This window comes from Ctenopharyngodon idella, chromosome 21, assembly GCF_019924925.1.
Source record: "Ctenopharyngodon idella isolate HZGC_01 chromosome 21, HZGC01, whole genome shotgun sequence".
In the NCBI taxonomy this organism is placed as follows: Eukaryota; Metazoa; Chordata; class Actinopteri; order Cypriniformes; family Xenocyprididae; genus Ctenopharyngodon; species Ctenopharyngodon idella.
This window is the reverse complement of record NC_067240.1, coordinates 21,033,046-21,471,258: the sequence shown is the minus strand read 5'-3', so window position 1 is coordinate 21,471,258 and position 438,213 is coordinate 21,033,046. Positions and strand designations below refer to the sequence as shown.

The 438,213-nt window shown below is 38.3% G+C and overlaps 16 protein-coding genes, 2 long non-coding RNA genes and 1 pseudogene across 35 annotated transcripts; 8 read left to right on the top strand and 11 right to left on the bottom strand.

Annotated features, from left to right (window-relative positions):
- Nucleotides 1-12,617: 12,617 nt before the first annotated feature.
- On the bottom strand, nt 12,618-21,396 carry LOC127503608 (uncharacterized). Its single transcript, XR_007927131.1, has 3 exons — nt 18,113-21,396; nt 17,845-17,968; nt 12,618-14,165 (listed from the first exon to the last, which is right to left on the bottom strand). It is a non-coding gene; the product is annotated as an uncharacterized LOC127503608 (long non-coding RNA).
- A 60,051-nt stretch (nt 21,397-81,447) lies between these two features.
- Nucleotides 81,448-110,563, top strand: elnb (elastin b). The gene is made up of 58 exons (XM_051878750.1): nt 81,448-81,598; nt 82,795-83,031; nt 83,440-83,466; nt 83,569-83,832; nt 84,041-84,073; nt 84,203-84,370; nt 84,464-84,532; nt 84,643-84,669; nt 84,794-84,973; nt 85,077-85,103; nt 85,284-85,382; nt 85,688-85,765; nt 85,994-86,284; nt 86,374-86,460; nt 86,567-86,614; nt 86,712-86,762; nt 86,861-86,893; nt 86,976-87,050; nt 87,256-87,297; nt 87,370-87,627; nt 87,719-87,745; nt 88,025-88,255; nt 88,353-88,382; nt 89,016-89,261; nt 89,346-89,375; nt 89,502-89,723; nt 91,060-91,089; nt 91,187-91,405; nt 91,499-91,531; nt 91,619-91,837; nt 91,950-91,982; nt 92,318-92,395; nt 92,953-93,012; nt 93,140-93,172; nt 93,261-93,350; nt 93,442-93,498; nt 93,589-93,684; nt 93,815-93,859; nt 93,985-94,008; nt 94,142-94,168; nt 94,284-94,367; nt 95,149-95,169; nt 95,268-95,294; nt 96,097-96,147; nt 96,257-96,562; nt 96,664-96,825; nt 102,191-102,241; nt 102,330-102,377; nt 102,500-102,658; nt 102,752-102,790; nt 102,900-103,067; nt 106,909-106,986; nt 107,407-107,454; nt 107,608-107,649; nt 107,794-107,859; nt 108,439-108,495; nt 108,628-108,684; nt 109,455-110,563. The coding sequence occupies exons 1-58, from the start codon at nt 81,460-81,462 to the stop codon at nt 109,499-109,501; spliced, it is 5,574 nt and encodes a 1,857-aa protein (XP_051734710.1). The 5' UTR covers nt 81,448-81,459; the 3' UTR covers nt 109,502-110,563.
- Nucleotides 110,564-111,497: 934 nt separating this feature from the next.
- limk1b (LIM domain kinase 1b) lies at nt 111,498-131,225 on the top strand. 3 transcript variants are annotated; one of them, XM_051877010.1, is made up of 15 exons: nt 111,498-111,733; nt 123,476-123,614; nt 126,018-126,127; nt 126,244-126,411; nt 126,501-126,606; nt 126,698-126,882; nt 127,977-128,166; nt 128,257-128,343; nt 128,421-128,552; nt 128,676-128,735; nt 129,597-129,662; nt 129,748-129,907; nt 130,009-130,064; nt 130,152-130,309; nt 130,420-131,225. In XM_051877010.1, the coding sequence occupies exons 1-15, from the start codon at nt 111,684-111,686 to the stop codon at nt 130,484-130,486; spliced, it is 1,734 nt and encodes a 577-aa protein (XP_051732970.1). In that variant the 5' UTR covers nt 111,498-111,683; the 3' UTR covers nt 130,487-131,225. The 3 variants fall into 3 exon arrangements, with proteins under 3 accessions (XP_051732970.1, XP_051732969.1, XP_051732971.1); XM_051877009.1 differs by having other exon boundaries at nt 130,400-131,225; XM_051877011.1 differs by lacking the exon at nt 123,476-123,614 and having other exon boundaries at nt 111,576-111,733; nt 130,400-131,225.
- On the bottom strand, nt 113,534-123,456 carry LOC127503343 (uncharacterized). The gene is made up of 2 exons (XM_051877018.1): nt 118,854-123,456; nt 113,534-117,988 (listed from the first exon to the last, which is right to left on the bottom strand). Exon 2 carries the CDS (start codon nt 117,041-117,043, stop codon nt 116,078-116,080), a length of 966 nt encoding a protein of 321 aa, XP_051732978.1. The 5' UTR covers nt 117,044-117,988; nt 118,854-123,456; the 3' UTR covers nt 113,534-116,077.
- Nucleotides 131,226-131,366: 141 nt separating the features above from the next.
- Nucleotides 131,367-147,979, top strand: zgc:162239 (uncharacterized protein LOC558037 homolog). The gene is made up of 11 exons (XM_051877017.1): nt 131,367-132,081; nt 132,377-132,604; nt 132,739-132,823; nt 138,084-138,170; nt 138,294-138,417; nt 139,740-139,874; nt 140,006-140,123; nt 140,280-140,381; nt 147,034-147,130; nt 147,434-147,573; nt 147,687-147,979. The coding sequence occupies exons 1-11, from the start codon at nt 132,049-132,051 to the stop codon at nt 147,696-147,698; spliced, it is 1,161 nt and encodes a 386-aa protein (XP_051732977.1). The 5' UTR covers nt 131,367-132,048; the 3' UTR covers nt 147,699-147,979.
- septin4a (septin 4a) lies at nt 147,745-168,077 on the top strand. 2 transcript variants are annotated; one of them, XM_051877015.1, is made up of 12 exons: nt 147,745-149,021; nt 151,054-151,368; nt 151,509-151,605; nt 151,690-151,776; nt 158,364-158,487; nt 158,668-158,802; nt 160,810-160,927; nt 164,109-164,210; nt 164,556-164,652; nt 166,187-166,349; nt 166,473-166,572; nt 167,258-168,077. In XM_051877015.1, the coding sequence occupies exons 1-12, from the start codon at nt 149,001-149,003 to the stop codon at nt 167,315-167,317; spliced, it is 1,419 nt and encodes a 472-aa protein (XP_051732975.1). In that variant the 5' UTR covers nt 147,745-149,000; the 3' UTR covers nt 167,318-168,077. The 2 variants fall into 2 exon arrangements, with proteins under 2 accessions (XP_051732975.1, XP_051732976.1); XM_051877016.1 differs by having other exon boundaries at nt 147,747-149,713.
- On the bottom strand, nt 167,601-194,282 carry mntb (MAX network transcriptional repressor b). 2 transcript variants are annotated; one of them, XM_051877012.1, is made up of 6 exons: nt 193,994-194,281; nt 188,218-188,875; nt 180,207-180,248; nt 179,736-179,847; nt 171,275-171,467; nt 167,601-170,840 (listed from the first exon to the last, which is right to left on the bottom strand). In XM_051877012.1, exons 1-6 carry the CDS (start codon nt 194,064-194,066, stop codon nt 170,161-170,163), a joined length of 1,758 nt encoding a protein of 585 aa, XP_051732972.1. In that variant the 5' UTR covers nt 194,067-194,281; the 3' UTR covers nt 167,601-170,160. The 2 variants fall into 2 exon arrangements, with proteins under 2 accessions (XP_051732972.1, XP_051732973.1); XM_051877013.1 differs by lacking the exon at nt 180,207-180,248 and having other exon boundaries at nt 193,994-194,282.
- Nucleotides 194,283-199,505: 5,223 nt separating this feature from the next.
- On the bottom strand, nt 199,506-223,990 carry pafah1b1b (platelet-activating factor acetylhydrolase 1b, regulatory subunit 1b). Its single transcript, XM_051877539.1, has 11 exons — nt 223,760-223,990; nt 216,056-216,309; nt 206,272-206,356; nt 206,100-206,174; nt 205,773-205,979; nt 204,064-204,232; nt 203,589-203,691; nt 203,104-203,332; nt 202,882-202,983; nt 201,672-201,828; nt 199,506-201,565 (listed from the first exon to the last, which is right to left on the bottom strand). Exons 2-11 carry the CDS (start codon nt 216,085-216,087, stop codon nt 201,492-201,494), a joined length of 1,233 nt encoding a protein of 410 aa, XP_051733499.1. The 5' UTR covers nt 216,088-216,309; nt 223,760-223,990; the 3' UTR covers nt 199,506-201,491.
- A 6,018-nt stretch (nt 223,991-230,008) lies between these two features.
- LOC127504352 (intelectin-like) lies at nt 230,009-232,879 on the bottom strand (annotated as a pseudogene).
- Nucleotides 232,880-234,954: 2,075 nt separating this feature from the next.
- LOC127504027 (clustered mitochondria protein homolog) lies at nt 234,955-264,789 on the bottom strand. 5 transcript variants are annotated; one of them, XM_051878342.1, is made up of 27 exons: nt 264,028-264,789; nt 261,884-263,911; nt 261,117-261,301; nt 260,845-261,016; nt 260,532-260,675; nt 258,740-258,867; nt 250,852-251,006; nt 250,630-250,755; nt 249,605-249,752; nt 249,437-249,529; nt 248,874-249,268; nt 247,301-247,600; nt 246,213-246,463; nt 245,980-246,080; nt 245,710-245,862; nt 243,861-243,923; nt 243,489-243,733; nt 243,323-243,407; nt 243,076-243,229; nt 242,142-242,281; nt 241,954-242,034; nt 241,717-241,842; nt 240,631-240,752; nt 240,427-240,520; nt 240,207-240,341; nt 239,245-239,318; nt 234,955-237,721 (listed from the first exon to the last, which is right to left on the bottom strand). In XM_051878342.1, the coding sequence occupies exons 2-27, from the start codon at nt 263,214-263,216 to the stop codon at nt 237,655-237,657; spliced, it is 5,070 nt and encodes a 1,689-aa protein (XP_051734302.1). In that variant the 5' UTR covers nt 263,217-263,911; nt 264,028-264,789; the 3' UTR covers nt 234,955-237,654. The 5 variants fall into 5 exon arrangements, with proteins under 5 accessions (XP_051734302.1, XP_051734301.1, XP_051734303.1 ...); XM_051878341.1 differs by having other exon boundaries at nt 261,884-264,789; XM_051878343.1 differs by having other exon boundaries at nt 246,213-246,256; nt 261,884-264,788.
- A 2,298-nt stretch (nt 264,790-267,087) lies between these two features.
- Nucleotides 267,088-274,253, bottom strand: ccdc92bb (coiled-coil domain containing 92Bb). Of its 2 annotated transcripts, XM_051878347.1 has the most exons (5): nt 274,108-274,253; nt 272,231-272,393; nt 270,115-270,162; nt 269,702-270,048; nt 267,088-269,628 (listed from the first exon to the last, which is right to left on the bottom strand). In XM_051878347.1, the coding sequence occupies exons 2-5, from the start codon at nt 272,358-272,360 to the stop codon at nt 269,299-269,301; spliced, it is 855 nt and encodes a 284-aa protein (XP_051734307.1). In that variant the 5' UTR covers nt 272,361-272,393; nt 274,108-274,253; the 3' UTR covers nt 267,088-269,298. The 2 variants fall into 2 exon arrangements, with proteins under 2 accessions (XP_051734307.1, XP_051734306.1); XM_051878346.1 differs by having other exon boundaries at nt 269,702-270,162.
- A 2,809-nt stretch (nt 274,254-277,062) lies between these two features.
- On the top strand, nt 277,063-292,563 carry aifm5 (apoptosis inducing factor mitochondria associated 5). Its single transcript, XM_051878729.1, has 18 exons — nt 277,063-280,669; nt 280,960-281,069; nt 281,204-281,313; nt 282,040-282,084; nt 282,194-282,275; nt 283,137-283,249; nt 284,139-284,225; nt 284,301-284,392; nt 284,536-284,666; nt 286,673-286,788; nt 286,884-286,955; nt 287,837-287,900; nt 287,998-288,074; nt 288,158-288,275; nt 288,680-288,778; nt 288,873-288,948; nt 289,037-289,141; nt 290,546-292,563. The coding sequence occupies exons 1-18, from the start codon at nt 280,545-280,547 to the stop codon at nt 290,583-290,585; spliced, it is 1,662 nt and encodes a 553-aa protein (XP_051734689.1). The 5' UTR covers nt 277,063-280,544; the 3' UTR covers nt 290,586-292,563.
- On the bottom strand, nt 292,235-296,832 carry c21h17orf97 (chromosome 21 C17orf97 homolog). Its single transcript, XM_051878728.1, has 2 exons — nt 296,445-296,832; nt 292,235-293,346 (listed from the first exon to the last, which is right to left on the bottom strand). The coding sequence occupies exons 1-2, from the start codon at nt 296,635-296,637 to the stop codon at nt 292,979-292,981; spliced, it is 561 nt and encodes a 186-aa protein (XP_051734688.1). The 5' UTR covers nt 296,638-296,832; the 3' UTR covers nt 292,235-292,978.
- Nucleotides 296,833-297,645: 813 nt separating this feature from the next.
- On the top strand, nt 297,646-305,144 carry LOC127504201 (uncharacterized). Of its 2 annotated transcripts, none has more exons than XR_007927308.1 (4): nt 297,646-297,781; nt 302,245-302,279; nt 302,440-302,562; nt 304,560-305,144. It is a non-coding gene; the product is annotated as an uncharacterized LOC127504201 (long non-coding RNA). The 2 variants fall into 2 exon arrangements; XR_007927309.1 differs by having other exon boundaries at nt 302,440-302,608.
- A 3,230-nt stretch (nt 305,145-308,374) lies between these two features.
- On the top strand, nt 308,375-311,070 carry trarg1b (trafficking regulator of GLUT4 (SLC2A4) 1b). 2 transcript variants are annotated; one of them, XM_051878033.1, is made up of 3 exons: nt 308,375-308,959; nt 309,219-309,342; nt 309,550-311,070. In XM_051878033.1, exons 1-3 carry the CDS (start codon nt 308,600-308,602, stop codon nt 309,558-309,560), a joined length of 495 nt encoding a protein of 164 aa, XP_051733993.1. In that variant the 5' UTR covers nt 308,375-308,599; the 3' UTR covers nt 309,561-311,070. The 2 variants fall into 2 exon arrangements, with proteins under 2 accessions (XP_051733993.1, XP_051733992.1); XM_051878032.1 differs by lacking the exon at nt 309,550-311,070 and having other exon boundaries at nt 309,219-309,497.
- A 43,237-nt stretch (nt 311,071-354,307) lies between these two features.
- On the bottom strand, nt 354,308-380,305 carry cpdb (carboxypeptidase D, b). 5 transcript variants are annotated; one of them, XM_051876589.1, is made up of 21 exons: nt 379,541-380,305; nt 377,800-378,002; nt 377,571-377,713; nt 373,581-373,747; nt 373,140-373,483; nt 367,125-367,316; nt 366,872-367,054; nt 366,703-366,785; nt 366,444-366,534; nt 364,608-364,753; nt 364,335-364,504; nt 363,972-364,241; nt 362,316-362,529; nt 359,028-359,166; nt 358,812-358,943; nt 357,627-357,722; nt 357,461-357,522; nt 356,940-357,071; nt 356,660-356,845; nt 355,503-355,599; nt 354,308-354,684 (listed from the first exon to the last, which is right to left on the bottom strand). In XM_051876589.1, exons 1-21 carry the CDS (start codon nt 380,131-380,133, stop codon nt 354,473-354,475), a joined length of 3,855 nt encoding a protein of 1,284 aa, XP_051732549.1. In that variant the 5' UTR covers nt 380,134-380,305; the 3' UTR covers nt 354,308-354,472. The 5 variants fall into 5 exon arrangements, with proteins under 5 accessions (XP_051732549.1, XP_051732550.1, XP_051732551.1 ...); XM_051876590.1 differs by having other exon boundaries at nt 357,627-357,719; XM_051876591.1 differs by having other exon boundaries at nt 362,334-362,529; nt 379,541-380,304.
- A 1,686-nt stretch (nt 380,306-381,991) lies between these two features.
- Nucleotides 381,992-388,043, bottom strand: cryba1b (crystallin, beta A1b). The gene is made up of 6 exons (XM_051876626.1): nt 385,156-388,043; nt 384,256-384,328; nt 383,957-384,075; nt 383,724-383,865; nt 382,992-383,134; nt 381,992-382,781 (listed from the first exon to the last, which is right to left on the bottom strand). The coding sequence occupies exons 2-6, from the start codon at nt 384,298-384,300 to the stop codon at nt 382,634-382,636; spliced, it is 597 nt and encodes a 198-aa protein (XP_051732586.1). The 5' UTR covers nt 384,301-384,328; nt 385,156-388,043; the 3' UTR covers nt 381,992-382,633.
- Nucleotides 388,044-388,168: 125 nt separating this feature from the next.
- unc119b (unc-119 homolog b (C. elegans)) lies at nt 388,169-427,247 on the top strand. 3 transcript variants are annotated; one of them, XR_007927031.1, is made up of 6 exons: nt 388,169-388,592; nt 418,713-418,826; nt 420,385-420,484; nt 422,322-422,494; nt 422,924-423,106; nt 425,802-427,247. XR_007927031.1 is itself a non-coding variant. In XM_051876620.1 (5 exons), exons 1-5 carry the CDS (start codon nt 388,295-388,297, stop codon nt 425,912-425,914), a joined length of 798 nt encoding a protein of 265 aa, XP_051732580.1. In that variant the 5' UTR covers nt 388,173-388,294; the 3' UTR covers nt 425,915-427,247. The 3 variants fall into 3 exon arrangements, 2 of the variants coding, with proteins under 2 accessions (XP_051732580.1, XP_051732581.1); XM_051876620.1 differs by lacking the exon at nt 422,924-423,106 and having other exon boundaries at nt 388,173-388,592; XM_051876621.1 differs by lacking the exons at nt 388,169-388,592; nt 422,924-423,106 and adding an exon at nt 409,276-409,432.
- A 561-nt stretch (nt 427,248-427,808) lies between these two features.
- On the bottom strand, nt 427,809-438,010 carry slc13a2 (solute carrier family 13 member 2). The gene is made up of 12 exons (XM_051876605.1): nt 437,814-438,010; nt 436,415-436,543; nt 432,788-432,924; nt 432,478-432,710; nt 431,737-431,920; nt 431,353-431,475; nt 430,802-431,011; nt 430,549-430,682; nt 430,314-430,450; nt 429,079-429,240; nt 428,792-428,929; nt 427,809-428,657 (listed from the first exon to the last, which is right to left on the bottom strand). Exons 1-12 carry the CDS (start codon nt 437,928-437,930, stop codon nt 428,520-428,522), a joined length of 1,842 nt encoding a protein of 613 aa, XP_051732565.1. The 5' UTR covers nt 437,931-438,010; the 3' UTR covers nt 427,809-428,519.
- Nucleotides 438,011-438,213: the final 203 nt, after the last annotated feature.

Below are 438,213 nucleotides of genomic sequence, written 5' to 3'. Positions count from 1 at the left end.
AACGTCACCTTTTACAAACTAAAGACTGCATTTGTAAACCCCCCCATTAAGTTTGCCTTGGACACAGCCAAGTTTATTGCAGCAAAGTGCTCAGTGTATAGTGATCCAACTCCCATTTGAACTATTTGGCCTGTTGTTCCAACTGGCATTGTATCAAGACTCAGAGAAAAGGCATTTATAAAAGAAGAAAGATGTGTCTAAAATAGGGGAACAGATCATGGCATACTCTAATGTGTGTTCGACAGTGTAAGAAAAAGAAATCGGCTTGTCCCTGGGTGGGAACTGGATGAGGGCCAGCGCAGTCGAATCTGGTATTAATCAGAACCACACAGAAAACATGGCTTGTTTCTATGCGATTCCCATTTAAGGCAGTGCAATGGGAGTTTTAGTGGACAGCTTGCACACCATCCGTCTGCAATGCACTTGCACATCAGGAACATGTAATATATCAGTCAATATACTGGCTGACCAGTCTGTTCCATTTCAGACATTATAGATTTAAACAAACGTACTCTGCAGACACAACACATTTATTTAATGTCAAGCAGATGAAAGCCCATAGTATGTCTATAAGTGGTAGCAGTGCCAGTCAACACTGATTTCCAAAAAGCCATGAAGCATTCTGTAAATACAGTGTCACTTTGTCATCAGCAATCTTTAACGTCTCTCCATCATCTCTGCTTCTGCTTAATGTTTTTTTTTTTTTTCTCTGAGTCACTGCTCTTCTGTGTAGCCTTCACTCTAGTTCAGTGTTCTTCTGACAGCAATAGTGAGGCTGATTGGAGAGCAGCAGCAGAGAAGAAGGCAGCAATGGACAGGAGGAAGGGAGAGGTCAGAATCACAGGAAACAACCCGCACTGTTAACATACATGCTAGTGTGAAAGAGGCAATGACTCACACGGCCCAGTTTATTTTCTCTGGAGATTCGAATGTGACTTATGAATATTTTTTCCCTGAAGAAATGAAAAGCAAATTTAAACACACTTGAGTGATGAACGAGATCGCTGTCTCTGTATTCCTGTTTTGCACAGGCTGTTTGTTTAATGTTATTGGATGAGGTTGGCGTCAGAGCGGTTACATGGAACATGGTTGAGAGAAAAAGACAGCAGTTCATTATATTTGTGCTCATGAATTATTGTTGTGTTTTTCATGCAAGTGTGAGTTTTTGTTAATTGGGTCAATTAAAATTGACAGTTCTTATTTTTTTATGGGATATTGCAATATATAATATAAATGATTTATCGGTGCACATATTTTTATTTTATTTTATTATTATTATTTGTTTTTATTCTTATGATGCAGACGTATGTTGAAGTGTTCATTTTTCCAGTAAGTTTGGTTTTAGTTAGTTACTTGCAGTGTTGGGGAAAGTTACTTTTAAAAGTAAGGCATTACAATATTCGATTACTCCCTAAAAAAGTAACTAATTGCATTTCCTAGTTACTTTTTATGGAAAGTAATGTGTTACGTTACTTTTGCGTTACTTTTTCTCATTTGGGCTGGGCTTGCTTGTTTTTTTTTTAATAAAAAAGTTTTGGCTATTTTTTATAAGTAAAGGCCCTTTCACACCATAAGTGAAATAAATAATCCTCAGGCTGAAGGAAATGCAAATTCAGGCCTGTACAGTAAAGGGCACAACTCAGACAAGAAAGTTCAGCACTCTTCAACAAATAAAAACAAAAAATGTAACACAAATGTGATGTTCATTTAAAGTCATTTTTGCTTATTAGTATGGTTGAATTGGATCATCGAAGGTCAGCAGCAAATACATTGGTTAATAAAGTAAGATTAAATACATAAAGTATATTTGTGTTATTTAACACATTTAATTAGTTCAGGTTTGTGTAATATCCTGAGTTTGCATTTCATTGTTTATTTTCATTTTGAGAAATACTGAATCTGTTTTTGTGCAAGTGAGATGAGTAAATTCACAACTACAATAACCATCATGTGTACGCACGCCTCAGCATTTACTCACGATTTCTCTCAACATGGGGACAGGAGAGCTGTCAGTCAATAATCAATGGGAAATCAAAGTAACTTGCATTACTTATTTGAAAAATTCACTCAGATATTTTGGTGTAAATTTAAAAGTAATGTGTTACTTTACTAGTTACTTGGGAGAAGTAATCTGATTATGTAACTCGCATGACTTGTAGTGTGTTACCACAACACTGGTTATTTGATGCTATAAAAACAGGGTGTAACGTCATGATTGACAGCCGTGCTTGCAATTGAGTCTGTGGGAGCGGGAGTGTGGATGGGACCTTGATACCGTGACTCCACATCAGGATCACTACTGCGCAGACTCTGGCTCCGAATGACATAGTCGGCAAAGGCCGTTTCATATTTTGGCTTTATTTTTCTACGGTGGAAGGAAGCGGCTGTCCATCAAAATGATTTGATGTGACCATCATTCAGAAATTTTCAGACTTTAATGACTATGTTTTAGGGTCTATAAGACTCTCAAAATATCAGATAATTTGACCTCCCTTACGAAAATGAACGAAATGAATGAAATTTTTAATTCAAAAAAAAAAAAAAAAAAGGCTATTGTAGTTAAACCATGGTAACCACAAATTAACAATGGTTTTGCTACACTAACCATAGTTTAACCATGATATTTGTAGTAAAACTGTGGCTATACAAATGGTAATCAGTCTGCCAAAAAAAAAACATGGTTACTACATTTTTACTTTACCATGGTTAATTTTCATAAGGGCTGTTCTATTGGCAAGGTTACTTCAGGCTGTAAGATATCATGTGGTGAGGTTAAACATATAATGACAGTTTACTCATATTAATATGAAGGGAGAAAGTGCAATGGGCCACTATACGTAAGCCATCCGCCATATTTGAAAGGTCAAAGCCAGTCCGTGAACTTGCGAGTGCAAGTTGACTGTGTTTGCAAACTTAGTTATATGCATGTGTATCTGAAAGACTTCAGCAGATGATGTTGCTAAACTAACACAATACAAGACGAAGACATTAGCTAACACAACATTAAAAAGTTACCATTGTTTGTATAGTTTAATATTGAGTTAATACATATAAAAACACAAACCAACACATTCTCACCTGTGAAAGGTTATCCCATTTCTTTAGGAATTTAAATCTCAGTGGTTTTTACAACCAGAGTCTGCACAATGTTGTAGCATCTTGGAAAACTCATTGATTTTTACTGTGAGGGATGAAACACTGACCATTCCAAGATGGCAGATCTACGTATACATATCTATGGTCCTGAGCTGCGCGCTTAGGACTGCACATGCATTCACTGAACCAACCTTAAAGGGTTAATTAAAAAAAAAATGAAAATTCTGTCATCAATTACTCACCTTCATGTTGTTCCAAACCCGTAAGACTTTCGTTCATCTTCGGAACACAAATAAATATCTTTTTAATAAAATCAGAATGATTTCTGTCCCTCCATTGACAGCTACGCAACTACCACTTTGACGCTTCAAAAAGTTCATAAAGAGATCATAAAACTAATCCATATGAATTGAACGGTTTAGTCCAAATTTTCTGAAGAAACTCGATCACTTTCAAAAAGTAGATTGTGTTTCAGGAAAGTTTTGATAATTTTGATAATTTAGAAGCCTTAGAAATTTGTGTATGAAATACAGTAGGCTTTATAGGGTTAAATGATTCATAAGGCTACAGCTGAAAGACTATTCAAATTATTTGTCTTTAATTGTTTAGAGTTTCTAAACCATGTTACAACCATGTTTCTACAAATCTGTTCACACAGGACAAATGTATTTCTAATAGCCTTTCCTCATTGCTTCATTGCTTCAATGATTCAGCTTTTCATTATGCTGATAAATGGCTTGTGGATTTTTATGGCAGATGCTCCAGTGTAATGTCTGTTGCAAGCTGATGTCAGTGTCCCTTGAAAACAAACATGAGATCACTATGGAAATACCGTCAGACTAGCAGAGGAAAGTCATTTGTTAATTACTGTAATAATATTTTTGCCCACTTGAATCACCGTGCAGGTCACGGCCCGTAAAAGTTTGACTCTTATACCACACCTGCGACAACAACACCTGCTATTTTCATGCAGTATGCACAATATGCAGAACACCCTAAATACGTTTGAAGAATGCACGGCATTTAAAAATATATAATAATGCACAGTTGGCCGTCGCATGTGGGAAAAATCTGCCAAGAATGAAGCTCATGGTCTTGGTATCCTTGGGGAAAAGAGAACAGCAATAAAGCAAAATACACGCACACTCACACACACACACAAGACAAACAGACTCAACTAGCTGGCCAGCAATGAGGCGTATTGTGAGGACATATCCCAGAAAGCCTGTCTCGGCATCTGTATGGAAGCAGACGTATGGCCCGGTCCAACTCTTTTCATGCTGTTTACGTAAACACAACATTTCAATTCTGCCATTCACAGCACCTTCTGCAAACAGAACCTGTCATGCTGTAAACATGGAGTGACAAAAAGTGTGGCGTCTACTCTGACGCATAACAGTAAACCCTCCGCAAGAGATCAAGAGTGCCAGTATCCAACGTAGTATTCTTTTAGTTTATCCTATGTAAATTGAAAACATATTAGACTTTTGTTTATCTGAAACTCTGTTGGCAATGATTTTCTTCTCCTGCACTGAATTGCCGGGTTTGACCTTGTCTTATTCTTTCTCTAAACATTAAGTCATGGCCTGCTTAGCTTGTGCAGCTTGGCATTGTCATTATCATGCAAACTGATGTCATTGCTACTATAGATGACATCGATAAATTGTTTAAGCATCCAGTCTAGCCCGACAAAGCAATTGACTCAAACAATGGTGTGAGTTTGGGGCGGGACTATCTGTTTGTTGACCACTGATTAATTTATTATAAGCTAAAATAAAAATAATTATTGGCTTATTGGTATCTGTAACGGTGAGCTGTAGTAGAATTCAAATATGATGCATGACACAGAATTAACGATCAAGAATTACTTTTAATGAACACTACCAGATATAACACTACCATATACTTTAATGTAAAACAATCAACTGAAAAAAACTGAGGACTTAGTTCTCTAAGTTCTCTAAGTTCTCTAACAGTAATCTGTTCATTCACACAACAACGGGGGCCTGAAAATGTAAACTGTAAAGTCCAAATTATTGAAAACGATACTGTTTTCGTTTCTATGTAAACTACAAAAATACGAATTTGTGAAAGCTGTGAAATCATGCGGATGCATATTTGTTCAGTCTATAGCCACGTACTGTTTCTTTACAAAGTGACATTGCCAACTACTGGCCTGGAAGCATAATGCAGCGTTTTTGCCGATTCATGTGAAAAAAGAACGTGGCAATGAAACTAAACAGAACATGATTGTGACAGTATCCGCCATAATATCTCTGGATCCCTATTCAGAACACCCAGTTTTCCACTGGTAAACACCACTCAAATTATCCTCAGAAAATGTAATTTTTTTTTATTCTCTTCATAAATACCAGAACTTCCCATGGGAACATGGATAGATGTGCCTTAATAGTCATGCTTTTCTTCCCTTCATAGTTTTTTAAGTAAATAGTACAATGCCGTGAGTAGCAGTAAGTGAATGAGACAGACATTTAGATAAGGTGTATTGAATGATCCGACCATTGCCAGACCAGAGCTGAATTACTTAACATGGATGCCATTGCAGCATCTATTTAGATGCCATTGAACATGGATGACTTCATCCTTTATTGCCATACTTTAATAAAATATATTGCTGGTTTGGAGGAGGCTTTGAATATGTTCTATATTTTTTTCTGTAATGATAGATTTTGTATAAACAAAGTATAAACATTGACCTTGAACTTTGACCTATAAACTTGTTAATTTAGAAAATCTATTAATAGAGTCCTGCAGTAATGACATGTTTTTTTAGGCCAACCCAGAAGTTAACATCACCCTGGTTCCCTCGACAAAAACTCAATAGGAGTTTTCCATAGGCTTTTGGATTTTTGCAGAAAATGAGCTCTTTGGTCAACATAAATTTATGATTCTTTCATGTTTTGCTCATCGTGATAATCTTCATAAATGAACACAACTTTTGTGAATTTTGTAGTGTAAACACAATCAGCAGTAGTCAGAAGCTAAATGTAGGCTATAACCGAATCACACCACAGTCACATGACCTCAACGTCACCATCACTAAGCTTCCGACAACTCTAAGTCTTTGTTTTCCACTCGCCTGTGTTTCATCATATCTGCAAATAGAGTTGTTACGGCTATGGCAACGAGTAAGAAAGGTTGACATGGAGCATGCAAAATCTTGAACCTCCTGGGAATCACCTGTTTTTAAAAACAAAGTGAAAAAGAGAACGTGACAGAGCTTGTAATAAAACAAGTATCAATAATGGCTGTTCAAAGATGGTGAAAACGAGGATTTGAAATGTTGTAAAAGCGACGTGGAGATGATTTATTACTCAACAACAGATGAGTAAGGTATTTTATTGAACAGATAAATTGTCATATGTAGCTCTCTAACAGAATTCATTGTAAAGCATTATCTATTGTGAAAGCTCATTTCATTATGGTTGTTGTAGTGCTGTGCTGGAATTTATTTTCAAGGAAGCACCATGTCTATTAATGGGTAAAACTACAGTAACGTCCTCAGCTAGTCAGTTTGAGATCCTTTCCATCTAAACTGGTTATATATCTTAAGTCTAGTAGTGAATGTTTTATGAGCAGAATAACCATATAATCCGCATAGTCACGCAGAGCCGAAGCACAACCAAAACAGTGTTCTTCCTCAAAATACATGCAGTTTTGTTTTTTAACTGCTAGAGGGCCAAAAGTTACATCAAGAGCTTTGTTGTCAGAAAGAACAGGATTCATGGAGGACACCAGGTTTATTCTTGCCTATTTATTGGGAAAATCTTATTTAAGCAAAAATTATATTTAGCGTCCCATTCATTGACATCCACTCACTGCGCTATCTAGATAGTCAGATTGCTGCCAATTCTGGAATTGATGTAGTAATGTAGCTGTTTTCAAAAAAACTAGTAAGGTAATATAATACAAAGTATAGTGTTATAAATGTATGTACATTTTTTTAAAAATGAATATATAAAAATGCTGATGACCATTAAAATGTGTCATCATAGTCTGTGAAAAGGGTTCATTAAAACAAATTGTGGTTTTTAAACTTGTATTTAAGTGTGTCAAGAAACATCATGAAAGTGTACTTTATTTAAGTACACTCACATTTCATTGATATTATATCATCTTTTTAAAAACATACTTGAGATTTGAAGTACATTGCAAGTGCACATTCAATACAATTAAGGGCATTTCTTTATCACAGGAGTTATCCCAGATATCTACGAAGGTAGGGGACATATGTTAAAAAAACGGTGGAGTGTTTTATTTGAAAAAACACTTTTTTTTTAGTTGGAAGAATTGTATTGTAGAAAGTGTATGCCTGGGCCACACATCCCTCTCATAACTACAGAGTTTGTAAAAAAAAAAAAAAAAACAAAAAAAAAAAAAAAGCTCTTTTACTGTTTCCTATTAATGTTATTCTGACTGTTTTCCCTTGAAATACAACACGGGCATCCTCTTTTCCTTTCGGAGGCCCCATTTCTTCTCTGTTGTTCCAGTTCTAGTGACTCCTTCACAGATGTAGGTCATTAGGAATGTTACAATATCTGAACAATCGAACAATGAATGTGTGCTGCAGGGAATCACCCTTGGTCTAGTGCTTGTAGTCTGCTGGGAGAATTCAATTGAATTATTTTATATATGTATATTGTAATGATGGGTCGAATGCGTGAGGATCCATTTGCAGCTTTATTACGATAAACACCAAAGCAGACAGGGGCAAAGGCAGAGACACAAACAGGGACAGGCAATGGTCGAGGCAGGCGGCAAACAAACACAGTCCAAATAACAGGCAAGGATCAGGGCAGGCGGCAAACAAACACAGTCCAATAAACAGTCCAATGGCAACAGAAATACAATCCACAAGAAAACGCTCAGAAGTGATCACCGGGGCAAATCAAGACTTCGCGGTGAGGTGGTGTGTGTGTAAGTCCTTTATAGTCCAGGTAATGATTTGCAGGTGTGTGTGGCACTTGGTGATTGGTGTGGAGTGTGCAGGTGATTGGAAGGGAGGATTATGGGAAATGGAGTCCAGGAACAGACAGTGATCGTGACATAACGCCCCCTTCCGGAAGGCGCGTCCTCGCGGCGTAAATGGCCCAGATAGGGAGGGGGGGGTGGGTGCATTGGAGACCTGTTGGCAGACGGGAACGGGGTCTCCAATGCAGGTCCAGGAACTCGGGCAGCCACGGGGGGTCAGGTGCCACGGGCAGCCACGGCAGGTCAGGTGGCTTAGGCGGCCACGGCAGATCAGGTGGCTTGGGCGACCACGGCAGGTCAGGTGGCTTGGGCGACCACGGCAGGTCAGGTGGCTTGGGCGGCCACGGCAGGTCAGGTGGCTTGGGCGACCACGGCAGGTCAGGGTCCGTAGCTGGCCACAGCAGTTCACAGGCGGTTGAAGGCCGTGGGCGTGTAAGGTCCCCACCCGCAAGTTCAAGCAATTCGGAGGCCGCTGATGATCGCGGCCGTGCAGGGTCCCCACCCACAAGCTCCCCACCCTCAGGTATATGGCCCCCCCCAAAAAAGTTCTTGGGGAATTCAACGGAGGCCGTGGCGGTTTCGTGGGTAAGGATCTCGGGTGGCGCCGGCAGGGCGAAGAGCTCGGGTGGCGCCGGCAGGGCGAGGAGCTCGGGTGGTGCCGGCAGGGCGAGGAGCTCGGGTGGCGCCGGCAGGGCGAGGAGCTCGGCGCCGGCCTCCGTGGCCGTATCAGGAAGAGCGGATTGCTCTGGGACGGCAGCGGGCTGCTCTGGGACGGCCTCCGGGCCTACAGTGGGCTCTGGGAAGGCCTCCGGGCGTTGAGGGCTGGAGGAAGCCTTCTTCCTCCTCCTCCTCCGTTTGCATAGTTGAGGCGGTGGCTCTGTGCCTACCTCCTCGGTGGGCGCTGCAGCGGGCTCACGGGGTGGAGCGGACTCACTGGCTGGGACGACCCCTATGTTCCCAGACACTGGCGGGGCGGCCATCTTGCCCGTGGGCACTGGCAAAGCGGCCATCTTGTCCATAGCATCCCGAGAGTTTGAGTGCGTGGCAACCGGCGAGCTTGAGTGCGTGGCAACCGGCGAGCTTGAGTGCGTGGCAACCGGCGAGCTTGAGTGTGGAGCGGCCGGCGGAGGCTTAGGAATGCCAGCCGCTCGTACTGAAGTCAGCGCTGGATCAGCCACACTGGAACGCAACCCACACCGCTCCCAAACAGATCCAGAGACGTGATGTAATTCTAGAGGATCACCGGAGACTTGACTTGGCTCTGGAAGATCAGCGGAGACATGATGTGATGATGGTGTGGCCGCCATTTTGTGCATGCTCTCTTTAGAGGCAGCCATTACATGGGGGGACGAGGTGTCGCGTTCCTCCGCGACACCCACAGTAAAAAGTGAACCAACAGTAAGCAGGGCAAAGTCCAGAAATTCCACGAACGACCCTCGGGGACCATTAATAAGTAAGTAGTCCTTCAATGGTTCGTTTAATCCATAGCCAAAGAAGTCAATGAGGGCACAGTCAGGCAGGTCAGATAAATAGGCAATGTCTAAAAACTTCTGAATGTGGTCCTCGAGTGTACAATTACCTTGCTGAAGGCGGACGAGACGTATTGCTGGGTCCATGCTAAGGCTGGAAGCGCTCGTAGAAGCTGCTGGATTGTTTGATGGCGAAGTCTTCTGTAATGATGGGTCGAATGCGTGAGGATCCATTTGCAGCTTTATTACGATAAACACCAAAGCAGACAGGGGCAAAGGCAGAGACACAAACAGGGACAGGCAATGGTCGAGGCAGGCGGCAAACAAACACAGTCCAATAAACAGTCCAATGGCAACAGAAATACAATCCACAAGAAAACGCTCAGAAGTGATCACCGGGGCAAATCAAGACTTCGCGGTGAGGTGGTGTGTGTGTAAGTCCTTTATAGTCCAGGTAATGATTTGCAGGTGTGTGTGGCACTTGGTGATTGGTGTGGAGTGTGCAGGTGATTGGAAGGGAGGATTATGGGAAATGGAGTCCAGGAACAGACAGTGATCGTGACATATATATATATATACACATTTTTTTTTACATCATCTACTGAGCAATATATTTGTTGTGCAGCAGAAAAGATAATTTTTAAGATGCTAAGAGCCTTTATTTTAGGTGAACTATATGGATTTGTAAGTTTATTTATTCTAGTCTCAGCAGTAAAAACACACTTAAATCTCAAACACACATACAAATACAGTCTGTTTCTCTTTCCTTGTCCCACCAGTGATGCCACTGATTATTGTTGGATATGTTCCAGACCTGACCACCAATGCTCCACCAACATAATGCAAGTGCCTCAGTAAATGTTGCCCAGCACCTCTGTCTTTTTAAAATCATATATTGTCAAAACAAATCAAACCTTATGTCACTCTGTCACATTAGGTTCAAAGCCAGAGTTTGAAAAAAATTAGTCTTTTCCCACAAATTTTGTATGTATGCAAAATGTATAATATCCAAGGTACACATTTCTAGCAATTGTGCAGTTAATTCTCATATTGTATTTTCAGAAAATTTTGGAATATTTTTCCTCTCCCCAAATTTGTCACTACCGAAACACAATAATAAATAATTTAATAAGAAGGGTTAGATTAACCTATTAAGATTTTGTTTACATCTACCTCGTAAATATATGTTTTGCTATTTAAAAAAAAAAAAAAACGTTTTCACAGGTAAATCAATAACAATTTTAACAATATTTCGGTAACACTTTACATTAAGGTTCCCTTTGTAAAGGGTTTATAAAGGTGTTTGTTAATGAGTAATAAGTCATTTACAAATGTATTATAAATCATTAATAATGCAGTTATAACTGTATGAATAAAAAGGGTGACTTTAATGCAATACCTGCCAAATAGTGAGCCGTTTTTAACTCACATGTTATAAATGCTTAATAAATGTATTTATTAACACTTATTTAACTCAAAACCAGATTTCTGATGCAGAATTTATTTCATGATGCAGCAAAAATTGACTATCATAATTAGACTGAAGGGTGTTGTATTTTTGCTTTTCTTATTAATATCTCATGACTGCCACTTTTCTTACTATGTTGCTTACTAGAAGTTTGTCTTACCCATGATACTCTCCAAAAAGGTCATGATGCCTATCCACAGCAGTGTATAAAAACTGATTTCTTGTTTTTTAAAGATGAAATTCCAACTTTATTTTGAAAATAAAACAAAAGATAATAACCATAACTTGATTAGATATTAATAATGAAAAATTTAATCCCAGTATTAGTTACCTGTAAACCTTAATGTAGGGTGGACACTTGTGAACCATTTATTCATGAGTTATAAACATTAATAACCTGTGAAAGTGAACCTTAATGTAAAGTGAAAACCTGTGAACCATTTATTAATGAATTATAAACATTAATAACCTGTGAAAGTGAACCTTAATGTAAAGTGGAAACCTGTGAACCATTTATTAATGAGTTATAAACATTAATAACCTGTGAAAGTGAACCTTAATGTAAAGTGGAAACCTGTGAACCATTTATTAATGAGTTATAAACATTAATAACCTGTGAAAGTGAACCTAAATGTAAAGTGAAAACATGTGAACCATTTATTAATGAGTTATAAACATTAATATCCTGTGAAAGTGAACCTTAATGTAAAGTGGAAACCTGTGAACCATTTATTAATGAGTTATAAACATTAATAAACCTGTGAAAGTGAACCTTAATGTAAAGTGGAAACCTGTTGTAGCAAATTAGTTCAAAATAAATATGAATAATTAATCGTAACTAGTTATAATTAATTATAACCCAGATAGCAAAATTGATGTGGCCCATATCTGGCGCAAACTTGACACTTTCCTTTGGCCCACTTTTGGCAGGAATGATGGGACTTGGGTCGCTCCTGTTTTCCAGATATGGACCACAAGCAAGCCACAGTGATGCCGCACGTCAGCCATGAACAAAACAAACAAAGCAGAACTGGCCCACATCTGGGCAACAGTTAATTTTAATTCTGGCCCAGATCCAACACCTTGCTGTTGCCCAGATGTGGGCCAGTTCTGCTTTATTTGTTTTGTTTATGGCTGACATGCGGCATTGGTATGGATTGCTTGTGGCCCAGATCTGGCGCAAACTTGACACTTTCCTTTGGCCCACTTTTGGCAGGAATGATGGCACTTGGGCGGTCCGCTCCTGTTTTCCAGATTTGGGCCACAAGCAAGCCACAGTAATGCTGCACGTCAGCCATGAACAAAACAAATAAAGCAGAACTGGCCCACATCTGGGCAACAGTTAATTTTAATTCTGGCCCAGATCCAACACCTTGCTGTTGCCCAGATGTGGGTCAGTTCTGCTTTATTCGTTTTGTTTATGGCTGACATACGGCATTGGTATGGATTGCTTGTGGCCCAAATCTCGCAAACAGGAGTGGACCGCCCAAGTGCCATCATTCCGTGCGGTATGTGGGCCAGAGCAAGGTGTTGGATCTGGGCCAGAATTAAAATGAACTGTTGCCCAGATGTGGGCATAACTGTGGCTTTCTTGTGGCCCAAGTCTGGCAAACAGGAGCGGACCACCCAAGTGCCATCATTCCTGCCAAATGTGGGCCACATGAAAGTGCCAAGTGTGCGCCAGATCCAACCCCTTTGCTCTGGCCCACATACCGCATAGAATGATGGCATTTAGGCGGTCCACTCCTGTTGGCCAGATTTGAGCCACAAGCAAGCTATACCAGTGCCACATGTCAGCCATTAACAAAACGAAAAAAGCAGAACTGGCCCACATCTGGGCAACAGTTTATTTTAATTCTGGCCCAGATCCAATACCTTGCTCTGGCCCACCAATTGCATGGAATGATGGCACTTGGGCGGTTCGCTCCTGTTTTTCAGATTTGGGCCACAAGCAAGCCATACCAATGCCGCATGTGAGCCATAAACAATATGAATAAAGCAGAACTGGCCCTAATCTGGGCAACAGTTCGTTTTAATTCTGGCCCAGATCCAACACCTTGCTCTGGCCCACATACCGCGTTGAATGATGGCACTTGAGCGGTCCACTCCTGTTTGCAAGATCTGGGCCACAAGCAAGCCTTGGAAATGCCACACGTAAGCCACTAACAAACCAAATAATAAACCAGAACTGACCCTAATGTGGGCCACAGTTGATTTTTATTTTAACCCTGGTCTTTCCCACGTTCCTCATGTGGCCCACATGCTGCCTAGAATGGTGACATTTTGGCAACGCATTACTGTTTACCAGATCTGGTCCACAAGCAGGCTATTTCAAAAGTCAAGTCACCTTTAATTTAACACTTTATAGACTGTTTCAAAGCAGCTTTACAGGTATAAACAGGAGAATGATTCAGTTATTCCAACAGAGTTCAATTCTGCTGTAAAGCAGCTCTAAAAAGAAAATAGTGTCATTGTTCAGCTGAAGTCAGTTTAGTTTCAGTTCTGTTCAATAGCTGTGTAGAGTTAATCAATTATGAAATCAGTTCAATTCGTTATAAAGCAGCTCTGCAGAAAACAGTGATGTCATCGTCCAGCTCAGTTCAGTTCTCATATGATAGTGTCAATGCAATCAAATCAATATTATTGCTGAATATTAAGTGTCCCAAACTTAGCAAGCCAAAGGCAACAGTGGTAAGGAACCCAAAATCCATCAGGTTACAGAAATGGAGAAGAAAAAAACCCATGGGAGAAACCAATCTCAGTCAGGGACCAATTCTCCTCTGGCCAGTGAACGAACATGGTGTGATATGATTCAGGCTCCATCACAAGTCAGATTGTGGATTGGTATAATTTAGAATATTTTGATCTGGTTCCATCAGTTTGAAGATCAAGATACAACACGCCGGCATAGAGTTGAAGCTGGCCGTAGGGGTCTGTGCAGAGGACTTGTCTGGTTCTTGTGGACTTTGCTGAGGATCTGTGCCGATGGCTGTCAACGAAGTCCTCACAGGGGATCTGTCTCTACGGCTTGTCTAGTTGACATGGTCTTCGCTGACATTTAGGCTTGTGTTGTGGTCATGCCAAGATGCAGGTCCACCATCTGATCTGGATTTGGAAGGGATCCAGCTGACTATGGTAACCTCGGGATAAGGAAGAAACAGACAAAATGTTGACTGAGTTCTGAACTCACACCAAAACTCTCATTATAATCAACGAACCTCTTATTTACATTGTGTTTGCACTGTTAGTTATGATGAACGCATTTGTTTCAATGATGAGATCACTGCTTACATACACTCAACATGACTGTGATCAGCTACAATGCTCATTCAGTGTTGCAACCTTTCATGCCACATCTAAATACAATGAAACAGATCTAAATGTAATGTTATAATCATGTTTTTAATAATATATATTGTTATGTAATAATTTCACAGTTAATCTCTAAATTAAAAACAACATAAAGAAACAACATAAAGACAGTATATTTTAAATACTTTTTTAATGGCATGTTTTTATGAATTAAGGACAGTATCACTGAAACTAAAGCCGCGTTCGTGCACTGTCTGCATGACGTAATGTTCGTCATCCGGAGGGCTCACGGACGTCCGCATACCCCGTCCGTGTGCATGCCAAATTTCGAGACTGTGCATGTGCAACAGCGCATGCGCAAGCTGTATAGAAGAGTCCACTAAGTGGCAAGATGCACAGTACTGAGCACAGTGTGCAGTCGTCAAAGAAGTGTGTGGAAAGAGCAATTCAAAAACAAGAGTAAACTTAGAAGCTTATCCATCTCCATCGATTTTGATTCTTGTTCTCTTGGTGTATCTTCAGAACTATGTTGCAATGGTGGATGCACTATTTTTCTTCTCTGATCCTGCCCAGTGAAGTCTCGTTGATAGCACGACTCGTGAATTAAATTGTACTGCACGTGTCAAACTCGGTCATCCGCGCGCATCCATAGTTGAGTATACTTTGAAAGATGCGCGGACATGACCGCGCGCGAGACGTGTCTGGCTGCGGAAAGTGAAGTATACCCGGGCCTTAATACAGCTACTGATGTCTAGATGAAATTGATTTTTTCCCCCAATTTTAAACATGAATTATAGCCATTCAACATTTTAGTGTAACTGAAAGCTATCTTTTTTTTTTTACATTTATTAGTCTCCAAAAATATAACAACTTTTAATTTAAGTGAACTTAGAACAATCCTCACAAAAACCCATAATAAATGTCATATTTACCTGTGCCTACCTGTCTCACAGATAGGACAAATAAAGAAACTGAATAAAGTTACCAAACAGTCTGCACTGCATACTTTATAGCCTAAAGATTAATCATTATTAAAGCTACATTCAGCTTTAATTAAAGCTTCATTATTTTCGTTGACATTGGTTGCTGTAGCTTTAAGAGCTGCTGCTGCTGCACATGGCGTGGATCTCAAATGTGTCCCACTTTCTCACAACTTTTTACTTTTCTTTTAAGACTTTAAAGTCGTCATGAAATCAAAATGGACCCTATTTACTTTGTTAGTGCATTTTACTAGTCTTGTGGTGAACAATTAATCCATGCAAGTTAATACTCAGAAAAAAAATTGTTTGTCGTGGTAATCTTTAATCGAAATCTGAAAAGTTACTTCCGGTCTGGAATGGCGTTCCTTCCCTGATGACGTCAGTTTGACGGCTTGGGCTTTAAATGCTTAAACCACTCCCCTCCAACCGTTAGTCTGCTATGAGCGAGAGATGGAGAGGAGGAGCGCTAAAGTAAAACCCTGCCCTCTGTTCAATATTCTGTTTTGCTTGGAAATACGTCACAACACTGGAGAAAAGTCATTTGCAACTTCCAGTTCACAGGGACTTTAACTCATTCAAGGATGCTCCAATGGTGATATTCAACAAATTGGACATTTTTGAGATTATTGTGTGTGTTACTGTTTGTTCAAGCGTGACAGAGAACTCGATACTGGTGTGCCGTCCATGCTCACTATACTGGCGCGCGTCTTTCTGTGCATTGTGTGTGTGACAGGACATTCACAGACAGTGCGTTCTCTTTTTCTCTTTTGGCATGCTTAAATGGTTTAAAAGCATTCGCAGAAATAAGAGCGTAATCATATATTGTAATGCTAGCCAAAGGATGAAAAAAGAAAAAAAAAAAAACGGATGCTGCATTAACTGTGTTAAATATTTTAACGCGTTAAACTGGAAAAATGAATCGCATGCATTAATGTTGACAGCAAAAGTATTTTAGTTGATTTACTCTTTCCAAGCTCTGATTTCTGACACATGGAGAGGCAACAGCAATACGGCTATTTGATTTGCGCTCATTTAATTCATAGAGTTTACATTCATTCACTTCACACACTCATTATTGCATAGTGATTTTGGAGGTTTAAGTATAATATCATGCTTTCCTCTGGCTCACCCGTTATCCAGCAAACACGAGGAGTAACTGTGTCAGCCTCAGCAAAATATTATTTGGCAGAATTACTAGTTATATATTTTGAAGCCATTATCTGTCTCTTTCCGAATCAGGTATTTGGCTTTGGGCACACCCCTAATGGAAAGTCATGGAAACCCAACATGAGTGTGTGCTTTAATGAAGGCAAGGGCATTAATGTAGAATGGTAATTAAACTGACTGGAACTACCTGTGCATTAATAGGAAAACTGTAAGTTTATCTGCTTTAAGAACAGTGGTGTTACCTCACTAGTGAGAAATGTCATGTAGCTTTTAAGTTGCTAGTTCAGTTTTTACTGATAAAATAGAGCAGTGCTGACAACAGGTTTATGTGCAAGTGTGTGTCCGTTAGGGGTGGGGGAAAAATTTGACTCTTAGATGCATTTTAAAAAACAACTTGTTTAACACGAAATACTATTCTTCTCATTTGTTTTACTATATTTACGGGCCACAAGAGAAATAATGGAATAATTAAAACAGTTAGGATAGCCTACCATTATCAGCACATTATGCTGAAATTCGTCTCTTGAGAAAAGATTGCACGTTGCTTTTTGTGTGATATACATTGGCTCGCCTTCTTGGTTTAAAACGGAAAGATTTCCCAACATTGCGATGTAACCATTCTGGCTCGCAGAGGGCCCTGCAGATTTGCGCTACACCACTGTGTGTGAGTGAGTGAGTGAGTGAGTGAGTGAACAACGCACACAGACAGTGCTTACATCTACTGTGTTTACGTGAACACTCACCAGTGCAGGCATTTTGACACTGTGTATTTGACCAATTAGACGCGCAACCAAAAACAGAGGCTTCAATGCTTGTCCGTGTTACACTCGGAGCACGCGCACAGAAACATCCTGCCAGTATTGAGTTTTATTTTTAATATCAAGCACGTCTTACTCTTTACTTTCTCATTCATTCATGTTTCTTTATTAATAATGCCAACAGTCCCGCCCACTGAAAGCTGCGTGGACTGTCATACAAATACGAATATGACACATTTATAGGACATAAAGGTCTATGCGGTAAAACGAAAGTAACTGGTGAAATGTTTTGAGATGTCCCTTGGCACAGCAGAGCACCAGTTTTAATAAAAGCATATGTTTAAGTTCAGTCACTATTTTACATACTTTAACATTTTCGCGGATGTTCAACAATCATTCTTTTCGCCGTTACCTCAAACAAGCTCTTGGTTACCATAGAAACGATGCGGTGATGACGGTGATGGCCTCAACATCGTGGTAGGCGTCTCATAACTGCGGTATTGCGGTTATCGTCACAGCCCTAATTCAAGCATTCAACAGCCTCGTAGTATAATACAAATTATTACACACATATAGCAAAATAGACAGTGTAACTGACTTACAGGTTTCTTAGACAGTCCATCTTCATTCCTCTTTTTCTCTTCTCGCTCTGTCTCACATGCAAGTTGAAGCCATCTTTTGATGCAGGATTCTTCTTCTTAATCTGTTGCTGTGAGCCTCATGTTTCTGACAAGTAAAGTAATAAAACTAGTTAGTGCAGTATAATGTACAATGAATACATAGATGAATGTCCAATTGGATTATAGTCATTATTTTTATTTTACTGTTATGCCATAATAAAACATAAGTAAAAACACTTGTCTACACTACCGTGCCGAACCGACTGCAGGTTGGTAGACAGTGAGTGAAGGGGAATTCATGCTGGTCAATGCTGTTTTTTTTACAGCAGGAGGATCTACATTGAGGAGACAGACAATGTATCACTTCAGTGTTATTGACCACTGGTTCAGTGTTACTGACCACTTTACAGTTTAACTGGGCTACATGCTGCCTTCATGGGACTTAATTGTAGTTCAGATCATGTTACTGACTATTTATTCAAGTCATTTTATCCATTTGAGCTGAATTACATTAAATGTTACATTTTCAATACCCAGATTCCCCTAAAACATCTACTTGCACAACCTTTGATCATATTTAAAATAAATAACAAAGTAATGATAAACAACAACTAATAGATAAAAGCTATTGCAGCCACAATAACAAATTATAACAAAGATAAATTATTAATTCAGGGTCTTCAGTTAGGCCTCGTTCATTCTTTTGTCACGTGATAGCAGCATAGGCTAGTGCAGGAAACAGACAGATACGACTATTTCATCAGCATTTATTTAGGAATTATCATTTAATTATCACAAAAAAAAAACTGTATCACATATTCACAAATTCAAAGTGCAAGAAATGAGATCAGGAACGCGTCATGCACTCACTTTAAGAATACAAGGAGTAAAACCAAACTAACGTTATCTTAACGTATGCTGTCACGTCACGTGACAAACGAACGAAAGAGACTCGGTGGCGAACTAATCAACGTTATTCACGAGATATTGAATAAAATAAAATAAAAACAATTAACTAATCACTCTTGATCTACTGGCCGTAGCAAAGTATCATAAGAAAAATGTAAACAGCGCGAACATAGCAAATTACTATGTCACGGTCACTTACAATCATCATTCAGCCTATTTCTCCACACAAACATTCATATTTAAAAAAAAATCCTGAAAATCCAGAGATAGCAAAAGTTGAAATGACTAAATAACTTATCTTCAAATAGTCTATGTGTTTGCTTGCTAACAATTTGTTATCACTTTAATATCACATAAATACTCCAATCAAATATAACGAAGCAATCGCCAACAAAAAGACATTGTTTAAATTCATTATTTTTTATGAAATTTTACCTTGACTTTACTTTGTGGAGTTTTCCACCGTCAATTCTCCAGCCGATCCTCTGCTGTTCCGTCTTTTGGGCGCCTTTTCCGCGCGCCTACTTTTAAATTTAAAGGGCCGGAAGTAGGAAAATTCGAACCAGTTTGAACTTTGATTAAAAAAATATCTTATCTCTAACAAAGTTAGCTGAAGCCTATAACATGATTAAAAAAATGGTTTGAAAAGTTAATAATATCAAAATAACATACAATGTTCTCATTGCAGTTTGTGCTGATTTACCCACTCATAATTTAATTCATCAATTAATATTATGATAGGCTATTTTTATTCATAAAAAAAGTCATTTATAAATGTAAATGTCAATATTCAGCCAAAATGTAAGACAAATTAAATATTTTTATTAATGTTTGTTTTGTAATGTTTTATTTATTTATTAGTTTATTCATTCATTTATATACTTATTACAATATCAGGGTCACTTAAAGCAGTTTATAAAATGACACTGCCTGCTTACATTGTTAATCCTGCATTTCATTCAACCAATCATATTTGAGTGATAAGTTTACAGTTTATGTCAAGTTTATGCATCAACCAGGGTTTTGTGCTGGTTATCATTTCCTGCTTTAAGGATAATGGATTGGGTTAGGTTTAGGGGTAGCGTTAGGACTAACTTGCCCTTGGGATCTTGTTACAAGATCAACAAAACATGTGGACAGAGGAATATGTCCTGCTTGAAACCATGGCAAAGATTTTAACATACAGCTGCTCAAAATATCTCTCTACCAAACATTAAAATGTATGTTCCAAGACCATAAAAACAGTTCACTAATTTTAACTAAGTTGTCACGTTTCTCAACCAGACACTCTACTTACAGTACATGTACAGCAAAACTGACTGTAAAAGCTGTAATAGTGCACGTCTGTGTTTCTGCTCTACAGCACACACACACACACACACACACACACACACACACACACACACACACACACACACACACACACACACATTGTGTTTTCATGTTTTATGGGGACTTTCCATAGACATAATGATTTTTATACTGTACAAACTGCATAATCTATCCCTCTACATTAAACCTACCCATCACAGAAAACTTTCTACAATTTACATTTTCCAAAAACATCATTTATGTTGATAAATAACATACCACCCCCGATATAGCCGCCTTCTCCAGATTAGCCTGTACAATTAACAGTGTTGCATCCTATATCAAATTTCCTGAAAAATATTAATGCTATATTTTTAGTTTCATTTTTAGCTATACATCTAAATTAACCAGTTTTTAAAGGTGCTCCTTCCAAAGCCAGAATTGGCCTTGTTTTTTTTATGATATTTAGAGCATATTTTCTGTGTCAACTGTACTGTATATTTACCAAAAGTGGCCCTAATTGTTATTAACTATTAACTTGCTTACTGTTCCATTTTGAGCTTACACCCTGGTTGGCCAGTGCTGACTGTGCCATACATATGCCAAATGTGGTCCAAAGTTGGAGTAATGTATTCAAGCCATATTTGTTATGCCATGTCTGGGCCACTTTAGGTTCACATTCAGAATCGCCAGTGATTACACTCCGTCATCTTTGCCAAAACTGGCCCAGATATGTTTTAAGATAACTGGGCCACATTTGCTGCATTATATGTGGGCCAGTTTAGGCTCACACCCTGGTAAGCCAGTGATGACTGTGCTGTACATTTGCCAAATGTGGTCCAAAGTTGGAGTAATATATTCGGGCCATATTTGCTATTCTGTGTGTGAGCCACTTTAGGTTCACATTCAGATTTGCCAGTCGTTACTGTCTCTCATCTTTGCCAAAACTGGCATAGATATGTTTTAAGATAACTGGGCCATATTTGCTGCATTATATGTGGGCCAGTTTAGGCTCACACCCTGGTAAGCCAGTGATGACTGTGCCGGACATTTGCCAAATGTGGTCCAAAGTTGGAGTAATATATATTCGGGCCATATTTGCTATGCTGTGTGTGGGCCACTTTAGGTCCACATTCAGATATGCCAGTCGTTACTGTCCCTCAACTTTGCCAAAACTGGCCCAGATATGTTTTAAGATAACTGGGCCACATTTTCTGCATTATATGTGGGCCAGTTTAGACTCACACCCTGGTTAGCCAGTGCTGACTGTGCCATACTTTTGCCAAATGTGGTCCAAAGTTGGAGTAATGTATTCGGGCCATATTTGTTATGCCATGTGTGGGCTGTCTAACCAGGGTGTGAGCCTTAAACTGGCCCACATATAATGCAGCAAATGTGGCCCAGTTTTATTTCATTGTCACGAATGTGGCTCCCTCGGCCCTTCCTCCGGCCCGCCGGAGGGAGCCATCACTGGAATACTGATCAGTTCTCATTCGGACTATGTTTCCCATGGGCCCTCATTCCTGGGACTGATTGCACACACACCTGCACCGCATCACACTCACACTATTTAAGACACACACACACACACACACATTGCGAAGTCTTGATTTGCCGTGGTGATCATTTCTGAGCGGTTTTCTGTGGACTGTTTACCTGTTATCGTTTGGACTGTTTATTCCCTGTGACCCTTTGCTGCCTGCCCTGATCTCTGCCTGTTTCCTGGACTGTGATTGTTTTGCTGCCTGTCTTGATCCTTGCCTGCACCCTGATTCTGTTTGTCTGCCGCCTGCCTCGACCATTGCCTGTCCCTGTTTATGCCTCTGCCTTTGCCCTGTCTGCTCTGTAAGTTCTTTTAATAAAATAGCTGCAAATGGATCCACATTCTGTCGACCCATCATTACAGGCATCTACGCTAATATTAGTCTTTCTGTTTATCCCGAGGTTTACCGTAGTCAACCGGATCCAGGCTGTATCCAGGTGAGATTGAGGACCTACGCCTTGACACGACCACAACACACCCCTGAAGTGTCAGCAGAGATTGAGTCAACTAGATCATCCATTGTGAAGGCCTCATCGACACGACAGCCAGTGGCACAGTTCCTCAACAAACCATCCATACCGGCATGATGAATACGATGGATTGAACTGGAATAAATACTTTGAATGTTGCGATCCTATCGGGCTTATGATAGCTACCTGAATCGTAACAAAGCACTGTTTGCCAGAGGAGAACTGGCCCCCCGACTAAGCCTGGTTTCTCCCAAAGTTTTTTTTTCTCCATTTTAACACCTATTTGCCACCTGTTTGCCACCTGATGTCACCTGTTGGAGTTTGGGTTCCTTGCCGCTGTCGCCTTTGGCTTGCTTAGTTGGGGACACTTGACATTTGATATTCAACAGTGCTTTGCATCTGCCTACATTGACAGCATTTTCATTAAGAAAATTATATACCATTTATCACTGTAAAGCTGCTTTGACACAATCTGCATTGTAAAAAGCGCTATATAAATAAAGGTGACTTGACTTGACTTGTGGGCCACTTTAGGTTCACATTCAGATTTGCCAGTCGTTACTGTCCCTCATCTTTGCCAAAACTGGCCCAGATATGTTTTAAGATAACTGGGCCACATTTGCTGCATTATATGTGGGCCAGTTTAGGCTCACACCCTGGTTAGCCAGTGCTGACTGTGCCGTACATTTGCCAAATGTGGTCCAAAGTTGGATTCATGTATTGGGGCCATATTTGTTATGCCATGTGTGGGTCACTTTAGGTTCACATTCAGAATTGCCAGTGATTACTTTCCCACATCTTTGCCAAAACTGGCCCAGTTGTGTTTTAAGATAACTGGGCCACATTAGCTGCAGCATATGTGGGCCATATTTGGTTTACACCCAGATTAGCCATTGTTGATTGTGCCATATTTTTGCCAAAGATGGCCCACATTTGGTTTGTGATATTTGGGCCATATACATTATTTATCACATGGGCCACTTCAGGCTCACATTCAGATTACACATTGCCGTAAGTGCTGCATCTTTGCCTAAAAAGGCCCACATGTGATTTAAAATATTTGGGCCATATTTGCCATGTTACATGCGGGCCACTTAAGGCTCACATACATTTTGTCCGGGCCATAAGAAGGCCTGCAGTGCCGCATCATTGCCTGAAGTGGCCCACATCTGGGAAATATTTGGATCAGTTAATAAAATTAACTTAATGTAATAAAATTAATATTACAATCAATTAACCTGTTCTCCAATGAACACACAGTGTTAATTGTTTATTAATTCTAAGAAATGTTCATTTCCAGGTTATGGGAAATAACAATCTTATTGTACAGTACTACTCAGAGCCTGTAGTCAGGATCTGCATGAATAGGGACTCCAGTATATGAGTGTGAAACACGGACACCTTTACTTGTGACATGAACAAGACTTTATTAACTAGACTAAACACTTAATTACTCTAACAGTCACACACATACATGCATACAGTTTACCAAGGGAAAGAGAGAGTTGAAGCAGAGTATAGGAAAGCAAGAAGTTACAGCATTGTTTGAAATTCAGCAGATCAACAGCCTTGAGCAAACCATCAGTTTAGTTTTAACAGGCCCTTCTTTAAAAGGGGTAAGGATATTCAATGTATCAGATAATGAGACTAAGTTTGATACTTGCATGTCTCTCCAAGTTAAATTAAAACTGTCCTGATGCGATTTGTGGAGGCTCCCATTGAATCTTTGCTGATATTGTCTTGATGAAAGAGAACCAGTTGGATTCAGAGGATCTTTGGTGAATTGAAAGTCTAGGCCGAAGCCTGGCACAAGCTTGGCGGTTCCTTAGAAGCTTCTAGCTTCTCACAGCATCATCTTAACATCAGCATTTGTCAGTAAAAGAGAAGAGAGCTTGATCTTGTGATCAGTGAATATAAGGGGTGAAGATGTCACACCCTCTTAAGGTGTCCGAGCCAATAAGGAGTTGCCCCCTCGGAGGGAACTTTACGAGTCTTTGTGACTTTGGCAGGATATTAGCATAAGAAACTGGATTGGATGAATGAGAGAAGAACCTTCTAGATTTTTATAATACTAATGTGTCACAGAGTTAGTAACATGTAACATAAATTACCAAATAGGAAACGAAAGTTGGAGTCCGTAGATACCAAACATGCTACCAATGTAATTTCAGTTAACTGTACATTTGCAACTCTGGAACATTAATACCAAAATAGTTCAAAGGAGAGAATTAATATATAGAATATAGCCTATAAAAGGAAAGTCATGAGATGGGAAAATTGGATACATGTTTATACATTTCCCAAGTGGTTATATAGAGAATACATAGGATTAAGAGAGTTTATTTGTCCTTCTCAGAAAGAATGAAGTCAGAGTCACTAGTCTCTGCAAAATTCTTTCTGATCGTAAAAATACCATGTATCTGTAACAGGACACCTAGTTCTGCCTGTGTGTTAGCTACATTTGGGATGCTAGTTGCAGTTTTAGGGGGATGGGTTCACAGAACTTTGATAGAATGAGTTTATGGGTAATTCATTAAATATAATGAATAATTGTGTGCCTGATTGGTCCAGACGCTATGTAGCGAATTAACTCATAGGGGTAATATTAATAATTATTCATAACTCATTATGATTATTAATTATGAATATGTAAATCCGTTAATCAGATTAACTGGATGTAGCTACATTAAGATTAATATTACAATCAATTAACCTGTTCGTCCAGTGAACACTCAGTGTTGACTGTTGTAGCGAAATTGTACAGGTATTTAATTAATTTATGGGTGAAATATATGAATATAATAAATCATAAAGCTTTATGATTAATTATAATACATATACCGACCCAAGAGGGAATTATACATATATTGTGAATTAATTACAACGAATAATAATCAATTACATATATGATTAGTTCTGGTTTAATAATTATTTAAAGAAACTATTAGTTTGTCCAGCAAACCGTTAGCTCCTCATAGACTATTATAAAAAGGAAGGTTTTTCTCTGGCCACGAGAAAGACTTCCTATTCTAGCATCAATGCGTAAAGCAAGGATACTGGATCGAAACGTTAAAGTGACCTGGGTTTTGTTGAATGAGCAAAAAAAAAACAAACAATCGAGCATGAATAATGTGTTTAATATATGAAAACTACTAATACAGAGGTTATGCGTCTAAATATATATATACAGAATATACACATATATACAAGAGCGGAAGTAAAGACAGGCAAAGAGAGAAGAGAGGTAATCAAAGATTGGCAAATTACAACAGTTAACCCTTTGAGAGCCAGCACAGAAATCAGTTTAAACGAATTTCAAAGAAATTGGTACTTGCATATAGGTTCAAGTCAGTGTGCAGTAGAGTTTCAGTGCGCGTGGCTTGGATCGATTGGTCCTTTCCGAGAGGGTTTCCTCCGGCGGGGTTTTCAAAAGAGGTTTAACTGACGAGTAAAATAACCGAGAAGAGAGAAGAGAGAGAGAGTCCAAGGAAATGGTCGTCCCGGAAGAAGCTGAGTGTCACGATCACCGTCTGTTCCTGTCAGTTCCTGGACTCCATTTCCCATTATCCTCCCTGCCAATCACATGCACACTCCACAATAATCACCTGAATATTGACTGCTCCCATTCGGACTACGTTTCCCATAGGCCCTCATTCCTGGGACTGATTACGCAAACACCTGCACCTCATCACACCCACACTATTTAAGCCACACACACACACACACACACACTCACCGCGAAGTCTTGATTTGCCCCGGTGATCATTACTAAGCGTTTTCTTGTGGACTGTTTCCTGGTTTCCGTTGGATTGTTTATTCTTTGTGATTCTCTGCTGCCTGCCCTGAACCTTGCTTGTGTACTGGACTGTGTGTTTGCCGCCTGCCCTGATCTCTGCCTGTGACCCGATACTGTTTGTCTGCCGCCTGCCTCGACCATTGCCTGTCCCTGTTTATGTTCTTGCCTTTGCCCCTGTCTGCCTTGGTGACTATTCTCAATAAAGCTGCAAATGGATCCCCGCTCTGCCGTCCCTTCGTTACACTGAGCGCGTGATGAGAGCGCTGTCGCCTGAGGCAGTTAAGGGGCAATCGTGAGACAATCGGGAGACAAAGGAAAAGTTGTGTGTTGGTGCTTTTATGGAAAACCAAGCTAACACACCTCCTTCTTTGAAAACAACCAATAGTCAGGGTGCAATGTTTGGTGGGCAAAGTTTTCTTTGTCTTGTCTCCTAGCTGGATTTGCATAATTTATGAGGTATCAGATAGGAGTGTATTTTCTTCACAATACCATTAAAAATAGAATAGTGCATTTTGCAGTTATGTGACATACCTCAGTGAATGAGACGTGGAAAGAGCTTTAAAACGAGACCAAACTTGCCATAAGAAAAGCATATAAAAGAAGTTACAGTTTACAGTCAAATGTAATCGTTAGAAATGACACTAGTACCACTACAATCCTAGCTAAGCTTATACAGTGGGAATAACTATATGCAATTTGACAATACAACGGCAGTTACATTTATATATAATTATATCTTACACATACAGTCTTCAATGCATGTTTGTGTGTCTGTGTGTGTGTGGTGTGTGTTGGAATGTGATCTGGCACTTAGTCCACCTGAGGGGCCCTTTGTTGTCCCAAGAGCTAGGAAATGGGGTTCTCTGTTTAACCTCAGAGGGTCCATGAAAGTGCCAAAGTGCTCGTCTTTCTCAGACCGGCCGGGGCCGATGTGAGATTTACAAACACAGTTCAGCAGGCTAAAAGCATTCTGAAAATTCCAAAGTTGGTTGGCTAAGACTGATTTTTGTACAGACGCTACATTGTTTATTAATTCTAAGAAATGTTCATTTCCAGGTTATGAAAAATAACATTCTTATTGTATCGTGCTACTCAGAGCATGTAGTCAGGATCTAAATCACTTAAGAGGCAATTTATTAGCAGACGGAGTCAGAACCAAACATGTATTGTGCACAATCTTTATTAACTAACTCACAAACACATAACTAAACTAACAGACACATAACATACACGCAGGTCACACACATACGTAGGTAAGAATGAGCAATGATAGAGTTGAACCGGAAGTGGAACTGTTGATAGAGCTATAGGAAAAAGTCATAGACAATCTGGAAAAGAATCATCAGTTTCTTCAGTAATAAAACACCTTTGCTGACGAAGGTAAGTTTTACAAATCAATACTAAATCGCTGTTTAGTGTTCAAATGTACGATACTTGCAAGATGCCTTTAGGCTGAGGAGCATTGGATCTGCAGGCTGGGTTGTAATCTTGATGGTTTGGTCCGAAGTTGTTGCTAGTATCTTCTGCGTTAGATGAAGTACTATGAAACAACTTATAGATGAGCACATGGCCGGGTTGTAGGCCGAGGCCTGCAGGCCTGCAGCAAGAAGGGGGTCTCTTCAGTCGTCCAAGAAACAAGGAAAGAGAGGGAGTGGCATTGTTCACTGGCTTTTAACCTCTGGTCAAAGTCACACCTCTTAGTTGTTGACCGGACCAATGAAGATGTTGTATTTCCGGGCGATAACACGCCTCCTGTCAGGGCTTTCATGATCGAGCAAGATTAACTGACTGAGTTTTTGAAGAAGAACTATTAAAGATTCTTGTAATACTGATGTGTTGCACAGGTATGGACATACCGCATACACAAGCATTTAAATCTTCTCGATACGAACCCATAGACACTAAACATGGCATAATTGAAGTTACCTTAAATGTATCATAAAACATGCGAACACAATGAGTGCAATACAACAACAGCAATAATGGATACCATTTCCTAGTAACAGAGAACTTCTCGGGGGATGGGGGACAGGACCCAGAGTGCTTTAAACAATTATTGGTTACCTATAACAAATAATTGTGTCTGATTTGTCTCAGTCGTTACACTGTGAACCATTTATTAATGAGTTATAAACATTAATAACCTGTGAAAGTGAACCTTAATGTAAAGTGGAAACCTGTGAACCATTTATTAATGAGTTATAAACATTAATAAACTGTGAAAGTGAACCTTAATGTAAAGTGGAAACCTGTGAATCATTTATTAATGAGTTATGAACATTAATAACCTGTGAAATTGAACCTTAATGTAAAGTGGAAACCTGTGAACCATTTATTAATGAGTTATAAACATTAATAACCTGTGAAAGTGAACCTTAATGTAAAGTGGAAACCTGTGAATCATTTATTAATAAGTTTCAAAAATTAATAACCTGTGAAAGCGAATCTTATTGTAAAGTGAACACATGTGAATCATGTATTTATTAATTATTAATGTACACACAGAAGATAGTATTTTTTTCTGATGAAATATTTTATTTTTGATGCATGTATTAGTAAACACAACTTTAAACTTGAAACAAAAAAAGTTTAAACTTTTCTTTTACAGCACAAAATTACAAAGCATGACTTCTCATGAAGTGGCTTATGCAAGTAAACTCAAATTAAAACATTCAGAGAAGCAATCAAGTATTCCAAAAAAGATAATAAGCATCACACCTATAAGCCAAACATATTTGATACAAGCTGAATAAAGGCACCTAAATATGTATTATTTTATTTAACAGTTGTGTAAATCATTAAATCAATGACCGGTTACAGAACATTAGCATATTAATATGCATTCAATAATTATTTTTGATATCATGATAAAGGCCACCATAACTTGAGGATATTTGGCTTTGGCCATCCGCACTTGCAGTACCTCTAGAAAAACATAGTCTGCGATTTCACCTCAGTTAGCTTACCCATCAAATCAGTAAACACAAATTTTCACTTCAAAGCATGTTGGAACAGTACGAGGGGGCGGGGCCAAGATGGCGCCTGTGTAAGTCGCGTTGTTAGTTGCTCTTAAACTATTTTGTGCAATACTTGACCTAACTTGTCCTCATGTGAGTAAAGACAGTATTAAATGTTATTAATCTAACAAAATTAAGAACCCTTATTTTTCTTGAGGATGATGGATGTTTCCTATACGCACTTTATTGGAAATTAGCCTACTAGTTGCTATTTGAGATGTGACTGCTCTCTCTATCGGTTATAACAATTCAGTCATAAAATTTATTTTCCTCATCGCGACAAATGGAAGATGCTTTAGCAGTGAAACGTGTGCATGATTACATAACGGCACCTGTGCAGGAGGATAAAGCTGCTCTTTTAACTTTATTACCTGATACTCCCACCAAGAGTCCACAATCGAAGATGCGACGCCACACTACAGAACCATCAAATGCAGTTCTCTTGGAAGCAATTGAGAAACTAGGGAAAAAACAAGACGATTTTTTAGAGAAATTAACGGCAATTGAAAACTCTGTCTCGTGTAACTCAAACCGCATCACTGAACTTGGAACTAAAATGGACGCGATCTCTGATAAGGCTGATCTTGCCGTTACTAACTCCAGTGCGATGAAGGATCAAGTTACGTCACTAAAGACTGAAAACAAGCAACTCTGGGAAAAGTTGGATGAATTGGAGGCATACAAAAGACGGTGGAACCTACGGATTGCTGGTATCCCTGAAGTGGAAGGTGAAAATGTAAAGATGGTGTAACGCAGAGTTGAAATGTTGTTGCCCAGAAAAAACAAATGTGTAGAGCTCGAGGAAATGATGCACGTGAGGCGAGGGCTGGCGTGTATTTTCCCCGGGGTTTAATAAAATGACTTGTACATTGTCACACTCGTCCGCATACATGGGGATGAGTGAGAGAAAAGGATCCAAATAAACATTCAACTTAGGTCACAAATAGAAAAAGGAAAATAAAAGGGAAAAGAGTACAAAGTCGATAGAGCGGTTATCTCTTCTCCTGCTCACCGTTCACGTTCTCTTACAGACGCACACACTCAGTGCACATGCGCAGTTCACAATCTACCACAAATTATTGTAAATGCTCTAAGTGACCGTTACAGAGTCCCCCCTGGAAAAATTGGCTGTCCTCAGCCAACAGCACTGTGAAGATACAGTAAATAAACAACTTCATACATGAATAGTTGTAAATACTCCGACCTCACAGAAAAGTAAGGCTAAATTATGAGAAATACTGACAGACATGACAGTTTTTAACTCATTGAAACCTTTTGACCAAGGACACAAAAAGAAAAGGTCACAAGCAGAGGAAAAAAAAATACATAGGCATTTCATAAACCCATGGCAAAATACATTTTACAGGATAACTTCCTATATTACGTTCACAAGAACAAAACACAATGTTGATTAACCTAGAAACAGTCAACAAAAACCATTAACAGTATAGTATGGTGTCATGTTATTACAGCTTCTTAGAAATCAAAATACACACCACAATCACATGCTCACTTTAAGTCCAACTGGTCTGTATGAAATGGATTGGTCCATCTATTAGTCGCCCAACCCGAGGTAATCCTGGGGGCAAGTCTAGGTCGCAGATTATACCTTTGGTTGACACAATCAACATCACCCTCAGTCAGATCGCAGGAAATAGCAGGATCAACACACTCACTCACTCCGTCTCCACTGACATCATCAAATAAATCAGACAGAGAAATTCTCACATCAGACTCCAAGAGATCACCAACATCGTTAATAGGAAATTCACATGATGACACACCCGCACTTTCATGACAGGAGCCCCCATCACCCAACAAGGTACTGTCCTCTGGAACTCCCGGAGGTGGCTCCACAGGCACAACCACTGACACATTACCAGAATCCCACGTACGGAAAGGTTCCATGTTTACCACATGAAATACCCCAGCATCCTTCCCCGTGGTCACATCAGTAAGTTTATAATTTACATCAGACAACTTTTTAGCGACCCAGTAAGGGCCTGTGTATAAGGGCGCAAGTTTGGCAGCAAAGTTCGTAGATGCATCCGACCGTGGATGAGTCTTAACCCGCACCAGATCATTAACGGAGAAGGAAACGAGACGACGCCTCTTGTCATAGTGGCGCTTTTTCTTAGAGTGACTTGCTTCCAGAAAAGACCTAACATGATCAGAAGCCTCCTGGAGCGAATGCTTCAGGGCATCCAGCGAGGTCACACCTGGATCGTCCACTCCAAGAGAATCAGGTTGAGAAATCAGATCCAAGGGCGTGTCCAGTTCTCGGCCATACAACACCATTGAGGGACTCAGTCCAGTACTCTCGTGTTGAGCTGTCCGTAAGGCAAAACAAATGTGAGGAAGAAACCGATCCCAAGAAGTATGCTTGGTCCCAACATACGCTCTGATGGCTGTTTTCAGTGTTCGATTCACTCGCTCAGTGGCATTGGTCTGAGGGTGGTAAGCTGTTGTAAACCTGTGCTCAGTACCCAAAGCAGAAACTGTGTTTGAAGAAATCACTCATAAAAGCAGAACCTCTGTCTGATACCAAGTACTTCGGGGAACCATGCCGGGAAAAAACTTCACTGAGCAGCTTCCTAGCAGCAACAAGAGCTGTAGCTTCCCTCACAGCACAAACTTCGATCCACTTCGAGAAGTAATCGACGAACACAAGGATATACGCGTTACCACTCGGTGTCCGGGGCAAAGGGCCCACGAAGTCCACCCCTGTGTACTCCCAGGGATATTGAGGGCGGATTGGAACCATAAAACCACCAGGTTTTTTCTGGGAAGGTTTAGTGAACTGGCAGATGGCGCATGAACCCACATACTTCTTCACATCGGACAGCATGTTAGGCCAGAAAAATCTCTGTTTAAGCCTTGCCACCGTTTTAGTCACACCCAAGTGACCTGCAGTGGGATGATCATGAAAATACTCCAACAGAGATCTCCTGATAGTCTGAGGAGCGTACAGCTTAAACTGTTTCATAGGGTGCAAGGTACAAGACGATTTTGGGTCCTTGTGATACAGAAGACCATCAAGAACAACATACAGAGGATCTTCTTCTGGAGATATACTCTCACCATCCTCCAACACCCTGAACAGCTTTCCAACGTCCGGATCGTTCAGCTGTAAACTTCTCAAATGGTCCCGATCCGTAAACAACACAGACGGCAAGGAACGCAGGTCCAGACTCCCAAGAACAGCACAATCAGGAAGAATGTCAAGCGGCTGACCACAAGAAGGTAAGGGGTTCCTGGATAAACTGTCGGGAACAATGTTGGACACTCCAGGTTTATGGATAATTTCGAAATCAAAATCCTGTAACCGAAGTGACCACCGAGCCAACCTTCCAGTGGGGTTTGGTCGTGACATCAACCACTTCAGACTGCTGTGGTCTGAAAAAACTGTGACGTGAAGTCCCTCAATGTACGGTCTGAAATACTCAAGTGCCCAAATTACCGCTAGGCACTCCTTCTCGGGGGTAGAGTAAGGGCGTTCAGATTTGTGCAAAGCACGGCTGGCATAAGCAATTGCACAGTCTCTACCTTCCTCATCCCTCTGCATCAAAGCAGCTCCCAGACCGACATCACATGCGTCAACGTGAATGAAGAATGGAAGTGAAAACTGTGGAAATCTCAAGATGGGCGCAGATGTCAATTTACTTTTGAGGAAATCCATAGCATTTTGACAGTCTTGTGTCCACAAAAATGGAACGTTGGCCCTCGTAAGAGCAAAAAGAGGTTCAGCATGTCGTGCATACTCGTGAATAAATCGCCGATAGTAACTTGTCAGACCCAAGAACTGTCTCACCTGTCTGGCGTTTACTGGAGTAACAAAATCAACAACTGCCTTCACCTTCTCCTCATTAGGTAGGATGCCATCCTTTGTGATCCGATACCCCAAGAAGGTAAGCTCTTTCCTACAGAACTGACACTTCTCCAATTTGATTGAGAGACCAGCAGACTTAAGCCTAGCCAGGACCTCCTCAAGGTCTATCAGGTGTTGTTCAAACGTGGGCGAGGCAACCACAATATCATCAAGGTAAACTGCGCAAGACTTGTAGATAAGGCCTGCCAGAACCGTGTTCATAAGCCTCTGAAAAGTGGCTGGGGCGTTACACAGGCCGAAAGGAAGAACACGGAACTGGTACAACCCACGGTGAGAAATAAAAGCAGTCTTAGGCCTTGACGATTCCTCCACAGCCACCTGCCAAAAGCCCCTGGCTAGATCGATTGTGGACACAAAATTTCCTCTTGATAGAAAATCAAGGGACTCGTCTATTCTCGGAAGTGGGTACGAGTCTTTCACCGTAAAACGGTTCAGCCCTCGATAATCTACACAAAACCTTGGTTCACCGGAAGGCTTTTGAACGATGACAACTGGTGCAGCCCAAGGCCCTGAAGCTGGTTCCACAATACCTTCTGCTAGCATCATGTCGATTTGCCTCTCGATCAGTTCTTTCTTTGCAGGTGAGGTACGGTATGGAGCAAGATGGACAGGTCTGGCCTGACCTATGTCAATTTTGTGCTCAACTAGGGATGTATGGCCTAGATGTCCATCAAATAAATCAGAAAAAGATCTCAACAACTCAGCAAGCTTAATTTTTTCACCATCATTTAAAGCAGCCTCGTCCACTTTTGTAGCCAAACTAGAAGAACTGGACACTAAACCAAGTATACTGTGACTTGGTGACATCAAGTCAACTCCCTCCAGCTCTTCTGAGGCCTCTGGCACATCACCCAGAACAACCGTCCTGGAAGGAACTTGAATCACGACAGAAGCTCTCATCATAAAATCCATGCCCAAGACGAGCGGCGCTGAAAGGTTTTCGATGACCGCAAAACGATGGTAAAAGCGCTGGCCCATGAAACCAAACTGTAGCCAAGCTAAACCCAAAGGACAACACAGTGCCCCATCTGCAAGCTGTAAAGGAGGCGCAGACCAAACTGTTGTTTTAAAAGTCCCCCCAGGAACAATTTTTGAAACATCCGCTCGCACGGCTGAAATGGAAGCACCCGTATCCAGGGTAGCTTCAATTACCTTCCCGTGAAAATTGACCTGAACACGGAAAGGTGTGTTCCAGGAAGATGAGGATGTGACGTCTTCCACATGACCAAGAGCAAGCTGAGTGGACTTAGATGAGTCAGATAAGTGAGGCTCAATTACTGTCTCGGGGGAGGATTGCCTCTCTGAAACGTCCTCCCCCCCCTGAAGTTTCCCGACCTGGGCCTAACTGAGGCACCCGGGTCCGCAACCACTGTACGCGACATGTTACTTTGACGTTCTGAACTCTGCAGCCCCATAGTCTGTTCAGTGTGCCGACTGGGCGAACCTCCTGAGCGTACATTTGGACTATTCTGGAGTCTACAAGATGGACAGTTACGGGAAGTAAACCCTGGCGTCAAACACTTGAAGCAATAAAGTTCTCTCGCGACAGGAACCGACTGCGGGACTTGGGGCGCATAAGAACCACACGGACCCAAGACTGCATGTAGCTCATGCGCACGTAAAAGAAGGTCCATCACAGATGTTACTGCAGTACCATAGAGCGCTACCCTGTATTTCTCCACAGCATGCTTGCATATTAACTCGATTTGCTCCAGCTGAGGAGGCGGAGTTCTCAATTTTCGAAATTCACTCAGCATGTGGGCGACAAATGTAGGAAAAGGCTCGTCTGGCATCTGAACTCGGTCCAGGATACCTCTCATAATGCGCTCCTGATTATCAGACGGCAGAAAAACCTTCCTAAACAGATCGCAAAACTGGGCCCATGTGGAAACATGAGAACTCAGGACATTAAACCACTTCTTCGGCTCTTTAGAGAGAAAACGGGGAAGCTCCAGTAACATCTGGGAATCAGCAAGATCTAACGAAGTCCTGTATATGTCGACAGACTGAAGCCAATCCTCGGGACTCATCTTTCCTTCACCGTCGAACAATACAGGTTCAAGACGTGACTGATGGAGGACAGAGGCCAAGACCCTGGACGTAGCAGACAAATCAGCCGAAGCTGGTTGAGACACTGCAGGTGTACATACATGAGGCGCATCATGAAAAACTGACCTTGAATCACCCATCAGAGCCTGTCCTTGAACATACGGAGTAGAAGCGGCTAAAGGACAAGATTCCGGGCGTGACACAATAGGAACGGTACCTTCATCTGGACTCATGCAGTCAATAACACTCTTTTGCAGGTCCAGCGAGTCACGGAGACAGCGTTGCAGTACAGCGACCTCGTCCTGTAGGAACTGAACCTGAGACCGTAAGTCACCATCCTCTCTCCGAGACGTAGTCTGTCTTGGTAAATAGTCAGAACATGTCAGTAAATCAAGTAGGTCACGATTTTCAGCCATCTTGCATAATCTATGACATAACAGCGAATTACAGAAATATAATCTGAAAAGTAAAACAAAATATTATATGCAGATGCACAGTTTACAATGAATCAATCAGGAAATAAGCACAACACAGTACATCAAACCTGTTTGTCTGCTGAAGAAATAGTAATGTGCACCTGTACAGTCTCTGTTAAAACACTATAAACAATTTAACTCAGAGAAGATGCACAAAATACAATACAAACTTAGATAAAAACCAATAACAGTTTTCTTCAGACAGTGGTCAGGCCACGCGAAGTGATGAAGAAGAAAAAAAACGTGACGTCGAACGGTAAAGTCTTGTGTAGTCGCCTCAAAAAAATGTCCAATCCGGCAAAAATACAAAACAAATGTAAGTTTTTCAAAGAGGAAGAAGAAAAAAAAAAATCAAAATAAATATTCCAAGGGTTTTCTTCTCTCTTAAGTCTCTTCAAACAAAGTTCTGGATTCAAAGAACAATAAATTGTCCGTCCCGTTGAAAAAAATATGACCAACTAGACGAAACAAAACAACAAAGTTCACCTGCACTATTTGCAGCTCCAGTCGATCTCGTACGAGTCTTTAAAGAACAGCAAAAAAAAATCCGCGAAACGCGACCGCACGTCCATCAACTGAATTCCACGCGCTCTCCGCGGTTAGCAAGCTAGTTGTCTTGCCTGGAAAACCCATTGAACCACAAACATGTCCGTCGATAATCCGTAACCGGCAGGAGAGAATGAGACAACGTTGGTAGATCCAAACTGTTCGGGCGCCACTTTGTAACGCAGAGTTGAAATGTTGTTGCCCAGAAAAAAAAAAATGTGTAGAGCTCGAGGAAATGATGCACGTGAGGCGAGGGCTGGCGTGTATTTTCCCCGGGGTTTAATAAAATGACTTGTACATTGTCACACTCGTCCGCATACATGGGGATGAGTGAGAGAAAAGGATCCAAATAAACATTCAACTTAGGTCACAAATAGAAAAAGGAAAATAAAAGGGAAAAGAGTACAAAGTCGATAGAGCGGTTATCTCTTCTCCTGCTCACCGTTCACGTTCTCTTACAGACGCACACACTCAGTGCACATGCGCAGTTCACAATCTACCACAAATTATTGTAAATGCTCTAAGTGACCGTTACAATGGCTGTGATGGAAATATTGCGTTTAGTTTCACCATGTCTAGCAGATGTTCTCCAGTCTTCCATCGACGTGGCCCACAGGCTTGGGAAGAAAGGACTTACTCAGCCTCGTCGCATTATTGTGCAGTTCACCTCTCGCACGCACCGTGACCTCATCTGGGCCGACGCGAAGCGCTCCGAAATTCTCAAACAAAAGAATATCAGGATAACGGAGGACTTAACACAACGCGCAAGGGAAGCTCGAAATAAACTGTGGCCACTCGTGAACCAAGCTAGACTGGAAGGTAAACGTGCAGGGTTTCAGGGTTCAGCTGCCATCATCGACGGGAAGAAAATTACAGTGGACAACATATAAATGACTATATACAGTGACTCTAATATTCTGTAGTGAGGTTTTTTCATCCTCATGGGAATTGTTTCTTGTTAAGGTTCCAACTTAGAATAGTTATGTTAAACTGGTTCTTACTACAGTGAGGAGGTCTGGATAAGTGTTGCACTTACTTTTTTCTACCTCAATCCGTTAAGAAGTTTTAGTTTTATTTACTAAACAATAGATTTTTGTTATAAGTTCTTGTTTGTTGTTTTATGTCATTTAAGTTGAATTGTTTTTCACTCAATGTTAGGGGAATTCGAGACTTAACCAAACGTAAAGCTTTATTTCTTTTTTGTAAATCAAAATGCAGAGATGTCTATTTTTTTACAAGAAACACATTCAGGTGTGAAAGATGAAAGTTTCTGGTCCAATCAATGGGGGAGTAAAATTATCTACTGTCATGGTTCCAATAATTCTGCTGGGGTTATGATTTTATTTAATCAGCACTTTAATAACACTGTACTTGAATCACATTGCTCGAATGAAGGCAGATGGTTAATTATTGTTATCCAGGTTGGGGAAAGCGTTGTTATTCTAGCTAATGTCTATGGCTTTAACAGATCCAATCTTAATAATTGTCTATTTACAGATTTAACATCCAAATTAATATCTTTAAAAATAAAATACCCATCTACATCACTAATTATGGGCGGGGACTTTAATGAGGCTCCTGATTTATGTTTTGATAGATTTCCTCCAAAATATGGCACTACCACTGTTAACAAAATAATTAGTGATATATGTTCCAGTCTCTCGCTGGTAGATATTCATAGATTCTTACATAATGACTCTTCCTCTTCCTTTACTTGGTTCAAATCTGATTTGACACAAAAATCACGTATTGATTTTTGGTTAATATCTGATAGTCTGATTTCTTCTGTTAAATCATGCTCTATTTCCAATGCACCTTTAACTGATCACTCAGGTATCGAGTTAGAAATTTCTGACCTTAACTGTAACTCGTTTAGGAAACCAGGGTATTGGAAATTAAATACCTCTTTATTACACAATTCTAATTATTGTTTGGGTATTAAAGGCATAATTGATTCTTTTAAAAAAAATACTAATATTTCTCATACCTTAAATTGGGAATTGTTTAAATATGAGTGTCGAAAGTTCTCTAAAATTTAGTAAAGAACTTCTAAAATCAAAAGGATTACAATTTGAATCTATATTAAAAGAAATTAATCGTATTACTTGTCTTGCCAATCCAAATGATGCAGAGAAAGAAAGTTTATACCTATTAAGAGAAAAATTAGACTCCTTTTATATAGAAAAGGCTAAAGGGGCCTTCATCAGATCTAGGGCCAAATGGCTAGAAGCCGGAGAAAAAAACTCTGCATACTTTTTTAATTTGGAAAAAAAGCGAGCCGAACTTAAAAAAATTTCCTCTTTGTATATTGATGACACTATTATATCGGATGACAAAATAATCTCAAAATTTGTTTCAGACTTTTATCAAAAATTATATACATCATCTTTTAACCCTGATTCAAGTGATTTATTTTTTAACAAGATACGACCTTTCACTCCTGGTATAAGTATAAATAACAAAAACCTTTGTGAGGAGGAAATGTCATTGAAAGAATTAGATGATATCATTCAAAAAACACCATTTAACAAAAGCCCAGGACCCGATGGTTTACCTTTTGAGTTTTACAGAGTTTTTTGGGAAGATATTAGAGAGTTTATTTTGAATGTGTTCAATGAGTGTGCAGCAAATGGGGAACTTACAGAATCTATGAAACAGGGAGTAATTACACTAATTCCAAAACCAAATAAAGACATTTTGCACTTAGACAACTGGCGCCCAATCACACTCCTTAACTCGGATTACAAATTAATAGCGTCTCTATATGCCAATAGGTTAAAACCATGTTTGGAGGAAATCATATCTGTCACACAGTCTGGATTTATGAAGGGAAGAAATATTTCAAACAATATTAGACTGGTGTTAGACATTTTAGATTATTCAAATTTAGTAAATGAGGAAGCTCTTATTTTGTTTTTAGATTTTTGTAAGGCTTTCGATACCGTTGAGTACAATTTCATGTATCAGGCCCTTAGTCACTTTGGTTTTGGCCCAACCTTTACAAATATGATGCACACATTCTATAATAATATCTCAAGTAGTGTTTCTTTATCCGGTGGTACGTCTTCTCGTTTTGTTATCCAAAGAGGCATTAGACAGGGATGCCCTATTTCCCCGTTTTTATTTTTATTAGCAGCTGAAACATTAAATCTTTACACTCTGCATTGCTCCCAAGTTAGAGGTATTGAGATAGGAGATTTCACTTTAACTATTAGTCAACTTGCTGATGACACTTGTTTATTTTTGAAAAACAAAAATCAGGTTCCTGTTATTCTAGAGGCACTCAAACTGTTCTCTGATGCCTCAGGTCTGTCTGTGAATCAGTCTAAAAGTGAGATTATGGCTGTACACCAACTAGAAGACTCATGTATATCTGGAATACAGGTTAAACAGGTAGTTAGATACTTGGGTATTGTAATTAGTAAATCAGCCTCAGAGAGAATCACAGAGAATTTTTCGCAAAGATTACAAAAAATAAGAAATATTTTTAACTGTTGGCTCCAAAGAAATTTATCTATCCAAGGTCGTGTATTGATTTCCAAGGCTGAAGGGATCTCCAGACTTGTATATCCTGCATTGTCTCTTTATGTAGATTCTAAAATGTGTGCTGCAGTTGATAAAATTTTATTTAAATTTATCTGGAGAGGCAAGACAGAGTATATTAAAAGGAAAACCATAATCAGAAGTGTATCAGAAGGAGGACTTAATGCTTTAGATTTCGACACTATCAATAATGTATTTAAAATTAATTGGATCAAGCACTGTCTTTGTCAAAATAACCTTCCATGGTTCTTTATACCCAATCTAATTTTTAAAGAATGTGGTGGTCTTGATTTTTTACTTGCCTGTGACTTTAAATGTACTAAACTCCCAATTAAGTTGTCTAATTTTCACAAACAAGCTCTTAATGCCTGGAAATTAGTCTACAAACATAATTTCTCTCCCCATTCCTGTGTAATTTGGAATAATCAATATATATTATTCAAAAACAAAACCATCTTTTGGAATGATTGGTTTAACAAAGGGTTAATTTTTGTTACAGACTTGATAAATCAGTCAGGTGACTTATATAATTATACTGATTTTATTAATTATCTTGGGACAAATGTATCTTTTAAAGAATATTTAAAACTCATTCATTGTATCTCTTCGAAACTACTCTATCTTATAAAAAACGAAAAGATGTATAATCCTGTAATTGGTTCTCTTCCTGCTCTGACTGTTGAGGGCCTTTCCATTAGGGATAAAAAATTTAATAATATCTATATTAGAAGAATATTAACCAGAGAAAAAAGTGTTTCACCTAAGGCAATGGTGAAGTGGAAACAGGATTATCACTCCCTTGTTTTTCAGAATTTGTGGTCAGATATAAATAAATTTGTAATTCCTAATAAAGTCAAAGAAACTCACTTTAAAATAATAAATAGATACTATCCATGTAACAATTTTATTAGTAAATTTAAAGAAGGGTTTTCGCCATTATGTAGTTTTTGTAAAGAAGAAACAGAAACAATTGTACACTTATTCTTCAGTTGTAATTATACCAAATTATTTTGGTCTCAAGTTTCTATGTTTCTTTTTGATTTGTTTTACAAGTTTGTCACTATAACTGATGTAATGGTCTTGTTTATGGATTGTGATACTGGTTTAATGGAATTGGATAATATAATTAAACTTCTTATACTACTAGGGAAATATCATATACATAAAACAAAATGTGTATCGACTGTACCAAATGGTAGACTATTTTCCACTGATTTGAAGATTTTTTATGACTCTCTAACATCAATACAGAACAATCGAAAAGCTGTTAAGACATCTAAGCTGTTGAAAAGGATACTTAATGTAATAGAAACGTGACTGTTTTGTGATATAAGATACAGAATTTTGATTTAATTGTTTTATATATTCAATTGTCTTTGTATTCCCCTACTGTTGTTTCAATAAAAAAAAAAAAAAAAAAAAAAAAAAAAAAAAAAATGTTGGAACAGTACTGTGTGACTTCTTCTCGTGAAAAGTGGCAAGGCTTTATTGGATGCTCACTAGTGCCAACTCCTGTCACACACCAGAATTAACACGCATAGAGATGAGAACCTGAAAGAGTATAATAAAGTATATAGCCTACTACTACAACTACTTAATGATAATAATAATAATAAGAAGAAGAAGAAGAAGAAGAAGAAGAAGAAGAATACATTGCTTATTATACATTATTGTCACATTTGGTTGTAAAGAGCAGTGAGGAAGCAGGAATTAGATGCAGCATTTTTTTATTATGAAGACAACTGAACCAAAAAATGTAGAACAAACTTTAGTAAGCTATAGTAATAGAAAACTAGACGTGACAATAATATATTAGGCTATACCTTAAATACTCTTTCAGGTCACATCACTCTTTCAGGGTTACATCACTAAGCATGCGTGTTCTGGCGTGTGACGGGAGATGGCGCTAGGGAGCATCCAATAAAGCCTTGCCACTTTCATGAGAAAAAGTGGCGCAGTTACCAGTATTGTTCCGACGTGCTCTGAAGTGAAATTTTGTGTTTTACGTTACTGATTTGATGGGTAAGCTAACTGAAGTGACATTGCAGACTATGTTTTTCAAGTGTTTATATTATAATCGCTGTGTTAGTTTGTATATTATATGTGTAATCGCTGTGTTAGTTTGTACTTATATTAAACAAATAACCGCTCCAGCACTCCCGCTTCTGTCGCGCGCAGGTACTGTATGAATGGCCAAATACTAAAGTTACAGTATCCTTCATCATGATATCAAGAATAATTATGAATTGCTTATTAATATTTCAACAATAAAATATGTCACCAGGAAAAAAAAAAGATCTCCTGTGTGTGCTTTAATAAATACATGATTCACGTGTGTTCACTTTACATTAAGGTTCACTTTCACAGGTTATTAATGTTTATAACTCATTAATAAATGGTTCACATGTGTTCACTTTACATTAAGGTTCACTTTCACAGGTTATTAATGTTTATAACTCATTAATAAATGGTTCACAGGTTTCCACTTTACATTAAGGTTCACTTTCACAGGTTATTAATGTTCATAACTCATTAATAAATGGTTCACAGGTTTCCACTTTACATTAAGGTTCACTTTCACAGGTTATTAATTTTTATAACTCATTAATAAATGGTTCACAGGTTTCCACTTTACATTAAGGTTCACTTTCACAGGTTATTAATGTTTATAACTCATGAATAAATGGTTCACATGTGTTCACTTTACATTAAGGTTCACTTTCACAGGTTATTAATGTTTATAACTCATGGATAAATGGTTGACAGGTTTTGACTTTACATTAAGGTTCACTTTCACAGGTTATTAATGTTTATAACTCATTAATAAATGGTTCACAAGTGTCCACCCTACATTAAGGTTCACAGGTAACTAATACTGGAATTAAATTTTTCATTATTAATATCTAATCAAGTTATGGTTATTATCTTTTGTTTTATTTTCAAAATAAAGTTGGAATTTCATCTTTAAAAAACAAGAAATCAGTTTTTATACACTGCTGTGGATAGGCATCATGACCTTTTTGGAGAGTATCATGGGTAAGACAGAAACTTCTGGTAAGCAACATAGTAAGAAAAGTGGCAGTCATGAGATATTAATAAGAAAAGCACAAATACAACATCCTTCAGTTTAATTATGATAGCCAATTTTTGCTGCATCATGAAATAAACCAGGAATCTGGTTTTGAGTTAAATAAGTGTTAATAAATACATTTATTAAGCATTTATAACATGTGAGTTAAAAACGGCTCACTATTTTATTGCATTAAAGTTGCCCTTTTTATTCATGCAGTTATAACTGCATTATTAATGATTTATAATGCATTTGTAAATGACTTATTACTCATTAACAAACACCTTTATAAACCCCTTTACAAAGGGAACCTTAATGTAAAGTGTTACCAATATTTCAAGTGTAATTTATGAGATTTGTTGTATTTTGAATCCAATCTTTCTTTGTAAAATGCATAAAGTTTATCATATTGATTTCAAAGTTAAGGATTCATTAGTTTGAATATACATTGAACCAAACACTATTATAACTGTTACAGGTGAGGCTCCCTCTCCGCTTCCTCCGGATCATCAGAGGGAGCTCTCACCAGAATATTGACTGTTGCTTTTGGACTCCATCTCCCATAAGCCCTCATACCTGGGACTGATTGCGCACACACCTGCAGTTCATCACACACGCTATTTAAGCAAGACACATACACACACCACCATCGCGAAGTCTTGTTTTGCTACGGTGGTCATTTCTGGTCGTTTCTTTGTGGATTGTTATACTGTGTTTGATCTTGGACTGTTTTCCTGTTGCCTGATTCTCTGCTGCCTGCCCCGACTATTGCCTGTTCTTTGGATTGTGATTGTACTCTGCCTGCCCTGACCCTTTGCCTGTTTCCTGGACTGTGTATGTTTGCCGCCTGCCTCGACTTAAGCCTGCCCCTGTTTACGATTCAGTTTTGTCTCCGCCATTGCCATTGCTGTGTTACGACCCTGTACTGTTTGACTCTGGTTATAATAAATCTGCAGATGGATCCTCACACCGCTGACTCTGCGTTACAGAAGACTTCGCCAAACAGCGATCCAGCAGCTATTATGCAGTTGTCCTCTGAACTTTCAGCACAAGCCCACCAGCTTGCGATGCATCAGCATCAGCTCAATCATTTAACCTCCCTACTTGGTTATGCCATTCGGCCTGGCGAACAGTCCCTCTGTGTTCCAGTCATTCATCAATGATGTCTTCCGTGACATGCTCGACAGATGGGTAATAGTGTATATAGACGATATCTTGATCTACTCCAATTCTCTCAAGAAACACGTCCAGCACGTAAGATCCATACTCAAACGCCTAATCCAGTATCAACTTTATGCCAAAGCAGAGAAATGCGAATTCCACCAAACATCCACATCCTTCCTGGGGTACATCATCAGTCAAGAGGGGGTAGCAATGGATGAAAGGAAGGTAAGGGCAGTGCTTGATTGGCCACAACCACGCACAGTGAAGGAGCTACAGCGATTTCTTGGGTTCTCTAATTTCTACAGAAGATTCATAAGAGACTTTAGCACAGTCGCTGCTCCTCTAACAGCCATGACCAGACGCTCCACTTCACGCCTCCTTTGGTCACCTGAGGCCCAACAGGCATTCAAGAATCACGCTTCACTTCTGCGCCCATTCTCCATCATCCTGACCCAGATCTCCCTTTTATTGTGGAGGTGGATGCTTCCAATACAGGCATAGGGGCTATACTTTCTCAGCATCATGGATCTCCAGCACGTATGTTTCCATGCGCATTCTTCTCCAGGAAACTATCTTCTGCAGAGAGGAACTATGATGTCGGCAATCGCGAACTTTTGGCCATGAAAGCAGCACTAGAGGAATTGTATCACTGGTTGGAGGGGGCACAGCATCCTTTCATAGTCATCACAGATCACAAGAATCTGGAGTATCTTCGTTCAGCTAAACGACTGAATCCTCGTCAGGCAAGATGGGCCATGTTTTTCACTCGGTTTAACTTTGTCACCTATAGACCTGGTTCCAAAAATACCAAGGCCGACGCACTGTCACGACAGCTTGAAGGCCCAGTCCATCCTGACCTCACCTTTGTGCCCGAACATCTGAGGGAGAGACTGCTTCATCAGGTTCACACAACTCCCAGCTCTGGACACCCTGGAATCACAGCAACTCACCTTCTCCTCACTAATCGGTTTTGGTGGCCCACAATGTCTACAGACACTACAAACTTCGTGAAAAACTGTACCACATGTAATACCTCTAAAACCCCTCGACAACTACCCGCTGGTTTACTTCAACCCCTGCCTACTCCCCAATCGCTATCGACTTCATTACTGACCTTCCCAACTCCCAGGGCAACAAAGCCTGTCGGCTGGTTCCTCTGTCTAAACTCCCCACTGCATTCGAGACTGCTGAGGTATTATGTAATTACGTCTTTCGCTTCTATGGATTACCTGAAGACATTGTGTCAGACCGAGGCCCTCAGTTTACCTCTAGAGGATGGTCAGAATTCTTCCAACAGCTTAATGTAAACATCAATCTCACTTCTGGTTAACATCCGCAATCCAATGGCCAAACTGAACGATTAAATAAAGAACTTGCACGTTTTCTCAGATCTTACTGCCAACATAACCAGTCTGATTGGAGTAGATATTTAATGTGGGTGGAATATGCACAGAATTCTCTTCTGTAGTGAACAGCTCATTCCAGGACCCAGTTTATGGCCGGGCCCCTCTCTGTCCGTAACAGCGGACAAAGGTTTGCTACATTTTGATTGGATCTTGGTGGACTAACACAAACAAACTGTCCAACGCCATCAGATAAAGATGTAAGGACAACATACAGACCTCTCTTAGAGGGCAAGAAGAAGACCTCTTGTACCAAGCCTGGGAAGGACAGGACTTCTCATTGGTCCACATGCAGTTTCTGCCCTTCACCCATCTAGAGACTACTTCCTAAGGTTGGCCAGAGACTGCCATAAAAATTCCTTGGGACCTCAGCAGCAATGGGTGAAGCAAAGAGAGATCACAAAGATCCACCAAAGCCATTCAAAACTATGTTTGAAAACCTTAGAACTGATGCAAACTATGCACATCCATTTCATACTTATTCACAGAAATAAGTATTCTCAGTGACAGCTATTTGTAGTGCAACATCTGACACAGATTCAGCTGTTAATGTACAATTGAATGAATGCATGACAGTTCAATCTTCTTCCATCATGTTTAGTCTCTATTTGTTTAGAATATTGCCAAAGGTATTCTGGTGGTGGTTTGGAAAGTGAGAAATGCATTGGTAAACTTTAAAGACACTGTAAAGACTTCCAACTTTGTGCTTTATGCAAATGAGTTCCACAGGGGAAAGAAGGGTGGGCCACACTGTGTGTGTCCCCTCTGATGCCAGCAGCCAATCACAGCACTCGAATGGAGAAGCGCCAAATTGCAATCTCCTCCTCATCGGAAAGGGATAAAGGTACCCTTTCAACAGACATTCCTTGTTCTGAGTCTGTCCTGCACGAGGATAGACATAACAGATATACCGTTCTGGGTCTCAACTCTGTAAGGAGTGAGATATTAACAGATATGCCGTTCTGAGTCCCGGCTTGCGAAGCTGAGACACTAACAAATACAACACCGTTCTGAGCCTCTGGTCCATCCAGAGAGACAACAACAGGTCCCACGATCTGAGTCTACAGCTTGTTAGGCAGCAACAGAGACGACCACGTTCTGAGCCTCCAGCCTGTGAGGAAAGAGACATTAACAAACACTACGTTCAGAGTTTCCATCCAGTGAGACAGTAACAACATTTGCAACAAGGTTAAGCTCAGGAGAGCAAACCTTGCTTCCAAGGTACCTTCGTCTGCGTGTTCCAGATTGCTAAGGACCTTCTGCACCTACGCCAGGGCCTCATCTGCATGTTCCAGATTTTAGGACCCTTTGGTGCTTCCGGAGATCAGCATCCCGCAGAGCTTCGTGTTCAAGACTGTTGAAACAGATTCTGGCTCCTCTCCCCACTGCATTGTTACCCAGCACAACCAGTGGAAGACGTCACCGTCATCGGACTCAACCACGTGGAACGTAAATATCACTTAACCAAACCTCTTTCCAGAGAACCTTGGCATTGTTGTATATTATCAGTATATCATTTTCTAATTCCCATTAGATGTAATATAGCTGATGTTAGTTAATAACAAATAATCTTTCGTTTATTTGTTTAGTGCATAATAAGGTTCTCCACCTTATTATTTTTCAGAGAAACAGTTTATCTTTCCATAAGATAACATAATTCTTCCATAGCCACACCAACTTAATCACTTGTATTTTATGTATCTTATGCACTTTATTCCTTTATCATTCATGGTATTCATTTAGTAGTTGTGTTAGTTATTCTTGTTTATCTTTTGTTAATAAAATTTATTTTATTACACTTGTGTCTTCCTTGTGCTGATAATACAGAAAAGGCTCTACAAGTTAGCAATCTCACCAATCTTTCAGATAAATCAGCTGACCACTTTACATTAATTCCAAATGAATGAAAGCCCCTGTTGGGAGTGTTCTCATACTGCCAAGGTAATGACCTTGACTGGTGCCCTGAACTAGGAAAAGGGGGGAAGTGGTCATCTGATGTACTCATAACCACACCTTAAGAGACGTGTGATCCAAAAATTACAACGTCAGTGGTGACGTGAGTACCAATCCCTATTTTACTTCGCATCCCTGGATGGGCGAAAGTAAAAATCACTACACTTCAGAAACCTGCCACTGGTCTGACTCCCTTCAAATGCATTCTGGGCTATCAACCACCCTTGTTTCCCTGGTCCAGCGAACCATCCGACCTCCCCTCTGTCACTTAGTGGCTTCAGCGCAGTGAGGAGACCTGGAACAGACCTCTGTTACAGGCTCTGATACTCCATCTCCCACCTAGCACAGTTCAGAACAGTTGTACACACAAAAACTAAATTTTATGGAATAACACACCAAAAAAAGTTTGCTTAATTGCAAAAAAAAAAAAGGTGTTTGGTAGTGACGTTCCTTAAAGTTACACACAGATTTTCAGACATATTGCAAACACATTTACAAACATATTTACCTCAAAATGATGGTACCTATCTTCTATGAAAGAGAGGCTATAAGAGGGAGGGACACAGAAATATTTCCTGATTGAAAATGTAGGGGTGTAGTTACAGCCAAGTGCAGTCTCAGCCAATGGACTAAAACATACATTGTTGTTTACACAGTTTCTGTAGTGATATGAAAATGCGGGACACTTTTTTTTTTTTTTACATAAAGTTTCATGATTTAAAAATAAAATATAAAATAAATATTTTTTTTAACTTGACTTTAAAAAAAAAAAAAAAAAAAAAAAAAGCAAAAGTATTTTTAAAAACAACAATGGAAAAAATTGCAAAAATTAATATAATTTTTACAATTTGAAATTTAGGAGTGTGTGTATATATATATATATATATATAGGAGTATATATTTAGGAGTGTGTGTATATATATATATATAATATCTATATCTCTAGTGCACCAAAATTGGCAGTCATATTGACATTTATTATTATTATTATTATTATTATTATTTTCCTTTTCTCATATGTCTGTTCTCTCTTTTGCACTGGAGCTCCTATCACCAAGATAAATTCCTTGTATGTGCAAACATACTTGGCAATAAAGCTCTTTCTGATTCTGATTCTGATTTATGTTTATGTAAGTATGTATGATGGAATGTATTGTATTTAGGTGTTAGCATGACTCTCAAGGGCTCTTTAAAACTAGTGAGCTGCTTTACTTTCAGTTGCCTTCCATAAAATGATAGCATCTTAAAACTGAAGTGGAACCTTATTATGTGACCAACTTAGAATAGACAGCAACTCCTAACATGAGCGCACAAGTGACTTTATTTCAGTAAAGTTTGACATTATCCAAATTCTAATCTAATGATGCAATACTCTAATATTGGATACAATAGTCATATTAAATTAGATTTTTAATCTGTACTTTTCGTCATTGAATAAATTATAAGTGTATTTCTCTCTCTTCATTCTCCATCTTAAATAGATTTGTGTCTGTTACAGTGGGATTGCCTTCTACTTAAGGAAGCCTGTTTAAAAAGAAAAAAAAAAATGATATTCGATACTTTGAATCTCATAATTGTGAATTTATTTCTTGTTACTTTACTTTTTGTAATTGTGACTTTATATCTCACAATCTGACTCTGTCTTATTTTAAAATTTATCTCACAATTACCTTTTTTAACTTCTGGTTGGGCTTCTGTAATTCTTACCCTATGCTTGTGAAAAAGAAGTGCACTTAAGTGTATTGTTGAATGTGCACTTTAATGTTCTTTAAATGTTATTTTTAAAAACTACTTGCAGATAAAATATTAATGAAATAAAAGCCCACAGAGAGTATACTTACATGACTATGTTTCTTAACATTTTTAAAACATGCCCTATTTTGTAGTATTGTAAAATTAAAGGTTTTGTTTTAAAGTAAAAAAAAATCTTTTCATGGTGTACAGAAGTACACTTATTTGGATGTGTTGACTAGCATACTAAAACACATACTTCATATTAATTTTAACTGTAGTGTGTTATTCATTATTACATGTGAAGTTATAAAAGTACTAAATTGCAACTTAATCATTGCAAATGTGTAAATGCAATTATATTTAAATATATGACATACAAGTTTCAATTGAAATTACATTAAAACATATTTTAGTTTATAAATGCTTGTCAGTACATTTGGCAGTTAACCTATAATAAAAGCAAAATGACAAAGATGGACTTAAGTCCTACTTAAGTGGGTCAAAAAAGCGCTCTTAAATTCAGCTAACTGCATTTAATTTAATTTAAACTATAATCAATTTTTCATTTAAAGGTAGGTTATAGGCAATTAGTTTTTCATAAACACTTTTTGTTATTCTGGTTGAAACTCTCTTCACATCCTGATAGAAATCAATAACAGAAGTCTCAGGATGAAAATATGTTCACCCAATAAATGCATTTGGTCAGAATGCAATGATATCTGTCTGTCAGTGTACAGGTGCTGGTCATATAATTAGAATATCATCAAAAAGTTGATTTATTTCACTAATTCCATTCAAAAAGTGAAACTTGTATATTATATTCATTCATTACACACAGACTGATATATTTCAAATGTTTATTTCTTTTAATTTTGATGATTATAACTGACAACTAAGGAAAATACCAAATTCAGTATCTCAGAAAATTAGAATATTGTGAAAAGGTTCAATATCAAAGACACCTGGTGCCACACTCTAATCAGCTAATTAACTCAAAACACCTGCAAAGGCCTTTAAATGGTCTCTCAGTCTAGTTCTGTAGGCTACACAATCATGGGGAAGACTGCTGACTTGACAGTTGTCCAAAAGACGACCATTGACACCTTGCACAAGGAGGGCAAGACACAAAAGGTCATTGCAAAAGAGGCTGGCTGTTCACAGAGCTCTGTGTCCAAGCACATTAATAGAGAGACGAAGGGAAGGAAAAGATGTGGTAGAAAAAAGTGTACAAGCAATAGGGATAACCGCACCCTAGAGAGGATTGTGAAACAAAACCCATTCAAAAATGTGGGGGAGATTCACAAAGAGTGGACTGCAGCTGGAGTCAGTGCTTCAAGAACCACTACACACAGACGTATGCAAGACATGGGTTTCAGCTGTCGCATTCCTTGTGTCAAGCCACTCTTGAACAACAGACAGCGTCAGAAGCGTCTCGCCTGGGCTAAAGACAAAAAGGACTGGATTGCTGCTGAGTGGTCCAAAGTTATGTTCTCTGATGAAAGTGAATTTTGCATTTCCTTTGGAAATCAGGGTCCCAGAGTCTGGAGGAAGAGAGGAGAGGCACACAATCCACGTTGCTTGAGGTCCAGTGTAAAGTTTCCACAGTCAGTGATGGTTTGGGGTGCCATGTCATCTGCTGGTGTTGGTCCACTGTGTTTTCTGAGGTCCAAGGTCAACGCAGCCGTATACCAGGAAGTTTTAGAGCACTTCATACTTCCTGCTGCTGACCAACTTTATGGAGATGCAGATTTCATTTTCCAGCAGGACTTGGCACCTGCACACAGTGCCAAAGCTACCAGTACCTGGTTTAAGGACCATGGTATCCCTGTTCTTAATTGGCCAGCAAACTCGCCTGACCTTAACCCCATAGAAAATCTATGGGGTATTGTGAAGAGGAAGATGTGATATGCCAGACCCAACAATGCAGAAGAGCTGAAGGCCACTATCAGAGCAACCTGGGCTCTTATAACACCTGAGCAGTGCCACAGACTGATCGACTCCATGCCACGCCGCATTGCTGCAGTAATTCAGGCAAAAGGAGCCCCAACTAAGTATTGAGTGCTGTACATGCTCATACTTTTCATGGTCATACTTTTCAGTTGGCCAAGATTTCTAAAAATCCTTTCTTTGTATTGGTCTTAAGTAATATTCTAATTTTCTGAGATACTGAATTTGGGATTTTCCTTAGTTGTCAGTTAAAATCATCAAAATTAAAAGAAATAAACATTTGAAATATATCAGTCTGTGTGTAATGAATGAATATAATATACAAGTTTCACTTTTGGAATTAGTGAAATAAATCAACTTTTTGATGATATTCTAATTATATGACCAGCACCTGTATGTATTTCCATGCCTCTGTGCACCCTGCTCGTGCAGACATCACACGTCATCAGCATGTTCCCTAAGGCTATGCAGAGTTGTAAACAGACAGTCACCAAGCGCCACAAACAAACAGCAGCCACCTTTTAAAGTTCCTTTTTAACCAAAACAATGAGCTTATGCTACGTTCACTCCATGTAGTAATCATAATTTAGAGCCCGCAACCTGTGACGTTCAACCCAGAGCTGTTCACGTCCTCACCCAGGTAAAATAAGTGCACTAAAATACACTTTATTACAGTACACTTAGTGCACTCAGTACATTTTCGTGCACTAATTTTGTACTTAATATACTAAAAATTATTTTTTAGTACTTCTTAAGATAATCTTAAGAACATCTAAGTGTACTCAACTGTGGTATTTTGAGATACCATGAATATAACTAAAATGTGCTTTTTTAACATACTATCTCTGTATTAAAAAAAAAAAAATTATTTAGTTACCACTTATAGTACACTTTTTTTACCCATCTTTCATACACTTTTAAATATACTCATCAGACATAGAAAATACACCTATGAATTATTTAAGATATAAGAATAATATATGCTAAATATATACAAAATGTATGTATTGCCCACATATCTTTATAAATTAAATAATTAATTTTAAATGTATTGCAACTATATTAATATTCCCTTTATATAATATACTTAACTACATGTTAATAGTGTCTTTAAATAGAACTGTCACGTTAAATAAGGAGGATTGAATAGCGAATGCAGCAAATATCAGTTCATTGAGAAAAATAGCAGCAAGAAAAATAGCATCAGTAAAGGTAGCAAGGGTCAGACGTCATGGGTGCAGATGGCAAAGTATTTCTTGGTAGCATAGAGACTGCAATGAGCAAACCAGTCCTCCGACAAGAGTCCAACAGGTAAATCAAAACTGTCTCGATGGGGAATATCCAGAACAGGAACGAAGAACGAGAGACTCAAACACAGCCAGGACAAACAATGCGCATACACACAGACATTAAATAGCGGTGCTGATGAGCCCCAGCTGACGTTGATCAGCTCATCAGCAGCAATACACACTCACAGAGAGACAGAGTAAATCAGTGAACCCGTGAACCGTGACAAGTACAATCAAGTACACTATTAGTAATGTCATCAGTAGCACTTTTTTCCCACATTAAAATATATAAAATATAGTTCTTTAAGTAGTCAAGTCAAGTCAAGTCACCTTTATTTATATAGCGCTTTTTATAATGTAGATTGTGTCAAAGCAGCTTTACATTGATAACTGGTACATTATTTGGCTGCACAGCAGCTCTTAAAAGAATAGTGTCAATGCAGGCAGATCAAAGCACTGTTGAATATCAAATGTCAAGTCAAATGTCAAGTGTCCCCAACCAAGCAAGCCAAAGGCGACAGCGGCAAGGAACCCAAACTCCATCAGGTGACATCAGGTGGCAGACAAGTGGCAAATAGGTGTTTAAATGGAGAAAAAAACCTTGGGAGAAACCAGGCTTAGTCGGGGGGCCAGTTCTCCTCTGGCCAACAGTGCTTTGTTACGATTCAGGTAGCTATCATAAGTCCGACAGGATCGCAACATTTAAAGTATTTATTCCAGTTCCATCCAATTGAGGATCGTATTCATCACGGCGGTATGGACGGTTGTTGAGGAACTGTGTCGTGGCTGTCGTGTCGATGAGGCCTTCACAGTGGATGATCTAGTTGACTCAATCGCTGCTGATACTTCAGGGCTGCGTTGTGGTCGTGTCATCCGGTTGACTACGGTGAACCTCGGGATAACCAGAAAGACTAATATTAACGTAGATGCCATTCTTCTTCTGATGTAACGAGTACATCAGGTGTTATAGGAAGTGTTCCCGGTTCCGGCTGACCTAATTTATGCAGCCTAATAATCCTTTAACGGATTTGAAAATATAAATTGGTAATGTGTTATGTGTATGCCAGGTTAAAGAAATGCGTTTTTAGTCTAGATTTAAACTGACAGAGTGTGTCTGCTTCCCGAACAATGCTAGGAAGATTGTTCCAGAGTTTAGGTGCCAAATAGGAGAAGGATCTACCGCCTGCAGTTGATTTTGATATTCTAGGTATTATCAGCTGGCCTGAATTCTGAGATCGCAATAGACGTGAAGGACTATAATGAATTAGGAGCTCGCTCAGGTACTGGGGAGCTAAACCATTTAGTGCTTTGTAAGTAATTAGCAAGATTTTAAAATCTATACAATGTTTAACAGGAAGCCAATGCAGTGTTGACAGAACTGGGCTAATATGGTCATACTTCCTAGTTCTAGTAAGAACTCTAGCTGCTGCATTTTGTACGAGCTGTAGTTTATTTATCAGGCGAGCAGAACAACCACCCAGTAGAGCGTTACAGTAATCTAGCCTTGAGGTCATGAACGCATGAACTAACTGTTCTGCATTTTTCATTGAGAGCATATGTCGTAGTTTAGATATATTTTTAAGATGGAAGAATGCGGTTTTACAGATGCTAGTAACATGGCCTTCAAATGAAAGATTGGTATCAAAGAGCACACCCAGGTTCCTAAGTGACGACGAAGACTTAACAGAGCAGCCATCAAGTGTTAGACAGTATTCTAGGTTATTACGTGAAGAAGTTTTTGGTCCAAAAATTTGAATCTCTGTTTTTTCTGAATTTAGTAGTAGGAAATTACTGGTCATCCAATTTTTTATATCAGCTATGCATTCCGTTAATTTTGTGAATTGGTAAGTTTCGTCAGGGCGCGAAGAAATATAGAGCTGACTATCATCAGCGTAACAGTGAAAACTAACGCCATGCTTCCTAATGATATCTCCCAAGGGTAGCATGTACAGAGTGAACAGCAACGGTCCTAGTACTGAGCCTTGCGGTACTCCATATTGAACTTGTGATCGATATGACATCTCTTCGTTTACTACTACAAACTGATAACGGTCAGATAAGTATGATTTGAACCATGACAATGCAATTCCACTAATGCCGACATAATTTTCGAGTCTATTTAAAAGAATATTGTGATCAATAGTGTCAAATGCAGCACTAAGATCCAGTAACACTAATAGAGAGATACAACCACGATCTGATGATAAGAGCAAATCATTAGTAACTCTAATGAGAGCAGTCTCAGTACTATGGTACGGTCTAAATCCTGACTGGAAATCCTCACAGATACTATTTCTTTCTAAAAAGGAACATAGTTGTGATGATACTACCTTTTCTAGTATTTTTGACAGAAAAGTGAGATTTGAGATCAGCCTGTAATTGACTAATTCTCTAGGATCAAGTTGTGGTTTTTTAATAAGAGGTTTAATAATAGCCAGCTTAAAAGTTTTTGGTACGTGTCCTAGTGATAAAAATGAATTGACGATATTAAGAAGAGGATTTATAACCTCTGGAAGCATTTCTTTCAATAGCTTAGTCGGTATAGGGTCTAACATACATGTTGCTGATTTTGATGATTTAACAAGTTTAGACAATTCTTCCTCTCCTAAAGCAGTAAATGAATTGAATTTTTCTCAGGGACACTACAATGCACTATCTGACTCGATACTGTAATAGACGGTTGCATGGTTATAATTTTTTCTCTAATATTATCAATCTTGCAAGTAAAGAAGTTCATAAAGTCATTACTGCTGTGCTCTTTGGAAACATCAGAAGTTTAAGCTTTATTTCTTGTTAATTTAGCCACTGTATCAAATAAATACCTAGGGTTGTGTTTATTTTCTTCTAAAAGTTTTGAAAAATAAGCAGATCTAGCAGATTTTAAGGCCTTTCTGTACTCAATCATTCTCTCTCTCCACGAAATGCGAAATACTTCTAGTTTTGTTTTCTTCCAGCTGCGCTCCATTTTTCTGGCTGCTAACTTTAGGGCCCGAGTGTGCTCATTGTACCATGGCATTGGATTAATTTCCTTAATCTTTTTTAAACGCAAAGGAGCAACTGAGTCTAATGTGCTGGAAAAGACAGAGGCAATAGTTTCTGTTACAACATCGAGGTCTTCTAAGCTTTCTGGTATGCTAAGGCGATGAAACTGATCAGGAAGATTATTTATAAAGCGATCTTTAGTGGTAGAAGTGATGGTTCTACCATATTTATGGCATGGAGGCAGTTTAGCCGCCTTGACTAAATGTAGTATACACGAGACTAGATAATGATCTGAGATGTCGTCACTCTGCTGCAGAATTTCAACAGCATCAATATCGATTCCATGTGACAATATTAGATCTAAAGTATGATTACGACAATGAGTGGGTCCTGACACATGTTGTCTAACACCAATAGAGTTTAGAATATCTGCAAATGCCAATCCTGATGTGTCTTTTTTATTATCTACATGGATATTAAAATCACCAACAACAAGGACTTTATCTGCAGCCAATACTAACTCCGACAGAAAATCAGCAAATTCTTTGATAAAGTACTTTATGCTAAAAGTATACCTACAGGTAAACTAAAGCAATAAGCCCCAAGAATCCGTGGTTTACAGTAATTTTATAACAGCTAAGGGGCATTGTTAGACATGACTGTCATGGGGCGTTCACACCATACGCGACTTGCTCGATCAAATCGTGCTATTCGCGCGTAGTTGGACGCTTAAACATTTTGAGTTTACTCGCTTCATTCGCGCGTGAAATTCGCTTCATTCGCGCGTGAAATTCACTTCACAACAGACGCGAATTCGTGTCATGAGAGGGGCTTCTGCCAGGCGGCTCCAGTCTCGCTTCTGCACACTTCCTCTGAATAAACACATCAACTCATCAGCGGGAAAGTAGTTGTAAAATACGGCGAATAAGCTCAATTTGCCGGCTTTAGCTAGCTTGTAGTCTCAATATGTATATATATATATATATATATATATATATATATAGTGTAAATAAATATGTGTAAATAAATATGTGTGTATATATATATATATATATATATATATATAGCTCAAATTGAGTAAAGAGTGTTTTTTACAACTTACCAGATTGTCCGACCTCCTCACTCACTTTATTCCAAGCAAGATCCTTTTTATTCCTGTTTCTATAAAAGTATGAAGATGTATCATACAGCGACGATGATTTTGTCCTCCATTGTTGTTTCGGATTTCTGCCTCCTCTCGCTACGTCGTAATCACATCACTACTAGAGCAAGCTCCTGATTGGTTAATGTGGCGTGAATTTTCGCCAAAGTTCAGATTTTTCAACTCGCGCGATTCGCGCGAATCACGCGTTACGTGCGTCAAATGCCCGAAACGCTCTATTCGCACCGCATCATTCGCGCGAATCGCGTCATTCACGCCGCCTCATTCATGCGAATCGCGCTGCAGGATGTCTATTCACGTCTTTGCATTGACTTAACATGTAAATCACTCGCGCTTAACGCTTCATTCGCGCCTGGTGTGAACGCACCATTATAAATTCACTGTAAACCACGGTTTCACAGGGCTTATTGCTTTTATAAAACGGTTACCACATAATACAAATATTAAAGCCAAAAAATATGTATCAACGCAATGTTCATGAAGCAAAATAATTTAAAAAGTCTCCCTTCTGCTGGAAAAATAGTCCCTGACCGTGAACAGCAACAGAAGTTACATTTATTACACCATTAGATGGCGGCAAATATTGTCTTTATGAGCGAGGTACTCAGACGCAAAGACTTTTATATTGAAACTTTTGAACACGGAACAAGATGCAAATGCTTTGACTAGTGCTGTCAGTGTCAGCAGGACACGGAAAAACCCATTAAATGTTAAAAGGACAAGATCGCAGCGGACATTCAAACTGATTTTTTTTATTATGAACATAGGACTGACCTGACGAAAAATGCTAAATTTGAATGGAGGTAATACACTCGGTCACTCTATCTCTCTCACAATACTCTTCTACACAATACAGAAAGCTTCAGTGAACAAAATCAATAGCGAACAAATGTCTACGTTGCTAAGACGACGCAGCAACATACACATTCAGTGGCGCAGTGATACTTATGTAATAAGGTCAGCTGTATGTTTTCGAGAAATTTACAACGGCTTAGAACGCGGCTCAACCAATCAGAATCAAGGGCCAGAACTATCCGTTTTATAATGTGAATTTTAGTACACATTTAAACTGCATGTTTTATTTTTCATGAAAATCCATTAAAATATAACTTAGTGACAGTATATATAAAAATCCACTAAAATGTTATGTAAAGCGTTTATAGCACACTTTTAAGTAATGCACTTATAAAACACTTCTGTATATAGTTTACTTTATCTGACTACGCTTAAAATTAATTTAAGTGTTTGTGCTAATTAGTGCATTTATATTAAGAGTACTTAAGTACCACAGATGGGACAATGTACTTATAACTAGTACATTAGTATTATATTTTTAATAAAATCAATTCAATTTAATTTAAACTTAGGATTATTATATAAATGTCTAATAAGATTGAACTAATTTTTAAAGCATTCAAAGCACACAAGAAACACACTAATGCATTCAAAGCATTAAGAAATACACTAATAAAACTCTGTATATTTTTGCTGTAGTATACTTTATTTCAGTGCAATAAAAATCAATTTAAGTATTAGTGGTATTTAGTATACTTTTTTAAGTGCACTGAAGTACTGCTGAAGTAGAAATATACTTTTAATTAGTGTACTTATAGTGTATAACTTTTACAATTTTATTTAGCACAAAAAAGGAATATACTACAAATGTACTTGTATTTAAGTATTTTTTTTAGTGCATTCAAGTATACCTTTTTTTCACCTGGGCAGACTTGGATTTATGCATTTCTATGTCAACACTATGCATTTCTATGTCAACACACAATCTGCAGCAGTCTGGTGGTAAGAGCTCTGTAAATTCTTTATGCTTTGAGACATGAGGTAATTTAACGCCGTCTCCCATGACACTTTGCTGAATCTTCTCTGGCTGTGCATGACCTGTACGTTTATGTGTTCTGAAGAAGGCTTTAGAGAGTGCTGTGAAGGGAGGGTGGGGTCTAATGCTTTCAAAGCTAGCTTGCTATTGCTAGCCTCTCTGAAATTGCCTACCTATATATACCTATACCCTATATAACATGAAATAAGTGTCCTAAAACATTATATTCAGTTTGCACTTAAAGTCAGCATGAAACAGAAGTTGCGATAGTCTTTTCTTCCCTATTGTGACATATATTCAAGTGAAACAGCTTCTCAAACAAGAGGACGGGACTTGATTTTGTCCATTGGGAATTGATTGGATGGTTGTGGTTTGCTATTGCTTGTCATATGAGCGACAGGTTCCCCCACCCTCACTCCAATAAATGCATCATCAGAGAAGAGATGTCACGGCAAGAGAGAGAAATATAATGAGGGCACATGATTAAAAAAAGAATAATGATGACAAAAAATACTGCAATATTCCATAAAAAATCATTTCCGTGTTATATAATCTTTTTAAAGGTAGGCTAAAGTGTATTCCTTTTACAAAAGGGTAGATATGCAGAAGGTACCCATTTTTTTGCCTGACAAGCTGATACAGGCTGATATCCTAAACTGCTGCCTACGTAGGCAGCTTACTAGTTCTTGGAACAGAGCCATGGTCTCAGGATTGTGAATCACAGACAGCAGACACAATCAGCACCACATTGCAATAAACCCAGTGTGTGGAACATTATCACACTGGCAGCGCTGACAGATTGACCGTGATGTCACAATTAAAACAATGTTCCTGGTCAAATACCATGAACGTTTTCAGCTTCAGTCATCCGAATGATCCAACCCAGACCATAGATAACATAGTCGAGGCTCACTTCTATCTTGAATGAGCATGGGAAGGATGTTTAGACATTAGAGTGAATTACTATCACTGGGACAAGCTGAATTTTTCAGAGACATTTGAATAATTGGTACTGTGGTGAATATTAGAATGATCATAATTCATAATTAAGCACTAAGCAGCTGCAGTGACTCAAATACAATGTTGTTGCCTCAAAGTTATCACAGTTAACGTTCCCTGGCATGGATACTTTTGTCTACACTTAAGTCTTTGAATCTCATTCCTGTTTATGGAACAAATGCAGTGCAAACTTGGGCCTGTTGTGCAAAGCTAATTTTTCAAGATTTCCACAACATTTCCTAGCAATCTGTGTAGCATGCAGTATTGCATCCTTGTATCTTAAGCAAGGATTTATCTCGTTTTACGCCTAATACTGTCAGAGTCTATTTTCCGGTTTATTTTGTTCTACAGAGCACAAAATAATTATTTTGAAAAATGCTTTGTGCGCCTGAAAATGTGTTCAGGCGCATTATCGGCGCGTTGCTATTTTGAGGCAATTGAAATAGACTGCGCCATTGACCAACTGAAACCTGGTCTAAAGTCAATGGCGCAATATTTGTTTTGTTATTTAAAGAGCGCATTAGTAATATGTGCTTATATTTACAATGTAAAAGACTATTATTGTGTGCATAAAGATAAAAATTTCGTTAAAATAGGGCCCATTGACTGACAACTACAGACTGAAACACAATTATACCCTTGTGTTTCAGTCTGTAGTTGTCAGTCAATGGGCCCTATTTTAACGAAATTTTTATCTTTATGCACAGGCCTACACTTAGTAACAAGAGGGATAATAAGGAGCAGGTGTGTGTGATGAGTAACCATAGAAACTAACAACTGTAACTATATACATGGGAACAATAAAGCCACTTGAAGGCAAGCCTGCAAGGTTATCAAAAAAAACCTATAACGCCTGCTAACACTGTGGTATGCAGGGAAGGAGACCAGAGGCCGTTTTTTTAAATGGATATCAATGGAGGAGAGGTTTCACTACGCGGAATAAACTGCTTTTGTGGGAAAACGGCTTATCGTTTAATGAATCGACAACCCATCGGCTAATCTTCAACATGTTTGCTCATAAACATTTGTTTTGGATTTATCTATTTTTACAGTTTTCACAGAAAAAAATGCTGTTTTATTGGAGAACTCATGGACAATTGAGCGAATGGTATGATTCAGTTTACGGCACTTCTCATTCATTTCTATGGTATCCGCAAACAGTGATTGACTGTCGCACAACTCTAAACAAAATTCAATGACGTCAAGGATGTAATGTGATTTGTTATCAAGGCACATGTGATATACATCTCTGGTAACATAACTATAAAAACAAGGTAAAACAGGAGCTAAAAACATGGAAATGAAAACCAGAGACAGTAAGACAAAAGAATATCAAAATAAAAGTCCTAGAGCAAAAACACAGGGGAATTGTGACAACTATTGAAATGGTTTATTTATTTAGATTATCATAGTTTTAAAATTTTTATATTTTGACATTAAAATATATTGTCATATATTTTAAGATTGAAATTCTGGGACAAGAGTTAAACACAAACTATATACACTTGACATTGACAAGTAGCAAAAATAAATGATGGAGGCATGGAAAACATGTAACAGTTATAATGTAACCATATAACAGATTGGGCGAAAAAAAAAAAAATCAAATTCCTCTGGGACATAAAAGTGCCTTAAAGTGAAGAATGCAAATATATGTCTGTGTTCTTGTAGCGTTATTTGCCTGATAATGAAATCTTGGGACAGTTTGGGTTTTGAAGGTGAGACCAAACACAATTCCACATTCTCAGTGTTGTTCTCTTGGTACAAAGTGAGCTTACAGTAAAAAAAAAAACCCTTTAATGTTAAAGTAAACCACATTAATGATCAAAAGGACATCTCTCATACTAACGACATGTTTTACAAACAAAATCCCTTTATCCTCTCAACTTACAGCACTGCGAATGAGAAGAATGTGTACAAGGACAGCTAATAAAGGGTTTTCTATTCATAGTCGCAGCATTAAGTTCTTGGCTTCCTTACGAGCCAGACGCTCTTAATTCAATATTTATATCCCTCTTCTGTGATAAGTGCTGATTCTATGTATGGTAACAGCTCACAGGTATGTGCCTGAAAGAAAGCCTTCTCCTTAGCCAGCAAGTTGATGGACAGCTCCTCCCCCCCCCCCATTTCTTTGCTCCGTTTCGCTCTGATTAAATTCCCCAGCATTGTTTGTTCAGTGATTCACACTGTAAGCTCTAATGTTGTATATATAATGTGCTCACAACTTTGGCATTTAACATATTCACCACACTCTCATTCTACAGTGATATGGGTGATTTATGTAATGACATGCTGGGGGCCTTAACTTTTTATCTTTTTCAGTGTCCTACAGGATGTTTGCCAAAAGATGACGTAAGACAGGTGACTCGATTACTATATCACTGCCTGAAAGCCAAGAGTGAGCATGTTTTACTTGTGCTGTTTGCATGTAGGCTATGTAGGAAATACAATGAATTGTGTACCTACATAGATCACCATTCTTTCTCAGTGCAAATAATTCAAAAAGCAGAATTCAATAAAGCAACAGCAAACAAATATGTTTAAATGATATGTAGAATTTAATATTTTGAAACACTGAAATCGAGTTGTGCATGTAATGGTGCATGGGAAAGCCTAGCAACCCCATGTTACATAATTATTCTAATTCAGCTCAAATAAAATTCCAGCTTGTGTTTTATCAGGGAGCAGCTGCAGACATAATTGAGCTTATCTGACCGGCAATGATCCGCACCATGAATCACTCTACAGCAGTTTGATAGGAGGCCAGAAACTCCTGTTATAAAATGATGTTGTTAATGAGTAATTATTATGTGATTAGCTTTTAAAACAGACTCTGACTCTACAGACATGGTTCATTGGGTCTGTATGTCCAGTGGATCACTAAACATTAAGTGCATGACTGAGTGATCAATTGGCAGAAATTCAGATGAAGCAAATGACACCATGTGGTTGACCTATAAAGTATACAATTAAAATCAAAGTGATTGACACATTGTTACAGTATAAAATTGCACTGTTAGTTGAAATTTAAAAGTTCAGTTTTACCTAATTTCTCTGTTATCTTTGACACTAGAGTTAAATAGTTTTGCTTGTGTCTCTAGTTCTTTTGGAAATAGTTCAATGCAAAAAAAAAAAAAAAAAAGCTAACAAATTTACTACAGTAAAAGGATTTTTTTGGAGTTCCATTATTCAAAAATGGATGTGAACATTACATTACAATGATGTCAGAAGAGAAACTTAGACAAATCTGATTTAAAGTGCTTCCAGCTGGATGATTTTGATGTTAATGATATGGATCATGTCTATTTTTGTTGGGTCAACTACAATGATCAGAAGATGACTTCAGAATAGGATGAGGCAAATATAAAGTTTGAAACACTGAAACTCTCAACTTCTAAAGTTAAACAAATAGTATATGGTTAAATGCAAATATTAATTACTATGAGGGTGAAAAGTTCAACACATTAATTAAAATGAATTTACCATCTATTTTCAAGATGTAGCCAACATGATGAGAGCTGAACAAAAATCAGATCCATATTATACACAACACTATCACTATCAGATCTGTTTTTGCAAACATTCTATGATCTGTTCTGTTTCATATCCTCCAGAGATTGTAAAGCACTGTTATTAGATTTTATATTTTCCAGTGCAACCCTAACAACACAATCTGAGACCGATAAACAATAGAAGAAATATAGACAGTATGATCTGTTGATTTATATTATCAGTTTAGTTGGGTGTCACTGAAAATAAATTAAAAATGTTTTTCTCTTGGGTTCTTTTATTGATGTGAAAACATTAATAGAATTTTGTCCTATTTTTCATGAAGTCCTAATGAAATTCTATACTAAATATATATTTCGTCAATAACCAAATCTTTTATTAATTAAATAATTTTTAAAACTGTTATGGACACAAACAATATCATGTGACAGGTTATCGTTGTTCTAAACATCATTTTTTAACCCCGGGTAAAGGAACGTTTCACACTTGTAATTTAGAAGCAGGGTTATCATCACTTTTTACCCGGTGTTATGACACGCTGCTCCGGAGCAGGGTTAGGACTGCTTTTGTACAGTGTGAAAGGATGCGTTGTTAGAATGTTATGACTATATGCTTAGCAACCGACAATCAATAGCGTGCCTCATATTTGCATACTTTAAACAGTATAAACAGTAGTTCCCTTTTGATACGGTTCACTCGTATTGCATCGAAGATGCTATGGGGAAAACTCCTTTTTCTCAGAATACTGAAGCTTATATTTAATTACGCAGTGCAACTGCACGAGCCAAAAGCTGAGCAGGGCTCTGCGCGAGTTGATTGTTCGGTCAGTTGGAACTGCATGAATTTATAGCGATGCAGTGTAAGTGTAAGCAACCAATGGGTGCACTTCCCACCGCCGCGGGCACAGAGCCTGCCAGAATGGCCGGGCATCTGCCTATATAAGCGGCTCGCTTCTCCATAGGAATCAGATTTTTTTCTCCATCAGCGACGATTACCTCGCTTGAACACTACTTCGAAGAAGCTTCTCGCCGTCGGATGAGCCCTGCAGCGGAACGAGCGATCTCCTGAGTCAGAGTCAGAGGGCTGAGCGATCGGATTCGTGTAAGCTCGCGCCGGCTCAGATCCCGCGTGCCTCGCTCTCTCCACAAAGAGAGGCCTCGCCAGTTCTCTTCACCCAACCGGACCAGCACCCCTAGTGTGAAACGAGTGGACTCATCTCGTTTGGTGGATCTGAAGAAGACCTCTGTGATGACAGCATGTCATTGGCGGCTTCTGACGTGGAGGATTGGTCGGGCTCAGTGGATGACCCCGCCCCTCTGCCATCTAAAAAGTGACAGATCGGGCCTGGATGCCGACTGTTCCACGTCCTCTCAAAGCTGTCTGAACTGGGACACTAGTGGTCTCCACTGGTAGAGCCCACACGAAGCCGCCTGGATGAATGGACAAAAATTCTCAGAAAAAGAGTACTTTTCCTCTTCCGAATACTACGGCCGTCTGCCCCCTGCATCAAAGCGGAGGGCTGTCTCCCGAAGTTATTCAGCCCCTAGCCACTCAGGCCGAGGCGTGGGAAGCCATCCCCGATATGTCAGAATGGGTTCTGAAAACTATAAAATGAGGTTACAAAGTGGCTCATGTCCTCTGCGCCGAAGTCATGAGCTTACTGGCGAAGGGAGCTGTGGAGACAGTTCCTCCGCCAAACAGCGACTCAGGCTTCTACAGCTGCTACGTCCTCGTTCCCAAGAAGGACGGTGGTCTCAGGCCCATCCTAGACCTCAGACGTCTGAACCGTGCCCTTATGAAATGGCCGTTCAAGATGCTAACCCTGAAACAAATCCTCTTGCAAATATACCCAGGGGATTGGTGTTTCTCTGTGGATCTGATCACTTAGTTTCATATCTAAATAGCCTCCCATTACAGACCGTTCTTGAGATTCACGTTCGAGGGGGTGGCTTACCAATATACTGTCCTTCCATTCAGACTGTCTCTGGCACCACGTACTTTCATGAAGTGCATGGATGCTGCCCTCTCCCCCCTGAGGCAGGCGGGAGTGCGCATCCTGAACTACCTTGACGACTAGCTGGTTTTGGCCCAGTCGGAGGCTGAGTTAAATGCTCACAGATCCATCCTCCTCAGCCATTTGCAATTCCTGGGACTCAGGATCAACCCTGCCAAGAGCTCACTGTCCCCTAGCTGGCGTATCGCCTTCCTGGGAGCAGTGCTCGACTCAGGGAGCAGTGCTTGACTCAGCTCAACTCAATACGGCAGCTCGCTGCATCCTTCAGAGTAGGGGCCTCTCCCCCTCTCCGAACTTTTCAGAGGATGCTGGGCCTGATGGCCTCCACATCAGCAGTACTGCAGGGCCTGCTGCACATGCAGTACTGGCTGAAGAAGAAGATTTTTATTAATCAGAATATATGCGATTTAAGTATAATATAGACATTTGTGTGAACAAGTTATTCTGCTATTATAATCATATATATGACTATGTGCGTCTGTGTAGAAGCTGTGAAGAGAATGGAATGTGCTTGCATTGAATAGGTTTACAAATGTTGGAGCCTCTCGCTCTGCCAGTAGATATATGGTAAGCTGTGCAGTCCCGTTCTGCCATTAAAGAACATTTGTAGGATGAGCGGGGGATTTAAATATAAATAAGTTGGGGTCTCTTGTTCCACTGTTTAAAGCAGACTGGATTCACAGCCAACAAATGGAAGGATTGATAAACAATATTGGTGCAGAGTTTGAAAATACATATGATGTATTGATCCCACCTGGGCGGAGAGCTATATGAAAACTGTATAAAAAGATTTGATGAAAGATGATCCGGCAGTTGCTCTGCAGACCAACTCGGTTTGTTCACTTGTAATAAATCATCTTCTGGCATCAAAACTCCAAGACTTGAAGAGTGATTTTTCAGAGGCGAGAGAATCGACAACAAGATTCACCTGTGCTGCATACGAAAATTGCTGTCCCCCTGGCAAAAGGATGCAATAGAGTCTGTCTCTCCAACTGAGATGAAGGGTTTTAAAGCCCATACTGCATCGTACCCAGGAAAGGCAGGGGATTACGGCTAATCTTGGATCTGCATGTTTTGAATCGGGCCCTTCACAATCTCCCGTTCAAGATATTCACGCAGAAATGCAATTTCACATGCGTTCGCCCCAGGATTGGTTTGCAGCAATCAACCTGAAGGATGCATACTTTCATGTCCCAATTTTTCCTTGACACAGACCATTCCTACATATTGCTTTCGAGCATATCAGTACAATGTCCTCCTCTTTGGGCTGTCCCTGTTTTTCCACATCTTTTCCAAAGTTGCGGAGGCTGCCCTTACCCTTCTCAGGGAGGTGGGTATTCGCATCTTGAATGACTGGCTCATTCTAGCTCACTCTCGGGATCAGTTATGCGAACACAGGGACCTGGTGCTCAGGCACTTCAGCCATCTGGGGCTTCGGGGCAACTGGGAAAAGAGCAAGCTCTCCCCCTTGCAGAGCATCTCTTTTCTCTGTATGGAGTTAGACTTGGCCTGTATGATGGCACGGCTTTGTCAGTATGACAGGTTGGGGCACTGTGTGCAATGGGCGTGCAGCTTTGGTCTCCTGGACTCCATCCCCAGGTGGTCCAGCTGATCTGGAGTCGATTCGGGGATGCACAGGTAGACCTGTTTGCCTCCCAGGAGTCCTCCCACTGCCAGTTGTTCTATTTCCTGACCAAGGGGACCCTCGGCATAGATGCGCTGTGCAAGGACAGGGAGGACGAGGAGCAGGTCGGAACAACCCGGAACTGGTTTTCGGACCTGATGCTCCTCGCAACAGCCCCTCCCTGGTGGATTCCCCTGAGGAAGGACCTGCTTTCTCAGGGATGGGGCACCATATGGCACCCACCTCCAGACATCAAGATACAAAAGACTTAAGTGGCCTACCACCGGCGGTGGTAGACACTATCTCTCAAGCTAAAGCCCCCTCTACCAGGCATGCTTATGCTTTGAAATGGAGTCTGCTTGCTGAGTGGCGTTCTTCCCGGCGGACCCCCGGAAATGCCTGATGCTCTATGATTTCGTTCTTGGAGCGGAGGCTGTCCCCCTCCACCTTGAAAGTCTATGTTGCCACCATCACAGGACATCACAATACTGTTGATGGCAGGTCACTTGGAAAGTACGACCTGGTTATCAGGTTGCTGAGAAGACCAGCCCCAGAGAAGGTAGACTCAGCCCTTGCGTTGCTGTGTCCTATTTGCGCATTGCTTGTTTATGTGGACAGCACACAGAGCTTTAGAAGCTCAGAACAACTCTTGTCTGCTTGGAGGTCAGCAGAAAGGGAAAGGCTGTCTCCAAACAGAGGCTGGCCCACTGGATAGTGTATGCCATCGCCTTGGCGTACCAGTCCCAAGGTGAGCCATGGCCCCTCGGAGTGATGGCTCACTCCACTCGGGGTGTTGCCTCCTCCTGGGCGTTGACATCTGCAGAGCTGTGGGCTGGGCAACACCTAACACATTAGCAAGATTCTACAATCTTAGAGTGGAGCCAGTTTCTTCCTGTGTGTTGGGTACAAACAGGTAATGTGCGGGAAGGCTGGCTCAGTGTCTCGCTTGCAGCACCATTCCCCTCTAATGGGGGGATACGAGCACCTATTTGCTCTTAAGGTGAGTTCCCCACCTGGCAAACCCTGAATCGAGTCCCTCCAGCATCCTGCCAGGACCAGTACTCGTGCATGCCCAGGTAGTAAGCCCTTGTACTTGGCTAGATGCTTATATGCTGTGATTCTCCCTTGGTAATCTCATATGTGTACTATCCATGATACGGTTTCCCTGTCGTTAAACCCGTGTCTTTCCCTGGGCATTTCTGCCCCGTCTCTGGATCGATAGTAGCTCTTCCCTGGTTAAGCAGGACCTGCCGCAGAGATCTTTCATATGTAGTATTGCCCCACGAGCCAGTCCATATGTGTATCCACCACACGTTACCTTTCCTTTCGGCAGGGTGTGGCCTCCGTAGCATCCCTATCCATTGAACTAAGCACACTTTCCCAGCGTTAACAACACTGGTCATGGCTAAAAATATAGGGCTGTGAAGCTTTGTTTAGACAGTGAATCAATTCGATTCACGATTCACAGGTTTTTGATTCGATTTAAGACCGACTTTTGCAAATTCAGAAAGATTAAATTTGATTCGATTCATGATTTGATTCTGTATATTTTAGCAAATAAATCAATTTTTTAATGAAAATAAGGGAGGGTGCAAACATTCACTGTCTGAGGCCTCAGCAGTAAGTTTAATGAAGACCAATTCCTTTTTCTTCATTTCCTAGAAAGGGTAGCCCTTTGAAGCGGGGGTCCAACGCAGATGTTAGCAAATAAATTAAATAAAGTACTATTGTTCAGAAATGAAAACTATGAACAATGTTGTGCTTTTAAAAGTTTTATTATAAGCAACAATGAGGTCTTAAAAATAAATCAATCAAATTGTGTAGTGCATTTGCAATACTTTTGCTATTGACAATTAGAGAGACATCTTACCTTTAAGTAGAATTTCACGGGAGTTCGTATACTGACATGAAAAGTCCTCTGTCATCACTGATTTCATTTCTCGAGTCATGTCTGTGTCGTCCTCGCAAGGCTCAAGATGTTTCAGTAGTTTAGCCTGGAGAGGCGCGATCACTGACACGGTTGGTTGTTGTTCTTCACACATCATAGTAGTAGTGATCTTTATGGGTGCCATCACTTTTTACAATGTCCTCAGCATTACTGATGTCCGCTTCTGAGAGAGTGTGTACTTCTGTTCCCCTCTGCAAATTCTTTGACATAAGTGTTGCCAAGATTGTGGTTTGTTGTTCTAAGAAACGCTCAAGCATTTCCCCTTAACTCTTCCACCTAGTGCAAACACTCTTTTACACTCGTTTCTCTTTCAAAGTGCATGTAGCAGTACAACTTCAGTGGAAAAAAGAGACAATACGTCTTACTTTGCCCAACAATTGCTCTGCACTGTTCACTTTCATGGCTTTCTGAGAGACATGGTTAAGAGTATGTGCAAAGCAAGTGATGTGGGGCTAAATCCAGCAGCCTTACCTGCATTAAGCTTAACTGCATGCTGGGTATTTTGTATCTTGGTTCTAAAGTATTTATCATTTCTTGGAAACCAGTGTTTTTCACCACACTATAAGGGCGCATATCTTTGCAAATAAATCTTGCGATAGATGCAGTTATTGCTTTTGTACGATGGGAGTTTTCGGGAACACTCGTTTGACCAAATAGGTTAGGACTTCTCAAGTCTGACCCTGCTGTAGGTGCAGATGCAGTTATTTCTATATTAATGGCATGGTGTCTACGGAGATGGTTGCTATGGTTTGTTGTATTTCCAAAATACTTTAAATCGCATTTACAGTGTCTGCAAACTGCAACAGACTTGTCAATCTTTCCATTTTTTTTTTTTTTTTTTGTGAAAACCGAAGTATTCCTAAACCTTTGACCTCATGTTGGCTGGTGCCTTGCAAATTTCTTCTTTGTTGCCCTCCATAGTGCTGTGTTTATGCAAATTACAGCAAACAAGCGCGAATTGGAGAGTAACATAATCCTCTGCGCCACTGTATATATTTATTTTTTAACATTATGCATCGTTATTGTTACAGTGTAGGTGGTGTAGAGATGAGGCGAATACGGAAATCCACAATAATACGGGTATTTAATCAACAAGGAGCAAGTAACACAACCATACACACTTAGGAACAACGTAAGAACTGACCAAGGAGTGCAGGGAGTGAGTCCAACTTAAAGGGAGTGCTGACGAGGACAACAGGTGCTGGGAGTCCGGGGAGATGGCGGGAAGACTGATGAGGGAAGTGCAAACAGGAGTGCGGAACAGGAGGATTCTGGGAAACGGAGTCCGGGAAGGCGTGGATGTGACATTACCTCCCCCTCCCCGGAAGGCGTGTCCTCACGCCTCAGATGAAACAGCGGGGAGGGGGGGTGGGCACCCTGGAGACCTACAGGCAGGTGCGGGGGGTGCAGGCGGGTGCGGAGGTCTCCAGGGCGGGTCAGGAGCCTTGGCAGGCCACGGAGGGTCAGGAGCCTTGGCAGGCCACGGAGGGTCAGGAGCCTTGGCAGGCCACGGCGGGTCAGGAGCCTTGGCAGGCCACGGCGGGTCAGGAGCCTTGGCAGGCCACGGAGGGTCAGGAGCCTTGGCAGGCCACGGCGGGTCAGGAGCCTTGGCAGGCCACGGAGGGTCAGGAGCCTTGGCAGGCCACGGAGGGTCTCTTAGCCCACCCCCATCTTTCCCACCCACAGATACCCTTCCCCCCCCCCAAAAATATTTTGGGAGACTCAGGGGTTCAAAGGGCTCGTGGGTTACTGGAGTGGGTTCAGCGGCGGTTGGGGTGGGCTCGGCGGCGGCGGCGGGAGCGGCTGGCTCGGCGGCGGCGGCTGGAGCAGATTCGGCGGACCCTTGAGCGGGCTCGGTGAGGGCTGGCACATGGAAGGCTGAAACAAGGTCGAGGAGATTGGGAGCTGGTTCAGCCCAAAAGTCTATTAACCAGTCCTCCGTGTCCAGGACTGGCATCTTGGGCTGCACAGTGACAGGCAACTCAGGAGACTCGGGCTGCACGGAGGCAGAAAACTCAGGAGACTGGGGCTGCACGGAGGCAGAAAACTCAGGAGACTGGGGCTGCACTGAGGCATTAGACTCAGGAGTCTGGAGCTGCACGGAGGCAGAAAACTCAGGAGACTGGGGCTGCTTGGCGGCCTTCTTCCTTTTCTTTGCCGGCTTGGGGTTTGGGTCCGGCAGGACACCAGGAGAACACCCACTGGAGGGGTAGACGGAGGAAACCGGCGGTTGGCGAACTGGCCAGGCCGCCTGTTTTTCTGTGGGGACTGGACGAGGAATACATGACTTTTCTTGAACCTCTTCAATTACAAAATCAGAACAATTCAGAAAGAGAATCAGATTAATTGTCTCGACTAGGGAAAAAAAACACGCTGGTTCAATAAAACGAATCATGTTCTCGTCCAGCCCCGCTAGAAAACAAGCGTTTAACAGGGCATCTGGCCAGTTCACCAAATAAGCAAGCTCGGTAAATTCCTCCACATACCTCTCCAGCGGGCGACCGTCCTGCCGGCATCCACACAGGCGATCCACAGCTGAAGCTTGCTGGGGAGGCTCGGGAACCAGGAATAATCCCATAATTGTTGTAGACTTCCAAAGGTTAGGTCAGTTCTTCTGTTACAGTGTAGGTGGTGTAGAGACGAGGCGAATACGGAAATCCACAATAATACGGGTATTTAATCAACAAGGAGCAAGTAACACAACCATACACACTTAGGAACAACGTAAGAACTGACCAAGGAGTGCAGGGAGTGAGTCCAACTTAAAGGGAGTGCTGACGAGGACAACAGGTGCTGGGAGTCCGGGGAGATGGCGGGAAGACTGATGAGGGAAGTGCAAACAGGAGTGCGGAACAGGAGGATTCTGGGAAACGGAGTCCGGGAAGGCGTGGATGTGACAGTTATATAATCGTGAATCATTCGATTTTTTTTTAATTTATAATCGAAATTTGACAGAAACAAACTTTTCGTGATTCAAAATCCATTCAAGATCAATGCATATGCATCGGCAGGATTTGTAATAGATGCATTGAGAAAATTAGTGAATCGTTACAGCCCTAATAAAAAACAATGGGAATTGAGATCCGAAGCACTCTTCCCTGTGAAATATCTTGATAAGAGGAACAGAAGCTATGACCATCCCCAGAGTAAGCCCCGTCCCTTTCATCCCTTGGTATGGAGGACTACTTTCCTTGGGCTTACCTGGGATGCTTGGTAGGTTACGACTGTGTAGGGGGCATGCTATAGCTTGCCAGCATCTGCATCTCATTCATTCATAACACAGTTCAGTGGCTGTGGTGCTTTCCAAAGGGATCCCAATATGTCAGTCGACGTAACGTTGAGTGTGACTGACTGAATGGGAACATCTAGGTTACTAATGTAACCCCAGTTTCCTGAAGGAGGCAACCTCCTGCCACAGCCCTGAAACACAGCTGAATGACTGAGATCCTGTATCGGTTCCTCAGCAAAACATGAATGAGAAGTGCATGCCGGCTGTATCTATACCCGTATGTCCTGGTAGGAGTGGCTCAGCATGCAAATCCTATTGGCCAATGTCCACTGGCTCGATTAGTTACTACTTGAAGGTGATTGGGCTCCCAGACGAGACCCCAATTTGTCAGTCGACATAACGTCTCTGTTCCCTCCTTCAGGGAACAGAGGTTACATTAGTAACCTAGACATTTCATTTTTACCTTTTATAGTCCAAAACGTCTATTCAGAAAAAAACTTGATAGTACAGTTGGCACTATGCAGTATATATATGAGGACACAAAATGCTAGAGCCTTTATGTAAACATTGTGTGCAGCATTTGTCCAATCAGTGACATTGCAAATATGCAAACCCTACGTTAACGCAGGGTTTAGGAATGTACAGTGTGAAACGGCAGCGTATGAATACTCATGATTGATTGTTAACCCCGGGTAAATTATAATCAATGTGAAACGTGAAGCAAGATAACCCAAGATTTAATTTACCCGTGGTTTACAATGATCCAGGGTTAGCTATTGTGAAAAGTCCTTTGAAATAGTTAAACCTGGGTCATTCTAAACACAGGGTAAACAGAATCCTGGGTTTTCTTGCTTCACATTTCAACATGTTAACTCCGTTTCTAAATGACAAGTGTGAAACATTCCTTTACCCAGGGTTAAATGCAGGGTTTAGAATGAATGGCGATAACCCGGCGTTAAGCGCAGTGTGAAAAGAAAGAAAGAAACACCATAACAACCATCCAGAATCACTTGCTTTACAATGTTTTGGCAGGTACATTTCAAAAAAATTTTTTTTTTTAGTTTTTTACTTCTGTTCTGTGTAAACTTAATACTTAACTTTGACCAGAATGATTGTATGATCATCTTCAATTTTTCATAAGAGGCAGTCTCTTGGCAACTGTTGTTCCTGTTTTTGCTGGCAACTTTGGCTCCTTGTAGGATGAGCTCACATTATGCTTGAGTTATGCTGTCGTATTTCCTGTCTCTGGCTCAGTCAACTTTCTGCATGAAGTGAAGACTCATTTGCAGCAGACCTGAAATCATGTTCCTACCTCAGTCATCTTTAGGGACATGGAATGTAAAACATCTGCAATCCAATGAGGTGAAGAAATGTTCCTGAATTACGCCAGAACGTTGGTACATCTCATTTCCTACAGTTAGAAAGCTAATCCATTTGTTTATGTTGGGGTTCAGTGTTCCTGCTTAACCCTAAAATTAGTTCTGGATTAAATTACTCTCAGACAATTCGGCTGTTGTGACTACATTTCTATTTTCAAGAATTACTAATTGTCCTTGTCAGCCTGTGAAAAGAAGTTGTTCAAAAGACATCAGTTCACCCAATTGTTTAGTGACATGAATAAACCAAAAAGGGAAAACATTTAGGTTCACAACTTGAGGGGTGGAATAAAATCCTTATGCTTAAGTTATTCAGGAAACATGTAGTCATATTTATAGGAATTTGGTCACATGTTCTTAGCTATATTTCTCTTGCAGCACCTCAAAGGAGAACTGAAGGACAATTGAGGATGTAATTCAAAATGGTTCTCAATTTCCTGAGAAATCCAATAAGAACATGAAGATTTCATGGTAAGCTTTGTTTTCCCACAATCCTTTTGGTCTGGCTACTTGACATTTTGATTAATGGTGCCCTTGCACTGCACTCCTTTTAATAGTTTTCCTAAGATACAGTTATTGTTGTGTTACATTTTCAATGCCTTGAATCAAGGAATTGCATTGACTCATGGGAAGAGGACTTGACATTGCAGGCGACATAACTCATGTGATCTCAGACACTTCAATGTTGTTTTTAATGGTGTGTCACAGGAATTAGTGTTGTCATTTCAGTAAATTATATTCTTAGCAATGACCCTTATGCAGCAAGTGTCTGACCTCTATTTATAATGACGCCTCTTAAGATATCAGATCTGTTGTTTTACATGAGTCTCTTTAACACAATACAAGTCAGTAAATTATTGGCATTATATAGTGTAACACTTCAAGTCAATTTTATATTTTACTTTTGTTTGACTGTCAATTTGGCCAGTTTTATGTTTTATTCCTTTACACACACATTGCTGTGAAGTCAAAAATGGTACAGACTTTACCTCATAAAAATCACAGTGCGTATTTACTCAGTCTAAATCAATCAAACGATGTCCAGTCGCATTCTCACACTATTCCTGTCACCAGGTCAAATGCTGGACAGTATACTGTTAGTCTGCTCTGGTGTTATTGCTGCTGTAACCAATAGAAAAATGATCACATCACTGGGAATCAGGGTGTGAAAAAAATTCCCAGCAGTCTACCTATAAAGCGCACAAACATGGAGGATTAATTTTGAGACTTTGTCATGTGACTGTTACATGTCTAGTCGGTGTCTCCCTCCTTCATTGTGTTTTTGGTTCATTCCCATGACCTAGTTTTCACCCATCTGTCTGATTAGTCTTGTAGTTCACCTGTCGTCTCATTAGTTATCTAGTTAGCCCCTGTGTATTTAAACCTTGTGTTCTCCCTCAGTCTTTGTCCGATCTCGTCAATGTATGTGTCTGTTATAGTGTTTGTCAAGAGTTTCCTGAGTTTTGTCATTAAAGATCCTGTTTCCCGTTTATCCCTGTCTTCATGAGCTTCCATTATCACGTAACGTGACAGTGACATTTATGCTGATGTTGATAACTGATCCAGCTTAGGTTTTTGATCTTTTAACCAATAATATTCAGAAACACAGATAAGAATCCATGGCATTGACATATCTTGTATTATGAAAGTCGTGACAATTAATTAAAGGGGTGGTCACACTACACAGTTCATTCCATTGACTTCCAATTATATGCATGCGAATGTGCGAGACAGAAACGCAAGCTCTAGCTCAAGCGAAGAAGTTTTGGATTTTGCAGTATTCCAAAATTCAAGTTTGTTAAACTCTGTCTAGCAAATTCTTATCATGTGAAGACATGTGATCAATAGAAAACTGATATGCCAGCATGACCTTTTATTCAAACTTTAAATCTGCAGGATTGCAGTGTTGCAGTAAAGTGGAGTAGATTGCATATTTTTACATATTTTAAATATTATATGTTATGACATCATATTTCATCCGTTCCAATGTCCTTAGAAATTTAGAGCGCTCAAAATCTAGTGTGACTGTAGCTATTCATAGTTTTCACGTGATGTCACACTCTTATAGGAACACCCTCCTGGAGAGCAAAACAAGCCTTTTCTCCATTGCTTACCAGTCATTTTTACCAGGTTTGTGCTAAGTACTAATGTATTAAGACAGTGATATTAAAAGACCAAATTCAGTATACACCTTATTGATGATGCATACTATATATAGGCAGGCAGTGTTACACATTACTTTTACATTAAGTAACTCGAGTTACGTAATTAGATTGCTTTTTCAAGTAACTAGTAAAGTAATGCATTACTTTTAAATTTACAACAAAATATCTAAATTGTTTTTTCAAAGAAGTAACGCAAGTTTCTTTTTCCCCATTTATTAACTAACACCTCTCCTTAAGAGAAACTGTGAGTAAGTCCCACAGTTGTGTGCGCTGTGTAAACATGATAGTTTTTGTAATTCCAGACTAAATGTGAGCATTAACTCATCTCACTTGCACAAGAACAGATTCAGTATTCCTCAAAGTGAATAAAAACAGTGAAATGCAAACTCAGCAAACCTGGAATAATTAAATATGTTAAGTTACACAAATATACTTTATGTATTTTCTTCTGCTGACCTTTGACCAATTCAGTCATATTGTACAGGCGTGAATTTGCATTTCCTTCAGCCTGAAGCTTATTCATTTTACTTTTGGGGTGAAAGGGCTGTTACTGTCACGGTTGTTGGTGTAGTATTCAATGCACGACGAAGGAGGAACATGAAAATCACCAGGAAATTATACAACACCACACCATGTAACTTAAACAATACAGGACAAGGACTGGACTGAAACTTAAGGCTTAAATACACAGCAAACAAGGGGGTAAACAAGACTAAATTAACAAGACACACCTGAACTGAAGACCCTAATTAATCAGTAACCAAGACAACAAACAAGTGGCGGGAAACTGAGAAGAACATGTGACCAAAGAAAAACAAACTTATACATGAACAGAACAGGAAAACAGATCAAAAGCAAACTCAAAACGTGACAGTACGCCTCCTCCCAAAAAGGCGCGTCCTCGCGCCGTATTAGATGGTCCATGCGTGGAACACAGAAGTCCAAGGGGTGGGAGGGTGGGAGGATGGGCGGTACCGGTGGTACAGGGATCCAGGGAGGCGCTGGTAGCTCAGGGGGCCATGGCGGCGCAGGCAGCTCAGGGGACCATGGCGACGCAGGCAGCTCAGGGGACCATGGTGGCGCAGGCAGCTCAGGGGACCATGGTGGCGCAGACAGCTCAGGGGACCATGGCAGCGCAGGCAGCTCAGGGGACCAGCTCATGGGCTGGAGCAGGCTCTGGAGCGTGCTTGTGGGCTGGAGCGGGCTCTGGAGCGGGCTCTGGAGCGGGCTCTGGAGCGGGCTCTGGAGCGTGCTCGTGGGCTGGAGCGGGCTCTGGAGCGGGCTCGTGGGCTGGAGCGGGCTCTAGAGCGGGCTCGTGGGCTGGAGCGGGATCTGGAGCCGGCTCGTGGGCTGGAGCGGGCTATGGAGAAGACTTAGGGGCTGGAGCGGGCGCTGGAGCACCCACTGGACTCTGGTCAGGGGCTGGGGCCCCCACTGGACTCTGGTCAGGGGCTGGAGCAGACAGTGGAACGGACTCTGGAGCTGGAGCCATCTCTGGACCCCAAGACATCCCCTCATACTCCACTAGAATGCCTAAGAGCACAAGGGTGGTGGCCATAACGGCTGAGGGCTCAGGTGTGGCGGCCATCTTGACTGAGGTTTCAGGAGCGGTGGCCATCTTGAAACGAGATCCTGGAGTGGCGGCCATCGTGGGACGAGGCTCAGGAGTGGCGGCCATCGTGGGACGAGGCTCAGGAGTGGCGGCTTATCATCAATAAGGTGTATACTGAATTTGATCTTTTAATATCACTGCTTTAGTACATAAAGCAACTTTTAAGTGATATTCATGGTAAATGTTTTAGAATGTCCTGCTGTTTTTAGTGATTGACATTATGCATCAGTGCTGTATATGGACCACAAGTGCCCAAAACTTGCATTTTGTTCACATATTTTTGTTTTTCTCCTTTTGAGATGGAAAACTGACGGGCCTATAATGCAGGATGGATGTTTTGCCCTCCAGGTCTCAGCATCAGCCATGTGACCGAAAACTATGAATAGCATAATTCATCTATAAAATGTACACCATTGAATTTTTGTTAAGGACATTTACAGTGGGGTACAAAACTCTGAGACCACATTGAAAATCTGTTTTTTTTTCTTTCTTTCCATTTAAAACTGGAAATTTAACATTTAACATATTTCATACATTCTTATTTTTCAGTTACACTTTTCAGTCAAATTATTTTCCTGATATTATAATCTGTTATTATAAATGAAATACAAAAATAGCAAAATAGAAGCATTTTACTAGTGGTCTCAGACTTTCAATGATAAGAACCCCCCTTTATAGTGGTGTTAACCATGTTGTAGCATGCAAATCTTATTAAATAGTGGTCTGAGTTTTCCTATCCTTTCCATTACACTGACAGCGGCCTATGCACCTGCTCAAACCCTCATTTGTTTAAATATATTTAGACCCACCACATCTTTTGTATAGCCCACACTGCAATAAAATGAGAGAAATGAGCTGAGAAATTTCAGCAACAGTGCCAGCTTATCTGAAGGACCCTTGGAACCCTGTTCTGATACCCCTCCTCACTTCGAAAGCTAAGGGCAATTTCCCTCAGCCTGCCGCAGTGTGCCGGCCCTTATATAGCCAGCAGACATTAGGTAAACGCAAGGTAGACGTTAGGTAAACTGAAAACAAGCACTTTTCAGTCAACAGCTGTATGCATAACTGCGATATGCTTCTCTGCACTGGCACTGGGCACACCGCTGCAAGATTGTATGCGTAACTGTTTTATGTGGACAGGGGGTGGTAGAGTTTACAATAAGCAGCTGTGAGAACACAAGAAAATTCAGGTGGTGCAGTATTGGAGGTATTTGTATTACTTTGATAGAGTTCGATTTTTAGGTCAGAGATCCTCAGCAAAACAAATCACATGCCAAGTCTGCATGTGTTCTTATTGGATCAAGCCTTATCAATGGACACAACATTCTCAAGCTTTTCCTCAAATTACTTTATCAGCTTAGGAGAGACCTATATCTCTTTTGTTTCTGTAGTTCTTTTTATTCCACATTTATTTCACCACATAACTATGTTCCTCCATCAACTATGTTCTGTCCATGCAAAACCATTTCAACCATGTTTTGTGAAAGGCAGTAAAACAGACTTTCTGTCCAATTACAAGATTGTAATGCAGAGAAAACACTATATATCCACTGTTTCTCAAAAAAAAAAAAGCTTTTGACATTTGGCTGAATCAGCTGTCAACCTCTGAATTAGAGTGTAACTGGGTCAGCAGATAGCAGGCTTATCGCTTTTCACCCAGGCCAAACATAGCGTTCATCTTGTTTTAAAACTGTCTGCTTATTGGATATCATGTTCACATGTGATTGTGTTAATATGGGAAACTTTTCAAAAGAGACAAAAGGGGCTTGCCTCTCATTTTAGAATATGGGAGCATCATGTTTTCTTTCTTAGCATTGCTTACTATAGGGAAAGCATCAACATTATTATTAAATTTGTACAAATTCACAACCATAATAATAAAACTATTTGTGCTATGGACATGAATGATAGCTCAAATTATGCAGCTTGTTGGTGAAAGGCATGCTGTTACTTTTTTTAAGCAATCAGAATTCAAATGTGGTCCTGGTGGACCATAAAAGAAGCTAAGAAAAACAGTCCTACAGTACATTAAAGGAGAACCAGAGGGATCACAATATCCTAGGGTGTGTTCACTTAGGGTGTGTTCACACATGGTGTGTTCACACATGGCAGGTTTGGTTAGGTTAAAACAAACTATGGTGCAATTGCTCTATTAGTGCGGTTCATTTGATTAAGTGTGAACGCTGCCATCCAAACCCTGGTGCACACCAAACAAGTGGACAAACAAATGGGTCTCGGTTCCCTTCCAAATGAACTCTGAAACATACCTGTTTCTCGTCAGAGGAGCTACGTTGCCCAATACGATTTAGTACAGTCATTGGAAAATGCCGTTTCCTTGCAGCAGATCTTCGTTTGTGTGCTGTTTTGACTTATTTATACATTTTATAAACTCTTCATGAATTCTCAGCTAGTCAAAATGGCATCATATATACGTACATATAACGAGCGCATTAAGCCCAGGACACAGCATTGTTTTGGATGTTCGGTACAGAGCCCCGCACATGACCGTCAGGAAAAAAAGTAAATTGTGCGCACAATTTACTAATCCATTCCCTCAATTTACTAAATCCTGTGCACGATTTACTATTTTGTCCCCTGGATTTATAAATCATGAGCATGATTTAGTAAATCAGGGGAACGAATTAGTAAACCTGTGCGCATGATTTATAAATCGAGGATTTAGCCTACTATTTTTTTCCTGCATGTCATGTGCGTGGCTCAGTAGTTCGGTAAGTTCCATCACAAAACACTTTTTATTTTTCATCTTTATGTTCTGTCTTAAAAATGACAGTGTGAGCGCTAAGCAAACCAGGACTAAATGTATTATTATTATTATTATTATTTTTTTGGTCTGGACCAAAAGAACCATGAGAACCAATCTACAAGTGTGAACACACTCTTAAACAGTGTGAGTAGTGTTCACACTAAAAAATTCCAACAAGAAAAAGGACACTTCAAATACCCACTTATTTAACGGGGGGAAAAACAAAGTGTGGAATTTTGGACACTTCATGCATTCAACACCCTAGCAACTAACCAGAACACCCTAGCAACCGCATGGCATACCCCTGTCTGAATATCCTACAAAACAAAATAGCAACACAATAGCAACCACCAAGATCCCCTTGGAACCGCATAGCAACTCCATTAGCAACTATCCAGGACACCCTAGCAAGCACCTAGCAATACCCAAGAAACCTCTCCGAACAGCTTGCCTCGCATTACCTTAGGAACCACATAGCAACCCCTCTCCAACTTCCCTAGAAACTGCATTGTAACACCCAAGCAACCACCCAGAACTGCTTAGCAATGACCTAGCCACATCACAATGCACTAAAACCACTTAGGACACTTTAGAAACTCACAGCAACATTCTGGTAAAGTTTTGCACAAGCAAACACTCGCTTTTTTTAGAAAATGTAAAAATCTGGTTCTATGTCTAATGATGCAAATTTTCAGAGACAGACTCATTATTAGATCTTTTTACAACTAGCAGGCGCCTATTAATGTTTAGTTGTCAATGCTTTCTCCACATGATCATTGCACAGTTATGGACATGGATGTTGTTTACTTTTGTGGCTTGGAAAGTAAAGACCATCCATTCATTCTTTTTTCTTGATTACTGAGATATGCTTCTTGCCAGCACTTCCCTTCTGAACCTCCAAACACACACACAGAGGTATTCACATGTACACAGTTTTACATTAAATTCAAATAATCATCTATCAGTAGAGGAATGACCTAATCTTATTCCTTGCCAATAGCCTGAAACACAACTAGTGCTTGAACACAGACTTTCTGGCAAAACTCCTCCAGACCAAACAAGGAGTGCTAGACAATCTGGGTTTAAAACTCAGCAAGGGGTGGGGAGGGGGATATGGTACCTTTCCAGAAAACCCCCTTGGTTTCTTTACAAAATTTGACACAAACTGCCAGAATGTATGCATGTGCAAGAATCTAACAGGCAGTTGCAAGCGATTGTTACAACAGCCCGTGAGTGTAAGTGACCAGTCATATGGAATGATACCTTTGAAGATTAAACAATATCATGAAACTTTTCTCTTATTACAAGTATGACTGTCAAGATAAGGGAACCTTTATGAATGACGTTCACAGCAGTTATAGCATGTATGAATCAAACTTCTGTTGTCATATCTTCTGGACGTCATTCAGGCTAAAAGACTGTTTGAAGTTTGAAGTACATTACAATTTATTACCTATTAAGGAGAGAAACAACTTAATTACGAAAAGGCTATTTATGTATTGGTCCCGGTTGTAAGCCTCCATTCTCAGAGGTCACATTGAGCTGTAAGGATGCACAATTATTTCAAAAGTCTTCATGACTTAGCTGTCAACACCCCAGTTGGATCTAAAGGCTTTGGGGCTACAGGGGTTATTAAAATCTGTGTTGTCAACCTTCAATAATGTGTTCTAACGCACACCCATTCAGTGTTTTTCCATCACATACATGATTTAATGTGTTCCTCAGGGACTCATTAAAATCAATAGAGTGATAGCTGGAGGCTGGCCAAGTGGCCAAGCTTTCTTCCTTCTTGAATGATTGAATAATGGGTCCGGGTCTTAAATGTTACTTACACCCCTGTAGCTGGAAACAATAGATCACATAATAACCTTATCTGGAGTGATTTCTTACTGCTTTTGATTGGATAAAAAAGAAATGCTCTCTATGAGAATATCTGGCAGACGTTTCTCTTGGTGAGATAGATGTTAAGAGAGAGAGAGAGATTTTCTCTCTCTCCCTATCCTCAAATATCTGTCTTTATTTTTTTGGCCAAGGCTTTGACTCATGCTGGCAGAAGTGGCCCAAATAAATGCACTAGCACCAGTCATTCAGGGGGGTTTAGGGGTGGGGTTAGAAAAAACAGAAAAAAATCAACATAATGTACAAGACCCAAGTGTGCTAGTTTCCCTAATTACGTAGTGTTCCTTCATCCTTACTTTTTTTTTTTCTCTCTCTCTCTCTTTCATACTGACCCCCCACCCCTTATCCTTCTTGTTCAAGACATGGGTGTGCAATGATTTGCTTTTGGGGGATAAAACCCACAGTTTGGGAGTGGAGAGGGATATTACAGAGCAGGATGGCCCGAAGTAAGGTACCTCTGCTCTTGCATGGATTTCTCCTGCTGGTTCTGTGTAGACCCTCCCTTCAAGGAGGTAAGGTGTCTTCAAACTCATTTGGCTTTTTCTGTCTTATTGTATTTCAGGTGTACTGCAGTTATGGCAATAGCATCACACTCTCTTGTGAATGCAGTTATTTTGCATTTTATTATCTGTATTCTGAATGTTTTAGATACAGGTAAAGGATGGATGAATAAAAAGTGAGCAAGTGGTATCCAAAATCCTTTACTGAGGGAATGCTGTGGTGTATTGTTGCAGGATGGTTTATTGTGTCAATAAAATTTGACTCAGGTCTTGCATGATCTTTTAATCGTAATTAAACTTTACAGTGATTTTATAATACATTTATATTTTTGCATTACGTAGTGTTTAAACTAAATAGTAGTGATATATGTAGCATGTGAAACCTGATGTATTTGCATTTGGCAAATTTTTTCCATGTAATTTTCAATATAAATTAATACAATGACAAATAGTACTACATAAAACCAGATGGATTCTTATAAACAATGAAAATCTAATTTTTTAAGGATTTTAATTAACTGTTTGTTTTTGGATAAAACAAGGTTTCCCACTTGCCATCCTTTATTCATGTAGAAGGAAAGATCTGAGAAAGTTCTAGTCCAGATCATTACATCATACACTAACAACCTGCAAGCTTTTCCCAGTATGTTTGTAGAACAGAGGACTTCAGCTTTTTAGTTCTAAGCTCTTGGATAAGGTCATGTATAGGATGTTGTTCTTTATATGAATCACATCCATTCTCTGTTCCCCTATGCCTCCAAATCTTAAACAGCAAGGCGAGAGGACACACAAACTTATGTGGTAATGCATTCGGTGCTGTTTGAGGCTTCACATAAAAGACTAGATGTGGAGGTTAGTTAGAACCCCTTGGGTATGTGGCATCATCACTGAGTAAAGGACAAGAATGGTCCTCATAAACTGGTAATGTGTTACAGGAGTGAGATCCTAATGTGCATCGTCTGACATAACAATCAAATAAAAAATATATGGGTTTGCAGTTCAGTGATGTTCACATCAGATTTGGTCATTTCTACTAATAATGTTTCAGATAATATTCTCTTTATTCCCCTCTTATCAATGTCTGCCTTTCTTTGTAGTTTGCCAGGTCAAACTAACAAATAAATGCTTCCTTATGTCTTCATCTGGCAAGCTATCCTGCATAGGACATATTAATAAAGATATTTATTAATGTTCTCTTTCTCTCTCAGGAATCTACATACCAGCTGGTGCAGGGGGAGGAGCAGGAGCTGGATTAGGGGCTGGTGTTGGAACTGGAGCTGGACTTGGAACCAGCACTGGAACTGGTCCAGGAGGTGGATTTGGTCCTGGAATCGGAGGTGTTGGGCCAGGAGTTGGTCCTGGAGGAGTTGGAACAGGGTTAGGTCTAGGTGCTGGTCCTGGTGGACTTGGAACAGGGCCAGGAATTGGCATCAGACCTGGAACTGGTGAGGGTTTACATTTATTCTTAAACATTTCATGTGCAATTAGTGTCTATAGTTTCCATATCAGTGCTAAAACAATCCATAATAAATAAGGAACTAATACATTATATATATATATATATATATATATATATAATTTATGTATATAATTATATATGGGGGGCAAGGTGATGGACTGGGTACTGGAGGTCTTGGGGGAATTGGGCCTGGTACAGGAGGGTTTGGTACAGGAGGACTTGGTACTGGTGGATTAGGCACTGGAGGACTCAGAACAGGTTGCTGAAATTTGTATTATTTACTTTTATTTATATTTTATTAAGTGTATTATTTTTTGTGATTAACATACTAAACAATTTAAGGGCATAAAAAATACCTAAATATGTAAATACCGATTTGATGTTTTTCTCACAGGGCCATTTGTCAAGCCACCTAAAACAGGTGTGTTATAACGCATGCTAAAATTTTGGATTCATGTTATTAATAAAGATTGGCAGTGACATTGACTTTACATCAGATGAGAAGTTCATTGTGTCAACACAGGAGGATATCTACCAGGAATTGGACCAGGTGGTACAGGTGTTGGTCCTGGAGCTGGATCACTTGCACCTGGAGGAGTTGGTCCTGCTGGTATTGGACCAGTAGGCATTGGACCTGGTGGCATAAGTCCTGGTGGCATAGGTCCAGGAGGCATTGGACCTGGCGGCATAGGTCCTGGCATTGGAGCCGTGGGAACTAGACCAGGAGGTGTCATACCTGGAGGCACTGGCCCTGGTGCTGGTGATGGAACTGGAGGCCTTGGAGCAGGTATTATTTCTTATAAAGTAATTTTACTAATAAACAATCAAACCTATCTCAACTCTTTCTGTTCTGCTAGTCTTTGTGGGATTGTAGAATAACTCAATGTACCTGAGCCAAATAATACTGGAAATGTCATATTTGTTGGGTAGGGAGGTAGACTGAGATTGATCTCTTTCAGGAAAGCATTTTTTTTCTTTCACCTTATATTTGGTAGGTGTAGGTGCTGGTGGCAAACCCCCTAAACCTGGTGAGTGGGAGAAAACTGCAGTCAATAAAGTGCTCGCATATTTTTGCAATTTTAACTACATACATTAAATTAAGCAAATAATGTATTGGTTTCATTGACGTTTGCACGAGTCTTGCTTCACACAAACAGGTTATGGGGGTATTCCAGGCACTCTTGGAGCTGGAAGTCTTGGTGGTGCTGGTGGTCTTGGAGGCCTTGGACTGAGGCCAGGGGGTGCTGGCCTTGGTGGTTTATTACCTGGTGGCTTTGGTGTTGGTCCAGGGGCTGGTGGCATTGGCACAGGAGTACCTGGACAAGGTAGAGAAACTCCACTGTACTTCACAAAGTTAAACTTTAAGTTAAACAATCTTTTATGGTGATGATTCTTAGAATTTTATCATTTTTCTTCAGGAGTTGGTTTGGGCACTGGTGTGGGAGGGCTTGGCCCTGGTGGAGTTGGTCCAGGAGGTGCTGGAATAGGTTAGAAAATTAATAAAACTAAATGTTACTAACTATGTATGGATATTTAAAAGCATAATCCCAAATATATTAGGTTTAGTGCAGTTTTTTTCTTCATTTCTTGCTCTTAGGTGTGGGAGGAAAACCCCCCAAAACAGGTTAGCGATCTGTAAGATGCACTGTTTAAGATTTACTGCTGGACTTACTGTATAAAGACTGAAGATTTCATCTTCACTGAAGAATTTAAGGTAGATTCACTCCATATTTATATATTATTTACAGGTTATGGAGGTCTTGGTGGCATTGGACAAAGTGGCATTTTTCCTGGTGGAGTTGGACCAGGTGGCATTGTCCCAGGTGGTGTTGGATCAGGTGGCATTGTGCCTGGTGGTACTGGCCAAGGTGGCATTTTTCCTGGTGGTGTTGGAACAGGTGGCGTTGGACCAGGTGTCTTTGGTCCTGGTAAGACATCTTTATTATTAATAGTAGACAATAGTTACTGCCTTTATACTGATTCTTTTCATAATACTATTTGATTAAAATAAATAATTTTGCATGGTCCCAGGAGCAGGCAGAAATCCTGGGAAACCAGGTATGATGCAAATAAAAAGTATTTTGCAACTACCACAAAAACACATTTCAAATCTATGTGTTGTTTTTGCTGTGAACGTCACTATTTCGTATTAATTCTTATAGCTACTGCATTCAGAAATATCTTTCATTTGAAAGCAGCGGTTTTGAAATGCATTTACCTCTGATGGTCTAAATTTAGGTTATAGTGGGCCTGGGGGTTTTGGTGGTGGACCGTTTGGAACAGGAAGTCTTGGACCACTTACACCTGGAGGTGCTGGAACAGGCTACCCATCAGGTGGTAAGGATACACTTTCTTTCCTCCTAGGTTGTAGACATAAAATAAAGAACATTTTACTGCAGTTATGAAACACTAGGATAAAATATTACAATAAAAACTAAGACCATAATTTTAAAAACAAGCAAATCTAGCAGTGAACTTGAGTATAATACTCTAAATAAGATTCATCAAAACAAAACTTTAAATAACACTTAAAACATAGGAATACATTTAAAGATGATCAGTGTAAAGTGATCATATTTTGGGGGGGGGTTAAAATGAAAAAGAAACATGCTTTGCTGCTTAAAAATTGAATTTGTTTTTAGGCAGCTATGGTGGATACGGTGGGCCTGGAGGTCTTTATCCTGGAGCTGGGACAGCTGGCCAGAAGCCACCAAAACCAGGTAAAACTAAATTTATGGACACAAGTATTGGCTTAAAAAAAGGTGTGATACTTTGTTACTTGTGGTAGGACACAAATCTTGATTAAATCATCTTGTCACTGTTTTACACCACAGCAAAAATGTCTTCTTGGCAAAAGAATCTAGTTAATTTTTAAAGCACATTTAAGAACAAAAAACAAAACAAAACAAAAAAAAAAACACTTAAACTGCCTGATCCTTCTAAAACAGGAATTGGACCTGGTGGTGCAGGAATTGGTCCAGGCGGTGCAGGATTTGGACCTGGTGGTGCAGGAGTTCGGCCTGGAGGTGTAGGAATTGGAATAGGGGGTGTAGGAATTGGTCCAGGTGGCACTGGGATTGGACCAGGTGGGACAGGTATTGGACCAGGTGGGACAGGTATTGGACCAGGTGCCACAGGACTTGGTCCAGGTGGAGCAGGAGTTGGTCCTGGAGGTGTAGGAATTGGACCTAGTGGCACTGGAAATGGAATTGAAGGAGTAGGAGTTGCGCCTGGTGGAGGTTAGTTTTGAGGGGCATAATTGTTATGCTGCTGCTTTATTTATGAAAGTATCATAATAAGCTGTTTGAAACTTCATTATGGCTCCTAGCACCTTTTCTCCCCCAAACTGGATTACCTGGAACTGGGACAGGCACTGGGGGCAAAGTCGGAAAGACTGGGAAGGCACCAGTGCCAGGTAATTGGCATCTATTGATAGAGCTCCCCCTTATTTTAAATAATAGTTTTAACAAATCTTTGATAAGAAAGCATTGTTTTATTTTTTTTTCCTGCATTCAAACAAGGTGTTGGGATCCCTGGGTTATACCAAGGGGGTATTGTTCCTGGACAAGGTGAGTGACTTAAATATTTGACAGTTACAAGATTTTCCAGTGTTTGTAGAATATTCACACAGATATAACAAATCTGCATTTTTGTTTTTATGTATAGGCTTTGGCAGTAGAGGCATTCTGCCAGGTGTAGCCACAGGATCTCAAACTGGTAAGCTTTATGTAGTTTATGGTTTATTTATAGTTTTATCATTTTTATCCAACAATGAAAATGCTTTCTGAAGCTCTCTCCTATTTTTTTGCTTATAGGGCAGCTTGGTCAAGGTGCAGTTGGAGCCAATGGTAAATTAAATTACTGACAGAACAATTCTTTCAATAAGGTATGAAAACTACTAACAGAGATCACTTCTCTTTTCTCTTGCAGGAGGCCGTGGAGGTTTTGGTCAACAAATACCAGGCGTGTTCGGTGGATATCCTCTTATATCACCTAAGTCTGGAGGTAGTAGGCATTTAAAAATCTGTCCATTTATCCATTGTAGTTATTCACATTTGAAATCAACCATCATGCACTATACTTGTCAGACAATTAAATTACCTTATCATTAAAAAAAAAAAAAAAAAAATATATATATATATATATATATGCCATATGATTACAGAGTTTTAGAGTATTTATAGAAATGTACTTTCTTACCTCATTCAAGGCACAAGCGCTGCAAAGTCTCAGGCTAAAGCTGCCAAGTATGGTAAGTTATGCAGGAGCAATATATCAGTATATGTCAAAAGCACATGCTTGATATTTTTGACTCTCCTTTCAGGGGCTGGTGGTGTTCCTGGTCTAGGTGGTGGACTTGGTGTGGGAGGTGTACCTGGTGCAGGAGGTCTGCCAGGAATAGGTGGTGTTCCAGGTGCAGCTGGTATACCAGGCATTGGTGGTATTCCTGGCCTAGGTGGTGGGCTTGGTGTAGGAGGTGTACCTGGTGCAGGTGGTATACCAGGCACTGGAGTCATCCCTGGAACTGGTGGTGCAACTCCTGGTGTTCTATATCCGGGAGCTGGTGGTGTCTATCCTGGAGGTAAATATAGGGTTTATTATAAATAGACTGATTATCGAAAACAGTGAAAATTGCTCAAGTATTATAATATCTATGAATTGTCTCTCATTAGGAGCTGGGGCAAAAGCCCGGAAATATGGTAAGAAAAACTTTAGATTCTTGTTTTATTCAATCACCTGGCTGACAACGGTCTCTTTCATGAAAAAGGATAGGTGTAAAGAAATGAATGATGTGAAACCAAATCTTAAAATCTTATGCCTTCTAAAAATTATTATCAGTTACTTTAAAAAGAATACATGAAAAATGAAGAGCTGATTTTGCTGGTTTGAGATTCATCATGCAGCATGTTTTCTCTTGGCAAATATAGAAACAGAGGGTCATCTTAATTTCTATTAATTTTGGGTTGTCTATTTTCCAGCTTCAGGGATAGGGACTGGTGGACTTCCTGGTTCTGGTTTGGGAGTGGGTGGTCTTGGAGCGGGAGGACTTCCTGGTTCTGGCTTGGGAGTGGGTGGCCTCGGAGCTGGAGGAGTTCCTAGTTCTGGTTTGGGCGTGGGCGGCCTTGGAACTGGTTTGGGTGGTCTTGGTGGACCCCTTGGTTCTGGTTTAGGAGCTGGTGGACTCCCCGGACCTGGAGTTGGTACTGAAGGTATCTTGAAAACAATAATATTAGTTGAAAATTATGTGCTTAAAGTACATATTATCATTAACAGCACAACAATGTCTACTATTCTGCCATGTTTTAGGATATGCTGCGGCCAAAGCAAGAAAATATGGTATGACTTTACATTCTGCATTTTGTAATGTGATAGATCTATTGAAAGGAAAATTCACTGTGTCCATAAATTAATATTTTTGCCTTAGCAACTCTTACTTGAAAATTACAGGCTGGTGTGTTTAAACAGGGTTAGGTCTGAACTCAGGAAGGTAGCTCCCCGGGAACAAGGTTGGCTACACCTGCCCTAGCTTTTCACAGAATGCATGAGAAATTATTTGTCATGATTGAATGCTATGCACATTTGTTAAGTATTATGTATGCAATGAGTTTCCCCATCCTTATTGTAGGAGGTCAGTTAAAATTTCAGACTTAAGTCTTGGCTTTATTCTTTGGCTCTTTTTAATCTAAGTTAAAAAGGAAAATATTATTAATGTCCCTCTTAATTATTTAGTAAATATTGTATACCCTACATCAGGGCTCCTCAACTAGTGTGCCACAGGCCAAATCCGATCATAATAATTTTTTATTAGGTCCTCTGATTGTTTTAGTTGAAATCACTGTATATCTGTACTCTCCCCCGAAAAATCAGACTTTATGATTTTATTTCATATATAAGTTGTGAGATTTTACCACAGTCATAGAAACCATAAGAAAGGAAAGACATTAATATTCATTGATAAATGCTTTGTAGCTCAACTTGGACGTCAGGGTGGGACTTTGGGTACTGGAGGATTACCAGGTGGAGCAGCTGGTGTGTCTGGTGTTGGACTTGGTGGAGTACCTGATGGAGGTCTTGGGACTGGTGGACTTGGAACTGGTGGGCTACCTGGAGGTGGACTTGGTGGATTACCTGGTGGAGGAGCTGGTGGACTGTCTGGTGGTGGAGTTGGTGGTCTTCCTAGCGGTGGTTCTTTAGGACTCCCTGGCTCTGGAACTGGTACCAAATGATACCATTTTATTGTATGATTTTTTATAAAGTTTTGAGTTCATTTTTAATATTACATACTCTGATGCTTTGCAGGATATGCAGAGGCAAAAGCTCGTAAATATGGTAAAACAACAGTTAATTCAATTCTTCAACATACTGTTAAAGGAATTATGATAGTTTTATTGATAGCATTTATTATCCAAACTTTATGGTAGCTTACAACCTGATATATTATTTTTGCTTTTCTAGGTTTACTTGGTGGAGGTGCTGGTTTAGGCCCAGGCACTGGATTAGCTGCAGGTATTCCAGGAAGATTACCAGGTACTGGTGTCGGACCAGGTGGGGCAGGGAGCATACCAGGAACTGGAGTTGGACAAGGAGGCATCCCTGGTGTGGGTTACGGTCCAGGAGGTGTACCCGGTGGTGGCTTTGGACCTGGGAGTGTTCCCGGAAGTGCATTTGGACCTGGAGGTAAATTGGTATTTGCAATTATTTAAAATGTAAGTCTAAATAGTTTTGAAAGGACTAAGTCTTAGGGAGGGTGGGTAGGTGGATTGGTATGTGTTTTCATGTTTTCATACTTTTGTTTGTTGGAAAAATGTAATTAATAAAAAAAAAAAAAAAAAGAAGAAGAAGAAGAAAGGACTAAGTCTTGAATGAGTACACTGTAAAAAAAAAAAAAAAAAACCTAGAAAATCGGAAAAGGTAATGGTAATTTATTCCCATGTGTTGCACTAGTATTTTTTTTTAAAAGAGAGAAAGAGAAAGGGGAGGAGTATTACTAACCACCAGACTTGACTGAGGGTGCACTTGATAGCCCATAGTCATTGCTGTATTTGCCCCTAAACAATGTCTTACCACAAGATGGAAATTCTTAAGTGCATAGGACCACAAAGACACAATGCATTGATATACTGACTGAACATTGCACTGAATATTGACTGTAGAGGAGTGTGAAGGATGTTGCACAACTGTTTTATAGCTAAGATCTTTCTCTACACAACTGCCTATTGAGTTTCTTCTAGACAGTCTATGAATTATGTACAATGTATGTCATTCTTTTTGCAGGAATTCAGAGACAGAAAGGCACAGAGCATCTCTATAAAACTTAATGTCATAAGAAAAGGATAGCTTCAACCTTTCTTGGAGTTTAATTAAACTCTGGCCAATCTGGAAACCTAAGTAACATGTCTAGCCAGATGACCTTTCTTTGGGTTGACTGTAAATTTAGTCATCACAATCCTGGGCACATTTTAGTGTCTCATCAGTGTTCTCAACTGCATCATTCAAGCACACAACAATACAAGTTTATTGTGGTTGGAGCACAATGTTGGTTATCTACTGGATGGTGATTTTAAGCATAGGTATTTTTCCATACTCTGCTCTTTCTATATAGTTCATGCATGACATGCATGCTTGGCCTGGTCAATGTTTTCTAAGGTGACATCTAGAAGTTGCTGGAATGGAGTTCTTTTATTAACAGGTTAACAGAGGTAATGAATTGGAGGTTCATGCTCAGTTGCCCTTCTCTAGATAGGGAGTGTTGAAGTCAGTGTAGTCTTCGAGGGTATGCAGTGACGCAAGGATCAGTGGAGGGGCATTAGCTGGCCTATAAGATCTTGCTTGCTTTTTTGGTTTACTCTGATTGAGATGCTGAGATCAAAGATATTGAAGGCCTAATAGAAAGTCACACTGGTTGTTTAAAGACACAATTAGCTAGAACTTATAATGTTTCATATTAAGAATTTTACGTAGCTTAAACCACTACAAAATCATATTTCTCTAACATTGACTTCTTATATTCTAGAATACGCTAGGGCCAAAGCTCGCAAATATGGTAAGGAGAAAGCTAAATAAACTTGTTCTCCAATTTTTAGAATCCATGTAGAAAAATCTAATTATAAATTATATTTTTCCATGCATTTTGCAAATAGGGGTTACTGGTGGAGCTGGTGGAATGGGATTGCCTGGAGGATTAGGAGGGTCACTTGGTAGTGGAACAGTTCCGGGTGTTGGAGCTGGAGGAGGAACACTAAGTGCTGGAATTGGACCAGGAGGGGCACCAATTGGTGGTTATGGAACTGGAGGAGTACCTGCAGGTGGTTATGGGCCAGGAGGAGTACCTGCTGAAGGATATGGACCTGGCTCTGGCGGTATGCTGACAAACATTATATTTCATATGCAGTTAAGCTGTTCTGTTCATTTCCATTTCTACATTTATTCTTTGTATCTCACTTTAAATGCAGCCTATCCAGGTGGACCAAAAGCCCTAAAATATGGTAGGATATTTTAAATCAGCATTGTCATCATGTGTTTTTTTTTTTCTACAATTTGCCATCAACACTTATTAAATCATTTTAATCCAGGTCCTGGTGGGAGTGGAGGGGCTCCAGGACTTGGTCTGCAGGGTCAGATAGGAACCAGTCCAGCAGGAGGATTTGGTACAGGGGCAAGGCCAGTTGGTGGTTATGGTCCAGGGATTATAGGAGGTCCTGGGTCTGGATTTGCTGGAGCAGCACTGCCTGGTGCTGTTGGAGCAGGAAGCAGAGGAGGGCTTGGACCTGGGTATGGAACAGGTGCTGGAGGTAATTTAAATGAGTCAAAATGGGTAATTTACACAGGCATTAGAAAATATGCTTTTTTTAAAGCTGTATCTGATCTACATTCTTTCAATTTATTACATTTAATGCCCTATAGGATATGGACCTGGATCAAAAGCAGCTAAATATGGCAAGTTGAAATATACTAGTTCTACTGTACATACACTTACATATGTTTTGCAAATGGCTGTTGATCATTAGTTTATTTACTCTACATTCAAATAGTTACAAATGTTAAATATTTTATTAATATAATTAATATATTTTATTACACATGAATGTATTTTTCAAATATATATTCATATTTCATGTATATTAACTACTAATATTTTAATTATATTATGCTTTAATATAAACTATTATTAATATCAAATATTATCAATATTATAAGCTTAAGTGTTAAAAATTAAAAGTCTGCATTGGAATGATTCAGAATTAAGTCTAAACCCAGGCATATTTTGACAGGTTTACCTGGTTCTGGAAGTGTCTTAGGAGCAGGAGGTATACCAGGAGCTGGAACAGGAGTGGCAGGAGGACCTGGAGGTATGTGAAGCAATTTGACATGCAACTGTTTTTTTCTCTGTTAAAGGGATACTCCACCCAAAAATGAAAATTCTGCATTTACGCACCCTCATGTCATTTCAAAACTGTATACCTTTCTTTCTTCTTTGGGGCATACAATTTCTTGTTTGCTTTCCATACTATATAAGTCAATGGGCTGTACTGTTGTTTGGTTCTCAACATTCTTCAAAATATCTTAAAGGGATAGTTCACCCAAAAATGAAATGTCTGTCATCATTTACTCCCCCTCAAGTTGTTCCAAACCAGTATAAGTTTCTTTGTTCTGCTGTACATAAAGGAAGATATTTGGAAGAATGTTTGTAACCAAGCAGATCTTGCCCCCCATTTGACTACCATAGTAGGAAAAAAAATTGCAATGGGGGGTGAGATCTGCTTGGTGTTTATATGTTTATATTCAAATTTACCCTAAAATTTGAATATAAACATTATCAGACATTTTACAAACCAAACTAATAAATGATTTGTATGCTGAATTTGAATACTAAGTAAAAATGTAAATTAATACAAATTTTTTTCAGTTCTGCCTGGAGGGCTTGGGGTTGGTCTTGGGACTGGTGTTGGATATGGGGGGTATGGAGGTAAAGTTTTAAAAACTAGATGTGCAATGTTGAGCACTAAACTTGAGACATACTATTTTATTTTTTAAAACAATTGGTTTAAGCATTGGTGGGTGAATCTGCTGTTTTGTTATATTTCATTCTAAAGGGTATGGAGGAGCACAAAAACTACCTAAATATGGTAAACTATTTATTGTACCTAACATTTATCATTAAAATGCCACATATATTCAGGCTAAAATTTGACCCCATGCATCTGCATCTAACAGGACAACCAGCTGGTGGGGTTGGAAGTGTGTTGGGTGGGTCGGTACCAGCAACTGGTGGAACTGGGGCCACAGGTACTGGAGTTGGAACTGGTGGGTGATCACTGCTAAAAGAGGACTAAACTAAATAACAGTTAATAGATACAGGTAGGAATTTGTTTACATGCTCAGCGTTACATCTCAGGTGGTGTAGGTGGGGCTGGAGGTATACAAGATTCAGGAACCAAGCAAGACAAATATGGTGAGTTTGTGATCTTTAGTTATATCATCTAGCAATCCATCTCTCGAGTATAATATAATATTACTATTCCAATTTTCCATGTAAATCCAGGGGTACCAGGCATCATAGGAGGACCAACAATTCCAGGTAGTACAGCTGCTACTGGCACAGATCATGGAGCAGGTCCTAAACCTGGAATTGATGGAGGTAATGCAATTAATTAATTAATGTTCATTATTAATTATTGTTCTGTTAATTTAAAATGTACTTAATTAAGATACACATGTATTATCCAAAATAGTGTCAAAACTACCAGTCTTATCTGTTCCCTGTTTAGTGATCGGCAGTCCTTATGGTGGAACTCGAGGTCAAGGTCAAGCAGGTCAAGAACATTACTTTTTTTTCTTTTTACTCTATTATAGAAATTTATTGTATTTATTATTTGTTCGTTAGCTGTTAATTTTTTTGTTCCTGCATTGTAATTTTAACATTTTGTTGAACACACAGGTGGAACAAAAGCTCCCAAGACTGGTAAGAAAAAGTTCAATTTTTTTCTACCCACCCCATATATCTGGAATAAAACAGCTGTCATTTTGAGATTATAAGAAAAAAAATGAGCAGGTGTTTCCTTTTAGCCACCAGTTTTATTTTGTGATCATTTTAGAATCTGGAGGACCAATAGAGGGATCAGGTGGGTCCATTGGAGAATAAGTATTTAATGAACAATGGAACATTTTTACTGCCTTAAGTTGGATTTCCAACTTTCTTAAAACGATGGGAACTGAGCAGTATGTAATATTTTTAAGGTGTTACTGGTGGGCCCATTGATGCTGATGGGCTTGATGGAGCTGCTGGGACAAGAACACCCATCTTAGCTGGAGAAAGACCAGGTAGACCCTTCCTGTTCAGTGAGCATGTAGACATCCTTATCTACTGCTCCGGGTGTGTGTTCATGGTGTGTGTGTGTGTGCGTGCGTGCGTGCGTGCGTGCGTGTGTGTGTGTGTTCACTTGGATGGGTGAAATGCAGAGCACAAATTATATGGGAGTATGGGACACCATACTTGGCTACACGTCACATCACTTTCACTTTGCATTTTACCATCTGTTCTTGGTAACTGTATTATGGACAGATGGAGTTGAAGGTGCCAGGTGCTGCCTCTCATATTTGTTTTATTATTTTCATATATTTTTCCACCCTTCACTGTATGTAAATTTACTTACACCACTTATTGTTAAAGTCTATTATAAGCTTACAAATCTGTGGTTTAAAGGAATAGTTCACCCAGAAAAGAAAAAAAACTGTCAATATTCCCCCATTCCACAAGTTGTATGAAAAACATTTCATACTTTGTTTTGTCAGAATATCCTTTAAAAATGCAGCTTTTTAGTCAACAGAAGAATCAAAGTCACATAGGTTTTGGAGCAAATTATGACAATTTAATTTTTTGCAAACTATTCCTATAATGGTAAAACAAGCTATTCATATTTAAAGTGGAATTAATATTATTGCTGTCAGTTTACTATTTAGCAGCTGTTTCTTCATGTGGATCATATTATAGCAAAAGAAAAACACGTATCAAAATACCCTGTATGTTCAGAATGATTGCTTAAAAGCGCTGAAAATGATTTTGAAGAGCTACATATGACCACATTTTTTGTTCATGTTTTAGGTGTGTCTGGAGCTGCTCCAGGTTTGTATTTAGCTTCTAATTGTGAAATACTACATCGATCAGTCATTTATTAAGTTTGAAAGTTCTTAATTACCTTAATTGAGATTCTCTCTTTTTAGGTGGAACAGGATCGCCACGACCAGAGAGTAAGATCTGTCTTTATAACTTGAAAATTACTTACTGACCTCACACGTGATCACACTGAGCTAAAGATTATTTTCTTTGTTTCTTCTTTTGGTTGGTAGTGGATTTCTTCGAGCTGATTTACATGAAATTATCCACCTACATCAGAGGTCTCCAGATTAAGTCCTGGAGGGCCACTGTCCTGCAAAGTTTAGCTCCAACCCCAATTAAACACACCTGAACCAGCTAATCACCATCTCAGTAGGCATACAAGAGACTTTCAAACAGGTGTGTTGGACCTGGTTGGAGCTAAATCTCTGCGGGACAGCGGCCTTCCAGGAGACCTCTGACCTACATCGTGTTCAAAAAACTTGAGCTCGTCAGACTACTAAAATTTGCCAATGTTACAGCTCCCTCTAGTGGTGGAGGAGTCTCAAGCATATGGATGTAGTAGCCTATAAAATATCATTTTAAAACTTTCTGAGCTTGTGATTTTTTTTTTTTTTTTTTTTTTTTAATGCAAAGACATTTTGCATTAATAATTCAGACACATGATTTTACACAGAGACAACTTTACAGAATAACTTGATCATTTAATAATGTGTTTACAGGGTGGAGCTCAAGGTTAGTCAGTCAGTTCAGTGTACAGTCCTAAGAATGAGAATTTTCCTTTGAAAAGTTCCTTTTTAGGTTTTCGACAGATTGTCAATTTATCTGAAAATAAGGTCTGTGGTTAACATTACTTGAAGAGACTTTTATGCTTTGTTCATTCGTAAATGTATGTTCCAGTATGACTGAATCTCTTCACTATATGTTCTTCCTTAGGAGTTGGTGATATTGGAACATTACCGGGAGCCAAACCACTAAAACCCCCAGGTACATCATGCCATTTACTTTACTCTTACTGTCTGAATATATTTGGGAAAGCAGGTGCTTTTTCATTTGTAAAAAAAAAAATATAATAATTTTACATGTCTTACTGTAGGCATTGGAGGTGGAGCCATTGCTGGACGTGGAGATACTCCAGGCACTATTGAAGGAGGACCTGGAAGTGTAGGCAGTGGTCCAGGTGGAGTTGGTGGTGGGCCAGGTGGAGTTGGTGGAGTTGGTGGAGGACTGGGAGGGGTTGGTGGTGGACCAGGTGGAGTTGGTGGAGGACTGGGAGGAGTTGGTGGTGGGCCAGGAGGAGTTGGTGGAGTTCCAGGTGGTGTTGGTGGAGGACCAGGTGGAATTGGTGGAGGACTGGGAGGAGTTGGTGGAGGACCGGGAGGAGAAGTTAAACCTCCTAAAGGTGATTTACCATTAAAATCTTGATCTGTGAAATGTCTATTAGCTTTTCCTGTGCATGTTTGTAAAATGATAAATCTATTAATATCAACATGTTTATTCTAGTTTATGGTGGTACAGGTGGAACTGGAGCTCTGGGAGTTGGAGGTGTGGGTGGAATGGGTCCAGCTGGAGTGGGAGGAGTAGGACTTCTGCCTGGAGGTGGTGGTCTGCTACCAGGAGGTGGAGCTGCAGGCACAGGAGTTGGGGCGCAGAAACCAGGCAAAAGTAATCACAGCACTGATCAGATCAACAAACATTTTATTGCGCAATATTAAATATATTTAAAGTCCCCCTGTAGTCAATAATTTTATCCCTCTTATTTGATCACCACAATTACATATTTAAACATTTTTTCCTGTGAATCTTCATGCCTTAAAATAGCTTGAATGTAACTCTACACCCTTGCCTTATTTAGTATACGCGGACATATGAATATGCTAATTAGCCCTGCCTCCACTAACTCGCACAAGCTCAGAGATCTGCTCGTCAACTTACTGAGGTAAAAGTTGCACAATGGTATCATTCCCTTTCGAAAGGGAACTCGCACTGTGTCCTGAGATACTATGGGGGAACGCCTATACTACTAGTGTGACCGGGAAGTATAAAAGGGGCGGCTAGAGAACATGTCACCCTCTTCTTCATCTTCAGGGACTGTTTTGCTGAAGGATATTCTGACGACAAAATAGCAAGTGACAAGCGCTTTAGGAAGTGTGCCGATCTGTGTCCGAGGTTTCTGACACCTGATGACACACACGACCTGTGCGTTTCCTGTCTGGGTGTAGTGCCATGGCCAGGCACGAGCTGGAAGAGACCGCTTGTGGAAGGCTGGACAAGCGGTTTCTGGTCACAATCCACCAGCTCCTGTGAGCCATCCATTCCTTCCTGATCTCCATGCTGAGATCCAGAAGGCATGGTAGAACCTGTATTCTGCTCGCATTATTTGGTATCAGCATTCAAATTATGCAAACATCGAGGGGATGCGCGAGTGCAGGTATGTGTCGATGCCTCCTATTGAAGAGACGTTTGTGAGCTATCTCTCGCTAGGAGAGACACAGACACTAAAACCTCCGACCCTGCCATCTAAGCCACTTAAAACAAGTAGACCTGCTGAAAGACTTGGACATGTGAGTAAGTCATGCCAATAAAGCACTCCAATGCCAATGAATTTGACTCCGGGCCACCAAGCAGACTGCCTCCATGGTCGGTGGCAGCAATGGCAATGGTGGCCACCGAGAGACATCCATGGGTGAACCTGGTGAGCATCAGGGAGAAAGAAAAGGCATTTCTTCTTGGTTCCCCTGGTTTCGCCCTCTGAATTATTCTGCACATCCGTCAATGCGGTGGTCATAAACTTCAGAGAGGCGAAGGCGCGCTCAGCCTGGACAGGGCCAAAGAGAGAGCATCGCCTCTCGTGCACCTCCACTGTCTAGGAGCAGGTAACGAAGAAGGCGTGACTTGAGGAAGAAGAAGCAGGACCTCAGGGAAGTGATTCAGTACAGGCGCGACCAGCGTCCTGGAACTGGTAGAGGCAGAAACATCGCCTCCTTCCCTTTGAGGTTTAATACATCTACCCTTTCCTTCTTCCTTCCCCCTCTGCACATTTCACAACATCAGGTCCTGGGGCTGGATCGATGATGAGAAATTAAATATCTGATGGTCTGGCTTGGGTTCCTCATAAAAAATAAATAAATGTTTCAAAAAACACGCACAAACATAAGAGCGTGGCAGGCCTCCTCTCTTAATATGAGAGTTTCACTTCTGAGGCTTCTGTTCTCCATATAACAGGTATGAGCTTTGTCACATCTCCTCCCAATAGTGAGAGTAGTTTTACAGAGATCTCAGTTCCCTGAAGCTTCGTTATTTAAGTAAAAAGCCTGGTTGATGGCATTTTTTTAGCCTCCTCTAGCTGGCATCTAGGAGGTAAAAGCGTAGTTAGGTAATTCCTTTTTTTAAAAAAAAGGGGGATATAGTTGGCCTCCGTTCCCTAGAGCCTCTTTATTTAATAAGAAGCATATATGGGTGTGTTCCTTAATTTATACCTAGCAAAAAAAAAAAAAAAAAAACATTGAGATACAGCATTCAGTAGCTGGAGATGCGTTTAGCTACTTCCTTTTTAGATATTGTACATTTTGGATTTGACTGGCATGCTCAGGTTGAGCTAGACTGATAGTCCTCTCGCTTTAGTGGGTTATTGTGTGGAGTATATTGCTCCCTAGAGCTTTAAGCATAAGCCCCCGGAAGGCGGTCTGGCGGAAGCTAGACATTTTACTTCATAACTTGTTAAATATGGATATTTTTTTTACACAAACACATCACTTCAGCATGTGTATATCGTTCCCCATAGTGTCTCAGGACGCGGTGCGAGTTCCCTTTCGAAAGGGAATGTCTCGGGTAACGACTGTAACCCTGGTTCCCTGAGAACAGGGAACGAGACACTGCATCTTGTGGCCATGACTCCGGCCTGCATGGTCCCTTCAGATGAAGAAGTGGATGACATGTTCTCTAGGTGCCCCTTTTATACTTTCCAGTCGCACTAGTAGTGATGTCATGGCTGTCGCCCGGCCAATACAATTGTTGTGATTTTACAGTGCTTCAGCCATCAGTCACACTGAGACGTTCCCTCTAGCGTCTCAGGACGCAGTGGCTGTTTCTCAATATGCATTCTTAAATGATCTTGCGTCCTTGTGTTCTTGCTCTACCTCATCATCAACCGTCGAAGTTCAGTTCCAATACTCGAGGATGCAAGAAAGTACCCAGATGCAAGAAAGTACCCGGATGGGTTTCATGTGATGTCACTGTAACCCCGAACAACAATTTTATTCGATCCCAAAGGAGTTAGATCGGCAGAATTGTTGGCTTCAATCAGAAGGGACCACACCACTGGTAGCCAAACAGCAATGCACAACATTAATAACTGCAGGGACTGTAATTTACATAACATTATAATGAGAACACTATTGTAATAAAACGTGAATTCTCTGTTGTTGTTGTTTCAGCGTGTTGTTGGTTGGAAGAGCGCGTCTACTGGAGTTAAACATTGATTACATAACTTAGTTCAAGCATCACTTGTGCATTAGCGTCATTTTGTGCAGATAAAACTCGTAATATTAAATTTAATAAGTATAAATATCTGATTAATCTCATAAAGGATGTGTTTTGTTGAGGTAAATAACCCGCAGAGCTTTATTGTACTGATGATCATCTATAGCTTCAGCGCAAGCGCTCAAAAAGTAACGCAAAACATTAATAACTATGATTGGGACGGTCTTCTTATACATGACATTATAACATACTATTGTAATTTAACGTTGTGAATTCTTTGGGCTTAGTTGCTGTGTTTCGGAGTTACAGGAAGAACACATCCATAACAGGAGCTACATTATTGACTATATACGTTACTTAGTTCAAGTTCATCTGTGCGTGATTTTGTGCAAATACTAGTTGTAATATTATTTTTATTTTGTATAAATATCTGAATTATCTTATATAGGATGTGTTCCTTTGAGTAAATTAACCTTCCGTTTACGGGTTTTGATTCTCTTCAGCTTCAGCGTGCGCAGCTCAAACAGCAATGATTAATAATCATTAAAAATGTTTACTACTGTAATATTAAAACTGTTTCATATCAAAAACATTAATGCATTATTTTTAATAACTAGCACTTACATTGTTCTCGTATTATTGTCATCAACACATGGTTTGATTAATAATAAGGATCACGAACAATAACAGATTTTTTCCTCAAATCATCTCATTTTGATAACAACATTACTGTTTGAGCTATGCGCGCTGAATGAACATCTGTAAACTTAAGCACTTTGCTAGACTCAACGGAACACATACTATATAGGGTAATTCATATATATTTATACAAGATAAACATAATATTACAACTTATATTTGCACAAAATCATGCACGCATGAACTTGAACTAAGTAACATAGTCAGAATAGCTCCTGTTGTGGTTGTGTTCTTCCTGTAACAACACGCTGAAACACAGCAACTAGAATTCACAACATTTTAATACAATAGTGTATACAATTAAAATGTTATTAATATGAACATATTAATAACATTTTAATCGTAGATAATGTTTTGTGTTGCTGTTTGAGCGCTCGCGCTGGAGCTAAAGATGATCATCAATACAATGAACCGCTGCTGTGTTAGTTGCCATCTCAGACACAAATATGGCAGCGGGCACAGCGGAAGTGACGTCTTTGAAACCCATGGATTGAGGATGCATCGAATGCAGACTTGAGAGAATCGAACCGTTAAAAATCCCAGAAGACGCTGCGGGCGGTTGACATACGGAAGCCTGCAAGCTTTAAAGTTCTCGTTCTCAATTATGAGATTGCCGCTACAAGCTCGCAAATACGTGACGGCTCGTGAAGGTAAAGGTATTTGTCCGTTTGTTTTGCTTAATTTTAATAAAGTGATAACCTGAAGAAAGCCTGCAGTATTTTTATTGACATATAAAAATAATCTTAACATTGACAAAGCATAGGTAACACAAAGGCTGCTCATTTTCATAAATACACGCGGTAAAATAAAAAAATATATACAATTTTATGAAAATGTCTATAATAATATGATATAAGTGTTTTAATAGGCTATGACATTTGTTTGTGATGTTATGTTGCATTTATTGTGCATTAGCCGCTACTTATAATATGCTGAGACGGTCAAGATCGCAGCACATCTCAATTCTCACAATGATGCGTTCTGTGTCCTCGCGTCCTTCCGAGTTCGCTCTTTCAAGGTCGCCTGGCAAGACCGGACTCCACGAGAACGCAAGTCCGTTCTCTGCGTTCTTGGAATTGAGAAACAGCCAGTGTCTCGTTCCCTGTTCTCAGGTAACCAGGGTTACAGTCGTAACTCGAGGTTTTTTTTTCTTCTTTTTTTAACATTGTCGGACACATAACGGTAATTAATATGATTAGTCTTTTGCTTGACTACTTTATCAAACAGCTAATAATTACACAAACCATGTTCCCGTTCGCGAGTCAGACAGCTGTCTTCTAAAAATCAGTATCCTTAGAAACGCTTAGAACGTCAGTGGAGAAAGGCATAGTCCATCATAACATAGTAATATACATTATGTACCCGCTATATTGTTAAATCTACCCGACTTTTCATATCAACAGAAAAATATACCGGGATGACCTTCTCTTGAGACTCCCCTGCTTCAGATAGCGTCATAGTTAATGATATGCTCAAGCCCGCCGCCAGCACGTCAGAAACACCAGCGATTTCAAAGCACGCTTTTGAAACTGTCTTTAGATCACTGCAGTTTTAAAGAGAAAATACTCTGCAATGGTGTTGACTTATGAATTTGCACATGGTTTGTCTTAAAGCATATTAAAAACACCATAGACGAAAACAACATTAAAAACTTGATTTTCAACACGGGGGACTTTAAATGCAAAATTAATGATTAAATAAAATTTAAACAAAACAAAATTAATGAACACTTAAATATCTCAAGAATTGTTTTGGAAAAACTATTAAGTTTTACATAATGTGCATTTATTGGCCTTCAGTTTGAAGCTTAACATTTGCAATAGACTTAGGCTTTGTAAATCTATTGCAGGTTATGGTGGAGCTGGAAGTTTAGGAGCCAGTGGGATCCTACCAGGAACCGGTAACTCAAAAAAGTTACCATATTCCTGATATTTTATGCACCAGTTTTGTTGTGGTGAGAACTATTTTTTTTTTTTTTTTTTTTGCAGGCCTCAGGTTCCCCAGTGGGGCTGCAGTGGGCAGCAAACAAGGGAAAGGTGTCAGAAAACATTCTTGCTATTCCACAATTCTTATAATAAAAATGCAGTTTGGTTGTATTTTATACACATGGACTGAACTGGAAAGACTGTTAAATAACTCTTTATCACTTTGATCAAAGTTTATGGGGCAGCAGGCACACTAGGTGGGCTTGGAGGCCCAGACGGATATGGAGCAGGACCCGGTGGCTATGGAGGTGGTCCAGGTGGTTACGGTGGTGGCCCGGGCGGTTATGGTGGTGGCCCAGGCAGTGCTGGTGGTCTTGGAGGGCCTGGACTAGGTGGTACATTTCTCAAGTGTTTACACGTTTCATACCATATTTCCCTTACAATTTTTTACATTTAAATATTCAAATATTTATTTGTTTTTTAAGGGCTTGGTTATGGTCCTGGCGCATTAAAACCACCAAAAAGTATGTAAAACTCATTAAATGATCACTTTAATGATGCAATAACCAATCCTTAGACAAAATTCATAATCAGAAAAACATTTGATTCATTAATTTTTTTTTGTGTTATCAGGCTATGGAAGAGCTGGAACACTAGGTGGGGCTGGAAGAGGAGGAATTGGTGGAGGTCTTGGCGGAGGTCTAGGAGTTGGACCGGGTGGTGCTGGTGGCATTGGTGGTGGTCTAGGAGTTGGACCAGGAGGTGTTGGGGGAGGTCCTGGAGGAGTTGGAGTGGGTGGAGGTATCATGCAATTTAATATACATTAAACATAAGTTTGACAGTAGTGCAAAAATTGGATGAAATTTGATTAAATGTTTTCTTAGAACAATGCAATTATAATTAGATGTCAGTAGTAATTATAAATGCATGACAAGATCTATTGCAAATGCCGAAAACAGCCGAGCGCCTGGAGGCGTGACGTGTGAGCGGAGATAGAGTGACGAGCTATCACGAGCACGTGCAGCTTTTGTGTAGAGATCGGCTGCAAGCTGTCAATGGTCAGCTAAACAGATGTATTTAAACACACACAATACACCATCGCATTATCCCTGGATAACTTTTGAATCACTATCCACCTTATTCCTACGCCCCATGACGCTTTGCACGAATTATGGGTGTAACTTCCGTTAAGCTGTAAACAGTCAGTGAAAGGCTCGCTCTATGAATGCAATAATACGTTTTTTTTTAAACTGGGTTCAATGAGATGACATTATTCTACTCACCCTTCAGCCAACGAACATTAAAAGGACATTTAAAAGTGTAAAAGCATCAACAAGGTACTTTCAACAGGCCATGAAAAAGCGCAGTTCTTTCCACAGCAATAACGGACGGGTTAAATATAACTAGTGATATATATATCTGTATTATGTAATATTTTGCCTTACTAAAAAAATGTACATGAACTTCAGCATTGCCTGATACTATTTCAAAGCGATTTTTACAGATAATATATTGTATTTACCTGTGAAAACAAACCTGGAAAGAGACATGAGGCTTTGAGGAGAAAAACGAGAGATTCGTGCATTCGAGTAAATTATTAATGGGATCACAAATGTGCAGTATATGTTGTCCTTTTTCATACTATTACAGCGGCATGCAAAGGGAAAAAAGAAAATAATCACGAGGATAGAAAGCAGCAACTGAAAAGAGCTCTTGCCATAGATATTCTTGTTATAACATGTTATATTAAAATACTAAGCGTTACGTTATTCTCACGATGTCTGAAAATAAAACGAAAATGAAATGAAAGAAAAACTGACAGCTCATTCAGTCATTCTGACGGATAAGCTTTATTTGTAGGGCAACCTTATGATTTGAAATGATTCGTTTCAGTCTTTTAAAATGGAAGTTCCCCAAACCGGAAGTGCAACCCATAATTCGAAACACAGTAGGCTAGTCAGGAATAAGGTGGATAATGAATATAGCGTATAGTGAATGATGAATAACGAATTTATGAATTCACTATGTTCGTGTTGTTTACATTATATGCACTTAGGCGCCTATTGCCAACAAAACAGACAGTTGAAGCAGTTTTACCCACCACCAGTGACTGCTTCATCTTTCAGTTTCAAACGATCTGTAAATCCAGCGTGGAACTGGGCCTTGTTTATGAAACCATAAGCTCTGATCCTGAGGGCTCGAGCAGCCTCGGAAAAACACGAGATATTCTCCATTCATTTTAACCAATAAAAAAGTTATTAAAGTTATTAAAACTATCAGTTTCTGTGGTTATTTTAATAACAAATGTTGAGAGCGCATCAATGTATTGCGTGAGCACAAAAATCTCAGCTCTACTTAATGCTGGGTTCTTTGGGAAGCAAGGTTATCTTTCCCTCACAACCAAAAACACACTTCTTTGGTGACATTGTTGATTTCGTGAAGTCCTGTGACGTGTGCAGCGCTGCCGACAACTTCTGTAAACCCAAACGCGCGTTGATGGGCGTGCACCTGCTCTCGCTCTGGTCGACATGTCCGGGAGAAGTGCCCGTACAAGGAATTCCACCCCCGTTTACATCACTCAGGCCCATACTCGAAAAAAAAAAAAAAAAAGACCCTGAATCCTGTAAGGATTTGGAAGAGAATTGTTGGCACAGAAATTCTCCGTCATTCGTCCAACTCGTGTTTTGAAACTTTGGCCATGTTTAGCATGAGAATCCAACTCTTTAACAGTGTAAATAAGTCAGAATACATGAAATAGCATTATACCCCCCCTTTAAGTATTAACGTAATTGTGACTAATTATTACAATATCATTACATTAGCTTTAGGGGCTGAATTTATATTCACCATGAATAAATCTACTAATCTGGCTTGGATGATGGTAGAGAGGAAGACCTTGTGAAAAAGTTGTTTCGCAATGTTCTTCAAATCCTAAAAGTATGTATTAAAAAAACGTTACTTATGTTAATGAAATAAAAGGCCACATACATTTTTGTAAAAAGAATACACTTTCATAACTATGCTTCTGTAATGTCAAATGAAAAGTTTTACTTTAAATCACATTTTAATAATATACACAAGTTGAGAAGATTTGTTTGGAAAAAATGCAACTGAAACACTACTGACATCACCTTTATTTATATAGCTCTTATACAGATTGTTTCAATGCAGCTTTACAGTGATAACAGGAAAATGATTAAATGATGCAACAGTACAACTGTACAGAGCTGTACAGCAGTTCTAAAAGAAAATAGTGTCATTGTTCAGCTGAAGTCATTTCAGCGTTGATTCAGTTCTGTTGTAAAGATCCTCATTTATTAAATTAGTTCATTTCATTTATAAAGTAGTTCTGCAGAAAACAGTGATGTCATCGTCCAGCTCAGGTCAGTTCTCATCCCATAGTGTCAGTGCAGTCAAATCAATAATATTGCTGAATATAAGTGTCCCCAACTAAGCAAGCCAGAGGCGACAGTAGCAAGGAACCCAAACTCCATCAGGTGACAGAATGGAGAAAAAAACCTTGGGAGAACCAGGCTCAGTCAGGGGGCCAGTTCTCCTTTGGCCAACGAACAAACACGGTGTGATTATGATTCAGGCTGCATCACAAGTCAGAAATCAGATTGTGGATCGGTAGCATTCAAATATTTCATCCAGTTCCTTTTGCTTGAAGATTGGATTCATCACACCAGTATGAAGGCGAAGCTGGTCATAGGTCTGTGCAGAGGACTTGTCTGGTTCTTTTGGTCTTTGCTGAGGATCTGTGCCGATGGCTGTCGTGTCGACGAGGCCTTCACAGGGGATTGGCTAGTTGACAGGATCTCTATTGACATTCAGGGCTGCATTGTGGTCATGTCTAGGTGCAGGTCCAACATCTGATCTGGATACGGACCAGATACAGCTGACAACGGTAACCTCAGGTGTTATGGGAAGTGTTTCCGGTTGACCTATGCAGCCTAACAATCCTTTAACAGATATGAAAATATAAATTGATAATGTGTTATGTGTATGCCAGGTTAAAGAGATGTGTTTTTTAGTCTAGATTTAAACTGACAGAGTGTGTCTGTCAAGGCTACAAAGACTGCTTCAGAGTTTATGTGCTAAATAGGAAAATGATATACCGCCTGCAGTTTATTTTGATATTCTAGGTTTTATCAACTGGCCAGAATTCTGAGATCGCAATAGACGTGAAGGACTATAATGCGTTAAGAGGTCACTCAAGTACTGGGGAGCTAAACCATTTAGTGCTTTCTAATTAGCAAGTTTTTAAAATGTATATGATTTTTAATAGAGAGCCAATGCAGTGTTGACAGAACCAGGCTAATATGGTCATATTTCCTGGTTCTAGTAAGAACCCTAGCTGCTGCATTTTGGACCAGCTGGAGTTTGTTTATTAAGCATGCAGGGCAACTACCCAGTAGAGCATTACAATAATCTAGCCTTGAGGTCACGAACGCATGAACTAACTTTTCTGCATTTGTCATTGAGAGCATATGTTGTAATTTAGATATATTTTTAAGATGCAAGAATGCGGTTTTTACAGATGCTAGAAATGTGGCTTTCAAATGAAAGATTGCTATCACTTTACCATCATGTGATAATGATGATTATGTAAATCTCACTTCACATGTTGATTTTATTGTAGGGTACGGAGGTTTAGGTGGAGCTGGAGGCGTGGGGGGTCTTGGAGGAGGAGCTGGAAGCCCAGTAGGAACCGGTGGAGGTAAAGTTTCTGTTAAGGATACAAACCTATGTATTCAGCATCATCACTTGAGATTATTTCATTGGTAGGAATGAAAGTTATGTTTGAAACAATTTTCATTTTATTGATTTTAATGAGAAAAACAGAAAAAATGCACACCAAACAAATGCAAAGTTCAATGTCCATTAAACAAGATTTTTACTGAAGATTTACATGAAGTGAAAACAAAATTGGATGGACTTTTTTGTTTGTTTGTTTTTTGGGTATATGCACAGTCACATTTATGTTAGTGCACTTTGATATTTTGTTTTCACTTTTTATATAAATCTTCAGTAAAAATCTTGTTCAATGGACCTTGAACTTTGCATTTGTTTATTGCATTTGTTTCATATTTTTTTTGGCTTATTCATTTTAATAACAATGGCTCATGGTTGGTGTCAGGTCTCAGGTACCCAGGAGGAGCAGGAACAGGGAAACCTGGTAAATCAGGTAAATTCACTTAATTTACTGCACGATTTTTGTCAAATTCTTATTCATTTCTCTCACCAACTGAATGAGCATACATTGCATGTAAAATTTGCTGGTTGGTTGCCATCAGATAGATGGATTTTATTTACTTGTCTTTGTTTCAATGTCTTAAAGGCTTTGGCACGAGTGCCTTGGGTGGTCAGGGCTATCAGCCAGGTGAGCCATTATATCTTTCCTCAGTTCTCTTTGGGGAAATGGGCTTATCCACACCTTCTATTGTCCTCTCAGTTGAATTTATGAAGCATTTTGAAAGAGCAGATATCAAGAGACAGAGTTACAGTAGATCTGTTTATCTTGCAGGTGGTGGAGTCCCTAGATATGGGACTGGTGTAGGTCCACGTGCTGGATATCAACAGCCATATCCAGGTAAACTAAGGGAAACATTGAGGCAACTTTAATGTGCACATCATAACAACTAAAAAGGATTTGAGAAAGCCTCAGCCATCTTTTAGATGTTATTTACATGATGAACAGATTTAAATGGTAAACAAAGCTCAAATGTGCTTGCTCAACACACAATAACTAATGAGGTTTGTTCTAGTGTGTCATACCATATTTGATGTGCTCTATGAATGTGCGCTTAATCGATTTTTAGATGTAAATAAAAGGTTGAAATAAATCTGTTCATCATAAAAAGCAACATTGTGTCTTCAGAAGACTTGGATGAAGCGGCTCAATTAAATTATTTTGATGCTTCATAAAGAGATTGTAAAAGCACCTTGGGAGCGATTTGGGGTTAGCTGCCTTGCTCAAGGGCATCTCAGTTGTTTTCTGCTGGTATTGAGAATCAAACCTGCAACCTTCAGGTTACCAGTCTGACTCTCTAACCATTAGGCCATGGCTGCCCAAATGTCTGCAGAGTGATGTTTTCTTGTACCAATGTGTTTTAATAATCAGTGTGGTTTAGACTAGTGATTAATGAAAAGTTCTGATGTTGTTTTGTAGGTTATGGTGGCACTGGTGCAGGGGGACCTGGAAGTGCTCCACTTACACCTCAGCAATGTAAGAGCTATTACAGCAAACTCATTGTTTTTAGCTAGTATTTCAAATGCAGCACATGATAAAATTAATGTTTGGCCTAGACCTGTACATTATCCATAGCCATGCATTTAAATGTGTGTTGTATGATTACAGCAAAAGCAGCCAAATATGCAGCTCTTCAAGGCTTTCTAGGTGCAGGAGGCTACAGAGGTACGTAAGCAGATATAATGGCACTTCTCTCAATCTTTTTTATGGTCCATACTGCAATAACCTGTCAAAAAACAATGACTTTTAGTTGTATATATTTCATGTTTTACTAAACCAAATAAAATCAAACCATCAAACACTGATTCGGCTTTAAAATCAAAATGAATTCAACATTTACTTACTTTACACATTCGTTGTCTTATTATAAATGACTCTTCATGTTACAAAATGTATGTCTACTATAAATGAGTTGCACACAAGTTTTATATTGACGTCAAGGCTAAATAGAAAGTATGAGCCAAAATACCATAGTAGTTTATGGGAACAGTGTCGTAATCAGGGTTATTATAGATAACTAAAAATTTCTTGAAATAAAATTAAAAAAAAAAAAAAAAAAAAAAAAAAAACCTTAAACTTATTTTCTTCTTTATTAAAATTATTCAGTTCATATTTCTAGTTACCAAGGCAATATTTCTAATTTTCATTTAACTTGATGGACTAAAATAACTAAAACTAAAACTGAAATAAAAATTAATAAATCTATATAGACATATAAAATAATAATAATAATAATGTCAAAAACACAGCTTAATTACTAAAACTTTAACTAAAAATAAAACGAAAACTGAAAATTTAAAATAAAAAACAATTATTCATAAAAAATTATAATAGTATCTCGATACTAAACTAACACTGGTTGTAGTTTGAATAAAATATGTAAACATGACACTGTTACCAATATGTTGCTATATTGAGTGTGTCTTTTCCTGTAGGTGGCGCAGGATGCCAAGGCAAATACTGTGGAAGGAGGAGGAAGTGAGAAACCAGCAGATAGAAGTGACCTCATAAACAAGTGGTGCTACTGCCTGATCTCAAATGCACTTTTTTACAGTTTAAAAGTGCCTCATATAATATGTGAGAGAGATTTGGATTTGCATTTTAAAGGATTTTTTCAGCCGTATGATTAGATGTGATGTGAACCTCACAAGGCACTCTTTGCACTGCCTAACTCCCTTAAACATTTTCTTTACAAATTTAACATGATTGCTTGATTTTTTTTTTATCAGACATTTCAGACATTTTACCATTTAATGCTCCATCTTAAACTGCTGCAGATCCAGCTGTGCATCTCTTATGGTTTTGCTGCAGTTGCTCACTTACACACTTGTTGAATATTCAGACATGTCGTCTAGGGACATTTCGCTGCTATTTCAGGATGAACTTACGGTGGGGGAAAGCAGTGTCATTTTCTGGCTATGCATCAAATAGTAAAGGGAGCCTCTTCTCTTTCTAGCTGTATGCATAAGACTTAATGAATGGATATTTTGTCTTTTCCAGCATCTTCAGTTTTTCATAGTATAGTCACACAAAGGAATGGGATCTAGGCATGCAAATTTTAGTCTTACATGAACAAAATGCTTGTCGTTACTGCAGTAGACAGCATCAGTACTGAGGATTACAAGCTGTCTTCAAAGATACCTCAGGAACTTGAAGCAGTTTCTTTTCTAGTATCCTGACCCTAGTAAAACATTGTTTTTGTTTGTATGTTTGTTTTAACATAACTCGTATTAAATTAAAATGTTGGGTTCTTAAGAGTATCTAAGCATTTAACCTAACTCATTTTGGGGTTTGTAAGCATTGTGTTTTGTGAATGATGTAGGCTATCTGTGTTTGTATAAGTGCAACTATTCAAATGTGACCTGAAAGTATGATAAAAGCAATTCATAGTGAATCTTCTCTCATTGTTTACCTTTGTTCTTCACATTTATGCACTTGTTACTTTTGTGAAAGTCCAACCAGTTCACATGTTTGTATGAACTTTAATTTTATTCGGGCCTTTTATCCATCATTTACATTTCTAAAAATAAACTGTAAAACCAAAGCATGTTTTTGTTTTTACTCACAATCTACTATGCTATGTTAGCCACATGACATGGTAGGCTACTTGCGGAAAATCCAAAAAATGAGATTCAAACAATAAGACTAAACGAGTTGAGCTATATAACAATGATTAGTTTTCTGTCAATAAATGCACCCAAACAGTTGTTCCATTGTTTAATAAAACATAAAATATATTAAAGCGTCTTTGGTGTTTCCATGGTTTCTACAAAATAAAACCGGAAATCGAGTGTAACGCGGTTATGTCATTGATAGGCGACGCACGGACACGGTCCGTGTCCTGGTTAAAATTGCTTATTTCTCTGGATTTAAACATTCTTGGAAACATAAGAGATAATGTAAGTAGGCTACACAAGTCAACAAAATATAACACTGTTCTAGTGGTTTTTGGATATTTTAATCCAAAAGTCTTACATATTTTGCCTTTAATGTTAGTTAATAAAAAATGCAACTGTTCATTGTTAGTTCATGTTAACTCAGGTCCATTAAATAATAACAGATACAACTTTAACATTAACTAAGGTTTAGAAGTGTTTTTCATTTTTAGTGAACGTTAACTAATGTAGTTTACAATAAGGTTCTATTTGTTAGTAGTTATTAGTTAAGAGTTTTCCATAATACTTTCAGTCCCTATGTATTATACCAGATATAATTCTGTTAGCCAACATTCTTTCGAGAAAAGGAAATTGCTTCTCTGGTTCCACTCCTGAATGTAAGTGGTCCAGAAACAAATGTGTGGTGAGGAATACACTTACAAAAACCCTCTTCATGAAGGAGTGGGATTTAAATGCACGTCTCTGCACGGTCATATAGTTCATGAAGGCGATCAGCAGGTGACACTGGTCGGGTAACTCTATCCTCTGACAGTATGCATTCTTTCTGCAGACCAAAGCAGTAGAAGGTGGGCTAAAGTTAGGAGGAGGGGGAGGGATTTAAGTCTCTTCAGAGACACTTGGTTGGCAGGAAATAGAACAGTGCAGCATATGTAGATATGAAAGAAAAACGGCTTGAGTCTGTTTGCAACTGTTTTTCTCTCACTTCACTCCACCCCTGAAATGTGTGGGGGACAGTAAGAGGATTAGTAGAGCTCTAACACCGCTGCTATGCTCAAGTCTTGTCAGGACCAGTATTGCCGGAGAGGAGGGAATGCAAGGTAAGTCCAGTTGGACTCGTTTTGTTTACTAGTTTACGTTTTCTTTGAAATTTCAGTTTCTTTTTCTTTTCTTTTCCTTCGATGCTTCAAAATGGACTCATAGCTGTGGTTTTAGTCATTTTGGTACATGCCTCAGTGCATTTCTCGTAAAAACAAAAACAGGAACTTTTTTTGTCAACAGTCTGCTGCTTTAGGGCTGTCATAATTCTTGGACTCGTAAATACGAGCTTATACTTTGTTACTGTATCTTCTAGATATGCTGTAAATTTTTGGTCTTGTGAGCTGGGTTGAGACCATAGCAGATAGCAGAATAGCAGAATTGTGTTTGTGTTTATGTAAATACAGAAAGATAATTCAGACTTTGTTGGCTTCACTGCAGTTCTGTCCACTTCAACTTCTCTACTGAGAACTGGTTAGAGATGCAGGAGAATTCACTGTCTTGCTGCCTTCACGTGCTCTCGGAATGATCGTAAACACGAGTTTCCTAGGTAAAATTGCATATGAACGCCCTCCCATTTCGAAACTTGAATGCGATGAGCTCGTAATCACGACTTCAGAAGTGGGAATTATCAAATTTCCGATAGCACGTGAAGGCAGCAAGACAGTGAATTGAATTAGATAGACTTTTGCAGTTCATTATAATGACAGCCAAACTTGTACAAAGAGGAATTATAAACGAGGATCTAGTTTCTAATTCTAACTGTTAAAGTGCAGTGTTACTAGCGGATGAAATCTGCAAAGTATCAAACTAAGGCCTATCTATTCTAGACAAAACACATTTGAGTTAAAGCAAGAGTTTCCACATTTAACAGAACTTGAGCAATTAAAAGTGAAAAGTATTTAACGTAAAAATAAGGTCCTATTACCATTAGTTAATGCATTAACTAACAATAAGCAATGCATTTGTTACAGTAATTAGTCTTTGTTAATATTACTTAATAAAAATACAACTGTTCATTGTTGGTTCATGTTATCTCAGGTCCAGTAAATAACATTAACGTAAATGCTTTAGAAGTATTTTTCATTGTTAGTTCATGATAACTAATATAGTTACCTAATGTTAACACATTTGTTGTAAAGTGTTTCCTTAAGTGTTTCCTTTTTAAAAATAGGCGGTCGAAGAGACTCAAACTGATGCTCAAACTTTGTAAAGAAACCAGTTCAATTACAATCCACACAAAATGTTAATCAGAAACCATTTATTTATTTGAGATGAGGTTATGAAGGTTATAGTTATGTATTAATAATATGCTGCAAACCTTTTTACCAATAAGGTCTATTTGCTGTTGTAAATGAGTAAATATATTTTTTTGCTTGGAAATGTAATTGAGTAAAAGTGCAAGTATTCAGTTTCAGTTGTACTCAAGTAAAGTACAAATTCTCCAAAGCAATACTTAAAGGGATAGTTCACCCCAAAATGAAAATTCGGTCATCATTTAGTCACCCTCAAATTGTTCCAAACCTGTATGAATTTCTTTCTTCTGCTGAACACAAAACAAGACATTTTGAAGAATGCCCCCATTGACTTCCATAGTATATTTTTTTTCCATACTATGGAAGTCAGTGGGGTCCATCAACTGTTTGGTTACCCATATTCTTTAAAATATCTTCTTTTGTGTTCAGCAGAAGAAAGAAATTCATACAGGTTTGGAACAACTTGAGGGTGAGTAAATGATGACAGAATTTACTGTACTTTACACCCACAGAAAAAAAAAAGGGTTTAAAATTGTACCTTTGGGGGTACAACAGCTTGTCGCTGGGGCAGTATCTTTAAAGGGACATTTTTGTACCTTTTTTACTCCAAAAAAAGTACTAATATCAGAGGTGTAAGGTTCAGGTTTAGAAAGTAAAAGTCCTCCTCAGTGTTTTGTTCCAGTCACCTGGATTTTCTAATTAGCACAGTTTTTCAACTAGGAAGTACACAGCAAAAACTCTAGTGTTAAATTAACTCTCCTGGGAGTATATGTGAGACCACACTCAAGAGTGTTAAAGTGTTAAAATAAGAGTGTTAAATGAACACTGAAGCAGTGTTAAAGTTAATGAGATAATTAAGTGATTAATTGAGTGATGATTGACCATTATTGAAGATTCCTGATGTTAACAAGCAGAATCACCAAAGGAGAAAATCACAATTTTTAAGTCACCATCATGGAGATTGCTTTTGTTGGGCTCTTGACCCTTGACTTTTTAATATTAGATTTTGTTTGGGCTGTTGTACTGTTGTAACAGCAAGACAAGCGAAGAGAAAATATGATCAGGTGGTGTTGGTTATGTTTTTACATAATCATTATTTGACCTGAATCACCAAACTCATTTAGAGCCCAATCTCTGAGTTAGATTTACATTATTGATTACAGCAGCACTGTGATTCTACAGCAGAAGATCCAGCTTTTTCAATATAATCCAAAGGATTATCATTGTTCTGATTAAAAAATAAAAATAAAAAAACGGGGAGGACTTTTACTTTCTGAACCTGGACTTTACACCTCTGATATTTGTACCTTTTTGGAGTAAAAAAGGTACAAAAATGAACCCTTTAAAGGTAATGCCCCAGTGACAATTTGTTGCACCCCTAAAGGTACAATTTTAAAACCATTGTGTACAGTAAATTACTGTACTTTACACCTCTGCTTTTCTGCTCTCTGTTTGCTATGTGCAAGGCTTCATGGTGTGTGTGTGTGCGTGTGTGTGTGTGCACGAGTGTGTTTGTGTTTATAATTTGCATGTGTTTCTGTGAGAGGGCTGTATGATGTTGAATGGAAGGATGGAAGAGCAGATAACCACCAGCTGTGGAACACATGACAGGCATCCTGCTCAGATGTTGCAAGAGAGGAAAAGCCCCTGGAATTCACTCTAGCATTTTATTCAACTCAGGCCCATTCTGTCAGGGGTAGAGTGTAGTTGAATTCAAGGGATTTTTAATAAAAACAAAGTGTGATAGCATACACATACCAATGAAACGTTAACATGAGACAATGAACTGAAGGAACAGTATATATTATGCAAAATTCACTTTTATAAGGTGTTTGAACACAGATGTGTGTCCACCAGTGTGTGTAAACAACCAGCCTATAATGGTAAAAATCCACCCACTCCTTTTTTTTTATAATCTCCACGATCTGCCCTATTAGCATAGATACCGCCCTGAGAGAGCCGCAGCAGTCCACCATTTTGTTTACTCACTGTAGGAGCTGGAGATATACAATGTCTGTGCCAAAAAAAAAGAAAATTACAAATGTTCTCTTATTGGATGTACCAATGAGCATAAGAGTCTCCTAGACTCCTATTAGTCTCCTAGACATTGCATCTGAGTCACTGAGGACACCGTGGTTGATTTTCAATTATGAAGGAAATGTGCCGAAGAAAGTCAGTAAAGTGTTATATATTTGCGCAAATCTTTTTATGCCGGACTGCATCACAAACGAGGGTAAGTTTAGCGCTGGATTTGCACAAAAGATTAACATGACGGTACATGCTAGTCTATGAGTTGAATCAACTCCACAACTACACAAATTTATCCACTAACCATTTAGAAACATCCAGTTGCATTCTAAAAGTTCTAAAAGTAACTTCTTCCTGAGTCTCTCCATCAGTGTCTGACTCCGGTTTGAACAATGTAAGTCTGAACACGAGATAGGACTAACTGCAGAACCGCAGAACCATACGTCATGACAGTCTGAGGACGACAGCGCCAGACTAACAGCCTGAGGCCGGAAGTGGGCAAATTTATCTTCGTAGGCATTGCTCCATTTGGAGCTTTTTAAAGTTTAAAACCATGTTAATGTCAAATATTTTATTAAAACGATCTAACTGAAATGATAGATAGATTAGATAGATACTCGCGTTGTGTTAATAGCTCAATCATATACACACAAACACATAAAAGTTACTATATATATACAAACCCGATTCCAAAAAAGTTGGGACACTGTACAAATTGTGAATAAAAAAGGAATGCAATGATGTGGAAGTTTCAAATTTCCATATTTTATTCAGAATACAACATAAATGACATATCAAATGTTTAAACTGAGAAAATGTTTTATTTTAAGGGAAAAATAAGTTGATTTTAAATTTCATGGCATCAACACATCTCAAAAAAGTTGGGACAAGGCCATGTTTACCACTGTGTGGCATCCCCTCTTCTTTTTATAACAGTCTGCAAACGTCTGGGGACTGAGGAGACAAGTTGCTCAAGTTTAGGAATAGGAATGTTGTCCCATTCTTGTCTAATACAGGCTTCTAGTTGCTCAACTGTCTTAGGTCTTCTTTGTCGCATCTTCCTCTTTATGATGCGCCAAATGTTTTCTATGGGTGAAAGATCTGGACTGCAGGCTGGCCATTTCAGTACCCGGATCCTTCTTCTACGCAGCCGTGATGTTGTAATTGATGCAGTATGTGGTCTGGCATCGTCATGTTGGAAAATCTTCCCTGAAAGAGATGACGTCTGGATGGGAGCATATGTTGTTCTAGAACTTGGATATACCTTTCAGCATTGATGGTGCCTTTCCAGATGTGTAAGCTGCCCATGCCACACGCACTCATGCAACCCCATACCATTAGAGATGCAGGCTTCTGAACTGAGCGCTGATAACAACTTGGGTTGTCCTTGTCCTCTTTAGTCCGAATGACATGGCGTCCCAGTTTTCCAAAAAGAAGTTCAAATTTTGATTCGTCTGACCACAGAACAGTTTTCCACTTTGCCACAGTCCATTTTAAATGAGCCCTGGCCCAGAGAAAACGCCTGCGCTTCTGGATCATGTTTAGATATGGCTTCTTTTTTGACCTAGAGAGTTTTAGCCGACAACGGCGAATGGCACGGTGGATTGTGTTCACCGACAATGTTTTCTGGAAGTATTCCTGAGCCCATGTTGTGATTTCCATTACAGTAGCATTCCTGTATGTGATGCAGTGCCGTCTAAGGGCCCGAAGATCACTGGCATCCTGTATGGTTTTCCGGCCTTGACCCTTACGCACAGAGATTGTTCCAGATTCTCTGAATCTTTGGATGATATTATGCACTGTAGATGATGATAACTTCAAACTCTTTGCAATTTTTCTCTGAGTAACTCCTTTCTGATATTGCTCCACTATTTTTCGCCGCAGCATTGGGGGAATTGGTGATCCTCTGCCCATCTTGTCTTTTGAGAGACACTGCCACTCTGAGAGGCTCTTTTTATACTCAATCATGTTGCCAACTGACCTAATAAGTTGCAAATTGGTCCTCCAGCTGTTCCTTATATGTACATTTAACTTTTCCAGCCTCTTACTGCTACATGTCCCAACTTTTTTGGAATGTGTAGCTCTCATGAAATCCAAAATGAGCCAATATTTGGCATGACATTTCAAAATGTCTCACTTTCAACATTTGATATGTTATCTATATTCTATTGTGAATAAAATATAAGTTTATGAGATTTGTAAATTATTGCATTCCTTTTTTATTCACAATTTGTACAGTGTCCCAACTTTTTTGGAATTAGGTTTGTATATATATGTGTATATATATATATATATATATATATATATAGCCTGTGTGTGTGTTAAACCCCCCTTGTAACCTTTTAAATATTTTAAAAGTTCTTCAACTTGTTTTATGTCTTAAATGATTAACTGAATATAAATTGAACACAAAGCTTAAACAATAAAAATGATAAACATTTATTAATTTGTCATAAAATGTATATTTTTCTCAAGCATTTTTTCATAATATTTAATACACATTACACGGTTGTACACTAGATTACATGAATTAAGCAAATTCAGATACATCAAACTCAAAAACAAAACACAAAAGTTATTATTTCATTTAAATAAAATGTACTTTTCCCCCTAAGTAGCAAAAGCATTATATAGCTACTAGCTGTGCTTTGCTCTAAAAAATGAACCAAAGAGTGTAAATTGAACAAATTATTGCAACGCAGGTACATGATGACAAATTAAATCTTTAAAAAAAAAAAAAAAATCAAATCTCCATAAGCACCATAATCTCCATAATTACAAGACTCTTTTTGTCCAGACACTCATTAAGAAAAATGTCCATATCATCCTTAATTTGGAAGCAAAACACTAAAGGCTCTTTGGCCAGTTTTCTGTCATCATCCGTTTCAGCCTGTGAAAGTTGAAGAAGGGCTTTTCCCTGGTCTTCCTCTTTCAATATCAGAAAGCACGGCTCTTCCACTAAACCCTTGAAGACTTTTGGTTGTTGTGCAGCCGTTCAAGTGCAGAGCAGAGGTCTTCTGTGATCTGAGGCTCCTTCATGAGAGAAGGGTACAAACAAATGGGATGAAATGTTAGAGGTGTATTTAACAATACTTTGTGTTTTAGTCAGGATGCAGCACAGCATGTATAATAAAATTTTGACATTCTGCTTTTCTCATGTTTATATATTGAAGACATAAATCATACCCTGTCACTAATGAAATTAAAGTTCAGTTTTAATTAAAAAAAAAAAAAAAAGGTAAGCAATTCACATGGCTTTTCACACTGCACTTAACCCCAGGTTATCATCATCCTAAACACCACTTTTAACTGTGGGTAAAGTAACGCTCCACATATTGCTTGTATATTTACATGCTTTTGACAGTCACAGAAACACTGTGCATTGTATATAAATAGAAAATTCAGCATTGGAAGGAAAGAAAAAAAACAACAAATGCTGACAGAAAATGCAACAATTGCAGTGCAGAAAATACTGTTTCATTCTTTTATCGTCTGAAATCATTCAAAATTCAGGATAAACTTGATAGTAAAGTTGACTATACGTAATGAGGATGTGCAATGACTGAGCATTTATGTAAACATATTGTGTGCTTTGTTCATCCGATCGGTGACACTGACACTGCAAATATGCAAATAAGGACATTAACCCAGGGCTTAGTAATGTACAGTGTGAAACTCTGTGTATGAATACTCAGGATTAATTGTTAACCTCAGGTAAATGATGATCAGTGTGAAACGTGAATTAAGATAACCCAGGATTCTGTTTACCTGGGGTTTACAATCACCCATGGTTAACTATTTCAAGTATGAAAAGCCCTCATATTTGTTTTTTTCATTCTAATTAAAAGAGAAGTTCATACATTTTTAAAAACTTTTAACTTTCCCTTCTTTTTCTTACCATTAACATGAAGATCCCACAGAGCTGGTCAACTGTTGTAGAACATTATAAAACAATAGAATACTATTAAATTATTCCTGAAAAGATTTGACAGATATAACAACACACCATCTGTATAAGTAGTTTATGTGTTTGTGAAAGTCTTATAAAACTAACCTTGTTTTTGATCAGCTTCCATTGTCCTGGGGTGATTCTGCTTGTCAATTTACTGCATTGCAAAATCAAAACAGAAAAACTTAAATATATAACCATAAAAATTGCATAAAAGAGACAAGTTTCGTTGTTCTAAAGTCAAAATTACTAGTTACTGCATTGACCAAACATTTTAAATTCAGAATACAAAAGAAACGTCCATACCTCCATGGACAACAGCCTTTTTGAAGTGAATTTGAACTTGTGCCATCTGGTCGGTTTAAGAACACTGGGCAGTGGAAATTGTTGCAGCACATTTTGCATCACTGTAAATGAAGTAAAGCAGAGCATCTCCCAATACTAATATGCCTCTAAAAATCCACAAAAACATTGGTCAGTATTGTAAAATGTAACCAATGAAATAAAATACAGCACCAACAACAAAGTAAAATCACAAACCATGAATATGTAACCACCCAGGTGAAAAAATACTATAGTAAATACTATAGTGTTTTTGAACCATACTGTAGTAAACTGTAGTAGCCTATACTGTATATATAGTATTTACAACACTTTGTTAATGAATGCTACATAATACTGTAGTATTAACTATAGTAAACTGATAAACAGTTATAAATACTGTAGTATACTTTAGTTTTTACTACAGTAAACTGTAGTGTATATTGTAGTATAATATACCCTAAAGTTGTAGAATACAGTACAATATTGGGTAATTTGTTTATATTACTATAGTTGTTATATTATCACAGCAACTATAGAATTACCACAATAAATTAATTCAAGTACTTATAGTACTATAGTATGGTTCAAAAACACTATAGTATTTACTATAAATTACTATCTTATTTTTTCACCTGGGCGCAAGCAACGTGATACGATTTGTAAAATATCAAAAGACGCGATAAAGTGACTTTGAAGCACATTTACAAAATATTTGAGTAATGTTAAGTGTTAACGATTGATTAAATACACAACAAATAAACGTGATCGATTAAAAACAACACAAATAAACTTGTGTTTGTTTGTCGCTAACTCCGCCCACATCCGGCGAGAGACTGTTACTCCGCCCACTTCCAGCCTCGGGCTGTTAGTCTGGTGCTGTCGTCCTCAGACTGTCATGACATATGGTTCTGTGGTTCTGCAGTTGGTTATTGTTGCTGAACACTGCTACTGACGATCGTCATTTTGGCTGCATGAGATTCTACAGCTTTGTTGTTGTTGTATCCAAAGTGCAAGCTGTTAAATCTTCGCCCTATTCTGGAAAGGGGGCCGGGAGCAGTAGCTCATTTGCATTTAAAGGGACACAGAAAAACAGCATGTTTTTGCTCACACCCAAATAGGGGTAAATTTGACAAGCTATAATAAATGATCTGTGGGGTATTTTGAGCTGAAACTTCACAGACACATTCCGGGGACACCAGAGACTTATATAACATCTTGTGAAAAGGGGCATAATAGGTCCCTTTTAAAGTGCCCCTATTATGCCTTTTTTAAGGTTCCTAATATTGTTTTGGAAGTCTCCTACAATAGGTTTACATGCATGCAAGGTCAAAAAAACTTTAGTTTTCTCATAATATACATTTAATTTTTACCTCAGTTCTCAATGATTCGTAAACAGTTCCTTAGAAGCAGTTCGAAGAATCAGTCTCTCTAAACCCCTCCTTTCCGTGCCTACACTGCTCTGATTGGTCAGATGGCCTAATCCTTTCTGATTGGTCTACCGTGGACACCGCCTGCCTGAAACGAAATGGCCATTGCCATAACTGAATGACAGCTATCAATTCGCAAGACATTTTATACAATGTATGGACAGAAAAGATGGCATCGAGTCCAAGTCCGATAATGTAATTATCTGAAGTAGACGATCAACCAGAAATCGATTCGCAATCACGACTGGAGCAGGCTGTTTCTCGGTGGTAAGTGTCACCTTAGTTTGCATTATTTATAAGACGTGATAGCAGCATCATTGTTATACTTATAGGTGCACCTGTGGGAACTTTATCAGAATGCCAAGCAAAGCTGAAAACCTCTAAACATAAGATGAACATTTAGGCCAGATGTGTACACAGACCTTTTCTCGCCATAACTATTAACAAAGAAAAATGGCTATATTATTGTTTGACATTACAAGGGGTGTTTACTGTTTAGAGAGAATACTTCAACTAGTTTGCGCGGACTAGCTTGGACAGTGCGCGCATCTTTACATCCTATTACAATACAGATAGAGCATCAAAAATATTCTCGTCGCTTTATAATATTAATATTGAACCACTGTACTCACATGAACTGATTTAAATATGTTTTTAAGTACATTAATGGATCTTGAGAGAGGAAATGTCATTGCTGGCTATGGAGGCCTCACTGAGCCATCGGATTTCAACAAAAATATCTTAATTTGTGTTCTGAAGTTTAACGAAGCTCTTACAGGTGTGGAACGGTAATAAATGACATTATTTTCATTTTTGGGTGAACTAACCCTTTAAAAGAGTCTTGATTGGCTGTAAATGCTTTTATCATTCATCAGCTGAAAATATCGTTCTGAAAGTGATTCCAAAGATATCGTTCCGCTGTGCTGTTATCATTGTAGTTGTAGTGTGTGGACTTTGCTGTTCTTTTATATTTAGAATGATTTTTTTTAAGATATCTTTATCGTGATAGTTGTCATCCTTTGTGTGAACGGGCCTTTATTCTAATAGTAGTTAACCCTAGAATGCATGAACCAAAAAACTACATAAATGCATAAAGAGGCTCAAAATGACCATGTGAAAATGATCTTTTCAGACAGTGTCAAGTCTTGTTTTGGTGTTATGGTTCATGTTTCATTTTTTTTATTTTGATGTTAATGCTTCATGTTTCATTGGTATGTTTCTTGGTTTACCATGTGCTCCCATGTCATGTGATTCCCTGTCCTCATGTGAATATGTCATGTGCTTCCCTTGTTCATGCGTCTTGTTCTGATTGGTTCCCTAGTCATGTTCTCTTTGGTTCATTGTTGATCATTCACAGGTGTGTCTTGTTTGTCATTAGTCTCTTTGTATAAATAGCCCTCATGTTTCATGGTTATCTTGTCTAGCTTTGTTCTCTGTATGTTACTGTTGGTGAGTGGTCATGGTCATGGTCGTTTTAAGTCAAGTCAGGTCTTTGTTTATTTTGTATTTTGTTCACATTATGGATTAAATAAACTACACATGGGTTCTCAACAGTCGCCTTCAGTGGACTTACACAGAGACCGAGCATTTCACATAAGATTTGCACCAGTGTTGCCAATTTAGGGATTTTGTCACTAGATTTAGTGACTTCCCCACCCTTTTTGAGACTTTTTCAAAAGTTTAGGGACAAATCTAGCAACTTCTTGGACAAACCTTATCTAGATTCTTATTTTGCCCACTGATCTCTATTTATATTTATATAGATCAATGAATTTGCCATTATGATGTCATATACATTTAGACATTTAGCTACCAGTTTTAGCTACTTTCAATTGAAAGCAGTTGGCAACGCTGATTTGCACCTTTTTAAGCATAACTTTTGTGCTTCCTTTGTTTGGGCCTTCAGCTGTCCTTTGGCCTTTCTCTACTGATCTACTGCATCTGAAATTGCATACTGTCTGAGTGGGTTCTACATTTGATGAAGAACTTCATGACTGCTAAAAAATATGCATGTGTATAGTATGAATAAAGTATTATAAAGTGTGAATGTGTGTAGTATGAATGCAATCTGGATGTACTACATCCATTGCCATGTTACCATTGTCATGTGAGCTATAGAGTGAGTTTTGTTGTTTCCCTGCCACTGACGATTCCTCTCCAGTGGCCTCATGGGATAGTAAGGTGTCCATTGGATGTAAACTTCAGAATCTTGGCAGAAATAGCAGGTCGTCCGGGTAAATTTTTTGCCTACTGTTTTATGAATACTTTAAATTCAGATGTATTGCTCATTTCACATACTGCTTTTCACCTACTACATAGTAGGGAGATATGCGTATTCAGACACAGTTTTGGTGTCTGAGGCAAATTCTTGGCTCAGAGCAAAAAAGTCAGAACAAATTTTTACAGTAAGTATTCAATAAAGTTTCAAGAAAATAAATATTATTGACAAAAATGTATCCAAAAATACTGTGTTGGGTCAAAATTCCATAGGAAATGTATTCAGGTTATTTGACCCACTTAATGCATTCTTGGGGTAATGATACAAAAAAAAAAATTTCTCCCCCACCCTATGACCATGAAACATGAAAAAGGCATTGATGAGGGTTAGAAACAAGTTTTTTGGAGAATTCATGGAATATCAAATAAATAAATGTTTTCCTTGATATTTTAAAAATCACAGCTTGCCGGGTCAATTTGACCCCCTTCATGCATTCTAGGGTTAAGAGCAGATCTGATACATCACATAGTATTTATATACAATTATAAATTATATATAATTTTTTTCTTTTTTTCTCTCTTTTTCTTCTGTCTTTTTGTTAGGTGTTGTGAATGCAATTCTGTTCTTTCGCATGGGTACTATGAAAGAGATGGACTGTTCTTCTGTAAGAAAGATTACTGGTCACGATTCAGAGAGCAGTGCCACAGCTGCTCAGAGTCTATCACCACCGGTCCCATTATGGTAAGAAGTTAGAACATAACATTGATAATAATATTCATAAACATTAGACATTTTTGATAAGAGGTGGAACTAATTGTTAAAGGTGCAATGTGTAATTTTTTTTTACAAAAACGCACTATAATAATAATAAGAAGAAGAAGTAGTAGTAGTGGAAGTCGTCTTGTTTATTAGAAGCAGAGACCGTTCTTTGTTAGAAGTAAGAAGAAACCTCATTGCTTGACTGGCTCTCTTTCTCAGACGACGACGTATAGCCCTATTCGCATGGGATTAGTATTATCTGGGGACCTCGTGTGATTTAGAAATGACCCTCCCCCCCACATCTGAATTTCGTGTGGCGCATTTGCACGGGATAAGTGAAGCCTGTGATTTTAGTCGAATTTACTGACTTTTCTCCTGGATGTGCACTATTTTGGATAGGCTATTGCTCGGAAATGTCTTGTCATTATAGGTCTAGCTGTATGATATTTCATAAACAGAAGAATGTTCCTTACTGCATGTTGCTATACTTGTCATCCATCTCCATCTAATCATTCTTTTTGTTTTCGCTCTTCTGATGGTTTTCAGCTTTCTCTTTCTGCAGATTGTATAGTTGTATGGTGTATAGAGATAAGACCCATCACCCAAAATTTTATCAAAACACTCAAACGCAGCCTCCATTCTGTGCGACATATGGATAAAAAGGCACACAGGAAACAAAAAACCTTGAAGAAAATGGTATACGACACCACCAAATCACAGAGATGCCGATTTGCACGGGACTAATATTATAACAGGACCTCGGTGTTCGGCGAAATATGTTAGGTCATTTGCGGGGGAGTTTTTATTTTACAAATTACAGACATGGCCGATTCGCACGGGATTAAGATCACAGACAACCTCTGCAATTATTACAAATGACTAGAGGTTACCAGGTAATACTAATCCTGTACGAATAGGGCTTTTGTCTTGTGTCGGCAAGATGGCCACTGTAGCTTCTCTATGTGCTTCGAAAGGGAGGGGTGAGCGACATTGGTTTCAGTTCGCAACCTCAACGCTAGATGCCACTAAAATTTACACATTGCACCTTTAAAGGGGAAACTGCTTGTTATAGTAATACATTAAATAGTATTTTCTTGTAAAACATTCTCCAATATTTACAACTACAAAAAATCTTTTTTTTTTTTTTTTTACAGTTTATTAGCCTTTATTTATTTATTTATTTATTGGCTGATATTGGATAATTGTGCATGCTCATTCCCTCTATTTTTACATTTTGATTACCTTTGTTGTCTTCTAACGCTTTATTAAAGCTATTTTTTAAAAACACTAATCATTTAAAACACTTTTAAACGTAATTTTAGCAAATCTCAAATTTAATATGCATTTCATACTTTACATTATAATTGTTACATGTATGGTTTATTTGTTCATGTTTAAAGTTTGTTTTCGTTAGTCACATGTTTTCCTTTGTTCAGTTTTTCCCGCCACCCTTTAGTTGCCATAGTTACAGATTGATTTGATTTTCAGTTCAGGTGTGTCTTGTTAATTATCTTGTTAAGCTCCCTTTGTTTGCTCTTGTGTATATATACACTGTGTTCTCCCTCAGTCTCTGTTGGTTCTCATTTGTAAGTAATGTGGTTTTCTCCTCTGTTTCTTCTGGTATTTGTCATTAAAGTCTGCCTTTCAGTATTCTTCCTTGCCGTGACCACCAAGTCCTTACCACCATTATGTAACAATGTTGTGATGCCTAAATTAACTTATAGCATTTAAAATGATTGGTCTTAGTTTTTAGTGGTTTATTTTTATTTATTTGTGTATTTGTTTTTTATTTTTTGTTATTGTTAAAATAATACAGAATTTTACTATTGGCCATAATATGAAAATAATTATCAGCTACTATAGATAATGCCTAGAAAGTAGCATCACTGTGTTTGAGTGCCGCTAAGCATTTACACTAACAAGACATCTGTAAATAATCTGTTATCCCGAAAGCAATGGAATTTACTAGAACAAAATATGACACCATTCAAATCTGTCATTTAATCTTTTTGAGAAGATACTGACTGGATCACTGGGTGTGAACCCAGTGAATTCATGAATACATTTACATAGTACATAGATTACATAATCAAACAACAATTCACTCACTAAACGGCGACAGTAATTTTATCTCTTTTATTAGCTAGAAGGTTAGCTTAAGAGTTTTTGTGTTTTGTCATTGCTTCCTGCTTTGACCTGAGGGCAGACGAGGCGACCCCTCCCACTCACAATCTCGCTTCCTTTCATTGTGCTGCTTCACTTCTGTAGAATGATGTAATCTGCCCTGTCCCATCCACCCTGTAACACCTCCCTCACCGTTTCAGCTGAATTAAAAAGTACTAGAACAAAATAGACTGACTTTGCCTCTTCCTTCCATCTCTGCAGGTGGCTGGGAAACATAAATACCATCCCGAGTGCTTTCTCTGTGAAAGCTGCGGCATGTTCATTGGAGATGGTGATTCTTTCACTTTAGTGGATTATACCAATTTATACTGGTTGGTTTTTGTCAAATCATTTCATTACTCATTGATCTTGTGGGGATTTTTTAATGGAAAATTTCCTCCGTTTGGTCTGGTTTATGATCTGTGTCTCTTTTCTTCTTCTCTCTTAGTGGACAATGTAATTACCAGAAGGTTTCAACACAGAATTCGGCAGCAAAAAGTTCACAGCTTCCTCATACAGTGACGTCAATGTCATTTCCTCCCGCTGCAGAAAGCAGGCGAGGTTTATCCTTCAATGTGGAGCAGAATGATGCAGGCCATTTGATCACCGTGTCTCGGTGAGTCATTATTTTAGACAGCCACTAAACACATTTTTATTCAGTTCATATTCATACTTCCCTTTTAAAAAAAATCCCTTGTGCGACAGGCTGGACTTGCATAACCTGAGTCCTGAAGTTAAGCCCTTGATCCATGTTGGAGACAGGATTCTTGAGATCAATGGAATCTCTGTCCAGAACATTCCACTCACTGAGGTCGGTCCAGTGACTGAGATAAGACAACAATACAATCTGCATGACGCATCTCATTTCACCATTATTATTTTTATCTCTTAATTTTTAACAGATAGATCTGGTGATTCATGATACAGAGCACTGGCTACAAATCACAATTGAACATGACCCTAAAGACCTCACAAAACAGGAGGACCTATCTGGCCTGCTGGGAGAAGAACTGGATCAGCCTGGAAAACTAGGTTTCTTTCCCCTTCCTGTCAGCAGACGACTAAGCCCTCGATCCAACAGTATTCTGTACGAATTATTGTTCTATCAGATTTTATTACATGTAATACTAAATTATGCAATTTTTTTTCTTACTTTCAGGTAAAAATATTTAAACATTTTAGCAAGATAAATTTTTTGAGAAGCAAAATGAGGCTGATTTTCAGAGAACGCATCCTGAAATAAGTTTTTTTTTTTTTTTTTTTTTTTTTCCCAGTGATCGTTTTTATTTACACTTTTTAAAAATACTTAGAACAAGAAAAAAAATTGGCAGTTGAGCACAAATGATGTATTAATTCATGACATATTCTCTGAAAACAACTCTCGATATCTTATATATGGATAGTTCACACAAAAACATAAATTCTGTAATCATTTACTCAAGACTCATGTCATTCCAAACCCTTAAGACTTTGGTTAATCATTCAAATACAAATTAAGATATGTTTTCATTGTTTGGTTGTAAATAAAAGCCTAAATGTAACTGTTCATCATATAAAGCGACCAAATCTCTTCACAAGACTTGGATTAATCTGCTCGGTTCAGATGGATTCTTTTTACAATGCCTTTTTTGGATCTTCTAAGTTTTGATTTCCTGGAATTTCAATGGAGGGACAGAAAACTCAGGATTTATCAAAAATAGCAACATTTGTATTTCAAAGGGTTTTGGAATGACATGAGGGTGAGATTTTGGATTAGATATCCCTTTAAAGCAATTTTGCTTCTCATGTAAGCTATTTTTTAAAGGGTATTTAGAGATTTTTGTTGGATAACAGTACTAAACATAAGAAAATGTGTCAATGTTATTTTATAAAAAATCAGTAAGCTTTTGTAATGATGTAAACAAATCCCTCTGTAATTGGATAAAAAGAGATTTAACAAAAATTTCAATTTCAATTATCTTAAATTCCCCCCTTTTAAAAACCTGATATAAAGGTTTGTTCTAGAGGTAGTTAAATGCTTTACATTTCCCACAAGCAATTTCCCTTTGAAGATAAAATACCAGTTTAGTATCAAAATATTTTTTGTTAATATTAAAAAGTACCAGATGATTTAAAAAAAAAAAGGTCATATTTCTGTCAGGCACTTACTATCATTGTTAATTTTTTTGTCTGCCTCTGCAGGCGCAGCTGCAGCATTGATAAAGGTCCATGCTCGCAACGTCATGCTGCAATTCTTTCCCATAGAAGAGACATTAATCGATCAGAGTCTCTGCGTTTTGACACTATGGACAAAACACAACGTATCTTCCGACCCTCCGACCTAATATATGGTGAAGTTTTGGGAAAAGGTTGTTTTGGACAAGCCATAAAGGTAAAGCAATGAGTCTGGCTGGGCTGACAGTGAAATACATTTGAGATCACATAGGTCACTAAAATACAAAAAAACCCTTTGGGTTGTCAGGTGACACATTTGGAAACAGGTGAGGTCATGGTGATTAAGGAACTACTTCAATTCGATGAAGAGACTCAGAAGACATTCCTGAAAGAGGTTTGTTATAGTTTTTACTTTATCATACTCTAAGCAGTAAATGGATTGTTTACTAATAAAAACTTGCTTGGCTCCAGGTCAAAGTAATGAGATGCCTGGAACATCCTAATGTCTTAAAGTTCATCGGCATTCTGTACAAAGACAAACGGCTGAACCTGATCTCTGAATATGTGCAAGGAGGAACGCTGAGGGACACCATCCAGAAGATGGTTTGAACATGTTTTTTCTTTACTGGATATACTTTCATTGCATGAAGTCCATATATTACTTGGCAAAAAAGCATTTTCTTGTGGTTCTGAGTGAGTAAACTCATTTTATCTGTCATAATTTAGGACTGGGATCACCCTTGGAAACATAGAGTGAGCTACGCCAAGGACATTGCCGCTGGAATGGTATGTAATGAAGAGCGATGAGTGTTTGCAGAATAGTAGAGATCAAATGTGAAGAAAACATTGAGTTTTAAATGTACATTACTATCCAACAATGCATGAAAATATTCCCATGGGATTACTCCTATCTTGTTCACTATTGCCTCATTCCTTAATGTAAAGACATGTCTTGACGTGGAATACGAATCTGAAGCTGAAGTTAAGTTAGCATCCAAATATGAAAGCTGTTTTGTATGGAAGCTTGTTTCTGCCACTGAATAAAAAATAAAAAAGGTATAATTGCAATCCTAACTTTTTTTCTAAAATTTTTTCTGCATTTGTGTTATAAAGTCAGAATTGCATGATATAAACTCGTAATTCTGATTTTTTTGTTGTTGTGAGTTTATATCTCGCAATTCTGACTTTATAACACAATTGCGGAAAAAAATCGGAGAAAAAAAAAGTTAGAATTGCAAGATAAAAAGTCGCAATATATTGCAATTCTGACTTTTTGCAATTGTTTATATCTCACAATTCTAACATTATAACTCACAATTTTGACTTTATTTCTCACAATTGTGAGTTTATATTTTACAATTCTGATATTATAACTGAGTTAACTCAACTTGAAGATAAGCTTTGTTTCAACTCAAAAATAGTCAAGACAACGCATTACTTTAAGTTAAAATTTAAACTTAAAGTAATGCATTGTCTTGACTATTTGTGAGTTGAAACAAAGGTTATCTTCAAGTTGAGTTAACTTATGTTTAGTTGAGTTAACTTACATTTTTAAGGCAGCAGGTGAACTTTCATTTCTAAGTTTAACCAGCTGAAAATGTTTTACAGTGAGTCTATATATTCATTTATTCTCTCTGTCCAATATAGGCTTACCTACATTCAATGAATGTCATCCATCGGGATCTAAACTCACACAACTGCTTTGTTCGAGAGGTCAGAATACATGTCAATACTCATAAACATAGAGAATGTCTTCAAACGAAACTGAATTGTGTGACAGTACAGGTTTTCCTCACAGAACCAAACCGTGGTAGTTGCTGACTTTGGTTTGGCTCAGCTTGTAAAGGAAGAAAAGACCTCCTCTCCTGGACAAATGTCCAAATTGAACAAACTTGGTCGTAAAAAGCGGTATACGGTGGTGGGGAACCCCTACTGGATGGCACCAGAAATGATCCACGGTGAGCCATATGAATCAACTATCAAAGTTAATAAGACTGACAGGGTAGAATTATTCCATTTAATTGTGACTTTTTTTGTACATACTATTTCTCACCTGCAGGAGAAGTCTACGATGAACGCGTTGACATTTTCTCATTCGGGATTGTGCTTTGTGAGGTAGACTTATATATTTCCCTACATTTAGTCATCATTTTTACTGAAATAGGCCTATAACTGAAGATATATGTATACTCCCCATAACAGATTATTGGAAGAGTATATGCCGATCCAGATTACCTCCCTCGTACACAGGAGTTTGGATTGAATGTGAATGAATTCCTGGAGCGCTTCTGGTTTAAAGAATGTCCTGCAGCTTTCTTTCCCATCGCAGTTCTGTGTTGTGCCTTGGAGGCTGAAAAACGGTGATTGTCGCTTACTAATCTACATAACCTTACCACAAACTAAATTTTATTTGCTAAAACGTAGCATTTTCTTCATATTCATTTCTATAGTCCCATTTTTGCCAAATTAGAGGAGTGGCTGGAGAACCTGCAGATGCATTTGGGGATCAGACTTCCTCTGATGTCGGAACTGGATAAGATCCGCCAAGCATTTTGGGAGAAGCACAGCCAGCCAAAACAAACTTATGGGATTCCTTCGAAACAGATGGAGAACTCGGCATTAGGCAGAAGCTGAGACTTGGCATGCCTATGTAGCAGACAACAGTGTTTTCATGTACTGAGCTTCAAATTCTCAGATTGTTATTTACAGTGACCCCACTTATATATGTATGAATGTCATTACATGCTTCTCTCATTGAATTCACTTTTCTGAGCCAGTTTTTGCAATGACTTTTACTATTTTTGTCTTAATTTTGAAGAGAATATCTATTGTTTATCATTTAAAACTTATTTTTGTGAAATGTTTTGCTTGAAAAGCTTGTTTGTGGTATAATAATTCATTAGGCTACAATAGACATCATTTGATTTTGGTTTTTTATGTAAAGCAAAGTCATTTGTCCATTTTAAGTCTCCAAATGCATTTTGGGGTCACTGTATGTTTTACAAGCTATTGTTTATACAGTCTGGTGCAACTATTTAATCTCAGACAAAAAGGTGCTCTAGATTCTTCTTGAGAAAACAGTATTATAAATTTAAGCTAAAAGAAGACCATAAAATTAGCATAAGAATAGTTAGTTAATCTGTTGTCTACTTTAATTGTCTTTTTATGTTTCTAAGTACGATTGAACATATTTTATTTTTACATTTATGTAGCTAGGCCCTATGTCTAATTGTTACTCCATCTGAATGAACGAATAAATGTCATGTTTTCATTTGATTTCATTTGAGCCGGCGGTTTAACGGTCACCGAAACAGATCCTCCTTTACAAGTAGGAAATCATTCAATTTCATGAATTTAATATTATTTTACACATTTACCACTGTCTGTTGGACGTTTTACAGCCGACAAACTAATTATATTCTTTTGAACTGTAATTTGTAACGTTTTGAATGAGTTGGTTGACGGAATCATTACGAAAATTAACCATTGTTTTGCAATCTGCCAAAAACAAAAAAAACATGGTTACTACACTTTTACTGTAATAAAACCATGGTTAATTTTTGTAAGGGGAGTTTATCGCGAGTTCATTCATTGTTTAGGCGAAAACTAGCATTTCTCAATAGTTGAGGAATATATCTAAGCACAGTAAGTAGCCTGCTTATTAGCTAATACCCATTATTATGCTTAAAGAATAATTCATTATTATGTTCCTCCTGCATTTTTAAGTAAATAAACTTTCGTTATGTAATAACAGTTATGCCGATTTAGCCGGTGAGACTATGGATATCTAAACGAACAAATATTTGGATATCAGGTTGATACTTCATGACCTTAACATAAGGAATTACTATATTTAAAAAATAATTTATGGGTCTCAGAGAGCCAAGATACAGTACAACATGAAGTTTCTTTGACTGATGCATATACACTGTATCTACTGTGTTTTGATTAAGTCATAACATTATTAATGAACTTGAAGGGAAAATAAGAGGTTAAGTGCAATCACGGCATAATTTAAAACATCACCACAAACATTAAAAAAAAACAGTAAAGTGTAACAGCGTCTATTAAAAATCCACAGTGTCTATTAAACGTCCAGATGGTTTACAGATTGAGGACATCGACCTTCAAGGTAACAATAAATCTGTCAATTTTTATGTTTGTGATTAAAATAAATTTTCTTTAATCTTACAGCAAATTGGTGTTGTTCTAGAGAGTAAATACTGTATGCTATACAGATAGTGTTGTCAAGGAAATTACTATTATTATTGTTATTTGTCTATTTCCCGTGCCACATCATCTTATCATGAATATCTGCCTTAGTAGAGGAGGTAGGTCCTATATTGCAATGTATAAATAGCTTTGAAAAGATTTAGGAACAAGTACAAATTCAGTTCACACAAGCTGTCAATCTGCCTTTCTGATAGTTTTCCTTAGTGCTGGATGACTCTGGAATGGAGAGTCTCCCCAGGGATCCTGACACTTCTCTTCTTGACTCCACTCAAGCAGAGGACAAAGATGAATGTATCCTTTCCTCTGACACATTCTGCTTATCCCCATCTCTGCATGAACGAAAGAGTCTTCCCATTGATGAAAAATCACCTAAGAGTCCCAAGAATCCACAGGGCTGCTTTGACCCATATGACTCCTCAGAGGTATTGTAACACACAAAGTGTGATGAAGTCTCTCATTTTATCAAAAATACAGTAAAACACAGTAATATTGTGAAATATTATTACACTTTAAAAAGACGGATGATGTGACATACATTTTTCGTTGTCCCTCCCAGGAATATGTTGGCGTTGTGACACTGCCAATCCAAGTCCGGCAGAAAGCAGTGAAAAAAGGATTTGTGTTCAATCTCATGGTTGTTGGTAAGAAACACACACAATACTGTTTTTGAAAGAAGCATTTATTTGATCAAAAATACAGTAAAAACAGTATTATTGCGAGGTATTATTACAATAAACCCCCCCCCCCCCTTTTCTACTTTAATATATATTTATTTTTGTGATCAAAGCTGAATTTTCAGCATCATTACTCCAAGTCTTCAGTGTCACATGATCCTTCAGAAATCATTCTAATATGATGATTTGCTGCTCAAGAAACATTTCTTATTATTATCAATGTTGAAACAGTTGTGATATATTTTCAGGATTATTTAGAAAGTTCAAAAGTGCATTTAATGCATCCTTGCTTAAAGGGTTAGTTCACCCAAAAATGAAAATTATCCCATGATTTACTCACCCTCAAGCCATCCTAGGTGTGTATGACTATCTTCTTTCAGGCGAATACAATCAGAGATTTAAAAATATCCTTGCTCCTCCAAACTTTATAATGGTTGTGAATGGGGGGCCACATTTTGAAGCCAAAAAAAAAAGAATCCATCCATAATAAAAGTAATCCATACGGCTCCAGGGGGTTAAAGGGTTAGTTCACCCAAAAATGAAAATAATGTCATTTATTACTCACCCTCATACCGTTCCACACCTGTAAGACCTTCGTTAATCTTCGGAACACAAATTAAGATATTTTTGATTAAATCCGATGGCTCATCGAGGCCTGCATAGCCAGCAATGACATTTCCTCTCTCAAGATCCATTAATGTACTAAAAACATATTTAAATCAGTTCATGTGAGTAGAGTGGTTCAATATTAATATTATAAAGCGACGAGAATATTTTTGGTGTACCAAAAAAACAAAATGACGACTTATATAGTGATGGCCGATTTCAAAACACTGCTTCATGAAGCTTCGGAGCGTTATGATTTTGTGTTCCGAAGATTAACGAAGGTCTTACGGGTGTGGAACGGCATGAGGGTGAGTAATAAATGACATTATTTTCATTTTTGGGTGAACTAACCCTTTAATAAAGGCCTTTTGAAGTGAAGTGATGCATTTTTGTAAGAAAAATATCCATATTTAAAACTTTATAAATTTAAATAGCTAGCTTCCGGTGGACGACCGTATGCTTACTGCGCAAGTCAACTTGCGCCAAATGAGTAACCCCCTGACGCGATGTATGACGCAAGATGTAGGAGTAGCGTAAGCTTAGACACCTCTCGCGGTTCAAACAAATAGGGCTGGCAACAAACTCAAGCCCCTCTTCTCTTAGTCAAGTCAAGTCACCCTTTATTTATATAGCACTTTTTAAAAATGCAGATTGTGTCAAAGCAGCTTTACAGTGATAACTGGCAAATAATTTTGGCTGCACAGCAGCTCTTAAAGAAAATGGTGTCATTGTCCAGCTTAAATAAATTCAGTATTGATTCATTCCACTGTAAAAATCAATAGTTATTAATTTAGGTAATTTATCTATATATCAGCACTGGAGAAAACAGTGATGTCATCGTCCAGCTCAGTTCTGTTTGCATACAATGGTGTCAATGCAGGCAGATCAAAAACATTGTTGAATATCAAGTGTCCTCAACTAAGCAAGCCAAAGGCGACAGCAGCAAGTAACCCAAATTCCAACTCCAACTGACATCAGGTGACCAACAGGCAACAAAAATGGAGAAAAAAACTTTGGGAGAAACCAGGCTCAGTTGGGGGGGCCAGTTCTCCTCTGGCCAACAGCGAACAGTGCATGATTATGACTCAGGCAGCGTTACAGGTCATAAGTCCGATTGGGTTCGCAACAGTCAAAATATTTAATCCAGTTCCATCTAATTGAAGATCGTATTCATCACGCCGTTATGGGACGGTTTGTTGGGTATCTGTGCCACTGGCTGTCGTGTCGGTGAGGCCTTCACAGGGGATGATCTAGTTGACGCAATCTCTGCTGACACTTCAGGGCTGCGTTGTCGTTGTGTCTAGGCACAGGTCCTCCATCTGATCTGGATATGGCCTGGATACGGCCCCGATCCAGCTGACTACGGTAAACCTCGGGATATAGAGAGAGTAATATTAGCGTAGATGCCATTCTTCTTCTGATGTAACGAGTACAACATGGCTGACCTAATTTATGCAGCCTAACAATCCTTTAACGGATGTGAAAACATAAATTGATAATGTGTTATGCGTATGCCAGGTTAAAGAGATGTGTTTTTAGTCTAGATCTAAACTGACATAGTGTGTCTGCTTCCCGAACAATGCTAGGAAGTCTGGTCCAAAGTTTAGGTGTTAAAAAGGAAAATGATCTATCGCCTGCGGTTGATTTTGATATTCTAGGTATTATCGACTGGCCAGAATTCTGAGATCGCAATAGACGTGAAGGACTATAATGTGTTAAGAGCTCGCTCAGGTACTGGGGAGCTAAACCTTTTAGTGCTTTGTAAGTAATTAGCAAGATTTTAAAATCTATACAATGTTTAATAGGGAGCCAATGCAGTGTTGACAGAACCAGGCTAATATGGTCATACTTCCTGGTTCTAGTAAGAACTCTAGCTGCTGCGTTTTGGACCAGCTGTAGTTTATTTATCAAACGAGCAGGGAAACCACCCAGTAGAGCATTACAGTAATCCAGACTTGAGGTCATGAACGCATGAACTAACTGTTCCGCATTTGTCATTGAGAGCATATGTCGTAGTTTAGATATATTTTTAAAGGTGGAAGAATGCGGTTTTACAAATGCTAGAAATGTGGCTTTCAAATGAGAGATTGGTATCAAAGAGCACACCCAGGTTCCTAACTGATGACAAAGACTTAACAGAGCAGCCATCAAGTGTTAGACAGTATTCTAGGTTATTACATGCAGAAGTTTTTGGTCCAATAATTAGAATCTCTTTTTCTGAATTTAGTAGTAGGAAATTACTGGTCATCCAATTTTTTATATCAGCTGTGCATTCCATTAATTTTGTGAATTGGTAAGTTTCGTCAGGGCGCGAAGAAATATAGAGCTGACTATCATCAGCGTAACAGTGAAAACTAACGCCATGCTTCCTAATGATATCTCCCAAGGGTAGCATGTACGGAGTGAAAAGCAACAGGTCCTAGTACTGATCCCTGTGGTACTCCATATTGAACTCGTGATCGATATGACATCTCTTCGTTTGCTACTACAAACTGATAACGGTCAGATAAGTATTTGAACCATGCCAATGCAATTCCACTTATGTGGTTGATAGTGTCGAATGCAGCACTAAGATCCAGTAACATTAATAGAGAGATACAACCAAGATCTGATGATAAGAGCAAATAATAAGAGCAAGTAACTCTATTGAGAGCAGTCTCAGTACTATGGTACGATCGAAATCCTCACTGGAAATCCTCACAGGAAATCCTCACAGATACCATTTCTTTCTAAAAAGGAACATAGTTGTGATGATACTGCCTTTTCTAGTATTTTTGATAGAAAAGGTAGATTCGAGATCGGCCTGTAATTGACTAATTCTCTAGGACCAAGAGGTTTAATAATAGCCAGCTTAAAAGTTTTTGGTACGTATCCTAGTGATAAAGATGAATTAACGATATTAAGAAGAGGATCTATGACCTCTGGAAGCATCTCTTTCAATAGCTTAGTCAGTATAGGGTCTAACATACATGTTGTTGATTTTGATGATTTAACGAGTTTAGACAATTCTTCCTCTCCTATAGCAGGGAATGAATGGAATTTTTCCTCAGGGACAATACAATGCGCTGTCTGACACGATACTGTAGTAGACGGTTGCATGGTTATAATTTTCTCTCTAATATTATCAATCTTGCAAGTAAAGAAGTTCATAAAGTCATTACTGCTGTGACAATATTAGATCTAAAGTATGATAACGACAATAAGTGGGTCCTGACACGTGTTGTCTTACTCCAATAGAGTTTAGAATGTCTGCAAATGCCAATCCCAATGCATCTTTTTCATTATCTACATGGATATTAAAATCACCAACCATAAGGACTTTATCTGCAGCCAGTACTAACTCCAATAGAAAATCGGCAAATTCTTTTATAAAGTCTGTATGGTGCCCTGGTGGCCTGTATACAGTAGCCAACGCAAAAGTCAAATGGGATTTGTCACTTACATTACATAACGTTACAAAAAGCACCATCACTTCGAATAAAATATATTTGAAAGACTAAGTAATACTGAGTAATACTGAAGATATTACTATAAATTACAGCATCACTTCCCCCTTTGCCTTTCCGACGTGGCTCGTGTCGATAATACGCATTTAAAGTAATGTAATCGTCTGGTTTTAGCCAAGTTTCTGTCAAACACAGCACATCTAGATTATTGTCTGTGATAATATCATTTACAATAAGTGCTTTTGAAGAAAGGGATCTAATATTAAGCAAACCGAGCTTTATCATTTGTTCATCAGAATTATATCTGTTTTTTATTTGTTGAACATCAATTAAATTTTTACCCTCAAATTTTTTTGTATTTATTAATTCGGGGTACAGACACAGTCTCTATGTGATGATATCTAGGTGAAAGAGTCTCTATGTGTTGGGATTTATCTGACTTCTTTGATGTGAGACAGCTAGCAAACGGTCGGTTTAGCCGGTCTGTCTGCTTCCTGACCTGGGTCCCGGTTTGTCATGTTTCAGCTCTAAGACTATGTGCCATATTACTAGAGAGAAGAGTGGCACCATCCCAGGAAGGATGGATACCATATCCTTTTAACAGGTCAGGTCTGCCCCAAAAACTTTTCCAATTGTCTATGAACCCTATATTATTCTGCGGACACCACTTAGACAGCCAGCCATTGAGTGATGATAGTCTGCTAAGTATCTCATCACTCTGACGAACAGGAAGGGGTCCAGAGGGTTCTGCGTTCGTCATTGCATCATTCGTCGGGTCAGAGGTTGCTCTTCCGCCGCAAATCAGTGCATACGGCCGTCTGCTGAAAGCTAGTTATTATAGTTAATAAAGTTCTAAATATGGATCGCTTCACTTCAGAAGGCCTTTATTAACCCATTGGAGCTGTATGAATTACTTTTATTATTGATGGATACATTTTTTGGGGGGCTTCAGAATGTGGCCCCCCTTCACAACCATTATAAAGCTTGGAGGAGCAAGGATATTTTTAAATATATCTCCGATTGTGTTCGTCTGAAGAAGACAGTCATATATACCTAGGATGGCTTAAGGGTGAGTAAATCATGGGATAATTTTCATTTTTGGGTGAACTAACCCTTTAAAAACGTTTCATATTTAACTAAATTTTAATTTTAAAATATATAATTTGTATGTTTAGGTGAGTCTGGCTTAGGCAAATCCACTCTTGTCAACAGCCTTTTCCTCACAAACCTCTATATGGACAGATGCATTCCTGATGTTTCAGGTACACTTAACATTACTCAACAACAATTGTATTCATACTTCTTATAAAAGCAATTAAGGACAAAGCATCCAAAAATCATGCAGAAAAGATCTGTTGTGAAATTTATCCATTTCTGTCTCACAGAGAAGATAGCTCAGACAGTGTCAATAACAAAAAGCACCGTTGACATTGTTGAAGAGGGAGTAAATCTAAGGCTCACTGTTATTGACACCCCTGGTTTTGGAGATGCCATTAATAATAATGAAAGGTACTTAAGTGTTAAAGGTGCACTCAGTCATTTTTTGTTTATGCTGCAGTTGTTGATATTGAGCTTATACTGACATCTAGGGGTGTAGAAGCATCATGCAACAGCAACGTGTTTTATGATTCATTTATTCCCCAAATGAAACTGTCCAATAAAATGGCGTTTCTGGTAGTGTTGGGGAAAGTTACTTAAAAGTAATGCATAACAATATTGCGTTACTGCCTAAAAAAGTAACTAGTTGTGTTAATTTTAATGGAATGGAATGAGTTATGTCTTTTTCTCATCTGGGCTGGGCTTGCTTGTTTTTTTATATATATTAAAAAAGTTCTATTTTTGACAAATGTAAAGGCCCTTTCTTTCACACCAAATTTGAAATGAACAAGCCTCAGGCTGAAGGAAATGCAAATTCACACCTGTACAGTAGAGGGCGCAGCTCAAACAAACCTTTCAGCTGGGCTGCCATTCTGGATTGCAGAAAAATATGATAAAGGAGAAGTTAGTTCAATCAACACTCTTACTTCAGCAAAAAAAAAAAAAAAAAAAAATGAAACACAAATCTGATGTTTATCTAAAGTCCTTTTTGCTTATTAGTATTGTTGAATTGGATCATCAAAGAACAGCAGCAAAGATATTGGTTCATAAAGTGAGATTAAATACATAAAGTATATTTGTCTAATTTAACATATTTAATTATTGCAGGTTTGCTTAATATTCTGAGTATGCATTTTACTGTTTTTATTCATTTTGAGGAATACTGAATCTGTTTTCGTCCAAGTGAGATGAGTAAATGCCTGCTCACATTTAGATTAGAACTACAATAACCGTCATGTTTACGAAGCGCACACAATGCCTCTGAACCTTTTCATGATTTCTTTCAACACGGGGACAGGAGAGCTTTCAGTCAGTAAATGGGAAAACAAAGTAACTTGCATTACTTATTTGAAAAAGTAACAGATATTTAAAAGTAATGCGTTACTTTACTAGTTACTTGAAAAAAGTAATGATTACATAACTCGTGGTACAACACTGGTTTCTGGTATAAAATTCAGGTCATCATTTGAGCTGATCATATTAGCCTCTGTGACTAGAGTCTACATCTCGTGTGAGTGTATTAATTTAAACATAGTTTAGTGCTATTAATAATATATATTTTTTAAAATAAGAAAGCAATTCTTTAAATATTTTGACATGTTATGCATTGAGTTGAAATGCATAACAGGACCCAAGGACCCAGGACCCAAGTAATTTACTCTTAATTACTTGGGTCCTGTTAACAGGAATTATGAAACATTCTAAAAGGTATTTAGACATCGTTTTGCTTGCAGCTGGAAGGCCGCAGTTCATTATGTTGACCAGCAGATGGAGAAGTACCGCAGAGATGAGATCGGGCTGAACCGTAAAAACATAACGGACAACAGAGTGCACTGCTGTCTGTACTTCATCTCACCTCATGGCCATGGGTAAGACCTCTTCTCAGCACAGGTTTTGTGGTTATTTCTGTCTCGGGATTTCAACAACCATAAAAATATACTGCAGAGATGAGACCGTCATTTGTTAAGTCAGTTAACAAATGCCCTTTGTGCTTTCTCAGTCTCAAACCAATTGATGTGAACTTCATGAAGGCCCTGGATCAGAAGGTCAACATTGTGCCAGTGCTGGCTAAAGCAGACAGCCTCACTCCAAAAGAGACACGCAATATGAAAGCCAAGGTGAGAATGAGTATGTACTGACAATCTGAGAAAGCCTACATACAGTATATGTTTCAAAAGTGTATCATATAGATATTTTTGAGAACATGACTTCCATTGTCAACAACAATCACCAGATCTACTATTTGAACAAGTGTATTGCATTTGTATCCTTAGATTTTGACAGAGATTGACAACTATAAAATCAAGATCTTCCAGGTCCCAGAGTGTGATATGAATAATAATGATCCCTTCAGGCAGCAGGATCTAGAGTTAAAGGTCAGCACTACAGGACACTATATTGTTTTCTTTTGGAAATGAGTCACAGATTTCTTTTTGCTTTTTAAAAGAAGTTGTGATGTATTCCTTGCCTTGTGAAAAGTACACAAAAAAATATTATATATAAATATTAATTATACATAAATATTATATATTATAGTTTACATTTATATTAAGTGTAATTAGCTGAACATTAGAGTGTAGAGTATAGGACTTATATGTAATTACATAATTCTATTGTCTTTGAAATATGGTGAAATGTACTTTTAAATGTACTGACAGGCATTTATAGTAAACGTCTCAGGTTATGTATGTAACCATGGTTCCCTGAGAACAGGGAACGAGACTGCGTTTACCGCTATGGGGAACCGTCACTCGTGACAGGTGTCCAAAATGCCAAAGAATCACACCACTCCAATCCTATTGGCCAGCGACAGCCTATGACGTAATCATGGCGCGAACCCGGAAGTATAAAGGGGGCGCCCGAGGAAGCAGTCAACACCTACTCGTCTTGAGGGACTGTCCAGCAGGCAGCCCGAAGCATGGCATGGCAACGTAGAGTCTCGTTCCCTGCTCTCAGGGAACCTTTCGAAAGGGAACTCAACTCTGCGTTTACCGCTATGGGGAACGATATACCCACGCCGCCATGCTAAGGAGAGTGCATGCCAAATTACTAGACCAGGGGTGCCCAACCCTGCTCCTGGAGAGCTACCGTCCTGCAGACTTCAGTTCAAACCCTGCTCCAACACACCTGTCTGTAATTATCAAGCAACCCTGAACACTTTGATTAGCTGGTTCAGGTGTGTTTGATTGGGGTTGGAGCTGAAATCTGCAGGATGGTAGCTCTCCAGGAGCAGGGTTGGACACCCCTGGACTAGACAAACATACAGCAGTTTCCAGAGAAACGCCGGGAGCAACTCCCCCTCGGGTCACGCAAGGCTGTAAGTGACAGCATTCCCTACGGCCAACAGCCCAAGCTGAGCCTAAAAGAGGCCCTCCGCAGAAAGCCTTCCAATGCTGCTCAGGGCATCTGGGACCAGCATTCCGTGGAAAGTGGTCCCTTAAAGGGAATGTGGCCAGGAAACCAAAGGGAACCCCGGCCAGGCACTAGAGGGGAACAAATTCACCCTCGACGCCACCAGGGAAGCCGTACTAACTTGGCGAAGGCCAGAATAGTCTGGGCCAGCCCTATCTGTTACACAGAATCTCCATAGAGCATTCTTCAGAGAAGAGAGCAAGTAAGAGCGACTGTGAGAGAGCAGTGAGCAACTCAAACCCACGCGCAGAGTTGGGCATCCCGGAGAGCAGAACTCAGCTGAGTGCTATAAACCCTCGTATTGAGGGGAGTAAAAACCCGCTCATCTTGGGATCTACTCAGTGTCTGACAAATGCACCTGAGGAGGCTGTGCACTAGAAAAACCCTGGAACAGGGGAGCACAAACCAGCCTAGGGGGCTGGTCTCAGTGGGAGACTTCATAGAAGTCGACAACCAATGACCAGCTTAGGGAGCTAAGCACAATTACAAAGTCAACCCAAAGGGAAGTACGAAGCTCAACCTAACAGATAGACCATACTGTAGGCACATAATTATGGAGGCTGGAAAAGAGCCTACAACATAACTGAAGTTCTGAAGAAGAACTAGAATCACACCAGAGACATAAAACGGATGGTGGTATTTCAGGGTGACAAAGAAGCCACTCGCCTAAAACAAATGTGCTGCAGCGCACGACCAACCATGCAATAAAGCTACTGTGGGTGCCCACAAACTGTCCATCCCAACACAATCCAGCGAGCAGTGTACTCAGTAAAGAACCTTTTACTCTTTAAGCAAGAGGAGTACAGCATACGCCATCATGCGCTAAAGAAGGCCCCATGGGCCTATAACCTCAGCAGGCACGTGGCATCAGCTCGTGGCAGTATTATCAAGCTCCAGGCAAAACAAACCGACTACAGCGACATAAATCCCCTTTTACTGTTTTCAGTAAAAACTATTAAAGAAAACACAAAAAAGGTATAAGCCAGCATGTTCCTCAAGGAGGCCCTGAGGGCCTACCCGTCACACGTGGCGTCAGCTAGCGGCCACTAAAGTTCTAGGAGCAAAAATAGAACCAAGTAAACAACAAGGTAACTACTTAGCTCTACTAGAGCTAAAGGAGACCAAGCTCAAGGAAGTAAATGCATAAAACCACACAAATAGCTGGTTTTAACACAAGAACTTACCCTGAGAGGCAAGCCACTCAGAAAAAGTACTCAGTAAAGCACCTTTTACTCTCTAAGCGAGAGGACTACAAAGCCGAGCTCCAACATGATACATAGGAGGCCTAAAAAGGCCTACGACTCATAAACACGTGGCGACAGCTAGTGGCGATCAAGACCCATCCATGGTGATGAGTCAAATAGAAACCAACGCAAACTGAGCCAACATGCAAACTAAACATATGGCACCAGCCAAAGGTAACTTAGTGACTAAACCAGCCAGCAGGCCAAGTACTCGTAAACAACCAACACTTGGAAGAGTACACACACACAACACTTAAGAGAGGCCTGACCTAGGGCCTACTCTTACAGAGGTGGGCGTGGTCAATGGCGGTGTAAGTCAGAAAAAATTAAGACTCAACCATGGAATGAGTGCAACATAACCAACTCAGCCGTGCCAACATGAGGATTAAAAAGGAGACCTGAAAGGGCCTACTACTTTTAACACCATGTGGCGCCAGCCAGTGGTCATAATAGGGACCAAGCTCAAAGGGGACCAGCTCTAGACCCAACAAACTAGTTGTGGGTAACTAGCTACACAACCTGAGCTAAGCCTACACATTCCAACAGGCAAATGTACATGGTACAAATAACATATGCTACCATGGTTTAAGGGAGGCCCACAAGGCCTACTACCTCAAACGACATGCGCATAAGCCTGAGGCAGTGCTAAGATATGTGAGCAAACTCATGATCGTAAACCAACAGCGCCCAAGACAAGCTGTACTTGGAAGAGAGGCTACTAACAAAAGAGCCAACAATCTAACAGTAAATGTAAAACAGTTGCTGTGGTCAGGATCAACCGGGAGTGAACAAAGACCATATCTATTCTAAGCAGAATAAGACTGTCTACACTCAACCTGAGTGTGCAATCCAACAGGTGATGCACTCAGTGAAGCACAAACCCTAACCGGGGAGTACAAACAACACCACGCACTTAGAGGCTAACCCAAGCCTACAATCCAGAGACAGGTGATAACCTGTGGCAGCACTAAAGTAAGCTCACATAATCAAAGATATGTAGGGCTGCGGCTTAGAACCCAAAGCAAAAAACATGCTTTGTAATACATGCCATCCAACAGGATAAATGTTTCACAGCCTTTAACAACAGAACTAAGATCTGTGATGAACCCTTAAGAACGAGAGCTAAAATCATTTAGCATCGTACATTCAACTTGAATAATATCAAGGGGCTCATGCGGAAACATAAGCATGACAGGTTCTGAAAGTGGGGCCTAGCAACACTGCATAACTACCACCTGGGGGAACAAACCAGGAAGGCTAACAACAGCCTTAGCTGTTAACCCTAGCCATAGCACCTACATATATTGAAGGGGAAAGGGCATATGGCCAACATCTCCCTCGGGAGGCAGCCAGAACTAGGAATTATACACCCTGAAAAAAAGGGGATAACAAAATAAGGGTGATGTAACAAACAAACACCTAACCTAACCTAGCTCTAGCCTAACTACAAGCTAAGGCCTAGCAGGCTTGGGCTTCACTTTGCAACCTTCAAACATGAAGGGAAAAATGAAGCACTACAAACCAACAGAGTCAGGTGGCCGAAACAGGCCGACCTGCATACAAATAACTGAAATAATGAGTGCAAACTCAAACAAGACTATAATTGTAATGAAGGGTCGACAGAGTGGGGATCCATTTGCAGCTTTTATTAAGATAATCACCAAGGCAGACAGGGGCAAGGGCAAAGACATAAACAGGGACAGGCAATGGTCGAGGCAGGCGGCAGACAAACACAGTCCAGTACACAAGCACAGATCAGGGCAGGCGGCAGAGAATCACAGGGAATAAACAGTCCAACGGCAACAGAGAAACAGTCCACAAGAAAACGCTCAGTAATGATCACCGGGGCAAATCAAGACTTCGCAATGAGTGTGTGTGTGTGACTTAAATAGTGTGAGAGTGATGAGGTGCAGGTGTGTGCGCAATCAGTCCCAGGAATGAGGGCCTATGGGAAACGTAGTCCGAATGGAAACCAGTCAATATTCAGGTGACGGCTCCCTCCGGTGGTGCGGAAGAGGAGGGGCGGGAGCCACATTCGTGACAATAATATAGCTGAAAAGCTGCACTTAACACAGGGGGCTAAACCTAGCGGCCAACAACAAGGCCTGCAAGAAACTAGCCAGCCTAGTGATTCAGTTATTTTGCCCAAAATAACCCCTTCAAATTTACTGGCTATATGCTCAGGAAAACTATACAGGAAAATAAGGTCTAAACTTTTAAAATATAAAAATTAGACCCATCTTACCTCCTGTGGCTCGTAGAACGAAGATTTCCTTTCTTAGTATGAAGAAGGATAAAATCCAAAGTTCTTTTAAGCCTAAAAGTACCTTTCACTATCAAGCCAGAAGGCGGGCCTTCAGAAAAATATTCATCATGGGCCCAACCGTCAGCCTGACTGTCAAAAGCCTGAGCACATAGCTTTTTTTTTACGTCTGAAATGCTCCCGGGAGGTAGAGGAAGAAGAAAGAGTGAGGGCAAACAAAATAAATGCCCCGCGAGAGAGAGGAGATCGATCAGCGGTACTGCTGGTGCCTATGATCGATCACCTCCCTCAGGTCCTGCTTCTTCCTCCTAGCATCCCGCCGTCTCTGCGACTTACTCGACTCGAGACGGGCCCGGACCTCCCGGCTGTTTGGGCCCAGAGCTGGATCTGAGCGGGATACAAGATCTAAATGCTGCAGAGCGCGCCCTCGCCTCCCTGAACTTTTCAACCACCGCCTCGACGGAGGTACCGAAAAGCTCAGTAGGCGATATATTGTTCTTCTCTTTCTCCCCGATGTCCGCACAGTTCAACCACAGATGTCGCTCTGTGGCCACCATGGCCGCCATCGACCTGCCGATCGAGGTGGCCGTCTGCTTGGTGGCCCTCAGAGCAAGATCCGTGGTGCGGCGCAGCTCTGCCACCGCATCAGGGGACAGACCCTGCCCCTGGTCCAGATCCTTAAGCAGGTCAGCCTGGTAGGCTTGTAACACTGCCATCGTGTGCAATGCCACACCAGCCTGACCCGCAGCGGTGTAAGCCCTGCCATTCAAACGTGATGTCATTTCTGCGTGATGTCAAACGTGATGTCATTCTGCCGCGAACAGGCTCCTTCCTAACGCGCTCCCGAGGCAGCTGCAGCCTGCCGAAGGTGCGCTCCATAACCTCCAATAACTACATATACGCTGGGCAGGGCAGCCTGGAGGGAGCCGCGGGCTCGCCCGCTTCTCCCTCCTCGGCCATCTCCTGCTCTCTGGGGCTTGCAGCCAGAAGAGCACTCGCTCCTGGATCCGAAGACGTCAAAGATAAGACGTCATCGTCATCCAGGAGCGCGTCCTCGCCAGCCGCTTCGGTTTGAGAAAGGTTAACGCCCTTCTCAAATTTCTCAGCGAACTCCACCTGTGAGCCCCATGATTTCAGCCGCCGCTCAGCCTCAGCACAAGCAGGGCCGGAATCACCGGGCAAAGGTGCCGACGCCTCTTCCCTCGAGAAGAGGGCCAGACGAGAACGGAGCGTCCTCATAGGAAGACGCTCACAATTAACGCAGACAGCACCCTCGAGCACTGTCTGCGCATGCTCCTCGGCCAAACAAAAAACGCAAAGGTCGTGTGAGTCCTCCGGTGTTAGAAACCTGGGACAAGGATCAGCACACTTCCTGAAACGTTTGTCAGTCATGATGCAGAGTAATTCCTTACCGGAGATGAGATCAATGGCAAAGACAAGACAGTCCCGAAAGACGAGAAGATGTTGACTGCTTCCTCGGGCGCCCCCTTTATACTTCTGGGTTCGCGCCATGATTACGTCATAGGCTGTCGCCGGCCAATAGGATTGGAGTGGTGTGATTCTTTGGCATTTCGGACACCTGTCACGAGTGACGGTTCCCCATAGCGGTAAACGCAGAGTTGAGTTCCCTTTCGAAAGGGAACTAAAACATTAATGTAATTTCTATTGAAACTTGTATGCCATGTATTTAAATATATTTTTTAATTACACATTTGTAATGATGAAGTTGCAATTTACTACATTTAAAATATATTATCTTTAAATGTAATACCAAATAATACACTAGAGTTAAAATTATAATCAAGTACTTTAAGTGTTCTTTAATATGTTAGTCAACACATCAATATACGTGTACATCTTTAAAGTACAACAAAAGATGCTTAAAAAATGATTTAAACTTTTTATTTGACATTTATTACAAAGTGCACTTTTATATTAATATTACATTATCTGCAAGTACAGTTTTTTAAAATATATACTTTTAAGATTTGACATTCAGTATAATTATAGGTAAGTTTTTCACAAGGGTTCAGCTTGTTGGCTTTTTGTTGTTTTTTATTACCCTTTTGGTGACTGACAGCTCTACAATGTTTCCATGTCCTCTCATAGAGAAGTATACCCTTTGCTGTTATTGGGAGTAATACATTAGTAGAGAGAGACAGCAGAAGAGTTCGAGCCCGTGTCTATCCATGGGGTATTGTAGAGGGTATGTTTACTCACACCATGAGATGTCATGATGTCATGTCATTATACTTGAGGTAACATTTAAGATAACAGGAATTGATCTTGAAATTATGTCATTGTGTATGTCATTATCATGTTGTTTCCAATGTGTATGATTTCCTTCTGTGAAACACAGGAGAAATTGTAAAGGATTACACTGCTCTTTCCCTTACGAAGAGACCAATTTTTTTATGTTCAAAAATCTTGGAACATAGCAGAGGTTGTATATGGTGGGTGTACTGCATGTAACAGGTCTTTTAAACATCACCATTTTTCTCTCCAACAGTTGAGAATCCATCTCACAGTGATTTTGTTCATCTGAGGAACATGTTGATCCGCACACACATGCAGGACCTGAAACATACGACTCACTATGTGTTGTATGAGAACTATCGAATAAACTGCTTGTGCAAGAACCCGTGCTTGGTAAATTAAAAACAAAACAAAAAAACACAAAGACTTACAACTTATTTATCCTTTATCACTGAGAGAATTTCATGAGCTTGTTAATATAATTTATTTTTTATTTTCACCAATAGGAGAATGTGTAAGGATTTGCCAGCTGGATAACAGAAGAGGACAATATGTGTCTCACTGAAACTACAAGATGGAAGAGAGATCTTTAATTTAAAAAAAAATGCTGTGGGAGAAGGAGTTTTGACTAAATTATATCATAGAGAATGACTGTTTTTATTTTAATAAAACTTTTTTATTATTATTTAATCAGTAATTCTCCTGCTAATGTAATTTACCAGCCAATACATTAATTTTAAAATTAATATTGTACATTTTTTAACACAGAATAAAAACAGAGCAATTACTCTGTCAAATATTTGAGCTCTTTAAATTGCTTTGAGGTGTGTGAAAATTGATGAATATCTGAGGTTAATGAATTGATCTGCGGTAAGGCAAAATAGCCAAAAAAAAAAAAAAAACTCAATTTCTAACCAATGTAACAAAAATATAATCTGCATCTTTTTACTGCTTTTAACTTTAAATTATCATGAGTCAAAAAACAACTATCAGTGGAAAGCAAATGTATTGCCTTGTATTTTATTATTTCGCTCTAAATTAACCTACACAGTATATGGTAGACTAATTCATACATATTTTATAGTAAAATTAAATTGTCATGTTATTAAATGTAACATGTTTCCCTTGCAGCTAATCGAGTTTACTGTAGGCTACATTCTTTTTTATAGCCTATATTAAATAGTTTTTACAGTAGGCTATAGTCTTTAACAGAACCTAGTTTGACAATTTGAAATAAAAAATGATACTCAATCAACCAGAAAGATTATTCCCTTTAAACTGCGGTACATTTACTATTTTTGCATTTGGCTACTGTAAGAAAACATGTCTTTTCATGGTTATAGCAATTAGTTCAGAATACACATTTATTATTTACTACTTAGTCCAGTTGTTTCAGTTTTTAATTGGTATTTATATTTTAAAAGCATTATATTTATTATATTATACCGACAAGCAAACACTATGACGCGAACCAACGCATCTTCACTGGCGTCGGCACCTAGTCGACCAATCAAGCGCGACGCAACTAAAACGCTCCCAGTATACTGCAAGTGAACGCGACGCACAGCTCTCACTGATAGCTTTAAACAGATGGCTGTGCTGGTTTCTGTGTGCTGTACCTTTGCTTTTCTCTGAACATTTGGTGTCAGGAAAGTTGCGTTAACTTAATTGCGGAGATTTTTCTGTACTAATCTCCACAGATAAACTCCACAGATAAACTCCACATTGATTTACTTAGGTAAACATCAACAGCACTGACAAGTGGATGTAAACTCCTAGTAAAATGGAGCACCTGTCGTCGACCACCAACCGGTTCGTAAATGCGATGTACAGACAACGCGGTAAGGGTTTTTTATAAACACTATATATTTTATAATTATGGATTTGCAAATGTAGGTCAAAAACGCATCTGACCGATTTTACATTAATTTGGAAACTTTAATATGGTCTCTTTCTCTCTGTTTACACACTTTCATTGACTCCAGATCCTGAGGTATGAATGCATAACAATTCAACTACTCATTTATGATAGAAATGCAGTTAGAGCTGTAACAAAACAATCAAACTGTGCTTGAATTCACGACCCCCACTTCTCTTGAACCTTGCTGGAGGAGATCAGAGCATTAGTGAGGTATTAATGTGTCTGAACTAATGAACAGTGACAGGCTGGATGCAGCTCACGTTGTTTGCATTAGAGACTGAGGCGCTTTCTGTGCTGAAGCTGTGTTAATGTGTGACGTTCAAACCTGTTGAGCGTACACTGTAAAAGTACACTGATTGTAATTTTAACTGTAAAAGTACAGTTAAAACATGTTAGTTGGTTAACATTAAGTTTCCTTACTACATACGGGGGAAAACGGTAAAATATATCTAATCTAACATTTAATTTCATGTAAATTTACAGTAAAATTGGAGAAAATTGGAGCTTGACAGCCCCAGTCCACATTCACTTTTTTTTTTTTTTTCTATGGAATTAAAAAGCATTCTTTTTTGTGTTTCATGAATAGGTTTAGAACAACATGAAGACGTGAAGGTGAGAGAACTGATTTTTGAGGTGAACAGATGATAAAACAATGTTATGAATGATTAAAGGCCACTTATGATTTTCTCTTATAATGCTTCCAATACACTTAAGTATTATGAAAGTAAATGGGGACTGGATCTGTCAACCTCTAAAATGACCAAATAAATAAATAATTAAAAATGATAAAATAAATAGCACCAAATAAGTTTATCATTCTGCTTCTCACACAGTTTTTGTTGTTGTCATTTATCCATTTGACATTGGTGTGGATATAGATGGTTGATCAGTAGGGGTGTAACGATACCCTCATGTCACAATCTGACACATATCATGATACTGAACTCACGATACGATATTATGGTAAAAAGTTAACAAAAAAATGTACTGTTGATTAAAATGCTACATTTGGTATCACATTGGGGGTGGAAATGAATAGGCTTGGACTTTGTACTGGTAATCCAATGCACAGGACAACGGTGACACCAGAATAAAAATATTCATGATTCTGAAGCTGAAAATACAGAATTATTTTAGACAAATATTCTTGCACTCTGTCACTGACTATGTTACTGAACTATACTCAATACAGATTGTCACTATCTACGATTCATATTGTTGCATTTTTGTATTGCGATTTATATTGTGATGCGATATATTGTTACCCCCTATTAATTAGATGAGAGAAAGAAATGGCCAATAACAATTCATCATACAATTAAATAGGCTACAGAAAATAATACCAATCGCGATTTAGTATGAAAAGATCACAATTCATTATGCAAATATTAGAACAATGACATAATTGTTAATATATTTTAAACATTCAATGGAATATTTTCCAAAGTTAATCTTACATTTCATAGTTCATGACATGAATATCAAAATAGATTGCACTCCTAAAACTGAAGATACAATACTATTTTTAAATGCAGGTTATCATGGTCAGAAAACCTTTGTTGTGCTTGCTCTTTCGGAATACAAACACATAAAAAGTGGTATTTTGCACAGTATCCCGAAGTATCATGTCCACAAATAAAGGCTGGATAGTATGTGCAACACTGAGTTTATTGAAACACAGACAAACAGAAGTGCTAATAAACAATATATTACTACACTTTTACTATGGCTTATGTGCTGAGCATCCATACTGGATTCTGAAGTCAGGGTTGTTGCACATCCCCTGAGTTTCCCTGTTGCACCACTGACTTGAGTGGGCATTCCAGTTAAAAGTTCCTACTGATAACTAGGAATCTCCCAAGAACGAATAGAATGCACCATTAGGTCCAAGCTGATTATTTAAAGTTTATCTAAACTAAAACTATAAAGTTATTTGTGTTCTGCATCTGCAGTTGTCTAGTTTAGCCATAGAAGACTGTGAGGATGCTGAACTGGCCTATACCATGAGAGACCTGCCCCCTAGAGCCGGTCACACTTTCCCTGGACATGAGACGCCCATGATGGACAGGGAGCCCGATGGCAGCACCCACCCTCACACCCCAGGGACACCCACTTTCACACGACCAGTGAGCAGAAGTTTCCTGGGTTCTGAGCCGGAGTTACCCCGCCGTGGCCAGCTCAGCTCCATGAGCTCTCTGGATTCTCCCCTGAGCCCCTCTCGCCCGAAAAGTCCTTGGGGCAGATTTGACCCCTATGACTCCGCTGAGGTAATGTTAATGCTCTGTATGTGGTGTAATGTTGTAATGTCAGGCCATTATATTACTTGCTCTGAACTTGATTTTAAAAATCCAGGTTCACTTATTTTGAAATCAAATCACTGTCTGAGATTTTTTTCTCTTTTTTTTAGGATCAAGATAAGGAGTATGTTGGCTTTGCAACGCTGCCTAACCAAGTGCACAGGAAATCTGTGAAAAAGGGGTTTGCCTTTACTCTTATGGTGGCAGGTGAGGTCATCGGATGTCAAAGACAGACAGCCAAAGTAAAAGTTATATTTGATGTCCTATAAAACTTTCTTTTGATCCTTCCAGGGGAGTCAGGTTTAGGAAAATCTACACTAGTCAACAGTCTCTTCCTCACCGACCTTTACAAAGACAGGAAAATGCTGAATGCCGAAGGTAAGTGTCTGGGTTATTATTGTTAACTAAAACTAAAACCATAAAAACCTTTTCACTACTTGAAATAACATAAACTGAAATACTAATTTATTTAACTGAAACAAAATACAATATAAAAACACTTAAAGGCAGCATTTCTCATTTTCATTTAGTTTAAGTTGAAGTACTAAAATAATAGTCAAACTAAAACTTAATACAAACTAGACATTTAAAAAATAATAAAAATGACAAAAACACAGAACCCTCTACCATGCATATGCACTCGCATATGGGACTAAATTTTCATGCGAGGCGACTAAATGTCTGTCGTTAGCCATTGGCTAATAAATTGTTAGATTTTACTCGCCTGTGTTTGAGTTAGAGGCCAAAGGCTCGTTCACACAGAATGCGTCTTTACATCTAAAAACGTGAGATGCAGCACTCAAAAATGGTTTAAAAAAAAAAGCACAATAATGGAAATAATAGAAATAGGCAAACAGCAGAATAGATACACTATATTGCCAAAAGTTTTGGGACGCCTGCCTTTACGTGCACATGAACTTTAATGACATCCCATTCTTAATCCGTAGGATTTAATATGGAGTTGGCCCACCCTTTGCAACTATAACAGCTTCAACTCTTCTGCGAAGGCTTTCCACAAGGGTTAGGAGTGTGTTTATGGGAATTTTTTACCATTCTTCTAGAAGCATATTTGTGAGGTCAGGCACTGATGTTGGACGAGAAGGCCTGGCTCGCAGTCTCCGCTCTAATTCATCCCAAAGGTGTTCTATTGGGTTGAGGTCAGGACTCTGCACAGGCCAGTCAAGTTACTCCACACCAAACTCACTCATCTTTATGGACCTTGCTTTGTGAGGTCAGGCACTGATGTTGGACGAGAAGGCCTGGCTCGCAGTCTCTGCTCTAATTCATCCCAAAGGTGTTCTATTGGGTTGAGGTCAGGACTCTGTGCAGGCCAGTCAAGTTCCTCCACACCAAACTCACTCATCTTTATGGACATTGCTTTGTGCACTGGTGCGCAGTCATGTTGGAACAGGAAGGGGCCATCCCCAAACTGTTCCCACAAAGTTGGGAGCATGAAATTGTCCAAAATGTCTTGGTATGCTGAAGCATTAAGAGTTCCTTTCACTAGAAATAAGGGGCCAAGCCCAACCCCTTAAAAACAACCCTACACCATAATCCCCCCTCCACCAAACTTTACACTTGGCACAATGCAGTCAGGCAAGTACCATTCTCCTGGCAACCGCCAAACCCAGACTCGTCCATGGGATTGACAGACAGAGAAGCGTGGTTCGTCACTCCAGAGAACACGTCTCCACTGCTCTAGAGTCCAGTGGCGGCGTGCTTTACACCACTGCATTCGATGCTTTGCATTGCACTTGGTTATGCAAGGCTTGGATGCAGCTGCTCGGCCATGGAAACCCATTCCATGAAGCTCTCTATGGACTATTCTTGAGCTAATCTGAAGGCCACACGAAGTTTGGAGGTCTGTAGCTATTGACTCTGCAGAAAGTTGGTGACTTCTGCGCACTGTGCGCCTCCGCATGCGCTGACCCCGCTCTGTAATTTTACGTGGCCTACCACTTCGTGGCTGAGTTGCTGTTGTTCCCAATTGCTTCCACTTTGTTATGATACCACTAACAGTTGACCATGGAATATTTAGTAGTGAGGAAATTTCGCGAATGGACTTGTTGCACAGGTGGCAACCTATCACAGTACCACGCTTGAATTCACTGAGCTCCTGAGAGCAACCCATTCTTTCACAAATGTTTGTAGAAGCAGTCTGCATGCCTAGGTGCTTGATTTTATACACCTGTGGCCATAGAAGTGATTGGAACACCTGAATTCAATGATTTGGAGGGGTGTCCCAATACTTTTGGCAATAGAGTGTAGATGCTATTTTTGACATGGGAAAAAAAGAAAATAATCGCACTGGCTATCCAGACACAGCCACTATGAGCACCTCCTCAGCCATGTAGCTTTTAAATAAAACAGTTGCCATGCCAAATTGCTACTGTAAACAAAATCTCACAATGCTTGCCTCCGGGGTCATCTGATTGGTCTACTGTTGTGAAACTGACATCGAGCGGCGCTTCGTGGAAAAGTTGAAATTCTTTTAACTTGACACGGCGTCTTAAAAACGTGGCGCTCATGTGCGAGGCGCTGCAAAAGACATGGGACACGAGCGTAACGGTCATACATGTCTGTCTAGTGCATGTTTAAATAGAAAAACAATGGAAAAGTAGAGCATTGGAATAGAAAAATGCGTTCTGTGTGAACGGCCTGTAAGTATGAGATTAGCACATCAATTTTGGCTGGGAAATTACCCCCAAAAGATAATTTGAAGTCATTATTGTGTAAAGCATCAAAGAGACATTACAAAAAGTAGCTTCAGAAAGAAATATTTTATTCGATTCAACATAGAATTTTTTACACATGAACTTTTGGACCATGAGGTTGAGTAAATGATGACTGAATTTTCATTTTTGGGTAAACTATACCTTTATTTTTTTTTAATCAATATGGAAATATGAAATAATTTTTAAAAAATAAAATTAGACTCTAAATAAGAAACTAAAACTGCCAGTAGGTGGCAGTAAATGTCTTAAAGGGGACATCGGATGCCAATTTTCCACAAGTTTGTATGATTCTTTAGGGTCTTCATGAAAAGTCTATAACATACTTTGATTAAAATTTCTTCATGGTTGTGTAAAAAAAAAACCCACCCTTTTTACCTTGTCAAAAACAGCTCCGTTCACAGCGATCCGTTCCGGTGAATGTCCCTTTAAATGATAATGAGCTACTGTTCACCCCACCCCTATCTTCCGTGAGCGGGCTGTAAACACTATTTGGCAGGTATTGCATTGAACTCACCATTCTTATGCAGTTATAAATGCTCAAAAACGATTAAAATACATTGGAAAATTACTTGTTAGTGATTAACTAACACCTTTATAAACCTTATTGTAGTGTTACCATGTTATCTTTACATAAAATGTACACAGTTTGTAATAAGACAATCACTTTAATGCATTGTTCATTATAAATGTGCAGTTATGAATTACAGTGAGAAGGTTCTAAATAGAAATTACGACATATATGTTTGTTCGACTGTATTATTTTGATAATGAACAAGCTGCGATGTCACGTTTGCAGTGCTTTGTTGTGTGTGCGTGAGGCGCCGGCACGATCAAACAGCAGTCTTTGCTAGGGACTTGCCTCATCGTCATGGCAACGGTTAGTGGCCTGGTCAGATTACGTCAGAGTTTGTTGTCGTTTGTTGGAAAATCATACCACACTGCTCAGACATTCCCCGACCCAACAAACGCCGGTTAAACAAGTTCAGTCGGGTGAAAACAAACTCCAACCAACGGCAACAGACGCAGACAGGGGTAGGGTATCACACTACTGCGTCTCATTTCGGAGGCTGCGTCCTGATCAAATTCGTCCTGATTCCATTCGTCGTTGAACTTGCTAACTAGCGCATTATTAGGAAAGGCGATTTGCAAAGATTCATAAAAAACATCTATAGCGTTACTCACGTCTTCTGGAGGTACTGATCCATCCTTTAGGAACTTTTTAGCAAAACATAAACTTTTTAGCGCAGACATAAACGCATATAAGGTAGATCCGGGGTGCATTCCCTTCAAAAACAAAATTAATCCACTGCGTCTTCAGCGGCTCAGATGTCGAGAGTAAAGGACGACTGCTATGTTCATTCTTATATCCAATAACAAAACGCCTCAGTTGCTTTGGAGACATTCTTGTCTACACCTGCGCGGCGTCGAAACAATGCAATATTATGTTTACAGCTCACTCAGGGCGGGTCTATGCTAAAACGGCAGTGTCCGTAAACAGTCGTGGGAGGGGCCTGTGCAAATTTACGTTACTTTGCCAAGAATCTGTGAACGGCTTGATCTAACAAAGAGTTTATGATTTGTGGGAATTAAAAAAAAGCATTGGGTGGATTTTTATCATTATAGGGTGGTTGTGTAGACAACACTGCCAACACATATCTATGTCCAAACACCATGTAAAAGTGAATTTTGCATCCGATGTCCCCTTTAATGATTAATGATTTAATATATATATATATATATATATATATATATATATATATATATATATATACAGTATGTAGTTTATCTGACATTACATACAGTTGATTGATGACGAATATGATGGGCAACAACTCACTGCGTGATGAAGCCTATAGAATGCAGTCAGAAAGTCTAAAGTTAAAGATATGGGGGCAAAAAACCCCTGTTTGAGTTTTTGTCTAATATTTAGATCATGTGAGTTAAGCAATATTACACAAGTGCTGTTTTTGTCCCATAGCCTATATAAGGAGTGCAAATGCAATACTGACTTTAGACAACAGTTCCGTAAATAAGAAGCTTGTGTTATTTTAGACACAATCTAAAATGTATATTTTGTTCAATTTTGCCAATGAAAATATAAAGACAAAGCAGAACTGTTCGTCTCCGCACAATGCACAGCAGTGTTTCATTTCTGAATCCGCGTTTTGAACGAAACGAGTGAAACCAATTATATTGAAGCGGCGCTACACAGACCAATCAGTGTATGACATCAAAGTACAGCACTGCTTAAAGTTCAACTTGCCTGAAGTGAACCATTTACTTCACTCCTGAATGAATGAATGAGGGTTGACACAAAATCACAAAAACTTATATTACTTATACTTATATTAAAAATGAAAACAGTACTATTAATATTATATTAACAAAAATTATAGTAGTATATCAATGATACTGAAGTAAGACTGGTAAGAGCAATATTCTTCTGTAAAACCTTTGTTGTTACATGTACTTATAAGCATTATGTTTTTATACTAATTTTTGTTTGTAAAATCTAATCGTTTTTCAAGAATACATTAAAAAAAGCATTTCATAAATACAATGACGTAAATCAAGCATAATTTTAAATTTCTGAATTAAAATTCATTTTGATAAAATATTATACATATTTGAAAAACGTTTGTCAACTAAATCAAAGTCATATGGTGCAACCAATATGGAGGAACAAAAAAAGGTCTATAAGTCTCTTAAAATATCAGATAATTAGACTATAACCCCTTTCACTCAGCTATCCCGGTAAATTAAAAATTACCAAAACAACTTTTCCAGTAAATGCACAAATATGCTGTTCACACAAGCAATGACATTCCGTCTTTTTACTGTTAAGATAACATTCACACATCAGTACCAAAATACAGGTAAACTCTGTGATGTCAATTATCAGAAATGACCTTTAAATTCTGAGCTGTTTTCTGCATCGACCTGAATGAGGAGAAATGATTTAGTTTAATTTTTTTTTTTTTTTTTTTTTTTTTTTTTTTACTTCTGAGTGACAAGTGTAAGGGAATGATTACAACGAACGCGGTTGTAAAAACACGAGACGCACAATAGTTGTAATGAAGGGTCGACAGCGTGAGGATCCATTTGCAGCTTTTATTCAAAACACAGCACAGTGCAAACAAGGGCAAGGCAAAAGCGTAAACAGGGACAGGCAGTGATCGAGGCAGGCGGCAAGGAAACAGGGTCAACAACAGGCAGAGATTAAGGCAAGCAGTATACAGTCCAGTAAACAGGCAAGGATCGAGGCAGGCGGCGGAGATTCACAAAAGAGTAAGCAGTCCAAACAGTCACAGATAAACAGTCCACAGGGAAAACGCTCAGAAATGATCACCTAGGCAAATCAAGACTTCGCAGTGTGTGAGTGAGTGAGTGAGTGAGTGTGTGTGTGAGAGAGAGAGAGAGAGAGAGCGCGAGAGCGTGTGTGTGTGTGTGTGTGTGACTTAAATAGTGTGAGTGTAATGCAGTGCAGGTGCGTGTGCAATCAGTCTCAGGAATGAGGGCCCATGGGTAATGTAGTCCGAATGGGAAATGATCAGAACTCCGGTGACGGCTCCCTCCGGCGGCCGGGAGGAAGAGCCGCGGGAACCGTATTCGTGACAATAGTATTGCAGTTACTATAATACGCTATAACTGCAGAGGAGCAGTGCTTGATGAATGGAAAAGAAGGCAGGGTCTTCAGCTCAAACGGCTCCGACAGAGCTTTATGATTGGCCCAAAGCAAACTTCTTACATCAGCGCATTCGGACCTTGTACGTGCTCATACCAGTATTCTTCATTCTTTGTTCACACACAGCATCATACTGGTAATTTTTGAAAAGGTCCTGTTCACACATGATCTCTTAATGGTAATTTACCAGTAAATACTGTATGTGTGAAAGGGGCTTATGACTAGGCAAGGTTAATTCAGGTTGTAAAATGTCATATGGTATACCCATCAAAACTGTAATAATATTTGATTTGATTTAACATGAAAAATACATTTCAAAACATTTTGAAAAAGATGTGTACACAACAGATGTGTATTCAAGGTGTAAGGAAAATACGTTATTATTTTTACTTGATGGTCACACCACATGACATTTTTAAAGTTGTTTTCTTTTCTTGAAAATGGTATAAACATTTTCAAAACCATATGAAACTAACTTGAATACAACTACATTTTTCCTTCTTTTTAAAAAAAAAAAATATATGTCATTATTGACCCATTTGCAGAGCGGATCTCACAGACAGTGGAGATCACAAAACACACTGTGGCTATAGAGGAGAAAGGAGTTAAGCTGAGACTCACCATCGTGGATACGCCAGGCTTCAGTGATGCTGTCAACAACACAGAGTGGTGGGATTAGTTAATGACACAGGAATCATTTCTCTCAGAATAAATGTTCACTGTGTCATATTGTCTCATATTTACTCATTATAATATTTGTTTTTGTGACTTTGTTGATACGAAGCATATATATCAAATACATTTGCTCATTTTCATTTTTTAATCTCCATTTAATGTTCATTGTAATAGCTGGAGGGCAGTTGTGGACTACATTGACCAGCAGTTTGAGCAATACTTTCGTGACGAAAGCGGCCTCAACCGTAAGAACATTCAGGACAACCGTGTGCACTGCTGCCTCTACTTCATCTCTCCTTTTGGCCACGGGTAACACTCCCTGTCAAAACAAGTGCTTGTTATTCATAAGTAGTGATCGATAGTTTGACCACGAGTGTGAAAGACTTGTTGGCCATGAGAATGAAATACTGTTTTTAAAGAGTGCTCGGTAACACTTTACAATAAGGTTAATTAGTTAAACATTAATTAATGTATTAACTAACATGAACTAACCATGAGCAATACATTTGACACTGTATTTACTAATCTTCGTTAACGTTATTTAATGAAAATACAGTTGTTCATTGTTTGTTCATGTTAGTGCACAGTGCATTAACTAATGTTAACAAGATTTTAATAATGTATTAGTAAATGTTGAAATTAACATTAACTAAGATTAATAAATGCTGTATAAGTGCAGTTCATTATTAGCTCATGTTAACTAATGTAGTTAACTATTGTTAACTAATGAACCTTATTGTAAAATGTTACCGAGTGCTCATGTGCAAATGTGTTTCACACTAGTATAGTATATATTCTCTATTTCTTAGGGGCCGTTTACACGACACAGTTTTCAACTAAAAACTGAAAACTCTTTATGCGTTTTGGGTATTCAAAACTCATAAAACTCTTAATGTGTTTTTTGAAAACGATAATGTTATCATCTGTGTGTAAACTACAAAAAGGCAAATTTTTGAAAACCGTGAAATCATGCACATGCGTATTACGTGTTCAGTCTATAGACGCGTAGTGTTTCTTTACAAAGTGACATCGCCAACTACTGGCCTGGCATGAATAATACAGCATTTTTAATTGTTTTCGCAGATCAGTGTGAACGGAGATCATTTTGACAGAGGTGTCGTCTGTATGCGAAACACGCAAAGGAAAAACTTTTCCATTTTTAGTACATCATTGTCGTGTAAACGTACCCTTATATCCTTCCTTGTTCTAGTTTGTACTATTCTGGACAATGTTTGAAACTTTGTATTGCTAGCACTTTATGTTATTGTATGGAAGCTTGTTTCTGCCATGGAATAAAAAGGGGAAAATGTAATTGTAATCTCACAATTTGAATTTTTTTTTTCGCAAATCCGAATTTATATCTCACAATTCTGATAAAAAGTCGCAATTAACTTTTTTTATTTTTTATTCCGTGCCGGTGTTGTGCCAAATTGTTACCCCCCTCGTTGAAACAGCTACCCGATTGCCTAATCTTAACCCCACCCCCTAATCCTAACTCCACCCCCACACCTAATCTTAAATCTACCTATACAGGGGACTAAGGAGGGGGGTAATAATCTGGCAGGGGTCAGAATTCAGCACAACACCGGAAACAAGCTTCCATATTATTGCATCACTAAGACGTATCGCTTGTTGTATTCCTCATTTGTAAGTCGCTTTGGATAAAAGCATTTGCTAAATAAATAAATGTAACAAATGTAGAACCCCGTGTGACGTAAGAAGGAACCCGCAATTGAAGCAAACATCTGTAAATAGGGCAAAATGTAGAAAAAATAGCAAAGTAGCCTTTAGATGCCGTGTTTGTTATTTACAGCAATAATCTGACATTAATTTAATCTCGAACTGATTAATTAGCAGAAGTTATTACTCCACCACCTGTGTGACATCACTAACGACAGTTCTATACTGTTGAACCAATGTGGTTCAAACGATTGATGTGCGATAAAGTTACTATGCTTTCAGGAAACAGTTGTGACTAGCTAGTTAATTTCTCCAATGATGCATCATACTATAGTAACTAAGTAGTGAGTTACATGACTAAATGGCCAGCAATTAGTTTATTGAGATTATCTGAGAAATGTTTTCTACTGTCATTTTGTATTTATAAAGTGAATTTTCATTGCTGTTTTCCAGATAATGGCATCAGCATCACATGTTGTAGAACCTTTATCAATCAACCACTATTCACAATAATAATTTGGTTTAATAATAATATAAGTCTGGAGTTTTTACTCAAAAACTTAATGACAATGGAATTTTATCCTAGAAATGTACCTCAGGAATCATGGGAGTGACTGTTTTTTCCCTTTGTCACAGTCTCAGACCGATGGATGTGGAGTTTATGAAGACGCTACATGAGAAGGTCAACATAGTTCCTGTGCTTGCCAAAGCAGACAGTCTCACTCCAGCGGAAGTCAGAAAAATTAAAATGAAGGTGTGTATGCGCAGTGTATAAAAATACTGGCAAGTGCGTATTGTTACAACCCTGTCTAGGGTGAGGCCACAACATGAACTGGAAAAGACATCCAAAGATTTTGTACACTATATTTATAGGACCACAAGTGAAAGCACAACTTTAAGCAAAGGCCAAAACAACAACAAAAAAACAAACAAAAAACAAACTCCTAACAGGAAAAACTAAATAGAACCCTACCAAAGAAAAAGAATATAATAAAAGAAATATATACTACCCTACCTCCTTAACGAATAACAAGAGTAAACAGTATTTACAAAAGAAATGGCACCACCCCCGACAGCTTTCAAATGTGGAAAAGATATTTACAATAGTATACAAAAAGCAAAGAGGTTGCACGCAATTCAACAGGCAAGCCAGCAGTGTAACACACAGTTGCAAACACTTTAGCAAAAACACAACAGCAGTTGACCAACAGGAAGTCACAGTTTGAGCAGAGCTCCCTCTTCAGGCACTGCAGATCCTTTTATTGCTCCTTGGTCCTTTTAACACCAATAACATCTGGAGATCACTTTGGTTTGATCTATTCCTGTGAAAGAAAGTGAGGGACAAGAGCGAGAGAGAGAGGACCAGAAAAGCAACACATATACACACACACACACACACACACACACACACAATACGTCTCAGGACGTAACAGATATTATATAACAGACAGTGATTATATATACAGTGCCTTCCATAAGTATTGGGACAGTAAAGACAAAATTGCTCTGTTAGCTGTGTCAAGACAAATATAAATATGATTAATATGAGGCAGAAGTACAGAATGTCACATTTTATTGTTGGCTGTTTCAACACAAAATGTTTTACCATCTAAGACCTACAGCACTTTTAGAGTTTCATCCCTCTGCCTAATGTGAGCATAAGTATTGGGACGGTTTAACTTAAAGCAAATGTAAAAGTGTAAAAGCTAATATGTAGTTGTAAATTCCTTGTAAGCAATCACAGGAGCGAGACTCTTGGTTTCACACTTTGAAATGCTTTTCTAGGCCCTTAATACAGCCATTTTCAACAGTTGCTTGTTTTGGGGAGTTTCTGCCTTTAGTCTCCTCTTCAGATGGTGAAATGCTTGTTAAATAGGATTTAAATCTGGAGACTGTCTCAAAGACCCAAAATTTCTTGATTGAGTTGGCAGTACTAGTGTTTTGGGTCATTGTCCTGTTGCCAATATGAAGCACTTCCCAGTGAGTTGCATTTTCTTGAACACTGGTAGGCAAGATTCTTTTCTACACTTCTAAATTCATTCTTCTGCTGCCATCATTGAATAAGTCATCAATTAAGATGAGTGAGCCTGTTCCAGAGGCAGACATGCATACCCATTACATGACACTACCTCCTCCATGCTTTCCAAATGAGGTTGTATACCTTGGATAATTTGCAGTTTCTTTTTTTCTCCACACTTTTTGCTTTCCCACTTTGATAAGGGTTAATCTTTGTCTCATCTGTCCATAAATCTCTGTACAACTCTAAAACTCTACTGGCTCATTTTTGTGTGTTTTTGCAAATTCAAATTGGCTTTCCTATTTTTGGTACAGATCAGATGTTTGATCTTGCTGTGTAGCCTCTGTAATTCTGTTGAAGTCATTTTGACACGTTATAACCACAAACAAAAATGTATTTTATTGGGATTTTTTGTGATAGACCAACACAAAGTGGCACATAATTGTGAAGTGGAAGGATAATGATAAATGGTGTCCAAAATTTGTATTCAGCCCCCGAATCAATACTTTGTAGAACCACCTTTCGCTGCAATTACAGCTGCAAGTCTTTTGGGGTATGTCTCTACCAGCTTTGCACATCTAGAGTGAAATTTTTGCCCATTCTTCTTTGCAAAATAGCTCATGCTCAGTCAGATTGGATGGAAAGCATCTGTGAACAGCAATTTTCAAGTCTCGCCACAGATTCTCAATTGGATTTAGGTCTGGACTTTGACTGGGCCATTCTAACACATGAATATGCTTTGATCTAAACCATTCCATTGTAGCTCTGGCTGTATGTTTAGGGTCGTTGTCCTGCTGGAAAGTGAACCTCCGGCCCAGTCTCAAGTCTTTTGCAGACTCTAACAGGTTTTCATCTAAGATTGCCCTGTATTTGGCTCCATCCATCTTCCCATTAACTCTGACCAGCTTCCCTGCCCTGCTGAAGAAAAGCATCCCCACAAAATGATGCTGCCACCACGTTTCACGGTGGGGATAGTGAGTTCAGGGTGATGTGCAGTGTTAGGTTTTCGCCACACATAGCATTTTGCATTTAGGCCAAAAAGTTCAATTTTGGTCTCATCTGACCAGAGCACCATCTTCTACCTGTTTGCTGTGTCCCCCACATGGCTTGTCGCAAACTGCAAACGGGACTTCTTATGGCTTTCTTTCAACAATGGCTTTCTTCTTGCCACTCTTCCATAAAGGCCAGATTTGTGGAGTGCACGACTAATAGTTGTCCTGTGGACAGATTCTCCCACCTGAGCTGTAGATCTCTGCAGCTCCTCCAGAGTTACCATGGGCCTCTTGGCTGCTTCTCTGATTATTGCTCTCCTTGCCTGGCCTGTCAGTTTAGGTGGACGGCCATGTCTTGGTAGGTTTGCAGTTGTGCCATACTCTTTCCATTTTCGGATGATGGATTGTACAGTGCTCCGTGAGATGTTCAAGGCTTGGGATATTGATTTATTACCTAACCCTGCTTTAAACTTCTCCACAACTTTATCCCTGAATTGTCTGGTGTTTTCTTTGGTCTTCATGATGCTGTTTGTTCACTAATGTTCTCTAACAAACCTCTGAGGGCTTCACAGAACAGCTGTATTTATACTGAAGGGGGCTGAATACAAATGCATGCCACACTTTTCAGATATCTATTTGTAAAAAAAAAAAAAAACATTGGACACCATTTATCATTTTCATTCCACTTCACAATTATGTGCCACTCTGTGTTGGTCTATCACATAAAATCCCAATAAAATAAATTTTTGTTAGTGGTTGTAATGTGTCAAAATGTGGACAAGTTCAGTGGGTATGAATACTTTTGCAAGGCACTGTATAGATGTCTTGACACTACAGCTAACAGAGCAATTTTGTCTTTACTGTCCCAATACTTATGGAGGGCACTGTATATAATCACAGTCAACGTGCATTTGTTTTCTCTCTAGATTCGTGAGGAGATCGAGAGATTCGACATCAACATCTACCAGTTTCCTGAGTGTGATTCAGATGAGGATGAGGAGTTCAAACTTCAGCACCAGGAACTGAAGGTGACCCGACCCAGCTCCATATGAAGACTTCAGATGCAAAAACCTCTAAGTCCATCTGACATTTTTCTTTTAAATGAGCATTTTTATGTTTTTAATTTTACTCTTATCATCTCTTACATCTCTTTTATCTCTTACATTTTTTTAAATAAGGCATTTCAATAACTGACTAATAAACTTTTCATTGCCATTAAACTGAACCTAAACAGAGGAGCCTGATAAAAATGCTAATTTAAAGGAAAAATGTCAGACGGGCTTAGAGGTTTTTGAATCTTAAATCTTCATATGTACATCAAATTCACCATAACACTGACTAAACTGAAATGTGGATTTCCTTTTTTGTTACAGAACAGCATTCCTTTTGCTGTAATTGGCAGTAACGTCCAAGTTGAAAGCCAAGGCAGGCGCTTCAGAGGCCGTCAGTACCCCTGGGGTGTCGTGGAAGGTACTCAGTCTCTAGCATATAATATTTTATTTATGTACATTCAAACAATTATTTAAGTGTCCCTGCGAATAATTTACGCAGTGGTAATCTTTACTAAACCTAGAGACATACAGTACACTCATGTTAAGGAGTATGTACTATATAGCAAATTTTAACTGCTTGATTGTTATATTGTCGAAAAATGTAAATGACATTATCACCCAGCGATATATTATATATATATATATATACAGTAGTCAACATTTGAAGTGGATCAAAAAAGTTAATCAAAGTTGTTCTAAGAACTAAGTTGTCCTAAGAAGAAGGTTTTAGGACAACTTTGATGAAAGGTTTTGATCCACTTCAAATGTTTACTACTATATATAGCAAATCTCTGCTGTGCAATTGTTACGATATCGTCATTAAATGTAAGCTGTGTTATTGCACAGCTCTAAATATAAAGTTGGATATATATTATATCCATACATACAGTACAGTACACTCACATAAAGCGATATATACTATATAGCAAATCTCAACTGTTTAATTTTTTTATTTCCTTGCAAAATATAAACTCTATCACCCAGCTCTTCATATAAAATGAATATGATATATTTAAGTCCAACTTTATCCACATACATACTATAAATTCACGTAAAACAATATATACTATATCGAAAATCTCGGCTGCATGATTGTTTATATCATTGCAAAATGTAAACTGCATTATTGCAAGTTTATTATATTTATTATATGAAACTATTCCAACATACATACAGGATTGACTCAAAGCCGCAGATTCATTCACCAACAAAACACCGCTTTTTGTTGCAGTTCTGCTGTGGCTTTCTATTATTTCATTGCAAAATAGAGTAAACAATATTGACAATAAATACTGTTTAAAATGTACGTCATTTAATATTACTTTTTTACTATTACTTTTTTGATTGTTGAACTTTTGTATAAAATCAATGTCACATTTGCAGTCGTGTGGATATTCAAGAAAAAAATGCATTCTTGCTCTTATAATATATTATCAAAATTAAAAACAAGAACTCCCACAGGGTATGTTTTTGTATTGAAGAGAGTTTGAGTCTTAAATCGATCTCTTTGCACTATGTCTGTCTCTATGTCTGCATTTGTTCTTCATGCTAGTAAGTGCTAAAACCTCACTTTTACAGAGGTACATTGTCGAGGACGCCTGTAATGTAGCGCGATTTGCCAAAGCAGCATACTCTACAGGCAACCTTTTACGGCACTACTATTTTCCTGTTTTTACTCTAGAGGTGGAATTTTGACTGTTAGAAATACATGCTCGGTTTTAATGTTATTTTAAGGTGGTGTAGAATTATCTGAATGGAAAAACTCAGCATTTTGTTCACGTGCCACCTCTGTCACCTCACATACCCGTACCCCAGTTTGGGAACCACTGCTATAAGGCATAAAGATATTAAGATGTTATAACCATTAACATCATGATTTTCTGTAAAGCAGCTTTGAAACAACATGTTTGTGAAAGGTGCTATACAAATAGGATTTGACTTGACTCTTGCAGTGGAAAACCCAGCACACTCTGACTTCCTAAAGCTGAGGAACATGTTGGTGCGCACACATATGCAAGACCTGAAGGACATGACGCGGGAAACGCATTACGAGAATTACCGCGCTCAGTGTATCCAGAATATGACCCGCATGGTGGTCAGGGAGAGAAAACGCAGGTCAGAGGATAAACCGACATCATCAGATGATCATTGTACTTTGCAGTCCAAATGAATGTTGTGCCATCACTGAGTACTTCCTGTGTGGTTTATCTTACTGTTTCATTGGTTGTGTTCATCTAGTCTGTGTAACCGGCTGAGAGACAGCACCTCAGACCTTCCTGTGCCTTTGGTGCCTGTGGACAGAGACACTGAGCGCCTTATTTGGGAGAAAGATGAGGAGGTAATACTGTTTTCTTTGTTTTTTAATTAGACCATGCAGTGTCCTCATTCTCTTCGGAATGCAATCACTAGATCTACTATTTTTATTTATTTATTTATTTTTTTTAAATAGTAAGTTAAAGAATAGGTATTATGCATTGATACTCATTCTTTATTTGTGGAGGTTTTATTCAGTCCCTCGGTTTAATTAAATCGTGGCCACACTGTACTAATTTATTCTCGTTTTAATTAATCATGGTCATGCTAATTCGTAGCCACAGTTTAACTAAAATGAGGGAAACAATTAGTACAATCTGGCCAAGATTTATTTAAAGCGAGGGAACAAATTATGTTGTGGGAACGAATTCTCCATAAATGCATTGTTTTGCATTTTCAAATTGTTTTTGTGTAAAAATGTAAATCTTTGGCAGTGTGATCTGATAATGACTCAAAAAGGGGGTGGAATCACCACCCAGTTATAGTATCTGAAGTAAAAATGGTTTTCAATTTGAGTTTTAATGTGTTTTGACAGTCTGATTTGCATACTGTGTACAGTATAAATACTATATACTGCAACAATAGAAGGATTAGTATATTTTAACACAGCCAATGTTTAAGTCTTCCTTCTGTTTAAACTTCCCTGATAATTGTTGGCAGTTTTCCTCAGAAAATAATCTCTTTTTTTTCCCCCCTTTTTCCATCCGCAGTTGCGGCGAATGCAGGAAGTTCTGGAAAGGATTCAGGAACAGATGCATCATGGACATTAAGATAGACTTATCCATTAATTTAAATTTTATGATTGAAATACAGTTAGAGCTGTCAAAGGTCTAAAATGCAGGAAACTGCAGTGAATATAATATTAACTGTAAAATGTATGCGTGTCCTGTAAATGTAGCTGTTTGAAGGAATATGTCCTAAATTAGCCTTCAGAATCATCAGAAAAACTATGGGATGCATCTAAATAACTCATTTAGCGGACAAAAAAAACTTTATTTTGTAATGTAAATATGAACAACTATTGTAGTACACAAGAAATAAGAACAGTATAACTTGATTTGTAAATGTCATAAGATTTATTATGAATCGTCATTATGTTTTTTTGTAGTAATCTAGCATATTTTTAATAAGATTTATTACTATTTCAGTTAAACATGGTGGACAATTCGATCTTAATGCAGCCCAAAATGTACAGGCGATATATAACTTAAACTTTCTCCATAGGGAAAATGCACAGTTTTTCATATATTTATATATAATATCAATGTAGAATGAGGTCTAACGGTCCCGTCCACATCATACAGTATGAAACATGGTCCCAAAAATGAAATAAGGGGAGGGATTAACATTTAAACAAACAAACAAAAACTGCAATCTACATGCAAAACCAGGCATCAGTATAATCCTAAAATACATACACATATATGTGAATGCGTGCATATACCTCACATATATACATACATCCATACACATATATTAAAAAAAATGAAAAACAAAAACACACTAATAAATTTCACAAAGGTTAGGCTATTTTTTTGTTTGTTTGTTTTTAACTGAGTGTGAAGCACAGATTGTATCATTTCATCTTCACATCCCCCAAAAGAAAAAGGAAGTACAACAGAAAATCCAAACCTTGGATTTGGGGCGTTTGCAGCAGGAAGAGGATGTTAAGAGCAGGAATCACAGTGTTCCGTTTGAAAGTGACAGTATAAAGCAACAATATGGTGTGCCAAACCATCAACAGCAAACCATCAAGTTTACATAGGGAAACGGTAAGATGGTAACTTTGTCCAGGTTCAACCAAACGAGTGCACTGAGAATGACAGGCCGACTTTAAGGGATAGTTAACCCAAAAATGAAAATTCAGTCATCATTTACTCACCCTTGTGTTGTTCCAAACCTGTATGAGTTTCTTTCTTCTGCTGAACACAAAAGAATATGTGAAAAATGTTGGTAACCAGACAGTTGACTGTAGCCATAGTAGGGGAAAAAAAAAAAAATTATATACTATGGAAGTCAACGGGGCCCATCATATGTTTGGTCAATGGTGACAATCATTCTTCAGAATACCTTTTTTTGTGTTCAGCAGAAAAACTCAAATGGTTCTGGAACAATTTGAGGGTGAGTAAATGATGACAGGATTTTCATTTTTGGGTGAACTATCTCTAAGAACCCTGCTGAAAAAAACCAGCATATGCTGGTTAAGGTGGGTTTTGGAGCTGGTATGCTGGTTTGAGCTGGTTTATGCTGGTCCTATGCCAGCATGAACCAGCTCAAACCAGCATACCAGCTCCAAAACCTACCTTAACCAGCATATGCTGTTTTTTTCAGCAGGGAAAAGCACTGCTATTGGTAAAGGGGCTTTTTGTCCTGATGTCAATGTTTGAAACAGAAAACAGCTTGTTTAACCTCCTAAGATGCTTATAAACAAGCGCCTACTTCACGACAATTTACACAGTCACGCATAAAAATGAAAATGGATGTGCAGCGATGAGCGTAGAATGGACACAACGGCATCTATCCATACTGGACAAGTGTGCGCGCATTAAGCCATCTACGAACGTGTGACGAACAAGATTGATTTACGTTAACGTATTCTAAGACTTCATTTGACGTTTTTCAACGTGTTGCTACAAGCACGAGAACACTGATAATGCTGCTGCTTTAAAGAAACGGAAATGCACGACATGACGCGCTGTCACACGTCGTACGTAACATTTTTAATAGTTTGAAACGTTAATCAAATATTACTTGTTATTGTGTTAAATATCTAAGCACTTGCTGGAAGTTATAAATGCTTGAATGTTCTTTCAAATACATGTCTGTACACAGGTCTTTCTCAGATGTTGAATTGTATATTAGTTGAGTTTCTTTATGACCCATTCGCCTCGCCTCGAAACTTTTAAGACTGTCTCGTGAGCGCCAGCAGATGTATGTGACTAGGTCAGGTCATGGCACTCTTGTGCGCTTGCGCTTCATATTCAGCAATGTTGTCACATTGCGTAGGCAGCAGGTGGCGCCAATGGGCTTGAATTGGGGCTTAGGCACTTATATTTGCTCACAAAGTCACTTTGAGGAATCTGATCTTGAATGTACCTGTTTTTATTCAAAAGCCCCGTTTGAAAAGTTTAAAAGCCCCTAAAAATATGGTTACACAGTAAACGTTTTTTTTTTCTCCTCATGCTTCCAGTATTGACCTTTAAGCACTCGTTTTTGATTAACGGTGTGGAATTTTTTTTGGTGAATGAATGTAAAGCATGAGAATTTGCATACAGAAAAAGGATAGGAGGAAAAGAGAAGAAAGAATTGATTTGTTTTAGCACTTCACTCTCACATTACTAAAGACTGACACCCAATTTCTTTGAATTTAGTTAAACAAGTGCATTACATGTATTTCATTCCAATGCTGCATGGCAAAAGACACGCAAGCACCTTCTACACATGAAAGAGGACACGCTCCGATCCTGACAAGGTCCCAGCGTGTATGAGCAACAGTAGTGAATTTCTGACTGGGATCTAGTCGTTCTTTTAGTGATTAGATCACCACCTATCTTGCTCTGGCTTTGTGAGACCTCCTTTCATTTAAGTCTTTCTGCACACCCTCTCTTTTCTCTCAGGCCAGCTTTAGCGTGCTGACAGGAAAAGGAGGAACAGTTACCATAGTCACTGGATTGAGCACCGTCTGGCCCACCAGCCCAGTGTGATGGTGAGCGACCACGGCTGTGGGTTTTCCCACCATGGTGGCCTGCTGGCCTGTGACAGGTGTGCCGTTAACTTGGGCGTGAGTGTGCGGGTGGTGTGCCAATGTGTGCGTGATGTGCCCCACCATCGCAGGTTGTGATACGGCCACCGACTGCGGGTAAATGGCTGCAGGGAGGTGGGCCACGGGATGCACGGTGATGTGTCCGATTGGCTGGCCGGCACTAGAGGGCGCAATATGCGCCAGATGTTTAGGCCCAGCTGTGATGACGTGATTGACGGCCTGGATGACGGACGCATGGGAAACAGAGGCGTGGGTGATGACTGTTGGCTGAGGAGGGGAGATGATGTGGGAAGGCGGTGCAGGGGCGATGGCTTGAGGGGTGACCACCGCTGGCTGTGGTTGGCTGGGTGGAGCAGAGGGTGGGGTGGTGGGTTTGTGTTGTATGGAAATGTGCGTAGGGAGGATGGAGGGTGGAGGCATGGCAACGCGGGGCTCCGACAGCGCCGGTGCTGGCAGTTTGGGCGCAGAAGACGAGGGTGGGGAGGAGAGGATTTCGTCTTCTACATCTTGGTCGAAGTTGTCTTCACCCTCTGGAAAAAGCGGAAAATGATTCTTGGTAATTAGATTTTACGTTGTCTCTTACCCCTTCAGACACATTAAAATGAATCATCCGGGGGGGGAAATCCTTTCACTTTCAGAAAGACAAATGGCCCGATTAATTGTACATGTTATGAAAAACTAAGAGAAACAGTTTCTGGTGAAAGAAACTTTAACAAAGGGGGACCTCAAAGGAAAGAATAAGATGAAAGTAAAAAAATATTTTGAAATATTTTATATATACATTTTTATTTAATTCTATGGGTCTGTTTCTGGTGCAGGACTTTTATTTTGATACAAAATATTCTATTTCAAGTTCTTTTTAGATTTGTGAAGGATCTTGTGACACTAAAGTCTGCTGAACGTTCAGCTTTGCCATCGCAGGAATAAAGTCTGATAATCTGATTTTATCATATGTGTGTTGTACCTGATGCTGTTGATGTGGAGGCCTGATCATCTTCGGGTTGGACAGTTTGTCGGAGTATCCTGTCAATCTCCATGATGTCTATACACTGGCTCAACTCGTTCTTCAGCTCTGCCAGTCTCTGCTGAGTGGCGATCTTCTCCCGCGCCAAGCGCTCCATCTCGTGCTCATACTCCTTTTCTTTCCGCTTCAATGTCTGCAAGAAACATAACTCAGTCTGTATCACCAGCACTTTAATACTCAAATGAATCCTATTTATTCATTGTGCAAACACTCATCATCCCACAATCATTTTCATTTAGGTATGGCACATTTCTTAACCATCTGACAACCATGTTTTTAACAATTAACTTACGTCTGAACTTCAGAGTATACATCTATTTTTAAATATTTCTGTGAATATTTATGCAAAATACATAGAAAAACACGGGTCAGTGGCCACCCTACTCTCTAGATATTGGCACAGACAATCCATCCCACCACACTACTTTTCTATAAGAAGGGATTTTTAATAACCACATGAGAGTCAGAACCTCTGTTTAACGTCTCGTCCAAAGGATGGTGCTTGTTAAGCGAAATCGAAGAATAAACTGGTATTAAGTCATTTCGAACAAAAAAAATGTTTTGGGAGTTCGAAACAACTCGCCAAAGCGAACTTTCCCGAAAAGTTCACTCTGGCTGGTAAACACCTTCAAACTACCATTGGTCCATGGTTATTACATAAATAGGTAGGTGTGGCTCTGAGGCTCAGCCTTCTTTGACATGTTAATCTTCTCCAGTTTGTTTCTTCTGTTCAGTCCCTCGAGGTCGGACGTCCCCAAGTAAAAACATGAACACACTGGAAAGCCGCATTATAGTAGAAAATGAAGTTGTACTTCCGATGAAATGTGACACTGACACAGTTTTTCATGTTTAATACTGTAAAGCTGCTTGCTTTTAAACAATCTATTGTATTTAATGTGGTACATAAATAAACGTGACTTTACTAGAGTGCTGAATTGCAGAGCTTGTGCAAACATATCCACATTGCTATGATCAGATGATTTTCTTATGCTTCCTTAATAAAAGGCTTGCTGTTTTCTCATTTTTGTTGTGCATTTATTTTGTTATTAAGTTATTCAGTTTTTAACATTTTATTTCAGTTAGCGTTTATTTTATTTCAAAGAACAAAACTTTTTTTATGGTTTTAGTTTTAGTGAACCCTGGAAGGAATACCTTGTGAAGTCTACTTCGGATGGATGAAACAGACCTTAGATGTCAAAATAATTCCAAGGTGAACCTTTTTAATAGAGCAACAGTTTGAAGTCATATGGGAAGAGGAAAAAGTAAGGAATAAAAAGAAGGGATGTGACAGTCACACAGGCAAACGGTTTGACCCACTTTTTGTGTTAGTCATGTGACCACGGGACATCAAACCAGGCTAACGGGAACAAAATGTTTAGATATTTAAACCTTTGAAGAGGAGCAGGTATGTCCATCTGCATTCAAGAAACATGCGTAAGAGAGGCCGGCCATGCGAGAGCAGAACAGCATGTTCAGCATATGTGGTCATACGATTTTAGGAAACAAACTGTCCACAGAGCAAAGCAGTTTACACACCCCGCCCCGTCTGTCAAAGCCCTGAGCATGTGACGGCTCTGACACATTCACATCAGTCGGTTCCCTCCTCCGTCCCTCCCTCACCTATGCTCTGCCAAACAAACTGTGTGACAACATGGGCATTTTGGCTCCCAATTAGCAGAGGACTGCGGTATACAGTAGAACAGAGCACGTTTCTGAGCACAGAAGAATAGAGAGCAGTGAGATAGTGAGCGAGCATGCAGAAAGAGTGACTGTGCAGAGGTGGACGGTGGTTTTCATGCATGCCTGGGATTATATAACCCACTGATACAGTATTAAGGGAATATGAATGCGACTGGTGCAGTAGGTTGAGAGCACAGACAGAGAGAGGGAGAGAGAGACTGTCCTAGTGAAGCCTGATCCAGGATTAGTCAGATTGGACTGTCTGGCCCTACACAGAGCAGGCCAACACAAACACACACACACACACACACACACACACACACACACACACACACACACACGCCAACACCTTCTGTTTTCTGCATGGACGGTAACTAAAATGTAAAATATAAAAAAAACACATTCTTTTAAAACAGTATTTACTCTTTTAATCTACAGTGCAGATTAAAGTGCAGATATTAAAATTCTGGCTGATATCAATAAGACAATATGCAATATATATACAAATATATACACACAAACAACCGTTTAAAATTTGGGGTTTGTTAGTTTTTTTAAAAAAAGTTTTGTCTCTTCTGCTCACCAAGGCTGTATTTATTTGATCAAAAATATAGTAAAAACAGTAACGTGAAATATTATTACAATTTAAAATAACTGTTTCTATGTTAATATATTTTCAAATGTAATTTATTCCTGCGATGTCAAAGCTGAATTTTCAGCATCATTGCTTCAGTCTTCAGTGTCACATGATCTTTCATAAAATTAATCTAATATGATAATTTGCTGCTCAAGAAACATTTCTAATTATTATCAATGTTGAAATTATCAGTGCTGCTTCATATTTTTGTGGAAACCATGATACATTGTTTCAGGATTCTTTGATGAATAGAAAGTTCAAAAGAACAGCATTTGCTTGAAATAGAAATCTTTTGTAATATAAATATCTTTGTCACTTTTGATCAATTGAATGCATCCTTGCTTAATAAAAATATTAATTTCTTTTTTACTGATGAACGGTAGTGTATATATACTAAATATCCTAATATCTACTGATGCCAATAAAAAAAAAAAAAATAGTTTCATGGCCAGTTAAAAAAATATTTTGTCTCAGAGTGAATTTTAGAGCTTGTTGGTAACTGTTATATGAATGTTAAAGACAACAAATTAGAGTGACGACAAGAACACCAGCAGTTACACAAAACTCATTCCTAACAACACGAGTGGTGTCATGATAGTCCTTGGAAACGTGACACTTCAGCTAGCGATAAAGCAGTACTTATAATACTGATGATGACGAATTAACTGTTCGGTCACTTTATGAAACATCATGCTCCATGCTTTTCAATCTTTGACCGCTTCTTTCAGTTCTTTCATGGGCATGTTAATATCAGCCTTGATTGTATCCAGCCAACATGTTCTTTGGCGGCCTCCTCTTCTTGTCCCGCTGACTATGTTGAGCATTAAAGTTGTTTGTGACCTTTGATGTCCATGGCACTCACAGCATCCGCCTCCAAGCACCACAGTTCATTTTCCTTAAGTATCCAGCTTTCACATGCGTACATGAAGATTGGAAAATAATTGTGTTTATTTTTTTTGGGTCTTTGTTTTAATGGTAATATCTTTACTTTTCCAGATGTTCGCCATTCCTTGTATCGTGTTTCATCTAAGTGCAATTCTACTGTTGATGTCTGGCGTCTTGAGTCACCACTATGGACAATTTTGGATCCAAGGAAGAGGGAAATCTTGTACTGATTCAATTTCTTTGTTTTCCTTTGTTTTTTGATGTTAAGGTGTAGACCCATACATTCACATTCATCCTTGACACTTTTGACCAGATATTCCAGGTCCTTTTCACTTTCCGGGTTGTATCATCAGCGTATCGCAGGTTATTGATGTTCCTCCCACCAATTTTTACACCAATTGATGATTCGTACAGATTACATCGCCTCATGATAGATTCTGCATACACTTTAAACCGGGCCGGTGATAAGATGCATCTTTGTCGGACACCTTTGTGATCTTAAACCAGTCAGTATTGCCAAATGCTGATACATCAACTCAATGTATCAAATAATACTGATATATCAACCCAAATCCTGATGTGTGTATAAAACCTGTGCTGGCTGACCCCAGGCCAGTTTTGAACTCACTCCATCTTTTGTGTGTGAAGAAACTGACTAGACATCCCTACTGACTAGATATTCAGGTCCCACTTGATATCACCACGGCAACAGCTGGAACCCGCCATGGTCTCCTTGGCAACAGAGCAGGGAAGGTGCAACGTGGTGATGAGGAGGTGTAATAGAGAGGCAAGGGCTAATGCGATTGGCTCACATCGACCTTTAGTATTTTACAGTCTGATGGCTCTCGTACTCCCTCCCCCTTTTCACGTCTTCATGACCCTCTTCCTTTGTGATTAGAAACACTCCTTAACTGCTCTGCCAACGCTCACTGTCATCACGTGTAGTTTGAAGAAGAGAAGAGAGCGGTCAAGTAACATTGACCATTAAAACTGCATTTGAATATCCAAACAATTAAATAATACTCCATTAATATTTGCAATGGAATCATATAAATTGGCTGTTAAACATGTAATATTTCATTGTTTTTTATACATCCCAATTTAATGTTTAATAGAATAGTGTCTCAGTTGCAAAATCTTTTGACTGTCTTGTCAATGGATAATGCTTATCTTTTGTTTTTAAATGTTTTATATGAATTTGAGTAAATAACTGATTAATCGTTCAATTTGAACTTAATGGGCAATAAACAGAAAAGTTATTTCCTTACATAAACTCCAAAAGCTACTGACAGCCTTGGCCTTGGAAAAAGAAGAGCACTTAAATCTTTAAAAGAGCGGCGTAAATCGAATTAGTAGTGAACTTCAAATCTTAAAAACAGAAAATATGTATTCGCGGAAAATATTATAGAGTACACTTTCATGACTATGCGTCTTAACACAGTTAAATACACTTTAAAAAGGTGCACTTTGTAATAATGTCAAAATAAGTTTTACTTTAAAGTACAATTTAAATAATTGATTTGATATTTATTTTTTATCATGCTTTAAAGTAGTAACTAACATGGTACTAACATACTAAAACCCATTATAATTTAAAATATTACATTTAAAGTAAATATATTTTAAATGTACTAAATTTTATCATTACAATTATGTAATTACAAATATATTTAAATGCATGACATACAAGTTTCAGTAGAAATTAGTAAAATTACATTAAAATATATTTTAGTTGACCATAAATGCTTATTGTCAGTACATTAAACTACATTATAACCACATTTCAAAGACAACAGAATTATGAACTTACATAAGATGTACTTAAGTCTTACTTAAGTGGGTCAAAACACTCTTAAGTTCAGCTAATTGAATTTAACATAAACTTAAACTATAATATATTTTCATTTAATTGTAAATATCCAATTAAGTATCTGAAAACATTACATTCAGTTCGCACTTAAGTATATTCATTTAAAGTATATTATGTTCGTAATAAGTACTCTTGCTAAAGTGTACTTTTTCACAAATGCTGTCAATGAATATTATGTCAATGAATAAATGTTATTTATAATGTCCTTTTCTTACAGTTTTGAGTCATCAATCATTATTTAGCTGTATGTGTATATCAGCCACCAAAAACCAATTATTCAATTACTGTGTAAAATTTTGACATTAGCATTGGCTATTAAAAATTCCGGTCGACCACAAATCAACACTGATGGGACCAGAACATCATTGCAGCTGTGATCTGATGATGTAACTTGTAATATCTTGTTTGAAAATTCAACAGTCCTGTCCCTGTTATATTACACTGTAACCAGTGGGCGTAAAAGAAGTGCGCAATGCCTGGTTAAACCCGCAGACAGCATTTGACTGCATCCAGATCGGAATCGGTAACGAAACTCAATCTACAGACAGAGGAACCCCCTGCTACTCACTGACCACCAGCTCAGTTCCTCACTGTCTCCTTGGTTACAACGGTTCACAGGACTATGGCCCACAAAAGAAAAACAAACACGCAAGGCCACCGACTCAAACTTGCACAGAAGCATGCCAAACGGCGCACATCAAATCCATAAAACAGTCTATCAAGACACATTGTTTCATTTAAACAGCCTAGTTCGGCATGTGTGGGTCTGATGTGAGCACCAGGGTTGCCAGGTTTGTGTAACAAAACCAGCCTAAATGATATTCAAACCCCAGTCACAGCCAAAACTAGCCCAATCGCATTCCAGGGGGGTCCCCGGTAAAAATCTCGTTCCGGGGTGCGTGGTGTCTCTTCAACCTGCAAACTAAAAAACAACCCGCAGCAACAGTGTAAAAGTAGCCGAATTCTGCGGGAAATCCACGGACTTGGCAACACTGGTGAGCACGCTGAGGGAGAGAGGGAGGGGAGGACAACACAGAACAGCAGTTGACGTCACCAGGCTCGCGCTCGCCATGTGCTCATGTCTCACGTGGACACGGGAGCAGGCTGAAAGCGGGCGAGGGAGGGGGAGAGAGAGAGAGAGAGAAACAGCGTTTGCAGAATAGAGTAGCGTGCAAGTGGGCGGCCCACATTCCCTCGCTTGTGCTGCTTATTGTGTCTTTATAACCATCGCCGGCTAAATTTTATAGCTTTTAAGATCATGTTAACTCAGATGTATCTTTCATAACCAGGTCACCTTTCCGCCCACGCTATTATACTAATTGTCATGGCTGCAGTCTGCAAATTAAATAATGGAGCGTGACCTTGGCGCTTTTATGTCAGCTGTATCTACGTCAGTCTTAATGTTCTGATCCGGGCAACATGCACTTTAGCACCTTAACAAAGGAAAATATATATAAATTGCATGTTGACCTACATTCTGTGACTGACCACCAAATTATCCTAACTTAATTTTAAATGTGCAAAATATTATGTAAATACATCAAGGATTTCATCCTCTCAGGAATCTAAATTGAGATTTTTAACATTAGATGTTGAACATCAGGCAAAGAAAAACCAGATGGATAGAGAAACAGACAAATGGGAAAAAAGTAAGAAAAGGACAGGGGAAGAGGGTAAGGAAAAAAATATAATCAGCACACACGGAGAAGGATTCAACCCAAGATGTTTTGGCAGATGCACATGACACCATTCTGCCAGAAGAGTATGTACAGAGAAGTGTATGTGGGTGGGAGGGTGAGAACGAGAGGATAAGGAGGAAATGGACTACAAATCCCCATCTTGTGACCCATTCCCAATTTTTATCAGGGTTGGAGCTGAACTTTGCAGGACTGTGACTCTCCAGGACCGGAATTCGCCACCACTGATCTATAGCTTGTTTTAATATAGGTCAGAGGAAGTCATGATCAAAACTCCATCCTCACATTCAAACATTAACTTTTATAAGCAGACGTAACAGTCCACATCAGTTATCCTACAAATGGCATAAGGCTGGATGTGTGTTTCTAGGTGAATCTCATAAAAACACGACTGGGTCATCAAACATAAAAAAAAAAAATATATATATATATATATATATATATATATATATATATAGGGCTGTCAAACAATTAAATTTTAATCTAATTAATTACATGATGTGCTGATTAGTTATTCTAATTAAATCAAATTTGACTGAGAAATTACCCCAAAATTATTTAAAGTCATTATTGTGTTAAATGAGAAGAGCATTAAATAGACATTACAAAAAGTAGCTTTAGAAAGTATTATTTTATTTGAGTCAACATAGAATTTATTACACTATTAGGCTGCAATGGCCATGTTTTTTTTAGAAGCTGCACCTGAATTGGTATTTAGATATATTTATAGACCAAAACAGTTTTGTTTACCGACATTCTTCAAAATATATTCTTTTATGTTACGCAAAAGAAAGTCATACAGGTTTGAAACAACATGGGGGTGAGTAAATGTAAATAAACAATTTTCATTTTGGGGCAAACTATCCCCAAAACATTAAATTATTTTTTTTAATAATTTTTTAATAAAACTCTAAATTAGAAACTAAAACTGCCAGTAGGTGCCAGTAAATGTCTAAATGAATAAGTCATTGAGTCATTCATTCATTCAATTTGTTCAAACAGCTGATTAATTCAGTAAATGGCTTTTTAAATGGCTTTTTTTCCCTTTTTATGCCACTGAATCATTTCACCCGATTGTTTCACTCAAAACTCTGATTCATTCATTAATGAAATACCGCTGTGTGTTGCTCGAAGATGCACAACAGTTCTGTGGCTTTTATAGGCAATATATTCGCAGGCAAAATTTAGCAAAAACAGACAAAATAGAACATTTTTGCCCTGATATGTTGAATTTTATGGCCATTCTAACTTGATTCAATAGGCTCCACGCACTGAGCTGTTGCCCTGCATTATGTTCATCACCAATCAACTGTATGAAAGGTAGGTACATAGGTCTGGGGTGGGGCATTAATTGCGTTAAATCATTTTAATCACATTATTTTTCCATTGCTAATTAAATTAACGCATTCAATCGACCGCCCTAATATTTATATACATACATATTTTTTCTATTCTTCCAAGATTTTACAATGTAAATATTCTTAATGGTCCTAAAAATAAGCTTCTTTTATAAGCAAAATATGATTATATTATTAAAATATTATATTGAATAATTTCTTTCAGAAGCTTCTGTTGGATGCACATAAAATCCTTCTTTTATAGCACACACATCCAATCCTATCTTTGACTTACCTGGATGTAGCGGAGGGCACTCCTCAGGACACTCAAATTGGAAGTTTTCTTTTCATCCACGTTAGGAACGTTCCTCTTGAGGGTTTCAAAACATTCTTTTAGATGTGCTCGTCTGTGACAGAAAGAAAAGCACTAATCATTCTGTTTTGTGGAAAGCAAGTGAGAGTTTTAACAGATGTTTAGGTGAAGCATTTTGGTGATGGAAATAACAGCAATGAAGAAGTCAACAGGCAACTTCTTTGTAATATCATATTTGTTACTGTGGTTACTAGTAGGGCATAGGCCTTTCAAGCCAATAAAACAAATAGCGCACTAATTGCAAATCGACCAAGGGTTAATGTATCTGTGATCAGTCCGGCAACCAAACGACTTACATTAAAGCGACTGCACCTCAAACTCAATGAGTTCATACGCTCCGCTTCTGTTTGTCGAAATGAATAAACACAAAAATGTAAACAGAAGTTCACCCACCTGTTCTTTTCCAGCTTGTTGTGAACTTCTCGAGTTCCAGCTCTGCAGGGAAAATATTAAATACGTTTCTACGCTGCATGTAAACTTTCATGATTCAACCATATGATCTGCCATAGCTCACCCTCATGTCATTTCAAACACTTTTCTTCCAGGGAACACAAAAGTAAAGATTGTTCATGCAGCTCTAACACAAACAAAGACAGCGTACATTAACCAGGGGTTGGTCAAACTCCAAAAAACAAAAGATATAAAAGTACTATAAAAGTGGTCCTCAGGATGCCATCTGATCCAAATGATGCTAAACGATAGCTTCATGTGAACAACAGGGCAAAACTTTACTGAAAATCTTCCTCTCACTGGAGACATAAAGTGATAGTTTATCATTTGCATGTTTTGTCTTGCCAATTACACATTTAAGCAATTTTAAATCAATCCAGCGCAAGAAGAGGCGAAAGAGAACTCAATACGGTACTCGCGCGCTGTTATCTGTGCACAGTCGCACACACAGAGAGGCGAGTTTCAGATAGTGCACAAACACTGAACGGATTCCTCTTTCGGGTCTCCTTGGCAAGTATTCTCGTAAACACAGTTGGTTATCTTTTAAGTGAATGTAAACAGCTGAATATCATTAATTAACACAGCTTTAACAAAGTTTAATATACATTTAATTTATATAGTGAACAAAATATTTTACATTTAATTATTACATTTCTGTGCTTGAATAGTACTGTTAGACCTTACTTTATTTGTAACTGTTATATTGTATTTATCTATGCTTGTAGTTGTAATAGTGTATTTTTTCTTATATTTTACTGACTGTTCACTTGTCTTTAATAATGTTTGAACTTTATTAGTTAGACTAGTAGTTTTTGCTGTGGTATTGAAGTACTTAAAGTGAGCTTTAAGTAATAAATGGAAAGCACCTCGTTTGAAAAGCTCCTGGTTTGCTGTGCTAGGGTTGCACAACGCAGCCAAAAAATCTGATTGATGTAAATATGACTGCAATAATAATAATATAAAAATAATAATAATAAATTGTCAGTGTTATTATTATTATTATTACTACTACTACTACTACTAACTAAAAATATTAAAGAAATATTAAATATTATTATTGTAATATTTCACATTAAAATTGAGTATTTTAAGGCACAATATGTAATATTTTTTTACTAAAATATCCAAAAATTACTACAACAATGTTAAATATTTTGTTGACTTGTGTTCTTACATTATCCCAAATGTTTCCAATAATGTTTAAATACAGTTGAGAAAGCCATTTTAACCAGTGTAACGGCCCGTGTCATTGCATTGCATGTCAATGACATCATGTCCACCTTACCCTTGATTTCCGTAGAAACCATGGAAACACCAAAGATTCTTTAATATATTATGCATTTTATTAGACAGGTGAGTAACTGTTTGGATACCTTTATCGACAGAAAACTAATCACTGTTATATAGCTCAACATGTTTAGTCTTATTGTTTGGAAATCTTGTTTTCTTGATTTACCGCGAGTAACTTGTTTGTACCATGCCTCAGAGAAAACACTATTTTGTCAAGTGACTAACACAGCATAATAAGAGCTTTATTTTGTATTTTTACAATAGATTTTAAAATTAACTGCATGCTATTTAGCAACACAAGTCATCCAGCTTTTATTAAAATGATATTCTAATATCGATCTACCTTACTGCAGTGTGTAACAAGTGTCTCATACTCTGAGCTAACGCACAGAGTAATGTTAACACAACTTTCAACACACTCAAATATATTTTAGTATGATTGTTTTGACCAAGTTAAACAGCGCTGCATTACTAGAAAATTCTAATTCGTCAAATAAAGTGACCTGTATGAGTAGTAATTCAGCAGCACTTGCAGCTGTTTCATTAGAATAAAATAAAATAATGTGAATTTAAGTGATCAAACGTAATTGTAATGAAGTTCAAGTTCAGGGAAGGAGAGGGACGTTAAATGGAATTTTAATCGTAAAATAAACATAACCAAACGAAAGGAGTAGCAGTGGCCAACTGCGGCATTTAAACATAATAAAAACAGCAACGTAAAAATTCTCAGGCTCTCACTGCGCCCTGCTTCATACCACAGTAACATTAATAAAAATGTAATGCATTAGCTCATCCATAAACATAATTTCCATCAGATTGCTTTCCATCGGCTTTGGAGGTAAAGATGACAACTCCCATGATTCCACACTCATTCACGGCGTTATTGTTATTGTTTTGAATAAGCGAAACTTACATACTGTGCCTTTAAGAAAAATAATACAATAATGATAATTTTATTTGAAAGTACAAATGTAGAATTACACACTAATATTTATGCCTGTCGTAATTTCTTCATTTTCAAGCATTAAACCATCAAGCTTTTATTTGTATTTTTTCCAGAGCAGATGCAGAAATGTGTTTGTGAATGATGTGAATGTGTTTGACACTGACAAACCTATCACTGACGTGTGGCAGCGCTGCGCATTGTTAATGTATTAACGTTATTTGTCCAAGCTTTTAATTCCCTATACTCCAACACGTGACCTTCGTTCATCTGAAACTGGTCTTTTAACTGTTCCGCTAACTCGTTTAAGACTGATGGGAGATGGGGCTTTTTCTTCATTAGCTCTAAAACTATGGAATTCTTTACCGAGTGAGATAAGGCAAGCTAAATCTCTTAGCATTTAAATTTTAAATCTCGCCTTAAAACTCATTTTTTTTAGGGTAGCTTTTAATTGAACATTTGTATCAATTTTATATTCCTTTATTTTGAATGGTTTTGATTGCATATTCTTTTCTCTTTTTGTCTATTGTATTATTTTATATGGTGTATTTTGCTGTTTTATTTGTTTTGCGCTATAGAAAATAGAGATTATTATTATTATTATTATTAATTATACATTAAGAGAACATAGAGAAGAATAAGAATAAAAGGGGGTCGACTTGCAACTGTCGCATACTGTACAAAAAGCACAGAGCTGTTAAAAATCTGCACGCCTCAAAGCGCATAGTTTTAAATTAAATTACATTATATTTGCCACAAATCATTGTTAATGTACATGATATCTTCCCCCTTTGCTGCAAGAGAGTGTATTAAACATGATTCATATAGAGAGATATAACAATATAGACTGCCCTTTCACTTTCCATTTGCGCTAATCAACACCACTTCTTGCCTGTATGGTGATTAGATTCACTGTTTTGAACTGCCACCAACTTGGAATGAGATGCATCTGGTGTGTGGCATGACACTTCTTGCCCGGTGTGCATCACATCCCATTTGAAGTAAGTTTAAGGTTTACCATAGGGTTTAGGATTCCTCTAAATCTTTTACGAATTTGAGTCTCTGTGTAAGTTAACGTTAGAATTTTTGCTCCATTAACAGACAGTTAATCAAATAAGTGAAATAAGAAAGTTCCAAATTTAGCCTATCATACATTATGTTTACATCTGTGCTAGTAATACTACACGCAGTGCAGTCAGTGTCGTACTCGGAAGGTTTAGCTAATGTGGGGTAATGTGAAGTAACTCTTTTGGATCACACGCTTCTACTTCTAATCAGCAATCATATGATTCATTAATGCTTTTTGATTAGGCAAGCTAGGGTTACACACTCATGCTCTTTCATGGTCTATGCCCTGAGGTAGTCTTGACCACCCCATGTATAAAACTCTAGTGCCACCATTGAGTGGAGTCATCATAAAAACTAATTTTATTGTGCATTTCTCCAAAATATCACTTCACAGAAGAAATAAAGTCAAATGGGTTTGGAATGACATGAGGGTGAGAAAATGATGATATCAGAAATCACAAATGCAGTTTGCAACCTGCAAACATACAGCATGACCTGAGGGGCTGCGTTAATTCTCATCATGGGTCACCGTACAGGACAACATCCTACTTTTTAAAATTGCAATCTCCTTACAAAATAGCCAACCCAGTTTCATTCATTTATGATTACATGATGTGTGTCGTGTCCTACAGTTTAATCTCCACCGCTTTGAAAAAACTCTTCAGCTTTGTTGTAGGGTTGTACAAATAATCAAGATAATAGCACCAAACAATTTTGCGATTTCGGTTTTATCAAATCTCCCTGCCGTTTTCTGTAAAGATACAAATTTGATAGATTAACGCTTTGGAAATTAAAAATAAGAATATAAGAATATAAGAAAATTATAAGAAAATAATATTAGTATTGTAACTGTAATACTGTAATATTTCTTTAGTTTTGTATATATATATATATATATATATATATATATATATATATATATATATATATATATATATATATATATATATATATATATATATATATAATTATATGTACACACACACACACACACACACACACACACAGTGCTGCTTGAAAGTTTGTGAACCACTTGCAGAAAATGTGAAAAACTTTAACAAAATAAGAGGGATCATACAAAATGCATGTTATTTTTTATTTAGTACTGTCCTGAGTAAGATATTTTACATAAAAGATGTTTACATATAATTCACAAGACAAAAAAAAAAAAATAGCTGAATTTATTAAAATGACACCGTTCAAAAGTTTGTGAACCATTGATTCTTAATACTGTGTGCGGTGACCTGGATGATCTACGACTGTTTGTTTCTTTTGTGATGGTTGTTCATGAGTCCCTTGTTTGTTCTGAGCAGAACTGCCCAGCGTTCTTCAGAAAAATCCTCTTGCAGATTCTTCAGTTTTCCAGCATCTTTTGCATATTTGAACCCTTTCCAGCAGTGCCTGTATGATTTTGAGATCCATCTTTTCACACTGAGGACAATTAAGGGACTCAAACACAACTATTAAAAAAGGTTCAAACATTCACTGATGCTCCAGAAGGAAACAAGATGCATTAAGAGCTGGGGGGTGAAAACTTTTTGAATTCGAAGATCAAGGTAAATTGTACTTAATCTGTCTTCCGGGAAACATGTAAGTATCTTCTGTTGTTTCCGAAGGGCAGTACTAAATGAAAAAAAAATTGATATTTAAACAAAATAAGAAAAATTTGGACTTCTTCATCCTGTTCAAAAGTTTTCACCCCCTGGCTCTTAAAGGCACAGTAAGTGGTATTTGAACTACACTGTTGGACATTGTTGATATTTGAAATCAACCCAAACAAACACACCCTTCTCTTCATTGCTCCGCCTCCAAAACTCACACTCCAATTCTAACCACCCTGCTCTGAGTCAGTCTCGAACCGCTACCCGATCGCTGCTGGCATGCGAGGCGAATGCACTACCAATGACACTAAGCACCTCATTCTCTAGCAGCCGTCAGTGTACAGTATACAGTGGTTTAACTGCAGAACTCTCACTATCTGGCCGCTGTTACACATGCAATGCAAGTGGATGTCTGTTTATCACAGCTGACGCGCAACAAAATGCTTCACGAAAAATAAAGCGCAGTTGATGATGAACGACAAGGAAGCACAAAAAAAATGAACATACAGTACATACGAGTAAATACAGGCCCAGTTTCACAGACAGGACTTAGCCTAAGCCAGGATTAGGCCTTAGTTCAATTAGGATATTTAAGTAGCTTTTATAAAAGTACACAAGAAAAAAACATCACTGGTGCGCATCTTGAGTCAAAACAATGGCACTGACATATTTTAAGATATGTCAGTACAAGTTGCTTTCAGTTAAAACAGCTCAAACATGCATTTTAGTCTAGGACTAGCTTAAGCCTTGTCTGTGAAACCGGGGGACAAAGTGTTCGTTGTTAGTCGCAAACAGCACAGCAGCTCCAGACAATCAAAACCAAGTGTACTCACATGATAAGCGGGATCAAAGCAGTTTTCAGGCCTTCCCTCTTAGCTCTCTCCAGCGCTGGAAAGCTTTTCTAATATAACCAGGTCCTAAAGCGCTTGCCCAGGCATAAACCTTCATTCCAGTGATATTCTTTTGAGCTGTTTTGTATTGTGTCCCATTTCTCGTTCTGCAGTTTTTTTCTTATTATTATTTTCAAATCTCCCTCTTGCTTGTTCTCTCTCCTCGACCGTCATATGCCCCCTGATGCTGATTGGTTTGTTCACGTTTGTTATTGGACTCGGCCTGACTAAATTCCAAACAGTGGATTTGAAATATCACTGAGTGACCCTTTAATGCATCGTGTTTCCTCCTGGAGCATCAGTGAATGTTTGAACCTTTTTTAATAGTTGTGTTTGAGTCCCTCAATTGTCCTCAGTGTGAAAAGATGGATCTCAAAATCATACAGTCACTGCTGGAAAGGGTTCAAATATGCAAAAGATGCTGGAAAACTGAAGAATCTGCAGGACCTGGAGGATTTTTCTGAAGAACGCTGGACAGTTTAACAAACAAGGGACTCATGAACAACCATCACAAAACAAAAAAAACTTTGTATATCATCCAGGACACAGTATTAAGAATCAATGGTTCACAAACTTTTGAACGGGGTCGTTTTAATAAATTCAGCTATTTTTTTGTCTTGTGAATTATATGTAAACATCTTTTATGTAAAATATCTTACTCAGGACAGTACTAAATAAAAACATGCATTTTGTATGATCTCTCTTATTTTGTTAAAATCTTTCACATTTTCTGCAAGGGGCTCACAAACTTTCAAGCAGCACTGTATATATATATATATTGTTAGGGGTGTAACAATATATCGTCTCACAATATATCACAATACAAAAATGCAACAATATGTATCGTGGATAGTGACAATATGTACTGTGTATAGTTCACCCAAAATGAAAAAAACTGTGAGAAAAAATTCAAGTTTACCGAGTTTTAGTGTCAGTTCTACATTGAAATACTATATATAATGTTGAATATAATGTATAATAATGCAATGGGGGAATATTTGTGGGTCCTGATAATGCCAGTGTCTTGTGTTACCAGTAAAAAGTGGCCTACATTATTTTAAATATATCTAGTCAATGACAGTGTACAAGCATATTTGTATTTTTCTGTATTTTCAGCTTCAGAATCATGAATATTTTTATTCTAGTATCAACATTGTCCTGTGCATTGGGTTACCAGCACCAAGTCCAATATGCATTGAATCGTGACATGAGGGTATCGTTAAATCCCTATTATATATAAAGGGCGTCAAGAATTTTTTTAAATCTAATTAATTAAATAATGTGGCGGTTAATTAATCTACTTAATTTTGGCTGGGAAATTACCCCCAAAAGATAATTTGAAGTCATTGTTGTGTAAAGCATCAAAGAGATATTACAAAAAGTAGCTTCAGAAAGAAATATTTTATTCGATTCAACATTTTTTTTTTTTTTACACATGAACTTTTGGACCATGAGGTTGAGTAAATGATGACTGAATTTTCATTTTTGGGTAAATTATACCTTTAAATTTTTTTAATCAATATGGAAATATGAAATATTTAAAAAAAAATAAAATTAGACTCTAAATAAGAAACTAAAACCGCCAGTAGGTGGCGGTAAATGTCTTAACGATTAAGTCGTTCATTTATTCATTCGACTCATTCAAACGGCTGATTCATTCAGGAGTGAAGTAAATGGTTCACTTCAGGCATGTTGAACTTTAAGCGGTGCGGCACAGACTGAACTGTGTTTGCTTTTGAATCACTATGACGTCATACACTGATCTGTGGTCTGTGTAGCGCCGCTTCAAGTGCAACATGTCTTTTATGAATTGTCTGCTGAATCATTTGTTTCACTCGTTTCGTTCAAAACACGGATTCAGAAATGAAACACTGTTGTGCATTGCGCGGAGGCGAACAGTTCTGCTTTGTCTTTATATTTTCATTGGCAAAATTGAACAAAATAGACAATATTGTTTATTGTTTTATTGTATTGGCCAACGCAGTTCATGTGAGCACCACGACGCATGTGTGTGATTTTTGGGGTGAACTAATTCTTTAAATCGACAGCCCTAATATATATATATATATATATATATATATATATATAGAGAGAGAGAGAGAGAAAGTTAGATATATTGTGCAAATCTATTTTCTTATATAAAACCACAAAACATGGCTCACCCTCCAGGTCTCCTTTTCCCGTCCAGGTTGCGTGGATCTTCCACAGTGGCTCCATTAGGCCTGGGTGGTTGGCCTGCCTGAACCTGGGCTGGCGCAGGCTGAGGTTGGGGTAGTGCTGGCTGGGGCAGAAGGGTGTGTTGCTGTGGTGGGTGCTGGGCTGTGATGATGGGGGCTGGATACGGCTGCAGCAGTGTCTGCGTCTGTTGTGGCTGTTGCTGTTTGGGACCGTTATTCGATGGAGGCAAGCTGTTAATTTCTGTTTTTACATGTGCAATCAAGTGACGATGCTGCTGCTGCTGTGGAGAGGAGTGGTTGTCCTTGCCATTAGGGCTGACGAGAGGGGCTGCTGGTGGGGATAGGGCTGTGGCCAAGGATGTTACCACTGGCATTGGGGAGGCTGTGTGAAGGGACGAAGCAGTCTGAATGGGAGGGGCTGCAGGTTTGGCAGGGACCACCGGGATGGGAATGACAGCTATGGGAACAGGTGCTGGGAGGGGAGGGGGCGGGACCGGAGGGTGGTGCTGGTGGTGGCGGTGCGACTCAAGCCGCATGTCTTCTGCCCAGGTCACATGGTTGACTTGGACAGACTGGATAATGGGGGCGGAGAGCTTCTGCTCAGCCTCACGGGACAGCAGGGCCTTCTCTCTCTGCTCCTCCTCTGTAGAACAAAACAAAAAGAACAGATAAAATGTTATGATAAAATGAAGGCTAAAGCTTAAAGACCTTTCTGTTATTTGAGAATAATATCTGCCTTTATCCTAACGAGCCTACTGCATTTTAGATTGGGCACTTCCGGTTTGGGGAAGTTCTACTCATAAAGACAAAAAAAAAAAAAAAAAAAATTCAAATCATAAGGTTGCACTACAAATAATCCTTATCTGTTAGTTTGACTGAATGAGCTGTAAAAGTTCCTTCTTGTTCTATTTTCAGACGTCAGGAGAATAACGTAACGCTTGGTATTTTAATGTGATATGGTATCACAAGAACATGTATTCAGTCGCTGAATTCTTTTCCTCCTGATTTTCTTTTTTCCTTTGTATTTTGCTGTAACAGTATGAAAAATAAACAACATATACTGCGCATTTGTGGTCTGCTCTCCTGATTTAAATTATGATATATCCCATGAATGATTCACTAGAATGCCCTAAGAATCTCTTGCTTTTCCTCCCCAAATCTTCACGTCTCTTTCCAGGTTTGTTTTCACAAGGATGCTTTAAAACGAAATTCACTTCTAATCCCTATTAGCAGTGTTTACTGGACTGTTTCTAAAGCAGGTAAACACAATATTTATTGTCTGTCATAATGACGGAAACCACTTTGAAATATTATCACTCAATGTTCCAGTTAACATTTTTGATTAAGGCAACATATGTTTCATAAATATCACTGTAGTAATATATGTCTGTATTAACATGTCCATAATATTGCTGTGGAAACAATCAAGTTTAATTATGAAAACTTTTGGATGCTGTATAAAGAAAATGCTGGATGTAAACACCAAAATTTTAATACAAATTCTAAAAGGTGCAAATATATATATTATATATATATATATATTATACACACAGTGGCAAGAAAAAGTATGTGAACCACTTGCAGAATCTGTGAAAATGTGCAAAATTTTAACAAAATAAGAGAGATCATACAAAACGCATGTTATTTTTTATTTAGTACTGTCCTGAGTAAGATATTTTACATAAAAGATGTTTACATACAGGGTTCAAATATGCAAAAAATGCTGGAAAACTGAAGAATCTGCAGGACCTGGAGATTTTTTCTGAAGAACAGAGCTCAGTTTAACTGTTCAGGACAAACAAGGGACTCATAAACAACCATCACAAAACAAAAAAACAGTCGTAGATCATCCAGTTAACCACACACAGTATTAAGAATCAATGGTTCACATACTTATGAATGGGGTTATTTTAATAAATTCAGCTATTTTTTTTTGTCTTGTCGATTATATGTAAACATCTTTTATGTAAAATATCTTACTCAGGATAGTACTAAATAAAAAATAACATGCATTTTGTATTATCTCCCTTATTTTGTTAAAATTATTAACATTTTCACAGATTCTGCAAGTGGTTCACATACTTTTTCTTGCCACTGTATATATATTTGCTTGAAGTGAACACTTTTTTTAATTCCGTAAAAATGAACTACACTGGAAACATATTTACTGAATAAATTCCTAGATGCTCAATAAAAAGCTATTAAGTCGTGTGGCTGATTAATTCACTCAGAATTTTGATTAGGGTTAGTATTTTGATTTCCCATGTAAATTAAATTTGCAGCTTGAATGGAAACATAGTTATTCTTTTCTTGACTCTCACTGGAGATTCTAAGATACAGACCAATATATCATCCAGGCTTATTAGTAATTATTGGAAAATAACTTTTTCCCCTCAGTTCCAAAATCTACCAACACCTATGGAAATAGATAAAAACGATTTCTGGTTTTCAGTGATTTAACTGTGCGAAATACTTCTACACAAAATTGCTGAAGTGAAGGAAAATCTAATTTGTGGTCATTTAATTGTATCATGTCAATTTCAATTGGCCACCCCATTCTGGGCCACTAAAAAAAACATGTTGGCCAACCACTATTTGCATTACTTTTGTTCTTGAGACTGTAAGAGATTACTTCTACTGTAAGCACTGACTATCACAGCATAATCCAAATGTTTTTGCTCCAGGTCTCATCTTGCGGTTATTAATTTTCCTCAAGAATAAAATATTTTTTTAATGAAATTTGCATTCATGTTACCCTAATGTAGGTGCCTGGTTCATTAGTAGCCTGAAGTAAATGGTCACGGCACAGATTTCAAAGGGTGTTTTAACATTTATTATCCAGCTATGCTGGGAGTTCTGATTGAGGGAAAAAATATACATTTGAGCAAGAGGAATAGAAGCCATAGCTAATAAAGATCAGTAGCAATACTAGAGATCAATATCAATTTAGAGATCAGTAATGGAACTAATTCGTGCTTGTCTAGACTCTGACTAATAAAGCTGCAGTCCAACAGAGACGATCCTGTGATTTAATACATCAAAACTGTGTAAGCTATTCATCTAGCAGGGCTTAAACCTGCGCTGTACCTACAGTTTCAATTTTAAACCGGAAAAGCCGGTGTAGGGTGCAGTAATTCCTGACTCCATGTCCCAATTGGGTAGGGTGTGTGAGCTAGCTGTCCTGAACACTCTGTCTCTTTAAGAGAGAAGCCCCAGTAAGAGTCTTGCCTAGACTCCAGCTCTACACTGACATCACACAGCAGTCTGCACCAGAAGCCAAGAGCTGGCGTGGGGAATCTGAACCCAGGCCGTACCATCTGCAGCCTAAAATGCCACCATCACCTGAGGATTTCCATGATTAATGGATGGCTCTATTGTTTAGCCCCGTCGATCTATATTCAGTTGCATCAGAGATGTGACTTCAGATCAATGTTTGAATTGTAATATGAGGGGTGAGGAATTTGGGCTGCGGTCCAAAGCGTATTTGAGCCAAAAGTGTCATTTGCACTGCAAGACATTCCTGTGCAGGAGACACTGCACCTTGTAACCAGCGAATGCGAGCACGCCGCAGACAAAGGGGTGATCTGACGCAAAGCGCCCTTACGGTTCAAACCACAATATACGGGAATCCTCCTGCATCAGCTGTGTGTTAAAAGCATTTGCAGAAGTCCTCAAAAATAAAAGAATACTTAGATCAATATTTTCAGTGCATGCATATTTCTCCACTGTATAAGTGGAGAGGAAAAATACATAGTGAAATGTCATTTCCCTTGATATTAACATGCATACAAAGAAATTAACAGCATGTTAGCAGGAATGGAATCACAAACACTTCAAGTGCACTCCTTAAGTGAACTGTGTCATTGTGCAAACATTATACAGCCTGGCTAATAAGCTCTGAACAGCTCATGAAAGTGCCATCTATTGCTCTCCATAAGCATGTAAAGCTCTTGAGACGTCAGGACACAGATGAGATACCATGGTGGTCCACAGGCTTTACGAGTGTGTTTTATAAACATGGCATACATTTAGGACTAAACTGTGTAATTGAGAAAAAGGAACCATCTAGTATATTGTAAAATTTCCATTCTATTTTCACAGGTTAATGCAGAAATCATGACCAAATCATCTCAAACAAACTAGACCAGAATAGAGCAAAAGATTTTAAGAGGCTTTTTATCAATTGCAATGAACTCGCATTAAAAGAAACAACAACATTCTCTGAGCAATAAAATCAAATGCAAACATGACATTTCATTTAACAACAAACTTATCAACCTAATCTCTGTGTTACTCAAAGATAAGCAAGTGTGTGCTGGCTGGTATAGGGCTCTTTTATAATTATGGGCAGCTTGGGAAACATAACATAAAAATAAAAAAAAAATTAGTGTCTGGACAACTAGTTAGGGACCATTAATGTCTTTAACACTCTATATTATTTTAATTTGTGTCTAGAGCAAGTGGAAGCTTAACCAGGTTTGACTGTATGAAAAGTGAAAGAAAATTCTATTTGCTTTTATGCGAATAAAATCACTTTTTTGATAACATTGGTTAGAAAATGTGGGGGACCATTCTCATTTCCTTCAACACAAAGCCCCACAAAGAGTCTTTAAAAGAGAAGAGGAAAGAGATTTAATATGGCACATTTGAGATTACATGCAATTTTCTAGTTCTAGTACAAGGTCAAATATTGTAAGCATATGCAAAGTTTGTACATTTAAATAGAACCTTGCAGAGATGTTCAAAAATATGCCAACAACTGCACTTATTGTTCCTCAACCTGTTCGTCTGTATTACAAGAAAATCAATCACAGTCTGCAAAGCTCTTACTTGGATATGCATGTAAAATGCACATTATATAACTTCTGCATTGAGAGAGGGTGGCGTTGCCCTATTTTCTCCCCAGTTGTGACCTGGGGAGGGTGTCTGGCGCGCACGTGGTTGAAGAGGGCGGTCTTACAGCACGCGGTATTTGCTGTGGGTGTGGATTTACTGACACGTCACCTCGAGAATGAAACAAAAAGCCCCCCGCTCTGTTTAAAGCGATAAATACATCGCGATTATAATCATATATCGCATGCTTTATGGAATTTTGGCATACAGTTATCCGACAACAAGCAAAAAGAGTTTGGTCACGAGGAAGTGTAAAGGGAAAAGTAGGTTGGTCTTGAAAGTCATGAGATAACCACTCGGCAATGTCATTATGTAAAAAAAAAAAAAAAAAAAAAAAAACCTTTGGTCTAATGCCACCGCCCAACATATAAGAAACACGACGTTCGCTACTTTTAGCTAATCTGTTTTAATTAGTGGGCAAAATTGGTTGCAATAATTTTAGAAATTCTACCCAACCAATATAAGCAAAAATGTTTAACTTATTGTATCAGACAAAAAAATAAAAATCGACGCCCCATGTACTGGGGTATATGTACCCACCCACCGCAGCGCTACTGAGCGAGTATAGTAGCACACTAAATATAGCATGGATTTAACCCGGAAACCAAGTGAGCGAAATATGCCCTAGTCACGAAGACTGCACCCTACAAACAGTGGAAACCCGTGAACATGACCACTGATACAGAGCTCTTATTCGCAATGCTTATAATAAGATTTTTTTTTTTTCAAGGAAATGTTACTCTAGTTATTTATCTTGAAGTGTGCCGGCATGAAAATGCAATTTGCTGGGCAAAATCCCAAACAGTTCATACGTATCTAATTTATCCTGTAGATCTATGCAATCACCCAGTTCCCCCCCCCGCCTTACCACGTGTAATCTGTTGTTGCTGGGCTTGCCACTCCAAATACCTGGCCGCTTCCAATAGAGTATCGATACTCATTTTGAATACCGATACAATAAGTTCCCGTTAAAATGTATGCAAGCCCCCGATACAGATATATGTGTTGGCTTAATCACAGTAAAATCCACTGGCTTCCAAAGACAGTCATAAGACCTCCAGGGCGCTCCCGAAATTCATCAGAAACACATTACTTCACTGGCAACAAGATGGCGATTGGAGTAACAGAAAACACAACAAGTCGAAAGGCATACCGTTCAAGGTCCGCCCTAGTCAGCGCTACTCCTCCCTCATACTACCAGTGATTAAAAAGTAGGGCCGTACACGCTGTCACGCTAAGCGATAGGATCGGGAATCTATGCTAAACATAAGCTCGCAAATGAGATCGAAATGTGAATATAATAATCAAGACTTCAGGATGAGATTTATATGACACCATATATGATGTGTTAATTGGTTTCCAGTCGCTTACTAGAGCATAAAAGGAGGAAATAGTGTGAAACGTCTATGGAATCCATTTTCCGGGTTTTTGCGGTAGCCCTATCCTGCGGTACATTAGCACATGTCGATGCGAGGGAACCAATGGGCGTGGAGAACAACAAGGCATGGTGTCTGTCCACATGGGCAGCCGCTAAAGGCTGAGCGCGGCTCATTTGCATGGCGAGACCATGTACGGCAAGCCATTTTACATTTATTCCTTTTACTAACTAGCATCTACTTTTCTTATTAGGACTTGTTTACATACTAGGAAGTGAAACTAGTATTTTACATTTCACTAGCATTTATTTGCTAGTAGTCACTATCCCAATAGTGATAAGTAACTGTGCCTTTTTTAATGGTAACAAAATGCATTTCCCCTTTTAATTCTATGAGGATCTGCGCTTCAGATATCAACCATTCACTTCTGACCAGTATGTAGTTCAGTTGTTGTTGGTATGTGTTGTTGTTTAATTTTATTCATTAGCTGGTAGCTACTAGTAATTAGGCAGTCATGGCTTAATGGTTAGAGAAACAGACTGGTAACCCTAAGGTTGCAGATTCGATTCTCAATACCAGCAGGAAATGACTGAGATGCCCTTCAGAAAACACCTAACCCCCAATCGCTCCCCGGCTTCTTGTCAGTAGTTGTTAGTATTAGCTAATTTTTAAACACTATGGCACTGTCCCAAATGGCACACTTCATGTGCATTTGCGGTCTTGTAGACTTACAGTGGCCACCACGTATGTGTCCGTTAAGTTCACAAGACTGTATGGGTCTCCCATTTGTCATTTTAGGTTTTAGAAGGGTGCTCGCGAGTGCATCCCCTGTTGTGGTCATGCGCCCTCGATGTGCACTTTTGCCAAGACCACACTAAAGCGAGCTCTGCAGCAGACTTCTTACATCATAAAAGTGTGGACTCGGAGAATGATCATGAGGGCTTAGGGTTCCATTTGGGACAGGGCCTATCTATCGCAATTGTTTTTAGTAACATTTCTTGTCTCACTAGTTAGAATCAGATTTTTTTTTTTTTTTTTTTACTTGTATGCAATGACTAGTCAAAATGACTACTTTATAGTTCAATTAAAAATCTTACTTTTACTATTAGTAATAAAATATAGATATTTTTCATTCAGTCAGTACTGGGAAACTAGTTGCTATTGCAATAAGTACAAAAAATAGTTGAGATGATTTTTTTTTTTTTTTTCACTACACTAGGTAACTAAGTTTTAATTTTAAGGAATTCATGTGAAAACTGCTTGCCATAGAACGTGAGACTGCCTCGCTGTCTTGGTACCTGCCAATCATTCTGAACGAGTATCTAAATGGTCACGCCCAGATAGTGGTTAGGCTTGTTGAAAGTGAATGTTCACTGTATACCGACGAAAACAAAGCGCAAAAATCTCTGCGCCCTTTACAAAGATTTTTGTTTTTTATGCGGTAGTCGTACACCAGCATGTTTGTTTGATGTGTGTTTTATTTTATCCTGCAATTAATAAAAGTTATTGAGCAACCGAGGGCGCGGTGAACAGACGCAGTCACGAGTGACGTAACTATCAAATATTCAGCTTAGCTTGTTTTACAGGCCAACTCTGTTAAAGACAGCGCTTTAACAGAGCGCTTTTTTGCTTTTTCCTTGAAGTATAGCTACGAGTCAGACGCTTCTGAAAATGAAACTTCATTCAGGTCTGGAAAGCTGTTTAGTATTTAAATATAATTATTTAAATTATATTTCATTTAAATTGTATATTCAAACTTCAAACACAACGTATTATTGTATTTTTTTTCATTTTTTTTTTCATAAATTATACAATTCTGTTTATTTCACAATATAAAGCCTTTTTAGGGCACTTGTATTATTTTAAGATTCAGTATTGTGAAGAAAGTAGTGTGGTGCTGTAACAGCATTGTGGCTCGTGCCATGCTGACATCTCTATGAATGAGCGCTTGCATGGCAACAGACTGTGATTGGCTGATTTCTAGGGATACCCTGGATGACCAGCACACAGTCAGAGTGTCTCTGCCAATCAGCACTGAGCTCAGACGTGCGTTATGCATGCTAATACATGCACATACAAATACACACGTACATAGACATGCGCTCCTGTTTCACACATAAACAGCAGATGCCGACAGATGCAGCTCATGTATTAGACAGCAACGGACTTTGCTAACTATACTTCAGTATGCAGCACAGAGAGTCTGACTGTCTAACTGCTATTCACAGCCCTTCCACATGACTTAGTTTCAGGTTCACTGCAGGCTGTGATGATGATGAAGTGATGTCTTTGTCCTCGGACCTCTAGTCAACTGCAAACAGAAAACATTTTAACCTCTCTGTATTTGTATATCTAAGTAATGTATATTTTATAATTCTGTGAAGTGAAAGAAACAAAAATGCTGGTAAATATCAATTTATTTTACAATGGATACAGATATAGAGCTTGGGGGGTTATTTGTTGTCATGCAAATAATAGGCGGCATTTTAGATAGGTATTCTAAATAGCCTTTTTAGTTAAATGGTGGAAATTATTAACGTTTGTAAAATAATATAGGTTAAGGTCCACTTTGACCTGCAAGAGACATAAAATGCATATAGTTTTTAGTATAGGAACCAAACTTTACAAATAAGCCAAGACTATCAAAATACACATGATTCATTTATATATATATATATATATATATATATATATATATATATATATATATATATATATATGAATAATATTTGTTTCAAAAATACTTATAAAATATATTTAGTGTATTTTTCTCCTATCTCACACACTTTTGATACTGAATTATATTGATAAACGTGAATATGCCCTCCTATTGATGAACTATTGCAGCATAGAAAATGAATCTTTTTCATCTGACAGTGAAAGTTTATTCAAGTAAAATGAATATGCTTTGTTTGAAAACATGTAGGTTTGGTAAATTTTGACTGTTTTTGAGCAGTCATAAGTAATAAGTTTTTAATTAAATAAAAAAAAAAAAAAAAAGAAGAATTTAATGAAATCTATTGATTTCAATGGAGTTGATACCAGTAATTCTCATGTTCTTATAAATTCATATATTTATAAGAATATATATATATATAATATCAAGGTAATGACATGGTAAAATTCAAAACTTTAATGCATTCACTCAGTAATAAGAAGTTCTTGATCAGATACAATATGGGGTTTAATTGAAAAACATGTTGTTTGTCTTTTATAAGCTTACGTTCCACAGGTCCAAACGGATCCAGGAATGCAAAAATCGTATAGGCCTACAGATTTTGAATGCAGGGTTAAAAACAAGCATCTAAGATTCTGTTTTTAATGTAAGTACTCCCTCTAGTGGTGTACTAGCTGATCGATAGATAGACAGACAGACAGACAGACAGACAGACAGACAGACAGACAGACAGACAGACAGGTATGGCATATAATGTGGTGTGACAAATGGGTCTTGCCCTTTTAAAGCACCCCATAGAAAAAAAAAACTTGTTACAAAATAGTGTTGTGGTGGTACCATAGTACATTAATGGAATGCAACAGAAATACAATGGAATTTTGCTAGATAATATAGTACTGAATAAATACTATTCATGTAGTATTTACACTCCAAACATACTGCAAAAATACCTATTACTATTGCTATTACAATGATACTAAACATGCTAATAACTTGATACTTTTTGTGTCAATGAAGTCATAACAGCATCAAATTGTAATTATGAACACTTCTGTGTAGCTTATCGTTTTCTCACAATTTGTGTTAACACAGACCAATAAAATGTGTCCGACACTCCCTTACAGGTGAAATGAAGACATTGGCTAAAATGTCACCATGGTGTATATGCTTGTGTGGTCATATGGTGTCCTTTACAAACAATGGCCATCTCATTAGACTCCATAGAGAGAATTGAGCCTTCTGTCTCACACACACAGTGACTGTTGCCAGGATACAGGAGCTGCTGTCTAAATGTCTGATGTAGTGGGCTGAAATATATTAGAGAAGCAGCCCTGTCCCCATTATCCTCAACACTGGGGATGTAATGAGGCCTAAACCAAATTAAAAAAAAAATATATATATATATATATATATATATGGTGCTGTCTTTTCTGTAGCTCGCTCTTAGGAATTTAAAGTTTATATGAAGAAGTTTCTTGAATGCCAAATTGTCTACAAATGCACAACTGGCAGAGAGATTCAATGAAAACACTTTAATAGTTTAATCTTAATTTATTGTATTATTTTTCAACCTCTATGAACAAAGCAACAAATAAAAATAAATAGAAGCTAGACTGAAAGGCATTATCAACATCTTTATTGCCATGTCCGTGCGGCATCATCCACTGTTTCCATGGAAACCAGTGTTTTGGTGCCAGCCCGTTGAAGTTTCTCAGGCAGAATCATCAGATGTGCAAGTCATTGTCGCAGATTATTTCAAAGGCTGACATAATACAGTATGTGGATTAAAATCTGTACATGGATTAAGTCTACAATATATTCAATGAGCAGTCTCACTTAAAGAGCTTTGTTTGGTAGCTGTTTTGGATTTAACATATGAATGATGCCTTAATCAGTTCTGAATATTAAATTATATTACTTCTGAGGATAAGTTAAGATTATTAATTTATTTGGTCTACCTTTTTTTATTTTGGTTTACTACAACCCAAATGAATATATAGACACCAAAACTGAGCATTGGATTTTAAACCTGATCTAGAACCATGTGTGTATTACCATATTATGATGCATACATTGCAAAAAATACATAAATAAATAAAATAATATAAATAATTAGCGGTTTCCTAAATTATATATATATATAAATTACATTTTAATTAAAATTAATTTTAAAATAGTTATATTTGTATGCTTTTCATTTTTCTCCTCAAATATTATTGAATAATATTGAATTCCACCTGTCAACTTGTTTTGCAAGAAATGTTGCCATTCCAGCCAATATTTTGGCATCAACTATATTAGAAAAAAAACAAAAACAACAGATGGGCTGATTTATATTTACAGATATTTTATTATTTTAATTATGTTGCAAACAATGACATCAAGATATACTGATGGACAATTATTTATTTATGTGAGTGCATGAGTGTGTGTGAGACCACAAAAAGCAGAATGAAGTCCTCGATTTTGGGGATTCTCAGTACATTAACAAGGCAGAGAAAGCGAATAGCTGGAGTCAAGAGTCCGCTGTGTGCTCACAGACAGGAAGTGACATCCACACACACACACACACCCATAGATTCTACATACACAGCTTTGGGATGGCAGTGTTTGGGCATACATGACTCTACTGTTCAAAACAGTACGCTGCGGACCAGCAAGCACAGCAAACTACTCACCAGTGATGTAGTCTTATAAGATGCTAATTGTTGCCATGTACGGCAGCCAGTGGAGAACATTTTAAACTTGCTCCTGTCGGACTCTTTGTCTGCCTGCCCCATTAATCTGATCAGGAGGCCATCTTCCTATAAATGTGTTCATAGAAAACACATACACACCTTAATAGTTAACAGAGCAGCCTATAGATATTGCACGTCGATCTACCATGGAGGTGTCGTCCTCAAACTCCACAAGGTCCAGATGTCTTCCTCTGCGATGCCAAAAACCTCCCTGATTCAAGAGAGACTGACTAGATTGCTCATCGGCACACGGTGACTGAGCAGTACCACGGAGTACGTCCAAAAGCCTGTACGGGCAACGTCTCCTGCACTCTTTACAAATGCGCACAAGCGAATGGTGCAGGCAAGCAGCGGAATGACGAAGCAATGAAAGCGCTATATCAATGATGTTGAGGGTTTCACGAGGAGGGGTTAATGAAACCTATGAACAAATGAAGTCATTTTTGAGAATAGCGAGGCAGAATGTGGGCGGTCAGAGTGAAAGCTGGGAAAGGTGCTAAATCAGAACGTGAATGAGATGTAGCTGCATTCGTGTGAAGCATTTTGTCCCATAGTCCTGAAAATGGAGAATGTGTGCAATTAAGAATGAGTAAAATGGCACTTCACTTGCCCTCTATCAGTAAATAAAGTATATCAAGGTCCTCCCATTACCAAGATGTGGCAATGGAGGGTGTCAGAATTATATTTTCTGTACAAAAAAAAACAAAACAAAACAAAACAATGTAAACCCTGCGTGAAACACTATTGCCTCCAGGGACAAGTGCACTTTACTGATCCATGTCCTTATAAAAGTGATTCCTCTTCTCTTATTGTGTTTTCTGCACTCCTTTTCTAACAGGATAGCATGTAGACTTGCCTAAACTGCTTCATTAAACCTGTTTTTAAAAATAGAAAAGGACTTCATGGATGAGCTTTGAATGAGAGGGGTTCAATAATGTGAACTGAAGTTGTATCCTACTATTTAGCACTTCTTAAAGTGACGAATGTCAAACATGAATCATCTTGTAGAGGGGAGAACTGCGCATCCAGACGTTCATACGGTTAAAATACATTGCAGAACCCCAGAACAGACACGTTAAGCTGTTCGTCTTCAGTCAGTTTAAATGTTAAGTCTTTCTTTTCTGTAAAGCAGAATGCGACAAACGTCAAAGGAAAGAAAACGTAAAAACGTCCAACAGAACGGAAACGGTTTTGAGTGCCCTGTATCCTGAATTCCCCAAACAGCATCATTCTGCCTTCTGTTGATAAACGCTTGAGGTGAGAGCAGCACCTGTGCTCTGCATCCCTACGGTTCTTTAGATGATGAGAAGCAAAAAATTTACAGTATACAAGTTTTGGATTCACCATGCAAGAATACTTGTTTTACTAATTTTTTTTTTCTCCTTGTGAGTGTCTTGTGTAACATTTAATAAGCTCAAACTACATCCAGAGTAATTTACATAAAAGGACAATAGTAATTAGAAGAGAGCTGGATGAGGTGGTAACCATAGTAATGAGTGCATCCTGAAGAGCAGGTGTGGGAGTGGCCAAAGTGGTGGTGCTGGGGGGAAAGGGAAGGGGCAGATCCTATGGTGTTCAGCGACATTCCCACACTTTGACCGTTTGATCTACACTTCCTGTCACCACGTAAGGAGAAGTCTTGTGGAAATCTGTGGAAGAAAGATGAAGTTGAATGGATAAATATTGCACATAAAATAGTCACCATTTTGTTTCAAGGACCATGCATTTCCGGGCAACACTATCTGCTTGGCTTACCCAGAGAGGTAACAAAGTGTTCATGGGCACACAGGGTCTTCATGCAGCGCTTGTTCTTATAGTCCCAGATACGAAGGGTCTTGTCATCAGCACAGCTCACTACAAATCTCCCACCCGGATGGAACAGCACTCCACGCACCCAGTTATCATGGCCAACCTGAGAGGCGAGAAAAGTAAAAGATGAATGAAAAACAAGAAACTGTGAGTAAGAGCTCGGAATTTGCCATATGATGCAGTAGATCTAATAAACAGTAAAAGTCACTTCAATGTGTAAATGTGTATTTGAAAAAGATTGCTAATAAAAAAAAAAAAAATAAAAATAAAAAAATCAATCCAATACACAGCAGTACCACATTATGATATGCACACTGATCGTTCAAAATAGTCCAACGTAAACTACCAAGAACACATTTGCTAAAATGCGCAATATGCCGGGTACTGTACCCCACTATGCAATGCAAATTCCCATTTCTAGCATGAAAAATAAGCGCAAGCAATCAATCAGCTACTACTTTTAATTTCATGCAACTATAAAATGTCCTGCTTTTGTAAATCATAATTTACAAATCATAACAAAGACAAGTCAAAAATAATTTTATACAAAGATACAGTAAAAATTATTACATTAAATAATTACAACATTACTCACATTATTTATAATTTTGACTTAAGCACATGTTAACTTTTTATCTCAGAATTATGACAGAAGGTGCAGTCGCATTTACCACTGTTCTGCGAATTTTTACAGGCAATCAGGAATTAGGGCTTCCCCCGACTAAAGATTTTTCTAGTCGACTAGTCGTCGTTCATTTAAGCCATTAGTTGACTAAATCACACATACATATTAATTTAATTACTTAAATATATACTGGGGGAATGCTAAACCATAATGAGCTTTTCATATATGCAGGCGTAATATAGCCTATTCCACGCTCAAGTGCATGCTTAAAGCTTACCGCAAAGCACCGGCAAAAGTAATGATTATGAATGTGTCAGGAAAAAAAAAAAGCAAGGAGACATTTTAATTATTTATTAATAAACTAGTGTTTTGCTGTAGAGAGAAATCCACCTTTCATACGTTTTTTTATAATCAGCGAGTATTTGTTTTCAATTTGAACTGGTACGTTTAAAAGACATTTCAAGCTTTCTATAGCTTTATTTCTCATGTACAGACATGAGGCAAGTAGCTTATATGCTGAGTTCTACTCACCAGTGTCATAAGGCACATGCCAGTACTTATGTCCCACATTTTAATGGTCTTGTCTCTGGATCCAGATAACAGGAATGGCCCAGGCTTTCCACTCTTCTTGTTCTGCAAGAAGAGAGTTAACATGACAAATTAGTAACAGAATACAATATGTGTTTCATGATGCAGAAAAGGGAAAAGAGGTAGTAAAATGCCAGTAATCTCCCATCAAGGAACACAATGTACCTCAGAGCCTGTAGCCTCAGATATGGTAGGGTGTGCGCTCTCAGGGGCCCAGGAGATGCACTCCACCACATGCTCGTGCTCCCGCAGCTCCGCCTTGCACTCCTTGGTGGCCACCACCCACACGCGCACCGTCTGGTCATTAGAGCAGCTAGCCAACAGTGTGCCGTCTTGATTGGGCCGGACCATACGCACCCACTCCCTGTGACCCGTGAACGTCTTCACACAGTAACTAAGGCAAGATAGAGAGAATCATTATACATTCACACTCACATACTTCCAGAATGTTTTGTATTGCTTTGAAAAAAAATGACAAATTATATAATTACTTGTTTTTTCATTAAAAAGAAATTTCCATAATTTCTTGAGGCAATAACATGGCAAAAACTACAAGATATTCAGAGCTCAACATCTGACTCACTGAAATCCGTGAAGAGTACAGTATTCAGCTCACAATTATCCACACAATGTGCTTCATTATTACTTACCCAGTGGCCACTTCCCACATTTTCATGGTCTTATCCCTAGAAGCAGACACTATGTGATCCCCGTTGGGCATGATGGCAACTGACGACACATTGTGATCATGTCCTGAGGATGGGAGGAAGATGAATTCAATATAAGGTATGAGGAACAGCTTAGTTACAGTTAGTTTCAAGCAACTGGATTTTTGACTTACATAAACATCCTGCGTTCAGAAAAAAATATTTGAATCTTGATTCTAAGGTAAGTTACTGACCGATGTAAAGGACAGGATTTACAGCATATGATTAAAACAGGCACCTTTGTTATCTGAGTGAGAGATTAAAGCTGTCAGCCTGGTTAATCCTGCCCCCAAACAAACCTTTACCCCTCCCCCAGACCAACAGGTCCTGACTGAGTCAAAGGCCATTCAAGAAAGTTCCTCCACCAAACAGTAGATTTGAATAATGGTAATTATGTGGTAGAAAATGCAGTAAATACCATGCATGGTCTTGATGCACTCAAAGCCTTGGAAGTCCCAGAGTTTGATGGTCATGTCCGCGGAGCAAGAAGCCAGCAGCTTTCCAGTCTGGTCAAAGGAGATGTCCTGTACTGAATCAGTGTGACCCTTCAGGGTCCGCTCGAAATCCCCAGCCTCATAGTCCCAAACCTGCACAACAACAGAATGGAACAAACACACACTTTATTCAAAGTGATTTAAAATAATGTAACATAATTTCAAAACAGTTTGTGCAGCTTGAGTAAAACATCTGAGTGCTCTTGTACAACACACCAGAACAGCACATAGAATTAATTTTTAGAATCAAACTACACCAGTACAATTCTGGACAAAACCCATAGCCAATAAAATTTATAATAATAATGATACTATAAATATATTACAAAATATAGAATATTCAATATAACAGATTTATTAAATTAACTGTGATGTTCGATAACCGATATGATTAACTACTATGAAAACTATACAAAGCATGTTGCCAATTTGTTTTTCTAAATAAAACACTACACTACCATTCAAACATTTGGGGTCGGAAATACTTTTCAATGTTTCTGAAAGAAGATTCTTATACTCACCAAGGCTGCAATTATTTGATCAAAAACACAGTAAAAACAAGTATTATTGTTAATTATAATTATTAATTCAAAATAACTTTTCTATTTTATTGTATTTTAAAATGTAATTTATTTCTTTGATTGCAAAGCTTCAGTCTCACATGATCCTTCTGAAATCATTCTAATATGCTGATTTGCTGCTCAGGAAATATTGTTATCAATGTTGAAAATGGTTATGCTGCTTAATATTTTTGTAAAAATGTAAAAGTGTTTACCTTTACTTTTGATCAATTTAATGTGTCCTTGCTAAATTAAAGTATTAATTTCTTTTAAAAAAAAAAAGATTTCTGATCCCAAACGTTCAAATGATAGTGTATATGGAATAATAAAAAGAACAATGAATGTACATAAGTGAACCAAATTGGTCAGGACATGACTTTTTGCACCGTTCATGACAATGCAAGCTGCACTGCTCACACACAGTCTTAATGCTACACAGGAATTTTCCCAGAAACACCAAAGTGCACAGCGTCATATACATAAGACAAGTATTAACACTGACTTGTCAACTACTTTTTTGGACAACTAGTATAACCAAGTAGTTGTCAAGGTCTATTTCACAGTAGAGTGCCAATCTAGAATGATAGAAGTACAGTAGCAAAGATTAATATTAGCAGGTTTTAAATCCTGCACAGAAAAACTATACTGCTTCAACTACAAATAAGCCCTGCAAATAGCAGCAGGTTAGACAACAAAGAACATTGAGCAGATCTATGAATCTATGAAATGAGAAAAAAAAAAAAAAAAGATGCAAAATGTCTCTAGCAGTCTAGCTGTGATATTTATTGGTGATCTATAGATGTCTTGACATGGGAAAAGGCACAAAGAAACGCATAAAGAAAAGAAGACTGAGAACGTTTATAACTGCACTGCCTGGTGTCCAGAGAACCACTCACTGCACCGTTGCCCTGGGAAACCAGAGCATCATGATTTCTCCATGGAGATGGTCAGTGACTCAGCAGAAAAGAATGAGAGCAGATAGATTTGAAAACTGAAAATATAGCATATGCATACATCCTTGTACAACCTATCAAAGTCAAAATATCTAATGCATAAAAAAATTTAAAAAAAACCTTTATAGTGGCGTCCTCTGAGGCGGAGACCATGAGGCTGAACACAGGGTGGAAGATGACGCGTGTGACAGGGCTTCTGTGACCGCTGAGGGCATACTTCTCAGGCGGGCGTGGGATCCACTCTTTGGGGTCTCGTTTCTGTGCCACGGGGCCTCCTAAAGTGATCTCCTCCTTAGCTTCATTCAGTTTAGACTCCAACTCCATAACCTAACAAAAGACAAGAAAAACTGGGGTTACAAGTGTATATTTTACAAAACAGACATCTGTGTAATTTTAGAAATACTGCCTTGTTTTTTACTGGAAAAAGAAATTATATACTGTACTGACCTTTTTTTGTAATCTGATGACTGAAGTCCATTTCTTTTCCAAAAGGCCTGCATACTTCTTATCCAACTCTTCATTCTGAAATAATTATAAGTGAGAATGAGAATTTGACCTACACTAACACATCAAATGGGACTGTCTTATTTTAAAGCTTAGAGTGAAAATGTGTTACTACCATATCCAACTCTGCCTCCTTCTTAAAAACAGAATATGCCTCTTCGTAGCCATTAGATCTCAGATAATCTGCTATCGCTCGATTTCTGAAAGGCAGAGATGGGACTTTATTAGACAAATTGATGTGTGATCATGCAGTTAAGCCCTAATAAAAACTCCCAGACAGTATCAGTGTGTGATCATCACCGAATTCAATTTAAATTTAATGCATGTATGGTAAATGATCAATGATCAGACTGGATTTAAATCACATTAGCAGTGACACAGAGATGCTAATATGTAGCAGATCACATAACTACAGAACCATGCAAATGTTGTTAGGAACATCATTGGGCTGTTGCATGAAGCCGGTTTCAGTTGCTACCCAGGTAGGTTTGAGATTAGTTTGAGCAAACTCTGGTTTTTCAGGCTCAAGAAGGTGGATTGATTTTTAGCGGGTTTCATTGTCATGGTGAGTTACGTTACATGGCTAACCTGCTCTGGAGCAGGTTTTATTCAGGGTTAGAGATCGCAGACCAAAACTGGACCAATCAGCTCTGACGGCCCGTCCACACGGAGAGGAGTTTAGCTGTATACGCAAAAATTTTGTATCGTATAGGCGTTTTGTCCAGACGGATTTGGCATTTTCAGAAGGGGAAACCGCTATTTTTTGAAACCGGGTCCCAGAGTGGATAAATCTGAAAATGACGCCCTTGCGTTTTTGTGTGTACAGCCAATCCATATATTTTGTGAAACGATGATGTCTTCACCCCCACGTGTCGACCCTAGTCAGACACCGCTAACAACACAAAACAGCAACAACAACAGCGGACTACATGTTTGTGTTCATTCTGCAGAAGCTACTGAGCCTATTAGCTTTACTAAAGTAAAGCTTTATTTCTAAGCTTGACTAAAGTTTGTATACAGCGCTTAAGGTTTATGCACATACTCCAAGTCTTATTCTCCATTTTTAGCGTATCCCTGTGGCAGAATTACAGCGCCACATACTGGGGCCAGTTACATAAACTTAGTCACTATATTAAGACTGTGTCTTAAGAACTAGTTTGACCAACTTGCAGTTAACCAAGGGGTAATCAATGTTATTTTTCAACTCCAATTATACCAATCTACCTTTTTATGTTATGTACTTTAAAAAAGTAGGACCACTCTTCAAGAAAAAAAAAAAAATAGTGTCTTAACTTTTAAGACTAGTCTAGACTAGTGGTTTATGCAACCGGCCCACTAGACTAGTGGTTTATGCAACCGGCCCCTGATCTGGCATGTATACTACATTGTTTTGAGTCGGTTTTAGTGGTTTCGTGTGTACGCAGATATTTCTTGAGACGAGGAAAAAAAAAAAGATTGGATAGGGAAAGCTCTGGCTTCGTGTGGCTGTAGCCTCAGTAAAGTGACATATCTGATGCAATAAAGCCACTCCCCCTGTATCTCTTGCTCCAAATTAAAACAGTTTAGAGTAAAAGAATTTGAGAGACAAAAGTGCCTATCTTTTGCTGCTAATTATTTATTATATTTATTAGAGATGCACTGATACCATTTTTTAAGGACAGAGTACGAGTGCCAATACTTTTTTTCCTGGTACTCGCCAATACCGATGCTTATACATTTATTAATTTCTCTCTCTCTCTCTATTTTTTTTTTTTTTTTTGATGTTGCAGTTTTCCAAGCACAACACAGTGAGACTAATGGATGTAGGACAGCTTCTTATTACTCTAATGAAAAAAGTTTTATGTGCTTGTCACAAACTAAAAGAACAAAAATTTCACGGTGTCTAATAACCTTCAAAGGGCATAATTACCAATATATAATTGCTGTTATATAAAAAGAAATTTACAAACAAATTACAAACAATACAAGAAATACTATAGAGATACAAATTAAATAAACTTGTTTTTCAGATACAGTAGGTTTATTTACCATGTATACGTTTATTTAACATCTTTTGTTGTTTTATTAACATTAATGACAAATATAGGCTACGGTCCCTTTAAGACCAAATCCATGGATACTGACACATATCCTGTTTTCACCCAAATGTTTATGTCTACTTAAGCCATAACCGACTGTATTTACGTGAGATACTCCACACGATGGACATTTTGACAACTATGTGTGCATTTGGCCATTCAGGTGCGAGGAGAACTGATCGCACGCTGTCTGAGAGAACTGGGATTGCGTGCAAGAGAGAGAGCGCTTCTGGTCTGTGTCATTCAGCGCGATTCCTCCTATCCCTGCCTTCACTAATCGATAACGAATTGTGATTAAAAGCATGCAGTTCGCAATGTGTGGGTTGTCAGCATTAATTTTGAAGTATTTCCACACCCCTGAGGCTGACATTGTTTCTGCTGCTGCCGCCGGTGTCTCTGTGCACGGAAAATTCTGTGTATGTCACGCAAGGTATCGGTCTTTGGTATCGGGGGCATATTTACAAGTACGAGTACAAGTACACGAGCTTGGTATCGGGCCCTGCATCCCTAATATTTATATTATGTAAATTGCTATTGCGTAAAATTCATATAATATATTATTATATTATAATTATAATTACTATTAATTATTACTAATAATTTACTATTAATATTAAACTTTGCTTAAAAAAAAAAAAAAAAAAAAAAAAAGTAAAATAAATTATATATATATATATATATATATATATATGTATGTGTGTGTGTGTGTGTGTGTGTGTGTGTGTGTGCGCAAGCTTTAAAGGATTAGTTCACTTTAAAATGAAAATTACCCCAAGATTTACTCACCCTCAAGCCATCCTAGGTGTATTTGACTTTCTTCTTCTGATGAACACAATCGGAGTTATATTAATAAATATCCTGACCAAGCTTTATAATGGCAGTGAACGGGACCAAGAGTATGAAGCTCAAGAAAGTGCATCCATCCATCATAAACATACTCCAAATGGTTCCGGGGGCTAAATAAAGGCCTTCTGAAGCGAAGCGATGTGTTTACGTAAGAAAAATATCCATATTTAAAAAGTTATAAAGTAAAATATCTAGCTTTGCTAGACTGCCTTACGTATTCAACTTGCGAAGAAAGTGTAACACCTCTCACAGTTCAAATCACTTACATTACATCCTACGCCTTCCATATTCAACTTACGAAAAAAATCAGTTTTTCCGTAAATTGAATATGGAAGATGGTAGCTAGATATTTTACTTTATAACTTGATAAGTATGGACATTTTTCTTACACAAACTCATCGCTTCAGAAGGCCTTTATTTATTTATTTTTCATATTAAAGTGAACTAATTCCTTAATATATAAGCTTTTAAACAGATTAAGCTTACATGTATTCTTTTGAGTGAAACTATATAAATAAGGCCTTTTTGTTTGATTCACTTGCATTGATATAGTCATTTTTCTTCCAGCTGCCTTCTCAAACTTTCGCTCCAGCAGCAGTGTTTATTCCAGCCTTGTAAATAAATTTAATTTCATGATTTTTTTTTTTTCATAATGATCTCTTAATCTTCATCAGTGAAGTAAATTGTGCCAGCTCTCTCGTGAGAAGTGAATCAAACTGATGATCTCCATGTTCTGTGTGATTGGCTGTTTGCCGCACGTGCCACACTTTCAGGTGCACATGCTTCAGAGTTATTCGCAAACTCTGGATTAAACTGGAGCTGACAGAACGCTTATACCGAGCTTTGTGAGCCCATTGAACCTGATCTAAACCAGGTTGGATTCATATAGGTTTGTCAACAATAAACCTACTCTGAAACTCAGAGTTTGTTCAACTAGCTTCATGCAACAGGCCTCAAGATTCACTGGACATGCAGATAACAGCATTCAAATGCATAATTTAATATACAAACAACAACAACAAGTAAATAAGGAATTTTATTTTGACCAGACCAGCTACCAATTAACACTATTAAAAGAAGAATTTAAAAATGTGCTTGCTTGGGGGATAAAAGAATGGACCCGTTTTTCATACAACAGGGAACACAGTACCGTCGGCCAGATAGCAACAATTCGAAAGCAGAGGCTAAAAAAAAAATTCCTCGTATCATTCACAATATTGTTATCTTTATTTACCACTTTTTTTTTTTCTTTGTAGATATTTTCCATACCCAGTATCATAATCCCTAACAGTTTACTTGCCATTGTTATCACTTTCCTTGCTGATTTGATGATTTGCAATAATTTTGTCTGAACTACATTGTTATAAAGAGTGCACTTCCATCTCTTAATGAATGGAGACTGGGAAAAAACAGAATAGGGAAGTAACCAAAACACAGTGCCCTGGTTGTCATGGACACCTGCTACTGAGGATGGAAAAAGTCTCCAGTGACACAGCAGGAAATGCCAAAATGGAAGACAGAGCACTTTCACTCCGTCTCTCGACACATACACAGAGCCTCTCCTTTTCTCTTCCTGTGCTTCATTATGTAAATGAGTGTTTCACCTCTTCAGATGATGGTGAATATTTCATGAGCTGACCAGTGGGTTAAAATTAGATAGTGATGTCAGCACCTTCGAGACTATACTTAGTGACTTCTCTGAAGTAAACTGAACAGAACACAAGCAGTCCAGTAACCAAAAACAAAAACTGGATTAAAAAAAAAAAACAGCCACCTGATGACAATTTTCATGTAAAAATAGCCAAATGAACCAGGCATTAAGTTTCTTAATACATCCACTATCTTGTAACATCTACTTTGCATCTGCTACAATGCAAAATGCGTAATTTTCTGTGCCGATGTTAACAAACGGCAGTGTTCTCATAGAAAGCATGAGCAGTGTCACGCTTTTGATGTGAACACTCCTATTCGCATTGTCAACACTATCTGCTGGCAGATACTCCACTGCTGCCATAGTTGTGTGCTATCTAAACTGTTTGGATACTATGCTGCTCTCGTAGTTGAATTGCACCTTTTTGTTCAGATGACATTAAGTTATTAACAAACAGTTTGAAAATTGATTTTAGAAATTTGAGAATTTCAAATCGATAGTAGATACAATAACGATTCATATGTGAATCAAATTTTCTAGTAAAAAATGCCCCTGGAAATTAATTTAGGAGGGAAAATTATCACTCCTTAATGGAAATGTTAAAGGGGGGGTCTAATGCTATTTCTTGCATTCTGACTTTTTTTACACTGTTAAAGAGTTGGATTCTCACGCTAAACATGGCCAAAGTTTCAAAAAACTGTGCCAAAAATACTCTTCAGATTTCTTAGTTTTTTTGTTTTTTCGAGCATGGCCCTTTATTACGTAATAAAGGGCAGAATCAGGGATGCAAACACATCAGGGGTGAAAAAGGTGAGAAAGACAAGTACACTGGTCGCCACCTACTGGCATAACAATGCAATACAATCTTTATTTGATGCGTAATATTATTTTCAAAGGTCATTTTCTCATTTTCATCGCTGCTGCAAAATCAGTGTTTATATCTGGCAAGGGTCTGCTCATTGTTGCGAGGTGGTTCTTTCCATTTTTAGTGACGGTTGTGTTGAAGTAAGCTAGAAATGCGCAGGTGCTCAATTCGGCTATATTTAATATTCATAATATCGACTGAGTTGAGTATGTGCGCAGATTACATAAACCTCGCCGGCAAATTGAGTGAACATAATTTGTGAAACATAACCTGCCAAATTTCCTAGTGATTTGACATCGTTACCCTCCACAGTTGATTTTACCTGCATTTTACAGGTGATCATTTCAAACCCTGTCATTATGAAATTGCACAGAACATCTTGTGTGGGTAAAAGCAAACTGTTTAATTACGTTATGACAATATAGTATAGTAGGGCTCAACTAAAGTTGTATTCGTTGGCAAAATGGTAGCTAATGTTAGTAGCGTTATATAAGTTGTTTTTAGAATAAAAAGTATGTTCGATGCGGTGGGAATAACGCTAACAACGTTAAAATCAAAAGTCAGCCATGTCAGGCTTATTAACAGTGCCAAGCTTTTTATATCGATACTTATGCCAATTAAATGAAGGTTATCATAACACAACTTTGCGAGATTCTTACGTTAAGGGGATGACTAGTCTCTTTAGTCGTATCCACTCTTCCCAGGAGCGTTGCACGTCGTGCAAAATTCCTTGTACGGGCACTTTGCCCGGAAGAGCACGCGCGAACGCATTGACCAGAGCAAGAGAGCAAGAGCATGCCCATCAACGTGCTTCGTTCGGGTTACGGAAGTCACCAGCAGCCCTGCACAGGACTTGCTCGAGAAAGATTTGTCACTTTGTTTTTAGATTACGAAATCAACAATGTCACCAAAGAAGTGTTTTTGGCTGTGAGGGAAAGATAACCTTGCTTCCCAAAGAACCCAGCGTTAAGTGAACAGTGGAGCTGAGAGATTTGTGCTCACGCATTACATTGATGCGCTCTCGATAAGGCTGGACAATTATGGCCTTAAAATCAAAACTCGATTAATTGAACATTTTACCTCGATTACGATTAATGAACGATTATTTTGTTTCTGTTTTTTGTTTGTTTGTTTGTTTTTGCTCTCATAGTTCACTTACAATGTTTGTACTGTAAATTTACTTGACCATTAAAGGTAGTATATTTTTTCCTAATGAAAGAGTGCTCTGACATAACAGCTCACTTTCAGCAGTTATTTTATCTATGGTTCGTAACATTTCTTACAGATTTCTGCTCGTTGTAAATCAGATAAAGATAAATTAGCACAGTACCAGTATGTAATGAGAGTAATTGCATGTGTGAATCAGTCATACCGTCTCTCTGTTAATTGTGAAGCTGTGGGTTGTAAATAGTTACTTCAAAAGTAGAAAAATATATGCTATAATTTTTGAGTTTCTAAGCTACTTTAGTGATAAATCACAGGACAGCGCTGACAATTTCTGCTCCTCAGTGCGTGTGATCTTCACGTTTTGTGCAGCTACTGTTTGTATGAGTGTTCGTGCCACAATGCAGCTGCGCAAGCACGGTAGCTCGATATAATACACATCCGTCATCTAAATCGCTTGAATGTCTAAACTGGCAAACTGTAAAACACATACAACTGACAAAGTTTAGTGAAAACGCAACGCTCACTGCTAGTGCTCCATCTCTGTGTGTTGACTCGCTGTTCACCTCCGTGTTGCTTTCATGCCGCTCACTGGACAGGGCAGAGTCAAGAGGCTCCACACGCGGTAGTATGTTTTTAAGGGGGAAGTATTAACAGGATTAAAAAAAAACCGAAAAAAACCGACATGGGAAAATTACCTCGGTTAGAGGTTCTGAATTTCGGTCTCGATTACTTTGATTAATCGTCCAGCCCTACTATAATGTATTTGTTATTTGTCTAAAAGCAATTAAAAACAATTAAATTAAATTAATTAAAACAATTAAATTAAAAATTTGATTCGTTCTGCATGACCAAAAACGGAAAGGTTATTTTTTCCTCATGTTTTAGAGCTCCGATGTGTCCTTACAGGCCTCTTATAACGAAATAAAAAAAAAAAAAATATATATATATATATATATCATTATTTATTTGGAAAAATAAGTAATTACAAATGTTGTTTGTGAATTTTATTTTTCATTTATTTTGGTAATGAACAGGCTGCGATGTCAAGCAGTGCTATTGACGTGTGCGCACGAGGCGCCGGCGTGATCGCTTAAACTGCTTCCTTACGCCAGTGAAAACAACTTAAAAATACAAATTTTTGGTCATACATGAACTGTAAAGAGTTTAATTATATCTGAGTACACTCACAATAAAAACACAACATTTTGTTTTTGTAAAATAAAGAAAACAGGTAGGCTACCGCTTTCTTCCATCTTTGTTTCCTTTTGAACGCGTTTGTGTGGAGAGCGTCGCAAAAAAAATAAATCAATTAAAACAGCATATGGCTTCAGTTTTTTTTTTCTTTCGTTTTGTTAATCTGTTAATTATTTAAGTGAATATATTTTGTGTATTTATTCCTTTTATTTAGGCTATACGAGTCATTTTGCGCTGCAGGTGCATGATGTGAATCCTCCTTTTCTGTTGTTTGCGCGTGTAAAAAAAAAAAAACACTGGAAAACAAATTTTGTTATTTATTTCTAATTTAACAATCTTGTTGGTTTAAACAGAAATGAACAATTATTAGCGCCGCAGGTTTAGGCCTAGGTTGATGTCAATACACGAATCCAATATAGTCTGTTACACACACATGCGTGACAAAACTGTTTACGGGAATATTTTGACATTTTCTGTGTATTTACCAATGAAATAACCTATGAGGCGGCTCTCTGTGCGTGATCTTGATGTGTGCAGAGCTCAGAAAACAGCGCGCAAGGCCTACAGTGTTGTCTGCTTCATCTCGCACTTGAATGTTTCAAAATGTTAATTTTAGAAAAGAGTAGCCTAGGCCTATTCGATTCCTGGCCTTAAGTAAATGTGATTCCAGAATAGATTTTTTATTCCTAACCCTATTAATTAGCTACTATAGGTTAAAAATATTTAATTTATGCTATTGCATGTGAATAAATATGTGAATGGTAACTACGGGAATACGTTAAATAAATTTGTATTATTTTTTTCTCGATATTGGCAATTATCGTCTATAACTGACTTTTATTATCGACATCGCTATACTTGCTAGACATCATCGATATACGATAATATTGTCATATTGCCCAGCCCTAGCTGCTGCATTATAATCATTGGCCTCAACTGGTTAAGTCTTTGATGTTAGTAATGTGGCTTTGGCTTAAAGGCTTCAGCAGTACAAGCGCCCAGAAATAACTTTTCTTCCAAACAAGGTGGCCAGCCAACAAGGACACAATATCCAAATGTGCTCAAATTTTTGACAGAACTGCCCTTTTACTTATATCTCACCATCACTCTTTAAATCAGTGAATGGGGAAATTCACAGATTTCCAGTGCACTCAAGATTACCCAAAGACCCCGGTGCTACATGAAGCATGGAGGATGCACAAGGATAGTCACGCAATTATGAACCCCTCCTCCACTCCTCAGTCATGAGGCTTTATGAAATATTAAAGCTAACTAGCTGTCGCAGGAAGCTCCCTGAGGCGCAGGCAGCCATGCTCTTCAACAGTGCAATGAACTGCACTTGATATCAGGTTTCACTAATTTTATTTGATCACATGTTGATATTTAAGCATTTCAAAATCAAACAGACACTTACTGTATTTTCTGGAATATAATTTTCTGGAATAAGTCTGATCTATAAGTTTTTTTTAGTCATCTGAAATGTTCTCGACTTTTACAAAGTGACTTAATGCAATAAACATCTAGCATGCAAAACAAGCACAAAGTGCGTTGAATTTGTGGCAAATGAGAGAAGTACATGAGACCATGTTTATTTGTATAGTGCTGTGGCTGTGTCCGCTCAAGTTAAAAACAAGATGGATACACCAATGCTACTTATTTGTTTTTTCTGTAATTACAATGCAATTCTAACCAAGTGCGACTTATTCACCTAATTTTTAAGATGAGAGCAGAAACAGCCATTTGTAAATTGTAAGTTTACAAATGGCAAAAAGAGTCCGTACAAAAAGAGTCCGCTATGCTGCTTGAAATTGCACACTGGCATCATATTTTATTTATTGTCAATCATAAAAACACTGATCTGTAGCACATATAGTTTTACAGTTTACTGCACTGTTATTCTAGTTATCAACTTGTAGCAGCTAATGAATCGGAAGTCTTGCACATTCACAGAAAATAGCTTACTTCCACGTTGCAAATAGTCAGGGCAGTCAGATAGTCAGGTGCGACTTATTTTCCGGAAAATATGGTAAGTGACAGCCTATTAATGTGATTGAGATCCAGAGCTGCATGTTTTGATTGCATGAGAATATGGACTCACAGTTCATCTCGTTGCCTCTGTGACAGCACCATTGTGGCAGGAGGGTTGGGGCGCTGTCTCTGCCCCAAGTAGGGAGCTGGCGAACAGTCCCGAGCAGCTCCTCAGCAGGACGAACTGTGGGATGAGACACAATCTCACACTCTTGTGCAAACCGACGTCACTTGTGGTTTGGAGGCTTCCTCCACAGCGACACACCAGACTACAGCAAAACGGATGACGTGCTGGAACTAACACCGATTTGGTCCACTTGCCATCTAGGGAGAAATGGAGGGAAAGAGATTAATTAGAACATGAAACATTAAAGCAGTTTATACAAGATAAAGGTAAAGTGGCAATAATTATGACCTTGACTTGAGCCATTTAGCTAGGAAAAAAACCTTTACAAACACAATAAAAGAATGAGCCATAAGTCATCCATTAGCATTCTTACTCACTCTCTAAATTAAATTAAATGTGTATCTGCCATTCTAGCCATGTGTGCTCACAATAAAAGTAATACAGCCCTCCCAAACATCCACAGTAACATTCAGTCCCTCGATGACAACCAGACTGGAAGTGCTGGAGATGGCGTGGCGTAAATCCCCTCTGCTAATCCTGAGGGGATGGTGGTCCAATAAAACAGTCGTCCAGATGAATAGTGGGGTGTTGGGGACTGAGACAAGACTTTGTAATCCTTTCAGTAGGTTTTGACGGCCTGCAAATATCCACTCTAATCTGCATGGTACAAACTAGAATAGCTTGACGCAGGTGAAAAATGTCCAATCTGGCTTTCGGAAAGCAGATGAGATATCCAGACATGTGGCTACATTTTGGACTTGGAAAAGATATTAAATATTATGTATTAGGGCTGCACGATATATATCGTTTTAGCACCGAAATTGCAATAATTGCATCCGCGATAGTCACATGATGTGCAGGATGTGCGAGGTCTACTATAGGGATCGTTAATCCGTACAGGCCAGACATCACGGTTCAAAACGCAGGTGATTCTCTGATTATTGAAACTACAAAAATAAAGTAAACAGAGCACTTTGTGTTCTCACTGCATGTCACCACAAAACTGAACTGTGGACAAAAAGTTAACCAACGTTTCATGTGGAGCAGTAAAATATAGCAAACTACTCTGAGGCTGCTGAAAACACTATCACGAGTCCCACACCACGTGTGCTTGGAGTATGTGTAGTTAAGGACAGAACAGAGCATTGCTCATTCACTTTGAAACATGCAGCACATTCAAACTAACACACTAAGCCACACATATTGATATTTTGATTGCAACGTGATAAATTGTGCAGCTCTACTTGTATTATTATTGGATACATTTGTGTGAAGCTACTACTTCCCCCTTAAACAACTAATTTAGAGTTACGATTCATGTCCCAAGCAGGGGAAATACTTCATTTTAACTTCCCTGCATTACACAGCGTAAAGGTCAGTATGTTTTTGAAAAGGAAAAGCAAGCTGTCATTAGAATGCTCCTTCTATGAAATTAAACAAACTCAACAACAGCTATCATTTCTAAACTACGAAACAATGAACTGAAGGACCTACGGAAAGCCCAAAAATAAATGCAATACAAATGCAACCTGTTAGACATAAGCTTATTAGACATAAGGTCACATCTGTACACAGGGTGTTGGCCATATAAGATTACATGACCCAAAACATGGGGCTGCAAATAGGGTTCCAATAACGACAGCTTGACTCACACAGAAATCAGGATTTGGTGAGACCTTGTCTAGACCAACTCTGAGACCGTTTTATGCTTTCAGCTCTATAATATAATGATTTATTCAAAAACATGTCTGGGCACGCCAATGCTATGGTAAGGCACAAAGGCAAATTTTAAACAAAATAAGAAGGTACCATACAATACATCTTTATAAATCCTCTGAACTGCAATGGCTGTTCATAGATAAGATGACTGCCCTGTCCAAATACCCACACTTGCAGTCTTTGCACTTGACCACTTGTCTACTTACATGACGTATTTTCTGTATTTGGCCAAAGTGATCAAGAAATTTGATTAAATTTTGAATTACATTTAATTAAAATTAAAATAACCCTTTCACACATAAGTTTAAAACATTCTGGCTGACCTCCCAGAGTTAAGGTGACTTTTATTTTAGAACGTTTCCCTTTATTGTTTCCATGACGACATGTCATGCTTGTCACGTGACACACCGCGGCCAGCCTCCCACACTGTATGACAGATGTATTGATTTTCTCACTATGTCATCAACTATTTGATATTCCGATTCTCAAATATGTGCAAGTGAGTGTTTTGTCAGTTAAAAATCTATATAATGACCTTGATCTATATATAATGTGAATTTGTCCTGAATACATGTGGCCGGTGAACTGGGAGAACAATAGAGTGAGTGAGCTTTATAGTTACTTACACAATGTGTATCTGATATGAATAAACGTGGGCAAATTATATTTGAATGGATTGTTATTGCTGCTTCCATAGACATTAGTGTATATTTCATTGGCTGTAGCTCGTCGCGACATGTGACACCACAGGATATCGAGTCGGCCGACAGCCGGCATCCACGATAATTATATTACAGGGTGTGTGACGTCATGTAAGTGGAGATCATAATTAAGGTTGCAAAATTCCAGGAATTTTCAAGGCTGGAAACTTTCCATGGGAATTAACGGGAATATATGGGAATTAACGGGAATTAATGGGAATAAACAGGGAATTTGCAAAATTGCAGGTTAGCCTATAACAGGGTACTTAAATGTAGTTGGAAAAAAACATCTTGCAGCATAATTTTGGTTAAAACAACCATATTTATTGCAATTTTAATTGAATTTTTACCCTGCACATTCCTCAATCACATTCACACAGCACACTACTTACTGCAGGGCTATTGAGGCCACACCCCCTGCATGCACTGTGCATTCCCCCAGTCCATAACATGCACATTTGATCAAAAATACAGAAAAAAAAAAAACAGTAATATTGTGAAACATAACTACAATTTAAAATAATGGTTTTCTATTTTGATATACATAAAAATATAATTTATTTCTGTGATGCAAAGCTGAATTTTCAGCATCATTTCTCCAGTCTTCAGTGTCACATGATCCTTCAGAAATCATTTTAACATGCTAATTTGATACTCAATTATCAATGTTGGAAACCGTTGTGCTGCTTAATATTTTTTATAACCTGTGATACTTTTTTCAGGTTTCTTTGATGAATAAAAATGTAAAGAACAGCATTTATTTAAAATAGAAATCTTTTGTAACAATATACACTACCGTTCAAAATTTGGGGGTCAGTAATTTTTTTTCTTTCTTTTTTATTCAGCAAGGATGTGTGAAATTGATAAAAAGTGATATTAAAGTGATATTGTTAGAAAAGATTTCTATTTTGAATAAATTCTGTTCTTTTTAACTTCTTATTAATCAGTGAATCCTGAAAATAGTATTACAGGTTCCAAAAAAATATTCAGCAGCACAACTGTTTCCAACAATGATGATAACTGAGTATCAAATCAGCATATTAGAATGATTTCTGAAGGATCATGTGACACTGAAATAAATAACAATTGCTGCAATAAAAATATATTTATTTTACATATTTACTAAATTAGAATTGAATGTGAAAAATAAATAACTTATTTCATGTTATGACCAAACAAAATGTTTATATTTGTTTTTAATATGATACATTTTATATAAATATTATACATTTGTATAAATTTCCCAAAATTTCAAATTAATTCTCATAAATTCCCATAAATTCCTGTTAAGTTTCCAAATTGGAATATTTCCAAAATTCCCCAGGTTAAGTTCCCGTGGAAAGTTTCCAGAAATTTACCGGAAACTTTCCGCCCCTTTGCAACCCTAATCGTAATAGATATGTGATCCGTACATGGTTCGCAACACATTTGATTTATTTGCGGATTAATTGCAAAGTTTAACCATCATAGAGTGAAAGTTTTATCATTTGCACGTGTTTTTAAATCCTTTCAGTTTAAACATTCAAGCAAGTTATTGTTTAAGTGATAAGAAGAGGGAACTCAATTCGAAACTCACTTGCTGTTTTCTGTGCGCACGGTTCTCTTTCTTGTCTTTTTGTGCTTGAATGGACACATACATGAAGAACTGTGTCAAAATGCCTGTCTTGGCAAGTATCCTCGTAAATACAGTCCCTTATGTCATAAGTGAACTTAAACAATTGAGAATGAAAACGAATGCATATCATTCAGGGCTCGAATTCGGCGCGGGATTGCGGGTATTGTTTCGTGCTTATAATGCGGGAAATTCCTGCAAATGTTTATTCACTAGCTATTATCACATAATGTTTTCATCTGCCTCGCGAAGTTTGGAATTACTTAGGTGAAAATGATCTCACAAAATGGAATTAATTTTGATCAAATGAATTAATGAAACCAAATTTACCACCATAATGAGAAAGCCCATGAAATCAAAACATCTGTTGAATGAGGAAAGACAGCTGTCCATCACTGCATTCACAACAGGTAAGTATACCCCAAGTGAGCCGAGAAGATACCTTATCAGATCAAAATGATCTTGAGACATAAACTTCCTTTAAGAGGGAGACATATTTACGAACAGAAAACAAAGTGCTGTTAGAAACTTCGCTTAGCACACCGTTATCTTTGTGTCTCTGCAACGTCTGTCAGCGCAGCGCGTTTTCTCAACCGAGCATGTGGATATTATTGTTTTCCTCAACATGAACATGCAAAACAATATAAACACGATAACCATTATGCTGACTCGAGTGTACATGTATGTTCTGTACGATAACTGGCGCTGTCTGCTTTATTAGCGTTTTTCCCGTTCACGCTGCTTGAGCTTAAGTGCTTTGTATATTGCCTAATCGTAAGCTTGTTCAGAAATGGTTACAAAATCTTAATGAATAAAAAAAATAAAGTTTTTTCTTGTTTAACGTCATTTAAATAAACGTATATTCAAATTTTCCTTTTTTTACGAGCCTAAATATTTGAATACAATATTTTTGAAAAATGCCCATCCCTAATTGCAATGTCTTTTTCCAATATCATGCAGCCCTAGTCAGTGTGACTAATTCAACTCAAATTCAATCCAGAAACACCAACTCCCATGAAATTGAGGATTGGCTGTTAGTTTACCAGATATGTCCTTAAATCTTGTGAAGTCAGAGGACGAGCAGTATAAAAGTATGATATTAGAGCTGTTAGAAGAAAATTTTAATGCACCAACAAAGCTACAATGCACAATGGTTTTTTATATAGCAATGGTGTTTAATTAGTTTAATGTACAACCTCGTAATTGTGTCAAAAGTAATTCAGTCATTAGTGAACATGTTTACATCAATAGTCTAATATTAATTGGAATTTGGCAATATTTTGATTAACATTCTAAAATTCTCTCGCTATTCTGCATCTATTAACTATCATCACAGCTCTCTCCTTTGCTGCAAACTTTCATCCACTCACTCCTCTTTTGCTGCCAAGTTACCAGCACACAACTGCATTCGTTTAGTAATGATTGACAGGCCATTTACATTTTGTGGCAGTGTTGTCGGGCCTTTTTGAAGGTGACAAGTGTTAATCCTAATTAAATTAATGTGAAAAAGTTCAAATAAAACTAATAACCGAGCATACTCTTTAACCAATGGCATCATCCTGATTCTCCCGGGAAATAACAGCACATGTGTAGATCAGTATACAACAACTATTTATAAAAAGAATATTCCGATGCCTGTAATATGCATAAACATCATATCTGGAACATGGCTGTAACCCAAATACAGACCTTTGTTGAATTTGATGAGCATGTTAACATAGTCAATGTCCCAATGTTTAGTGGATCAAAGCCACACAGCCCAAAGTCCCATGAACTCACACCAAGACTAATATTCTGTGCGACAAACATTTTAATTTGAATGAATGGCTGTTAATTTGTCTGTTCAGACTTGCACAAACATTTGCATGCTGTCAATATAAGGGAATTTTATTACACATAAGCCTAGATCTTTTCCATTCCATCAGACCGCGCGCAAAAAAAAAAAAAAAAAAAAAAAAAAAAAAAAAAAAACACTGTAGAATGATGCTTCTGTTACATAAACTAAGAATTGGTAGCACTCATGTTTGACTGTTTGACTTTGTTTCTTCTCAGTGACGTGGGTTTCAGAAATTCTTTTACTGCAACAATTTAAACAATGGGCACAATTATGTGTTTATTAAATATAATTATAACAACTAGTCATATCTAATCAATTACAGAGATAATCATAAGAATGTTAATAAAAAAGAAAAAAAAAATACAAATAGAGTGCATCAGCATCTGGATAAGCAAATAGCATATTACACCGCTGTATTTCTGATTTCATAAGCATATCTCGGCTTTTTCATATGTCTAAAAGAGTTTGCCATTTTTTCCAGCATTGGTCTGAACATAAAAAAAAAAAAAAAGGGACGAAATTTTCATGGCAAACATTTGTGTTAATTTACAAGCATTCCAAACATATTGAAATATATTGGATGCATTCATGGAAAAGGCCTGTAAAATGTATAACCCACTGATTTTATTTCTACGAAATTATATCAAGAATTGTGTGTCAGTTGTGTCATTTTCACTGCTAAATATAAAAACGGAGGAAGAAAAAAAAAAAAAAAAAAAAATATTCACAATTTAATTGCAATGAAGACGTCACACTGAATGACGTCAGATGTAAGGCAAGCTCAGGCCAAGTAGCCTAAAATGAATTAGGCCGGATAAATAATAATCATTAGCAACAGTAAGGCAACACCCACGTGGTAAGAGAGAGTGATGACAGCTGAATAATCTAAGTGTGCGTACATATATCAAGTAAGGGCAAGGCAAGCGCTCACACCTCTACATGTCATGATTCTTGAGCTGGTGCTAATTTAGACAAAATGTATTAATGTCTGCTCAACATTAAGAGTCCGAGGGCTCCCAATAACATAAGATTATTGCTTATTTATAATATTATTATAAAAAAACATTCCATCTTGAACACCGAATCAAAACATTATGGCAGACAGACAGTCAACGTTGACAATTTGTTTGCAAACTATAATCATGAACGGCTCGACTATTAATTAGCAAACACAGCATTACATATCATACACACCCTTGCTGACAGACTGAACAGTATATTATCAAAACAGCAGCGAACCGTACAGTTATGCACCGGCATCGACGTGATGAATCTCCGGCCTTCAACCATCATAGGCACACCCAATCCCAAATATCACCCACCACACCAGCCATTTAAATTCAACTTTAAGGGCTTTATGAAGCCATTTTAGTGCGAAGGATGTTTTGATACACAATAATACAAATGACACTAGCTGTTATTACTTATTCTGTGAATTTGTTGCTGAGATGATGCTAACATGAACTAGCTAACATTAGTATGGGTCAAAGCACTAAAGGCCGGCTGTCACAAATTTCCCGTCAGGTAAGAGGCTTAATTTAATTAAGTGCAGATTAAATTAAAGTATTGTTTCTGTATTTTCGTTTGTATGCAAGTTATGACATTGCCGGCGTTAGTGTACATTGCTCTCTGATATTCCCACCCTTATTTTGCTCTAACGGCCTGTCCGCCATTTTGAGTCAGGAAAGCAGGCGGCGCAAATTTCGCAGCCACATACACACTTCAACCGACTCACTTTCACCATAGAGCAGCCAGCAACGAATATTAATTATCCTTACCTTCTAATATGAAAGGTTTATCATCTACCAGATCACACAGCCAAGTAAAAAAAAAACTAAAAACGAATGAGATATGTCTCTGCTGAAAGTCACTTCCGATTTTCCGGCTCAGTCAGCGCTGTTTCTCCTCCTTGATTTCTGCACCGCATAACCGTCTACTGATGATGGGCACGCGCACGGTGCAGCCGGGGCCGCGCCCGCCTTGAGGATCACAGCGGTCACTTACATCATAACCTTCAGCTGACACTGGGGATGAGCCGTATTTTATTCTTGATCTCATTAATTATTCAGAGAATACTGATTCAGATGCTATTATAATGTTTTTGGATTTTTATAAAGCGTTTGACCCTTTAGAACACAAATTTTTGTTTAAATCTCTTAGCGTTTTTGATTTTGAATGTACTTTCATTAACATGGTGAAAATGCTTTATAATGACATTAACTCCTCAGTTTTGGTTGGCTTTCAAACTACTAAACGCTTTAATTGTGGTAGAGGAGTGCGTCAAGGTTGCCCCATGTTCCCATTTCTTTTTCTTCTAGCTGTTGAATTGTTTAAAAGGTATATTTGGTAAATATAGCCTACTATATTTGGTAAAGAATTTGGTAAATATACTATATTTGGTAAAGAATTTAAAATATCTCAACTAGCTGATGATACTAGCCTACTGTATTTCTTAAAGACCAAAGTCAAATTCCATTGAGTATCAATATTATTAAATCCTTCTCTGAAGCCTCAGGCTTATATTTAAATTGATCAAAGTGTGAACTATTTTGTCTTTATGACACTCAACAACCATTGATACATTGTATACCCGTAAAAGACTGTATCAAGTACCTGGGGATTTTCCTTATACTAAAGATAGATTGCTCCGCCAACAACTTAATTTTTCACCTAAAATAACGAAAACTAGAACAATCTTTAATTGTTGGTTACAACGAGACTTGTCAATCTATGGCAGAGTTCTTATATCCAAAGCAGAGGGTTTGTCTCGCTGTGTTTATCCCTCTTTATCTTTATTTGTTAGCGACAAAATTTGTGATGATATTGACAAAATGTTATTGAATTTTATTTGGAAGAACAGATCTCACAGATCTTTTGTTTTGATTTTTTTTTTTTTTTTTTTTTATAAATGTATACTGGAATATGAAGAATTTATGTCTTTGTTTAATTTCCCTTTCCCTGCTAGAACTTTCAATTCTGTCATCAAAGCTTTGTCTCCAAGTTATGTGCACTTATTTAAAACACACCTTTTCTTCAATGGGAGAAAAACAATTATGCCTAAACTTTTATTGGATGGAGTTTCCCTTCTTGATAAAAAATGTAACAGTAAACATATAAAGCTATTGTTACATTACTCAGGTTAAACATCCCCTAGATGTAAATTTTTCTGGAACGATTTTTTGGCAGAAAGCATGGTTACTCCCTGAGAAATATTGCATGTCCAATAAAATAGGAGAGGTACACTTTAAAATTTTACATAATGTTTACCCAACCAACTCCCAAATTGCCTCTTTTATTGATCTCTCTGACTTATGTGTATTTTGCAAAGTTGAGGAAGAAACTTTGCTTCACTTATTTTACCATTGCAATCATGTTAAATCTCTTTGGGAGAACTTAAGTTGTTATCTTTCTCCTTTTATCAAATGTGATTTAAACTGATCTTTCAAGGATATATTCCTTTATTTTTCTAGGAGTGACTATGCTATTGATCTTGTTAATTTCTTTGTGTTGCACTGTAAATTTTTTATTCACAAAAACAAATTTCTCAAGAATTTGCCTAGATTTGATGTCTACATTGCTGAGATTTCCCTTGTTGTTAAATCTCTTAAACTCATTGATAACAACAAGAACAGCAAGTTTCTTAAGAACTATGACCATATTTTCCTTACTGTTATTTATAAATACCCTTATTTTTAACTATGGATATTCCAAGTGTCAATATTTGTAAATAAAAAAAAAAAAAAAAAAAAAAAATGAATGCTCCACACTACAAAATGGAAATGCAGAATGTTTATGCTCATTGTTGACAATACACAATCACATTTCAAACAGGAACTGCCTGAAATAAGAAATGTTTCAAGGAATATTTTTCATAGATGTTACAAATGCCATTTGTTTCACTATTTGTTTATATGGGGTTATTCAACACACTTGAAAAAACTGTGAATATTCAGTGTAATTTTGATACTCTATGTGAGTTATTTGGTATTTTTACTCCAAGTGAGTTAGTTTGTTCAGTTGATTCTGAGTGTATGTGACACAGAGACCTATTCAGTAATTTTGTCACCTGAGTATTGCATTATCAATGTGATATTGTCACTTTGTGAGTCAAAAGAAATATGATCATGTGAATTACTCACATTCTGAACATTTGTTTATTTGAGCTATTTTTACTCTTTAATTTTGTTCTAGCCTAATTAAATCTTTTACATTTTGCTACTTTTACAAGAGTTTTTAGATTTTATTTATAAGTAAATAAAATTTTATTTATAAGTAAATTACGAAGTGTTATCTCATTTACCCCCGGTTTCACAGACAAGGCTTAAGCTAGTCCTAGTCTAAAATGCATGTTTGAGCTGTTTTAACTGAAAGCAACTTATACTGACATATATTAAAATGTGTCAGTGCCATTGTTTTGTCTCAAGATGCACACCAGTAATGTTTTTTTTTTTTTTTTTTTCTAGTGTACGTTTGTAAAAGGTACTTAAATATCCTAATTGAACTAAGGCCTAATCCTGGCTTAGGCTAAGCCCTGTCTGTGAAACCGGACCATAGTGACATTCAGAGGGGCCTAACTTCAACATTTTTGTAGGCACATAATGAATCTAGTGTGCTGACCTACTTAATTAAAAGAAAGACAGGTAGGGGGCGCTACAATACTATTATGGCACTATATTTATAATAGGTGCCTGTGTTGTTAAATTGAGCCTATAGTTTCCACTGTAATTAGAAAATAACATATATCTGTGTTAAATAGGAATACATTGTAATAATTTTATTTTATCCTTGGGACATATGCTCTTCGTCTCTCATCTCTATCACCTTATCTCTTTCTTCTTCTGTCCTTATCTTGACTTGTATCTCTTCCCTTGCTTTTATCTGAGCTTTTATCTTTGCAAACTGATTATTTGTTGGTCATTTAACACTTCTCGTGACACATCGTAAAACAGCTGTTTAGTTTAGCTACTAGTTTAGCTAGCTGTTTACTTGTGAACTTGCTACTACATCTTATCTCACACTTTATGACCGTTAACTGAAGCGTGAAGCACTGCACTGGATTACGCGCTCACAAACATCTCGAACATTTTGATAACAATGAGTGGTGTTAGACCGCTGAGGCAGCTCAGATGAGAAGGTCGGTTATCATGGCATGCAATATCCTTGCAGCACGAAAGTAGAATTAATATTAGGGGACCTCAGTGGTGGGTACGGTCCTGGACACCATCATTCGTGTCACTGTGTTATCAAGGGAAGCCTCCAGAGCTGAATTTCAGATATGGTAATACGTTTAGCGTCCGACACATGCTGTAAGCAGTAGACCAATCACAACAGACTGGGTCATGTGACCAATCAGAGCAAAGTAGGTTCGCGGAAAGGTGGGGTTTAGAGAAACTGAATCATCGAACAAACTTTTTTCAGACTCTTTCAGAAATGAGGTGATGTGCAATGTATATTATGAAAAAATTATGTTTTTTTTTAACCTTGGATGCATGGAAACCTCGTTGCTGAATTAAAGACGTTACAGTAATGACTATAGTTTCCATATTAGAAAATACACTTACATAACCTAACTTACACAATTGACATAAAATCCATAATGTTTGTTATAGTATCTGTCCAGTGTGTTTTCAAAATGTGTGATGAAATATGACACTGCCATGAGGTTTTGTGCTAGAACAGAATTTGCTGCAAAACAGTTCTCACTGTATCATATCTGAGTCTACTGTAGTTGAACTTTTCAGGGTGAGTTACAGTAATTTAGCAGTCTCTACCATGGTAAGGTGTCTGTTTACAGTATCACATGGCATACAGTAATGTAAAAATGCCTGTATTTGATGCAATCCATCTCCCTTTTGATGCCTCTGATGGACAGCCATTGATTGTTGATTGATTGTACTCGATCCTTCTCTGTTCACAAATTGCAAATGATGTCTCTCTCTCTCTCTCTCTCTCTCTCTCTCTCTCTCTCTTTCTCTCTCTCTCACACACACACACACACACACACACACACACACACACACACACACTTCAAGCATTCTTTTTGTTATCTGAAAATCTGTAATAATTTAAACCGTAACAAGATTTTATTATATTTAATTATCAGAAATTGCAATCCAGTTCTATAGAATATATATCTAGGAATCTATTTGTATAGAAATCTGTAGATGTACCAAATGATTCATCAATTAAATATTAAGATCAGTTGGATTAAATAATAGACAAATGTGTTAAACTGAATGAGAAGAGATGCAAATTAAAAGTTTCATAGTAATAGCACTAATGAAAGTATGTCAATTAAATTTTTATATGAGACAATTATTTTGTGTAGTGAAACGGTTACTTTGCGATTTTGGGGGTTGTAACTTAATTGAAAATATACTAAAATGTTTGAAAAACAAAAGTGCATTTTTGATAATCTGTTGTGAGATTAGTACTAAGAGTTTTGAAAATGTAGCAGTTGCTTGTGAAAATTGTACCAAAACAAATAAAAAAAAGTAAATGTTCCTAACATCAAAAGATGTTGAGTGTTTAAAATTTTCATTGTGCACATGTAGTCAGGGATCTCTGTTCTCCAATACTTTATTATATATCATATATATTTGTAAATAAACATGTCCAAAATAATAAAATATATCTAAATAAAGAATTTGGAAAAATATATGTTTTAAGTATTTATAAATGGCAAGGCATGATGAATGTTTCATCTTAAATGCTACCTGTTTTTCAAATGATCACAAATACATTCATTAAACATGTTTAACTTTCAATGTAACTTGTAAACTAGAAATGAAATGAAGAAATTAAGCTGCTCATTAAACAGCTAAACTGACAAGAAATTTTATTAGTTACATACAGCTGAACACACCACAATTTCCACAGAACAACAGCTTCACTTAATCTTACATTGCAGACTAATGTGTGTGTGTGTGTGTGTGTGTATATATATATATATATATATATATATATATATATATATATATATATACAGGGGTGAGCAGGGCACAAACTAACATGGGGTTAGATGTAACACACATAGTTTAAATACTTCCACATATGCTAGCATGATGAAACGTATAGTGTATTTAATAGTTGCCACATCGACAATATATAGAGAAAAAAATTGTGCAAAAACCTTTGGGAGATATCACTGAACATTTATTTAACAATAACAAAAGTAAATTTTTTATTCAAGTTTCATCTATATTTTATAAATGTTATATAGTTTATTTAAAATTAGACAAATCTGATAATATTTTAATCTCTTTAATGCTTCACTAAGATACTAACCAGGCTTACATTCAAGTTGCGCAAATAGGGTATGTTGTAACACTGCGTCATGATGTGCCCTGCTGTTAGAACTATGCTATTCCATACAATTACCTATATAATTGGCATAATTAACTTCCATGAATTTCCTTTGAGAAACCATGGGAAAAAAGGTGAATAAAGACTCAGAGGCAGAACCTGAACATTTAGAAAATATTCAAGAAATTTACAGCATTCTTACTGGCTCATCTTTATCTCCTGTTCTGTGAGAGCTGTGAGTGGAGAGATAGGAGTGTTTTGTTTAGCTCTGTGTTTTTATCTGAATATGTTTCTTCATCTATTTGCCTGTATTACTTTGAACAATGCTGTATAGATGTGTTTTGCAGTGTGTTCATTGTCAAACTCCAAAATTATTTAATTTTGACTTTCTAAAAAAATGCTATTATTTTATATGAAAAAATAATAATTGACTTTTATTGACAAAATATTTTAGTTTGTCATGTATATTTTTTGATTATATCAGATAACATTTTAAGCTGTCATATGGTCATGTTAAAATTATAAAAATAAGCTTATTTAAAATAAGAAATAAATAATTTTTTAAGCATTTTCAGTTTTGGTTTTCGACCAAGTGCATCCAGAATTTTCAGTGCATCCCTAATATATATATATATATATATATATATTAACATTCAGGTGCTAATTAATGTGATATATCATGAGAGAGAAGGAAAAGAAGGGGTGATTTTAGTTTCAGACTGTCAGCAACAAAAAAGAAGTACAGCTGCTTCGGTTATCTCTCTGGAAGCACTGTGGTCTTTATTAGAGCCTCCTGAGGAAAGTGTCCACCTCCACCAATACAGAACTGCAAAAATATGAGTACATTACTAACATTGATAAATAACAAGAACATAACCATACTATATCCAACTCGAAAAGCATTTCCATCTAAAAAAGGGTGATTTAAACAACTTTACCCCTCAAAAGACAATTATTTTTACCAAAAATGTAAGAAATACACACTTAATTTTTCTGATTTTAAACCGCTTGCCTAAGCTTCAATTGCCACAAATGCTGTTCATAAACGTAGTTGTAAATAATCCAGAATAAAACTTTAACTCACATGTTCAGGGTCACAGACAGTTGGTTTAGTGCCTGAACAAATAGCCATGGCTGCCTTTCCATTATTGAAGACTCTGAATGTGATGAATCCAGGCTCAAAATGTGCTGGAAAAAAATACAGATTATATTATTGATGATTTACTGTATGTTATACTGAATGGTTCTAGCTGTTTGCTCAGTTTATTTAAATAAAATAAGATGAAAAACACAAATCTTTAGTTTTTTACTTGTCATTTAATTGTGATTTGCACTCAATTTAATTACATTAAATGAAATTAAATTTGTAAAATGTTAATGTAACTTAAACCATTTGTGTTGGGACTACATGAATAATTTCTGTTGCATTGATTAAAACTGGGAAGTGGATTTCTAGTTCCCAGCATGCTTTGCATAGAGATAGGTCAGGAGAGTAAATGTTGAAATTAAGTGCTGTTTAATGTGTTTTTAGTAAAGGGAAAGACTTGTTAGTGTTTAATGTTCAGTTATGCTGGACATTTAAAGAGTTTCTATGTTGAAATTATTGTGGTTACCACTGTGCTGTAGAGTAGAGCTTGTTGTTAGGTTGTGGGTGGTGACATTAAACTATCATGTTGCTTTACTCATTAAGCCATAGCTTTGCTGGCATCAATGCAGTGATAGGTAACTTCTTGTTCATTATATTCACATGCTATAAAAAGTTATGTATGAACATATTCAAGACTAGCTATTTATTGTAACTTGAAGTAAGATTAGTCGATTACAGTGTTGCTTTTCTTCATACGCAGTTGGATCTATGGCCCCGCCCACATCAGACAATCATGGAACTCTCATGTGCACAATAGCTACCCACAACCTAAGCACAAGCTTCACTCTTCACCACAATGGTAACCATAACAATTTGATGAATTTAAGTTCATACAACAATACAATAAATCAGTCCAAACTAATTATTTTTTTTGCTGGAAAAATATAATTAAATTTCATGGAAACGTTTTTCTTAATTTAATTAAGTTCACTCAACAAATTCTTTTTCTGACACAAGAACCTAAATTGATTTGTTCAACAAACAATTATTTGTTTAAATTGACTTGTTGCAATCTTGTTGTATGACCCTAACTTAATTGTGTGGAAAAGTTTTGCTCAATTCAGTTACGTTCAATGAACAAACAATATTTTGAGTGTACAATCTGCCATGAGTTCAATGCACGCTTGACATCACTTTCATTATATTCACTCATCAGATCTCAACAATGATGCCATGCAATACACAATCACTGAAGACAACATACTGTACACTGATATGATAACTGTCAATCGATGTAAGTTTCTTTAAAAATTATTTGAGAAATATTGCCATACGTCTTAATATAGGACCAGACTCCTGGTGTAATCTGCATTTCCAGTATCATACACGATTGGAACAGCAGTATAATCAATTTTGCATGTCCCGATTCCAAACCTCACAGGGAATTTCTGGGAAAATGAAGATAAGAAAGAATTCTGTTTTTTTTTTTTTTTTTAATTCCTAAACTTTTTTTCATCAGTTTCACAAAACTATTGTAAAACAAGTAAACGTTTTATGTTATTATTGAATACTTCTTAACCTATATATTTCTGTGAATGTTTCAAACTCAAAACTGGTGTCAAAGTTTATCTGACCTTGAATGAATTGAAAAGGTTTCCTCCGTAGAGGCTTAAGAAGCTATTTTCAGTGTGGTATCGCAGGATGGCGGCAATGGTCCAGTGTTCCAACTCCATATTATTAGGAACATGCCACACAGACACATCCTGTGCCGCAATATCAAAGTATCCAGGATTCTATGACAGAAAGGAAACAGATTGTCAATTCAGGTTATAGATAAACATGTTTTGATTGTTCAATGTAATAAAAAAGTACCTTATAATCATCACTTGTAGCGGCCTCTGCGGTTACAAACGTAACTTTGTTTGCCCATGTCCCTTCACCATCAGGCCGGTTTGCGTTGCTGCCCTGCTCACTAGACCAGCGATCACCAACAGTACACTTTCCATACATGTTGTTTTCATGAACGCTGGCCACCGGCGTCCAGCTGCTGCCCGCAGTGGTCATATCACAGAACGTTTGGTAAAGGACCCCTCTTGATGAGATCAGATAGTACAGGCCATCTACGTGAACAGAAGCATTGAGTCACCTAAAATGATTTATTCCTTAAGATAACTAAGATAAATAGAAAAATATTATACCATCATAAACATGATACGAATTTCTTTGCAGCTTCGAGCAACATATTTAATTCTGTCCAGAAGTTTTTCAAGCGCTGGTTGGTGTTGGTATCACTGATGTTAATACATGGTGCTTCTGTTTCTTGTATTACATACATAGCTCCCACTGTAGAAAGATCATTAAACAAAAAGAGTACGGTTTTGCTGTAATGTGAGTCAGAAAGACAGTAATTATTTAGAATCTAGATTAGTAGATTAAAAAACTTACTTGATTTAGTGTCACAGAACCATAAACTCAGTGAGAGACTGAGAAGGATCCCTAAAACCATTTTTTGTAAGAAAGACAGTCTGCAAACAAAAGGAGAAAAGTTCTTCGAGAAAAAAAAAAAAAAAAAAGCACTGAAAACTTGCAAAACTGAAATTGTGATGTGTTTGATTCCATTTGAAGAATGTTTACTAAAATCCTGATGATGACAAATCTGTTTCACACATTCAGGGCATTTTCTTCAATCAATTCATTACATTCAATACATTATCAAACTATATACTGTATAAACTGTATAAATTTTTACTCTTCTATTATCTGAACAAAACAGCACATTAACTTACAATTTCCATGAGCCAGTGGTAAATGGGTTTTGTGTTCTTGGTGTCTAAAGTGGCTTAAAGAAATTATGTGCATTTATAGCCATATCTTATCAATGGATGATATATTTTATTCCGTATTAATGAGAGAGAGAGATTTTGAGATTTTACAAATACTTTATTAAAACAATTATAACAACAATCAAACAAACAAAAAACACATTAAATCAACACACTCTTGAAAATTAATTCATTCTAGAGCACATCTTTATAACACTATTTACTGGAAATTTTTTCCAGATCGTTCGTCAAACTATAGTAATTAAAATCTATTTTAAATGAGATTTCAACATTTTGACAAATACAAAAACAGCATCATCATCTGTAGATCCTTCCACCTTATTTTATCTACTCATATATACAGCCATCTTGCTCAGGGCTCTGGCTGGGCCATTCAAGAACAGTCACAGAGTTGTTGTGAAGCCATTCCTTCGTTATTTTAGCTGTGTGCTAAGGTTTATTGTCTTGTTGGAAGGTAAACCTTCGGCCCAGTCTGAGGTCCTGAGCACTCTGGAGAAGGTTTTCGTCCAGGATATCCCTGTACTTGGCTGCATTCATCTTTCCCTCGATTGCAACCAGTCGTCCTGTCCCTGCAGCTGAAAAACACCCCCACAGCATGATGCTGCCACCACCATGCTTCACTGTTGGGACTGTATTGGACAGGTGATGAGCAGTGCCTGGTTTTCTCCACACATACCACTTAGAATTAAGGCCGAAAAGTTCTATCTTGGTCTCGTCAGACCAGAGAATCTTACTTCTCACCATCTTGGAGTCCTCCATGCGGGCTTTCATGTGTCTTGCACTGAGGAGAGGCTTCCGTCGGGCCACTCTGCCATAAAGCCAGGACTGGTGGAGGGCTGCAGTGATGGTTGACTTTCTACAACTTTCTCCCATCTCCCGACTGCATCTCTGGAGCTCAGCCACAGTGATCTTTGGGTTCTTCTTTACCTCTCTCACCAAGGCTCTTCTCCCCCGATAGCTCAGTTTGGCCGGACGGCCAGCTCTAGGAAGGGTTCTGGTCATCCCAAACATCTTCCATTTAAGGATTATGGAGGCCACTGTGCTCTTAAGAACCTTAAGTGCAGCAGAATTTTTTTTGTAACCTTGGCCAGATCTGTGCCTTGCCACAATTCTGTCTCTGAGCTCTTTAGGCAGTTCCTTTGACCTCATGATTCTCATTTGCTCTGACATGCACTGTGAGCTGTAAGGTCTTATATAGACAGGTGTGTGGCTTTCCTAATCAAGTCCAGTCAGTATAATCAAACACAGCTGGACTCAAATGAAGGTGTAGAACCATCTCAAGGATGATCTGAAGAAATGGACAGCACCTGAGTTAAATATATGAGTATCACAGCAAAGGGTCTGAATACTTATACAGCCATCTTTGCTCTTCACAAAATGAAATTAAAGAGTTGACACTGCTCCCTCTTTTTTGTGAATACCTGTAACCTAAAAACTGTTTGAAAAACAAAACAAAACAAAACTACCTAATCAAACAATTTAAAAAGATCTTCCAACATAGAGAACAGTGGCAAAAGATGACAACAGTCCATAAAACTGAAAAACTGTCTCAGAAAGGGTACAAAAAGAGCAGTCATTATTAGTATCAGAGATTAAAAAAGAGATAAAAGCATTAACAGCCACAGCTGCATAGAAAACCCTCCATTGCATATCAGCAACCATCTTCAAAAATGGTGGTTTGTACAGCTCTCCCAATTCAGGTCCAACACCATCAATCATACTTAAGTGAGCTCGAGTATCAATTTTACCATTTTATTTATCTCTGTTCAAAATGTTAATGAACATCCTATAAAACAATTTCTTATCAAAATCATGCACAGACATATAAGAATCAACAGTTTCTAAAAAAAAAAGTTCTGTACAGTCCTTAAAATCTGTGAGAATCCTCACCAAAGGAAAAATATCATCAACATTGAACAGAACCAGATGCAATAATGTACGTTCAGAGTCTGTTAAAGCTTTCACATTTTGATCAACAAGGTGATTATATGAGTAGAGTCTACCTTTAAATGAGAGTCAAGGAGAAGAGCATTGTCCATGTTTGCACCTGAAAACTAAATTACATGTTGCAAAGTCATTACATCAGACATACAAAACTGTCTGAGTAAACTGGGACCTATTTGACAGGTAGCACTCAAACGGGTCCCATATACAACAGGTTCTTGCAGAAGCAATACAGTGAGCTGTGATGTTCTACTCTTCCCTTTTTAACCCTCTGGGCCTCTTTGTTAAGAAACGTTTTGAAAAATGTAAATTTTTTGCTTCATCGGAATGGGATGACACTTTTGTCGCATTAGCTATGTGAACACACACAAAAAAATCATGGAAATGATTCAGATATGTTAAAGGGTCAAAAACAAAAAAAACAAAAAAAAAACAAAAAAACAAGAAGAAGTAGTCACAATTGTCACAAACTCCTTTAGTCATAGGAAATCAATGGGAACTAAAAAAAAATATGAAAACTCAGGGAATCTTTTGGTGCTACAAACTACAAATCAGCCACTGTGCAAAGAAAAGCGCACAGCAATAAAGGAGTGACACTCTAAAATATCAAGAGCAAAATAGAAATTATCAAAAACTTCACCTTCTACACAGAGTATAAGATTACAATGGGAGCATGAAGTAGGGGGAAGAGATCAGTGATGAGCTCTGGGTCAATGCACTAGAGAAGTGGTTCCCAATCCTGGTCCTGGAGGCACCCCAACACTGCACATTTTGCATCTCTCCTTAACCAAACACACCTGATCCAGGTCATCAGCTCATTAGTAGAGACTCCAAGCAGAGATTGTATATAATGGGGAGATAAGAGGGTCTGTATCTCTTACCATTGGAGAAACCGTAACGGCTAACTTAATCACGTGCGACACCTCTCAGCCTATTGTGTAATGGCAGTGATATCAGACGCAACATCCCCTAGTCTGCCTTCTCTTAAAAAAATACATTTTTATCAAGCTAAAATCTACATATAGTTCCCAACGAAAGTATAGTTTAGTGTAAAACATGCTGAAGATTAGCAAACAGGCTGTCAATTAATTAGCTATTTCCCCACAAAAGCTGTTTAATCACCATAGTGAAGCCTCTCATCCATTGACATCCATTCAAAAAACAGCCTCTGGTCTCCTTCCCTGCGTACCGCCAGGGGCGGGGCGTTAGCATTAGCTGTTACGCTTTTTTGGCTAAAGGTTGCAGGCTTGCCTTCCAGTGGCTTTGCTCCAAGACCTGAAAAGGGTGTGTCAGAGAAAGGAGACATGCAAAATGTGCAGTGTTGGGGAGCCTCCAGGACCAGGATTGGGAACCATTGCACTAGAAAACATTCATACACGCTCTGTTAACTCCAGGCACTGCCTTATTAATTTTAAGATTACTCATCGACTTCATTATGCTAAAACAAACTACGTCAAATTTTTCCAGATGTTTCCCCAATATGTGATAAATGTCAGACTGAGGAAGCCACACTCTTACATAGTTATGCTCTTTAATCCCATTTTGGACAAATATATTTCAAATTCTGTCTGATACGTTACATGTTGAGTTAGATCCTGATCCACTTATTCATGGTGATATTTGGTGCTTCAGTTAAACTCAGCTCATTCCAAAAATCTCAACAGTTGTTGTCTTATGGGCTTATTATTGCAAAGAAATGAATACTAAAGTTTTGGAAAACACTAAAATCCCCTCTGTTAAATTATTGCTGGAAGAAATGGTAAATTAGGCTACATCTGGAAAAAAATAGTTTATTTTTGTTAAATAAACTGGATCAGTTTGGGTTTCCCCTTCTCCATTATCTTGATAGTGTTGTTTGAATGTGTATAATTTATTATCCCTGAAAATATAAAAAATAAAAACTAATTCAAACATATTAATAATTATTAATAGTAGATAAATAATACTAAAATTACGACCAGTTTCGACTGCTTTATTTGAAGCACTTTTCACAAAGTATTTTATCACATTGCAATAATCATCATTTCTTGGCCTACATTCCTTGAAATCAAGCTAAACTTAGTGTAAACTCAAGTATGAAAAGCATGCATTAGCCCTCTTTAGTCACTGCTCTGTGGCTCTTATACATGATATACAGTGCAATCAGCACACATCAACGTACAAAGGAAGACATAAATGACCAGACAGTCCTGTTTACAAGTGTGCAAATTTGCCTAGTTACAATCAACAGCCAGATACACTCATGCTTTTTAAAGGGATTGCTATATTTCCTTGCAAGATCATCTGCTGCACCGTGTGGTCATGAGTGAGAGTTCATTTACACTTTTTCTTTTTTAGTTTCATATTAATATGTTTAATCCTAAACTAGAACATTTTTCATTTAAGAGCTCATCTGTTCGTTTATTTAAAGTACAATTAAATTACAAGACGTTAGTCATCTTTAGCTTGCAATGTGTCACGGTCCTCAGACGGCCCCTGCAGATCCTCCATTGACTCAACAGTATTTTGTGTGGGATGACATGTTTTGAGTGTCAGTCCTGAGTTTCTCAAGGTCACTGTTACTTCAGGGATAAAAAAAAGTTGATGAATGTTATTCAAGAAAATCAGAGAAATGGAAAGAATAATATAGAGAACAGAGGTTTTCATATTTTAATATTGAAAGTCTGGGTCTGACACAAGGGCAAATATATAGTAGCAAAAATCAGTGAAGACGTAAAAAGTTTTGAAGACAAAGTTTTGACCTTCATATAACAAAAAGAAAGAGAAAGTGCTCCGAAGTTTGAGGCTGATATGATTTTTCACGAGTTTTTGAAAGAAGTCTCTTACAAAGGCTGCATTTATTTGATTAAAAACACAGTAAAACAGTAATATTGTGAACTATTATTACAATTTAAAATAACTGTTTTCTATTTCAATATATTTTAAAATGTAATTTATTCTTGTGATGCCAAAGCTGAATTTTCAGCATCATTTCTCCAGTCTTCAGTGTCACATGATCCTTCAGAAATCATTCTGATATACTAGCGGGATGCTTGGCGCTCTTTTTTTATTGCCTTTTTTTCCTCTATCACATATTTTAGTAATCATCATAAATTAGGTATCATTCAAATGCTTAAAAACTCAAAATTCATCTTTTGAAAATCATTTTGAAATTGGACATTGCGTAACCATTGAAACTGTACTTTAAATAATTTTAGCGGGATCCTCCCTCTAGTGGGCAGTGTCATGTTTCATATTACAAATTTTTTAAATAATTTTTTCTAATCTTGACAAAAAACATATCGCTAGAAAGGTCTGAGAATCAAGTTTCGATATTTGGCGACTGATTTGAGATAGAAGTGATACTGTGACAGAAATGTATTAATTTGTTACAGGACAGCGCCCTTAACAAAATCACATCTGAACTTAAATTTTTGTGATATCAACTTCAAATTTGGAACACAACTTAGGCAGCGTTTCCCAAAAGCATCGTAAGCTTAAGCTGATCGTAGCTCCATTGGTGGCAATGGTTCTGCGTTCAACTTAGGCTTACGATGCTTTTGGGAAATGCAGCCTTGGTTAGATATATGGCTTTGATTTTATAGCAATTTTAGAGTAAAAAGTATTTTGTAAAATATATATATTTTTTTATAAAATAAAACATGTTTAGTACAGTACTTGTTTTACAGTAAACTTAAACTTTGATCACTTTTTTACACTTTCATTTTTTGAAGTGCTTTACGGCAATAATCTCCTGAGTGTCTTCTTTAAAAAGAGACCAACCTTAGGTCTGTCTTCCAAAGCATTCTTGAATTACAACCATTTAAGTTTGGATAGTGCATTTTTTTATGCTCAAAAAGGAGGGTGACATAAAAATTGAAGACAGTTTTAATATGACCTTCATATAACAAAGTAAGAAGTTTAAATCTGTTAAATTAGTTAATTAGTTAGTTATAATAATTTATTTAATAAAAACCAATCACAGGCACATATCACTACCCTTAAACACATATTTATGTTATAATTACATTGCAATTAAAGAGCAATTAAAAATTTCCCAGTACACTTTCAGATCTTACTGACTTATAAAGGTTATTTTTCTTACCTAAGAGGAATAAGGACAATCCCAGTGACAAGATTTAGCTGCTCCACTATCCAGACACGACTTGGAGAGTTCAGCTGAATGAGGGGACAGAACAATTATTTATTCATCATCAAGCCAACCAAGGTGTATATGACTTTCTTCTTTCAGCCGAACACAATCAGTAAAACATTTCCTGGCTCTTCCAAGCTTTATAATGGGAGTGAATGGTACCATAGATTTTGAAGCCCCAAAATGCTCATCCATTCACCATAAAAGTAATCCATATGGCTCCAGGGGGGTTAATAAAGGCCTTCTGAAGTGAAGCTATGTGTTTTTGTAAGAAAAATATCCATATTTATAACTTTATAAACTATAATCTCTGGCTAGTTCTGTTGGAAGAGCGACCTCTGACCCAATGCATGACGTAGGATGTACGTAAGCTTAGGTGAGATTAGGGCTGGGCAACAAACTGAAGCTCCTCCAACATTTCTCCTTAAAAATTCTCGTTATACTTCTAATTTGTGACCGGTGTTTTGTTTTGCTCTATCCTCTGCGCTTCTGCGTTTGTCAATACGTCATGCGTCGGGTCAGAGGTTACTCTTCTGCTGGAACTAGACTCGCGTACGGCTGTTACCGAAAGCCAGTGATTATAGTTTATAAAGTTATAAATATGAATATTTTTCTTACAAAAATGCATCACTTCTCTTCAGAAGGCCTTTATTAACCCCCTGGAGCCGTCTGGATTACTTTTACGATAGATGGATGTGCTTTTTTTGGGCTTCAAAATCTTGAGCCCCATTCACTCCCATTATAAAGCTTGGTTATATTTTTTAATATAACTCCGATTTTGTTTGGCTAAAAGAAGAAAGTCATACAGTATATACCTAGGATGGCTTGAGAGTGAGTAAATTATTATTAATTTTCATTTTAGGGTGAACTAATCCTTTAATTCATCATTATTACACAACAATGTCAGTACTAACATTGAGAGGAGAAATATTGGTGTCTGAGCCAGTCTTATAGATCCAGTTCATAGTTTTCTGTAGAATCACTGCCTGATGTGTCAGATGCTTTAGGTACTCTGAACTCTCTTGGGTCTTCTCGTGTGCTTCTCCGACCTATTAAAAACAGCATTTATTAAAACCTAGACTAGATTCAAGGCAAATCAAACTTGCTCATCAATTTGGGCTTGTAACTATTCACCTGCTTCCTGTATATGCCGTAACGCTCCTTTTCATGCCTCAGCGCAGCACGGAAATCTCCTTTACTTTCATGCACCTTTGCCAATAAGTGATGACTGTAGAGAGGGACAGGATCATGACAGTTTTGTAACACTTTCTATTTATGTACATATGAGTACTGTATCTACAACAAAGTGTCTTGTTTGTGTTTCTGTTCACTTTTCACCTTTGTGCCAGTTTGAGAGATGAGGGTCCCTGATATTTGGAGGTCAGGGCAAGGGCATTCTCCAGGAACTTCAGGGCAAGATCACAGGCCATCATACTATGAAGCACAAGGCCTATTTTACTCTGTACAGGAGATGAATGCAAAGTATGCTTAAGTTAAAAATGCTTTAAAACTAATTTGCGTATTTAGTACTTAAACATTTGCAAAGATATTCATGAGCATTAGTTATCATCAGTACTGGGGGAGATGCAAATAACATGAACATTTTTAGGTTGAAATTCTTTTGAATGTATAAGGGAATCTTGGGGTCGGTAAGATTTTTTTAACGTTTTTGAAAGAAGTCTCTTATGCTCATCATTTATTTGCTCAAAAATACAGTAAAAAGAGTGATAAATGTGTTAACAATTTAAAATAACTGTTTTCTATGTTACTATATTTTAAAATGTAATTTATTCCTGTGATGGAATATTCAGCATCATTACTCCAGTCTTCAGTGTCACATCATCCTTCAGAAATCATTCTAATATGCTGATTTTCTGCTCAAGAAACATTATTATCAATGTTGAAAACAGTTGTGCTGCTTAAAATTTTTTGTGGAAACCATGATACATTTTTTTCAGGATTCCTTGATAGAATGTAAAAGTAAAAATTTATTTATTTGTCTTTACTGTTACTTTTGTTAATTTAATGCGCACTTGCTGAATGAAAGTATTAATTTCTTAAAAAAAATCTTTTGAACAATAGTGTGTGTATATATAAATATCACAGGAATAAATTACATTTTAAAATATACTGAAAAAGATTATGTGTATCTTATCGTCCCCCAACTTTTGAACAGTACATGCTAGTGAAGTCCTGAAAGGTGAAAAAATATCTTTCAGCAGACAATATAAAATAACAGAATATAGTGTATAAAACAATATAAATCACTTAAATAATATGGGAAAATATACAAGGATTATAAAAATGTTGTTTAAAATAGTTGAAGAGCATGTCATACTGTAGGCCACTACTTGACATTTTTGTTTGTTTGTTTTCAGTGTTCCTGTTATTCATTATTATCACATTGCTATAATTATAACTCACATCCAGTAAAACCATCTCAGGGTGATCCTCTCCACACACCAGGAGCATCAGGTATCGGGCACGGTATAATAATCGCAGAGCTGTCACCGGCTGCCCCCCAACAAAGCAATAAAGACCAAGGTGCTTCTACACAAAGAGGAAACAACTTTGTTTTTTACTTTCATATATTGACACCAGCATAACTGTATGATACTACAGTAAACCATAGTTTTAATTTACACAAATATGATTACGTACATATTCCTGTATAGTGTTGGGATGCTCAATTCCCAGAACTCTTTCACTGATCAGCACAGCCCTCTGCTGGTGACTGAGGGCCTGACAGCATAAAATACAAATTTTCTTTCAAAATGTCATTTTTTAAAACTATTTATTCAGGTTCCGAGTCTTTAGTCTATCATCTGTTATTTTAGAACATGTGATACCTCAGCATAGTCTCCGAGGATGTAGTGTAAGCGTCCCAATAGCCGCAGACATACGCTGACATCCTGATGCAGAGCCCCATAGACATTAGTGAAGAGACCCAGAGCCTGGCTTATTAACTCACAGCCCTCTTTCAGACAACCTAGTGATGCACAAATGCATATTAAAGACTAAGGTTTGTTTGAATATTATTTTTATTTTGATATACACTACCGTTTAAACGTTTGGGGTCAGTAAGAGGATTTTTTTTTGAAAGAAATTAATACATTTAATCAGCAAGGATTAACTAAATTGGTCAAAAGTGACAGTAAAACATGTTTAAAATGTTACAAAAGAGTTCTAGTTCAAATAAATGTTGTTCTTTTGCCATTTTGATTCACCAAAGAATCCTGAAAAAAAACGAACGTACAAAAATATTAATATTAATATTAAGCAGCACAACTGTTTTTAACATTGATGATAGTAAAAAATATGTTCCTTGAGCAGCATATCAGCATATTAGCATGATTTCTGAAGGGTTTCATGTTCCACTGAAGACTGGAGTAATGATGCTAAAAAAATTCAGCTTTGCCATCACTGGAATAAATTACATTTTAAAATATATTCAAATAGAAAATATTTGAACGGTAGTTAACATGCTTATGTATATCAATTGTTCTTGTGTTTTTTATTTTTATTATTATTATTTTTCTTTCGTATGTAAAGTGCCTTGGGAAGTTACCTTTAAAGGCTCTCTATAAAAATAAAGTTTATTATTATTATTATTATAATTGATAATAATAAATACTTTTATTTAGATTTTTGCTGATACATTCCAATAATTGTTGCCAATTAATAATAAAATTAAATAAAAATAATAAATAAAATAATATATAATTTTCAGCCTGATAAAGTTTATAATGTGTCCCCAGATTGAGAGCTCCTTTGAATGCTCACCTTGCTGGACCTCAGACTGACCACAACGCAGGAGATAAAGAGCATCGTTAGCCCTAGGACTGATGTGCTTTACTACGGGGAAAATGTTAAGGATGTCCTCTTCAGTGAATACAGTTTTGTGCTCAGAATCAAAGTGATACTCTCTTAAAAGAACCTGAAGGAGAGATGAGGTAGTTATCAGAGTAAGAAAAAAGCACAATAACTGCCAAAAAACATATTAAATCATGTTAAGTACAATCTGATATACCTGAATGCCCGTTTTGATGGCAATCTCTCTGAGCAGGGTGATTCTCTGAAGCCTGCATTTGTCCACAGCCTCCTCCACACTTCCACTGCCAGAAGGAGATGAGATCCCACTCATATCAAATCACAGTACAGGATCTATTTGTGTTCAGAGAACAGGTCACACTCACCAGGGCAGGCTGTAATGGTAGTACTCGTGGGCCTCAGTTTTGATGGCCACCCAAAGGTCACTCGGAGTGAGGTTGGACCAGACAGTCATGGTGCCACCCACACACGCACGACTCCGCCTTCTCCGACTCCTGCGCCTAGAAGCTAACTTGTCGTTTTGCTGAATGACTCCAGCATCAGCAAAAGAGCTCAGGAAGCAGTTGAGGAAATGGCTGATGGAGGCTGACAGAGCAGATGGTTCCACTGCCTGGGGCAAAGACGGATGATTAAGGATACAAGAACAAGTTTTGGCAAAAGTGTCATAATATACAGCATTATATTAGTGATATCCTTCTGAGTATTATAAATACCATAAGCAATTTCTGGACACTCACCAAAAGATATGTCTTAAATAGATGTTTTGCACATCTGGTAATCAGCTCACAGAGTGCAATTCTCTGAAAGAGGTTAAAAAATAGTTACTTTTTCACATTTCATCAATGTATAATGTAGGCAGGAGTGTCATACACACATCTTATTGGTTCTCCTCTTAAGATCAAGATGAATTAGTCTAGTGGTACAATTTTAATTATTATTATATCTTTAATTTATTACTATATTTAATCCTATTATATTTAAATTATTATATATTTTTGACTTATTGATTTATTTTACACTACTGTTCATAACTGTTTCTAAAACGTTTCGAAATTTCAATGGTGGTGATGATCTCTGTGAGTGTGAACCTATGAACCAGTATCTATATGGTTTTTTGTCTATTTTTAGACATTTTTGTAGGGTACATAAACAATGTTTAAATGACAACAATGTACTAAAAATGTAGTTTTTTGGTTACAGAAGACAACGCTGTCAAAACGATCACCATTCACACGGATCCGCGAAAACAACTAAAAACGGTGTATTATGCATGCCAGGTCAGTAGTTGGCGATGTCACTTTGTAAAGAAACACTTCATGCCTATAGACTGAACACGTAATAAGCATGTGCATGATGTCACTGGTTTCACAAATTCATGTTTTTGCAGTTTACACGGAGACGATAACAATATCGCTTTCAAAAACGTGCAGTTTGAAACCCGTTTTTAAAAGTTTGTGTTTCCAGGTCCCCATAACACTGTTGTCGTCTAAATGAATGGCCTAAACACATAAAAAGTTTTCTGTTTTTAGCTGAAAATGGTGTTGTGTAAATGCTCCTTAATGACATATTTGTAGGCCTATGGTTTTTTGTCTATTTGTAGACATTTTTAATGACACATTTATAGACCTATAATAATAAAAAGGTACAGTTTTAGTTAAAAATCTCTTATTGGCCTGATTAACTACCATGAAACAAAATTTCATAAAACACATATTATACAGACACTTTGTATAATCATATTAGATGATTTGTTAATTGTATTTAATAGATTACGCTTTCAATAAAACATTTGAAATTGGATTGTAAACAGTGTTTTTATGCATGTTTTTGGCTGAGTTTTTATTGCATTTACACCATTTTGACAAGAAGGTGTCACCAGTGTGTTGCATTTATAATATAATGTATTTATAATATATATACACAGGCTAATTAGAACTAAACAAGACACAGGTGAAAACCATAAGTAACTATAGCAACTAACAAAGGAAACAGGAAGTAACACACAGGCTACATCCTAAAACTTAAAAATGCTGCCTTCGGAGAATGCATTCCAAGGTTGGAAAGCATCAAGGCATGTCGAATCCAATGTTAGCTTAACTTCCTGTCTCCTGAAATACCTTCATCTGATTGATTTTTGAAGGCATCATAGATGTATCCTTCCCTGCCTTTGATATCCCACAATCCTGTGCTTTCCATTCTGTGTCAGTTGAAGCTATAAAAATGGTGTCTGAAAGTTGTGGCTGGTGGTCAGTTTGTGTGTAAATGTAAGTTTTTTATCAACACTTTCTGCTTCTGATGTAATTTCTAGCGGGAAATTACTATTGTAGTAATTAAATATTTGCTAAGTTTTCACCAAAGCTTGATATATTTTGCTGTAGATCATTAAACTGTTACGCTGCCTCAGAATTCTGTCTGAAATCAGTTTCGTGAGGTACCTTTGTGTGCAAACGCTGCCTGCAAAGTCATTACCATTACCATTAAGTTTTTTTGAACGCAGCCGCAGAAATACAAGTACAAACAAACTCCAAAAATCCAAGGAACCAACAGAAACCAAACGTGACAGGCATGAGTAAAATATACACTCACATAGACATGATCAAGCCTTTCTTTCTGAGGTATCTTCTCAATATACTCCAGCATAGCACCCATGTAGCGAATGTTAATGCCCTGCTGATGCAGAGCCTCTGTTAGTGTGACGCCATCCATAGGCATTGATGTGTGGTCAAGGCAACTCTTCATCTACAAACACACACAGTTAAAGAGATGTGATTTTTCTCATTCTGCTTGGGGTTTCACAAGGAAAGACATCAGGGATAATCTGTTTTATCTGTGCAATCCTTATAAAAAGCAACTTACAAATGCAGGGATTTGATTGGAAATGAGGAAGATTGCAGCATCCTTTAACTGCTGTTTCTGTTTCTGGATATCTTCTGCACTTTCCTTGGGGAAACGTACACCTGATAAAAGAACAAAAATATTAGTAATGTTCATATATAGCCATACACATATTTCTAATATTGTCTGCTCATGTTTACAGCCAAAGAGCTGCAAGGTAAAAACAGAACCGGTCCAAAAAGTTAACAACACACCTGCACAGAAGACGTTAGGGTTGAAATTTATGTCAAAAGTATTCCTGAGGGAGGAGAAGATATGCTGGGTGTTATTCACAGGCACAGTTTTAAGGGAAAGGTGCTCTGCATCCTGGCCTGGGAGTGTGACAGTAGTTGAGGGAAGCTGAGGCGTAGTACTTTGAACACCTTTCAGTGCAGATTTGCTGACATCTTTGATTTCTCTGTCATGCTCAGTAATTTGAGAGACAGTTTCCATAAATATTTGGTATCTGGTGGCATTCATATAAAAAGATAATTTAGCTCAAAACCTAACAGCAGGTAAATATTTGTACCATGATATAGAGCTTTTTTCATGCTGTTCATTTCATTTATTTTTACTGTTGTAATCGCTATACACTAAATGATGCATATCTTCATAATAGAATGTTTCGTTAAACTAAATATTTACACTTAATTATAATAAAAACACTAAAATAATTTAATATGAACAAAGTAGTATTAGAATATTTTTAAGAATCATATTTCACCTCAAAATCAAAAGAAAAATAAATTACGCCTGTTTTTAGGACCATTAAGATTTTGCATCTTGTTTTCATAAAAATTAAGACATTAAGACAAAATTCTCAATACTGTAATGCAGCAGGACGTTGTAATTTTAAGTTTATTTTTAATTGTATATTTATTTTATTTATTTGTATCATTCTCAATTATGGTTCTCATTCGATTCACATTACTGAGATAATCTTTTACTTTACTACAGCTTTGTATTAAAAAATATATTTTTATATTTTAAATTGTATTTAAATATTTAAAAACAATAAAAACAATTATTTTGTATAAAAGCGTCATCATATATATATATATATATATATTTATATATATATATATATGTGTGTGTATAAAATCCTTCCATAATATGGTAAAGAGAATTGAGGTAGACATGTATAAAGTAATCTGGAAATGCAAAAAAGTTTTTATTATCTTAAAATAGACTTTATTATCTGTATATAAAATACTATTTCTTATTTTTTTGGTTTGATTTTGGGGTGAAATATGACATTCTTGACAGGCTGTGTATTAATCATAAGACAGATAAATATAATTACCGGTGCTCCACAAAGGCATCAATAAGTTCCTGTCTCAGGCAGACCAGGCGATGAGGATGTAGCCTTGGGAAACCAAGTTGTTGACACACAGGATTTAAATCCTCTCCTTCCACAGGAAGGAAGTTGAGGTCGGGTGGGAAGGTAAAAAGTAGATCCAGGATGTAGTGCCGACCATCATTACCCACAATGCCCTTATGCTCCACAGAGGAGCACAACTCTACTGCTGTATCATCTTTGTTTAGCACTAGGTGGCGCTGCACTCTCAGCTTCTTACTGGGTTTGTCAAGCAGCTCTAGATACCTTCACAGAGTTTGAAATGTTTGAAATCATACATATATTGTTTATGTAATTTCTGACACATTCATCAGCTTAAAGACCAGTTCAAACCAATAACCTTAAAGATAACTATAACGATAACTATATTAACGCCCACACCAACACATGATAATGCTCTGTTTATCATAACTGCGTGCTGCATTTAAAGCAGGATGGATTCTGATTGGCTGCCCACATTTTTATCGTTCATCAGCTCGAAAAAAATATTGTTCCTAAAGTGATTCTTCTGTTTCGTTATTATAGTTGTGCTGTGAACTTCCCTATTCTTGTAGAATTAGAAAAATTATTAAAACTTTATAGTTAGCGTTATCATTATAGTTATCGTCCTTGGTGGGAACAGGCCTTAAAGAGTTAATTCACCCAAAAATAAAAATAATCATTCCATAATTTTCTCACCCTCAAGCCATCCTAGGTGTATATGACTGTCTTCTTTCAGCCAAACTCAATTAGAGTTATATTAAAAAAATATCCTGGTACTTTCAAGATTAATAATGGGAGTGAATGGTACCCTAGATTTTGAAGCCCAAAAAAGCACATCCATCCATCATAAAAGTAATCCATTGGGCTCCAATCCAGCTCCAGAGGCTTAATAAAGGCCTTTTTGTAAGAAACACATCCAGTATTATAACTTTATAAACTAGCTTCTGGCAACGGCCGTACACATCGATTTGTGGCGGAAGAGTAAACTCTGACCCATGACCCAGTACGCATGACGTACTGACGAACGTGGAAGTGCAGAGGATAGAGCAAAACAAACACCAGTCACGAATTAGGAGTGTAAAATGAGAAGAGAAAATGTTTGAGAATTTCGATATACGAGAAGAGGAGCTTGAGTTTGTTGCACAGCCCTATTAGTATGAACCGCGAGAGGCATCTAAGCTTGCGCTACTCCTACATCATACATCGGGTCAGAGGTCACTCTTCCGCCGGAACTAGACTCGCGTATGGCCACTACCGGAAGCCAGTGATTATAGTTTATAAAGTTATAAATATGGAGATTTTTCTTACAAAAACCCATTGCTTTGCTTCAGAAGGCCTTTATTAACCCCCTGGAGTCGTATGGATTACTTTTATGATGGACGGATGTGCTTTTTTGGGCTTCAAAATTTATGGTTCCATTCACTCATATTATAAAGCTTGAAAGAGTCATATACACCTAGGACGGCTTGAGGGTGAGTAAATTATGGGATAATTTTCATTTTTGGGTGAACTAACCCTTTAAAAATGATGCTTTTACCTGTCATCAGACATAACCGTCTTGCCAAAGTCAGTGGAGCCATAGACAACACTTTGTGCTTGGTCACGGTCAAGAATTCCTGGCACGATAGTTTGGGCAGTGACACGGTAGCCACGGTAATCGATCACTACAGTGCCAATCAGATAGAGGCCTTCTTGATCCACTGCCCAATAAGCCCTCACTCCATTCAGGTCAAGAACAGGGGCAGCATGGGCCGCAGCCTCCCCTCCCAGATCTCTGTATTGGTCCCGCACATCAAAGCCTAAACTGAAGAAAATGTTGTTCCAGATGAACATCTGCTGTCGTGGTTCTTCACTAGGGTTGATGGGCATCACGTTACCATCCACCACTGCCATGGCTCCTCGAGTGGCAGTGCTGACAAAATCACTGTTAGCCTGATAAAGTCATAAAAGGTCATCATCAGAAACAGCCTTCCCATTATAAGTAAATGTTCCTGATGTTACATTTCAGATCAGATTTGGTTTCTAGAGTACTTTGTGGATCTGTGTGGACCCTTCTTGGTTCTAAATTAAACACATATGCCAATAATTGGTAAAAAATACCTTAAAAACAGCTCTGTCCCTCATCAGACGATCAGTCACGTTTTTTCTCGGAAGCTCTCTTGTGGTCTGAAGTTCTTCATTCCAGTCCCGGGCCTTTGTTCAACACAGAGGAATGAATAAAAAACTACTTGTGTAACTCGCTTGTGTGCTGACTTTTAACATGTTTACCTGAACAGGCACATGTTCTTCATAACCCAGGCGGAAGGAAATGACATCCTCTGCTCGAACACAGTCCATTGTATGGTCAAGTGCTGGAGCAGTCCAGCTGAACACCTGGAAGGGTGTGGCAATCCTTTCAAAGGGGTGTGTGGACCCTCTAAAATAAGAGAGAAGTTAGAATTGAGTAGTTTCCACGTACTCTGTTACATTTACAAGAAAAAAGAATCATATTTTGTACTCCTATCATTGTGTTTAGACAACTAAAGTACATATTTTGTAGGTTAACAAGATTTAACAGTTTCCTCTAAATAAATAAATAAACAAATGGTAACTTCTTTATTTTTTTATTATTTAAAACAGAAAGTATGTTTACATACACAACTTCAACTCAAGTATGTTTTAGCTAGATATTTTGACTATTAATTTCATAATTATACCATTGAAATAATTGAATATAAACAAATTGTGTGGGTGAATGTCACAAACTTGTCAAGAACAAGTTTCAGATTCTATTTCACTTTAAAATCAAAAGAAAAAATTGCCTGAACAAAATTAAGCCTATTTTGTAAGACCATTAAGATTTTTTGCATCTTGACATTGCACATTTTCCCTCCAAATTCTCAGTTCTGTAACATTTTAAAAAAAAAATTTATTCCAACTTATGAATATCATTAGATTCTCATATTTTCATTGTTGTGATAAAGTAATGTTTTATATATGTATAATATATTTATTCATTCATTAACCGTTTCAGTCGTATCCGACTCTTGGTGATTCTATGGAATTTTCTTGGCGAAGATTTTTTCTGTGATACTTCGTCAGGTCTTTCCCCAACCCTCCCCATTCCATGGCTTGAAACTCACACACACACACACACACACACACACACACACACACACACACACACACACACACACACACACACACACACACACACGCACACACACACACACCCCTACGGACAATTTAGCGACAGTATATATGTTGAGTACAGTTTGTTTTACTCTTTTCACTCCTTCTGAAAACTTTCATACCTCCTTTTCAACAAGGCACTGAAGTTCTTCTTAAAAACTGGACTGATATGACTCAGGAGATCCAGCAGAGCATGATTGAGGACACTAGGATTGGCTGGCTTTGGATTAAAGCTGTAAGTCGTAGACCTAAATGAAACAATTTTTTTAAAAATAAATTTCTATGTATTTGTCTTTCTGGTTGGGCAAGGGCAATTTGGAGGACAACTGTAAATTGTAACTCACTGATTTATGTAGAACCCACGAGTTGATGCTGTTATACTGAAGTGTCTGTCTTCCATGGTCACCACATTGAGATACATGAGGTCTCCATGCATCTTTCTGTTTCCAGGAGGAGGATTCCAGCTACTCATGGTCAGAACCTTCAAGCACTCTGAGGACTGTATAAAAGACAGACAATTAAATATTATCATATGCTATGTTCATCTAGCACATTTTTATTGCCATACCCAGATTGTCACGAACCTGGCCTCTGTGGCTCCCTCCGATCACCACCAGAGGGCTCCCTCACCCGAGTATTAACTTGCATGGACTACATTTCCCATGACCCCGTGCCTGGGCTGATTACAAACACACCTGATCCCCATAACCCGGACTATTTAAGCAGACGCACACATCCACCCATTGCGAAGTCTTGTTTTGCCCCGGCTGACACTAATGAGCGTTTATCCCTGTTTATTGCTATTCTGTGTATGACCTTGGACTGCCTTGTACCCTCGTGTTTGCTTGCTGCCTGCCCTGTGGTTTACCTGACTGTTTCCTGGATTACTCTGCCTCGCCAGACCAAGATCCAGCGGCTATCTATCGTCTGTCAACAGAGGTCTCCACCCAAGCCAGCATTCTAGCCGTCCACCAACAGCAACTTACCCGTCTCACCACTGTAACCGAGGAACTGGTGAAGACGCTGCAGAGCATGCGACTCTCCCCTGCTGATGTAAGTCCACCATTAACCATGCTGCCCGTGGCAGCGGCGTCACCATTACCATCTTTCACCACAGCGAACCAGTGTCTAGCCTTCCCCGAGAAATATGACGGCTCGCCAGCAAGATGCAAAGGGTTTCTACTAAAATGCTCACTGTTTATATCCCAGCAGCCCACTCTGTATACCAATGACGAGAGTCCCATCGCTTTCGTGTGCTCCCTGCTGATGGGCAAGGCATTAGAATGGGTTACTACGTGTGGAATAACGGTCATCCTACCTTTACCTCACTAGATGAATTCCTGCAACATTTCCGGGAGATCTTTGAACACGCCGAAGGGGGAAAGGAGGCTGGTGAGTTACTGCTGGCACTGCGCCAAGGGAAGCAGACGGCGGCAGAATACGCTCTCACTTTCCGCACACTAGCTGCTCAAACAACTTGGGTGGATGATACGTTAAAGTTACTTTTCCGCAAGGGGTTGAACACGGATCTTCAATCTGAGTTGGCATGCCGTGATGAGGGAAACACTTTAAATGGCTTCATTGACCTGGCAATCCGCCTCGACAACTTAATTCGCTCCCGACGTCCTCCGAGAAACATCTCATCATCCGCAGCCGCCACTCCACCAATGCCAGCGGCTGAACCCATGCAGATTGGCGTCACTCACCTGTCTTCGGAGAAGAGAGACAGGCGTGTTCAACAACACCTGTGCCTCTATTGTGGTATACCCGGTCATCTGAGAGCATCGTGTCCCACTCGACCCACCAGTCGTAATGCCACTGTGGTGAGTTCCCTTTCAACCTCTCTTAATATTGAAATCCCAACCAAACTCAGAGACAGTTCTGTGAATGCCCTAGCCATGATAGACTCAGGAGCAGCCGGTAATTTCATGGATTGTGATTTCGCCAAAGCACACAACATTGCTCTAATCCCTTGCAATTCTGTATTGTCAGTGGCAGCGCTGGACGGAAGCCCCCTGGGGACTGGACAGGTTCAATACACCACCAACGACGTTTCTCTCCAAATTGGGGCATTGCATACTGAAATAATCCACTTCTTCATCAAGTCACCTCAGAACCCTGTCATCCTCGGGTTACCTTGGTTACGCCTCCATGATCCACAAATCTCTTGGGCAGACAATCAGATCATCCAGTGGTCAGACCTCTGTCGCCGAAGATGTCTCCAGTCCCCACAGAAATCTCCCAAACAATCTCCACCCGTTAATGCATTATCAGCTGAATACCAAGATCTCACCGAAGCTTTCAGTAAAACCAAGGCAGCCCAGTTACCACCACATTGCCCCAGCGACTGTGCCATCGATCTGCTGCCGGGTACATCGCCTCCCAAGGGTCGCATCTTCCCACTTTCCCAACCTGAGTCTGAATCTATGAGGAAATATATCAAGGAAGAACTGGCCAAAGGATTTATCCAACCATCCACCTCTCCTGCCGCGGCTGGTTTCTTCTTCGTTAAAAAGAAAGACGGAGGATTAAGACCCTGTATTGACTACCGAGGCCTCAACGACATCACGGTAAAGTTCCGTTATCCCCTGCCATTAGTTCCTGCTGCCCTAGAACAACTTTGTACAGCCAAATACTTTACCAAGCTAGACCTACGGAGCGCTTATAACCTGATCCGCATCAGAGAGGGGGATGAATGGAAGACAGCTTTCTCCACCACCACTGGGCACTACGAATACTGGGTTATGCCATTCGGGCTGGTCAATAGTCCGTCCATCTTCCAAGCCTTCATCAACGACGTCTTCCGGGATATGCTCAACAAGTGGGTTATAGTCTACATCGACGACATTCTCATTTATTCAGACACCTACACCGATCACACCCGCCATGTCCGCACTGTTCTTCAACGACTTATCGACAACAAACTCTACGCCAAAATAGAGAAATGTGAATTCCACCAGACTGCCACGTCTTTCCTGGGTTACATCATCAGTTCTGAAGGGGTCGCTATGGATGACAGCAAGGTTCAGTCTGTTCTAAACTGGCCATTACCCACCACCATCAAAGAACTACAACGCTTCTTGGGGTTCGCCAACTTCTACCGGCGATTTATTAGAAATTTCAGCATGATTGCCTCACCACTCACCTCCATGCTCAAGAAGGGAAATATCAAGCTGGTCTGGTCACCAACGTCCCGGGATGCTTTCCACAAGCTAAAGGAACTGTTTACAACGGCCCCCATATTACATCATCCAGATCCCGAACGCGAGTTCCTGGTCGAGGTGGACGCCTCCAGCACGGGGATCGGGGCAATCTTATCTCAACGCCAGGGCAACCCCTCCAAACTGTTCCCATGTGCGTATTACTCCCGCAAACTCACTCCTGCCGAACAAAATTACGACGTGGGAGATTGTGAACTACTGGCCATGAAAGCAGCCTTAGAACAGTGGCGGCATTGGTTAGAGGGAAGTAAGCACCCATTCATTGTGTTAACCGACCACAGAAACCTAGAATACTTACGCTCAGCGAAACGTCTAAACCCCAGACAAGCCAGATGGGCCCTATTTTTCAGCCGATTCCAGTTCACTGTGACTTACAGACCAGGATCAAAGAACACTAAGGCTGATGCTCTCTCACGCCAGTATGAATCCTCCTTAGTACCACCCTCAAACGAACCCATTCTGCCACCCACGATCATCCTTGCACCCGTTCAATGGGACATCATGACCGAAATCTCAGACGCTCATCATACCGAACCACCTCCTCCAAACTGCCCCACAGACTGCACTTACGTTCCCACAGCTCTTCGCACGAAGGTCATTCAGCACATCCACACTTCTCTCAGTTCAGGACACCCAGGTATCACAGCCACCACTAACCCTAACTCATTAGTAATCGCTTCTGGTGGTCCTCCTTACAATCTGATGTCATCACCTTCATCCGCAACTGTACCATATGTCAAACTACCAAATCTTCCCATCAGGTTCCTGCTGGTCTGTTACAACCTCTGCCCATTCCACAACGCCCCTGGTTGCATATCGCCATAGACTTTGTTACTGATCTCCCCCCAAGGTCTGACCACCATTCTCACTGTAGTTGATCGCTTCTCAAAGGCCTGCCGCTTCATTCCCCTACCAAAGCTCCCTACTGCACTAGAAACGGCCGAACATCTCTGCAACTATGTGTTCCGGTTCTATGGTCTACCAGAGGACATAGTATCCGACCGAGGGCCACAATTCACGTCACGACTCTGGAATTCCTTCTTCCAAAGACTTAATGTCAACATCAGTTTAACTTCTGGCTATCACCCTCAGGCCAATGGGCAAGCTGAACGTCTTAATCAAGAACTGACCCGCTACCTGCGCTCTTATTGTCACGACAACCAAACCAACTGGAGTCGGTATCTGTTCTGGGCCGAATATGCGCAAAATTCACTTCAAAAACAGTCAACAGGACTTACACCATTCAAATGCATCCTCGGATACCAACCTCCACTGTTCCCATGGTCAGGTGAACCATCAGATCTTCCAGCCGTCGACCATTGGCTCCAGCGGAGTGAGGCCGTCTGGAATGAGGCTCACGTTCACCTCCAAAGGGCCATCCGACGCCAGAAGGAACATGCCGATCTACACCGCCGCCCTCATCCAGGATACCACCCTGGTCAGTGGATCTGGTTGTCAACCAGGGATCTTCGTCTCCGGTTACCCTGCAAAAAGCTCAGCCCCAGGTACGTGGGTCCATTCAAGATCAATAGACAGATAACTCCAGAATACCGTATCTCACCCACTTTTCATGTCTCTTTGCTCAAGCCCGCAGGTGGTCCGAGAGGAGAGGAGAACCTAGACGAGGCCAGTGACCAGAGGCCTCCTCCCCTAATCGTGGCAGGCGAGGAGGCATATCAAGTACACAAACTCTTGGATTCCAGACGCCGGGGCAGACTACTTCAATACCTTGTCGACTGGGAGGGGTATGGCCCGGAGGAACGGTCCTGGGTAAACGCAGAGGACATTCTGGACCCATCTCTTGTCAACGACTTCCATAGGACCCATCCGGAGCGACCTGCCCCTCGCCCACGTGGAAGACCCTGGCGTCGACTGCCTCCTCGCTTCAGGAGCTGCTCGCAGGGAGGGGGCTCTGTCACGAACCTGGCCTCTGTGGCTCCCTCCGATCACCACCAGAGGGCTCCCTCACCCGAGTATTAACTTCCATGGACTACATTTCCCATGACCCCGTGCCTGGGCTGATTACACACACACCTGATCCCCATAGCCCGGACTATTTAAGCAGACGCACACATCCACCCATTGCGAAGTCTTGTTTTGCCCCAGCTGACACTACTGAGCGTTTATCCCTGTTTATTGCTATTCTGTGTATGACCTTGGACTGCCTTGTACCCTCGTGTTTGCTTGCTGCCTGCCCTGTGATTTACCTGACTGTTTCCTGGATTACTCTGCCTCGCCTGCCGCCTGCCCTGACCATTTGCCTGTCCCGGTTTCTGTTTACGTTTGCCTTGGACATTGTTATTGCTGGTGTTGACCCTTGCCTGTATGACTACGATTATCTCTAATAAAGCTGCACATGGATTCCACCGAGTCTGCCGCCTCGTTACACAGATAGCATGTAATCATTGAAACAATATTGAGTCAGTGTTTATGCGTCAACGCAAATTGCATTGAGTTAACATTACAAAGAGTTGTTGCTTCAGTATCACTTTTGCACCCTCAGTTAATGTTGAAGCAATGTTGAGATTTCAACCACAAATCAATGGTAATATTAGTGATTCAACATTACAAAGTGATATTTTTTTCAACATCACTTTTGCACCCTCGGTTACTGTTGAAACATTGTTGAGATTTCAACAAAAAATCAATGATAATATCATTGAATCAACATTATAAAGTGATGTTAGTTCAATATCACGTTTGCACCCGCATTTAATGTTGAAACATTGGTCAGATTTCAACAAAAAAAAAATCAATGGTAATGCTATTGAATCAACATTACACTATGATTGATTCTACAGTGGGTACGGAAAGTATTCAGACCCCCTTAAATTTTTCACTCTTTGTTATATTGCAGTCATTTGCTAAAATCATTCAAGTTCATTTTTTTTCCTCATTAATGTACACACAGCACCCCATATTGACAGAAAAACACAGAATTGTTGACATTTTTGCAGATTTATTAAAAAAGAAAAACTGAAATATCACATGGTCCTAAGTATTCAGACCCTTTGCTGTGACACTCATATATTTAACTCAGGTGCTGTCCATTTCTTCTGATCATCCTTGAGATGGTTCTACACCTTCATTTGAGTCCAGCTGTGTTTGATTATACTGATTGGACTTGATTAGGAAAGCCACACACCTGTCTATATAAGACCTTACAGCCCACAGTGCATGTCAGAGCAAATGAGAATCATGAGGTCAAAGGAACTGCCTGAAGAGCTCAGAGACAGAATTGTGGCAAGGCACAGATCTGGCCAAGGTTACAAAAAGAATTCTGCTGCACTTAAGGTTCCTAAGAGCACAGTGGCCTCCATAATCCTTAAATGGAAGACGTTTGGGACGACCAGAACCCTTCCTAGAGCTGGCCGTCCGGCCAAACTGAGCTATCGGGGGAGAAGAGCCTTGGTGAGAGAGGTAAAGAAGAACCCAAAGATCACTGTGGCTGAGCTCCAGAGATGCAGTTGGGAGCTGGGAGAAAGTTATAGAAAGTCAACCATCACTGCAGCCCTCCACCAGTCGGGGCTTTATGGCAGAGTGGCCCGACGGAAGCCTCTCCTCAGTGCAAGACACATGAAAGCCCGCATGGAGTTTGCTAAGATGGTGAGAAATAAGATTCTCTGGTCTGATGAGACCAAGATAGAACATTTTGGCCTTAATTCTAAGCGGTATGTGTGGAGAAAACCAGGCACTGCTCATCACCTGTCCAATACAGTCCCAACAGTGAAGCATGGTGGTGGCAGCATCATGCTGTGGGGGTGTTTTTCAGCTGCAGGGACAGGACGACTGGTTGCAATCGAGGGAAAGATGAATGCGGCCAAGTACAGGGATATCCCGGACGAAAACCTTCTCCAGAGTGCTCAGGACCTCAGACTGGGCCGAAGGTTTACCTTCCAACAAGACAATGACCCTAAGCACACAGCTAAAATAACGAAGGAGTGGCTTCACAACAACTCCGTGACTGTTCTTGAATGGCCTAGCCAGAGCCCTGACTTAAACCCAATTGAGCATCTCTGGAGAGACCTAAAAATGGCTGTCCACCAACGTTTACCATCCAACCTGACAGAACTGGAGAGGATCTGTATGGAGGAATGGCAGAGGATCCCCAAATCCAAGTGTGAAAAACTTGTTGCATCTTTCCCAAAAAGACTCATGGCTGTATTAGATCAAAAGGGTGCTTCTACTAAATACTGAGCAAAGGGTCTGAATACTTAGGACCATGTGATATTTCAGTTTTTCTTTTTTAATAAATCTGCAAAAATGTCAACAATTCTGTGTTTTTCTGTCAATATGGGGTGCTGTGTGTACATTGATGAGGAAAAAAAAAAGAACTTAAATGATTTTAGCAAATGGCTGCAATATAACAAAGAGTGAAAAATTTAAGGGGGTCTGAATACTTTCCGTACCCACTGTATCTTAGATTCAGTAACAATAAATCAAATGCAAATAACAAGCACTAAAGAACATAGAAATAATAAGAAAGATGCACAATTTTTGAAACCCAGAGAAGTCAGTTGATTCAACACAAGACTTCTGTATAGGATGCACCTGTGTTTCTCTCTTATAAGGAAGCATCAATTAGACTGAGAAGTAAGCATGCAGATCCAAAATGGGTGTTTACCAATCAGTGCACATTTTCAAACTACAATTGGTGTTTTTCAATCATTTTTCAATAGACTTGCTAAAATCATTAGGGCCCACTCCTAAACCATGCCCACAGTAGATTAGAACAAATCAGATAAAGCAATTGAAAATGCCCATCATGAACTGATATGGCCCACTGATTGAGAAACACAAACTAGTGTTCTGCAGAGATACATACCTGTATGATCTTGTGGTCATCAACTACAAATCACTGTTAGTTCAATGTCACTGTCTCCACCCATATGTATGGTTGACTTTCATCAAAATTTCAATGCTGATCCAACATACATTAAACATTAAAAACTCAACATTGTATCAATGTCACCATGCTATCTGGGTACTGTCAAAGTTCCTCAATTCCTACCTTCCCAAAATTTGTATGAGGTTGCAGGGGTACCAGCAGACGCTCCGTAGAGCCTGGAAGAATGTGATGTGGAGGGCTGCAGCTGATGTGCTTTAACCCGTCACCTCTTCGCTTAGGTTTGCTGCTCTCTGGGAATTAAATTAAATTATTGTGAAGCCACCATAGCTGTATTGCATAGAGACTCACAATATGGATGTGTCTTTGTAATAGATTTTCAATCAAATATTATCTCAACACAGACAACACATGCATTTATATGCACTGTACTTTATATGCTCTGTGTACAACCCGAATTCTGGAAAAGATAAAAATTTGAAAAGATTAAATTTGAATAAAATGAAAACTAAAAGACTTTCAAATCACATGAGCCAATATTTTATTCACAATAGAACATAGATAACATAACAAATGTTTAAACTGAGAAAATTTACAATTTTATGCACAAAATTAGCTCATTTCAAATTTGATGCCTGCTACAGGTCTCAAAAAAGTTGGCACGGGGGCAAAAAATGGCTGAAAAAGCAAGACATTTTGAAAAGATTTAGCTGGGAGAACATCTAGCAACTAATTGCTAGATGTTAATTGATCATTTATATTAGCTATAAAAGGGATGTCTTAGAGAGGCAGAGTCTCTCAGAAGTAAAGATGGGCAGAGGCTCTCCAATCTGTGAAAGAGTGCGTAAAAATATTGTGGAATACTTTAAAAACAATGTAACTCAATGTCAAATTGCAAAGGCTTTGCAAATCTCATCATCTACAGAGCATAACATCATCAAAAGATTCAGAGAAACTGTACGTAAGGGACAAGGCCGAAGACCTTTATTGGATGCCTGGGGTCTTTGGGCCCTCAAACAATACTGCATCACTCATCGGCATGATTGTGTAAATGACATTACTAAATGGGCCCAGGAATACTTCCAGAAAACACTGTCGGTAAACACAATCCGCCGTGCCATCTGCAGATGCTAACTAAAGCTCTATCATGCAAAAAGGAAGCCATATGTGAACATGGTCTAGAAGCGCCGTCACGTCCTGTGGGCTCATTTAAAATGGACTGTTTCAAAGTGGAAAAGTGTTCTGGTCAGACGAGTCCAAATTTGACATTCTTGTTGGAAATCACGGATGCCGTGTCCTCAGGGCTAAAGAGGAGGGAGACCTTCCAGCGTGTCATCAGCGTTCAGTTCAAAAGCCAGCATCTCTGATGGTATGGGGGAGCATTAGTGCATACGGTATGGGCAGCTTGCATGTTTTGGAAGGCACTATGAATGCTGAAAGGTATATAAAGGTTTTAGAGCATCATTAAATGAAAAATATGTCAAAGACGACCATGAACTCTTCAGCAGCTGGAAACCTATATCAGGCAAGATGGGACCAAATTCCAACACCAAAACTCCAGAAACCCATAACCTCGATGCCCAGACGTCTTCAAACTCTTTTGAAAAGAAGAGGAGATGCTACACCATGGTAAACATGCCCCCGTCCCAAATATTTTGAGACCTGTAGCAGGCATCAAATTTGAAATTAGCTCATTTTGTGCATAAAATTGTAAAATTTCTCAGTTTAAACATTTGTTATGTTATCTATGTTCTATTGTGAATAAAATATTGGCTCATGTGATTTGAAAGTCTTTTAGTTTTCATTTTATTCAAATTTAAAAAACGTCCCAACTTTTCCGGAATTCGGGTTGTATTATTTATAGGTCTCATGAGGTCTACTGTACAAGTTTATCTTATCTTAACTTCTAAGCCTGCTATCTTACCAAATTTATTTTATCCTAAGACTGGTATCTTACCTTCCATATGATCTTCTGTGACAAAGCTGAGAAATGATGGTGAGCTGCCCTCCACTCCATTATAGCCATCAGTAAGGTCTAGGCTCTTTAAAAGGTCTCTGACGTGGCGTAAATGGATACGCACTTCTCGAACAGTGTACGGCTCTTTGGCATAATTAAAAGGGGAGTGGGAAGACAGATTTAAGGCAGTTTGTTACTGGTATATACGTATGTCTAAAATTTCAACCAGTTTACTATTAGGGAAGTTTCCAGTGAAAGCTTAATTGATCAACTATGATGATGTGATTTAGTCCAGTAAATTTTAGGGGCTTACCCTCCACAACCCGCAGAACGGAGCCCTCCTGAAGACCTGGTATGGACCTAAGGTGGGTAAAGTTGTCAAGAGTGACTCCATTCAGCTGCAGGGAGAAGCAGGTACGCCGACTGGTCTCCTCCTGGTCCATCAACACTTGCTTAATTTCGTGCACCATCGCTAAAGGTGACACCTTGAGTTCAATATAGATATAGATAGATAGAAAGACAAACATTAGATAGATAGATATATAGATAGATAGATTGATAGATTGATTGATTGATTGATTTTACCTGGAAGTCAGTGGGTTCTGTTCCAGGAACCTGGATCTTCACCGTGAACCCTGCATCCTCAGCTGGGTCCATGTCAGGAACAGCTTGAAGCGCTTGTTTTTTGCTGTCACCCTCAACCTGTTCTGTCCTGCTGTCTGCTGGGGTGTCTAGCACATGGCCACTGGTCATGGTGTCAGGGCTGGGTACTTGTATTTTGGAAAACAGAAGAATATAAATCACAAATGAATAACCAACAAGGTACAAAAGAGTTAGGAATGGTTTGGAATGTACATTGTTACATTCACAATTTTTTTATCGGCACTACAACACAAATACCTGACAGAATTATGGGCTGCACTGCTGTTAATTTTTTTTTTTAAATAACTATTATTATTAATAATAATCTATTTATAATTATTATTTAGACTAATAATTATTTTCATGTTATGTCTGACCAATATTAAAATTCTATGCTACTTTGTCTAAATAAATTAAAGTAAAATACTAAAAACTAAAATCCGTTGTGTTAAATGCTGCAAGTGAATTTAGGCATCACAACATCATGGTGTACAGTATGAAAAATGGATATTCATTTTGAGATTTGCTAATGATTACATTATTATTTAATTATTAGTGTTAGATTAAACTTAACTGAGCATTAGATGGCGGAATTGTTAAAAGTGGGGAATATGAGCATGCACAATTAAATATCCAATATATGATACCAATAATAAAGAAAAAATCAGTGTGGTACCAGTGTATTGTGCATCCCTAGACAGAATACAAACCTGTAAAGTTCGGAGTGGCCAGGAACAGTTTATCAATCACAAAAAGCATGAAGCGTTCAGTCTGATCTTCTTTTTGTTCTACCTGTGTCACAGCGAGGGTTGTCTGCTCAGAGTCCCGCAGTGATAATCCTTTGCTCTGCTTTAGTGCTTCCAGGTCCCAGTGCATCTGTTCTACTTCTGTCTTTTTCCATATCAAATCCTGGTCCATCTGTGACAGGCTTTGCTCCATCTCCCCTATCTCATGCTCCACCAGCCCAAAGCTAATCTCTGTAATGTCTGGTTGCTCTACATGAGATATTTTCTTCTCCATGTAAAGAAGAAGCTCTGCAGTTGTAGTAGCTTTCTCATCAGCATGCTGTCTTGTTATAATATCCATCTCTAGTGTCTCAGAAGTCTGTGGATGTTGCTCTGAGTCTGGTTTTTCCAGTGCATCTGGGTCTTCAAAGTCATCCGGTTGTGCTAAGAGTTCCAAAGTTTGTGCTTCCCTTTGCATCTTTAGAAGTAAAGGATCTGCAGTAGGAATGCCATATGCAGGCTGCATCTTCATCGCCTCCAGATGTGTTTGTGCTGCACTGTTTGGACAATGTTCATTCAGTAGTTTCTCATCCTGATTATCTTCTGTGTGTATCACAATTACTCCAAATTGCTCCTTAGGTTTCTCGTGTTCGATGTACTGCTCTGTTTGAGTCCAACCATCTTCTCTCTGACTGATGTCAACGTCACTTTGTGAGGCATCTAGAGAAGATGCAGCAAGCACAGGAATGCTAACTGGACCAGAAACTGAAGTTTGACTATCTGCAAATAGTCCAGTCCCATGACCGAGGAGAGATGTACAAGTGTCTGCTCCACATCCATGAGTGCATATTCGATTTTGAGCAGCAGGTATTTTGTATAGGGATGACAGAAGGGGCCATTCATCCTCTATGGAGCATAATTGATTTGTGCATGCAATGTTTGTGCTTGGCGGGCCCAACAGCTCTCTATTCCTCTCTCCTCCATTTCGCAGATTGCTTTTATCAACTCCATCATCTCTTCTGGCATCTTGTGATTGCCCACTTGTTGAGAACAAGAGCTCCAAAGGCTGAATTGAGTCCCCTCTGACCCGAAGGTTGCTGCTAAGCACGATGTCCGGGAACAGGAGATGATCTTGGTCCAGAACAGGAGAGGCCAGCAGGTCAGTTGAAGACCTTGAAGGAGACAGACTTTCTATATCACTACTTTCCAGGGATAGTAGCAGCAGAGACTGCTCCTCAGTCTGGCGCCTGACTCCCTTGGTGTTAATAATCTCAGACACCTTGCGGCAACAATAAAATATGTTCCCCATGTTGTCCATTTGATTACCAAAAAGCAAAAGAACTGTAATATTGGACTCCAACAAACAAGGCCCACTGTGAGTCAGCTAATAAGATTTTAAAATGACCTTGGCAGCTAGAAAAACCTTGCTTTGTTGGTAAATCTGTAAGACAAGCCTGACAGACAGTTGACATACTCAGTTACCAAGTCTGGCACCTGGCCTGTGCATCTCTGCAATAGCGGAAACATGTTCTGATCTATAGACAGTAAAGACAGACAGTAAAGACATTCTATTTTTTTCCATGCCAGAAATTATCAAAAGGATGATTTATACATAGATTAACTGATTGACTAGATGATTGTATCTGCTATATATTTATGTATATAACAGTAGAAGACCAGAAACACTGTATAGATTAAAATAAAATTGTTTCCTCGCCAATTTTTCAATAAATCTGTTCTATTCCTTCATAAATGTGCCTGCTGTCCATATGTCTCATAAGTCTCTATAGAACCACAGGAAAGCGGCACAGCTTGCTCCAAGCAGAGATGTCCCTCTCTCAAACAAAATGCAACACAAATGTATAGTGTCTTTTCTCTGTCCTTCATTCTGTGTCTCATGAATCCCTTCATCTCCCCCCCACACACATTCATTCTCGGGGGGAGGAGTCTCGATGGAGTTCCCTGCATCCCATTCTTCTTCCAGATAAATCGCAACTCATTTCTTCATTTTCACTAAAGAAGAAAAAAACACATGACATGACTTCCTGAATCCATGCCAATGCATACATACGCTCAGAAGTCTTCTATGCTCTCTGCGTGCTTGTGAAGTGCGTTTCTCGGTCGTGCACCTCTCTGCTGTCCCCTTTGAATCAGCTGCTGGCTCGAGCGGTTGCTGCTATGACAGAGTGCTGCAGTACCGGCGGAATGTGCAGGATCTGCTTTGAAAAGCTACAATAGTCGGAGAAGTTGAAGGACTACAGACATTAAGAATACTAAACGAACAGAAGAAGTAAGCGTCATTATTGCTGTAAGCTTGTCGATCATCTCCTTATCTGCCTTCTGTTTGTCTCCTCCAATGCAAGCATATTTGCGGTTAGAATCTCACCTTTACTCGATGCGCATGCGCACTCGCTACTAAGTTTTGCTGAACTATTCTTTTCGATTCGTATGCTGAATATATGGTGTATTCAGGGCCCAACGCCCATATGGTATTAGTTTTATTTGTGCATTTCTTAAAAAAGGTCTTAAAAACCATGCAGATACCCTGCAATTTGGAGGAATTAAAATAAATACTAACTAATAAAAACTAAAAAGTATATTTTAAATTAATATGTTTGAGGTCATTAAGCTCGCTAGGTGACACTGCTAATATTGTAGTATTTGTATTAAAATTATACAACATGTTCTCTAATGTCTAAACAGAAAAAAGCTTCCAAAATACTGATTATTGTGAATAGGGCTACTGATTAGGCTTGACACAATGTGCCACAGGTTACTTGCCCTTAGTTTTGAAAATAGCTTAATTTGATGATCATTGAAATGTTCTTCACACAAATGTAAACCATTTTATTTGATTTTCTCTTTATTTGATCAAAATTATGACATTGCATTATCACTCACTAGCCCTAAACCATAACTAATACTTACAGTGGGTACGGAAAGTATTCAGACCCCCTTAAATTTTTCACTCTTTGTTATATTGCAGCCATTTGCTAAAATCATTTAAGTTCATTTTTTTTCCTCATCAATGTACACACAGCACCCCATATTGACAGAAAAACACAGAATTGTTGACATTTTTGCAGATTTATTAAAAAAGAAAAACTGAAATATCACATGGTCCTAAGTATTCAGACCCTTTGCTCAGTATTTAGTAGAAGCACCCTTTTGATCTAATACAGCCATGAGTCTTTTTGGGAAAGATGCAACAAGTTTTTCACACTTGGATTTGGGGATCCTCTGCCATTCCTCCTTGCAGATCCTCTCCAGTTCTGTCAGGTTGGATGGTAAACGTTGGTGGACAGCCATTTTTAGGTCTCTCCAGAGATGCTCAATTGGGTTTAAGTCAGGGCTCTGGCTAGGCCATTCAAGAACAGTCACGGAGTTGTTGTGAAGCCACTCCTTCGTTATTTTAGCTGTGTGCTTAGGGTCATTGTCTTGTTGGAAGGTAAACCTTCGGCCCAGTCTGAGGTCCTGAGCACTCTGGAGAAGGTTTTCGTCCGGGATATCCCTGTACTTGGCCGCATTCATCTTTCCCTCGATTGCAACCAGTCGTCCTGTCCCTGCAGCTGAAAAACACCCCCACAGCATGATGCTGCCACCACCATGCTCCACTGTTGGGACTGTATTGGACAGGTGATGAGCAGTGCCTGGTTTTCTCCACACATACCGCTTAGAATTAAGGCCAAAATGTTCTATCTTGGTCTCATCAGACCAGAGAATCTTATTTCTCACCATCTTAGCAAACTCCATGCGGGCTTTCATGTGTCTTGCACTGAGGAGAGGCTTCCGTCGGGCCACTCTGCCATAAAGCCCCGACTGGTGGAGGGCTGCAGTGATGGTTGACTTTCTATAACTTTCTCCCATCTCCCAACTGTATCTCTGGAGCTCAGCCACAGTGATCTTTGGGTTCTTCTTTACCTCTCTCACCAAGGCTCTTCTCCCCCTATAGCTCAGTTTGGCCGGACGGCCAGCTCTAGGAAGGGTTCTGGTCGTCCCAAACGTCTTCCATTTAAGGATTATGGAGGCCACTGTGCTCTTAGGAACCTTAAGTGCAGCAGAATTCTTTTTGTAACCTTGGCCAGATCTGTGCCTTGCCACAATTCTGTCTCTGAGCTCTTCAGGCAGTTCCTTTGATCTCATGATTCTCATTTGCTCTGACATGCACTGTGAGCTGTAAGGTCTTATATAGACAGGTGTGTGGCTTTCCTAATCAAGTCCAATCAGTATAATCAAACACAGCTGGACTCAAATGAAGGTGTAGAACCATCTCAAGGATGATCAGAAGAAATGGACAGCACCTGAGTTAAATATATGAGTGTCACAGCAAAGGGTCTGAATACTTAGGACCATGTGATATTTCAGTTTTTTTTTTAATAAATCTGCAAAAATGTCAACAATTCTGTGTTTTTCTGTCAATATGGGGTGCTGTGTGTACATTAATGAGGAAAAAAAAATGAACTTAAATGATTTTAGCAAATGACTGCAATATAACAAAGAGTGAAAAATTTAAGGGGGTCTGAATACTTTTCGTACCCACTGTAACTGGATTAAAATATAGATTCATATATTATACTTAGGGAAAAAAAAAAAAAAAAAAAATATATATATATATATATATATATATGTGTGTGTGTGTGTATCTTTAAAAGACACATTATTAATACATTATATGAAACACATTGTAAGGCAATCAGACGATATCAGTCTTCATCCTGAAGGATGCCCTCTTTCTACATTTCACCTGCTATGAGTTCAACAACATCACACAGACTCTGGTGAGTTTTTTATAATTTGTGCTTATAAAATCTATGTCACAACCTTGACATGTCATTTCTGTAACAAACTGTAAAGAAATTGTTTTATAATTTTATAATTGTAATAATTATACATAATTCCTAAATCTGTTTAGTAACCATGGAATTTAACTTAGAAAATGGAACTTTTTCAAATCAAGTCAAGAATTAAGTTTCTATAATACAGCATCAGAAAAACAAAACGACTGCTGCTGTATTTAACACATGTATAGTAATGTGTTAATTATTTTGTCAACACCATAAGATTCCTTGAAACTTTTTTTTTTTTTCAGTTTTGTAGCCTTTTCCCCCCAACTTTCAGAAAACTTTATAAACATAATGTAACATATATATTTATAAATAGGACAAACTGAACAAAATAATACCAAAATGAACATTTTTGTATTATTTAATAAATAAACCATGATTCACTTCATACATGTTCAATACATCATAAAGCTCTTTCCCAATAGATCTTATTCACAGCAGCGCCATCTTTGATTTTTAATGGGAATGAAAGCGAGGTTGTGAGGGATAGACCTACATCTCTTCAGTAGGTTGTACTGTTATTTAATGTGTTTTTGGATTGTTATACTGACGAAACGCTGCAAAAATATCTTTCCAAGAATCTAATCTAGGGATCTAGGAGCTTTATACAGCTTTTTACAGCGGATACCACTGAAAACATGGCAAGTCTATCCCTTACAGCCTCGCTTTCATACCTGTCATAGCGCTTCTCTGAATAAGGTCTATAGCGACAGAGAGAACAAAAACACAAAAGTAATATAATACACCTGTTTACCTCATCTGCCCTCCCTGTTCTTTTAAAATGTCTAATGTGATCAGAATAATTCACTTCATTGACACAAATAATTACTGCATGGAAAGTAAATACTTGTTTATAGAGTGTTCTGGATTCAACAATGAAGACTAATTTTCCAAAATCTTCATATGCAGCCTTTACATGTTCCGGAAGTAAAAGTCCCATTCATTTTCTCCATAGGGGAATGGATTTTGAACGATAATTTTTAAAAGACTAACCTACTGTGATCTGCAAGTTTGTTAAATTATGGTATATGCTTCTGTTGAAGCCAACAGTCTGCAATTTCAACACATTTTTTAATAATTGTGTTCAACAGCAGAATTCCAGGTGAAAAACTACATTACCCATGATTCTGCAGAGAAATTGACCAATCAGAGAAGAACACACGCGGCACACCCACTCCCATGAAGCCCCACAAATGATGTAGAGTCAGCTTCCCCACACTTTAAAACTATTTAAATATTTGTATTAGTGCTGTCAAATTTAGCGCGTTAATGCATGCGATTAATTTTTTCAGTTTAAATATTTAATAAAAATATTTAAAGCAATTAACGCAGCATCTGTTTTTTCCGTCATAATTTGGCTAGCATTACATTATATGATCAGACTTTTATTCACACTTTTAAAGTCACAGCAGCCTAATAAACAACAGTTGTTGTGATGTCTGTCATTAATGTTAATCAAAGAACAAAGGTAACAGAGAAAATCGTAGCTTTAATAAGTATTAATCTATATTTAGTTTATAATTTATGCAGTGAAGACTGTACAGTGTTTGATAACTTTATTCAATTTCTGTATATTTCCTACCTGTTAGACAGGTAGGAAGGCCACAGGTATATGACATTTATTATAATGTGTTTATTTTATTCGTTTTTTATTTGTTTAGGTAACAGGGACATTGTACATTAATAAAACATTTCTGTAAATGCACCAGAATTATCCAAAGGCTATTTTTCATCTGTAGTCCCTGGACAGAATGTTACAAGTCACCCTAGAAGTAAATATGTGGTTAAAAATACATGCTAGTAAAATTTAATCAAATACATAACACAATTCATAAAACCATCCATTGATAAAACAAATGTGAAGATTGTTTTAAGTTCACTTAAATTAAGTTACTTTTAAAGCCTAATAAATGTTGAAATTGATAGCTTTTAGTTATACTGTAATGTTGAATGTCTATAATTAATGTTTAAAAAAAAAAATCAGTAGCAGTATTAGTATCAGTGATATTGGCCTTCATTCATAAAAAGATGCCATTAAACAAATATTTAAAATAAACTGTCTTTAAGTTGTTTCTACATTAATTTTGAGAGTAACTGTGAAATTATTACAATATAAAAATATTAAAAACTCCCATGTTTTTAATCGCGATTAATTACAGAAAAAATGTGTGATTAATTAGTTTTTTTAATCAATTGACAGCACTAATTTGTATGCATAATATGCTAAATTCTATATACAGGTATATAATCTTTAAATCAATAATTTTATATTTCTCAATCATGTAATTTTGATTGTCATTTGTAGTGCTTCATGGGATTGTAGTTCTTTCCCTCATTAAAGCTGTGAAGTACAGTCTTGTACCTTTGTCTTTTTGTCAGATATTTTTGCTTCAAATAAAAATTTGTAATGTTGTGATTCGCATTGTAACTGGTTGGTTTGGTTCATGGCTCATAACTCCTAAACAAAGACTTTTTAAAAATCCTACAGGAAAAATGAATTGGAAAAATACTTCTGGGACAAAGGCTGCTGAAAAAAGGGATGGGCACTGTTGCACCCTATAACTCTGTTGTCTCTGGTCCAATGTCTTCTCTCAGTGGTCGGTCCCTGAATCTACCTATTCGGGCTTCTGACATTCTTGAAAGGCCGCCTTCACTCCAGTGACTTCCAAGTGACCTGTGCAAGGGGAGGAGCCTATGTCTGAAAGGATAAAGGAAAAGGGCGGGGTCAGGCATAGAGCGGGGCTCCTCGGGCCCAAGCACCCTTTCACGGGGCACACATTCCCTCACTCTCTCCGATCTCCGCATCCTTCCTGAAGCTCGGCTTTGACGTGTGCTTTCTGCTGTCACTGGAGATGTCCACGGAGAATTTGCAGTCCATTCTGATTCCTATGAACAGGTAAAAGAATGAGACTGTTTCATTTGTCAGATTATGAGTAGATCCAGCAATAGTGCCTCCTACCTGCACGGCACCTCCTTCATCATCTTCTTCTTCGTCATCTTCCTCATAGTCTTCTGTCTGGTGATACAATCGAAAGTGTGCTGAATGGAGTTGGAAAGAGAGTTGAGCGGCCACATCGGTCTGTTTGCGGAGGTCACGACTCAGCGTTGTGATCTTATGACTGCGCCGTTTAAGCTCATCCAGGAACCGCCGCTCTTCATCTCGAAGTCGAACCTGCAGCGCACTTGCAAGTGCCCCTTTTTTCCGTAGCTCTGCCCGCAGCTCCACCATTGCACTTTCCTGTTCAGCCAAATGCTGCTCTGTCTCCAGTAATCGTGCCTGCAGCAGCTCTTCCTCCAACTCGATATCTATAATAACACACAGTTGAGAGAACATGTGGAAATGGCTGGAATTTTGTGATATTTTATACTCACCTTCTCGGCTTCTTACTGGTGGTCTTTCACTTAGATCACAACTCAGCTCTGTAGAGACATACAGAGAGGTGGAAGTTAACAGACATGAGATTAACAATGTAAAGTAGCTTTTAGTCCTGGGGTTTTTGAAGCCAAAGACCCCCAAATGTGACAATTCCAATTCCTACAATTTCATCTATGAAAATGTGGGGAAAAAATAACTATTCCTAAAATTAAAGGGTTAGTTCACCCAAAAATTTAAATAATGTCATGTATTACTCACCCTCATGTCGTTCTACACCCATAAGTCCGTTGTTCATCTTCGGAACACAAATTAAGATATTTTTGATAAAATCCGATGGCTCAGTGAGGCCTCTATTCCCAGCAAGTTAATTTACACTTTCAATTCCCGGAAAGCTACTAAAAACATATTTAAAACAGTTAATGTGAGTACAGTGGTTCAACTTTAATATTATAAAGTGACGAGAATACTTTTTGTGCGCCAAAAAAACAAAATTATGACTTTTCAACAATAATTAGTGATGGGCGATTTCAAAACACTGCTTCGAATCTTTTGTTTCAAATCAGCGGTTCGGATCGCGTGTCAAACTGCCAAACTGCTGAAATCATGTGACTTTTCGAAGCAGTATTTTGAAACCGCCCATCACTAATTATTGTTGAAAAGTTTTGTTTTTTTGGTGCACAAAAAGTATTCTCGTCGCTTTATAATATTAAGGTAGAACCACTGTACTCACATGAACTGTTTTAAATATGTTTTTAGTAGCTTTCTGGGCATTGAAAGTGTAAATTAACTTGCTGGGATTCCATCGGATTTCATCTAAAATATCTTAATTTGTGTTCCGAAGATGAACAAAGGTATTACAGGTGTAGAACAACATGAGGGTGAGTAATTAATGACAGAATTTTCATTTTTGGGTGAACTAACCCTTTAAATAATTGGCTTTTATATTTTCACTTTTGGATTTTACATTTTATATTTTACACTAAAAAATAAATGCTTAAGATAAAATATTTTAACAATAAAAATATGATCTTAAACATATTTCATTAAAGTCTTATATATATGTTAGCTTTAAAAGCCCCCCAAAATACTGTAAAATATTTGTTAGAACTGTTGTGTTTACAGACAATTCAAAACAAAAAAGTCTGATTTAAGCATACATTAACTTTTTTAAATGAATGAAAAACTTAAAAAATAAAAATCCTGTCATCATTTAGTTACTTGCCCTCATGTCATTGCAAAATTGTATGTATTTCCTTCTTTTGTGATCCACCAAAGAAGGAAGGTCATACAGGTTTGGGACAACATGATGAAAACAATGACAAAATTTTCATTTTGGGGTGAACTATCCCTTTAAAGGTTCACTCAAAAATGAAAATTCTTTCATCATTTACTCACCCATTTCTTTCTTCTGCTGAAAATATTTTGAAGAATGTTGGTAACCAAACAGTTGATGGGTTGATGGGCCCCACTGATTCAACTTGATATTCAAAAATGTTTTTGATCTGCCTGCGTTGACACCATTCTATGCGAATTGAACTGAGCTGGATGATGACATCACCGTTTTCTCCAGAGCTACTGTATAGATAAATGAACTAAATGAATAACTAATGATTTTTACAACGGAATGAATCAATACTGAACTTACTTAAGCTGGAAAATGACACCATTTTCTTCTAGAGCTGCTGTGCAGCCAAAATTATAGAAAAAAATTACTAAGGAAATCAGTGGGTCCAATCAACTCTTTGGTTACCGACATTCTTCAAAATATCTTCTTTTGTGTGCAGAAGGAAGAAATTCATTCAGGTTTGGAACAACTTAAGGGTGATGGCATAATTTTTATTTTGGGGTGAACTATCCCTTTAAGGCACTTTTTAAGATTATTAAACTAATATAATATTCTTTTTAAAGCTGCTTTGAAATAATGTAAATGTAAAGTCAAAAGTGCTTTACAAATAAAACTTACTTGACTATTTTGACTTAAAGCTGTTTCATTTACAAAACTGCACTTTCTTAATAAATCATCTTTAATAAACTGCAAAGTACTAAGTTTTATGATTTACATATCTGAGTTCAGAATGGAGAATCTATACAGTGAGCTTGAGGTTGACAGACCATTGCATCGTTTCTTCAGGTTGCGTATCTCTAGCCGTAGACCGGTCAGGAGGATCCGATGTTCCTGCTGCAAAAATGCTACATTACGCTCAACGCTCTCCACCTGTTGGGCAAGTGTGGATCTATCCATAGAATGCTCCCAGATGTTGGCAGTTAACAGCACCTTTTTGCAAAGAAAGTAAAAAATGCCAATACAATGTAAACACATTTTCTTTGCTATAGGCCTAACCAGTCATTTAAAGCCTGATGCCCACAGGTTTCCATTAAGGCAGAATATCCTTTAGGCACTCTTCTCCAGCCACCAGTCTGAGGCGAGCTAGTGATGGTGAGGAGGAGGTGTGTTAAAATCAAGTCCCACTGTTTATTTTTTCTCATTCAATATAGAGTGCAACAGTGGCCTTGGTTCCAGAACTATTTTTTCCCAATTTTTTTTTCCAATAGGGACTTTGTAAAAACATTCTTCATAAAAAGTTATAAAGCATGAACCAAACCCAAAAGGTATGAGGTAAATCACATTATTACAAACAATTGATTTCAAGTAGAAAATTATTTGAAAATCTGACAAAAAGACAACTTAACGACAGTAATGAAGGAAAGAACTACAATCACATGAAGCAGTGCAAATGAAAATTGAGAAATATAAAACTATTGATTTAAAGATCTTTTTTTGTATATAGAAACTATATTTTAAGTTTATTTCAAAATATGTATATAATGCATACAAATATTTAAGTAGTTTGAGAGTATATGGGAAACTGGCTCTACATCATTCGCGGTGCTTCTGACACGTCGTCATTTGGTTCTCTGGTGGACAGTTCTTTGCAGAATCATGGGTAATGTGGTTTTTCACAGAGGATACCACTGTTGAACATTATTATTTAGAAAATATATTTAAAAAGTTAATTTATTTAAAAGTTGGTTAATGCAGGCTGACCATTGATTAACAACCATAGCTCACATTAGGTTTGTCTTTAAAGGTTTATAAGTTATTGTTTAAAATTAACTCCCCTGTGGAGAAAATTAATTGTATTTTTACTTCCGGAAACCTGACTGTTGCACTCTGTTCTGTTGTACTGAGAATTATATCACAATCCTTAAGTAAAAACGGTTCTTCCGGTTCACATGGACTTTAACAAACTTCTGTTCAGTGAAATATTTTGTTTAACAAATGTGTGTGTGCTATGTCTCTTTAAAATAATTGCAACTTGGATTAAGCCGTTTTGATACAGTGCAAATATATACATTTTTAAGTGTGACTAAAGTGTCCAAATACTTTTTGTGGCCACTGTATGCACCAATAACATTTCAGTCAATGGCTCCCTATTATTCTGGATCGTAAAATGGCTCTTTTGTTGCAAACTGCAGCATCAGCAGATTTAAAATCAGCATTATGTCATTGGTACATCCGGGAATTTCTGACCCAGGAAATGCGTAACGACGATAGGCGTATGTAAACATCGCAATCTTCTTTAAGGCGAACAAATGTTAGCAAACCAAGTATTTTTCTTCATAAAAAGCACATAATCCTCCCGTCGACATCTTAATCAATCCGTTTGTTTATTATATTTACATTTTATGCCGTTTCCACGATTTCAACAATAACTACACACCCATCAACCTTCGCGCATTGATCCTTGGAATATGTCAGCAAATTATTATTAACTAAATAAATACGATGCACTGATTATTGACAGCTGATTCCGCTGAAACGTATGATAATAGCGTGAATGTTACGTTTTCATCACGGCGCTGACGATCTTGACTCTTTATTTAAACTACACATCCATCAATACGATGTTTTAAAATCACTACACCACGTTTCAAAGTCAGTCGTCTTAATGACTTAAACATACATCACGCTACTCAATGATACTTACGATTTGACTGAGTAGATGAATGATGCAGGACACCTCCAGTGCAAAGCATCGCCACCAAAACAGTGCGTCAGGGACACGAAAGGGTTAGTTAGCCTTCTGCCATATACATCCCTAAATCTCATTCATTTAGCCAATGAAGGGACTGAAGTGACAAGAAGTTTCATCTGTTTTATAGTGCACTGACTACGAGCGTTTGCTCAAAGTTGATATAACTATCAAGTTTTTCAAAAAAATAAATAAATTAATAATAATAATAACAAATATATATATATATATATTGTATAAAATGTTACTGTTAATAGGAGTTTGTTACTTTACCTCCAAATTCATTAATGGCACCAACTCCACACAACTGGTGTGTGGTTCTTCAGTTAGATTATTTATTTCATTTTGAAGCATTTAAATCAGCACAAAAACACAAGGATTCAGTTTTAGTTCTGCTAGTTTATTATCACATCGAATATTTGGTTTGTAAACTAACAAACTGTTTTCCTATTATGTTCTTCATTATTTTGCAAATGTGTTATGATTTCACCCATATGGTGTAACTAAGGTTTATAGCAGGTGTTAACACTTAAAGGCACAGTATGTTTAAGATTTTCTAAAAACCACTAGAACAATTTGCATACTTAGATTTTCCCAAATATTTCCAACAATGTTTAAATACAGAGCTTTATTTGTAGTAACAATAATACAGCATTTTCTCCACTATACAATATATTTTAAAATTAATTGCATGACATTTAGCAACACAAGTCATCCAGCTTTTATTAATATTATATTCTAATATCAATCTAGCTTACTGCAGTGTGCAACAAGTCTCTCTTACCAGCCACCGAGTGAACGCATAGGGTAATGTAACTTTTAGTTTCAACACACTCAGACGTATTTTTATTCTGATTGTTTTGACCAAGTTAAACAGCGCTGCGTTACCCCACAATTTTATTTAACTTTACATTAACTTTAAATGTAACTTTAATTGTAAATAAACATAAAGAACAAAACGAAAGGAGTGGCAGTGGCTGACTGCTGTGTATAGGCATAATAAAAGCTCCAGAGCTCCTCCATGGGACTCGAGACCGGTGTTTCGTGCAAGTGTCTCTCATTAGCATTCACTCCACCGGCCTCATTCCGCTCTCACGGCTCTCGGCTCTGCCCTGCTTCATACCACAGTAACGCTAATAAAACTTTAATACATTATCTCATCCATACACGATTTCTGCCCGAGTGCCGTTGGATTGCTTTCCATCGGCTGTGGAGGTGAAGACGACAACTCCCATGATTCCATGCTCATTCACGGCGTCAAAACCAAACACCAACACACTACACAACACCTTCTATTCGGGTACTATATAGGGCCCCCTGTGCCCACCTACCACAGCCCTGGCGAGGTTAAATGAGGTTATGAGGCCCTGTAACCCCAGGCTGTACACGTGAGGCCAGGTGCCAATGTAACCCATGCAGGTCAAACAGGTAAATAACTATCTGACCTGATTTGCTTCACGAATATTCAGTGGCTTTACCGTAAGAGGAGAGAAAACACTCACTAGAGTGCTTTGGTTCAGTCCAGTGAGAGGCTCTCATCTCGAGAGAGAATTTCGCAGTTACTTTATACCTAGTTATATTCCTGCAGCTGACGTCATTACAACAAATTAATGCAGTCATCTTCATTGATAAGCCAGCATGACGTAATTAAGATTTAAGGCTATTTATTATTATACGATTACAAACACATTCTAAATAATGTCAGAAGCAAAAATCCTATATATAGCCATGGAATTATGCAGGACTGACTGTAACAAGAGAGTTAGGATACACTGACTCTAGGGAGTGTTTTCTCTACATTTAATTAATTGAGCTTGAATGTTAAAATCCTTGTGTTGTTGCACACACACACACACACTGAGTGAAAATGTTTGCATTGCAATTTTGTCCTCTAAATTTATAAAACCTTGGCAGAATGTTTGATTCTCTCAGTTGTCTTCTTAAGTGTGAAGAGCTCAATGTGCAGAAATGCTAGAAATATATTCATTTATAACAGTACATACTTTTAGCTTCATCATTATTAGCTGCAGCTTGATGCTTACAAGTTTAAGCATTTAAAAAAAATTACAGCAGGCAGCCCCAAGAAAATGTAATGCTGCCCTCTAGTGGGCTGGACCACTACTTATCAACCACTCAGCTTCTTTCTCATATTTGACAGCCCTAAAGCTGATCAGTAATTTCATGGCTGCAAAACTGACGGCTTTTCACTTTCATCATCAGCAGAACTGACTTCAGAAAGGTCAATGATGACATAATTGATGATCTTAATTAGAGTTTATTTGGCATTATGAATCTGGAAATATTTGTGCTTGATAATCTTTGTGTGACAAACTAAAATGTGTTTTATGTAATGTTTTACTGAATATTTATCTGTTTCCCCCCATTATATGTAGAGCTTTATGTAACTGAAATGATCTTTGTCCACTATAGTATAACTAAACAAATAAACAAAACAACTAAAACTACAAAACAAATGAAATACTTACTGTTATAACTGTGTGTAACTGGACAATAAATATCACACAAAAGCTGAAAAGGAAAATACTTCCAGACAGGGTCTTTTATCCATTTTTTACCCATTGTTAGTAGGACAACAAACATGTTGTAAAAAATAGTTGGAATTTTTTCAAATTTAAATTTATGTTTTTTTGACTATTTTCTTATTTTGCTTTGTTGACTATTTGTTCAGATTTACATACACATTGATTCTTTTGTGGGATGCAGCCCTGACAGGGCTTGATGGTCCCACTTAAAACTGTTTTGTCTGCCATCTGAGGAAATGTCAGGTCTAACTTAAAAACATGACATGTTGTGATTTGAGTAAACATTGACTTCAGGCCATTAGTGGTAAAGTAACTTCTGTGGGTGCTGATCAGTTTTTCAAGCAGTGACATGGTGATGGTACTTATTTGCTTTCACTGTCTTTTTAGCAGAACTTGATTTCACCAAGTGCAACATGTTCCTCGATCAACATCTTTGTTGATCCTGGGACAACATTCCAATCAACCAGATTTGAGGGGCAAGTTTACAGTTTCTGTCAAGTTTAGGCTTACAGTCAGGATTTGGTTTCCTCTCTGATTTTAGGGATAAGTTATGGGTAGGGTTTGGTTTTGGGGTAGGGATATGGTTTTTCAGACAGGAATGTTGTTCTAGGATCAACAAAATATGTTGACCCATGAACGTTTCTAACTGTCCAAAATCAGCAAAATTGGCATGTTCACTCATTTATGTATCGGTTTGCTGTTTGAAGAGTCCGCAACCAAATGTAGGTGCCAAATCTTTGATGCCTTCTGCCAGCTGTTTTCCCTTTCTTCTATTCTTCTACCTGGTGCTCCGTCCTAGTCAATGGTTTCTGCACCCTCATCAGAACCATCCGGGCTCAACCGATCTGTGCGTCTGTCAAAATCCTTTGGAAATCAGTCACTCAATTCCTGTGTGATATTCTTGTGGTTACCCTCGGATGCCTTTACAATGTCTAACTAAATGTCCTTAACTAACCAAAACCAGGAGTTGCCTGGTTCTCCATAATTACATTTAAAATGCAAGATTTAATCAAACTTTAGTCTACTTGTTTATTATTTAACAATGAAACATTTATGAAACATTTAGCAGAATAAGAACAAAACCAAGAATTTGAAACATCATAGTTTAAGTTTATAAATGTTCCAGAAAAAAAAAAAAAGAAAAAAGTCCTTAGCTACATTTGATGCTTTATACATGCAATAAATTAATAAAAAAAAAAAAAAGAAGAAGATGGTAACAATTACTAACTTGCTTCAGTTAATAAAAAATAATTCATATATATGTATAAACAAAGATTTGTGTTGTTGTTATGTTGTAGAACTAGGTGTCCAACTTTGAAATAAGATATAAAAGTGTCCCAGTTTGCCAGCAAGGCTCAGAAAGTTTGTGTGTGCACTTTAATATTTTGTATTTTTTATTTAATATTTCCTTTTTTATCTGTATAGTGTAGTAAGATGTTTTAACAAATCTTCTGTGAGAGGCTATGGCATATTGAAGACAGTGACAGAATGATCAGAATGTGTCCGACATTATATTTTTAGCTAGATTATTGTCACGTCTGATCTGTGTTGGTGTTTTATTTGAGTTGGACTTTGAGTTAGTTTTGCACTGTTCTTAGTTCAGTTTTCTGTGTTTTCTTTGTTCAAGCTCTTCTGTTGCAATGTTTTTTGATTTGCCCTCATGTGTTCCACCTGTGTCTTGTCAATTGTCTTGTTTAGTCCTAGGTTCTGTTTGAAATCGCCCCCATACCCATTTACTATTCTCTACATTAGTCCACTAATATAGTTCACTTGTGAGTGAATTAAAGTTGCGTTTACGCCATATCGTAATTGTAACTACAAGATTCTGGCTTGTAAAAAGAGTTCACGTCCTTGTAGAGCTCTTAATTACAGTTTGTAAGCTAGGTGTTTTCTGAAAGCTCCCACATGTACCACATGGCCGCTGTACCACCTGACCGCTGTAGATTCATTTAGGCATTGATAGTGGTGCCATAGAAACGCATAATTCCAAGTCCGAGGACGTGAACAGCTCCGAATATAACGCCACGTGTTGTCATCTCAAGATTACAGTAATTACGCAGTGACATGAATGCAGCATCAGACACTGAGTGCACCGGAAGGGCCTAGTTTGTGCTTGCAGTTTAATAATCATTTGCAACTTAGCAAACTGGCAGCTCCAGTAGTAAGATGAAAAGATTTATCTTGAACTCTGTCATGGAAACTATGTATAAACCTTAATTAAACAATTTAATAATCAATTGAAAAGGAATTTATACCTGTAAGATATTACGCTGTACCCACATTGGTCCAGCGGTTTGGAAAATGGATGCTTGGATAATTCAGCTGCATGGGCCATCTTCTGGTCAGATGCAGGAATTCATTTGGCGTGTGACTCTCAGAGTGCATTATGGGTATTCTCTAGCCATGGAGCATACATCGGTTGTACACTCGTTATTGTGGTATATTATGGGATTGAATGAGTGCACTTGATAACATCCACTATGGTTTCGGACACCACTACAAATGGCTGTTCCCTCAAAGGGGGTTGATTTCAGACACAGCCCCAGTGTGTCGTGGTGTATTTATACAGTAGCCCCGTTTTTGGTTCAGTCTTTGTCTGATTTTGTCTTTATTACTGTGGTTGTTCTGTTTATTGTGGTTTTGTTTCCTTAGTATCTGAGATGTTTGTACCTGAGTTTATTTTGATAAAAAAAACTGATCCAGCTAATTTATTTTCTGTTTTTTATTCAACCCCTCTGTGACAACTATATGTTTTGCTTCTATTTCTCTTCTATAATTGTCTTTTGTCTCCTATCTGCTAAGCATTTGGGGGAAAAATGAAGAATTTCACTGTATACACTATCAGAAAATACAGCTGAAATAATGTCAGTTTCCACGTTTAATGCTAAATAGCTATAAAAAGACAAAATGGACATAAATCAATTTGTTTTAAAAAAATTTGACAAGATCTGTACAAAAAGTAAGACACTGAAGTTACAATAAAAATGTTGGTTTGATTTGCCAAATTCAACAGTGAATTAACTTTGATCCATGATGTTGATTTACTACCTGTGAATAATGTTTACTTGATAGTAAAGTATAGAATAGTGTAATAGCCTATTTATTATAGTAACATTTTCTATGTCAATGTAAACTCTACTTATATTAGTTGTATCTTGAAAGGAGCATATGAACAGGAGCGTCAGTGTTTCAGAGAGAGGTGCAGAGTCACGCACTTTGCCCTATGCATGTATCTATTGTTGTGTGCTGCTTGCTCAGCCGTTCTCTCTTCTGTTGTTATGCCACAACAAATGGCATTGCTCTTCTACAACTAAATACCCTGTATACAACTCTATGCAATCCTTTGGAAACACTTTATGCTTTTGGAAACTCAATTTCCTTTTTCCGCCCCCAAAACTCTAAATCTGGCCTCTTCTTTTGGAGTAACCAACTTCATGAGTGAGTTTGAGCAGCCGAATGATGAAATGTCTAAAGGACAGGTCTGGTCTCCTGGATTAGGGACTTGTGAACCGATCATTAAGGTCATGACAGCCGTCCCGAGAGTTTGATTGTATGACAGCTGTTGACAGAAAGGATTGTTTTTAAAAAAAAATAAAAATAAAAATACTGGAGAAAGTCTTCTCTTACTGAACAATCTGTGATGTCTGAGAAACAATCAGGTAAGCATCCAATCTTATTTAATTTAATTTATTTATTTATTTTTTTTTTTCTTTTGAGCATGAGTTTGACCAGAGTAATATTCTTAATGTTCACACTGATAATGTGACCTTGCTGTTTCATAATCTAATTCATAATATGGTGTTGAAATCATTGTGATATTATGCTTTGCTCCATGGCATTGTTCTTGCTATGTTGATCATTATCATTTATTATTTTATCGTGATCATAACAGTTATAGGATTAGTGGCTGGTTTGGATCCAGAGGAAGAGGTGACAGATGTCGTATGTGATGAGTCAGAACTCAGAGATGGAGAGTAGGTGCCATATAAATGCCTGTCATGTTCATGTGCATTATATTTATAATATACATATTTATTTATGAAAGATTTGAATCTTTCATCAGTGAAAACAGAGAAAAATTATCCTGAGCAACATTCAAATGTCAAATTAGAAAAATTTTACTTTTATGTATTTGCATATTTATTTATTTGGATTACTACAGCTTGCTTCAAGTTTGTTTTCATAAATGTCATATGTTTTTGTGTTGAAGCACACTGACTGTGTAAAATCTAAGATTTCTGACTGTGTTGTTCTTGTGATCTAGAATGATGGAGGTTGAGGTTGGTGACCACAATGTTTTGCTGGTACGCTGTGATGGGGTGTACAGTGCCATCAGTAACCAATGCACACATTATGGTGCTCCACTGAGCAAAGGTAGTGCATTACAAATCAGTTTTGTCAATATAAATCGAGTTTGGTGCAATTGACTTCTGTCATTATAGATAAATAATATGGGAGAAAAGAACAAAGAGAAGTTACTACAGTGGGTGTTTCCGGTTCCTCTGCAGGGGTGCTATCAGGTCACAGGGTCCGCTGTCCCTGGCATGGTTCCTGTTTCAATGTGAAGACCGGTGACTTGGAGGAGTATCCTGGAATTGACTGTCTGCCCTGCCACAAGGCAGTAGATTCATACACACATAAGTCCCTTATGCTCACCAAGGCTGAATTTAAAGCAGTAATACTGTGAAATATTTTTACAATTTAAAATAACTTTTCTATTTTAATATCTTTTAAAAAGTCATTTATTCCTGTGACGCAAACCTGAATTTTCAGCAGTCTTCAGTGTCACATGATCCTTCAGAAATCAGTCTAACATGCTGAATTGCTTGGTCAAAAATATTTTTTATTATTATCAATGTTTGTACTGCTTAATATTTTTGGGGAAACTGTGATACACTACCACTCAAAAGTTTGGGGTAATAAAAAAAAAAAAAAAAAAAAAAAATTCAGCAAGGATGCTTTAAATTGATCAAAAATTATCATTATCATCATTATTAATGGAGCACCAATAATAATTGATAATAACTAAGCAGCATATTAGAATGATTTCTGAAGGATCATGTGACACTGAAGACTTGAGTAAAGATGCTGAAAATTCAGCTTTACCATCACTGGAATGAATTACATTTTAAAATATATTTAAATAGAAAATAGTTCTTTAAAATTGTAAAAATATTTTACAATTTAAAAATATTTCACAATGTTTTTTACTGTATTTTTTATCAAATAAATGCCAAAATTTAACAAATTTTATTTGGTGAGCATAATGTTTAATATTTGGTGAGCATACACTTTTAATATTTTGGATTTTTTTAAATTATTTAATCTGATTTTTTATTGACAGGTGAAAGTCGAAAACAACAAAGTTTATGTGTCTGTTAAGAAAAGGGTAAAGTACCTTCATATATAGACATTTTATCTTCTATATAAAATGTATGAAACCAAAATCAGGACAGTTCTGACAGTAAAATGTTAAAAAAAAAAAACTCTCTGTGCAGATTCAGGGTCAGCCTAAACGTATAAAATGGATGGGAGCCAGAGATCAAGGGGTGTTACATACTGTGATGCTCCTAGGAGGAGGTTAGAGAAAAATGTCTGATACAGATTCCCTTTATTTGGTGTGACAGTTTTAAAGGGTTAGTTCACCCAAAAATTAAAATGATTTACTCACCCTCAAGCCATCCTAGGTGTATATGACTATCTTCTTTCAGGTGAACACAATCAGAGATTTTATTTTAAAATATCCTTGCTCCTCCAAGCTTTAAAATGGTTGTGAAGGGGGGCCACATTTTGAAGCAAAAAAATGCATCCATCCATCATAAAAGTAATCTATACGGCTCCAGGAGGTTAATAAAGGCCTCCTGAAGCGAACCGATAGGTTTTTGTGAGAAAAATATCCATATTTAAAACTTTATTAACTATAATAACCGGCTCCCGCAACAGCGGTACGCATCGATTTGTGGCAGAAGAGTAACCTCTGATCCGACGCATGACATAATGTCGAACGCGGAAGCGCAGAGGATAGAACAAAACAAAACACCTGTTACAAATTAGAAGTCTAAAACAATAATTTTTAAAGAGAAATGTCGGAGGATTTCGATATAAGAGAAGAGGAGCTTGAGTTTGTTGCCCAGCCCTATTTGTTTGAACCGTGAGAGGCGTCAGTAGCCAACATTTGAAGTGGATCAAAAAAGTTAATCAAAGATGTCCTAAGAACTAAGTTGTCTGAAGAAGAAGGTTTTAGGACAACTTTGATGAAAGGTTTTGATCCACTTCAAATGTTGACTACTGTATATCTCCGACTGTGTTCGTCTGAAAGAAGATAGTCATATACACCTCGGATGGCTTGAGGGTGAGTAAATCATGGGATAATTTTCATTTTTGGGTGAACTATCTGTTTAATGTTGGTGGATGCTGAATGGTGTCTATTGTTGAGCACAGGCGCAGCCTCTTTGATGTGTGCGGAGACACTACGGCAAGAAAACTATGGCGGCAGGATTATTATGGTATCTAGAGATGACCTCCTTCCTTATGACAAAACCAGACTCAGCAAGGTGAGGCACAAGATCTTAGAAAACTGATGCTAAATATTTTTTTTGCAGAAAACAATGTTAAAATGATCTTAACACTTTTGCAACCAGTGCTGGGTAGTAACTGATTACATGTAATCTGGATTACGTAAACAGATTCCAAAAATTAAGTTAGTTATTATTAAGTCAAGTTATTGATTACATGATTACATGTAATTCTCACAATGGCAGTAAATTATTCATAATTCATTGATTCTTTTTTATCTTTTAAATGTTCCTTTCTATAAAAGTCTACTGCTTATATACATTCAGAAGGTCTTCCAGTCTTTCTCTTCCGTTTCTCTTCTTGCTTTCTCAATATGGTACAAGATTATCCTATTCAAATCAATGTCAGTTAGGTGTCAAATCAATTAGGTCAAAAGTAATCTAAAAGTAATCAGATTATATTACCTTAAATGTGTAATGTAATGGATTACGTTACTAACTACAGTTTTTGTCATGTAATTTGGAATCAGTAACTGACTACAATTTGTAAGAAATCTACCCAGCACTGTTTGCAACAGAGACTACGTTTGCATTTCCAGGTGGAAATGCTTGTGGAAATAACGGTTTGTCTATTCTAGAAATGCTGTGCATTAGTAGTGGGAATTTTTTTCTGTAGGTTACGTCAAATGTTCAGTATTAAATAAGAAATATATCAAAGTTTCCACAGATGTAGCAGAATGTTTTCAACGTTGATAATAATAAGAAATGTTTCTTGAGCAGCAAATCAGCATATTAGAATGATTTCTGAAGGATCATGTGACAATGAAGACTGGAGTAATGATGCTGAAAGTTCAGCTTTGCCATCACAGCATTTTTTTTTTTTTTTTACATTGTTTTATTATTAAAGTTTAACCCAATCTCAATTTAGGTAATGAATGCTGAGAGCGAAAGTCTCTTAATGAGAAGAATGGACTTTTACCACAAGTATGATATTGAGGTCTGGCTGAAAAAAGAGGTGAGAATGAATCTTGTGTACTTTCTCATTTATACCACAAGAGACATGACAATCTCAGAGTTGTTCTTTATGCAGGCTTTATCGATAGATACAAACAAGAAAACAGTGACATTTGATGATGGTTTAACCCAGTGCTATGACCAAATCCTTATTGCAACAGGATGCAGGTAAGTATCTGATGATAATTATTTATATAGAGTATTATTTAACTGTACTTTTTACAGGATGTCTAGATAGAGTATTATTTTTCATAATTTAGTCAACATTCGTCCACGCAGAACTTACACACTGCTTGATCTTTGTTCTTCAGAGCAAAATCCCTAGACTGCCCTGGTGCAGGCCTGGAAAACGTGCTGATGCTGGAAACACCAGAGGATGCCAGGAGCATCCACTACGCCTGTATGGGCTGCAGGACAGTCGTCGTGGGCACTTCCTTCGTTGGTACACACACTCACCACACTCTCACTATCACATCCGTATGGCTAATGTTATCTGTTAACTTGTGGATGTATCACAAAGAAGAATCGTCGAAGACAGATAGAGAGACATATAGACAGACAAATAGACCGACAGACAGACAGACAGACTGACAGACAGACAGATAGATAGACAGATAGAAAGGCAGACAGATAGATAGACAGATATATAGATGCATAGATAGATAGATAGATAGATAGACAGACAGACAGACAGGCAGGCAGGCAGGCTGACAGACAGACAGACAGACAGACAGACAGACAGATAGATAGATAGATAGATAGATAGAGAGGCAGACAGATAGATAGACAGATATATAGATACATAGATAGATAGATAGATAGATAGACAGGCAGGCAGGCAGGCAGGCAGACAGACAGACAGACAGACAGATAGATAGATAGATAGATAGATAGATAGATCAGGGGCAGTGCCTCCTAAAAAAATTGGATGAGAAAATAATTGATATTACAAAAATAAAACAATGCAAATATTACAAAATTTGACATTAAAAAGTGTAAAAGTCACTCGTTTTTCTAAAGTAACACTGTCCAACAGCGACACCCGCAGGTAAAGTTACAGCGGGGAGTCCACGTCTCTTGTGCCTCCCTTGATCACATAGAAATAAAACAGAACACCTAAAGCGTGCCGTGGGTTTGGTGGGGGGTAATTGAGAGTGAATGGGGGAAAGTCACATGAGAGGAGGCAGTGCCTCCATCGCGCTTTCATTTGATATGATATTGATGATATTATACTTGATATACATGATTGTTTTGTGTGACAAATCCCGGCTCTTGTTTTCGTGCGCGTTGTCGTCGAATCGGCCTGAATGAAGACAATGATGGCTGATGGTTAATGGGAAGACTACTTAAAAAGTAAGTAAACAACTGTCACTTAGATATCACCGCTTTATGTCATGTCAAAATCAAACTCGAAATGGCCTGAAAACATGATGACTCCAGGGGGTTTTAGTGAGCAATCAGCATGGTGAAATTAAAGGTACATCTTTGTGTCTGTGACCACTGACCAGTGTGTACAAGCTTGATGACTGCTGAAAATAAACTATTAAAAAGAAAAGCTGAACATTATTCCACATATATATATATATATATATATATATATATATATTATTTGTGAACTAATGTTAGTTATTATTTTGGAATAAATGTAAAAAAGAAAAAAAAGAAAAATTATACCTGGTTTTAATAAACAGAACACTACATAGTGTAAAAATACAAAATAGAATTGTATTTGGTCTCTGTTTTTTATGTAATATGTATTTAACCAGGAAAATTGTGTAACAGGGACATAAATTTACATTTGATATATAAAAAAATTGAGGACTTTGCCTTCTCATTTTAAAACACCACCGCACACCACTGAGATAGATAGATAGATAGACAGACATAGATAGCTAGATAGACAGACAGACAGACAGACAGACAGACAGATAGATAGATAGATAGATAGATAATGTAATAATAAAAATGTTTTTTGAGCACCAATACAACATATTAAAGTGATCCCTGAAGAATGGAGTGACAGCTACTGAAATTTCAGCTTTGAAATCACAGCAATACATTACATTTTAAAGTAAATCAAAGTAGAAATCAGTTATTTTAAATTGTAATAATATTTCACAATGTAACTGTTGTTACTATATTTTTAACAAAATAAATGCAGCCTTGGTGAGCATTATCTATTTTTTTTTAAACATCTTTCCAACCTCAAGCTTTTGAACAGCTGTGTGTATATAACATTCTGATATGGACAACCCCTGGTCACTGTCTGCTTTCAATGTATAGAAAAGAGCAGCATGACCATTTTCAGAATATCTCTTTTGTGTTCCATAGATCAGTCATGTAGGTTTGGAACAACATAAGGGTGATGACAAAGTATTATGTGAATTATTCTTTCAACATGCTTGTTATTTTTCTAAAATAACTGTTCTATTGTGTGCGGCATTGAAGGCATGGAAGTGGCGGCCTACATGATAGATATGGCCAGTAGTATCACAATCATTGGAAGCAGTGAACTCCCTTATCAGAGGACTTTGGGCCGTGAAATAGGAAAGGTCACCATGATGGTATGTGATAAGGGCCAATACAACCATCTAAGTCATACAAATATGTGCTTTATCTGATTTATGATCCTCTTATTCTGTTTTGCTTGTTCTTTAAGATGCTGGAAGAGAGAGGGGTGACGTTCTACATGAATGATGCTGTCGCAGAGGTTCAAGGCGAAAACAACAGGGTATGGTCAACTTGTTCTAAGTGTCATTTGTCTCAATTTTTTTTTTTCAAAAAACAACGCATACTGTAAGTCCATTCCATTTGAAGTTAACTAACTGAAATAGATTATCAAGAACAAATATAGCTGCAATCAGCAATTATTGGGGCTCAAGCGCTTTAAGGCCTTTAAGCACTTGTGCAAAAAGATTTTAAGTTTTATTTAGCAAGCATGTAACCACTTAAATTAAAAAGGAAAAGACCATTTACAGTCAATACAGGCACTTTACCATAGGAAATATATGGTTTTTAAAGCTTTTTTAAAGATTTTTTTACTGTGACTTGGTGTTTGCCCCTGTTTGACCACTGCCTGTTTGACCACGAGACTTGTTCTCCAGCGGAGACTATTTTACAAATGTGGTAGCACGGTTGATCCTGAGAATAACAAGGGTCACCCATCAAACAGGGGCAAACAGGTATGGCAGGAATAAGGCAGAATCGTAGTCGTACATCAGGCAGTAGATCAGGGCAGGCAGATATCAATCACAAGTCCAGTAAACAATAAACAGTCCAAGGGCAGGCAGCAGAGAATCGTAAACGGGGATCAGACAGGTTCAATAACAGGCAGACAGAATAACAACCGCTCAGAAATGTACACCGTGGCAATACAAGACCTCACCAAGTGTGTGAGCATGTGAGTGGCTTAAATAGTTCAGATAATGCGCTGCAGCTGGGTGTGGTAATTACTGATTGGTAGAGTGAGTGCAGGTGATTGGCAGGGAGGATTATGGGAAATGGAGTCCGGAAATGACTAGGACTGTGACAACATGCAACAGGGACACTATAAAAACAACGTGTTATCAGCTTTTTCATCCAGTTCATTATGACTTGCATGTTTTTTCACAGGTTAAGGCAGTGAAACTGAAGAGTGGTATCACAATAGAAGCTGATCTGTTAATTGTTGGAATTGGTATGTACAGTCGAACTGAGAACAAAGTGCTATTTCAGTTTAAATAATTGAAAAAAACTATTTTGTGCTCTCGTCTCCCTAATTATTTCCATACAAGGTGTCAATCCCAATTCAGAGTTTTTGAAAGGGAGTCCAATAAGGATGGACTCGAAAAACTATGTCATTGTGGATGAGGTAAGTGTTTATGACCAATTTCCTTGAGTTTAAACAATCACCTGATACTTCCAAACTCTTCACTCGTGTCCCTGTCTGTCTAGTACATGAGGACCAACATAACAGACATCTACTGTGCAGGAGATCTGTCCTACTTTCCTCTCAAAATGGCAAAAGGCCAAAGAGTGACCATCGGCCACTGGCAGATAGCGCAGGCTCATGGTAATCAAACATTTTAGATGTGTATATCTGGTCATTTTGTCAACTTTTAGAAGTACATCAACATGCAGACACCTTAAAGCTAACAGACATGAACTAAAAGACTTTATTAGTGATGCACAGGCCAAAACGTTATGCACCACAAAACTATTTAGGCTGAAACTGAAAAATTGTGCTTTGGCAGAATATTTTGGTTCATTGATGGAAATTCATTGACCAAAACAGTTTAATGACACATTTTTACTGGATAAGCTATAACAGGTAAAGAACTTTTCTACAACTGGTTTATTACCTGTGAATAAAAACTTAGTTTCAGTAAAAAATTATTTTTGTGCATCACTAGTCTTTAATGACAAGCATGAAAATAAACAAAATAAACGTTGTTTTGATAACATTTGCCTTATTAGGAAGGATCGCAGCCTTCAGCATGTTGCGCAGGGAGGTGGAGCTAAACACAGTGCCATTCTATTGGACCGTCCTGCTGGGGAGAACCATTCGTTACACGGGTACAGCCTTGTAATTACATGCCCGTCATGCTTTAAGGATTGTAAAATACGAGTATTTGTACATAATTATGCCCTTATTCTTCATTATGCTCAGGGTATGGGGAGGGATACACCGAGATGGTGCTGAAAGGGAAATTTGAGAACATGAAGTTTTTGGCACTTTACCTCAAGTAAGAAGCTGTAGGTTTGTGACTTCCTGTCTTTATAGATGTTTTCTCTTTAAAGTGTGAAATATTGGCTCTGTACTTTTAACTACAGGAATGATGAGGTGGTAGCTGCAGCAGGATTGAATGTTGAACCGGCTGTCTCTGTGGTGGCAGAAAGGTTGGCAGAAGGAAGAGTGATTACAAAGGCAGAAGCAGAGTGAGTGAGAACTCAAATTCAGTTATATCTGTAAATACAAATATCCTTCAGTTAGCCCCTGCTGTTTTTTTTTTTTAACTCATTGTACAAAAAAAGATTTTTTCTCCACTTATGGCTTTTCAAAAATCTATCTTTTTTTTTTTTTTGGCATGCAGCAAACATTGTTAATATATTTTATTATAATTTAGTTTAACTTTTTTACACAACTCACTATAGTATACTATACATACTATTTATTGCAAAAATAGTTAGAATAGTTTAGTATTATGTTATTCCGAACAATGACTGTATCTGAAATCACATTCTTTCTTACTATATAGTTGGCGAAAAACAGTATGTAGAGTAGTATGTCCAAATTCATTAAACAGTAGTCAAAAAGTACCGGGATGATGTACTACTTCCTCATCTAATGGACTGTTACTATCCCATGAGGCCACAGGAGAGAATTTGTGAATGGCAGTGAAGTGACGCAACTGACTCTGGTTGGTCACATGACAAGGACAGTACATCTGGATGTCATACTATCCAACTAACAAGAAACATTCTCAGTACTTTGGCTATATTCTGGCATCTGATTCTCTCAAAGTTATGAACAAACATTATTCCAGTAATGTTAATAGAACCTTTGTTCAAAGTTATCTGGTCTTTAATAATGTTCTCAAAACGTTAGCATAAAAACATAATTTATCGTAGTTCATGGAATGTTTTTTTAGTTTGATGTTTGATTTTAGTTTGATGTTCATCTAAATTTTAAAAAAGAATTACTACTTGTTTCAGAAGAATGGGAAGAACTTGTTTAGAGAACATTCAAAAGTAACATTCCCGTAATGTTTGAAAAATGAGAAAATTGAATGTTTCCTTAAAGTTTGTATAACCAAGAAAAAAATGTTAGTGAAATATTTTAAAAACTGGACATTTTGAACATTGAGAGAACATTCAGAAATAACATTTTCATAACTTAATGGGAACATTAGCAAAATGTTTTTTGAACATTTTTTTGTTAGTTGGGTACACACATTCAAAGAACATACTTTTTTAACAGTCGCAAAGTAATTATTCAAAAGAAGTACCTTCTCAGAGAGTATGCGATTTTGGATGCAGACAGTGAGAAGGAAAAAGCTTGTCATATGATCTCAAAATGGCTGCCACCATGAAGGAGGTACCACCCTTATGGAGATTAAAACTGTTTTTTTTTTTCTATGCAACTGATATGGATTCTTCTTCTAATGTGTATACCTTATTTGAAACAGTGGTAAACTGAACAATTCATTTCTTAACATATAAACTTTTTTTTATGTAAAAAATTTGCTTGGGTTAACCTTTAAAATTGCCAAAAGTGACCACATACCATCAGAGCTCCAATGTATTGTTAATGTTTTTTACTGAAGTTTCTTTCTATTACAGGTCAGATGACCTTAGCTGGCTGAAGCTGCAGCCCATGTGACCACTGACAGCAGTTTGAACTCCGAATGATCAGAATTCAGCCATTCTGTCCACAGTCCATCCCATCCAATCATGCCTTTACTCAGAAGATGTTTTTGTAACATTTACAAAGGCCAGTATATTACAGTATGTCTCTTAAAAAGCTTTCTACACAGCTCACAGAGAGTTTTATCATTTTAATGATAAATTTTAACATGAATATTTAGAGAGGAGACCCACTACCCATGCGCGAATAAGAGAAGAAAACAAGCTTTTATTCTGTTCTTGCTGCAGTTCTCTGAGCTTCCAAAGAAATTTGAGAGTTTGCTGGTTAGCTCAGGTTCAGATGCATTTTTTTTTTTTTTTTTAAATATTGAATATGAATACAATGCTTCAATCATATATGTATCCTAATCATTATTATTTATTAAGATAACTTTTGGGAATGAGCTTATGATGTTTTTGTAAATAGCATCAGGTTTGTATAGTATTTACTCAATGTTTAAAAGAAAAAGTAGAGTAATTAATCAATTATTAAGTACTGTCACTCTGGCATACTGAGTGCTTGATAGATCTAGGTGGCGTAGTTGGTCTTCAAGCTGTGAAATGGAGCATGGGTAGTGGAAAAATAGACAATCACTGAGTGCACATCCAATCATAGCGCTTAGGAGGATTAGATGAACACAGAGCCATGGATGCTGAATGTGATGGTGGTCACAAAAGGGGGAGCATATATAATAGAACTGGACAAACATGTTACAAAAGGGCTTATTACAAAAGAAATGCTGAGTTGCTCTCTTAAATCGCCTTATTCTCTCTCTTCTGCCACGCAACCCAGTTTTCATTCCAAAATCGTCATAATTCACTTCTGTTCTTATCAGCAAGATTTTGTGCAGAGATATATGGGTCATATACGACAGTCCAAATCTGGAGGTGATATGTGGGCCATGAAATAGGGCTGAGACCTAAAGAAGCTAAAATCCCTTTATAAAGTACACTAAATGGTGAAAATTTAACTATAACATTTTCCATAAACAATTAGTTAGTTAGGGTGGACTGCCTGTAGTTTTTATATAAACACACACACACACACTGGCTTCCATGTTTTATGGGGACTTCCCATAGATGTGATGATTTTTATACTGTGCAAATGTATATTCTATCCCCCTACACTACCCTACCCCTAAACCCACCCATCACAGAAAACTTTCTGAATTTTTAGATTTTTAAAACACTTCATTTAGTATGATTCATAAGCTGTTTTCCTCATGGGGACCAACAAATGTCCCCATAAGGTCACAATTGACTGGTATCATTATCCTTATGGGGGCATTTGGTCCCTATAACATAGGGAATACCAGGTACACACACACACACACACACACACACACACATTTTTATTGCTATTACTGAGGGGGAGCAGTGATCCACAAAATGCACAATAGAAAGGTGAGAGCTTTGCTATACTTGACATTTTGTCATTCTGTACAGACTGATATTGCTGTTAAGTACAATATCGCTTTTATTGTTATGACTTCCATGTTGGTCCAGTTGTTCTATCAGGAAGCATGTTGCAGTACTAATGCATTATTAATGACATACAAATAAAGGAGCCCTTTAAGAGGTCCAGTTTCCTTACCCACTACAAGATGTGAACACAGGATGGCAACCATATTTTACAGTTTCAGTTTATAATGTTATCATCACCGTTTTAAATACAGCATAGTAAGGAATGAATTGTTTGAATGTACAAATGAGTCACCATTATAATAGTCAGAAGACAGTCACACACAAGGTTATTTATACTGTATAAGAACAAACATTACAATGTGCTGCAAAACAAGTGTATCATTTGCACTAGTTGGGCAGTTTTAGTCACTGTTACTCATTCATGGTCTTGTTTTTTTTACTGAGTTAAAAAATACAGCACATGTTTGTCATGCTCATAAACATCTGTAACCCCTAAAAAGCAATAAATTATTATGTTTTTCTGGTTTGGACTTTGTTGCTTTCATTAATAATAGTGATTTGTTTGATACAACAATGTGAGAACATATTGAAGGTAAGATGCTTTAATGTTTTTGAAAGAAGTCTCTTATGCTCACCAAAAATAACTCTTTTCTATTTTAATATATAGTAAAATGATGTAGAGGGCTGACTGCATGAACTGAACAGCTTATAAGATGCAGAAAAGTGAACTGAAATGGTAACAAAACCAGGGATCAATGTATAGGCACAATATAATGCATTATATAACAGTAGGCCTGAGAGTATCCATAGAAATTATTGCATTCAGGCCTAAAGAACATTCTCACTACAGTTATGTTACTAATAACACCAAAAAACACCCACAAAACCTGTTAATATCTCAAAGACTCTGCACATGATAGTAGACTGATAATAAGACAAAATTCTTCATGCTAAAACTCCAGGCTTGCTTTGTGTATTTAGTTTTGAGGTGTTTGAGTCTATGCACATTCCGGTGTGATTGTTCTGTAGAAAAGCCTGTCTTGATGCCATGTAACGTTTACGGCGATTGGCTCTGTAGACCTCCAACCGCTGGGCCTCTGCAATGGGGTCTTCCAGAGCTCCTTCCCACCTCAAGCTGTCCTGTCCAAGGTGGGTCAAATCAGATTTGTCCTCCTCAGTTGGAGCCGAAGCCACTTCTGATACAACTTTGGGATTTTTGGATTTGCTGCTCTTTCGTTCTTTGGCTTTGGCATGATCTTTACTCTGAGCATCACTTATCTCTCCATTGGTCCACTGCTCTGTCTGGAGTTTCTCTAGAGGGAGGTCAGATGCGTTGATGGATATAAATAATATTATTTCGTTGATATAGCACTGGAAAATTACTATTCCTAATCATCTATGCCTTGTTTATCAGTAAAATATCTAAACATTCTTTAACCCTAAAATGGGTTACAAACATTTGAGAGGCTGTGGGGAGAGTCAGGGAAAGTGTGGGTTTTATTCTTGGTTTCATGTTGAAAAGGTGTTTGTTATGAATATTTAGATCTGGTGACTTTGTTCATACATTCTTTGTTTAGCTCACGGGCAGCATTTCAAAACAACATGACCACCTGTAGTTGCAAATCTACTCACCTTCAGATAAAAGTTGATATATTTCACATATTTACAATATTTGAAGGGACTTACATGTTTAAGAAGTTGTTAAGTGTTAGCTTATTATGTTTATGTTGAAATTGTATGAATTTAATTTTTACATTTTCATAATCTGTCTGTAAATGTTTGTATGCCCCAGGATACGTTGCCACTTTGGGGGTATATAAATTCACTGAAAAAAGAATGCTTGTTTGGCAATGCATGTTGCAACATTATAGCCAAATTTTTAAAACTGTGTTCTTTCATGAATTAAACTAAACATTCTTTGTAAAATTCTGTTGAACAAACCTATAAATTATCATTATGACCAAAACTTTGCTGAAAAACGTCTCGGTTATGTATGTAACCCTCATTCCCTGAAGGAGGAAACGGAGATGTTACGTCAGAACATCTGGCGAATTGGAATCTTGCCTGAGAGCCCAATCACCTTCAAGTGTAACTAAAACGAGCCAATGGACATTGGCATGTGAGATTTGCATTGCGCACCCTGCCCCGCACAGCGGATATATAAGGAGGAGCGTGTGCAATCGCACATTCAGGTTTTCGCTGAGGAGCCGAGCCGGTGACCCAGCCACTCAGCAGTGGTACAGCAATTGTGGCGACGAGACGTAACGTCTCCATTCCTTCCTTAAGAGAACGAGGGTTACATACATAATCGAGACGTTCCCTTTCAGTCAGTCACGTTTGACGTTACGTCAGAACTGAACTGGCGAATTGGGATCCCTACCAAAGCGCCACTATTGCTGCCCCTTCCAGCGCCCCGTGTAAGCCACCTGATCCCCCCGTACCTGCTGGGGCGGAAGATAGGACAGGGCTTACGCAGAGAAGGTCAATTACTGTTGTTCCACTTGACCCATACAGTAAGACTATTGGATAACACTGGGAAAGCATGCCCTTTCAAGCAGAAAGGAATGCTACGGAGGCCACATCCTGGCCGTATGGAGGTATCATGTGAAGATTACAGATATGGACTAGCCATTAGGGCAGTGCAACATTTGAAAGGTGTCTGAGGTAGCGTCCTCGAACCAGGCCCTGCTGCCTGCTGGCGATAGAAGAGGGGGATTATGAGTGCATTATGAGTGCTTTGCCTGGTAGACTTGAAGGTGGCCATCACATGCAGGGCAGAGACGGCCTGTCCAGCAGCACTGTAATGGCGCTTTTCCACTGCATGGTACGGTTCGGTACGGCTAACTTTTTGGCTCTTTTCCACTGCATGGGACAGCTCGGTACGGAACAGTATGGCTTGCTTAAATAGTACCACCTCGGCTGAGTTTCCAAGCGAGCCGTACCGATACTAAATGTGATGTGTAAACACTGCAGATCACTAATTGGACAGAGAGAATCATCACTACCAGCGTCATTGGATTTGAAACACGAGAACCAAACCCGCTAGATTTAAATAGTCAGTAACAGCCACTGCAGTATCATTTGTTCGCGAAACGACTTGCTTTAAACGACTGTCGCACGCAACTTGAAAAAAGAAATGGCTGTATCGTGGTCAGTAGACGAGGTGCAGACTCGTTGGTAGACAAGGAGCGGATCCATGGCAGTAGAGGCGGTGCAACTGTAACGATCAGTCTATAATCCCACCCACTTTGAAGTGGTACTAACTGCAATGGAAAAGCAAACCAAAAGTAAAGCGAGCCGAGCCGTGCCGTACCGAGCCGAGCCGTGCTGTATCAAGCCGAGCCGGGACAAATAGTACCACGCAGTGGAAAAGCGCCATAAGCCTTAGCAGCCGGAGCTGCTGTTATCTTACAGGTGCTGGGCGGGAGTTGCGGATGACACCACCAGGTGGCAGCACTTTGAGGGCATGCACCGCAACTGCACAGTCCACCCGTCACACCAACACTGAAGAGCTTCCACACATGAAGATGACTGCTTTAGAGCACAAATGCTTGGCTCCAAAACGAAAAGCTGAATGCGCGATTGCACACGCTCTTCCTTATATACCCGCTGTGCAGGGTGGGGTGCGCGATGCAAATCTTAGTTACACTTGAAGGTGATTGGGCTGTCAGGCAAAATCCCAATTTGTCAGTTCAGTTCTGGCATAACGTCAAACCTGTTGAAAAGGGAACCATTCTTTTTTCAATGAATTTATACCCCCAAAAGTGGCGACGTATCCTGGGGGATACAAACATTAAAATCAAAAATAAAAGTCGTTTTTAAAAAAATCATGAAATTGTATTATTTGTATCCTAAGATGGAAAATAGCATTTCTCTTTATGGTCTTGCCATTTTTAGGGTTAAGCAAGATAGTTTATTTAAACTACAGTTAAACTACAGATAATGCATTTTAGATAATGCATTTTAAATATCAATGTATTTTGCTTTGTTCTATTGGCAGATTTTTTCCCCACATTTTATAAGCATAAACCTTATTATTTAAAGGGATAGTTGACCTAAAAGGTGAACATTCTGTCTTTCCTCACCTTCATGTCATTCCAAATATGTATGACTTTCTTTCTTCTGCAGAAATCGAAAGAATATATTTTTGAAGAACAGGTTTTAGTTAACATTGACATTCATTGAAAGAAAAGCATTGAGACATTTCTCAGAATATCTCCTTTTATGTTCCACAGAAGAAAGAAAATCCCACAGGTTTGGAAGGACATGAGGGTGAATAAATGATGACAGAATTTTAGAAGAACTATGCTTTTAAGACTTATTGTTTTCTATCAGCTATTTACTTACTTTGTTTATTTATTTCACCAATGAACACGTAAAGCGTTAACAAGTTTTAAAAAAACCAACCCACCTGAATCCTTAGATTGGTTAATGCAGTTCCTCGATTTCTTTTTCTCTTTTGTTGTGTCTTTCCTTTTCTTTTTGCTCTCTTTCATTGTGGCAGTCAAAGGTGGGACGTGAAATCCTTTTTTAACTGAAATCTCCTCCCGCGTGTTTGTTGTTTGAGAAGCGCCTTTAATCCGTCGTTCTCTAAACGATGCCATTACTCGCGGCTATCCCAGCACTTTAGTTTAAAACGAGTACGTTGCTTATGAAGACTGACGTGCTGTTTTCATTTTGAATTTACGATAAATTCAAATTTCATTTTAATAAGCATTAAAAGAGATAATATTACATTAACATCTACAAACTAGCTCGTAGCGCGATAGAACTCACAACTTCTATCAGAGTGAAGGTCGTTTGAGCGTGATGACGCATCTCCATGGAAACAGAACTCCTCCCATGTGCCCAAAAGGAATGGGGGAAACAGTCTCCCACACTTATCTGAGATAACTAGAGATATTTACCGACTTTACAGACCATAAGAGCACTTGCAATAGAATAACAGCATGCATAATATTTAAATCACCACCAATTTTATTCATCTGTATACAAAAGAAAAAATATATATCTGCTTTTGGCACAGACACTGACCCTATACTTAGAACAAGGCCATCAGTTAGTGAGAGAAGAACATGGTGCTGAGCAGCCAAACTTAGTAACAGCAATAAAGGTTACAGAGGGGAACCATAAAGAGAACTGCCATCCAAACATTTTTACTGACATTTTATTTTACAGATGCAGACCTTTTGTGGGTTCTTTATAGGCCTTCATATATTTTTCTTCCGAGTTCCTATACACAGCAGCATTTTGGAAGATTTTTTGTATATGTACTTTTATTGGAGAGTTCCTGTTTGTTATATAAAAACTTTAAGAAAAATTAATAAATAAACAGTTGTTTTGTTTGCAAAATTGTTTGCAAGCCCATTTTTACCTCCAGCAACTCCAAATCTCTCTAAAAAAAAACATTTACTTTAATTAACTTTTACGTTTTTTCATACATTTATGAAGGGGGGGGGGTAAACTTTTACATGTACAGATGATTGGCTGGAAACGAATCGTCCATGAGCAGGAGACGTTTTAATTGGTTGGAACTGTTTTGTCCCGCCCCTTTTCTTGGGAGTCGAGGCTTAACGTTGGCTGAAGTTGAAGTCATTTATAATCTACGGAAGTCAGTCGTCATAGCGAACCCTTGACGTCGCAGATCCAGTGGCCAGCTGTTACTAATCTCGTCACTCCCTTTGCCAGCTGATCGCAGACGCCGGTAAACGTGAGAGACGAAAACGGAGGAATCACTTCACTAGCGAGGTGAGCGTTTGTGTCAATCAACTTTTCAGACATTACCCAGCTTCGTAGTTAATCTAATCCGCAGTTTACTTCTGTCGGGTTTTAGATAAAACAGCTTTATTCGCTCCGGGGAAAGGCGAGGCAGTTCACTTAGGTGGGGCGGAAAAAAACTGCTTCTGAGGTACGAACGCTTGTTAAATTCGCCATAAAAATGAAAGATTATAATATTAGAACAGGCCATCATCGAATATGTTGGATACCGGGCGGAGGTCATTACATAAGTTTCATTCCATTATACCGGCCAAACTTCCAGCCTACTAAAACCTTTACTCGAGGACGCAAGCCGGTGTGAGTGTCATCTGTGTGTTTAAAGTTATTTCAAGAAAAATGTAATCCGAGGCATTAGAGACATGTTGAGCAAATACAAGATATTTATTCAGTACAATCACGTCAGTCCTTTTTTATTGCTGCATAGATGCCAACGTGTCTGCTAAAGTGTGTTTCCTGATTTGGTTGGGTAAGAACATCCTTATGTAATTCATTCACCTCTGATGAGGAAATCTCAGTAGATTTTGCTCGATATGTGACGTTACAATCGGTTTTGCTGGCCGTTGAACGTTTCAATGGAATGTAGCAGAATTAGGAAGTGACGTAGCAAATTATATATATATATATATCTATATATATATATATATATATCTATATATATATATATCTATCTTTAATACTTCACATACACAACACACTACAGTATTTTATTTTTTTTAAGCCTTTTAGATTTAAAAATAGGTTAAGTCCAATAAATTATACCATATAAGTTACTCTTAACTTGCTGTTTGTAATGCAATAACCTTTGAATGTCAGTGAATGTACTGGCATGGTTCATAATTCTGATTTTTTTTGTTGTTGTTGAATATAAATTACAGTGAAATCTATATAAGAACAGTGTTGCTTTTAAACTATATTCTACATGTAGATTGTCTGTACAGTGCAGGCCTCAAAGGCTCTGAGTATTTTCTAAAGACGTCACTCTGACAATGCATATGAGCAAAAATCCTTGACAAGACGCTCTTTGCGACATTATGTATGTGTGGCTCTGTATTATTAATTTTATTTTCAGCTAGCTTAGTTTGAGTCCTAGCAAGTGAACACTTTTCAACCAGGCATCCAAAAAAAGACAGTTCTTCTGAATTGGTGTTCAAATCACAGTACCGTAATGCAGTTACAGCCCTTTAAGGTACAGAAAGCAAACTTGGCTGCTTTTTTCCCTCTCATGTATGAGGAATCAGATTATAAACCCAGACTGTACTTCACCCTGTTGTGGATCTGGATCACCATCTGTAATTAAAAAAGCAAATGTTTCTATTGACAAAACCAAATTTGTTTATATAGATAATTTCAAAGGTGATGATTACATCCCTCAGTAATAGTTATGATGCGATGCTGTCAAGTAAGGGATTTTTTTTTTTTTTTTTTTTTAAACGTTTAAAGACCTTAAAACTGATGTTTACTTGGGTGAAAAGGAATAAATGTGTTTTTGAATACAAAATGGCATGTTTCTGTATTTATGTCAGTGCATTAAAATGGCCACCATTTGCCCTATCTGCAGAATACATGGCAAGTCAGTACTCGGTCACATCTGATTCAGCCTCAGGGCTTTGCAGTGCGATGATTTTTTTTTTTCTTCTTTTTTTTTCGCCCTTAAACGGCAAAGAGCGATGGAGACATCTTCCCACCCTGTTCCTCAGTACACGCACACTGATTCAGTCCTTTGTGTGCTCATAGATATCACTTTGTCAGCCCTGAGAAAAGACATCAGCATTAGCACAAAGTCAGAGTTTAACTCTAGGGTTTATGCTTGTGTATGACTACTGATCATGTTGGCTGAGGATAAGCAATTTAATTGTTTGTTCTTGTTTGAACACTTTAGATACCAAGGGTCGAATGTGTCTTGGTACCATAAGACACTTTTTTTTTTTTTTTTTTTTTGGTGTGTGTGTTAACAATGTAGGCTAGTGTGTTAGCCATTAGCAATAGTGAGCTGATGTTTCCCTTTTCCATTCACGCACTGCAGCTTGTGTACACCCAGACCAGATCAATAGATCGACTGATGACAGGGGAACGAGACGAGTGTGTTCAGATATTCAAACACTGTCAATACATTTCTCTTAGGCTAATTTGCTAGCCCTGCTGCGATATGCCTGGACATTTCATTGTGCTGAAATCAAAATAATAATAATAATAATAAAAATAAAAATAAAAATAATAATAATATAATTTAGACCACCTCCTATCAATCATAAATCATGAATTTTGTCTAGTTGGGAAAAACATGTCTCTATCAACGTTTTTGCAAAACTTAAAAAAACATATGTATAAAAAAATTTCAATGCATTTTCCAGTTAAATCGAATACTTGAGGCACTAAAACAGGGATGTCCAAATTCAGTCCTGGAGGGCCACTGTCCTGTAGGTTTTAGCTCCAACTTTCCTCAACACACCTGCCTGGAAGTTTCTAGTATGCCCAGTAAGACCTTGATTAGCTGGTTCAGGTGTGTTTAATTGGGGTTAGCTCTAAACTCTACAGGACAGTGGCCTTCTAGGAGAAGGATTGGACACCCCTGCTCTAAAACAAATTTTATTACTTTTCACACAAATTATGATTACGGGGCAGATTGATTAATAAAGAATTACACAATACTATATTGTGACCTCAAACCACTTTTACCATAGTGCCTGTTTTGTAAACTGATACATTAAGTTTGTCACATAACTGGCTCCATATGTCTTGCTTTTCTGACATTGTAAACTTGCTTGGTAGCTTACCTGGTACAGCATTGTACTTGCAATGCAGAGCGCTCGGATACCATGAAAGTCCCATGAAACACAAGTTACTAAAAGATGGCTTGGTTTCTTCAGCAAATGTTTTTATCACACATTTGCATTTGTTAAAGGGATAGTTCACCCAGAAATGAAAACTCTGTCCTTAATTACTCACTCTCATGTCGTTCCAAACCTGCAAGACTTTCGCTCATCTTCAGAATGCAAATTAAGATCTTTTTGATGAAATCTGAAAGCTTTGTCCCTCCATAGACAGCTATGCAACTACCACTTTGACACTTCAAAAAATTCATAAAGAGATTGTAAAACTAATCCATATGAATTGAGTGGTTTATTCCAAATTTTCTCGATCACTTTATATGCTGAACAGATTTTATTTAGGCTTTGATTCACATCAGCATCATTGTAAACATTCATCAGCTCACACATCAGTTGTGGCAAACGGAAGCTCAAGCATGTTTGCTTGACATGCGAGAACCAATGAGGTTCATTCTCGTGGGTTACGCAGCACGTTTCAGCATCCGCAAGAACCAGTGAGGTTCATTCTCATTTTACGCAGCGCATTTGATCTTGCGCAACAACCGAGGTTCATTCTCGCAGGTTACGCAGAACGCTTGAGCTTCTGCAAGAACCAATGAGGTTCATTCTCAAGTGTTACTCGGCATGTTTGAGCTTCCGCAAGAACCAATGAGGTTCATTCTCGAGTGTTACTCGGCACGTTTGAGCTTCCGTAAGAACCAATGAGGTTCGCTCTCATGTTATGCAGCACGTTTCAGCTTCCACAAGAAGTTTGTTCTTGCTCGTCATGCAGATTCGGTTGAGCTTCTGTTTATGTTAGCTGATCAGTGTTTATATGTGAGTAAAAGCATAAATTTAAATCTGTTCATCATATAAAGCGATTGAGTCTCTTAAGAAAATTTGGACTAAACCACTCAATTCATATGGATTAGTTTTATGATCTCTTTATGAACAGAAAGCTCTCAGATTTCATCAAAAAGATCTTCATTTGTGTTTTGCAAATGATGAAAGTCTTACATGATGACATAAGGATGACATTAGGGTGAGTAATTAATGACAATTTTAATTTTTGGGTGAACTATTTAACACTGTCGGTTAGGTTTAGAGTAGGTGGTACATTATTTTTTAAACACGATAGAGCATTAACCTTTTAGCTGTAACTGCTGTGATTATGTATGACTACCAATGTAATGAAACTTTGTCAGATTAATGTTGATATGTTTTGGATAAATTAACATGCTTTTAGCACCACTCACTGGTCATTTCACTTTGAAAGTGTCGCAAAATGTGCAAGAAGCAACGTAATGTTGCCACAGGCACGTTTCTTCCAGTGAGCCTGGGTTGGAATTGAGACTTTAGAATCAAATCCATATATTTTCAAATTGTATTTAACAGTTAAAAGGATAGCTAACCAAAAAATGAAATTTGTGTTATTTATACACTCAATTATTCAATGATTTAATTTTTTTGGAGCCGTGTTATAACTTTATGTGACAAACAGACTGAAAGTCTGAAATTGTTTTTTTAATAAAACTTGGTTGGCAATCATGGTCACCATTTTAATTTCATTTTTTGGAAATGTGAAGCTTGGACATTCTTATAAAGATTTTGTTTTGTGTTTCATAGATGAACAAAAATCATACAGGTTTCAAAAGACATGGGTGAGTAAATGAGAGAATTGTCACTTTTTTTGGTGAATTATCCCTTTAAGCTGACCATGTGAGAAGAACATTTGAGTTATGCGTAATATTCAACGTGTTTATTACATGTTCGTGATTGTTCTGTGCATCATAGATGACATGTCTGAATTCTGCTTTCAAGGCCTTACCTTGTCCTCTGGCCTCCACCCCAAATGCCTGCTGATTCATGTCTGCGTGTCTGCGCCGGCTTGCTGGATGGGGGATGGTGGAATGAACGAGGGACACAGAGTACTGAGAAAGAATGGTAGATGATTACCAAACACAGTTCGGGGAGGGAAGCACGACAGAAAGTGCGAGCAACCTAAATCTTTGTCATAGAGTTAGAATGATTCAGCATGAAATATATATATATATATATTAGGCAATGGAAAATATATACTCTTTAAAGACAAAACACTTGTAAGCAGGAATGTTCTGCAAGTTTATATCAGCATGTTTTGTTGGGGATCCAAGGAATAACAGGCATTCAGGCATTCTTGGGCCTCATTTGTGACACTCATGCATTGTCGAAATTGTTGCGTTTGATTAAATTCAGTGGTAATTTTTAAAAGAATCTTTACAAATGTGCAGCCATTTATGTGGAAAGAACAAAATCATTCAGATACACATTCAATGTACTGAAACAACAATGGCTAGACACCATAAATAATGTGAATCTTATTTATCTGAGAGAAATGATACAATTGACATTTTTTCCTTTAAGTAATAGCTTTACTATTCCTTGATGTTAAATATGAAATTAATTTATAGTTAAGCTTAAAGGGGTAGTTTAACCGAAAATCTAAATTGTCATTTACTGTACCTGCATGTTGTTCTAAACCTGTATGACTTATGGTTTGTAATGACAAATGTAAATGATGATAAAACTTATTTTTGGGTGAATTAACACTGTTACATAAGCTTAGACTAAATATTCTAAATAAATCAGCCCTTAAAGTCCCCTTGAAATCAAAATTGAAGTTCTTTGGCTTTTAGTATTAATATGTTAGTCTTACTGTTATCTAGTGTTCTCCAAAACAATTACAAAATTCACATTTAGAAGATATAAGCATTCAATACTTAGTCTCGCATTCCCACCAATAAGGATCGATGATTTTGATGACATAACGCTGCACTTCAGCTTCTCATCAGATTTTCTGTCCAATCAAATGCTCTCTAGAGTCTAACGCGTCCCACCCCCTACATTATAAATAAACACTGAAGCTGTGGCTAAAATCGGTACAATGTTCACACATTTACAATTATTATTTTTTTTTATTTTATTTTTTAAACATGGTGAATGGCGCACAGTGCACTATACGGGATAGGGAACGATTCAGACAGTGTAAATATGCTTTCCATTGGGGTGAATGAAGTCTAGTTTCATGTCACGCAAACAGCCACAGCGCACACGGTCTGCTCCAGTACAGAGACACGATACCACAGAGCGGATCATATGCGCGAGTTGGCGCATACCAGGAAACGTGTCGGGCCCATTTGAATTCTGCACAGTATGCTATATTTTAAAGCGATATGGAGGAGAAGCAGATAGATTAAGAGGAAACCGGCTTTATCGAGCTCAACGGCTCTGGCCGAGCTGTTATATAAACGAAACACTATTAGCTCATTTTAAAAAAACTATCAAATTGGTGTTTTTTACAAAGAAAATTTTCAATAATGGCTGAAAATTATATAGTTATGATTAAACACGAACAAAATGCCATAAATTAATGTTTTAAGAAGCATAATTTGCAACCAAATGTCTCAGAACACCACATTTTTAAGTTTGCAAGGCATAAAATTGACTTGATCGAAAAATGCACTTTATGTAAAAAATATTCAGTAAGATATTGCATTAACCCAGTAGGGCAAATGATCATGAACTGGTCAGAAACACCCTCTCACTGACCTGGGACAGCAGGACTTCCTTGTTATGAACCCTGTTTATTATGTTTTAGTTTAAATTAGGTGTTTTTCATTTTGTGCTGTCAGAGAAAATGGTGGTAGTAATATGCAAAACTGATGTCACACATGCATGCTGTAATTACAGGGAGAACATCTCACCCCCCCCCCTCTTTTCTTTTTTTCTTTTGTTTGTTTCTTCTGTAAGTGACTGCTTCTTTCTTTGTTTATATAATGTTCTCAATAAAAAAAAAAAAAAAAAAAAAGGTTCTGCCTGTGTGCTCATAACAAACTAGTGTTGGTGGAACATATCTTGCATTATTTGTGGAAAAAGTAATCCATCTCATTTTTATCTTGTAGGTTCGTAGTGGATGCTGATGAATGAATATTGGCTGACCGACCACAGTTCTTCTCTGGCAAACTTTATGACCCTGTCCTGACGCTAAAGCTGCCAGCTGAAGAACTGTTGTGGTCAGCTCTACCCATCTGAGAGTGCTGTGGATCTTATTCACTCTGTATCATCTCTGTTGTAGATCTTGGACGATGGATGATATTTTAAATTTCACATTTTAATTATTGAAGCAAATTTTTTTTGAGAAAATATTTCTTAGTCATTTTTAAATATTTTATAAATTAACAATTTATCAAGCACTTTAATATGTTTGAACTTCAGGGTGATTTTTTTTTTTTTTCTTTTAGATCTGTATCTAAAATTTAAATTTATGGTCATGAAAATATGAATAGAAATTTGTGAACTTTTTTTTATCAAATATATATAATATCAAACTACCTGATAAATGAGTTGTATAATATATATTTGAAGTATGCAGGATATTTTGCATGGCAGACATAATTTTCTGTACGTTTAGCCACAACAGCTGCTGGCTCCTGGTATAAAACTAAAGGGGAAACTTGCATGTGTCCAATAAAAGTATACTGCAAATCTCTAGTTTCCATGGTGCATATTGTCTGCATATCACACACGTCTCATCCACAGTAGCTCATAATTTCATCTGTTTGATCATGAGATAAGGGTACAGTACATAAACAACATCTGAATTATTTGTGGTTTAGGCAGCAGCATAAGTGATGCATTGTGAATCAGTGTAAGTTGTTCTTTACTGTCTGGCCTCAACAGGTTAACTCTTTGTTGACTCTCTTGTCAGGTTGAGCCTTTGTTTATTAGGAATATTATGAGAGGATTTTGTCTGAGGGAGAATGTGGCTTTGCTAACAACTAGTGCCAAATCTGTTAATTCAGACGGGTATATACACATTCACTTCACAGACCTTTTGCCTCTATTATAGGGGAATATTACATATTTTAAACTTTGTCATGATCAATAAGTTTTGGAAAAGTTTATTTTGCTCGTAGAAATGAAGAATCGGCAACACTGAGAGATGGTGTGTGTGTATGTGTGTATAGATATATAATGAATGAGCTATTTATACAGGCACAACTTACCCCAAGCTAATTTAAAGAATTTAAGCATATAAGTGTTCATACCAAAAGAGTTGGTTTCAAAACCTAGTTCTTAAATTAGAATATTCACGTGAATACTTTATTTAAAAAGTCAGTTTTTTGCTGTATCTGTCGGGAAAACAAAATTACACTGACAAATTCAGACAAGTGTCTCCTGTAAAATTGAGCTTTTAAATAAAAAGGTTAAACTAGGTTCTCGGAACATTTATCTTTCGTCGGGCCAAGTTGTTTTTTAAATGTTACAAATGTAGGCTATACAGTATAGGCCAAGCTAAGCAGTAGTGTTAGCTCGCGCAGGAATAAAGTTTCAAATGCGATGCAAAACTATGACCGATAGAGGGCGTCAATGGTCAGTTGGACAATACGGCTTATAATAGCCTCTAGCAGAGTGCCGAATTCTGACTCCCGTCATATTATTACCCCCCTAGTATCGGTAGGTTTAGAATCAGAAAGAGTTTTATTGCCAAGTGTGCTTGCATACACAAGGAATTTACCTTAGTATTGAAGCTTCCAGTAGCACACACACATAAATATAACAAGACACATAATATTTAAGAATAAAAATATAAAAGTATAAAGACAGATTTAGGTTTAGACAGAATAAATATTTACAGATAATGAACATATTTATAAATAGGACTAAATTAATTTACGAATATATTGCACTAAACAGTGGAGTATTGTACTAGGAAGGCATTTAACTGTTCAACAGGGAAATAGCCTGTGAGAAGAAGCTGTTCCTGTGCCTAGATGTTGAAGTGCCTAGTGATCCTGTGCCTAGGCGCCATCCGACGGCAACTGTTCAAATAGGTTGTGGCCGGATGAATGTAGTCTGTGATGATTTTACCTGCCCTCTTCCTCACTCTGGAAGAGTACAGGTCCTGGAGGGTGGGCAGGGGAGCACCAATAATCCTCTCAGCAGTCCAGACTGTCCGCTGTAGTCTTCCGATGTCTGATTTGGTGGCTGAGCCAAAACCAGACAGTTATTGATGAACACAAAACAGACTCAGTGACGGCTGAGTAGAACTGTGTCAGCAGCTCCTGTGGCAGGTTCAACTTACTCAGCTGGTGAAGGAAGTACAACCTCTTGCTGGGCCTTTTTCCACAGTAGAGTCTATATCAGGGGTCTCCAAACTCGATCCTGGAGGGCCACTGTCCTGCAGATTTTTATATATACACTATCATTAAGTTCTATTTTAATAGATTTTCATAAAAAATAAAATATGCAGGTTAAATGTGAAAAAATTCTATTAAAATTCTACTAAAATTCACAATTTAACAGTAAGTATACTTTTAGCATAAAGTACTTAAAGTGCTATATTTAAATTTTATATATTTTAATGTGGGAAAAAAGTGCTACTAATGACATACTAATAATAGAGTACTTGATTGTACTTGTCACGGTTCGGGGGTTCACTGATTTACTGATTTCTCTCTGTGAGTGTGTGTTTCTGCTGATGAGCTGGTCAACGTCAGCTGGGGCTCATCAGTGCCGCTATTTAATGTTTGTGCATTTTGCTCTGTGTTGTCAGATTGTTGGTGTGTTAATGCAGTGTTAGTCCTGGCTGTGTTTGAGTTTCTCATTCCTGTTCTGGGGAGGGGGAGGGGAGGGAAGAGGAGGGGAAGGGAAGGGGAAGAGGAGGGGAAGGGAAGGGGAAGAGGAGGGGAAGGAGGGGAGGGGAGGGGAAGGGAAGAGGGAGGGAGGGGAGGGGAAGGGGAAGGGGAGGGGAAGGGGAAGGGGAGGGGAAGGGAAGGGGAAGGGGAGGAGGGGAAGGGGAAGGGGAGGGGAGGGAAGGGGAAGGGGAGGGGAAGGGGAAGGGGAGGGAGGGGAAGGGGAGGGGAAGGGGAAGGGGACTTGTGGCCTAATGGTTAGAGAGTCAGACTTGTAACCTGAAGGTTTGGGTTTGAGTCTCAGTACTGTAGGTGGGGGGAGTGAATGAACGCTCTCTTGCACTCTCATTACCCACAACTGAGGTGTGCCCTTGAGCAAGGCACCTAACCCCTAATTGCTCCCCGGGCTGCCCACTGCTCTGGGTGTGTGTTCATGGTGTGTGCACTTGGATGGGTGAAATGCAGAGCACAAATTCCGAGTATGGGACACCATACTTGGCCAAATGTCATGTCACTTATTCATTAAGTCCAGTGATTTTTGTTTTTTTGGGGACCGGAATGATAGTGGAGCGTTTGAAGCAGCTAGTATTGGTAGGTTTGGATTAGTTGTGGGGGAGGGGTTAGGATTAGGCTATCAGGTACCTACTTCAATGAGGGGGGTAATAATTTGGTAGGCAGTCGAAATTCCAAATATAGGGTCTGCGCTGGGCAGATAAATTTATTCATACGTTTTCCACTCTTGCCCTAAGATATGTGACAAGGATATGCTGTAGAGGCTACATGAAGATGACTTTGCATCTTATCAATGATATGCATATTTAATCATTTTGGTAAGAGAGAATGAGGAGAAAGTTGTTAATTTTTTTTAGAGTGCTTTGAAAAAGCACATAGAAAATCATTAATAAGGTCAATATAAAACAGCATATAAACTGGATGAGTGCTTTGGGAGTCATATTCGTGACTGAGAACGAATCACTGCGTCAATTAACGCATCTAAATCCAACAATAAAGAATGCGCTTGCGTCAATTAACGCGTGTGAGTCCACCAATCAAATGCGCCGGCGGGGCATCCTCACAACGTGCACAAAGCAAACTGACTGATTTACGCCAAGTGTCTAGATTCGCTTCTCCAGTGATGTAAGTGGTAAATATTGATGAAGTGGATGGATGTCCAATAGGCGTAGGAATTCCTTGCTCAAACTGCTCTGCGAACAAGCGGATTAAATAAAATCTTATGCTGACAAGATAACTTAGTAAGAGTGTACATTTTATTTTGTTATTACACAAAGGGATCTATTCTGTACGAGATGGCTATTAATACAGACGCCTCTCATGCGACAGATGTCCTGGGCGAGAGCGCAGCACTGCAGTCCGATTTCGGAGATACCCAGAAACTTCTTGACATCTCAGACAAAGAGCTGAAGAGAGAATTAAACCACACACCATCTGATACACACCTCGTTACGTCTCTTGAAGCGGAACGGAATGAACAGACTGTTGTTGACATTGCCTCACTGCCCCGCTCTCCATCGCGGGTGGGTTTCAGCCGCGCGCCATCGCCCACGCCCGGAGAACGCGAGCCGTGTAGCTTCATGTGGTTGGCTGTGATCTCCTGCTTCTGCCTGGCCGTTCCCATAAACCTGTTCGCACTTTATTTCGCGCATATGGTGAGTAGTGCCGCCGGAGTCAAACATATTAATTAGGCTACTTTTGGAATTAAACTTTTTAAACTAAGCTTAAAGTTCACATTCAGTAATAACTCAGAATGCAGAAATAGTAAAAAGAAACACTTGTTTCATTTTACGTTTAGGGCTGTGGCTCATGGGGCCCCTAATAGTTCATAATGTGACTCGTGGGGACAAACTGTTATATTGAAAATCGATGATCATAAAGCTTACTTATCCATTTCTTTCTGTTTCACTTCAGTCTCGGTCCATGATACAAGCAAAAGATTATGATGGGGCCAGAAGACTTGGACGTCTAGCATTGTTGCTTAGTGTCGTTTCCATTGTTGTGGGTACAGCTATAGTCCTTTATCTGATGATAACAGGTAAACCTCTCTTTTTCTCAACCACACAGGGGTGTATTGTGAAGTCTCAACCATCTTGACTTTAAAAACACGAAACTGTCAATATTAAATCAGAATTCTATAAAAAATAAAAATAAAAAATAGCTGTTGTCCACAACTAAGTTGAAATAAGATCATTGCTTCTGCACACACTTAAATGAATCTCTCATTTCCTTTTCTCTCTCCCAGAGTTAAAATAGTTGTGGACATCCTACAAAATTGAGAGCACTGATGTAAATGGGTATTGGAGCCGAAACCAAAGAAGATGAATGATAAATGCCATGTGAAAACCTTCAAAAAACAAAGCTAGAATATCAATTTATATTATATACAGTATTAAATTTGTTTTAATTTTTTTGACAAGTTTAATTTTTTTGTTTCTAATCTATCTTGATGGCTTTCAGCCATTTTTGTTTCTGCTTGGCAAATTAAGGTAGCTTTTGCTTTATCCAACGATGCATTAGCAGCACCAAACTAATTTTGCACTAAATAAAAAAAAAAAAAAACCTTTTTAATATTACTACATGAACTATATGAAATGACAATCAGTTGTTTATAATTTTGAATTTCATACATTTTACCTCTTTCAAATAAGAATGACTCCTATGCAAAGCTGAATCTATACATTTTATTTCTTTGTTATTATGTAGTGCATGTTGCAATATAGCAAGAATGTGACATCTGTTCTGAAGTGGGTGTATATAAAAGCACATAGTTTGTATTATTCTTTGTATTATTGTTATATACATTGCATTTTGTGTAATCTGTTATAGCTTAAAAGTATAATTCACTCAAAAATGAAACTTCTGTCATCATTTACTCACCATTATGTCATTCTGATGAACTAAAACCTGTATGTCATTATGTCATTCTGATGAACCTTAAAACCTTTTTTTAACATTTCTTTTTAGAAAAGTATTTTTATTCCTTGTCATTTAGATGCATAGGCTTATAGGATCACAAGGAGATATCTGGGTATAGCAACAATATTATATTAAAAATTTGTATTGAACTCTTATAAGATTGAGCAGTTGCACTGAAGCTGAACAAGGGCTATATTCAACCAAAAGCACATGCATGTCTGAAAAACAAAACAAGTGCATTTGAATTGTGCAAATTTGCTAATACGGTGCCATATTTTTGCATGTTATAAATTAAACCAAGCATACCAAATTGTCTAGTTTAAGTGTGATTTTTGCAGATTGTTTGACAGAGTTCCATTCGCACAGGAAATATTTATTAACAGAAAAATGTATTCTGTTTTTCACAAGGATAAAATCATGTGTGGTTATTTCATTTAAAAAAAACCTGCAGAACATCCTGTTCTGCTGTCAGCCATCCAGCCTCCAGAGCAACGAAGATCGGAGGAAGCACGTCTGGTAATTGATATCCTGTTCACATAAGTGCATTCCTTTCATCCTTACATTCAGTCATTATCAGCCTCAAATGGAGATTACTATTATGCTATTCTTGCATTCAAGTCTGATTTGGCGTTCATATGGTAAGACACATAAGCTGAAGGTCCACCACACAAAGATGTTTATAGCATGCATTTTCCAAACCCACAGAACTTTTGTTTTCTTCCTGTTCATAAATGATCTAAACCTCCACCGCTGTGTGTTCAGATGGGGATAGTTAGAATGATAAAAGCTTGTAAATGGGTTTGATGCAGAGGCCAATATCACAGAGCAATATACACTATATTACAACATTTTCCTTTAAAACATACTGTAACACATTTTATGATATATTGCTTTCGCTTCTCTAGTTTAATCAGAATGGATTTGTAAACATTAATAAAATACTTGATGTAAAATAGTGTTGCCATCTGACAATCATTCTTATTTAAAAATTATTGCAATAATATATAATATATATATATATATATATTTTTTAGAATCATATTGTACAAAATATTGCTAAAATTAAGTTGTAATATATATATATAATGTAGCCTACATATACACATATTGTATATTTACAAACTTTTATGTTTGAGATTAATCACGATTAATCGATTTGACAGCACATTATATATATATATATATTAATCGCGATTAATCTCATCTAACATAAAAGTTTGTAAATATACAATATATGTGTATATATAGGCTACATTATATATATATATATATATATATATATATATATATATATATATATATATATATATATATATATATATACACACACATACATACTAATTCTGTGTGTTACTGTTTTGTTCAAGCGCGAAAGAGAACTCGATACTGGCGTGCGTCTTTCTGTGCACACGAGTCGTGTGTCACATGGACACAACATTCACAGACAGCGCATTCTCGTTTGTCTTGTGGTGCTTGAATGGTTTAAAAGCATTTGCGTGAATAAGAGTGTGATCATAACGCTAGCCAAATTATGACGGAAAAACGGATGCTGCTTTAATTGCGTTAAATATTTTTTTATATTGACAGCCCTAATACAAACACACATTTATATGTATATTTACAAACTTATGTTAGATGTGATTAATCGTGATAAATCGATTTGACAGCGCTAAGAATGAATATTTTTATAGGCTTAATTATATTGTTTAAACAATATAATCACTAAAATAATTTCAAATCTCAGAACACTTACAAAATGATGTCTTAAATTAATATATGTATAGAGGGTATGCACGTGACATCATCGGCCAGAGTGCCTGTGGTTATACGGCAAATGGAAAAGAGCTGTGTGACTGACTGTACAAATATATTTGACAAGAAATCTAAGGTATACTTTAACAGACTGCTGAAAGCTACAGAAAAGAGAAGCAAAATCACTGCAATTCACAGAAACAACTGGACTCCATGCAGCCCAACGTGGATTTGCAGTTTTCATTTAGTCAATATGTTGAATTGTAGGGTAAAATCATACCATGTATTGTATTGTTATATATTGTACTGACAACTCATCAGTTAAATATTTACCATCTTATTCTGCATAATTATAAAAAAATTTGTCAGTGTTTATTAAAAAACATCCACCTTTTAGGACTGGACGATATGACGATAAATATAACATTGATATAAGGGATCTCTCTGATTTAAACCTACCTATATTGTATTTATATAAAGCCTTCACAGGCAAATTTGCTTTATGTATTTCCCAGGCGTCGAAATCAGGCACATTAAACACGATTAATGACCACATGTCAATATCCATGGATCACTGGTTCTTTGTTAAGTTGTAAGGAACACAATCAAGTCCATCTACCTTTAATTTAAACTGATAATCGTTTGTTTTACTCATGTTGTCACAGTGTCTCCTATTTCCACTAAAGATTCATTATTGTGATGTTCAGTATATCTGAGCGAAATGGCTTCTTGAACTAGAAAAAAAATGTAGGGCGGGGCTTGATTTTGTCCATGAGAAATTGATTGGATGGTTGTGGTTTGCTATTGCTGTAATCTCATGTGAGTGACAGGTTGTCCTGACCTTGTCATCAGAGAAGAGAAGTCACTGCAAGTTATTTTGATTAAAGATTACAAGTACACATGAATAAAAAAAAAAAAAAAATAATAATGTGCACTGATAAATCATTTACCCTATAATAAATACTGCAATATTCCATAAGAAATTAAGAAATGTCAATTTTTATTTCATGGTGACTTTAAGATAATTTACATCAAGAGATTATTCAAACTGTCATTCAACAATATTTTTCCCCTTCAAAGATCTTTATTATCTTTTTATATTATACTTGAACCGAACACCCGGAGCATTGAGCTATTGACCTATGGAGAAAGTGTTTAAGCAGATAGTGACATGCTTAAAAATTAAGTTTAGAAAATCAATAGCACTTATCGGTCTTATTCTCTTGCAGACAGAAAGGCCCAGTTAGCAGTTAGAGTAATGCACGGCCGTGAGCTTCACTTAAATATGAACAGAGAGTGGATTCCTCAGCTCACATATCCTGCGAGCACAGCATGAAAGCTTGCAGGATTTATTAAGAAAAGAAATATGACAATGGAACCCAAAGAGCCATTAAAGACATGTAAAAAAAAATCATGCAATGCAGAAACAAGGTTTAAAGGATTAGTTCACCCAAAAATGAAAATTATTCCATGATTTTCTCACCCTTAAGCCATCCTAGGTGTATATTCTTTCAGATGAACACCATTGGAGATATATTTAAAAATATCCTTGCTCCTCTAAGCTTTATAATGATTGTGAATGGACTGCCACATTTTGAAGCAAAAAAAAAAAAAGTGTCTATCCATAATAAAAGTAATCCATACGGCTCCAGTGGGTTAATAAAGGCCTTCTGAGGTGAAGTGATGGGTTTTTGTAGGAAAAATATCCATATTTAAAACTTTATTAACTATAATAACTATAGCTACTATATATAACTATAACTACAGATAGCCGCAAGCATCGATTTGCGGCAGAAGAGCAGCCTCTGACCCAATGCACAAAGCAATGTCGAACGCGGAAGCGCACGGGATAGAGCAAAACAAAACACCTGTCGCGAATTAGAAGTCTTAAACGAGAAATTTTAAAGAGAAATGTCAGAGGATTTTGATATAAGAGAAGAGGAGCTTGAGTTTGTTGCCCAGCCCTATTTGTTTTAACTGCAGGAAGCGTCTAAGCTTACGCTACATCCTGCGTCATAAATTGTGTCACAGGTTATTCATTTGGCGCAAGTCGACTTGCGTAGTATGCGTATGATCGTCCGCCGGAAGCTAGTTATTTGAATTTATAGCTTTAAATATGGATATTTTTCTTACAAAAACACATCACTTCGCTTCAAAAGGCCTTTATTAACCCCTGGAGCCGTATGGATTACTTTTATTATGGATGGATGCATTTTTTTTGCTTCAAATTGTGGCCCCCCATTGACAACCATTATAAAGCTTGGGGGAGCAAGGATATTTTTAAATACACTATACATCATTTCATCTTGCGATGATCGATTGCTCCTGTCTGCCTTGCTGCTCAGAGTGGTTTGAGTCTGTAACTCCGTATAGCTTTGTTTTGAATCTTACTTTCATTCATTGTTGCTTATATTATCATTACCTTATATATAATATTGCCTACCACATTAATCTGACGTCGCTAGCTTTTAATCTTTGAATCTAAATCGCTATTACAACGCGTTTGCAACTCGCTAGCTTGTTAACTTGTCATCAGTCTCTCGTGCGCTCATTTTCTTTTCTACGTGTTCATCAAACAGCTGTGGTAAGTCGGATCAGTCTACAAACACGGTGAGTCATGTCATCCTCTCCCAGTTTTGTATTGTGTTCTATTTGCCACATGTTCAGTATAGCTTTCTCTGTCAGCGACGAGGGATTTACATGTCATAAATGTAGGGAAATAGTCAGGCTGACAGAGAAAACCTCAGAATTAGAGACACGCATCCAAACCTTAATCAAGGATTAAGTAGTAAGAATACAAGGGGATTTAGATAGTGTTTTGGATGCAACTAGCTTAGTGAATTCTGTACATTGTTCGGTTCCGGCTGTAGAGCCCGCGCAGCAGGGCACTTGGGTAACAGTGAGGCGGCCTAGCCGCGGAAAACACCATAAGAACATCAAACAGGTTCTCCCCACTCAGTGACACACCCACTGAGAATCCTGTTGAAAGTGCCCTAGTTATTGGCGATTCTATTACATGGAACGTGAAAATAGAGACACCAGCCACCATAGTCACATGTTTGCCAGGAGCCAGAGCACCGGACATCAAAGCAAATTTAAAAGTGCTGGCTAATGCTAATCGTAAATACTCTAAAATTATTATTCACTTATGATGTTCGACTTCACCAGTCGGAGATCACTAAAATTAACATTAAAGAGGTGTGTGAACTCGCAAGTACAATGTCAGGAAAAGTAATTTGCTCTGGCCCTCTTACTGTTCGTCGGAGTGATGAGATAGTTAGCAGATTATCATCACTCAATGGCTGGCTGTCTAAGTGGTGTGCGCAGAATAATATAGATTTCATAGACAATTGGAAAAGTTTTTGGGGGAGACCTGACCTGTTGAAAAGAGATGGTATTCATCCCTCCCAGGATGGTGCTGATCTTCTCTCTAGTAATATGGCACATAGTCTTAGATAATACTGATAAACAAATGATAAAGCATGGGTTGTTAAATATTAGATCCCTTTCTTCAAAAGCACTTATTGTAAATGATATTATCACAGACAATCTAGATTTGCTGTGTTTGACAGAAACTTGGCTAAGATCAGATGATTACATTACTTTAAATGAGTCTAGCCCTCAAGGTTACGATTATGGACACAATCCTCGTCAGAAAGGCAAAGGGGGAGGTGTTGCTATAATTTATAGTAATATTTACAGTATTAGTCAAAAGTCTTTCAAATATAATTCCTTCGATGTGATGGTACTTTATGTAACATTATGTAAGTTGACATTTGTGCTGGCTACTGTATACAGGCCACCAGGACACCATACAGACTTTATCAAAGAATTTGCTGATTTTCTATCGGAGTTAGTACTAGCTGCAGATAAAGTCCTTGTTGTTGGTGATTTTAATATCCATGTAGATAATGAAAAATACGCATTAGGATTGGCATTTACAGACATTCTAAACTCTATTGGAGTTAGACAACACGTGTCAGGACCCACTCATTGTCGTAATCATACTTTAGATCTAATATTGTCACATGGAATCGATATTGATGCCGTTGAAATTCTGCAGCAGAGCGACGACATCTCAGATCATTATCTAGTCTCGTGTATACTACATTTTGTCAAGGCTGCTAAACTGCCTCCCTGCCATAAATATGGTAGAACCATCACTTCTACCACTAAAGCTCGCTTTATAAATAATCTTTCTGATCAGTTTCATCGCCTTAGCATACCAGACAGCTTAGAAGACCTTGATGTTGCAACAGAAACTATTGCCTCTGTCTTTTCCAGCACATTAGACTCAGTTGCTCCTTTCCTTAAAAAAGATTAAGGAAATTAATCCAACGCCGTGGTACAATGAGCACACTCAGGCCCTAAAGGTAGCAGCCAGAAAAATGGAGCGCAGCTGGAAGAAAACAAAACTAGAAGTTTTTCGCATTTCGTGGAGAGAGAGAATGATTGAGTACAGAAAGGCCTTAAAAATGGCTAGATCTGCCTATTTTTCAAAACTTTTAGAAGAAAATAAGCACAACCCTAGGTATTTATTTGATACAGTGGCTAAATTAACAAGAAATAAAGCTTCAACTTCTGATGTTTTCAAAGAGCACAGCAGTAATGACTTTATGAACTTCTTTACTTGCAAGATTGACAATATTAGAGAGAAAATTATAACCATGTAACCGTCTACTACAGTATCGCGTCAGACAGTGCATTGTAGTGCCCCTGAGGAAAAATTCAATTCATTTACTGCTTTAGGAGAGGAAGAATTGTCTAAATCATTAAAATCATCTGTTAAATCATCAAAATCAACAACATGTATGCTAAACCCTATACCGACTAAGCTATTGAAAGAGATGCTTCCAGAGGTCATAGATCCTCTTCTTAATATCGTTAATCCATCTTTATCACTAGGATACGTACCGAAAACTTTTAAGCTGGCTATTATTAAACCTCTTATTAAAAAACTACAACTTGATCCTAGAGAATTAGTCGATTACAGGCCGATCTCAAATCTCACTTTTCTGTCAAAAATACTAGAAAAGGCAGTATCATCACTATGTTCCTTTTTAGAAAGAAATAGTGTCTGTGAGGATTTCCAGTCAGGATTTAGACTGTACCATAGTACTGAGACTGCTCTCATTAGAGTTACTAATGATTTGCTCTTATCATCAGATCGTGGTTGTATCTCTCTATTAGTGTTACTGGATCTTAGTGCTGCATTTGACACTATTGATCACAATTAGATTCCCCCTAGATTACAATTAGATTCCCCCTAGATTACTGTAACGCTCTACTGGGTGGTTGTTCCGCTCGCTTGATAAATAAACTACAGCTCGTACAAAATGCAGCAGCTAGAGTTCTTACTAGAACTAGGAAGTATGACCATATTAGCCCAGTTCTGTCAACACTGCATTGGCTTCCTGTTAAACATCATATAGATTTTAAAATCTTGCTAATTACTTACAAAGCACTTAATGGTTTAGCTCCCCAGTACCTGAGTGAGCTCTTATGCATTATAGTCCTTCACGTCTATTGTGATCTCAGAATTCAGGCCGGCTGATAATACCTAGAATATCAAAATCAACCGCAGGCGGTAGATCCTTCTCCTATCTGGCACCTAAACTCTGGAACAATCTTCCTAGCATTGTTCAGGAAGCAGACACACTCTGTCAGTTTAAATCTAGACTAAAAACGCATCTCTTTAACCTGGCATACACATAACACATTATCAATTTATATTTTCAAATCCGTTAAAGGATTATTAGGCTGCATAAATTAGGTCAGCTGGAACCGGGAACACTTCCTATAACACCAGATATACTCGTTACATCAGAAGAAGAATGGCATCTACGCTAATATTAGTCTTTCTGTTTATCCCGAGGTTTACCGTAGTCAACCGGATCCGGGTCGTATCCAGGTGAGATTGAGGACCTACGCCTTGACACGACCACAACGCACCCCTGAAGTATCAGCAGAGATTGAGTCAACTAGATCATCCATTGTGAAGGCCTCCTCGACACGATAGCCAGTAGCACAGTTCCTCAACAAACCGTCCATACCGGCGTGATGAATAAGATCCTCAACTGGACTGAACTGGAATAAATACTTTGAATGTTGCGATCCTATCGGACTTATGATAGCTACCTGAATTGTAATAAAGCACTGTTTGCCAGAGGAGAACTGGCCCCCCGACTAAGCCTGGTTTCTCCCAAGGTTTTTTTCTCCATTTTAACACCTATTTGCCACCTGTTTGCCACCTGATGTCACCTGTTGGAGTTTGAGTTCCTTGCCGCTGTCGCCTTTGGCTTGCTTATTTGGGGACACTTGACATTTGATATTCAACAGTGCTTTGCATCTGCCTGCATTGACACCATTTTCTTTAAGAGCTGCTGTGCAGCCAAAATTACATACCAGTTATCACTGTAAAGCTGCTTTGACACAATCTGCATTGTAAAAAGCGCTATATAAATAGTCAAGTCAAGTCTAGTCACCTTTATTTATATAGCGCTTTTTACAATGTAGATTGTGTCAAAGCAGCTTTACAGTGATAACTGGTATGTAATTTTGGCTGCACGGCAGCTCTTAAAAGAATAGTGTCAATGCAGGCAGATCAAAGCACTGTTGAATATCAAATGTCAAGTCAAATGTCAAAATAAAGGTGACTTGACTTGAACAAAATTATAAACGCAACACTTTTGTTTTTGCCCCCATTTTTCATGATCTGAACTCAAAGATCTAAGACTTTTTCTATGTACACAAAAGGCCTATTTCTCTCAAATATTGTTCACAAATCTGTCTAAATCTGTGTAAGTGAGCACTTCTCCTTTGCCGAGATAATCCATCTACCTCACAGGTGTGGCATATCAAGATGCTGATTAGACAGCATGATTATTGCACAGGTGTGCCTTAGGCTGGCCACAATAAAAGGCCACTCTAAAATGTGCAGTTTTACTGTATTGGGGGGGGTCGGTTACGACGACGAACTCCAGTCAGGTCGAGACCCCGATGAGGACGACGAGCATGCAGATGAGCTTCCCTGAGACGGTTTCTGACAGTTTGTGCAGAAATTCTTTTGTTATGCAAACCGATTATTGCAGCAGCTGTCCGGGTGGCTGGTCTCAGACGATCTTGGAGGTGAAGATGCTGAATGTGGAGGTCCTGGGCTGGTGTGGTTACACATGGTCTGCGGTTGTAAGGCCGGTTGGATGTACTGCCAAATTCTCTGAAACGCCTTTGGAGACGGCTTATGGTAGAGAAATTAACATTCAATTCACGGGCAACAGCTCTGGTGGACATTCCTGCAGTCAGCATGCCAATTGCACGCTCCCTCAAAACTTGCGACATCTGTGGCATTGTGCTGTCTGATAAAACTGCACATTTTAGAGTGGCCTTTTATTGTGGCCAACCTAAGGCACACCTGTGCAATAATCATGCTGTCTAATCAGCATCTTGATATGCCACACCTGTGAGGTGGATGGATTATATCGGCAAAGGAGAAGTGCTCACTAACACAGATTTAGACAGATTTGTGAACAATATTTGAGAGAAAAAGGGCTTTTGTGTACATAGAAAAAGTCTTAGATCTTTGAGTTCAGCTCATGAAAAATGGGGGCAAAAACAAAAGTGTTGCATTTATAATTTTGTTCAGTGTATGTCTCTGATTGTGTTCTATCCCTTAATGTCAGTGTTGCAGCGGAGTGCTGTTGTCTCTGATGATTTTTCTGCAAGAGTTTGCTAAATTGAGAGACGGGTTAAGGTAAACCACAACTGTTAGGCCAATTCCAGGAAACTTCTAATGGACTTTCCCCACTGAGAATCCTCTGTGAGAAAGCTGGCATTATGGCAATATACCAGAATGTAGTGAGCATGACATCACGGCATCTGAAAGGCCATCAATGGAAAGGTTATCTACAAAGTACTCTAGTCTGCTGGTAAAATCGCCCTCATGTTATTCTAAACCCTTATGAATTTCTTTTCTTCCATGAAAACAAAATGAGATATTTAGCAGAATGTGCAAGCTGCTCTTTTCTATATAATGAATCATGATCATGACCATGATTGTCCTCGTCCCCTTTCACTTTTAAGGCCCATTCACACCAAGGACGATAACTAATACCTTTTTTTAAGCCTTTTTGTCTGCAATTAAGCAAACTTTTTTAGGTGTTATTCCATAAAATTTCGTTTTTATGTGTGTACAACTGTTCAGAACTGTGCTAGGTAAGCATGTGCTGATTATCTTTGAGCTAGGCTCAAAAGTATCTAAAATTATCACTACCGAACAGTCACGACCGAAACGTGGTGAGGTTTCAGTTGTGACATCATTGTTTTTGAGTGTTATTTAATAAAATTTCGTTTTTTTCTGTGTACAACTGTTCAGAACTGTGCTAGCTAACCATGTGCTGATTAGCATCTTTGAGCTAGGCTCAAAAGTATCTAAAATTATCACTACTGAAACATTCATGACCGAAACATGTCATCTTTGTTTTGGTAGTGACAAAAGGAAACACATTATCATTTATTTGGGGGAAATAAACAAAATTTTAGTACAGTTATGCAAATCATTAGCATTTTAGCATGTTTTAGTATGCAAGTTAAAATTCTGTAATGTGATGTGGTGGCTACCAAAAATGTGCAGTCACGACTGAAACGGGATGTTTTGTCAAAAATAAAGTATACTGAATGATCAATTATAGTGTTTGGTTCAATGTATATTCAAACTAATGAATCCTTAACTTCGAAATCAGTATGATAAACTTTATGCCTTTTACAAAGAAAGACTGGATTCAAAATGCAACAAATTGCATAAATTACACTTTGTAAAATTGTAATTGTAATTGAAAGACAGCTCGTCCCGTTATAGAAAGACTCTAAAAGCAGCCAGGGCCGAGCATCTCCGCAAACTCATAGAAAATAACCAAAACAATCCAAGGTTCTTATTTAGAACAGTGGCTAGATTAACAAATAAACAGACATCACCAGAACAAAACATTTCATTACAGTTTAGTAGCGATGACTTTATGAATTTCTTTACTGAAAAAATCGAAAGCATCAGAAATACGGTTGTAAATGTACAACCCTTGACAGAGTTTTATGATTCAGCCTCAATTATCGTCCCTCAAGAACAGTTGCAGTGCTTTACAACTATAGGACAGGAAGAGCTAAATAAACTTATCACAGCGTCTAAACCAACAACATGTTTATTAGATCCAATACCCACTAAACTACTGAAAGAATTGTTACCTGTAGCAGAAGAGCCTCTTCTCAATATTATTAACTCGTCTTTATCTCTAGGTCACGTTCCAAGACCGTTCAAGTTAGCAGTTATTAAGCCTCTCATTAAGAAACCACAATTAGATCCAAATGTATTGGCAAATTACAGACCCATTTCAAATCTTCCATTTATATCGAAAATATTAGAAAAAGTGGTGTCGGTCCAATTGTGTTCCTTCCTGCAAAAAAATGCTATCTATGAAAAGTTTCAGTCAGGATTCAGGTCTCATCATAGCACAGAAACTGCGCTCGTTAAAATTACAAATGACTTACTTCTAGCTTCTGACCAAGGCTGTATCTCAATACTAGTGTTACTTGATCTCAGTGCTGCGTTCAACACTATAGATCATAAAATACTCCTAGATCGACTACAGAATTACATTGGTATCCAGGGACAGGCATTACGGTGGTTTAGGTCGTATCTATCAGACCGTCACAATTTTGTTTATTTAAACGGGGAAAAATCTAAGATAACAATAGTAAATTATGGAGTGCCTCAAGGATCTGTGTTAGGCCCTCTGCTATTTTCAATATACATGCTGCCACTTGGTAATATTATAAGAAGACATGGAATTAGTTTCCACTGCTATGCCTGATGATACTCAATTATATATTTCAACACAACCAGATGAAAACTCTAAATTATCCAATCTGACAGAGTGTGTTAAAGAAGTAAAACATTGGATGACTAGTAATTTTCTTCTATTAAATTCAGATAAGACTGAAGTATTACTTATTGGGCCAAAAACCTGTACACAGAATCTCTCAGACTACAATTTGCATTTAGAAGGATGTACTGTTACTCCATCCTCGACAGTTAAAGACCTGGGTGTTATATTAGACAGCAACTTGTCCTTTGAAAATCATATTTCATATGTTACAAAAACAGCCTTCTTCCACCTCAGAAACATTGCTAAGATACGGAATATGTTATCTGTTTCAGATGCAGAAAAGTTAGTTCATGCTTTCATGACATCTAGACTAGATTACTGTAATGCATTACTAGCTGGTTGTCCTGCTTCCTCAATAAACAAGCTACAATTGGTACAAAATGCAGCTGCTAGAGTTCTTACCAGGTCAAGAAAATATGATCATATAACACCAATTTTATCATCTCTTCACTGGTTACCTATTAAGTTCCGTATCGATTATAAAGTACTGCTAATGACCTATAAGGCTCTAAGTGGTTTAGCTCCTGTGTACTTAACCGACCTTTTATCGCCCTACAATCCTTCACGCTCTTTAAGATCACAAAACTCTGGACTTCTGGTTGTACCTAGGATAGCTAAGTCCTCTAAAGGAGGGAGAGCGTTTTCACATTTGGCTCCTAAACTCTGGAATAGCCTTCCTGATAATGTTCGGGGCTCAGACTCGCTCACCCAGTTTAAATCTAGATTAAAGACACATCTCTTCAGCCAAGCATTCACATAATCCATCTCATATCAGATCAATTGCACATGACTATCTTTGCTTAATGTTATGAACAGCAGCTATGCTAATTATTCTCCATTTGCTTTTCTGTTTTACCTCGGGACGCCCGTCCCGAGGTGACTAGAGTACATCAGTTTCAGTTTGGATCCAGCCTCTTAAGAAGACCTCAGATGACTAAAACTTTGGAAGAGACGGCGCCAACTCCTGCGATGACTTCAGAAGATGCAACATCTGGATCAACACGCACATTCACATTCTATAAATCCTAATTATTGTTAATATTTAATTCATTTTTCCAGGAGCTCTTTGCTTCTACCTCCAATTACATTGCTAACAGTGATTGTATGTTAATCGCCTAAATTATTACATTATTAGCTAACTGCAGTCTCCAAATTGTAATGTTGATATGCTTTCTCTGTAAAGCTGCTTTGAAACGATATGTATCGTGAAAAGCGCTATACAAATAAATATGAATTGAAAAAAAAATAAAAAATGTGAATTGAATTGAATTGAATTATTGATTTACATGTGATTTTTTTTTTTTTTTTTTTTTTTTTTTTTAAGTAGCAAAAAATATATTTACAAGGTAGATGTAAACAAAATCTTAATAGGTCAATGTAACCCTTCTTATTAAATAATTTATTATTGTGTTTTGGTGGTGACAAATTTGGGGAGAGGAAAAACATTCCAAAACTTTCTGAAAATAAAATATGAGAATTAACTGCACAATTACTAGAAATGTGTACCTTAGATATTAAACAATTTGCATACATACAAAATTTGTGGAAAAATACAACTTTTTTCCAAGACATATCCAACTCTGACTTTGAACCAGTTCTGTAGATTGGTCCATGAATGTGCATAGAATTAATGAAATTCAGATGTATATCCGCCATGTTGTCATTATCATGTGACCTACCAGCATCAGTTGTGTCGCTTCACTGCCATTCACAAATCCTCTCCTGTGGCATCATGGGATAGTAAAGTGTCCATCTAATGCGCACTTTAAAATCTTGCTGGAGGCCATCCGAGTACTGTTCCCCTACTGTTTTATGAATACTATGAATTCAGACATACTACTCAGCTCACATACTGTTTTTCCACTTACCATATAATATATAAGTAGGCATATTCAGACAGAGTATATGTTAAATATAAGTCTGAAACCCCATGAGGGTGGCATGAGTAAATTGATTATATATATATATATCTTCTGGAAATGGGCCCCTTTAAGATTTTGGTCACACATAAACACCCATCTCAGCAGCACATGGATTCTCTCTGTTCTTTCCACTTACAGGAAATGAGTGTGATGGGACTCCCTGCATTACTTAGCTTCTCCATCAGCTCATTCCCACCTGAATTCTCAGACTGATGCAGCACTCAATATCCACCAATTTAAATGTACCATACTACATTTTAACACTTCCTTAAGAAATTGTGAATAAAGCTTGCCTGTGCAAAAGTCTCCATCATCCCAGGGATTTCTGTGGTTACTAAGGCCACGGTCAATGGGATTGCCGTATACTGGACATGAGAATCATTTTCGCTGATAATTTCAACAATCAAGTTGTGTTTTCTCTATCAGCTGTTTAGAGTCAAAACTAGCAATGCCAGATTCGCAAATGAATCGCTCTTTTGATCTAATCAGCCAAACAGCTTTATGAAAGGCCCCTGGTCCTTAATATGGTTACGTTCACAATTTGTTTACTAGGACTAGATATTACAATCCCTAACGATTCAGCACAGCACTGGCCTTGAACGCTACCACAGTCCACATTGTAGGAGTCTTCTTAGGTGGATCTTCGCACTAATACGACACCGTCAGTTGTGTACCACCGTCTCATTGGATGTTTCGGCCTTTCATCACAAGACACCCTCAGCAGAGGCAGGCCCACCACAGGCTGATCAGACCTGGGTCTGTGTCGGATGGTGACTATATTGGCGATTTCTCCTTTCGTTTCAGTCACCGCCAGTGACTGCTTCCTTCGGGCAACAGTGGCAAGTTCCTTAATTCCTTCAGCAGCCTTATGGTGGAATTGTCTACAAAGCCCCTGCAGCCCACCTCCACTGGACGCACCTTCACCTTCCAGCCCCGCTTCTCTGCTTCAGCTGCCAACATGGCACACTGCAGCTTCTTCCTTTCATAAGCTTCCTCGATACCCTCTTCCCAAGGGACTGTCAGTTCCACAGTGAAGACAAAATGGCAGGAGTTCAACCAGAACTTGAAGCTGGTCTTTGCGATTTTGGGTGGAAAGGTTATTCTCTGGTTTGGATCGACACGCATTTGCCAGTCCCTAGCTATATTCAGCAGGCAAGAGTCAGGAGATGAAGGCTTGATGCACTGTTTCTCTCCTTCCCATATAAATGGTGTTAATTGTGGGAAGGCAGTCTGAGCATCTCGGGAAATGCCATTGATTTATACTCTTTGATGTCCTCTAGTGCTGAAGCCAAGTACCTCAAAACTTGGTTATGATGGCAAGTATATCTCCCTTGCGTTAAGCTGTTCTTACAACTCACCAGAATGTGCTTAAGGGTTGGTGGAGCTGCACACTGGTGACAGGCTGGATCCTCTCCATACCAATGATGTAGGTTTGTTGGACAGGGCAGCACATTATATGTGGCCCTGACAATGAAATTTAGCCTGTTTGTTTCCATGTTCCACAGGTCGCTCCATGTGATTTTACGCCACTCTCTAAGCCATCCCACCTCATCCAGTTGCCTTGCTGGGCTTGTGAGACCGCTCTAGCACATCTAGACCAGGATGAGCTTTGAAGAACCTAACAATCCTGGATCATGTCAACCAAATTCTATAACTAAACTCCCATCAATTTTTAGGACTCAAAACCGCATTTTTGTTGAGCCCATGCTGTATGAACGGTACTGAACCCAGTTGTCCAGCTGCCACCCAGCTGGGTAGTAACTGATTACATGAAATCTGGATTATGTAAACAGATTCCAAAAATTAAGTACTTGTAAGTAGATTTTATTACATTTTAAAATACTCATTTATCAGAATACAGTTTCCTTTATTGATTATTTATATGATTACATGTTATTCTCACAATGGCAGTAAAATATTCATAATTTTTGATTCTCCCTAAAAGATAAATAGAATATTTTAAATCTTTTTTAGTAATTGTTTTATTTTAATTATTTTCATTTTAAAATAATTTATTTTATTTAAAAAATTTTATGATGTAATTACTTTGCATCATGGTTTTTCATTAAAATCACAAACCCCAGTCTGGGAAACTCTGACGTAATATTTAATGCAATTCATGTTGTTGATAACAAAGGATGGAATTTTCCTTTTCTTTGTATTTTTAAATCAATATGCTACAAGATTATCCTATTTAAATCAATGTGATAAATGTGTTAGGTCAAAAGTAATCTAAAAGTATTATTTTACCTTAAATGTGTAATGTAATAGATTATGTTACTAACTACAATTTTTGTCATGTACTTTAGAATCAGTAACTGATTACAATTTATAAGTAATCTACCCAGCACTGCACATCATACACTGTGTGGGACAGACAAATGCGCTTAGCGCAGGCTTTAACGTTGTAACAGTTATGTCAGGTGTCACATACAGTGCTCAGCGTAAATGAGTACGCCCCCTTTGAAAAGTAACATTTTAAACAATATCTCAATGAACACAAAAACAATTTCCAAAATGTTCCAAAATACTAAGTTTTATATAACATCTGTTTAACTTATAACATGAAAGTAAGGTTAATAATATAACTTAGAGAACAAAATTTTCAGTTTTACTCAAAAACATACAGTGATGCAAAAATGAGTACACCCCACTGAAAGTCTCTGGAGCAAAGCTAAATTTTAGACTACAAATGTCTAATTTAACAAGAATTCAACCACAGGTGAGTCTAATTATTCATTACACAGGTGTCCAGCAGACAGTTGACTATAAAAGGGTGTTAAAACCCCTTCCCATTTCATGCTGTCAGCAATGGCACCACATGGAAGAGAAATGTCACAAGACCTGAGAAAGAAAATAATTTCTTTACACCAGAAAGGTAAAGGCTATGAGAAGATCAGCAAAGCTTTACTTATCAGTCAGAATACTGTAGCAAAAGTGCTACAAAAATTTAAAAAAGATGGAACTGCAACCATCTCACAGAGACGTCCAGGTCATCCACGGAAGTTAACACCTCGACAGGAGCGTCTTCTGATGAGAAGGGTTGAAGAAAATCGGCATGCAAGTTCACTGCAGTTATCTAAAGAAGTAGAAAGCCAAACTGGGGTGACTATTTCCCATGACACAATACAGCGTACACTGCAGAGGAACGGCATGCATGGGTGCCGTCCACGAAAGAAGCCTTTCCTATTGCCCAGGCACAAAAAATCCTGCCTAGAGTTTGCCAGGGCCCATGCTGACAAAGATGAAGACTACTGGGACTCTATAATCTGGAGTGATGAGACAAAGATAAATGTTTTTGGAACTGATGGCTTCAAAACTGTATGGCGTCACAAAGGTGAGGAATACAAAGAAAAATGCATGGTGCCTACAGTGAAACATGGTGGTGACAGTGTCCTTATGTGGGGCTGCATGAGTGCTGCTGGTGTCAGGGAGCTGCATTTCATTGATGGCATCATGAATTCACAGATGTACTGCTCTATACTGAAAGAGAAGATGCTACCATCACTCCGTGCCCTTGGTCGTCGTGCACTTTTCCAACATGACAATGATCCTAAACACACATCTAAGGCCACTGTTGGATTTCTGAAGAAGAGCAGGGTGAAAGTGATTCATCGGCTCCTGATCTGAACCCAATCGAACACTTATGGGGAATTCTGCATCCAGTCTCTAAAAGAGGTAATTCTTGAAGAATGGAAAAAGATAGATGTTGCAAAATGTCACCAACTTGTTCATTCCATGCCTAGAAAACTTGGTGCTGTCATTAAAAATCATGGAGGTCATACAAAGTACTAGATGTAGTAGTTTTTGTTGTGGGGTGTACTCATTTTTGCATCACCCTAATTTGAGTAAAACTAAAAAATGTGTAATCTAAATTATATTGTGTAGCAAATTACAGGTATTTAATTCATTAGCTCAAATTATGGGTGAAATATATGTATAATTAAATCATAACACGTTATGATTAATTATAATATAAATCAACCAAACAGGGAATTATGCACATATATTGTGAATTAATTACAACGGATTATAATTAATTACATATGTGGTTCAGAATTAGTTCTAGTTTAATAGTTAAATTTAGAAAGACTGATCTAGTTCGTCCAGCAAACCATCAGTTTTCTCATAGACTATTATAAAAAGACGTTATTCTCTGGCCACGAGAATTAACTTCTTATTCTAGCATTAAACCGTAAAGCAGTTTTGCAGAATCAAAAACGTAGAAGTGACTTGGTTTTCTGAATGAGCAATAGAAACAATCGAGCATGAATATAATGTATTTAATATATGAAACTATGGATACAGAGGCTATATGGCTAAATATACACAAATAATACACATATATAGAAAACGAAAGTAAAGTCAAGAAAACAGAGGTGATCCAAGAAATGGCAAATTATGAACAGTTAAAACCTTTGAGAGCCAGTGAGGAAACTCTGCTTACACATCGAGCTTAAAACGCTTCGAAAAGAATGGTTCTATACTTGCATAGGTTCAGGTGCTGTGGTTGTTTCGTGTTTCTGCAGGAGTTTCAGTTCGTGCGGCTGGAGTGATTGGTCCTTTTCCAAGAAAGGGTTATTCGGCAGGATTTTCAAACAAGGGTTTAACTTAAGAGTAAGATAACCGGAAAATAAAGAAGAAAGAGTCCGTCTCCTAAGCGATGAAGAGTGAAGACTTCGGGCGACGGATGAAGAAGGCTTGACAAAAGAAAACTTGTGCCAAAAAGATGGTCGTCCTGAAGAAGAGGAGCGCGTGATGGAAGCGCGGTCGCCGAGACGTCCGGGAGAGACGCGCGTGAAATGGTGAGGGACAATTGAGAGACAATCGAGAGACAAAGGGAACGTGCGTGTGGTTGTCTCTTTTAAAGACAAACAAGCCCAAAACGCCTCCTTGGGTGAACAGCCAATGTCCAGCGTGGATTTTTAGGAGGGAAAAGTTCTCTTTGTCTTGTCTTGCGGCTCACTTTGCATAATTTATGATGGTTTTAGAATTGGTAACTTTTACTCCAAAAGATCTTAGAAATAGACTAATGCATGGTATCGTAACAGAACATGCATAGTTAATTAAAGCATCCTGACAGAATTCATTTAAGACCAAACATGCCAGGGTGCAAAAGACATAAAGACATAGATACAATCTTACACTCGCATATAAAGGTTTGGGGGTATAATTCACACAACTATAGTCGTAACTTAATATTAAATACACGATTAAAACTGGAATACAGGCTTACAGGATTCCATTTTAATCATATTTTAATGAATGTGACTTAAAGAGAGTCCTGGTATGTTACTCTGTGTGTGCGCGTATGTGTATTGGAGTTTGACGATGTCTGGAATGCGGCCGCATGGCTCGCAGTGATTCGATCTGAGTTGACCACGATCGTTTTAAGTCACAAGGGAGAGAATCGGGTATCCATCGATGCGGCCATAAAATGGCGTCAAGTGATCTGTTAATGTCAGCCAGGCCAGAGCCAATGTGAGATTTACAAACAAAAGATCAAGAAGGTAACACTTTAACGAAGTTTATAGTTGACTTGCTTATCTGATCCTACACAGACGCTACAATTATTAACCTTACTTTCATGTTATAAGTTAAATAGATGTTATATTAAACTTAGTCTTGTCGATATTTTGGAAATTGTTTTTGTGTTCATTGAGATATTAAAATGTTACCTTTCAAAGGGGGTGTACTCATTTACGCTGAGCATTGTAAATAAATGAGGGGGATCAATCACCACTTAATCACATATTATATTTCCCTTATCAGAAGAGTATACAACTTCATACAACTTCAATAACATCACAAAAGTCTCAAAGTTACATGAAGCAGAGTTACCAATCTTTTCACATTTGGAAGCAAAACCTTATAAATGTCCACCCAATATTAAAGTCCAGAGTTACCACAAATGTCCTTGGTTCATCACACCATTGTAGATGTTAGAATGTTAAAAGAATGAGATCCAAATTCATCCAACATAGGTTAATCCACAGAAAGGTGGCAGTTTGTAAAGGAGTTCAGATATAGTTGTTCTGCTACAAGTTTACTTGTCACTTGTATAGTTGTGTAGTTTTGGCGCCCCCCAGTGGCAGTTCTCTAGAAGAATAAGTAATTACATTTGTCATGCAGTCAGCTCCTCAATCTTTGGATGCCGTAAGTTAATTCTCCATTACATAATTCTCCATTGCTTGATGATACATATTTTCATATATTTGTGATAAGTTTATTCAGAGCTTTGATTTAATGTCATTTTGGTGATGGTAGCCTTATTAGCCTAGCCTTTGTTTGATATAACACTCATTGTGTTCATTTCAATCTACTTTGATAAGATAACTTATCTATATCAGTCAATATCTGTATTTGTTGCTATTTTCTTGGTCATCTGATAATCCAATTTAAGTAAACTGATTACATTGATTTCATTTGGGGCATTTTCAGATAAGAGTTTCAGAACAATTTACGTGAATGTTCTTTAGTAACTGGATAATTTTTCTGATTGTTGTTTATTTGCTGTTTTTTACAGTTTTACTCCTAATCCTCTTAATCCTCATTACTCCTTTACTCCTCATAATGTACCCAGCGTCTTATTAAATGACTAAGATGAATCCTGACTCATCTGTACTTTATGGATGGAGTTTGGGTCCAACATGAAAAGGAAAAAGCTGCTGCTCTGGCCCAGGCAGAAGTGCTAGAAGCAGCTGTAGCAGCAATTGAGGATAGTATTTCAAGTGCTAGCTTCTCTGTGTCTTCACGTACCAAAGACTATGTTGAAACACAAAGTGGGGTGGACCTAAATACGGCAAAAGAAACGGACATGCAGAATTCAAATTACAGTAATAAGCTGTACCCTGAGGCCTCAGACCCCAACTGTTCTGCTCATAGTCTCATTAAAATGAATTGCCATCTCAGCCGCTTGATCAGTCATTCAGAGATGAAGTTAAAAAGGAAACATATGATCCTCATACTTCATGTTTCTCTCAGAGGACACCTATCCCAGCATGGCCACATTCAGTACCCTTTCACCAGCCAAAAGCCTCAGGTATGTTGGACTTAGCAAAATATTTAGCATGTTGTGAGCTTGTAAATACAAGTCTCGTTAAGTTTGATGACAGATGTGAGAGTTTTAGAGCATGGAGATCGGACTTTGTTGGAACAACAGAGGGTTTAGGCCTGACAGCTGGTGAAGAGCTGGACCTACCAAAGAATCATCTGACCATCTGAAAAGGTTACGGTCAGTTCATGTCAGTGATCCCAAGGCAGCACTACACGATGCCTGGGAAAGATTAACAGAATGTTAAAAGGCCTACCCCAGTAAGGACTCTGGCACCAGTGACGAAAACCCTAAGAACTGCCCAATGGAAGTGTGTCATGGTTTTCGGATGAAGCCATTGGAGGAACGAAAGGCCTACTTGAAGGAACATGGTATCTGCTTTCGGGAACTTCTTCCCACATTGCACGCAATTGCACAGCTGCAGTGAAGTGTACAGAATGTGACAGTGAAGACCACACCACTACCCTCCACCCAGGACCAGCACCATGGGTCTCCAAAAGCTCAGTCATCTCTTCAGATCATGGCGGGGAGGAAGAATGTTCATCACCTCCTGTGAACAGTGCCTGTGTACTTAAGTCTGTGGGGAAGGTTCGCCAGCTAAATCTTGAATCTAAGATATGCTTAGTTAGAGTGTATCCTAAGGGCAGTCCAGAAGCCACTGTCAAAATGTATGCAATGCTCGATGACCAGAGCAACAGGTCACTAGTAAGATCAGAGTTTTTCGAGTTTTTCTGCATAAATAGTTAGGCTTCTCCTTATTTCCTGAAAACCTGTGCTGGAACTATTCAAGCTACTGGATGGAGAACCGATGGATTTCAGATAGAGCCTGTTAGTGGTAATATTAGCCTGGCACTACCTACTTTAATCAAGTGCAACAATATTCCAGATAACAGGGCAGAAATACCTACTCCAGAGGTCGCTCGAAATCATCCTCATCTTAAAAGAACAGCCTTTGAGATTCTGGAAATGGATGTAGCATCTGAATCGATCAAACACACAATTGTAAAAGTTACTCTTCCAACCCTTCACCCATGCAGACTCTGTCTGCCCCCCCCATGGAGAGCTATCGCATTTCTACTTCAGTCACACACTTCAAAGACACTTGGCACATTGATTCTTCTCAATACACGAACCAGACATGCAGCCCATAGAAATGGCATCCTTTCCACTAATTCATTGACAAATTTGCTTAAAGTGCCCCTATTATGCCTTTTTTAAGGTTCCTAATATTGTTTTGGGAGTCTCCTACAGCAGGTTTACATGCATGCAAGGTCAAAAAACACTTTCGTTTTCTCATAATATACATTTAATTTCACCACAGCTCAATGACAGCTATCAGTTCGCAAGACGTATACAATGTATGGACAGAATAGATGGCATCGATTTTACTGTATCAATTCGAGCCCAAGTTCGATGAAGAAACGTCTGAACTAGTCAATCAACCAGAAACTGATTCGCAATCACTACTGGAGCAGGACGTTTCTCTATGGTAAGTGTCACCTTAGTTTGCATTATTTATAAGATGTGATAGCAGCGTCATTGTTATACTTTATGTAGGTGCACTGTATCAGAATGCCAAGCAAAGCTAAAAACCTCTAAACATGAGATAAACAGTCCAAAATTTGCATCCGAAATTTTCACACATTAAAAAATAAATACAACCTCACGTTATGTCAATCACATTTGCACACTGCCTCTGAAACTTTCATCCGTCATAAAAAAATTCGGATCAGGCATTTTGAGAGACGTTTTGACGACTCAGAGTCAGCGTACAAGCGAACGGCAAAATCCAGAATGGTGTCTGATAAGCTGATCTTTTTAGTCTCGCAGCACAAAGCACTGTATGAGAAACAAAGTGCAGAATACAAAGATGTAGAATATAAAGAGAGATTGTGGCAGACGTTTGCAGAGCAGATTGGAAAGGATGGTAGGTACTGATTTCAAAACAAGGTGTACGAAATGGTCTGCTCAAGTTAGCTAAACAGTAGCTTGTTGCTAATGTCATTCCTGGTGAATAGTGCTTACCCAGCCAGGGTTTATTAATTCAGTTGCTAGCATACTTGGACTTTTAATAAAATGCAGGCAACCCTGGTCACCTAAATGACTGCTTGCATGTAATAATTTGCCTTGTTTTGTACGATGTTAGTTGAAGCAGTGAAGAAAATGTGGCGCAACCTGCGGGACACATACGTCCGCCACAAAAAAGAGGAACAGGGCAGAAACGGACAGGGGGCCAGCAAAAGGAAAAAGTGGATCCATATGGACGCAATGAATTTTTTGAAAAATTCATTGGCAAGGAGAAGGTAATGTTAGCCTATCCAGAAATGCACCACAGAAAGATTATGCTTGCAGAGTGCAATGTAGTGCAGAGTGCAATCATTTCATAACTCAGATAGCCTACTTTCAACAGGTCAGGTGGTAATATCCAGATAGATGATGATGAGGAGGAAGAGGAGGAGGAGGAGAATGGAACGCAGACAGAGAGTGAAAGCGTAGTAACGGAAACAGAGAGCGAGGTCAGCACAACTCCATGTAGCCACGGTGCCAAAAGAAAGAAGACGCAGGCAGAAAGTAATGATGGTTTAGCGAGGTACTGTCAATGGAAAGAAGCAAGGGATGAAAGAAGAGAGAAAGAGAGACAGGCAGAGCGACAGCAGCGTCAGGCCTGGGAGGACCTGCAAAATGACGAGGTTTCCACCTTTCTCTCCAGCTTAGCCCCATGCATGAGGAGATTCGCCCAGAGAAACTATCATATTTAAAAATAAAAATGCAGGAATTAGTTCATGATGTTGCCTTTGGAGGGGTTTATTATCAGCAGTTTTCCCAGGATCCAACCTACCGTTCTCTGTGATTTACATTACGATGTTTGAATAATCTTTTCACAGCAATTTTTAATCTTTTAACAGTTTTAATGTAATTTAATGTAATTATTGCTACTAATGCATTATTCCTGTTTAACTAGGGATTAAGGGGTTAATGTTACATTATTTTTTTATTTTTGATATGCAGAAACACTTTAATTGTTTACATTAATTCAGGTTCTGCTCTTCTGAATATCAAGTTCTTTTGTATTAATGAATGTAAAATACCTCTTTAACTATTCATTTTTTTGATATGCAGAAGAACTTTTTTACTGTGTTTACATGAATTCGGGTTCTGTTCTTTTGGGCAGCAAGTTTTTTTGGATGCAGAATAAACAAGAAATAAGTCATTCATTGGTCTTTTGCTGTTTTTCTTTATATGTATAATATGTAAATACTAATACTAATATACTAATACTAACTACAAAAAGTACAATAATACAAAAATAAATACAAAATATAACAGTATAAACTATACAACATTGTATCTAATATTGTGTATAACAATTTGTTCATTGTTCAGTGTTGTATTGGATCTAATAATAAGATGATAATAGTTGTAGTAATAATGTTAACTGTTTGGATATTTGGTTGTGTTTACAAGATATAACAGATAGTAACTACATTGTGTGTGTGTGTGTATATATATATATATATATATATATATATATATATATATATATATATATATATATATATATATATACATACATATACATATACACACACATACACATACACACATATATATATTAGGGGTGGGACGGTTCAGATTTCTCACGGTTCGGTTTTGTATCACGGTTTTAGGGTCACGGTTTCGGTACAGTTCGGTATGTGCTATGTTCAGTAAAAAATAGGAGAATTGTCAAATAAAGATAAAGAAAATAAAAATTTAACTACAAGAAACAGCACAAATAAATACATGAGAGCTAAGATACAAATAAAATAAACAGTGATTTACAGGTTTTTCAGCTGTTATCTAACAGCTTTCAGGTACAGAAATTGAAAAAAAGTAGTCAAATATAAAATAACACTTTATATAAACTTTTTTGAATAGTTAAATAAAGATGAAACATTATTGAAGTTACAAAAGCTATTCAGTCAAGAGTGATTTCTTCGTCTTTTGTCGTTTGATTAACATTAAAAACACAGAGCTGGAATATTAGACTGCTGTCCCTTTAAGACATAATTCATAGATCCAGCTGATACTGATACACATGCGTTGTCTGTCACGTTTTTCTCTTAAGACATAACCTACTATGTTTGTTAGGATACTCGCTGAGATGGGTATGTTGACATAATTTTTGTGTGAATTTGTCCGTTTAGGTGCAAGACTTGAAAGAGAATTTGAGCAAGAGTATTTGCTCTTCGTGTATGCGCTTCGGATGAGTACAGACACAAATCTCCTCACAGCGCGCGTGAGTTCTCTTTCGCGTCTTACGGATGAATGTTTAAATTGGCAAGGTTTAAATGAGTTTAGTTTAAAGTTTAAACACAGATAGCAACGTGAGATGTTCAGGTCTCACCTGCGCTCGCGTCGTGCACCATCAACACCCGGGTGATGACGGCGTAAAGGACTGTGGCCTGTTGCATGAAGCTAGTTGAACAAACTCTGAGTTTCAGAGTAGGTTTGCAGTTGACAAATCCAGATAAATCCAACCTGGTTTAGATCAGGTTCAGCTGTTGCACAGCGCTCGGCATAAACTTTCTCTGTCAACTCAGGTTTAATCCAGAGTTTGCAAAGCGCGTGTACCTGAAAGTCTGACACATGCGGCAAACAGCCAATCACACGGAACAAGGAGAACGTCAGTTTAATTCACTTCTCGCGAGAGAGCCGCGCAATTCATGTTGCTTCCGAAGAATAAGAGATCGTTATGAAAAATATGAAATAAAACGCATTTACAAAGCAGGAATAAACACTACTGCTGCAGTGAAAGTTTGAGAAGGCAGCTGAAAGAAAATATCTGACTATATCAATGCATGTGAATCAAACAAATAGACCAAATAATTAATATAGTTTCACAAAGAGCTCAAAAGAATACATGTAAGCTTAATCTGTTTAAAAGCTTTATATATTATGCATGTATTATATTTATTTTAATTTAAAAGCAAAGTTTAATATTGTCAATTAATATAATCAGCCTAATTATATGAATATGTCATGAATTATTCATAATTTTAATTTATTTACTATAAATATAATGAATAATTAACAGCAAATGTTGAGAAATTTTGTTGTCAGGCTTCAGATAAAAGTAAGACTCAATTGCAGTGAACAAGTGAAGAAAGTTTATTTAGAACACTTAAATAACACATGAAACAGAGAATGTGACAATGAGGTGAAGACACTCTGTAAGGTGGTTCCCGTGCTCTCTGCACACACACACACACACACACCAGCGAACGCACGGGCTGGTGAGACCACCCAGAGGATGCGATCCTAGGACGACCACTGATGACGAGCTCAAGTCCAGTAAGGGAAAACAGTCTTACTGCAAACCCCTCGTCTTTGGGTCCTGAGCACAATGTCACAAGCAGGTAAGACACAGAAGCACAACACATGAAAGAGCACACAGAAACATAAGGCATCCACGCGACACGAATAGTGATCAACTGACAACATGAGGTAGACACAGCTGGGAATAAATAGGGTGAGGGGAAACGAGCGACAGGTGTGGGAGATCAGTTCGTGATTGTGCGCACAGCGCTACCAGGCAACGCTGATTGCACAAATCTCTCCCGAGGTAAAACGGAAAAGCAAATGGAGAATAATTAGCATAGCTGCTGTTCATAACATTAAGCAAAGATAGTCATGTGCAATTGATCTGATATGGGATTCATTATGTGAATGCTTGGCTAAAGAGATGCGTCTTTAATCTAGATTTAAACTGGGTGAGCGAGTCTGAGTCCCGAACATTATCAGTAAGGCTATTCCAGAGTTTAGGAGCCAAATGTGAAGACGCTCTCCCTCCTTTAGAGGACTTAGCTATCCTAGGTACAACCAGAAGTCCAGAGTTTTGTGATCTTAAAGAGCATGAAGGATTGTAGGGCGATAGAAGATCGGTTAAGTACACAGGAGCTAAACCATTTAGAGCCTTGTAGGTCATTAGCAGTACTTTATAATCGATACAGAACTTAATAGGTAACCAGTGAAGAGATGATAAAATTGGTGTTATATGATCATATTTTCTTGACCTGGTAAGAACTCTAGCAGCTGCATTTTGTACTAATTGTAGCTTGTTTATTGAGGAAGCAGGGCAACCAGCTAGTAATGCATTACAGTAATCTAGTCTAGACGTCATGAATGCATGAACTAACTTTTCTGCATCGGAAACAGATAACATATTCCGTATCTTAGCAATGTTTCTGAGGTGGAAGAAGGCTGTTTTTGTAATATATGAAATATGATTTTCAAAGGACAAGTTGCTGTCTAATATAACACCCAGGTCTTTAACTGTCGAGGATGGAGTAACAGTACATCCTTCTAAATGCAGATTGTAGTCTGAGAGATTCTGTGTACAGGTTTTTGGCCCAATAAGTAATACTTCAGTCTTATCTGAATTTAATAGAAGAAAATTACTAGTCATCCAATGTTTTACTTCTTTAACACACTCTGTCAGATTGGATAATTTAGAGTTTTCATCTGGTTGTGTTGAAATATATAACTGAGTATCATCGGCATAGCAGTGGAAACTAATTCCATGTCTTCTTATAATATTACCAAGTGGCAGCATGTATATTGAGAATAGCAGAGGGCCTAACACAGATCTTTGCGGCACTCCATAATTTACTATCGTTATCTTAGATTTTTCCCCGTTTAAATAAACAAAATTGTGACGGTCTGATAGATACAACTTAAACCACTGTAATGCCTGTCCCTGAATACCAGTGTAATTCTGTAGTCGATCTAGGAGTATTTTATGATCTATAGTGTCGAACGCAGCACTGAGATCAAGTAGCACTAGTATTGAGATACAGCCTTGGTCAGAAGCTAGAAGTAAGTCATTTGTAATTTTAACGAGCGCAGTTTCTGTGCTATGATAAGACCTGAATCCTGACTGAAATTTTTCAAAGATAGCATTTTTTTGCAAGAAGGAGCACAATTAGACCGACACCACTTTTTCTAGTATTTTAGATATAAATGGAAGATTTGAAATGGGTCTGTAATTTGCCAATACATTTGGATCTAATTGTGGTTTCTTAATGAGAGGCTTAATAACTGCTAGCTTGAACGATCTTGGAACATGACCTAGAGATAAAGACGAGTTAATAATATTGAGAAGAGGCTCTTCTGCTACAGGTAACAATTCTTTCAGTAGTTTAGTGGGTATTGGATCTAATAAACATGTTGTTGGTTTAGACGCCATGATAAGTTTATTTAGCTCTTCCTGTCCTATAGTTGTAAAGCACTGAAACTGTTCTTGAGGGGTGATAATTGAGGCTGAATCATAAAACTCTGTCAAAGGTTGTACATTTACAATTGTATTTCTGATGCTTTCGATTTTTTCAGTAAAGAAATTCGTAAAGTCATCGCTACTAAACTGTAATGAAATGTTTTGTTCTGGTGATGTCTGTTTATTTGTTAATCTAGCCAATGTACTAAACAAGAACCTTGGATTGTTATGGTTATTTTCTATGAGTTTGCGGAGATGCTCAGCCCTGGCTGCTTTTAGAGTCTTTCTATAACGGGACGATCTGTCTTTCCACGCAATTTTGAAGACTTCTAAACGAGTTTGTCTCCATTTGCGTTCTAGATTACGAGTTTCTCTTTTGATAGCGTGAGTAATACTGTTGTACCATAGGTACAGTATTTTTCTCTCTAACCTTTTTTAATCTCATCGGTGCAACAGTATCTAATGTACTAGTGAAAGTGGTGCACATACTGCTAGTCATTTTCTCGAGATCATTTGTGTGTTTAGGTACAATGAGCAGCTGAGACAGATCAGGCAGTTTATTTGTGAATTTATCTATAGTTGTCGGGAGAATTGTTCTACCTAGTCGATATCGTGGCACAATTTGACAAATATCAGCAGTATGCAGTACGCATGTTACAAGGTAGTGATCAGTGACATCATCACTTTGCGGTAGAATTTCTATATCGGTAGGATTGATTCCATGTGATATAATTAAATCTAGTGTATGATTAAGACGGTGAGTGGGTCCAGTTACGTTTTGTTTGACCCCAAACGAGTTTAGTAAATCTGTAAACGCAGCCCCTAACGCATCATTTGTATTGTCTACATGAATGTTAAAATCTCCAACAATCAGCGCTTTATCAACGTTGACCAATAGGTATGAGAGAAAGTCTGCAAACTCTTTTAGGAAATCAACATAAGGCCCTAGAGGTCTATAAACAGTAACCAAAGCAAGAGATAGTAGCGACTTTTTACTTATATCTGAGAGTGTAACGTTTAGCACGAGAATTTCAAATGAATTAAACCTGTAGTTTGTTTTCTGGGTAACGTTAAGAATATCTCTATAGATTGTTGCAACACCACCGCCACGGCCAACCGGACGGCATTTATATTTATAACAGTAGCCAGGTGGACAAGACTCATTAAGACCGAAATAATCATTTGGTTTAAGCCATGTTTCAGTGAGGCAAATTACATCAAGACTATTATCTGTGATCATTTCATTTATAATAACCGCCTTAGGTGTCAGCGATCTAATGTTTAGTAGCCCTAGCTTTAGAAATTGTTTTTGTTCAGTAATTTTGCGAATTTCTGGTTTGATCACGATCAGATTTTTTCTAGATCCTTTATTTTTATTGTTAAACCTCACTATTCGGGGAATATTCACAGTTTCTATAGACTGTACTACACTCACATTTCTATCAATTAAGTGGGCAGAACACAGACTGATTTGAGGTTTGACTTACTAGTCATACGGTGCGAAGCGTCTTGGAGATGTTCTCCGACAGAAGATCAGCTCCGATTCTGCTGGGGTGCAGGCCATCAGCACGGAAGAGCCTAGGTCGCTCCCAGAAAAGATTCCAATTATTTATAAAGAGCAGCTTCTGTTCAGTACACCAAGACATTAACCATTCATTTAAAGCAAATAATCTACTGAAACTTTCATGTCCACGTCGGAAGCGGTCTGGACACGATGATCCTCGTCGCGGGCAATGTGGCTCGTACCGTCTCGATCAGGCTCCTGAAGTCCTGCTTCAGCACCTCCGTCTGCCGCAGCCTGGTGTCGTTCACCCCCGCGTGCAGAACAACAGCTCCGATGCTCTCAGCGTCATTCAGGATCGCGGGAACCTGTGTAGCGACATCGAGAACACGAGCACCAGGAAAACAGTGACTGCGCACCTTACCTTTGGTTGTGGTAGCGTGGACGTGGCGGACGATGTAGTCTCCGATGACCACGGCGTCGCGTTCTGCCTCGCGAAGAGGGGAGAAGCGGTTCCTCGTCGAGACCTCAAAGACCGGGGGCGGCGGAGGGGGAGAGGTCCTGGTTCGAGGCCTGGCTCGCGCCTTCCTTTGCTGAAGAACCCAAGGTCCCTGGTGTGACGGCGCCGGAGTGAACGAGGGCTGGGATGAACGCGTTCTGGGTGCTCGGGCCCTGTGCAGAGAAGCACACGGCGTAGAGGAAGCAGGAGTGTTAATATCGCGCTGCAAACTTACTGAGGATTGGTGAGCATCAGCATGGGATGTTTCCAGCGCTGTTCGCCGCTCCCATAGCTCGGCCTGCTTCTCCAGAAGGGTCAGAATCTGTCGTTCCACGGCCTCCAGCTCCAACTGCACCGCATGCAGCTCGAACGTGTCCTCACCTGCACTCAAAGGTAGAGACACATCCGATACACTCGCCATTAGTATAGATGAACAATAATATTGTGAGTGAGAAGAGTACAAACGCTAGTGTGACCACGCCGCTTTTGCTAACGGGCTAAAGCTAGTAGCGAATGTTCGGGAAGTCCGATAAAACTAGCGATATCAAGGCAATCCGAGTGTTTTTTATATAAAATAATGTCGGGGATGTGTTCCATGGCTATGTGTGAACAGGGTCTCGAAGGAATTGACAGTGGCTGGAGTAGCCCTGCTGAGGGTCGATTGGAGCCCTTACCCACCGCGCACACCAGACAGGCCGCTACGAAATCTCGAGCTTCCCGCGCCACTGACGGCCACCAGAACCGCTGCTTAATTAACGAACATGTTCAGAGCCGCTCCTGGATGGCAGGCCAGACTGGATGAGTGGCCCCACTGAAGAACGCTTGTTCGGACCGACTCTGGCACGAATAACAGACCCTCTGGGGACCTCTCGGGGACCGTGACGCATCACGGACCTTGGACTCCACTCCCCAGGTAACCGCCGCGACCACCCGGGTGGGAGGCATGATGGTCCCTGTCGAGGTGGGTCTAGCCGCAGCCTCACAAATCCGTGAAAGCGCATCGGGTTTCCCGTTCTTACTACCCGGACGATACGAGATGTTAAAGTTAAACCGACCGAAGAACAGTGCCCAGCGAGCCTGTCGAGAATTTAGTCTCTTCGCGGAACGAATATACTCGGTCCAAACTAAAAATGGAACCCCCACGCCCTCCAACCAGTGACACCACTCCTCCAGCGGCAACTTAACAGCCAGTAACTCCTTATTCCCGATGTCATAATTCTGTTCAGAAGGGGTGAGACAATGAGAAAAAAAAAAGCACATGGCTGTATTCTGTCATCCGAAGGTGATCTCTGGGACAATACTGCCCCTACTCCTACCTCAGACGCATCCACCTCCTCAATGAATTGACGAGATGGGTCGGGGTTGGTGAGAATGGGAGCCGAAACGAAGCGACTCTTTAAGATTTCAAACGCCTCTTGAGCCTGCGTCGACCAACATAAACGCATTCGTGTGGAGGTGAGACTCGTCAGTGGCAGGGCGACCTGGCTAAAACCCGAATGAATCGCCTGTAAAAACTGGCAAACCCCAGAAATCGCTGGACCGCCTTACGACTATCTGGGGTGGGCCAATCAGCAACCGCCTTTACCTTGGCAGGATCCATTCTGATGCCTTCGGGCGACAGAACGAAACCCAGGAACGGAACCGACCGTGCGTGAAACTCACACTTCTCCACCTTAGCGAACAAACGATTCTCAAGTAGCCGCTGCAACACTCGCCTGACGTGCTGGACATGGTCACGCTCATTCTGGGAGAAGATCAGGATGTCGTCGAGGTAAACAAATACAAACCTGTTGACCATGTGTCTGAGCACGTCGTTGATGAGTGCCTGGAAGACCGCCGGGGAGTTAGAGAGTCCAAAGGGCATAACCAAATATTCAAAGTGACCTGTGGGGGTATTAAAGGCGGTCTTCCATTCGTCCCCCTCCCTAATCCGAACCAGGTGATAAGCATTGCGTAAGTCCAACTTTGTAAAGATGGTCGCTCCCTGCAAGAGTTCGAACGCTGAAGACATCAATGGCAAAGGGTGGCTATTCTTTACCGTGATGTCATTCAGCCCCCGATAATCTATACAGGGACGTAACAACCCATCCTTCTTCCCCACAAAGAAGAACCCCGCCCCAGCCGGAGAGGAAGACGGAGGTATTATACCAGCTAGCAGAGAATCGCTGATGTATCTTCTCCATGGCCTCCCTCTCAGGACCGAAGAGCGAGTAAAGGCGCCCTTTGGGTGGAGAAGTGCCAGGTAATGCACATACGGGCGGTGCGGAGGGAGAGATGAAGCTCTGGATCTACTGAACACCACTCTCAAATCATGGTAAGCCTCCGGTACACCCGCCAGGTTCACCGGTTCCTCCTGTAACACAGAAACAGACATTAAAGGAGATGATGCAGAAACGAAACACTGAGATAGACAGAATGAGCCCAGTCAATGTGAGGGTTTAGTCAGCCAGGTGTGCCCCAAAACCACTGGAGCGGAAGGAGAGTGTATAAGGAGGAATCGAATCTCCTCGGCATGATTGCCTGAAATGGTGAGGTTGACAAGCTTAGTAGAATGAGTAATCCTGGTGAGAGGAGTGCCACAAAGGGTTTTGGCTGAAATAGGTTCCGCCAGGAGAGAGCATGAAATGCCCAAGCGTTCAGCCAGCCCAATGTCCATAAAATCACCCTCCGCTCCAGAATCAACCAAAGCTGACACCCGATGAGTAGCCCCACCCAGTTGCAGAAGAGCCGGGAGGACAGCACGGCCACCAGATGGCAGCAGCGTATTAGTAATGCTCACCGTGTTTTGTCCCCTGAAAGGTGAGCGCCGCTTCTTTACGTGACAAGCAGCTGCCATGTGCCCCGCCTCCCCACAGTAGAGGCACAAATTATTAGCGAGACGATGACGACGCTCCATGACAGTCAGATGGGCTCTCCCGACCTGCATGGGTTTCTCCTCAGGCGAGTTTAAATGCTGTGTATTCAATGCGATGTATTGAAGGACTCGTGAAACAAGTCCGCCTTCCGATGCTGGAAACGGATAGAAATCCGATTGTCGACCCGAATAGCAAGGTCGACCAATCCGTCGAGAGAAGAGGGTAATTCCAAGGAGTAAATTTTGTCCTTGATGTGTTCCGCAAGTCCATGGAGAAAGTGGTCCCACTGTGCTTTGGGATTCCACCCACAGGATGCTGCGAGTGTACGGAACTCGATAGAATATTCCGACACAGAACGAGCTCCCTGATGTAAAAGTGACAATGCTCGTGCCGCCTCGGTGCCCAACGCTGAACGGTTAAAAACTTTACGAAGCTCCTGTGAGAAATCCTCGTATGATCTGCAGCAATCGTGTTCATTGTCCCACATGGCCGTTCCCCACTCTCTCGCGATCCCTGCAAGGTGCATGATGACGAAAGCCACCCTGGACTTCTCCGTCAAAAAGCAGGAAGACTGTAGTGAGAAAGTCAATGAGCACTGCGACAGAAATGAGCGACATGAATTGGTTTAGGCAAGGTGCTTACACCTATCATGTGTGTCAAGAAGGTGTAAACACACACACACTTATAGTGTACACACGAATGCAGCTCAGCCATTACACACAAATGAGGTCTAACACAGTGTGACTGACTGTGTGTCTACAATCTGAGTCCACGACGCACACGGTCATACTGCCATGGTACCTCGCCAGCAGGTAAGACAAAATATTTTCTGAATGTGTATCTAATGTGGAGAGCCTCTTCAGATGCGCGGTTGCCCCTTGGCCTCTGGAACTCCTGTAGAGACGCGTTGCCACCATCGTCAAAGTCAAACCTGTCACCTTGGTCGGCTTGTCCCTCTACTTCATGGCGCAGGTAGTTGCATAAGATGCAGGTTGCCTTGATGATGCGGTCTGCCAGGTCAGGGTTCACCTCCATTGGCCTTTTGTAAACCCTGAATCTTTGAGTCAGAATGCCAAACGCATTTTCTGAGATGCGACATGCTCTTGATAGGCGGAGGTTGAAGATGCGCTTGTCTTCTTCAAGGTGCTTTCCACCGTTGGGTCGGAGCAGATATGGCTTCATGGGAAAGGCGCCATCTGCCATGATAATGATAATGTGGTTGACCTTCCCCAATTCAGGTGCAGATGGTAGCTCCAGTGGGGGTGGAACATTCAGGGTCCCACGCTGGAGGGCCCTTCTCAGTGCAGAATTTGCAAAAATGCCTCCGTCGCTGTTCCCACCATAGCTCCCCACATCAATGGCCAGTAAACGGTAATCGTCATCTATTAATGCGAGGAGGACAATGGTAAAGGTGCCTTTATAATTAAAAAAAGGGAACCTGTGTTTGTGGGGGCCTCAATCTTGACATGCTTCCCATCGAGAGCGCCAATACTATTAGGGAAGTTCCACATTTCATTAAACCTCCTCTCCGTGTGTTTCCAGATGTCCTCTGTTGGAGTTGGCATGTAAGTGTCCTTGAGCTGCAGCCAGATTTGGTCACAGGTCTCCCTCACAGTCATCCCTACAGTGCTGATGCCCAACCTAAAACTGCTGGCGATGGTGGTGAATGAATCGCCAGTGCTCAGATACCTACAATTATACAAATATTATTATATCACAGCTATAATTATAGTACACCAAAACAATGGTGTTTTTTTGTATGCTGTAACCTATTGTATGCTGGTTTCAATGCCTTGCACGCACCTTTCTGATGCCGCAAAGAAAATACCACGGAGTTTGGTGTGTGTGTTCTTGTATACATGGTTTATGAGGACACTGTACCACATGGCATAAAAAACAGTGTTTTTTTTTTAATTAAAAATGCAGTTTTCTGTGATGGGTAGGTTTATTAGGAGTAGGGATAGTGTAGGGGGAGAGAATGTACAGTTTGTACAGTATAAAAACAATTAATGCCTATGGAGAGTCCCCGTAAACCGCGCGCGTGTGTGCGTGTGTGTGTGTGTGTGTGTGTGTGTGTGTGTGTGTACGCGTCCATAGCTTAGACATACTGCCAGTCTCTGTTCAGGATCAATTGGTTCACGGAAATTGGTGGTCTTCTTTTTAATATGTGGCTCCAGTATTGCTAGCAAAGCATCAAACTGAGCCACTGACATTATAAAATAAACTTTGAAGCGTTCGGGATAATCCCGCAGCTCCTTGATAAGGAGGTGGAACTCTCCTTTCTCTCTATGCGATCGCAGGAGTGGATGGACCCAATATTTCCTCTTTCTTTTTCTCTTTTTAAGAAGAGAGAGGACAAAAAAATCATCCTCACTACTTGAAGACTCCATTTTGTATTGTTTTGCGAATTTTTTTCGCGACAGATTCATTAATATGCATCGGACTCAGTGTGCAAGGTCTGTGCGTGATGAATTTTTAGGATCACGAATACGAAAAAACGCATACGAAAATTTCGGACTCAGTCTGCAAAGGCCTTTAGGCCAGATTTGTACACAGACTTTTTCGCCATAACTATTAACAAAGAAAAATGGCTATATCATTGTTTGACATTACAATGGGTGTTTACTGTTTACAGAGAGAATACTTCAACTAGTTAGCGCAGACTAGCATCTTAACATCCTATTACAATACAGATATAGCTCCACCCTATTGTAATAATAAAAACGCAGAGAAAAAAAAAGTTTGTTTTAAAGTTAGGTAAGCGAACTGGGCCCACAGCTATGTTGTAAACTCCCACGTTAGCCGAGCACAAACTTGAATAGCTGATAATGCATTACACTTTGTAAACAAAAGTCATGCTGCATCCTTTAACATTACTCCAAGTAATAAGACAGACAAGCTGAACTACAGAAACGTGAGTTAGCTGGTTAGCAGGAGACATACAAGACTAGGGTGTACGTTACACAACATAACATACAAAACTATGAATTTTGAACGATCGCTAGAAAAAATTAAAACATCAATTATTAATCATAATTACAGGATGAGGTTCAGAGGAACAAGCTGGTCCAAATAAACTGGGCATTGATCCATATTTTAAGACCAAGCGTTTTGGGAATCCTGCGTTGAACCAAAGACTGGTTGAACTCCCCGAGGTTTAGAGCCAAGCTCTCTGCTAAACACTTCACCAGCCAATTTCCTGAGAGCCTCTGCAGCTGCAAAAAGAGAAAAATTAATTCAGACAGACCCTGAAACAGCACATGAAAGGGACATTCAAAGACCTCCAACAAATGGCCAGGCACATCCCTGCATTCACACCAGAGCTTGCAAGAGACCACAACGTCCACGCCTACCTACGAGACATTGACTTTCACCTCCAGTCTTTGACGAGTGTGACCCACCAAGATAAAATATCTCCTCTGGATCACTTCCGGACCAGTGTTGCGACACTTTCTGGCTCGGCAGCCAGGAAACATCCAATCTGACTACCAGCAGTTGAAACAAGCCATCGTCTGCTTCTCAGACCCAGAGTCTAAAAGCGGATGGATTGCTGCCCTAGACACCAAACAGGGCAGACATGAAATTCATTATGTGTACTACCACAGACTCAGACGAGCTTACTTTGGAGATCGCAATGAGCCTGGGATGGAGGAGGACACCAGCTTCAAGAGCCTTTTCCTCCGAAACCTCCATCCAATTGTAAGTCACCATTTAGGCATTACGGCCTGCCCCCACGCAATGCCTATTCACCAACTATGCAACTTGACACAGAAGGCCTTATAACAAACACAAGGCCTCATCAAAAATGGTTTGTAACACTAGCAACTGTGAACTGCAAAACCCATAAGCCAGAGCTGGCACCAGAAGGCACACAGCATTGCTACAATGCAAAACCCTTCTCCAAATGGCTCCTAGCCATCCGAGGACAGAACTCTCACCACGACAACAGACCCAGGTACCAGACCTATCATGGGGAGAAGCCATGGATGGGAGCACCCTCATCCTGCAGACACCGCAAGATCTCCAACAGCAGGCAGCAACAACCTCCTCCTCCGAGCCCTTCACACAGCGGCCATCCAGAAGCTGCACAAGGATGACTGGACATGCCTGCATCAGACCTACAGGATGCAGGACTTGGGCAGTGTTGGTCCTCTGTTTTTATCTCTGTTTTGCATTATTTTGCTAGAAATATGACCAAATTATAAACTGACCTTAAAGTCGAGCACAGTAATTCCCCAATGCCAGTTTTAAATTTACAGACCTGTAAAGTTACAGTCCTGCTTCTAATGCTAGTAAGAGAGATCCTTGAACAGTACTTACCTGAGGAGTACTGGTAAGCATAAGCTTCTGACCACTCGCACAACACCACTCAGACCTGCTGAAGTCGGCACTGCCACAAGAGCAGAGTGACACTGCAACTTCAGACTCCTTCTGACTGAGAGCAGAGGCTACAAACACCTGCTGCCCTTCTGCCATCAGCCCTAGGTCAGTCTGAAACTCTCTTCACACTACAACCACTATATCATGCAGATCATGCAGAGTATGCTGCTCCCCTAAGTGTTGACCAGGAACGGTGGTATTTATCATTCTTCGGGGTTCATCATCCAAAAAAGCCCACCAAAATTAGAGTGGTGTTAGATTCCAGCGCCCAATATCAGGGTCTCTCACTGAATAGCGTCCTTTTGACAGGATCAGATTTAAACAATATCTTGTTAGGTGTGTTGATTTGATTTAGGAAGGAGCCCGTTGCTTTGACTGCCGATATACGATATACTTTCCAGAACCACGAAGTAAATCAACAGCATCCCTGGCAGAATCAAACCTAAGGCTTCACAAGATAATGTCAAACAGCCCATTAGTGTTGGCAGCCTCTCCACCTGAAGACTGTGCTAAAGGTGTCAAATATCTTGATTTCAGAGATGAAACCATACCTGCTCAACGTAGTCTCGGCCTGAACTGGGAAATAGCAACAGACACCTTTACATTCCACTCACCAGATAACAGCAAACCTCTGACTCGTCGTGGCATTCTCTCCACTGTTAACAGCTTGTATGACACTTTAGGCTTTGCAGCACCTGTAATGATTCATGGAAGATTCCTGTTAAAAGAGCATTTAAAAGTAATATAAAACTGGGATGAGCCCCTCCCTGAAGAGAAATGCAGGGAGTGGGAAATGTGGAGAAATTCATTGCAAGACCTGGAAAGAATTAATGTTCAAAGGACATATAGCTTGAAATCTCTCTCAAAAGCAAAATGTACAGAGCTGTGCATAGAGCTGTGCATATTTTCAGGCTATTGGAGCAGTAGCATATCTCAAGACGAAGATGGACAGATCAACATTGGTTTTGTTTTGGGTAAAGCTAAATTGACACCTCCAGCTGAACCTACAATCCCTAGGTTAGAACTTTGCGTAGCTGTGTTAGCTGTCGAGATATGAGATCTAATCTTGGATGAGATTTCAAACCAGACTCTGTAAAGTTTTTCTGTGACAGCAAGGTCGTATTGGGTTACATACACAATGAAAGTATGAGGTTCTATTTGTATGTGCGCAATCGTGTTCAAAGAATCAGGCAATCATCAAAGGCTGAGCAATGGCCTACCGAGCACAATCCATCAGACTGCGGATCCAGGTCTGTTCTAGCTTCTCTTCTTACAAACACCATGTGGTTGACAGGACTAGCCCAGCCTTATCCTTTACGCCTTACCCCTGATTGCCCTGATCCCTCAGGTTATCAGGCGAATCAGGGAACACAGACACAAGGTCCTTCTAGTGGCCCCACTCTGGAGAAATCAACACTGGTTCTCAGAGCTAAATCAGCTGCTCACAGCAGCACCATGGGTCGGTCACAGCAGTCGGGTCTTCCTCTCTCAGGCAAACAGGACAATCTGGTACCCTCAGCCTGAGCTGTGGGCTCTGCACCTATGGTCTCCCGATGGGAGCCTGTAGACCTCCCCGAGAATGTCCTGAAGACTATTTCACAGGCTAGAGCCCCGTCTACAAGATGCCTCTATGCCCTTAAATGGTCGGTCTTCTCTGCCTGGTGCATAGCCTGCGGCAAAGACCCATCTGCATGTGACATATCTTTGATATTGTCCTTCCTTCAAGAGTTGTTGGATAAGGGTCGCACCCCCTCCACTCTTAAGGTCTATGTGGAGGCTACAGCAGTTTTCATACTCCTGTAGCCGGACAGTCGGTCGGCGGGAACAATCTTGTTGTCCGTTTCTTGAAGGGGTCTAGGAGGCTAAACCCGCCTCGCCCCTTTACTGTCCCTACATGGGACCTGTCTACAGTTCTGAGGGCCCTTCGGAGCCCTCCCTTTGAACCGTTACAATCCGCCGACATCCGACCCCTGTTGCTCAAAACCGCTCTGCTATTAGCCTTAGCATCGGTCAGGTGAGTTGGAGACTTGCAGGTGCTCTCTGTGAGCCCTACCTGCCTTGAGTTCGGGCCCAATGACTCCAAGGTTGTCCTAAAGCCAAGGCATGGTTATATACCTAAAGTGCTCTCCACTCCATTCGGAGCACAGGTTATCACACTCTGTGCTTTCTCCCTCGCAGGAGGACCAGGAACTAATAATAATAAGAGGATACTCCTCTTTGGGCCTACAATGCCCCATTGGAGTAAGAGCACACTCCACGAGAGGCATGGCCTCATCCTGGGCATGGTCCAGCGGTGTGCCCATTGCAGGAATCTGTGCGACGGCTGGCTGGACTTTGCCATCCACTTTTGTCAGGTTCTACAACCTGGACGTCCCTGCCTTGCAGATTCTTTCTGCATAACTGCCTCTCAGAGTTCGGCTCCCTGGGAACCACGCCCTGCCTGGTAGCAGGACCTGTTTGGCTGAGTTTGACCATAGCTTAAACTCGCTAGAATCCACAACGACTCCGCCTATCCCGAGTCGTTGGCTTAACTTCCTGCGCGCTCTCGGTCCCCTTTGGGTACCAGGCTGTGTGAAATTTCTGGAACGATTATTTAGGGACGGGCTTAACCTCTGCGAGTTTAGCTCGTTTTTGCCTTTTATAGGCCCCGACTTAAGTCTGGGTCCCTGACTAGTGGCCTTGCTTCACTGTACTCGGTCCCTTGGGCCCTTCAAGTGCTTAGGACTAATTACTTATCAGTCGTTCCTCTACCATAGCACGGTGTGATTGTACTGGTTCCCCATAGCGTCTAGCAAGACGCAGTACGAGTGAAGTATCGAAAGGGAACGTACACCGTTACTAACGTAACCTCGGTTCCCTGAGATACAGGAATGAGTACTGCGTTGCTAGCCATGCTGTGTCGCGGCATGACTCTGGTCGTCGCTTCAGTCAAAATAAACCAGAGAACCTATGCAAAGTGCCCGCTTATATAACCAGATGCCCCGCCCATTCTGGCAGACTTCTTCACCATAGGCTCGCGCAGCTCCACCACGCTGTCATTGGATCGTTTTATTCCAACTGCACGAACCAAAGGCTGTGCAGTTTCACTGCGTGATTGAATAAGGCTTCAGTTATCAGAGAAAAGGAGGTTCCCCGTAGCATCTAGCAAAACGCAGTACTTGTTCCCGTATCTCAGGGAACCAAGGTTACGTTAGCAACTGAGTACGTTTACAGGAACTGTTATAACATCACCATGAAATAAAATTGACAAATCCTGCTTTTTTTTTTTAAATGGAATATTGCAGTATTTATTATAAAGACTTATCTGTGCACATCATAATTTTTTTAAATTCATGTGCCCTTCCCCTTCTTCTTGCAATGACATCTCTCTAATGTTTACTGGCATGAGGGTGTTACAACCTGTCACTCACAAGACATCACAGCAATAGCAAACCACAACCATCCAAACAAATCCCCATGGACAAAATCATGTCCCAGCAAACTTTTTTTCCTTGTTCGAGAAATCGTTTCACTCAGATACAGTATGTCAGAGTCAGAACAGGGAAGAAAAGGCTATTGAAATTTCCGTTTCCCGCCAACTTTAATATGTGTCTCACATTTTTTTAATCCCCATAAATCATAAGCAGTCTCACAATAAGCCGTTTGTGATGTCACATTGCACAGGCCCCGCCCATGACTGCTGATGGACTCTGCCCTATTAGCATAGACCCCGCCCTGAGTGAGCAGTGACTGATTTTCTGTTTTTTGTTGTTTGATTCATATTAGTAGCATATACAGCAGTAGGTATTGTATATTGTGCTGCTGTCACTTTATATACAGATCTAAGATACACATGCGATTTCTTTACTTGCTGTTTATGTTCACAGACATAACTGTTTATGTGAACTTTGTGTTTTTGACATAACCTTGTGTGTATTTGACAGTTTAAGCACAATAAAACTGATAAAAACTGTAAATAGAACTTAGTTTAATACTCACGGAATGCGCGATGACCTTGTTGCTATGGATGTTGTCAACACTCTTACTAACTATGCCCACAGTAATTGGCTGATAGGGTAGGGGTCTCTGTCATTGATTTATTAATAGAAATATTGTAGAACGAGGTATCATGTTGCCATATTCAAATTAAGATTTTAAAATAAAAATGTTGCCATATTCAAATAAAGATCTTAAAATGTAGGCTAAGCATCACTAACAAGTACGTTTAGCTAATTGTCAGCCTCTTACATGTCTGCATCTCAAGAGATTGCAAAATTCAAGCGACAAATGATGTTGTATAAACTAAATGCGGGAGTAGCTCTTTCAAATGGCCTATCTAATCAGCTCGAGAAGAGGCATATATATATATATATATATATATATATATATATATATAATATATATATATATATATATATTTATTATACACACACACACAGTGCTCAGCGTAAATGAGTACACCCACTTTGAAAAGTAACATTTTAAACAATATCTCAATGAACACAAAAACAATTTCCAAAATGTTGACAAGACTAAGTTTTATATAACATCTGTTTAACTTATATTATTAACCTTACTTTCATGTTATAACTTAGAGAACAAAATTTTCAGTTTTACTCAAATTAGGGTGATGCAAAAATGAGTACACCCCACTGAAAGTCTCTGGAGCAAAGCTAAATTTTAGACTACAAATGTCTAATTTAACAAGAATTCAACCACATGTGAGTCTAATTATTCATTACACAGGTGTCCAGCAGACAGTTGACTGTAAAAGGGTGTTAAAACCCCTTCCCATTTCATGCTGTCAGCAATGGCACCACCAAATAATTTCTTTACACCAGAAAGGTGAAGGCTACAAGAAGATTAACAAAGCTTTACTTATCAGTTAGAATACTGTAGCAAAAGTGCTACAAAAATTTAAAAAAGATGGAACTGCAACCATCTCACAGAGACGTCCAGGTCATCCACGGAAGTTAACACCTCGACAGGAGCGTCTTCTGATGAGAAGGGTTGAAGAAAATCGGCATGCAAGTTCACTGCAGTTATCTAAAGAAGCCAGGGCCCAGGGCCCATGCTGACAAAGATGAAGACTACTGGGACCCTATACTCTGGAGTGATGAGACCAAAATAAATGTTTTTGGAACTGATTGCTTCAAAACTGTATGGCATCGCAAAGGTGAAGAATACAAAGAAAAATGCATGGTGCCTACAGTGAAATGTGGTGGGAGTGTCCTTAAGTGGGGCTGCATGAGTACTGCTGGTGTCGGGGAGCTGCATTTCATTGATGGCATCATGAATTCACAGATGTACTGCTCTATACTGAAAGAGAAGGTGCTACCATCACTCTGTGCCCTTGGTCGTCGTGCACTTTCCCAACATGACAATGATCCTAAACACACATCTAAGGCTACTGTTGGATTTCTGAAGAAGAACAGGGTGAAAGTGATTCAGTGGCTCCTGTTCTGAACCCAGTTGAACACCTATGGGGAATTCTGAAGAGACAAGTTGAACATCACTCTCCATCCAGCATCCAGTCTCTAAAAGAGGTCATTCTTGAAGAATGGAAAAAGATAGATGTTGCAAAATATCGCCAACTTGTTCCATGCCTAGAAAACTTGGTGCTGTCATTAAAAATCATGGAGGCCATACAAAATACTAGATGTAGTAGTTTTTGTTGTGGGGTGTACTCATTTTTGCATCACCCTAATTTGAGTAAAACTGAAAAATGTGTAATCTAAGTTATTATTAACCTTACTTTCATGTTAGAAGTTAAACAGATATTATATTAAACTTAGTCTTGTCAACATTTTGGAAATTGTTTTTGTGCTCATTGAGATATTGTTTAAAATGTTACTTTTCAAAGGGGGTGTACTCATTTACGCTGAGCACTGCATATACAGTGTGTTTGAAATTATGCAAGTGACATATCAGTAGAATTTCAGTACAATTAGGATATTTAAGTAGCTTTTATAAAAGTACACAAGAAAAAAAAAAACATCACTTGTGCGCATCTTGAGACAAAACAATGGCACTGGCATATTTTAAGATATGTCAGTACAAGTTGCTTTCAGTTAAAACAGCTTAAACATGCATTTTAGTCTAGGACTAGCTTAAGCCTTGTCTGTGAAAACGGGGGTTTATGTTTCAGACATTTAGGAGCTTTAATGCTTTTAGCATTAAAATGCTTTGTGAAATACTCTTAGAGCAAAAATGTAGGAGTCCTAAATTTAGGACCGGCACGCCCATGTATATTTAGTTTCTGAAGATGAAGAACTGCAATGTCATGTGAACGTAACCGCAATAGAGATGATAACATTTTAGTTTTTGGCAGAGTATCAGAGTCACGAGCTGTAAAGGCTTCGCCCTCCTTAGGAAAGCTGGGTGGGGTGCAGCAGCTCATTTGCATTTAAAGATGCATGTTTTCCTTCCACTAAAAAAATGGGCATTTACAACATGGTATGAAAAAGATCTGTAGAGTATTTTGAGCTGAAACTTAGACATATTCTGGGGCCACCTGAAACTTATTACATCTTGTAAAAAGGGGCATAATAGGTCTCCTTTATGTCTTATCACTTGTAAAAAAATAATAGCACACCTGTTTAGCCTATGTGCTTACGTTACAAAACTCTATGGCAATAGTAACAGTGATGCTTTCCTGAGCAATTACATAATGTAACATTCCTCATCCCATTCTCATCGGTTTCTTGATATTTCTTTTGTCAAAAGTCTTGATGCTTTACTGTCACCTGCTGTTCAATGATAAACAGTGCACATCAAGGATTCCAGGATGAGCTTCAAAGAACCTAACAATCCTGGATCATGTCAAATCATCAACAGTAAAATCCAGATAACCAAGTAATCCAGGTACGAAGAACAGGCCCCATGTGTAGTTTTAAGGGCATTTTTAAACTTCTTAAAACAAAATAACATTCCAACGAGCTGTGCATCCACATTTAGCAACAAGACATATATTTTATTAAGTTTAAGAGGCCTAAGGTAAATTAAGAACGAATGTAGTGGGAAAGAATCAATGCTGCTAAATTGTATAAACAAAGTCATTTGACTTACTGAGCATAAAGACAATGACATTTTATTCTTAAACATTGTGACAGTACATTCAGTGTTCCTCCACAAAGAAAGGGTCATCCTCACTCTCACTCTCATCCAGAAATTCCTCTCGCAACGGTGACTTCTCTGAAGCCATCGCCTCCATCCGGAGGTCTTCCCTCTTGCGACGCAACCAACGAACCCCATCTCGTATGCGGCTGAACTTGGCAGAGCGAAGGTGCCAGATGAGGAGAGTGCAGATCAACACACTCGTCAAAGAGGCTAAACAAGGATGAAGGGTTGCAGGACAGTTCATTACTACATTTTTAAAGAAGCCATTTTCATTTAAGTAATTTATTAGTTCAGTTCATATATGTTGGAGTTGCAACTGCTAAGCTCATAATTATTATGGCCTGAATTTATAAAAATAAAATGAAGAAATGTACAAAGATTTAATAATATGGGTTTAAATATGAATACTTGAATTTGTAAATCAGAACATTTTATATTTATAGAGGACCTGTTATACCCTTTTACAAAGTCTTGATTTTGTTTTTGGGGTCTACTAGAACAGGTTTTCATGCTTGAATGTTAAAAACAACAACAACAACACCACCAATATTTTTTTTTGAGATATTTGCATTGTTGCAGCACCTCTTTTCCCAGTCTGTCAGTAATGCCGTTTAGTTCCTGTCTCTATGAAGCCTCTCCTTCTGAAAAGCGCAATGTGCTCTGCTTGGTAGGCTGGACCAGTGTATTGTGATTGGTGACCCGCTTTGAGCGTGTTTTGTAAATGTCTTGACCCTTTCCATAACCGCAAGTTTCAACACACACTACTAACGCAACTCAACCAGGCCTCGCCCCTTTATTTTGCATATGCCTTGGACGGGATTTATTTAAATGAGAGATACTGTGACATGCACGTTCCCAGAAGAAAACTTAAGACTACAAACGAGGTGTTTCAGGGAGTTCAGAAACAGTGTGCACTGATATAGAGAATAACTCCCTTTGGAGTGACTGTGCTTTGTAACTCCGCAGACCTTTTTCATGCTCAAACAGCAACATTACACACTAAAGAAAGCTGAAAATGTTTTCTTTACCTGTGGCAATTATAAACACTGCCCGACTGAGGGGAGCCCTGTCTGCTGTAAAGTCAATCACAATGGGTCTGGTCACTCTGTCTGAGGATATATTCACCTAAAACCACAGGAGGAGAATGACAGAATTGTAGAATGTGTGCAGTTTCACCTGGACAGAAGCAGAGCTATCAGTTCAGCCCAATATAATATATATATTATATATATATTATACACACACACACACTCTTTTAAATGTAATTTGGCCCAAGGGTGGGACAGATTTTCAGATTCTTTGACGAATATAAAGAAAAGCATTTATATAAAACCAAAGTCTTTTATTTTATAGACATTATAAATGTCTTTACTTTCACTTTTGATCAATTTAGTGCAGTCTTGAATAAATGAAAGAAGTTTCTTTAAAATAAAAGTCTTACTGACCACAACCTTTTGAACAGTAATATATGAATTTATCTTGTGTTACAGTTTTATTATGCCAAAATCATTCGTAATAAATATTTATCAAGTTAAAGGCACAATATGTAATTTTCACCATTGGAGCGGAACGAGGCCACTGGAGCGATTGCTAACGAGAGACAAGCACTCCAATCATGCGTAAGTGGGGTAACTCAGCTCTCTTTATCATATTAGATACATTTGTGTCCTGAAAGTTGTTATAATGCTACTATTCGCATTTGCTCGGTGGCTACGGCGGTGTGTGTTGCACACTGCAGTAAGCTAGATCGATATTAGGCATGGTAAATCATGGTACTCGCGGTAAATCAAGAAAATTAGATTTAAACAATAAGACTTACTGTGTTGAACTATATAATAATTAGTTTTCTGTCGATGAATGTATCCAAACAGTTGCTTACCTGTCTAATAAAAACACATTATATATTAAAACGTCTTTGGCGTTTCCATGGTTTCTACAAAAAAACGGAAATCAAGGGTAATGAGGGTATGATGTCATTGATAGGCTACACACAGACATGGTCCATGTCCTGGTTAAAATTGCGTATCTTGGAAACATTTGGGATAATTTAAGTACAAGTCAACAAAATATATAACACTGTTCTAGTGGTTTTTGGATATTTTAGTCAAAAAATCTTACATATTATGCCTTTAATATATAAATATATTTCACCTCTTTAAAGCCATTAGTCATTACTAAAACATACCTGCTGGAGCACTTGCTGATATCCATCAGCCTGAACCTGCAGCTGCTGTGTGCCTGGAGCCACAAGAGTGGTGAAGTGACCCTGACTGTCTGCATGAACACTCACAGAGCCGTTCACCACCACAACAGCACCCGACACCGGACGGCCTTTACTGTCCCTCACAACACCACTCAGCCTTCTGTGAACCTTTAGAGATCAAAACAGAGATTTAAATGAGTTTAGGTTGCTTGAAAATATGGCTGTTCTGAGAAGATGAGAAAGTTAGTTCAAGTGCGTCCACCTCTAGCAGCATGCGGAAAAGAGGCATTCTGTTCTCCATCCACAGCGAGAAGAGCTGATGTTCGGACGGGAACATACAACAGCCAGTATACACTGTGATCTCAGGGCAAACACCCATGTCCAAACTGAAGTCCTGAAAGAGCAACATTTGTAGTTTCTTAAAGTCATACAAGTTGCAATATGCAGAAAATGAGATTTGAGAGCTACAGTACAGTGAAAGTTTTTTGGATAATGATTGATTTAACTGGGTTTAATGACCATTTTCATTTTGGTGAACTACTACTAGAGCGAACATTTGATCATTATAAACAGTTATGTCTCATTCAGCACACAAGTTGTGACCTACATGGTCAAAATGGCAGGTTTTTTTTTTTTTTTTTATTAATAAATGTAATTTGATCTACAATGTGTCAAATAAAGTCACAACAGTTAAGTCATAAGTGACTGATATCATGACAAGAACAATATCTACAAACATGACAGAAAATATGCCATTCGGACAATCTCAAATGATTTCAATACCTTCATACTGCCAGTGTGAGCACTGAAATCCGCACCCTTCAGGATCCCTCCTGGGATTTTCGCTGTTGAGTTATAGACAAAACATATGAAGATGATTCCATCATTCTACATAATTTTAGCAGTATTTTCTTTTAATCTTTGAATCTGAAAGTCTTTTCAAAGGTACCTGACTTTTTTGTACATCCCACATTACCCAAGTGCATGAAAGGATGACTTCTGGCATACAAGGAGGCCAAATATCTCAACGTCTCCTCATTTGCTGCTGTAGAGTCATGATTAGTCAAATTCTTTATGACTTGCTTAAAATGAAATTTCCAGTAATATGAAGAAAAGTCTAATGCCCTATTCGCCTACTCATACTATGCCCTAAAAGTATGTAGCCTATTGTTTTTGTGAAGAAAAAGTACATACTTTTGAGTGTGTAGCAGAAGAGTAGGCAAGCTTTGGTACGTACTACGTACTACTACGTACATCATAACAGCGTCTTTAATGGACAACTCTGTCTCTTAGTTACGTGCAACTTGTCACATTTAAACTGCCGTCAATCATCTTGTCACAGTTAAAATCCTCCACATTCAATTCAATTTAATTTCCTACCATTTCGGAGAGAAATGTAGTTGCACATTGATTTGCCAGTCGTGTGTCTTTCATGCGGAGAACTCTCCTCATGTGTTTGCATAATGCTACATTTAAAAGTGAATGACCAAACGCATATTTCACAATGCTGTTGCAGATGAAATATAATGTGGATAACATTGAATAAATATCTTTTCTTCAAGTTAGATACTGATTATTAAGCACTTTTTATTTAATCGAATCCTTGTCCAATGCGCAATGGTTGTGGACAATTTTAGCCTTTAGAGTGTGCACGGATCTGCACTTCGGATTCTAACTGGAAAAAGTAGACCACCCGGGTATCTTTGGAATACTCATTTCAACATAATACGATTTGGGACACACTGATTCTAATTTTGAATAATATTTAGGACGGATAGTATGCGAATTGGGATGCACCATAAGACTAGACTTTGCTATGAAGGCATTCTAAAAAGGTTCTAACATGTTTCTATGTGGTTGCTAGGCTGTTCTGGATGGCTGTTAATACCCTAGTCAAAAGTATCATGTCACACCCTGATTTGTGTAAAGATACTTCGAATAAATAAGATTAAATAAGCATACATGCATTCAATTTTTTCAGAACCATTTTTTTTCATTGGCTAGGTGGAAATCATAAGCCTAATCACTCAAGCATTAACTGTACAGGATCAATTGTATGTCAGAGTTAGGGGTCCCCAACACAAAGAATGGGCAATAGTAATAATGTACAAACAAATATTGTGCTGTTGGTTACCATGCTGTTTAGGTCTGTCATAGGGATACGTGGTCAGCAGAGAGCCTCCCTCCAGCACTACTGAGAGAGAGAAACCCCCTCCATGAATCAGATCCATCACTGCACGGGTCTCTGGCTGCACTGACGCATTACCTAAGTATAAATACAAATGTCATATTCACGGACCACTTCACAAGCTTTTGTTAATGACAACTTCAATGCAGAGCGTTGACTGACTATAGAAGAAATCTGTATCCAGATCTGTTCCATGAGCGTTGTTGTGCCCCACACTGGAAGAACAGAGTCCCTCATGTGCCTGCTCCCTACCATCAGGGTTCACACACGGGAGAATCAGTATCCTGCTCCTGTCAATCAGCTAAGGCGAAGGACACAAAAACTGTATTAATGACAGATGCACAAACTCTGCCTGAGCTGCAATTCTAAAGGTCAGATCACATTTAACATTCCACTGCAAAATTTCGTGGACAAAATCAAGTCATTTCAATTTGGCGATCAGGAGTTTTGTGTGAGGCTGAAAAGGTTCCCCAAGCAGATTTCACTTGTGTTCAAGTAGGTCACACAAATTCATTGCACTCACCAACAGAAAGCTGCGTTGGTTTGAAAGCGACTTCTGCATGAGCTGCGCTTCATACATCTACAAACTATTCATAATGGACCTATTATTTAGTTATAAATCCTGCCAAAAATTGTGTTAATGTGAATGCACCTTAAGGCAAAATTGCTGAATCTGTCACAGTGAAGGTGAAGAATGCATGCCCAGTTAAAAAAAAAAAAAAAAAAGTTGATTGTGTATATATACACTAAGGATGTGTTCACACTTGTAGTTCAGTTCTCTTGGTTCTTTTTGCCCGGACCAAAAAAAGAAAATATATTTAGTCCTGGTTCACACTGTCGTTTTTAAATCCGAACCTAAAGACATAGAATTAATATTAATTCTATGTCTTTAGGTTCGGATTTAAAAACGACAGTGTGAACCAGGACTAAATATATTTTCTTTTTTTTGGTATATTGTATATATATATATATATATATATATATACACATACACACACAGGTGCTGGTCATATAATTAGAATATCGTGAAAAAGTTCATTTTTTTATTGTAAATTATTTTAAAAAATGAAACTTTCATATATTCTAGATTCCCTACATGTAAAGTAAAACATTTCAAAAGTTTTTTTTTTTTAATTTGTTGATTAGAGCGTACAGCTAATGAAAGTCCAAAATTCAGTATCTCAAAATATTAGAATATTTACATTTGAGTTTCATTAAATGACCATCCCTACAGTATAAATTCCGGGTATCTCTTGTTCTTTGAAACCACACTAATGGGGAAGACTGCTGACTTGGCAATGGTCCAGGAGACAATCATTGACACCCTCCACAAAGAGAGTAAGTCACAGAAGGTCATTACTGAATGGGGTGGCTGTTTACAGAGTGATGTATCAAAGCATATTAAATGCAAAGTTGACTGGAAGGAAGAAATTGGGTAGGCAAAGGTGCACAAGCAACAGGGATGACCGCAAGCTTGAGAATACTGTCAAGTAAAGCCGATTCAAACACTTGGGAGAGCTTCACAATGAGTAGAATGAAGCCGGAGTCAGCGCATCAAGAGTCACCACACTCAGACATCTTCAGGAAAAGGACTACCAAGCCACTTCTGAACCAGAGACAACGTCAGAAGCATCTTACCTGGGCTAAGGAGAAAAAGAACTGGACAGTGAACAGTGGTCGAAAGTCCTCTTTTCAGATAAAAGTAAATTTTGCATTTCATGTTGAAATCATGGTCCCAGAGTCTGAAGGAAGACTGGAGAGGCACAGAATCCAAGCTGCTTTAAGTCTAGTGTGAAGTTTCTGAAGTCAATAATGATTTGGGGGGGCCGTGACGTCTGCTGGTGTTGGTCCATTGTGTTTTATCAAGTGCAAAGTCAATGCAGCCATCTTCCAGGAGATTTTGGAGCACTTTATGTTTCCATCTGCTGACAAGCTTTATGGAGATGCTGATTTCCTTTTCCAGCAGGACTTTAGCATCTGCCCACAGTGCAAAAACCACTTCCAAGTGGTTTGCTGACCATGATATTACTGTGCTTTATTAGCCAGCCAATATGCCTGACCTGAATCTATGGGATATTTTCAAGAGAAAGATGAGAAACAGTCGATCCAACAATATACAGATGATCTGAAGGCTCAATAGTGCCTCAGCAGTGCCACAGGCTGATCACTTCCATGCCACACTTCACTGATGCAGTAATTTGTGCTAGGAGCAAGTCATTTGCTGTAATATGTCCTGCCGATCAAGTATTGAGTGCACAAAAGAACATACTTTAAAGAACTTGAACTTTTCTGTTTTGCAAATCCATTTTTTGATTGGTCTTAGGAAATATTCTAATATTTTGAAATACTGGATTTTGGACTTTCATGAGCTGTACGCTCTAATCATCAAAATTTAAAAAAAAAACTTTTGAAATGTTTTACTTTACATGTAGGGAATCTAGAATATATGAAAGTTTCATTTTTAAAAATAATTTATAATAAAAAAAATGAACTTTTTGATGATATTCTAATTATATGACCAGCACCTGTATATATGTATATATAAAAAAACTACCAAAAACTATTGTGCGACGGAACTTAATGAACATCCAAACCAATTCTGTGTCCTGGGCTAAATGCGACAGAACATATGTGTATATGATGGCATTTTGACCAGCTTAGAGCTAGTGAAGAGTTTATAAAATGTGTAAACGAATCAAAACAGCACCAGGAATTCCTCCGTTGCACACAAACAAAGATCTGCTGCAGGCGTTTCCGATGCCTGTACAAACTACAATGGGCAACGTAGTTCCTATGACAAGAAAAAACGGGTATGTTTCATTCTGTTCTTTTTAGGGTCGCATCTTGTGACATCACATCCTGTTTTTGGTTTGTTTAGATGTCTTAAGTCCGTGTTGTGTTCATATTTCAGTCAAACTGCACCAAAGTTCGCTTGGAAGCCTTTTCAGGGGTCTCGGTCTACTGGTTTGATGCGCACCAGGGTTCAGATGACAGGGTTCACACTTATTCAAATAAACTGCACTAACAGAGCAATCGCACCAGTTCATTTTAATAGAACCAAACAAAAGTGTGAACACACCCTAATTTAATTCAACACTGTAAAGTATCTAATTAAAAAATTGTAAAAATTTTTGCAATATTTGGGTGTGCTATGTAATTTTCGTTAGCCTAACAACATGCATGCCACTCAGACTTGTTGCGTACGAATAGTGTTCCAAATCTATGGATCCCCTAAAGGGACATGGTTATGGGAAAAAAAAATGAGATGGAAGGAAAATTATATTTAATGCTTTTTTGTTTGCTCGCAGATGCTTTGCACTCCCCCTAGAAACTTTCCATTCACTCACAAAACTTTTCTGAGCAAACACAGCACTGCTGTTAAATATTATAAGATGGGAGTCAAAACTATTTCTAAAAAAAAAAAACTATATATATATATTATGTTTTTACATGTTTTGTGAAGCTTGCCTTGGTGACAGTGGGATTCCTGCCATAGTTGAGGCAGAGAACAGAAGCAAACTCGAGCAGCAACTCTGGACCTACTGCCGCATTACCATGGACTCCAGCCACAAAACGGATCTTGGGTTCGGCAGGTTGAGGCATCTCCAAATGGCCTGCGATCTCAAGGGCCCAGATAGTTCTGAACTCAGAGCTTTGACCCAAACTGACCCCAGGAGAAAAAAAGTGATGTTGTGAAACTTCAAATGTCATTGTTTGAATCATCATTACTTTCCAACTCCATTCACTGAATTCTCATGATCTACGTGAAGTTATTTTTCCTCGAATAACTACAAAAATGTGAATGATGTTTGCCATGGATGGTGGCTAAGGTGTTCTGAGTGGATGTTAGCACATTGCAATGCAGTTGCTATAGTGGTTACTTACTAGCCCAAGTCCTTAGCAAGATCTGATAAAGACCAATGCTGGGAGTAACGCATTACAAGTAACTTGAGTTAATTAATCAGATTACTTTTTTCTTTTTTCAAGTAACTAGTAAAGTTACACATTACTTTTAATTTCACAACAAAATATCTAAATTACTTAGATTACTTACTCAAATAAGTAACGCAAGTTACTTTGTTTTCCCATTTATTGACTGACACCTCTCTTGTCCCCATGTTGAAAGAAATCGTAAGTGCAGAGGCGTTGTGCGTAAACATTATGGTTATTGTAGTTTTAGACTAAACGTGAGCATGCATTTACTAATCTCATTTGCACAAAAAAAAGATTTAGTATTCCTCAAAATGAATAAAATCAGTGAAATGCAAAATCAGGATATTACACAAACTTCCAATGATAAATAAAACATATGTTAAATAAAACAAATATTTTTATGCATTTAATCTGACTTTATTGACCAATGTACTTGCTGTTGACCTTCGATGATTCAGTTAAACCATAAGCAAAAATGACTTTAGATTTTTTGTTTTATATGTAGTTCCAAACGTAGGTTCGGGAGGAGCCTAAACATTCAGTCCTGTCAATCATCATTACGAGCGTATTAAGCAGCAGTTACTGCGTCATCCCAGCGACAATTCTTCCAGCATCCCTCGTCCTCCCCATCTCCTCGGCTATTTCTCTTATTCTCCCTCTGCGCAGTACTGTTATGGGGGGGGGTTAACTCAGAGCTCAAGCCGAGCCTCCGGTTCAAGCCTCCTTCGAGGACAGCAAGCCAAGTTTGTTTTACCATTAACCATTCAGACTGAATGGGTAGGCGAACTTGTGAATGGTGAAGTAAGCGTTAAACTTTCTTCTCCTGCATCCTATTTTTCTGCAATCCAGAATTTAGCACAGCTAAAACGTTTGCTTGTGCTGAGCCCTCTACTGTACAGGCGTGAATTTGCATTTCCATCACCTTATTATTTAAATTTTGGTGTGAAATGGCCTTTACATTTGCCCAAAAATATAACTTTTTGGTTATATAAAAAAGCCCAGCCCAGGTGAGAAAAAGTAACACAAAAGTAACGCAATGCATTGCTTTTCCTAAAAAGTAACTAAGTAACGCAGTTAGTTACTTTTTAAGGGAGTAACGCAATATTGTAATGCATTACTTTTCAAAGTAACTTTCCCCAACACTGATAAAGACACATCGTCAGGATTGCATACCTGTATAGCTGTGTGATGTGAGGGAAGTTTAAGGCCAGTCCTCTCAGGAATTCTGAGCGTTCCCTGTAGGTTCGGTACTGCAGGGTCTTAGCAGGTAGAAGGCTGCGGACCAACTGATCCAGCCCGCCAGGGGCTAAAAGCTGCTCTACCAGATTCTCAAAGTCCTTCTGTTCTCCTCCAGATGGATGCAATGTTTCTCTGGTCAGCTTAAAGTCCAGCTGCTCCACCCGGGACTCCAACACCCGGACAGATGCTGACATTGAAGTATAACTGGGAGAAAATGGCACAAGAAATTTAATGGCTGACCCATTTTATAACATTTTATGGCATTCTGTTCATTTGTTGTGAAGGTTAAGGTCTCACCCTGGAGCAGAGGCAGTGAGATGATAAGAACCAGGAGCCAGGGGTCTCCAGTATTGGCCTGTGCTGCTGGTGTGGACTTGATGCCTTGAGCCTTCCACCATGACTGTGGCATTACCAATGCCTTTGCCATAATGACCATCAGTCACCATACCCCTCACAAACAAATGAACCTGGCATACAAGATGTCACACAAACCATGTAAATGTTTAAACGGAATAGCTCACCCAAAAAGACAATGTCTTGATCATGATGTCATGATCAAGAATGAATCACCTGCTGTATAATCTGTAAGAGCGCTCTGTGATTCTTCTCCCAGTATTCTGAGAGCAGCAACTCTGGTGGGATCAGCTCACAGCTCAGACCAATGTTAATGGCTAAAGTGTCAGTGCCGTGATACGCCCAAGTCAGCATATCAGTTCCTACCATTATTCAGAAGGCAAAAACAATGTTGATTTCTGTGTCAAACAGGATACTCAACATAGGAGAATATGTACTGATGAGCAGAAAAATAAGACAAAATATAATAAAATAAGTACACACTACTGTTCAAAATTTGGGAGTAAGATTTTTTTAAAGAAATTAATTATTTTATTCAGCAAAAACATTAAGGGACAGAAAGCTCTGATTTCATCAAAAAGATCTTCATTTGTGTTCTGAAGATGAACGAACGTCTTATGAGTTTGGAATGACATGAGGGTGAGTAATTAATGACAGAATTTTCATTTCTGGAGCCAGGATTGGTGGATATCTCCATCACATAAAGATTCCTGCCCTGCACTGATTGTCCAGCAGAGCTCAGATCAGTGATGTTTGGATGGACAGCACTAAAAAATTCTGTCATTAATTACTCACCCTCATGTCGTTCCACACCAGTAATACCTTCGTTCATCTTCGGAACATAAATTAAGATATTTTTCATAAAATCCAATGGCTCAGTGAGGCCTGCACTGCCAGCACGACAATTAACACTTTCAATGCCCAGAAAGCTACTAAAGACGTATTTAAAACAGTTCATGTGACCACAGTGGTTCAAGCTTAATGTTATGAAGTGACGAGAATACTTTTTGTGCACTAAAAAAACAAAATAACGACTTTATTCAACAATATCTAGTGATGGGCAATTTCAAAACACTGCTTCATGAAGCTTCAAAGCTTTACAAATCTTTTGTTTTGAATCAGTGGTTCGGAGCGTGTATCAAACTGCCAAAGTCACGTGATTTTAGTAAATGAGGCTTCACTACGTCATAAGTGTTTTGAAATTTCAATGGTTCACCACTGGGGGCTGTGACTTTGGCAGATAGATACAGGCTCCGAACCACTGATTCGAAACAAAAGATTTGTAAAGCTTCGAAGCTTCATGAAGCAGTGTTTTGAAATCACTTATCACTAGATATTGTTGAATTAAGTCGTTATTTTGTTTTTTTGGCGCACAAAAAGTATTCTCGTCACTTCATAACAAAGGTTGAACCACGGTAGTCACATGAACTGTTTTAAATACCTCTTTAGTAGTTTTCTGGGCACTGAAAGTGTTAATTGTTTTGCTGGCAATGTAGGCCTCACTGAGCCATCAGATTTTATGAAAAATATCTTAATTTGTGTTCCGAAGATGAACGAAGGTCTTAACGATATGGGGGTGAGTATTTAATGACAGAATATTCATTTTTGGGTGAACTAACCCTTTAAGACATTTGTTACAAAAAATATATTTCAAATAAATGTTGTTCTTTTGAACTTCTCATTCAAAGAATCCTGAAAAAAGAAAATCACTGTTCCCACAAAAATATTAAGAAGCGCTGTTTTTAACATTGATAATGATAAGAAATGTTTCTTGTGTACCTAATCAGCATATCAGAATGATTTCTGAAGGATCATGTGACACTGAATACTGGAGTAATGATGCTGAAAATTCTACTTTGCCATCACAGGAATAAATTACATAAATTATATAAAATATATTAAAGTTACATACAATACATTAAATAGAAAACAAGCATGAAAAGCATCTTTTTAAAAAACTCGTACTGACCCGAAACTTTTGAAAGGTAATGTAAATCTATTTTTTTTTTAATTTAATGTTGACTTTAATCAGTGATTATGCTTCAGTCTGACCTGTGGCTACTGGACGGTGGTGCTTAATGCCTTTTTTCTCTCTGGTTCTTGGCACGTCACAAGCCTGGGGCTCTTGAAAAGCCTGAGATTGCTGGAACCAATGAAACAACAACAGTACTGGACAATTTGAGTTAGACATTTGATATACATTATAGAAAACATTGACATTCTACACTTTTCTGCTGATGGTTGAGCCAGTAAAATTAAATGTCACAAAAGTTATGTAATTAATGATATATAAAGCATTCAAAATACACACCATATAATAGGCTTCTGCAACTGATTTAAACATGTTCTCATCAATGGGGTCAAGGGAACTTGGATACATGACTCCCCTAAACCCTAGAGACAACAATGGCAGTTCAGTTATATAATTTAAAAATTTCATTTACATTTTGAGACAAACTTAAGACTGCCACTTTCTGTACCTCCATGTATACTTGCAGACAACACAAAGGAGTGGGCCTTAACCCAGTTTATCACTGCTTGAGTTTCTGCTTCAACAGAATTACTCGATTGTGACTGTTCAGGGAAATTTGCATTCAGGTCAACACGGTGACTATTACTGTGTCCAATAATACTCAGGTCTCCTGAGACCCGATCCTTGTGAGCTACGAGAAGAAAATCAGGGTAAATACAGAAGAGAACAATTAAACAACCTGCCACTATATTTGCTTGTACCTTCTAGCGCTAATTCAAACCCATCTGGGTTCATGGAAGGCATGATGTGAATTCTTGTGCTATTGACCAGACGTGTGACCAACGGATCTTTGCCATAATTGCGGCACAAGTATTCAATAAGGTTTAGGAGAATCTCACGACCGATAAACTCGTTTCCATGCAGGTTACCCACAAACATGATCTCTGGTTTGCCTGGTTGAAGTAAGGAGAGGTTATCACTAGACATATAGACATATTAATGTACACTACCAGTTAAACATTTGAAATAATTAAGATATTTTGTTCTTGAATGTCTCTTATGCTCAACAAGTTTGCATTTACTTGATCAAAAATACTGTAAAAACAGTACTATTGTGAAATATTACAACAATTAATTTTTACAATTAATTTGTTCAAATTTCAAGTTTAAAAAAACAGTTTTAAATTTGTTTTTAAATGTCATTTATTCCACTGATGCAAAGCTGAATTTTCAGCATCATTACTCCAGTCTTCAGTGTCACATGATCCTTCAGAAATCATTCTAATATGCTGATTAGCTGCTCAAGAAACATTCCTTTTTACTAATGTTGAAACATGATACACTACCATTAAAAAGATTGAGGTAATTAAGATTTTAGAATGAAATTAGTATTTTTGTTTAAATTTAAATACTTTAAAATTAAATGGTAACACTTTACACTTTGCTGCCTCTTGTCTGCCTCGCTGCTCAGATTGGTTTGCGTCTGTAACTCCGTATAGCTTTGTTTTGAATCTCTTACTTTTATTCATTGTTGCTTATTTTTTATTTTATTTTTTTTATTACCTTATATGTAATATTGCCTACCACACTAATCTGACGTCGCTAGCTTGTAATCTTTGTTAACAGTCTCTCGCGCGCTCCTTTTTAAACGCGTTCTTCAAACAGCTGTGGTAAGTCGGATCAGTCTACAAACACGGTGAGTCATGTCATCCTCTCCCAGCATTGCTACCTGTTCCATTTGCCACATGTTCACCATAGCTCTCTCTGTCAGCGACGAGGGATTTACATGTCATAAATGTAGGGAAATAGTCAGGCTGACAGAGAGAATCTCAGAATTAGAGACACGCATCCAAACTTTAATCGAGGATAGTAAGAATGCAAGGGCTTCAGATACTGTTTTGGATGCGACTAGCTTAGTGAACTCTGTACATTGTTCGGTTCTGGCTGTAAAGCCCGTGCAGCAGGGCACTTGGGTAACGGTGAGGCGGCCTAGCCGCGGAAAACACCACTCTTCCGTTCCAATAAGAACATCAAACAGGTTCTCCCCACTTAGTGATACACCCACTGAGAATCCTGTTGAAAGTGCCCTAGTTATTGGCGATTCTATTACACGGAACATGAAAATAGAGACACCAGCCACCATAGTCACATGTTTGCCGGGAGCCAGAGCACCTGACATCAAAGCAAATTTAAAAGTGCTGGCTAATGCTAATCGTAAATACTCTAAGATTATTATTCACTTCGGCACTAATGATGTTTGACTTCGCCAGTCGGAGATCACTAAAATTAACATTAAAGAGGTGTGTGAACTCGCAAGTACAATGTCAGGAGAAGTAATTTGCTGTGGCCCCCTTTCTGTTCGTCGGAGTGATGAGATAGTTAGCAGATTATCATCACTCAATGGCTGGCTGTCTAAGTGGTGTCCGCAAAATAATATAGGTTTCATAGACAATTGGAAAAGTTTTTGGGGCAGACCTGACCTGTTGAAGAGATGGTATTCATCCCTCCTCGGGTTGTTAAATATTAGATCCCTTTCTTCAAAATCACTTATTGTTAATGATATTATCAAAGATAATAATCTAGATGTGCTGTGTTTGACAGAAACTTGGCTAAAACCGGACGATTACATTACTTTAAATGAGTCTAGTCCTCAAGGTTATGATTATCGACACAATGCCCGTCAGAAAGGCAAAGGGGGAGGTGTTGCTGTAATCTATAGTAATATTTACAGTATTAGTCAAAAGTCTTTCAAATATAATTCCTTCGAAGTGATGGTACTTTACGTAACATTATGTAGGTTGACGTTTGTGCTGGCTACTGTATACAGGCCACCAGGACACCATACAGACTTTATCAAAGAATTTGCTGATTTTCTGTCGGAGTTAGTATTGACTGCAGATAAAGTCCTTGTTGTTGGTGATTTTAATATCCATGTAGATAATAAAAAAGACGCATTAGGATTGGAATTTGCAGATATTCTAAACTCTATTGGTGTTAGACAACATGTGTCAGGACCCACTCATTGTCGTAATCATACTTTAGATCTAATATTGTCACATGGAATTGATATTGATGCTGTTGAAATTCTGCAGCAGAGAGACGACATCTCAGATCATTATCTAGTCTCGTGAATACTATATTTAGTCAAGGCGGCTAAACTGCCTCCATGCCATAAATATGGTAGAACCATCACTTCTACCACTAAAGATCGCTTTATAAATAATCTTCCAGATCAGTTTCATTGCCTTAGCATACCAGAAAGCTTAGAAGACCTCGATGTTGTAACAGAAACTATTGCCTCTGTCTTTTCCAGCACATTAGACTCAGTTGCTCCTTTGCGCTTAAAAAAGATTAAGGAAATTAATCCAATGCCATGGTACAATGAGTACACTCGGGCCCTAAAGTTAGCAGCCAGAAAAATGGAGCGCAGCTGGAAGAAAACAAAACTAGAAGTATTTCGCATTTCGTGGAGAGAGAGAATGATTGAGTACAGAAAGGCCTTAAAATCTGCTAGATCTGCTTATTTTTCAAAACTTTTAGAAGAAAATAAACACAACCCTAGGTATTTATTTGATACAGTGGCTAAATTAACAAGAAATAAAGCTTCAACTTCTGATGTTTCCAAAGAGCACAGCAGTAATGACTTTATGAACTTCTTTACTTGCAAGATTGATAATATTAGAGAAAAAATTATAACCATGCAACCGTCTATTACAGTATCGCGTCAGATAGTGCATTGTAGTGTCCCTGAGGAAAAATTCAATTCATTTACTGCTTTAGGAGAGGAAGAATTGTCTAAACTTGTTAAATCATCAAAATCAACAACATGTATGTTAGACCCTATACCGACTAAGCTATTGAAAGAAATGCTTCCAGAGGTTATAGATCCTCTTCTTAATATCGTCAATTCATCTTTATCACTAGGACACGTACCAAAAACTTTTAAGCTGGCTATTATTAAACCTCTTATTAAAAAAACACAACTTGATCCTAGAGAATTAGTCAATTACAGGCCGATCTCAAATCTCACTTTTCTGTCAAAAATACTAGAAAAGGTAGTATCATCACAACTATGTTCCTTTTTAGAAAGAAATAGTATCTGTGAGGATTTCCAGTCAGGATTTAGACCGTACCATAGTACTGAGACTGCTTTCATTAGAGTTACTAATGATTTGCTCTTATCATCAGATCGTGGTTGTATCTCTCTATTAGTGTTACTGGATCTTAGTGCTGCATTTGACACTATTGATCACAATATTCTTTTAAATAGACTCGAAAATTATGTTGGCATTAGTGGAATTGCATTGTCATGGTTCAAATCATACTTATCTGACCGTTATCAGTTTGTAGTAGTAAACGAAGAGATGTCATATTGATCACAAGTTCAATATGGAGTACCACAAGGCTCAGTACTAGGACCGTTGCTGTTCACTCTGTACATGCTACCCTTGGGAGATATCATTAGGAAGCATGACGTTAGTTTTCACTGTTACGCTGATGATACTCAGCTCTATATTTCTTCGCGCCCTGACGAAACTTACCAATTCACAAAATTAACAGAATGCATAGCTGATATAAAAAAATTGGATGACCAGTAATTTCCTACTACTAAATTCAGAAAAAAACAGATTCTAATTTTTGGACCAAAAACTTGTATATAACGTAATAACCTAGAATACTATCTAACACTTGATGGCTGCTCTGTTAAGTCTTCGTCGTCACTTAGGAACCTGGGTGTGCTCTTTGATACCAATCTTTCATTTGAAGGCCATGTTACTAGCATCTGTAAAACCGCATTCTTCCATCTTAAAAATATATCTAAACTACGACATATGCTCTCAATGAAAAAATGCAGAACAGTTAGTTCATGCGTTCATGACCTCAAGGCTAGATTACTGTAACGCTCTACTGGGTGGTTGTTCTGCTCGCCTGATAAATAAACTACAGCTCGTACAAAATGCAGCAGCTAGAGTTCTTACTAGAACTAGGAAGTATTGCCATATTAGCCCATTGGCTTCCTGTTAAACATCGTATAGATTTTAAAATCTTGCTAATTACTTACAAAGCACTAAATGGTTTAGCTCCCCAGTACCTGAGCGAGCTCCTAATTCATTATAGTCCTTCACATCTATTGCGATCTCAGAATTCAGGCCAGCTGATAATACCTAGAATATCAAAATCAACCGCAGGCGGTAGATCCTTCTCCTATTTGGCACCTAAACTCTGGAACAATCTTCCTAGCATTGTTCGGGAAGCAGACACACTCTGTCAGTTTAAATCTAGACTAAAAACGCATTTCTTTAACCTGGCATACACATAACACATTACCAATTTATATTTTCAAATCTGTTAAAGGATTATTAGGCTGCATAAATTAGGTCAGCCGGAACCGGGAACACTTATAACACCTGATGTACTCGTTACATCAGAAGAAGAATGGCATCTATGTTAATATTAGTCTTTCTGGTTATCCCGAGGTTCACCGTAGTCAACCGTATCCGGGCCGTATCCAGGTGAGACCAAGGACCTGCGCCTTGACACGACCACAACGCAGCCCTGAAGTATCAGCAGAGATTGAGTCAACTAGATCATCCACTGTGAGGGCCTCATCGACACGACAGCCACGACACAGTTCCTCAACAACCGTCCATACCGCCGTGATGAATACGATCCTCAATTGGATGGAACTGGAACTGGAACTGTCGGACTTATGATAGCTACCTGAATCGTAACAAAGCACTGTTGGCCAGAGGAGAACTGGCACCCCGACTAAGCCTGGTTTCTCTCAAGGTTTTTTTTTCTCCATTTAAACACCTATTTGCCACTTGTCTGCCACCTGATGTCAACTGATGGAGTTTGGGTTCCTTGCCGCTGTCGCCTTTGGCTTGCTTAGTTGGGGACACTTGACATTTGACTTGACATATTCAACAGTGCTTTGATCTGCCTGCATTGACACTATTCTTTTAAGAGCTGCTGTGCAGCCAAATAATGTACCAGTTATCAATGTAAAGCTGCTTTGACACAATCTACATTGTAAAAAGCGCTATATAAATAAAGGTGACTTGACTTGACTTGACTTTAGTATAGGGAACACATATTCACTATTAACTATGACTTTTTCCTCAAACTCCTAATTTACTGCTTATCAATAATTGGTAAGTTAGTAGTTAATTTTAGGTATTGAGTAGGATTAAGAATGTAGAATAAAGTCATGCAGAATAAGGCATTAATATGTAGTATTAATAAACAGCCAATATTCTAGTAATATGCATGCTATTAAGCAACTATTTAAAAGACCCTAAAATAAAGTGTTACCAATTAAATTGATCAAAAGTGACAGTAAAGACATTTATAATGTTGCAAAATATTTCTATTTCAAATAAACAATGTTTTTTAAAAAAAAAACATTTTAGTCATCAAAAAAAAAAAAAAAATCCTAAAATATTATAATAAAAACAACAACAACAACAACAACAACAATAATAATAATAATAATAATAATAATAATAATAAAAAGTTAATAATGTCAATTAATAATTGACCAGCAAAATCAGCATATTAGAATGATTTCTGAAGGATCATGTGACCCTGAAGACTGGAGTAATGATGCCAAAACATTTAGCTTTGCATCACAGCAATAAATTACATTTGAAAATATATTCATATAGAAAACAGTTATTTTAATAATATTTCACAATGTTACTGTTTTTACTCTATTTTGGACCCATAGTGTACACACATATACAATATAATAATCTGACTGTTTGCAACTGCACCTTGCTGATCAACACCAGGATTGGTGGATATCTCCATCACATAAAGATTCCTGCCCTGCACTGATCGTCCAGCAGAGTTCAGATAAGTGATGGTTGGATGGACAGCACTAAACAGTTGCAACAACATCTCCATTTCATCATAACTATGATGTCGGAATTCCAAAGTGTGGATTGGATATTTTGAGGTGGGAAGCCCTAGTGTGCTCAGATCTTCATTGGTTACTATAGGTTGTTCAGAGGGATCTAACATTAACATTTCCTCTACAGGTTCCTCAAGAGTAAAGTTTAGCAGTGTGGCTTTGCCTTCAATCACTGGCACATTCTTAACAGTATTTGAAAGGTACCTGAAGGAAACATGAAAAAAAAAAAAAAAAAAAAAATCCATTAAATTGGACTACTTCCATCTCATCATTTTACTTTTATGCCTCTACACATAATCACCCAGGTGAGCTAGCAGTGATGTCATATCTTCCAGGCAGCAGCAGGCGATAATAATCACCAAACCTCCAGGTTGTGATGTTGTGATGAATTCCAGAAACTGAGATTGTGGCATCTGGGAGACCAAAGCCTGATCTGGTCATTACGAAACCTCTCACACCAATATGAGCCTTGAACAGAAGCAAAATAAGATTTGATATTAAAAATAAATAATAAATAAATAAATAAATAAATAAAAAAAAATCTTTGGCTGAATTTAATTCAATTTATGTAGAATGAAGTGAACCGAAATGAGTAAACTCAACTTAGACAAAATAACTGAGTCAAGTTATTTTGAAGTAAACTGTCAGCTAACAATGACTTCTCTTTACACATATAATGGTAGGTTAGGCTTTGGCAGATGCTACTGATTACATCCATAGCAATCCTATAGTAGTAACTTTTACATTAAGGCACAATATGTAACTTTTTGTCGCTAGAGGTTGCCTGTTTAAAACAAAGGCGTAGCTTGATGACCCCGAGATTGAGTGCGGAACATGGGAGATGTCGTCTTCACCTCACAGCCAAGGGAAAAGAATCCGACAGGACTTGGGCAGAATACATGTTCATGGATGAGATTATTAACGTTTCTGTAATATGAAGCAGAGCAGGGCCGAGTGCTGTGAGAGCTGAACGAGGCCGATGGAGTGATTGCTAATGAGAGATGAGCTTGACACACGGCTCGGAAACTTTTATTATGCAACAATTGCCGCTTCTTCCGGTCAAGCGTATGTGGAATAACACAGCACTATTTTATCATATTAGATATATTTGAGTGTGTTGAAAATGATGTTATAACGTTACTCTGTGCATTTGCTGGGCAGCTGCTATGAGACACTTGTTGCACACTGCAGTAAGCTAGATCGATAGTAGAATATCATTAATATAATCAAGAAAACGAGATTCAAACAATAAGACTAAACGTGATGAGCTATATAACAATGATTAGTTTTCTGTCTATAAATGTATCCAAACAGTTGTTCCCATTCAGTCAGTTACGTTCAACGTTACGTCGATACTGACGTAATAGGGTCTCGCTTGGTGGGAGGAGGGAACGGGGGTTACAATAGTAACCTAGACGTTCCCTTGTCTAATAAAATATATAATATATTAAAGCATCTTTGGTGTTTCCATGGTTTTTACCAAAAAAAAAAAAAAAAAAAAATTGAGGGTAACGCAGGTATGATGACATTGATATGATGTCCAGAGAAATGAGCAATTTTAACCAGGTTAAAATTGCTTATTTCTCTGGATTTAAACATTCTTGGAAACATTTGGGATAATGCAAGTACAGAAGTCAACAAAATACAGTAGTCAACATTTGAAGTGGATCAAAACCTTTCATCAAAGTTGTCCTAAAACCTTCTTCTTAGGACAACTTAGTTCTTAGGACAACTTTGATGAACTTTTTTGATCCACTTCAAATGTTGACTACTATATATATAACATTGTTCTAGTAGTTTTTGGATATTTTAATCCAAAAATCTTACTGTGCGCAGCATAAATGAGTACACCCCCTCTGAACAAAATACAAAAGATGTATTTTCTTTATGATCACTAATACAATTCATGGAAAGATAGCAAAACAAAAATGTATTAAACATATACATAATAAAAACTGAGAAATATATGTCATTAATAGCCATAAAATAAGTAAATTAGCCAATTTTGTTTAAATTAAGGATTGCACAAATGAGTACAATAAATGTATAATATTCTAGCACTTAGTATGCCCTCCATAATTTTGAATATATATGCTCTGACCCTTCTTGGCGCAGAGTGTACAAGTTCATGACAAATTGTCATGTTTAAATCCTGGATGATGAGCTCCTTAAATGCCCTGATCTTTAATGGGGAGTGTTGCTCAACTTGTCTCTACAGAATCCCCCACAGGTGCTCAAAAGTGTTAAGATTGAGTGCAATACATGTCCACAGAAGGTTTTTCACCTTGGAAGAATGCATATCCTCATTGTCATGTTGAAAAAATGCCCAACAATGCAGGGGATGAGGAAAGGGTAACATCATCTGTTTCAAGTTAGTGTATTAAATTACACAGTGGTGTGGGAATTCATGACAGCATTGATAAAGCACAACTCCCTCACACCTTCAGCACTCATACATCCCTATATAAGAGCTTTACTACAACTAAACTTTACTGTGGGAACCAGGCACTTCTCACTGTACTCCTCCTCTAGCAACACCATAACATTTTGGATGCTGTTAGATCCAAAATGATTGATTTGGTCTCATGAGACCAGAGCATTGATTCCCAGAATCTATATTTTGTAAATATGGGCTTTGGAAATGGCTAACTGACTTTATTGTGCTTTGGCTACAGTAGGTAGTTCCAGTGAGAACAACAACCATGCATGTCATTTCTGCAGGCCGCATCTTACTCTGTGAGACAAACAGTCACTCGTTTCATGGCTTTTGCTGGCTCTGAGACACTCGCTTGGTATTTCTCCTGCTCTTTGTCTAGCAAAAAAAATCCCTCATCACTAAATGAAAGCTTAAAATGAAGGCCTGATTATTTCAGGGGCCTTGTCACAAGTCCATTGTTTTTGAATTTCTGTGTTACTTTTGCTATATTTTCACACTTAAAACAATGATTTGGTAATCCTCTTGTACCACTGTCCTCTTTTGTGCTAAGAAATAGTGATAGTTTTCTCCCAAGTGGTTCCATTGTTGTCAGCATTAAGTCTGAGAATGATTCAGTGGGCTATATAACACTTTTAATTGTCAAGAAATTACTTCTCTTTAAATGTTTTGGTTCAACATACTTACCTGTTGATCAAACATTGCCTTAAACTTGAACATTGCCTTAAACAGAAAATTTTTTATTTCATTTTATTTAGTAACTTTTAGCAGGGTGTACTCATTTTTGCTACACAACATTTTATCACCTTGATAAGAAAATCTTATTTTCGTGAATAATTTTGAGATGCTTCTTTGGTAATTGATTAAGCAGACTTGCTGGAACATTATATCTCTAAAGAACCCTAACATGTCTTCTAAGTAATTGAGTAATTGCTGATTTTCAGAAGTTTCAGAGGGGGTGTACTCATTTACAGTATGCTGTTCACTGTACATATTGTGCCTTTAAGGCAACTTGAGTTCTTGTTAGAAGATCCGCAACCGAAGCACTTTCTCGACACTTCACCAAAATGGTAAATGGTATAACTATAATAACTGGCTTCCGGTAACGGCCTTGCACGAGTCGAGTTCCGGCCGAGAGTGAGCTCTGACCCGGCGTATGACGTAGGATGTAGGAGTAGAATAAGCTTAGGTGAGAGTAGACGCCTCTTGCGGTTCAAACAAATAAGGCTAGGCAACAAACTAAAGCTCCTCCGACAATTCTCTTTAAAAATTCTTTTTAGACTTGTAATTCGTGACCGGTGGTTTGTTTCACTCTTTCCTCTGCGCTTCCGCGTTCGTCAATACGTCTTGCGCCGGGTCAGAGGTCACTCTTCCACCGGAACTAGACTCGTGTACGGCCATTACCGGAAGCCAGTTATTATAGGTATAAAGTTATAAATATGGATTTGTTTTCTTACAATAATGCTTCAATCACTTCACTTCAGAAGGCCTTTATTAACCCCCTGGAGCCGTATGGATTATTTTTATGATGGATAGATGTGCATTTCTGGGCTTCAAAAAAAAAAAAAAAAAAAAATTATAAAGCAAGGAAGAGCCAGGATATTCTTTTAATACAACTCAGATTGGGTTTGGCTGAAAGAAGAAAGTCATAGACACCCAGGATGGCTTGAGGGTGAATAAATCATGGGATAATTTTCATTTTGGGTGAATTAACCCTTTAAGTCAATTTGTTGAATATGATAAAATTAGGTTAGATTAATTTGTCTTATTCAAGTAAATTGAACAATAAGTAAAAAAAATAAATAAATAAATAAATAATGAGACCATTCTACACACTAAACATTCCAATCAACTCACCTTCTGTATGTAGGTAAGAAGGGCCTCCTTGTTGTTGGTCCACTCTGTGAAAAGCTGAGAAGCCATTGGATACTTGCAGCAGCTGAATTTGAAAGTGACTTCAAAACAGTTCCCTTTGAGGTAGTTGAAATCCTGCATTCCCCCTGCACACACACAGGACAACAAACCAAAGCTCAGTGGAGTTTCACTTAGTTAAAATACCTGACTTTAATGTCCAACAGTTTGATACCATCTTCAAAGCTTTTGTTGGGATCAACAGGACAGCCAGGATTGTCCATCCTCATAATGGGATGGTTCTCAGTGTAGGTTTGTGCTAAATGGCGAAAGAGAGCTTCATCTGCTGTCAGCCCTGAGCTTGCAGAAGAACTGCTGTCATCAAAAGGGAAGCTGGCCATCACTGAGCCCCCATGTAGACTACCAGACAAGACAAACCTTAAAAAGATTACAAAGAGCCAGAAAACCTGGTAAGAAAACACTTCTTTTGAACAGATTTGACTTTGTTCTCTTGTTTCTGATCTGAGATTTTCACATTACAACACTGAATAATTCAAGATTCATTTTTCCCGGGCCAGTTTCTCTTAAAATCTAGTTAACTCTGATGTGAAGTGATGGTCATTTTCAGAAATCCAGTGTTATTTTATTGTCCGTTACAAAATTATTTCAGTTAGTTGCCATGCAAGGCAACAGCTTTTCACCTAATATTTGTATTTTATTTCAGAAATGTCAAGGTGGTTTGAAATTTAGCAGAATTTATTATTTCATAATTACTGCTTTTGTCTGCCAAATCAAAGTCAGTCAGGTATAACCAACTCGCAGGCAGCCGTTTTGTTATATGAGAAGAAAAATATAAGGGAAGACCCTTGGTGACCCTGCTAAATAATACCAAAAAATTTGCAATGACATGGCAAGGTTAACTGAGGTTGTCAATGTCAAATGATTTCAATAAATAAACAGGCCTAAATGTTTGACTTAAAGGGTTAGCTCACGCAAAAATGAAAATTCTGTCATTCATTACTCCAAACCCGTAAGACTTTCGTTTATCTTCTGAACACAAATGAAGATGTTTTAATGAAATCTGACAGCTTTCTGTCCCTCCATTGACAGCAACTACCACTTTCAAAGGTAAAGACATCATTAAAATAATCAACGTGACTACAGTGGTTCAACCTTAATGTTATGAAACGACAAGAATATTTTATTTAAAAAAAAAAAAAAAAGTGTGCACAAATTATTCTCTGTGCTTTATAACATTTAACAAGGTTAAACCACTGCAGTCACATGGACAATTTTAACAATGTCTTTACTACCTTTCTGGTCCTTGAAATTTGGATGACATTGCTGTGTATAGGGAGATCAGAAACCTCTCGGGTTCCATCAAAAAAACCTTAATTTGTGTTCTGAAAATGAACAAAAGTCTTACGGGTTTGGAACAACATGAGGGAGAGTAATTAATAACAGAAATTTCATTTTTGGGTAAACTAACTCTTTAAAAGTAATTCATGTGATTCCGGTGGTTTAATCTAATTTTTATGAAGTGCTTTGCTTGCAAAAGAACATAATTTACCAATCTATTTACAAAATATTAATCTCCAATGCGAGTTCAAGAGAGCATCATGACGTATGCGTGTTGTGTTGACACGAGAGCATAGATATTTTGTAGAAAAGGTTAAACCACTGGAGACACATGGATTACTTTAATGATGTCTTTACTACCTTTCTGAGGCTTAAAAGTGGTAGTTGTGTAAACTGTCAATGGAGGGACAGAAAGCTCTCAGATTTTATTAAAAAAAAAAATTGTATTCCAAAGATGAAAAAGTCTTACAGTTTTGGAAAGACATAAGGGTGAGTAATTAATGACAGAATTTTAATTTTAGGGTGAACCCTTTAAAACATATTATAATAATCCATACTATAAATGATTATCATTGCTGTGTACAGAAAATATTAAAACTACACAGCAAACAACATACTTTTTTTCAAGAATCCACCTCATGACAGCCGTGACTTCCGGTGTATCATCTGAAGTCTCGCTGGAGGGCTCATCCAGGAATTGTAAACTCTTATCGAGGTCATAATGTTTGGCATTCTCGCGGCCTTCAGCGCTGCCAGTGCAGTCACCCTCCACCGCCCGCTCAAATCCGTCTGGATTCATGCTGGCCATTATATAAATGTCAGTCCGGTTCACCAGCTCCGTCACTCTCACATCACGGCCATACTGAGTCAACAGGTACTCAATCAGATACACTAACAGCTGCCTTGATAAAGCCTCGTCCCCGTGGATGTTTCCCACATACTTGAACCTGGGTTTGCCCGGTACGTCCGTACTCGGATTCACTGTTATTCTCATGACCCAAAGCTCCCTACCCTCGACAGACTGTCCGATGCTCGCGAGGCTGCAAATATTCGAGTATTTGAGAGAAAAACGCTGAAGACGATCGGTCATGGCGGCGTAGTTGTAATATCCCCGGTATGTTTCTTCGTTCACTTTGTTGGGGCGTCTCAAACCAAGTATTTGGTGCGAAACTATTAAAATATGCGGCAAAATGATCCACAAAATATGCATTGCGTGTTTGTAGTGGCTTACAAACAATAGTGTCGTTTTTTTTTGTCGTTTTATTGTCAGTTGTTTTTTTGTTGCGCCATTACAAATTGTACATCGCTTTGTCCGGCAGCGGGCAGGTTAAAGCCATTGAATCAAAATTAGGGACACTAATAGATTCCACTTGGCTTAATCAGTAAGGCTATAAATTGGTGTGGACAGGGTTAAACCAAAACGATGGATTAAACCACTGCCATTTAAGCGGTAGCTGACAAATGTCTATAAAATTTTTGACCATCAAGATTTTAACTTAAATGTATATATTTATAATGAAAAGTGTATTTTAATGGGTCAGAATTATAAAAAACAAAAAAACAAAAACAAACATTTTAGTCATCTTTTAGCTTTTGTTTGCAGTTCCCTTGCATAAGTAGGCCTACAAATCACTTTTCCTGGTAGTCTCAATAATATGTGCCGAGAGGTAGAGTCTTGCATGAAATATGAAGTCACGAAAATCGCATATTTAAGAATTGCACATGTGAAAACATAGTTCAGAATAGTTTTAAATGGAGTGCACCATGTCACACTCTTAGATGCTGTTTAAAATGGCATGTTAAATACCAAGTGCGGCTGTTTTCAAACTTTTGACCCCGATATATGATGATCCCCCACCTCCTAAAATATAAAGGCAGATATATTTTTATATAAAACAGTAATTGTAAAAAGTAAAATGTTAAAGGTGACGTTATAAATAAATGTGACATTTAAAATTTTAATTATTGGTTTTTATAATAACTGTAGCCTACTATAAGAAATGATAAATATCTTGTAAAACACACACACATATACTACACAGTATATAAATGAATAAACATTAGCTTTTCAAACATTGTTTTTAATATATTTTTACTTTTAATAAATTATGTTTATTATTTGTTATATATTATTATTTATATTATATTATTTTTATGTATTATGATTTATTGCTTTTTAATAAATAATTCAGATTTATATTTCTAATATTCTTGACTATACCCCTTTTGTGTATGATAACATTTATTTGTAAATGAAGTAACTGTAAATAATTTAAATAATAATAAATATACAAATAAATAAAGGTTGCTTTTCAAACATTGATTATTAATATATTTTTATTTTTTATAGAAGATTTTTATTTTATGATTTATTGCTTTTAACAAATATTTTAGACTTACATTTCTAATATTTCTGATTAGACCCCTTGTATATGAAAATGATTAAATACTTGTATTTATGAAAATAAATAAAGTTGGCTTTTCAAACAATGATTATTAATATATTTATATTTTTATATAAATTAGATTTATAATTTATTGGTTTTTAACAAATATTTTAGATTTAGATTTATGATTATACCCCTTTTGTGTATGACAACATGTATATAGGTCATTCATACTATATAGGCTACACAGCATAGGTTAAGATTTGTTTTTATTTCTTACTGTTAAAATGTGTCAGTCTGTCAGTAATCTCATAATTTCAGATCAGACATTCATTTATGTATTGTCTGGACCCTCTAGTTCCCTCTTGTGGTCACTGAGGGTCTCCAGATTGAACCCCCCCCCCCCCCCCCACCCTAATGCAACTGTAATTTAGACATATTTTTCTTCAATATCACTTGGAGTTGATATTGGTGGATGCTTGAAGAAGCAGAAAATAAAAACTCTTTACCATTCCTATTTTTGTTGTGTTTGTTACATTTATAATGTTCCACATTATCACCTGTCCACTTCACTCACAGTCGTTTTGTTTTGTTGATAAAGCAGCATCTGAAAGGTAGTTTAGTGGATTACAATTTTTAAACAAAAATACTAATACACATAATTGAATTGAGGTCTTGCTATGTTGATATAGATAGAACAAAAGGCTGTCCTCGTAATGTTTTAATGTAAATTCTGACACATTATATCTTTTCATTTCAAATTTTAATTTTAGACAATTCATTACACCTTCTCGCTTTATGCTCATCTGAAAATGACTGATGTGAGAGTTGAATGTTTGTCCTAATGTACACTTATGGTCAGGAAAGATCCACACACCACAGTCAGCTGATATCAAGTATTCTGTTTTTTTGTTTCCTTAGATTTTATGCTCATGTTCTTTATTCATCAAATATCGTACAGATGTTGACCATGAAAACTGCAATGGCTACGGTCATAATGATCAAGTCATGACGAAAGTAGAGCGACGCTCCCGGCTTCTCACCGCACCACGTCCGTTCGGCTGGAATCATACAGGGCTTTTTCTTCTGCGGGGTTTTTTCTCATCGTTCCTGCCGTCAATAGTTTGTCTTTCTTTCCTTGTGTAGTGGGTACAAAAAGTGCTGTGGACTTGTTACATTGGTGTAGCACCAGTATATCAGCCTGCCGTCCTGGTCAACAAACCGTCTTGCATGGCTGGGAACGGAGGGATGGAGGAAGTGGAGGATTGAAGGGCTCAGAAGGAGGAAGGGGAGGGAAGGGAGGAAGGACACGGCTGGTTCCTCTCAATGCTGGATCCTACGGATAGACTGGATCTGAGGGGTCTGAGCATGGCAACCGTACTCCCTGTAGTGCCTGTACTCGCCTCCATGGCAGTCGCACTCCATAATGTACTGGTAACCACGGTAACCAGGATACTGGTAGCATACAAAGCTAGAGAAATTGGAACACAGAGGCAGCATGTTACCATGGAGGCCTCAAACGTTGACGAATGCAGTGACGCCAGCCTGAACTGAAGCACTCTTGCTCCTTTTTCAGATACAGATCAAAAGCAACATAAGAACAGAAAGCCAGAATGCTAGCCTCTGTTTTTGGACAAAATTTGATCAGACAACACAAATCCATTTGAGCAATCATACTTACGCGCCACTCATGACTTGGATGGAGCCGATCTCGTTGTTGCACCATCCCATAGCCTGCAGGGAGGGGTAGTCACCGCACACCTCCCACTGCCTTCCACTCATGTTCTCACACTCGAAAAGCATCATACGGGAATCGCTGTGCATCTGTTTCAGAATTAAGAATGAAAGACATACAACTGGCTGAACGCACTGGTGAGCAAAGTTCAGATTTGACGAAATAGGTTCACTTTCAGTTCATGGAATTAGAATTAAACTGGCCACGTCTCACAGGATGTTGAATTGGAATGAATGAAATTGCAAATGGAAATGGAATTTACTGCAGTGCAATTTAAACCCTAACCCTAACTAACACTAAAGATTGGAACAACATTCCTGTCTGAAAATTTAATCATAACCATATCCCTACCCCTAAAACGAACCCTACCCATAACCTATCCCTAAAATAAGAAGGAAATGATTGGTGAATAACACTGCTGTAGAATCACCTAACCCTGGTTGCAAGCCTAAACTTGACAGAAACTGTCCCTCAAATCTGATTGGTTGATTGGAATGTTGTTTCAGGATCAACAAAAATGTTGATCACTTGGTGAAATCAGGTTCTGCCCTGCTTTTTTAATGCCATGTATTTACACAAACTATGACAAACAAATATAAATGTGTTCAGAAATAGTGATGATCAGAAAGTCTATTGGTGGGTGTATTTCGTGTCTCTGGTGCAGATGGTCTCACTCACAGCAGAACAGATGGGGCGGAAGGACATCAGCCTCTCAATGCGATAGGCATTGCTTCCACTCCAGGCCTCCCAGCAAGGGTAATCTCCCTTCTCCAAGATGAACTGCTGGCCATTGAAGGTAGAGTGCTCAAAACCTACCCAGCTAGAGTCATAAGAAGAAGCATTTAGGAGAAGGGGGTGGAGAGAGGAAGAGCAATTTACTTTGGTAATCAAAGATGTTCGCTTTTACTCACGCGCCACACTCCACCTTCAGAGAGCGGACAGTCTCCATTCCATACTCCATGATATTCTGGCAGCAAGCGGTGAATTCGCAACGCCTGCCCTGGAAATGCTCCTGGTCATAAACGGTAATCTGGGAAAGAAAGAAAGAAACAGTATCTTTAGTTAGACATGTTGAACATCATTAATTAGATACTCCTTTAGTTTAGAAACATTGCCCCAAATTTCATTTTACTTAAATGTCATTTTAAATGTCATAAATCAGTTATTTTAAATAAAAATGGTATTTAAAATAAAATAACTGTAGGCCTACCTTCCATGGTCCCATGGGCATTGACATAGGGTTTGTCAGAGCCATTGTTTCAGATATATCAGCGCTGACTGACCTGCATGCAAGGAATCAGACATCATGTCAGAAGAGTAACAACACTGCTAAACATGTACCCACAAAAATTCTATAGGCTGCATGATAAACAAGATTTTTTTGTGCATTTCTAATGTTCCACCAAAGGTTTTTTTTTTTTTTTTTTCAGTTGTTTTCAATGAGAGCGTCGTTTGTTTAAAAACGCCAGTAGCGTGACGAGGCGCTGAGCATCTATTTTACGCTAAGCGGCACGCTTGGCGTTTTTTCCGGACGCCGAGAGTTGAAAAATGTTCAACTTTGGGTAAAACGCAGCGCTCATCACTGTCACTTTTCACCCAGCCGTCCAGTCACAGTGGAGGAGGGGCGGGACAAATAACGGTCACATTCTGCTTGTACCACAATAATAAATGACAACAACGAGCACATCTGTTCATCCAAAAGAAGTGCCGGTCAGAGCAAGTTCGTTCAGCTTGCTAAAAACGCTTTGGTGGACACACGGCCAACTTGTTCTACTGTGAAAAAAGAGTTCAAGTGCTTGTTATATATAATGACATGTAAAGTACCTATTCTATGCTAGACAAGCCTGAACATGTTGGATCAATTAAACCGAGTGGCTTATATTACTGTCTAATGGACGCCAGGTCTGCTAATGAAAACATCTTGTTCAAATCCCTTGTTGAAACATCTCATAAATATCTCCCATATCATAATTATAATAAGCTTGTCTGATTGTATCAGTGGATCACTGATTAGTCATTCTGCATAATTAATGCTCACTATGGTGTTCCAAGCTTGTTTAATCACTATCTGGTTTGAAGTTGGCAGAGATACAGGGTTTACCAGACTTACCCAATAGAATGAGCTGTGTGCGTTGAGGGGAATCCACCACGCGGTCTCCTGCTCAGGCATCTGTGGGGCTATTTATACAGACACTGCTTCAATGGGGCTCCCTGATTCACAGACCCCGGCTGTGGTCAGCACTTTGCTTTGGATGCCTTTTGTTTCTGTCCTGAGCTGTAGTCCTTTCTTTCCTCCGCACACTTTTCACAATGAAGTGATCTCCACCAATGGAGATGTGTGGCAGCTGTATGGCCAACTCTCATGTTACGCTATACCTGATGATGGTCACTTCACTTTTACACTGTTTGAGGAAGCAATGCATGCTAATATCTGATTTTAGGTCACATTTATGTGAATTACCTAAAAGGTTATATGCTATAATTTGAGATTTTCCTTTCAGGCCCTTCAAATTTGCATTAAAGACAATATTTAGGAAAGTTTTTACTTTCCATATGTGGTTTTTACAACATGCAAGGTTTGAATTTTGTGATGGCCATTTATATATTTCCAGTTTTTAGTCTCCAGCTCATCTGAGAGCAAACCTCAAGCCGCTGTTTACATGTTTTCTGGGGTTTGGACAAATTATGGAGGCAATGTCTGAGTAATGCAATGAGTAACACGGATGAGTTTCTGTCCCATAAATGGCAAACCCTGGCAATGCGAGTGCTAAAATGAATTAGTTTTTTCCAAAGCGATGAAGCAGATACTGCCTGACTTTAAAGATAGACAAAATACACCATTACGCTCTTAAAAATTAAGGTTTCAAAAGGTTTTTTTTTTTTTTTTTTTTCACAACACGCTCAGGAAAATAATGGTATGAAAGCTGTCGCTGGGATGGCACCCTTTAATTGTGAAGAACATTTTAATAACCTGTAGAACCTTTTTTTCCACTATTAAAAACCTTTTGTGCAATGGAAAGATTCTGTGGATGTTAAAGCTTCTTCTGCCAATAAAGAACTGTTATATTTAAGAGTTTTTATATTTAAATGTCTAAAAACTATTGCGTTGCTTTGCAAAATATATGAAAAGAAGGAGGAAGAAGAACAATTCATGGGTTTTTATGAACCAGTGGACTACACTTACATTGATAGATGAATATGTAAACTTTGACATTTGAAATGAATTGAAAATCTTCAGCATTCATTGTGAAATGACTGAAATAAGGTGATGTAGGATTTAATTTGAAACTATTTTCATTCAGAAATTTCTAGTACTTTTCACAAATAATTACAATGAAACTTAAAGTAACATTAAATTAAACTAATTTTGAAGTAAAGAAACTGATATTGTATTTCTTTGTATTTTCTCCAATAAATATCTGTTTTATTTACAACTTTAAAAGTCATTTTTACAGTGTTATGCTAAACTCGCAACCTCAAACTCAGGTCTCTTTGCAAAACAATGGCTGTACACAGACTGCAGTCAGCACATTGTTTAGCCCACAAAAGTGTCCAGAGTGGAGGTGTGTGTGTCGAATGTGTATGATGTGTGTATCTGTTAAGCTTATGTGAGAGAGTGTGTGTGTGTGTGTGTCAAACGTAGTTCTGGTTGTGTGTAAAAATGTCTGCATGTGCATGTGTGTGTGTGTGTGTGTGTGTGTGTGTGTGTTTGTGTGTGTATGGATTTCTGCTGATGAGGGCAGCCACACGACAAAGAGATGAGCCAGCTCAGCAGGCCTGGGAAATGAAATGAGTGTGTAACATATAGCCTACTCCTTTGCTCATATTAGTATATATCATTCGCCATTATTGTAACATAAGCTACTGATGAAATTTATTAATGTCTTTGTTTTTCTTTCTGTCTTTTAAGTTTTAAAGTTTTGTTTGTCTTAGTTTTGTATAGCACAACAATAATAGCTGTAATTTAATAGGCTACTATACAATCACAACTATATTGCTTAAAAGGGAGTTCTTTAAAAAGTATTCAAAGATGACAGGCACACATTTAATACAGAGGACATTATATAAATTGGTGAAACCTTTTTAAGCCAACCAAAAAACATGAAATTACAAGCACTTGTTGTTGTGTTATTTGCTAAATTGCTTACATTTTTTTTTCTTCATGATGTTTGATGAGAAGTCAGTGTCTGGTATATTCGCTGGTATAAATGAAATGTTGCTTTTAAAGTAGTTTAACCATTTGTGAGTCACAGTTTGAAGGGTTAGGCCATTTTTGTTGTACTGTCTTGTGGCGTCCTCTTGTGGACTGTGATAATTATCTTCAACGATGTTCACTTTTAAAAATAAAAGTTGTTTATTATCTGTGGTTCCATGAAGAACCTTTAGCATCCATGAGCCATCCCACTGCACAAAAGGTTCTTTATAATGGTAAAAAAATTCTTCTGATTTTTAAAATGTTCTTTGCACTAAGAGGAAAAAGCGGTTCTTTTAAGAAAAAAAATCCTTGAAAGGTTCTTTAAAGAACCCACAGTCCCACAATGGTTCTTCAGTGGCATCACTGCAAAACCCCGAAACCTTTGTTTAGTGTTGAATATTTTTTTAACCGCTGCTGACCGCTTTACATTAATTGTAAACATGTCAATGTCGACTTAATAGAAGTTAAATTTAGATTAAAAATTAACAAATTTCATATTCACTAATCGCGTTAAAGTTTTATTTTTCTTTTAAAATAATATAATTAATAATATTCGCTTTACAATCTCTCACATTTTCTGGGGTTTTATTTATTTGATTCGTTCTGATTTGATTATCTGAGTTGAATTAATGCACGTTCACACAATTCCCGAATCAACTTGGGCCGTACCACACAACAAACAGGGAGATACATAACAGCTATCCAGCGCACACGGTGTGATAAAATGACCAATTCAGTCCAGGCTCGACGACTGATTTTATCCAACATAATTTCCTCAGGAATACAATTTTATGCACTCAAAACAGTCTTTTATATCAGTCAAATTAAGATTATCTGTTGTCGCCGTGCGCCACTGAACGGCAGGCGACCCCCTCCCACGTGCAGTAGTACGTCCCTCAGCTAGAGCGCGAGAGAGATTCAGGGTGAGCGGAGAACAGGAGGATTTAAATACCTCTAAGCGGGCGACCTGCTCAGCCCTTCGGGTGTGGGAGGGTGACTGTTTTGTGTCTTTGCTAGACCGGGGGAGCAGGGGGTGGAGGAGGAGGAACGGATAATGAGCTATTCTTGTACCAGCACAGGCAACAGCCAGGACCCATCAAGCTCTAAGAAGTCTGGCGGCGTTAATCCCGGTAGTTGCAGCAGCAGCAGCGGAGACACCGGCAACGGCAATAACCGCCACAGCATCCGCGGCAGCAAAGAGAACTCGAACCCTAATTTAACCGAGGCCATGAAAGTCAAGAAGGGCTGCAACACGACAGACGTCGGAGTCCCCGTAACCACAGAAGAGGAATTGCTCGCGAACAAAACGATCACCCCGGAGGATGTGCTGGGATTGCAGAAGATCACTGAAAGTAAGTGATCGAGTGGATAGGAACACACTCGGAATATTTCGTCAATCATCGTACATTGTCGCGAAGCCATTGAATAGGTTAAGCTTTGTATCAACGCAGGCTTCAGTAGACTGTGTAATCACAGATCATCTTGTTTATGAACACTTCACTATGCTGTATACGCCATATTGTAGCAATTGTGGATCACTGGGTTTCTTTAATAAGAAACATTGATTAAATAACAGAATAAAGAAACAGATTGAGGCAAGCAGTAGGTTTTATAGAAACCACCAACATATATATCAGTGTCAAAATATTGCATTAGGCTACAGTGCATCAGTGTAGCTCAATCTAGAGGACCTTACAAGGGTTACTAGTAATGCTGCTGAAATTGAACTTACCAACTAATGACTTTGGAAATTGAAAGAAATAAATGGCATGGGCAGTGTAGTTTCCCAAGGATCAACTATAATTAACCTCCTCAGACTGTACAGCCTTGCAGTTCTAAGCATGATTAGGTAACAGGTGGCCAATAAGCCCTCCATTACTGTTTTTAAAGACCCATGCAATGGCTTATACAACATCCACGTCCCATGAACTCTTCATGAAGAGGCTGCATGTAATCATAACAGCTTAGAAATAGCTCCTAAAAAAGTTTGCATTCTGAAGTAATTAATTAATCATGTTCAATTCTAACCAGTCTGTGAATTCAAGACTTGTAAAGGATTTCTGAAATTTTCAGATCTCCATCTGTTGAGGCTCTTCCTCTTGTCTTTTAGCACTTCTTGACTGTTGGTTATCTAACAGTGAAGTATTTTAAAAGACTCTTTAAATCATGCTCAAAAGTTGTTTTTGTGTTCATGTTTATAATATAGGTACAAATTACAATAAATCCATAAGTACAGTATCTGCGGGAAAATGACAAAACAGAACAGAAAGCGTTAGTTGCCATTGGCTAGCGTCTATTTGTTGCACACTTGTAACTTTTTTCGGTTATGAAGTTATTTGAAAACAACAAATGTGTACCATAGTCCATGTAAAGTACATGTAAATAGAATACATACTTTCAAGAGCCCCACCTCTGGACTGGATTGGTTTAAACTTGCAGCTGCAAAATTAACTTCCGGCCGTTCATGTGTCACCTCTGCCTCATTCAGTCTCGACCTTTCTGTTTCCCATTTATTTATGTACACAGTGTTTGTTAAATTAATTGTAGGCTACTTCCATTTCCTCACCAATTCACTAATATACTTACAGTTCCCAAGAATGTAGCCTTCCCTTGGCAGCCATTTTTCTCTGTTTTGCAAAGTATCATTATTTCCCTATGTATGAAGGACCTGACTCAGCTATGAACATGCTTGTCAACCAACCTCTCTGGATGGTTCAAAGTAGGCTTTTATAATTTGTTTAGGAAAGATATTTTCTGTTTTAATAAGAATTTATTCTTCCAGTTCAAATGAAGATGATATAAAACAACTGATAATGACCAGATGCTAAATATTTATAATTACTTTGAATAATTAAAAAAAAAAAAATCAAGTATTTTTAACAAAATTAAGATTTTACTTGCTGTCAATTTTTTAGTTACTAGTGCTGTCAAATAGATTAATTGCATTCAACATAAAAGTTTGTAAAAATGTGTGTGTGTGTATATATATATATATATATATATATATATATATATACACAAACACACATGTATTTACAAACTTTTTTGTCAGATGTGATTAATCAGTTTGTCAATACGATTAGTTGCGCATTTTTATGCATCAAAGAAATGTATTTATAAAATAATTACACCTGTTTTTTTACGTAAAATTTATTATCAGGTATTTAATTTACAGTAATTGCGTGATCTCATAACAGCTATTAATAATTTATTAATTTTATTTATTTATTTGACAACAATAATAAAAATTCATAAAAAAAAAAAAAAAAAAAACATTTGTGAACTCTTGCTGGAAATTTATGGCAGTGACACATGTAAATAAGCAGGGTATTGCTTTTGCTGTGTGGAAAGTTTGTAATGTGCCCTACAAATGTGGTACATGTGCAGATCATGTTTGTTTGTAGTCCACTCAAACAGCATGTTTATTTGCTCAAAGCAGTTACATAATTTCACCTGTTTGCAGTATTTGACTTCATAAGCTGTCCTGTTGGGCATCTCTGAACATCTGAGAAATGCTGCCCACTCAAAGCAACAAACCTGTGTTTTTTTTCTCACAGTACATAAGACATATTTTTCTTTCGATAGTTTGCTCTGACTCATCAAGTGATTCAAACCTCAGCTCTGATTACTGGAATTTTAGTGCGCAAAAATCTTGTCCTCCTCCTTTTGATCTGTCAACACTCAAAATGGTTCCACTATTCTCTTTTTGTTGTTATTCACTCATGCTCGAAAGACATTTTTTTTTTTTTTTTTTTTTTTTTTTTAGATTTGTATGAAAAATTATATTAAAATTACTTATATCAATGTTATATTAATTATTTATATTATATTAATATTAATTAATATTAATCTAATCTATTGCTGAGCCGTTAACATGCCATAACTTCTGAGAGCAAGTGACAGAGTGTGGGAAAACGTGTTGGCACTCAAACTGCCCACTATTAGCACCTTCAGATAAATGCATCGCTTGCTTAGTAATTGTTGAGGCATATGTTGAGATTCTTACCATGGAAACAGTGTCCGCAGTTTGAAGGTGGGGCAGGAGCCCTTTATCATCACCTCATTAATTGTGAGTTTCTTGGAGACCTGAAGCTTAAGAGAAGCAGTTACCTACAGTACATGTAGTGATATGTAGAAATGTTTTCAGAGGCACAGATCTAATATAAAAGTAATATAAGTCAAAATGATCAAAATATATTTATTTGCATGTATGATGTTATAGTGTTTACAATATAGCAATATAGCTTGATCTCAAAACATTGTCCTAAAGTTTAGTTCCTAGCTGGTCCAAATTCATCAGGTTCAAACTTGATCATTCCACCACCTATTGTATGTTTAACTGCCTGTTTGGCCTTCTATCCATTTGCATTTAATGATGCTTTTGTCTAGGGATTATGTCATCTCCAAAATGCCTTGTATTGAGCAACATTTCCTGTCACTGCAGAGGATTTGACACATGAAAATGACTTTTTCTACAGTCAGCACCAGGAAAAGGAAGTACATGAAGGTTAGAGGATGTTAGATGAGCTCACTGTTTTTTAATTTTTGTAAATGTCTTTCCTGAGCATGATGGTCTTAAATTTACAACATGTCGGTATCATGCCTGAAATCCAAACAAAGGAACTTTGTTACTTGCTTTTAGGCCATTAAAAGCGAGTATTCTGTGAACTTTTTTAGCAGTTAGCTTTGCTTGTCCAATTAACCTCGTTGTAACCTTAACCAATAGGTGAAGGACACATCAAATAGCAGCCCACCAAATGAGGATGTGTATTTCACTTCCTGTTCTGTTGTTAGCCAGACTCATATTTCAACTTGTTGAAATCAAGTTCTCATGGTAATTAGTCCCAAATTATGCTTTATTAAAAACTGGGTAACTTAATTCATAATTTGACTAATTTAGGCAGTATTTCAGAAGTCCGTCCTTTAACTAAACAAATTAATCATGGCTCTTGGCGAGAAAATACCCCTGACCTATTTGTCTCAAGGCCGATATAATATTCATATATTCCGTCTGAACGACAATGATCCACATACTGCAGTCTCTAAGTACTAAAGACAAATCCCAGACATGTCGAGCCCACTCTCTCTTTATAAATCGCATATCGGCTCCAAGAGGCATTGATTTTAAATAAAAATATATAAAATATTCGAAAAGTGGAAATAAAGTGCCTAACGGGTATTTAAAAGTGGGAATAAAGTGTTTAACTGGTAGGGTTAAGGGCAGGTGTAGGGGAGGTCTTGTTAGGGATAGGGACAAGTAATGTACCAATAATGCAGCATCCATTTATGATTTTAATCAATATGATTATATACATTGAATATGTTATTATTGCATACTGTTTTCTAATGTACTAGATACACTGAGGTGCAAATAGATCTACAGTTGTGCTCAGAATTATTGGCACCCTTGGTAAATATGACCAAAGAAGCTTGTAAAAATAAATCTGCATTGTTAATCCTTTTGATCTTTTATTTAAAAAAAAAAAAAAAAAAAAAAAAAAAAAAAAAATCACACAAATCTAACCTTTCATTGAAGTAAAAGAATTGAAAATGTAGGGAAAATCTCTTTATGAAATAAATGTTTCATAAAGAGTCAATAAATTTTTGGCACCCTTTTATTCAGTACTTTTTGCAACCTCCTTTTGCTAAGATAACAACTGAGTCTTCTTCTATAATGCCTGATGAGTTTGGAGAACAACTGACAAGAGATTAGTGACACATTCTTTTGTTGATTTTGATGTTTGTTTTGGATCATTGTCCTGATGGAAGATCCAACCACGGCCCATTATTGGATTTCTAGCAGAAGCAGTCAGGTTTTGATTTTTTTTTTTTTAATCTGTTGGTATTTGATAGAATCCATGATGCCATGTATCTGAACAAGATGTCCAAGACCTCCAGTGGAAAAATAGGCCCACAACATTAAAGATCCAGCAGCATATTTAACAGTGGGCATGGGTTACTTTTTATCCCTGTGTGCACCAAACCCATCTGGTAGGTGTGCTGCCAAAAAGCTCTTTTTTTTATTTTATTTATTTATTTATTTTAGTTTCATCTGACCATAGAAGCTGGTCCCTTTTGAAGTTCCAGTCATTGTCTGACAAAGGAATATGCTGGAGATTGTTTTTGGATGAGCGAGGAGGATTTTTCTTGAAACCCTCCCAAACAAGTTTTGGTGATGTAGGTGCTGTTTGATAATTTTTGCTTTCTGAGGCTCAAGACTCAACTAATTTCTGCAATTCTCCAGCTGTGATCCTTGGAGAGTCTTTGGCCACTCAAACTCTTCTCCTCGCCGTGCATTAGGACGATATAGACACAGGTCCTCTTCTAGGCAGATTTGTAACATCTTTAGTTGATTGGAACTTCTTAATTATTGCCCTGATGGTGGAAATGGGGATTTTCAATGCTTTAGCTATTTTCTTACAGACACCTTCTATTTTGTGAAGCTCAACAATCTTTTGCTGCACATCAGAACTATATTCTTTGCTTTTTCTCATTGTGATGAATGATTAAGGGAATTTGGCCTTTGTGTTTACACATTTGTACAATTTCATGCTCCTAATCACCCTGGTGTGCTAAAAAATGTAAATATGAATGGGAATATACTTCAAAGATATTTTACTCATAAAAAATTCTAGGGGTGCCAATAACTGTGGCCAACCTGTTTTGGAGAAAAACACATTTTATAATTAGTATATAGGTGATTGGTGCACCTGTATACTATTCTTTTATTCAATCAATCAATCAATCAATCACAGAGCTCTTCAGATTCTTGAAAATCACTAAATTGCATTAGCAAACACACACTTCATTAGGCTGTAATATCTTGATTCTTTTCGCTTCTCTCCCTTGTACTTTGTTTTAAACATGCACAGTATCTATATCGTGTAGCTATTTCACTCAATCAGTGTTAGATGTTAATCATCTTTAAGAAGGTGTTCTTGGTTATTGTGAACTCAAAAGTACATTATTTACTATCCACATCTGATGAAAACTTATTGCAAATGAATATACATTCTACTTGAAGGGACTCAGTGTTGTAGTACATGGACAAAATCCTTGTCCTCTCCATTATTCATTTCTAATTTAAATGTAATATCTTGTTCCTGTTCCAGCTCTATGCACACAATTATCAGAAAGTAATTTATAGAAGGCTGTACTATAGCAGACCAGCAAATCCAGAAAAAGCTCATTACTCTTCCTAAATTCATCAACTACATTGTCATTCTTTAAGACTGCATTCAGTGCGCACAACACTTCAGCATGTTTGATCTCACTGGATGTCTTATCATATTCTTTCAGCAGTTTCTGCACTGTTTACGTCTCACTTAACTCTAGGTTGGATTTGACAGCTTATGTATATTTTCAGTTCCCTTGCCAATTTTTTTCCTAATTCTAAATGTGACCCAGCTTCAGTGTTAATCCAGTGAGATTCTATTGCCATTTATTCAGACATAACTTTGTCTTGTGCAACAAAAATGAAAGCACTGCTATACATAAATTTAGATACTCGAGAAACATTACCTCAACTCCCAGTCTTAGCCACTATTACAGAACTGTTACTTTACAATATGAATTTTGTTTACCTCATGAAATTAAGAGAAATTTAAGAGTAGTAGTAAAGTTGTTCTATTGTTTGATGGCATGAAATGAAAATATTTTCTAAATGCATGTTATTTATCTTATTGTGAATGTTACATTTTTCAAAATAAAATTGTTTTGACCTCGTAATTTTCAATCAATGTCATAACTCAATATTCTGGTGAAACAACAGACTTTTCTCTGGTGTTGTATCCTGGACTTCTCTAATTATTTTGTCCACTGAAACCCCGTCCCTTTTTTTACAATCGGCCTATACTTCTACTTTTTATTTTTATTTTTCAAAAGTCTGTTTCTGTCTGTCATCCCAAAAAAAAAATGGAAGAAAAGCTGCTATTTTAGTTTAATTGGGATTTTTATTTTTAAATGTTAAAAACTCAGTTCTGCAGCCAGCTTGTTTTAATAAAAAAATAATGCCATGTGACTAGTAATCACACAAATTTAGGACTTATTTCCAACCCAACCATGTTGGCAGTTTTTGTTAGTTTTGACTTTAAATAAACAGGTGGCATTTGGTCGCATCCCTTGTCCCTTTGGTTCTCTCCACTGTCTGCTCTTATTGTCATTTCCTGTGTCTATATCTGCATCTCTAAATTCCAGATGGCTAATCTGCCAAGCTTAATGCGCTAAAAATGTACACCACTCCTTTGCAACCCAGTGTCCTTAGTATGGCCTGGTGTAGTGAAAGATTCAATCCCCCTGCAGAATCCAATCCCCTTTGGACCTCAAGGCATAGCTGTTTGTAATTCCTGATCAGAGATGCTGAGGAGGAGGAGGATGATAAATGTGTTCCTTTTGACAACTGTGCGTTATCCAGTTTTGAATAGTATATATGGTATTATTATACTATACGTTTTATCAGACAAACTTCAATGTTTTGATATGATTAAGCATCTGAACTGTATAGGACATGGATGATGTTAGCTTGGCAGGCTAAACAAATTATCAAATTCAATGTCTATTTGTGTTTTCAGTTAACATGCCATGAGAGAGAGAGTGAGCAAGAGGGAGATTTAAAGACACTGTAGAAAGAGAGTGTAATGATGGGTCGACAGAATGGAGATCCATTTGCAGCTTTTGTTAAGAATAGTATTAACACGGCAAGGGCAAAGGCAGAGACGTAAACAGGGACAGGCAATGGTCGAGGCAGGCGGCAGACAATCAGAATCAGGATACAGGCAAAGATCAGGGCAGGCGGCAAGCAAACACAGTCCAGTAAACAGGCAAAGATCAGGGCAGGCAGCAGAGAATCACAAAGAGGTAAACAGTCCAGACGGCAACAGTATAACAATCCACAGAAAACGCTCAGAAATGATCACCGGGCAAATCAAGACTTCGCAGTGTGTGTGTGCTGTTTAAATAGTGTGAGTGTGGTGTGGTGCAGGTGTGTGCGCAATCAGTCCCAGGAATGAGAGCCTATGGGAAACTTAGTCCGAATGAAAGTAAGTTCAATATTCCGGTGACGGCTCCCTCCGGTGGTGCGGGGGAGGAAGTGCGGGAGCCTCACTTGTGACAGAGCCCCCCCCCCCCCGAGCGGCTCCAGAAGCGAGGAGGCGGACGACGCCGGGGTCTACCACGTGGTCGAGGGGCCGGTCTCTTCGGGTGCGTCCTGTGAAACTCTTCTATGAGTGAGAGGTCCAGGATATCATCCGTATTGACCCAGGATCGCTCCTCCGGGCCATACCCCTCCCATCGACTAAGTACTGAAGTCTCCCACCCCGGCGCCTGGAATTGAGTAGCTAGTCTCGAACTTGATAAGCCTCCTCGCCTTCGATCAGCATGGGTGGGGGGTTGCGGGCCTCAACTCCCTCCGACTCTCCCCTCGGACCACCAGAGGGTTTCAGCAACGAAACATGGAAAGTAGGAGAAACACGGTAGTTAGCAGGTAAGTCTAATCGAAATGACACGGGTGTGATTTGCTTTATAATTTGGAAAGGCCCTACAAACCTGGGACTGAGTTTTCTGCATGGAAGTCGGAGGCGAAGATCCCTGGTAGACAGCCATACCCATTGACCCACGGTGTGCTCTGGACCGGGACGACGATGACGATTGGCCTGTTCCTCCTGCCTTCTCACAGCACGCTGCAAGTGATGGTGGGCGAGGTTCCAGGTCTCCTCACTCCGCTGAAGCCATTCTGTCACAGATGGTAAGTTGGATGGTTCACCGGACCAGAGGGGTGGTTGTTAGCCTAGCACACACTTGAAAGGCGTTAAGCCGGTGGCAGCTTTCTGTAGTGAATTTTGTGCGTACTCTGCCCACATTAAATAACGACTCCAGTCAGCTTGGTTTTGTTGGCAGTAGGTGCGTAGGAATCTTGTGAGCTCTTGATTCATGCGCTCTGTTTGGCCATTGGATTCGGGGTGGTATCCTGATGTGAGACTGACATTGATGTTCAACTGTTTAAAGAAGGCTGCCCATACCCGGGATGTGAACTGTGGTCCTCTGTCCGACACAATGTCCTCAGGCAGGCCGTAGAAACGGAACACGTAGTTGCAGAGGATTTCAGCTGTTTCAAAAGTGGTGGGTAGCTTGGGTAGTGGAATGTGTCGGCAGGCTTTCGAGAACCGGTCAATAACTGTGAGGATGGTGGTATGGCAGCGGGACATAGGGAGATCAGAGACGAAGTCAATTGCTATATGGGACCAGGGACGTTGAGGAATGGGCAGTGGCTGTAACAGACTGGAGGGCAATTGGCGAGATGGCTTCGACGTTTGACAGGCTGTGCAGTTATTGATGAACTGAGTGGTCTCTGCTAACATGGTGTCCCACCAGAAGCGATTTTGTAGTAAATGGAATGTGGCTGTGATACCAGGGTGACCAGAGCTGGGAAGGGCATGAACTTGATGCACTAGTTTGTTGCGGAGAGCTGCTGGCACAAACGTGCGGTCTGGTGGGCATTCTGGTGGTGGTGCATTCTGTTCATTGTGCTGAGTGATTTCGGTCATGACGTCCCATTGTACAGGAGCAACCAGAAGCTTGTCGGAAAGGATGTTTTCCTCTATCTGTTCTCTCCTCCTCCTCCACTTGTCGATACAACGCGTCGGCTTTGGTGTTCTTTGAGCCTGGTCAGTATGTGACGGAAATCTGGTGAAGAACATTGCCCACCTGGCTTGTCTGGGGTTTAATCGTTTGGCTGAACGGAGGTATTCAAGGTTTTTGTGATCTGTGAGAATGGTGAATGGGTGTTGTGCTCCCTCCAACCAGTGCCGCCACTCCTCTAAAGCTGCCTTCATTGCCAGTAGCTCCCTGTTGCCTACATCATAATTTCGCTCTGCTGCTGATAGCTTTCTCGAGAAGAATGCACATGGAAACATTTTGGCTGGGTTTCCTTGACGTTGGGATAGTATAGCCCCGATGCCTGTGTTGGATGCATCTACCTCCACGATGAAGGGGAGCTCAGGATCTGGATGATGGAGAATGGGAGCGGAGGTGAAATGTTCTTTTAGTTCTTGAAAAGCGTGTATAGCCTCACTGGACTAGGTGAGATGTGTGGACTTTCGTTTGGTCATGGAAGTTAGCGGAGCCGCAATGCCACTGAAGTTCTTGATAAACCACCTGTAGAAATTAGCAAACCCCAGAAATCGTTGTAGTTCTTTCAGTGTTTGCGGCTGTGGCCATTCTAACACTGCCCTTACTTTGCTGTCGTCCATAGCCACTCCTTCGTGACTGATTACATACCCCAGAAAAGACGTGGATGTGCGGTGAAACTAACATTTCTCGGCTTTGGCGTAGAGTTGGTGTTGAATTAGGCGTTTAAGTATGGCTCGGACTTGTTGGATGTGTTCTTCGAATGTGTTAGAATAGATGAGGATGTCGTCTATGTAGACTATGACCCAGCGATTGAGCATGTCCCGGAAGACGTCATTTAATGAACGACTGGAACACAGAAGGACTGTTGGATAGCCCGAATGGCATTACGAGGGTCTCGTAGTGGCCAGTGGCTGTGGAAAAGTCAGTCTTCCATTCGTCCCCCTCTCTGATGCGTATCAAGTTATAAGCACAGCGGAGATCCAGCTTGGTGAAGTATTTGGCTTGACGTTACTGTTCCAGAGCTGCGGGAACTAAGGGCAGATGGTAACAGAACTTCACCGTTATGTTGTTAAGTCCCCGGTAGTCGATGCAGGGTCTGAGACTGCTGTCCTTCTCTTTGACGAAGAAGAAACCTGATGCGGCTGGTGACGTAGAGGGTCGAATAAATCCTTTGGTTAGTTCCTCCTTGATGTACTTTTTCATAGCCGCTGACTCAGGCTGGGATAAAGGGAATATTCTGCCCTTAGGGGGCGTGGTACCTGGCAGCAAGTCTATAGCACAGTCACTGGATCGATGTGGAGGTAATTCGGTGGGATCGCTAGATCAGCATACTCAACAGGGATGTTGGGCTCGTCGGAACTGGTTTCATGGACAGATACAGATTGAACTGGTAATGGAGTGACTTGTTTCAGACAACGTTCATGACAGGCTGGATCCCACTGAATAATCTGCCCTCTTTCCAGGAAATGTGTGGGTTATGGCTCCTGAGCCACGGGAGACCAAGGATGATTGGGTTGTTAGGTGAATGAATGACATAGAATCTGATGTGCTCATGATGTAACACTCCTACTTCATGACAATTTCAGCGGTGATGTGTGCCACTCTCCCCTCTCCTATGGGCCGACCATCTAGCGCTTCCACTGTCAATTGAGACTCGCAAGAAGTTAAAGTGATGTCATGTTCTTTGATGAATGTATCCGAAATGAAATTGCTCTCTGCCCCAGAGTCTAATAGAGCATGAGTGGATATGCGATGGCCATTAATTGTCAGTTGTACTGGTATTCTGAGACTGTTGACTGAATAACTGGTGGATAACTTGGGACTCACCGCTTTCAGATTAGACAGACTTGGCTGAATGGGGCAGTTGACTTTGACGTGACCAGCTTGACCGCAGTACAGACACAGGTGGAGTTGTTTTCAGGATTGAGCGGGGTATAGCCGAGCTGCATGGGTTCAGACGTGGGGTTAGTGAGGGTTTGGAGAGCTGGTGATCGAACAGGCCATCGAGAGCGAATCAAATTGTCAATTTGGATGGCCAGCTCGATGAATTCGTTGAGAGTTCTTCCCTCGTCGCGGCAGGCTAGCTCGGCTTGGAATTCCAGGGATAATCCTTTGCGGAACAGCAACTTCAGTGTGTCATCGACCCAGCTAGTTTGAGCAGCTAGAGTGCGAAATGTCAGTGCATACTCGGCAGCGGTGGTTTTGTCCTGGGTCCAGCGATAGCAATTGATCTCCTGCACTTTTACCTCCTGCTGGGTGTTCGAAAACCTCTTTGAATCGCTGAAGAAATGAAGAGAAGGTGGGAAACACGGTGCCGTTCTCTCTCCATACTGCCGTGGCCCAGTCCAGTGCTCTTCCAATCAGCAGAGAGCAAACGAAAGAAATCCGACTAGAATCGGTGGGATACAGGGAGGGCTGTTGGTTGACAAAGAGTGAGCATTGAAGCAGAAATCCCTTACATTTGGCTGGATTGCCGTCAAACTTCTCTGGGAAGGCGAGTCGCGGGTTCACTACAGGGGCAGAAGTGAAGGCCTGACTGGCGGGACCAGAGGGCGGTGAAGCGGCGGCTTCGGCGGGACTGAACCGAAGGCTCTGTAGGGTCTTGACCAGCTCCTCGGTAAGAGAAGTTAATCGGTTCAAATGATGTTGATGAACCGTGAGCTGGTTGGCCTGGGCAGACAGCTCGGTGGTGAACTGCATGATGGCTGCTGGATCGCTGTTCGGTGAAGTCTTCTGTAATGATGGGTCGACAGAATGGAGATCCATTTGCAGCTTTTATTAAGAATAGTATTAACACGGCAAGGGCAAAGGCAGAGACGTAAACAGGGACAGGCAATGGTCGAGGCAGGCGGCAGACAATCAGGATACGGGCAAAGATCAGGGCAGGCGGCAAGCAAACACAGTCCAGTAAACAGGCAAAGATCAGGGCAGGCAGCAGAGAATCACAAAGGGGTAAACAGTCCAGATGGCAACAGTATAACAATCCACAGAAAACGCTCAGAAATTATCACCGGGGCAAATCAAGACTTCGCAGTGTGTGTGTGTGTGCTGTTTAAATAGTGTGAGTGTGATGTGGTGCAAGTGTGTGCGCAATCAGTCCCAGGAATGAGGGCCTATGGGAAAGTAAGTTCAATATTCCGGTGACGGCTCCCTCCGGTGGTGCGGGGGAGGAAGTGTGGGAGCCTCACTTGTGACAGAGAGATAGATGAGAGACATTACAAAAGAAAAAAGTTCAGAGCAAAATCACTGAAAAAAGAAGGGTTATGATCAGGCAAGAGCTTTAGGAGCCACGTTAATATTAGGAAAGCTTTCCAGCGTTGGAGAGACCTGAGTGGGATTTCCTGAAAAGGGACGCAAAGGTTGCGTTGTTTCTGCTTCATATCTGAGTAACATTGTTTTTGCTATGTTTAACAGAACCAAGATACGCTTGGTAGGACAGTTTTGAGTGTCATTAGCTGTTTCCATCCGCATTTTGGGATATTGCATTAAAAAAAAAAAATGCTGGATGGAAATGCTAAGATGCGCATAAATTAAAAAAATGTCCATACAAATACATTGATAAATCGGATAAATTCTGTATGCGATACGAAAATATGCGCATAAACTACGATGGAAACGCTTAATGAATAAATTTCTTGATGCGCATCAAAAAAGACATGTGACTTTGCGATGGGACGGCATAACTGGACCAACCAGTCGGTCGTCGGTGATCATCTTCAGCTTCATCGCATATAGCTCAAACAGCAATCCACGACTAATAACTATCTGTCATTATAATGAGAGCACTATTGTATTAAATCATTGTGAATTTTTTGGGTTTCAGCGCGTTCTTATATTTGATTATTAAATTATTTAATTAAATGATCAATCACATCAACTCATTTCACAATCCAACTAGCCTTTTATTAAGACTAAAAACCCTTCTCATTCATTTGGTGAGGAACATGGCATTTTGAGCAGCATTTGCACGCCCTGTCATGCTGTTGGCTACTGCAATAGACGCATATTACAGTATTAAAGCTAACGATTAATTGATTAATTGATCGTTAATTTAAATGATGATCGATCATGGGAATTTGTGTAAATTGACATGCCTATTGACTTAGTAAAATGTATTCTAAATTTATGAAAAATACAAGAACAACTAAAATTGTATACTCTGGACTGCCTTATCATATTTAGATGAAATTCTATACATGGATATTTAATTTTATTAATATACAGTGAAAGAGTAAGAAAATCTGTGTTCTAGCTCGAGCTGTGAGGTTTCTCTCTATAACAATGCAGATACGCATATATACAGATATCTATGTTTTTTTGCCTGTAATTTTTAGTATCTGCCTATAATTTGTAACTTAATTTTCTTTTTGGCAAAATTGGCCAAAAATTTTTCATCCCTTAGACGACAGAAGATGATTCAACCAGTTTTTATAAAGCAGTACAGTTGTGCAGAAACTAACTGGTGAAACCAATCTTACTTCCCATTTACATATATCAGAGAACAGTTATTTAATGAGACAGATTTGTTCAGTTTTGAGTGGTGATGCTTAAGGACATGTGCACACAGAGAAAGAGAGAGTCTCCACTGCCTGACGTACATTCTGTGACTTCCTGTTGCCCTTTTTTAGTTGACTCATGTTTTCTATTCTTGTTGAGCACTTAAAACTCTTCTGTCATGCCAGTAGGTTGTTGGTGTTGTTTCCATGGTGTGCACACAGCGGCCTATTCTTTCACCCCGGCACTACTTGATGCTAATGCAGAATGATCCAGGGTCACGTTAAAACAGCCAAAGGCATGGCGGTCATGTCTGTGCTGGCCATGAAGCGAGTTTCTTGGCTGAGCGTTTCCAAAGCTGAGCCTAAATCTACTGGACATGTGTAATTGTGACCTCTATCATGTTCTCTCACCCTACAGAGTGCATGTGTGTTTTTGTGATAAGAACATCAAGTACCTTTTGAGGTTTTTACATCCTGTTCGTGTGCATGTGCAAACAAGTGTTGCAAGACTATGCAAAAGATCACTTATGCTTTCAAAATTACAAATATTCTGGTCGCTTTCAGAGCGGCTACTGAATGTCATGTAGATCAGTATTTCTAACTTCTATACAATACCTTAAAGTATCAATATTTGATACCACGTGGAAGAACAACCGTGTATACTGTCGTGTAGATATTTTTAATATCTCATTTTTTTTTTTTTTTTTTGTCCATCCATTGAAAGTCTAGGCAATCAATAATTTCTTCTGAAGAAATCGCTTTATATGTTGACAGATTTTAATTTAGGCTTACACACACACACACACACACACACACACACACACACACACACACACACACACACACACACACACACACACACACACACACACACACACACACACACAGGTTTGTTTTGCTATCAAAGTGAGGACATTCCATAGGCCTAATGGTTTTTATACTGTACAAAGTTTACATACTATCCCCCTACACTAAACCTACCCATCACAGAAAACATTCTGCTTTTTTACATTTTTAATAAAACATTGTTTAGTATGTTTCTAAAGCAATTTTAAATGAGGACTGATAATGTCCTCATATTTCATGTTTACGTCGTAATACCAGTGTAATACCCATGTCATTATACAAATTTGTGTCCTCATAAATCACAAAAACCTGTATATATATATATATACACACACACACACACACACACATATATATATATATATATATATATATATATATATATATATATATATAATGCTCAATTAACATTACAACTATCTGACCTAAATGTTTGCTCACTCAATGTATTTGTGTTTTTACAATGGGATAATTTTGTTCAAAATAGCTTGATTTCAAACTTTGAATTGAATAAAAAAAAGTAAACAGTGATTAATAAAATGAACGAACAAACAAACAAATTACTAACTATAGCACAAATAAATACCATAGAATAAAGATACAAATGAAATAAATTGCTTTAAGTTTTTCAGGTAGGTTTAACAGTAGTAGGGGGCTATTCAGGTAGGTAATACTACAGAACTGAAGTAATTAAATGTAAAATAACCTTGCATAATCTTCATTGTAAAAATTAAATACAGATAAATACAGAAGTAACAAGTTCTTCAGTCAAGAGCAGTAAGTGATTTTCTCTTTGTCTTCTGTTGTTTTATTAACATTAAAACACGGACAGCAGCATGTTTATTAGGCTGCTGTCACTTTAAGACCTGATGCACGGATCCAATATACTGTTGCATATGCGTTTTCTTTCTAAACTGTTCATTTATGACATAACCGATTGTGTTTAATGTGAATACTTGGCAAGATGGACATATTGACAATACTTATGACTTATGAGCTGTTTGAAAGTCGGCTTTATGTGTGCGGCTTTATGTGTTATTAAAGACATCAGAGATTGATGGTATTTTATAAAATGCTTTTTTTAAGCAAAATACTTGAAGTAATTTGGGGAAAAAAAAAAAAAAAAAAAAAAATTATTTTTTTTTTTTACAGTGCACCCCTGCTCTCACCAGATGGCACCCCGGTTGGGAAACACTGTTCTAGATTATTGGTTCTCAGCTGACCCTGTCAGAACAGACCTGTGACCTATTTTAGGGTCACGATCTACCAGTTGAGAATCAGTGATGTAGATCTATATTCTTTTCAAAGGTCAGGTAGTGATTGCTAGTTAAGGGTTGTTTTGCACTTACGATGAAGCATCTAGTTCTAATGTTCATTTACCTGCTCTGAACATATTTAAAAATTTCATTTGTTAGAAATACACAGTGCAAATTGGGATAACATGTTTGTATTAGTGATATCGATTACTTGAATGACTGTTCACTTAGTGTTTTCAGACCTTGTGGTTGTTTATTTTGCTGATGATACGGTTAGCAAGCCGTTTTTCGGTTTATGAGTGCTTTAATATAGCAAACATCTGGTGGTTATTATTGTGGTTGGGCTAGTATGGTAATGAACATATCCACAGCATGTTTTAAACGGTTGGTTATGTTGTGCCTAAAGGTCAGAAAAGTACTGATGTTCTCATTTTAATCAGTCATGTTTCATACACATCTCTGTATCTCCATACTTGTGCTATAAGGGCCACCAGTTTAAATCTTCACAATCCATGCAGTACAAAGTTCTTTAAGCAAGCAGCATTTGTTTTTTTGTTTTTTCCATTTTGTTTTTGGAATTTAGAATCTTTTGTTCCTCACAACTGGAATGCATGTTGCATGTTGGATTCACTGTTGCACGTGATTTAAACTATCATTGCTTGCATAAGCACCACAGCTCAATGTTGGAACTTCTAGACCATGGCTCTGACAAAATGTTGGCTATATTCATGTATCTAACAAGAGCTGCTGAGTAGAACCCTTCCGGCACACTCTGTCTCTGCCGCCCACCGTGAGACATGTTAGTGTGACACCGGCTCATTCCCGACTCATAGACACACACCTGCTACTCTGTGCATTACCTCACTGATCTGGGCGACGTGCCCGAGAGCGGATTACAGGCCACCTCTTATTAATGTACTGCTACACACATTTCTATCCACACTCACGCAGACTCCATCACTCTCTGTATCTCTCTCAGACAAAAATCTGGCATAGATGAATAGCCAGATGGAGCGATGGAGTGGAGAGTTGATTTTGTACAAAGCGTCATTTGTGGTCAGTGAACAGCAGTCGATGTTAAATTAATTTGTGTTGCTCTTAAAGGTGTTGGTTATGTAGTGGATACTGAGGAATTACATTGCAGTGATAATCCTCATTACTATCGCTGTCATTCACTGCACAGATTATTTAATAGGTTTAACATGAGTCAGGTATTACAAATGTCTCTGAATGAATGTAGATCATCTACTGCAGTTGTAACACCCCTCAAGATTCATGTACATTTGAAATATGCAACTATGCTATCAAATCTCATTTATACTTGCAAGGTGTGTTGAACCAAGTTTCAAGTCAATAATGCCTTTTGTGTTTGCATATGATTTCACACTTTGTACATCGATCGGTTATGAGATATGTCATTAAATAGCAACCGCTTTGTGAAGTCCAATCACACAAGGGTTTTTATGCAACAGAGCACTGAATCGCCATATATGAAAATTGTATATTATATATCCTACAGAGAGCGAGCAAAGATCGCTGCCATTATAATCACTTAAGCTGTCAATTACAATGCGAGGTACACGAAGCTGCACTCTTGTAAAAACTTCTGTTATAATCCATGAAGCTACTATGGGCAATTAATCAATTATTGACATTATTGTTGGTTATAATGACAGGATTCACGAGCGCGCAGAACTTGCACTGCGTTTTGAGTGGTTTCTGACTAACTTAAACAAATCTGATTGGCCATTGCATTCACACTCTCAACAGGTGTCTCTGGCTGCAAAAATAGAAACTTTTGACGCTCTTCACAGAGCACTTACACAAACACTCATGGCAATGTTTCAAAGTGTTTTAACGCAGCTTGCTTTCAGTGGGTACCGGTACTGTGGAACGGCAGATCGTCACATCAAATTATCAAATAAAGATTAATTTTGATGACCACCAAAATATTTTCAATGCAGGAAAAACCCTGATATAGTTTCAAAGCATGCTTGTTTCTATGTTACAATTAAGAATAATCTCTTATAAGGTGACTATGTCAAAGTAATGTCCATATTGCAGAAATGTACAGTTCTGAGACAATATAGATCGTCTAGTTAGCTAATGTCATGTATTAATTTAAGCAGATACATTAGAAAATTAGCAAGCAGATCCTTCAAAGGTTGCGAAGTGGAGCCGCTGTGGATCGAACTTGTTGGTCCATCACATCCTACAGATGCTCAATTGGATTGAGATCTGGGGAATTTGGAAGCCAGGGCAACATCTTGAACTCTTCATCATGTTCCTCAAACCATTCCTGAACAATTTGTGCAGTGTAACAGGGTGTAACAGGGTGCAACAGGCCACTTCCACCAGAGAACACCATTGTCATGAAGTGGTGTACCTGGCCTTCAACAATGTTGCTGGTCTGCAAAATGACCAGGGGTCCGTTCTTCATACCTCGCTTAATACATCTGAGATGATTTGACAGATGCCAGATCTTTTCATCGTGATAACTGAACTGTGGCTAATTTGGTTCTTCAAACGAATTTGCGGACTGGATTAAAATATCTAGGTTAAATTATCTGTGATTACTGCGCGTTCATGTGTTCCTCGAAAAGGGCAGATGTATCGACACTCGAAACCATGATCAGCAATGCAGCGATTGGTTGGCGTCAAGATGGAAACGTAGTGACATCATATAATTAAAAAAGACACCTGACAAAAAACTCGACAAATTTCTGCACCTTTTATAAGAAAACAGCCAAGCAAAAAAAAAAAAAAGAGCATAAAAGTTATAATAGATAAATGAAATGTGCACTGTTTTTTTTTTTTTTATAATACATGACTCCCATTATTTAGGCTATATTCACAATTTCCTATTTGTGCAGGCTTTACATTTTTATTTCAATGTTGTAATTAGCAATTCATTTAATTTTAAATTTTAAGATTGTTACGTGACAGCATTAATTAAAGTTTCTTAAGGGTCAAGATCAAGTTATCTGCATCTCCTGTGCTGCATCAAGCCACTCCCATAATAGCGTCACCATTCAAAATAATGCAAAAATAATGCATGCACGGCATAGACTAACTGTAGCCTACATCATGTGTGTAAGACTCCAATAAAATTATTAGGTAATTATTTCCTCATTAATAAATCTCTCAACGAGTAAAACTGACAGTGTCTATATTATGATAGACTACACAACATTATAATATTGTTTGTAAATTTATTTTTAAATCATTATTATTGTCCCTGGTTCACATTAGGGTACGTTTGTAAGAAAGTAGCAGTGGCTGGGACAGATTAAGTATTACTTTAAGTATCAATTCTACTTAAAAAGATGCGATCTAATCCTGTTTACATGAAATAAGCCTGCTCCAGAGCAGGTTTGAGCTTACGGACCTGTTGCTATGACAGCAAGTGCATGATAAGTGTCGAAGAACCGAACAATCAAAGATCATGCCAAATCGTCATCAATCAAATCCAGCTAACCAACGTACGAAGAACGGATCCCAGGTGGGATAGCCTTCGTTGCCCTTATGCATCGATGAGCCTTGGGCACCCAACACCCTGTCGGCGGATTGTCGTTTGTCCCTCCTTGGACCACTGTTGGTAACTACTTACCACTGCTGACCAAGAGCAACCCACAAGCCTTGCCATTCCAGAGATGAGCAGTTTTGGCAGTTTTGTATGTTGATTCAGAGTTGCTGTTATATGGCGTTCAAAGACAGGTATCCCGAGGTAGAAACAGAAAAGCAAATGGCGAATAATTAGCGTAGCTGCTTTTCATAACATTTCAAGCAAAAGATAATCATGCATCTGTTCTGATATAACTAGAGTACAAGGTTATGAGATATATTATGTGAATGCTTGGCTCACAATTAGGGTTAGCATAGTCTCTGCTAAGTTTGCATCATCACAAAAATATTATAATTAGCAACGTTTTGGTCAAGCAGCCAAATCTGAGTAAGGCTGATTGGCCAAAACATTGCTTATTAAAATAGATTTGTAATGTGAACCTGAGTAGTGTCTGGGATTTAAATGTGCGTTTTATTTATTTATTTATTTTTTATGTAATTGGCAAATAAAATTGGCAAATAAAACATGCCTCCAGTAAAATAAATAAATAAATAAATAGGCTATATATTTTACTGAAGGTATATATTTTTACTGAAGGTATGTTGTCTCACATAATATAATAAAATGAAGAAACATTTTAATTTGAGATTTTTGGCTAAATTAAATAATGCAAATGAAGGAAATGCTGACTAAACAGTATCAGAATGATAAGACCTTATTAGTTAACATTACAGTATTTATTAATCTTTGTTAACAACAGTAAAACTGTTCATTGTTAGTTCATGTTAACTCTGGTCCATTAAATATTAACAGATATAACTTTTTGATTTTAATCTATTAGTTAATGTTCATTTCAAAATTTACTAAGATTAATAAATGCTTTTAAATTATTTGTCATTGTTAGTTTGTGTTAATTCAACTAATGTTAACAAATTAAACCTTATTGTAAAGTGTTTTTCTGTTCAGCCAAAGATCCAGATTCAGGTGCTGAATTATTGTATTATCCTATTGTAGCATCTCAAAATCCAGAAACCAGCATATTCTAGAGAGCTGTTTGCATTATGGGTCAGATGGCATTTAATTCGGGTCAGAGTTTGTTTTTGTGTGCTGTGTGAGCAATGCTATTACAAAACTTGTTTTGGATGGGAAAACGTATGATTAAGGACTGTGTTTGGTCAGTTGCAGTTACATCACAGTGTAGTGCTGCAGAGAGAGAGGTACACAAAACCTGCCTTCCCTTTAAATCTCCTGATCGCGTCCCAATCCGCCCCTGCCATGCTGAGATGCCTTAAGCTGCTTAGGGCCTAATCTGGGCCCTGTGCTCTTAGGGGAGCACATGTACAGAGTCTAAAAAGGAGGGACTAAACTGTGGCATGGGACCATGGGAATGCACCTTCTCTCAGGTGGGCTCACTATGTTCTATGGATTTTGCATTTGCTTCTATGTTCTATGGATTCATTAGTTATGTCTATTAGATGCAATGAAAATGAGAAGGACTGAGCAGGATTGAAATTCTGGTCACCACATACACTGCCTATGCTTGTTTGATGAAGTCATTAAAAATATTACTAATATTATATTACTACAAAATGCCATTACACATTATTACTCTTTCACAATTTGACTTTTTAAAGGCCCCGTTATACTTCAAACGAAATCGAAGAACGAACTGATGTGACGTCATTTTGAACAAAATCAGGCTAAAACGAAGTTAATTTTGTGTTCATTTTGGGAGTTCAAAATGGCTTGCCAAAGTGAACTCTCAGGAAAAGTTCGCTCCAGCTGCAAATCACCTTCGTACTACCATTGGTCCGTTACAATAACATAATAGGAGGTGTGTGCTGATGCTCCGCCGCCTTTCACGCGGAACTTTTCTCTGGCTCATTTCATCTGTTGAGATCGTTGAGGTAAGATCTCCACGGGTGAAAACATGAACACACTGGATAGCCGATTTAGTACAAAATGAAGTTGTGCTTCTGATGAAATGAGACACTGACACTATTTTTCATGTTTGATACTGTAAAGCTGCTTGCTTTTAAGCAATCTATTAAATAAAATGCCATATAAATAAACGTGACGTGACTTTACTGGAGTGCTAATTTGCAGAGCTTGTGCTAACACACCCATGTTATTATGATCAGACGATTTTCTTATGCTTTCTATAAAAAAATTCAGTTTTTATTGTTTATTTTGTTACTGAGAGGAAAGCACGGTGCAGCACATATTTACATATTCATCTAACCGTCACTCTCAACAGTGTGGGTGGCCTGAAATTTTCGATAACAGTATATTGCTGCTCGCTTATTTTGAACTTCGCTTTACCCCTACAGTATTTCCCACAGGATTTTTTTAGACTGTGGTGGGTGGACATCGGTCCCTTTAGGGGGGTCCGGGGGCATGCCCCCCCGGAAGAAGATTTTGTACATTTTAAATTTAAATGCATAAATCTCTGCATTCTGTGCATTCTGAGAGCAAAATTTAAGTGACTAGATCAATGAAGAAATTGGTTCTCTTGTAAACAATTTTGTGCTCTAATAGTAATTTATTTATTGGTGATGGTAGGGCACATTAGTCACGTACACAACATATAGTAGGCTAAATGATAATTCATAAGTGGTCAAACATGTGGAGTATACATTTAAACCATTAAAAATATGTAGCAAAAGAGGTTACCTTTGTTGAATTAATTTATTTCTAGAATAATTAGTGGGGGCCTGTATCTATGCATCTGTATTTGTGGAACTAATGGTCACTCTGATTTGTTAAACACAATCCAGAATGTACTAAACACACTACTTCATTATAGAAAAAAATAACAAATGAATAAAAATATATAATCATAATCTGACCAAAAAATAAATAAATAAATAAAATCTAGGTAACTATATAATTCAGCAGCAAAAAGTATGCTAGCTTAATTCTTGAAAAACACTTTGCACAGTAATTTTATAAAATCTAAATGTTAATAAAAAGTTTAAAATACTATTTGCATTCTTATGATATGAAAAACTATATTTGATTTATATATAAATTAATGTAAATATATGTATTTATAGATTAGATTATAAGATTAAAACACGTTTATTTTAAATGTATTGTACAGCTTTTTAACGGGGCAACAAGATATGATAGATATGACAGAACAAAATAGGCTATTAATAATCTTTCAGTATGTAAAACTATGATAATATGAAACGCTTAAAAACAGCAGCACAAACCTCTTATGCGCATCCCAGGTGCAGAATGTATGCTTAAAGCAATATGGAGTCACAGCGCTGCGCATTGAAAAGTTCACGGCACAAAGAGAATCCCTGTGTATATCTGCATCTAACAGTTTATTAATATGTTTCTTCTCACTTTTAAATTCCAGTTGTTGTGCGTGTGACGCCAATTCATAATCCTTGTGTTGTGCGATCTAACAGACAACCTGTAGCCAGTATGATGACATCGTTTAGAAACGGCAATAAACTCCAGCAAGATAAAGTCGTTTTTTTGCAAATCCATAGCCCTTTATCTACACATCAAGTATTATAATGGGAATATATCATATTGGAGAGTTTTACCGTGCTGACTGTCGTTACCGAACGCGACACGCTGTTTGAGTGCTGAACAGAGAATGATTGACAGCTGCAGCGGAACTATGCAATGGCTTCAGATGACTTTGAATATAGTAGGCCTAGGCTACACGAAAACTTAACTTAATTGGTGTTAGTCTATTTCTTGGTGTTAGTCTAATTCGGTTATTTAAATATTGCGACAGGCGTAATTTAATTTTGAGACTGTGGCGGGACAAATTAGAATGTGGCGGGCCGCCAAAGAACTTCGTTTGAAGTATATCACGGCCTAAACTTTGCAACTTTGCATACAACAAGAAATAAATTACCAAATATTAATTTGGTAAGGGAAAATTGAATGAAGTACATGGATGATGTAAGACAAAAAAACGACAACAACAACAACAACAACAACAAAACACCCAAATCAATTTCCATCATATCTTTGGTCTGGATCTAAATTTCCATCTGGTTATGGGCAATAAAAATGATGCATAATTAAGAAACTTCCAAATGTAACACTGTAACACAATGTAAATTTATTGCTTACAGTGCAATTGTGTAGGTTGTAAAATTGTTAGAATGGTTACGTTTATCAACGCACCACAGTGTTTACAGTCATTTAGGATGTCAGCTTACAAATGGTATTCTTATAGAAAAAAAATTCTCTGTAACATTACATACTACGTCATCCTGAGTTTTCAGAAAACAGTTATCAGTTGTTATACAGAAGATGTTTTTCAAAAGAATGTGTTATTATGATGTGAGACAAATAGAATAATAGTTGAACGCAGCTTTTTCTAAAAACAACTATTTTTAAACTAAAATAACATTATCCAATCCATAATGTCACAGATCGCTCCCCAGAATGTGTGCTCAGAAAAATCAGACACAAACAAATCTGAATATTAAGAGCCAACAACTGTGCATTTTAATAGAGAGCTCATTTGCAATTTAAATGCTGCTGTTGTGTAAGCCCTGATGAACTGCCTGTGATGATTCGCATTATTGTTTGTCCCTGTTAGGCTTAATGCTGTGGATAGGGGTTTTTCCCTTTCAGACATTTATATCTGTACAGACTGGTTCGGTTGGTGTTCATTTTCCAATTTACCATTTTATTTAAGATGAAGCTTAATACAGCTATAAATACCCTGTAGTTTCTTTGAGAGCTCTGAATAGGAAATTGTGAATCACAGCACATAGCCTAAAATACTAATTGTTTACCATTGCTCTGTGTAAAACATAAGGGTGATGACCGAATCATTGACTTGAAATGTTTAATGTGGCCTCTGTTTGTCTAAGCAGGGTCTAATTTATTTGTCAAATAACATCCCACGGGAACAGTCATTCTGGCATCTCTAATGAACTGCCTAAGAATGAGTCAGAATTCCGATGTGTACAATACATGGGTACGTCTCGCAAAACATACCCACAATGCACTACCTACGGAGCAGCAAACACTAATTGGCACTGTCATTTCTCGTGGTTGTGGGGATTACTGAAGCAAAAATAGTGTGGACTGAGAGTTCATGTGTTTACATTGCATGCTTGCAGGTTTAGTGGTAACAGTGAAGTTCTGAAACAGACAGATCTTGACTGTTTTCACTGCCGCTTGCTTAGTCAAGCATCAGGCCATCTTAGCAATCACATAGCAATGTGATTTTTAAAAACCACCCAGACACTCTGGCACTGTGAAATCATTTTCAGGTATCAATGGGAGCTCATTTTTGGTTGTAGATATGACAGATGTGTGATTACATGGATATCTGTAGCATACTGCATTGTTTTCTTATTTAGGAGTCATGCACAGTCACATCTACGACACTGCTGCTAACATTCACTAACAAATGTCATCACCATGGTAAAAGATCATTAGTTGTGTCCCAAATGACACGCTATACACTATGCACTTATACGCTATGTACTTGGTTGAGTACACTATGTATTCAACCATGCATTGTATGAATTTTATAAAGTTATTTTGTCATTTAGCATCGGAGTCTGATAGCCTCTCCCCCTCCGCTATAGCTGCGACCAAAGAGTGCATGAAGTGTCCAACATTACACACTTATTTATTTATTTTTGTATTTGTGTTATTTATATTTGGTTAATTAAGTGCATCATCCTGGTATTTAAAGTGCAGTTTTTCTTTTTGGAATTTTCAGTGTGAAGACACTATTCACACTATTTATACTACAAAACAGCATGTAGTGCATAAGTACACAAATTTGGACAAGCCTATTACTGCTTAATAGTTGCAAAAGTAGTATGTTTACCCAGAGGCAAAATAGAACACTGCTGTGGCCTATTATGAAATTTAATCTTGGTATTAATTCAGGAGGATACTCAGCAATATGGGCATTTTTCACAGAATTTTGTGTGAATATGTTCGTTCAAGTGCAAGAACACATGAAAGAGGACTCAAGAGGCTTTCTGGTCGCGCTTCATATGATTGTTGCGAGTACTAAATGCATCTTCTTGCACTTGAATATTTAAATTGGCAAAGCTTAAAAACACGTGCAAATGATAAACTTTTATGACGATGCAGCACTACCCCGATCAGGCAAGTGACAGTTCAGTCTACTGTCCCGAGCGTCATTCAAGCCAGAGCCGTTAAATATGAGAGTTGCGACACTCTTTGATCTCGCTGCAACGCTGTCACGTGGTTCGTGTAGCTCTCAATAGTTCCAAACAAATCCGCGCTGTCAACCAGTTTGAATGGTTTTAAGCGGGACAGACAGCTGTAGCTATATTTGCAGCAATTATCGGTAAATATTGATGCATAATATACATTGATTATTACGTTGACACTTACATTACATACATATAATAGCCTTTTTTTCCTGGGGAGTGGTGGAAACACAGCATTAATAAGTTTTTGTGTTTAATTTTGGAGGGAAGAGGGGCTGCTCCCATAACATAAAATACGTTTACAGCAACTACTGTATTTGCAGGAATTTTTTCGGTAAATATTAACGCGTAATATTGATTAAATATTGAATAAAATTGATTACTACGTTGAGTACACTTAAAGTAGTGTATTGTATCTGGAGAGTGATAGAGAGACGGCATTATCGTTAACAATGTGGTCTGTTAAAATGTACAGGTAACTGGAGAGATGGTTACTGAGTGAATTAACAATGTTCCTAAATACGATCCATAACATTAACATTTCTGTTAACTGGATCCATTTCAGTATGGCTAATGTACCCCTTCATCCTGACCTTCCCTAAACATAGGCTAAACCATTCATCAGAACACACACAAATACATACATACATATGTGTATGTATGTTTATTTTTATATATATATATATATATATATATATAATATATATAAATAATATATCATGCAAATAAAGCCCTTTGAATTTAATTAATTTTGTGTGTGTGTTTAATTTTAGAGGGAAGGGGGGCTGCTCCCATAAGATATACATTTACAGCATGTACTGTATATATTTTCCCCATGTTTCTATGGTCATAATTACTAACATCCTAATGTTGTGTTAAGATACATTCATGTAAACATGCACAACAAGTGAATATCAATGAATGAAGCTGCTCAGTTTAAGTCAAGAAAGAAGTTTGGTCAACAGTGAAAAATATACAAGACAAACAATTGCATTCAACAAAACTTTTAATTATATATTATATCCAGGGAGAGGGTAGGTAAGTTTTCCTTGAATGTTCTGTCTTCAAAGAAACTCATTCGACTTCCTACAGGGAGAGAAAGATGGCAGAAAGCAGGCCAGAGAAGGAATATAAGTGTTCACAATATCCATTACATTCTTCCAGCCCAGCTGTAGGATGATCTGGAGACCTGGGGCCTGTACCATGAAGCTGGATTAGCTGGCTAGCCAGGTTCAGATTAAGTTTCAGATTAGTCATCTGATTGGCTGTTCACCACTGATGTCACACATTCATGTGCATATGCTCCACAAACTCAGGATCAAAGCCTGAGTTGACAGAGAATGTTGATGATCTGCATCATGGTACCAACAAAGCCGGATTGGAGTGGTTTGGTTTTGTCAACTCGAAACTAATCCTACAACCCTGAGTTTGTTCAAATACCATCATGGTACAGGCCCCTGGTGGTGAATCAAGAATCAGTCGAATGCTTATCCATACATTGATAACAAAAGCATTCAAACTCCACGCTATAGTAATGCTATAGTTACTTGATTTTTTGGGTGAGAGCATTCCACTGCCAGAAGCAGACTGTGGGCCTGTTTCCACCTGGTATTAAGATGCGTTTTGGCTGATCGGATCACAAGTGGACGACACTAAATACAGGTGTAAACGGGGTCTAAAACGGTTTGAGTTTGTCCACTTTCGACCACTTCCAGAAGTAGTCGAAAATGCATTCGACCGGACTGCTTTCGTAGTGTAAATGCTCATGTAGTCGAATGTGTTTGAACAGCCACTGAAGACCACCTACTCTCCATCTACTGACCTAATGTGTAAACATTATGGGAAGCACTCGAGCCAGACGGGATTTAAACTTTGTTGGCTGAAGACCCAAGTTTGGTTTAACGTACCAACGTAATGGTTCTCTCACCATTCCTGATTTCTAACACACACTCACTCGTTCAGCTGGTCTCGCGGCTGTCAGAGCAGAAACGAACACTGATGCTCTCAATATGTTTTCCTGTCATCTCTGGGTGCGTTCATATGTAAACTGCTCAAGCTTATTTTGTCCATTAGATTGAAAGATCTGTAAAAACCCATACATTTAACCACCCCCTCGAAGAAATCAGGACAGAAGTGGTTGAAAGAGGACAAAAGAGATGGATTAAAACACCAGGTGTAAACTTGTATGTGTCTCCCTCGTCCACTTGTGATCCGATCGACCAAAATGCATCTCAACTCCAGGTGGAAACAGGGCCTGTGTCAGAGGCCCCAGAGGAGACCGGGTCTGAAGTTGAGTCAAGCCTGTTGTTGCTGGAGAGAACTGGGAGTTGTAAAGAAAGAGGAAACAGTGTTAAGGTTAATACATTGAAGGACAGATTAAATACAAGTTTCCCAAACATTTTCACAAAGTTGACATTACAGAAGTGAGAGCACACACCTACAGTTAGGTCCATAACTATTTGGACATTTGTCATGATTTCTGGTATTTTGGCTCTGTACTCCAGTACAGATTTTGAAATTAAATGAGAAAAAAAAGATATATCTATATAGAAACCACTATTGTTATTCAAATTTTTATTCTTCCACACAATAACATTATGGAAGAAGCTGGGTGATTATTTAGCTAATCCAAGAAGTTATGCAAATAAGGGAAAAGATAATTTAATTTTTTTATGCTGTCATAGAGGTGTAAATTTAATGATGATTTAGCAATGAGGTCATAGTTTGTGGGGGTGTTTTTGCACTTGTTGCTTCATATCCAGATGTGTTTAATATTCTGGCCACCTCATGTATGTAAATAAGAAACCCATCTGAACACAATGTAGTGCAACATCACCTTTAACTATGACCTCAGTATTGAATTTACACATTTCTGGCTGATTATAAACGTCATTAAAGTAGAATTCATGGCAGAGCTGTTGTATTGAATTACATTAGATTGTAAAGGTGTTCCTAATATAGGGGCCACTAAGTGTATGCAACCTCCTTACTGTGTTATTCTCTGGTACTTTAATGAACTGGCAACTAAGTGTTGCTAATATTAACAACAAATCTAATAACCGAAGATAAACGTTGTTTGACAACGAACTTGTAAATGTAAAGGTAAATGTAGCCTAACTGACGTCAGGTTATAGCTAAAGTTAGTGAAGTGTAGGTCACTTAAGCTAGCTGCAATTAGAGTCTAACTAACGTTATCTTCCAATAAACATTAACTAAAGCTGGTTACATAAAATACAACTATTGACTAGATTCATGAGAGGTCAGGTAATGCGTTCAAATGTCAAAAATGCAGTAATTTCATCAACTTACCAGCGAGCGAACTTCAGATTCACTGAAAATGAATGGGGTTCAGTGCTGGAACTATCAGTGTTTGGAACTATCGGCTGCTCCATGACACGCGTTCATGGATTCCAAAGTTCCTATGGAAGTCTATGGGAGTGTCGCAACTCTGTTTTTCCAATGGCTCTGATTCAAGCTACGCCCGGGCCATCGGGCAGTCCTTATTGTTGAGCCCTTGTAACGATCAGCCCTATCGGTCGAGTTTACATTAATTAAAATGAGGTCAGATTATACTATAAAACAACGCAATAAAACTAGAATAGCTGTAACTGTACTAATAAAAAGTACAGAGTCCATTTTCACCATACCTTTTTATCATACCCTAAATCAGTCCATAAGAAACCTAGTGTGAAACTGTAGTGATAATCCAATGAAAAAGTGATGTAGTTTGCTGGAAAGGTAAGTCCATAAAAGTAACTCCACAGTCCAGCTTGTTGATCACCCTTTGGTCATTTTGACAGAGACCTTGATTGTTTGCCATGCTGCCTCCTTTATGCTGCTTTACTTCATTTTCCTGTCATGTGATCAGTCACATTCACTAACAACATTGTCAAAACGATCCCAGTTCACACAGATTTGCAAATGCGACTAAAAACGCTGTATTATGCATTCCAGGCCAGTAGTTGGCAATGTCACTTTGTAAAACACTACGCGCCTGTAGACTGAACACGTAATACGCATGCGCATGACATCACCATGTTTCTCGTATTTGGAGTTTATACAGAGACAATAACTGTATTGTTTTCAAAAACTGTTTTGAAAATTTTGCGTTTTCAGGCCCCCAGAGCGCCCTTGTCATGTAAATGAACGGTCAAAACCCATAAACAATTTTCTGTCTTTAGCTGAAAACTGTGTTGTGTAAACGGTTTTTGTTTGGGGTTAATCTTGGCATTTTTGCTTTTTATTTTATAGGATAATTAAAGGTTTTTGGACAAATCTTGTTTTCGTTTTAAGATGTTTTTTGGGCATTTTTTGGCTTTGCTTCCAGTAAAGTCTCTGCTGTCCTATACATCTGTATAATACTAAATGATTAAGGTGCCAATCTGAACTGCTGACATAATCATTACATTTGTGCTGACTCACAAAGTTTATATAATGATTGTAGGGACCATGAACATTAATTTGTAAATGTAGTTAAATTTGTTTTTTTTCCCCACAGATTATCTATGTAGTCCAGAAGACAATGTGTACAATATTGACTTCACACGGTTCAAGATCAGGGATATGGAGACAGGAACCGTACTGTTTGAGATCACTAAACCACCAGCCACAGGTGAGTGTGAGCAGCCACTTCCAGCCAGTTACTGATTCCAGTCATGTGATCAGCAGTATGGAGAGTCTACTGGATCTTATGGGTCTTACATCAATATATTTGATCTACTCTATATACATGGCATCCTCAAATAGAGGATTGCAGTTCGGTTCCGGACCCTGGCTTGGTTCCAACCGGACTGCGAGACATAATGACAACGGTAGCACCGTTTTACCATTGCTACAGTTTAAAGTGAGCAGTGCGTCAAAACAATTGAGCATTACACACCACAAGCGCTCAGGGTTGTTTATGGTAATGATCTTTCAGTGCTATATCCTCTAATATTTTTATCTAGAGCCAAGCATGCTTCATTCAAGCTTTTTCCGTTCAGTGCATGTCACTTCTCTCCCCCGCTAAAGACGTAAAGCGCCACATTAAGAGCTGACAAGGTTGTTTTAACAAAAGTAACAGAAACATGGTGAGCAGCAAAATAGATTGGTACTTTTGCTAAAACACTGCAGAAAATGAGAATGCAGCAAATACATAAATTGTTTTCTGTCATACATATGACTGTGACCGTTTAAACCAGGTTTCTAACAAGACATCTAGATTTAGCATTATTAATCAGCATTTCATAATAAACAATGTTATATTTGGGGAAATTATTTGTAGATGGCAAGAGAAGACAACTTAAACTTTGAAATTACTAGTTAACTTTGTTTTCCGCTCATGATGAGAGCATTTTGTTTAATTTTTACATTGTTTTTAGATATTTATTTTAAGCAAAATATAAAAATGGTACAGACTTCAAGAGGAAAACCCTGAACCCTCATACAGTATCTTTTCTGCCACACAGCCTTCTGCCATAAATGGATGTCTAAATGTAAAAATAATAAATAATAATAGCCTGACAAAACATCTGATCTTACCTTTTAATAATCATATCTAATTGGGCTCCACTGATGAAATGAATAACCCTGGTATTTACAGTTATTGACACAGTTAAACAGTTAATATGATTTGTGCGTGTATGTTTACTTGTAAAAACCTAAACTTTTATTATCAGAGCACACAGGCTGGCTTGATTTTGACAATCAGGTCCATGTTTTGGGCTTGTTAAGAGCCATGTTGAGTAACAGTCATTTTAGAAAAACAAACTTGTGGGTTTCACATTTGACATTACAAAGAAAAGTTAGCACGTGTGGGGAAAAAAAAAAAAAAAAAAAAAAATGGATTGGCGAAGGATTTCCAGAGTTATAGAGGTGTATTAATAATTTTCTGACCACTAGGTGGTACTGTCATGGCTGGTGAACTTCGGCAAGTTCACCGAAATAGAACAAAAGACTGACTTAGGATGCGATTCATGAAGTAACTGTGCAGTGAATGTGAATGATGTGCATTTTCTGTAGAAAAAACTATCCATTCACAGCTTCAATGAGAAAAGAGTCTGCTATCTTATCTTGACACTTGGTTACACCATCATCATATGCAATTATGAAAAGACATACCTGTTCATCAGTTTTGTAATAACTTTAATTCTCATTGTGATGTTTGTTTTATTTATTTATTTATTTTCCAGATAAAGGAGGGGATAAAAGAGATGTTGATCCAAATGCTGGACGGTTTGTACGTTATCAGTTTACGCCAGCTTTCTTACGGCTACGTCAAGTAGGAGCCACGTAAGTACAGTTTTAAAATTAGTCTGTGTACTGTATACACTACCATTTAAAAGTATGGGGTTAGTAAGATGAACATTCCTCAGATTTTGATACAAGGCAGGATGGATCCATGCTTTCATGTTGTTTATGCCATATTCTGACCCTGCTATCTAAATGTCACAGTAGAAATCAAGACTCATCAGACCAGGCAATGTTTTTTTTCAGTCTTCTATTGTCTAATTTTGGTGAGCCTGTGTGAATTGTAGCCTCAGTTTCCTGTTCTTAGCTGACAGGAGTGGCACCCGGTGTGGTCTTCAGCTGCTGTAGCTCATCAGCTTCAATGTTCGACATGTGCGCTCAGAGATGCTCTTCTGCAGACCTCGGTTGTAACGAGTGGTTATTTGAGTTACCGTTGCCTTTCTATCAGCTCGAACCAGTCTTGCCATTCTTATCTGACCACTTGCATCAACAAGGCTTTTTTGCCCACAGAACTGCTTGCTCACTGGAGATATATATATATATATAATTTTTTTTTTTTTTTTTTTTTTAACCTAAAATCCTAGTAGATCAGCAGTTTCTGAAATACTCAGACCAGCCCATCTGTCACCAACAATCATACCACATTCAAAGCCCCTTAAATCACCTTTTTTCCCCATTCTGATGCTCTGTTTGAGCTTCAGCAGATTGTCTTGACCATGTCTACATGCCTAAATGCATTGAGTTGCTGCCATGTGATTGGCTGATTAGATATTTGCGTTAACAAGCAGTTGAACGAGTGCAACTAATAAAGTGGCCGGTGAGCATGTATAGGAAAGAAATTAATAATTTTATTCATCAAGGACAGTAAGCACATTTTATAATGTTACAAAAGTTTTCTTTTTTATATAATTCCTGTTCTTTTGAACTGTCTATTCATCAAAGAATCCTGAAAAACGTCACTGTTTTCACAAAAATATTAAGCAACACAACACAGACATTGATAGTTATAAGAAATGCTTCATGAGCACCAAATCAGCATATTATAATGATTTCTGAAGCAATCACAGAAATAAGTGATATGTCAATATGAATGTAAAATGTTTTTGTATAATAATAATAATAATAATAATAATAATAATAATAATAATATTTAAAAATATTACTGTTTTACTGTATTTTTGTTCAAATAAACTCAGCCTTGGTGAGCAGACTTCAAAAACTTCAAAAATGTTACCAACCCCAAACTTTTGAATGGTAATATATATTGCCCTTTAATGCACATTTTACCTAGAAACTGTAAGGTCAAGTTCAACCAGTCAAAACTATATTAGTTCAAATTCAAATGTACCTTTAAAATAAACAGTAGAGTGAAGTTACTTAAAATGAACCCATTCAGAATATCATTAAATATTTGCATAACTAGATTATCACTGTAGTCCTGTCCTATCATATTGTCCTCTCTTGCAAAGAGATTACACATTTAGAAAATAAACAGAGTAGCACATGAAATGACAGACAGTTGATATTTATTAGTGGAGCTGCCTCATATTCCTCTGCAACAGGCGCATGTTTATTGAGGTCAGAAATAATAATCAAAACAAAGCAAGCATAAATAATTTCTCTAAATTAAACCTGTCGAATAAATCACATAATCATGCTAAAGGGCATAATGTAGAGGTAGATGCCATAAAAGTTTCTCATTATAAATGATGAATTCAGTTCACGTAATACATTGAGGAAAGGAATGCTGAACAGTCGTAGGAAGTTTAACAAGTAAACAGCTATCTAAATTTCCCCAAGTGAAGAACTATATAAATGAACACTGAAGGGCCAAAACTCTGAACTGAATATCTTGTCTACCTTGTTTTTGTGTTTTTAGTGTTGAATTCACAGTAGGGGACATCCCCATCAATAACTTCCGGATGATCGAGAGGCATTATTTCCGTGAACAGCTGCTGAAGAGCTTCGACTTTGAGTTTGGCTTCTGCATCCCCAGCAGCAAGAACACCTGTGAGCACATCTATGAGTTCCCGCCGCTCTCAGAGGATCTCAGTAAGTGCCATGAAAATTGTAAATGGAGGTTGGGAATTCTGCATGGATGCATTTTTATTCAATTCACTCTACTGTTTATGAATTTGAACATTTGAACACTTTGAAAAATTTTAACATTTTATACTATGTATGTATGTATGTATGTATGTATGTATGTATATGTATGTGTGTGTCATCGTCAGAATTATTGCCACCCTTGGTAAATATGATCAAAGACGGCTGTGAGAATGGGGTCAGAAAGCCTAAAAAAATATCAGACAGCACCTACATCACCACATGTTGTTTGGGAGGGTTTCAAGAAAAAAATCTTCTGCTTTCATGCAAAAACAAACTCCAGTATCTTGTTCAGATACATGGTCTCATGGATTCTATCAAATACCAATTTCTGCTAGAAATCGTATAATGGGTTGTGGTTGGATCTTCCAACAGGACGATGATCCAAAAACAAATCCCAGTCCCCTGACCTGAACCCTATAGAAAATGAGGGTGGTGAACTGAAAATGAGAAGCACCAACATGGACCTGTGAATTTGAAGGATCTGGAGAGATTCTGTATGGGGGGACGTTATCTGATGTCTTGTCAGTTGTTCTCCAAACTCATCAGGCATTATAGGTGAAGACTCAGAGCTGTTATCTTGGTAAAAGGAGGTTGCAAAAAGTATTGACTAAAAGGGTGCCATTAATTGTGGCCAAAGTGTATGAGAAACATTTATTTCATAAAGAGATTTGTTTACTTAAATGATTATTGTTTATTTTTTTTAATAAAAGATCAAAAGGATAAACAATGAAGATTTATTTTTACAGGCTTCTTTTTTCATATTGACACACTATTGTCTGTTTTTGCTAAATTTTGCCAATCAAATATTAGCCTAGCTATAAAGCCTTAGCAGAAGTGGTGTGCATCTCCGAGCAACACAATAGGTGTGTTCTTCTATGTGAAGTGGCGCTGTGGCTGTGCAAACGATTGGTAAATGACATACCGCAAGAGCGATTATAGAGCAGACAGCTTTGTATCCTTTCGAATCTCTCTCGTGGTCACCGATCAGTCTACACAGCGCTGCTTCAAGATATCGGCCCCTATACCCTCATTCACTATTCCCTATTACTCCACTAATATCGTTCACTTGAGGGAGAAAATGAAAATGAGTGAATTCAGACACTGAAAGTGCTGTCACTTTTACATAGTTTGTGCTTGCCTTTTAATAATCATTTGAAACTTGCAAACTGGCAGCTACAGTAGTAATGAAAAGACTGATCTTGAACTCTGTCATGGAAACTATGTACACTGCTTAAAAAAATTAAAGGAACACTTTGAAAACACATCAGATCTCAATGGGGAAAAATATGCTGGATATCTATACTGATATGGACTGGGTAATGTGTTAGGAATGAAAGGATGTCACATTGTTTGGTGGAAATGAAAATATCAATCTACAGAGGACTGAATTCAAAGAAACCCTGAAAATAAGTGAAAAAATGATGCAGCAGTCTAGTTTATTTTGCTGAAATTTCATTGCAGCAACTCAAAATGGTACTCGGTAGTTTGTTTGGCCCCCACGTGCTTGTATGCATGCCTGACAACATCGGGGCATACTCCTAATGAGACGACGGATGGTGTCCTGGGGTATTTCCTCCCAGATCTGGACCAGGGCATCACTGAGCTCCAGAACCCACTGTACCAGCGTAGGGTCTGACAATGGGTCCAAGGATTTCATCCCGATACCTAATGGCAGTCAGGGTGCCATTGTCTAGCCTGTAGAGGTCTGTGCATCCCTCTATGGATATGCCTCCCCAGACCATCACTGACCCACCACCAAACTGGTCATGCTGAACGATGTTACAGGCAGCATAACGTTCTCTATGGCTTCTCCAGACCCTTTCACGTCTGTCACGTGCTCAGGGTGAACCTGCTCTGTGAAAAGCACAGGGCGCCAGTTTGCGGACCTGCCAATTCTGGTGTTCAATGGCAAATGCCAATCGAGCTCAACTGTGCCGGGCAGTGAGCACAGGGCCCACTAGAGGACGTCGGGCCCTCAGGCCACCCTCATGAAGTCTGTTTCTGATTGTTTGGTCAGAGACATTCTCACCAGTGGCCTGCTGGAGGTCATTTTGTAGGGCTCTGGCAGTGCTCATCCTGTTCCTCGTTGCACACAGGAGCAGATACCGGTCCTGCTGATGAGTTAAGGACCTTCTACGTTCACTTGAGGGAGAAACTTGAGGGACTTGACGTTCACGCAGTCCGGCCCTGTCCGGCTCTCCTAGAGTAACTGCCTGTCTCCTGGAATCTCCTCCATGCTCTTAAGAAACACAGCAAACCTTCTGGCAATGGCACGTATTGATGTGCCATCCTGGAGGAGTTGGACTGCCTGTGCAACCTCTGTAGGGTCCAGGTATCGCCTCGTGCTACCAGTAGTGACACTGACCCTAGCCAAATGCAAAACTAGTGAAAAACAGTCAAAAAAGATGAGTAGGGAAAAAAAATTTCAGTGGCTTCCACCTGTAAAACCATTCCTGTTTTGGGGGTCGTCTCATTGTTGCCCATCTAGTGGACCTGTTGTTAATTTCATTAACACCAAAGCAGCTGAAACTGATTAACAACCCCCTCTGCTACTTAACTGACTAGATCAATTTCCCAGGAGTTTAACTGACTTGATGCTATTCTCTGATTAAAAAGTGTTCCTTTTAATTTTGAGCAGTGTTTAAATCTTAAACAATTTAATAATCAATTAAAAAGGAATTTATAACTTTATTACGCTGTACCCACACTGGACCAGCAGTTTGGGAAATAAATGGAAGGATGATTCAGCTGCAGGCACCATCTTCTGGCAAGATGCAGGAATTCCTTTGGCACGCAACTCTCACAGGGCATTATGGGTATTCTCTAGCCATTGAATGTACATCGGTTGTGCACTCAATATTGTGGGTTTGAATGAGTGCACTCGATAACGTCCACTATGGTTTCAGACACCACTGCAAATGTCTGTCTCCTCAAATACTGCCCTATTTAAGGGTATGGGGGCGATTTCGGACACAGCCACGACATTTTGTTTCTTAATAAATTTGCGTATTGAGCGAATCATTTGGGTGAACCGATGATTCAATGGCCCATTCTTAAAAAGAGCCATTTATTTAATTCCTGAATGAATCAGCCGTTTGAATGAATCGAATGAATGAATGATTTAATGACTTACTCATTTAGACATTTACCGCCACTTTCTTATTTAGAGTATCACTTCATTAAAAAATTCACATTATCTGCATATCTCAGCAGTGGTTTGAGCTCTCTGACGTGCTTTCTCTTATTTCAGTACGTGAGATGATCCTCCATCCTTACGAGACGCAGTCCGACAGCTTCTACTTTGTGGACAACAAGCTGGTCATGCACAACAAAGCAGATTACTCATACAGCGGAGGCCCGTAGGACAGCAGTGGGATGGGACTGAGGCAGAGAGTTTGACTGACAGACCTAAGGACCAATCACATGTCTTTGTCCAGCAGTCACGCCCTCCTCGAATCAGTGTCATAGACGATCACCTGCAGTGCGCCATGCCTGTTTTTGAAATCTAGTCGTCTCATAAGGTCTTGTCCGATGCATACATATCCTACTCTGATTTCACACTGCCATTGTTCACATCAGCAAATATATATATATATATATATATATATATATATATATATATATATATATATATATATATATATATATATATATATATATTATATTATATTATATTTTATAACTTACCCCAAACATGAGCAAATTCACTCCAGTCCCATGTTTTTTATGGGCAAGGCGCTGTAATGTGAATGGTACTTAGGTGTTGCTATTCATCTCGTGCGTGCGTGTGTGCGTGCGTGTGTGTGTGAGGGGGGCGTCTAAGTGGGCCGTCCTCACAGTTTAACACAGATAAGACCATTATATATTGTTGATGTTGAGTATTACTTTCCCTGTCAGAATAAGCTACATCAGAATTTTCATACTTGTGAACTTTTCATCCTAAATGGAATATAATATGACTTTATGGTGAGACCTTGACATAATTGATAGATTTGTGTTGCATTAGATATATTTTGATACGTGAACAAACTTGCTTAATTTTGAGATGTTGATTATTTGTTTGGAAAAAAACAAAAATCAAGCAAAAAATGAAGTCAAATAAATTTAAAAGGAGTTCATGGTGCACATCTGTCATGGATCTGCGGATACTAGGAACTTTTGCATTCATTAGATCCTGATTATACATAAATCATGCTGTGAACAAGAGGTTGTGTAGATAAAACAACGTTTGTGAAAAAACGTATGCCGAAAAGGGAACACGGCACACGTAACAAGCCTTGACATTTCAAACGTTCTGGTTCATGTGGTTTCTTTTTGTCTTTGTGAAAAACAAAAGGAAAGAAATATGTTTTCAGCTGTATAAAGAAAAGTAGTTCAAAGAGATCAAGAGATGGCGCCTCTTTTCATCTCTCCATCACACATTCCAGTGAGCCAGCCCCTCACGGCTGTTTAGTGCACATAGCAGAGGTTAGATTTAACGTCTTATCCAAGGATCCTTGTGTTCATAGTGCAAAAAGTGCATTTAGAAGAATGATTTAAAGAGAACCTATTTTTGGTTGATGAATGAAGGAGGCGTTCAGGACTTGTGTAAGTGTGTAAAATGGAGGAATAACTTGAAAAAAAATGTTTCTAGTCATACATGTAACAGCTTTATTTATAAAAGAAATAAATGTATATGTTGATTTTCTTTTGGAAACTACTGAAGTTGTCTTTTTTTTCTTAAAGCCATTCATTTCATCCAAGATGTTCATGTCTTTCTTTCTTCAGTCAAAAAGAAATTAAGGTTTTTGAGGAAAACATTCCAGGATTCTTCTCCATATAGTGGACTTCAGTGGGGTTCACTGGGTGGAAGGTCCAAACTGCAGTTTTAGTGCAGCTTTAAAGGGCTCTACGCAATCCCAGGCGAGGAATAAGGGTCTTATCTAGCGAAACGATCGGTCATTTTCTTAAAAAAAATAAAATAAAATGTATATACTTTTTAACCACAAATGCTCATCTTGCACTAGCTCTGCGATCCGCACGCATGACGTAATCACGTTACAAAGGTCATGCATGACGTAGGTGGAAGTACCGATCCAGTGTCTACAAAGCGAACATGCAAAGATTAAGCCAAACGCCCTTTACAAAAAAAAAAAAAAAAAAAAGTAAAACAATGATATCGGACAATTTTGAAGTGAACTAATCCTTAAAATATACTAAATATACATTTATCATCAATATTGCTGCTGTAGGTACTGTAAAGAAAAGTTCTCACAAGTTTGCACAAAATTAGTTTTATTTGACAAAAAAAACACATTCTGAAAAATGCTGAGAAGTTTACATTTAAGTATTTATATTACTTCTAATTAAGGGGATGTCTTGAACTATGCTACTTAACAAATTAAAATTTATGATTCAACTGTGTATTAAAATATATTAAATAGGCAGTGATCCAAAAAGGGATCTAAAATATAAAAGGTCTTATCCAGACCCTATAAATTAAATTAAATTTCGTGAACCAGCACAAATGGAAGACCAGAAAACCTACTTGTGAAAACCAAAGCCACAAAGTATGTAGAAAAAAGGTTCTGTATAAACCTGAACTTAGATCAGATTTAACCCACATTGGGGCAGCAAAAGCGCTACATGGAGCCAAATCACATTTAAAAAGTCCTCATACTTGAGTGACTTTAAAGATGTAAATAAGTGATACATAATTCCTAACACTAAATAGAGGCTCTAAATCCTTACCAACCACTTCATACAGTGCTTGAAAAGGTATACTCTTAAGAGGTTTTGAGAAAAACTAAGCTTTTGCTCCATAGGGCACTGATGAGGGGATGGATGCTATACACACTCTAACACTGCATACTGACACTTGTGTATATGATGATGGTACTTTTTTTTTTTTTTTTTGGATTAGCTTCCTTTCCCCCTTTCTTTCCCTTTAGTATTCTCATTACACCAAAGGAATTAGTTGTAAAGATGTTCATGGTGTATTTGTGGTATTTGTGGCATTGGCCCATGCGGGAAAGGTTCCTAGCTTAAACATGGCCGCTCCCCATGTGTTGATGCCGAGGTTGATGCACAGAATGCCAATGATGTTGAGAATGAAGCCCGCCTTTGCCTTCAGACAGAAGAAAAATACAATTATCCACTCATTTTTCCATATACAGTGTCCCCAAAATGAATTTTCACATTTCCCACTTAAACTTTATGCAATGGAACATCAAAACTCATGTAAAATGTGGTCAACCATACCATGTCCAAGACTTTGAGGTTGCCATAAGAGAAAGCGATGGCATTGGGTGGAGTGGCTACGGGAAGCATGAATGCCAGCGAAGCACTAATCGTGCAAGGCAGCATCACATAGAGAGGATGGAGCCCGATGGTTGTGGCCTGAGATCAGAGACCACGGATTATTACCACTTCCATACTTGTTAGCAAGTTAAACACTTCAGCTTCGAAATTCACTTTTAGGAGGAATGAATGTGTGTAATTTATATTGTAGAATTTGTTTGGTAGGTTTCTGTATACTGTGTACTCACCATAGAGGCAAGAATGGGCAAGAAAAGCGTGGTGGTGGCTGTGTTGCTGGAACACTCTGTGAACATTCCCACCAGCAAACACAAAATCAGAGAGATGGCGAAGGGTGGGATGCTCTGCAGAGGGGCCAGGCTTTGACCCAACCACAGCGATAGTCCAGACTCCTACACAAATATTAAGAAAACATTTATTTTAGAATAAAATAAAATAAAAAAATTAAATTAAATTAAAATAGTGGTACTAAACCCTAATGACTCCCAGGCCTCTCAATGTTAAAAACAATAATCGGAGGCCCCCTCATGTACAGTAGGTCACCTTTACATATTTTAATCATTGAATTGTTTTCAAACTTTTTTATTAACAAACTAGGAGTATCAATAGATAGCAATTATGTGTATTTTAATTACATGATTTATGATCTTATTTGTTCTTCAGTAAAAATAACAGTGGCTGATTTGGTCCTCAATTATGATCAATTACTGTTTTTTGCACAATTATTAATGGTTCATATTATCTTCAGTGTTGAAAACAGCTGTTTTTGTGGAAACCAGCATTTTCCAGCATTCTTCGATGAATATGAAATTCAAAATCATTTATTTGAAATAGAAATCTTTTGTAACATTATAAATTTCTCTACGGTCACTTTTCAATGTAATTTAATGGAATTACATTGTAATAATATTTCACATTATTACAGTTTTTACTTTATTTTTGATCATATAAATGCAGCCTTGGTGAGCATAAGAGACTTCTTTCAAAAACATTAAGAAATCTTAATTATTCCAACTTTTGACCTGTAATATGTGTGTATGTGTATAGCATTTAAATTAAGTTAATGGATCGATAATCCACTATTGTCGACAGTCCACTTTAGACATTCTACTGTAAGTAACTTTGCAACTAAGTCAACTAACTCTCATTAGAGTATTAGTAGATTGTTAGGTTAGGGTTAGTAGAATGAGTAGTTGCAAAGTTACTTACAGTTAGTAGAATTATTCAACATCAGCACACAACTTTTGTAATTTTACACATGATAAAAATCAATAAAAACACCCTAGCCATCCAAATCTCCCCAGCATTGTGGTGGAATGTTTTGCATGGGAGAGTAGCACTATTTCTCCTTTTCTTCAGAGAATGTAAAAAAATCTACTTTTAACTATAATTCCATAAAAGAATAATGCATGTAAAGAATGTACATTTACTGCCATTGTAATGTGTTATTCTGTCATCCTCTTACCTCACTTCCACTTGCCAAGGCAAATCCTCCCCCCAGGAGCAGGACTATGTTCCAGGGCATGCGATCATGCACAACCTTCCAGTTTAGTAGAGTGGGCGTACCCTTCAGTTTCTTCTTCTTTTCCTGTTTTGCTTCTCCTTTATAAAACAGATGGACCATAGCTCTGGTTTAAGACCTGGTTTAAACTGATAGCACAGTATTATGTGCGAATACTCTGAAGGCAGAACCATCTTACCTTCCTGCTCAGCTCCTTCAGCTTCTTCATCCCGTTCATCATGCGATTTGATTGAATAGAGAAAGTCTATCCGAGATGGAATGACGAAGAACAGGGTTGACATGAAAATGGCCACGGTACCATCAGTGACATATCTTTACAGAGACAAAGAGAAAATCGGAAGAAATTCATATGCATTTCATATCCAGAACTTTTCATTTTATTTATTTAAAAGTAAACTATTCCTATAAGTTTTTGGGTGAAGTGTACTCACTGTCCGTTTTTGTTGAAGAGCTCAGTAGCCCAGCCTGTCATGAAGCCTGGTTCTCGTGTGAACCACAGGATGACCAGGATCACAAAGATGACAAGCACTGCGCCCTCAGCAAAAGACATCGAACCCAACTTCTTATATTCATTCTTCATCACTCCGTAAGCATCTTTGTCTCCCTCGTTCTTCGAACCGCAGCCAAAAGATTTTTTAAAACTGGGGAAACATGGAATGAAGAGACTCCTTAAACCAACCTCAGATGTCTACCTTAAAAACTTCAGATTTAACATTATGCCCAGCCTTTTCCATTAGGTACATCTACACAATTCAAACTTTCAAGGGGGCCACAAGGTGACTTAAAATTATTTAATTTGATAATATGTAATTATTTAAATTAAATTATGTGGTAATACATACAATCAACATGAAAATTATAGTTTAATATAGTAATTAATAATAGTAACCCTTTGAGTCAAAAGGGTTGAGAATCACTGTTCTAACTAATAACACTTTCTGTATGTCTAGGATGCTGTATTTAAAGGATGCAAGTTACTCACTTAAAGCCCAAATACATGAACTGCAGCCAAAGCCAAGACAGAGCAAGCATCAACACCATGTTAGGAAAGGCAAAACCGAACCAGCTGGCAAAGTTGATCACATCATGATTTTCTGGAAAAATCCTGTAAAAAAAGTGCAAATGTGTGTGCATTTTATAATTTGGCTCCAATACTGAATGCACATTTTTATGCTGTAGGTCTAGCAGATTGTGTGCACAACAATGTATAACAAAAAAACAAAGTTTTCAACTTTGAGAGAAAAATATTTTAATAATTATAATATTTATTATCAAAATTATTTTTATTAATTCTTTTATCATTAAATAATTTTTTATATATACACAATACAGATCAGAGTCCTAAGAGAATACTTGACAAACATACTCATCCATCTGGCCCTTGAGAATTAGATTTGGTGTGGTGCCCGTTAGGGTGGCAGTTCCTCCAATGCTGGCGGAGTAACACACAGATAGACTCATTCCTTTAAAGAGATGAAGGTACTTCACTTCACGTTCTTTCCTCCTGAGTTCAGAGAGTGTATCCAATCTTGCCTTCAGATCTGGATTGTCTGTCAAGATTAAGAACAGGTGGGATGTAAGTTTAAAGACTGCGCTTTATTTCCACTGATTCTGATTGGTTAATAGTGGAAATGCTGTATATTGTCGCACTCATTCAGGCGACTTAAACCAGTGTTACACCAAATTCTGTGATCGTAGTAGGTGCTATAGTGATGGTAGGGGTAGGGTTGGAGTTAGGGTTAGGGTTGCAACAGCGTCTACTACGATCACAGAATTCGATAGGTCACAGAATTGGTGTAACACTGGCTGTACTGTCATTTCACTCGAATCTGACAATCTAGTTGCAAATGTTCATGAAAGTCTAATCTACAAATAATTGAATAAACACTGAACCTACATTATAAAACTAGCCCGAGATAAGTTAAAATCATATATTAGACACTGGTTCATTGGTTTTTTAGAAATGTTTTGAAACCTAAACAGTTTGATGTAACAAAACCTCATTTGCTGAAATTACATGATACATTTGTAAATACATTGAAGTCTTGTGAGATATTTAAGATAATGTACAGGTTAACATTATGAACTAATAAAATAAAAGACATACCGTTGGGTTTGTCTCCAGAGACATTGTCCAAAGGATGTTTGATGTTGACCTCGGTCAACTCAAACGCTTGATTATCTTGGCCTTCCCTCAGCTCTTTCTCATCAGAGTCTGCTTCTGTGGCACAGAGCTGTTCAAGAACAGCTTGAGAAATGGGCAACATCATGGCTGTGGTGGCCGTATTGCTGATCCACATGGAGAGGAAGGCCGTTACGATCATGAACCCCAACATCAGCCTGCAGAAGTTGACAAACAGGTGAGTGTGTGATTGAGAAAGAAATGACGCGTAAAATTTAATTGAGTATGATCTTACAAAGCAGGCCGGACTCCAACTATCAGGAGGACACTCAGAGCGATGCGCTTATGGAGATTCCAGTGTTCAACGGCTATAGCCACCAGCAGACCCCCAATAAACAGCATGTTGGTGTCCTTCAGATACTGAACACACACCTGAAAGACAAAGTAACACACTCATATTTGGCTCTGGTTAACATGGGTTGGCTTCAACTTCTGATGTTTCCAAAGAGCACAGCAGTAATGACTTTATGAACTTCTTTACTTGCAAGATTGATAATATTAGAGAAAAAATTATAACCATGCAACCGTCTATTACAGTATCGCGTCAGATAGTGCATTGTAGTGTCTCTGAGGAAAAATTCAGTTCATTTACTGCTTTAGGAGAGGAAGAATTGTCTAAACTTGTTAAATCATCAAAATCAACAACATGTATGTTAGACCCTATACCGACTAAGCTATTGAAAGAAATGCTTCCAGAGGTTATAGATCCTCTTCTTAATATCGTCTATTCATCTTTATCACTAGGATACGTACCGAAAACTTTTAAGCTGGCTATTATTAAACCTCTTATTAAAAAACTACAACTTGATCCTAGAGAATTAGTCAATTACAGGCCGATCTCAAATCTCACTTTTCTGTCAAAAATACTAGAAAAGGTAGTATCATCACAACTATGTTCCTTTTTAGAAAGAAATAGTATCTGTGAGGATTTCCAGTCAGGATTTAGACCGTACTATAGTACTGAGACTGCTCTCATTAGAGTTACTAATGATTTGCTCTTGGTTGTGTCTCTCTATTAGTGTTACTGGATCTTAGTGCTGCATTTGACACTATTGATCACAATATTCTTTTAAATAGACTCGAACATTATGTTGGCATTAGTGGAATTGCATTGTCATGGTTCAAATCATACTTATCTGACCGTTATCAGTCTGTAGTAGTAAACGAAGAGATGTCATATCGATCACAAGTTCAATATGGAGTACCGCAAGGCTCAGTACTAGGACCGTTGCTGTTCACTCTGTACATGCTACCCTTGGGAGATATCATTAGGAAGCATGGCGTTAGTTTTCACTGTTACGTTGATGGTACTCAGCTCTATATTTCTTCGCGCCCTGACGAAACTTACCAATTCACAAAATTAACAGAATGCATAGCTGATATAAAAAATTGGATGACCAGTAATTTCCTACTACTAAATTCAGAAAAAACAGAGATTCAAATTTTTGGACCAAAAACTTCTTCACGTAATAACCTAGAATACTGTCTAACACTTGATGGCTGCTCTGTTAAGTCTTCGTCGTCTCTTAGGAACCTGGGTGTGCTCTTTGATACCAATCTTTCATTTGAAGGCCATGTTACTAGCATCTGTAAAACCGCATTCTTCCATCTTAAAAATATATCTAAACTACGACATATGCTCTCAATGAAAAATGCAGAACAGTTAGTTCATGCGTTCATGACCTCAAGGCTAGATTACTGTAACGCTCTACTGGGTGGTTGTTCTGCTCGCCTGATAAATAAACTACAGCTAGAACTAGGAAGTATGACCATATTAGCCCAGTTCTGTCAACACTGCATTGGCTTCCTGTTAAACATCGTATAGATTTTAAAATCTTGCTAATTACTTACAAAGCACTAAATGGTTTAGCTCCCCAGTACCTGAGCGAGCTCCTAATTCATTATAGTCCTTCACGTCTATTGCGATCTCAGAATTCAGGCCAGCTGATAATACCTAGAATATCAAAATCAACCGCAGGCGGTAGATCCTTCTCCTATTTGGCACCTAAACTCTGGAACAATCTTCCTAGCATTGTTCGGGAAGCAGACACACTCTGTCAGTTTAAATCTAGACTAAAAACGCATTTCTTTAACCTGGCATACATAACACATTACCAATTTATATTTTCAAATCTGTTAAAGGATTATTAGGCTGCATAAATTAGGTCAGCCGGAACCGGGAACACTTCCTATAACACCTGATGTACTTGTTACATCAGAAGAAGAATGGCATCTACGCTAATATTAGTCTTTCTGGTTATCCCGAGGTTCACCGTAGTCAACCGGATCCAGGCCGTATCCAGGTGAGACCAAGGACCTGCGCCTTGACACGACCACAACGCAGCCCTGAAGTATCAGCAGAGATTGAGTCAACTAGATCATCCACTCTGAGGGCCTCATCGACACGACAGCCACGACACAGTTCCTCAACAGCCGTGATGAATACGATCCTCAATTGGATGGAACTGGAATAAATACTTTGAATGTTGCGATCCTGTCGGACTTATGATAGCTACCTGAATCGTAACAAAGCACTGTTGGTCAGAGGAGAACTGGCCCCCCGACTAAGCCTGGTTTCTCCCAAGGTTTTTTTCTCCATTTAAACACCTATTTGCCACTTGTCTGCCACCTGATGTCACCTGATGGAGTTTGGGTTCCTTGCCGCTGTCACCTTTGGCTTGCTTAGTTGGGGACACTTGACATTTGACTTGACATTTGATATTCAACAGTGCTTTGATCTGCCTGCATTGACACTATTCTTTTAAGAGCTGCTGTGCAGCCAAATAATGTACCAGTTATCAATGTAAAGCTGCTTTGACACAATCTACATTGTAAAAAGCGCTATATAAATAAAGGTGACTTGACTTTAAAATGCAGTTCTATCCTTTTTTATATACTACACAGTGTGTACTATGGAGCCACTAAAGGGACATGATGATGGGGGAAAAAATTGAGAAGGGAGGAAAAAATATATTTAAATGCTTGTGTTCTCATACAAAACTTTTGCATTAACCCTAAAAAAAACTGCATTCCCTCACAAAACTTTGATGGAAATAATATGAGAAAATCTAGGTAACACTTTATTTTTATTCACTTTATACACTTTATAAATTGATTATTTTGATAGTCAAAATAGGGAATGTAGTTTCAAAAAAGTAGTATAAAGTAAACCTCTTAGAAATAAGATTTTTTAATCCAATTTTGTGTAAAAATTTGTTGGCAATCCGAGAAAGAAAGTCAAGATGTTCAAAACCATTCATTCAGTAGATGGAAATTCAAGTTCAGAGCATTGCATTGTGGGATACGTTACAACACAGTGTGCTGTGGTTGTATTTCTTTATTGACAGACTCATTAGCCTGAGTGTCTAAAATCAGTCAGTTCTCTTTAAAGATGGAAAGATATGGAATATAAAGATATATTACAGTCTGTCTAGTGAAATGTTCCAAGGGTGTTCATAAAAACCGCTTTTTTTTATGGTCCATAAAGTTCTCAAATCATTAAAGATAACACTTGTACAAATAGATCTCATGCTGATGTAGGTAAATCTCTCTGGGCCTGTGATCAGTCATTACTTTAGTAGTAGTTTTCCATGTTTTCCATGTCTTTTGTGCTTGTGACCACTATAATATAATTGATCATCTCTTATAATAACTCTAATGATAACTATGCATATTTATTATAAACAATTATGTGAGTACTTTGCTTCCCCATTATGTTTAGAGATAGATAGATAGATAGATAGATAGATAGATAGATAGATAGATAGATAGATAGATAGATAGATAGAGATACTTCTTAAGTATTTTAAGAATTTGTAGGAATACAAAATGCTAATCATGGAATTTTTTCTTTGAACAATACCTTTCCAGACTCCATGATGCCCATCATGGGGAAGAGGACGACAGGCAGCAAGGCAGTGACGGCCAGCGGCATGCACTCTGTACACCAGTACAGCGCCATTAGGATGATTGCAAAACCACATCTTGCCTCCTGAAGAAGAGAATAGTCATATGTGTCAAAAGGTAAGGGAATACATCACCTATTCACGTATAGCAGTAGGACACATTTCTGTAGAAGAGAATTATTGGATGGGAATTAGATGCATTACACATCTAATATGTAATCTCAGGTCTATGGCAATCCTCTCATCTTAGCTTGTCAAAGGGGAGGAAAGGGTGGGATTTGATTATGATCTTTTTCATCTACTGAAGGGACCAGGGGTCAAACCTGTATCTCTTGAAGACCTATTAAGACACATCTATGGTTCTCAGAATGCTGATAAAAGTTACCCTTGACCATAAATGACTATAAACAATTTTTAATTCATTTACTTTTATGGATGCTTTTATTTTATGGAGGAATTTTATCACTAGAGAAAAGGCAGTATTATGTGTTTAACCCTGTAAATCCTGTAAAGGGCAATACAATGATGATTTGCAATACAGAAAAGATTTCACAGCAAAAAGACATGACCTGAAGATGGACAGTTTTAAAATGATACTAAAAGGCCTTTTACTTACTTAATTATGAATTATCAATCAGAGGGCAGAAGGCATGTAGTAGACTGTGTACAACAGGGTTTTCGGCAAAGTTTAGATCTGATCATTTAGAGGCCTTAAAATTTTGCGTTTTAAATATGATACAGTAGGCTTTATAAATTATGGGTTTAAATAATTTTAATAAATATAAACATTTTAATAAGAGTATGAAAGTACTGTGGTGCATGAAGGATTGTGTGTGTGTGCGTGTGTGTGTGTGTGTGTGTGTGTGTGTGTGTTTTAAAGAAATACAAAATATAACACTGATATAGTAATAGTTTAGCCACTTTAGGGGGTCTTAAATGTCTGATAATTCCTTTTTATTACCATTTCAATTTCAATAACTGATTCAAATAGAGAATAGAGTTTTGTGCATTATTTTTTCAGCTGTAGTTCTCAAGGTCAGAGTAACCTGGTCTCAAGATCTTGTGTAAGTGTTGGCCTTGCTTCATTTTCTTTGTTTGTGACTTGTGGATGACCTCCGCAAGCTGTGTAAATATAGTGTCAATCCTGATCTCCACAGATCATAAATAAGAGCAGTGTTTCTGCCATCATTCAGCTGCTTTTTAAATGTTCTGATGTCACATTGTCATATTTCAGTCATTTGGCTATTAAAAATTCACATACACAAAATGCAGATGCATAAAGAAACTATTTTGGTTAACATGTTCAAGAGCTTTGCAGAACATTTCCACAAAATACTCCTGCAGAAAAGCACTTACTGGAGTTGGGAGGACCAGTGGCAGGGGCAATATAAGAAGAGGGGTGATGAAGATGATCAGGTAGTTTCTGTGAAGCCATATCCAGCGTAGAACTAACGGAATCCTTGGAAGTCCCATGTCTTCTGGCCCTCGGCTGCAGATGTCAGGTGTGTTGTGGATGGAGTGCTGATGATGTGAGCACAGCAAAGAAGGTCTAGCGCGATCAATGTGTTTATAGTCATCGTCACATAAGAAAAATTAAACATTAACTGTGTGAACAAGGGGAGGGTAAATAGGGCTAAGAAGGAGGGGAAGGTAAAAGAGATGGCAAACAAAAAAGATTAACCCTTTTGTTATCTTTTTCTAAAGCCGCAATTCATTGTATTGTTGAAACACTGACTAATGAATTTATTAAAAGCAC

Excerpts from the sequence above, each read along its gene's own strand:
- elnb (XM_051878750.1), top strand. The coding sequence starts at position 81,460 with ATGATTTGCTTTTGGGGGATAAAACCCACAGTTTGGGAGTGGAGAGGG. Across the intron at positions 85,104-85,283 it reads CAGAAATCCTGGGAAACCAG|GTTATAGTGGGCCTGGGGGT; the intron begins GTATGATGCAAA and ends GTCTAAATTTAG. Across the intron at positions 108,496-108,627 it reads TCCACTTACACCTCAGCAAT|CAAAAGCAGCCAAATATGCA; the intron begins GTAAGAGCTATT and ends GTATGATTACAG.
- limk1b (XM_051877009.1), top strand. The coding sequence starts at position 111,684 with ATGCTCAAGTCTTGTCAGGACCAGTATTGCCGGAGAGGAGGGAATGCA. Across the intron at positions 126,883-127,976 it reads CCTCGATCCAACAGTATTCT|GCGCAGCTGCAGCATTGATA; the intron begins GTACGAATTATT and ends CTGCCTCTGCAG. Across the intron at positions 129,908-130,008 it reads GGCACCAGAAATGATCCACG|GAGAAGTCTACGATGAACGC; the intron begins GTGAGCCATATG and ends TCTCACCTGCAG.
- LOC127503343 (XM_051877018.1), bottom strand. The coding sequence starts at position 117,043 with ATGAGAGCTACACATTCCAAAAAAGTTGGGACATGTAGCAGTAAGAGG.
- zgc:162239 (XM_051877017.1), top strand. The coding sequence starts at position 132,049 with ATGGTTTACAGATTGAGGACATCGACCTTCAAG. Across the intron at positions 132,082-132,376 it reads TGAGGACATCGACCTTCAAG|TTTTCCTTAGTGCTGGATGA; the intron begins GTAACAATAAAT and ends CCTTTCTGATAG. Across the intron at positions 138,171-138,293 it reads ATGCATTCCTGATGTTTCAG|AGAAGATAGCTCAGACAGTG; the intron begins GTACACTTAACA and ends TCTGTCTCACAG.
- septin4a (XM_051877015.1), top strand. The coding sequence starts at position 149,001 with ATGCGATGTACAGACAACGCG. Across the intron at positions 158,488-158,667 it reads GCTGTCAACAACACAGAGTG|CTGGAGGGCAGTTGTGGACT; the intron begins GTGGGATTAGTT and ends TCATTGTAATAG. Across the intron at positions 166,573-167,257 it reads TTTGGGAGAAAGATGAGGAG|TTGCGGCGAATGCAGGAAGT; the intron begins GTAATACTGTTT and ends TTCCATCCGCAG.
- mntb (XM_051877012.1), bottom strand. The coding sequence starts at position 194,066 with ATGAGTATCGATACTCTATTGGAAGCGGCCAGGTATTTGGAGTGGCAA. Across the intron at positions 188,876-193,993 it reads GCAACAACAGATTACACGTG|AGGAGGAGCAGAGAGAGAAG; the intron begins GTAAGGCGGGGG and ends TTTGTTCTACAG. Across the intron at positions 171,468-179,735 it reads GTGCCCTCCGCTACATCCAG|ACATTGAAGCGGAAAGAAAA; the intron begins GTAAGTCAAAGA and ends TGTTTCTTGCAG.
- pafah1b1b (XM_051877539.1), bottom strand. The coding sequence starts at position 216,087 with ATGGTGCTGTCACAGAGGCAACGAGATGAACT. Across the intron at positions 206,357-216,055 it reads CAGAGGCAACGAGATGAACT|AAATCGAGCGATAGCAGATT; the intron begins GTGAGTCCATAT and ends TCTGCCTTTCAG. Across the intron at positions 201,829-202,881 it reads GCATGTGCCTTATGACACTG|GTTGGCCATGATAACTGGGT; the intron begins GTGAGTAGAACT and ends CTCGCCTCTCAG.
- LOC127504027 (XM_051878341.1), bottom strand. The coding sequence starts at position 263,216 with ATGGACAACATGGGGAACATATTTTATTGTTGCCGCAAGGTGTCTGAG. Across the intron at positions 243,408-243,488 it reads TACCATTACAGCCTGCCCTG|TGGAAGTGTGGAGGAGGCTG; the intron begins GTGAGTGTGACC and ends TCCTTCTGGCAG. Across the intron at positions 241,843-241,953 it reads CCAACACTATACAGGAATAT|AAGCACCTTGGTCTTTATTG; the intron begins GTACGTAATCAT and ends CTCTTTGTGTAG.
- ccdc92bb (XM_051878346.1), bottom strand. The coding sequence starts at position 272,360 with ATGGATAGATCCACACTTGCCCAACAGGTGGAGAGCGTTGAGCGTAAT. Across the intron at positions 270,163-272,230 it reads CCTGAAGAAACGATGCAATG|AGCTGAGTTGTGATCTAAGT; the intron begins GTCTGTCAACCT and ends ATGTCTCTACAG. Across the intron at positions 269,629-269,701 it reads ATGAAGGAGGTGCCGTGCAG|GAATCAGAATGGACTGCAAA; the intron begins GTAGGAGGCACT and ends ACCTGTTCATAG.
- aifm5 (XM_051878729.1), top strand. The coding sequence starts at position 280,545 with ATGTTGATCATTATCATTTATTATTTTATCGTGATCATAACAGTTATA. Across the intron at positions 282,276-283,136 it reads TGTGATGCTCCTAGGAGGAG|GCGCAGCCTCTTTGATGTGT; the intron begins GTTAGAGAAAAA and ends TGTTGAGCACAG. Across the intron at positions 288,779-288,872 it reads GAGAACCATTCGTTACACGG|GGTATGGGGAGGGATACACC; the intron begins GTACAGCCTTGT and ends CATTATGCTCAG.
- c21h17orf97 (XM_051878728.1), bottom strand. The coding sequence starts at position 296,637 with ATGGCATCGTTTAGAGAACGACGGATTAAAGGCGCTTCTCAAACAACA. Across the intron at positions 293,347-296,444 it reads TAACCAATCTAAGGATTCAG|AGAAACTCCAGACAGAGCAG; the intron begins GTGGGTTGGTTT and ends ACCTCCCTCTAG.
- trarg1b (XM_051878032.1), top strand. The coding sequence starts at position 308,600 with ATGGCTATTAATACAGACGCCTCTCATGCGACAGATGTCCTGGGCGAG. Across the intron at positions 308,960-309,218 it reads CACTTTATTTCGCGCATATG|TCTCGGTCCATGATACAAGC; the intron begins GTGAGTAGTGCC and ends GTTTCACTTCAG.
- cpdb (XM_051876589.1), bottom strand. The coding sequence starts at position 380,133 with ATGCATATTTTGTGGATCATTTTGCCGCATATTTTAATAGTTTCGCAC. Across the intron at positions 359,167-362,315 it reads AGGCAAGCTTCACAAAACAT|CTGATTGACAGGAGCAGGAT; the intron begins GTAAAAACATAA and ends CCTTCGCCTTAG. Across the intron at positions 357,072-357,460 it reads CTCACACTGGCAGTATGAAG|GACTTCAGTTTGGACATGGG; the intron begins GTATTGAAATCA and ends TTGCTCTTTCAG.
- cryba1b (XM_051876626.1), bottom strand. The coding sequence starts at position 384,300 with ATGGCTCTGACAAACCCTATGTCAATGCCCATGGGACCATGGAAG. Across the intron at positions 383,135-383,723 it reads TCCGCCCCATCTGTTCTGCT|ATGCACAGCGATTCCCGTAT; the intron begins GTGAGTGAGACC and ends ATTCTGAAACAG. Across the intron at positions 382,782-382,991 it reads ATCCAAGTCATGAGTGGCGC|CTTTGTATGCTACCAGTATC; the intron begins GTAAGTATGATT and ends CAATTTCTCTAG.
- unc119b (XM_051876620.1), top strand. The coding sequence starts at position 388,295 with ATGAGCTATTCTTGTACCAGCACAGGCAACAGCCAGGACCCATCAAGC. Across the intron at positions 418,827-420,384 it reads CACTAAACCACCAGCCACAG|ATAAAGGAGGGGATAAAAGA; the intron begins GTGAGTGTGAGC and ends TTTATTTTCCAG. Across the intron at positions 420,485-422,321 it reads CTACGTCAAGTAGGAGCCAC|TGTTGAATTCACAGTAGGGG; the intron begins GTAAGTACAGTT and ends TTGTGTTTTTAG.
- slc13a2 (XM_051876605.1), bottom strand. The coding sequence starts at position 437,930 with ATGGGACTTCCAAGGATTCCGTTAGTTCTACGCTGGATATGGCTTCAC. Across the intron at positions 436,544-437,813 it reads CACTGGTCCTCCCAACTCCA|GAGGCAAGATGTGGTTTTGC; the intron begins GTAAGTGCTTTT and ends TCTCTTCTTCAG. Across the intron at positions 429,241-430,313 it reads CCTTGGCAAGTGGAAGTGAG|GAGTCTGGACTATCGCTGTG; the intron begins GTAAGAGGATGA and ends ATATTTGTGTAG.